The sequence below is a fragment of the Arctopsyche grandis genome, chromosome 8, assembly GCF_051622035.1.
Source record: "Arctopsyche grandis isolate Sample6627 chromosome 8, ASM5162203v2, whole genome shotgun sequence".
Classification (NCBI taxonomy): Eukaryota; Metazoa; Arthropoda; class Insecta; order Trichoptera; family Hydropsychidae; genus Arctopsyche; species Arctopsyche grandis.
Genome location: NC_135362.1, coordinates 18,472,740 through 19,049,455, shown reverse-complemented (window position 1 = coordinate 19,049,455; position 576,716 = coordinate 18,472,740). Strand labels below are relative to the sequence as shown.

General features: G+C 32.9%; 24 protein-coding genes, 2 long non-coding RNA genes and 1 pseudogene across 38 annotated transcripts; 13 read left to right on the top strand and 14 right to left on the bottom strand.

Annotated features, from left to right (window-relative positions):
- Positions 1 to 7,460: 7,460 nt before the first annotated feature.
- Positions 7,461 to 13,713, bottom strand: LOC143915757 (WD repeat-containing protein 55 homolog). Of its 5 annotated transcripts, none has more exons than XM_077436559.1 (7): positions 13,521 to 13,699; positions 12,649 to 12,770; positions 12,099 to 12,261; positions 9,344 to 9,666; positions 9,147 to 9,264; positions 8,888 to 9,062; positions 7,461 to 8,163 (listed from the first exon to the last, which is right to left on the bottom strand). In XM_077436559.1, exons 3-7 carry the CDS (start codon positions 12,259 to 12,261, stop codon positions 7,674 to 7,676), a joined length of 1,269 nt encoding a protein of 422 aa, XP_077292685.1. In that variant the 5' UTR covers positions 12,649 to 12,770; positions 13,521 to 13,699; the 3' UTR covers positions 7,461 to 7,673. The 5 variants fall into 5 exon arrangements, with proteins under 5 accessions (XP_077292685.1, XP_077292682.1, XP_077292681.1 ...); XM_077436556.1 differs by having other exon boundaries at positions 13,596 to 13,699; XM_077436555.1 differs by lacking the exon at positions 12,649 to 12,770 and having other exon boundaries at positions 13,596 to 13,713.
- A 2,444-nt stretch (positions 13,714 to 16,157) lies between these two features.
- Ccm3 (programmed cell death protein 10 Ccm3) lies at positions 16,158 to 19,414 on the top strand. Its single transcript, XM_077436007.1, has 5 exons — positions 16,158 to 16,370; positions 16,495 to 16,672; positions 17,301 to 17,433; positions 17,511 to 17,672; positions 17,983 to 19,414. The coding sequence occupies exons 1-5, from the start codon at positions 16,299 to 16,301 to the stop codon at positions 18,065 to 18,067; spliced, it is 630 nt and encodes a 209-aa protein (XP_077292133.1). The 5' UTR covers positions 16,158 to 16,298; the 3' UTR covers positions 18,068 to 19,414.
- Positions 19,415 to 23,261: 3,847 nt separating this feature from the next.
- Positions 23,262 to 39,132, top strand: tim (timeless). The gene is given in 18 exon segments (XM_077436691.1): positions 23,262 to 23,507; positions 31,284 to 31,386; positions 32,194 to 32,735; positions 32,812 to 32,965; positions 33,055 to 33,239; positions 33,679 to 33,765; positions 33,927 to 34,195; positions 34,274 to 34,634; positions 34,714 to 34,905; positions 35,018 to 35,115; positions 36,672 to 36,870; positions 36,945 to 37,069; positions 37,264 to 37,727; positions 37,853 to 38,053; positions 38,145 to 38,325; positions 38,327 to 38,494; positions 38,703 to 38,852; positions 38,931 to 39,132. Coding segments are annotated over 18 exon segments (3,588 nt in total). The 5' UTR covers positions 23,262 to 23,465; the 3' UTR covers positions 38,998 to 39,132.
- Positions 39,133 to 46,007: 6,875 nt separating this feature from the next.
- Positions 46,008 to 48,540, top strand: LOC143915687 (uncharacterized). The gene is made up of 2 exons (XM_077436416.1): positions 46,008 to 46,048; positions 47,220 to 48,540. Exons 1-2 carry the CDS (start codon positions 46,037 to 46,039, stop codon positions 48,189 to 48,191), a joined length of 984 nt encoding a protein of 327 aa, XP_077292542.1. The 5' UTR covers positions 46,008 to 46,036; the 3' UTR covers positions 48,192 to 48,540.
- A 30,130-nt stretch (positions 48,541 to 78,670) lies between these two features.
- LOC143915736 (uncharacterized) lies at positions 78,671 to 79,664 on the bottom strand. The gene has a single exon (XM_077436499.1). The coding sequence runs from the start codon at positions 79,656 to 79,658 to the stop codon at positions 78,765 to 78,767; it is 894 nt and encodes a 297-aa protein (XP_077292625.1). The 5' UTR covers positions 79,659 to 79,664; the 3' UTR covers positions 78,671 to 78,764.
- Positions 79,665 to 83,973: 4,309 nt separating this feature from the next.
- LOC143915735 (uncharacterized) lies at positions 83,974 to 86,722 on the bottom strand. 3 transcript variants are annotated; one of them, XM_077436497.1, is made up of 5 exons: positions 86,540 to 86,719; positions 86,240 to 86,390; positions 85,666 to 85,817; positions 85,141 to 85,587; positions 83,974 to 84,218 (listed from the first exon to the last, which is right to left on the bottom strand). In XM_077436497.1, the coding sequence occupies exons 1-5, from the start codon at positions 86,615 to 86,617 to the stop codon at positions 84,093 to 84,095; spliced, it is 954 nt and encodes a 317-aa protein (XP_077292623.1). In that variant the 5' UTR covers positions 86,618 to 86,719; the 3' UTR covers positions 83,974 to 84,092. The 3 variants fall into 3 exon arrangements, with proteins under 3 accessions (XP_077292623.1, XP_077292622.1, XP_077292621.1); XM_077436496.1 differs by having other exon boundaries at positions 83,993 to 84,218; positions 84,750 to 85,587; positions 86,540 to 86,722; XM_077436495.1 differs by lacking the exon at positions 83,974 to 84,218 and having other exon boundaries at positions 84,447 to 85,587; positions 86,540 to 86,716.
- Positions 86,723 to 90,499: 3,777 nt separating this feature from the next.
- LOC143915733 (carbohydrate sulfotransferase 11-like) lies at positions 90,500 to 93,223 on the bottom strand. The gene is made up of 5 exons (XM_077436494.1): positions 93,051 to 93,223; positions 92,750 to 92,953; positions 92,561 to 92,676; positions 92,308 to 92,485; positions 90,500 to 92,230 (listed from the first exon to the last, which is right to left on the bottom strand). The coding sequence occupies exons 2-5, from the start codon at positions 92,951 to 92,953 to the stop codon at positions 91,697 to 91,699; spliced, it is 1,032 nt and encodes a 343-aa protein (XP_077292620.1). The 5' UTR covers positions 93,051 to 93,223; the 3' UTR covers positions 90,500 to 91,696.
- A 59-nt stretch (positions 93,224 to 93,282) lies between these two features.
- On the top strand, positions 93,283 to 96,777 carry LOC143915732 (uncharacterized). The gene is made up of 4 exons (XM_077436493.1): positions 93,283 to 93,547; positions 93,622 to 93,912; positions 93,984 to 94,206; positions 94,287 to 96,777. Exons 2-4 carry the CDS (start codon positions 93,639 to 93,641, stop codon positions 96,655 to 96,657), a joined length of 2,868 nt encoding a protein of 955 aa, XP_077292619.1. The 5' UTR covers positions 93,283 to 93,547; positions 93,622 to 93,638; the 3' UTR covers positions 96,658 to 96,777.
- Positions 96,778 to 98,389: 1,612 nt separating this feature from the next.
- LOC143915730 (polynucleotide 5'-hydroxyl-kinase nol9) lies at positions 98,390 to 102,765 on the top strand. Its single transcript, XM_077436491.1, has 6 exons — positions 98,390 to 98,515; positions 98,709 to 100,423; positions 100,504 to 100,723; positions 100,797 to 101,294; positions 101,381 to 101,559; positions 101,631 to 102,765. The coding sequence occupies exons 2-6, from the start codon at positions 98,737 to 98,739 to the stop codon at positions 101,900 to 101,902; spliced, it is 2,856 nt and encodes a 951-aa protein (XP_077292617.1). The 5' UTR covers positions 98,390 to 98,515; positions 98,709 to 98,736; the 3' UTR covers positions 101,903 to 102,765.
- A 2,769-nt stretch (positions 102,766 to 105,534) lies between these two features.
- On the bottom strand, positions 105,535 to 106,334 carry Rho1 (ras-like GTP-binding protein Rho1). The gene is made up of 2 exons (XM_077436492.1): positions 106,319 to 106,334; positions 105,535 to 106,265 (listed from the first exon to the last, which is right to left on the bottom strand). Exon 2 carries the CDS (start codon positions 106,222 to 106,224, stop codon positions 105,646 to 105,648), a length of 579 nt encoding a protein of 192 aa, XP_077292618.1. The 5' UTR covers positions 106,225 to 106,265; positions 106,319 to 106,334; the 3' UTR covers positions 105,535 to 105,645.
- Positions 106,335 to 106,793: 459 nt separating this feature from the next.
- On the bottom strand, positions 106,794 to 183,731 carry Dg (Dystroglycan). Its single transcript, XM_077436490.1, has 16 exons — positions 183,588 to 183,731; positions 137,685 to 137,709; positions 115,875 to 116,067; positions 115,659 to 115,799; positions 115,410 to 115,586; positions 115,127 to 115,300; positions 114,922 to 115,047; positions 114,510 to 114,773; positions 111,754 to 111,891; positions 111,349 to 111,668; positions 111,136 to 111,276; positions 110,705 to 111,053; positions 110,394 to 110,630; positions 110,139 to 110,309; positions 109,804 to 110,045; positions 106,794 to 109,728 (listed from the first exon to the last, which is right to left on the bottom strand). The coding sequence occupies exons 3-16, from the start codon at positions 115,998 to 116,000 to the stop codon at positions 109,065 to 109,067; spliced, it is 3,270 nt and encodes a 1,089-aa protein (XP_077292616.1). The 5' UTR covers positions 116,001 to 116,067; positions 137,685 to 137,709; positions 183,588 to 183,731; the 3' UTR covers positions 106,794 to 109,064.
- A 33,138-nt stretch (positions 183,732 to 216,869) lies between these two features.
- On the top strand, positions 216,870 to 220,797 carry LOC143915869 (carboxypeptidase B-like; annotated as a pseudogene).
- Positions 220,798 to 221,976: 1,179 nt separating this feature from the next.
- Positions 221,977 to 253,228, top strand: LOC143915775 (uncharacterized). The gene is made up of 2 exons (XR_013260931.1): positions 221,977 to 222,234; positions 251,926 to 253,228. It is a non-coding gene; the product is annotated as an uncharacterized LOC143915775 (long non-coding RNA).
- Positions 253,229 to 292,853: 39,625 nt separating this feature from the next.
- LOC143915728 (membralin) lies at positions 292,854 to 396,999 on the bottom strand. Its single transcript, XM_077436489.1, has 11 exons — positions 396,828 to 396,999; positions 395,756 to 396,350; positions 395,440 to 395,668; positions 395,218 to 395,347; positions 390,129 to 390,372; positions 389,894 to 389,984; positions 377,264 to 377,321; positions 356,682 to 356,765; positions 343,212 to 343,344; positions 303,569 to 303,668; positions 292,854 to 293,833 (listed from the first exon to the last, which is right to left on the bottom strand). Exons 2-11 carry the CDS (start codon positions 396,256 to 396,258, stop codon positions 292,961 to 292,963), a joined length of 2,445 nt encoding a protein of 814 aa, XP_077292615.1. The 5' UTR covers positions 396,259 to 396,350; positions 396,828 to 396,999; the 3' UTR covers positions 292,854 to 292,960.
- On the bottom strand, positions 314,061 to 316,240 carry LOC143915726 (uncharacterized). Its single transcript, XM_077436487.1, has 2 exons — positions 314,412 to 316,240; positions 314,061 to 314,252 (listed from the first exon to the last, which is right to left on the bottom strand). The coding sequence occupies exon 1, from the start codon at positions 315,061 to 315,063 to the stop codon at positions 314,743 to 314,745; it is 321 nt and encodes a 106-aa protein (XP_077292613.1). The 5' UTR covers positions 315,064 to 316,240; the 3' UTR covers positions 314,061 to 314,252; positions 314,412 to 314,742.
- Positions 327,964 to 329,742, bottom strand: LOC143915672 (uncharacterized). The gene is made up of 2 exons (XR_013260923.1): positions 329,336 to 329,742; positions 327,964 to 329,097 (listed from the first exon to the last, which is right to left on the bottom strand). It is a non-coding gene; the product is annotated as an uncharacterized LOC143915672 (long non-coding RNA).
- An 11,782-nt stretch (positions 397,000 to 408,781) lies between the features above and the next one.
- Positions 408,782 to 441,163, bottom strand: LOC143915868 (xibalbin-1-like). The gene is made up of 3 exons (XM_077436689.1): positions 441,070 to 441,163; positions 411,100 to 411,166; positions 408,782 to 408,917 (listed from the first exon to the last, which is right to left on the bottom strand). Exons 1-3 carry the CDS (start codon positions 441,161 to 441,163, stop codon positions 408,782 to 408,784), a joined length of 297 nt encoding a protein of 98 aa, XP_077292815.1.
- Positions 441,164 to 457,610: 16,447 nt separating this feature from the next.
- On the top strand, positions 457,611 to 458,030 carry LOC143915867 (uncharacterized). The gene has a single exon (XM_077436688.1). It carries the CDS (start codon positions 457,611 to 457,613, stop codon positions 458,028 to 458,030), a length of 420 nt encoding a protein of 139 aa, XP_077292814.1.
- A 1,858-nt stretch (positions 458,031 to 459,888) lies between these two features.
- LOC143916155 (beta-1,4-glucuronyltransferase 1-like) lies at positions 459,889 to 463,660 on the bottom strand. Its single transcript, XM_077437088.1, has 5 exons — positions 463,426 to 463,660; positions 461,120 to 462,373; positions 460,924 to 461,044; positions 460,709 to 460,834; positions 459,889 to 460,632 (listed from the first exon to the last, which is right to left on the bottom strand). Exons 2-5 carry the CDS (start codon positions 462,301 to 462,303, stop codon positions 460,432 to 460,434), a joined length of 1,632 nt encoding a protein of 543 aa, XP_077293214.1. The 5' UTR covers positions 462,304 to 462,373; positions 463,426 to 463,660; the 3' UTR covers positions 459,889 to 460,431.
- A 1,858-nt stretch (positions 463,661 to 465,518) lies between these two features.
- Positions 465,519 to 483,885, top strand: LOC143916153 (uncharacterized). 3 transcript variants are annotated; one of them, XM_077437085.1, is made up of 8 exons: positions 465,519 to 465,604; positions 466,215 to 466,273; positions 471,674 to 471,999; positions 472,069 to 472,209; positions 472,284 to 472,432; positions 477,659 to 477,741; positions 481,697 to 481,862; positions 481,939 to 483,881. In XM_077437085.1, exons 1-8 carry the CDS (start codon positions 465,547 to 465,549, stop codon positions 482,760 to 482,762), a joined length of 1,806 nt encoding a protein of 601 aa, XP_077293211.1. In that variant the 5' UTR covers positions 465,519 to 465,546; the 3' UTR covers positions 482,763 to 483,881. The 3 variants fall into 3 exon arrangements, with proteins under 3 accessions (XP_077293211.1, XP_077293212.1, XP_077293213.1); XM_077437086.1 differs by having other exon boundaries at positions 465,564 to 466,112; positions 481,939 to 483,885; XM_077437087.1 differs by having other exon boundaries at positions 465,565 to 465,654.
- Positions 483,195 to 488,231, bottom strand: Oscillin (glucosamine-6-phosphate isomerase Oscillin). Of its 2 annotated transcripts, XM_077437096.1 has the most exons (7): positions 487,800 to 488,026; positions 485,356 to 485,593; positions 485,095 to 485,277; positions 484,831 to 485,015; positions 484,580 to 484,753; positions 484,151 to 484,227; positions 483,195 to 483,566 (listed from the first exon to the last, which is right to left on the bottom strand). In XM_077437096.1, the coding sequence occupies exons 2-6, from the start codon at positions 485,579 to 485,581 to the stop codon at positions 484,156 to 484,158; spliced, it is 840 nt and encodes a 279-aa protein (XP_077293222.1). In that variant the 5' UTR covers positions 485,582 to 485,593; positions 487,800 to 488,026; the 3' UTR covers positions 483,195 to 483,566; positions 484,151 to 484,155. The 2 variants fall into 2 exon arrangements, with proteins under 2 accessions (XP_077293222.1, XP_077293223.1); XM_077437097.1 differs by lacking the exon at positions 484,151 to 484,227 and having other exon boundaries at positions 487,800 to 488,231.
- LOC143916158 (lipase 3-like) lies at positions 487,580 to 510,116 on the top strand. Of its 2 annotated transcripts, none has more exons than XM_077437095.1 (8): positions 487,580 to 487,668; positions 506,179 to 506,281; positions 506,467 to 506,578; positions 506,668 to 506,905; positions 508,106 to 508,264; positions 508,600 to 508,681; positions 508,755 to 508,897; positions 509,901 to 510,116. In XM_077437095.1, the coding sequence occupies exons 1-8, from the start codon at positions 487,639 to 487,641 to the stop codon at positions 510,075 to 510,077; spliced, it is 1,044 nt and encodes a 347-aa protein (XP_077293221.1). In that variant the 5' UTR covers positions 487,580 to 487,638; the 3' UTR covers positions 510,078 to 510,116. The 2 variants fall into 2 exon arrangements, with proteins under 2 accessions (XP_077293221.1, XP_077293220.1); XM_077437094.1 differs by having other exon boundaries at positions 506,179 to 506,380; positions 509,336 to 510,116.
- On the bottom strand, positions 492,254 to 529,118 carry crm (cramped chromatin regulator). Its single transcript, XM_077437084.1, has 16 exons — positions 528,967 to 529,118; positions 528,379 to 528,527; positions 497,329 to 497,542; positions 496,918 to 497,238; positions 496,632 to 496,838; positions 496,362 to 496,552; positions 495,667 to 496,267; positions 495,220 to 495,572; positions 494,905 to 495,129; positions 494,592 to 494,832; positions 493,743 to 494,506; positions 493,453 to 493,670; positions 493,276 to 493,378; positions 492,984 to 493,188; positions 492,587 to 492,792; positions 492,254 to 492,475 (listed from the first exon to the last, which is right to left on the bottom strand). Exons 2-16 carry the CDS (start codon positions 528,505 to 528,507, stop codon positions 492,374 to 492,376), a joined length of 4,080 nt encoding a protein of 1,359 aa, XP_077293210.1. The 5' UTR covers positions 528,508 to 528,527; positions 528,967 to 529,118; the 3' UTR covers positions 492,254 to 492,373.
- LOC143916156 (lipase 1-like) lies at positions 515,594 to 522,271 on the top strand. 2 transcript variants are annotated; one of them, XM_077437090.1, is made up of 9 exons: positions 515,594 to 515,894; positions 517,998 to 518,159; positions 518,241 to 518,430; positions 518,503 to 518,614; positions 520,145 to 520,385; positions 520,462 to 520,617; positions 520,706 to 520,787; positions 520,862 to 521,004; positions 521,167 to 522,271. In XM_077437090.1, exons 2-9 carry the CDS (start codon positions 518,052 to 518,054, stop codon positions 521,356 to 521,358), a joined length of 1,224 nt encoding a protein of 407 aa, XP_077293216.1. In that variant the 5' UTR covers positions 515,594 to 515,894; positions 517,998 to 518,051; the 3' UTR covers positions 521,359 to 522,271. The 2 variants fall into 2 exon arrangements, with proteins under 2 accessions (XP_077293216.1, XP_077293215.1); XM_077437089.1 differs by having other exon boundaries at positions 515,602 to 515,894; positions 518,021 to 518,159.
- On the top strand, positions 521,655 to 525,992 carry LOC143916157 (lipase 1-like). 2 transcript variants are annotated; one of them, XM_077437092.1, is made up of 9 exons: positions 521,655 to 522,271; positions 523,364 to 523,526; positions 523,610 to 523,799; positions 523,872 to 523,983; positions 524,387 to 524,627; positions 524,707 to 524,868; positions 525,284 to 525,365; positions 525,436 to 525,578; positions 525,653 to 525,992. In XM_077437092.1, the coding sequence occupies exons 2-9, from the start codon at positions 523,395 to 523,397 to the stop codon at positions 525,833 to 525,835; spliced, it is 1,245 nt and encodes a 414-aa protein (XP_077293218.1). In that variant the 5' UTR covers positions 521,655 to 522,271; positions 523,364 to 523,394; the 3' UTR covers positions 525,836 to 525,992. The 2 variants fall into 2 exon arrangements, with proteins under 2 accessions (XP_077293218.1, XP_077293219.1); XM_077437093.1 differs by having other exon boundaries at positions 522,181 to 522,271; positions 523,600 to 523,799.
- A 2,331-nt stretch (positions 529,119 to 531,449) lies between the features above and the next one.
- Positions 531,450 to 535,763, top strand: LOC143915866 (uncharacterized). Its single transcript, XM_077436687.1, has one exon. The coding sequence runs from the start codon at positions 531,450 to 531,452 to the stop codon at positions 533,787 to 533,789; it is 2,340 nt and encodes a 779-aa protein (XP_077292813.1). The 3' UTR covers positions 533,790 to 535,763.
- An 8,846-nt stretch (positions 535,764 to 544,609) lies between these two features.
- On the bottom strand, positions 544,610 to 576,231 carry bon (tripartite motif-containing protein bonus). The gene is made up of 19 exons (XM_077437082.1): positions 575,317 to 576,231; positions 561,962 to 562,250; positions 556,611 to 556,839; positions 556,399 to 556,489; positions 556,062 to 556,321; positions 555,808 to 555,970; positions 555,584 to 555,728; positions 554,394 to 554,575; positions 554,112 to 554,307; positions 553,850 to 553,984; positions 553,437 to 553,655; positions 552,992 to 553,354; positions 552,727 to 552,911; positions 552,504 to 552,611; positions 547,438 to 547,561; positions 546,017 to 546,188; positions 545,751 to 545,934; positions 545,405 to 545,554; positions 544,610 to 545,266 (listed from the first exon to the last, which is right to left on the bottom strand). Exons 1-19 carry the CDS (start codon positions 575,554 to 575,556, stop codon positions 545,093 to 545,095), a joined length of 3,609 nt encoding a protein of 1,202 aa, XP_077293208.1. The 5' UTR covers positions 575,557 to 576,231; the 3' UTR covers positions 544,610 to 545,092.
- Between the last annotated feature and the right edge of the window lie 485 nt (positions 576,232 to 576,716).

Here is a 576,716-nt window from a genome sequence, read left to right as displayed (position 1 = left end):
CGTAAAAGATTCTTTCAACAGTTATTGAAATACTATTTATCAAATTCTAACAGGAGTTTAGCTCTAAAATGTATGTCAATAATGAATTGTAGGAAGTTTTGCGTACTTTAAGCCAACTATGCAGCATATAATGTGTGTCCCTAGACTACATATGTGCCGCCCTTATATGACGTATTGATGCGAAATTTGGACATTAAACGCCAGAATGCTGCAAAAGGTCTAGTGTACTCAAAGAAGTAAGCAACGCTGTATGCTCGACACAACAAGGAGAGATAGAAAATGGAATACGTGGATTAAAAGTACAAAAAGGGTAGTGGATATAGTGGAGAGTTGAAGAGATTGAAATGACTATGGGCGGGTCACGTAGCCAGAAGAATTTATTAAAGAAGTGCTAGAATGGTACCCGAGAGAATGTAAAAGGGCGAAAGGAAGGCAGCAAGGAAGGTGGGTAGACGAAATTAGAAAAATGTGTCGGGTGAGATGGACAAGATTTGTGCAAAACAGAGACGAATCGAAGCGTGTTGAAGAGGCTTTCATCCAATAGTGGATGGTGAATGGTGATGATGATCAAATATTTTAAATTACATTTTACACTGATAATAGTAATTAGGTAATAATAGTAATTAGGGTGCATTTGTTTAAATAAATCAGTTGATAATTAGCGGTCCGGTCCATTTTTTAATGACAAAATATATGCCGCCTCTTAAAATTTGCCGCCCTTAGGTGTCGCCTTACTTGGCTATGTCCACGGGACGTCCCTACAACTATGTACGTATGCTATTTCGCACCCATTATATTTATTAATCAAAGAGTGTGTGATATTTCTATAGATATTTTATGTTATATAACAGGTAATTTCGCTTGGAAAATCCAATTTAAACGTTTGCAGTAAGTGTTAGATCACACCATAGGAGCATCAATCGGATGATCTGAAAGCTCGCCGACACTCGATGACTTTTCGATATGGGAAATAAATTTGCAATTTGGGAAAATTATCTGGGAGCAATCATCAAAACCGACGGGTGTGAGCCATGGAAACTTTCACGTCCGCAGTTTGGGAGGAGAGCCACGAAAGCGCGGGCTTTGGTCCAGTGCAGTGTGGTCAAAAATCACGACGTGCGCGATGGCCGTGCCCCGATTAGGATTGTTTGTAATTTACGATGGGTTCAAAGGCACGTGGGACCGTCTCTATTCCATCTGAGATGGCATTTTTGGTATTGTCGGCGCGTGATGTGACCGCCGCGGTCACAAAAGGCACCGGCACACCGGTCACGACCTAGTCTAATTAAGTCCCTCCTGTCCTCTCTTAACTATAAGTCCTCCAACATTACACTACCAATGTTACAAGATACAAGTCTCTAATAAATATGTCGAACTGAGGCACATAAAGATAAATCATCAACATCTCTTCGGTTTGAGATCACTTGTTTCAACATTCTGCATTACCAAGTACCAACAATAGAAAAGCCTTACTGATCCTTAAATAAAAAAAAAGATCTATCCTATCCTTTGGTGTATTTGTATTTTTAATCATCATTAAACATTAACATATAAAATACATACATCCTCCTTTTTGTTACCGAATTGACCTTAGTTTTTTCTAACAATACCATAGGAAATCGTGTACAAACTATGTATGTACATACATATGTATGTATGCAGATCCATCTCAAATTTAGGCATATTAAGGAATTATTATTATTTGTCGTATGGTCTCCTATCAAATAATTTATCCATTCACTCCAGTCACCTAATATGCCCAAAGAATCAGTTGGTGAATCTCTTCCAGCATTTCAGGGAATAAATCAGCTCATAAAAGTATTGCACCTTCACTATATGTACATACAAACATACATATATCCCCCTACACTTTAAAACATCGCGTAGCAATTATGCTGTCTGGAATACGGTTAATTCTCAGCGATATGTTCCATTGTCTACACCTCCATACACTTACAAACAGAGGATTCAGACAATCTCTATTGATGCTCATTCACAAAGACCACATCGAAGTCAATTCAACTTATAATTTGCATCAAAAATATTTTAGAAGGATTAATCTAGTTACAAGGAAGCAGGCCATTTGATTTGCATATATTTACATACTATAAAATACATATATAGAAAGATAGATAGGACTAGGAGGATACACATAGTATACGTGAGTGAGAAGTATGACAAGGGTAGTAGATATAGTGGAGAAAATGAAGAGATTGAAATGGCGCACAGAGGGTTATGTACATAGGTTAGAAGTGTGACAAAGGTGGTTGATGTAATGATGAGGGTAAAAATATTAAAATAACAATGGGCGGGCGTAACTAGAAGAACGGACAATAGAAGTGCTAGAATGGTACCCGAGAGAATGTAGGTGGGTAGACGAAATTAGAAAAATGTGTTAGATAAGATAGATGAGAGTTGAGAGATGTGAGAGACAGAGACGAATCGAAGCGTGTTGGAGAAGCTTTCATCCAGCAGTGGATGGTGAATGGCTGTAAATTATGATGATATAGAAATAATCAAATTCATTTCAAGATTATATTCAATCAAATGAGCATTCACTGTTGATTAAACTTTTCAAGGCTAACTGGAATTATGCTCCTTTGATTTAAAAAATATAGGATAACAACCTACATATGTATATATGTGGTCTCCCTCACGGGACCGAAAGTGAAACGCCCGAAAACGCAAATATCGGAAGGCAAAGATCGAAAATCGAAAGATCTTAAGTCGAAAGATAAAAAAGGGTGTATATATGTACCGGTGGCGTGACGTGAAAATCTCCCTGTTTTTGTCGCACAGCCTCACACGTGTGCGCGAGCAGGATACATGGGGACAAGGTGACATTATACCGAGTCACCTTGTATCCTACTCACTCATTTGTACCATATTGACAAGTTAAGATCGCAGAGTCGTAAATCTTTTCGGTACATCACTTCCGCAATTGTAGAGATTGCCAGTTTATGTGCACAGGTACAGGCTGGCACATCTGAAAAACGAGCCGTTGAGAGATGTTAAAGAGGAATTCTTCACGAAGTCGCGGCGATAATGTAAGCGATCGACGATAAAATTCACCAAAAGCAATAATTCGAAAGGCACAAAAGGCATTTTAGGCGTAGGTGGTGGTCGGGGCAGTTCTTGACAATGGAAGCAGGAGCCGACCCTGTGACCCGCCAAGTAGCTGGCGCCAACCGCTCCTCAACTTCAATTATTCACCAGGGAGCAACATCTCCACGAAACAAACGACCCATTATTATATACGTATGTATGTACATACATAGGTAGGCATACACCTGAGCCACACGCTCGCATTTGTCTCAATCCGAAGACAATCGATCCTAGCCTCCAGCTATTCGTTTATATGTAGATACCCACGAACGATACTCTACTCTGGAGACAAAACAATGCACATCGAACGATATAAAGTAATAGAAAACACACAAGAATGATGACGTACAGATTGGCAAACGTTCAATATCATTCAAGCTTCCCTTTTATCTCGCCACAAATAGATATCTTGACAGATGCACCACTTAGCATTCTTCAACACTCAACACGTTATCATCTTGTAGAATGTCACTTACATACATATTATATGTATGTGCGAAATATAATATAGTGTTACTTGAGACTTTCACTATTTTCTATTATCATTAAATCAGGTATTCATTTTGATTTTATACGTAATATGTACGTTTTGCTAAACGAATTCGTTTCATAACAGTAGATCACCTGCTTTGCCGATTCATCGCGATTTAATAACATAGATTAGAAGATGCTTTGCCGAAAGGAAAGGTAATCATCACGCTTTTTCATCCATCCCAACCACCACCCGTGGCGGTTCCACCTGCCGTTTAGCAAAACGCCATAATAACACCCCTGGCTCTCAGGTGCTAAAACCGTAAACTGCAAATTAGCGATTAACACCTCTCAATAACGGGAATAGGCCGACAAAAAAACCTACTCATATAAACAATCTATTTTACTATATTTTTTTTTACACCTAAATAATTCTATTAACTTTTCAACAGGCTGGCGCCGGAGATTAAAAAGTTAGCATGTACGCGTAATATTCGACACGTTTGAGTTATTGGATAAAAATAATCGTAAAAATTTCCCGTGAAAAGTCGTGGCGACGTTACGTTGTGTCGTTAATTATTTCCGAGAGAATTTTATGCGCCCCGTTTTAATTGTTTGCTCGTATCAATTACAAAACACTTCCAGAACTTTTATTTATGATCGTGTTAGCCTCTAGCGTAATTGCGTTTGATCTGCCTGTGAAGCGTGCAGTACCCACATTGCATAGTGAAATATATAATAAAATAAAAAAAGTCATGAGCGGCGACAAAAGATCATAAGTATTGTTGTGCAATTTGAGTTTGTCACTTTTTATTGTATTCGTTAGCGTAACGACGGTTTAAATTTGATTGCCAAACTTACGTATACGTTACAAACGTGGCCCGTTTTCAATGCGTGTTTGTTATTGATATAACGTCAAGATTGCAATAGTACAAATAATTATTTTAAATATTGTATTGATATATATTCATATAATTATTAATACATACATAATTGAACACGTTTGGATTTTCAACTGTTCAGTTTGAAGTTAATGTTTTTTATTATCATTTATGTATAGGGTTACCATTCGTCCCGGATTTTCCCGGACGGAACCGGATTCCAGTTCTGCGTCCCGCATCGATAAATGTCCAGGATTTAAGAATTTATCAAAATAAATTTAGTTTATACATAAGCCAGCAGTTTGGCTTAGTGGTAGCTTATATATTTAGCACCACTGAGGTCAAAGGTTTGTGTCCTCGCCACTGCTGGTTAGATTTGGGGGTTTTGTGACTCCAAATCGATCGTTTCTCTATCAGAGTTTGCCAATTTTAACTGATCATTGCTGAAACGGTTCCTGAAAATTGGTATTAGATCTAATCCTGTTGTCACAAAATCTGCCTGTGTATAATTTGTAATAATTGTACACAGTAATCTGAAATCTATAGATATCTCTATAATTTCGTATTTATTATATGTATAAAAATTGTATACAAAAAAAATCTAAAAATAATCCATAGATGTCTCTATGATTATTATTTCTGATTAATTGTTATATGCTATATATTCTGATTGTATATGTATGTATTACTGTATTTCTGATTGTTTATGTATTCTGTATTTCGTTAACGTACACCCGTCGCATTGGAGCAAATCTGTAATGGCAAGTGTATATTGATATGGAATAATAAAATAAAATATAATAATGACGAAATCAGTTATTGATGCATTGGATTCAAATAACTTGACAAATAAGTTGATGGAATATTGTGCACACAATAAAAATTCCAAATTTGGAGGTGTTAATCAATGAAATGTAATAATAATGGGTTTGGTGCAAACGATCGACAAGCGCCAGACAGAATGAACCACAGATTAACTGGATGGCTGCTTTAAACGCAATTTTCGACTTCACGAATGATAGATTGCACATCAGATGACGAGTAACCTTTCGATGTGCACATATACAATTATTAAAATTGAGTTGGATCTTTCTGGCGAGTTTAATAAGGCAAAATTCGGAACTAAAGTATCAGAAGCACAGAACGTATAGGTATGTCGGGACTTGGGTAGATTTAGCTTAGTGTAAGTGCGAGCAGTGCGCACGCATAAGGTACACGTGTCGTTAATCTGTGGTTCAGTCTGTCTGGGGCTTGTCGATCGTTTGCACCGCATCGACTAATAATAGAAGGGCCCTTACGAATAAATAATTCTTTCCCCACTCCTTTCCTTTTGGGCATGCTTGGGTATAATTCCCTTGAACTTCGGAGAAACTTCTCATTAATTCGTTTCGTTCTCCTGCTCTTACGTGGTAATACGTCATGCCCGTTGTTGCTGGAGCAGTTGGGACTTTATGTCCCTAATCACTATGTGCGTGGTAGACATCATCATTTGCTGGCTGTACCTCCTGCCCGCACAGTCCTTTTTCGAATGGCTCCTATTCCAAGAGCTATCCGACTTCTTAATGAAATCGTTGCTGCCGAGACTGAATGTGATATTTTCAACCTTAGTGAGCGTAAATTGTCGGAAATTACTCTAACCCATTTATCTGGTAGTCTGCGCTCATCATTGTTTTCATGATTGATTGTGATTTATGAGTGAAATTTTGATTAACTCTCTTCCACTTGGGCCTTACAGGGATGTTTTGTATTTGTAGTTGTTTCTTACATATTTATTGAAACTGGCTGTAGGTGCAAGGCATTCCTTATGCTATATTTTATTTGATATTTTTACTTTATCTGTTATTATTAAATGCTATTTTTTATGTTTATGTATGGATGTATTTATGTTTATGTTAATTGTTATTTTGTTTTTGTGTTATATTTTTTGACGATTGTGGCGCTTTAGGAATTCCTGTTATGCCACAATGGTCTGTTTAGAATAAATAAATAAATAAATAATTGTTGTCGTGTTTTAATGTTAATAATAAAAAATACGCTACAACGCACGGAATACAATCGCATAAATTTACTTATAAAAATGTATCCCATGTTGTTTATTGTTTTTGAATGCATTGTGTAATTTTTACCGATGCTTGCCCATCTTGCGAGTAATATAAACAAATAGAGAAGTTTTTATCGGACATACGTCGAGCACCAAGCATCAAATACGACTGATGCTAAAATTATTTAGGATTGTCTGTGGACAATCGTCACTTGACAACAATATAACGCCTAAAGCCACATCTATAAAATTTCTCTGGTGTTAATAGAAGATTAAATAACACTGTTCGACATGAAAAATGGTTCAGAGACGAGATATGACTTTTCTTATAGATCTATGCCCAGTAAATACGAATCTGGTAATAAAAAATGTTGATTGGATCGAGATTCGGAGATATGTGTTTTTTAAATAGCGCGATTTTTCTATATCTTGGTGTTGTTCGGTCGATGTCTCAAAATCTGTCATGTTCCTGTTCAAAATGAATATTGGAATCTATAGTCGGGTATTTTATCTTTCATTTGTAGTACTTTTCAGCCTTTAAATTTCTCTAAGTAGTCGTCCAGTTCAAATCAAAAGTCAAAAAAACGTATTTTCACATGGGATTTTTCCCACTGTTAATACTATTTTATATAGAATATTTTCCATTGAAAAATGTTTATTGGGATAGTGTTCTGGCCACACTATTTTTTGTTTTCGTTTAAAACGGTTAATTGGAAGTGTGCTGAATTTCAAATCGAATTTAAAATAAATTTATATATGAACAACTTTAATACCCCAGGTTTTGCTCAGGGGCAACCCTTGATTGTATAATGGGAAAATAAATTTAAATATCAATAGTAATTTCTCCATATTTCTCGCCAAGTTAACAGATGTTATTAATTACGAAACATGTGCAAGGACAAAGATGAAGTGTAATAAATTGATGGTAGTAGCCCCTGAAGTGCATTATCATCGTATTGTTTGCAAAAATTAATATTTATTACAGTTTTTATGTGTAAGTGAAATTTCACATACAAACGCAAAATGAAAATTAAAACTGCCTTCATAAATAATGACAACACAATAAATAATTTAATTTCATAATTTTATTTGAAATGTGAATTTCTTGTCATAAAAAACATTCAGCTTATAAAATAAATTTGTTTTTAACAATAAGTAGATATTATATAATACAATTAGCTCAAATCGGCAAAAAAGTCTGAGGAATTTCCGATTTTGCTGGACGGCAAGTTATTTCTTAAATCACGACGTCTGTTTTGTTTCTTCGTTTTCACTTCTATGTCTTCGAAATATGTAGAATTCCAAAATCTGATATCGTTATCATGCGAAGACGATGCAATGAAGTGGCCATCGTTCGAAATGTCCATATTGTCCACTGGCATAGAATGTTGACCGACAACTCCCAGATGCTTATGTGGAAACAGGTGGGTAGCCCTCAAAACACCGTCTTCGCCGGAGATAACCGCAATGTTCTCGGTCACAGGCACCATGCAGGTAATCGACTGTTTCAATCCCGAGTATTCATCACTATGCAAACCGAATTCACCCCAGTTGAAGATATACATCTTTCCTTTAGCTGAACCAGCCATAATCTTTGTCTCATTTCTATACAAACCCAAACACGTCAAATCAGATTCGTACTCCTCGGTTTGGACGTAAATTTTTCTAAAAAAAAAAAGGAATCAATCAAAATGTAATGAAAAAGTGTTCCAATGACTGAGCATGTTACACGGCGACTACATATATATAGTATATTGTGTAGCATGTAAGATGAGTGATGTGAGTTGGGCCGACACGATCATATGACATGGATGAGTAATCATGGTCTCATTGTCTCTTTGATTTCTTCTCCCCTTTCCAACAAAGACAATGAGGTTATAAAATAAATTATAACATTACCAATAAATACAAAAAAGGCAAGCAAGCAGAGAACAATAATATTGTGAGATGACAGGTACTTCACTTCGAAAGAGAGGGTGTGGCAGACCATATCAAAATGAACAAATTACAATAATTGGCCTTTGTCTTTTGAAGATACTTAAGCTGAATATAATGATAACCTGAGTCAATGCATACATCAAGCAATGATTTCAGCGTGGTTACAAATTAAGCCATTTACATATAATTAACAATATGCAATCCATTATGTCTCTCATTACAAGGGATACTATATTTAGCATATCATTATCATAATTAGTAATAAATAAATACATCTCTTCGATGCAATTCAGAGAGACATCAAATATGACAAAAGAATTCATTTTTGATTCGCACATTAATGCAACAAGGGGGGATAAAAGCTACCATTTCTGATTTACTGATTTCGAATAATACGAGTGCATATTTTAGATAATGTGTATTTATTAATATTTATTCTCATTTTACAAACCTTGCAGTCATATTAATTGCACTCAATGTTCCATCTCCACAGCTGCAGACTAAATACTTATGAGAAGAATTCGTTATCATATCAGAGATATAATCTTCTGCTAATTTTATGGAGAACACTGGACTGCTAGTTCTTGTCCTAACATCCCACAATCTCACAATTCCATCATCATCCCCTAGAACAAATAATAACAAATTAAAAATCAAACAAAAATTCTAAATAGACAAATATATGTATATGTAATACAAATTTAAACTACCGGTAACAAAAGTGAAGTTGTTTAAGATGGTAAGACAATATATGGGCACTTCGTGAGCATCTTCATAAAATCTTTTGAGTTTTCCCGTGTTTGTATCGGTAAGCATAATGTTATGATCCTACAAAAAAAAAATTAAGGTATTATATGAAGTACATAAATAAACATCGAAACTATCTACTTGTGTAAAATAATGATACCTTTGAAGTACTGAATAATATAGATCCTTCTTCACTAAATTCAATGTCTCTGCATGCCCTTTCATGTATTTCGTGTGTGGCAACCAAAGTATTACCTTCATTACTATAATTATAAAGTGCGACATCGCCTGTGATTAAAGCAACAGCGATCATATCATTTAGTGGATGAAAGCAAATGTCCGTTATACATTCTTCCAGCTTTATATCTGGTGGGTGATTTCGCACTTTTTCCTTGGCAGCTTTAATCGCTTTCACAAGTTCATCATCCTCATCCAGAGTTTCTCCTTCACCAGCAGCTTCACCTTCATCCATCTTTTCTTCTTCTGACAATATATAATACATAACTTTAATATAAAAAGTGATGAGAAAATATTATAATGTAATATTAAATTTAATATAAGAAGTTAAATGATAAAATATTATACTAGATATACAGGTACATGTATGTATGTATGTAGGTATTACTTAAATACTATTATATAATTAAATGAGACTAGATCAAATATAATTAATTAGAATGTGTCGTTGTTACAATGCCAAAACCATGTGTAGAATTTATGTAAATTTTGATATTATTAAGTAGATGATAAAATAGTAGAAGTAGTCAGTAATTATTTATATTTAGGGCAAATAATACACATATACGGTAGTAAAGAGGAAATAAAAAACGTATGAAGTTAGGATTGAGTTCATTTGGACGAATGAATGTCATTTTTAAATCAAAAATGCCATTTGCCTGAAGAAAAAGATAGTTGATTAATGTATTTTGCCAGTGATGATGTGTGGATGTGAAACTTGAAAATTGAATACCAAGATGTTACACAAAATCCAATGCACCCAAATAAATATGGAGAGCTATATACTCGGCATAATGAGGAGAGATGTGAAATGGAATATGTGAGTGAGAAGTGTGATGAGGATAGTGGATATAGTGGAGAGACTGAAGAGATTGAAATGCCAATGGGTGGGTCATTTAGCTAAAAAAATAGACGAAAGAAGTGCTGGAATGGTACCCGAGCGAATATTAAAGGGTGAAAGGAAGCCTGCAAGGAAGATGGGTAGACGAAAACTAGAAAAATGTCTGGGTTGAGATCGATGAGGGTTGCGTTGCAAAACAGACACGAATGGAAGCGTGTTGGAGAGGTCTTCATCCGGCAGTGGATGGTGAATGTAAATGATGATAATGAAGTAATAAATAATAATCAACTGAAAATTTTATATTTTCAGAGGCAATTTATCGAGCTATATTGCTTGATACAATAATTATCGCAGAAGGCAATGCTTAGAGTGACTATATGAGCAATTTTTTTTCAAACTAAAATTCTTTTTCCAAATGCAATTAATTTCAAGAGGATATAGACGTATATAAGTAGTTTTTTATCATCACACTATACATATGTACATATCTATACAAAAAATAAATTATTAGAAAAAAGTATACGATTAGGTAAAATTTGCATATATGTATGTATTGTACAAACATATCTTTTATTGTAATGATTGAAATATATCTTATATATCTTTTATTGTAATGATTGCACTGAAAATATAACTTCTTAGGTAATGTGAAATATAACGACCAGGGCCGCCGAGGAGAATCTCTGGCACTGGGAAAATTTATTCCGGGCTCTATGATAAAATAAAAATAAGATTTTATAGATGTATATTTAACACTATGATGGCCGTTGACTCATATTTGTATCATGTTGGGTACACAAAGCTTACTGGCCGCTGACACATATATGATTCACGACTGCGCGAACTGTTTCAGTCCGCTGATATATTTTTGTATCACGTTTTCGTCAATCGTTTGTGGCCAATGATACAATTTCGTATCACGTTTTCGTTTATGACGAAAACCTGATACAAAAATATATCAGTGGACTGTAACAGTTCACGCAATCATGAATCATATATGTATTAGTAGCCAGTAAGCGTTGTGCACCCAACATGATACAAATATGAGTCAGCTGCTGTTATAGTGTTAATATGCGAAAAATCTATCAGAACTATTAGATAAATACCTACATGATGATTGTTATTTTTTTAAATAATTGAATAAAGAAGTGTGATATAACAAGTAAAATTTCACATGGACACAAAGAATGCGCGGATCAAAAAAAATAAACATTTAACATTAAATAAATATATGTATGTATGTTTTTCTATATAGAATAATATAAAATATCAATATCGGTCAGTCGGACGTCCCGACACGGGGCCCCTTTAGTAGTCCGGGCTCTGGAACTTTACCCTAGCTCCCCCCCCCCCCCCATCCTCATCGGCCCTGATTACGACAAAGGATGTTTATAAAAAAGAAAAACATTTTAAGCCGACGGTCAAACACTCAAAAAGCTAAAGCATCCCGCATTATTAAAAGCTAGCTAGCAAGAACTAGGTTTTTACACGAATCATCTGACCAATAGCAACCAACATACAAAATGCATAGACACTGATGTAATGTCTTCAAATATTATATTTTAAACCTATCAAAATTAATATTCTAGTCTTTATAGTTTTAATTTATATTTTACATTTTTATTCAATAATTTACTCAGTCACCAAAAAGATTGTCGGCCACTGCTTTGCTGCTTAATTACCTTCCATCATAAATTTTGCACATTCATGGTTTTGGCATTGGAATGATGTCACGAAAATTTTCGTAAAAAGTTTACTTACTGTGTTTATAAATGTATGTATGTACATGTTTATTAATCCAGGTATTAAAAAAACAAAAAACGTTTAAATGAACTACCTTGATCACTTTCAACGGGGCTAGTGTCTGCAGCAGCAGCAGAATTTTCATCAGAACTACTTTCTGAATCCGAATCACTTGAATCACTCTCATCTATGGTTTCATTTTTGGGAACATCCGAATTATCAGTCATTTTTCCTAGGCCTCTTTTTAAAATTCCCATCTACAACGAAATTATTATCACTGAATGTGAGGAATTATACTCTTAAAAATTATGTATGTATAAGGAAAATTAAGGCATTCATATCAGCGAAATAAATTGAAATGATAAAATAATGAAAAAGCAGAACTTGATCTATGTGAAAGCATTTACAAAATACATTCTACTTATACCATTGAAGACATTTTAGCTAAAAATTATCATTCAAATAAAAAAGTACATGTTGCAGATTGGAATTTCTCTTGAAAATAATACTTCGCATACATAAAAGATGAAGCAAATTTTTGAAAAACTATAAAATGGTTTCAGTATAAAATGTTCGAGCATAAAAATTAATAGGCATATATAATAACAAGAATTGAAAAATGTAGAGAATTGTAACAAACTTACCCAATAACTAGCAGTGACTAAACTAAAATTGGTAATTCAAAGTGTTGTTGCAATAATTAAATTGTTAATTTAGAATTAAGAACCAGCAAGAAAATTGTATGTATGTAATTATTAACACACCGCTGTGGACGAAAATCACAAATATCGTGAAAAAAAGGTAAAAACACTCCATGATTAAATAAAATAGTTCGAGTTAAAACAAATAAAAATTTCATTTTCATAGTTGCAAAAAAGTTAAATTTTCAAAAATAAGGCAATGGTTATGGATGACGGGTTAGCTATGCAAATCTATTAAAATAAGCCTCTGGCCAAGATCTCATTGATAAACTTGCCTATTTCCTTTCATTCAACATTTTATCTAGATAAATAAGGATAACTTGCATTCATTGAATTGTCTTTGATATATTTCAATAAATACTGTATATATCTTAAAAAAATATTAAGTATCACAATGATTTACTACTACTAATTTGACTGAAGCGAATGGGGTTAGCAGTCAAAATGATTTTTTTCAACCATTTTAAAAGATGAAGACTATAAAATTTTCAATACAAATTTCGGACAATTGAAAATGCCGTATGAAAATGTCCTGAAATCCTGACAGGATTTCACAGATCATTAGACTTTTGCCCCCTATATACGCAGAAAAATTATTTCATTGATAAAAAACAAATTTTCATTGAAAATAACCAAATTGTAAAAAATAAATTTTTACTGTGACCGGTAATATAAAATTTAAATTACATTATCTTATGTATTTTCTTTACTAAAAAAAATATTAAAAAAAGTTAAAGTCTTCAGCTACACATTACATTTTAAAATTCAAGCAATTTTAAATAACAAATTAAATTAAACTCCACGTTTTCACTTACTTTTAGAACGGTTTACATAAAATTACAAGTAATCACATTAAAATTGATACATTTAATTTTATGATAAGTCCAAACCTTAAAAACCACGTGATTATAACTTTTTTTCAAAAATTGTACAACACGCGACTTAACCTAACGTCACGTTGACATTCACTTATGAACATAAGCCCACAAAATGCAGCCAACTCAATACGCACATTGTTTACAAAACTAAAAATCAATATTACCCTTTTTTCCATTCAAATATTCAAACATTACACTCATTCTTTTATTTATTAATAATCCAAAAAAATACCGTCTATAAAATCATAATAAATCTCTCACCACAGAAACAATTTTTAAGTTAAAAATAAAATTTCAATCCGTAGTGAGTTGCTTTGTAGTAGGGTATTCTTTGTGTATTCAAGGAACTGTATAGTTGTGTTTCCACAAATAATCTTTTTTTTTTTCACAAGCTTTCACCAAGCAGAACTTATTGAGCCTGTCTACCTGCCAGGTTTAGCGTGTTAATAGAGTCAACTATAATAGTCGTGTTTCAAACCATACTGTTGTTACACCTCTACCCATTCCTTATAATACTTGCAACAAAAATTATATGTAAAAAAATAGATAATGAGGCATATTACACAATCTAAATTATCACACGATTCACGCCTATCGCGCAGCAGTGTATCCGGGCTGTTTTGAAATCCACGATACTAGAATCACAATCCGTATTGTAGTGTTGTAGCGGCTCTACGACATGGTCGAGTTTCAGTCACCATCCTGTGAGTTGGGACTGATTCGGCCATACCGGTTTGCCGCTTTTTCACTTTCTTCCCGACCGTCAAATTAAACAGTCGAGTGTACAATATTCCGTTATTTCATTTTTTTACGCCCCCATAGTGTAATACCCCCCAATGATCACTGGACCCATAGCTAATATTGAAAAATACATAAGAATTTAGATATACATATATTGTGAACATCAAACATTTACATTTACAGACATGTATATGTATTCTCATTTCCTAAAAAAATCTTGATCTAGGACAGTGACTCCCAACTTTTTATGACTCGTGTCTGCCCTGGCAGCCCAGTCTTTTTATGACCTGGCAGCCCATTTCAATGAACTTTACCTCTCCCCTCAAATCACAAAAATATTTATATGTTGCTATTATTTCAAATTTGTTGTAATTATAATATGAATCAATAGCATTTGCATAGCAAAGGGCGTGCGAGTAAAGCAAGCCACCACAGTTGGCTATATGGGAGGTTGATACGAGTGATGCTGTTACTAATATTGACTGTGTTGAAGGCCCCAATAAGCTCAGCTTGGTGAAGGTTTGTGAATAGATTATTTGTAGTAACACAATAATAGAGTGCTCGTTATTTAATCATTTGACCATTAACTTCTGGCATCTGACCAAAAATTAATAAGCATTTTTTCAAATCGATCCTTAAAGTATTATCAAACTATAGTGTTCAAACAAGTTTTCGTTTTCCTTGAATGATAATGATGTAACTGTCCAAAAGTTTGCTTTATCAAAAGAATTTAAAACCTATAAACTTTTTGCTATGCACGAAAGTCAACGTTCTGCACAAGGGAAAAGAATGAGAAGTGAGAAAATCAAAAGTTCAGTCGTTTTTTACAAATCGACATGTTGAATTCGAATGAAATTCGCCAAAATCAAAAAAAACCTTTCTACATATCCACCATTGTTGATTTATTTTTGTAAACCCCTGTAGGAATATAGCACAACTTGTGCTATTACGAATCAAAACCTGTGATCTCATACATTTAACACCAATCATCATCGATCTTGTACAAACATGCATAACTCAAGGGCAACGTCCCCTTCGACCATTCCAGAAGAATGAGTTCATCGCTCGATCGTAAAACGAACGAAACCCAAAAGTGATGTCATCAGGAAATCGTAAACACGTGGCAAGCGTTTACGCGTGACACACGACCCCATTGTTTTTATATCTTTTTCAAATGTAGGCCATTGTGGCGCATTAGGTTCTTCCTGTAATGCCACAATGGTCCAAAACTATTAAAACTATTAAATAAATAAATAAATAAATAAATTACAATTCTCAAACGAATGACGTCCTGGCGCTGACCCCATACCTATAAACCACACGTGTACCGAACACACGCACCTCGAAATCAGGTCAACACGTGTCCCCAACACACGTGTCCTGGAAACAAAAACAAAGCATCTGCACACGGCACGTTTTAAGCCAGAACGTATATAAAGCGACGCACCAGCTCCCAACACCAGAGTGTACCTCTAGAGTTCAACCAGCTCACTTCTCCGAAGCTCAACCTCTTCGTACATACAATAACCATTGAAACAATTGAACAAAAATAAACGACCCTCTTTCAAAATCAACTGAGTTTCCATAGGCCGGGAAACGGTCGAAACCTTTAACCTGACCTATAACCCTTTCCATCAAGAGATTGAGATTTTATTTTTAGCTTCAAAAAACATTGCTAAGAAGTCACTCATATAATAAATAATTACCATTCAGATTTGAAAAAAGTACTAGAACAATAAAACAGATATTATAATCGTGAAATAGCTCAATATTTAAAAAAATATCATGGCACTTTTTCATTAGAATCAAGTTGGTACACGACGTGCCGAGTGTATTGTCAGGCGTGTCAGCGAGCTGTCAGTGTGGTGTGATTGTGGTGGTGAGGTGTGAGGTGCGAGGTGTGTGTTGTGGGAGAGGCCTTCGGGGGCCACAACTACTGTCATTGCCATTGATTTCGAGTGTTGACCCTCCGACATGACGATGGGTGACGAGGCTCCCGTAGCGGCTCTCGTGCTGCCGGTACTCATTAGGCCAGTCCTCGCACAGGTACCACATACACATCCACATCTACATATGACACACTGCTTATCTCTACTTGTGTCATACGAGACATCCTCTCGTGTCTTCACACTTATCGAACTGTTCACGATGTCGTCTCCTCCTGTTTTAGCTTGAAAGATGTGACGTCGGAGCATCGCAAACATTGAGAACTGCACTGTCAAGGGCCGAAGCTACCGTTCCCGGATTGAGCTATGATCTCGTTGCAGGAATCTTACGACATGCAGACCTTTCTATCAATTTGAACGAAAGCATATTGCGATTGCAGGGGAGCACGACGGAAGCGGACGGTAACACACTTTGTTTTCATTTCGTATTGTGTATTGTGATGTATGAAGACAAATGTAAATATTTAAACTAGAGCTTTCAAAGAATTTATTTGGTAAATATTACACTGCGACATGTTTAAGGTCTGACCGCACTATACGACAACCGAACGATTCCTTCACGTCACAACAGTGTGCGATAATATTAGGTAAACCGCACTTCAACGACAGATTATGTCAATCATTCGTTCGATACCTCGGAGCAAAATGGACGTTATTATAGTATCTTTGATATGCGAAGAAGAAGAACAATCGAGAAAACCCAAAAGATTATGGCTACATGCTATTTCAAAGTCACGATATGAAGAAGGAGAATAATTGTCGCAAGGCAACCCCCCATTCAACGACACCTTGCGTCAAAGTTGGTCGAAAAGTCAACTTTGACGCAAGGTGTCATTCTACGTCATGCGACTGTCGCGCAACGATATTTGGTCGCGTACTGTTGTGAAGTGAAGGATCGTTCGGTTGTTGTATAGTGCGGTCAGACCTTTAAGCTCAAAAGCGAATTCAATGTCAATCATATAATTTTTGATCTAATTTCATCACTATACTGTATATAATACTGATATTATTTTAATTGTTTTGATTATAGCGATGGAGCTTCGTCTCAATCGATCAGAAGATGCTTTTCAAGAACTGAACAAAAAGTCTGCCGCATTGAAGAAAATTCTTAGCCGTATTCCTGATGAAATTACAGATAGAAAAACATTTTTGGAAACGATAAAGTAAACTTTATTTTCATCCACATATATTGTACTATGAATGTATAGTTAACACTTTTTAATTAAATCATTTTTTGTAGAGAAATTGCCTCTGCTATTAAGAAATTGTTAGATGCAGTTAATGAAGTGGCTGGTTTTACCCCGGGTGCCGGTAAACAAATGTTGGAACAGCGTAAAAGGGAATTTGTCAAATATTCCAAAAGGTTTTCTAATACCCTAAAGGAGTATTTCAAAGAGGGACAGTAAGTTTTTATTTTTATTTATATATTCATACTGGAGGTTTCTCACCGATGTATATAGTGGAGAGAGTGAAGAAATTGAAATGGCAATGGTTGGGCTACTTAGCTAGAATAATGGACGAATGGTGGACAAAATAGTGCTACAATGGACCCGAAAGAATTTGTAAGGATGGTTGCAAGAAAGATGGGTAGACGAAATTAGAAAAAATGTGTGGTGTGAGATGGATGGAAGTTGCCCAAAACATGGAATGGCTGAAAATGATGACTACAGGTTTATAAATATAAAATAAATAATACATTTTTTTTTTTTCAGAGCCAATGCTGTATTCGTAAGCGCTTTATATCTCATTCATCAAACAAATCAGATAATGTTAACAGTCAAAAGTAAATGTGAATAAGAAATAACATTGAGAAAGTCTTTCCAGAAAGATATTCCAAATTTTAGAAGTAAAGTTTAATTTTAATGGTGAATTATTGAAGATTTTTAAAATTAAAATTTAACAATTGTTTGACAATATAATCGTAAGTGTCTTGTTCGAAATGAAATTTATTGCTGTAAATTTGGTGACTTAATTGAATTGTGCTTGAGATTAGTAACTTTGCACTTTAAATTGCTTTTCACAAACTATCGGCTGCGGAAATTTCGTGCATACAAACTTATTTAAAACTGTTCAAATGACTAAATATGGGAAATTCGCAACTGTTGCATTCACAGCATATATTTCTAGTATACATACATATATATGAATATAATAGAAACGAATTTATAATATTACATTGTATACACATATTTGGGTAGTCAAAAGTGTCCTAATGTTATAGAATAGCCATTGAAAAATTCTAAATACATACATACATACATTCAATTTATTTTCATTACAAAATCTTTGCCTTAAATTATTTTTTCAAATACAATTTTTTCTGTTTTCAATTAGTCTCCTTCTTAGTGAATTAAATTTAGATCAAATATATAATTATAATTATTTTTAATGTTAATAGGACATATGTATTTTCAAATGCACATTTATATTATTTAAGAAATTATAGTGATATAGGATCACAATATGTAAACTGTATAATAGTAAAAATATACATATATTTTCCAACTACTTAAGATTTAATGCTGACAAGATACAGTGCCTATTGCAATTTAGTAGAACTGAAATATTTTTATTTTAGAACTGTAAAAATATTAAAACACGCATCTTTTGCTAAACGCAAGAATTTCTAATTATAATTTTAACTTTTTTATCTTCAAATGTGTTAAACTTTACTTGCAGTACAGTATTAAACAAAATGTTTCCACCAAATTTTTCTTAAAAATATACCATTTGTATGTTTTCCATAAATAATACAAGACAAAAAATCTGACTGCTTTGTTACTAATTAAATGTACATACTTATTTGTATATTTATATTGTGCCAATTGTTTTGATTTGTTTAAAGGAAATCTAGACCATTTTGAAAAGGGTGATAGTATTTATTATCTATAATTTTTTCTGAAATTCATGATACTTAAAATCTTGGAAGATTATTTATTTTTGTGTGTCATATATGCAAAATAACTTACTTGGCGGGTGTCAGCACAATCGGAAATAGTAATTATTTTTATATACAAAAATCTAGTTTGAAGGGTGGTGGGTTTATTGACTGTACATAAAACATGTTTACTATTTTTAATATAATATTAATTGTAAAATATTCAATTTTAATTTGTAATAAATAGTTTTCACGCAACAAAACTTTTCATGATTTTTCATACAGAACCAATACACTTATGTAAATTATTTCCTCTAGTACATTTCACACTTTTTTATTAAAAAAAAGTGTTATGCAGTATTAAGTTTCAGCACTAATTTGTTTGCCTGTCGATTCAATGAAGCCAAACAAAAACGTTGCATCATCGTTTATTCAACGCCTTGGTATCCTGGCTTATGGTTAGTAAAACCTTTGCCTATACATAGGGTTGTCAGGCGTCCCAATTAATCGGAATTGTCACTAGTTTTAAGTCTCGTGTCCCGAACAAACCTCACGGGACGCCTAAATGTCTCGGTTTACTACTTTTTAAATTCCTACAGAAGTTTTTAACTCAGAATTAACATAAACTATAAACAAAAAGTCGATTTCTGGACCAGATAGTCTGGTAAACACTGCAGCAATATTCAACAATGAACTATTTGTCTCTGTCTTATACTTTCCGGAAAACTATGTGTAGAAGGGAGACAAAAAATGTGTATCAGGCATCAATCAACTTATTACGATAATTTTCTCACACTCAGAATGATTCTTTACACGCAGATGCGTTATAGACAACGTCAGAACAGAAAGACTAAAAGATTTCTGTGATTTTGCTGTTAAAAATCTACTCTCACATTCAAAAACTAGGTGGCTATCACTATTACCTGCAATAGAACGCACTTCAAAGGTATTTGAAGGTTTTTTTTAGCTGAAGCAAAAACACCAAAAACCTTATTAGAGTTTTTCACTAATCCTCTCAGTGAAGCCTATCTTTGGTATGATTTGATTTGGGGGGGGGGGGGGTTTCCCGGTTTGACTTGCATGAAATCTGAAAACCGTACCTATACATGATGACTGTGGCATTTCATCAACAGTTTGGGCCCTGGTGCAAACCTGGAAAATTGAACCGCTCTTAAATTTTTTTATAAACAGTTAATATGAAATCTGAAATGCTGCGACTATCGAAACATACAAAGATTTATAAAAATAAATTTCTTGTTTTAAAAATAAGTTCTGGTTAAATTTAATAAAACTCTATTGCTTATTTGTTGGTGCATTCACTTTCACTTCATCGCTAATGAAATGTAATCCATTGAGACAGTGCCGGCCTTACACCCAATGATGCCCTCGGGCAATTTTTTCTTAACACCTTTAGAAAAAAATTTCGCCTTTGGCGCTCTAATCTAAAATTTTGTATGGCTTTTGGCGCTCTAGATTTAAGTTTTAAAGCGCCTTTGGCGCATCGAGCGGCGCCCTAACTTATTTGGCGTCCTCGGGCGCCGCCCGACCAAGCCCCCCCCTAAAACCGGCACTGCATTGAGAAGCATTTTGTTATACAAAATGGAGTAATTTCCTGTTATCACGGCTCAAAATAATTTTTTTTATTTAATTAAATATTTTTATACGAAAAAAATATCGTTTGTTTTATTTGAATTTTTTCATACAATAAAATTAATGTCTTTAATTTGTCACAACGGTCACGAGATGCAGCTATACCATAGTTTGCGTATTTCCTGGAATTGCGGAAAGTCTATGTGTCGAAATAAGATCGATATCCGCATTGCAAACCGGTCGTATCAAATTTGTGAGAACCATTCGTTTCATTTATTTATGGTCCAAGAAATTGTCGCTGGGCAAACTGCAACGAAGAATTGGGCATGAACAAGAACACAACCGTCGACTGAAATAAAATACATGCAAGAAGTTTGCGTCGAGTCCTTGAATCGACAGCAGCCAAAGCAGAAATTCGCAAGCGAAGGATTGATCGTCAAAGTTGACGAGAGGTTCCTTCGTAGTGGAAGGTAGGTTCGTAGGACGTAGATTCCTTCGTAGTTTTTGGTCAAAGTGCCCGATAGCAGCGGAAAAACCGAAAAAGCGTCTACCTCACGGCACCGAAAGTGAAAAGGTCGAAAAAACAAATATCGGAAGGCAAAGATCGAAAATCGAAAGATCTTAAGTCGAAAGATAAAAAAAGGATGCATGGTAAACGGTACTATGTATACCGATATATAATATATATATATATATATATATATATATATATATATATATATATATATATATATATATATATATATATATATATATATATATATATATGTATGTATATCAGTGGCATGCGGTGAAATTATTTCTCTTTTTGTCATACAACCTTGTTTAATGTGCGCACGCTGGATACGGGAGGAAAAGCCTGTTCCTCTTGTTCCTGTTGTATCCTGCTCTCGCAAATTAAGTGAGATTTACGACGGAGGGAGAGAGACTTTTACCGCACGCCATGGACATATATATATACTAACCGTTTTTCATATGTATGCATGGTAAACGAACATTTTCGACTTTTTTACGGTCACCCATTGCAAAGCCACAATAACGCATCCAATTCCCCTTCCCGTTCCCATTTGTCGGGAAAATGCAGGCAGCAAACACTTTTTTAATTATTTAATTGTTTGTTTATTTTACGCCTAACAACGCAGGAAAACATTTGGAATTATTGCGTTGCAATGCCACTCATTCCCGTTTTTGGACATTCAATTTTATATATACATATGTACATATATAGATATGTATATATGTACATACATATGTATATATATATATATGTACATATATAGACAAACGAATACTTTTTTTAAGAAATGAAAAAAATAATATATAGAATATCAAAATTCAATATTTAAATGGCAACAAATTTTTTGCTAAAACGGTCAGTAAGTATTCATAAAAGTGGTAGGTAAAAAACAATATTTTACTTAGTGAGGCACCACTTAAGCTGAATTCTCTGATTCTGGTATCTCTGTAAAGTCCAAATATTACTACTCTATTCTACTCGACCAAGACTAATTTTCGTATTTTTCTACATTTATCCCAAATTACATAGATATTTGTATCTTAATTTTTAGCTTTGAGCCTTTTTCTAATAATACTTCATTTACTTTTTACAGCAATTATCAAATCGTACAGTGATTTGATTTCTGTTTTCATGTTTTCCGACTATCTTAAACATAAATTATCGAACTGTTCATACTTTTGAATTACTGACTATTGAATTTGAATACTAGCCCTTTTATGTATTTACATACATACATATGACATATGATATACGTACATACATATGACGTACGTACATTTATGTATGTACATATGTACATATGACCACCTCACACCAGAATCCAAACAACTACTCACTATTACCAAGGAAACGGCCAAAGAAAAAAACAATCAGTACACTTGGATTAAACATGGTAAAATTCACATAAGAATGAACGATACATCCAAAGTTTTGATCATAACCAAAACCAGTGATTTAAACAAGATTATACAATTTATCTCTTATACAATTTATACCAATTTTTTTCCAAAACTTATCTTACTAACTGTGAAATTTAATACTCACGTTTCACTTTCGGTCCCGTGAGGTAGACCCATTATACATACATATAATATATACATAGTACCGTTTACCATGGACCCTTTTTTTTCGATCTTTCGACTTAAGTATCTTTCGATTTTCGATCTTTGCCTTCCGATATTTGGTTTTTGGACCTTTTCACTTTCGGTGCCGTGAGGTAGACCCGTGCTCTAGACACAGTTGCAATTGCACCATCTTGCGCTAAGGTGAATGCGCTGCAACGTGATGAAAATTTTGATTAAATTTGCTTAGCAAATATGTAACCCTCTACAAAAAAAATAAAGTAAAAGTAAGCGCACGTTTTCACGCACACAATTGGAAGTGATACGCATTAGCCGGGTCGACGTTTTCCCGCAGTTAACACACAAGAGTTTTCCATGATCGGTCACGTTGCTAGTGCGAGCGAGAGAGTTCACAATATAAAAGACAGGCGCAATACGACAGACAGAGTGAGAGAGTTCACAATACAAAAGCAGGCGCAGTTCGTGATCACGTTGCAATTTCACGTGCGATCATTCGCCGGCTCGAGCCAGTCTCTCCAGATTCCACAACAGTGGAAACCTTCCCAGCAGACACATCAACTAGACTGTCGATACCAGAACATCTAGGACTGTTTCTGGTGGTTTTTCGCCTGTGCGGTGGTGCGGTTGATGCCGAAGCTTATCACTGCGGTGTCTACTTCTTCTTTAGAGGTATGTTGATTGATTGTAACGATGTTTGTTTACGTTGATCTTAGATTCCCAATTCATCGTTGCTATCTTAGTGTCGGTCTTAATTCGCGTGTTGTTTTTAAGATGTGTAAGTACAATCAAAGTGCGTGTGATTGTTAGAAAAGTTTTGATATTTACTTTGATAGTACATATACCTACATATATTAACCTCTGTTTGTAAAACACGAATACATATATAAAATTGAATGCAAACTGTTTTATCAATTATGGTATTGTATTAATTCTAACCTTATTAAGTTCGGATTTTATTGTTTTTGACGAAAACTAAAATTTGCGTATGTAATTAGAACGTATTTGGACAAAACACATTTTCCTAATTAAAAAACATCGTATTGTAATCTTTTCCTTTTATTTACCAGTAATGTTAAACACCCATTTTTTTTATTAACACGAATTCTATTTTCAACATTGTACGCAAGTATTATTCAAGGTTAATTAGAAACATCGATCATCAAGCATTATGTACAATCCTCATAGAGAAAACTATAAACAAATGGGGTGCTTTACAATTTTAAACGTTATTAATTTATACAAAATAATTATACCACAATGGTAACTTATCTTTGTATATAAAATCTGTATAGAAATTAAGCTCTTGTGTGTGAAAGCTTTCGCGAAAAGTTTTCAAGCTAAAATTTATTTTAATTTTAAAGAAATGCTGTCAACGAAATTCATATTATATTAAGTATTGAATTCTAAAAAAAAAGCAAGGTCGTACAAATTATTGTGTGGCAAAAGGAAAATGCAAAATTATGAAATCGCTCTTTTCATGAAATTTATCCGTTACCTGTCAAAATGTTTTCTGGGATATTAAAGAAATTTTAATATTGAATTGCTGTGAATTTTGATTCGTATTTTCTCTTTAAGAAACCGATTTATTTACATGTACCTGTTATATTGTGTATTTAAATCTAATATTAATTTCGAAGGAGACTTTTTATGTTAGTATGTATGTAAGCAAGTCTGATAATCCGTGACGTTATCGAAAAAATCAAAATTTTCTTTTTCTTCTTCCATTTTCAGTTCCAGATCCAGATTCGTGTTTCAGTTTTGGATTCCGATTTCTTTTTCATTTCCGGGTCCGGAATCCTTTTTCAGTTTCGGTTCTGGATTTTTTTTTCAGTTTCAGATCTGGATTCCTTTTTCAGTTTCGGTTCCAGATTCCTGTTTCGGTTCCAGATTCCTGTTTCTGTTCCAGTTCCGGATTCCTTTTTTCAGTTCCGGATCCGGATCTCTGTTTCAGTTCCGGTTCTGTTTTCCTTTTTCAGTTCCGGTTCCAGATAAATGTTTCAGTTCCGGATCCGGATTCCTGTTTCAGTTTCAAATCAGATTCCCGGTTCCAATTTCAATTCCGATTCCCTTACAAGAAAAAAAACAAATCTTTACTATTTGATTAGCCATGTTAAAGCGGTTTATATTACAAATAACGAGCGAAGCCGGGTAAAACTTCTAGTTTGATATAATTTTGTTTTGGTATTTTTTATCTTTTCTTTTGTTTTTAATATCTGTATGTATGTTCTACAAAGTTAGTATTTTTTTCGTAAATTATTATTGGTTTTATGTGTAATATATACAGATGTAGCTTTCAATATAGGAAACATTTTATATTATCCATCGCTATAAAATATTCGTCGTTCCGTTTTGTTTGTTACCATCTATCTCTCCATAAATTTAAATGCGATACTGTATTACAATATTTTTCCCGATTCAAAAAATTTTAATTCGAATGAGTTTCGTTTTAAGTACGCTTTATAGCTTTATATTTTACAGTATCGACACTAACGGAAACGAAGTTACAGTCTTAAAGTGTTGAAATCTCTTTGAAATATTCAACATATTTAAATATAATGAATTAATTACAGATTAAATCACTAAAGTAAAGAGCCTTTTTAAACCTTCGTTTACGTCTTAAAACACAAATCAGCTACGGTAGAAAAAAATTCTAGAGATCGGAAACTCGACTTATTACTTATTAGCCTCGCAACAGTCGAGAAGGTCTGGTAGCAAAAGAAGGTCAGTTAAAGTACGAGAGTGGAGATATTAACCAGAATATTGCTAAGAATGAATTGTTGTTTGACATCCATACGCTATCCTTAAATAGGTTTTTGAGCTCTTTTTCCTATTATGCTGTACATTAGAATAATACAATACTATAATTACTAACAAAATTAAATTAAAATTGTAAAATGGAAAATGATCAGTAGGTCAGTAGCTATTAAAATGGATATATTTAAGTTGTATTGTGAACATAATTTCATTAATACGCTATCCTTACAGGTGATTCCCTGTCAATATAAACTTTACTTTTCCATTAATGTAAAATAGATTGCTTACTTATTGATTCCATACCTTACGAAACCCATATTTTTATTAATAATGACTAAATGAACGCTATGAATTCCAAATATTAAAGTACATGCATACGTAATATGTATTGCGCTTTTATTCTTATCATTGCTCGTGCGGATATTAACGTCAACGAATGTGTTAATGAATATATTTATGTATGTAAAATTTATTTTTAGATTGTGTTGTGGAGAGAATTTTCCATTTCCTGTGTATCGAATATTTGTATGTATATACATACTATTACAGGTGGTTAGGCTAGGCACATATTGAAAATCACTTTAGCATTAAATCCTATTTGAAAATATTTTAACTTCAAACTTTTCTTATAAGCTTAGTTTACCTGTGACTCGAAATTGCGAACTTTATATAGTAGGTATAATGTATTTTTTTTTAATTTATCGTAATCGACAAACGTACAACACGACATATCCAATTTGCTGTTATATTATATATGTAACAGTGAAATTGTTCTTGTCAATAATTAATTGATATTACGTACTATGAAAATAAAGTTTCTGATTACGACGAATCGAATGATGCTTTTACATTCACCTCAAACTGACTAAACTGATAAACTGACTCAAACTGATAACACACATATTATCGTCAAAATAGATGAAGACTTTATTTTCATTTCACATTTCAAGTTCATTAGTTCACTAAAAACTAGTTTTGATAATCAATAAAGTTTGAGTTATTAAAACACTCTACCTTGTTAATATTTTTCAATTTATTGAATTATAATTTCACTGATTCAGTGAGTACGAATGTAACAGTAGAATTACAAATTCACTTCTCGGGTCGTTCACTTAAGGGTCGTCGTAATCAGAAACTTTATTTCCATAGCACGTAATACCAATTAATTATTGAATCGTAAAGCATTCTATAAAATAATCTTAAGTTGATATTTCACTAACATTCAACTGTCAAAAAATTATAATTTTGAATATGTAAATTCCGTAGTGAAAATATAACTATACCCATTGAATGTGTAATTAGATATGAATACACTAAAACGTCGGCGTAATTATGATTTTACTGCTGTTTTACATATAAAACTTAAGGTATGTTGGAAGTTAAATATATTTTCCAGCATGCTGATACATATGTACATGTTTATTTTGCGAGAATCCGCACGTCGCTATTCTAATGGGACCACTGCTGAATTTTCAATAGTGACGGCCACACATACTATGCTTAATTTAAATTTATAAACAAATCCTTTACTAGAACTCTATTGTGTAACGAGTGTTTTTGATTAACACGTATACATAATTACAAACATTTTATAGTATGAAATTAGATTGACTTACAAAAATATCATAATAATTCACAACGATAGACAAAATTATGAAAAAAATGTACATATGTAAGTGATTTTTATTTATTTAAATAAATAAAAGTAAAAATATAGTATACTACATATCACGTAATAATATGTACATTTATATGTATTATATATTGTTTTTTTTTCAGGTTATATGTCAGGTAACTTTTCCCCCCTGTTACGCAGTTAATAAAAAAAAAGAATTTTAAAGTTTTATTTCATCAATATTTTCACAAAAAAAAAAAAACATATCTTAGCAGCCAACACCTATTTATTTAAGGATCCGGTTAGGTTAGGTTGAGTTAGGGTTGTCCCTATTCATTTAAGATTAGATTGTTAGGGTCGGTATTTTCTTCGCTGCTGACGATATTTTGGTAGAAATGCTTCGACAACATTATGGGGCGGCAGGAAAAAACAAAAATTATAATAAACAGGTCGTTGCAACGATACAAATAAAAATTAAAAATTTGAAAAAAAATTACGTCGTGTCGATAATAATTTCAGTAACCGATACTAAGTTTCGGTTCGATAGGACTAAAGATGTTCAAAAAATCCCCAAAATACACACACACACACACACACACACATTTTTTTCTAGATCATGAAAACGTGATCAGTAATCGATTCTGAGTTCGAATCAGTCAAAATCTTGAGTTCGAATTTTCGCATGATCACAAAACTTCATATATTGTTACTACGTACATAGATAAAGTAAAAATTATTCGGTATTATTCAGTCTCACTGTCACACGCGAGAACTGAGACAGTGACACCATATATTAAAGTAAAAACGTGGTAGATCGCGCACACTAGAGTGGATATGTGAAGATAGACCATACGCATACTAAAGTGACACCAAAAATTACATATGTTTCAGAAGAAATCCATTTTTGAGAATTTTATGATAAAATATCGAACACGTTATTTTTCTTTTCATTTTATTTCTAGTTATTAATTATTTTGGATTTGGTATGTTATATATATGTAATACGTTAACGTGAAATGTCGTAACTTTGTTCGCACTGATATATCTTTCGTCGCCATCAGAATCGTTTACGTCGACCATCACGTGGCGATGCCACGAGCTAGTGACACACAATACTTACATACATACATACAAATATACGTATTAATGTATGTATTTATGAAGGTAGAATAATCATCTGAACTACATATAACAATTACCACATTTGCAATCAGATTGAACACTTGGTTGCTAAATATGTAATAAATTTATATATTTTGAATGATTTATTCTGGATATGTGTGAACGTGTACAATGTATGCTTAATTATCGAATTTTGTTTTATGACTTTATATTCCTCAAATACATACATAGATAAAGTTATGGGTTGCTCACATCCGATTTTGTCATGATTGTTTTATAATATTTTATCGCGCTAATTTGCTATCTTTGAATGATAAATCTGTGATAGATTTTACATGACTAATACACGATTAACAACAAATATTTATATACTAGCAATAAACATATATATCTTCTGTTGACAATTCTACATGCATATATATGTACATATGTATAACCAACAATTACAAAAAATAAATAAATAAACTCACCGGTAGAAATGTTTTTCATTTGGAGAAAAAAATAATAACATTTTTTAATTAACTGCATATATAAGCGTCACGCAAATTAAAACGTGACAAATTGTGCCTCGTGACAGGGGGGAAAAGTTACCTGACATATAACCTGAAAAAAAAATATATATATATATATATACATACATATATTGTACATATTATCACGTGATATGTAGTATACTGTATTTTTACTTTTATTTATTTAAATAAATAAAAATCACTTACAAATGTACATTTATCGCCGAACTAAGAAATAAACCTATAGAATACACTCTTTACAAGGTGGATCCTCTCGTGATAGACCAAGCAGATCTGAATCACTAATTCCTTCCAATACTCACCTCACTTCTGCATGGAGAAGAATTGAAGATGTTGGCATCGCAAGCTTATACTTTCAAAGTGTCGTGCATATCTTCCTACTTCCACTACGGAGTAAAATTCTACAATACATATCTACCTCTATATATATATAGAGGTAGATATGTATTGTACTACCCTACCCATAATATATGAATAAAACCATCCCACCCGCTATGTCACAAATATCTTAATTTGATTTATGTACAATATATAAAAAATTATGTACAAGTCTAAATCCATAGATGTCTCTATGGATTAATTAATCAATTAATTAACTGTACATTTCTTCAGCCTCTCGAAATACAGCGATTTATGTAATAAAACTGCTGCAATGTTTGTAATTAATTGGTCTTCCTAGTACACATACATAGTATATGTACCTACATATGTAAAATAAAATAAAATATAAGTTTGAAATATCTAAAATAATTAAATACCTGTATTATATACCATACTTATGCTTCCACACCGCACGCGTGACACGGGAAGACGGGATATTTATGGTCTATTATGTATATGCATATGCACGTACATATATATGTTCATACATACATACATACAGTATAATAATATTATTTGAATTGTATGATCAAACGTATCAAGTGTAGCAGACGTAAATTAAGATACTACCTAAGTAAAATGGCTAAGAAGAAATTACAGATTAATATAAATATAATATAAACTTTCAGCAATCGCTTTTGGAATTTATTTGTATGTTTGTACATACTTTAAAATCTCCAAAATTTCTAAAATGTTAAACAATTAAATATACGTTTTTTGTATCAAATTTATAATTGCTTTTGTACTTATTACCTGTAGTAAATATTTATTTGTGAATTATAATATAAATAGAAGCGGTCGATGAATCGTTGTATGTACATACATACATATGTATAATAGATAGATGGGTAGCTTATTGATGACTGGCATTTGCAGCAGTAACAGTCTCGTGTCCGTCCCCGTGACTCGTCTCGTAAACGAAAAGCTTATCTTATTGTATAAGTTTAAAATCCGTATACTTAAAAGTCGACAGAATAACTATTTATACAAATCGCTTTTTTTTTAATAATATATACATATATACACACTCGTGGTGTTTTTACCTCAATATGGAATATTCTAAATACTACATAGGTCAAATTTATTTTTTTTATTTTAAAATGAATACATGTATATTTTTGTAGACTTTTTCGGGATTCTCATAACGCATATACAATGTACAAACCTTTTCCTAATTCGAATCGTGATATAAAATACGCATTCGTAAGATAATAGTGAATGTATTTATGTACTATATACATACATATATGTATATAAGTCGTTATAATTCAAATATATGCAAATCCACTTTTCTTCATTTCGAGAAATATCTCGCAAAACATTAAACATAATATAATGTTTTGCGCTTAACAACATTTAAAAATACTGGTGAGCCAATGGCAATATTTAAAAATACTGTCATACGTTTATTCTGCTTTTCCGGGCTTTTGGATATATCGAATAGAAATAAGTGATAACAATTTGTGAATTAAGTCAAACAGAAATAATGTTTTTGGAACTGAAAATTCTGCCACTTTCATATATAACGGCTCATATGTATGTACATACGTACATACATAGGTACGATTGCACGTTGTGTAAATTACAACTCAATTTGAAACTGACTTGAAGGATCAATCAAATTGAACTCAATCAAAAATTTCAATATAAATTTAAAAATAATTGTATTGAATTCGATTAATCTTATCTCGTTTAGTATTTTGCAGTTAGCATTTTATATGGTTTCCCAAATGCTATTTTATCGATCGATTTGCTAAGTACATATGCACATACATATGTACGCTCGTAGCATATTTTAGTACTGCCCATTCGTTACTTAGGTTTTTAAATTCAATGTGACTGAATTATTTAAATGACGCTTCATCTAACATAAAAATTTGTTCAGCATAAAACGTTTCCAAAATCCGTATACATATAGTCTGAAATTTGTCTATTGTATATAAATATTTTTAATCTATTGTAAAATAATTACATGTGTTTGAAGATATATGTAATTGCATACCTTCAAATTGTAAATTTATTTTTAATTCGAATTTGTAGGCAAACATGGAGTGGATTTTATCGAGCCCCCAATTTCATAGCACATTTGGATCTTTGGGATTCGTCCAGGGAGATACTTACCATCTCAGTGATGATTGTACTGGTAAGTGATACCATATATGATACATATTTATTTTATATGTAATATTACAAACTTTATATCAGGAAGGTATAAATTATATATGAATATTAGATATGTATAAATATATATAAATATACATATGTATGCATGTATATACGAGTATAGACATACCATACACATACATGTAGGTACATTTTTTTTAAATTGGGAAAAAATACATAAATAAACAATAAAATTTAAAAAAAATTAAACCAACGAGACTAATAAGTCCCTTCTCTAATGTCAGCCTTCAGCTGCTTTCACATTAACTAAAGATATTGAGAGCCCCACATAAAATAGTTCATATCAGGTATTTACCTAATATGAACGATCATACCATGGCATGATTTGAATAATCGATCATCGAAATATCCCTCAAATGACTTTGACGCGCTACATTTTCAGTGCACTCATAATGGAATCACATATCTGAATTGTGTTTATTCGCCCCTCAAATATTGACAACGTATTCTCGCTTATATTTTTTAGTTTTCTTTAACGTTCTTTTGCACAGGAACAATATTCTCCTCGATTCGATTCGAACGACATCTTCTGAAACAGCTTTATACTTTTCAGACAGTCTCTTTATGTTGAAAATTATGAACGAAGCATACATTGTATGTAGGTGCTCCAGAGATGCTTTATAAATATAATAATACTCTCCATATAAAAAAAAATAATAAATGTGAAATTCTAATCGTAGTCGCTCGATTTTTAGAGACTCCAAATCCAATTATTTGATGATATTTTCCATTTTTTAATTTACTTTATTTATTTTGTATGTTACAGTCACACTTGAGGAGATATATAAAAAGCTTGGAAATGAAGACAAAAATCTAAGAACATTTCGTAGAGCGGTTGGTTTTGGACAAAATATCAAAAAAGACTTAATTCCTATTCTTATCTATGTAAAAGATAATCCGAAAATAGTTGATTTATCAATTAAAGTTCTTGTGAACCTCACGGTTCCATTAGAATGCTTACTCTCTATAGACGAATCGTCGAAGAATAACATCGGACGTCACACAATATTTGAATTGAATAATATGCTGATTTCCAGTAAACAAAATTTTATGGACAACAGAGTTACGAAGTCAATTCTGGATTGCATTAATGCGGTTCTCGAAAATAATATAAAACTCTCTACTCAAAATATTGAGAGTGTTAATAATTGTTTACTCCTTCTGAGGAATATATTGCACATACCTGAAATGCGGTCAATGTTAGACCCAAATTCAGGTCACACTTCACCTCAAAATCAAATTGTCTGGAACTTGTTTACCCAAGGGATTGACAAAACTATATTATTGCTCATTTCATCTCCATATGGGGTATGTATTTTAAATTCAATATTCAAACGTTTTACTATATTTTTATTCAGATTACATAATAATATACAATTTGTAGACGTATTGGAGTGTTGCAATAGTACAACTGATTGCTTTGATTTACAAAGACCAACACATCACCACATTACAGAAGCTGCTCAGTATTTGGTTTGAAGCATCCATATCAGATAGCTCTGAGGATAATGAAAGCAACACATCTCCGCTTGACCAAAGTGAGATTAATCAAATTCATCTAAATTATAATCGTTTTCCTTTGTTGGATTTGTATTAATTGGTGGTTTCGATTTAACTCGTTATTTAGGGTGTGATGACTCATCTCCAATGCTTACTTCAGATCCCACTTCAGAGGTTTCTGATAATGGTGGCAGAGACATTTCTAAGACGAATCAAAATAGAACTTGCGTTTCTAAAATGGACTATCAAATGGATGAATACTCTAAAAATCATAATGCCATGGAATCAAATGAAAATTTAAACGACAGAAAGGCAAGTTTTCTCTTTTAATTTATTTTGCAATTTAGCTAAAAAAATCAATTACAAATAACTATTAGTCCGTGAGTACATTTTTAATGTTTGATAACAAATGTTTCGGGTTTCAGTCGTGTCTCTTTCTGAAATTTTTAATTCGTAAGTTTATTAAAAACGAATGTGTTTCATTAAAAACACATTCGTTCTAACTTCTTTTAGAGTTAATAGGTATTTTTAAATTCAGCTATTCGCAACATTGTATAGAAAATTAATATCAATACTTCACATTAAATTTAATTCAAATATTCTTCAGCCAATTTTACGGTTTTTACATGATTTTTTTTTTTGTACTTCTGCCAACTTACACAAACCTTTAACCTCCCTTTTAACTTGATCACTAAATCCTTCTCAAATACATCCTGTAATCCGTCCAAGCACTACGATTTTCGTGGATCAGGATGCTGAGTTGATTGCCAGCAATTCTGCGATCATCAAAAATAGACTTAATAACAAGAGAGGTCCTACTACACCTCTTTCACACCTGGTAATAATACTATAATATTTTATTTTCATTTTCTTTTAGTCTTCAGGTGTATGTAAATATGTAAATCATATTTACAATAAAAATAAATTATGTATGTTTTGTGCTTTAAATATGATGTGTACATTTAGTAAATCATTTTAAATTCGATTATTATTTTTCAGATTTGCAGTGGTCCCAATAATGGTGTGAAAAAAGATTGTATGTCGACAAATTCCGAATTCTCTGACTGCGGCTATGTGACCCAATTGGAAAATCAAGAATCCATATCGACATCCAGCAATGAAGATGACTATTCACAAATAAAGCCTGTGCATCAAAAATCACACGTGCAAAAACACAAGCATGGAATTAAATTGAAACAAGTTTTAACAGCTCAAGAAAAAAAAGACAAGCATAGAAAAAAGCTTGTCAAACGAGGAAAAACCAACATGTAGGTTTGACTAACATGAATTTAATATTGATATCAGAACAATTCATTATCAAATTTTGAAAAATGTTTTTTTTTTAGAATTAATGTAAAAGGCCTAATGCACCACATTCCTACAGATGATGATATTACAAATGTGTTGAAAGAATTCACTGTTGACTTCCTATTAAAAGGATACGGTGCTTTGATTAAAGCTCTTCACGCCCAACTTCTCCACAATGCGCATCTTCAAATTGACACTTCACATTTTTTTTGGCTATTGACTTATTTCCTTAAATTCGCTGCACAGTTGGAGTTGGATCTTGAGTTTGTAAATCAAGTATTATCGTTTGAAATAATCGCGTACTTGACATTTGAAGGGGTCAATCTTTGTGAACAGATTCAACTTGCAGACAAAATAAATAAAATCGACTTGCAGTCGTGCTTGAGAAGATTGCACCTGGTTCGTATATTTGTCACTAATCATATTAATTTTTATTTTTTTTAATAACAATAACTGAATCAATTCAATTTCATTTCAGGCTGTAACAGCTATACGAGAGTTTATTCAGACAATTGAAATATATAAAAAAATATCTCATCTAACCGACGAGGACCGTGTTCAATTGGTGAAGTTACAAATGTGTATAAGCTCCATTAAAGATTTGAGATGTCTTCTTATTCTTTTACTCAGACATTACCAACCAGATATTCATAGTAAACAGTATTTGCAAGTAGGTTGATTCTGAAAAATTTTTAAAATATGTATCATATTTTATAATATTTTTTGTATGGGGTGAATCTTCAATTTATTGATGGCATTTTATAAATATTTCAATTTCATAGGACTTGATCGTTACAAATCATATATTATTGAATTTTCTGGATAATTCCTTGAACCGTCCAAATATTGAAGGGACTGTTCTAATTGAACATCTTCACCAGTGAGTATAAAAATGCATTTAATTACTTATGGCCTTTTGTATAATATAAATGAGATTTATATTAAATGTAATTTTACTTCCTTGTAATTTTTATTATACATGCAGATGTGTATGCAAATAAATGTTTAAAAAAAATAGGTAAATAGGTGTGAATTGTAGAATTTACATAGGTATACTAATAAATCCTCTTGCTTTTTATATGTACATTGTATCATAGAAATGAGTAAGCTATTTTCTCACATTGTAAGAAATCAAAGTAAAATAATAAATCTAACGTTTTGTGATATCATGTATAGTACATACATATATACATACATATGTATGTATGTACATACTAAAAAATATATCGTATATTAATTTTATAGTTGCAGTAATATATTATGTACATAAAATTAATATGCGGAAGCAGGCAAGAACTTATTCATTTTTAAAATGTTGCTATCAAACCTTGGCTTAGCAAAATACCTTTTTATTTTATGTATGCTTATGTTTTTAAATATTATATAATGTAATTTTGTACTCATTCCATTTGATATCAACTATATTTTTCTAAAGAATAATTATAATTTTTCGATAAATTGACTGGCTATTATAAAAAGTTCATCTAAATAAACATAAAAAGACTGCTTCAATACTAAACGTAATGCATATTTTGTATATGTACCTACATACATATTAGGTAAATGAAAATAGTTTATTTTTTATTGTGGTTATACATATTTATTAGGTTTATAACAAAATTTTAAAAGGTGTTTTGATTCATTTTGATAACTTTTCTTAAACTATTTTATGGCACTTTTGCACCCACAACTAAAATAATCGATCTTTATTTTCAGTATTGATAAGTGTGTGTATGTTACATGTTACAATGTTAAACTTCACAGATTTGTGTTATTTGATGTTGCTAATAATAGATGGCTTAACCATAATTAAAAAGAAATAGTAATTGTTAGCATCAAAGGAATATTTAAAGAAGATTTTATCATATTACACAGTCTGATGTGAAATAACAAAGTTTTGATACTAGACCCTTCATATGTATATATATATATAAATATATATATGAAGGGTTTTGTATGAAGATACAAAAGCTTCGTATACTTTTCTGCACATACATATATTTGGATGTGGATCTAATTTCTTGGACATTTTTTATTTCTGGTAAACATTGGTTCCTGGAGGTATGATAATTTTTTTCTGTTTATAATTTTTCTTTTCTCGAAATATAGAAAAAAAAATTACACACTGTAAGTGCAATTTTGTACTGGTGAGAAAATAGCTAATTATTTAGTGGTGATAATTAAAATTTTACTATAATTCAACAGTTTATAATTCTAGATGTTTTTTTTATCAGAATTTTTAAATTCATATTAAAAACAAATAAATAATAAATTTGTAGTAAGATTCTATTGTTTGAATTTATTTGCATATTTAAAATGTCATTTTTGAGCTTTTGATAACCATTCCTATGCTAGCATGAAGAATTACATATATCACAAATATTTCATCTTATTAACTTCTATAAAATAACATTTACTTCTTTTTATGAATCTTAGATTTGCAACAGTAGAAGTCATGCACCCATATGGATTACTTTTACAAGATTTCAAAACGAATGGAGAATATATAAATGATTGTATATTTACCATGATGCATCATGTTGGAGGAGATTTAAACCGCATAAATGTGCTATTTCAACCAAATATATTAAAGGTTTTTCTCACTATTTGGGAAACTGGATTCGAGCTCTGTGATGTACGTTTTTTAAACTACTAAATATAATACTTTTATAATATAAAAAATTTCAAATAAATAATTATTTATTTCAGGATTGGACCGATTTACTCGATTATGTAATCAATACATTTATAAAAAATCCAAAATCTTCTATAAAAACGAAGGATTCTGAGGACTGTCAATTAATTAATTATAATGAATCTGGAAATTGTGAGAGGTAAGCTAAAATTAGGTGTTTTATTAATAAGATTTATCGCAATCTAGATACATATTACATATACCATTTTGATTTATTACAATATATTAGATATTGTATTGAATCAAAATTATATATCCCCTAGATTTTGCATGATACAATATGACTATATGAATAATATTATTATATTAAACCAGCTAAGTGTTATTTAACAGTCTGAAAACTCTTACTTGTAGTTGGACGCCAGAAGAAGTTAATAATCTAGGCTGGTGTTACATGAAATGCAGTAAAAAAGCAAACATTATTGAAACAATTTCTTCAATGTATATTGAAGATGGTATTAAAAAGACTCAGGATTCGATAATTCGACAATTACACAAACAAGGACTAATTTCCGAAGATGAATTTTATCAATGTTTTGTGGGTGGTAGTACAAATATCCTATCGCAAGAATCCAAGTGTTCTGTTCCTATACAAGTCACTTCGCCCATTGATGAAATTGAACGATTGAAGAATGAATTACATAAAGAGAATATGTCAAATGCTTTACAATGGTTACAGAAAGTGCTGCTAGAAATTTGTTTTGTTAAAATATGTCTTAATGGTGTCGAAACCAAAAGCGAAATTAAAATTGACCAAATAATACCAACTGTAGAACCAGTACCATTTCATAATATACGTAAGTTTTATCAACATTATACATACATATGTGTACTTTTACAAGATTTTTTTTATATTGAAAGGCTTTAAAAAATTTTCCTTTTTTATTTAATGAAAAATTATCTTATTTTATATATATTTCAGTAATAAATCAGTCGATTCCTATAGTACCATGGAACAATGAACAGTCAACAGCAATCCATAACCAAACATTTTTAATACTACTACACCATCTTGGATTCCATTTACCAATAGATTCGGGAAAACTATTTGTAAGAATTCCTAGCTTTTGGACTACAGATGTTATATTTAAAATTGCCAGTCGACTTGGCCCAATTGATGAATGTATGTACATAAAACTTTGACTACAAAAATTATACCTCTTTTTCAAAAAAAAAAAAAAAATTTATTTAAAATGTATCTAATGTGTTTACAGCTACAATGAAATTTACAAAGCAACAAGTATTTGCAAATGTAATATCTGCAGAAGCTATTGATAAAATATCAGAATTCGATCTAAAAATAAATTCTGCACATCAAAATTCTGATGTATCGAATATCATCAGTGCCAAAAACGCCAAAAGACAGAAAATTGATTCAATTGTTGAAGTCACTAAAATGTAATTATTATTTACAAATTCTTAATATTGATATTGATTATGAAAAACAAACAGTAATTTCTGCATTATATATGTACAGGACAAAGCCATCTGAAAAAAATAGTAGTTGGTTAGATGTAGTAAAAATGAAAGGATCTAATACCGTCTTATCAGCACATAATCAAAGGTAAGTTGAGTCTATGTTGAAGATTAGTAATAAACATTTTTGCATCGTTTGAATTATTATCATTACCTGATTTGTAATTAATAGTCTGATATATCTATTCTATCAACTATTGGAGTTCTATTCTATCAATGATAATATGTGATTTCAAATGTCGTTGGAGTGCTTACAGATTTTCGCATAGTTTATATTACTTTTAATAATGTTACAGATCTCTTGAAACTCCTATTTTAAATGTATTAACAGATACGGTAAAAATAAGCAAGGAAACTCTCACGGAACTGCCAACATTCACAACCACTCCAATGATTAAAATGCCTGATATTCCTCATATGCCTATTCCAATTCCGGAAGACATTAGGTTGAAATTTCATTTATTAAACAAATTAAACTTAAATAGTGAAAATGGCTTATATTATTATTTATAAAAAAATTTCAGTGTATGCGAATCAGAATCCGTTACATCAGACTTAACCAGAATGTATGTTAGTGACGAAGAAGATTAATACGACGTTAACCATGATGTAATTTCATATACAAATGTATATACATATAGTCTAAGTTACAGGTGAAATGACATGGGAAAAGTGCCTCCTAAATACACAATAATTTAAATCTTGAAATTTTACTACAATATTTGACAATATTCAATATACACCAAACACAAAAACTGCTGACAGACAAGTTTTGTAAATAATATTTAACACTGAAAGTTTTGATTGTATTTATTGAATATTAATATAAACGTAAACGTAATATACATAAGTGCGAATTTAATTTGAAAATAATATTAATGAAAATGACCTATTTGTTTGGTATTAGAATTTAATTGACTGCAGCGAAAATTTTGAAAAAAATTACATATACAATAATATCCCCAGAATAAATGTTTATAACTAAAACCCATCACACACGTGTTCAATTATATTCGATATATTCGATAGTATTAATATATTCGATAGTATTCCCTTCCAAAATCACTGAATTTAATTGCTCATATGTACATATGAATGTATGTACGTAGGTACATATGTATATACTACATACATCCATTTGTTTTATTATTTAATTTTTGTATATCTTTCTTTTAAATTTCATTATTGTATTAAAACTACTGCCGTTAAATTGTATTAATGTACCATTTTTTTATTATAATTAGATCATAATTTTATATACCCTTCTCTAGAAATTAAAATACATATATTTACATACATACATATGTATGTAAGATCAGATATTTTATAATTAGCAACTTTTATCCAATGGATAAGTGCAAAGCCAAATTTATTGCTTTAATTTCTTTATTTGAAAATGTTCAAAACATTCAATAATATTAATTGCCCCTGCGCTGCAACGATTTCATACTTTCTTACTTTTGTATCGGCTTTTGCCATTTTAAACTTGCCAGAAAGATCAACTCAATTTTAAGAATTGCCAATCATCAATATACATACATCGAAATGTCATCTGCGTAACCCTATGAATATCTCCTCTTTCGTACATGCTGAAATTCAAACAGTTAAAATGCAATCGAAATGATCATGCAGGCGGGGTGGTTTGTAATCATTTGCAGCAAACCCATTAATTGCATACATACATATAATTTTGTTCTCAAACATAAAATTTATTTATAAATTGTGCCTTAATTTTTATTTAATTATTATTTTTACTCAAATTATAAAAATAAAATATCTTATTATTTTTCAATCATTTAAATATCTCCTTCGGTCAATATTATGACACAACTGAGAATTTCGAAACGTTGCATTAATTAATGTTGTAATATTATGATATTAATTTTATTGTATTATTATAGTTTTTTGTTTAAAATTTTTCACAAATTGATTAATACAATTATAAATATTTTTGATTAGATTTCGTTGAACTTTATTGTAATTCTATTTCTAAGCTTTCGATGTTGATTGTTTAAATACGTTTTGAGTGTTAAATGTTAAATAAATACATTTTGAGTGTTAAATGTTAAATAAATACATTTTGATTGTATAAATACATTTTGAGTATTAAATGTTAAATAATAAGTTTGAGTGTTAAATAATATTATGTGGAAATTTTTTTTCCATTTATGTACATACATAAAAGTGATTCGAATTTTTACTTTTTATATTCAATTACATATTATAGAACATCTAACGACTAGGTGTTATGTAAAAGCTTTTGTTATTGTTTTATTATATTATACATATATAATGAGATTGAATTATAAATATTATCATTTTGCATTCAGTACTTTTCTTCACTTAGTTTTTTTACACACTTGTTATTCAAATTTTCTACATTCTTTGTATATAATGTTGTTTGTTAGTAATGATATTTTAATTGTTAAGATTGCATTAAAATGTGTCAGATAATATAAAGACTACGCCATTTTTGGTTCCGAACAGAGATCTACAAATGATTTAATGACATTAAATTAAATTTAAAAAAAAAACAAAACATTAAGCTAGTTTGCATTTAACTGTGTTACATAAAATGTTGAGCACAAAATTTGCAGATCTCTGTGCCGATGCCTTTACAAAATTTGTGTTTTTATAATAAATATTTAAATATAAATAAATGTATGAATAAGAGAAGTTCGTTTCAATGCTAATTCAAATATATGAACATGTTATACGTATTTGCAATTTCGGTAATGTTTTAAGTCATGCTATTATTTTAAACACGACAAATCAAAAATGAATAAGCGAATTTTTAACGTTTTAACTAATGTCTGTTAAATCGAAATTTCATTACACGTTCAAGCTATCTTTATAACTGATACGATATATGTATACATACGTAGTTATAGCGTGAAATAAATTTCTACTCTTTAATAGCCGGAAGATATTTACATTTTACGAATTTGCATTGCGTCGATGAATCTAATTTTGAAATTGACCGACGGAATACGGAGCTATACACTTTTTTTTTCTTAATGCACGTATTCCTCCTACTTGCAATCGTTTCCGTATATGTATTATCAATTTCGTTTTTTATTCGTTTCGATCAAATGGGCAACAACACCCGTTTCAGCGTTCAAAATAGTGCTATTGAAATTTAAATTTTACACACTAAGCAGTTGCCTAACACTGTAACGAAACTATCGCTTGAAACCGCCGCCTCCCCTTCACCCAGTAAATATTATAATTCAATATCCCCTCCCTCAAAATCAAAATATACATACATATATCTATATATATATCACTTTTCAGTTTTTAAAATATCAAAAACAAATTACGTCTATATAATTTGACCTCTATTTATAGGGTGCCTCATATATACATATGTACATATTTTATTTTTATCTTATTTAATTTTTACATAGGTTAACAGGTTAACTCCAATGCGTCTTCCTAGAAAATTAATTACAAACACTGCAGCATTTTTATTACATAAACCGCTGTATTTTGAGACGCTGAAGAACACGAAATTAAAAATTAATTAATCCATAGAGACATCTGTGGATTTAGACTTGTGCATAAATTTTTACATATATCAAATTCGGATATTTGTGACGTTAGAGGGGTAGATTGGTTTTTGCCAATTTGATGGAGGAACCGTTTCAACAATGAAATCAGATAAATTGGAAAACTCTGATAGGAAACGATCTACTTGTAGTCACAGATATCCAAGTCTGGCCAGTAACAATCAATATTTGCACGGGATCGAACCCGGTAACCTCCAGGTGCTAAACGTAAACGCAACCACCGAGCTATACTGCTGGCTAACTATATGTACACACAGTGAGCTGATCTATATAATTAACTGATAATTAGATTTTTTCTCTTAATTTTTAATTACTCCAACTTCAACTCCACAGCCCTGGATGTGATACACATCATATGGAATAAAAAATTTCGTCGATTTTTATAAAACGATCTGTCTTCTATTAGCGTGTTATTTCGACATTTTTTTTTATTTAACATTACCTTGCGAAGTCAAGTTTTTTTGCTAAACTATCTAAAAACATTTAAACGGAATACATGGGTGAGAAGTATGACAAGGGTAGTGGATATAGTGGAGAGAACGAACAGACTGAAATGGCAATGGAATGGGCGGGTCACGTAGCTAGAAGAATAGACGAAAGGTGGACAAAATAAGTGCTACAATGGTACCCGAGAGAATGTAAAAGGGTGAAAGGAAGGCCACATGGAAGATGGATAAACGAAATTAGGAAAATGTGTGAGGTGATATGGATGATAGTTGCGCAAAATAGAGACAAATGGAAGTGTGCTGAAGAGGCCTTCATCCAGCAGTGGATGGTGAGTGTCTGTAAACGACGACGATGATGATGATGGTCTTAAACACTAAATTTTGAAATGTAAATCCTTTTAGCCTGATTTTGAATACTATAAGAGAGCTGCACACCAGTGTATGACGTCACCTAGTCCCTTTGTATCCTGCTCGCGCACACGTAAGTAAGACTGTGCGATAAAAACAGGGAGATTTCCACAGCACGCCACTGGACTGCACACGATAGATAGACTTGCCAAATATGCCAAGTATTACTGTCTATTATACAAACTTTTTATATCATAGACGAATATTAAAGTCATTAAAAAGTTTAGTCTGAACCCTGCATCCTGGAAAAAGGTCGATAATCTCATACTTCTTGCCTAACGATTATTTTAAATTTTGATTAGTATTGTAGATATTTTTCAAACGAATTTTACGCTCACGTCCATCTACGTAATCACTCGTCGATCTCGAGAGATTTTCATTTGTTTTTTTGTGCAAATTGGCACTATTTGAAGACATTGTCTGCTGCATCGAGTGTAACGCGAATTTCTATTTGCAAAAAATATAGCGAATTGCATTTGTTGCAATTTTCCGAAATTCCGCGTTCTCGTCAACCAAAAAAAAAAGCATCAAATTTATCCAGAGGTACCGACTTGTACCGAAATTAATGAAAAACATCGACTTCTTTGTTTCATTAGTTCATAGAATATGTACCTTCATATATGTACATGACGATTTTATATATTACATGAATACAAGCATATTATGAATACATCAATTCATTTTTTTTTTACTTTTGCATCTCATTCATTTGATATGAATCCTACTTTCGAAACAGTTTTTACATCCCAGGCGATTGAGGTCGTAAAAATAACATGCACGTTCACAAAAGTGCAACAGAAATTGCGCCAATGCAATGCGGTGCAATAATTAGGTTGGCGCTTTATTCAGTTTAACAAAAAGGACTGTTAAAGCTCGTTTACCTACCTGTTATTTGCAATCCACTCTAGAACAGTACACTCGCGATATATCAAGATTGTCCCTGATACTGAAACGCAGTCACGAATTCGATAGTAAACACAAACATTTTTAACATTAATATAATATTTGTATACATACATATATTAGTTAGTGATTTTATCTACCACGAAGAGGATGTTTCTACACCAACTTTAATAACAATCAAATATGACTCTATTTATTACAACAAACGTTTTATATTTTAAAAAGCGTTCTCAAACGTCACTATGATGTATATGTATTAGCACGACCAAATTAGAATATAATAAAGTTCCGACATAGATAACAAACTCGAAAGGCAATAAAGGATCACTTTAACCTTGTGGAACATTATAGTATAAACATATCGTTCAACTCATTGCAAAAAAATGCATAAATAATACCAGAATTTGTCGAGTGATTAATCATCATTCATTGGTCACAACTGATTTGTTCAATATAATATTTCAAATGAATTAACACATTTTTAAATGTTTTTTTTTATGTTAATATACATATGCACATATGTACATATGTATTAAAAGTGAAGAATTGCAATGCAATAACATTCACTGCAAATCTATTGTCACGACACGATAAATGTTACAGTTTAATGAACTTTGCTCTATACACCAGTAGACTATTGGTTTATTTTAAACTAAGGGAACCACACGTCCCGGATTGGGCGGGACAGTCCCGGATTTCAGTAGTGTGTCCCGGAAAGTGTTCCGGATTGGACATGACGAACTATTTTTGGATGAAATACATATTTTTGGGTTTGGATTTTTGCGTGAGATAGTGCGTATTGCATTTTTGGTAAATGTTGATACTTCTAAGTCAACTAGATAATTTTAAGTCAGTATTGCAAGACAGACGGAATTTTCGAAATTCTGAGAAACTCACTATGCGACAACATATGCATAAAAATCTGTTTTTTATTAGGTGATTTAAATAATATTATTTTGTTAAGTATTACTATTGCTACTAATAGTTATGATTAGCAGTATAAGTCATTTTTTTATGGGTACCATTTATCGGCCCGGCAAAATAGTCCTATTTCCAGACAAATTAGGTATTTATCACGACATTATATGCGAATGCCCATCTCTAAAAAAATTTGCACTGTAAATAAAAAGAGTGCCCCTCTCTGAAAAAGCTCGCACGACAGATTTGGTGTTCGCCCGGCAAATCAAACGTCAAATGGGTTGCTAGTAATAAAAATAAAATTACACAAAAATAAATACCGACCCTAACAACCTAATCTTAAATGAATAGCGCCAACCCTAACTTAACCTAACCCTTAAATAAATAAGTGTTGGCTGCTAAGATATTACGATGTGTTTGGATAGATATTACTATGGTTGGACCATGAGGAGAGTGGGAATGGACAGGAGCGGGGCGACGCGCTATCATCCAACTGTCAAAAATTTTAATTCAAAATTTATTTTTGTTACTGGCAACCCGTTTGACGTTCCATTTGACGGGCGAACGCCGATTCTGCCGTGCGAGCTATTTTAGAGATGCTAATTTGACATTAAATGTCGTTTTGACATTTGTCGTGAAATTTATTTTACAGCCGTTCCAAAAATACTATCCCTTTTTTTTATTTTCAGATTATTTCACTTCGATTTTAATTTTGAAGGAAATATTATATTTGTGAATTAATATTTTAAATAATAAATGTGTTAAACAAATGATCTCGATAATCATGTTTTTCATGCGTCCCACATTGCAACTGAAAAAATCTGGTCACCTTATTTTAAACATTACCAAAGATTGTACATGAGCCCTAAAACTACTTCAATTAAAATGGTATCAATGCGATTACAAATGTTTACTAGTTTAAATAGAATATTAAAGAAACGGTCGTTATAAAATATTAACGTTTCAGCACACACCCAATATTAACACTTCTGGATCAGCTTTGTGCCCAGTTTCTTTTTTATTACATTTGCACAATAATATATATGTATATGCATACGTATGTAGGTGGATTTTGCATTGCTGTTAAAATTATTTTATGGCTTTTTAATTTCTTTGTCGTATTCTTTTTATTGTTGAATTGTGGCGGGTAACGACCCATCGACTTTCAATCTCGTTTCTCCAAGGTATTGTGCATTTAGCATACACAACCCAGAAGGTTACAAGTCAACGGCGGGGCAAGGCTTGCGAGGACCTTCCCTGGGCCCCCCCACAGAGCTTCCGCCCCCCATCTCCCCCCAACGTTGGACCCATCACTTCGATATAAAGTAACATCGAATGTCGCAACCAGTCCAGTGCGCCACTCGCCACCTGCCGCGCCGGTACAAAATGAAATCAACGGTAGGACAAACACTCACCAACCGATTCAATTTGAACTTTTAACTACAATTCAAATTATTGTGATGATAAGTGAATTATATAAACAAAATACGTCGTGTGTTCTGTGATAAAAAAAAAATAATTGAGTGCTTTTTATAATTTAATATATGTATATTTTTAAGTGACCGTTTTGTTATATCCCGTGGAAAGTTTTATAACATTTTTTGTGGAAAAAAATGAAATAGAAAATAATATATCTGTTTATAAGTATATTAAGCTACGTTCAAAGTCTTTGATATATACATATGTATGTACATACATATATTTGGCGTATATTACCAATGTTTTATAGTCCAAAAACCGAATTGCTAAAGTGATCTGTTTCCTTTGCTATTTAAGACCAAAATCAACATAAAAATTGATGTTTTCAATTCTGAAAAGTGATCTAATGTATGTACTTTTAAAAAGTGAAAAATTAACTTAGAACGTATTCTTCGAAAAATATCAAATAACTTATCACAAAACGAACCATACTTTAATTAACGACTTAATAGAGATCAATTCTAATTTAAAAGTCAATTATAACAGCTTTCCAACGAACATAATATAACTGGGTGATATTGCAAACTGCAAAAAGTTAATTCACAAATAGAAACACATAACATTAAAATTTATTATTCATATTTTACATTTTATAAATTTAAATTTACGCTAAATCGTTATTTTGCTAAAGATTTGAGAGCAGTCTCTACATATTTTAAATAAGTAAATGAGCCATTAAACACAAAATTATAAACCAATTATAAGAGAAATAAATAATATTGATTATATTTATTTGAATAGAATTAAATTTAATTGGTTCATACCCCTGATTTCTAATAAGTTGAAAATTCATAGAAAAGTATCATAAATGCACATTTAAATATTTAAGTTGTATTCAGCACGATAATTATTTTTTTTTTTACAGAAATTAAGTGTTTATTTTAAATCCTAAGTGATCATATCGCAGTGCAATATGCGATAAAACTAATATTAAAAATTTAATTCATGTAAATTTATGCGACCCAGTGATAGTGACCGAACACTTGACTGACAACAACTTGTCACACTATAATGTGACATGTTGTTCTTTGCCATTGACAAAAGTGATCAAATTCAGTACGAATATTCACATTCTTTTTTACTTCCACAGATACTATTAACCCTTCTTGGCCTAGCCGGGCTCTCGACAACGGCCAGCGTCTCGAACAAAGTGAATAAAAAAAGAAACATTTACAGCGATGGCTCCTTATACGGCACACATGGATTACTGACTACAGATGCAATCAACGCCCACAATGTTTATCAAATACCCCAACAACGTGTGCCGCTGCCAACTCTGATCAAGACTCCTTACCGCGTCAATTTTGCCAATCAACAAGCCAATTTTGACCCGTTTGGAAACGGCAACTTCGGATCGTTTCTACCTAGTTTCGAAACGAGCAGCTTGAATTTTAAACCATTGCCTCAATCTTTAGGAGCTCCAGTAGCTCCTGCTTTCGATGGATACGACTATCAAATTCCTAATGGGCAAAGATTCGCAGAAGAACCGGTGCCAAACTCTTTCGATCTCGTCATACCGCCAGCAATGCGAAATTTACCCATTCCAAATTCTAATTTGCCACCTGGTTTCCGAGCTACAATGGTAACCAGAAGGATTTTGACTCCATTTAATGAAGGGCTATTTTTTAAATATCCAGGATACATCCCAGAAGGAGGTTTGCCGGTGACATTGCCGATCGTCAATACGAGACCGACGAGGGTTGTCGTACCTCAACATGGAGCTGTTGCATTTGGATCGGGAGGATTAGGATATAGTTACCTTCCTGGAGGAAGAATTGCCATAGGTTCAGGCTCACTCGGTCTGAGTAATATAGTCAAAGCCAGAAATAATCTCCTCCCTCCGAGACGACCCTATATGAAGCCAACCGAGCAAGATTTTATTTTACCACAAGCCATTAACCAGCTTCAACGAAAAATAGACGATTTCTCATCTCAGCAAGATACGTCTTCAACATCTTTGGCCTCGTCTGTATCTTTGAAAGGTTCTACCTCTGCTAATAATTTAACAGTGTTTCCGATATCGGAGGAAGATAGAAGATTAGCTGAAATTTACAACTTTTAGTGTTTAGGTCTATCTAATAAACACGTTATTGACATTGTGTAATCGCAAGAAAACATTGACATTCGCAAACAGTGAAGATAAAAGTGAACGCTATTCTTATAAATATATCTTTATTTTTTTACTGCAAATCCCGCGCCAATTGACTGACAATAATATTGCCGAATAGCTTTCTCCATTTCATTGCATTTTTGCGATACTTAAACGAATCAAATCAGTAACGGTGTTTATTTGAAGCTAGTCTACTTGTACATTTGATCATTCTTCTCTCCTTATGTATTTATTGAAGTTTATTTTTTTCGTTTATATTTAAATGTAATTAAGATTAGCCAATAAAACAGAGTTACCAAATTAATTTCGCTTTTCATTTTAAAATAATTAAATTAGCGAAAGCATATATCTAATCAATTAACATTAACAATTGTAAATATCCCTTGATCACCAATAATAATTATAAGCAATGAATCGATTTATGTTTATTTAAAACAAAAATCGAATACGTAATTAGAATTGATGATGCCGTTATGGTAATTTATTGTAACGAGCGTCAATTTGAAAAATGTTATTGAATATTTTATGCTCGAAATTCCTTTCTTAAAAATTGCACAATCACTGTAAAATCATCCTAGTCGATGAGCACTTTCAATTAATCATTTTCTAATGACTAAAATATTTACGTAACTTTTTTTAGCGTTAACGATAATGATACCACTAAAAAACAGAACTAGTAGCGATGATTTTGCATAAGCGATTTACATCAATCATCACTTCGACTATTTTTAATTCAATATAACAAGACGACTTTCAATCTGTTAAATTTTAATTGCATGCATTAAAAAAAGTATAACTTCCATGTCAGCTTTTAACCCATTACCTTTAATTCGCGACGTTTCAAAGAGATACATACATATCGTTGACCTTACTTTATATTTGAGAGCGATCTTACTCAGCAACTTTCTAAATAAAATGACACACAAAAAAACAACGACAACATCATTTTGGTAACATATTATGAACTTAATTTATTCCAGCAACAAACAAAAGCTGCTGGTGAAGGCTATTTATATATTCAAGCCAATGTACATACAAACATATGTATGTATGATAATTCGATCAAACGAGAGCTTTTGTGATATATAATATTTGTACTTGATCAGAACTTCTATAAATTGTTTGACATTAACCAATGCTTTTTTATTATTTATGTATATATATATATATATGTACATGTATTTACATTTATACATACATATGTTAATAAAACTGAATTAATAATAATTGTTATATTTTAAGTCAATATATGTGCATATGAACATACATATATGGATGTACATAACATGTATGTATGTAGGTCTAAAGGATTACTACAGAAGGTTACTACAGAACAAGTACTAACAAAAGAAATTTAAATGCATCGGGACAACTTTCTGCTCGTGTTGAAAATTTCGTTTTATTTTAACTTTAACTTTTAAAATTCATACAACCGTATATGTACACAGATACGCCTCCCATATGTTATAAATAAAACATACATATTTTATGCGTTTGGTAAAAAAAAAATATATATATATATATATATATATATATATATATATATATATATATATATATATAGAAAGTAAAATGTATGAACTAAGCATACATATGTTATATCATAGTGAACGACTGGTAAAAGTTCAAACGTTATTATAATTTAACTGTGACTATTTCAGTTAGCATGAGTTGCCGCCTAATCTTTCGAACTATAAATTCGATCTTGATTCGAGCGGAGCAAAGCCGCTGTATATTAGAGAAAAGTATATCGTAAAATACTTATTTCCGATGAACAAAACGTTACCTACATTTGGTAATTGTTGTTCGAGTCGATTTTTCCGTATGGTGAAATTGTTCGCTTGGAGCGTATAAAATTTTCATAGTCTTTTTTTGCAGATAAGCAAAAAGCGAAACGTTACTACTATGCACATTCGCCATAATAAATCATTTTTATCGACCGGTTCATAAGCGAAGCGTAAAAACATAATGAATAATTATTAATTAGAATAGTAAAAGGTAACTTAAAATTTTTGTCAGTTCATAAAGTCATGTGTTCGTAAGCAAAAATAATTACGTTACGCGTGAGCAAATCAACAAAGTCACGATGGTCAAACAGAAGTAACGGTCTTTGGTTATGGTATTTGAACACACTATATAATCCACAATATTTCACGAGCTCAACGAGAAAAATCTTTGAAGTGACTGTCTCTAATCGATGGCAAAAGATTGTATCAATTCTAATACAGTTTAGTTCCGGTCGGAGAAAAGATTAAGTCACCAATTTCTCCACTGAAAATTACAAAATTTCACTGAAATAATTTTCATAGTATTTTTTCCTCTAAATTTCATCAAATATAAAGCAAGTGATGATTTTTTTTTCATTTTAATTATAATCGACACTCAATTAGACAAACGAGCAATGTTTTTCGATATATTACATTCATCAATATCTAATTAAAGCGTAAAGATCAAATTAAAATCATAATCTCACTGAAATTAACTATTATAATAAGCGTAAAATTTCTAAATATAAAATTATAAAATGTTGCATTCAATGTTATATTATACAATGAAATTTTAGCAGTCGTAAAAATTGCACGCGATTTCTAATCAATCTGTAATTACGTTGACACACTTCCAAGGTGTAATTCGAGACAGTGGGTGTGCTTTAATTTTTTGACCATACCACATTTTCTAAGTAAAAAAATCCATCAAGGAAAACGCCATAAATCAATTTGGATCAAGGTATGTCATATCATGTTCATTCTCACACTCGCATTTTTATCCAAAGTTTATAATAAATACAGTTCCTTATACTCTTGAATTCGACTTCCTTGACCTTCCGCGATGTTAAATAAGTTTTTGCCGCATACATACACATCAATAATACATTTAAGAAAAACCTTCGTCAAGTCCTCAACCTTCGGATCTTGGGTTGGGCAATGTTGTGAAAGTGACCGCTTTCGGGTCAATTCAACCACAATTTCGCGAAGCGAATCTCGTCTGCAAATTGACTCATCGGAAATACTCGGAGATGATTCGAAGCCGGCGAAACCTGAAACCGGATTAGGTCAAGTTTTTACGGACGAAAGTGAAATTTAATAAGATTCCAAACTACATAATGGAACTACATACATAAGCGTAATAGCATTAAATCATCGTACATACATATGTACATATCTGCATACATCATGAATTGACAACCATTTGATAGAACCATAAATTGACAACCACTTTCATGATTGTCATATGTGACATTTGATAAGTTAATTCTAGTGCATATATTTATATACAATACTATTAAATGTAAATAAAACGTAATGCAAATATGTGTTTGAATCTATGTATACAATTTTAACTACGATCACAATATACCATACATATGAACTTGCGCAATCTAAATATGTATGTATATCCAATCATTATTAGATTAGAGCGTTAAGGATAAATGATCGCATGCACAACCCACCTCAAATAAAAAAATCATATGACCTCGTTACTTAAAAAAATGAAAGACTCATTTAAATATACTGAACCGTATAGTTTTAATAAAAATTGATTAGTATGTATTTTTGATGTTACAAAATAAGTGTAAACCAGTGATTGTTTTGAATTTCTTACGCATTCAATTTTAGATCATCGTGTAATATAGAATTACCTAATTTTAGGGCTTCTAATAAATCATTAGTTTCGTTGGAATTCACTCTCACTTATATTTTATGTGAGAAAAAATATACTATTCAAGGAAAATCTTATAAAATCCATAAATTAACAAAAAAAAAATTATCCGCTACGTTTGCCACACAGATATTGCGATTGATAGCCACGAAAGGTAATTAATACAACTCGTTTAAAAAATAATGACTCGAATAAGATTCATTCAATGTCACTGATGATTTATAATGCTAAAGAAATGGTAATACAATTGAATGATATATGTATGATATATTGTGCAAAGACAAAAAAAATTACTTTCGTACAGACATCATTACTTTCTTCTCACGACGAAAACGTAATGATCAATTTCACTTTTTACCAAAGTAAAGACCTTGTTAAAATGTTAACAACCGGGACTCGATTGAGCACAATAGTATCGTACTTCCGAGTGAATGTTTGAAATTTTTAATACTAATATATTTTTCTATATTGACACACTACTTTCGCCATCATGAATGCTGCCGTCAAACAGAACAATCTGTCTAAGAATACAAATTAAATGTAAATGTAGTGACGAAGAAATGAAACTGTTAACAATAATATGAAGCTACATACATCAGAGATAACCACAATCTACAAATCATATTATTTTTAAATTGACCGGCACGAAATAAATGTTCTATGAAATCAATGGCAAATTATAGGAAAAGCCACAAGTTCAATAACGCCAACGCGAATTTAAAACGCAAACAAAAATGTGCAGAAGAAAGCAGTTTATCGCAATTCGATGGCCACTACCTCCGGACTAGAAAATTAATGATGGTTTTTAATCAATTTCCGCATGACACAACTATTGGACCAAAACAACAATCTCTACTCAAAACACAACACGAATTGCTTTGGTGTAACTTACATTTGAATATAAATATCTACTTATTAGTAAACTTTTTTTGCACAATGAACGATTTAAAAATTTTATAGCCTTGAAGGTCGTAAAAACAAACATTTAACATGAAAAAATATTCTTCTATTTGTTATATAATTTCCACAGCAGTGTTCGTGCTTTAAAGACTCTCACGGAAAATTAGTTAATTTCCGGTCAAACCTTTTTCGGTGAAATGGTGTTACATATAATGATTTTTTCGTAAACACTCTTCTGATGTAATTTTTTTCTTCAATTTTTTGTACGATAAATAAAATAAGAGCATTTTCATTTTTGTTTTTTTTTATATAATATAATTTAAATATATTATAAGGTATACATATAAAATCATGTCATATTAAAATTCATAAATAAGTAGAAATTGTAAGTTGCGAATATAACCACTGGTTGGTGTAAGTGAAACTCTAATTTACATACATATGAATAATGTACTTTTATTGTCAATCAAAATTCACACGTAAATATACATATATAGTAATTGGTAATACGAAATTACCAATTACTCGTGCGTATCATTTGCTTAGCTCCACTAGCATTGTTAACTACGACTGATATGTATGTACATACATATATAAAAACATACATACATACTAACTTGAACCGATCAAGTTTTTCGATTAAGAATCAACAAAAAAATTCAAACAAATAATAAACTAGCAGAATATCGCCTTAAACGTACGTCTTATATTATATTACAACTACACAATAAACAAATTAGTTTTACTTTGATAAAAAAATATTTATACGAATCAACTTTTCAAATCATTATACATATGTACATTATCATTATGCGACACTCTTCCGTAAATACAATACGAAAATTGTTTTGGTTCTTGCATCATGCGTGTACTTTCGAAAAATCGAAATAAACAGAAAGACAAGCCTTCATCTTAAATATTTAAATAACAAAAAAAAAAAAAACTACAAGCAATTCCGAAGACATGACGGCAATTATGTATTTCGTACAAAATTCAAGTCATTCCGAACGAATACGTACTGGTATAGACTTGAAGCTTTAATTAACACCGTCCGACATAATCGGCGATAATTGAAGGAAAAATGAATCATTACGAGATCGTTCCTTCTACTTGTAATTGATTTTATTAACAGAGTAATGTGTGGCAGGTATGTATAGTCAGACCAATTACCTGTCAGCCTATAGATATCAATGAGTTGATTAATAACAACAATAAAAATAGAGCTTTTCACGGACGAATGCAAAGAAATGCACTTTAAATTGAACGCTTTCCATTTTTAAACAATAAATATTGACCTTAAGTGCAACTGAAATTGCATCGAATTTTAGAAACGGTCCTTGTCAAATTGTCAAAAGTTCTACTGTGTGACATTTGAGGGGCATTTCGTAAGTAACTGAGAAAATTTTCAATCAATTTCACAGTGCAGTATTCAGTCGAACCAGTGGGTAACCGTGGTGCCTCATTTTTTATAGAGGTTTGAAAAAATGCAAGGACAAAATTCACGAAATTGTACAAGAAAAAAATGTGGGTTAATAGAATTAAACGTTCGGTAAATATCCTTTCCAAATTTGCTCCTTTGTCACGAGAACAGGTTTGATAATATTTGTTATCGACAATACGATAATGTCGTTATCTTAATTCTTAGGCATTATTTTAATGTCTATAATTTTAAATGATCAAAACTTCAGGATACGTACATATGTAGTTATTTTAAATTTAATATATGGAAATACCAAATATTTCAAAAATAAAAAAAATTCTAAAACATTTTCCAAATAAACATATGTACATAAAAACCGATATCCCGATATGATCATTTATAATACAATCAGGTAATTGGATTTAAATGATTTCTCGTTTATTATAGGATGATCCATAATTCAACCAGGAACATATCTTAGTGGTAAACGAATAATTCTATCAACCGACGGGATCATGGGATCATGGGATCAATCCCTGGCCCAATATTTCTAGCCAGATCTTGGATATATGTGACTCTAGGTCGATTGCTTGTCGAAGCGGCTCCAAGCAAATTGGCAGCCTACCCTCATTTGTCACTTTTATTTGAATATAATTTCAAAATTTATAATAAAAAATGGTATAAATTGCATATGTACAATATGCAATAGTTATAAAGTGCATAGGTACAAATTTGGCCATAGGTAAATATGATGGCACCATGGTAAATATATTTTTTTTAAATAAAATAAGAAATAAAAAACTCTCTCATATATGTATGTTCATATTATGTAGAATCGAACACTGTTTTACAATAACATCTCGTACACACATATAGTATATTATATTACAAATTACGATCCAATTCCATTGTGACATCTAATCAAAAACAACGATTTTTCTTAATGTGATTTCGTTGAAATATCACATAATAAAAGTGTCTACACTTGCGTAGCTTGCGAAATTTGGCCGCTAATATTTATCGTCACAGCCAGCAATATCTTATATCTTGCATCAATATATTCGACATATATAAATACATAATGTAAAATATTTACTAAATAAAGAAACTATGTATGTAATATTAATATTACATGTGATTGAACGCATTGCTATGTTTATACGACGCTCGTGCGATTCGAAATATGTACGTCACGCGCGCATTTTTCGATTTGATTTTTTTCCAGGTCTAAATATATCGCAAATTTTGAACAATTTGTAGCAACTACTTTCAATAATCCACCTGAAATTAAAGCGATATAAATAATTCGCATTTTGAAATCAATTTGGTTCGCCATTGACGTTCAAAGTCGACAACATACTTTATATTTCGTTCTGAAGATAACATTCTAACGTGTACGAATTCGATTTGAAAATTTCCAATAATTAAAATTTAATAAATGAAGCAAAAGCTTTTCAGAATGATGCAATATATTATAAAATCACTTGAGAATAATTCTTATTTTCCACGATAGTATACTTCGGTCTAGTTCGCAAACGATTCACGCGTAAATGCACCTGCATAATATATGACGACCGAAACGTATCCGTGATTTTCTTACCAAACCCTTTCGAACGTTGCGAAAAACGATGATTAATTTTTCCGCTACAATCGCGAAAGAGTCTTGATTAAATTTCGCGTGATACACATCATTCAAAAGCATGTCAAACACGATAACAACCAGTTAAGCTGACCTCTAACGTTTTGACGTGTGGCTATTTAGTACAATGAACTCATTAAGACGCCGCGAAAAAAATCACATAATACATGGGTGTAAAAAAATTTAACTTCAATTTCAGTTTACTTTTACCACATACATATGTATGTGTCAAAGCTCCAAACGATCGAATAATATAATAATACAAAGTCGAAAGGCATATCGTCAAACCGCGTGGTATATAAAGTGATCGGTTGATTAATTCGAATACTCGAGTGCTATTTTTGCCATCTCACAAGAGCCGAATAATCGATTTACATTCTATCGCCGTTAGATGAATCACTCAAGATCAACTTTCGCTGAATCGATGCCACTTTTGTAAATGTAGAACATACTTCTGCATAACATTTAAAATGCCTGCGAAAAATGGGCGTTGGTCGAAATGAAAGTAAATCACTCGAGAGATGCAGGTATTGTCGATTGTGTAATTTCAAACATATTGTTGCGCAATATGTTTGGTAAAAGCTATCCCTGAAAGTGACAAAGAGCATTAGAACCGGATTCGTCGTCTGCACAACATCATTGTACATACATTTTATATCAAAGGTAGTTGAAAATAATAGCGTGTTAAACAGAATTGCACATGAGCTGACACAAATCCGCATTGCACATATTTACATACGAATAGATTTCATAGACAAACAACGTAGGGCGCAATCATATTATTATGATGGATATCCGCTCATGAGGATTCGTTATTTCATTGTCTATTACTATCATACTTGCGACATTTGCATCCGAACCGGTTTAGTATGTTTTTTCTTGCACGCAATAAATTTTATTTTGTTGATGATGCATACAAGAAATCTCAAATAACTAAATCAAATATCAACAAGCCTCAGATGTAGAAATTCATAAAAACTAAGAATAAATATAACAAAATAACATCTGAGCCCAATTATAGATTTTTAAAAAATACATAATATATCTAGTATAATATACATATGTATAGACAAACAAATGAAAAAGAAAAGAATAAAAACTAAAATATGACTAAATAGGACAATGCATAATTAAACATAAAGTGATATAATATAATTGGATTAACATAAAGTGATATAATATAATTCGATAAACATAAAGTGATATAATATAATTGGATCAATTATTCAAGACTATCCTGATGGCAGTCCTGAATTGATGTAAGGAAATACCGAATAGATCAACCGCATTCAGCTCCCCGTTAAGCATACGATAAACACGCTGTAAATAGGAATATTTTAGGGAATTGGTTTTGAAAGAATTAAGTGAAAAGAATGCAACGTGTCTAGAATACCTAACTGGGATCCTGAAACCATCCTTACTTAATAAATCGGAAAAATCAAGAAAACCATTTAGGAGCTTAATTAGCATCAGTGAGTTGTCGCCTGAAATAAATATTGTTAAAGGATAGGATTTTTAAAATATCGGAAACAGTAGTATGGGCTTAGGTAGGAAAACGGTAGCATAAGGATTTAATAAAGTTTAGTTGGAATTTTTCAATACAATTAATATGGGATAAATAAAAAGGTGACCAGATAATTGAGGCAAATTCAAGGTGAGACCTTACAAGGGAAAAATATAGTAATTAAAGTACATAAAGGTTTTATTAAAGGGTTTTGTTGAGAGGAGTAGGAATCCAAAAGATTTACATATATGCTAATAAATATTATTACACCAAGTACCTAGATCCTTGGTACCTAGTACCAAGATCCTAAATAGAAGATGATGTATTTAGAATTTAATGGTTTAATTAATAATGATAGGTGATAATAGATTTATTTCTGGTAAAGTTTAAAATACAACATTTTTCTGGATTAAGAAAAAGGTCATTATTTAAACAATATATAGCAAATCTATCCAAATCTTCCTGCAGCTCATGACAATCGTCTATAGTGTAAATATGTTTATAAATGTTTGTATCATCAGCATACATAAGTATAGAAGAGTGTTTAAAAATGTATGAAATATCATTAATATAGAGTAAAAAAATAAGGGACCTAAATGCGACCCCTGTGGGACTCCAGAAGAAATATATCTAAGTGAGGATTTGAAGCCATTAAAAGTTATGATTTATTGATGGAATCCAACGAAATAGATTTCCTCGGATTCCGATGGACCAAAGTTTATTGAGAAGTAGGCGTCGAATGATTTTATCAAATGCTTTAGAAAAGTACGTATAAACGACGTCAACTTGAATCCGTTTGTCCATATAAGATGTGAGAGTACTGGTGAAATTAAGCAGGTTGGTATCTACCAATCTCCTCTTAAAAAAACCATGTTCAGGTATAATGTAATTTTTAAAATTAGAGAAAAGGAACTTATAAATATTTTTTTCAAAGATTTTACTAATGATAGATAGTTTGTTAATGATAGATGCTTATCACCTTTTTTTATAAATAGGGGTGATATAAGATAATTTCCAATAATCAGGAAATTTACCGTTAGACATTGAAAGATTGAAAAGGATTGTTATAGGAAGAAAAATGGAGCAGCACATTTAACAAGGAAAAAAGAAGGCAAACCATCACAGCCCGCACCAAGATTAACATCAAGAAAGCTGATATGACTGAGTACAGTAGATACATCAAAATGAAAAGTAGACACGTTGCTTGAATAAGTATTTGTATAAGTGATAGGAAAGTTAAGGGTAGAATTACTATTGAAAGTGGAGTCAAAATAGTCAGCAAAGATAGTACAGATCTCAGAACCATGGTATGCCGACTTATTTCCATAATACATTATGGAGGGATATGAAGAAGTATTTTTTTGAATATATAACCAAATTGGTGGTGGGATTAATTTTAATATTATTTTGAATATGAGAAATATAATTTCTGAAACCGATTAAAGAATATTTTTTAATTCGAGCTCTTAATAGTGGAAAACTTTGATAATCTGAGGGATTTGAATTATATTCAAATTTTCTATGGAATTTATTTTTTTCTTTTATTATTTTAATAAGGGACGATGTAAACCATGGCGGATATTTAGTACGGTTAGATTTAAGAGTAAAAGGGATGTACCATTCAATAATATTTTGTAAGGCATCGTAATTTTTTTTACAGGGTAAATCAATATTTAAATTGGACAAAAGCGAATTCCAATTGATATCGCTTAAAATAGGAATAATTGTAGCATAGTCAAATTTTCTAAAAAGGAAAGTTTTATTATAATTATTGCTTAAGGATAACGATTTGTCGTAAACTATTGACGTACAGAAGGATAAATGATGAGAATCTACTAATGGCTAGGTCAAGAATACGATTACATATTAATATTAGATAAAAAATTGTATTGATAAAGTTTATTGTAAAATAAGAATTGATTAAAGGAAAGGGAAGAAAAATTAATACAATTGGAAGCAATTAAATGCAGATTTGAGTCATGTTTTATCCAATCAATAATGGGAAGATTGTAATCACCGACTTAAATAAATCGATCCTCAGGATAATTGTTTATTAGATCAGATACTTTGTTTAAATGGGTAACTAATAGAGTTTGGTGTGAATTACCAGGTGGAATGTAAACAGTACAGATATTGAGTTTAAAAAAAATTTGGTATTGGTAATCAATCCAAAGGTCTTCTATGGAAGTTAACCAACTATTTTGTATAACAGAAAGTAGATCATTTTTAACCGCTATGACACTACCACCAAGTTTTTGTTTAAGAAAAGAATAATCTCTGTCTCGCCGAAATATTTGATATCAGGCATCGAAAAATTCACTATTATGGAATGAGTCGTTAACCAAGTTTCGGAGAGACAGATAATATCATAATTATTTAATAGCACATTTTGTATATGTAGAAAAGAGTCGGATTTAGTTCGCAAAACTCTAACGTTTTGATAGTAGATGAGAAGACATAAAAAAATTGTTCAGTAATTATTTATCAACTTAATAATATTAACAATATGACTATTTGTTTTTTAAGGTTGCCAAAACTTCCATATTTTTTATGTATATGGATGGTGAGTTTTCATTTAAGCGAAGGTAGATCTGTCCAATTTTTATCCAGTAGAATTTATTTATTTTTCTTTAGCAACAAGACGAGCTGCCGCAAAGAACTGCTTATTTTCGGGTGAAAGGTGTTCGCACACGAAAACAGGTGAAGGAGCAAGTGAGGTGTCCAATTTAGCTGAATTGAGCTTATTATTCGGTCTACTTTTGTTATAGTGCTTGACAGCGGATAAATATACATTGTATATACCCAAGAAAGCTTCCAAAGACTTCAAAGACACGGAAACATGAAAAATATGAGGATTTCAGAGCAATACGGCGACTTTAAATTCTCATTTATCAATCAAAACTTATCATAATCAACCCTAATAAACTGTTTTTTTAAATAATGGAAAAATCAAAACTATTCTCAAAAAAGAGAATATGATTAAAAAACTACGTTTTCAACATTTTTGTTGAGATAAATTGATTAGTTGGAGGCACATTGCTTAAAATCGATGAAATTTTTTATTTAATGTTTTCTTCATACGATAAAAGTTTTCTGCTATAAATCGATAAAAATCCATAATTCTACATATGTACCTACTACATACATACATAGCTCGTATTTATTAACATTCAAGAAAAATAATCAACGACAACATTTTTTTACTCAATTAAGAATCATTCACCGCTCGAATTAATACATTTAGATAAAAAAAATATTGAGATATTTTCAATTACAAATAGTAATACAAAGCAAAACTAGCAATAAACACACAATAGTACGAAAAAAACATTTTTTTACTTTTAAAATTTGCCAGATAATTAAGTATGACTATTTCAAATCAATAAAAAATCACGATCAATAGAAAAAATATTTGACTGTCGATTCCAGTACTTACTTTGAGCACAGCCGTACTAGATTTCGAGTTAAAGACGGCAAAAACCAAAAACTGTAAAAAGCGGGCATTTTATTTAAACAAGATATGAATTTCGTAAACGAAAGGGCGAATCAACAAATGTTATTGTCAAATTCAAATTCAATGGGTCAAACTTAGTAAAGATTAATTAGCTGTGCTCTGATAGCTTAAAAACGTGATTTTTTATTGCTCAGTGTAATTATTTCAGGAAGCTATTTGTACTTGACTCCATCTACGGAACCCTTACACTCTTTATATATGTATATGTACATACATATATGTATATATATATAATATATATTTCCTCGATTTTATTTTAAATATCTTACTATCCATTTAGATTAAAATCCATTCCTATACGAATAGAATAAATAAAGTACCATCCAATTAAAGTATAAGTTGCTTATAAATAAATTATATATATATATATGTAGGTGTTAATCATGGGTATAAACGTAAATTGAAACAATCGTGTAATTTTAATTAAACACTTTCATGAAATATGTTCAATTAAAAATGGAGAAAAAAATTCAATTTTTCACACTGGCGTTTCAAAGTGATGGAAATTAAATACGCAAGTTTGATTTGAAAACTATCATCAATAAAAATAAAAAAAACAACTGAAATCGCTTTAAAATGATAAACAAATGTAACAAATGTAAATGATACGAGAGAAAAACATTCAAGAAATTTTTTCCCACAAATACTTTCAATTACAGTCAGTGAAATATGTAGTTGTTGTTTATTTTATTGATAACTTCTCAGTAATATTACCTGCGGTTCAATAAAGCGCGTCCAACAAAAAAGCCATAACCGGAATTCAATCGAACTTACCACATCACAGATTAATAAACCTGGTTTCGGATTGTACTATATAATATTAGTAAGATACACCCATATCTATAGACTTTACAAAAAAAAAAATACAAATCGTATATTGGATAATATTGACACCTGCGTGTAAGCCCATTACGCTTTTATGTAACGGCGAAGTCTCATATTGATTTAAATGAAAAAAGGAAGCGTTTTCAAAACCGAAATGCACTTTCAAACTGTCCAATAATTGATATAATTAAATCCAAATCGACCGGAAAAAGGAAAGGCGCTCTGAACCGATCGATATTGACGTATTACTTCACACGTTATACATACATACTACCGCACAACAATATGACACAAGTCATGTCATCAAAATAAACTTTCTTTCAGATTGCGTAATGCGCACCACTTTTTAAGAAGCCGTTCATTGCAATTACGTGTGTGTGTGTGTGTGTGTGTGTGTGTTCGGTGCTCTTAAATAATAGTGACCGCCATTTATCATAATACGAATGTCCGCCGAAACATTTTCCTATCTCACTGTATGGCAATTTCGTTGGGTGAGTAAGTATGGTACGTAATTTCTTCCGCAGAACCCACGCCGATTTCTTTTGACAACCAAAAAACCCGTATGATTGATTCGCTTTAAAAAAAATCGTTTGTTCACTAGGCGCCGACGTCTAATATTATGTGTATTTTTATTTTCATCATACACATTACATGGAGCGTGGGTATCATTAGGTGATCATATGTAGATCGTCGCTTAAAATATATGGAAATCCTCTCACTTTCGATCGCCCTCGTTTTGTCACAATGAGCGGAATCAGCACCTGATCGATATGTAAATATAATATACATATATGTAAATAAAATGTGTTTCACTGAATTATGTCACACAAAAAAAAACTTTCAATAGTATAATGAAAGCATTCTAAAAATACATATAGGCAAATACGAACAGTTTGGCCTGGTGAGTGAACTTCCTTAGATTATACGAGTGTGGTATGCATATTCTATGTGGATGTGTACTAGGGTTTCTGCCCGGGTCAATCTGGGAGAAAAATTCCCGGGAACTTACGGAATTTTTGATTTCCCGTGTCCCCGGAATTCTCATCTCAAATCTTACGAAAAATATTTCAATTAAAACGTTCTTTAAATGGTTGAATAAAGGCGAATGTGTATCCTACGATGAAAAGCAAGTATATCTTTCTTATATCGACGATTTCACAATTGAAGAAACTCTTTTATATTCCGATTAAGATTAAATTATTGTGTGTTTGACGATGAATGAAGTATTAAATATGGGTTTATCAAAGACAAAACTACAAAATAACGTAAATAAAAATAGCTTCGACTTTAAAAAAAAAATAAAAATATACAATATATGACGGAAGAAAAAACCGATACTTAAAAAATATTTTTTCGTCTATTTTAGGTATAAAACAAACTTCGATTGAAATTTAAAGAGTTTTCCATTGCTGGAAATATTTGTAACAAATTTAGAAATAAATATGTAGACATTCGGATTCTCAGTCAAATATATTAATATTCTTAAGAAGCTATATTTTAAATAAATTTATTTTTATAAATACATATTTTCCATTTTATAGAAATATTGTTTATTTCGTAAATAAATAAATTTAATATTATTAAAAACTAGCTGAACCCGGTAAGCGTTTCAATGTCACAATAACGCATGCATTTCCCATTCCCGTTATTACAGTAATGATATTTTGTCGGAAAAACGCAGGCAGCAAACATATTTGAAATTATACAATTGTTTGTTTATTTTGGTAATTGGATTATTAGTCACATTGCGATCGCCCAAAAGACAATTTTTGCCATGAAAATCACGAATACGGAATATTTTTTTCACTCGAGTTCTCGTTAGTATGATAGCTATCGTTAGTATGATGGACTTTTCAGCTGCCAGATGTTCTGTTATAGAGAAATCGTGAATCGGAATTTCCATGAGAGTAACATATGTATGTACATATGTATGTATTTACATGCTGGTTCCGTATTTGCATCCATGCATCCATGCTAACCAGACCTATTTCATCATTTGCACTGTGTACGCCCACCTAAACTTGATTTACTTGGTTACTTTCTCGAATGATTTCTATTGTCTAAGAAAAGGAGATCTTAATTAGTTCTGATATGAAGCAGCCGTCAATCTTTATTTTTTATTATACCTGAACTAAATTAAAAACTGGTTTAAAATATTAGTTTTCTATTTTTTTTCAATGCACTTACATATGCTATTATATTACCGATATGCAAAAATTCAATGTGTGTGGTAACGGAAAAAATTCAATTATGCAACATATGTACATTCGATCCTATTAAAATTACCTCTAGAGTAATTTTTTATCATAATAATAATAGTCCACAACACATTAATGAACATTGAAATTTATTCAGTACTAGCTGAACCCGGCATGCGTTGCAATGCCACAATAACGAATGCAATTCTCGTTCTCGTTCCCGTTCCCGTTCCCGTTCCCGTTCCCGGTCTCTTTCTCGTTCCCGTTCCCATTTGTCGGAAAAATGCAGACAGCGAACACATTTGAAATTATTCAATTGTTTGTTTATTTTACTTTAACAACGCAGATCGCGACGCGAAAACATTTGAAATTATTTCGTTGCAATGCCACTCATTCCCGTTTTTCCCGTTTCCGTTCCCGTTTTGGGCGATTTATTTTTTACAGTAAGCTTCCCGGACATGCATACAACAAATCCTGAAAGTTCCATCGTCATCGGATGAGTAGTCATTTTTATATACCTATACATATATACATATATATATATATATATATATATATATATATATATATATATATATATATATATATATATATATATATGTATATATATATATATATATATATATATATATATATATATATATATATATATATATATATATATATATAGACTATGTGACGATAATACATACATACATTGTATATACGATATAATGAGAAAAATTTAAAAATTCAAATTCGATCTAGCCAATATTTATTCTTATTGTATTAATTTTAGCATTTAAACTTTTAAATTTTATTAATATTATATACAAGTAGTTTTAACCGGCTTCGCTCAGTATTTGTAATATAAACAGCGTAAACATGGCGAATCTAATAATTCATTTGTTTTTTTATTAAATATATTTGAAACGAAAAAAATATAATATTCCGCCAATTGAATTGTCATCATAGAAACTTTGTTTTGTTTTCGAAGTTCCCAACCAAAGATACTTACATACTTACATACATACAAAGTCTATTTCGAAATTATATATTAGATAGAAATTATACTTAATTAAAAAAATTTCGGCTGCGGCGCTTAGTACATTATTATTTTCTAATAAGCTTTGATAATTTGAGTTTGTATTAAATTAAACTGGCACTTTTTTTAATACCTGAATTTTCTAATTCTTAAACCGTTTCATTTTTTTCCTACATATACATATGTAATTGAAAGTTGCAATACAATATTTCAAATTACAATCCGCTAATGAATGTTAAACGTATTTTATGTAAATAATTCATGAAAACTACCTACAAATGATTTCATATAGATGGGCAAAAAATTATTATTGTATTTTTAAAAATTAAGGGTGGGCAATTTTCAAGAATTTACCAGGGCCTGACTATTGATAATTAATTAGCCACTGACTGTAATTTATATAAATAAAATGGAAATTCTCTTATCTTTATTTTCAAATGTATGTATGTATAGGTAATTCATATAAATGGTTCCCAGGATTTAAAATTATGAATTTTGTAGTCCGTGAGGTCCAAAAGTTTAGCGACCGCCGATATAAATTACGTACATACAGATTTTTCGGTAACTGCACACACACATGCACTTGTATGTAAACACATGCGTCAGTTAATTTATCAGTTTGGTCAGTAAATGCTTTTATTAGATTCATCAAAATTTATATTTGAAAATTACTTGCATATAATTAGAAAATTACTTGCATGTTTTTTTTTGGCTTTAAGAAATCATTTCATTATGCGTAATAGAGCTTCATACGATAAATTACGAACTCACTGTCAAAATAATCCAACCAACTATCAAAGAATCAATCGTCAATATTGACCGTTGAATATACATAAATACTTTTGGTCAGTTATTACTAACCAAAAGTATTCGAATTATGTTGATTTTTTTAATATTATATTTAACAAACATAAAATTTAAAAAAATAGCAGTCCAAGGTTGATTTTTTTTTAATTTATTCCATATGTATTCATTATAAATATTCGTATCCATTGAAAAATCAGTTTTTTAAACATATCGTCTAAATTCTCATAAGCATTGAAAATCAAAGTTTATCGTGTAAATCTACAATCTGAAATAAAAAATACAACTTGTTATAATTCGATTTTAAACGCGATCGAAAACCGTTTGATTTATATTACTGACATAGATAAAATCACCGACGCATAATCAAGTATACGTGAAATAAATTCTATAAAGAAAAATCGCAACTCTTTTACATTAACAGACAGACGGACACGTCTATAGCAGTTGCTTTTACTATTACAAATTAATCATAAATTTTGGTTAGTCAATAAAATTTGAGCAAATAAAATTGCCCAATCGCCATCCGATAAATTTAAAATGAAGACACTTACATCAAAACTATATATATAATAATAATAATACTCGCTATAAAAAACTCATTCATACAAAATACTTTTACTCACTTTCGCTATCTAATGTGAGGTATTGAATGTCCAATCGTTTATCTCAAACCATCAGATCTTTATTTTTTTGAAACTACATACATACATACGTATCATGAAAATATAAACATACGTATGTATGTAAGTGATAAATTTCTAGACAATCTTTTTTTAAAACATTTTAAGTATAACTTTCTCTTCAAATGAAGACACTTACATCAAAATAATATATTGAGCTGTTTAGCTTAAACAAGTTTAGTTATAATTACTATAATATTTTTAAATTTTGAAACTATTTTTGGGACATATTATATGTAACTGCAATTAATTAAATTAAATTACATATACATATTACACAGTCTAACATAATTTGCCTAATAACTTAACCAAAATATAAAAGCGGTGAAAGTGGCGTTTATCGAATTTATCATCTTGAAAAAAGTGTTACTTCCATGTTATTTTTTAATTAATTTATACACGCACTTGTTACTAAAATATTTAGTGAAAATATGAATAGGATAAAAATTGGAATTATATAATATATGATTTATAATGATGTTTAAACGCTTACGGACAATTAAAGAGTATAAGAATAGTATTATTGTTATTATATTTAATTTCAATTATCAAAATATTATTTTATAAAACGACGACGAAAAAAGTGTACTAATCCTTTTTTGATTTGAAAAAAATTAAAATAGATATATGTATGTACAAATGTAGGTATAAAAGAGCTTAATATTTTTTTTTTTTTACTATGAAATTTGAATAAATATGTATATACATATATGATAAATACATATATTTTTACATATATATATATATATATATATATATATATATATATATATATATATATATATATATATATATATATATATATATATATATATATATATATAATATAACGTAAGTATAATTGTACGTATAAATATTCAACAATCAATTAAATTTGGTACGTTCCGAAGCAGTTGAAAAGTGGCCATTATATTTTTACACATTTAAATATCCGATCGCACAACACTTTCACCGTGTGCCAATAATATGAATGTTTATTTAATTAATTCATTTTATCAAAAATTTTAAAATGTCTGATGTTATCTTTGTACTGATTAGTGTGGAAAAATAGCGTATAATATTTTTTCATCTTACCTTGGATTATATATAACATATGTACATTTGTACCTTCATACTCGACTCCCATTTAAAGGTTGATTAATTAGTCTGAAAATATTAAAAATGTCGTATATTTTATAAGAAATATTATTGAAATAATCCTTGAACTAGTAACGGATTTGTTTAATCAACACATAATGTGATTTAAATCAATACAAATAATTTTGTTCCACTTACATTATTATTTATGTATTTAAATAAAATTCTTTAGTTAGTCTGTACGATAAACAGTGAAACAAATGAATAATAAAACAAAAGAAAATTATAAATTGATTAAAAAAATGTTTTGAATAAATTTTCCCCATAAGTTTGACTCTTATTTATATCTGTCTAATTTTTTAATAAATATCAAATATCTTCGGCCTATCACATAATCTACAGCCTGCATTTAAATTTAATTATTCAAGATAAAATCAATAGCTTATCAGCGACATCTCACAATTCGATCAGAAAAATACTTACCATTTTTTGAACAGCTTCGAGCTATTTTTTTAAAAGAAATCACGTATAAGTTTTGTTTATATAAAATTATTAGAACAATTACATATAAGTATCAAATACATCTATATTACAAAACAGAAAGAAAAATAAACTTTGATATAGATATTTGATTTCATATTGCAGTAGCCCATTCAAAACTGTATAATGGCTCTTTGTAAAATTTTACAACCATTTCCCAAACTTGAATTACTCAATATAGAATGGTACGTTTCGTAGCATTAAAATAAAGTAAATCCAATGCAAAAATGGATAAAAATAATTTAGTAATTTTCATGCATCTTTGCAATATTGAGCAATAAAAGTTCGCACATTAACGCCTATGCACATTTTTTTTTTTATTGTCGTAAGATAAACTAAAGAGTTTAGTAATAATTCTCATTACTATCGAAACGTGCTTCTTAATTTTTTCACTTCTTAATCTCACCGTGTAAAGTGGGTCAATTTACACAGATGCGTTTGAAAATCTGTAAGTTGCAAATGCATTTTAAACAAATCATTTCAAACAACAATTATTTCTTAATAAGCATTTCACACAACTCTTTTATAATCTAATTTTATATATCAAATATTATTATTCCGTTTTATACATGTACACACACTTATTCTTCTGTATAACCCGTTCAAAACGACCTCAGTCATGCAGGATCGAATGTAACCATATACGATTGAGGAAAAAATGTTTTTTGCAAAAAAAACTAGCTTACCTAGATATAAAAGAAAAACATTAATTTTATAAAATGTATGTATCTTTCAAATTACTAATTCATAAATTTAAAATAAGATTTTGAATATACATAGAATCAAGGTCGTACTTTTCTTCTTTGAAAATAGGAAGTATTATAATGACCCTAACAGAAAATAAAATATGCTGATTACATATCGTAATTATAATGAAAAATACATTTAATTATCAAACAAACCTTGCAAATATATATTGGATATCTTGTTAAATAATAGAGCATCACAAAGTAGTCCACTTGGTAACAAGTAGATGGCAGTATGCATTTACGTCCAAGTATAACAAAATATTATGACTAGTGTTGTACCCAATGAAAAATCATTATTAACTATTCGAATATCGATTAGTAAATCAAGAACTATTCAAATATTCAAATGTATTCGAAAATCAAAAAAAGGTGATTACATACATATGTACCAAGCATAAATTTGAATGAATCTTGAATGAATCGTCTTATCATAGATGCCATTGAATTCCACCTCGTTTTTACAGCCAATAATAATTTCAATTTTTTATTTTCTTTTTTCATTATCATTTCTTGTAAAAATGTATATTTCGCCGGTGACCTTTTAAATATTCGTATTATTTTTCTGATTTTTTCTAAAATTTCGTAGGGATTATTATCGATCGAAAAGTGGTTTTCGTCAAACATTTCCGTATTTAATGAATAAAAATCCGTTTCTTCACATGTAGACATTTCATCTTCTTCATTATCTTCATTTTTATCACAATTATCCCCATTATATATTTAATTTTCTTCATAATTGTCGACTTCTTCGTCATCACTTTTTTCATGTTGATTTGTGTATTTTGTTTATAAAAAAATATATACACGAATAATATTCGAATAGTTGATGAAATATTCGAATAGTTGATGAAATATTCGAATAACAAATGGCTGAAAAGTCAGATGAATAATTCGAATACTTGAATATTTGAATATTCGATAGGGATCCCTAGTGTTGGCATAATAAGTTAATACAATATAAAACACCAATAGAAAAACGAATTAATTAATTAATTATATGAATCTTCAATAGATGTTGCTAAATGCTCAAAGACGTATTTCCCTAGAGGAAACATTGATAGCAAACAGTATGTATAGAAGTTTTTCTTTTGTTATTATATTCGTACATTTTGTTGGCAGTGTTTTAGCTATGAAGTACATACATATGTATGTTGAATCGCAACGTCTATTATAGTACGACGAGCGTTATCGCAGATACACAGACACACAGACACACAGATACAGAATAACGATATTATATACATACATATACATATGTACATATGATATAAATGCTTGTAATATTATTAAATATTTAAAATGTTCCAAAATTTAGATAAGTGATATTTGCGGTCATCTCAAAAATTGCACAATTGTGTACCTAGTTAAGTTGCATACAATAAAATTTTATTATATAATTAAATTCTAAATTGTATTGATGTATGTATGTGTGAAAAAATGGATATATTTAAAGGTACTGTGAAAAACCGCAAAAATAAAATAAAACGTAATTTCATATACATGTGTGTAGTGTATTTTGATTATGTTATTGACACTTTAATCCTTGACATCATTGTTACAGTTTCTACGGTATATTAATTTGATAAATGCGAAAAAAACTATCGCAAGGATTCATAAAATATTCGGCCTTGGTGTTAAATTTACACTTAAAACCAGCAAATAAAAAAACTATTTCCTGTTTTCCGAACATTCAACCAAAACAAAAATATGCAAATAGCAAAATAGGACCGCAAGTTTATTTATTAGAATTTCATTGAATTAAATTACATTATAAACAGTAGTGTCATATTTGTTACATATTGTACATAGTAGTGAATCGTGAAAAATATCATGGCATATCACGAGCCACTCTTGGATAATTGATTTTGTGGTTCATCTCGGGGAATGGAGCATGTGATTGGCATTTTCAAACAAATCACTATTCTACTATTACAGAGTAACTTTCCAATTATACCAGTAATGTAACTGTCGATTGCGCCGGCATGAAATCGTTTGTTATCAAACAAAAGCAATAATCCAATAAACGCATCGTTTTATTTTTAACAAAATTATTTGTTAGTGTCGATTTCCAATAAGCAATAATATTATATTATAATATTAAGTGTGTTGGAATTTTTTCACATTCGATAAAAATTACACTTACTGACCATTTATGTACCGTCGACACTAGCAAGTTTTCTATCACATGCGTTCATAATGAAATTCCACACACATACCACAGAAATTCTTCAAACTCAACGAATCGATTAATTGAACCGCTAAATTTTGACATGAAAAAAAAAATACTAATAGGTGAAATTTCACTGAAAAAAATAATAATAACCTGACACGTTTAATTCATACCCATGTTGATCTCACTATACATTTACATACTATACATTTGCATACAAAATTGTGTGCAAAATTTTAATTAAACTGTACAAATTATGCATCTAATTTGAATTCTATTTTGAAAAATAACAGTTTTTCTTTTGGGAAAAGTTGTATTAATGAAAATATATATACATAGGTTTCTTTTAAAATCATTTCTACATATTAAGTACGTACTTGTACTTACATATATTCTCGCTCTAACGCGTGTGCGTAACACGTTATTTTTTTAATGTTAATGATCGTTATCAAAAATAATTGTGGCGCATTTTTACAGTTGAAAAAGACTACCTGTGTATGTACTTCTGTCATAAGAGTATCGAATTGAAATAGGTATGCATTACTAAAGATGTACTAACCCAGGGGCTTCCAACCCCGTGCTCGCGAGCGCCATGGTGTTTTTGTGTGCGCTCGTCACTATTCGACCGCGAAATTAAAGTTTCTAAAATACTTTTTTTAATTATTTTTATTTTTTAATTATATACCAGGAATGCCTTACAGGTAACCCCAATGCGCCTTCCTGGCCAATTACAAACATTGCAGCATTTTTTTTATAATACAAGTCGCTGAATTACGAGACACTGAAAAACTCGCAAATTAACGAGACATCTATGAATTGTACATGCATTTTATTGTACATTAATCAATCTCAAATGGTGGTGACATAGTAGGTAGGAAGGATATTTAGCCAATTTTACCGGGAACCGTTTCAACAATGAAATCAGAGAAAATTGACAAACTCTGATAAGAAACGATCGACCTGGAGTCACAAATATCCAGGTCTGACCAGCAGCACTACACATATACTCAGAAAAATTATTTTCAATCGAGGTCAGCTCATGGGATCGAACCCGGCGCTTCTCGACGCTAAGCAGAAGCTTAACGACCTAGCTAAATGCTGCTGGCTATTTAATTTACTTATTTAATAATTATGTAATTAGAACTCATTTGTTAGCATAATTTGACATGTTTATGTTGTCAACACTGCACTGGGTACTCAATGGTAGAGCACTAGATGGGGGGAGCAAGACAGCAATATTAATTAGCTCTGACCTCTCATTTTTATCTTCTCTTCATTTGCGATTGTGATTATGATTGCGATTGCCGCGTCGATCGGATCAGATTTGGGTTTTATCACAGACATCATGGAAAAATTGAATTCTGAAAACTTGGAAGCTACAGGGAAAAGACAAACATGTAACTAAAATGATAGGTTCTGTTAACTCATTTCTGTCTCTCGTTCATTTCCAAAATATGAAGGAAATGGCAGGTGACAGTGAATTCAACGTGTCATTATTGGTTATACACATTCGAGTGCTTCAAGAACAGTTTGAAAAGACATTACACCAGTTTACTATAATCGAACCAATGGTCTCCTTTTTTCATCAGTCCTTTTACTTGCCAATTAAATATAATGGAAATAGCTGTAAACAGCTTGTTCAAGTGAGGATAGAACCGGAGCTAGAGATTTTGGACCTTCAGAATGATATTATGCCAAAATCCTTTATATCAGAGGAGGACTTCTGGAATACAGCGGAAAGGTTTGAAACTTTGCCATTTTGCGCGGTTTGGTCAACGTTAGACTATTTGTTTTTTAGAAGAATATAAACAATAATTTATATATTTCATAATTATTTTTTTGTGTATTATTTATTACCTGTGTCCAACTATAAATTTGCCTTGAAAAATAAATAGGTGGTGCTCGCCGTCATACCGATATTTTAGAATGTCCTCTAGGGTACAAAAAGGTTGGGAAGCCCTGTACTAACCTATTGAGTAAATCAGTAAAATTTACCAATCGACAATGATAACGATCTTAAATCATTTCGTCTAAATCAGGGACACACAGTTTAATACTTTACATGTACATATAATACCTACTACATAAAAAGTACATAAATTGAAATGTTTCTATTTTTTACTTCTTTCGTTAATCATAGCCATTAAAATTTCAAAAAATTCAAAAAATAATACATTTGAGTTCATTAAAAATAGTTATAAATATTATTTCGAATAAGTCAATAATATGTATGTACATATACATGTTCACAAATTTAAATTTGTTTCATTAAAAAAATGGAAAGGGTGATTCTATCAATAGATTCAAGGAAAAGAACTTGAATATCAGTCTACTTTTTCTCAGATAATTTATACTGTACCTACTGAGAAACTATTTTTCAAAAATTCTGAAAACGTAATTGAATTGTTCTATTCGAATTGAGGTTAGTCAAAAACCAACCGAATTTACGTTCTATCCAATAACTTACCACACTTTTTTTCTTCAGAAATTTGCATATGCAAGTGGTTTTAAAATTACGTCAAAATGGCACTACGAAAAAAATAAAAATAAAAACAACCTCATAAAAGATCGATGACGACAGTCGATACTTGTTTTACGACCGTTCTTGTATATCACCTGTAAACACCTTGGGTGAGAGCACGCTTTACTCTTGATTACCGAAACACCCATTGGTCAATTTCGGGTGGTATACAGCAGCCAACCACAGCAATTTTATTGTGCAACTATGGTGGCTCTGGCGACCAGGAAGCGTCTCATACAAGATATATGTATATGTAGAGGGGTAAATAAGTGTTTCAAACTGCACTGACGTTAATTCAATACGTCATTTACGCAACCCGACGCAATCTGATCCACTTGCGAGTGTTTATGTCATCCACATACACCGGCCCTATTGCATCGAGACCAGTTCAACACAGGTGGGGAGCAATCTGTATTCCTTAAAATGGGATCAAACTATCCTGAGTATGTATATAAACGCGTAAAGTGGTAGCGAACAGTCATACACTTCATACAGATTGTGCTGACAAGTATCCAAACATGAAGCAAGCGGTACGAGTTGACCAACCCCAAAAATACTTAAATATATCAACGATATCTAATTAACTTTTTATTTTGTTTTGCAGGTGTTGATCACGTTGGTGTTGGCAGTGTTTGTCGCAGCTGAAGATGAGAAGAAGACTGAAAAAAGAAGCATAGGTCATGACCTAGACTTGGGACTTGGAAGCAGTTTTGGACACGGTCTGGGTCTGGGAAGCAGTTTGAGTCTTGGACACGGTCTGGGTCTGGGAGGCGGTCTAAGTCTGGGTCATGGAAGCGGTTTGGGTTTGGGAGGCGGTCTCGACTTTGGCGGACATATCGATTCTGGATACGGCCTGGGTCACAGTCTCGGTGAAACAAGTCATGTGACCATCACGAAAAATTACGCTTATCCCGTTCCTCATCCAGTGCCGGTTCCAGTGAAAGTTGCAGTACCCGTCGATAGGCCTTATCCCGTGCACGTACCCAAGCCATATCCGGTTCATGTAGACAGGCCATATCCAGTTCCGGTCAAAGTACCCATTTACCACAAAGTGGCTGTGCCCGTACCCAAACCTTATCCAGTCTACATTCCGAAACCATATCCAGTAACAGTTCACAAAACTGTTCCGGTTTACATCAAAAGCCACGGCTGGTCCGGGGGATTCGGAAAGCACGGATGGTAAAAGGTGCCATGTTTTCCCCATACAGAAGGAAAATTTGTCAATAATTAATATGTATTATTAGTTTTACATTAATCTTTAGTATTTTGTCATTATGAATTGAACTGCCATATATGTTAATAATTTGTTTTATACTACAATAAATAGAAATTAAAATACCATAATAAATCATTTTAATTATTTATATACTTGAAAGAAAATTTAAATTAAAAAAAGTATGTTGTAACACAATATACATATGTATGAAGAAATCTTCGATCATTCATATGAGAATCTTTAATTAATTTTATTATTACTAAACAACTGAAACGTCTATTTTCAAAAAACGCAATTTTTTCATTAAATAAATGTACATTTGGGTACATCGAAGACAGCAAATTTTGGAATTTGGTAGCAGCTCAAGTTGGTGAAGATATTCTGTATCATGGAGAACCCATAAAATATATCTAAAATTCTTAAATAAATATTTACACTGCCTGGTTTCAAATTTTATTTTTTTCAAAATCGATCACAATATAACATTATTTGAAAATAATATTATATTTATGAAATAGTAGATGTGAGAAACGATATTTAAGTAACACCGATGATGGGCTGGAGAGTTTCCAGCTCATTTTAAAGCTACTATTCGATATTCAATATTCGAATATATTCGGATATTTTGGAAACCCTACTGGATAAGCTTCGATACTGGCGTTTGAGGTATGCACGACAAAGTTTCAGATTTTATTTCATACCTAAGCAATGTGAATCTACGAAGCAGTGTATATATTTAAAAAAAAACTTCGAAAATCGGTAAAAATTACGATTTCTACAAAATTTTAATTTCATTTTTTTACGGATGCTCCATGATAACGTCTTTTTCTACTTGAGCTGTTTTCAAATTCCAAAATTTGTTGTTTTCGATGTACATACCTTAATAGCACTGACGTAAATATGTCGACTGGAAAATCGTATATGGAGTTGTAATTACCGTATAGAGAGCTATAATCATCGGGAAATTACTAATTTTGAAAAAACAATATTATAATTTGAATAAGGTAATGAAAATTTAAAAGAAATTCAAATGGAAATAAATATTTTTTAAATGCACTTTTCTTCTTCTATCATATCAATGAATGATACAAGAATATGTGGGCAGTAAACTTATTCTGCCTTTTAATGTTTATGTACATATATTAATTAATGAAAAAATATTTAAACAACTAGAACTTAAAACAAACTAAACGCGGTTATAAAACTTAAAACGTGGTTATAATTTTGCAGATCAAATTAAACAAAACTTCATCTATTGTTACTACGTACATAGATAAAGTAAAAAAACTTTCTAGACATACATATGTATGTATATACAAACAGTTGCATGATCCTTATTGAGAATATCACAAGGTATATACATATATGTACATGAATCTAAAGATTTCAAAAAAAATATTCATACTAAAACAAAATCAAATCGTGAATAAAAAATGTATGTAAATTTAAAGATGCACCTACATATACGAGCATGTGCATATATATTTTTTTCTATGTCATTAAAATTTGAAAGGATGAATTTAAAACGAAACAATTAAACCAATCTCATTCACGACTATGTACTTTTTATATACTAATAGCAACGTTATTCCGAAATCATCCTATTTTAATTGTGCTATGGAGGCATTGTTCGCAAGTGGAAAACATATGACAATTTCGCTTTCATTACTATCAAGCATGAATCTTTCTTCGGAAATATTTAGTTTTGCATTAGAAAGTGCATTTTTTGGAGCTGACAAAATTGCATAGTCGTTTCATTTTTTATAATATTTCATTCAAAATTCTATTTTTAATTCGAATCATGATTGTCAAAATTAATTGGTATGCTTATTAATGAAAGCCCTTGTCACGCAAAGTTCCAAAAAAATTGATAAGTTGCAATGAACATACAATTTCGCAATTTAATTCTGAAATATAATATATATATATATATATATATATATATATATATATATATATATATATATATATATATATATATATATATATATATATGTATATATATATATATATTGGTAAAATTGATATTCACAATACATATTGCGTGAAGTGATCAGTCAGATTTTAATTAAAATTTATGTAAATAGGTTGTAATATACCGACGACCAACGAGCTCAACATCATTCATAACTGAATTGATTGCTGTAATATTTTAACGCGTGTAAAACCGGAATTAATAATTGTCGATCGATTGTATCGAAATATCGTATTTGCAATAGCTTTATTCTGCCAAATTTCATTGGTACGTACAGTCAATAGTATATATTAGGCAATTAGTGAATAAGGGGACAAATCTATTAAAACAATTATTGCACTGATTAATACATTTTAATTAGAAAATGATTAATACATTTTAATTAGAAAATGATGAATACATTTTATTTTAATTTAATACTTGTATAATTTTTATATATATATATATGTATATATATATATATATATATATATATATATATATATATATATACATATATATATGTATGTATATATATATATATATATATATATATATATATATATATATATATATATATATATATATATATATATATTCTTACTATATTTAAAATAATGGTAATAAAAACTTGTGCTGTCAAATCAAACTAACAAAATACTTAACCGTAAGCAATGGTGTCACCCTAATGGTTTCCATGGGTTTCCGGAAACCCGTTGTTAAAAATCAAAAGTATCCGGAAACCCGTTATTTAATCTAAAAATTCATATAATTTTGGTCAAAAATTATACAAATCTTGAAAATTTAATGAACTTTCATGTAATAGTGCCTTGGACGAAAAAAAAATGTATAAAAATGTGTATACATATTTTCAAAATAATTTTATTGAAAAAAAATTTGGAATCCCGTCATTCCAAAACTGGGGTGACACCACTGACCATAGGAATAAAAAAAATTAAGTTAAAGAAGACTAAAAAAGTTCAATTTGAGTATTTTATGAGCACGAGCTTGTTGCAAATGAATAGTTGCCGTTAAAAGTGATCCAGAATTATCGAAACTGCTTATAGAATATTTTTCAAGGTTTACAAGAACTCTCTTATTCGTGGAAAAATGTATCAAATGCGTCGATCGAAAATTATAAAAAAATAACCGGTGTCTACTCCAGACTCCGGTTATTTTTTTACGATGCACAACATTTCAAAAGTTGAGACAGTTAAAAAGACAGATAAGAATTGTTGTTAAACCCGTTTAGTAATAATAATCATTGCAATTTCTTAAGTCTTAAATGACACATAATATAACGTAAAAAATATGCAAAGCTTTGATATCTACACTATCTCCATATTAAAATTTCGTAATGATTTAATTTATATTATGCATACGAATGTGCACTCAGAAATGCATATACAAAAGTTTTTTAACTTTTATTTCTACATACGGTATGAAGATTTTATATCTTCGTGTAAATCAGGTATTTTTAACATGATATATTGACTCATTCCAGACACTTCATACTTGACACTAATTTTGTCAATTAAAAAAATTAAATCTACTTAAATGAACATGAAATATCACTTAGTATTAATAATAATAAAACGAATTTATGCTTAAATTCAAAATGTGTACATATTTTGTAACGATCGATATTTTTGTTCGGTTAGCGAAAGGGCTAACTTAGAATCATTCCAGTGAAAGAACTGTGTAATTGTTTATTTTGTATGTTGCGCATTTCTGTGTATTTTAAAAAGATACTATCACTTTGTCGCAGTCGAATAACTTTCAAATTTATATGTACATAATGTATATTTTTATTATTCTCGCATGTTATAAATAATTTCAGCGTATTTTCGACACAAAATATATGCTACTCTCGTTATGACCGCTTATTAAAATCTAGTTTACAAAAGAAAAAATAACTCAGAAATACATTCTTAAGTAGGTTATTTTTAATATCTTCTGATGCAGACATACATATATACATAATTTGACTGACGTGTATGCCTTAAAATGCAAATGAAACATAAATAAGTAAAAAAACAATTTATTCGTAAAAAAAATTCATAAACTACAACTTATAAATGTACCAACAAAAATGTATATAAAGCAACAATTGTTTTTCAAATTAAATTAATATCTATTTGTTTTGTAAGCGTAGACTTGAGTGGATTGTCCAGGCGCTTCGACTTGGTACATGTGCGAGTCCTGCTGGTAAGATGGACTGCTGACATGGTGCGACGATGGACTAGCAACTTGCTGGTACTCAGAGGCATCAGCCTTCAATTGATAAGAATCTTGACCGCCTAAATGGTAAGAGTCTTGCCCACCAACTTGGTAAGAATCTTGGCCTCCAGATTGGTAAGAATCTTGTCCACCATTGTGGTACGACTCTTGTCCACCATTTTGGTAAGAATCTTGTCCACCATTATGGTAAGGGGTGTGATTTACAGTATAAGACAGGGGTGATGCACTGTGGTAAGAGGGAATCTGATGCGATTGGTATGAGGTTGCTCCAGATTGTTGATGTTGTTGTTGGTAAATCAGAGGACTGGATACCTGTTGAGACTCGGCACCTCCATAGCCGTGGTCGAATTGGTTTGCATAACCGCTGGCACCAATGCCGTTCGAAGACAAGCCGTGGTGTTGCTCTCCACCATCAAAATGACCCTGGTAATGACCTGAGCTGGAGCCATGACCGCCTTCGCCCAAACCAGATTCGTGGTGATGACCCGAAGATGGGACCGGAACGGGGATGGGTTGAGGAACTTTGACGATCTGTGGCACGGGAACTGGGTACGGTTTGTTCACGTGCACTGGATACGGAACGTTATGGGGGATTTTCACCGGGTAAGGGACTGGTACTTTGATGGCTACTGTTTTAGTAATGCGAATAATTTTTGTAGGAACATGAGGTAAGTCAACATGTTGACCCAATAGCTGGAGTTTGGGGTGGTAGTCTGGAACAGGTATATGCTGAAGATGTTCAGATGGGTATGCATGTGCAACGGCACACAATACCAACATCAATGGTGCGATCTGAAATCGATAATAAAATTTATGAAAAACGTGTAAATTTTACTGAAAAATAAATACTTCTAAACAAATTGCTCAAGCAGCAGGACTGAAGCAGTTTGAATTTGGTATTTCGATTGACCACACAAAACCTTATGAGAAAAAAGTTGTATAAAAAATGTAATAACTTTCTTTTTGTATTAAATTTCTCTTACTGATTTCTATCCTGTATAAAATTACTAGTGCAAGATAAAATCTATTTTTTTTCTAGAATGTAAAAAATTATTATGCCACTATGTAAATATTAAATATTCATTCTAACATCGAATTAAAAAAAATCAATATGTACATATGTATTACATACAATATTTATAATACTTTAAATATACATATGTATACTGAACACTATTTAAAGATATTCTAATATTCTAATATGTAAAATGCTAATGGCACATAAAGTATTTCTCTGATAGTAATAATAATTATTATAGATCAAATCAAATATCGTAACGATATATTAAACTGAAGTAATAAATATTACCGCACTGTTAATGGGCAATAATTCAACTATTATAAATTGATGGGTGGAGTTTATGAATATATTACATAACTTTTCTAACTAAACGCACACAGGGTTCCCTGTCTCGTTATATAAAATAACAAAAAAATGTTGATAATATTAATTCAAAATACTATATTTTCTTTCACGGTAATTGTCATGATCACTGCTTTTATTTTAATTGTTTACACTAGTACACTCTTATAGAAAAACACTCAATAAATTGCAATTAAATCACAATCTAACACATTGTGGTAAAAAACCACGTTTAATAAAATTTAGATCACGCTACACTTGCACTAAATATGACGATTCCTATTATTTTATAATATGTATATGTATTCTATTGTAAACGTTATACTAAATGCTGTACAATTAAAAGATATAATGGGATATATGATCCCGTTTACTATCTCCTGGTTCGTAGATTTTTATGGGAACCGATAAGACAAATGAAACGTTGCGACAGTTGGCAACCTTGTCGCATAGAGCGCGCAAAACGTACCATAGACGCCATGGCGGTTTTTGTTGGTTGAATGTTAAAGGATCGCGGTTGCGAAACTGATGACCATCTGACGAGACAATCACGTTTATATAGCTGCACATTCTCCGGGTGGCTCAAGAGAGCGGTACTTTCGCGGTACGGGACCAATTTACCGGCTGAAAGTGAATCAGAGGAGACGAGTGGACCGTCACCGGCCATTTTGATATTTCGACATTTCGGACTTCCGCGTGGTCAAGAGTCTCGATGCATTCGCTTTTAGGAAAACCGGACAGTGAGCGTAATTCGGGTATCAAAAGAATGTCGTAAACAACAAACAAAAGGGGTGGCTTTTGTCTGTCTTTTTTTCTGCGCTGCCCTCTCTGATACCTCAGAGAAAGTCTGTTCTGTATATTGCGCAATGTCTTCTGTAGGTAATGCGAACGAATTTGATTTTATTCATTCAAAAACTAGGTACTTTTTTAGGTACTTATGAATCTTATGAATGATTAACTAAAAGAAATTTCTTTCATTTTCAAAAAATACTCCCCTTTGGGTTTTAATGCAGACTTGCCTAAACGACATTTGTTCATAGCTACATATGTACACAGGTGGCTAAATTAAATTTTACAAATGAAAATTTCTTCAGAATCTTTTATTCAAAAACATTTTGTCAAATGCAATTTTAGTAGCTACGTACTACGAGCTACATATTTATTTATTTATTTTTGCATAAATCCCAATGCGCCTTCCTGCCCAATTACAAATTACAATTACAATTACAAATGCACCATTTTTATTACGTCGTTGAATTGCGAAACACTGAAAAACTCGCAAATTAACGAGACATCTATGAATTGTACATCAATCATACTTCAAATAGTGGTGACATAGTAGGTAGGAAGGATTTTTAGCCAATTTTTTTTTCTGGGAACCGTTTCAACAATGAAATCAGAGAAAATTGGCAAACTCTGATAGGAAACGATCAACCTGGAGTCATAAATCCAGGTCTGACCAACAGAATACTCTGAAAAATTCATTTTCATTCGAGGCCCGGGCCCAGGGATCGAACCCGGCGCCTCTCGACGCTAAGCAGAAGCTTAACGACCGAGTTATGCTGCTAGCTATATATACATATGTGTGTTTGTAATTTGTCGTCGGAATTACTCGGCTAAATAACTTGCTAGCTCTAAGAAATCAGTCTAAGAAGTCATCGAAAGGCAAACGAGAGCAGTATGGATGAGATCACATATGCTAGCAAGACGGTTTTATCACTCCAGTGTAGAGGTAAAGAGAAAATTATTTATGACCTTTTGTACTAGCCTCTATACTGCAGAACTGTGGACGAAATACAAACAGGAGACAATAAACAGGATAAAGGTACGATACAACAACTACTACTGCGCTCTTCGAGCCACGAAAGGGTTGCATCGCATCGCAGATGTTTATAGAAGGGCACGTGCCTCACTTTGCGGCCAATCTCAGGATGAGAGCGGCCTCCCTACGTTGTCGTGTATTTTTATCATTAAATTGTGTTCTTGCTGCCGCGTCTTCTCATTTCCGTTCATGACTGTATGTTCGATGGATGGAGCTACTTCACCGACCGCCATAAATTGATTATTTTATTTTTATTAATTAATTTATTAATTTATTTATAATATTAGTATTATATTTACATATATTATTATTTTCATTTCTATTATATCTCTGTGTTATATTTATTTAATTCATTTATATATCTACATATATGGACGGTGGGGATTGCACTATTTTCCCTATTGTCTGGAATAAAAAGTAATTATTGAGACTCCAGAAGTCCAGTCTTAGAAAAATATCTTACCCAATGTATATGTTACAGTAAAAGTGTTCAATTCAGCTCATTCATAGACAAACTAGGTTGTTCATACATAAACTATAGGTTTAAGTTAAGTGCTAGCAGTAAAAATTCCAACAGGTGTCGCATGAAACTTTTTGCTTTCAAAATGCCAAAAAATATTTAAATTAGAAAATCCTATGGAAGCAGCATTGCAACGTTGCGTTAATTTCCGTTTCCGCATTTCAGGGTACGCATTCATATAAAGAGGACAGAATGAAGGATGGGGTAAACGATTGAGATTACTTAAACTTATATAGGTATGTGTAATAATTTGTGTATGAACAAACTAGTACGTCTGTCAATTTGTTACTTTGGGTACAATACATAACTGGTCAGATTGGTTAGTGTATGAACAAACTAGTACCTATATATTAATGAACGAACGAACTGAACATGTTTGTACATATATACATAGTCGAAAGCTTATTTTCATATCCTACCTCTAATTATATTTTTTACCATAACAATAAATTCAAACAAAATTTGCGGAAAGGGTCCGTCTATATTAGATTTCAAAGGTTTGGTTATTATTACCATTTAGCAATTGGCAATTAAATTAACTGAATCGTTAAGAATTAAAATAAGACTCGCGAGCCGGTAGCGTTTTTTTATTTTGTTTACGACCGGCTTTTAAGAAATGGAACACAATATTAGCGATCGATGTGAAAGGAATCAACTTCTTAAATCTGCAGAGTAAGTTTTAACGGATGGTATTCGCTCCAAATGTTACGTAAAATTGCAGCATAATAGTTATTATGGAATATGTAACATTCTATGCGTAGAAAGATTGAAAATACGTTATATAAAAAATGCAGTCACTATTCGCAAAACTTATCTGGATAAGGCAAAATGACTTTCAAATTTTTATTTAAGTAACAGTATATAAAAGAATTGAAAAGTCAACGTGAAAATTCAAATAATTCAATGCAAAAATGTAGAGCATTGACCATGTATGAAATTTATCTGTGCATATTTTTTTTTGACAAACATTTTAGCTTGCGAACTAACCACCGTGAAAATCTTCGAATGCATACATTCTTAAAATTAAAATTCTTAAAAAAAAGTCAATAACCATTAATTATCTTAACCGTAGTGTGTATGTATCTGTACGTTACATATGATTACATAAAAACTACTCGAGATCCATTTGTCTCATTTCCTTTCACTTCGAAGGTTCATTAACTGCGCGTCTCAGTTTTCTGCGAGACTGTATTGAAATGACAAACTGGGGTGTAATTTACCCAAGTATAATATTTCACACTGTGAAAGTAAATGATTTCATTTTAGTATACAGACATTCTTCATACATATGATTATAATTATATTTTCATTGAAGAAATAGACGAGAATAATTCTCGTAACGCAATAAAGGGAAGACCAGGTCGAAAGGAAAAAGAAATATGTACATTATAATAATAAGAAAATATATTCGTATAAAATATTTATTCAAATTAAAAAACTTCTTATAATTACATGGCACGAATCATCTTTCCTACATAAGTTAAAATAGTGGAGATCTTTATACTAGCCTTAATTACTTTTTTGCATTTTAAGCTTGAACTCTTCTTTTTTTTGCTGTTGTCGTTTCAATCTTTCAGCGCGAGATTCGCCATCCTTAATTTCAGACACCGGCAGATTGTCCTCCGGCGGAAGCACCTGCAATATTGTGTACTTTGTTTGTACCCATTTATTGTGTTATAGAACCGTCAAGTTCGACCTTTTACATAACAAAAATTCCAGCTTAACCAACATCATTCTTACATCTAATAAAATCTATAAATATATATTGCTATGGACCCTAAATTGCAGTAAAAAATACTGCAAATGTAAATATTATATCCAAATATTGTATAGTTTGTGCTAATTGTACTCACTTAATTATTTTTCAATAGGTTTACAATTATTTAATTTACAAACTTAAATTTAAGTCATGTAAATGTAATTTTAATAAATATTACTGTTATAATATCTTAGCACAACAAATATTCAGGTACAATTAAACTTTGGAATGGCACATTTGCTTTTGAGTGTCGGGATTCGGGACTCTCACCTCCTCCACGATAGGAGGCTTATCCATTTGTTCTGTTACCCACTTCTTAACTTTTTGTTCAGTCCAAAATCCATCATAAAATATAGTAGGTTTAATCCAAGCACCGTTCATATTAAATGGATGAGGAATGTAATTACTTGTTCCGATTGAAGGATCTTTAGGAACATTCATAGGCGGTGAACGTCCTTCACAAGCTTGCTGATATTCCATCATACCTGTCTGGCCATTCATAGCAAAATTCTTAGGATGCATATTCATATTAACCTTATTGTGATGTCTTTCAAAATTATCATATAAAGGCCAAGAAGGAAACTCTGTGAAAAACGTATTATGATACATGGGAGGTGGTGGCGTATGAGGTGTTCCGCATTGCACACTGTAGAGAGGTGGCATCACATGTTGAACCAAATAACTAACTTTTGACGGATGGTGTGAGGAAGGTAACGGTGGAGGACCGGAAGTAGATCGCATATTTCCAGGCACTATTGCCGAAGGTGGAGGAATCGACGGATTGATTGGGTTAACTACCTTTGAATTATGATTCGCTTTAGCAGTCATTTGGTTCGCTGGGAAATTTTGCATTTCAACTTGATTTGATGTAGGGATGACACGTGCGATATGATTATTAGATGAATGATTGAGAGATTTTTCCCCATTAGATTTTTTTGCATGGGATTGGTTCCCAAATTTTTGTGGAGATCTTACGCCTTTTAGATTATTTTCCGTCGACACGGAACTATCGCTTGAATCCTTCCGCTCAGGCTGTCCTTTTGTGCCAGAGTGGTTAACGAATGCATTATTAGGTTCGGCAGATATCTGTGAATTTATATTTCCATTATCTAAAGCCGTTTCTAAACTGAACCTCTTTTCGATAGGTTTATCAGTTTTATTTGATTCTATCTGCTCTATTAACTGTGAAGCAATTGTACCACCGAAACTTAAAAGAGTCTCGCGAAGAGCATTGGTAATTGATGCCTAAAATGAGAATTAATATAAATTATTATTCGGAAAATGTATTTGCAAACTAGGTACAAACTTCAATAAGAAAAACACCTTTCTAGCATTGTAAATTGCATGTCCTTTTTGTAAGGACATGGTTGTAGCATATCCGACGTCTTCACGATGAAGTCCTAAAGAAGTGACAGATATTGATACGAATGCCACAACTCCCACACAGAATTTTCCATTGGAATAATCAATAAAATCTGTAAAAGAAAAAGAAAATACATGAATATTGTATAATTAGTAGAGAAAAATTAATTAAAAAAACTATTGAAAGTAATATGTATTAAGTGCAATTAATAAATACTGAATACGCAATAATTCAATATCAATATCAGATTTAAGCTCCCAAGTCGTCTAGTAAATAAATGGTTGTTTAATAATATTCATCTTAAATTTCAGATGGTATAAATTTTTCAACACATTTTTTAAAAGCAAATCAATCGAGATCCTACCCAAAACATATGACTGAACAGAAACTTTTACTAGCATTATTAAAATTGAAGCATTTCTTGTTTCGAGATTTGCTAGTGTTTGATAATAAATATTTTAAAGTCAGTTTTGAAACAAATTGTTTACAAAGTTTGAACGCCAAACAAATACTGAATAAAACTGATCGATTTACCAATTTCTTGCTTAGAGACAGACCAATTCCAATTTTTGAAACCCCACTGTGAATGTCCGAATGTTATTAATTGTTGCCTTTTTCTAAAATTGGCATCAGGCTCCGGCACACTTTCCGATGTGGTATCTTCTTTAGATATGATTCCATCAGGCTGAAGTTAAGAACACAATAAATGAACAAATTACGATGTTTGTTATCATTCATTTGGTCTGAGGGTAAACAGTGTGTAGTACACCACGTGAGTGGGTGAAGATGAAGGGGTGGGGGTAGTGGGGTGGAGTGAATGTTTACGATACTCACCATCCTTATATTGCAGGGGGTAGCGGAAGATGTGGTAGAGACGGAGACGAGGTGATGCGCACTCTTTTGGCGACTCATGGCGACAGCAGCCGACCCCAGACAGGACCAGCTGCCGGCACACGACTCACCCTCACTCCGGCACTCTGCCACTCTGCCACTCTGCCACTGCACTGACAGCGCACTGATACCAACGCGTGCCCAACGCGACCAACGAAGCCACACGCGTCGCAGTGCTACCACTGCATTTTCCTCATTCGAAAAACAAACTTTAATCGTTTTGAGAAATTTTCATTTCATTATAATCTTTTATATTCTTTGTTCTAAGAGATCGAGAAAAATATCCGAGTCAAAGTGGATTCGCCCGTCGTGTTTAAATATAGAATATTTCAGATTGCAATAAAAAGACAACAGTGCGATTCCGGTCTCCTCCCGTATTCTGCGCGCGCACATTAATACGGGAGGAAAAGCCCGTTCCTCTTGTTCCTGTTGTATCCTGCTCGCGCAAATTAAGTGAGTATGTACCGTTTACCATGCACCCTTTTTTTTGATCTTTCGATTTTCGATCTTTGCCTTCCGATATTTGCGTTTTCGGGCGTTTCACATTCAAACCCGTGAGGGAGACCGGTGCGTATTATTAGTTAGCAATGATATTCTAATCAATTGGAATTGACTATTTAGAAGCTCGTAACAATGTCGTCGACTTATAACAATCAAAATTGACTGGAAATAAATAGGTATGTATTTGGATTTCATTCAAAAATTAAAAAAAAGGTGCGTCGTAATGATTAATTTATTTCATTATTATTTTATCACCAGTGGAATTGATAATAATTTCGTTTATTATAGTAATTTACAGGATTTTATCTATTTATCACATAAAGCGATCGTAAACTTTGACGCAACATTGTAAACGATGAGTCACTGAACTTACTAATATATCATATATGTCATAATCCTTATTCACATTGTATTCGTATTTCAGAGATATTGACTCCTTAGCCCTTAGAAATTAAAATGTATGGCCTCAAAATGAACTATTGAACGAATGTATGTATTCGAAAGAATCTCACTTTGGGAGACAGCAACGGAAAATGGATCTCATTTGAAATATTTCATCTGCTATAACCCGAGCCGGATTTATTCAGACGGAATGCGAAAAAAAAGATTAATATAACATATAAAAGCCTTTGAAAAACATGAAATAAAATGTATTCGAGGACCCTCGTTGTTATTAATAAAAAATGTAATTAAGCAAAAAAAAAAATTTGAAAAGAAGCAAGTGGAACGGCTTTCGTCTTCGAAGCAAGTGCTGATGTTTTAATTACGGTTTGTTAATTCAATCCATTTTTTTTCGACTTCATTAATTTAATTTCATCCTTTCCTTTCATCTACGGAGCACGAGTCTTTTACATCCGCTGCACCCCCAAATTAGTCGGCCCTACCTATACCATGAGAAACAAATTTCTATACGTTTATATAAGGTGACTATTTTTTTCAAATTCAAAATCAGGAAATTTTTTCCCAAAAAAATATTTGTTTATATATACTTCTATTGAAAATTAATTAATCATAGAAATATAATTACAAAAAAAAAATCATTTTCTTGCATGCTCTTATAAAATTCCACACAAGACTAGTCAAAATTATTCTTAGTGATTAGCAATCTTTTCAAAGTTTCAGTATTCAATTGTGTTTTATTAATGGACCACATATTGTTCATGAAAGAAAAAAATCATACGGTAGGTGTATTTGTTCTTGGTAAACATTTTCAGCTAATTTGCCAATATTTTTGGCGGAGACATCTTTTTCGCCGAAGGCTTTGAATATTTCAATCGATCTACTAGATTAATACAATAAAAAGTGTACTGGTTTTATCTCACGATTCACCAGGATAGTAGATACCCAAAAAAAAACAATACGAATGGTCTAATAAAAAAGAAATTGGTTTATTAATAGAAAAAGTTATTAAATCTTCAAAATTTACTATGACCTGTATGGGTCTACGTGACGAGACAGAATATTAAATTACAGAAAACACAAATATCGGAAGGCAAAGATCGAAAATCGAAAGATCTTAAGTCGAAAGATCAAAAAAAAATGGTGCATGGTAAACGGTACATACTCACTTAATTTGCGCGAGCAGGATACAACAGGAACAAGAGGAACATGCTTTTCCTCACGTATTCTGCGCGCGCACATTAATACGGGAGGAAAAGTCTGTTCCTCTTGTTCCTGTTGTATCCTGCTCGCGCAAATTAAGTGAGTATGTACCGTTTACCATGCACCATTTTTTTTTGATCTTTCGACTTAAGATCTTTCGATTTTCGATCTTTGCCTTCCGATATTTGCGTTTTCTGTAATTTAACATTCTGTCTCGTCACGAAGACCGGACCTGTAGATATGGAAAGTTTTGTATGTATATATTTATTTATTTTTCCGAAATATCGACCTCTTATTGAAAAATCCTGGATCCATGGCTGATTTAGAGTAAGCTTTCTTACTTACTTTCAACTTTGTTACTTACTTTTAGCTTACTTACTTTAAACTTGACTGTAAGTTTGAAAGTTTGGATTGAATGAGGAGGAGCAGGAGGCTGTGTTTTAGTGCTGTGTTTATGTTTGTGTGTTGTGTCCGTGTCCATGTGGCGGTAGCAAAGTAGCAAAAGTAGCAGGTAGCAGGTAGCAGGTAGCAGGTTGTGGTGGTGTGGGGTGGTCGAGTGTCGAGTGTCGAGTGTCGAGTGCGGAGTGTGAGCGGTTTCGCGTCGGCGTGGGGCGCATGGCGGGGCGCGGCGGCGGGGCCGAGGCTGGGGGCGCAGGCCCGAGCGGAGGGTCGACGCCCCCGTGGCCTTGGAAGGCCGCAGCAGCCGCGCTCTGGTGGCCGGCGCTCTCGCTCGCCGCTTTCCTCGTCGACTCGGCCACAGGTGAGCTTACAAAGTTCACCGGCAATCGCTAACCGGATGCGATTGCGGATGCAACGAACGAACTCGCATTCAACTTTTTTTAAACCGCAACGGCTTTTCATATTTTTCGCATTATTTTCGGTCGCAACTCCCCCCTCCCCCCCCCCTTCTACCTTGCGAAACTTTTCTAACGTAAACATACCGACAATCATAAAGTATGTACGTAATACAATAGTTTGTTTGAAATTCCTCTCTAAACCAATCTCGAATCTATTTTTTATTACGGTTCGGTCATAACCGACATATCGAATGAAAAAAAACCGAAACTATACTTTACTTTGAAAAACTAAAGCTAATCAAAAAAAAAAATTTTTTTTGAGTAACATGTTATTTTAGTCTTATATTATATCAAAAATCTATTATTAATTCAGTTTATTTTTCTGGCGAAATGGCAGATTTTTGAATCTCCAAAATATTACATATGAGCCGTCTAGTTTCAAAACCAGATAGATCCATTTTCATTTTATGTTATTTTTGTTAGGTCAAAATACGGATCCATATGTTGGCCAAGTAAGAAAGTTCAAAGCAATTTACATCCTATTGAATTACTTAGCTAAAGTCAAGGTTTGTTTCAAAATCAGATAAGTCTCGTAGTTATTCGTCAAAAGTGAAAATACAGTCAAGGATGTAAACATCTATGACCAGTTTATATAAAATATTTAAAAAAATAAAAATAAAAATTAAGCTAGTTATAAGTTTTTCCTTGTTCCTGAAAAATTTCTAAAAACTGACTTATCTGGTTTTGAAACTAGACGGCTCATATCTGAGTGTACATACATTTTATCCTTTTGGAAAGCACTGTTAGATCATCTGTAGACAGCGGATGGTCATTAGAGCAATATGCTTTTAGCCAACCATTTTTTACTCTCCTTTTGTATTCAGCATTGTTAGAACGTGTATTGTTATTTGTCATTGCCCTAATGAGTATTCGTCCTTCAATCATCAGTGACATCCCTAGATTATATGCCGCTCTTAAGGCTAAGTTAAAAAATCCTCTCTTTCTAAAAATTCAATTTTGATATTTTAAATTTATTCCGAAATATAATATAAATATCTTGAAATGTTTTTGAAACAGATACATATTTTAATTAATGAAATTAAGGTGCACTCACCTAGATCAGCTGAGAATTGGCAATCGATTTTTTTGAATTAATATTTATTTACTATAAAATTTGAATGTATTACAATTATTTTTGATATATTTTTCTTCTTCGGCTTGACGTGTGCCGCCCTTATGCTCTGCCTTTCTTGCCTATGCCTACAGGACATACTTTTATGATAGTAAATTTCCAACTCTTTTAAAAAATATATATATTGTTGAGTTTATAAGTAAGAATTTTAATTTCCCTTTAATTTAATTTGTATCAGCTATGTAAATTCTTATTAAAAAACATATTAGAATTGCAACATAAATTTGATTTTTGAAAATGAGAAAATGATTCAATCCAACTAAGAAAAATCCTGATCATCGTCAATTTCATGAATCATTTAGTAGTAGTAGTGTTAATCAAATTTTTTTAATATTCAGTGCAACTTTGTACAGCAATAACTTTTGCTAATATTTTGAGCTTGCCTTTATATTGTACTTAAAAATAATCATATAGTTTTTTGTGGTCAAAATATTACTAATTAGAGTAGGATCTATATATGTACATGTATATACATATGTGTACTTCTAGAACTATCGAATAATTAATATGCTTTTTTCAGATATAATACTCGTTATTGATTATTGGCGAAAAGATTATTTATATTGGTCACTCGGTACATTTTTATTGATTCTAATACCGACTATACTAATTCAATTATTCTCCATACGATGGTTTATAATGGACGAAACTGCTTCGATCTGGCACTGGATTAGTCACATATGTCTGCTGGGTATAGTGCATAGGTACGAATCATTTCATAAAAATAAAACTTAATAACGTTCTATGTATAATGATACAAATTCAAAATTTTCAATTATGTATTACATGGTTTCAGGTATACTGTGATAATAAAGACGGGATTCAAAGTGCTGGAATCAAAGTCGCAAAACGATCTGCAAAGGTTATATCTGCAGCAAAGTGATATATGCATGCTTCATTTGTTCGAATCGTTTTTGGAAGCTGCTCCACAGCTACTTCTTCAACTATATATCATGATCACTCTGCGAGATTGGCACATATTCACCGGTAATGGTTCTCTGCTCTTGTTTAAATTTTCTTCGTCATTGTAAAATATTCATCGGGTTCGTAATCGAACAATATGAAATCTTTTTCGTAAATATTGTAAATGTCTTTCAGCAAACTCGTCGATATATTAGAAAAATATTCTTTCGTTATTTCAATGTCGGTTCTTCCCGATGGATTTGTGTTGTTCCATTGAGTTGTTTGGATAATTTGGCGAATGTTTTCGTTATCTAAATAGTTGATCAAATATTTCATATCATTTTCGAAGCTTTCCATTTTGAGTATTATATCATAATCTACAAAACATGGAGCGCATTCTTGAAAATAAGGCCTCCAATGTTCATCAAATGATTTTTCGTTTACGATATATTTCAGAAATTCTTCAAAGTACGGTACTGCTCTGTCATCCGGTTGCACACGATACCATTTCATTATATATTTACCATACTTTTCGTGGTAGTATGTTTTATCTACGTCTTCCAATTTATCTCTAAAAGCTGATAGAAGCCTTTCAAATGGGTGTCGAACTATCATGAATTTTTTTGAAGTATTTAATAGCTAAAATATTTATTTGGTAAAGTTATATAAATGAAATATTGTATACGGTTGATGAAGAAAATAATTGATATACTCACATCATAAACACGCATAGCACCCAAATATGGATAGGCTTTTTTTGCTAATTTGCTCACTTGTATATCTTTATTCGGCAGTTTTATATTTGGGTCTAATTCACTTCCCAATACTGCAAATACTTTCATCCAAATTGTTGAACCAGCTTTACATATCGGACACCAAGTTATTTCATCATCGCTGAAATGATATTTGAATTTGTAAATATAATATATTTTGTGCTTCAAACGTTGATATGTCACACTCAATTATTACCTATCTATCATTAGTCTTCGTGTAACTCCATATTGCATGTTTGTTTCCTTTATATTTAAACTGCAATAATTTTTTATTCTCATTTGTCGTTCTAACATAAATGGCTCTAGACTTTTCTGTGAAATATTGAATGAAAAATATATAATATTACAATCATTAAAAATGTACTATGTAATGTTTCAAATTAACCTTATTATGTCTTGCTGGATATTCTTGTTTTATAGATATATTTTCATTCATATTTAATAAGTCCATCTCAAAAAAATTTGCATTAAAAAAATGCATTGTACTTCTTTTCATTTCAGATTCATTGTATACCGTTATACTTATGATTAATATTACAGCATATAAAAATATTATAATAAATGTAATATTTTTTGTTGCACGTAGCATCTGAAAGAATATGCATTTTTTTTGTTTTATAATAGAACTTAAAAAGGATTTTTGATTCTTCTATGTATACATATATGTGAAATTAAAAAAATCTTACTGTAGAATCGGTTCAACCGGTGACTTCTGCAAGATGCAGAATAATACTGAAATATCGAGCATGTTGTTACGTATGTATGTACATGAAGTAGTTGACTGTATACATGCTAATTAAATGACATTCATAACTGTGAATCGTATGAATACAGCAACGGTATGATGTTAAAATCGACTATCGTATTTGGACAGATGTTATCGTATTGTGTACTTTACTTCATAAAAACTAGATTTCAGAAAATGTCGAACGTTTTATACAAACTTAAATTAATCCTCGATTATAATTTTTAGGTATTTCAGCTGCCGCTTCCTTGTGTTCCTTGTCTTGGGCTATTGTTAATTATTTACGCGTTTTACGAAGAGTTAGACCAGAAAAGGCTTGTGTTCGTATTCCTGCCATAGTTTTGCAAATAACTTGGAGAGGTTCTTTACTACTAGCACGAATTTCAGCTTTACTTTTATTCGCCGTAGGATTCCAGCATTGGATATTTGTTTTACTTGGTTAGTTATAGTTATTTGTTTGATTTTTTATACACACAATTTTTTTTAATAACACTTTAATCTCTTATTTCCAGGTGTGCATTGGTTAACGATGACCATTTGGGTGATTCAACAAAAGACTGATTTTTGCCCATCTCGTCCCGAAGAGATTTTTTATAATTGTATTGTTGGAGTCATTTACTGCTTCTGTTTTTTTAATTTGAAAGAAGGCCAGGCGCGCTATCGAATGCTTGCATTTTATGTTATTATGATCTCGCAAAATATCGCATGTATTTTTTTATTCATGTTTTTATCACAGCCCGAAGTTTTGAGGAGTGAATTAATCTTCATTGCATTAGGATTGATTATAGGCGGAACAATAATCGGTAAAGCTAGAGAAAATATATAATTTTGATAAAATACCCATTTATTTTATGTGTGTATATTTTTATTTTAGGCATAAGCAGCATGCTTATATTTTATAGATGGTTCCATCCTATAGGCCCAATTAAATGTATCGAAAAGAAAAAGGTAATAAACTCAATTGATATGGAATATCAAATTGAAACGAATCAAAATATCACATCTCAGTCAAAGCCTGATTTGCCCGATGAATCAAAAAACTATACTTTGAGATCTTTGAAACAACCATGGTTAGAAAATTCCAACATTCCTATCAAGTAAGTGAATAAATTATCGTATTTGTTAGTTCTTTATCGAATATGTTATTGACATTTTGTATAATTTTATACTATTTCAGAAATGAAAGCATTTCTTTGGAAGGTTCACCCCAATCTGAAGCTGAATGTACAGACAAAAAGTTGTTACTAGAACATTGGATTGCTCGTGCTGGAAGCCCCACATTCGCTTCTGCTCCCATTGATAAAATTGACATGATCGATACTACTAGTGTAGAATTTTATTCTGTAGTTAATACGCCAGAGAAATTAAATAAAAGTAATGTTGAAAAAATTGGAATTGCCAACACGTCGTTTCAGTTTGAAAATGAACCAGGTGAAAAGTTGAAAATTGACTCTACCCGAGATGTGAGTGCAAAAATTTATCTCAAAAATAAAAGAAGAGGAATATGCTCACCTACTGAACTACGAGTGGATATTTCTGCTTCGGGAAAGGAAAAATCCAACTCAAAATCAACAAATGATGTAGACATGACATCTCAGAAGCGTAGAGCTATTTGTTCATCCAGTCAGCTGGAAGAAGATATTGATAATGATCATTTGAAAAGTGAAGCACGTGGTGAAAATAACTCTGTCAGTGATAATCTTGAACAGCATTCCAGTTCTAATGAAAAAACATCTTCTGGATCAATAAATTTAGATTTAGATTTAAGTTTTAGTGATATCAATAGTTCTGATATAAACGAGTTTAATGAAAATATAGTGCAAAAACTGTGCCTTAGTACTTTGAAAAACATCAAAAATGTGCACCAGGACGCTGATATTCAAAATATCCAAAGAATCGCACTTGAAATATTGAAGGATTTATACAACAAAGGTGGCATTAAAGATGATCAAGATATTGAATCTGAATTGAGTTCATCGGTTGGTAGAGATTTAGATACTCCCAGCGAAGTTCTTTCCACTCATGATTATGAGAATATATGTGCGGTAAATATTGCAAGAGAAGCTTGGGGCTTACGGTCATGGAGAGCGTGTGCAGACATGGGAGCATCACCTCCTCCACCACCTTTACCTGCTCGCCGACATCCCCCAATTAATACAGACCGTAATCAATATATTAATACTATTGCATACGAACTTGCCAGGTGCGAAGAAAGTAATTGTGAACTTAGAGAATCATTAGCATATGGAAAGGAATCTGATTCTGTTTTCGTAGCAAAGCCATATGTCATAGATCAAAACGGTGGAATGTTTCCTTTAACGACACCCCTAGAACCGATTTTAGAGGAAATAGATGAATTTATAGACATAAACAATAGTTTTAAAAAGCGACAAAGGCGGTGTTCAGAAAGTGCATTGGTAGCAACAATAGATGAAATACGGCATGATACAGTAACAAATTCACCGAGAAATGTATATCATAGAGTAGATTGGGACTCGCCTCATTTAAATGTTATTAAAGACAATGCATACAGAAATGAGCAGTTAAAAGTGTCACGCCAAAACTCGAAGAAAGAACTTTGGAAAGATCAATTGTTAGATCATAAGAATAAAATGAATATGTGTCTTCCTAAGAAAATTGTTGAAGAACAGTCTCAATGCATACCTTCAATCAGCGTGCCATTTAGTTATAAGGATAGAATTTTACGAAACACAGATAGCATTATGTTAAATAATACAAATATTTCAAAAGATATCGCTAAACCTAAAGGAATACATAGTTTGAACACAAAAAATATTCAAATAAAACATTCTAAAAATAATAATTCGGTTCACTTCAGTGAGACAATCAAAACTAGTATCCCTTTGACAAAAGTTCAAAATCCTCGAAAAGAAAATTCAAAATCTAAACCGATTTTAGAAAAAAATCAGGAACACAATTTATCTTACGAGGAAATAATGTTTTTGTCACAATTAGTCAATGATAACAATTCAATATTATCTAAAAAACATAATAACCATTCATCTTCTGAAGACATTTCGAATTTGCATATTAGTTCTTCTCTTCAACTACTGATTGATCAAGATGTTCACAATAATGGATCGAGAACATTAGATGGTCGTTCTAGTTGTAAAAAAAGTGGTAGCAAACCGAGAAGAAAATTTTCACTCTTGAGAGAGAAGTTCGAACCAAAATCTAAACAATCTGATAAGGAAATGCTATTTCAAAGCTTAGATAGTGTTAAGTCGATATCGCAAAATAATTTAGAGATAAATTCTAGTCAAAATTTGATAAAATGTAGTCCAAACATTATTGTGGTTAACCAAGATAGCAAAGTTACGAATGATAAAGAAAATTTTACACCCCTTGATAAAGTTGATAATCAAACAGAGCCTGTTTTACCGACTAGTGAAACCGTAGTTCTTTCACTGACACCTTGTGAAGTTCCTCAATCGATTAGTAATACTAATTTGAAAGAAAAAAGAACCATGTTTTTGAAACAAGTGTTGAGTCCACCTAAAATTAACAATTGGAGTAAAAAATCTTAAAATATTTATTTTTTAATGTGGATTTTTATACAAGCTTAACCTGTGATATATATACATATACATACCTAATTGGCTAATAAAATGTATGATTTCTTTTTTTTTGTAAATATGAATTAGTTTAAAAATGAAAATGCTATTTTTTTGTAACCTATATACCCACACAAATACATATGTACATCCTCCATAATTTTACAATAAGTATACATTAATTCTCAATTTTTCAAAAATTAATTCCTAAGTGATATTTTGATTTTTTCACAATTATATAAGACTAGTTGTTTTACCTGGCTTCGCTCAGTATTTGTAATGTAAACATCGTCAACATGGCGAATCTAATAGTAAATATTTATTTATTTTTTTATTAAATTTATTTGAATCGAAAAAAAAAATTTAATCGTCATAGAAATTTTGTCTTGTTTACGAAATTCGCAACCAAAGATACATATATATTTACATACAAAGTCTCTTTTGAAATTATATGAGATACATGTCCAAATGAGAAAAAATACCCTAACTATTTACCTTCATAATAACTAGTATGTTGTACTTACAAATACAATTTTAGAAAATAATACTTTTATTCAAATGAAAAAAATGCATTATAAGGGAATTTTTTTTAAAGAGACTATTTGTGGCTACTACCCTTTGTGGCCCAACCTCTTTTTTCTTTTTTTCTCTGGTAACGCTAAAATCGAAGTGGTGTCGAAATGGAACCACTGAGACAGTAGGGAAAAATAATAAAATTGTGGTAATTCCATGGCACCACTGGGACACAAAGGGTTAAGAATTACTGGAACGTCAATACCGATATATGTTATTGAAATAATAAAGGAATAACTTGCAATTATAGAAGGCCACAAGCGGATGCTCGAGAATGGTCAGGGGCGGGCAATGAGTCATTGTCGGACATTTTTTAATGTTAAAATAAAGATTTGCTGCGATAATAGCGCGAATGGTTACTTTCATCTCGCATTAAACCTAGTCCATATAACTTAAAATTAAAATAGTGTATTAAAACTAATAAAATGAATTCTCAACGCTTAATCAAATTCGAATAAATAATATTACTTACTACCTAGTATTGCTATAGCGTTTCCATAATCAAAGTTTCGTCTATATAATATCAGAAAAGTGTCTAAATTAACGTAGGGGGAATGAGTAAAATACAAGTCATTTTAATTAATCACTGAGATTTTTCTTTGGGTAAACGGATTATTTCGCACATTACGATCGCGCACACGAAAATCTCAATTATGGAATATCTGGCATTCGAGTTCTCGTTAGTATAATAGTTCGCGTGTGTAATTCTCAATGGATGGAATTTTTGGGTGTCAGATGTTCCGTGATCGTCGTCGATAGTGATGTCTGCAAGATCGCTTAATGCGGCATAATTACCAAACCGTCGTTGTTGCTTAAAATATGTATAAACATATACTTATGTAGATTGGTTCGATGATCACAATTTTTGTGTGCAAAATCGCAATGTGCGAAATAATCCGTTTACTATGTAGATTTCCGGTAATTGGATTATTACGCAAATTGCGATCGCCCAAAAGACAATTTTTGCCATGAAAATCGCGAATAAGGAATATTTGGCACTCGAGTTCTCGTTAGTATGATAGTTATTATTAGTATGATGGACTTTTCGGCTGCCACATGTTCCGTTATAGAGATTTTAGTGACTTTTGGGCGAGCGCTTTGTGAGCAATAATCACCGAACCAGATTTTCATTAGTGTGGCCATCATGAAATCGTGATTGGTGCATGGGTGTGAATGAAGGTGTTTAGAAAAAGGTTGAACATAACCTATGTGGCCATGTTTATTTTCCACTTCTGGCTAATTTACTTGTCACAGTAAGGTAATCGCTTGTTTTATCATTTTATAATCGTTCATAATTTGCAATACTCAACCTCTTTTACAAAATATATTTGACATTTAAAAAATATGAATTTAATTCAATGAGTTTATTTGAATAAAAATTCTTTTGTTTTTAACCCACCAATTGTGGGGCTCTCGATGTTGTATAACCAATTTTTATTCATCGTTTTTAGTTGCCGATGAAAAAATCATCCGTGAATTATGTATTCAAAGAAGGTATTTAAACACAAGCAAAATTTGAAAACCGATGAAAACAATGATGACGTTGTATTTGTTAAAGAATTCTCAAATACTAATATAACTAATGTTTCTAATAAGTCAAAGTCAAATCGGAAAGTTGTATTAATTAATGATAGTCCTGTATCAATAATCAATAACAACATGAAAAGTATTCATAAAAAATCTATGAATTTTAAAATGAAGGGAAATCAATCGCCGAAAATCAGAAAAAAGAAAAAGATAGACTTGATATTCAATGCCCATGGTCGTAAACAAAACGATAAACTTGAATATCTAAAGCGGTATATAAATCCCACACAGCTAAATGTTGAATCGAAAGCTACCACACCTTCAGAAAGTAATATGATTGGAGTAATATCTAACATAGTATCTCCTAGTAAGCCAAATAAGATAAACAATGATAAAAATAAACCCACTCAAGTAAAGGCAATTGATAATGAAGTTATCAAAAAGATATTTTCCAAGAATGTTATTGAACCATGTAATAATGTATCTTCAGTAGCCTTGCATACAGGCGAAATTATCCTTGATCAGCCATTGACAAAAGGAAAGCCCCCACATAAAAAGAGGAGAAATAGTATGGAACATGTCAATAAGAAGATGGAGTTTACTTCTGAGCCTAGTGGTTCTGAAATGAACTCTTTCGAAAAATTTGATTCCGATGGTGTACTAGCTCAAAAGATAAAAGAAAGATTGAACCGGCACTGTGCGAAGAGAACTAAAACAAAATCACAACAGTTACAAAATATTCCAAAAAAGATACCCGACATTATCTTATGTGAGGATTCGAGTGTAAAACGAAAACCTCTAAAAAATATGGATTTTGTGGATTCTGTCGTAGAAGTTTTCGATAAAAATTATACCAATAAAAATGTTACTTTCAATACAGTCAATGAGACTCCTTACAATAGCATATTGCATCAAGATAGTGCTTGTGAAATTATTTCAAATGAAATTATCATGTTGAGCGATAATGAATATGCCGAGGAGGATGTGGAGATACTAGATGATAGTGTAATCATATTGAATGACGAAGAGCTAAATGACACAAATGAATTATCGAATACTGAGTCGCCACAAAAAAGTCTCCAGAAGCAATATAAATATGCAGAAAATTTGAATGCTAATGAAACGTATAAATTTCATATAGTATCAAATTTGTGTATACTTATTATAGAAAAATCGACCAAAGTTTACTTTTGTGGAAAATTAAAGGCTTCTCTTCTCTATGGACACATCGAAGTGCTTGGTCATAAATTAAATAAGGAACCGTGTGAACTGTATAGTATTGTCACATCGAATCTTTTGTGCTTTGAAAGCTTTGTTGGTAACGATCAGTTCGATGAATTAGCACTGAGCCTTGGAGATCTTGGTATACCGTCGCTTAACCTCGGTGAGATATTGAAAGATGTGACTCAACACAGTGCAGTTCTGCTACTGAAACCACATAATAATATTATGACTCAATTTATTTCGAAACACTTGACTACTTTTGATATATTGTCAAATGTGAAGAACGCAAACAGAAATGTAGATGTCTTTAATTTATTGCAATGCAATTTTTTCACCGGAATCAATTCTGGGATTTTTGTAAAGAATAATATTTGGGACCAAATCGTTGAAGCTCATTTGCTTCCTATTAATGTTGGTCAGTATTATTTTTTTATTTTATATTATATGTTTTTACTTACCCGGTAAATCTAATAGTGTTGTATGAATGTTTATTAGGATTTTCAAGGAACGTAACTTTGCTCTGTGGTGGAAAAAACGCTGGAAAATCAACAATGCTACGATACATTGTCAATAAATTGTTAACTAAAGGACCTGTTCTCGTATTGGATTTGGATCCTGGTCAACCTGAATTTACTGTCTGCGGTCTTGTATCAGCTACCATTGTTAAGAAACCATTGCTAGGTCCAAATTTCACTCACTTGCAGGATACAGAGAGGTGGTTTTTATAATATTACATTTTCTTAAATTCATTAGTTGTAATTATTTTAAAATAAAATATTTTTCTATAGATCTTATTCAATTGGACTGATAAACGTTGTTGAAAATGCAGACAGATACTTGAATGCCGTCGGTGACTTGTGTGAATTTTTACAAGGGTGTGATCGATATAAAAATATTCCTTGGATTGTTAACACCATGGGATTTACTAATGCTTTAGGATTAAAGTTTTTGACGGCAATTTTAAGTATTTGTAAACCGTCTGCTGTAGTCGAAATACAACATCCTTTGTTAAATAACAATTTTCCTATGAAAATCACGAATGAAAATATAAACGTATATAAACAAAGTGAAGATTTTACCTCTTGGACGAACTACAAAAGAGATGTTCTTCACAACTACAAGTATTTTGAATGTCCTACTTTTCAACAAAAGGCAAGATATATGACAAAGCCGTTCATACGAAGGAATCTCGATTCGAAAACAGAACGAGTTTTGAATGTTATTGCATATTTCAGCAAAATGGTCTCCACGAAGTCTTTGTCGCTATTAAATCTTCAACCAAATGTGTATGTTTAATTTTAATAGCTAATTAGTATTGTAACTAATATTGGCAATTTGTAATATTTGTTTAATATATATATAATATTTTCAGAATATCTACTAAAGACATAAAATTAGCTATGAATTATATAATGATTCAACAGAAATATTTGATTAATATTTTAAACGGTCGCCTCGTAGCTCTGTGCTATGATGAAGAATATACAAGAAAGGCCAATACGACCAATGTATTCATACTTGGTAAATCGCCAGTGGAATGCTTTGGATATGGTAAGTTCAGAGGTAATAAACGTTTTCATTATTTTTTATTTATTGTTTAATTGTTTTAAAATGTCTTTCAGGTTTAATACGAGGTGTCGATCCAGTCAAAGATACATTATATATCTTAACTCCTTTGGATAGTAATGTTTTGAATAAAGTCAATATGTTAGTGTATGCAGAAACGCTTCCAGATTGTTGTGGTATATTTTCAGCGCCGCATTTGTCTTCAAATACTATGATACCATATACGGCTCCAATAAAGATCACGTCGAAGAATAGACATTTACATCAGATACCGAGACGTAAATTCAATCCACTGCGCTTGTTGTACATTGCTAGGAATTCAGCTTGAGGCAGTTAAATGTCAACTAGTCATTTGACTAATAATTCGGTTTTTATAAGATTGGCGAAATTTTTGTTATTTTTCATGGAAATATAATATATATGGTAATATGAAAGTGTCTTTTTTTTAATCATTCCTAAAATATGTTGTGTAATATTGTCATGTTGGTCATAGAACAAGTGTTTATATTGTCCTGGCAACTTTCCATTCTTAGATTCAATATCTAATCAGGTTGTAAATATCTTGATATATGCTAAAATATTGGAAAAAATATAAATATTTTTTTTTTAATTAAATGCGGTTAAGAAGTTTGAATCAAAGATCAATCGAGAATGATGATTAACTTTTGGTTATGTCATTATTGTTATCTATTAGAACAAAGACACGATTCGGAAGTATCTGAAAAAAATCTTAAGAATGTGTAATCGCCATGATTATACTACGATTTTCTTAGACATTCTAGTCAGAATCACTCAACACACGTCTTCCAGTATATGTTCTATTTTAGGTGATTCAGTTCTTGCACCTATTTGTTTATGCAATTCTTTGATGTTTATGTGAGAGTTCAAAATGTGTTTAGGATTCGATCGTCATTTTAAAAAAATATATTTGTATGCATTATCAGAATTAATATTTGATGTTATTCTGACAATGTTTGTATAAATAGTGAACTCAATTCTAATAATTAAAAATAAAACTATTGGTATATGATAAGGATAGAGGCGAGCATGTCAAACAAACTGCAAGTGGCAAAAAATAAAAAAAAATATAGTTGAATTGCAGGTAATGTTCTGCAAACCTAAACAAAAATTGCGCTTACTTGTTGAATAGTCGTTAAACAGATACAGTAATAATGATATACACATGTGTTTTAAATGGAAAAGAGACAAAAGTCAGTTGAAAATGGTTTTTGATGCAGTCTGTCCTTCATAGAGAATACAATACCTCAAATATTTTCAACCCTCGATAAGTCATCCTGAATTGAATTGAAATACCTCTCAAACTTTAAGATTTGTATTGATATAGTGTAGGCATAAAACAGATATCCAAATACGGGCGAAACTATGAAGAGATGTCATCAAGTTGACCTCCGACTTACGCATCTGGGTTGGTAATGCACTTCAGCAGCAGGTTTGACATGCACGGGTTGAGGTAATGTGAGCGACAACACAAGTGTGAAATCAATGAAATTTGTGTGATTTTATAAAAATGTATTTGATTCAAAGTTTTATCAAATGAGAGTGGTAACAATTTTGACTTACAAGGATGTTTTAAAACGAACAATAGTTTTCTGAACATCTTGTAAGGCAAAACAACTACAAATTGATTATCAAATATAGCATTATTTTTTTTTAAGAAAAACATAGTATTTTAAGAACCTATAATAAAAATAAAGTTTTAAAAATAGCTACTTCATCAATAATTCAAATATGCAATATACTAACAATAAATAATTTATAAAGGATGAGGAATCAATCTGATGGTATAAATGTTCCATGGGTTTTTGCATTAAAAAATTACGATTTGACAACACAAAGAAGTAAATGCACCTGAGATATGCCTCTAGTGGTCTGTCGCCACCTACTGACGTGTGGCCGCCTGAGAATATCATCAGTCTTCGGTTTCATTTGTTGTAAATTCACCGTGTACATATTTTTAATACATATAAGTATATAGCTATGAATGAAACCAGTTATATATCACAAGCATATAAAATACAACATACAAAATTGAATCGCCACAAAATTGTCGTCAATTACAAAATAGTTTTGCAGTGTGAATGAACTTTAGAATACTGATTGTACGACAGGAGTCGGCCGATGATTTCGCATCGAATGATGCGAACATCAAAGAAACAGATGGCTCGACTCGGTTAAAATCCAATAAATATTTTTGCATTTTAATAAATCCACATCGAAGATCAGTTTCGATGCAATTTTGAAAGACCAAGTTTTACTGAGAAAACACGGAAGAAAGTTCAAAGTCATAGATGCGGTACAAAAAGTTATTTGGATCGGAATAACCGATTTTACTCATGAATTCAATTATGTATATAATGAGGTGCAGCATCAATTGGAAATGTATCGATTACAGCGCGACAACAGTTTTATAAAGTCAATTCTTAATTAAAGAGTATACAAATAGTTTTCAACATTGATTAATGCAATATTAATCGCCGGAGTGATTCGCAACGCCAACCTAATTGTAGGACACCGTCTAAACCTTCACTCTCATCGGATCGTAAATTACAAAATCTATAAACATCGACGTACAAAATGTAAAACGCGACGACGAGTCACTCGGGCGATTAATACGTAAAAAAGTGTAAATATATCCTTAACTAAAATAATATATATATATTTTTTTAAATTTTTTTTCAGTAAGCTCCTACACCTGCTCGGATAGAACTTGATAATTTCATATCGTTCTTTCGGATTACAAATAGTTGTACAAATGCAGACAGCACATATGAGTTATATATTTCACTCTTGTTTTTTTATGCATTATAAAAACTCACAATAAACATTGAAAGGCATTACGTTTGTATCTTATCGAATGAAGACAAATTATAAAGTAGGATATTGTAAACGTGTGCAGCCGTCGTCACAATTTACTTGGGCAGTCGGTGCCAATCGACAGGTCTGTTTCGACTTAATTTTTGTGCATTTTCTGACGCTTCACAAGCGTCGGAAATAGATAGCTCCATTTTATTTTATTTTTTAAATACATAATATATAGTAAGGCTCGTGTAAAATAATGAAAGTCGATTAGATTAATAAAACTTTAACATATATTTCACAATATTAAAAATTGCTTTTTGAATTATAATGATTATACATTTTTTTTAAATATATCAATAAACGTACGAAGGCATTCGAAATGTGTGAAACGTTAAATTCAATACATCTTAAATGGAAAAAAAAATCTCATCTATTCTGCGAGTCGTCTTTTGTTTCGAATTCGACTCGACTTTGTAGTTTCATTTTGCCTGCAAGTTTTTCATTTATTTTCTTAGAAAATTATCGTATTTCAATTGTTTAAATGTACACGTTTTTTGTTTTTAAATAATAATAATAAAAGTCGCAGTAGTCGCGTCGGCCGGAAAGTGAATATGTCACTCGAGATGTACATACTATATATATATATATATATATATATATATATATATATATATATATATACACATACATACATACATACATATATATATATATATATATATTGTATATATATATATATATATATATATATATATATATATATATATATATATATATATATATATATTATATATATTATATATTTATATATATATATAATAAACGTGTTATCTTTTATCATGCAATAATTGAAGTCGCACTTGGACATTTTCGTACCCCCTCCCCTCCCCTCCGATTCGGTCTGTTTGTACAGTTCTGACGCGCGGCGCTTTCCGACCGTCGGTCGTGCTGAAAATTTGAGCAGAAAATAAATAATACACAAATATATATATTTGGATTTGTATACATCGGACGTTCGACAAATTGGGAAAACAAGTGTTCGGAAGCCATGGTCGAATCGGAGCCAGCTTAGGGCCGACGAGACGAGGGAGCGCGCGCGCGTTGTTGTTGATGGAGGTGGTAGTGTTGGTGGTGGTGGTGGTGATGGTGATGTTGATGTTGATGTTGATGTTGGTGGTGTTGGTGGTGGTAGTAGTGGTGGTGGTGACGGTGGCGGCGTGTAGGCGTGGCGACGAAGAGCTCGCGGCGACCCTAGAGGAGGGCGCAGCGCGTCTTCTTCTTCTTCTTGACCTGAAGGGCGGCTCTGGTCGCCGTCTCGAACACCTCGCGGACGCCCTCCTTGCTCTTGGCGCTGCACTCCAAGTAGGCGAACGCGTTTATCTTCTCGGCCATGGCGCGCCCCTCCTGCGGTTTAACAGGTTCCTGCTTTATCTTCCTTAGCTCGGTGACGGTGGCGGGGTCGTTGCGCAAATCCTTCTTGTTGCCGACGAGGATGATGGGCACGCTGGGGCAGAAGTGCTTCACCTCGGGCGTCCACTTCTCGGGGATGTTCTCGAGCGAGTCGGGCGAGTCCACCGAGAAGCACATCAGGATGACGTCAGTGTCGGGGTAGGAGAGCGGCCGCAGCCGGTCGTAGTCCTCTTGGCCGGCCGTATCCCACAGCGCCAGCTCCACCTGCTTGCTGTCCACCTCGATGTCGGCCACGTAGTTCTCGAACACCGTGGGCACGTACACCTCCGGGAACTGGTCTTTGCTGAACACGATCAGCAGGCATGTCTTTCCGCACGCGCCGTCGCCCACGATCACCAGCTTCTTGCGGATGGCCGCCATCGCGCGCCGACTCGCTGCCCACTACCCGCTGCCCGCTGCTGCTGTCGTTGCCCTGTCGCTGCCCTATCGACGCTCGTCACTCGACACACTCGACGCTCGACACCCGACGCCTCGCGACCGTCGACTGCGACTGACCCGCCCCGCCGGTCTCAACACCGCGCTCCACGCCCATCTCCGCTTCGAAACTTTTCTCTCTGCGTTTGAACGTCGGCCATCAAGTCGCATCGATACACTTCCGATTGCGTCCGAAAACTATAATCGAATCGATTCCAACCGAGCTCGCACACGGCGCCCATTGACTTTTCCGATCCGTTTTCGTTTTGTGTTGCAGGGTGTGGCAGCAGTGGCGAATTGGCTGCGCGCGTGCCCGCAATAGGGATGAGGTCACACGGCGATGACGTCACCGCGACGGATGACTGTGCGTCGTTTTTCCCGGAAGTGCGCGTCGCGTCCGCTCCGGCCGCGGGATGCCCGAAATCTCGATGATTTCATCGTCGACGGGATCTCGGGGCGGGATGTCGTCACACACACACACACACACACATCGATGATAAATAAATCGAAACGAGCTCGTTGTATTATTCGTTTATTAACTACAAAAATGAATATATAAAAGAAAAACATATACAATGGTACATTTGTAAATGTAAAATTACGGGGCAGTGGCGAAGGTCGCAGCGTCGTAGACGAGCGATCCGAATTCTCGGACGAAAATCCGATGCGTATACAATTAAAAGATAGCGAAATATACATACACGTATTATATTTCAATTTGAAATATGTATCGAATGTCTAATAATTTATTGCTCGGATAGATAGTGAAAAATAAAGTCGTTACATTTATATTAAAAATAAAAAAGAGAAATGAACTATTCCACGTTATTATCGTTCTAATGTATCTACCTAACGTTCGATTGACGTTCAACCTATGTAAGTAGGTCCTAGAGAACTGAATTAATTTCACACACAGATTTAGATACTATGATACAAATTCTCATCGAGTAAAGGCACATTATCTATGTGCTGAAACTAAGATTGCCATATTTCTCACACATTTTAGGAACACCCGATATAAAAAAAAAACATCGAGTTTATTTTTTTCAGACTAATATTTGCGTGTTCTCATGTATCTCAAGTTTTGACAATCCTAGCTTTTAAAATATAAACCTTCGTGTGTTTGAAACATATTTACAGGCAAACTCTTTTCTTAAATTTATTGTTATAAAAAAATTAAAGTAGATTACAATCCTATTAATATTTTCAATACATAATAGAAAAGCAAATTATAAAATTAATATAATGGAGATTCGGTATACATACCTAAATAATTGCGAATATATACGTATTTTTTTATGATTTATAAATATATTTACACATTATGAACGTCCTCCTTTCAAACTCATTATAAAATGAAATGACGTAACGAAAAAATGTTTAAAAAAATTATTTAATAGTAAAAAAGTCACTATAATTGATAGCATGATACAGGTTAATGCTTTTTTATAAAAATAAAACAATAAATATTCAATGAAATTTTTTCCTTTAACAATTTTGGAATTTTCTCACTCCAATTGGTTAATTCGAGTTCTGCTGTCTAGTCGTGTCAGTTTCATACACACACAAAGCTAATTAATAATTGTATGTGTATTTATAGTTTTTGGTATATTTCACTTGTTCCAATAAATAGTAGGGCTTAATTTATAGTGTAAAATATTACAGGCACCTGTTAAAGTCCTGCTTTGCAATGATACATAATATGTACAATACGAGTTTCATGTAAAATCCCACAAAAGTTTCACATTTACTATACAACACTACTTGTTCCTATTCTTGCATAGCCCTATTATAATTTGAGTAAATTTCATATATTTACAAATTACTCGGATATAAAGGAGCATTTTTAAAAATATTTTGGACGCAAATGTTTTGCGTATATTTTATTGTAAGTTTGAAGTTCAACCATTTTAACATATGGATCCCCCTTATTCTTTTTACATCAACATGTACCTACATTTCATTTTCTGCAAATACTTATAATATTTGATTTTTTTCATATAAAACTTACTGAGCCAACTAAATAGTTGGCTGTATAACTTTCATTTTACTTCAAAAGTTTAATTAAAACTATGCATATAAAATTGACCAAATACATAATAAATTGTTGAGTTACGTTTCTATCATATATGTAAAATGGTTAAAACGAAGATGACACATTCTAGATTTTACCCTTAAAATTGATATGATGCACATGCACACATTGTGTGCTTGTATGAACACAGCTAATCATATGATTATTTGGATTAATTAAAAGTTAGTACAAATGCATAGTTTGCATATAAAAGGTCAGATAATTACAAAAAAGAAAACTGTATTGACTCATTAAATTCAATATACAAACTTTAATAAGTAAAAATTTTAATGTCAAAAAATTATATATCGAGTCGCATATATTGATATGTTGTAATAAAATGTTTGTATTTACTGTCTAAAAGACTTATGCAGCATTTTTTATACATCGGTGTATATATATGTATATTTATAGAAGCAGATGTTGGGTTCAACTTGTGAATAACATTCAGGGTTGTAAAACTAAGGCCATATAAGTAATAAAATATGATGAATTATACAATTAAAAAAATATTTAGGCCTGATGTGTTAAACATAATATTTGTCTAAAAATAATACAGAATATTTTAAATACATTCGAGAAACGGTATCAATTTGAGTACAGTTCACTAAATTAAGTCTTTAAGATGTTTTCATATAAAATAAATGCCAAAAACAGTCACAAATTTATAATAAAAAGTACATATGTATTCTTTTATATAAAAGAAAAGCTATTAGGGAGGGACATATGGAGGTGGTTTACGGTAAGCAGGTGTTGGTTTTGGACGGCTATTGCGAGCATTGTCTCGAGGTGCTGTAAATGGTGGAGGGGGATGATATGGTGTGTGACTTGGTGTAGGTGAGCTACTATTAACATCTTTATACTCCGGAGGTGGTAAAAGTGGTGGTTTCTCTTCCTTCATAATGACAGGAGTTTTGTTCGAGGGATCTGGCTTTTCGTCAAGTTCATCTTGGAATATAACCGGAATGCCTTTGGATCGGAACGCTTGTCTCTCTTCATCGTCGCCCACACTCATTTTGCCAGATCGTCTTCTTCGATACAAAATACAGGCAATCAGAGCAGCGATCACTATCATGCATACGATGACGACAATAGGGATGATAAATGTTATAATGTAATCATCTGAATCGACAGTTTTTGATGCGTCTTCATTTGCACCAGCAAGATTAGGGGGCACCTCCGGAGCTGCAGCTATGGGTATGCCAATGGCACATGCTCCTCTGGAGTCAAAGCTGACGGACATAACGGTGAATTCAGGTCCCATTATTTCGTCAACTCTTTCAGTTAGACTTCCTTCATTTTCTCTAATGAGAACTTTTTTCAACTGTTTAATTTCCTCATCAGGACATCTATCGGTCGGTAGGCTGACATTATACCTGAATATGGTGAATGATGATTAAAATTAATGTTGAAAGTTCTGTATACATACATTTAATATTTGAAATACTAACCAGGAAATTATAGTGGGAGTATCAGTTATGCTTTTAATTTTAATAGAGGATGCATCCTTATCATTGAATAAATGATAAAGTTTTTCAATGAATTTTCTTTTAGAAGAGGCGCTTTGCATAAATGAATCATACTGGATATCTATCGTCATCCGGAATTCAACAGTTGGATGAATTGGTGGTCCAGATCGAACTTCAACGATTATACCATCATTTGCTGTCAAACCACCACTGTCTTCGCATACCTATAAAATAACATCCAATGTACCGAGTGCAAAAACAAAACTTTAAACACTTAATATATGATATACATATATATGCATCAAATTTTAACTCACCAATTGATAGTCTCGCCGTCCCTTATCTCGTTCGAGTGGAATGCCATAAAATTCTTGATTTTTAGTGTCAAATTGTAGCCAATTGTGTGCGGGAATAGGGGATCGATCTCCTCTCGTCAACCACATCTTAAGATTTCCAGTACTACCGTCTTCTGGGTCGTAAAATGTGTCCTAAATTTAAAAATAAAATGTAATATGATATAATTTTTAATATCGTGATAAGAAAAGCAATCAAAATCAGATGAATGATCTTACATCTGGCACTTTGTAGACAAGCAATTTGCCAATTTGAGCATTCAGTTGATCTATTTGATTTCGAGGAATAGGGCTGAAATTGTCGGGAAGATTTGGGAGGGCTGGAGCAACTGGTGTAGATGGTGGAGCTTGACATGCACCAGTTCCACGCCATGCAACACTTTTAACACGAAGTTCAGGTGCCATGGCAGATATCAATGCAGGAGACGGATCGCCCTCAGAATTTGTTTGTAGAATCTTAAATATAAAGCATTTAGTAAGTGAAAAATATATTATGTATATAACATGAAAATATATTAACAAATTCTAACCCCCATCAATCGATCGATGTCATTTTTAGGACAATAATTTCTGGGTAGCGTATCATTGGTCCATATAAATTCTACTGGATCAGAATTTATATCGACATCTCTGACAGTGATTTGATCCATATCAGTATCTCTGAATAAATTGACCAAGCCCTTCAAAACTCGAATTTGCCAATCAGCAGCGGATGCATATTTCTGAAGCATTCTTAGTTTGAGTGAAAATTCATGATTAACTGTTCTTCTGCCTTTATGTTGTTGTACGGTTATGTCAAGTGTATCGTTTGCACTTGCGCCATTACTGTCAGTAGCTTCTACAATATATTCCCATTTTGAAACATGTTCTTCCAGAGGTCTAAAAATACATAAGAATGAAATAATAATAATATATAACAATAGGGTTATATAAAGTGAAATATGGAATTAATAAAACTTACAATCCATAAACTTCTCTTGATTGTGGATTAAACTGTACCCAAGAAGTAGACTTGAGGGGTTGATGTTCTGAATCATACATGGCAAGCTTGAGATTTGTACCATCTTCTTTATCAATAAACAAATCCTCGGGGATAATATAGCTAAAATGTTATAGTAAAATTTTATTAAAATCCAGAAGCACTAGATCCAAAGCAGTTCAAATGATTTTATACCTGAAGGCTTTTCCTGCGGTTACTGCGACCTTTTTATTTCTATGCTGAATTTGTGGAGGAAGATTCGCAGCGAAAGTAAAAAGTACGGTTTCAGTTGTTCTACCAATTACCGTGCTAGATCGTTCGGTAGTAATATAATCGATCGTGGTAGTATCTTTAGAGATGGGAGATGATACTTCAAATGTGATATCTCGTGTATCTGATATATTGTTATTTATGGTAACATCAACATCGAATAAAATTGATGGTGATGATTTCACCGAAGTATCAGTAATAGATTCTATTGTAGAAGGTATTTCGAATACGTCAAACGTATTTTCCTACGATGAAAATAATAAATGTTTGTAAAATTTAATTTATAAAAAAAATTATAGATACTAAAGATATACGTTTTTACTCAAATACCTTAGAAATATTTGTAGACTCAATTTCTGGAACGTTTGATAAGAGGTAATTTATAGTTTTATCTGTAATTATTTCATTGCTACTATCACTCTCTGTTGTATTTGTTGAAGATTGTAGGCCACCATTGGATTCATTCTCCTAAAAAAGTTGAATAAGAATATTAATGCAATATTTTTATTAGATATCGTTTCGTGTATATAAAATAAATAGTATGAAATTTGAACAAAATATTATAAATTTGACATATCCTGATTGTCAAAACGATTATATTTTTTGTAATTGATTAAAAATAAATAAAAAAATTATGTCTTAATGATATAAAATAATAACTAAATTAAATTAAAATAGATACTAAATATTTTAAACTAAAATATATGCAAACATTAGAATATCATAATTCGTGTTGAAACAAGTATTAACCATGAGCTTTAAATTGAAAATACATACTATAATAAAAGTAAAAAATGATATTTGATACAAAAATAACAAAGCAACATATATGTAATAATAATAATAATAATAATAATAATATTTTATAATACATACATATGTATATACAAACATATACATAAATGATAATTAATAAATATTACATGCAAACAAAAATATATTGCATGCAGATAGCAATTATTTTAACATCAATATTATTTATTTGTAGCTATTTAAAATAAGTCATAAATAAATAAATTAAAAGCACATTGAAAATAGGAACACATATGTAGTACATACTAATATTTTATAAAATAATTAATCACAAAAGTTTGTATAAAAACCATATACATACATAAGTATACTTAAATTATGATAAATATTTAGCATAACAAATAATAACTTGTATAATAAAATAAATAATAAATACAAAAAAATTTACAGAAAGTAATAAAAACTTATATGCTCATTTGATCTGAAGTAATAATAAAATAACAATAATGTGTATTTTGAATATTAAATCTATTATAATTATTTAAGTATTTTTAAGTTGTGCCTGCTCAAGCGAATACAATGATAATAATAATTATCATAATAAAAAAAACAACAACTTTTAACTATTAACTATTTAGATAACAAAAAAAAAAACCAAAATAATTTGGCATATCATAATACTGTCATGCAATAGATTACAAGCAGCATTCATCTGGGACGATGATGAATTGCATGTGTACGAAAATAGCATGAAAGGCGAAAGAATCATGCGACACAAAGGGAACAAGAGACAAACCTGAACGGAATTGGCATTGAGAGTAGTAGCAAAGGTAGTGGTTGCTGTGTCTTCCGAAACAGGCTGTGTGACAGGGGTAGCTAAAGGTGTAGTAGGCGATTCGAGTGTGAAAACTTCCAATGTGGGGCTCATGGCGACGGTGGTGGGCCGTGTCATTTCCGAATTGTTGCGAGAGGACAAAGGGAATGTGCTTGTCTCAGTCCCCATCTGAGACGTGTCGTCCAATGAGGTTATCTCCGCAGGTAATGTGATATCTGGGATGCTAACTACAGACGTGGACGTCGGAGTAAAGGAAGGTATTTCGGATGCGATGTGTGTTGTTTCCATAGTGGGTGTTGTTGTGGATTTAGAAATGTAAGTGTCCAGAGTGGATAGTACGTCTGTTGTGTATTTTTCGTTGGTCTGCTTCGTTGAGGTGGTTTCTGTTTCGGGTGTAGTTGCTACGTATACTTCCCCGTGGTGATGTCTGTGGTGATGAGGATGTTGGGGTGGGGTTGTAGGATGAGGTGTTGGTGGAGGAGGTAGATATGGGGCACGAGGTTCAACCTAACATCACGCATGCCATTTGATTAGTATGCGGCTTCTTTAAATCCTATCATTCTTATTAAATTATATTTTTAATAGAGCTTGCTAATGTGCAATCAGAAACAATTCAGAATTACCATTATCACATTTTAAATATTACATACATGATTGCGCAAGTTCAAGTTCTAATAAAAATATGAAAGGAATGGAAATATTTACATGTATTTTCTATCTCTACATACGCACACAACTTTATAAAGTGTGCATGTGTAGTATCAAAATAAGTAAATGTTACTGATATTCAGAAAAAGTAAATAATTAAGTATATCATAGTAAGTACATCATCAGTTTTAAAAACCTTCATATTGTTTGATCATAAAAAAGAGAATTTAAATCACTTAGTTTTTTGCATAGAATTTGATTCAAATAACTGAAAATCAAAACGATTTTTCAGGAAGAATGTTTTATACTGTTTATATCAGCAATTATTAAGTAATGGAATGAAACATTAATAGTATAAGAAGCGTATCACATTTAGTCTGAAACACTGACTGATTACACAAACAAGAAAAAACATTTAAACTTTGCACACAAAATATTTACACACTTTAAAAAAAACAATACAACGACTTGAATGATGTAAAGCACAAATAATTGTTACTTTGCCAATCGTTAATTTATAAACGTATATCGAAACAATATGAAGCATATGAAAATGTTTGATTTTATTAGAAATTTGTAAATATAATATTAAAGCTATGCAATTATAAAGCTTTATATTCACAAAGGAAAATGGTAGTCTTTGAAACTTAGAAATAATTAATATAATACAGAGAAGACTTTCTGGAAGTCAATAGAAAGGTATGTAAAATTTTGTATTAAAATCAAAATACATTTTTTCACTACAGATGTAATTTACTCAAAGGGGTTAAATAAATGGTTTCAGAGTAATGAAATGAGTTTGAAAAACGTATAAATAACAACACAAAAAATATATGCGAATAATACTTACATCTTTGTCATTGTCATCATCAACAACGTATTCTTCAGTTGCATCATAGCCACTATAATCTTCATCGTCGTCGTATGTAGAGCCTTCATATTCATTGAAAGGCGCTCTCTGTTTTCTGATGAGGCGAACTTGTTTATGCCTCACAACTTTCCAGCTAGTTACAGGCAGACGAATCACATAAGATATGCTACCGTCTCGAGCTTGTTCTTTCATTTGATGTACAAGTATACTGTGTTTATGCCACAGTTTTCCAGAGCATCCAACCTAATGGTATATTTTAAATAATGTTTAATCTTATTATATAATATCTATTGTAAAATCTTATTACATAAAATAATGCTTAATCTTAATAATATTATACGAAATCGATAGTCGAGCATAAAGACAACAATGACTCTTATTTAACTCTCACCACAAGTTGAATTGCTGTGGACGTTTTATGATTTTTATTTTTCTTATCTCCTGGACCAGACATCAATATAACATCTCGTTCGGATTTCTCATTCTTCGACTCATAAGATTGAATCGAAAATGCATTCTGAAAACAATGAGAATGTGAGTATTAATAAAATAAAACGACTATACATAAAAATCATAAAAAAATCATCGAGGCTTACATAATCTAGACCCATAAATGCAGCTAGCTTGGTTACAGCGAATAGTTTTTGTTTAGTTGATATTTGGTGTAGTGGACGATCTATGACTATAATTAAACGACTTTCATCCTCTCCCAGGTGACATTGTTCCATAACATCCGCACCAAGAGAAGGCAATTCACTTTTATCTTTAACCTATAGAAATTAAATAAATATTATAGAGACAAGTTGATTTTGTGGTTTGTTTATAATAAACTTTGCTATTGAAATATAAATAGAAATTAAAGAAACAAGACAAACAAACCTCTATTGTAAAAGTGTCAGTGGCAATGGGACACTTTGTGCTATAATTTGAAAATGGCAACGCAGTGACAATGAGACGGTGTTCACCAAAATCTTTTGCTTCTGGTATTCCTCTCAACAAGCCCTTACTGCCATCTAATGTTAACCAAGAAGGTAGAGAACGCTCTACACCACTTGCCTAAAACATTATTACATAAATTTATACACAAACGTTACATTTGATTACATCTACACATGATTGTATAAATACCTTATATCCAGATACTTTCCCAGAAAATGCTTCTTTGGGGATTTGCAATTTAAAAACACGGCCTATATAAGCAGGCATATCAGGAACTCCCCATAACCTTTTTATGGGACATTCTCCGTCGAATTTGTGCGAAATTTCAGCCTACATGGACATATATGCATCATTAGAAATTAAAGCTTTATTATTGTTGTAATATAATTATGAAGTATGCAGTACCTGAAATTCATCATTCACGTCGAATGCAAAATCACCTTCGGTTGAGAATGATGTGGCGAATACTGGAGAAGTAATGTGAATCACCAGCCAAAAAGCAAGTATCCGAACTTGCTTCCAGGAAGACATAGTGCTGAGCTAATTGTTGAAGCAACTGCTCCTTGTATATAGACTTCATAAATGCATATTATCTATCCTGAAAATAAAATAAAATCTGAAATTAATATAAATTGAATTACACAGAATATCATTCTTATTTACATATACATAGAGTTATGTATGTAAATAAAAATGTATAAACTTGGGAAAACGGATTATTCGGCAAAAAGCGATCTCGCGCACGTCACTAAAATCTCGATCACGGAACGTCGGGCACACGAGTTCTCGTTAGTACAATATTTCGCGTGGGTAGCTTTCGATTGATTGAGATTTTGGGTGTCGGATGATCTGTGATCGAGATTTTAGTGACGTGCGCGAGATCGCTTTTTGCGGAAAAATCACTGAACCATAAACGTTATATCGTATTCCGCAATACTAAGTAACCGTAGTGTTGTATGGAAGTATATGTAAGTAGAAACTTTAAGGAATTTCAGAGAAAAGAAAAGTTTACTTGTTTTATATGTAGTACGAAAGAAAAATTCGATACAAAACGTGATAATTTTTATAATATTTAAGTATAAACTTTATAATGTTGAACAATATTAAAAACAAATCACAATTCTTAGATTAGACTTACATTCATAAATATGCACAAGGGGCATGTGGGTAGCTATAAACGGACATCGCGTATTATGCGATAAAAATGAATACCAATAAATCAGTTTATAACAATGGGGCGATCAAAACGTTCGTATGCAAATGGCCGACGATCGAAACAATTCCTAATCACATAATTGAGTTCTTAAACGTATGCACACCAGACAGCATGTAAAAACTTTGCGGGAGAGACAACACAGTAATTTTGGTTCGAATTTAGCCACGTCGTGTTACGAATGCAGCAGCAGTTGCTCGCTATTTCGTGCAATTCCAAACTGTCCAGATTTCAAGTTAAATTAGGATCATCGGTAACCAACGTCTAACTTCTACCTTCAAATACAACTTCTCCGAGGTGTGTGTGTGTGCCCCAATTTATGACTTCGGTTTGTTTAATCGATCATACTTATCCATTGAAACGGAAAGATATAATTGAATTCTCGGTATCTGTACCCGGCATAATTGGTTCTATCGGAAATTTATACAGTAAGTATATTCAATTAAAAATATACATACATACATACATGTACATTGAAAATGTAAATGTATTACGTGTTCCGACATTAAATAATACGATTAAATTCCGATTTACAGTAAAAAATAATCTACATGCATCAGCATTACGGAGACGTTGACCGAGGTACGGTTTAGCGAAAAAATAAAAGGAGACGAGAAAAAGAAGGCTTCAGGTAAAGCGAAATGTACAAATCGACTGAAAATTCACGGCAGTTGAGATTATCTCGGAAATTTCACTGTCGACAAAAGATTTTTTTATCGTTACATCACAGGAAAAGGGAATGTGAAGCTGGCATTAAACGCCCAAGATTGCGGCACTACAAATTACTTTTTGATAACTCGTCTTCGGTCTGTATATATGTATGTACATACATATAACTCATGTGTGTATGTATGTATGTACATATATGAAATATTTTCGCTACAGTAACCCAAGTTTTTTAATATAATCAGACGTACTTTACGCACGTTAGAAGTCGTTTACAGTACAGGACGACTGGGATGAAATCGTGGGGGTAGTTCGTAGGGGCGGATGAAAGGTAAATGAAACAGGCGGGCAGAGGGGGATGGGAGGGTTGAGACACTGTCGCTATTGATCATGTGGCACACGAGAGTAGTACCTAGAAAGACCGTTTCTAAGTGCTAGGTGCAAAATTTGAACACTGATGAAAACAAATAATTACTAGATGGAGGAAAAATATCACCAAAGAGGACCTCGTGCGTAAAAAGTTATTACCGAAGCACCCGGCGTCTGAAATTTTGAAAGGAAAACAGGCCATAACTTCATACGAGTGTACCCTTACGCATACATAGTACTTACTATATACGAATAAGCCTAGTAAAGCGCGTTTCCTTAATTCTCCTTTTTCCCTTGACGTCAAAGATTAAACGTGTCGACGTTCACGTGCAACAGTTAATCCCGAGGAACGAATTTCTCATTCGGTTGTTAATTTTAAAGTATCTAGTCTGCAAACAAGTCACGTTTAAAGCCATTCTAAATTATAACGTTTTTCAAAGTCAAAAATTAAATTGATCAATTAAAAGAGGTAGGTAAGGAAAGCGTGCGAGTGTGAAAAGAATAAGTATTTTGTAATGGTTGATTCTATGTGGGTTACTCTGGTTTCTCGCTGCTGTTACGGTTGCAGAGGAAGCGGCCTTAAAGTTTTACCGCGTACAAGAGAAAATGTGATGAAAAAGTTAGCGACGTCTTCAGCGAGAGTTCAGTCTCGCGGGAAGCTCGGAAAATTCGTAAATGAAAAAAGGAAAATAAATCTGCACGTGACTATAAACTGAGTATAGGTAGTATTGTGTAACGTACATACATACATACATGTAGTTACGTTTTGTATATGAACATTCTCGCTTTTTGGGCACGCGCCTGTTACGAAACCGGCACGATTTTCCCCCAAACAAGAGAAATTCCTTATTGTTTCGTTAGCTCCTGTACGTGGGAGGAGTTCCCTGGAAAATGTCGGGATAACGTAATTGTCAAATAATGTTTTCGGCATGCAAATTTGTCGCGCGCAAAAGCTACATAACGAAATTTTTCATGTTCCTAATTGTTAAACACGAGACGTTCCTTCCTCTCGACGACGAAGAACACTCGAGTAACGGAAAAATTTACGATTAGCTCAAAATTTTCAACGACCACTCACTTTGAAAAAAATAATTTGCAAAGCCGTGTTCGTCGAATTCTTATAAATTTCCCGGGGCAAACGGGAAATTCAATATTTCAAATTCGATTTCAGCGGACCAATCACGTTAAAACTCATTAACAATGATTGACCCGTTTTCAGCGAGGTATCAGAAGTAACACGATAGTGTTCGGATTACAATTCAAATAATTACATTTGGACAAAAATTTGAATCTATGTAAACGATCAGAACAATCTGAATGCATTGTGTTTTTCACATAAAATATAAAATATAATTTTCAAAAAAAAAAAAACATACTAAATACATACATTCGTATGCATAAATATATTACTGAAAATGTTTGTGAGATTTTTTTCCTATTATGCTTATAAGATAATTCTATATATACCGACAAAAAAAAGAAAATAGATCATAAACTATTGTAATAGACCTAAGATATACATATAATGAATATAATTTATAAATAATAAAAAGGATTTCAAAATCAAAAATAATATAAGTAATAATTTTGTAGTTTTGTCTTTCATAACTTCATTCGTCGTAAAAAATACACAATGGTCTCATTTTCATTAGAATCTAAAAGAGTTTCTTCCAGTGTGGAATCGTCAATAAAATAAGGACACCCTCGCTTCATAATAGTTTCATCGTAGGATATACTTTATTAAACCATTTAAATAACGTTTTGTCTGAAATATTTTTCCGGAGATTCAAAATAAGAATTCTCGGGACACGGGACATCAAATTTCTATGATTTCCCGGGAAATTCTGCCCATGGTCAATCCGGGCAGAAACCCTAATACGTATGTAGTTATTCTTAATATAACAATCTCTACTTTCCAAACACACATTAAATTGGAAAGAAAACGTTCACTTTAAGTTTCGGTACAAAGTAGAAAATACATATTATATGCGTCAGAAAAGGGACGCGAGAGTGGAAAATCGGCCATCTGTCGACCTCCACTTTATACACATATACGGACGTATACACAATATGGGGGTTGATGTAAATTTCCCAGTCGTGCCAGGGAGGTAAAGAGGTTTTAGCCTATCGCCATTTAAAATTCTAACCCGGGGTCCTTTCGGTCCGGAGAAAAATTTCCTATAAAACCTGACCTTTCGATGAAAAGTTTTCATCGCCGGCCATTCAACTAATAACAAACGCACACGCGCATAAAAAAGGTCCGCCATAAAGCACAACCGAATAAATGTAAACTCACATGTGCTCGCGGAGAAAAACTTATTACGCTTTATATTATATTTATATATTTTTTTTCCATCAAGAGTGGCGTCCATTTTTCACGATTCTCTAGGCGCGTGCTGAAGTCGAATTTCAGCGGATAAGCAATTTGTGAATTGACCACGGAATCGACTGCTCGTGTGAATTGCAAAACAATACATACGGAACAGCTTTTCGTGACCTATTATATCGGCGTGTGGTAAAAATACGGTTTTACAGGGGTATATTAAATGTTCAAAGTCGGGTAAGTGTTCGCGCACGCGAACCGATATCTACACATTTCTTTCCACGATTAAAAATTAATTATTTCGACATGGAGAACTATGTTTTCCTTTGCGTTCAAATTGTTATAATCACGCGTATTTGAGATTATTTAATAAGCATTTACGTCCCACGTATCGCAAATTTACCAATCGTAATCAATAAATAAATAACACAATTAAAATTTCATTTCAGCTATTTACAATATATTATTATACGGCAACCACTACTTTCTATGTCCAATATAATTAACTTGAAAATCATTATATTACGTATATTATTTTTCGATATCTTTTAATTGATCAGTACAAACTTAGCAGAATTAAAGTCTGTTTACATCATCCAGCACTGCACGGCACAGCAGTGCACAGGAAATACTACTTATATGCATACTATACATCAGCGAACGTTAAGACTTGTGTAAGACAAAATCGGCTTACAAATACATTACAGAGCGCGACGATACGGTGAAACGGTCAATTGTCGTTTGACAATATGACGTTTATATGTGCATGCGTACTTTCGTTAGTACGGATGCACTCGCCACTATGACGTTGTCATGCGTGTTACGGTGTCGGTTCCGCGACAATTGGTTCAATTTCAAAAGGTTCAACGACACAATGTACCCGACAATTGGTGAAAATAACATTCACGCGACAAAATGTTCAAAAGTTCTCAACCATATCGAAAATTTTCGTATTTTATTTGCAATACGATTAAACAGTATTTTTTTAAATTGAAATAAGAATATGTTGGATACGGTTGAGAACACCTGTTTTTTATATTAATTTAATAACATCCGCGATATATACGATAAAAAGTAATTTTTTAAATTTAAATAAGAAAATATTCGATACGGTTGAGAACTTCTGACATTTAAACAATGCAATTATAACTAAAAAGATACTTTTTCCATTAAAATACGAAAATTTTCGATACGGTTGAGAACTTTTGAACATTTTGTCGCGAGAATGTTATTTTCGTGGACATTTTGTCGCGTAAACATTTTGGTAATGAACCATTTGTCGCGTGTACATTTTGGCAGTGAACCAATTGTCGCGTCCCCTACGGTGACGTGTACTGGTGTAAAATATGAATAGATGGTGTCTGTTACTGCTGAAACGTCAACGTCATGTATATTTTACGATTAATGTGTCCATATAAAACGTATTAAAGAATATTTGTCGCACTGCTGTTTACGTGTAGTTTTTATAAGTGTAGTCTGTGGTGTGTGGTGTGACCTCTAAACAGACTTTTACTCGTCAAGTGTCGTAAGCCACTAAATTACGATTGATCATTTTTTTCAGGTACTCATCCATCCTTTCTGAAACTATCTCTCCAGTCGAAAACTAGGAGATGTTTGATGGTCCTTTATTACAACTGTGTAATGTTTTCTAAGCACTGCACACTGCACTTTTCTTATATTTGCTTTAAAAAGATTTTGAAAATTTAATCTTGAATGCTCAAAAAGTTTTTAAGTACATATGTATGTACAATATATTCCACGAGTATATACATACTTAAAATCTGGAGGAAAGTTTAATTGTAAGTGACTTCAGTTTGCATAGAAGAATATAAGGGCGTTGAAAAAAAATTTATTGTATTTCGACTACGAGTAATTCGATCATGGAATTTATTGGTCAAACGTCATCAACCGCTCATGTTATTATAAACCCATAAAATATACGAGTAGTTTGGTCTTCACAAATAATGAGACACTAATGTATTCAAGCATTCAAAGCATTAGCGAAGAGTTTAGGTTTTCATTTTTGTAGGAGCGTGGTTAAACAAGCGCACACTCTCGTTCGCATAACGAGCCGGCAAAGTGGTTACATCGCTTAGCATGAAATACTAATTTAAGGGTTGTTTATCTTTAACGGGTATTTGAGTTCTTGCCCAAGAATTTATTATTTTGTGTTACGCTGCTGGACCATATTTTGGAGGATTTGACTTATAAAAATTATATATAAGGTTGATACGTTACGAAAGGGGACGTTCAAGAGCAGCATTTTTTTTTGTTCTGGTTTCGGCCACCGAATAAGTCAAGAAAAGTCCTAGACGCGGGTATTAGAGCGGAGCTTTGGTATTAAGTAGAAAGCTCTCTGAATTTACGATCGTTTTTCTGGGGCGCGGAAATCGTTGCGAGGAAATTGTTTGTTGCATGCGTAAGCAACCGTGGTACGGATAGAAGTCGGTTAGTGAAAGCCTTAATATTATTTCGCTATGCATGTAAAAACTGTATATATGTATATAAGTAAGTTTTGAGTTTACAGACTTGATACGTTTAAAACGCGTATGTAAACGGATGTACTGAAATAAATGTATCGCAATAACGTATGAAAGTAAAATTTGCGCTGGAAAAAATTGCGATAGCGCAATAAAAAGCAAGCTTTTGTGTTATTACATAAAAGGGATAAAAACGGAATAACTTTTTTAGGTAAACACAAAAAAAATAGCATAAGGATGAGGATTAAGTATAAAATACGTTCACAATAAACGCACCAACGCTATGACGTCGAAAAGGGAAAACATCTACACGTGTGTGTATGGTTTTTCATACAAACATTTTATCCCGAATCAAGTTTAGCGTTACATTATAATTTTCATCAAAGAAAACTTTCTGAAAAGGGTACACGTAGATTTTAACTTCATATAAAGTTCATCAAGTATGAACAAAGAAAATGATTTATTAGCCTTGTTTGCACACAAGGCGACACCGAGAGAAACACTTAATTTCGTACGAAAAATTGTTTTCCGGCCAAGATGTGATTAATTTTGATAAGTTTTTTATCGTCAAACCTCCTGCGGATTCAGATGTCACAATAAAAGTTTATAAATACTTAATATTATGTGTTCAAAATATGTATATAAATGAGGAGTTCAAGATTAACGCTCCTTTAAAAATGCGACGTTCCACGTTATTTTTCCTCACAAGTAAATCATTGAAGGATATTTTTAACAATATTTCAGACAAATACAAATAAATCAGTGTTTACGCATAATGGGATTATAGTTCGGAGAATGTTTCAATTAATCCATTTAGCGATAAAACTTTGCGGTTGTATGAAGAAAATTTAGTACTTGTTAATCTGTTCGTGGGACTTCAGTACATTAAGCGTTAAAAATATACATTCTTTGATATCGCATTATATTTAGTACAAACCAAAATACATACAAATACTTATAATCCGAAAATCAATAAAAGTAATAAAAAGAGGAAAAACTAATCGCAGATTTGTTTGCGTAATAAATACAAAGTTTCTATGTTTTGTATCTATGTAACTGAGCCATAAATTTACATTATCTGTTGGAAGATAAGATGCCACATCGTTACAAACAATACTTTAACACGTATAGGTACACCTGATAAATTATAATGACCACTATCAATTCAAATTATTTAGTAGATAATTCCACAAAAAAAAGTAAAAAAACATCGGAATTAAAGAGCGTGCAAATTTATTTAATATGACTCAGTTTAAGTTCATTATTTAAAAATTGCGCACCCACAATGTGATTAATTACAGACTTTGCGCGAGTAATTACAGACTTTGATCACTAAATGTTAACGTTGCAAATAACTTGAGTCATATAAATTAATTTCACAGAAGCATAAAAATAGATCATGTACGACTCTCACTTTTATGATGACACCATTCAGACAAGATGTTAATAAAACATTTGTCCTCAAAGCGAAACAAAGCAACTATAATATTTAAAGCCATCGTTTGCCTAATAATAAAATATTTTTGCATTATATGTAAGATTGATTATAAAGTCCATAGAAAATGCACATGTATTGGAGTGGAACCGGGAGCTGTATATAAAAGGTGTGTTTTTAGAGAATTGTTTTTCAAATTGAGACTTTTGACAGCTGAGATATTTGGTCATTTTGTTTTGCCATTTTAACACGAATAGACCTACGCCAGAACAACGGTTGCAAATTGTGCAAATTTACTTCGATAATCGTGGTTCAGTTCATGAAACTTACCGTGCGCTAGGTTTATTTTACGGTTGTGAATTAGCCTCCAAGATGGTGTGATTATTTTCTGTAGGAATATGTGAAGTCGACAAGTCTACGCTGATAAACCAGAGACGATAGACGACTTGGAAGCCCTCGCCGCGTTATTGCCGATATACGGTCCTAGCTGCTCGAAAATTGGACTTTCAGATTGTGCTTTATTCGAACCAGCTGCAGCGCCCAGTTGCGCGATATCATGTTTGAACACTAATGGCAAAACATTATCTTTTAAATAAGCCAATACCATGGCCATTACCACGATTTCTACGTGTTTTATTTAATTTTAAAGTTCTATACCAATAAAAAAACTCTTTACGTAGGGTTTTGCCCAGATTTGGAGCCAAGTCAAGTTTCACAGTTCCAAACTATGTAAAAACCTAATTTTTAATTAAGATATATTTTTAATTAAAAAGATGAATATATTTTTTTATTAACATATCACATGTACATGTTTTCATGTTTTACATGAAGTGGAGCCGGAGCAAATATTTTAGAACCGGAGTGAAGCAATTCAAAAAGTAGTCGCTCTAAAGCCCTGTGTATAACAGGTACCAAACTTCAAATGTTAGGAAATAGTTTTAAGACAACTTATCGGTGCAGAGAGTGTGCATTGGATTCTCATATAAGGACAAAGGTGGTTGTTTCAAATTCGGAGTCAGACGGATGTTGAGTCGGTGGCTGCATACGAACGAGCGGTTGGTTATCCGGCATCCGGCCGCGGGAACAATGCCTCGAGCATCACAAAGCCTCATGGAACCTGAGCTAGCTGACGCTTCTCGGAAACTGAGTGTATTTGCATTCACCATATCACCAATGTGATAAAAAAAACGCTTCGCTTCCAGGTTCAAGCCGACGTCCACAGATTTTTCGGGCCCGTGACACGTGATTCGAATATTCGCAAGGATTGCAGCGAGAGTGGTTTATGACGTATCGAGTGTGAAAATTTGACCCGAGGAAGCTACGAGTACCTATATTACATATATATTATAATGTATATGCAGGAGAGTGAGAGGCGAATGTACTCTGTAGCTCCTTCGGTGCATGTGAGTACTACAAACCAAAAATAATTTCGCATGCAAATCGCTTTGGTGAGTCAACAGTGAGTGTAAATGTGCATTATGATTAAAAAAATACGTTTAAAAGAGATTCATTAATTTATGTAAATTGCGTTATATGTACAATGTAGAGAAAAGCGCCTTGGGCTTATTGAGCTATGCAGCAGAAATTTTACTTTATAAAGATTATGAAGGAAAATTCTCGAAAAATTGGGTTAATTATTCATATCTACAATCTTCGAGGATTCGTGCAATACAAACAAAAAAATTAAACCAATGCTGGCAACAGGCACGTATTCAGAGTTCTTCAAAGGGAAACTCAGAAGATTTTAAATATTTTTTTACAATTACAATATAAACATGGTAAATGAAAAAAAGTTGAAAAAATAAAATAAAATAAAAATAAAATACATACATACGTTTATTTACATTTAGATCGTTTTTAATGAGACTTCTTATAAAATTTCAGACGGTTTTAAGCTACGAGGATTATCCAGGGCAAGTCGGATCAAAATTTACCGTTTCCGACTCCGACTTTATGATTCGACTCCCGACTCCAACTTGAACGATTTTAGTTAAATCGACTTTTCTCGCTAACGTATAAAATTGTTAGTGATAAACAATTAAAACAGAAAAATTACTCAATTTATTGAATTATTGGTAATTAAATAGCTATAAATAAAAATACATTAATAGTATGTGTCTGAATTTCATACACAAATAAATCAATGAGAATACAAAATGTATCAGACGGAGAAAACAATCAATTTTGGCTACATTACATCAAAACACGTACAATTCAACGATTGTATTTAAAATGTAATTTAAATTCATGATTTTTATAAAGAAATTATTAAATTTAAATTTATTAGTAGATTTACTTTAGTAAAATCGGAGATTTTAGTTGACACATACCGTAATGCTATGAACTAAAGAAAATGAGTCGGAGTCGGTTGGTTTTTTACGACTCCGATTCTACAGAAAGTCCAGGTATTATAGGAAATATTATAGATATAACATAAAATCGAATGCTGTTATAAATACGCATACATGTGTATGTACATACATATGTATATACGTGGTTAGTCAATGTTTATTTATACGGTATGTTCGTTGCCAAAAAGTATCTAATTCGTTACACGGCACTGCGATATACTTCAGCGATGACTGAGCCAATTAAAAGGAAAGGAGCGGGGAGAAAGTCAAAAGCCCAAAAGCTACCCGATTAAACCGAAACCCTCGCTTCGAAGAATAGAAAGAATCGCAACAAAACTCGAATGTGTGGAAATACGTTAGGAGCTAGTCATCGCCATGTAATTTAACAAAAAAGACACTTTCGCATAAATCACCTGCGAATTTTGCACGCGGATAAAACTCGCTCCTTTCGTCCGAAGGGGGGCTCAAAAACAAAAGTCCGCGGAGAACAAACGCAAAGGCGAAATACCCAACTTGGGGTGTCCCGTTTTGGTTTTATCGTGGTCCTTGGAAACTGGGTGAAACGTGGAACACACAGAGTATTTTTTTATATTAGATCTGGATATACATATGTGTGAATCAGTGGCGTGACATTATTGAACTAGAGGGACTAGGCTAGTCCTCTAAAATCTCTTATCTACGATTTAAAATATCAACAATTCAAATCGTTGTCCATATTGATATTGTTCACTCAGATTGGCGAAGTTCAGAAACCGGAATCGGTCCTACCTGAGGTAGTGGTAGTGTATTATTATGGTACGGTCCGTCGCGTCGTTCACTTGCACGGACTCGTTGTCTCAATTCTGTTCCCTTCGTTGTGTGAGTTTCATCGAAAAAATCATTTTTTAAATTTATTCGTCTCTTCAAGGATTTATGGAATTTTCACTAAGATTATTCTGTTTTGAGTCTATCAAACATCATTCTGAACGATTTTTTTTATTAAAATAATACATGCATTTAAACAGAACTTTTTGCCTATAAGTAAGGGACTCGGCTCGCGGAACGATTCCGTCAGAACAAAACAGTGCGGAGCGCGCGGAAATGTTGCATTATCGATCGATTGTTTGAAAAATCACTCAGAGAATAAGTTTTGAAGACATACAATATGCTATTACGAAAAGTAGGCTATTTAGGATATTTCTGTTAGCACAAAAATTTAAAAAAATATACTCATCATTTCAAGACAGAATACTATAAATCAAAAATGAAAAATATATTTTTTTGTCCATACCTAGTCCCCTATTTTAAGTCACGTCACGCCACTAATATGTATATGTATATAATCTAAACCACTGTAGTATAAAGAAATAGTAGAGAAAATAAAAACAATTTTTTTTAATATAATTTCATTAGTAATGTATTTTTTGAGATGATTATGATTATGATTGAAATTCAGCAATAGTCGTGAAAATTTTGGAAGTAAATTTATTATGCGAAGGAAAAGTTGTCCAACAACGCAGACTCCTCTTCGCTCTTGTGGAGTTGTTACAGCAAACGTTAATCAACGCTTCGGCGAACAATCGAGGCTTTCGCACATCCGAGTCCGATCCCGCATTAATTATTCATGGAGATTACGGCATATGAAGAGCGAACCGAGACTCTCGTGACAAACGATACTATTGCTGTTGACTGATGAACGCTTCGCTAGAATCCCTTTATCCATCAGCGCATTCGAAATAAATAAACGTCTTACCACCCATCGATCGTATTATTACCGCGGCATAACTCATCGACCCTAAGACAGAAGTGGCGATTGGAATTCGGATGATGACATATCGGAGTTCAACAATCTCTAACTGGAGTTGACGTTTACACGCCCAACTTCTGAAACTGTACATATTATATACGCACATAGTCCACGGAGTAAAATATCCGATCTAAACCGCATCCTACACATTCAATCTACATACGTACATATATGTATGTAATACATACTATGTACTCGTATGTATGTACGTCGATGAGTTCAATTCCAATTGAGCGTGGAGTTAACTATTCTACCACAACACTGATTGGAAGTCAAGATTGGTTCGACGTTGGAGTTTACTGCATGTATGCAAATTTAAATGTTTAAATTCAAAATTTAAGTCGAATTAAATTCAGATAAAGCATAAAACAATATTCTAATTTTATTAATGCATACTGGATTCCTTGCAAACTTTAAACATGTCAAACATTTATAGTATTTTTAATACATAATGCCTAACAGGTAAACCCCAATGCGCCTTCCTAGCCAATTACAAATATTGATAACAATTACATCATAAATTACAATTACATGCATAAATTTTGATAAATATTTTATAAATGGACAAATTTCGAGATAGCCATGAACTCGAATTTTGGCGAGACAGGAAAGGTTGTCAATTTGGAGGAACTGGTCACATATCCAAGGTCTGGTCAGCAACAAGGGGCCACGGATTGAACCCATGACTACTTTCGTACATACATTCAAATCTTGGCCGAAATCAAACATTTATGTTTATCGCTGCTGGAAAATTTTGGACAAATGGAAAAATTCAACTAAGTTGAAAGCATTACACGTTGACCATTGAGCGATGTTGCTGGTCATCATGTAGTGAGTTGTCTTGTGAAAGGTTTTTAATCTGCAGTATCTGCATTGGAAATTTATTATCATTTTTGTATGGAACGTTTCAAAAAATATTGTTAGATAAACTCTAACTAGAGATTTGGATTTATAAAATTCATTCAAAATTTCCCAGCAGCGATAAACATAAATTTTTGATTTCGGCCAGTGTTTGAAAGTACATATGTACGACCCATGAACTGCTAAACAATCGCTCAATCAGTAACATATGCAGTGACTCACATTATTTAATATTGTATAAAACTTAAATTTCACGATAAATTTGTTATCTCAACTAACTTAAATATTTAAGTACAATAGTGTAATCTTTTAACTTTTAGTTGCATATAAGACAAGTGTGTCATCAACTTCATCACAAATGAAACTGTTTCATAAGCACCAATCTTTGATTAAAGTTGATCGAAGGAAGCCTATAATATGTTTCCTTAATTGTTTCATCTATTATAATATAATATACGTACATATGTGTGTTGAGGCAAAAATTTATAGACTATTTTTGCAAAACATTAAAAAAGTAAAATACGATGAAAATAGGGAAATAAGTCTAAACAAAATTCGATTTACGCTTATACGCTTGCGCGGTAAACGAGGGGAGAATTTCTCTGGGGTTCGCGCTCGCGCCTCCCCTAAGATTTGGAAAATGAGGGTTCTGCAGCCGTCTGGGATGCTGGTCAATAGAAAGACTTTTCCGATTCGTGCTCGGATAAGGGTACGTGCAGTTTGTTCGAATTGATTAGGGGGTTAGACATCTCGTGGGTATACAAAAATGCAATCAACCGAGGGTTATTTCGTCGGCATTGGCACTGAGGGCGCGAGACATCACGGGGGGGAGCGACGACTCGTCAATTGAGCATAAAATCAATATAATCATTATTTTCCCAAGCAAAAAAACACAAAACAACAGGATAATGTTTCAAAAATATCAAGGAGAAAACTGGAATAATTTTTGAAAAATTTCCGTATCGCGAAGAACAAAAACAATAACTGCGAAGAAAAGTTGAAACTTCTTTGGACACAGAGCGATCGGTCTCATTTGAAATATCACTTTTTGTTTTCGTTCGTTCATTTAAAATGTAGAATAATTACGTCTGAATATACCTATCGTATAAATAGTATATCGCAGACGGGAAATTGATTGAAAACAATTTTTCTATTGACATGATGCAAAACACGACGTCAGTTATAAATTTTTCCAGTGTTTGTTTATTTTGAAAAATCGAATAAAATATTCATAAACATGTCTGTATGTATGAAGCAATTCCTCAAAATCATCTACATAGTAAGCGTGTTATGATGAATTTCCGGATTAAGAATAAGTCGAGGGCGTGCGTATGAAATGTCCTTGCATAAACAGCATCGGTAATGTTTGAAAGATCGTCACGCTCCATCAAACGAAATCCCGATATAATTTATGGTGAAATATTACAATCGCGGGTGCGGTTCTGGAATCAATGGTTTAATTTAGACACAGACGGCTATCAAATTCTAAACATAGCCACGCATAATGCTCTTTTACCCGGCAATACGTTAGCTGAGCCGTGAACAATCGAAAGCGCACAATAATGTACATATTAACGGTCGAATTGACAATCACACTATTTTTATTTAAATATATACATATATAAATTTTGTTAAAGTTTCACCATTCAAGAGGGAAACGTTACAGAATGAATAGGGTAGTAATTTGCAATCAAGCTAACCTAGAGCAGAGTAGATCTTCATACAAGAGGCGGTGTTTGTGACACTCGAAACTTGTACAGCGAGAAAATATCTACATTGACGCTTTCACAGTTGTTGTGCTCTTGTCTACAGTCATCAGCTTTCATTTCAGTCTAGTAGAAAAATCTTTTTGAAACATCGAGTAGCGCCGGGAAAGCACTCTGACGGGAGACGAATAGAAGTGTGAACGCAAATACAAAAAAAAAAAAAACGAAGCGCGGTGCATCTCTTCAAAATTCGCTCGCCGTTTCGCAAACAACAATCATTTTACGCGAATCTGTATATTTTTTAAAACCCGAAAGTAGTGTACGGCGTAGAACGAGGACGTGTGACAGGAGAGGGCGACAGTCACGTACAAAGATTTCGGCAACATTTTCACTTGTAACGAATAACAAAGTTTGTGAGTTTCGATCGTGCTGAAATTTCGGCGACACTTTAAGAACGAATTTTCTTTTTTTTTAATATTAAAAAGACGATGAAAACGAGGGGGAAGTAAAAATGGCCGAAAACGTAGCCTAAATGGTGTTTATATGTATTTATTCGTCGAGACAAAAAACTCGAGTGAGCGTAATAAGAAGGGCGAAAAAGAATTAATTTCATATCACAGATAGGCGTGGCTTACGAGCTATTTTCATAAAAAAGCGTGGGTGGACATTTTTCTACATTAACATAATAAGTCAAATGAAAAAGATTTTTAATATATAAAAGAACAATCAACAGGAAAGTAGGATTAAAATCAACGTAGATATGACCAAACTAATGTTCAATGATTATTGCATGGCTGATAGGATCATTTCAGTGATAGCATGTCATGAAATGATTAAACTGTGGAAGTAGTCAATAATTATTTATATTTAGAACAAATCATAGACATGTCCGGTAGTAAGGAAGAAGAAATAAGGAGACAAATGAAATTAGGATGAAGTGAATTTGGAAGATGTTGTTTTTAAATAAAAAACTTTGCCACTTTGCCTGAAAGGAAAGGTCTTCGATCAATGTGTTTTGCCAGTGATAACGTATGGATGTAAAACTTGAAAATTGAACGTCAAGATGCTAAACACAGTCCAATGAACTCAAAGAAGCATGGAACGCTGAATTCTTGGTATGACGGGGAAATACAGGAAGCGGAATACGTTGGTGAGAAGTATGACAAGGGTAGTGGATATAGTAGATAGAGTGAAGAGATTGAAATGGCAATGGCGGGCCCCGTGGCTAGAATAATGGACGAAAGGTGGACAAAAGAGGTACTAGAATGGTACCCGAGAGAATGCAAATGGGTGAAAGGAAGGCCGCAGGGAAATTAGAAAAGTGTGCGGGACGAGATGGATGAGTGTTGCGCAAAACAGAGACGAGTGGAAGCGTATTGGAGAGGCCTTCATCCAGCAGTGGATGTAAACGACGAAGATGATGATGATCTTAAAACACTAAAATTTGAAATGCAAATCCTTTAGAGTGATTTCGAATACCTTAGGAGAGGTGAATGGCTGTAGATGATGATGATGATGATGTAGAACACATCAAATATAGATTACGAAGGTTAATTTGACACGAGTAACAATTGATCAGTTCAATTCTTATATGAGCCGTTATATTCGAGAGTGGCGGAATCCAATTTTCAGTTCCAAAACACTATTACTGTTCGACTTAATTTAAGTTGTTATCGCTTATTTAATTTAACTGTCCAGAATCATGAGAAACGAAGAATGAGCTTATTATAAACCATCAGAATTTTTAAATATTGTTTAACACTAATATTATATGTAATGTTTTGCGAGATGTTTATCAAAATGAAGAAAAGTTGACTTCAATTATAACGGCTCGTATTATAATATTGATAAATATGATTTAATTTGACGTTTGAGTAGCTTTAGAATAGGGTAAAATCTACTCATACGAAACACAGCGAGCTTATGGAAGCGCACAAAGCTCGCTTGAGCTTTTCCGGCTTCACAATTGACTAGCCAGAGACCGGGAAAATATTCGCGTGAAAAACATGCCGTGGAGAGGGTCGTTTCAGTGCTATTATATATGCATTATATACACGGATAAAATATCACTGCTAACTAAATTCACATTACAAGCCGAAACTTTAACCGGTTTAGGTAATCCTTATAGTTTTAAATAAATTGTATTAGAATTGCGACAAAGTTTTTCACGACAAAATTTAAATAAAATAGTCTTTGCAAGCAGATACATATGTACATGTACATATAACGAACGTAATTGAAAAATGACAAAATACCTACAGAAGAGAATATTTTCAAAGAAGTAATTAAGCGAGGTTGTAATTTTCTCGATAAATTAGAGTTAAGGTGGCGGTTTTTTGGGTCATTAGGTATATAGTAAATAAAGACTAAATCGCCGGAAAGTTTGGCGGCACACACTTGAAAACGCTGTCGTATTTTAAACACTAATAAAGAAATATTACGGACCCCTCTAAAGTGGTCACACGCTAATCTGTGTTTTCGCCGTGTAACGAGCTCTCAAACGGAATAATGGTCGGGCATACATCATGCCTGGAATTTAGAAACAACACCCATCACTCCGAGGTACAAACATAACATGGGAGATATCGCAGAGAGTACAGGTTCGTCTGTGTCCATACATGTGTACATATACATATGTACGCATGAAATATAATATATATGAAATTACGCCAAATTTGGGTTGAGTTCGATGTTTAAGTATTATATGTACATATGTATAAAAGGTTATACAATGAGCCTTTTATAAGCTAATTGGCTTAACATCACTTTTTGTTTATTTATTCATTTTGGTACAATACATGTACATATGTATGTCTTATTTATATCTTACAAGGGTCTAGTCGTAATCCCAAAGGGTTGAAATCATGTACAATAAAATGGGTTCATTATAATACAAAATAATTATTATCGTTGTATGAATTAAAAATAAAAATGTTAAGAGTGTGTACGTATGTATTATAATATAAAATATATTTAGAATCGTATATATCTAATAATTGTCTAATGCGTGCGCACCACGTGTGCTGCGTGTGAATGTTCGTCATGTACGCGTCATGCGAGTATTTACGAAGTACTCACTCACCATGTTCCGTCTCTCTTTCTCCCCTTGGAATCGTATATCGCGGAAAGAGACGCGGCATATCGCATCGTTCATATGATAGGCCGACAAAAACGAAAGAATTGGTTTTCAAAGAAATTACTTAAATTTTAAATTATTAATAAATGATTAATTCCGTTAATCCGAATTGCGATATTTTACCCAGTGCACAATTGTGTGTACACAGGCCACTAGTTGTATTATAATTGGTATATAAATTATTATTATATGTACGCTAGTGTTGCACCCGATGACATATCATCGCATGGGTGTTGGCATATTAAGTTATTAAATATAAAAAAAATTAAAAGAAATGTGTCGTCGGTCATGTGTTCGATTCGAACGCGGTCAAATTTTTTTCAAATACCTTTTAGATATATTTAATTTAATATTCATATTTAATTGTTTAATATGAAAAAAAAATGGTACTACCTACCTACCTACCTACATATAAACAATATAAAGCACCGATAGAAAAATTAATTAATTTAATAATTGAAAATTAATTTAGACAGACACATAATAACGATATTATATACATATATATGATATTAATACAAAACTTACAGCTTGACAAAATTCTAAGGAAATAAATCTTATATTTTGAATCAACTATGTATGTATGCTTAAATGAAAACTAACTATTATATACTAGTTGTTTTACCCGGCTTCGCTCAGTATTTGTAATATAAACAGCTTAAACATGGCGAATCTAATTTATCGTTTTTTCTTCACAAAACGGCTAGACTTCGTAAATTTCCGCCTAGTGCAATTTTCAATGATTGAATTCAGAGAGTTAGGTCGCTTGAGGTTTAATATTGATGTGTGGGTTGTACGCTGCATATACGTATAATTGCGCATACAAATATAAAACATACATACATACATATATTCAATCCACCTAAATAGTAATAAAAAAGCCACTTTTATGTAATTACTGTTTGTTTGTCTAAATTTGATCTTTAGAAGGCTCAAATGCGAATTATATCTATATTTATTATATAATATGCAGGATAAACTAAAAAGCGGAACAGTCGGCATTGAGCAAACTGCAAACGCAAGCTGAAAGATACGAGTCGAAACGAGTGGTGTTTGCAGGCAAGTGCGCTTCAAAAGAGTTTATCTTCAAACACGAGCGAGCTTCGGGACATCAATAATACACCAGTTTCAGAGGCAATTAAAACAGAATCGCGAACACTTTTGCACAGACCAAAATCCGCTTATCGTCATCACATTGCACGGAGAGAGCGAGTTGAAACGGGAACAGGAAATTCAAAGTTCAAATTCAGTAGACATGAGGGTCGATGAAAATTTTGCGGGTGAAACTCGGCGGAAAACTTGCACGCTACAGTTAAAACAGTTTTTGTTTGAATCGTTAGCGCATCGGTGTAAGCGATTTAATTATAATATTATACAATCAAAAACTCGGGCTGCTGTTAAGATCATCGTCATTATGTAATCACTATGTACATATGTACATCCATACGTATGCATAATGAGAAATGATACGATGCTTATACAAGCTACGATGCTTATACGAAAAGGAAGTTTGAAGCATTAGTTTTCATTTAAGCATGATGTACTTATAACTGTAGTTGTTTGCATATGGACAGATGGAGCTGTATATCACGTTTAATTGAAAGGCAAGACAGGGTTACGATACTGTATGAATTTATCGCGAACGCGGTTGTGTATTATAATGAATGCAACTGGATATACATACATATGTACAATACAACAATAAATAAATTATCCAGTGAGGGATATGGATGTGTGAAATACTGACGGTTTTATGACATGTGGAGGTCGATGTTGCGTGACGTAATTGAGGGCAGTGGTCAATTATTGAATTACTCTCTATACGAGAATCGACTTTTATCATTTTTATCTAAAGTGCGTGTGCGCACGTACAAATAGCCTACATCAACCCTAAAATGACCGAAAGATACATATGAGGCGTCATATTTGAAAAGTCATCCACTTTTCTTCATTTCCAGATTACATCTTACAAAATATTAAATATAACGTTTTGCGTGTTACAATATTTAAAAATACTGGTGGCCTGTAGTAAGTTAATTCTAAATTTCCAAGATTCTGGACATATCGAATTAAAAGTAGTTTTAACAATTTGTTAATTAAGACAAACTGAAATAATGTTTTTGGAACTGAAAATTGGACTTGCGCCACTCTCAAATATAACAGCTCATATAATATGTATATGAAACAAACATAAATTAAATTGCATATTTGAGATATTAATTTTAATTGCATATTAGAAATTTGTTTAGATTTTTAGAAAAATGTCATTTAAGGTTCAACGAAATAAAATGTAATCGAGCCTCAATTATTTTTATAGCTGTTATATACATGTACGTATAATATAATATATTAGGATATTTGAACAATAATAAATCTAGATCGACCGTCCGTGTCACAATTTGTCAACTTTGTTTACATACCTGTCTGTCGCCTTATTGAAAATGGTTTCGCTCGAAATTGGCAATATAAAATATTAATTTAATTTATTGTTTTATTTATTAATCATTTTTATTGCATTGACATGTGCAATGGAAAACTATATTGAAATAGAAAAGTTTTATCAGTACTCTTCATTACAAGTTGGTATATATTTATCAGTGGCATTCCATGACTTTTAAAACAATGGACAACAAAAATTTATAATAATCTGTCTTGAAGTGATGAGTATAATTTTTTTCATTTTTGTGCTAACAGAAATATCTTAAGTAATCTTATGAATGATTTGTCGAATCGATCAAGAATACAACCTTTCAAGGCCTCTTTATTTGTTTCCGCACTGATTTGTTCTGAGGAAATCGTTTCGCGAGCCAACATACTGTACTTAGGAAGTTTTGTGTCAATATGCTATTTTAACAACAAAAGAAATAGTTTAGAATTCCATAAGCCGAGTCAATTAAATAATATAAAACCTTTAAAAATGGACGGAACTTCGACGGAATGTCTATGCCTAACAATTCGCCAGTACCGAGAAGGGAACTGAATTGAAACGGCGAGACCGTGCAAGCGAATGATGCGGCGGACCATCCATAACAATCCACTGGCTCAGCTAAGACTGATTCCGGTTTCTGAACTTCGCTAATGTGAATAATATCAATATGGACAACGATTTGAATTTATTGTAATAAAACTATATTTAATATAATATTTAAATTTTAGGTAAGATTTTTAAGGGACTAGCATAGTCCGTCCAGTTCAATGACGGCACAAGCTCTGACCGTGTATGTAAACAATATATGTTAAAGTATAGTTGTAGTTACGTTTGAAATGTAGAGTAAAACCTTAAAAATATTTATGTATAAGTATATTGAATTGAACTAATAAGGAAAATAACCGTAAGATTTTCAATCTAAATGACTGGATATAATGTACCGAAAGTATATAAAAGCAGACTAAGTAAAAAGAAAATTCTTACGGCTGTTTCAGAGTTAGCTGTAGGTGTTGCAACGTTGACCCCGAGTTCAACCGTTAGGTATTATTAATGCATATACGTGGAAAAGAACAAGTATCGTTTCGGCGGGCCGACTACTTCACAATTAAAATTAACGTAATGGATACTGAAAGTCGAGGCAGTTAGTTATCTCAAAGAAATGTGACCAGAGTCCGCGATTAGCATATAAAGGCTGGGCGAGATAAGACGTTTGCGGAGAAAAGCCCATTTAAGGACATTTTTTCCCCTCATTCTCCACCACACCGAGGAAATTCATTTGATCCCTCCGTAATAAAAGCGAAGTACGATCGTAAGTTGACAAAGTTGGTTATCCAAAACGGGCATAAAACTTTGCATATTTTAATATAAATTAAAATCAAGTTTTAAAATTTTCGACAAACAATTCAGAGAGGATCTGTAAATATTACAAAACAAGGATTTAAAATAAATTAGTATACTCACTGTTTACAAGGAACACCAGCGTAATCTGCGAATAAAAAAAAGGAAACGTCATTAATATAAATTGGCTTTCGAACGAATGACACAATGTTTAATTCAAAACTCATCGTGACGTATACAAATGTACAAGTATTATACATACATGGGATAAAACACTCTAGAGCGTTAACGCGATAGCCGCTAAAACGAAGTTCAAGTTAATTTGAACTTTAAACTCGACAATAAACAATTAAAGGCAATTACGAAGTGAGAATTGTGGTGGACGAAACAGTGCAGTTTGCCAACTAACTCCAGGCGTAATTTTGTCAAAATTTTATCTCTACGACAGATATGTAGATAGAGCACAATTATCACGTCAGTTCAGATGAAAGAATTTAGCATGGCGGTTTCGCAGTTCAGATATTGAGTTTCCATCGCATTAAATAATAAGCATTGTGTGTTTTTCAGCGTTTTAACGGCTCAATTGTCTTGCAAGAACAAACAATTGGAGCCAGGGGAGCCATTAGCACAATGCGGGTATATTCAATTTGTTCGCGTCAGACCATCAATGAGTTAACAGACAATTAATGGGGAATTAAAAGAGGGGCACTTTGCTATTTATTGTAAGTAATTGTATCGTTCGATACTTATTAGGTTCCTTTAGGGTTTGTTGAAAAAATAATGGAAATAAATAATATAATGATTGTGAGGTTTAGACTGTACATAAATAAATTTCGAAAAGATTGTGGTGGTGTAAGTGTTAAATTGATGTTTTTGTTCTACGTAAACCGATGTTACACGCCTAAATTAATTTTTGATAGAAAATAATATCAAAGCGGAAAAGGAGTAATTAAAAAAAAAAAAAAACGTTTGTGAGTAAAATTCACGAGAATTTGGCAGAAAATTGTAAATTTGATAAAAACATGAAGAAAAAGCATAAAAAAATATATACTACATCAAAGGGAAAAAATATTCAAATAATTTTTAATTTAACTTGCGAGTTCCGGTTGTTGGTTTAATTCACGTTTCGTAGATATTATTTCGTATTTCATCTACATATATAAAATTATTTCATCGACATAAAAATATTACACAAAGGTTAAGCCAAATTAAAAAAGGGTTACGAAATTTCAATGTAATCACTTAGCATCAAAATTATGATAGGTTGTCAATTTCATGTCGACGACTTATTTGTGACAAGCGATAGACAGTCTGCACTAAATTCAACATTAAGTACGTAAGTGTCGAATTACTGATCACGTTTAGGTGACAGTTAAAAGAAGCCGCATTCGAAATACGGGTCATATTTATTCGACTAAAACGGAGGTATGTACATATTATTTACATACAAAAAAACTTTACCTTATATATGTGTATACACAAAAAGAGTATGTACGTCGATCAACGTCGAGTACACGATTTAGAACTTTATTATCATTCACGAAAAATGTCAACAATAACGCCGGAATATAAAACGTCCAGTAAAAATTTTAATACTGCGCGTTCTAGAAAGCAAAATGTATAACCTTTTGTAGTGCAAAAGGTCATTTTACTGTTCTTCATTTACCAAAAGGTCGATTATAAAAAGGGTACTTACACAGAAAAACCACGTGTAATAACGTCGAAACGATTATTGATGATTTATCAACTGAATAATAAACCGCACAACCCTTGACTTAAATTTCGACTTGACTTCAACTTAGATTGCGTGCTTGTGGTCTTTCAAAAGATACACATTTGGTTTGACAACTTGTAAAGAGCGTAAAATACTACAGTGAGAGATAAAATTTGACTAACAAAATAGTTGTGACTTGTTACAAAGGCCGAACCGATTAAACAAAGACAAAAACACATCAAAAATTCAAACGAATTTTACATCGAGTATAAGGTACTTACGAGCGGTGTCAACAACTTCTAAATGACATCATTTTAATAAAATTCGCACGAATGAATTCGATTGCACACGATGCGTTCGTTGACTTCAGATTTAAACGACAAAAAGTTTGTCACGCCACACAGAAATTATTAGTCAGTTTTTTCTGGTACGTGGATAGTAATGGAGCACGTCCATTGAAGTGTGACATCTGGCAGTGGATAGATATCTGGTTCGGGGATGCGTAGCTATATTCAACCACCCCGATAACCGCCCCTGTCACATCCACCCGGTAAGACAAAGTACGAATGAGAAAATATGAACCTACACGTTATTATTGTATTTGGCACGAAACGAGGCTGAGTCAACAGACGGGGTTTATTTATTTTATTCGGCGACGACGAACAAACTGGGCAAACGTTCGCACCGGTTTTTGTCAAGGTGAAAACGAAACAAAGCCTGGTAAAGTGATAACCCGAGATTCTTTAAAATGAGAATAATGTAAAGACACTACTTAGCATATGTACATGTATTTATGTATGTAAGTACGTATATTTCACATGATAAAACGTATGTGGGTAACCTATTTCTTGCGTTTAGTCACAAGTGGGGCGAGTGAGAAGTTAAAATTACCACATTATTATGCCAAGAGAGTACTTACTATTGTACATATAATAATTTAGCATAGTAAAACTGTCCACATGTAACATGGGTCAATTATATATTATACTAGTTGTTTTACCCGGCTTCGCTCAGTATTTGTAACATAAACAGCTTAAACATGGAATCTAATAGTAAATATTCATTTGTTTTTTATTAAATTTATTTGAATTGAAAATAAATCATATCAAATCGTCATAGAAACTGTTTAAATCATATCAACCAATTGAATTTTCGTCATAGAAACTTTTTTTTTTGTTTTGTTTACGAAGTTCCCAACCAAATATACTTACATACAGTGCCGGCCTTACACCCAATAGCGCGCTCGGGCAATTTTTTCTAAGCACCATTAGAAAAAAATTTCGCCTTTGGCGCTCTAATCTAAAATTTTATATGGCTTTTGGCGCTCTAATTTTAAAATTTAAAGCGCCTTTGACGCATTGAGCGGAGCCCTAACTTATTTGGCGACCTCGGGCGCCGCCCGACCCTAAAACCGGCACTGCTTACATATAAACATACTTACAAACAAAGTCTCTTTCGAAATTATATATTAGATTACATTACGCGATAAAATTGGCTTATGCCAAAATCATCCCAGCGGGTTCAAAAATATGTGAGCGAAACTCGGCGGAGATTCATTAAGTGAAATTTTCACCAGCCTACAAATATATAAGTAAACAGTCAATCTCTTCTATTTATATATATGTATATGTACCACTGTTTCGAAAAACGTATTGCGGATCAAATTTCATCTACATGTGTAGTAAATAAAACAAACTAAAATTCGATACATTCGAGAGTTGGAATGGAAATATGCAAAACCCATTCGTCACAATTTTATTTCGCCAATTTGTCCAGCCGTGTTAGAGCACCGCCAATATCGAAAATATCACACAGAAGTTAGTACAATAAGTACATACATACATATGTATGTACATATGTGTGTGATATTATGAAAGCTGTTGACAAACACGTGGAATTGTGTACTTTTGAACGTTGTCAGCAACCGGTTGATCGTTTAATTCAATGCGTCACGTAGAAATAAATGTATTATGCTAAATACAGAAATTCAATATAAACACGTCCACGAAATACATATAGCAAACGGTGACACAATCGTAACCTTTTAAATGATTGTTGTGACTCACACGGATTGCCTAATAAAGACGGCTCAGACCAAACAAAAGCCTACGTATATTCATAATTTAGATGCATCTATGTATCTGTCTCTACTAAAAATGTTGAACGACTATGGCTATCACATTTTATTGACGTGCATTGGTTATTCACGACGCCTGGTCACTCATCAAGACAATAGTATCGACTTCCGCAGGCCCAACAATCGATCAATGAAACCAATGAACAACGAATTGGACGGATAAAGTTAACGGTAAATGTAAATTGCATGCACATATTATAAAACGCAAAAGGCTGCAATATTTATTCTAATTACTTAGCCATAAATTAAATTTGACTGGGATAACGCATTTTTTTCTGTATTATAATAGAATAATAAAAATAAAGCTTACACGTATGGACGGAACTGACAGCGATAATTTGAATACAAATGGATGGGGTATTGTATAATTTATTTTTGAAATAAAATTTTTAGATGTAACGCGCATACAAAAAACGGGCCGTAAATTTGAATAATAAAAAGACATTTATTTTTGCCGACATACAAAAAGATGAGTACACACGTGAAAATGAAAGTTTTCACCTGAAAAAAAAAAAAGAAAAAGTAATATCATAAAGAATAAATGTATTTATTTTATGGTGGCATTCTAGGAAAATCGACCTGGAGAGGACGTCGTAAGTATACTCAAACTTTAAAATTCATCTCTAGTCGGCATGGTAACGGATGGGGAATGAAATTTTGAACGACAGGTGTATGTGCAAATGGCACCGAAAGCCTGACGATTAGTTAGAGCGGGAACTGAAAGGCTTCCACGGGGCTGGAAAAAGATGCTGAGGGTGGAGGGGTCACGTCGCAAATTAACTTTTAAAAGTTTAATTCTTAATTGAGCTTGAGGTTTGATGCGCAAAGGTAGACGTGGCCTCGGCCAATTAAATTAGCCCTCTGCGTCAGCCTAGGGCGGACTCTCGAATGTAATTTCAGTGAAAACTCCATCCCCCGGCTGTTTTCGTTAAATGCCCATTTCAATCTATTACGAAGTCGCTTTCAACTTTCGGGTGTGAACTTGCCGTCGATGAAAAAGATTTCACCGAATCGTCAGATGGGAGAATAATACGCGGACATCCCGAAATATAATACGTGAGGCCGCGTATTGCATTACAATCCAAAAATACATGGTTCCGATGCCAGCATCCCGCATCGTTAATTTTCGGTGAAATATTATGTCGTCAGTCAAGATTTACTTCAGCGATATTCGCTGAAAAAAGAGAATATATCGAAAGATTTCAAGAGCGACACGGCTGATATATCTCGACTGCTATGGGGTTTTTAGGCATACAAATGTTGGGTTTTTATCGGTGAATAGACTTTTTCGGTATGAAAATCGTGGAGTAAGCGTGAATATGAAAATAGAATCTAATGGAACATCCTCCATACATCTCAAACTTATTTCCGTATGAATATTACACTCAATATTATAAAAGCCTCCACGAGTTGACTTACAATGAATTTACAAAGGTACGTATGTACATGCACACGTTCTTGATAATGTACGTACATATGTACATATAGAGACTCGTTTGCCCAACTTTTTTAGTGTGTTTCGTCATCGAGTTTGTATATAAAAAACAAAAATATGAAAATGGTTTATATAGTGAAATACTTATTTTACGAGATAAACATTTAACATTAACGCGTTAATTTACCTTGGGGAGCGTAGATTATCGGTAGCGTAGATTATATTATTTTAGCATATTTATCTGGTAACCTGCGCTCATCATTACTTTCTTAATTTGAATGTGATGAATGAGTGGAATCTTAATCTACTCTCTTCCATTTGGGCCTCGCTGTGATTTTATTTTTATTTATATTTTGTTTTATTTTATTTTACTTTTTCTTTCTCCTTTGTATATTTTTATATACTATTTTAATTTTGTTCAGTGTAAACAAAGAATGGGATTTATGGATTTTATTTTTAATTTTTACACTTTTGTTATTTTTTTTTCTCTCTGAATGATCTATTATTTTCCTTTTGTTACTTTTTTTTTTATTATTTTATTTTACCATGTTTTCTGCTTTTGCTTTTTTCCTTTATTTACAGTTTACTTGTTTTTATATCATGTTTTTATATATTTTTCAAATGTAGGCCATTGTGGCGCATTAGGTTCTTCCTGTAATGCCACAATGGTCCAAAACTATTAAATAAAATAAAATAAATAAATAAACATTAAAAAAACATTGATTTTTAAACATTTTAAAGGTGAATGATCACAATATGTCTTGTATATTAAATATATTACATACATGAATGCAAAAAACATTATATACAATGTAAAAACTTCTATTCAAGCAGACGAAAATTTGAGAAAACCAGTCTCGTGAAATTGGAACCCGGTAGATCGGAGCGCACCGTGTAGCGTAGTTAGTATATGTAATTTCTGTAATTTTCCTACAACATTCACTGTTATTTTTCTATTTTGTTTTCGAGTATATTATTTCCAATTTTTTTCGGATTTCATTATTATTTTTTTGTTTTTCCTATTGAATATCTATTATATTGATGGGTGTAAATGCGGAAAAAAATAATATTAATTATGCATGTAAAATTTATGTACATATTTACATACATATGTATGTATGTATGTATAATATGCAGATGTGTCTCTCAATGAAAAATACAATTTCCCTGCATTGCTCTCTATTAGAAGATGATATCAGGGATATATGTAGATTTTACGATTTAGCATAAAAGTGGAATTAAAATGAATTATGACGACGAGAAAGGATGCAAGATGGAATTGAAACGGAGTTGATATATGGAAAGGACGTGAGGGAAATCGAGAATGACTGAAACACAAGGCAACGAGCAAGAATAATGGGGAACCTATAATGCGATAAATCGAGCAACGCCTCTGCGAAATCGATAAACATTTATACACATAATTGAAACGCACCGTTACGCTGAAGTTGTTCCGTTTTATTGAATAATTTATTTTTTCGTCTAGATACTGATTGCATATGCCTACGCAAAATGGTACTTGAGCGTTGTAAAACTTGAAGATCGGATGAAATTGAAATGTTTGGTTTGTTTCGGGGACCTGTTGGTGAGGTCGGTCGCCGACATCACCTGATGCATTATTCATGGGTCAGGTTTCGCGCTTGAGTCTCCCACCTTGTAAGCCTAATTTTATGTAACTTTGTGAAACAAATTGTCCTGGCACACGGGGAAAAACTGCCAATTTGCCCTTGGGCCAAGGGTAGAATTCCGATTAGACTCCCCGCCAAAAGGGGAGGAAAAAATCAATCTGGATATGTATGCATATTCACGAGGGATGAAAGGATTTCGGAACAATATGTCTGTCTACCCGAAATGCCATGGATTAGACCAGATATAGCCACGTGCAATACGTTAGCTTTAGTAATAAGCGCTTCCTATGCATATCATGTCGGACTTATACACAGGAAGGAGGGTCGGTTAAAGATACCCGATGACAATAATGTTGGTATTTGACCATTAACCGCATATTTTGTCCATAATTTGCACGCGCGACCGCCATTTATCATTACGACTTTGGAGCATAAAAGGAAAACCTCAAATATAAACGATAAAATGAGAACGAGTGTAACTTGCTATCATTTGGATTCAAGTCAAAAAATTCTACTTTGTTCTGTTTTTTTTTCTTCTTTTTTAGAGAAATTTCTCCAGGGTCGAGTCGAACGCCTTATCTAATTTATGCACCCCGTCTTTGACTCCAGGATTATCTCCGACAGTTCAAATCCATAATTTTTACAACGCAACCGGTTAATTTCGTTCAAAATGAAAGTACCTGTATAAAAATACGACTCGTATAATTTGTACAAATGTACATATGTATATAAAAACCGGTCGCACGTCTGTCTTTAAGTGCAGTGTGCCGGTATGCTATGCAAATGCAACAGACACGCGCTGCAGCAAGATGTGCATAATGAACGCACACGTTGAATGACACACGACAATGTACCGGAAATGAGAAGATAAGAAAATAACTATGAATCGCCAAAGAAATGACTCAAGCTACATTTTCTATATTTAAATCGATGACAAACTCTTTCTTCGTAGTTAAACTTATGGGCGGTTTTGGTTTGCGTTGTGCAAATTGACAATATGTATGTGAATAGTAAATATAAACATTGAAGTAATCTTGAGTGATGTCAGAAATACAATCTTATTTTAAAACACAGTGACGGCGTTGCGGTATAAATATTGGTAAATGTATATATAAAAAAAATAAAAAGAGTTTTTAAAGTTTTCTCTTGATTAATAGTCGGAAGGCGACGTTTCAACACGCACATATACGCCTGTTGATGTGGGTAATTTTGGGGTTGTAAAAAAAGGTGAAAATAATGTAGGGTGACCAACACGAGTGCTGAAAATATGTTCGTTCTCATTTTTTTCATCACAATATTTCACATTATTATCGCTCTATATTAAATACGGTATAAAAGTGAAGCAAAGAAACAAAGAAAATTTAATCACAAGGATTTAGAATAATCAAAAAAAAAAAAAAACTATTTATATTAGCATCCATAAAGTTCACGTTGTATACAATGATTTTAGGTCTACGATATCATTTCATATCTGCACTTACAAGCTAACAAAGTAGGTTATTTGTCGACTAGGTAATTCGTTCAAGTAAAACACGCGCATTTCAAATTGCATGTAATATTTATAAATAATAACATTAAATATTGTCCATAAATAAAAATTCAGTGGCCAATTAACCTACTTCGTAATATACTACAATCGAATTTCGATAAATTACGATATATACCAAAGCTAAAAATCGGCTCGTGAAACCAGATTGATTACTCTTTTGGAAGAAAGGACGACATACTCGTAACAAGCGAGAGTAAGTGAACGATCGCCATACTTTCTGGTCATCCGGTATAATTGATTGACTGACGTCATGGCCATTGGTCCAATCGCTGAGCCGATTTTTAAAAAATAACGAGTTCACTAGATGAGAGTCAATCACAAGGGGCAAATATCAAATTACGATCGTTTTGCAACGGACACATACATAAATGTACATTGACTGTAATGAATATGCATTGAGCGAGACAAAACTAGAAAAATTTTAGAGGCAACTGGTACAAGTGCGACAAGTTCAAAAAGTGCACGCTTCGACGCCTATCGCAGTAAATCAAAGTTAATAAATTTAGCGAATTTTGAAATATTCCACGGAATTTACGTAACCGAAGAACGCTACATATAAACTTATCGAAAAAAAAATAAATGAAAAAGCGGATATAACCGAGAAGTCATTTGCCGGCGAAACGAGCAGATAGCGTGACTGAAAAGATGGAAACCCAAGCCAAAATCCGAAAATGTTTTGTACTATGATTCTCATAGTAAGTTCAGCGCACGCAAAATACTATGAGTTTCAGCAACATATTGAATTTAGAATTCAACGCGAAAATCATCCATCGTTGACTACGTTGGTGTTAATGCATATACATATACTAAATACATAAATACACTTGTGTTGGCGACGATTGGTTTCATAGTTTACGAAATAGATACATATACAATAATACATAGATTACACAATAAAAAATCTCATAGAAATTGAAAGCGACGTGTGGGTACACATAAGGGGGAGATGAAAAACGGAACAAAATCATTTATTCAGGACACATGGGAAATTAATGAAATGCGAGTGTAATTACCCAAGAAACATCAAACGAATATCATATTATACGATCCAAATTGAAATTATGTTAACGTATTTGAAACAATATGTATTACAATATGCGTATGTATGTATACATACATAAATATATAATATTAATATCCATTAGACTCAACGTGAAAGCTTTTCATCGCGTAAAAGCAATATAAAAAAGTATAACAAACTGTCAAAATTTTTTGTTAAAGCATGGTCCCCGAAAAAGTTGATAACTCTATCTCACGGAAACTTCCAAAGCTGACGTCAACGGGATAGAAATTATTTTCAGCGCGAAAATAAAGCGATTTTTTTAATCCCAAAGGACAACATATAAAATTTTTTAAATTACACGAATTTAATACATGTACTACCTATTTATTTTCAAAATTATTTAAGTGATACATATGTATGTACGTAGTTTAATTTTTGTCTACGTATATTATGGTAGGTAGGAAAGCGATTTTTTATGTCTCCATTTCTACGAAATAAGTTCATAAGGGGAAGTAAAGGCCACGTAAGCCTCCTGGGTCTGAACGTTAACTCGAATTGGCGTGATATAAGCGAGGTTTTGTTGTTATTATTACTAGAATAGCAGCTATCTCTCGGACGAGGCAATCTCAAGTAGAATATGATTCACTAGAGGCATGAAGATAACGCTAATTGTGGTTCTTGGTCTAAACGAGACCAGGTCGCGGGTCAACAACACACGAAACGCTACAAAAATAGGTTCAATCTGGATGTAAAGGAATGCAACGCACACTTGCACTGTAGTGCACTCGTCTCTCATATCGAACGAACTTAAATAATAAAAGAAGAGTTTATATTATATGTATAGGCTTATGCGTACTGTGCAAAATAGCTAAATTCCGCATGATTGAAATCGATATACATACTTATCGATCATTCTGACCCAAATAAATACGATTAAAATAGTTTTACGATTCTAATGTAAGGAAATACTTTGTTGGTTTCCGTTTTAAAATGAGGCAATTGTCCATAAGCCCACGAAAAAATCAAATTTTTATTTTTACTCACCTTAATCGAATCAATCAGCCCTCACTCGGAGCAACGGAAAAATCATAAAAAAATAATAAAATCGCGAAACGACGCGCGAAAACAAGGGTGGATCAACCCCCGTGGAGACGGCGAAAAGGACGCCCGACAACATGAACAGCCCCAGCAAGAATCGAGAATAAAATGGAAGTTGTATCAAAAAGCCAATAAAAATTCAAATGAACCCTGCGATCGAGAAACTTTTATAAGGACCACGAGGCGAGGGGTGGTTTAATGGAACGACCGATTTAAGGCTCGAATGCCGATTAGCAACTTGATTATACAACATTTTATTTTCGCATGATTGACATCGGACTTACTGATGGTATTTAGCGTCAGTGCGGTATCAGTCAAAGTATCATGTGAGTGCTGGTTTCGGTGTCGACACCGCAAGCGCAGATAATGAACTAATATCGTAAATACATTTTAATACCACAAGCTTTAAGGAAAAATTTATCAGATTCAAAGAAATTGAGGTTTGCTCTGCGGAAAGACAGTTGAAAATACCCCAATTGTAGTGGTATTCGAAATAATAATATTAAATGTTCCCACATTGGTAACCGATAAAGTTTCTTGCTTACTCAGGGACATAACCAGCATTTGTTCGAATCAAATAGGATTTGACTGGAAACCGCAGTCGGAAGGGATTCTTGCAAAATGGCAATAACATTGAGCATATCTTTGAGTAAACACGTACCAAGCAAAATAAGGCGATATCACAATTGACGAGGGTAAGGGATATTGCTGGGATTTACACGCAAATTAATGTTCTCCGATGTCGTGATGATTTCACTTATTACATTTTAATTTCGTGAAAAACGACGAGGCGTTGTTTGGGGGTCGCGTAAAAAGTCCCAGCTTGGACTCGGCTTCTGGGTAATGGGCGTAACTTTTTTCTGATCCCGCTCGGAAAAACAATCCGAATTTTATTGGATGGGATGGAAAAAACGCTTTTTTCGAATTTTCGAACGCGTCGAAGAGGATCTAGAGGCATTTTCGTTCAAACGACGGGCGTCAAACAGCAGTGTGAGAATTTTATTTGACACAACGTTGTCTACAAAGCGGATATGACAGGCCCAAAGCGAAGCGATACGATAGGATAGGACAGGATACGGACGAGAAAGGGCTGAGAGGAGCCGCCTAGGGAAAACGGGGAGCGAGTTATGCAAGTCGGAAAATGTCAAGGGGAAAATGGCACCCCAGACTGGCTAATAAAGCGCCGCATCATTTCCTATCTGGTTATTGAACCGTGCGCCATCATAAATCCGCTTAGTGACTAATGCGTTTCGAATAGCATTTGGATCGAAACATTTTCTATACTTATAGGTTTGTTCGTTTACTTTGTCAAACGAGAATATCAGTTCAGCGTACGTTTTAAAGGGTGTAAACCCAGGTGGGATGAAAAGTTCGTGAAAGTCAAATATAGAACGATAATCTCATCCTAACCGATAAGGTAAAGTGCTCATGACACGGGAAATGACACTTGTTAACGTTCTTCTCCAAAAGTTTGCACATACACAATTTACCAACAGTTAGTTACAGGTACCTAAATCAAATGAAACATTGATAAATTATTTCGCAAAATTCATGTCCACGTACATTAGTACACAGAATTAGTTAACAAATATCGTAATTACAAAATACACGTATACAAATGTACATTCAAAGTAGTTTTTTTTTATAATATACATGTATATAAAAAAAAATGCGACAAAAATATAAGTCATACATCAAGTAAACCGCAAGAAAGAATGACAATTTGAAAATCTAGGCTGCGTATTATTTATAACTGATTACGACCTGTATGTACACATATGTATATACGGTAATTTATTGTAAATAGTTGTCATTCATTTCCTATCATTGTGTCTTTATGTTGAAAAGTACATTCAATAACGTTTATATATAAAATACTAGTGGTTTTACCCGGCTTCGCTCGTTATTTGTAATATAAGCCACTTAAACATGGCTAATCTAATATATAACATTTTATTAAATTTGTTTGAATAGTTTTATTTTATTTAAATTTAACGTCACGGATTCACGGATTCTTTGAACCAAAACTTACAAATGTACATACATACATACAAAGTCTCTTTCGAAATTATACATATATTACCAATAAAATCGATTAGATGATAATGTTCCTATAAACATTCACCATCAGAATGAAACGTGCGAACCGCAAGATGAAAACTTAATCGAATTTTTAGCATTATCACAGATAACTTGAACTTACTTGTCACAGGAAAGATGTGTATTTTTTAACGAGTTTTAAAACGTATAGCTGAAAAGGCAATTTAAAATATTTAACGAAGGGGGGAGGTGCGCAAAACACGTACAGCACGTCTCCATCACGTGAAAAATTGCACGTAACTCAGTCGGGAAAAAACGGCGTGGCCAGGTGAGAGGAGAGCCGGGTAATGGATTCCATTCAGAGCCCCGTCGGGTAAAGGAATAATGAAGTACTCCGCGTTTGCACTACTAGTTAGCATGCGTCTCGTATTTAGAAGGCCTGGGGTTGGTTATGGGCGAACGCAATTAATTCACATGATACACAGGTACTTAAACATTAATCTGGTGCAGGAACCACCCTATCAGCCGATTCGTTTCGGCGTTGTCGTGTGTGCGTGTGCCGGAGTGTTGGTAAACCAGCCACCCGTAGTACACAGAGTGGTGAGATGATTGATTGTTTCGCTCCAGGGTAGGTCGCTGAAATTGACGATAGAATCCCAAATGTTTGCAAGATAATTATATAAACGATATACGATTGGATCCACATAGCGATTATGCTAATATATGCTGACGTATACATATAAATACATACATACATACATACATATATATATAATTATATACATACATACATATATTAGCCAGCAGCGTGGCTCGGTCGTTAAGCTTCTGCTTAACACTGAGAGGCGCCGAGTTCGATCCCTTGAGCTGACCTCGATTGAAAAGAATTTTTCTGAGTATATCTGTAATGCTGCTGGTCAGACCAGGATTTGTGACTCCTGGTTGATCGTTTCCTATCAGAGTTTGCCAATTTTCTCTGATTTCATTGTTGAAACGATTCCCGATTAAAAATTGGCTAAAAATCCTTCCTACCCACTATGTCACCACTATTTGAGTATGATTAATGTAAATATTACAATAAAATTGTATGTACAATTCATAGATGTCTCGTTAATTGTCGAGTTTAAGTCAGTGTCTCGTAATTTAGCGACTTATATAATAAAAAATGCTGTATTGTTTGTAATTTGGCCAGGAAGGCGCATTGGGGTTTACCTGTAATGACTTTCTGGTATGAAATAAAAAAAAAAAAATAATAATAATATATATATATATATATATATATATATATATATATATATATATATATATATATATATATATATATATATATGTACACACAAAAGCGTTTTCTTATTACGTAGCATATCCTCAGAGGACAATGGAAATAACTCCACAATTTGGTTTTCATATTCCATCGGAGTAAATTGGTAATTTTACATAATAACTCAAGTTATAAGGTTTTATTTCAAACGATGCAATTTCAAAACTACACATTGAAATTTCAACTGTCAAAATAACATGGATTGAATTATAAAAATTGTCCTTTGTATATTAAATTTCTCGATTTATTGTATGAAGTTTTTAAATTGCTGCCCTGAAGAGTTGTTGGGTTAAAATTATTGAGCTGTAAGGACGCGATATGTAAAGTGTATCACATTCAATAATATCAGAGTTCGTGTATGCGCAAGCATGTAGACAAAAGCATTGTTTATATTTTATATAAATGTATTTTATGAACGACACTCGGCTAGTGTCGAGGGACTTATTAAAGTAGACCTTTTCGTGCAAAATGCGCAATGGAATGCTCGGTCGGCTTCTGCAAACATTTTTAATAAAAATAAAGAAAGGAAGCAAAAGCTAACAAAATGGAAATGGTAACACTATTAAAAATAAAAGAGAGAGAAAAAGTGATTTTTTTTGCATTAAAAAAAAAGAGAAAATGAATACATAATAAAGTAACATGGAAAAAATGTTGTATCGCTTTTCATATTTTTCTATATTGTCAAGATGACAGTTTTTTTTTAGTTTTTCCAAAGAAGCCCGCACGTAACGGTCGGTGAGTTTTCCGAGAAAAAATCCTCACCAACAATAGGCAAGCACAAGCGGCAGATAAATCAAATTGAGTAAGTGTTGCCGGATACAAAGGTTGATAGAAATGTTGGGAAAGGTTATAAATTGTACCCTAGGGGTCGCAAATTTAATATTATATTCGGGATGGAGATAATAAGAGTAGATATATATCAAGCGAAACTCGAGAGAATGTACCGTTTCGCGGAGACATCTCTCGACTTCCTTTAACGCTTACGTAGTTTCTTTTAACACGAAATAAGACGTGAAACACGTATAAAAATGTGGCCCTTGTGTACTCATTTGTAAAATTTTGACTCGACGAAATAACTAGAGAAAAAAAAATGAACTAGAAATTATCAAAAGAAGAAATGGAACCATAGAAAAATCAACAATAACACGCTATTCACGCATTAACTACTTGTTAATATATTTACACAATCAATCCGCTTCCAGTTTCGTTGCGATAAGTGCGGAAAATGAATGGAAATGGTTGAAAGGGATACGAAAATGCACGGTGTAATTGCTTGTGAGCCTACTATGAATAACAAATTATTCGATGGAGCGATAAAAATAATCAGCCACACCCAACTAATTGAGTCAATTTCTAACGGTTTGATATTTTTAAATGTTCGCAATCAACCATGCGATCTTTATTTGTGTTGAAAACTCAGAGGACAGATATGTTGATATCATTAACGTTTCCCTTTCAACAGATTTCCGAGAGAGCCCATTGTTTAGGTTCATCGGAGCCCAGCAGAGGACTCATTATCCCGAGATTCAGCATTTCAGATGAATATAATATGCAGACAAAAAATGGGTCACGCGTTAATTAATCCGTAAATTTCAATTCGACCATGTTTCATAAATAAATCACGTTAGAAATATATGCACGTATATTAATCATAATAATGGCGACATCTGACAGGCAGGCCGCACGGAAAAAAGTGCAGTAAATATTATAATGACGGGCATTCGGATAAGTAATAAGATGTATCACTGAATGTATGGTGGAATGGCTTTGGTAGGAAATTGTGGCAATACATCATTAGGATAGGCGTTAGCATTTGTATGTAAATTAGAGCGTAGGGATAATGAAAGGGGTGGTCAAGTTTTGGTGCGACAGTTAAAATTATTACCAAAAATTTACATTTACGTAAAAACGACAAAATAAACCATTCATGTATACTGATTCGGTGTAGAACAAAGAAAGAATTAGCAGAACAAAATAAAAATACGAATAGGAAAGCAGTGGGTATTTATTTATAAATTTAAAACTTCGTATTAGTCCTTATTTTTGATAATGTATCGAATAAGTATGCAATTAGATACATACAAAAACAATAGGATGAAAGCAAGATAATTTTCGACGTCGGTGGGAGGATGAGTGGGTGGCAAAAAAGTTAAAACATTGTTGTTTTGGTGTCTCTTTTGAAATCTTAGCAACTCATCTGTCGACGACTTAACATAATTAAATTCAATGCGGAAAGCACACATGAATACGAGAAGGCAGGCACACAAATACACCCACCACCCCAAAAGGATACAATGGAAAAGCTCCCTCATGAGCCGAAGAGAGGTTTTATACGTTGTGGGGAACGTTCCCAAAAAGCCGAGACAATCGATACGAGAGCCAGGTGAGCGATACTCAACGTATCAATATTGTATTGAATACAACCTATTAACAACGCAAACAAAACCTTGAAAATATTCAAAATAAACCCTGTTAAATCGCTCAATAAGGCTTTTGTTTGAATTCGAAAATGAATTCAATTTTCGAGTCGAGTGTTGGCCACGCAGAGATTTTTCGCGAGATTTTTAATTTAATATCATATTTCGCACGATGAAATGGCTCGCGGCGAAAAAATCGCAAATCAGAAATAATTATATACATATACAATATATGTATATAGCGTCCCCAAATGTATACGTTTAAATACAATTATATATACTTTATTTTCTCCTTCGCGTATGATAAAAATGCGCGTTATTGCTTATACATGGGAATGGTAGGAATCGTGTGGCGTTTCCCAGAAATTTAATTTCGACCGAAAGCACACCTCATTTTGGCGCTGTCTTGATATTGCTTTCCCGGGACTGAAGACGTTCTGAGGATGGGAAAGTTTTCCTTTACAGATTTCGTTCTAAGGAGACGACCGACGTCTGGGTGGAATTTCTCAAGTTCGGCGGCAAACTTGAGCGAGGACATTTTTAAGATCGTAATTAATTACGCAAGAGACGACCGAATGCGAATCTCGTCGCGTCCGAAGGCAATGAACGAGGATCGAGGGCGATTGAATAAAAAATTTCGGATGCGGAACTTTTGACCCATACCTCTAAAGTCCAGCGATATCGCTTATGTAATCGCCGGGTTTTAGGGGTAGATGTGGGTGAACGGACGGGGTGAGCGAGAAAGAGAGAGAGAGAGGAGGGGAAGGATGGTATACGCTGGCGTGAGATAACGGGCCGAACGTACGAAATTCCAAGAATGCGTACATTATCGATCAAAGTCGCCCTTACGATATAAACACAGGTATTGACTAATGGTTGGGTCAAAGTTTTCGGATGTTGGCGTTGGAAAAATTCTTAGCCCTGCTCGAACCGTTCTCAATAGAATTCCTACCACTATTGTTCACGAAGAGCTTGAGTTATAAACAGGAAAAGTGGCACATTTAAAGTTTGCGTAATTACTTTCATACTATTTATATAAATAATTGAGTACGTGCTCCACTCGAAAATATTGATAATAAACGGAGAAAGAAAAAAGAGATCGCCGAAATAAATACGGAAACACAGGTACGGAACAAGTGGCGAAAAAGGAAAAACGCTAAGAGGCCACTTTATTGGCAAATCCAATAAAGATTAACCGTACTTTTCGTATAACATCGATATTAACGAAATTGATTAATATAATGTAAGCAAATGTGTCACGTATTTTATTATACCGATTAAGAATATATATTTTTAATAAATTGGGGTAATTTATCAAGTCATAATGTATATTGAGTACATATATTAAGACATTCGAGGGAAGAAAGTACGTCCATTTTATTTGTGCGAATCGTGATATAAAATACGCCTCCATGAGATAGAACCAGAAGAGAATTTGGCGACAAATTGTAGTGAAATTCCGAAATAATAAATGTAATAGTAACATAATTGAAAATGTAAAATAATATTTTAGGGTAGAGGTCGAATGAATTCGCAGGGTAATTTGGACGACGAGGAGAATTTCCAGGCATGGGGCACGTTAAATGCATTACTGCCAGAGCGACAAGGGTCGCGAGAATTACGCACGGTAAAAAATGGGTCGCAATTTGTACACACAATCAATCCGAACCCGGTTCTCGGAACGGTTAGAAAGTCATTAACGAGCGTAGACAAAAATAGTGGTAGAACGCAAAATCGTAATCGCTAATGTTAGAAGGGTAGGGGAGGGGAGGGTTGAACGTTAACAAACGTAATATAATATATACGAATAGGTACATATAATACGCACGTAAGTTTTCTTTTTGTGGGAGAGTAAAAGTCGAGCTGGCAGACTATCCGGAACGAGCGGAGAGAGAGTGATTGCGATGATTTGGGTAATTGGGCGGAACAACTTCCGGCGGCTATAATATTTCATAGGAGCCACCCCCAAAGGCTAGCCGAAAGCTTTGAGCTGGAGCCGCCTAAAACGCGGCAAAAAGCTCATGGATTATCCAACGGACCAGTCTTGCCGAACGAAGCTTTAATTATCGCAGGGAGAAAGCTCTCCAGGTTACCATAAACGCTGCAAAAAATCTTATTATTAGTTGGCGCTACGGATGACTGCTCAGGCTATCTATATTCAAGATCAGTTTAATTAGCTCGATGTGTTACATCTTAGCCTGTCAAATAAACGTTCAATATATAATTATGTATCAATATTTCTCGGGTGCCATTTGAATGATAAAAAAAAAGTTGTAAAGGAATAAGTGACGAAAAATTTGTAGAAATTTTCGCTGAGAAAAATCGTGAACGGTAAAAAAAAAAGAAATATTGATCTATCTTTCGGGTCTCGGAGTTTTTACTCGACAAATACAGTTTTCTTCCATTAAATAGGCGTGCAATGAAATCGATGAATAGTGATTATTGGATGGTTTCCGTTTGAATTTCAATTAAATTAAACGTTGAAAAATACATATACATAGAATAAAAGGGATATAAAACGTATTTGCGGCTTGAGACGATATAGATTAGACGGGACAAACTTTAGCAATTTCACGTCCGGACAAGCAAAGAAAAACTTCACAGATTCGAAAGATTCTACCGTTTCAAAATAAAAGAAGAGTGATAAACGTTAGTTTCAGCCGTTGATACGCATCAATTAATTAAGAAGACGTTGAGCCGACGCTAAGAATTATTTTAAATCAATATACAGTGGAAAGAATATACGTACGCGGAATACAATTTTTGCCACATCGGCAGAATAAAGAGATGATTTAGCAAAACTGGTACGAAATCCAAATTGAAATGAATACCTTACGACAGGAAGGGAGGGAGGTTTTGAAATCAGCGGCTTAAAGCATCGAACGATAATAAATAACTCGAATCGAGATATACTATGTAGATAGAGTAAGAATTTGCGACCGGGCGTGAAAAAAGCTATTGAAAATTCAAACAGGAAGAAGTGATCCCGTAACGTGGTAAAGGAAAAAAGCACGTCCATGGCAGACATACGATTTATTACACGAAACCAGTAAACTGGTAAAAGGCGTCGAGGCAACTACGAAAAAAAAAGAGGAACAATCGCACGTGAGCTTTGTTTAATCTGCTTTGTTGGCGGATTACGAGAAGTGAACCAGTTTTCCCTGAATCTTGATTAACAACACACTGTGCGGGGAAAGAGAAAAAAAGCGAATCGGCGATTGGGTCGACAGGTAGACCTGTCACTCGCAAGAAGTAGTAGCAGTGGAAAAATGGAGAGTCAAGGAGTGGAAAAACCCTCGCGCAGATGGAAAAATCGTAGAATTCGAATATTTGGTGGAAATGTGACGGAAGAATATAACTAGTCGGTGCGGTGGCTGCAAGTGAAAATCGAAATGGAAAAATGCCACGGCGATGGTCCGGAATGCGCCACACCACGAAGATGATTGATGGTTGAGAATTTGCGCTGATATCTCGAGGCACGAAGGGTATTAGTCTACGTTCGGACGGGAAATAGGAAAAGCACCATCGGCCCATGAATTCCCATTACGTGAATAAATTACGCGCAACATCGGCACAATGCGTCCGACCTAAACACACATTTCACTCATTTTTCATCGATAGAATGAAAATAGACAAGTTCAATCTCGCGAAGCAACTTGGGACACCACTATTTGACATACGAGAAATACGACGCCATGTTTTGATAATACACATTGAAACATGTCTGACCTGACAGTTTAAAGATATAAATGATAACCTGGTAAGTTGGTCGGTAGATAAGAGCATGGCAAAGTAGACAAATAAAACTCGAAAAATCTCACTTATATGATAAGATTAAAAAAGTAATACAAAAATAAAGAATACACATGTTACAGTTTTTTTTTTTTTACAAATTTACAGCAAAACCTAGTTGGATTTTCTCCAAATGAAAGTCGGTTGTGGGAACGTGGTCACCGACAATCATCCGAATTGCCAATATTTTGCGGGCACGTGTCCAACGTAAACGATACCATAACGACAAATTATCTACACACTTTCACATTCGTAAAGATTTGGCAAATAGCAAACGCCATTTTGTTTTTAAATTTCTTTTTGGCGTCTGAATATTTCTTTATAGATAAGAACATATACGGATTTTAGATCTACAAAATTTCATTTGATTTGTGATTAGTTCTCAAGTTGTATTAATAAATGCTTTCTTCTACAGTATTTAAATCGATCAGTCATGCACATTCGTCAAACAGATTGCTCCAAAGCGACGAGTGTGGTATACAGATTAATAATTATTAATGATATATACAGGTATATACCCATGTATACCTAATTAAATACGACATCCACGGTGAAACATTGTGCAGAAGAATTGTATAAGTACTATAAAAAGCGAATGCAAACATCGATTAATATCACATCTATGGACAAATTTGCAGCATTTATACAAATCAGCAAAATTCGAGATGCTAAAAAACTCGAAATTTTTTGACAAAATGAGTAAAGGTTGCTAATTTGTTATAACCGTTTCAATGAAAATAAGATAAATTATCAAATTCTAATAGTAAACGATCGACTTTAAGTCACATATCCAAGGACTGGCCAGCAGGAACCGGTGGGATTGAACCCGTGACCACTTTGTTCGATAGCATTAAATGCTAACCACTAGTCTATGCTGCTGGTTGTATTAAGATGATACTGCGTTAAAAATTGCGTAAACAAATCATTGTGTTTTTCACCATTCAACCAATCTTCCAAAAATTTATCTAACAATTTGATGACTAAGTAACGATTCATAAAATTGTGTATGCGTTATATTGTAAACTAGTAGTTTTACCCGGTTTTGCTCGGTATTTGTAATATAAACCGCTTGAACCTTAATCTAATAGTCAAGTCATTTGTTTTTTTTTATAAAATTTATTTGAATCGAAAAATGAAACATAGAAGAGGAATGTAAAAAATAATATTCAACGATCGTCATAGTAACTTTGATTAGTTTTCAAAGTCTCTTTCGAAATTATATATTAGATATAATAAAATTGAGATCATACACACTTATAATTAATGATAACATATAATCTCTTGTACCGAAAAATATTGTCTTCTATAAATATTTGCTTTTAAATTCTGTGAAATTTTCTTTTACATTATAACGAATGTAAACTTGATAACAGTCAATAAATCGTCTTATTATGATTTGTGTGCGATCTATTAAACATCATGGCAGGAAATATGTGTGCTTCGTACATGTGATTTGTTATGCGTTGGACACAATTTGAATCCGAAATTACCTTCATATATTCAAAGCAACGCATCTCGGTTCCCCTAATTTCCATATTACGCACGCACAAAAGCCTCAAAGGATGATTCGTATTGAAAAATTGAACGGCTCGTTCGACCGAATAAAAATAAACATGTTTACGTTGCTGTATAAAATATGATACACACAATACATAGAAGAAGACGGGGGTGTAGCGGGTAAACATAATTTGAGTATCGTGCAAATACGCGTGTAATAATTTTGCCAAATTAGTGTACGGGGCTCTACTAATATACGCGGGGTGCAGAGACGTTTACATAATTTCAGTGGTGAAGTGGGGTGGCGAAGGGGTTGTAGTATGCCAGGTGTTTTGCGGAAATGAAGGGGTTGAAAGTAAATTTTAAACGATAGTCACCGTGTAAAATATAAGAAAACATAAGCATAAACATAGCCAGCAGCATAGCTCGGGCGTTAAGCTTCTGCTTACCGTCATGAAGGTGCCGGGTTCTATCCCTGAATGAAAATGAATTTTTCAGAGTATGCTGTTGGTCAGACCTGGATTTGTGACTCCAGGTTGATCGTTTCCTATCAGAGTTTGCCAATTTTCTCTGATTTCATTGTTGAAACGGTTCCCGGAAAAAAAATTGGCTAAAAATCCTTCCTACCTACTATGTCACCACTATTTGAAATTTGATGAATGTACAATAAAAATTTATGTACAATTCATAGATGTCTCGTTAATTTGCGAGTTTTTTCAGTGTCTCGCAATTCAACGACTTATAATAAAAAAATGCTGCATTTGTATTTGTAATTGGCCAGGAAGGCGCATTGGGATTTTCCTGTAAGGCCTTCCTGGTATATATGTAAAATAAAATAAGTGAGAATGTAAAAAAAATAATTTTGGCAAGATATTTTGTATTTAATTTAATCCTCAAAGAGTTTTAGTACAATATTAAAATTGTACTATACTCATAGAATTATATTTAGTGGTTTTACCCGGTTACGCTCGGTATTTGTAATATAAACCGCTTAATCGAGATCCGGAACTGAAACTGGAATCCGGAGCCGAAACTGAAAAAAGAATCCGGACCCGGAACTGAAAATGGAATCCAGAATCGGAATTGAAATCAGAACCGGGACATGGAACTGAAATAGGAATCGGAAATCGGAATCCAAATCGAATTCGATATCGATATCGTCGTCGTAGACAATTATATTATTTTGATAACGTCACGGATTCTACGAACTAAACCTTACATAGTTATAGACACATACATACAAAGTTTCTTTCGAAATTATATATTAGATACTATATTATAAAATTGTGTGGATTTTTGTCACTATTCGTAGTAATTATTTACATGTATGTACGTATGAAGATTCGATTAATATTTACATTTATTAATGTACGTACATACTACAAAAGTTTTTTTTTTTTTTTATTAATTTTGTACGAATGAAAAAGTTGAAGTTTTCAATATTGAATTTTCGACGGGTGGAAATAGTAAATTATGGACAAAACGACCATTCGCTACGGATCGCGAAATCAAAAGAACTACTACTCGTATATTCCAAAGTTTCTTCTCTTTTCGACGGAATTCTCCAGGCGTTCTTCCGACACGCCATCTAAATTTTTCAGATTGAAGTCATGGTGAAAGACCTACACACTTCGCAATTGAAATCAAGTGGTTTTTGAACGACCGCCTTAATATTTCCCCGGGGAAAAAAAACCAACTTTTCCGCGTGAATAATATCATGAGCTTTTATATGCACTTATGTACATATGTAAATATATATATATATATATATATATATATATATATATATATATATATATATATATATACATATGTACATCGAATTACTATCTAAATATTAGAAGAAAAGTAATCAAAAAATAAATAATTAAACATTTATTTAGTAATATACATGTTTCAAATTTATAATTTAATATTAATGTGAACTGACCGTGAAAACAGAATTCTGTAGGTATACATAGTTATATTTGGGTAGATAAGTTACGGATTATATTATATTACACGCAAGGGGATAAGTCCAAAATTAATTCAACTAACAAAATCGATTAAAACCCGATAGTCACATTAAGTTTAGCAATTAATATAATCGATATTAGACATAAACGTTCGTAAAAATACTTACAAACACGCCTCAAAATTAACGCCAATGAACGCTTCAAAAATAGTCGTGTATTTTTTACCTGCAACAAAAAATAAAAGAAATATTATTAACACACTCAAGCATCGGAAAGTTTTACTTTTCAATCATTTGTTATACAACAATACATTCGGAAATAAACTACCACTTGAAAAATCCTTAATTGTGCGCTTGGAGCGATAAAAATAAACATGGAAGCAATTAAAACGTCCCACCATGCACAGAAAGAGTAGACAATTTGAACGAGTGCATCTTGATATAGCAGTTTAACGTTCAAACCGACGAGTAATATACTCGGTTTACAACGGAGTTAGCTTTTATTACATACATTGGAATGAAACATCCTCGATTCGAATTAATGTGAACGAAATGAACGATACATAGCGTTTGGCGTCTGTTAAGTGTGCTGCGAATAATACATACGTACATAAAATCAATTATATAAAAAAGGTTGGTTGCCTTCCATATTTGTATAAGATGAATCGATATCACGGTAGTTTAATAAAAAGGGCCCAGGTATCTCCACAAATACTCAGCAGCTGTGGCGTGTTATCTGTATTAGAACTTTGTGCGCGAGAACGTGATAGATCAATACTGACGTAAAAGACAGGCGGTGTTTTCGAATCACGAGAAAATTTTACACAAGTTTTATAATTATGTAAATTTGCGGTAGCCGAAAGTACGAGAAGGCGGATGGATCTTGGCGAGGTTGGGAAGCCCTGTGATGCGGAGGGTTCACGGGAGTGTTAGGGGTGGCGTACGTGATGAAGATCAGGGGTTGTTTATATTGTCAACAGTTGGGTCGCGGGCCAAAAGCTATTCTGTTGTTTATAAACAAACAAAAGCTATTAGAATGAGTAGAGTATGAGCGTGGGTGATTGTTATGGCGAAGCCAGGTGGGTTGTTCGATTGTAGGAAAATTGTTCGAAAACAATTTTCTTTTGAAATATGTATGAATTTTTTTTCAATTTTTTGAAAATAGAACTTTAAGAATTTGATTAATAAGTTGATACATATAAATTTCGATTTTTTTCTACAAAAAAATTAATAATATACATTTTCAAATACTTAATAATTGAAGTGCGTCGTATTTTCTTTCTTCGAAAAAACTTTCTATCAATATACCAAATTTTTATAATTTTAAAATTACTAATCACTAATACATCTCAATCTAGACGTAATTGCATTTAGAAGGCCCATCCCAGAGAAATGTAATATTAATAGAAGTGGCTTTAGGTGTTATATTGTTGTCAAGTGACATTCTGTCCACGGACAGATTTAAATAATTTTAGAATCAGTCGTATTTGACGCTTGGTGCTCGACGTATTTCCGATAAAAACTTCTCTGTTTGTTTATATTACTCGCAAGAGGGGCAAGCATCGGTAAAAATTGCACAATACATTCAAAAACACACAATAAACAACATGGGATACATTTATATAAGTAAATTGATCCGATTGTATTCCGTGCGATGTAGCGTATTTATAGAGACGTACCGCGTAAAATTGACAACAATTATTTATTCGTAAGGGCCCCTCTATTCTTATAACATCTCTCTGGCCCATCCCCATTCTACTGAAAATTTGTACATATATGTATGTATGTGAACGATAAGACCATGGGGTTTTGGACGCCTTTTCCGAGAAGTCGGAGATAGAACATTTTATTATAAATGGAACGACCTACTAAAATATTCGTTTCCTAAGTTTAAAGCTCTATACATATTGGCACAGTACAGAGCGGCAACTGTACGTCACCAGCAAATACGGAAAGTATTCTTTGATACATTATATATTGACGCATATGAATGGTGAATACATACGCATGGACCAATGGAATATGTATATGAATATACATACCTATCCATTAAACAGCGCGGTGATACATACACACAACAGCGCGGTGATACGGCGCAATATTGCTTGCGTCACATCGTCGAGCCAATATTGTCACAATACGACCTTTCCGAAAATATTCATGTGCAATACTTTCGCTAATATACGGGTGCACTCGCCACTATGACATCACGTCATGTGTGAATGCTTCCACAACGGCCAAAGAAGTCGGTTCTGCTTGATACGTTTCGGTGACATATACTGCCGTAAAATATGAATATATTGTGTCGGTTGCTGCTGTTTCAAATACGCCACATACAAATTACGGAACATATGAATGTGTCCAATATACACAATATGTACTAAATAATATTTTTTGTACTGCTGCTTACGTGCAGTTAGTTGCTAGCTTGAGCTGTGCTGGTATAAACGAACCTTAAAACTGAACCAATAGAATTAATATAATAAGTCATTGTGAGATGAAAACATAAACAAATAGATAAAATTATTGGTTTCGGGAGCAATTTTGACCTCGAGATTTTGGTTTGATTTGACACGTAACCAGTGAAGCTATGTGAGTACATATTAGTACGAGTACATATAACATTAATTTGACAAATGTAAGCATACATATGTATGTATATGTTCATACATACATATATCATAATATGATAGCAAGGGGTTTAATAAAATCAAGCAACTGATTAAGATAGAAAAGTATATTTCACATAAATTTGAAATATGGCACACTATAACATCGATATCGAAAAATTTTCCGGCTACGATGTTGGCGTGGAAACCACCAAAATATATGACGGGGGGGGGGGGGGTATTGAAGTGGTGGCCTTTTTAGCGAATTGACTGCTCAAATTCGAACTCGACCATAGTATAAGATTAGCTTTGCGTGTTAGAACCCCCGGAGCTCAAATTATGTTCAAATCCAAAGTATGGAGGTATGTATGTACTATACATAAAAATGTATCGTGCCAAATCACGCGAACGCATTCCAATAAAACGCGTATCGATAATTATAACGTGTCGGGTGTCTTTCGTTCTGATTTAAGTGCCACCCCATTAACGACAATAACTTCCGTTTATAGGCATTTATTTTATATTCATATACGAGGATATTCAGGAGAATGTATCGCTTTATTATTTATGAATATGTACATATATTGAACGGATTTCTAGGATTTGTTTCCGACATACGTGAGCAAATACTTTTACAAATAATTTTTTCGTGACAAGTTGGTGCTCATATTGAAAATAGGATATTCGCAATAAGTATGTGAACAAATATTAGGTTTAAATTTATTTCACTATGAATGAAATGAACTCGGCGCATTTCAGATACGGTCTGCACACACTTTGTATTTTCTTTACATTTTTCATCTTACATATATCGCATCCAGTAATCTTATATTCCATGTTTATTTACAAATATTCCGATGAAACGTTCAAACATTTGTCGAATGAAAACAAATATCACGATTATTTAAACACACGGTTGCTCAACTTACGTAACTAACTGAGGCAAATAACGATATTAATTTAAGCGAACTAAACATAACAAACTCAAATAACATTTGTTACAATTAGTAGTCTCAGCGTAGTTATGAATTAAAATACTTATGTACGTATGATTTTCAGTTCCAAAAATACTATTTCAGTTTGCTTTAATTCACAAATTGTTATCATTACTTTTTATTTATCCCATATTAATTGTATTGAGAAAGTTCAACTTAAATTTATTAAATCCTTACGCTACCTTTTTCCTACCTATACCCATTCTACTGTTTCCGACATTTTAAAAATCCTTTCTTTTAACAATCTTTCTGTCAGGCGACGACATTCTGATGCTATATTCTTCTTTAAGCTCATAAATGGTTTCCTTGATTGTTCTGATTTACTGAATAAGGTTAATTTCAGAATCCCAGTTCGATACCCTAGACGCGTTACACTCTTTTCACTTGATCCTTTCAATACTAATTCCCAAAAATATTTTTATCTGCAGCGCGTTTATCGTATGTTTAACGGAGAGCTGAATGAGGTTGATCTGTTTGGTATTTCCCTACATCAATTCAGGTCTAACATCAAGAGAATCTTGACCGATTGATTCATTTTTTCTTCTATTCTATTTTTCCAATATTTCCATTATTTTTATACTTTAGTTTAGTTATGTAATGTGCTATTTAATCATATTATAGCTTTCATTCCTTTCCATTTCATTTGTTTATTTTGTATTTACCTTTTTCATTTGTTTTTTATATTTGTAAATTTCAATTTCTTCTTATATTCTATCTTATAACCTTTTCCAAATATTTTAATACTATAGTTTAATTATGCAATGTACTACATATTTTGTCATGCCTTTATTCTTTACTTTTTAATTTGTTTTCCTTATATTTATCTTTTTCATTTTTGTAAAAATCTATTATTGGACTCGGGTGTTACATATATTATTTATTTACTTTTTGTGTTTTTTATACCTATCTCTGTACATCCTGTCTGTTGATTTTTCAATTAATAAAATAAAATAAAATAAAATAAAATTACTTTTAATTCGATATGTCCAGAATCTGGGAAAAGAAGAATAAGCTTATTATAAACCACCAGAATTTTTTTAAATATTAACGCAAAACATTACATACATTGAATGTTTTGCGAGTTATTTCTCGAAACAAATTTAATTTTGATTAATAACAAATCAAATTTTGATTAATTTTTAAACTTTTTTTTAATATCTTATCAATATTGAAATTGAAAACCGACCAAAAAGAATATTGTAATGTCACTTCTTATGATAAATGAATGATTCAAATGAAAAATATCACGCAATTTTTTAACTTCAAGACGATTTATTCTAGGCGATGATTAAGTCAAGAAAATTTCTTCAGAAAATATTTGTTCAAACGTATTTCAGTGCACTGAGCTACGTCTGAAAAAAGCCGGAGAAACAAATAAAAAAGGAAACTCGCTGAGCAGCTGTAACTCAAACAACCAATTTTGTTGATAAGGCATGTTTTAAAAACCGTTGATGCCGAGTCACATCTTCATGTACAATAATTACGAAAATTTTCCTTGAAATGCAATTTAAATCATGTTTAACAGAAAAATACGACATTGTTATATAGACATACATATGTATACATACATACATACGTACGACATATATTATGCAGAATCACATTTCAAACAAATTCGGACAAATTGAATTCACAATTTTATTCCTGGTCGTAAATATATAATAATAACGACATGCGTGCGTGCGCACATTTACATAAAACGCAACCGATCTCTTATTGAAATAATATGCGTGCGAGTATATGATAAATATCATAAAAACATAAGAACGCAAAAATTCATAGATTTAGCATGTAACCAGAATTCAGTTTTCCCGAAGGCGGGTGGGGGCTATAAACAATATAAATGATGCCACGACAAAGGCATCAATTTAAAAATGGCGAGACCAGAAAAAAAAATAAAAAAAACAGAATGGAGGTAAATGTGGAAGAGCAATTTTGCAACAGCCCGAGAAAGACGAAGCGGGTTTACGATGCGAAGCGAATACCGATACGACGAAAGAATCGATGTGAATGATAGTTTAAAAAGACTGTTTTTTTAAACTAGATTTCATACAATTTCAGTAAAAATTTTCACAAGGAAAACAATCCAAATGCAAATCAATGCTAAATACTCGAGCGAACGACATTGGAAAATTACTTATTTTTGAACATGAAACACAGGAAATTAATAGGTGATTAAAAACAGCATATTTATATCTGAAAAAATAAAACAGCGATTAAACATCGCCGAACATTGAAATGTTGAGATGCGCTTTTACAGGGATCCGGTAATGAAAAAGACAAACACAACTTCGCACATGGAGCAAATGGAGAGGTCAGACGCCGACTGCACTTAGAGAGGATTCACTCTCGTCTGGTTGCTATTATTGCGCCATCATCTAAATCAGGGGTCGTTAAACGGCGGTTCGCAATGCGAAAACGACAGTGCAAACTCGCGAGCATTCAAAATTCATATTTGTAATGACAATGGAATCGCAAAAGAATTATCGCTCTATAAACAAAACTAAAATATAACTCGTGCGATATGTGCATTTATTTTTAGAATAGCTCTAGCAGAAGACAATTAATTTGACCCGTAGATAAAAACGGCGAAATTTAGCTTTCAATCGACCATTGTGATCAGGAGTGGTTGCGAATTGAGAAATGAAAATTGAAATACCGACAACAAAGAACGTTTCGCAAGATTTTAGATTAAGTGAAAGTGCATATAAACGATTCCGAGCACTTTTCCAACGGAAAAAGGGAGAACGGGAGAAACTAGTCTGCAAAAACACAGGATGCGAATCCGGAAAAGCTTCAAACGTCGTTTTATTAATGTTTGAACCGAGCGTTTTACGGTTTCCTTCATTTTTACAATCCCCGGTTTCTCCCGGTAAGTATTCGGGATAAAATCGACATCGTATAAAATCGACATTGACAATATTATCAAGACAAAACCAGCAACTATGACATCAAATAGTACATACGGAAAAGATTATCGTAAAATGTGTTCGTAGTTTTGCTTAATATATTTATAATAACTGCAATTTCATTATTTCTGTTTTACGATTCTAAAAGCAATCTTTGGTAATAGGAGCAAAAAAAAAATTAAGTTGTAAATTATATATTTATACGTAAAAACATATATAAAGTACAATGTTTAAGAAATATTTTGAAGAATATTTTATATCAGGCGAAATCTTGAAAAGGGAATAAATTCATATGAAAAAAAATTATCATCAAGAATAATAAAACGCAACTTTATACCTACATAGATACGTCGTGTGTACACATGCAAGGTACATGATGTATTACAATTCGAGTCACTCTCCTGTGACAACCTTGACGTGTATGCTTATGTCACATCAACAGAAGAAGTTGGCAACATTTTCAGATATCAAATTGTTTCTTCTCACGAGCAAAATAAATTGCCTAATGATCAAAAAGAAACAATAAAAGTCGTCACAAAATTTATCACTTAAACAATAAAGACTGACACGATGACTACATCGAGTAATGGATGAGACGTCAACGGTAGTGTATAACAGCGCAAAAAAAAAGATTCATCTTTGTTAGCGCTTATGTCAATAATGAAGAAAATTTTGAAAAATCGCTAGGGAGTAAACTTAATTTTAATGTATATTTTACGTTTAAATTGAGAATCGAATTTGTGAATACACGAAATCGAGTGTGCGAATCAAATAATAAAAATGTATTTTGCATACATTTTAAAAATGTACATACATACATACATATGTAGATGGGACAAAATTCGACTAAGTTCGAATGTTGGAAAGTGTATTGATTTCATAACTACATATATGTACATAGTTAAGAACAAATAAATAGGAAAAATAGATGTGAGGCATTACATAAAGAGAAAGTACAAATTTATGATTAATTTTCCCTCCGAAAATAGCCTCTGCCTAATTGCTTATTCCTTATGTGTTCGATAAAATTTTCAGTGAAAATAATACACGTAATTGTTTCGTGCAAAAAAAAAAAACATATGCATGCAAAGATAACATATCTACAGAAGTTTCTTATTATGTTGCATCAAGTGAAGCATAAATTTGCATCAATTAGAATGAAATGTAGACCAGAAACAATATAACGTTAAGTGCAAGTGTTAGTCGCAATTCAAGTACAATTTACACGAAGTGATACCGAAATCTGACACAGCGAAAAAAATCACGAGTAACAGACAGAAAATATCTGTAATACTGTATAAATCAGGACCCTGGAGTCGGAATCGGAGTCGTAGAGTCGAAGCATTTTAAGTGGAGTCGGATTTGTAAAAAAATAACCGACTACGACTCCGACTCCGTTTTATATTTTCTTTAATTATTAGTATTACGGTATGTGTCAACAAGAGTCTCCAATTTTATTGAAGTAAATCCACAAATAAATTGAAATTTAATAATTTATTTATAAAAAATCATGATTTTAAATTCCATTATAAATACAATCGTTGAATTGCACGTATTTTGATGTTTTGTGGCTAAAACCGATTGTATCCTCAATCGGTTTTAGTTTCGATGGTTTCATTTTATTCCCATTTTTCGCATTGATTCATACTACTTTTTATTTATACCCTACACTATTAATGTACTTAATAATTCAATAAATTCGGTTACGTGTCACTTTTTAGTGATTTCTTTGATTTTTAATATCTTGAAAATCGCTATTACTTTTATTATTAGCAATTTTAAACGTCGGGAAAATATCTATTCGACATACATATGTACGTCACAGCTAAAACACGGTCAACAAAATGAACGAATATTATAACAAAAGTAAAAACTTCGATATATATTGTTTGCTACCAATGTTTCCTCTAGGGAAATAAGTCTCTGAGCATTTAGTGCCATCTATTGAAAATTAATTAATATTTCTATTGGTGTTTTATATTGTTTATATGTACATAGGAAGGTAGGTAGTTTTTACCATTTTTTTCATATTAAACAATTAAATATAAATATAAAATAAATATATTTAAAAGTTATTTGAAAAAAATTCGACCGCATGCGGATCGAACACAGGACCGACACATTTTATTTAATAACTTAATATGCCACCACCCATGCGATGATATTTCATCGGGTACAACACTAGTCATAAAATAAAATCGGAGTCGAAGTTGGTAAATTTTTATTCGACTCCACAGCCCTGGTATAAATACTATTGTATTAGCAATATAAAAATATTGAGTTTCAGAAAACGCAAAATTTTTGTGAATTGAAACAATGTAAATTATTACGAATATCGAATGATATAACAAACAAACTTGATCATGAATTCGGCCATAATAATTAATGGCCGAATTAGGGACAGGTTAATTCTCTTTTTCGCAATATATCTTTCATCATGAATGATTAAAAGATAGGTATGTTTACTACCGGCGGATAATGGCTATTAACGTACCCATGTCGATAATTGAACGGTTGCCGAATTATTCCCGGGGGATGACCATTATGAAATTCCAAACGCCGCACAATACTATGATATATTGGCGACTTTAATAATAGGAATACGTAGAATACAAAGAGGAAACATTTTATCGGTTATGATAACGACACACGATACGTTAGAAGTATTGCATCTAAACAATTTTACGACATGATCTCGAATTACAGACACGAAATTACAGCAAGCCTAGAAAATTGAAACGTACTCCACGACGAGACAGGCGGGAGAGTAGTTCGCGTGAGAGAACCAATAAACATATATGGAGAAAAAGCGACATAAAAGGAGCCACCAGTAAAAACAGTATGATGAATTGAGTGTTAAGTAATAACTCTTCTCGATACGTTCCTTTTTTTTGTTTCAATAAGCGACGATGAAATATATCATCTTCTGGAGTAATCAGGCGGGATGTCTGAAAACTGACAATTTGGAAATATGGCACACAGCGATTTATCAAATTAAGCCCGTTATCTACATGTAAATATGATACATTACATAATTTTAATTATATAAACGGAAATACATCCATTTTATCTCTCGGTGATTACATTCCCATGAATCATGCATCAATGTCATTTGCGGAAACGGTCCCCATACGATTTGCGTATGTATTTCCCAAGCATGGAAAAAATATTAGAAGGAAGTTATTATTAGATTAAATAATTATTAGAAAGAATATTATTGTTGCCACTTCATTGCAGTTAAAATATATGGGCAATGGGATGGTAGAGAAAAAAAAGCAATTTAATGGTATGCCAAAGGTGTAGAAGAAACCAAAAGTCGAATCGGTAGATTTATTGGAATGACAGTTGTGCACACTGGGTACTAACTAGGCAGGAATATAAGAGAATTTCATCCAGCTGTTAAGGGCGAGAGACTAATGATGGTGATGATTTAAATTATACTAAGCATACTTACACGGTCATTTGAGTCTGTTGAGATGAAAATAGGGTTTTGAGCTATTTTTAATTATGCCTTAAACACTAATATTAAAATAAGATGATATTATGAATACTAACAAGAAAAATAACGTATAAAATTGATAATGATCACTGGATCGGTAGCTATTAAAATAAATTTGAGATATATCTTGAACATAATATTATATATGAACAATAAAAATCTTCTAAAATCTAAATTTTGTTGTTGGTGCATACATATGTATTATATAATACATATATATTGAAAAGTCAAGTTTCAGCAACTTCTCGAGTATTCTTATAACTAGACACCGGATAGTCACAGTGCTTTTTCTAGGAATCGGGGCGGTTTAGTTCTATTTACAAAGCTAGAGTCCAAAATAAAAACGTTCGGCGAACCATTAACAATGCAATGAACAATACACAGCACCCTCTGGGTCCGTTTTTTTCAAGACGGCACCTTGGTTATCCGGCCTTTACTTATAACCGATGGCAAGATTTGAATTATATATAAATCGGATGAATTTTTTTTAGAATATTTCTTTTCTTGGAGAAATACATACTCCCCACAAAAGACTGACGTTCTTCACGTTACCGAGTTAACAATGAGAGTCAAGAATTTATAATAAATACAGATGTAAGCATATACCTACATTTAATTACTGAACTAAAATAGAGTATGACTTCATTAAACACATATTATTTATACTGAATGTATTATGATAAAACATCGCTTTTCCTAGAGACCAAGTATACATATACATACATACTATGTATTGTAATAAATAAATAAATAAATATCAATAAAAAAAGTCCTTACTTCAATGTACATATGTATTCAAAAACAGGTAATATGACATCATTGAACATTTGACAAAAGCGCAAGAATTGAATGTTTCCGTCAGCAAATCATTCAATTCAGAAGGCGTTTACAACTTTGCATACAAACGTTCAAGGATGAGTAGAAGACGCGATTTTTAGTTGGGATTGGAGAGGTCGTTGGTTTATTGGATGATATCAGGGGATGAGTGTGGATGAATAGCAATGCCATTAAATTGTAACAGAAGCATAAAAATGAACCGATTAAATAAATAAATAAGCGTGACGAGTCGAATGGCGACTTTGAGAGTGCATAATGGCGTGCAGGGCCGTTGACTCTGAGGACAGAAATAGTCTGGTTCGGTCCAAACCCAACAACTGCACGGCCACAACACAAAATGTTTAGATGAAATGTGCACACACCGCACACACAGATTTTATATCTAAATATTTAGTTTCAATTTAAAACCATATCAAAAGATACCCACATAACAACGAATAGCAAAACAAAACGCGCTAACCGACGAAACGTATCGCATAACGATTTTTTTAAATTTTGATATTGCCACTTTGCAAGATTGTGTTTTCATTTGACACAATTAAGGGCAAGTCATAAATCAAAGCACAACAAGCGAAACGTGGCCTGAATAGTCGCTAACGAATCACCTTTGAGCAAACATGACAGTCATCGTAAGCAATCTAAGCGCTTGCTGAAAATTTAATGTCAATGAAGAAATCGAACCGGAGTTCCTACAGACGGAAACTTTTCTAAAGTACCCATGTATTATATATAATATGCCTAACATACACTTTAAGTGCATGTTAGCGCAAGTTCCTCTACATAGAAAGCTCAAGAATTAATGCAGGTGAAACGTGCGTGGGATTATTTTACCTCTATTGAAAGTACCACTTATAATCGACTCGGATCGTTAATACTTTAACGCTTTAACCAGTTTTGGAATATGTGAAGAAAGCAGAACTCATTTGATATAAAAAAATACGAAATTGTAAAAATATGTACATACATATGTGGGTTGAGACCTTCAAAATATATGTATATTATACACATACAGGAATTGTGATGGTACTAACATTACGCTAGATAGGAAAATATGGGTTTCTTCAACTTGTTTCTTTAGGGGGAAACGGGTGATGTATAGCGAGATAAATCCACCGATACACTGAGACTGGGATGATAAATAGCGTTGACGATCTGGGACAGAATTTTGTATTCCGGATGGAAGTTAGTGCGTTTTAAAATTCCACGTCGGACCGGAAAACCCTGAAAGCTACAAACGTGACATTTATGCCTATCGTATATTGTTTACGTTCAATCAAAAAACTATGAATCACGATGAATGAATAATACGCCAGTCTTACAACGTCAATATAAATAAAACAATTCGATCGAGAATGGCATTTAATGCTATCTTTTGACACTTGCAATTGCGGTGTCATCGTCCACTTAAAAACAGGAACGATACGTTTGATTCAATACGCTGTCTTTCATGAGAAATGTCAAGTGCCTCAATACAATGAGGTTTAGTCGATTGCGGTGACTAACGATGCAGAAATTAAAGCTTCGCAATTTGGCGTAATTGAGCAAACTGGAAACGTCTGGATAACGTCTGCAAGCGCATAATGCAGCCGCCAATCTTTGATGCAGATCAAATTACGCACACATGTTCAGCGTTTGGCGAGGACAAAGGACTTTTTTATTCTATGCAAATTCGTTTGAGTTCGAAAGACTCGGTTTGAACGCTTCCGAAGCTGAAAGACACTCACATTACTACTCGAGAGGATGCTGAAACACCCTCTTTGGAAAATTGGAAGACGTCGATTTCTTACCGGATCGCTCGTTAAAAATAATTTCAAACATGAATATTATATCGTTTGGGGGATGGAGCGAACTTGATTAATTCAAAAAGGGAAAGGGAATGGAAGAAAATTTTAAACATAAATAGGGAATTCAAAATTAGGCTTCGGTCGATATATGTATATATTTTAAATGCCGGCCTTGTATATTTGAAATTTATTCAAAGGTACTTAAAATAGAGAGTTCAACATTTTAAGCGAGTTCACTCGAGTGTCATTATTTATTTAACTATTTTAGTTACCGTAGGTTTAATCGTCGGATGCAAAACAGTAAGCGGTGATTATATCAACGCGAAGTAAATTTAGTGAACTGATGAATGCCCTGCAATTTATTCGTTTAAAGAGCAGCAAAGAAAACAAAGGCTATTGAAATTTTAAATTTCGTAAGCGCTTTTCATTGTAGGAGGGAAGTGAAGAAATATGGCCAGTGTAAGTGAGAACGTAATTAATCAGAAAAAAATGACGGTTTTCCCAAAAAAAAGGGGCGTTTAAAAGCTCGGTTATCGTCAAAGAAAGAGAATCGACAAAGGAAGTCATTTTGATTGAAAAATAATGGAAAGATAACGGATGTCAAAAAAAAGTAAAATTTTGAAACTGTCAGCTAAATAGTACAGTAGCTTCATATTTGTACGTGTATATTCATAAAAGGCTTGCATTTTACTGTATCGTTCAGTATACAAGTGGTTAATAAAAGGTCAGTATTTATATTAAATGGTCAGTATTAATGTCAAATGGTAAGTTTTATTTTGACGAATGGCCAGTATTACTTTTTGGTTGGTATCGCCACAAGTTTGATACGATATTGATAGACAATTCCATAAAACAGGCATTGCTATTTGTTCTGGCGAATTTAGGACAGATTTTTTTACTGTCCATTTGTTATTTATACTGAAATTGAATAATGTAATATTGACCATTTTGTTAATAAAATACTGGATGAAAACTGATTTATATTCTTACCGAAATTGATTAAAATACTGGCCATTTCATTTTTTGCCTTCATAAAATAATAAATAAATTTAACAATGAATTGGTGACAGTTGATCTATGGAACGAACAATGAGACAGATTAAACACCGCAAAAATCACCGTGGGTACCCACCGATTGTCATGAAAAAAGAGTATGTGGTAAGTAAGTAAATATCTAGATTAATCGGTAAGGGGTGAGTCGGGGTAGGAGCAGATGGACAAACACAACAAACCCAACCGGTAAATGAAGTATGCATTGGAAACGGACCTAAAAAAATCATCGCAAAATGTGTTTCAACTGGGAGGGGGGAGCACGTTGACAATTTGTCAAATCAAATCATAGAAATGACATTAAGCTGCCATGTTTTTATTACAGAATGTGTCACATATGCATTTCGTACACAAATGTTGTTTAAAAAATGTGTTTCATATGTGGGACAGATGCGTGTGCCACCAGACAGTAAATCTAGCGGAAAGAAAAAGACGATGACATTCAAAAAGATTTATATTACATTATAATATGTTATGAAATAGTTTTGATGTGCCTGAAATTCGTTTTGCAGTTCAGATGTCATATATTTAATTTATATATTATATATTCCATCATTATCACTTTTTGCTCAATTAATTCTTATTATCTTATTCCGTAAATTAAAGAAAAAGAATCAGTCGTCGCGTTGGTAAAGAACGTAAAATAAACAAAAAACAAAGGGGTTATTCTGCCACCGTACACTTTGGACTTCGTAACTTCAAACACACGCCCTAGAAAATTTTAAAACGACAAAGGAAAATTTAAGTCAAAATATTATAATTCGGAGGATTACGAAAACTTCAAATGATCTATTTCTACGAATTATTTCGCATTTGACTATCGAGTTACATTACAAGCTTTCTGTGTCAAAGCTGTATAGGGGTAGGCCACAAGCTTCATCTCGCCAACTTGATGAAAATGAGGTTTTATGTACGTAGTTCTGAAATCGTGACGAATTTCTGAGGGCTGATCTCGTATGTACCTATTGTCACTTGGATTAACATCTACCACCGACTTCCAGGAAACTGAAATGACGCGTATTTCATTATACGAAAGTATGCATGTATGTATGCATATAAATACATATACATAGATAGGAGTATATAATATTCTTCTCCCACAACGTAATATATTTTCCTCTTTTTCTACTCACGAAATTAAATAACACCTATGTATGTCAAATATCAATAATAAATTTCGTAACTTTTTCGAGCCCACGTCTTATAACCATTTCTGTCACAGCCTTGCATAAATTTTTATATGTATACTTTGAACATGTTCATTTCCCACATTTTTTTCAAACCTTGTCGTATCTACGAGACTTTGTCCCTAGATGTGGTAGTTTGAGACCCCACGTTTATTTCGTTCGTAACAGTTACGGTTACAGGAGCAAATTGTGGATTTTATGGTGCGGTCTATGATAACTGCTCCGAGGAAACTTTGAGCGGGTCAACAGATGACCGCTAACACTCTAACTGTACTAGGTCATAAGAAATGTTTAATCAAAATAATTAGCACACATATATGTAGGTATATAATTTGCTTTCGTGTTCAGTACTGCTTTATGAGATTAATTCAGTGTATAAATTACGGTCACCAGCCATTTGCCATTTACAATATATGGGTATTATAGCATGCGAATACATATACCCCCTCTCTTTCGTTTTATGCGAATTTGATGAAAATATCAAAGGAGATTTTTGCTTATTCTTTAGCAGAGCTGCAGCTTAGAGCCGGTCAGCGAAAAGCGGGATCAAAGTTTCACAAACATTTTCATATAATCATTTCTACGTTTCCTATATAGGAAAGATGATGGATATTACGCATATCTCTACTACTACCCCAACTCCTTTCCTTTTGGCCATGCTTGGGTATAATTTCCTTGAACTTCGGAGAAACGTCTCATTAATTCAGTTTTGTTCTCCAGCTTATACGTGGCAATATGTACGTCATGTCCATCGTTGCTGGAATAGTTGGGACTTTATATCCCTAATAATTACATATGTAGACATCATCATTGATGGTTGTACCTCTGCCCGCACAGTGCTTTATCGGATGGCTTCTATTCCAAAAGATATCCGACTTCTTAATGAAATTATTGCTGCTGTGCCTGCATGTGATATTTTCGACCTCAGTTATCATTTTGATAATTGGATGTAATGTATGAATGGAATTTTGATTTTCTCTCTTCCATTTGGGCCTCGCAAGGATGTTTTGTATTTGTGGTTGGGTCTTATATAGTATTTTGTTATTTGATATTTTTACTTTTTCTCCTATTATAATAATGCTATTGTTTTTTTATGATTATGTGAAAAAGTATTTTTGTCTGTATGTATATATTTTTTTCATCTCTTTGTATATTTTCGACCGTTGTGGCGCATTAGGGACTTCTGTAATGCCACGATGGTCCCAACTTAAACTTAAATAAATCAATACAATAAAACTATAATAAGATTTTTTACATTAATAAGATAGCTATATAGTTTTGCAACTGTGTATTAGGGCCGAAATAGTGTTCAGCGATTATATTTGGTTGACACGATACGAGTACATTCAGACCGAGTCCGTAAATTTGGTCACTCGGACGTTGCCACGATACGAGTATTAGCAGTCCGGTAGCCACGTCTCTGTATATTGCCACAGATTCCCAATGCCCGACCAGTTTTATTAGATGGCAATTAATGCACTAATCTGGTCTGTTCGTTCCTCGATGCGATGACCCTCGAAGAGTCCGTGTGCATATGCAAAGGGATCTTTCCCGCAAACACCGAGAGCCATTGTGGGTAAATGTCGAGAACATGACGTGGGTCTCGAGAACCCCTCCGACTCATTACTACACTGCATTCAATCACGGAGACGACGGAGAGACGATTTGCGATGGATATGCATATACATATGTATCATTGTGTAAGACCCCCTAATATTCGAGCGGACGTCTTTGTTGCTTTTGGCTCCATTCACACACACACACACAGTGAATGCAGCTCACTCCGCTTTTATACTAAATCCACTGGTAAATTTAAAAACGTTTGTTCAAATTCGAATTAGCCGCGTCGATAGCAGCTTACGTCAGTTCGAATTTTACTTCACGGTGTATGTATATATGTGCGCCGCAAATTCGCATCCGAAGATCAAACGAACGCTCGTTTCGCCAATATTTACTCAAAAGTCTAATGGTGCACACTCCAAACTGAATGCCTGAGAAAAATATTATTATTAATCGCATACTCGATTTCTCGAGCTTTGCTGCTATATCATGCGAAATCCTTTTGATATACATATATCACGTTCTTTTGAAAGGGTGGCCCCAACTGGGTCATAAAACCTTACATATACTCACAGCGATATGTGCACATGTGTACATTAGGCCGGAGCGAAAAACGCGAATTTTGGTTTTTTATCGATGGACCTAGTGGAAAGCTTTCGTCTTATCAAAGGAACGTTAAATAAAAATATTCGATTTTAAACAATGTACTGTGCCTTCGACCAATCGATTTAAATATGCAACAAATTTACGAATTTTATGAAATATAAGGAGGCCAAAATGAACAATTTTTACGCAAAATATCATTTTATGTCAAAGCTACAGATCCTTTTGATCTCATTACATTTCCTAAAATACGTAATGTTTTTAGATTATTTTTGTTCAAATTAAATATATACATATATGTATATACCCAAGGAAGCTCTCAACGAATTTTATTTTTAAAATAATTACGAGAACACGATAAAAATGACGATTTTTTGAAAATAACGCTTCCCTATACACAGTGCCGGCCTTACACCCAATGGCGCCCTCGGGCAATTTTTTCTAAACCCCCTTAGAAAAAAATTTCTCCTTTGGCGCTTTAATCTTAAATTTTGTATGGCTTTTGGCGCTTTAATTTTAAAATTTAAAGCGCCTTTGACGCATCGAGCGGCGCCCTAACTTATTTGGCGCCCTCGGGCGCCGCCCGACCCAGCTTTCCTCTAAAACCGGTACTGCCTATACACTGTATAGTATACAAACACCCATTGAACCCTCGAGCGAAACGGCGACTTAGAATTCTCATTAATCAGCCAAACCTTATCATAATAAACCCAAATAAACTTCAATATGTTAAGCTTTTTTTTTACATACCTCTTATACAGTTCATTTGAAATAGTAATTTAAAAAGTACTTTCAAAAAAGAGATATTTCAAAATTTCGTTAGAGATAAATCGATTGGTTGGAGGCACAGGACATTGTTTAAAATCAATGATATATTTTATTTAACGTTCCCTTGATACGGTAACAGTTTTCCACTAGGTCCCTCGATCCAAATTTTGCGTTTTTCACTCCGGCCTAATATACATACAAATGTATATACTGTAACAAAGTTAGCAATGAAAAATGGATGAGAAATGTATGTGCATATTTGCTGACACTTTTCGTTAGGACGCGTCGACAAAATTTGACCGTTCGTCAGACATACATATGTACATAATAGTCGGAAACAATCATCGCAAGGTGACGATCAAGAGATCATTGCCAAAATTGTTCATCTGACACCCTTGAAATTCAATGAATTTCCATTGGGCCGTTACGTCACCGCCAAACAATCAACTGGCTTTTCGTACTACATTGGGTGGAGAGATGAAAAAAGCATTTTAGTGAAATAAATGCATGAATGATATTAATCAACCCCCTCTTCTTTGTCCAATTGATGCGATTTCGTTGCAATAATTAGTGTATACAATTCAATGACATCTGGCAGTATTTGGATACCAAATTATAACACTTCGTTTAATTTATTGTCAAGTCTTCGGTATGACCGAATACAAATTGCTCGACCGTAATAAGCCGCTCGCACGACATCGCCGTGTTCGCGAAATTGTTTCAATAGTAGGGGGGCGGGTGGTTTTAAAGTGGTTATCGTGCAGATAGAATCTATGTGTGGTAGTGGGTCGTACAATGAAGGGGAGAAAGAGGGTGGGAAAAGTTCGCGATCCGATAGACAAACTGTCGAAGAGTACTTTTAGCGAGGCGCATCCGAGTTGTGGCACAGCCACCAAATTGAACGAGGAATGTGACAGGTGGGAAGAGAAGAAGCAGACATAACCGAGAGCAAACGACTGTGGCGGCGAAGAGTTTTCCCGAAACCTCCATTTTCCCCACGGGAGGCGAAACGATAAAAGGCCGCGCTAAAATATCTATCTCTCCTTCGGTCCTGCCTGCGTATTTTTAATCCATCAGCGTCCTCATCTTCACAATGGAGGTCAGAGTGCTCGAAAAGTTCTATAATACACAATTGACACATACGCAAAAATTACACCGCAAACCAGTATAGTCGTCAAAAATTATTAAGCAACTTTAAATAAGTTGAACCCAGCTAGCAGTTACCAAAAATTTCACATTGTATGTGTGCGTATGTTACAGCCGAGGTGTATTTTTAGTCGTAATATATTCCAACAGGCGTTTTAAGTCATTTATAATCGAATACAATTCAACTGATATATTATATCTCTACAAGCGCAAACACTTTCAACAATGTGCGCCAGTTGTAATATAACAGTTGAGTTTTGACAGCTCTGATGCTATTTATTACGAATGATTTAGAATTCAATAATGCGTTAATATTACGAATACAGGTAATGAGTACCGTTTTACGATAGCTCTAAGAAGGTGTTCAAAACAACAACAAAAATGTGACTTTTCAACTCAATTTACTGATCGAGTTGACGTTTTCACGGAAACCTAACCTTTCGATCTATGTAGACTTATAATTGAACTGTATTTTCAGTTGTAATATATTTTGACCAGTTGGAATGTAATTCGCCATGTGAATAAACTTACGTGGGTTAGATGGAATATATTCTAGCTAGTTAAAATATATTACAACTGGAAGATACACTTCAACTTCGAACTAAGCCATACCTAAAAATGGCTCCTACGTGTTTAGTGTAGCGTTAACGACCAATCATAATAAAAACATCAATATAAAATTGTTTATGCATGCAAGAAAATAAAAACACTTCGTTTCCGCAATGATTCACGGCGACGATAAAAGCATGCTAAATTTTTAAACAATAGTGATTATTCAAATAAATAAATACGTACTACATATGTAGGCATGTGCGTATACACAATGAAAAATTTGAGCTGTTAAGTTTTCTTTGAATTATGCAAAACTGACGAGAAATTCTCACGTAATACATTTTCGGCGCAATCAAACTTTCGATCTAGTTTTTCCGCACACAAATAAGAAACTTTTAATCGCAGAATATTAACGATACGCCCAAACTTTATACAAGGTACCTACCTACTGGAGAACTAAATCAAAGTATGATACAAACACACCCATTTATATGCAGATATATTCGGTATTATGACTGAAAAATATCAACAATCCATGCAAAATTCTTCACTGCATAGATTACGAATTCGAATTGAACATTAGGAAAATCGGAAAATTACCAGCAAAGCTGCATATAGGTATAACACGAGCATATGGTAAACAAATTGGAATGCATCCAGTCCCGTTATGCCGCAACACAACCACCCACGACCATATAGAGATTTTAGTGCAGCCGTCGCGCCGGTGAAAATGGAAAAACAAAACCGAGGAAATCCACGCGGACATAAATCATGGGTGGAGAATTAACGATCGCATTGTACTTCCACAGAAATGCATCCTCATAGCGATACTCCAAATATGGAGATGTGAAGAAACAGCTGGTTTTGTCGAGTGTGTGCGGGTGTACATAGTAGCGTATACTTTACGCACAGCGAAGAAAACGACGGTTCTCAACATGTGAGAATCTAAAAAAAAGGGTAGGTACAACAACGTCCACAATATTCGCCGTACTCAACACGACACGGTACGTGCTGTTTTCTCATTGAGAAAATGCGGAATAATTTTCCGACGCAGAATTTAATTACGGAGCCTTCATTTTCAATAACGCTGCAGCGTTCGTCTCTAAGAGCGAAACTTTCCTCTTGTTGTTCCCTGCCGCCCTTTGTGGGGTTTGTTGTTCCAACTGCTATCGCCATATCTAATTGAATTGTACAAAAGCGGCTTTGAAATTTTCACGTATTCGAGAGAGAGAAAAAAGTAGTTTTCGTAATTATTAAATGCAACCTCTTTGAACGATATGCCAATATTGCGTTCGAAAGGCGCAATATTATACAAATATTTGAAATTCAGCCAACAGGCATAATATTTGATTAGCACGCCTGGTTCAACCGGATTGCCTATTCGCAAACGATGACTAATACATATATATAATATGAAATTACTGTCGGCAAATATCATCCCCGCCGTTTGTACCGTTTTATATTAAACTGCGTGTTTGCGATTAAGCAACTAAATTAATAGAGTGAGACAATTAATAATAATATTTGTATTGTCTCTAGTTTTTACAAGCCTTTTCTATTTAATAAAAATATTTAACTGTTCAAAGACTCGAGCAGTATTGATCCATAGAACAGAAAAGGGTGGAAAAAATGGAGGTTGATTGAAATTACAATTTTAAAAGGCTTGTATTTAGCTGATAAGTATTTTAGTCTATTTTTGTCAGTATTTAAATATCAAAGATAAGTATTTATATTAAATGGTCAGTATTTATATTAAACGGCTAGTATCTATCGTTCTTTATATATATTAAATGGTAAAAGTTTTATTTTGACGAATGGCTGGTATAGGTTTTTCATTTCAAATTGACAAAGGGGTCAATTTGAAATGAAAAAGGTTTAATTTTAAATGGAAAAGGGTCAATTTGAAATGAAAAAAGGGCCAATTTGGAATGAAAAACCTGTATTACTTATTGTTTTGTATCAAATCCAATGTTGGTACGATCTTGATATACAATTCCATCCATTTGTTCTGTACGTCAGATTTCCAATTTATTTTATACACTGCGTTCGTTGTTTATCCTGACATTTAATAACACAATAGTGACCATTTTGTTAGAAAAATACTGGCCGAAACCTGATTTATATATATGTACTTACCGAAATTGTTTCCAAAATGGCAATTTAATTAGTTGCCATTTTAAAACAACGCATGACGTAATTTAAGAAGTTATCATTCGAGTCCCGGAAATTATCGATCGTCCTTCAGCTTCAGTCGCGGATATGTATACCTTTTTAAAAAACAAACAAACAAAACATCCAAAGTTTCGTCTTGTCAATGCGACAATACATTAAGCGCTTCTGAGTTGTGACAGCAATTTGACAATCTTAATGCCACTTAATGTATACGACGTGCAATACAAATTTGTTTTCGAGCAAACATTAACGACGACTTCAATTGAATCAAACCAAAACCGACTCGGTTGAATGAAAAATATTTACTACATACATATGTATATTTAAAGCTGCAAAATCAAACAATAATATTCACTACCAAAAATAATAATACAACATAAATTTAAATAACAAATACGATAAAATTCATTAACATGTGATCAACTATATGCATATACATATATGTATATATGCATATACACATTTATATACATTGATGGCTACACAGTTTGAGAATTGCAGCGTCGTTTTCCGATACGTCGAGAGCGCGACCGGCTAGGCGTGCAACGAGCGGCCGAAAACATTTTGACACATGAAACCGGAAAGACGATTTTTTGCACAAATTGACATTTTTTCACAGAGCGTGCATCGAAGAAACGCGACTACTCTCGCTAGGAAATGCAATGGTGGACAAACAAACGTATCGGAATCGAAGATAGCGGCCCTTCGAGCCGCGCACGCGGAAGGGGGGGTGCAGGGGTGGGACGCGGGGAGACGGGGGGGCGACTCACCTTCAAGTGGGGCTCCGCTGACGTCGCTTTCGATACGTAAACAAACGGACGAGAGAGCTGACGAACCTCCAACCGCCGCAACAGACTTCACGCGTCTGACTCTGACGCCCCGACACCGGCACGGCACACCCAAACATCTGGCGTGGCACGTGGAGACCGCACAGTGCCACCTAGCGGCGGTGCACGCGAAACAAATGTGCCCGAATCTGCTTCGTTTTGGTTTGGATCCCGACTACCGTTATTATTGTCGAATCGAGAGTTTGCTGAGACATCTGCTTCGTTTTGGTTTGAATCCTGACTACCGTTATTATTGTCGAATCGAGAGTTTGCCGAGACATCTGTGTGCGTTTCTCGCTACGACTGTATGTCGAATTTAATTTTGATTTTCGATTTCGGCGGCGTCATTGCGGCACGTAATTTCAGTTTAATTTTAGAATCGAACAATTTTTTTGCCCTCTGTCTATATTTGCTCGTTACTAGTCGCCGCCAAATGCGAGCACGATATAAAAGCATGCCGCAATAATATTTGGAGAAGCATTTTTGGCGAATATTTTTAGATGGATGTAATTACTTTATCGAAGGCGTGACGTGCGCATCGATTTCGTGTATGCTTTATCGTTTTCTTTGTTTTATTACCAAATCGAAACGATTAATGCGAGAATACACTAAACATACATACGATATGCAATTTTCCATTAAAGATTTTCTATTTTCATATTTAGTATAAAAAACTGCCACTAGATGTCAATATAAACCCAGATTTAAAGGAAAATAATAGACTATAGTTATCGGTGATTTCCAGGATGCGAAGCACGAAAAGTTAGTTTATTACACACTAGCATTATAAAATAAAATAATAAATATATTTAAAGTATACTCATAAATAAACATTAACATTTATTCCTGAAACGCGCATAATTTTTGACAAGAGAAAATCGGCTAATAATGAAGATTTTAACGGTAATACATACAAGTAAAGATACATAATAGGAATTTAAGCGATATGGAACAAGGAAGAAGAAATATCGATACGATAACACAAGAAACAACGATTCATCCTATTTATTTATGGGATTCATAAGTGTTATTATATTATATATACATATACTTATAGACGGCTCGGATAGACCAATTTGTTTGTTCTGTACGAAAGTTTTGGCTGCAGATATTATGGGGCCAAGTAAATTAAAACGGCCCATTGAAACTGTGCATTCTGAATACGTTGGAAAACCCATAGATTTTGTTGAAATGAAGTTAGATCAATTTAATAAACAGAAACCTTAAAGAAAATAGTTTATGTTCCATCAATTGAATTGTTAGCATCGTACAAAGTTTAAAAAATCACATACATTTTGCCAGAAGCCATTGTGATATGATTGAAATAATGTTCGGCCAATCATATGCGAAACACAAATACAGTTGGAAGAAAAGTTGTATTGTTTTGTCAAATATATTTATGTTTTTAAGTATTCATACAATTTAATCATGTGTTCGTATTATTTTATGTAATAAAGGGAGATGAAGTGGGGGGAGGCACCAAGATTAGATTTTTTCAAGAGGGAGGCCTAGTAAATGCTTGGAAACCACTGGTCTATATTGAAGTTCTACACGAAAAACTAAGAAAAGATGTTAAATAATATGACGAAAACTGTAAAGGATGATTTTGAATGAAAATGAAGAATGATGAAACAAACAAAATTTAATATCGTATCCATTTAACAAAATTAATCTGTGAAAATTGTAATTAAATTGTTTGGACCTTAACGCAATTAGAAGCGGATCTAGGATGCGACGGTTTACACCAAATTATGAAAAAAATACAGATGCCATACGTCGTTCGGACGGACATAATGATTAGCAATGATGTGGTGGGTGAGTAGGTTCACCGTCGGATGGCATCTGCCATTTCGGTAATAATTGATGGCGTGTAACTTTTGATCAATTGTCTTTGTTTATTCGAGACTAGGCGCCTGCCAGACCAGAGGAAATTACGTTGATTAGGGAGTCCATACAAGTGTCGCCCCGTATTGAGATGAATTGAGCGCCAGCGGGGTGTCCCTAGCTACATATACTAGCTATCGCGTAACAAAGGCAAGGCCCGCATCGACCTCAAGGTATACCCTAATTTGAGGTCGTAAATTAAAACGTACAAAAACACGAAGGACGCCCTCCTCCGCAAATGAAAAGTTTGCGTCGCAATCACTGTTGCCGACCTTTAATTATAGCATTGATATCGTGGCTTTTGGAATTCTCACACTCGAATTGAAAGGGGAGATTATAAAAAAAGGATTCTACACACATACATACATATGTACATATGTGTATTTCAAATTTGAAGCAACTGCACTAAGCTGAAATAATTTTCGTACCTTCGTAAACAAAAAGCGTTATATAAACATTAAAACAAAGTAAAAAGCCGCAACAAACAGGGCAATCGTAATTTAAATATACATACATACATACATAAAAGGAAATGAGAGAGAGGGGAGCGAGAGAAAAAGTAAAAAAAATTAAAAGTCACAAACAATAAAATTCATTTCGATGTATGGTTTCTTACGGTGTTTTCCTCAGACGAATTTCCTTCATACAAATAATAAATTAATTAGAAGTTGCCTTTGCTTTCCTCAATTTATTTAGCCCCGACGAAATTGACAATGAGTTGTCGCCCAATTAGAATTTGTGCGACTTCTTCCAAATCGTTTTTTTAACAACTCGAAACGAACCGCAAAAAAATTAATTGCATATTATGTAACACAACCCGACAATTTTGATTTTTTTTTTATTATTATATAAATCGGTAGAAACGTTGGGTTGTATTATTCGGTAGCGTTTGATACGCAATCTCCAATGGTGCATTATTATATTCCTTGCCTTAAGGCGAAGTGTATCTTGGAAACCGTTACCTAAACGTTAAATACTCCCTTTATGCTTCGCATAATTTTGTATACGTAATAAAACAATAAACACGAATAAATTCTTAATCACTAATCTTCACAAGCGTGGAACATAAAATATGCTACACGTGGCAGGCTTTAAAATTTATATGATTTCTTGAATTTACGTCACACCAAAGAAATAAAATAAACATAAAGCGAATTCAATTATATTTCCAATATTATGATTTTTTTATTTCAAATAGTTGAATTTTTTATGCAAAAATATTATCCAATAGTTAATTGTCCATAGATGTCTCTATTGTATTCTATGTCGTGTTATTTTTGAAAAATTGTTAGTACTTATTTACAAAAATAATCTAACCATATTTATGGCGTTCTGGGGTTATTGTGATGTACATATGTATGTATGTATGTATGTAATAAAAATAAAATTAAAATGAAAGTCTTTTTAAGATTTGTCATCTTGTCATATTTAACATTTACTTTAATATTTACGTCAATAATGTCATCTGTAAATATTAATGGCGTAGCTAGAAAATTTTAGGCCCTCATGCAAAAAATAAAGTAATATGCCAACCCCCTATTTACTTTTTTTTTATTTGTTGATACATATTTACTTTACCGACTTTAAATGTTTTTTCTTTATTTGAGGTTAACAAAATCAACAATAAGTGCCTTAAGCTAAATTTTTGCATGTTTGTATGATTTATGTATGTATGTATGTGTTTTATGGCCAGCAATGTGAGTCGGACTTGTCTGATTGAGTTTATTTAGAATTCAAAAATCTAAGGGACTATGACAAGCTCCAAGTGATTAGTCACATTTACGACGGTCATAATTAAAGCTGACTAAAAAGTATCAGTCTATAGCAGCGGTTTCCAAACTTTATGCTACTACGCCTTCCTAAAAAAAAAATTTTTTTCCGCGCCTCCCTACCTTTTATTTTTTAATAGATATAATAATATAGACACGTTTTAAATAATAAATCTTTATTGAAAAATAAAATACTGAACTCTACAATAGACAGAATAATAAAAAGGTTTTGCTATAACATAAATTTATACGAACACATACATATATTTATTTTTATATTAAATTACTAATTAAACTACATCTAACACATCAAAATTGAATGCGAAGGATGTTGTTGTTTATTGGCACAAAGTTTATCAAATCTTGGGGGCAATATGGAGAGTGCCACTCGTAACTCCTTTTCGACTATTAACCTGGCTCGATATTTGGTTTTCATTGCAGCTAGTGCCGAAAAGCCCGTTTCGCATAAATAAGACGTTACGAACGGTAGCAGCACTTGCATTTCTTTGCAATACAAAGATTCATACTCTCCACTAGGATTCATCCAAAATTTAATTATGGTTTCATTTTGAAACTTTTGTTTTAGTGAGCTATCGCATGATAATTCTATCAATTTTTATTTTTCGATGGTTGTCAGCTCGAATTCGTCTTCTTCATTGTAGTTAAATGGATTCTGTATCCACAAAAACTTTGAGAAATCAAGGTCTTTGAAATAATTGAAAAAATGCAGCACTTAAACATCCAAGTGGTCGGTAAAAATATTTTTACTGGCTTCAATATTGGCTGTGGCCCAGAAATATTTGGAAAGTGAAAACCTATCCAACCCATTCTTTTGTAAATTTGATTTCCATAACTTTAATTTTTTAATGAAAGCTTTTACTTTGTCTTTTTGAACAAGCGGGTGTATTTGTGATCCCTGCATTGATTTATTTAAACCGCTCAATTTTCCAAAAATTTCAACCAAATAGGCAAGTTTAACAATAAAATTATCGTTCGTCATACAAAAGTGAAGTATAATTAGCTTCCATATCAGCACACAGCTTTGCAAACAGCCTTGCTCTCAAAGGACTATTCTTAATGTTGTTTATAATTCTTATAACTCGCTCATATTTTTTGACAATAGAGCTGCTCTGAGAATCATACAGTGTGTCCAGATAGCATGTGGTGCTTTCTTTTTGATCATTGCTTTAAGACCTGCTTTGTGTCCGGACATTGAGTGAGCTCCGTCTGTACACAGTCCAATTATTATTTTATGTCGTTCACCACGCAATTATTTCACTTTATGTCGTATTCTTCAACAAAGCTGTCTATTATATCAAAAATTTCAATGGATGTGGTCTTCCCAAGAATGTGTTTGCAAAATAATATATCTTCTAATATATTATTATCCGCGACATATCGAACATATGCAATTAAATGGGCATCTTTAGCTTAAACAGAGCGTATGCAAAGGCGCAATTTTTAAAATCTTCTTCTCCGGATATTTTTTTTATAGGAATTAAATGTATATATAAAAATGAAAGAAAAATAAAAATAAACATTCATGCATTGAATTTTTACTGTTAAGCTACGATACGAAGTTTTATTTATTTGTAGATATTATGGTATGAAAATTATTTTTTTATTAAAAAGTTTTGGCGCCTCCCCTGGCAATAGTCCGAGCCTCCCCTGGGAGACGCGCCTCCCAGTTTGGAAACCGCTGGTCTATAGTGATTACCATTAGGTATATCGAAAGGAAAAATCGTCAATAGGCACTCCATTCAGTCTAGATAACTTCTAAGATCAACCTACAAGCAAATCGAAAACCCATATATCATATGAACATGTACATACATATATGTAAATACATGTGTATGCAAATATTTACCCATTGTTAAGTTTTCTGCAGCGCAATCCATTTGAGAGCGAGCATGCCTCGTACCAATCAATGTACACCGAGTCCTGTAAATACATACATACCTATACCCTGCGAAAACAGGATCAGTCACGTTTTATGAGAATTACATTGTTTTAAATTTAAACAAACAATCTGTAGGCTTTAACAGCGTCCCTCGGAGTGCACGCCGTATTCCAGTATTGACGAAAATCGTATGACTCAATGGGATTAATTTAATTTGCTTCGGCTAAAGCTCTATCCGATACATGCATTTGGTGACAAGACTGAGCTTTGCGAACGCACTCCAATGGCGAGTCGGTGTACAAATGTACACTGGCAGCTTCATTTAGCAAACTGAATTACACAATGCGGTGGGATATGACACGTTTCGCCTCGAAGTATTTTTATATGGAAACATACTGAAGCAATATTCCCAGTTAGTGTTTCTTCTCGAAAATTTCCAAATCGAGAACAATGACAGTTTTCATTTCTCGAGAAATTTCTAGAATTTTAAAACCGCATTTTTTATAATTAAATATTAAATTTGTACCAATATTTTTAAAAGCTTTGTCACCAGTCTGTTTGTACCGCTGTATAATACTAAATTATTCAGGGCTTATTTCGTTTTTAAAAGCATTTTTTTCAATAATACAAAAACGTTTATTTTTTTAAATTGTTCATGTAAAGCTGCAACAGCTGTTCTACTTAAGCATTAAAAATTGTATTCACGAGTCTCGAATTTCGTTCGTAATTTTACGTTCGGAGCTCAAAAAGAATCATCTTTACATATTTAACGATCATTCAGCACTCGTCTGTTTTATTAATAATGTTTTGTACATATTTGCATATCTATGTATATATGTACAAATGCTCATTTGCGAGTTTCTTTAACCATTAAAAATTACAATGTAATTGTGGCGAGTTGCCGCTTAATATTTCATTATCGAAATTTAAAAAAAAAATTCCAAGCTAATGCCAATCAAAATGTAACATGGCGAGGTATATTTAAAGATATCTGCAATATTTCATATAATGTAATATTATTACATACAAACATATGTATGTACATACATTTTTTCATTCATCAAAATTTCTCAAGAAAATTGAAAATTCTCATTTCTCGAGAAATGAAAATCACCGAGAAATCAGAATGCCTATTCTCAGTATGCAGACTTCTTTTTCAATTTAGGGTTTGCAAAATTCCGTATCGTGCAATAGTAAGCAATGCGAAATAATTTAGTTTGGATTGTTTGATGGAGTTTCTTTTGTAATATTTTATAATTTTTATCTTATTGAAGAATATATTAATATATTAATAATATTAAAATTGTACATTCTTTTGAAAGTCACTTTCTAAGTAACCGGACTTTGTAATGAATCTATGGACATATTTTCTTTTACACAAGCTTTCTATAATAATGATGCTAAGTAAATAAACTGGGCACCAAACCTCTCTAAGAAAACCTTTAAACAATTTAAAGAAAAGCAAATGAGTCATTTGTTTATATGTACGTATGTCTGTATGTATAAGCTGATTGTTAAAAAAAATAGGAGTTAAGGTAGCTCCGCCAATGATAAATATGTATGAATTTTTTTTTGATAAATAGAAATAATATGTATAATATTATATTATCAAATCAAAATGTTAGCAGTAAGTCTTTTGATAAATTGTGAGGCGATCTTAATTGTTATGAAAATAAATAAAATATGCTTACAGATAAGTCTCAAAATCTCAGAGAGTGGAATGAAATCTCTGACCTTCGTTGCAACCTAAAAAAAATAATATAATATTTAACGTAAGCATACAAGTATTTTTAAATAAAGTTGCAAATCAATATGCATAAAATAATGTAATAATTCACCAGCAACATATGTACAGTTGTATATATATGTATGTAGTACATAGAAATAGTTACAGCGCCTTTGCCAATCATTTTCTTCATTGTACATTTAAAAATATTGCACATAATTTAACAAACACTAGTATTTATTTTTAATGACATTTTGAATTATATTAATTAGTATTTAAAATTTAAATCCACTTTATACGAACTTATTTTTCACATGAAAAACAAATGAATTTATTTTTCACCGGTGAACGAAAAATTCCATAACGACTAAATAATTAAAATCATTTTGAAAAAAAAAGCACACACTGAAATCACATTGTAAGACAATACGTAGCCTATGTATGTACCTATACATATGTAATATTATAGTTACTAGTTAGTAGCCGGCGCGAATGATGATTTATCTGAACAAAATACGTGGATGCTGCGTAAGAAGTACGGATTCGCAGATGATAATTTTTTAAAAATATCTCCAACGATATTGTTGTATTGATTGATAAAAGGTAGTGATTTGAAATGTTAAATATTCGCAATTCACAATTTTTGCCTAGTGTGAGGTTCGTCCGTTATTCGTCAACTGGAATTGAATAAAAAAAACAATTGAATTAAATTTATTAAGTTAAAATGTACGTACATTTGAAATATTGTGAACTTTAGCGTTTTATTACATTTGATTATATTTGACTTTTGTCAATAGTTCCGCAGAATAGTATATATTTGAATTTTGTCAATATGCATTATAGTTCCATATGTATAAGTCTACATATGTATTATATAATATTTACATGCATCCAGAGATAATTTGGTCGCACAGTTCTTTATTGTTGCTGCTGAGCCTGAATGTGATATATTAGTAGATTATCGGAAATTATTTTAACCTAATTGTCTAGTAGCTTGCGCTCATCATTATTTTCATAATTTAATGTGATGTATGAGTGGAATTTTGATCTTCTCTCTTCCATTTGTGCCTCGCAGGGATGTTTTGTATTTGCGGCTGGTTCAAATATATTGAGTGCTGGCTGTAGATGCAAGGCATTCCCTACTTTGTATTATATTATTTCATATTTTTACTTTATCTGCTAATATTATAATGCTATTGTTTTTTTATGATTATTTATAAATGTATTTTTGTCTGGATATATATGTATATATTTTTCTCACCATTATGGCGGATTAGGGACTCCTGTAATGCCATAATGGTCCAAACTTAAACTTAAATAATACTTCTTAATTTTGTAACCGTTCAAGTCGTTAAATTGAAACCAATTGTGTTTGCTATTTGTTTAGCCTTTGAAATTGTATGAGACCAGTTAATGGTTTTTGATCTGATAGATAAAAATACACGTGCATTGAAAATTGAAAAATATTACTTCAAAATGAGTGGAAAGAATATAAGCGATGGAGACTTATATTTATGTTTTAATTAGTTCAGAAACAAAAATGCAACAAAATTATAAAATAGATTTATAATTTATCATTATTATGTAAGCTACACAAAGGTAAAATAACAAACAAGATAAATACGGCAATACACAGTTACCCTTCGCAAGCCTGTTTACATAATATATGAAAGAAAAATACCATATTGTAAATTTAATCATTTGTTTCGTCTTACATTTCTAAACGCCAACTGATAATTGATTGTAAAAATAATAAATTAATTCAATACTGATTGCATTATTAAAATCAACCTTGATAAATTTTCAAAAAATATTTAATTTCTATTTTAATTTATTCATGTTTTTTATTTATTCACATATACATATACATATACCAGGTGCGTTCTTAAATTTTTTCGACTTTATTTAATGAGCAGAGCATCAAAGAAAAGTTACACGTGTGAGTTGAAAAACCTCTGTGATATTTTCCCAGTAAAAATGTAAATTACCCTGACGATGAATTTTGTGATTTTTTGCGTCGCAAAACATTCATCTCCACGTGAATTGTTGGCTGTTTTTAAGGAAAACTCCCCGCAAATTTTGAATATAATAACACCGCTTATTGTATGGTTGTATGCTTTGAAACCTATCGACTTTCTGGCTGAAACACGTGCCCGGGAACGGTAGTCACGTGTTCATTTTCCCTGTGCCTTTCATCGCTTTTCAGTTTTTCCACCTATCCCTGAAATTGAAACAGCGACAGTACCTTGGGTAGATTATAGACAAAATAAATTATTACCAGAATTTACAAGTACTCTACATAACGTTTAAGTTGTGTCATAGATTTTGTTCACTATAATACAATTTCATTTAGGTATAATATGCTTAAAACTTATCATACCGATAGCGAGAATTCGAATGCAAACTGCATAATTATTTAACGATGTGTCGTCTAAAATTTCTAGGGGTTTCGTAACGTATTTAAATTTCGCTCGTCCGTATAAAAATTAACGATTGAGGAAATTTGCCTTGCAAATTTAGTAATTTTGATACATTTATAAACATGTTAGGAGTTCGCCCGGCGACAATATAACGTCATAGGAATTGTTTACGGACGAGTTAACCCTGACACGACCACTCGTCCACGAGCAATAAACATCCATTCAACCGCACCCCGCAAAGAGGAACAACCCCTACAAACAGTGACGTTCAATCTGATGCTAAGCGTTTATATTTAACTGTTATTATTCTCTCTAAGTCTACACATAACAACAACCTACTGATAATATCTATTAAACATATCAAAACAAGTCGCTAGAGTAATATGCATACGAGTAGGTACATATGTATAAACTTATTTCATATCCAAATGAATATGTATATTTTAATATTATGTTTAAATACGGAATATGTATATTTAAATATGAAAGCATCATGTTTTAAAACACAGATTAGATGATCAGCCTTTTAAAATACTATACATGCTGGTGAATGTATGTATGTACATATATTTACTTTTCAGAAACGTAGTAATCATTTTGATAGATTGCCCATCATGTCACTTCTATTCAATTATAAACATTGTTTTTTATAGAATTATAAAGCTTAATTCGTTTAGTAATTCAATATACGTATTAGATTAAAAACTTGCAGTGATTAATATCGAAATCCATAAACAGATCATGTACATATGTATATGTAAAGTAAGTAATGCATATTAAATAAAAATGAAACGTATTTCAATTACTCATTTTAGCAGTTTGAGATGGATTCTTATAATTATAAAAATATATAAGCCATCTTTTGTGATATTTTACTTGCATCTATCTGACTTATCTACTAAAAACAGTTGAAATTATTTAACAACCAATCATATATGTACAACATGGATATTTTCCATTCGTTTATTATAAATGTGAAATGCCCACATTTTATAACTTTTAGAAAGTGAATATGGAATATTTCATCATATTTGGTTAATCGATTAGACATAAGAAAAATAACCGATAAAAGCTTACTAAACTGTCAGAAAGTTGCTAATTGATTTACAAAAATGTATGTATGAGGTATGTAATTGACTGTAATAAATAAAACTTAATTAATTTTGATGATATTCACAAAGGAAATATACACGATAATGGTAACAACATAAACGAACCTTTTGTAGCCCCAAGAAATATTAATTAGGAACGTATTTTTTCTAGCAAATGAAGTATAAATGTATGTATGTATGTATGCACGTAATGTAATATGAAGCTTTATATTTTATTATTACAATACACAGGACCGGGTGGAAGGTGCAGCAGACTAGACACGTGTCTAGGGCGCCATAGACAAGGTACGCTGCGAGGGGCACCCATTTTTTACTTTTTTTGATTATTAAATTGAAAAAAAAAAGTTTAGCTCTCTTTCAACTTATAAAACATTCTATATTCAACTTAATTTTTTTTTACTCGATGTAACAATACTGATTGTCAAATATTATAATTTACGAGGAACTCAGGAAGTTGACTGTCAAATTTCTACGACTCACGAATAAAACTTGTAAAACACCAAACTGTCGTTGGTACAAATGGTAATTTGGAATACCGCTGAAACATATGAATGTACATATATATATGGGATGGATTTGCTTCAAAAAATTTAATATCTAAACCAATCATATTCGAAAGAATAAATGTCATTCTATGAAATTCTTCAATTCATTATTGAATATAAATTAATGTCTTCATTACCGAACTTATTCATAGTTATCCGTATTTTATTTTATTATATTCATTTTTATACATAAAACGTACCTATTTTGAATAAAAATTTCAAATTTAATCTTATGTTTTTGTGACAAAAATTAAGCTAGATATATCGTCAAATTCTAGCAGGAGCTGGTTGATATGTGTTTTAATAACCACCAAGATTTCGCCAGCATCGTATATTTTTATTTTTTTTCATTTATTTTTAAATACGTATACGTATATACCAGGAAAGCCTAACAGGTAAACCCCAATACACCTTCCTGGCCAATTATAAACATCTATAAACAATTTGTTGTAATTTTTTTACAGAGCATCATACAGACCTCTATGGATAAATTTGACATATTTGATAAATTATCATTTTTGCAGCATTGGAGAATTCGAGATGATGAAAAAATTTAAATTTGAGAGAAATAGGTCAACGTTGCCAATTTGTTCGAACCATTCCAATGGAAATCAGATAAATTGGCAAACTTTGATGAGGAAACGATCGACCTGGAGTAACATACCCAAGGTCTGATTTCACTAGATAGATATGTTTTTATGTTGTGATACTTTTGAATGATCATAATACATTATACTGGTTCCACTGGTTGCTACTGGCCAGACCTTGGTTTGTGACTGCAGGTCGATAGTTTCGTATCAGAGTTTTCCAATTTTCATTGAAAAAATTCCTCCAAAATTGGTATCCCTGTCCATTTTGCTAAACTTTGTTTTATCCAGCATCTCGATTTTTCGCTGGTTTGTATAAATGCTGCATATTTTTCCATATACATATGTCTCTGTGGATGTTGATCGTATTTACCTTGTATATTGCTTACAATGACCATATACATATGTCGTAATAATTACGTATTTATAATTGATATTTCTTGATCTGTTTAGTACACTCATCACTTTGGAGCGATTTGTAAGACGAATGTGCATGATTGATTGAATAAAAAATATCAAACATACAAATAATGTCTATCGTCAATTAGGGTTGAATTTACGGATTTAGCTTCAGAATAAAATATTGGCCGCTCGACACAAACTCCACCTCGTGGTTTTTTTTTACAAGGTTCTTTTATGTTTTTCCAAGATAATTCAGCCACACTTGAACGAAAACAACGGGTTGACAGCGCCTGTCGATGGAAGCGAAACTGACAACGCAACGGCGCGATGCGGGACCGTTCAACTTGAGCAGAAGTGACGTGCTAAACTTGCGCATGGGTATTTGTTAATATTCATGATGTTTTTAAGTGCGGCATTATATTTTACGGTGTAGCCGTTATGTGAATGTGACATCAGCTATCTGAGCGTGAAATTAAATCGACCCGACCGACCGGGGCCGGGAAGACCGGGAAACCGGGAGTGGGAAGGACGGGACGTGCGCGGGACAGAAGACAGGTGTATCGGCGATTGCCATGAAGATTGAAGCCAGCCCAGACAGACACATTCCGGTCTCGTATCCAAATTGGCTTAGTGCGAAACAAATTCGACGAAAGCTTCTTCTGTATCTCGATCACTTTGAAGCGAGAGAGCTCCGATCAACGCCGTTCATCGACGAACTCGTGTAAGTTGATGTACATATGTACATATGTACATACATACATACATATATGTATATTTATGTATAGCAATTCTCTGAGAATGTATGGCAATGTTGTATATTAAACAATAAAAGAGATATATTTTATCATTGATATCACATAAATAGAAAATTGGGATGAAGGGGAAGCCGGAAGGGGGGGGAGGGGGTTGTTTAAACGTACATATGTACATATGTATGTTGAAAGAAGGACACTAGCATAGAAACACTAGTTGTCAGCATAGTATTGTATTTGTACAATATATTTGCATTGTGACCATCATTCGAATTAACAATAGTTTTTACTATAGAATAGGTATACATAATTATTATTGTTACAATGAGTCACTGCTTTTCTAATTAAGTTATTTTGTTTTTTTTTTTCAATTTTCCAAGAGGGCACATTGTATTTATTAAAAGTGTTAGGTATTTTTGATATAATCTTAATTAAAAAAATAATTTGACTACAAGATAGTGAGAGAAAATCTTTATGCTAATTTTAAGGCGACAGTTTGTATTGATTATATGTTCGTCACATTTATAATTATTATATGTAGATATATTTTAAATCACTATGAACTGTTCGAATTTTCCGAAAATTCTATGAGAATCCGCATATTTCTTGCAAAGTAACGATACAAATAATAGGTTTTGTGAAGTTAATTAAACATAGCTCCTAAGCGTTTATATAAAATAAATTTAAAATTGAAACACAGCTTCTTTACAATTATTTTCTACAATATAAATTATCAGATCAGTAATTTTCAAACTGTGGTGATTGCCGTATTTAATTTCGTATCAAATTTATATACATTTAATGTAGTTTGACGAAATAAACGATATTTACATATATATGTATGTATATTATAGATAATTGTGTTGTTAATTATTGAATTGAAAGATTCGATTTCAAAAGTATACATGTCTCTTGAAACAAAAACTAGTAAATTTCAATATCTGAGGGTATGAAATCTTATCTGAATATTAATATTTTGGAATATTATCTATAGCTTCTTTGCAAAAGAAAGCTAAGCTTTAATAAACAAGCAAACCATAAAAAATGCATATTTTTTAATTTATTTTCGATATTTTGGATATAGATATATGTATGTATGTATGTAACTTTGGATAAAGAAAATTTTAAATTAAATCTAAATAGTATATTTTTTATGTATAAAGTTAGAGAATATAAAAAATCACAAACTGTATTGACGGCTATTCAATGAAATTTTATAAAAAGACAGCGTATGTGTTTACGGCCCCATAGTGAGTTATATAGAAAATAAAATTATTAATTGAACTGAGTTTTGATTTTTTTGATAAGTCATTTGGAAATTTTGAAAAATTGTAAATATTGAAGAAACAAATACATATGTATATATACATATGTATTGAGAAAAGTGCTTGCATAATGAATTAGGAAGTTTTCGTTTATGTATATTTTATAAAGTAGACAAATGCGTTGTAACATGATGAATAATATAATGTATACGTACATATTTTGTTTTCATACAGGAGGAAGCATTTTTTCACATCTAAGGGCATTTTTTCAGTGGTAGCTCGAATTTTTTAGCGAAAACCTAATTATTCCTAGCCTGAAGCTCAATTTTAATTGCATGGATTTCTTATATTTCCCTTCGGTTTTCATTTTATTTTGTTTTGTATTTTTAAAATAAAATATAAACATGGTCGTGCCGAATGAGTTCCGAATAAAAACAAAACGGTTTAATTTCAACAACGCTTTCGAAACATTTTAGGCACAATATCTCGAAAAATACATTATGAATTTGCGAGACGGAATAAATCGAAATCATCAATTATAAATCTATATCGAAAGCTTACGTTTCCGGGAAATGTTATTTTCTGAAATATATTATTGCAATATATTTAAGTAGGATTACATTTTCTTCCTAATATTCCAACATCTTCTCGTCAATTCGAATTTTCGAAAAGCAGCGCAGCACAGGTACCCTACCGTACAGAAATGCATTAGTGAAACTTCCCATAGATTATTGCGCTAGCGGTTCGGAAATGCACCACAATATTGGCATTCCCAACTTGATTTAATCTGCAGATGATTTTTATTTTTCGTACATTTCTGCATCTTCCATGGCACGAGAAGGTATCCTACTTTTGCCCCCATCCCTCCCGTATTTTCTTCGAAGCTTTCGCTCGACTCCCGTGGAAGTTAACGTCAGTATGTTGTCAAAGCGAATTAGGTTTTTTTCGTAACATTTTCATCTAGTCGACGTTGGTTGGGGCATCTTTGCATGCTAAATTTTTATTTTAAAAATTATTCCGTGCAATTCGGCGTGATATAAAAGAGTTATCTCGAATGAATTAAACAGTTGTTTCATCAACACATCCATGAAATTAATTACGCTACAATATTGACATTACAATTCAAATTCAAATGATGTACAATATACATACATACATAAAATGTTATTAAAAACCATTTTCCCATAAATTAAATTAAACCATTATCGACAAACAAACAATGATTGCGAGTATAAAAAATATCCAAATCATAAATATTCTACGTCGCTTAATAAAAACGGTATTTGCTTAGTTATCGAGATAGCAGCAAATGCGGGCTGTTAGTGGTTCCATTGTTTTCCCGATCGATATTATTTGTCGAATTAAATTACAAATAGTTCTAGTATATTTAGAACTAGTTAGTTGCGGATTTAAATTAATAAACGTCTCCTTTACTTGAAGCCGAGCTGGAAATAATACGGAGGAAGCTTCCTTCGGGATACACGCATAAACAGAAGACGGAATGGCGCAACGTGAGAGCAAGAGCATGGGAATATTAAAATAATCTCCATTTTAAAATTTTAATCATGACATGCATTGATTAATGGTATTGCAAAGGAAGTACGCGAAAGCACAGAAAAAAGTTATTATATTATGCACATAATACAATACATACGTAATTCAATTTGATAATGAACCTTTGAAGCTTATGCGAGTATTACAATACTTAAGTGTGCATATTAGATTTATATTCAGTTAAGATACCTGTTTTAAACTCACAAAAATAACAGTAAATTAATTTTCTAATAAATAAAATGTTCGAAGAAAATTGTATAATGATGTTCATAAATATATTTATACGCGTCTTTTAGCCGACAGGATATCAAAGTTTGTCACTCTTCTCATGTAGCAAAATAATGAACTATGGTGTTATTGAATGCCTCCTTAAAAAATATAAAGAAAATAACAATTTAAATTGATACAAGGCGCGAAACTATTTCGAAACGCTGTATAAATTTTAATAACGATAAATTTCAAGAACAAGCTTTGAATTTCTGCATGCGGAAAGACAGCCAATTTCATCGTGAGACGTACATTTTCAATGACAAAACCACAAAATTCTAATCTAAGGCAACCCCCCCTGCATTTGACAGCCTCGCGCCATAATAATTTGATATTGATCGGAAAACAATTCAGCACACTGTTACCTCACTAATAACAAACGAGGGTTGCGGTTTCTCCTCGTTTCCGAATAGTTAAGTGAAATGTTACAAAATTTCAGACTTTTACAGTTTTCGTGGAAAATATTCGTTTATATCGTGGTGGGTGATGTTTAATTAATGACACTTTGCAGTATGTTTGGTTTATTGCGCTAAGGATATTGGTTCCGCAGGAGGAGTATCAAATATTGGGGCATCCTTGATCGCTGGGGCCGTAAATTAGCTTTTCCGTGTTTACCTGATTGATTTACAAGTTTTTTGGGTTAGTTGTTTTTCGGAACGCCACCGCACCCGCTATCTGTCAACCAACGCAAGCGCCAAAAATCAATATCCTCTAATAACTGAACACACACACACACACACAAAACCTATCTGTTTTATATTTTTATTCTGTTTTATAGATACGAAATGTGAGGGGGCCGCCGATAAAACCCGAACGGTATTAATATTTGTTCAGCGTAAGTGCACCGTTAATATGAAACATATGTATGCATGTATTATATTTTCTGCATATGTACGGCCATGCAGTTACGCATGTGTATATTTATGTATTTTTCACCCAATTCGTGAAAATGCTCGTTTCGTGAGAACGTGAAAAAATGCTTAGTTTATGAACGATACAAGCCCGTTGCTTTTTTTTAATTGTCAATAATATTTGCCGACTTTATGAATTACACAGGAATTGTTTTGCTTATTTTGAGTAGGACAATTAATTGTCTTTTGGAATTCAATCAAATGAGTATAGAAAATAAAGAAGCAATATTTCAATTTACCAAATAGTGATGTCAACGTTGACTTACTTTGCAAAAATTTATTTGCAATAAGCTAATTTCAATCATATGTATGTTTTTTAATTGATTTTTGCACAATACGATCAAAGTTATATTATATGTTCAAATATAATATGCTTTTTCTTTCGACCTTTCTTATTCTGTAACGATCATTTCGTCAATAAACTCCTTTATATATTTATTTAAGAATACTTAGGAAAGGTGGCAAAGTCGATGGACCCAACGTGCTTGATAGTTCATACAGTAGTACAGAAATACATATCAATTAAGACAATAAAAAAATAAAAATCAAAAACAAAGAAAACCGAACAGAAAAAATGAACAATTTTTAGTTATTATTTTTTTCTTTACGGTATATACGAATATAAAATACATATGATAAACTTACCTTAAAAAAGTAAGAACTACGTTTATTTTAAAGAAATCATCAATTTTATTTTTAAAAAGGTTTAAGTTACTAGAAGTTACTAATTCGTTGAATAGACTATACCAAATTTCAACCACTCTATTTGAAAAGAAGGATTTTCTAATTAATTTAAAGTAAATATCTTGTATATTTATTGAGTATGATCTCTCAGATGCGAGCTATTGTACAAATGTACATACATATGTACGTAACTAAAATTTAAGGGAAAATGTTTCAATAAAATGGAGACACATTTTTTAATGCAAGCGCATATAATTATTCTACGAAACGTTCATATGTATAATAATTGGGGAGCTATTCGAAATTCATACTTTTCTTTCAAGTTTTATAAAATTTATACATAGTACTTTTCTTACAATAAATTTTTCTTCGGTATAGTTTTCATAGATAAATGGTATATGATTATTGAATATAATATGTACAATATATAAAAACCAATTTTCTATTTATACATCAAATATACATACTATAGACGTACTGAAATATCCATTAAAAATATAATTACATTATCGGTATTGTTTCTGGGAATTCGGCCATATAAAGTTTTACAAATGCTAAATCAATAATCGACTGAATTGAAAATGTATGTAATAAATAAAATAAATGAAATATTACCGAAGGTCATTATTTAAAATTGTTGAAAACCTTCGTTCGTTGCTGAAGCATTGCTTCCGTTTCACTTATCAGAGTCTCATTTTTTTTTTGAAAAATACTACCTCTTCCAGCGGCTAAATAAAAGGGAATGAAATTTATACGCCAAATTAAGGACAATAATTCAATCAATATCGGAGAGTTTCGCTAGTGGACAAATAGGAAATAAACCGTTGGCACCGCGGTCAATATTGACACTCAAGTCACATAGAGGAAGGCGAGCGCGTGTTAGTGCTTGTGCACGTGCACGTCGCTTGGTTAGGGTTGGTTATGGGTTGGTTAGGTGTGCGTGTCGGGGGATCAAAGACAGTGCTCCTTAATCTCTATATCTTCTCCTCATCCCTCCTTCTTTCACCTCTTCTCGTCTAGTCTATACTGAGATGGGGTGCCAAGGCGAGAGGCTACAAATGAATCCAGATCGAGATGATCCATTTTGGACGAGCGGGATTCGTTTCACCCCTTCAATGAAGCCGATGAATGAAAAAACACTTCAAATACAAATGATCGTGATTGAAAAAAATATATGTACATATGTTTAATGAATTGGCATTGAAATTTTTAAACCATTTACGATCATAATTTAAACGATTAAGTTTGAATGTTCTATTTCGATATTATCACAAAAATTATATTATGAATGATAATTTTATTTGAATTTTCTTTGGACTATCAATTTTGGAATAGTAATATTGTTTTTCATTTCGCATTCTAAGAGACTAGTCGTAATAACTCCACAATCCAACTTGTTTTAATATTGGAATAAATTAGTCTTTAGATTTAGACTCAATATAAAAATATTAATTCTTATAATTCATCTAACTGTCAGTTCATCGTTAACTGTCTTTCAATTGTAAGCTTCTTCGTTTTATTTTCTACTCGTGATTTACTCATTTCAATGGGCGGTTTTAAAAATTGATTTAAAAAAATTATAGTTAAGATTAAAGTTTAGTACATTGTATTATCAAAAGAATGACGTTATTTTGAAAAGTTACCAATTTATTTTGATACTATTATATATGAAAACGGAAAGAAAACTGTTAAAATAATTCAATTTAAACATATCGTGAACTTTTCAACAGTTAGCTCCTAAGGACGACATTTGATTAAAAATTGCTTCTGCAACATAATGTTGCGAAATTTTATGTATCATCAGCAAAATTTTAAGTATTTATGTATAATCATCATCATCTACAACCATTCGCTATCCATTGCTGGATGAAGACCTATCCAACACGTTTCCACTTGTCTCTGTTTTGCGCAACTCTCAACCATCTCATTCCACACATTTTCCTAATTTCGTCTACCCATCTTCCCTGCGGTCTTCCTTTTACCCTTTTGCATTCAATCGGGTACCATTCTTGCATTTCTTTTGTCCACGTTTTGTCCATTTTTTTAGCCACGTGGCCAGCTCATTGCCATTTAAATCTCTTCACTCTATTCATAGTATATATATATATATATATATATATATATATATATATATATATATATATATATATATATGCTAATAGAAAATACCATTAAGAATAACCGTAGCCTGAAAAAGTGCAAACAGGATCTTTTCTTAGGCAAAAACCAAATGATCGCAATCAGATCAGAGAGCGGAGTAATAATTAGGAATAGAGAAGAAATCATAGACAGAGTTTACACGTTCTATGCAAAACTATACGAGAACGACAACGGCCAATTCCCCACTCTGGAATCGACACACGGCCAAAGGGTTCCTGCAGTATTGCCTAGCGAAGTAGAGGCCGCGCTAAAAACTGCAAAGAATGGTAAAACCCCAGGGGAAGATAATATTCCCATCGACTTACTAAAATGTGGCGGCCCCCCCCTAATTAATATCTTAGCTAGGCTTTTCAGCAAATGCATCCAGAACCAAGCTATACCAGAAGGATGGAATAACGCAACTATCATTTTAATACACAAAAAAGGCGACAAAAGCGATATCAAGAACTACCGACCCATTAGTCTACTTTCAGCGGTCTACAAGCTCTTCACGAAGGTTATTACAGAAAGGCTGAAGAATATCCTCGACGAGAACCAACCTATAGAGCAGGCAGGGTTTAGGGCAAATTTCAGCACAATGGCCAACCTCCAAGTAGTTGGCGAACTAATCGAGCGCGCCAACGAATATCAACGGCCACTGTGCCTAGGTTTCGTCGATTATGAGAAAGCCTTCGATACAGTTAGTCATAATGCAGTACTTAACGCTCTAAAAACACAGGGAGTACCGGAACCCTATGTGGGACTGTTAGCTACAATATATAAGAATGCCACAGCTTCAGTTAAAATTTTTTCAGGTACAGATAGATTTAGCATAGGAAAAGGAGTAAGACAAGGAGATACAATCTCGCCCAAGTTATTCAATGCGGTGCTTGAGGGAGTTTTCAGGAAATTGGATTGGGATACAGCCGGAGTAAGCATCAATGGTCGCTTTTTGAGTCACCTTCGGTTCGCAGACGATATAGTTTTAGTAGCTCGTGATTCAGCTGACCTACTTATCAGACTAACACAGCTGGACAGGGAAAGTAGAAAAGTAGGATTAAAAATTAACGTAGATAAGACTAAACTAATGTTCAATAGTTATTGCATGCCTGATAGCATCCCCTTAGATGATAAACCAGTAGAAGTAGTAAATAATTATTTATATTTAGGTCAAATAATTGACATGTCTGGTAGTAAAAATGAAGAGATAAAGAGACGTATGAAATTGGGGTGGAGTGCATTTGGACGGATGAATGCTGTTTTTAAATCAAAAATGCCACTCTGCCTGAAGAAAAGGATCTTTGATCAATGCGTTTTGCCAGTGATGACGTATGGATGTGAAACTTGGACACTGAACGCCAAGATGCAAAATAAAATCCAATGCACTCAAAGAAGTATGGAACGCTGTATGCTTGGCATAACGAGGAAAGACAGGAAGCGGAACACGTGGGTGAGAAATATGACAAGGGTAGTGGACATAGTGGATAGAGTGAAGAGATTGAAATGGCAATGGGCGGGTCACGTAGCTAGGAGGATGGACGAAAGGTGGACAAAAGAAGTGCTTGAATGGTACCCGAGAGAAGGCAAAAGAGTAAAAGGAAGACCGCAAGGAAGATGGGTGAACGAAATTAGGAAAATGTGCGGAATGAGATGGATGAGTGTTGCGCAAAACAGAGACGAGTGGAAGCGTGTTGGAGAGGCCTTCATCCAGCAGTGGATGGCGAATGGCTGTAGGTGATGATGATGATATATATATATATATATACATGTTCGTACATATATACCAGTGGCGTGGAACGTTTTATTCATCGTTGAACGGTTTATTCAAATTTTTCGATTTTATCGCCCATGTTTCAATCCAATAGAGTTAAAACCGTTATGTATATTATGATAAATAAATTCAATTGTTCCGGTGGTGGTTTGAGCATCGCCGGTTAAGTGGTGCTGTGTAGTGAAAGAGTGGTGAAGCCACTCGTCTGAGGAGGTAAACAACATCCTGCACCATGGAACCCCGCAGACGATAAATTGGTGGGCAACTTAATTTATTTTTAGAAAATTGGTTTGACATAGGCCAATAATGAAAATGTAATATAAAGCCAGACGGAAAGCCCAACGAGCTTCCCCCCCATGAAGAAAATCTTCATACGTCTTATCCTCATGACATACGTATCTGTGCATTCATCTACATAAGTTAATAAACTTACATATCATACATGCTATTCATGTATTGGATACAAAACTAAAGTTATTCTGTAAAATTTCCCGAAGTGCTCATTTTCAGATTTTCTTTTGGTTTATTTGTGATATGTATAAATTGTACAGGCAGAACAAAAGTTAGAATGTAACAAAAGAGGTCATAAAGTCGCACAAGCGATAAACTGTCGATTTTACGACGTCGCACCAATATAATGTAATAATTGGTTTATAAAATCCTGCACAATAAATACGTAGCTTGACTGATGGAAACTTTGACACCGGAGACGTAGTCAACTATACAACAATTTAAAAAATAAAACAATTATGAATGTTCATGTTTCAACTTTAAATATGTGTTTACGAAGTGCAAAAGGGTAGAATAAAAAATAATAACAGCTACTTACGATAATATTATTGTCCTTGTAAATATCGTGCATGACAAGTTTATTGCGAACGTATTAAATTGTAGGTATAATGATGTAAATCATTATGACTTTCCCCTACGGCGGGTTTCTATTTGATTTATGCCTACTAATAAAAGGAACTTAAAAGAGAGCATCTCTCGTACCTCTTTTATTTGTTGCACTTACTGGTTTGGATGGGAAACGTCTTCGCAATGCACACTCCCTTTATTGGATTACACGTTGATTTCACTGGAGCTGTACAGCGCTGGAAAAATCAAGAAGGCTTTTTGTATGATTAGAAAATCGAGCCGCTTTTTTCATACATACATAATAACTTCTGGAAAATAAACGAATTCAAAATTTAGGTTTTAAATAATATTAATAAGGTAAAACTTGTTTATTTACAAGTACAAATTGGATCGAAATCCTCATTAGAAATGAAATTAAATATTGTACGTTTAAATTTGTTTTTCCAAGAATTAATTCATTGCGATATTTTACTAAAGATGATTATATCTAAACTCATTGAAATATTTATAATTAATACGGGAAGTAAGGGAGGATAATGGAATTATGCGATGGCAAAAATATACAAATAACGATGGTTTTATGCCTCTTTGCTGTTTAGGGTGACCATATGTCCCATTTTGGACGTTACAGTCCTATTTTGTTATGTGCTTTGCGCTCATCTCGTCGTTTACGTAAAATTGTTTGATTTGTCTTATTTTGTCCGTCCACTGATGCACAGAAGATTTTTTTTTTAAATGCTTTGTGCTATTATTTTTAAATAACTGTAAAATACAATCTTATACAATATATATAATTTTTTATCTTGTTTCATTTTCGGCTTTTAAAGAAATGTAAGTTCGGGTAAAAATTATATTACTCAACAAAAGAAGAAATGAAAATTAAAGTATCAAAATTTCAATTTTAATATAAATCAAAATTTTCAGTTGCACATAATTTTTGCAATTAAAAATACCGAGAATATATTTTTGGAAAATTCGAAGTTAATTAAATTTAGTTTCAGAAAAAAAATCAGCCTGCGGCGCACGAACATTAAATGTTATATTATACATTTTCACAAGAATTTTACATTCTGAAAAAAAAATACATTTCCTTATTATTGCTAGTTAATGGTTTTTTGTGGGAAAACTTATAAAATTTTTGGACGTACATATAACACATTTATACTTTATTCATGTACGTAGTAACAATATAGTATGAAGTTTTGTGAGCATTTGTATATAAGGTGGAGGGGGGCATAATTTTTTTGCGGGGCATCCCGTTTTGGGATCTGGGAAATATGGTCACCCTAAGTTAACACAATATAAATTAATTAGATAATTATAAAACGTAGTTTGGTTCTTTCGTCTGAGAAAAAAATTACAGGGGACGAATATTTTGTAATTCGCCTGTTGTATTTTAAATGTAGAACTGCGTTCGGTCCCAGTTTATAGAATTTCAAACTTTAGTAAGTATGGTCGTTCTTCAGACCGGATACACTACCTCTTTAAATTTAAGTTTAAGTGAAAAAGTAGTACGAAGTTTTTAAGATAGTTGGTTTTACCACATACATATGTATACACGTGCATATACGTCGTTTGATCGATGACTACATAAACCATCATCGGTGCCGATCGTATGGCGTTACGTATCCGGACCGTCCACGAAAAACCGATCATCCGTCTTGGGGAAATGTCTATATTTGCCGGTCCGTGGGAACGCATAAGTCAATTACACGGTTGCCGACACCTGAAGCGGACCGGCCACCTCAACCCCCCCAGCCTCCCATTCGACGCCCATGTCTACCCCATAGCCCGGCTGGCAGGCGACACACGTGCCCCCACTTCCCACCCCCATAGTCCCCTCACTCTTCGACACGTATCCATTTCCTATTGATATTGCTCCACATTCTTCTTCATTTCCTGCGGAAGGGTGTCGCACTTCCCGCCTTGTAGAGCTTTCGGCTTTAATTTTACACTCGGGAGGCGAGAGCTGCACGACTTCGATTTTCACCATATCGTCAAATTGAACTTTAATTGTGGAAATTCGAGCTGTAAAAGTTCACAAACACCTTCAATATATCTCAATTGAAGCATTTTTATACGTTCTATTTTCACGTGAACATTAATCCGCACAGTTCTCATTCAAGTTAACGTGTTTACCGATTTAAAGAGTGCAACTTCATCAGAAGTAACATATGTAAAAAAACACTTGGATGATGTGTTTTTCAAATGGGTGTATCGTTTCTACTGTTATACTAGAATAACGAATGAAACGATGGTCATTTGAACTGTAGGTGGTTTTCACTAAGAACAGATAACTGCAAATAACAAAAAAATAGGCAAAAAATCCTATTATATTCATTTATATACATAGGTATAGCAGTATAGTTGATTAAATGCTAGCCACCGAGAGATTCCCAGATTCTAGCCCTGGGTTGCACTCGATTGAAAATAATTTATTCGGAAGTATTTCTGTAGCGCTTCTGGTCAAACAAGGATTTTTGTGACTCTAAGTCGATTGTTTCCTATCAGAGTTTGCCAATTTATCTGATTTCATTGTTGAAACGGTTCCGCATCAAAACTTGTAAAACCATCCTACCCACTATGTTTGAGTATGATTTCAAATTTATAATTTGTTAATTTATATATGTATAAGTTTAATACCCCAATTTTCGATAAGGGCTAACCCGTATCATGGGTAAAAATATATGTAAAAAAAAGAAATGTATAAATTTACATCTTAATTCGTTATTTTGTTTAATTCCATGATACTGTTGTCTTGATTTTCAATTCTTTTGTAATAAGTCATCTAAAATTTGCTAGTACTGTTTGGAATTCTTTCTATCGCGTATATGTTAATAATTTAGAACGCATAAATAAAAAATCCATCCATACTGCAATTCCAGGTATCTTTACAACTATCGTTTTGTTTCCTTCAAATTTCGGGGGAAAATTTATGATTTACATATGTTTTTTGTTTAAGGTTTTGAATTATATAATTGACAGTATGTATTTGTTAAGTAAGATCTAATTACAATGTCCAATCAGCTCCCTCCGTAATTCTTAATTTTTCACACTAATTCCTGTGATTTATTTTTATTATCTTGCTATTTTTTTAACAATTTTCTCCCTCATATTGATCCTTTCTTGATTTAAATTTCTATTGTTTGATCATTTTTACTAGTAATACATATGTACATTTATACATATCTAGTAATACATATGTACATTTGTATATCTCATATTTACCATTATTTAATGGTTTTCGTCTTCACTTTTTTATTGGTGTTATTAATCTTTAGACAATTTTTTTGGTGTCAATGTTATTTGTTTTTTTTAAATAAATATATAATTTAAGCCGCATTTTAATAGGATTAAAAACGTTTGTATAAAAAACAAAATATATGGATGGCTATTATCACTTATATTTGGAATTCGAAAATGTGAAATAGATTTTTCAATTCGCAATTGAACAGCAGTGAAAATTCTTGGAAAATTTTCCAATTTATGCATTTCCATTCAACGGATCAAAATTGTATCATGGCCGATTCGATGAATTGTATATGCGGTTAAATAATACGTCTATGTTTTTTTGCATAATACAATTCAGTTTCCACATTGCGGAATTCGTATTGCAATACTGTTAACCCTGTTATTATTTGTCTGCTTGTTTGCCGGTTGCAATTTTGTATGCACTATTCCCTAGAGCCGTGTGGGATTATTTTGCAATTACTGGGAACTTTCTTCATTCGCCATGGCAACACTGGTTGGGAAATTGACGTTGCAAGGTAAAGCCGCCAAGTAAAGGAGGAAATCTCATTTTGAAAATTTTACCCCACTTTTAGAACAACCGCAGCCTGATATGAAACAATATTAATCATAAAACTGTACAAAATCGGCTGCATACGAGTATACACATATGTACATTGTACATAATAGCCCTTAAATCCAGACGCAAGCAATATTCATCAAGCTTATATTAAACAAATAGTATGAGCGTATTTTTCGAATATGATGAAAGTTTTACGCTAAATAATAATTAACGATAAGTTTCTCATCTTGGCAATATTGAATATGAGAATATTCTCAGTAAACTCAATTAAAATGTTGTAGTTGACTAGGTAAGCGCTAGATTTAATTAAAAGTGCCAAGAGTTGACTGCCACCACGTTGCAGCATATTGGATACACTTGCGATAATAAGCATAGAGATTTAATTTATTTTATAAAACTTATTTTATAAAACTACTAATCTTGCTGATATAATGTCCAATAAATCGAAAATATCATAAAGGCATGAATTATTAACGGCAAAGTCTCTACTTTGTACTAAGTTCATATTCATTTATCTTTATCATTTATTAATTTGAATAATTACGGTATTTTTTCTTATATGCAAATGAAGACGTATATGCAATCTCTCGAGAAATCGCAATGCGGAATACGAACGCGTATTAAGTGAACAAGTTCAGAAGTGCATTTGATGAAAATGCGACGGTAGTTATTGCACGGTTGCGTTTCTCGTTGAATTATTTCCGACGGGAAGGTGTTGCGGTCACATCCGCATCCGCTCAGTGCAATTGCACTCCTCAGGGGCGAATCGCAATCTGAAGCGAAACCGAACGATGAGTACAACGACATGTACAAATCGCTACTGGAGACCCCTTGGATTCATCTCATATATATTCATCAAACCAACTATAATCACATTCACTCATAGCCGTACGTTTGATGGTACTACATTATATACAAGTTGAAATAAATCATACGATTCCGACTAATTAGTATCTTCGATACTACCGTTCTCATTACGACTAATTTTAATGATATCCCGTCAAACAATTTAATTAAATAACGTTCAAATGAAGTATGAATGATACGAAATCATTAATTAAATCATCATTAATAATACAATCATTATTTTATTATTAATCAAAATTTATATTAAATTAAATTTTTTGTACATAAAAACCTGATGCGCAATAAGCCTAAAATTTCAGTTGGAATTTATTTTCAAAAAAGGTCACCCTGGTATCGAGAGCACATCATAACATGTTCAAAAATAATAATAATGTATCTGGATGGTAAATTCATTTTGATATTTTACCCGACAAGGATTTTGTGGGGAAAAATCAAATTTTTCCGAATGACCTGTGGCACTATCGGATTTTTTTTTATTATTCAAACAACATCATAGATTTTATATGAATTATGTGCTAAAATAAAAATACATGTTTGTAAAATGTTACATACACGAAATGTTTCAATATGCCATATTATTCGAAAAATTGTAAATTGATCAAAGGGACAGGCTGAAAAACACATGCGAATACGGTATGAGGTACAAGTCAAATATTGAATATTAAAGTCATATGCAATTGAACAGGGTTATTGCAATACATATGTACATATTTGAATTAGTTTGATCGTTTGACAAAGGTTGTGATCGTCGAACTAATTATGCTATATGTATGTGAAAGTTTTAAAATGAAGACTAAACACACATTAACTTTGAAAACTGGACAGTTGGGCGATATTTGTTTGAGTGATTTGTTACTTCAAATGAAATGTACATATTTATTTATTAAAAACAGAAACATGCAGTATTACAATAATTTTTCATAACATTGGCTCAAACAAAGCAAAAGTTTCAACATATTTATATATCCATTATATGTATGTACTATGTATGTAAGTACATATGTACACTATAGGTTGCCCAAGGCGAGAACACTGCGAAAGCCTCTGCCACTCAATCCTTCCACTGCGTAAACTGCTATACCAACTCCGTCATATGTATATTTTTTTTACATATATACCAGGAAGGCCTTACAGGTAAACCCCAATGTGCCTTCCTGGCCAATTACAAATAATGTAGCATTTTTATGACACAAGTCAATGAAATACGAGACACTGAAAACTCGTAATTTAGGAGACATCTATGAATTTTAGCTTTTCCTCCACGGAATTCGTTGGCACATAGGTTTTGATGACAAATTGTATTGTTTCAAGTTCGAAATAGTGTTTAATTAAAAATCAATTGATGCTATTTATATAACAATTAATCCAAGTTTATTTTATAGAAATTTATAGTCGGCATAAACGACTAATATGAAAAGTATAAAACTAAATTAATTCCAAATTAGGGATACTTATGTACGTACTTCCAAATAAAGTATTTAGTTTGTTATATTATATTCTAAAGAGCTCTTAAATAACATATTAAATGTATAATAATAATTAGATGTATGCATTAGTTTTGGGTTGTTTTTCCTTAACCTTTCAATAGTGATATTAAAAAAGAATATCATTATAAATACCAAAAAAAGATGTGTAATTGAGTAACAACTACAAGAATAGCCATAAGAAGTACGTATTGTGACAAAAAAAGTTTAAAAATCAAAATAATATATAAATTCACAACGTTCAACCCCATATGTTTCTAAATTGTTCCGATCACTATTGTGAGAGCATCATCGACTGAAACGGAGAGGCTGCGGGGACTGTTGTCTTCGGTCGCTTTTAAAGTTATTTGCGGGGATGTAGGGGTGTGTATAGTTCACTTTAGCGGCAGTTTTCTGTGCGATTTGGCGGTATCATTACGCCGTTTTTTCGCCGCGTTGTTAGGTTCGCCGCCCCCTGTTAACTGATTTCCCGGGGGCGCGATCGATTCGACACACGATACAGACATACGACATGTGGGGTGGCGGGTGGGTCGCCGCCCCGACGCCCCCTCGCACCCCCTCCACACCCACCAGCCAGAAGACTTCATCACGTGAGTGTCATTTCACAATGCTGCATACGAAATAAGAGATCCCGTTGCGCCATTATCAGCTCGGGTAAGACAAGTCGCCGGGAGGATTACGCTTTGAAATTGCGAAAAGTGCCGCGTTTCCTGCCACGATTCGCGAAAGTTCGACCGACGCATCAGTTGCGTGTTAATTAATTGCTCAGCACCCGCTCAGATGGAGTGGCTTCAACGTATTTTATTGATAAATATAATATTGCATTGATCAACTACTGGAATTCAAATGATGTTATGAAACTTGAAATTTGCCAAAAAGTTTATATAAAATGAAAAATGTTTCATATCTTATATTGAACCTATAGGTACTTATATGTAGATACATACATACATACATACGTCACATCGTCATATGAAAATAGGAGATTTAGACTGACTTTCGCCTCATTTGATTAATTTTTTTATTAAATTTTCATATTAAATCATTTTTGATAAATTTAAAAATAAATAAATATATTTTTTATTACAATTTGAATACAGCGTATTTTATTGTGTTTTTGTTCTATAAAATACTAGTGCTTTTACCCGGATTCACTCGATATTTGTAATATAAACCGCTCAAGCATGGCCAATCTGATAGTAAACATTTTATTAAAATTTATTTGAGTATTAAATTGTTTTTTTATTAAATTGAACGTCACGGAATCTACGACCCAAACAAATAAACAAACATAATAATAAACATTTAAAGTCTCTTTCGACATTCTTTATTAGAAAAATCAAATATTAAATAAAGATTTTGTTATATAAAATATAACAAAATCCTCCCCCCTTAGTTTCTTGTAAATTCGTCGCATATCAAATTTGTTGATATTAAAATATGTAAGCTTGCCAATATTATATGTAGAATGTGTTTCTCGCAAATTCGTAGAATTTATGTACATACTTTTGTTGATTGTACCATTTTTTCCATAGATGACGCTATTGTATTTTATATTAACCGTATTGAAAATGACGCCATTGAACGCGCATTGAAAATGAGGCAATCTGTCATGGTAGAAATGTATGTATATATGTATTATATAAAATAAAATCTAACCTATATAAATATATACCACTTAAACAATTCTAGAATATCAGATGAAGTATATAATATCAATTCCTTTAATGATCAGTTGAAATATATGTATACATCAATGATTATAATATTTTATTTAATAATCATAGCGACTTTCATTGCACGTACATACATATATCACTTGGTTTAATAGCCTAGTTTTAAGAATTTTCATTCATTGCAATTTATTTACATTTTTTTAGTTTTAATTAAGGTTGTGGAGTCGTGTCGTGGAATCGGAGCATTTAAAGCGGAGTCAGAGTCATAAATCGAAAAACAAATCAAAGTTTCTAAGACGACGATTTGATATGTATGAATATAATTTTTTTTTCGATTCAAATAAATTTAATAAAAAAACAAAAGAATATTTACTATTAGATTCGACATGTTTTAGCTGTTTATATTACAAGTACTGAGCGAAGCCGGGTAAAACAACTAGTTTTTTATATTTTCAAAATCGCAATTATTTTTATTAGTAATAATTGTATACGTTGGCAAAAAAAGTTCATCTTACTAATATCGTTCAAGTCGTCGGAATCGGTAAATTTTGATACAACTCCACAGCCCTGTTTTTTTATACTTATGGAACTCACAGCAAACGAGCAACTTACATTTTGGTGATTGCTTTTAAAAATGTTAACATTTCCACACCGCTAAAAAGGACTTTTAGAACTGTTTTCACAGATATATTGATTATATGTCTTTAATTTTGTTTTCTGGTATATATTTATTGAAATAGACGATAGATTATTTAAATCAATATATTGCATTCGTTCGACATCTAAGATACATGACAACAATACGAGTTCGAAACGTTTAAATGTTGAATCAGACTCTTAATTTAGAAGTTTCAGAGACAGATATGGTCCGACTAGAAAAGGACGAGGAAGGGGATGCGATGGGGGTAGGCGTGATCTGACGCTTCCGAAACGGTGGGTCGCGCGCGCGCTTCGACGTCTACCGGACAAACTTTTTTAATTGAAACTGGCGAAGTTTAATTTATACTCGAAGCGGGAACAAATATTGCGATCAGATATGAAATATCGCATTTCGGATTTATCCCTTTTGATATTTGTCGGCGCGTCCGTTTGCTCAGCAATAACGAGCGGGGTGACCGGGCGCCCTCCCGTTCGCCCTCCTCCCCGGGACCCTCGGCCTACAGGGTCGCACAAAGGGAAACTTTCAGAAAGAAGACTGTAATATGCAAGTTGTTAAAAAGGAACTATCGCCATACTCAAATATTGATCACTCGAACGACACACCCGGGCCCAGCTCAATTATCAACATCTTTTTCGTCCGTCCCCCCCCACACTCTGGTTCCCTCTGGCCGCTATCTCCGCCCTCGTTATATTCGCTAGTTATTATCAATACTTATATTTGATATTAGGGAGCAGTTACTGATTACTATACGTAACAAATGACAGTAGCAGAGATCAAAAGAGAGAGACAAAAAAAATCTACAGAAATATTTTAAAAAAATTGACCCACGTGAAGTTTCAGTGTAATGGATCAAAAATGTACTGATAAACAACCATAAAAGCGTTATCATGGATATATACTGAGAATATATCAAGTAAAATCTCGACATCAAAATTTCTCACGAACATACATACTACATATTGTCATTGAGGAAACATCTGAAATTAAGTTAATTGTCTCCATTTCTATAGCGTTTTCTTGTACTGCATTAGTCGATTGATATATTGTAGTTCTAAATGGAAACAAATATGTCCAAAAACATTAAAATTTATATGTACATAAATATATACATACGTATCCCACAAATAATTGATATTTATAATTTGTAATAAAGTTGTAAATGTTAAAGTAATAAAATTATAATGGAAAATTTTATGCCGTCGTCATGTGAGTAAAGATAAAAGTATTGAGTTTTGAAAGAAACAGAAAATAACCAATTTTATTATATGAACTTTGATAGAAAAACAAAGGCCAATCAAATTTAAATACTATAATTACCATTTATCAGATATAATATATAATACATAATAATGTTAATTAATCAAACGATTTTCCTCATTTTTTTTTATTAATTAATTTCTTCCATCCACTAATAATATGTTTTCTGTTAATAAATATAAAATTTAATTAAACCATATATTAAATATGTTTATTTTGGGTTCGAGGAAGAAGCGGTAATTAAAAAAGAAATGAGACAGATTTTTTAACATGATATAGATGTATACATATGTATGTATGTATGTACATATAGTATATTATACACGTGTAGGTAAAAACTACATACATACATATGTGCATATATATGAATATTATTAATATGTATACATGTATGCATACGTAATTATAGTTGATTTTTTTTATAATTGTTGACCATAAGCGTCACATTATTAATAACATTCTATGTGAGTACATTTTTTAGAAGGAAAACGTATTATAATAAAAATTGATTAATCGTTGTTCATAAAACAATGCAAACGATAGTTTTTCTAAACGCTAATTTTTGACTGACATTATTTTTCCCTATCCGTATGAAGATGTACCGATAACAACACATGGCGACGAAAAGATAAGATAAAAAATATGCTGTGAAAATAAATTTTGGTATATATGTACATATATATATAAAATACTGAATGCGTTGTGAAATTAATCACGAAATAATAACTACTACATACGTGAAAGATTAGTAGCGGCTATTTCGTTGGACTTGATGCAGATGCAATACGAATTTTACTAGCGTATAATCGATTCAAATCAAAAAATAAAAAGTGTGAAATTCTATTCTTGGTTTCTGGTTAAAATCTCGTCAGTAGTGAAGTCGACTTTGATTCTAACTCACGAATTATTCATTCTTCTTCGATATGGTGGAATTTAAAAGACTTGCCCTATTTTTGATAAGTAATGTTTTACAATAATATTAATTGAATAATTTAAAAACTTTATGCAATATAACGATCGTTTTCTATTTATATTTCACAGTATTTCACGCGTCAGTTTCTATTTCTTTTGGATGGTATGTAAAATATAATTGCAATTATGTGTACATATGTATATGAATTGTTATGAAAATATGAATCATAATCCGTATTTATTTCATTTTAATCGTAGGAATGAGCAATTTCATTACTTTGATCTCAACGAGTACCATAGCTACGACTCTGTATGTACATACATATAACATAAATAAAAACTCCTGTTTGATTGAACTTTTTAAATTTAGTCAAAATAATATTATACGTACAAATGTATATGCTTTCAGATGGTAAACTGGTTCGTAGAATTGAACTATAAATTCAGCGACTTCTTACATATAGTTACCTTGGGGACAACAACCGAAAATCGGCCAATATATATGTTGAAATTCGCAATGAACGCTAGTATAACAAAACCTATAATATTAATCGATGCTAATGCACACGCAAGAGAATGGGCTTCAAGTGCAACAGCCCTGAACCTCATCAGCCCTGAACCTGAATTTGTTAAAAAATCTCGATTGGTACATAATTCCCATGGTTAATCCCGATGGATATGAATTCTCGCGAGCACCAGGGGTAAGACATACCGTTAAATCCATTTTCGGTCAAAACCATTGTTAAATTATACCCATTTGAAGCTATTCAATCCATAACAAAATTAAGGTTGAAAATGTCGTTATTAATATGGTAATTAAACACAGTCGAATCAAAATGGCGTGACATAAAATGTTTACAATGCAATATTTTTGACGTTTAAATTATTATTTATATTTAAAGTAATATTTTAATAAAACGTAGCTGAGACGTTCTTGTCATAATAAAATACATATAAATTCTTTAGTCCAACTGTGACGCACATTTTAATTTAATTTTTTAGTCACACTTTATAAAAGCTGATATCTTGTAATTTGTACGTATCGGAAATGATATTACGACCAGTCATATCAAAATTTATCGACTACCGACTATATTTTATGATTCCACTCCAAACTCCGTCTCCAAATTTTAGTAAATGAGATAAATGTAGAAAAATGATAATAAAATGAAGGATAAGACGGAGGAAACAATTTGTTTTAGCCACAAAATACGTGCAATTCAACGATTTTATTTATAATGTAATTTAAAATCATGATTTTTATAAAGAGATTATTAAATTTCAATTTATTAGTGGATTTGCTTCGATAAAATTGGAAATCCGTTGACACATACCGTAATACTATTAATCAAAGAAGATAATATGTAAAAAGGAGTCGGTTCGGTTTTTTACGACTCCGCTGGAAATGCTCCAACTTCGACTCTACTGCCCTGATTGCCTACTATAAAATAAACTCGAATATGTTTAATATGAGTTAAATGCTTTCTGAAACCTGTACGCACCGGGTCCTGAATTTGAACGAATATTTATAAATTTTCTATTTGGATGAACTTATGTGTAATAAGAGAAATTTAAATTGCAGAATCGAATGTGGCGGAAGAATCGTGCGATTCGCCCCGGAAGCAAGTGCTACGGCGTAGACATAAATCGCAACTACGACATCCATTGGATGGAGACCGGAAGTGATAACGATCCGTGTAGTTTTGAGCTCTATGCCGGTCCAGCTCCATTGTCAGAGTTGGAATCTCAAGCCGTCAGTAGCGTGATGATGTATTATAGCGACCGAATCAAACTTTACATTTCACTGCACACCTATGGAAATTCTTTGTTATTCCCTTACGGATACACGAGTAAAGATATTCCGAGGGAAGCTAAAAAATTGTGGAGCTTGGGAAATTCAATGGCCAACGCAATTAAACGGGTCTCTGGACACGAATATACTGTTGAGCCGGCCGGTAAGCTATACGAAGCTTCTGGTGGAAGTGATGACTATGCATATTGTGTCGCCAAAATACCGTATGTTTACACGTTTGAATTAACCGATGGTTATAGTTTCGATTATCCTGCGTCCAAGTTGTGGTCATTGTACTCAGAAATTATGCCTGCCTTCAAATTGGCTGCTAAAAAAATTGGCAGAATGAGAGTTCGTTGAATTAGTTTAAACACTATTTTCATTTTGTACACAGCAGGTAGATCTTACTTTTTACTACCGCTTTGTTGTTTTTTTTTACTAACCTCTTATACGTTTCACATGTTTTTTTCATAATGATATGTATAATTATAGTTTTAAAACTAGGCTCATTGAATTTAGCAAAGTTCCTTTACAAATTTTAGCCGATAAGAAAATAAATATGAATAAAAATAAATTTTTGAGCTTCGTTATTTGTTGGTGGAGTAATTTTCTGAAAATTATATGATGTAAATACAAATATTAATTTGTATAAATAAATGTATTGTATTCGTCTGCGAATTATTAGAAATTTTATGAGTCAATCAATGTTATAATGCATTTCAAAATTATCTAATAATATTTGTGATGGAACACATTCACATGATTGCCGTGCTGGACGAAATTCCCGTGTATGTATGTATGTACATATATATGTACATATGAATGCAATTGACTATGCGACTACTTATTTTACTGTATTAATTTCCAAACTTAATTTGACGGCTTTGTTGGAATATGAATACAATATTCCAACGAGGCGTAATACGTATGGAGATTTACATACATATAAGAGCCAGCAATAAATACATATGCATGTTTACTAAACATTAAACCATTACTAAAATACTTATGTGCAATTATTGTGTTAATACCAAAAAAATATATGATAGAATTAACTGTTGTATGTACATACATATGTACAATATTAAAGTTACATTAATTCAAAGAAAATTATCATACACTTCAGCTATGAAATTTAGATAACACTGAATCCATGAAATAAATCAGCTCAAAACTATCACTGAAAAAATCTTAAATAAATTTATCCATTCTTCATACGAAATAAAGTTTAATTTAATTTAAAAAGGCTCACCAATAATGTACATACATTACACAATATATTCTTTACATATTTATGATTCTGGTATAAATGTACATCACTTATATGTAGGTATGCACAACATTATTTAAGTATATTACAAATTGCTTTTCAATGTTAAACAATTAATCTAGAATACAGTAGAACAATTAAGACAACAATAATAATAATAATAACAATTTATTCCTAAACATCATAATGGAATCACTAAAAATATCTATATTACATCTTTCAGAGTTTACTTCATTTATATGTATCATAACATGCTAATTTACTTTTGTTAAGAAGATTTTTTTATATAGTCTGGATTTAAAAAGTAATAATCATTATTTCAGAACTTGAGAATACATATATCACAATGTTTTTTTTTCGCTTGGTAGTAGGTGGAAAATATTATTTTTAATATGAGTAAATACAAATATTCTTTATTTGTCTATTTCTGTCTATTCGTTTGTTTGTGATATTCAAATAAAATATAACGAATATATAATTACTTTCATGTATAGGTAAATAAAATTTTGTATCAGTCTTCAAGCTTTTTAATTTATAGACTAATAATTCACTTAACTATTTTCGAAATTATGAAAATGAAAGCTGATTAGTTCACGACTAAAGAAATTTGTCTCTTTACACATACCTACATATGTACATATGTATGTATGTATGTACACTGTGACATATTTTTCGGATCAGCGTTTTGATTTTATCGACTGACATAAATTTTTCTTCGATATTATAGTCATTGATATCGGATTCAATTAACTGGCTTTCACCATTACGTTTCGGGTTTCATTGTATGATTTATAAGCGTATACTAAATGCATTTTATCGAAAACTAGCAATTGTTCACCCGCGGGCCGACGATTACAGACATTTACGGCAAAAATAAAAATGAGGCCAAAAATTGTTATACATATAATTCAGTCAGGAGTTACCAGTTGTTATGGCCATGTTATGGCCAGAATCTATAAAATCATGAGACTTCATCGATAATTACAAGTGTTTCCTAATAGAGTTTTCTGGTTAATCTAACAATAATCATTAGGACGGTTCCATATTGGGCACCACCAACAATTAAACATAATCTATTCCACCTGGTTTTATATGTAAGCATATAATAATCTATTGAATATGTATATTTGTGATTTACCGATGGTTGTATTGTTGAAACAATGGTTTTTCCGAGCTCATCCGTTTGCGCCATGAATGCCGATTTTTCACGCAACCGTTTCCCATGATGATTTCAACGCGAAATTTAAATCTAATAATTAAACTTTCAATAAATAATTATAATTTAAATCCAAATATAAATAATTTATATGCCGCTTAGAATTTATTTAGTTTTCAATTCGTTTGATGCACATATTTATGCCTAAGAGTAAGATATTAAAATTTACCAGAAATGTATTTCACTTGAAATATTAAGGTAAAAATATAATGACTTATGTGATAGTTTTAAAACATTGTGCTATTGTAAGTGTTATTCAGGACTGTCATTTAAAATTGGTTCACAGCAATGTTTGTATTATGTTTGCTTAGACCATTTACAGTTACATACACAAATTCCTAATTTTACGAACCCATTAGGCCAATTTTCGAATTTCATTTATGATGATTGATGATTTGAACCCGCCTTAAATTGGGAAAACGGGTTACATATACAATATGTTTATTTATATAGTAATATATATATATATATTATTAAGAATTTAAATGTCATTAAAACTCGATTTAAAAAAAACGGAATAGGAGTTGAGACTTCACGGCTATAGTACTGCCTCACATTCTATCAAAAAGCTTTTTTCAAGACAAATTCACTACATAGCAAATAGTAAAAATGTTGGACATGAAGTCCGCTATGTTGGAAATCGAGTAGGCATTAAAAAAAAGAAATCGTTGAAATGAAATATTTTTCATACACATACAAAAATGGGCACGATTTTCATCGGGGGGCGTTAGAAGTTTGTTGGGGATGCGTCGAAGGCGCATGACAGGGCTGGGGCACCTTGTACGCAGACTCGCAGGGCGTGGCGGAGTTGAGTCTCGTAGACCGGGCCCCGCCACCAGTCCACAGTTGGACACGGCCCGGGTCGCTCGGGTTCCGGTGGGGCCTCCGGGGCCCCCCCAGAAGACTCCTGCGAAAACGATGTCCCAGCCCCAGCCGAGGAAAATGGTCCAGTCGTATCCGGACACCCGACCGAGCAGCTGTGCAGCTTGGATCCTGCTCTCATCTCGTCGCCAAGGCCCAGACAACTTACTTTCCCAACTATCATCGGTCGAATTCGAATTTGCCGCGAACGCTGCTCGAACAACTTCGCACAAATTGGTAAGTTTTTCAAACAAATTTGAACACATTTCAGGTTTTGAATTAAAACTTTTTTACACATTATATTACAAGTCTTCATAGGAAAAGCAACAATACTTCATTTTATTTCAAAAAAAATTCAAGCGGTCTGAATTTTTGGAGCCTTTGTAAATGAAAATAATTGCTGGCTTAAATCTGATTAGGCTTGCACGGTCACGAATATTGCCGGAAAAACCTATCCGATCGGTCGCGTTCTGCAGTAAACGTAAGTTATTGCCGAAATGTTCGCACGAAGCGCGCTTTTCGCATTTTCCATGCGAAAACTAATATATATTAGTTTTCGTGTGTTGCCCTTATGATTAAAAGGTGCGCGATAAATTAAAATATCTGCGTTACCTTTTAAAATTTTCAGCCGACAAATATTAATCTAATTTAAAAATATAATAAATATTCATTTATTATATTTTAAAATTTCAATTCCTTTGGTTTTTTTGTTTTACATAAAAACAAAATTAGCACCAAACACTTATATTTAAATTCGAAAATAAGTGTTTAATAATTTTTCACATATTTATGTGAAAAATATTGAATAAATAGCTTTAAAAAAAAATCCTTTCATTTTTCTTACGAATGGTTCGAAATAATATTGAAATCACTCAAAGTTTTATATTCACAAATTTAAAATGTTTTTTTACCTGTTTTTACATGTTTTTTATTGTAAATTTCCATTTTATAGGTTCTACCAGCATTTAAAATTTTCCTGATATTTTATTCCAGTAATTTAAGTTATTTTTATTTTTATTTTTATTTCAATAAAAATAAAAATAGCTTAAAAATTACTTAAAAGTTCATAGATAATTCTAGAACAAATCGAAAATATTTTCCACATATTTCAAATTTCTTTAGGTACAACAAATCTCACGTAAATGTTTCGTGCCCAATTTGAATGTTTTTTTAATATTAAAAAAAAATTTTTTTAAAGCAACACATTCAAAAGATACAATTTTCTTTAAATTTCTTTAGACACCCTCTTAGCAAACAATTAAAAAAAATTCCACCCAATTATAAAGAAATACTCTGAAATTAATTACCCGCAAACGAGACTGATTTTTTATTTAAAATATTATTCTCAAACGGTGCCGTCACGGGGCGCTTTCGCTTAATTGGCGTCGCACCTACGAGAAATCCGGTTAATTTGTCCGGGGAGAGCACCTGAAAATACTACAAGACACGACCCGGTTACAATTTTGCCCACCCACATAACACCCAACCACCCCCTCGGTCGTTACCATCTTGAATACTTAAACGCGCGCCACACTCGGCACCGGAATCCGGTAATATGAATTCTGTCGGTGTGCATTTTTGCCGGGTCGTCATTTCCCCGTCCCCGCAACACCCGTCTTAAAAGGAAAATTTCCCATTCATTATGTATCGCGTTTCTCATTCATTATCAACACATAACTCACATTTCCGGAGGCTTTGTCTTTGAACCGCCTAATAAAGCCGAGCTCAAAGCGCGGAGGTTTCACGCGCCACCGGCCCCACCGACTTCCAAATTAACGTATCAAATGTCTGCCGAGGATACAGAACGGCAGAGAGAGAGGGTACAAACTTTACACGCGTGTGTAATAGATCCTCGTGTGTGTCGATTAATTGCCGACTTGAAGTCGCAAGTCTGCCGATTCGAGCCGCTTTAATGTTGTGAATAATTAAAAACGAATTAGGATTTGGCGAGCTTTCCCGTCCGGAAAGATGCGCAAAGCTTTCCTCCATTCGTCGCAAATTAACACCCCTTCGACCTATAGCACCCCACTTGGTGCCGTAGATGGTGAAGGAGTCCTCTCGCAATTTTTCCGACGTATCTTGGAATTAAGTATTTCCAATTAAATTTTGACTGCAGTTTAAACCGTACGACTCCGCGTAGGCTTAAAGACGAAAGCGACGGTATAAACCGTAAACGTTCGAATTGGAACGGATTATTTTAAACTTTTGATGTTTAATCAAAAAACACTTTTAATACAATTGCAGACTATTAAATATGGATTGGTAATAACATAATCATATTTTTGAGGTATTGAATTTATTATCTCGACAAAAACTTTGAAAAGTTGGATTTTTCATATATTTATTTTTCGAGAATAGTTTTGATTTTAAGATCATTAAAAAAAGCAGTTAAAAGTCATCTATTTTAATTTAGAAAAGTCTTTTATGATTAGTTTTGGCTGATTACCGAGAATTAAAATTCGCCGTTTCGCCCAAAAGTCCCCATACAATTCTCGCGCTTGCAATGAGTGTTTGTATGGAGGGAGTATTTTTTTTAGAAATTCGCCATTTTTTCCATGCTCCTGTTATTTTTTGAAAATCGAAGTTATTGAGAGTTTTTTAAGATATGTACCTTTAGTTTGAATATAAAAAAAAATCCGAAAAAATTACGAATTTTATGAAATATAAGGGGGTCAAATTTACTTTGTGACGTGAGCATGAACATGATTTTGGCCTGTTTATATTTCTAAGATTTCGAAAGTTTTTTGATATTTTTTTTATATTCAGATTAAATTTATATACCCAAAACGACTCTCAATGACTTTTTTTTCCAAAATAATTACGGCAACATGAACAAAATGACGATTTTCTGGAAATAACGCTTCCCACATACAAAGACCCATTGCGAACGCGGCGCGCTTTGTATGGGGATTTTTGGGCAAAACGGCGACTTTGAATTCTCGTTTATCAGTCAAAACTTATAACAATTGATCCAATTGAATTACAATAGGCGAATAATGACTGTTTATTTATTGAATCTTACTTATTCTTAAAAACCCACATTTTCAAAATTTCGCCGAGATAAATCGATTGCTTGGAGGCACACGATATTGCTTAAAATCTATTTTATTTAACGTTTCCTTGATGCGATGCAAGTTATACAAGTAAAAACTCGCGTTTGTTACTCCTTCATAATGTACATACGTACATGTATGTATAGATAGAAATTAACGACCAGTAAATCATTCTTTGTTTAATGATTTTTCGTCAAATAGGCAATAGTCAAACAGTCGGTGACCGATGACCGACCTACCGATCATCTATTTACTGACCAAATCAAACAAAGCTACCGACCAAATAAATACAGGTCAAAATTTTTCAACGCCAATACGACATAATTGAAATCGTAAATCATATTCAATGATCGCGCAAAGCATCAGCGAAGCTTATTATCACACGATTTATCTGCGAGATTATTAGACACACAAAAGCCCAAAACAAACTCAAATCAACCCCAAAAATTGCCTTTAAACAACAAAGACCGAATAAAATTGAACCGGTCGGTGTTGTTTTAAAATTAGCATTCACCGAACATAGACATCAGCAGCCGTCGGCGGCAAACGATACGGCAACGACAACGACAACGACACCGACACCGAATTACCACCGGTTTTATTGTCGAATGCGGGTTAAATTGTAACCGTATTTAACGAAACGGCCGTGTATAACACTCGTCGATAACACCTGGCCCGCTCGGTTAATTATTCAGAGCGGCTGATGCCCGCAGTGTGGGCCCGCGCTCCACGGGTCAACGGGGACCCTTAGCCAAACCAAAGCCGAATGTTAAATAAATAAACGGACGCCGACACGTTGCTGGTGGGCCCTTTACAGCCTTCGGTGAAGAAAGGCGCCTTTCACGACTGCCTGAATTATTACGACGGAGCTTTTCCCGGGCGCCTTTGTTTGCGCGACACTCAATTGTCTCGTCTGAAGCGCGCCCTCTGTACCACTCTGGTATACACTGTTGGAAATTAGTGTGATTCTGATTGTCACATCGACGAGGACTCAAACAATGAGGATATCTATGAACTATGGGAAAATATTTTCTTTTTCTTTTAGTTTGAAATAATTACAACAAATTAAATTACATGTTTTTTTATAATATCTTGTATTTCCATGTATATAGGTATGCAGTATTTTTTCCAGCCTTTAATCTTCATATAAAAAATTCGGTAAGTCATGAGTGGGACATTTTCTTTTTAGAAAAATAAATTTACTATTATTACACAATTTTTTCAATACTGCTACGGTTATTGAGCTGAAAATATATAATTATATGCTTCATATAATATCTCAGAACTGATTAGAATATGTAATTAAGACAAATATCTTATGTTTATCCCAAATAAATAACAAAATATGGTTTAAAATTAAAAAAAAAATTAGTCATAGTCTCTAGGTTGAATTTCTGCACAATATGTACTTCATATATTGTTACTACAAACATGTATGAAGACAATGTAAAAATAATTAACAACACTAAATACGTTTCTATGTATGCAGTTATAAAAACTGCAAAACCAATTATAGTATAATTCTCTAACATAAGATTTTCTGACAATATGAAAAGATTAGTCAAATTTGATACACATAGCTGCAAGAGCATTTCGAGCCCTCACTGAACAATTTAACTACATTTAGTAATTCTTCAGTAAGTTTTGCGCTAAACTTCAACTCAAATTGGGTGAACATTTTGAACAACTTAAATTATTCGCAGTACTTATCACTCTATTATCACGTGTTTACACACGTAAACTCGGCCGGGGCGACAAACGCGAATTTTGGAATTTCATCGATGGATCTTAAACGTTTTGATATATTTTTTTAAATATTTAACGTTCCCTTGATATGATTTTTTCTCTAGGTCCATTGACGAAAATCCAAAATTCACGTTTTTCAATCCAACCAAATGTGCATATGTACATACATATAATATAATATTTATTCTACTTGATTACTTGAAGTCGGTCGAAAGAAAATTTATATGCATTCCCCCCCCCCCCCCCCTTATATTGCTCCCCCAGAACCACGTGACTGGTGCAACCTCAAAGTCGAGTACTGCTTGTTTCTACGCATAATTAGATATGGAGAGTGCATCGGGGTCAGGCATGTAAGCCTGCCAGCGGTAAAGCGTTGAAAAATCATTTCGAGCATGCGAGCATACACGCGAAATAGGCCAAACTTGACCGTATCATGGAATATGTAATATTATTGCATAGTTTATTCTCGCATGACTACTTCTCGCCTTATAAGTTTACACTTTTTTGCAATTCTGGTGTTACTTTATTTTTTTATGGGTGGGTACATGGTTGAAAATATATGTACATACATGCATATTAAACAAAACTATGACGATTTTTTTCTTCAGTACACAAGTGTGCAATCTATGACTTGCAAATTTATATAAAATCTAAAGCAATTATTATGGTTTGATGTCCAATTTGTATCCAGAATTAAAAAACATTTTTCGAACTTATTATTTAGATCGATATGTTTTCTATAATTTTTTAAAATTAATATACATACATTTATCAATCGTATGTTCATTGATAATTAAAACCCCATTTTAAAATTCCCTTGTTAGCTAAAGATCGATTCGGAAAACGGTTTGCATAACATGGGTTGTAATCCTGAAATTGAAAGATCTATAAATGATTCTGAAAAACCTAATTAAAATTCTGCTACGAATAAGAAATAAGTTATTCAATTGGGTATTAGAAAATATGAAAATATTATTGACTTCGATTTTAGTTTGTCCCTACATTTTTATAAACGCTTTTTCTTGAACCATGCTTCGGCGTAAATAAAGAGATGAATTAAATCAAAGATCTATCAATGATTCCGAGCAACCAAATTAAAATTCTGCGATGAATATGAAATAAGTTATTCAATTGGGTAATATGTAGAAAATATGAAAATATTATCGACTCCAATTTTGTTTTGTTCCCATTTTATTAAACTTAATTTCATAAAATACATATATCATTTGCAAAAAAAAAATACATGTAATTTATTATAAGGTAAACTGTACAAATCATATAAAATTAGCAAATAATTTTGGATAGAAAATTTTCAATGAATTAATTTTTGCTATCCGAAAAATAATTAGGGTTTATGACATTAAAATTCAAAAAAACTTTATTATACATTGTAGCTGTTAAGTGGTCTGGTATTGTTTCATTATCGAATTATTTTATTTCAATAGTAGTAAAATATTAGTAGGGTTCAACGCCAAAGAAAGACATTTGGACTTGAAGAGACTAATTAGAAATTTTAAATATCTCTAACACATTTGTGAGTAATACTAACAACGTATACATATGTATTAATGGTCAACATGTAGCTACGGTTTGGGCAGGAAGCGTCAGTTTTCTTTGTTACCGTATCGTTGTCGATGTTTTAATTTGTAGGCGAATAGCGACATCAATTAACGTAATGCGGCCGTGGGGTGGAGGGTGGGTGGGGTGGGGATGAGGGTGCACACCGTTAATTGGCAAAAAGCTCACCTTTGGCGGGGGTCCGCTGTTTGCCGTAACGAAATATTATCATAATAATCAAGGGTAATTGAGGGAAAAATAATTGAGTTATGGGCGGGCGGCTTCGTTGAGGCGCGACACCGGCCATGCTACGAAAACGATGACGATGCCAGGTTAATTAAACCACACAGACGCCCCTTTAGACATCAAAAACACACTGTTGCACCACGTCGTTTCACCGTTATCAAGCCTTTATCCCGCGACACATGATACTTGGAATGTGTGATTAATCTTCCCTTTAATTTACTCGCAATTATGACGGATGAAGGGGCGCTGCAGTGATTCGATCAATTGTATTATATGTACATATGTACAGTTAAATATCAATAAAACGTATTATTTTTTTGTGTATCGCCTAATGATAAGAACTATAGCAGTTACTAATATTGTTTTAAACCTTCAACTTTTGATCTTGATAATATTTGGCAAATGCGACAATTCATGAATTTCATCGTTTTTTCATGAATCAACTTCCAATAAACATATTTAATCATAAAATTAAAAATTGCTTTGAATACTTCTCAGAATTTTGGAGAAAAAAACATAATGATTATTATTATTGAACAGACATTAAAAAGTTCTAGTTCCAAACTTTTAAAAATTAAACATGACTCAATGTTTGTGTCCATTTTCGAAAATGAATGACATTAAATATATAATTATCTTCGAAATCGCTTATTTTTTAATGGGTATTGATAGATCTAATGAAATTGTTGTAGTTTTATTTCATTTAAAGAAGTCAGCAGAAAATCAATGGTAAATTTCAAAGTATAGGTACTATATATAGTATAGGTACTATAAGTATTTGTATGTATGTATGTACAATATGTGAACATATGATTGTGTTCTCGTTACATTATTCGTATCTGAATAAGATATATTTTTGTTGGATTCTTTTGCGTTCGGTGTCTGCTTCTTTGCTGCCGGGGTTTTGCTTATAATTTATGACCAAATTCACGACAACAAAAGCAGTCTGGAGAACAAGAGGTGTTTGAATTATTTCCGGATGGAAGTGGTCCACGGATGTACATAGACGCGCGGGCGGCAGGTGGCAGTTTTGTTGCCGCATACTCCCTTTGGCTTCTGATTGCGGTTGCTTTGCAACACGCCATTGTGTTTAAAAGGCATCTCCAATTAATTTTATCTCCCTTCTTCTGAAAACCCACCCCCCATCTCGCAGCGAGCACTTTTGACTATTCATTCGACTGTGGCAATGATCAATAAACGATTGCCGCGAGTGGCGCAACAAAAGAAATGCTCAAAACACTCGATTACAATTTTTTTTTCTTTTTTTATACTCGACTTAATTTCAATAATGGAAAATATTTACATTTTCACGTGAATGCGCAATAACATTAATAATCTGATTTCGATTCGAATTTTGGAGTCACGTTGATGCACATACGAACAAAGATGTATGAACCGTTTCAATTTTGACAAAGTATGTACTTTATATGTTACTAGTTGTTTTACCCGGCTTCGCTCAGTATTCGTAATATAAACAGCTTAAACATGGCGAATCTAATAGTTATTCATTTGTTAGTATTCATTTGTTTTTTTATTAAATTTATTTGAATCGAGAAAAAAAAATCGAATCGACACCATATCAAATCGGCGTCATAGAAACTTTGATTTGTTTTCGATGTTACCAATCAACATTACATACATACTTACATAGTTACAAAGTCTCTTTCGAAATTATATATATAAAATATTATAAGAAAACAGTTTTAAAATAGTTTGTCATAGAAAAACAGATTTTTACGCAATATACATTATCTGTAGCAATGCTAAATAATGTATTCAGTATACTCACAGTACTACAGCTGGACATGGAATGTAGGAAAGTAGGACTAAAAATTAACGAATATAAGTATGCTCGATAGTATTATATTAGACAATATGGCAGTAGAAGTAGTTACAAATTATTAATATCTATGTCAAATCATTGACATGTCCGGTTATAAAAAAGAGGGAATAAGGAGATGTATTAAATAAGGATGGAATGAATTTGGGCGAATGAATGCCGTATTCAAATCTAAAATGCCACTTTCCCTGAAGAAAAAGATCTTCAATCAATATGTCTTGTCAGTGATGACGTTTGGATGCAAAACTTAGGCATTGCTACATTAGGTCCAGTGATTTAAAAGAAGTATAGAACGCTATATGATTGGCATAACGAAGAGAGATAGAAAATGGAATACGTGATGTAATGGTGAGAGTAAAGAAATTGAAATGGCAATGAGCGAGTCACGTAGCTAGAAGAATGGACGATCGATGGACGAAAAAAGTGCTCGAATGGTACCCGAGAGAATGTGGAGGGGTGCAATAAAGGCCACAGGGCAGATAGGTGGATGAAATCAGAAAAATGGTGAAGAGGCCTTCATCCAGCAGTGGATGGCGAATGGCTGTGAATGATGATGATAATGATATGTATTTTTTGTCCACTTAAAATGTTACAAAATATACACTTTTATATAAATTGTATAAATGTAATTTAAATCTACTTCAATCTTAGACATTTTCAAAGCAGAAAGTTTTTAAAATTGAATCACTGCTTTTTTTTACCGAAGGGGGAGAAAATGTACTGAAATGCATCTGGCGTAAAAGGCAATTTTCCGAGGATTCAAAGTCCAAGGGTGCCGTCGATCGCCGAGGCACTTGGAAAGAACACCTTGTTTGTAATTATTAAAAGGCTTTTGTATCCATGCGGTGTTCACCTTGCTTGGACAAAGCTACATAAGAAGGAGCAGCCCAGCCCAGACAAACTTTAAACTAAGGTAAGCCTTGCCGCTTTAGTTCGTCTGGCGTAAAAGTGGAGAGGGGTTGAGCGCAAAGTATGGCGTCGCGAAAGTTGATTACATTATTCCCAGTTGAATCCACTTAAAATTACAATCCCGCGGGATTACTCGCATCGCGAAAACACCACAACTCCATCCAGACGAGACGCATACTACTAGCCGATTTATGGGCAACCGAGCGTTGACGACCCCTAAGGTGTCTCATGCGGTGAGACAAATTAAAAATGAGCCCACCAACCCCCGAGCAGCCAAATGAACTGATGACACTCCTTCGTCAAGTGTCAGCTATAACGCGAACTTGAATACACTTTTGTGCTATTACAACTTTTTAAACAAGCAATAGATCGTCACAAAGTCGTACCGGACTTCTTAATTAAAAGTTCACCAAGTTCAAAAATATTAACTTGTTGTCGTTGTTTATCTCGACGCTGCTCTTTACCGAAAGAGCCATGCTGCAAACAAATTACATTGTGTCTTTGTATTATGTTTGCATTGCTTAGTGCATTTTAATTACGAGAAATTCATGAACAAGTTGCAGCATTCTCTTTAGTCTTTTGTTAGTTATGTAGGTACATACAATTTTTGAAATTATTTTAATTATATATTATTTTATTCAATCAATCACACACACTTGCCTTAACGGATTGCTCCAAAGCAACGAGTGTGGCATACAAATTAAGAATTATTAATTAATATATGCAGGTATACACCCATATATAATACAACTGGACAACGTCTCGTTCTCCGACGAAAGGGTCTCTCAGACTGTGTTCGTTGGGGGGGGGGGGGGGGGGGGGTGATGGCCTCATGTTGAGGGCTTTAAGGGTTAAATCATTTGACGTTTAAAACGGGATTTACGGGTATATGGTAAAATATAGTACAGAAGTATTGCAAGTGTTATACAAGGCTAAAACAAACAAAATTCGAAATGCTGAAAAACTGGAAATATTCGGAAAATTGGCAAGGGTTACCAATTTGTTGGAACCGTTTCAAATGAAAATTAGATACATTGGAAAACTCTGATAGGAAACTTATCAACCTGGAGTCACATATCCTGGCCAGCAGCAACCGGTGGGATTTAGCCCGTGACGACTTTTTCGAAAGCATTATATACTGCTGGTTATAGTCCACGCTGCATACATATGTATACTGCATACATATCTAAAGACATTTATAATAAGGTTATCGAAATAATAACTTCTAAGTGAAAAAAAATCGTTGTTTTCGATTTGTTTTAAATATCATATAGATAGCAAATATATCCGATATAATTAAATACATTATAAACGATGAACGTACGCAGACACCTTAATTTGGAAACGCTTTGATCTGCAACTTTACCTCCTTTGGGATTGTCAGAATCTCTTCGGTTTAATCATTACGTTAAATGCTCAAGATATTCTCGTTCTCGAGCAATTCGCTTTTCAAAATTCGATCCGAGTGCTCGCGATCGTTGAACCCTAATTTTTTTTAAATATAATTTCCGCGATACTGAGGTTGTTTTTGTTATACATGAATATGCGTATTTTCCTCGGGGTTTTATTTTACGCGTTATCACAGTTCCCCACCGGTGCACCTCGACGGTTAAACCACAATATATTATGTGTTGTTGGGGGTGGGAGATTGCTCCCAGAGTGTCGCACTCTTACAGTCTTCCATATTGTCTCGGTGGGTGTACTTACTCTAAGGATTCTCGTCCGTAAACTATTTTATGAACCAAGCTTTTTTTCTTAGCTTTTTCTAAGGCATTTCATAATATTGCAAAGTGCTACGGAAATCAAATTTTAATCCTACTTAAAACACCATTAATTTCAAGGCACCGTTGAAGTAGTTTTTATAATGAGTCATTGTTTTTTAAAGAGCAAAAAAATTTCCTTTTACACATAAAAGATTTTATGCTTTATTATTAAAAATTTTATGTACTTTTTTTAAATATGTATAAATACATATAAAACAAAGTTCTTTTCTTCTGAATATATTAAAAATTAAGTACTGAAAAGGTACGCAAAAATTTAAATTGTATTGTTTTGCCAAAATTCTAATTATTACAGGAGCATACGTGGCGTATTAAAAATTGAGGTTTTGTCCTGAATAAGAATAGCAGCTATTCAGTGCATTAAAATATTATGAAAGAATCCGTGCGTGGAACAGAGGGAAAATCCCCCAGGAAACAGGCGAAATATTTTTCTACTACGAACTATATATTTCCCAACTTTCACCTGCTTTCTTAAACATTTATGCGGTCGGGGGGTATGTTTTCCTCTTATCCTGTACAATGGACTTGTATGAGTTACAAGATTATTTTGCCTACCGAAGTGCACGAGAGAAAAAATACCTTTTGTGCTATTCGTCTCTCAAGCACATCCACATGTTTCCTCCTTTTCGATACCATGTTATATTTATAATAGTAAAATTATTATTATATAATATCAAAAATATATTATTTTACCAAAAACATCAAGAGGATTTACAGATATTATGCGATTTTTTGGCACATTCTCGTGGAATGATGAACACACACGTTTGAGCCTTTTTCAAAGAAGCTATTTTCAGTCGCTGAAAGTTAGACACTTCCGGTGAAGCTGTTATGGTTGGCAGAAAAGGAAAAGTGGAAAAGCTGGCAATCTTATGCTTGCGTTGAAAGGCAACCTGTCGAATTGACACTTATGGCACCCTTAAAATAGTACTGTTGAAATATTTTTGAATGCATAAAATATATCACTGAGACGAAAATTTTTATCATAATTATTTTTGTACGTAGGTGAAGTATTATACTGAAATAATAGTTTAAATAGCAGTAAATTATTATGAGCCATCAAAGAAAATTCCAAACGAAGCACGAAAATAATATTAAAAAGTTGTAGTAGGTGTCTAAGAGGAGCGTCAAGACGCGTTGCCGGAAAGCGGCCAGCGTCGTAGTCTGGCTCCTTTCAACAAGGTATATTTTCCATTATGGAACATCTAGGAACCAATTTCCGGAACGGGAATTTTACGGGAATTTGGTTGCTCTATTGCTTTTTCACTTTTTTTCCCTCCCCTAATACATAGGCCGTGCGGCAGCTCTCGCCATTCACTCTTCCGAGGGGAAAACTTTTTGTGAACTTTTGTCGAGTTTTTATGCCTCGGCTATCAATGGCTATTTATGAGCGAGCTACATAATTTTCACGCCACACCCACCACTCGTACCGATTTGAAAGAGTCTCTAAATAATAAAACCCTCTTATGCTTTCATTTTTGATATTTCCTTAACGACGCGTCTAGAAAATTCCTAGTGTATATGTACATACATATTTCTAAATGATCGTGATCACATTATTAACATGCAAACTTTTTTATCTGACCTAATGGCAATTATAAATTTGAGGTAAATTACACTGAGCAACAAAAAAAAAAAAAATACCGGGGCGTAGAGTAATCAATCTTTACTAAGGTTGACCCACTGAATATAAATATCACAATGGTTTTTGTTGGCTTGTACATGTTTAAAATATATGAACATTTAAAAAAATGGGCAATTTTCACATATGGTAAAGTGAAAAATTATCTCATGGTATTACGTAAAAAAATAATTTGACTAGATTATTAATAGATTTTAAATTAAAGATTACAAAAGCCAGAACTCATATATTTTAAACGCTCATATCTTTAAGCGATAGCAAGCCAACAAACTATATTATCAAATTCGAATTCAATGGGCTAAAATTAGTAAAAATTGATTAGTCGATTAGATTTGAAATTGCAATTTAATATTATACTAACACCGATTTAGCAACGTACATATTTGATTAAAATTTCATCAACATATTAACCCATTACATGATATTGTATTCCATTTCGCTTGAGATTCTATAAATATGCAAAATAGGATACCAATTTTTTAATAGTAAAAGAGAAGAAAGGATATTTTTTTATTGTATAATCACATTAAATTCGACAGGCTTATCACTGCTGTATAATACATCAATGAAAATCAGCAGAGAATGTGTGCTCTCTTGTTGTATTTTTTATTGTTTATTTTGGCGATCAGCTTAGACCCGTCACAGTATTATAGTCGGGGAAACGCGAGTGATATGCAACGGCCGTAAAACGTTTCGGTAATGTCACTCGTATATTACACGTGGAACAGTATTTGAAAATCATTACACGTCTAATAAAAGAGAGCACCTCGCAATACACAGGGCCGTCGCCTTTTATATGAAAAAAGGCACACGATGACACCAGCATCCCATAAAAGGGCTCGGCCGTAAAGAGCTTGTATCGAACCGGGGCGTCGTAAACGGCGCCCGTTATGCGGCCTCAAACTGTGGGACGGGCGCCTCTCCACCCTCCCTTACCGCACAAATGACACTTAATAAAATATATTACCACGTGTCACGCACTTATGAACAACCCCGTGTACAAACCCACATAAGAACGTACGCGCCCATTTCGAATTCAAAGAAAATGGTGTTTTAGAATCGATGACGGCTCACTTTTCCTTTCGGTATAATTTGGACCCAATTTTATAAAATGAAATAACTGAATTATTTGATCAATATGATCTTATTTTAAATATTAACTACATGAAATTTTCTTTTAATTTCCATCCGTATTTCGCAAGTTTCATTCATCGTATTCTAACATTATCCGAACGTCTCCTCTACATCCCACTTAGCATTCAAGCATTTTCGACCATCTCTTATCCATTTTTTAGCTACTTGATCCACTTACGGCCATTTCAGCTTATCCATCCTTTCAATCACATAGATGGTTCACATACGCATACAGATACCTTTATTTCGATATGTTAACGTTATTATACAAGATTTTCCATATTTACTATATACATGACATTGTTATTTATTATTATTAAATAGAAAATTTCTAATGAATTATTTAACAATTATCTATTTTAAACTAAAAGTAACAACTATAGTATAAAATAGTTAACAAAATTAAACAAAACTGTAAATAGTAACCCTAAAATAATATAATATAATTCCAAACATAGCATTTTATTAAACTTACATACATAATAACAAAAAAAATGTCACTGAAATATATGTATGTACATAGAATTTTAAGACAACGCTCGTCAAAATTTCAAACTTAACGATGATGTGCATACGTATGTACTCTGTAAACGCAATATTACGATTAAAAATAATAATTTGAATTAATATTGGAGTTTGTCCACTGCAGATGCTGACCATTTACATACATACATATGTGTATGTATTTTATATACTCGCATTTGGATTCGTTCTGAGGGCGTCCTTCTATCCACAGAAATAAGAATTTTCCATGCGTAAAAGAGAAGGAGTTTAATATTGGAATTTTGTGAATGCTTTTTCTCGACCGTCGATACAATGGCGTCGGGAAACCGACGGGATTATCGCGATAATACGGTGAAGTCATTTGGGCCTTTTGACATAAAAATAAAATATTGAAAACCTTCTAGTAATTTTAGAATAGTTTTCGCTCTGATGAAACTGATCAAACGTAATTTTTTTTTACAATCATATTACTTTCATGAAAGAAGCACGATCAAATTGAGTCTTGTTATTTTCTTACAAAATAATATATGTATCGCTCAGCTCAAAATAATATATGTATATCTCAATGTGCCGTTACTGGTTGTGTATTTAATGTACGAGGATGGGGAGGTGAAAGTGTCAAACGTGCAGGGTTCACTTTACAATCGAGCGCACTTTAACCCTCCTATAAGCCACGCGGTTAAAACTTTATTTTATAATAAATTTAGCGTTTATTGAAAACTGGTTTGTAGCTTTACGTGATAAGTTTTATAACACCTTGCAGGCGATGACGGCGGTGGCTTTCGTTTCAGCTCAAGAGCTTTTTAAAGCCGGCGATAAAAAAATGTTTAAAGATTTTCTGCTATCGGAGACGTTTAATTTTATATTAATTCTAAAACGGATATTTGATTTTAGATCAAAGGAAAATATATATAATATATCTACATTTATAAATTCGATAAACATATGTATGTAGAATAAAATTCAATACCATTATATGTTTAAAGATGTAAGTACATATAATTATAATATATCACATTTGTACAACGTAAAAAAATCTATCTAAAAATAATACCCTTCTTTTGATTAAAGGTACATTATATAAAATATAATCAAATGAAATCCAAATAATGAATTCAATTAAAATATAAAACAAAAATATAAAAATACGAGTGTACACATGAGTAAGTATATAAATTAATGGATTGGAGTAAGCTTGTGGGGTGGTAATAGGGGTGTTTCACAATTCTTAAGTGGCTGCACTGAAAATCCTAAACGTTTTATGGTTTCACTGGAACCACACCTAAACTGAGGGAACTGACTCAACTCGAAACGAGAAAACCTCCATTATTTATTTTATAAACAACCTCTAGTGTCCAATAAAAGTTGTGAGCTTCGAATAGTGCACTTAAGTCACGCACATGTCTATACCTACGAGTAAATATTATACATACATACGTATGTATGTACATTCAATCTTCCACACAATATACATACATTCGTACGTATGAATGTATGTACATATATATGTACATAAAGTTTGTGTAGTCACATATGTATATTATCTACATGTAATAGATAGAATTAAATTCGTCTCGTTTCTCATCCCGATATAGTAGGGAAATATTCTCTTTCTTTTTGGAGGGGTTGACAGCGTATTGTTGGGGGTTGTGCGGGTGCAAAATTCACTTTTCAATTGACAATAAAATTTTCCGCTTGTTCAAGCGCAGACCACTCTTTCCATTTACGAGCCGCCCCTGCAGACGATGTCGCCTTAACCGATTCGTTTTTTTCTTACTTTGAGAATTCGTTATGTGTTCAACACGAATAAAAAGAAACCGTTGAAAACCATTCGAATCATTTTCATTCTACCCCTACGTAGATAGTATTCGTTTGAAGGATACCATAGAGATTTTTATGGAAAATTGTCGACTGCAAGGAAAGTGCAAACCTCTCGTCGGCTTGTATGCAGATTGTGCATTTGCGAAATAAATCCCAATTCAATCTCTAACGTCTCTTTTCCAACGACGACAACTGCAAATATTTGCACTAGTTTTGTGAAAAGCGCTTCGAGTAATTCTACCATCACAGGAAATGACTAGTCTGTCTGTCGACAAAAGAGGCCGCTATAAATTTCACCGGATGTGATAAATAAAAAATGTCATTGATATCGAAAACATTTTAAATGAATGAATCATTCTCACAATAAAATTGCATACATACATACATATGTACATAACTGGAGATGTACATAAATAGATAAAGTAATGCTTCTAATATTAAAATAATCGAACTCACTCTAAAAACCGCTTATTGATAGTATCGTTGTCATTGAAATGAATTGAAAAATTGCAGACAGTTTGTGGGGTCTATTACAGATAGACACATTTATGAGAAAAGTTTTCCGTTCAGGTTCAGCGGTTCAGCAATTGAATTATGGAAAATGTCGAGTTAAAATAAACTGTACCGTTAGATATCGGTTCGTGAAGAAGCCCCACTGGGCAAACTTTCACAAGGCTGTTGATTTTTTTCCAAGTTACACTAGACGAGGTGCAACAGCTATACAAAGATGGAGTGGGAAAACTTTGAAGTGTATAAACTAGTTTTATGATCTTGCCGATACTCGGCCCGTCCTTTATTACTGCTAACATGCATGTACACAAGTATACATATATTATACATATGTACATACATATGTGCATACACCAGCATCCCCCTTTTGCAGGGCTTTTAAATGACCTTTCGCACTATTACACTATATGACGGTTGGTGAAAATTTTATTACACATCGTATAAAAAAGGTTCGTGTCAATACCACGGGAAATTTAACTTTCGTAAATCTCTAGAAGGAACCTTACCGAATTAATTAAAATTTTCATATTATATCTTACATACTAATTAAATGTACATGTCTAATTAAATCGACTTGAAAAACATTTTAACTGTAATGGAAGAATATTGCGAGAAAATTGCAATGATATCAAGAAAATTATTGATTCACGATACTTAGTAATAGTATCGGAATTTCACTGAAAAAATTGTAACAATGCTATTTTTCGAAACGGCAAACTAAAAATGTTTTTCCTAGTCAGAATTACACAAACTTAATGCATTAATAACAAATACACTTTTAACCAAAGTACATGAGTTTTTATGTGCCATACAATTTCCATTTAAGTTCCCAGCTCTGCTTAGTTCATATTTGCACGCTGTCATATGTGCATAAGTATGTATATGGGTATATAGTGGTGAAGGTAGGAATTTTGGTCCGCACGCAAAAATTACATGATTTTAGGTGATTTTAAAAATATGGAATTTAATAATTCCAATAATTTTTTGATACATATTTACTCAACCGACTTCCAAAATTCTTCTTTCTGAATTTAAGGATTGAAAAATCACTAATAAGCTCTATTTTTGAGGTTTGCCTGTGTTCAATGGCCAGCAATGCGGGATTATTTAGTTTGGATTGTCTGATTGAGTTTCATTTGTAATCTTTTATAATTTTGAATATACATATAACGTAGAAGTCATAAAGAATATTGAATAGTCTTCCGATTTATCTGCTAACAATCTCCAAGAAATTTTCGACGGTCATAATTTAAACTGATAGTGTTTAGTCATTAGTTATAAGAAAAATTCCTCAAGAAGCACTCCATTCCGTCTTCTGTAAACCCTGCAAAACCAGACTTATTTGTCGATTTAAGTTTCTTGAAATCACTAATAAGCTCCATTTTCGAAGCTTCAATGGCCAGCAATACGAGATGTGTTCAATGGCCAGCAATACGAGACTATTTAGTCTCGTATCTTTTATAAGGTGTTTGTTTGTATTTGGGCCCCCTGTCAAGTTTGATTCTCAACCTTTGCATGACTGTTATGAGGTAACTACGCCACTGCATAAATAAATTAAAATTATCAAAGTTTCGCCTACTTAATGTTTTCAAATTTATTGAAAAAACATAAAACACAAAAACATAAAAGTGAATTTAAAAACCATCGAAACTTATGTATATTATGTACTTGTGGTTTTACCCAGCTTCGCTCGGTATTTTTAATATAAACCGCTTTAATTAAACATGACTAATCCAATAGTAAACATTTTATTAAATTTATTTCAATAGTTTTATTTTATATAAAGTTATTTGAATACTCATTTGATTTTTTTAATTAATTTGACTGTCACAAACAAACAAACATATTAAGTCTCTTTCGAAATTATATGTATACCAGAATCTGGCGGCCCCTCCGGCGCAAAGGCGCCTTCGCCCTCGGCACATTCGCCCTCAGCGCCTTCGCCCCCGGCGCCCTTCGGGACTTCGCCTCCGGGAACTTTGCCTCCTGGGCCTTCGCCCCCGGGGCTTTCGAATCCTTTGAATTGAAAAAAATAAATAAATCGAATGTGTTGTTTACGAACCAACCAACTAATTTTACATATATACAAAGTCTCTTTCGAAATTATATATTAGATACATATGTCCCTAAAGCAAACAAACTATGTATATTGAAATATGAGCACATTCATACTGAATACGACAAATAGACATTCCACACACTGAACCTTCGCAAACGACAAAATCGCAAATGCAATTAGGTACAAAAGGACAGTTTTGTTTCGGAATCGTGTTCATACACACGCAACCGGATCATGTCCACATCAGCGAGCCAGAGCATCCCCCCGAAACCTATTAAGTCCGGGGCGTCGCTAATCCTTCGTCCTTTTTCACCCCCGGCTATATTGAGGTCCACCCTGGCGTGAATTTGACGTTTAAACGCCAAGTTTCACGTCCCGCACATCATCCGCCGCGATATACGATACAAAACACATCCCGTGTATATACGTATCATATAATATGTATGTAAGTTACATGTGTGTATGTGTGTGTGTGTGTGTGTGCGTCCCGGCCCGTTGGCAGTTGTTGCCAGTTAGTGTGTTCACGTGAAATGTGAAGCGTATAATATGATTTTCCGGCAATATAAGCCGTAATAAAATGTACGTTAGCGGGCGGCACAGCCCGATATATCCCCCAGCATCTCGAAGACCCAACTATAGGTACACTTCACGCCCCGATACAGAACCGACAATTTACCAACTCTCGTTCTCTCCTTCTGCTTCGTCTTACGTTTTAGATTTTTTCCCACCCGTCTCCTTTGCCAACCTGTTACGCCTAAGAATTGCGTTATATAAAAATTCATATTACCACTGATACACCTGTTATAATATTTATATTCGACTAAATCTACATATATAAATTTCGTCCTGATGCTAATAATTTTATTGACATGCACGTAAACATCCCTCCCTCGATTTTCTCGATATATACAAAAAATAAAACAATAACGAAGTTTATCAAAATATTAGCATTAAATGAATCTGAAAAACAAATAAGTTTACTATACAATTATAAATCTCATTAAATAGATTGAATTTTCATGACGCCAAATTGATTCCGAATTTCCCTCTATTCGTCAAATGAATCGCACGGAAGACCCATAGGATGATATTTATTTTATAAAGCCGAACAAAAAAGGACCATTTAAATCGATGGACTATGCTTACATACAGTCAGCAGAATAGCTTGGTGGTTGCATTAATGCTAACCACCAAGAGCTTTCCGAGTTCAAGCCCTGGGATGACCTCGATTGAAAATAATTTATTCGGTAGTATTTCTGTAGTACTGCTGGTCAGACTTGGATATACATATAATATGTACAAATGTGCCTCCGTCAATCGTTACCTATCAGAGCTTGTCAATTTATCTGATTTCATTGTTGAAACGGTTCCTCATCCAATTTACAAAACCATCCTACCCACTATGTCACTACTATGAAATTTATTGTCTATAAATTTATATTTTCACAAGTTTAATATCATAGGTGTCACTTAGGGGCAAACCGTTATGTCATCATGGAAAAGTATTACTTCAATATTTTTTTATATATTTGTAATACAAAAATAATAATAGATCTTCTAGGTTCATATAATACTAGAACAATTAAAGAATACCGATTGAAGCACGATTTTGGTACTTTTTTTGTATTAATACGAATACCCCATTATACAATATTGTATATAAGGTTTTTAAACTTAATGGATAGTTGTACATAAATCGAAAAAAACATTTAGAAAATCATGAACCATATTGTCGATATCATTTTCGGAATGCGAAAATGGGTCACAAAATCGCGATATAAAATATCTGTTTTCTTATTTTTATTGTATTGCGGATTCGCTCTCAAAATCCGCATGCACTCGCGCACATTCAATCTGAGACTTAGTTTTTTTTTTTTTGTTGTTCCCTCTGGGAGAGGTAGAGAATTCTATCGGAGCCGCGAGTGGGTCCTGCGAAATTGGGAGAGGCCAAAAACGACTCTGATCCGAAGCGCAGAGTCTCTCCTCTCACTCCCTGTCGACAACGCCGGGTAAACCTTTACTTTATAAAAGAAAGTAATATGATGAAATATGAGATTTATTATGTGAGCACAGGGAGGAAAGCAGGGGCGGCGAGCACTCTTTTTGTCTGAATTATTGAGGGACTATAAAGCCTTCTCGGGGTGTAGAGGGAGAGCCGCGGGGTAACAAGGTCGTGTCGTATGACTCGGTTCAAAGGGCCGATCGATCATACGGTGGGAATTAGATGAGAAGTTACGACCGAAAAATAGATATCCGGAAAGAAACGAATCGCCCTTTTTTGCCAACGTCTTCCGTCCGCTAGTGAATTCAGATCCACCATATTATACAATAGAGCGTAAACCGAACACATAGTACATATGTACATACATATATATTAAATTGAAAACATATTTGTATATTTTCGCGGGGTAAAATTTATAATATTAAATTTAAAGCTAGAGTATAGAAAACATTGAATAATAATATTTTGATAAAAAAATATTATTTTCTAAAAAGTAACATCTGCCATTTTCTCATCTACAACCTTCTCTCAACGATTAGGCATTTTTTTTGCCGACAACTTATTTCAATTTCACACATGCAAGAGAACTTTACATAAATTTAGTGTAATAATATATAAGTTATTATGATAAATTCATATTTTGTCGTTTTTTTTTATTTTCACAAACTTTAAGAATCAAATTTCTATGTAATTTTATTTTATTTATTCTATCAATCATGCACGCTCGTCTAACAGATTGCTCCAAGCGATTGTTTAAACAAGTATACACCCATTTATTAAACACGAACTCTATGGCCAAACGATTAACAGCCACAGAGACATCTGTGGACAAATTTTTGCAGCATCAGATGCTGAATAACTCTAATTATTACGAAATGGATAGGACAGGGTTGCCAATTTGTTGGAATTGTTTCAATGAAATAATATAAATTCGCAAATTCTGATAGGAAACGATCGACCTTGGAGTCACATATCCAAGGTCTGGCCAGCAGCACACACCAGAGATATAACCCGTAACCACACAATTGAAAGCATTACATGATAACCATTGATCTATGCTGCTGGTTAATTTAAAAGTTAGATCAACAATAATTTTGATTTGGAAATATACGACAAACCCATTTGTTTTAATACTCCAATTACAATGTAATATAAAATTATTTATACGTACAGCCTAATTTTGATAATTTCATGGTATTTTTAAGAGATTTATACTGTCGATACTGTAATAATTTCATTTAATTGAAAAAAAGTCAATAAACAAAAAAAGCACATTGAATAACATCATCAAAGTACATACATAGTTATACGTTCGTGTGCAAATGTAAGTATAAGTGAAGTGGAGGGTCCTTTCTACCCCTCATCCCCCTCTTCAGTCCCACACCATCTCTAGCCCCAGGCAATAACGCGAAACGTGACTTTCGACATCAGAGATGCCTTAAAGCGGCGGCCAGGCCCCGGGGTCTTCGCACGCCACTAGGACATGCCATTTTACTATTAAGAGTCCGCAGATTATTGGGGATCGACATCTAATTAGGTACACGTCATCACAGCGTCGCATAGCATTTAATTGAAAATGTGTTCGACAAAGTTCGTCAAATTTATCCCGTGTGGGTGTTTTAAACGCCATATGACGCCGCATTCAAAATACATCGAATGTACCAAAAATGTAAATTAATTTCGACGTTGGTTCTTTTTTACAGACGTTTGTGGTATTAAGGTCAGATTTGTGTATTAATTTTTATTGCGTGATTGTATGCGTAGCTGAGTAAAGGCACCAGTATCCAACGAAGAATATGGGAAATGTGTGATGAAATACCCTTATCGAGCTTTGGGTCACTATACACATAATCGATTAATTTTATATTTGTTTGTTTAGTATCAGTGTTTGTATCAAATCCAAATTAAGACTGCTGCCGATGTTTATACTGGAATATAATATCCACAAGCATATAATATAATATAATCCACGATATCAGCCAATCGGTAGAATATTGGTCAAAATATTTCTAAATTTACGTACTAAATTTAGTGTTAAATATAAATCGTACTGTTTTTTGTCCACTTTAAAACCAGCTGATGTATGATAATAAAATGGATTTAATTTAATTTCGGGAAGGTATTAAATAAATGTATTTATGTAATTATAAACTTATAATGATAATTATTCTGTATAATAGGCAATTTTTTTGGTATTTAGTTTTAGCAGCGAGCTTTTTTATTGTTTGGATATATATGTATGTATTAATGTTACTCGAACGGTTGATAATATGTATATGTATTCACTAACGTTTGATAAAATACTAATAATAACATTGTTATTAACCTAATTGATTAAAAAAGAAATGTTACTAATGGAAACTGGCATTTAAACACGACGTTGGGCAATCAGCGGGATTTTCTCGCCCGTTGAAGCTCATTCATTATTCGAAACGTGATCGTTATATTTAATGGTTTTTAAATCTCGGCGGGATAACATTACTTTTCCGTTTTGTTTTCGCGATAATTTTTATTTTGTTTTCGTTGTTGCTCTCGGATGAGGGGAAATAAAGCCGCGTTGTCTGCGTGCACGAAAATTTCTTTTGAATTAGTCGTGATCCTTCATTTAATCAAAATTAAATGTAAGCTTTGCCAAGTCACCGAAAATTTGTCGCAGCGCGGAAAGGCGCTTTCGCCATCTCCGGGCATTTTGCAGACAGCCTCTTTGCGGAAAAATCCTTTGGGAAAAACGGCGAACGGAGCTAATGGGAAATTGCTCGCTTCATACTGGCGCGTCCCTCGGCAACATCACTTACTTGTTTACTCCTCATTTTTTGGGACTCAAAACATTTCTGTTGCGCCGCGGGCGTTTCGCCCCGTGACTTCTCCTTTCCTTCTTCCCCACCATCCAAGCCACCTCTCCATACATATTTATTTTCTTCTTTCATTTTTTGCCTCCTCTTCTTTTTTATTTTACTTTCTCTCTCTTAATTCCAGCGAATTGTTTCTTCCGACAATCTCGCGAAAGCCTCGGCTTATGAAAGCTTGCTGGGGACAGGTGCAGTCGCATGAAAATGTAAGGCTCTTTATCGTTGACGGCGAATTTAATATACCGAGCAATTTATTACGTTTAAAAGCATGTCTGAATTAGGAACGGCTTTTTCTACCTCTTTTGACTTGACAAAAACCAAATAAAACAATATTTTCTTCATCTTATATTGTACCTATACAAAGGTACAAACATATGTACCTACATACATACATACATACATTCATATGAATGTCGGTTACATTTTGATCGAATATAGTACAACTTAAGAGTACAAAGAACTTTGTTAGAATATTTAGCTTTCTCATTGATCGAGTGTTCTAAATACCAAAGTTCGGCGTCCGATTTATTCTTTTCGCACAAAAAATGGTTCACTATTGTCAATTTATTAGAAAAACCATGCTTTGTTGCTTTCTTGCAGTTAATACTAATGGAGCGGTTCATTGTTATACTAATTATTATTAAAGATCTTTTGACGATGCTTTTGGCACAAAAACTACTATTGTCAACCATGCTTTTTTGCTCTCTTGCTTTGTATTCTGATAGAGCGGTATATTGTTATTTGACGAGCACCAAGCCTACCTACTTCTACCAAGTCTACTTATTACAAGATTGCAAAATCAAACTTACACTTTTCACCAAACGGCCTGCCCTTCATTCCACTTTTATCATTTAGCTGAATTGGCAAAATCACCAAAGATGAAACCTATCATAGGAACTCATTTCTTCGACCTAACTAACACCTTTATTTTTATTATGAGTAATACATTTGTTTTATTTCAATAATTAATTGGGAAACTTGTAGATAAATGTTAATTTTTAACAAATGTTTTAATGCTAAAAAAAAAAATGTGCATTTCAAATTGTAACTGATGATGGTTTTCAAAACAAAAACGTTGGAGTCAACCGCTAAAATTCGATAAATTTCGCACACAAAATACGCCGACTCGTGTTTGGGTTAAATAATTAAATCTTTCGAGTGTCATCTCATCGCTTTGAATAAAATACGAGCAGGTCGAGTACCTACCCCCACGCGTATGAACAAACAAAGCAAGGTTCGATAGGAATTTCACGGGTACTTATGAAAAATCGTCGACGTTCTCCACGTGGCGTGCCGACCCCGAATTAAATATTTAATTAGACAAACCGAACGAAATAGAGACCTTTTTATTCCATGGCGTCACGACAGGGCCTAAAACCTCCCGGGGGGCCACTAAGTTCTTCATCCACCATTATAAAGTTCTCATTCAAATGTTGACCGAACACCCCAATTTATACAAATACCCGTTTGTACTACACATTAAGTACCTGTGACTTAATTAAAAACGTCGAATTTCCACCATATCTACTAATCGATATCCTACATATTTCATCAGGCCGATTATCCTTAATTTGGGCTATAAAAAAATAACGTTTCAACTGTCAAATTGGGGATATTATACACGATAGGTAGCATCAGAATCAATATACGAGCGACCCAAAATGTGTAACGCATATAATTACACAATCATGTAATTATTAAATTGAATCTTGACACGGCATTGTAATTTTTTCATCACAGTCAAATTAAATTCGATAGTTTATACGTACAGTGTACATGAATCCGTAATGAGTTTTAGAATATTTCCAAACGAAGCGAAATTAAATAAAAGAGAGGCGTTTTGTAAGACTTGAAGCCGCGGTACAAATCTTGATTTTCCCAGGTTGAATATCCCTGCGCTTTTCCGGCTCAAGGTGGATTTCGCCCGGTTGTATTCGTACTTGTTTAGGCGGCTCGCTGTCTTACTTAAACTTAATTGAGATTTAAGGACCGCCAGCTTTGCCGGCAAATAGTTTTGCGCCCTCTTGCCATTCTCAAATTGTTGTGTTAACCCCAACGCGGTCACTCGTTTAATTGCACTCCAACTTTCTTTACTTTTAAATAAAGTTTATTATTTCACAAACACAGCGGGTATTGTTCATCATTAAGCATTAAAATTTATTGAAAAATAAGAGAATTCGGCTTTTAAATACAGTTGGCTGTATGTAAGTTTTGATATATTACATATGTATAAATAATATAGATTTTTTTGGTAATAAATGTACGAGCCGAGCCAGCAGCATGGCTTGATGGTTGGGCTTTTGCCTAGCACCGAGAGGTGTTCGATCCCGTGAGTAAACCTCGATTGAAAAGAATTTATTCGGAAGTATTTCTGTAGCGCTTCTGGTCAAACAAGGATTTTTGTGACTCCAAGTCGATTGTTTCCTATCAGAGTTTGCCAATTTATCTGATTTCATTGTTGAAACGGTTCCGCATCAAAACTTGTAAAACCATCCTACCCACTATGTTTGAGTATGATTTCAAATTTATTGTTGAAACGGTTCCTCGATTAAATTGGCTAAAAACCTTCCTACTACCTACTATTTGAGAATGATTAATGTACGAGAAAATTTAGATTTTATCGATTATTGTACGATAGATGTCTTGTTAATTTCGAGTTTTCAGTGTCTCGTAATTCAACGACTTGTGTAATAAAAATGCTCCATTGTTTGTAATTGGCCAGGAAGGCGCATTGGGGATTACCTGTTAGGCCTTCCTGTACATAGTTATATAATAAAATAAAATAAAATAAAATGTTAAATACCGATAATTTGGTTAAATTTAAAATTTAACCAAATTTAAAAACAATTATTTTACCAGTAAAACATTTAAATTGAATAAGTTTTACAAAACTTCAATAAAACGCGAAAAAGATTAAAGATGAAGAGCTAACGATCCATAGACAGGGCAAAGCACGACCCGCAGTGATAATCTTAATTAAAATCTACTCGCAATTTTCCGACACTTAAGTTTTCTGCATCGCCCGCCGCGCAAATCGAGAGAGCAAAACTTCAGCAAAGTGAGACACCTGAAAGAGCCTCACTTTCTCGCTTTTTTCCAGTACTTCTCTACATCTTTTATTTTTTAATTCCGACTGAAACAAAGCCGAGGGTTCAAAGGCAAAAGTGTTTAAGGACTGACCAGCTAGACGCGGTTAAGCTTAACCAAATAAAAAGTTGTGTTTTTCCCCACAGCCGAAGTTAAAGAAATTCAGTCATTAAATAAATTAAGTTAAGCGCTTCTTTGCGGGGGATGGAAAAGCCGACCGCACAAGATGAAAATGGAACACGCATTCATACAAACGTACATACATATGTATATGTATGTATGTATATGTTTGTTTGCGCAAACATACGGATGGTTACTTACTTGTACACATAATTAAGACGTTTGCCGTTGTAATTGTAAAGTGGTAAGAAATTACCAAGACGTGGATGGGTCTGTTGAGAAGGGTTCAGTCGCAGATCGGATCAGCGAAAGCCAATCTGCGTTCGCGTCAATATTTGAAGAGTTGGCGAATGGCATTGTCGCCTTTAAGGAAGTCCCTGTCAATCGACTCGAGCTGTGACGGTTCGCGGATATCCTGCCCTTCGTCAAGCTCTTGCTGATCGCGACCGCGGATACCAATAGGGAGGGGTATCACCCTTGCTTCTCTCCTCCCCCTCAATACGCAAATACATATTTTACATTCGAGTCGACCTCATACCCCAGTGCGAATCTCCCCTAAGTCAACAGAAGCTTTTCACCAGAATGACCCGTTTCGAACACGTCGGATGTACATACGTAGATAGGTGTGGTACACATTCACGCATTGGAAAGATTGAAAAAGTAATAATAAATGAAAATGAAGGCTCAAAGCGATACATTTTTAAGAACTACACGTAAATCTACATATCTAATATAATATATTTGAATTTCGAAAGAGACTTTGTAAGTATGTAATGTTGGTTGGTAACATCGAAAACAAATCAAAGTTTTTATGACGACGATTCGATATATATTTTTTTCGATTCAAATAAATTTAATAAAAAAACAAATGAATATTTACTATTATATTCGCCATGTTTAAGCTGTTTATATTACAAATACTGAGTGAAGCTGGGTAAAACAGCTAGTACATAATAAATGGAGGATAATAAAATAATATTTGTCAATTGTTTACAATTACAACGTTTTAATTTAAATTGTTTTAATTTACAACGTGGTCCTTTAGGACCACGTTGATATTTGATTAAAAGTTAAATAAAATATGTCAGTCTTACTAAGAAAATATTTAAATACATATCGATCAGCCGTTTATTTTTGCACCAACATATGTACATATGTAGTTAGCTTGTAAAAATGAAATCAAAATACGTAGAATGAAATATGTTTCAAATGGTTCATATTTTGATTTCAATTCAAATTAATCTCACTTTTAAAATAAAGAATCTCAAATCTGCAAACTATTCTATTATATGTATATCTACATATAAGATTCGGTTATTTTATTTGGAAGTAAGACTACATTAATATTAATTTATGAAGATTACGTTGCCTTTTATTAAAAACGCGTAAAATAATTTTAAATTAGATGAGCACATTTGCAACACCTTGAATAATAAGAACAAAATTAAAAAGCCGATTATAACACAGTAAAAACAACCATTTAAATCATTCTTTTCAAAAAGATTTACTAAATATTACATTTTCTTTAGCCTTCAATGTTTTTAAACATTAAATCTTTTTATCAAAACAATAAAAAATAGATTAATTCTGAATTAATAGCACAGCACACAGCGTGTATTGGCACCAACCTTGTCTTACCCTAAATCTAGTTAAATATTTGTACTGTTGGTTAAATATATGTATACGTGATACACTTTAGCATGTGCGTGTTTCATACATATGTAAGTGAGTATGTATGTATGTACATATCTACACATGTGTATATACATATATCGGTTAAATTAGGCGTTGTCAACGCGTAACCATTTAGATTAAGGTTTGATACGTGAACACGTTGACTTGTTCTCGCCATTAGATAATGCTTCGGGTAATTTTGCTCGGATGATGTGGTAAAGTGATTTGGTTAAATAATATACGAGTATACGACGTGATTAATTCAGCCGCGCTCGTTCGTTATGGCCCGGCCCCGTTTAGCGATCTCGCGGTCCCTCTTAGCGTATTCCTCGAACGTTTACGAATTCATGAAACCATTGTCTTGCGAGACTTGCCAAACTGTCAGGATTGAATGTCTCGTGAATTATTTTCGTCGTTTTAAGTGTTGTTCAAAATGAAGGGGTTGTGTTTTGAGGACGGGTAGGCGGGGAATTGGTGAACCGACAGTTGAGAGTTGCACATAAGAAATTCAAGAGCCCTATTATTGATAAATGTTGAGTGAAAAGTTTCATTTTTGTACGTTTCAAAGTACACGTATTATTTTGACATTCAAAAGTAAAAAATAAATACATTTTAATTGATTTCGCCCTTGGATTAAAATTACCTTTGTGTGAATAGGGGCAAGTGGCAAAGACGTAGAAATCTGCTTTGGGTTGTACGCGTACTGTTTAACAATTAAACAGTTAACTGAGCAACGGTTCAGTTGCAGTGAAGTGACCAAAGTGGTTTGTTAGGACGTAACTAGTTTAAACTTTAAACCGGTACAAGTTCGGTTAATTTTCAAGAGAGTTTCAGCCAGAGACTTTCAAGCGTTAAATTAACTATTATTTGGATGTTACGTTGTTTTAAAAATCAGCGATCTATATATTAAATCAATCAAAATGTGTTTAAATTTATGTCTCTATGATGCTCTGTAAAATTACTTTACAAATTGTTTATCGATGTTTGTAATCAATTGGCCAGGAAGGCGCATTGGCATTTACCTGTTACGGCTTCCTGGTACAAACATACATATGTATTTATGTACATACATACTTCTCATACTACTAATTTTTTACAAATAGAATTAACCCAAAATGTCATTCATAACGGGAGCAGGTACACAAAATAGCCTCGAGTAACGAGTGTTCGATGAGCAGGGAATGTACATATGTACATATGTAAATAAATATCTAATATAATATGTAAACTTATATAACATAAATAAAATTTGCTACTTTTAAAAACAGAAAAATGCAATTTCTTTACATATAAACCTAATTGATGTTGTTATTTCAGACTTTTTGTATAGGTTTATATTTATACAAAGGCTAACACAAGTATTTTAAAATGATGTATTTTTTATATTGTTTCAGATGGAGAAAACAAAGCTTCAAGGACCTCATCAAAAAAGGTAAGTTATTCAAACATTCCAAAAAATTCGGCGAACAACTTGACCACAAGATTAAAATATTATAAATTAAAAAACACTAAAAACTTCAATCAAACTGAGTATTCTATTTAATATTCGTGCAGTCAATTATTTTACACAATGATTATATGCTTCAATTAGCTATTAACATAAACTAATGATGTTCCAAACATAGGGGAAATGCAAAATAAATACATTTGAATTCGTACATATAATGTACATACATACAATATATACATATACATATGTTGTTACTTTCGAAATTTTTGCCGCTGATATGCACATACATACATCAACATACATACACATAGTACGTCAAAGGAGAACCGATACTGGGCCGTAAGTCTTCGATATAGTATGTACATAAAACACTCAATAGACAACTCCGGATTTTAATATACGCGATCATTTATTTATGCATATTCTACGAGCACTTTTCAGGGATATATCGTAAAGTAAGAATGATCCTATATTGGCGTCGGGGAGCAAACGGCGCGCAATATTGGCCCGTATCAGGGCTACGCCACGGCTGTCTTACGACTTTCAGCGGTGGCACACCTGGATTATTCCTCGGTCGTCCTTCTACCTGTTGGCCGTTATGTTTGTAGACGCCGACGTCGTAATATTTGGGCGTCGTTACGTTTTGCAGACTTGGCGTCGCGATAATTAACACGCGAGCTCACGACCGCAAGTCGCGATATTAAATCTGGGCGAAAGCGACTTGGAGAACTTGTCGCACAAATAGGGTGGATTAAGTGCACCGCTCCAAACCCGTACATTGTCGTTTAGACTCTCTTTAGCGAATTTTAATTATGCCGACGCTCGTTATCATAAACTAAGCGAATGAATAAATTGCGAATAAAGTGGACGTTCATTAGTATACTTTATGCTTGACTTATGTATGTAGTAAATAGTATTTAAATTTTTGTCTAATATAGATTAAACACAAAATTGAAATAGCAACTACCTGCATCTCATCTTACTTGGAATTTTCCTATTTTTAAATCCTCTTCCTTGGGATGCTTATTATTAAAAAAAAACCGAATTATCCTTTAAACCAGGGCTGTGGAGTCGGATCAAAATTTACCGACTCTGACTCCGACTCCAACTTGAACGTTATTTCAAGTTGGTATTAAATAACTGGTCCTAATCACCAAAAATTCGCATGTAACCCAATTTATTAAATTATTGGTAATGAAACCGGTATTAATAAAATGTATGAATTTCACAAACAAATAAATCAATTTAATAAAAAAATGAGGATAAAAAAGAATGTAACGAAAGAAAAATCGATTTTGGCCAGAACACATCAAAATGTATGCAATTCAACGATTTTCAAAATTCAAGAAATTATTAAATTTCAATTTATTATTCGATTTATTTCAACAAAATTAAAGACTCTAGTTGACGCATACCGTAATTAAAAAATATATAAAAAGGAGTCGGAGTCGGTTGATTTTCTATGACTCCGATTCCACAGCCCTTCTTTAAACGCAAATCAGTGATTCGATAGAATTGTGTCGCAATGATTTAATCAATTCTGCTTCTGTTTATTTTTATTTATCGTATTTTATTAAAAAATGATAAAAACACAGGGTTCGAGTAAAAGGAACAAAACTCGGATTATTTTAGTGCATTTACAATCAATTTTTTCTATCTATCATTTTCAGGGTAGATATAAATTTCCAAACAATTAAAAACTCGCGAGCTGCGGTCGGAACGACATTAAAATGACACAGTGAGAATTATATGTACAAATTTTGAAAATATATTAATACGTATTGCAGTTTTAATTTATAAGCAGAACTTAAACAAATTATATAGTTTTGTCAGCTTCCGATGCAAACCAAACAATAATATAATGATGAAATTTTGGAAACACACAAAGTGCAATGACGAAATAAATAACCATGCTTTTTTCAATCAATTTCCCTACCAAGACTCTAGGGCTTGCCCAGAAAATGCGGTTAGTGCCTAATTCTATATATTACGCACTAGCGCACAATCGCATCAAAACGCAATTTTCCTATTAGCCTGTATTAGTACTCATTTTTCCGGCCGAAAGATCAATAGATAAACATACATACTTGCATATGTATGTACACGTACATATACGTAGTCATTCGATTCGCGTATTGAATTAAATGTAGCGCTTAAATTCGAACGCGAACTTTTGATTCGCGAATCAAAGCGACGGCGGCGGAGGCTGTGAATGTTTAAGAGGCTTTCGCGCCAGCTACCGACCGAGCTTTATAAGGCTGAGGCGATAAAACGCAGATAAAGCGGTGATCCGGGCGAATAAAGCGCGCGGAAACGAACAAATGTTTATGGCGGATATCCGTCAACGGAGTTTCAACGCCGACTTGTCGCGCCTTCCATCTCACGCCATTGATTATTCACAAGCGGGGATCGGGTATGGGGTTGGTTGGTTGGTTGGTTGCAAGCGAGGGATGAAAAACCCGTCGGGCCGTCGGGCAGGGGGATGAAAGACCCCCGGTGCAGTTCGACACTGCGAATAAAAATATATGAAGTAGCGAACGGCAATAAAAGCTTCGGCTTAGGTTGCCCTCTTCCGGTTCGATGTCTCCTCAGACGAGTCGCTTTTGTAATATTTCGCAAGCGATTCCGAGATTTGTATACGCGATCCGCACTCGAGACGCGAGCTTTTGCCGGCAGAATCGCATATCGCAATATATTCACGCGGTATGTGCGAGTCGTGGAATTGTGCATCCAGCTTCGATTCTCACTTGGAGTTTTGTCTACTCTCTCTGCAACTCATTATGCATAAATATTGCAATAAGAGTGCTATATGTACGTGCTGCTACACAATCTGATTCATACGATTTTTATTTAACATCCACTGCTTCATGGGCTCTTTTGGTACAATATAAAGAAAACTCGCAAAATTTAATAACACATAACGTTTTATTATTGCTGTCGTTGCCAAGCACACATTTTTAAATAATAATCCAGCAGGATGGTTTGATTGGTCCAGCTCGGTGGTTGCGATAATGCTTACCACCGAGAGGTTTCCGGATTCAAGTCCTGGGTTGACCTCGATTAAAAAGAATTTATTCGGAAGTATTTCTGCAGCGCTACTGGTTAAACTTAGATATTTGTGACTCCAATCGATCGTTAACTATCAGACATTGTAAATTTATCTAATTTCATTGCTGAAACGGTTCCTCATCAAATTGCCAAAATCATCCTTACTGCAATTTGAATACGATTTCAAATTTATAATCTACTAGCTGAACCCGGCATGCGTTGCAATGCCATAATAACGCATGCAATTGTCGTTCTCGTTCCCATTTGTCGGAAAATCGCAGGGGCCGAACTTAACTTGACTTGACTAAAAAAACAATAGAAGGCGGCGAACACTTTTTCAATTATTCAATTGTTGCGAACTGATTTGAAATTATTTGCCATGCGAAGCCACTCATTCACGTTTTTCCCGTTTCAGTTCCCGTTTTTAGGGGATTTTTTTTACAAAAAGCATCGCGAACATGCACACAATAACTCTTGTAAGTTTCATCGTAATGCTTGGCATAGCGTGGAAATACAGGAAGCGGAATATGTGGATGAGAAGTATGACAAGAGTAGTGGGTATAGTGGATAGAGTGAAGAGATTGAAATGGCAATGGGTGGACCACGTAGCTAGAAGAATGGACGAAAGATGGACAAAAGAAGTGCTAAAATACAAAAGTTAAATTCCGAAATCAATACATACATACATACTGGCAGTCATTCATCATATTTTAAATAACTGAATGTATTCTATTTTCGCCCGATCATAAATTCACCAAATTTTCAAATAATGTATACGTTTATGTAAATGTATGTGTAACAATGATGAAGTATTTAGCGGTGTTCGGACGATAAAAACGTCCGAGATTTAATTGTGGGGTAATATGCGCGCGACATTAGCTACCCCTCGACACCCCTTTCACCGATTTGCATTTTAAGTGTTTTCCGCCGGATGGAGAAGGGAAATGGGGATGAGATTCTCTCCCGCCGCACATTGGCCACATTTATACCGGGTACATTTGTAATATGTGCTGTGGGTGGATGGAGGGTGGAGGAGGAGAGTTGTCGCAATACCCTTCATCATCCACAGCAATATACGCATAAATTTAATATTGAAAATGTAATCTTCACACAATTGATTCGTTCATATTGCCGACACGTGCATATACATACATACATATACATATGTATGTACAACGAGCTGAGAAAGAATTTTAAAATTGAGTAAAATTTTAGAATTGAACCTGGATTTTTTGATATTAAATACGAGGATATTATATATATATACATATTATGTATATGAAATATAGAATTTACTGCGAAATATTCAATATTAAAATGAGTAAAGGATATTTAAATATTCATCAGCAAAAATAATTTAAAAATACATATATATATATACGTACATATGTATGTACATATATTAAAAAAATACAATGGTCGACCGAACGCGTGTCTCGGTTTGATAAATGTAACGGAACTTGTTGAAATTCGATTCTTTTGGTTTTGTTTCCTTTTCTTTCGACTTCGGGAGTCCGCTCGATTAAAATTTTCCCGTAATACAAGATACTAAAGACAAAGAGGAGGGGAGTGCGAGAAGACCGAATTGGTGGTAGGGGAAGGTGCTTCCACCCGAATGATTCCTTTGATTGGAAAACCATGAAATTTTGAATAATAATTTCGGGAATTATCAGCATAAAGTAAACAAGCGAAAGTCAAAGAAACGTAACTTGTATACGCGACTGCTCCCGAACAACTTTCACTTCGTTTTTATTTTTATAGCTACCACCAGCCAAAAACTTGTAAGGAAAAAAACTCGCGAAATTTTTAAATTAATGACAAATTGTGTTGGAAATTATATAATGTAAAAATTAAACATCTACAAAGTCCTACATATGTATATCCACTGACAAATATATACATACATACGTATGTACATAATATATCAAATGAGGCAAAGTAAAAGCCTTAATTTCAAAAGTATATATTTTATTTTATTTTATTTTACATAGATATATGTATACCTGGAAGGCTTGACAGAAAGACCCCAATACGCCTTCCTGGACAATTAATTACCAAGAATGCGGCATTTTTATTGCATAAATCACGAAATTAAAAATTAATTAAATTAATTAAAGAATTAATCCATTGAGACATCTATGGATTTTAGACTTGTACATATTTTTTTACAAATTCTACATACATAATACAGAAGATTTGTGACAACACGTAGGAAAACTTTTTGTCACTTTTAAGGAACCGGTTCAACAATTATCAGATAACATTGGCAAACTCTGATAAGAAACGATCGACTTGGACTCACAAACACCCAAGTTTGACCAGCATTATAGCGGGCACGAACCTAATAATCACTTGGTGCTAAACATACACGGTACCACTGAGCCATACTGCTGGCTGAAATATGTACATATTTCAGCTTTATGTATATACGTATATACATACATTAGCCATACAGTATAGCTCGGTGGTTGATGTAAGCTAGCCACCGAGAGATCCCCAGTTCTAGCCTTAGTTTGACCTCGATTAAAAATAATTTATTGTGAGTATTTCCACATTGCTGCTGGCCAGACTTGGATATTCTTGACTCAAAGTCGATCGTTTCCTATCAGCATTTGCTAATTTATCTGATTTCATTGTTGAAACGGTTACTCATCAGATTGCCAAACCAACCTACCAACATACTACATACTTTTCACCCCAAATTCAAATTTTACAATTTATAAATTTATACGGTGAGCTCCGTTCTACCGACTTTTCAACTTTTCGTCTGAACAGGGGTTTGTATATTGTATACAATAATGTTTTTGTTTTTGTATAATATTTTGTAACATATTGTGACATATTGTATAATTTTGAGACATATTGTGATAATTCATATATTCTTAAGCAATTAAACACACTATTAAAATATTTAAAAACACTCAAAAATCAGTTTTAGCTATATTTTTTTAATACGCCGAAAAGGCTGGGAAAACGAGTCTCCGGAAATTTCAAGTTGGTGGTTACACCATGGTAAAATATAAATTAAATCATAGCTACTATATTTAATTGAAATTTACAATACGAGTTTTTAGTATGATTCTTATATATATGTGCATACATATAATGTATGTACGTATGTCACCAATTCATTTTTTTTTTCGAAAAATGCCCACTACCGAGCGAGAACCGTAAAATATAATAATACCTTCAGGTTTTCACCGCGTGATAGTTTCTATATGAAACTCCGGTCACGTACATATGAATGTCGGGCAAAACTAAAGTGAGAGAAAGAGAGCAAAGAGCGAGGTGTGAAAGACACGCGAAAAGATTGTTTCAAAAAACAATAAACTGTCAATGGACGGGCATCAAAACTTTTACATTCCCCTATGCTCGAGTGGATTCGCCGCCTCTTACCCGAGAGGGGTGGAAGGAGTCCCTTTATTGTCCCAATATTGGCACATTGTGGCTATATTCCGCGACACTCGCGGGACTAGCACGTGCGACGTATTACTCGATTACGTGGAACGAATTCGATAAAAATACACAGTGTTTATTTAATTCGAATATATAAAATGCGTAAAAACGGTTTATCTTTTTTCAAAAACTTATAAATATTTTTAACACAGTATAGAAATTGAATAAATTCAAAAATATATAAATCAATTCAATCAAAAGTAGTAAGATTATTTTTAAATATATTATTTTATATCTGCATTGTGACTTCGGCTGTGTTTTCATTCACTACTCGAGCACTCGCAAACGGGGGCCACTTCCCGGACACCCTGTATAAAACGTATCGAGCAATTATGAAATCGAACACGTGTGTAAGAGGAACGGCACCGCTTTGTATTTATTTTGTGTGTATTTTTTTAAATACAAATGGTCGTACGCGAAACACAGGCGAGCCTTTTAATATACGGACGAGGGGGCTGCTGGGGTTTTGCCGAGTATTTAACCCTAGCCCCCTTCCGTCGTCGGTGGTTAAATAAAATTATCGGCGGCGTATGCCACAGCACGAAAATTGGCTTCGTCGATCTTAATTTATTGAAGTTTTTATGGTTTAATTAACGGAATTCACTTAGTTGTGGAGCGAGTGAGGGGGACCCATCCCTGGAACGTTCTACTTCGCACACCCATATTTGGGTGCAAACTCTCACCCCCCCCCCCCTTCCAACCTCCTTCCCTCTCTCATTCTCTTTTAGGTTCTGTCCTATAAAAAAATTGTGCAGGCAAATAAGGGCGGATGCCGTTTCTCTTTTTCGTATTAAAACGCTTTTTGCGCGCGTGTTTATTGATCTGTATCAGTGAAAAGGGGATGAAAAATTCTTAGCGTTTTTTAAATGTTCTTCGCTTTTTAACGAGGGAGCAATGATACGATTGATCGTCTATATTTCAACCGGAAAACAATTCACAACCAATACAAAAGCGACGTGTCCAATAGAGAAATTCAAGGCAAAACTTCATATGGGTATATTGTATTAATACGATAACGATAATATGATATGCATCTACTACATATGTAAATATGTATGTACATATAAAAGTTTATGATATGAAAATAACGGAGTTCGGTTAAATAATTATTTACGAGGGAATGATCTGAAGATGAAAATACCCCGCGGGCGTAATACAATGAGGATTATCAAACTTTTAAACGGTTCCGCATTTTTTGCGTCGGTCGAAGGAAAAAATAAAATTAAATAAAAGAGTAGTAGGTACATCTCGCTCGCCCCAAAAAGCCGGCATTCTTTTTTGGTAGAGGATGAGAGCTCTGAGTAAAAAAGAAAACCGGATGTCGTTGTCTTGCTTCCGCCCGATGTCCATTCTAAAAGGGAAAACAGGAAGTTGTGCTTGTCATTGGCAGATGCGAGACGGTCCTTTGAATCAGATCTGCAACGAGCCAGAGGACGAAAACGTGTGATTTCGAAAGGTAAAGGAAAATGTACGATTTCTTTCACTGATTTTCACATAAAAATATTATCACGGAGAAATAAACAAACAAACCACATTTAAATTAATTAACATAGTTATGAATATAGTTTAACTATCATATTAACTATTATACAATAGAAAATGTACAAATTATGCTCATCATTAAAACATAATACGCAACTAAATGAATTCATTCAACGTATTTTAAGAATCCCATTCAAATTAAAGCTTACATTTTTTACTTGAAATCTATGAAAAATAGCCTGAAGTGAGACTTCTTTTTTCCATACAAATTCAAAATTCAAATATGAATTTGTGCACGTTTAAACACATCGAGTATAAATTCACGGCTACTGTGTGTACATGTGTTAAAAAAAAAAACAAAATAAAATATATATTTTATAATATACATAATTAAAAACTTCTGAGAAATAAAAACTCTTTACTGAAAGTTGAGTTGAATTTTAATGTTTACTTTAAAAATATCTAGTAGAGCTAAAATGCTCGAAGGTCCGATATCTCTGGCCGTGCGTTCTTACTTTCCTCGGGTCTTTTTCAATTTAAAAATATTTTATTAACGTTTCGTTTGAGTTTTTTTAGCCTGCGGGATAGAAGATGTTACCGGGTAGGGGATGCGAGGAGGTACAAATTTTCGAGGGGGAGATGTTTCACCATCGTCGGTCCACCGCCACGTTAATAACGCAATAACGATTACGTCCATTAGCCCCCGTCGAGATTGTTATGCAACTTACTAACCCTTACGTCACATTTTCCACCGAATCGACCTGATAATTAAATTCAACCATTTACGAATCGAAATCGAAATGTTTCGCATCTTTGAACTTTTCATATTTAACCTCGGCAGGTGGGAGGGAGAGGGGGGGGGGGCGGACGCGCTAAAAAAAGTAACGTACCAGCGCAGAAAAAATTTACTCAACGAAACTTTTCGGAAGCGAGGGGATGTTTGAGAATCTTGCTCAAACTGTAAAATGTATGAATATTTAATGGGGGCATCTCCCGCTTTTGGTTTATTTTGCGAAACACATTTAACTTTACGAAAGCTCGTTATGTCGTATTGATTAATACGCGCACGTTAGGCTAGGTGCGTAATTCACAATTCACCTTTACTATAATATTATTTTATTTTATTTATTTATTTATTTTTATTTATTTATTTGGAAAATTTACAGTTTATTAAGTTACATAGATTGATAGTAAAAAAAATATAATTATGTTAAGTAAACCATTAATAATTTTCACATATAGGTAAAAAAAGAAAAGCTCAAACATTTAAAATAAGAAAAGAGTAGGAAAATAAAGCACATGGAAATAAGGAACATGGAAAGTACACAGAATAAAATATAGCAATGTAATAAAAATAAGATAAATTGTAAAACGTAAATAGAAATTGGCAATTGATGAATACGTAGTGATAGACGTGTAGATATCCAGAAGCATAAATATCAGCAGTTATGTGTATATGAATATAAATATACACATACATACTTGCATCCATAGAAGCGATACGGAATTACCGAGCAAACTATCACTCGTGATACCAATTGAGTTAAAATAAAATTAATAAAGCGAATTATATAGTTTTTTGGCAAGTATTTGTTCATAATATAATAATAAACAATGATTTAGATGACAATTGACAATAGAATTGAAAATAAAGTGCGTTTAGAAATATAAGAAAGAACCAATAATTAATAATGAAAACAAAAACCATAATATATGGGCAGAATTGATAGAGTGCGTAAAGATAGACGTATAAGCCTACATGCGTAGGTAAGCATAGACATATGTATACAAATGAACATGCATCAATAATTATAAACAAAGATATAGAACTATTGTTCAAATAATAATCATTGATGGTAGTAAATGAATCTGAACATATATTAACAAAGTGAAATATGGAATTAACCAGTTTATATTCTTTAACAATAATATTAATATTAAGACAATAATCAATAATAGAAGTGAAACTATAGTTATAAATAGAGCAAAAAGTATGGAAGAAATTACAGTAAAAAATGTAATTGCATGTACAAGTATATGTAATTATAAATGAAGATATAGAATCAATTATCAAACAACAATTATTGATGATAGCAATTGAATTGAAATAAGTATTAGTAAAATAAAATATGGAATTAGTTAGTGTATATTCTTTGATAATAATATTTATATTCAAATAATTATTATTAATAAAAGTGAAAATATAGTAAAAAATATGGTGGAAAATACAGTAAAAAATAAAGTAAGAAATGTAGATATAAAATATAGAGAAGAGAATAACAGGATCGGTAAATATAATTATCACATAAAAGAGAAGGTAAGAAAAATATAAATAAAAAATTAGAATTGATTGCTTATTCATTGAAAAAATATTTATATAATCTTTTTTAGGTCGTCCAAAGTCTTTATGTGTAGAATCTTTGAAGTGGAGTTTTTTCTTAAAAGTATGTTTGAATTTCTTACCCAGACGTATTGAAACCCCTTATCTTTAGCATAGGATTTTGTTTTGGTCAAAAGTTGTTTATTGGCAATGGTTAATTGATCATTTATGTAGATTTTGGTATTATCAACACCAACACCTATAATATATTACATTATACCTATACCTATAATATATTATATTACATTCTTCATATTTGTGATGTTAATGTAATAATTTGCGAAAGTGTATCAATTCTACAATACCAAAGTGATAAATCTGAAAAGCGTCAAAGACGAAAACAAACAAATGTATTCATACATATCATGTATAGAAATAAGAAAGTTTTTCATTCACACAGTATATAAAAATACACTTCAAAATTAAGCTATGTATATACATATGTATGTACATATTTTTTTTACACATAAAACAGGAAGGCCTTACAAGTAAACCCCAATGCGCCTTCCTGGACAATTACAAATGCAGCCTTTTTTTTATTACAAGTTGTTGAATTACGAGACACTGAAAAACTCGCAAATCAACAAGACATCTATGAATTGTACATACATTTTATTGAACATTAATCATACTCAAATAGCGGTGACATAGTACATAGGTAGGAAGGATTTTTAGCCAATTTTTAAACGGGAACCGTTTCAACAATGAAATCAGAGAAAATTGGCAAACTCTGATACGAAACGATCGACCTGGAGTCACAAATATCCAAGTCTGACCAGCAGCACTACAGATGTATTAAAAAAAATACTTTTCAATCGAGGTCGATCTGGATCGAACCCGACGTCCTCTCGGCAAAAACCCAACCACCGAGCCATGCTGCTGGCTTTATATACATACATATGTAAATATGTACATGCTAGAGTCTAAGTGTATTTTCAGTTTTAATATATTCCAACTGGCGTTTTAGGCCATTCATATTCGAATAAAATTTAACTAATAAATTATATCTCTACAACCGCAAATACAATTACAACAATGTGCGCCAGTTGTACTATAACAGTGTTGTTAATGTACAATAAAATTTACGTACAAATTCATAGATGTCTCGTTAATTTCGAGTTTTCAGTGTCTGGCAATTCATCGACTTATGTAATAAATATGCTGCATTGTTTGTAATTGCCAGGAAGGCGTATTGGGGGCTACCTGTTATACCTTACTGCAATATTTGTATATACATATGTATTTAAAAAATAAAAAATATATAAATTAGTTATACATATGTATTATGTATCAATAAATGTTTCCAAAAGCGTGACTATTAACAAACTTTTAAGCTTCCTCGAATGAATTCCAACATGAATAAAATAGTATGACGCCTGGTTTTCCCCGAATTTTCCCCATTCGGCAATGGCTTCGTTTGGCAGAGAGCATTTTCAAAATGTGATACAAGAATAGGTAGACTGGCGCCATCGATGCCACCAAATTGATGGAGTGAAAGTGAACGACGGCGGACAGACGCGATGTCACTTTCAATATTCACACCTTGTTTTGTTCTTATGAATAAAAAGATTGTGGTTGCTGTAAGGAGAAAGACAGACAGAGAGTGCGTGAGGGAGAGAGGGGCCAGGACCGACTCTCGTTAATAAAGTGTCCCCGGCCCGGCGAGGCAGCTTCTCCTCCCGATGAATTAAACATTGGCCTATCCATTATTATTTGTTATACGGGCAGCGCGCGGACCGTTTTATTTCGCCGCTCCGCTTCAGATGTATAAATTGAGCTGGCTGCAGCCGAGCAATAAATTTAAAAATAACAACGCTGTTGGGGTTTTTCCGAGAGGGAACGAGAATCGGGAGATGGGGTCATGGGGGAAGGGGGTTTGACGAAATGGTAGCCCATGACTTAATAATACTTAATAGTCTTTCAATTTATGAATTAATAGAAAATTAAAGTATTTGTACCTCAATTTTTATTTGATCTCCTAGTCCATTTTTTCAGGAAGTTTTTCCTTACGTAACTCTACCTGAATTATAATATTACAATTATTAATTAACATTGGTGGAAAAATATCTATATACATACATATACATATGTACTGTGTTCACATATTGGTAAAAGTTTCAAAATATCATCCACCAACGATTAGAAACAAATATTATAAACCTTTTAAAATAACCGGTATCTTCTCTTATTGCCTTATTTGCTACCGAACGTTCATGCAATCATGTTTGTGATGATATTTTTGGAAATAAAAATTGGTCTAATAAAATCGATTCTAATTTGAAATATTAAGATAGTTTAAAATTTAGAACTCGGTATTATTCTAATATCATATAGGCGGATCTCAATGTAACTAACTCTTTTGCTAATTCGATTGCTCTTTTATTTTATATGGTAAGAAAAATATACAAAAGTTGAAATAACAAGTATGTAGTATATGTATGTATTTGTACGTACAAAATATTCATGTATATATAAAACAAAATGGTTGTATAAAGTTGTACCCGCATCGTGTGTTCTCCTATTACATAGATAACGATCCGCGCAAGATACGGGGAAAAGCTTTCGTTTTACCTGAAATCCTAGAGTATCTCCCGCGAGGAAAGTTTCCACAAACTGTTGGCGCGTTATCTGCATCCGGTCGGGATTTTAAGGGTTCATCCCACGAAAGGGGAGACGACGCTAAACCCCAACATAATAATAATGAATATATAATAATAAGCGCATTTACAAATTTTCATCCTGTTTTATTTGCAATTTGCGATCCTTGGAGATCGTTAGTACGCACTTACGGAGGATTTACGCGCGATCCCAATTGGGGAAAAGCAAAAACAAATTTATAAAGATCGCCTCACACCCAAAGTAAACTCTGCTTGATTCGAGATTTAAAACGTCAAGTGGGTATTATTATTTATTTATTTAGTTTGGACCATTGTAGCATTACAGGAATTCCTAATGCGCCACAATGGTCAAAAATATAACAGAAAAGAAAAGAAAAAAAATAATAACTTAAGAATTTAGACATAACAAAAACAAAACATATGTTTATGTATATACGCAAACAACTAATAATAATAATAATAATTACAAATTATAAAAAACAACAAAGACGGGAATGTATTATATATATGTACATACGTACATATGCAATGTAAAGAGAAGAATAAATTTGATCTTCGGGAGCGAGTCGTTTTTCGCATTTTCAAAAGTCCCCGTTAATCAACGTCAAGTTTCCGTCAACCGTCCGTGGAAATACCTGTAAATTAATTCAAATTATTCCCCTTTTCAGCGGCTACGATAGTGAGAAATGAATGATAATCTATTTTGTCCCTCGGTCCGGGCCCTCGCCCGCTTTGGGGCCCCAGATCCAAATGAAATGAACGCCTTTTGCAAGGGGCCGTTCCAAAAGTTACGCAATGCCAAAACAAATTAGTACTCGTTTAGGTATTTCTATCAAAAAACAATTTTAAATGCTATAATATTTTTCAATATTTTTTTTCAAAATAATCAGACTTCTTATTCAAAAGAATAAGAAGTGTGCATATCATATGTATGTATATATCTGTGCATAATATAGGTACATACGTACATACATATGTATATGTATGTATACACAGAATTAATATAAAAAATATTTTGTTTTTATTATTTAAAAAATTGAGAATTTAAATATATACTATAAATTTATTATGCATTTTCGCCATAGTCCTGTAGGAATAAGAGGCAGGGGGAGCGATACCTTTGCTCACGTTACAAAATATATGGTTCAAATTAGTACACGTCATTGTGAACACAATGGACAAATTAAAGCCACTTACGTATTAAAATGCCCATGTTTATAAATAGAGGTATACCTATAGAGTACAACCTGAAAATTCCATTCTATTAATTGTCTTTCGCATTTTGCCTAGCGTTCTCGGAAATAATCACTCTATCGATCATTTTCCCCTTCTCCACCTACATCGTGTAAAAGTAAAAATTTAATTTGAAAAAAAAAAGTTTAAGTTAATATACGATAAAAATAATGGCTCTTCCATCAGCACTAATTGAATTGAAACTTTACTTAACTTCGTCGCACCTATTTACATGCATATGTATGTACATACATGCCACATGCTATATTCTGTATACGTAATAATTCTAGTGCGATCGTTTAAAAACGTCAAAATATGTTTACTCGGCGTAAATTGCGAAACATATTTAACAGGTGAGAGGCTGGGGTGCGGTCGCAGGACACGTTGGCGGGCTTAGCCCTTCTCAGAGCAGGTGAGCGTGTTTGATGTCCCTTTTAATCCTTCCGAATTACTAAAATATATTAATGAACCGCCCTAGGGGCAGTTAATCTTACGGACGAGAGGAAAGTGAGAGGGGGAGGCGAGAGGTGCGGCGACCTGGCCTCCGTTAATTCATTAACCGGCCCTGCATCATTAGCCCTCTTGTTTGCGCGACCCCGGGATATCTTGAGCCCTATGCCACTTTTGCACAGTTATTGAACAATCGTTTCTATTGACTACCACTTAGGAAGGTTTTCCACATATTTTCAATGCCATTTTCCACATTATATAATATTGTATACATACGTATATGTACGAGTATATTAATAATAATAATAATAAATTCAATTTAATTTTCCTTTTTAAAATGCACCCACCACCGCACACAAAAAAGCCTATTGAGAATATTGTCACGCGCCCGCGCGAATCCTCCATTTTTTTAATATTAGGTTTGGGAATAAATTGTGTTCCCTTTAAATATAGCCGACGTGAAAGTAATATGACGTTAATATCGTAAGGGAAGAACCGCATTTCCTTGAATTATATGCTTACAAGACGAATAGATATATCACACGACAGAATATATACAATCGTACGTACACTCTTATATACATTGATATCTATGTACTTACATATATTCTATGTATGTATGTACGTATGTACATACATATGTATGTACATAAGGCCCGAGCGAAAAATGCGAATTTTGGACTTTCATCGATGAATGTAGTGGAAAGTTTTATCGTACCAAAGGAACGATAAATATGCATTATTAAAAACTATTCGGGAAAACATCGATCCAAATTTCAACGTGTTAAAGTTAAACGAATTAAAATGAGTACTCGGGAGACTTTACATTTGTATCGCAGTGAATTAAAAAAATCCTAATTTCATCTTACTCGCTCGTTTAAATACGATTTAACTTACATATAATTGAAAACTATTAATCAAACTGTCAAATGTCTAACTACAATATTCATGTATATATTATAGGCTGATGATGAAGAATTTCCCATCTAACATACATATGTAATACTATTATGCAATGTATCCATACGCTAAGTCGGATTATATTCCATCAATTTAATATTTTCTAAATAAATTTATACATATAAATTTTAAAATTCTTATTGAAATAAATTGGATTTCATTCATACATACATACATACATATGTATGTACATACAAGGATATACAGGTATTCCTCGACTTACGACGGAGATACATATTATATGTTTTTGCACCTCGGTCGGAAGTCGAATCGGTCGTAAGTGAAATTTTATATAAAGCGTCATAATTTTAAAAAGCATAATCAATTTTATTCAACTCAAAATATGTGCATATTCACTAATTTATCGAAGTTAAGAGGGCGTGTATATTAAAAAAATAATCTTCGAATTAAATATAAAGCTTATCGTTTTCAAATTTATGTAGTGTCGAGTATGGGTGTCGATCGCGTTTGTGACCCAGTCTCGGTCGATTTGATCCCATGGCCATTAATTCCCACAAGAGCCCGAAGGGGCTCGAGAGGGAAGGGAGAGAGAGTGCGGGGAGAGAGGGAGTGCGATCAAACGAGCAGAAGAAGAAGGCGCCAAATTGTGAAATACCCGACGCAGACACAAAAGCCAACCGAATAGTTTAATTCACGGAAGGGAGGGACGGGGTGGAAAACGGGACGGGCCCTCTGGTCCACCGCACACTTGCTAACGCCACCGGGACAGGGGCGTTCGGGGTTCGATCCCGCAAGAAAGAAGGCGGCCTCGGGGCGGAAGGGTGCCGAAGAGAGGTGGGAAGGGACGAGCGGGGGGGTAGGTAGAAGAGACCGAACCCTTTTGAAATTTAATACCGGAAGGATTTCAAAGATTTCGGTGGTCGAAATCTGCGGTGGCGCCCTGGGCCCACGTCCCCTCGGGCGGGCCTGCGTGTCCTTTGTGCCCGTCAAGTATTTATTCCATCTGCATATAATCCGGTGGAAATTCAACGATTACATTACTTGAGCCGCGATAATGGCGTTACTTCGGTGAATATAATATATGCGTATCCGATGCCTATATTGTACACAATTTCCAGCTGTAAAATCGGCATTTACTAGAATATACATTTTCGTTTGTGTGTGTACATACATATATATGTATTATATGTACATACATAAATAGGGGCAAACATCGAATACCAAGTAGCGAAGATGAAAATTAGTATGTGTGAAATGTATCATATCAACTGTTAAAAGCCAACTATACTGTTTATTTTTATCTTCACTTTTACCAGTCTCAAGAAACACTCAAGTTGAGTGGAATGGTTGAACATTAGAAAAACTGTGAGACTTTTTCTCACTGAACAGACCAGACGGTAGTACTAAGTGGAAATTGAAACTACACACAATACCTCTGGGTACTTTTAAGCTACGTTTTGTTTGTTTTTCTTACTTTAATGATTTTTATATGTATGCAATTAAAAAAATACACACATATGTATGTACTTAAAATTTTTGATGTCATAAATCGACATTATAAAACATATGTATGTAAATTTATTCAAACAGTGACTCTCACTTCGTCGGAGAAATTTGATTTTTTTGTTTTCCTAATAAGTATAGGTTTACGTATATACATTTGTATATATAAGCGCTTTGGTCGCTTTTTTTTAACAAGCATTTTATTAGTTTCACCCTGTTAGTTCAGTAACATTCCTGCCCGTTAAAAAATTGTGATCTGATTTTGAACCACTTTGAACCACTCTTCCGGTCGCTACGATATCTTACCCACATAAAGGGGTTAGCTAACATTGTAAGTCAATGAATCCGACATGAAGCTAGAGGAGTTTTAATCACTAACGAACTCATTAAAATTACACCGGAATCGTGTGTCAAGTCAAAGCGATGACAGCTAGCTATCCAAACATGGCTTTCTACCACCCTTTCACTATTGTCAACCATGTTTTTTTGCTATCTTGCTTTGTATAGTAATGGAGAGTTATATTACATATGTATTATTTAACGAGCACCAATCCAACGCCGAAGTTTTGTTATAACCGTTACTTTTATTACTCAATATATTAATGGTTATTTTCAACTAAATATTAGGGTTAGATAAATAAATAATAAAACGTATTTCTGAGATATCAGATGTAAGAAAGATTAACCTTTTTCATACAAATAAATTGTTTTAGACGTATTATATTATAGCTTTACCTAATGGAACTGCTCACATGAAAATAATTTTTGGCATCCGCTGCTTTGTGAGTCTGTTTTGAATATTATAAAAGCAAATTAAAATTGTTTAACGACAATATACCTACTGTTTTTCAACGCTAGTTCAGTTTAATACAATGACAACCGTTCTGTAGGCGAAAAAAGGAACTAAAAGCCGAACAGAACAGAATCGATAGTATTGTATTATAATGCGATAAAATTTTATTTCGTCGATTTTTCGGATTACGAAAAAGTTTTGACCGCATTTTCTAAAAATGGGAGAGAAGAAAAAGGACCGAGGAGAGACGAGAGAAATTAATATTTTTTAATAGGAGCGTGATTTGAATGGATCCGGAGTTCGGCCAGAATTCAATTGAAAGATATCCAGCAATGAATGTGCCCTTCCGTGGAAAATATCCTCGAATTTGTGATGGAATTCAATTTGGCTGCGTGCGAGGGTGGTTTTGTCGAGTCCGGCCCCTTTGTTTCGGGGGCGGCGAGTCCAGGGCCGGACTGTCGCACTTACCTAATTGCGGTCTATTCACGGGGACCCTTGCGGCCCGTAGATACGACCCAATAAATAGCCAACGCCGCCCCCTTTAACTTTGGCCGCCGCCGTCCCTGAAATCGATACGCGCCCCGTGTACGCCACTGGCCCCGGTCGCCTGTTGAATTTATACACAATTAGCGACCGGTTCACTCATAGCCGGTCAACTAAGGTCACCGAATGGGATATGGTTAATATCCTCGCCGATATAATTGGGGTCCTTATAAGCCGTATATCACTCTATGTATATATACATAGATACGGCCAATATATTTTATTGCGTCGCTATTGTCGAGAGAATATCAACCGTGTAAAAAATGATTGTAAAGAATTCCGTTTAAAGTTTCGAATATGGATATTTTTTTGGTTTAAATTATATGTATAGAATTTCACAATTACAAATATTTAACCATATACACGTTCATATTATACATATATATGTACATCTACAAGTCTGGAACTACATATGTATGTAAAAGTTATTTGAATTAGGGAAACAACTATTTTTAAAACTAAAATAGGATGTTAAAAGCCACTATCGCCTTGTTATACTTCGGAGGACTAACGCAGGGGCATGACAGAGTTATTATTCGAACAATGAGAAATTTTTCACTATTTGTACGCAAAGAAAGTGAAGGGAGCTCACGCTGGTTTGAAGCGTATGTGAAATTCGTAAAATATATTCGTATTCTCCATCATAAATAAAATAAAGTTAAAAAGTTCAATTGAAAAAATCTAAGCTAGAGAAGAAACTGTGACAAATTACTAGTTTGAAATAAGCAATCCGGTAAATAGGAGCAATGCCAAACCGGGATGAAAGTTTTTAGGTAACACCGTATCGAACGTGTTAGCGTTCACATATGGGGTGTATTTTATCGGAAATTATTAAAGTTTCCTACCCTCGACGAGAAAATTTGCAGCAGGTATTTCATATAAATAGGGCTACCGAGTGGGACGAGGGGTTAGAAAATAAGTGAACTCTCTCCGACTAAAAGGATGAGGTTTACAAACCTTAAAGTAACAAACCTACTACACGAATAAATCTGCAGGGCATTTCGTTACAATATTAATCATTGTCTTACGCTGCAAGCACGTACTTCTAGCCCGAAATTTCCAACGGAATACATTATAAATACAAGGCTTACTAAAAATTCAGTGAAATATGTGGCGAAAAGACTATTGCGCGAAGAACGAGGAAAAAATATGAGGACTTTAATGAGGCCGGATTCATAAGAGGCACGTTCTATTCTATTGATCTATGGGAATGCAAAATAATTGAGGGTGACTCGCAGTCGCAAGAGATATCACAACGTCATTAATAATTTTTCTTGAATTCGTGTACTATATAACTAAATACATAAATATACATTTTTATCGTGTATATTGATACGATTCGCACAAAAGGATGATATTTTCTTTTTTCCAAAAAAAAGAAAAAATGAATGTACTTTATATATATGCACACATAGTACATATACAATTATTGTTCAAAACATTTTTTTTAATGCACCTTCGCGAGATTAAAACATTGTGTATTGTATAAAATTTCGGCATATTTAAAATAAAACTCTATTAAACGTTTCTTGTATGACAAACATTGTTAAATTAAAAGCCAAAGGCTTGATGATGAACTTGAAAGGCTTTTGCAATTTTTTTTATGAAGACAAAGCTAATTTCAAAAGTGCCCTTAAAAATGTAAAAGCAAATACGTGTCAATTATTTTTCTTTTTCTTTGTAAATAGAGAGGCTTCTTTTTTCGGTTATTTCAAATACGAAAAAGCAAAAATAGCTGACTTAAACGTTACATATTCAAAAATATATATTACGTTTCATCTTTTTCGCAATGACGTAAATTTTAGGGATTAATTTTTTACTTGTTTTTGAAAACATTTTTACATTTAATTTAAAAAATTGTCATTATTTTGTTCCACGTCAATTTTCAAAGGAATCTTTTAATGACACATACATATGTGCTTCCCAGTATTTTTCGTTTCTTGTTAAAGATGGTAATAGAAATATACTGTAATTAATGGTGGGCATAAAATAAATGTTACAGTTTAAGATTTTAGTCAGTTGAAATAATTCATGAACTTTAAGAATATATCAGTTAATAATTCATAAAAACGATTATCAATTCGTGCAAGTAAATACTGAACCGGCATTTACGGCAAACGAACGAGGGTAATAAATAGGCCATAAGAATATGGAATATTTCATCAAAATTGAGATGCATGAATAAGGCAAGTAAGCGCAAGCTTTCCACCCACATCTAGGGCTGAAACGTGTCCCGTAATTAATTTATTACAGGATTTCATTTGTAGTCTGCTTGCGCTTAGGCGAAACTGCGCTTCGTGGTTGAGGGAGAGATGGGCGTTCGCTCCACGGCGCAATTCTTTTGAATTTTCTTTTGGCCCTCCTTTGTCGAAATGCTTTAAAGGCTTTTACGTTATTTAAGCAGTTCAAAAGCGACGATTAACTGCTTTACGTAAACAGTTGGAGGATATTATTATATAATGCCCAGCCAGCGGAAGGGATGAACGAGCAACAACGGGGCAAAGGAAAATTTCTCGAGAACAGTGAGGTGGGAACGGAACCGTATGACTCAAAATCAGCACAAATGGACGAAAACAATTACGAACAGCGATTGTTGGGTTGTGGATTTTACATTATACATACATTAAAATTCGAACGATCTGCGATATAAAAATGGAAATCAGACAATTCTACCGAGTAGGCTTTGATTACGTCTCGATTATTATTGTTATCTTTCAATCTACGAGCAATGTAAACAATTTACAACCAACAATAATAAAATTTTGTTATTATCCATATATTATAAAAAAACACAAAAACTTATATTTCGCGATTTTGTTATCACAATTACGCATCAATTTATAATATTATGTAAACACATTATTTATAATGTATATATGTATAGTCATCAATTTTTTTGGTGAAAATAATGGTTTCAAATTATTTATATATATAAAGACGCTATTCTGTATGTGTATGTGTGTGTCCTATCGTTAGCCGAACATAATAATGAATCGATAAAAAGCCTAAATTTTGTATAAATTCATTCGGAATCAAACTCGCGTACCCTCGCGCGAACACAAATATCCTCTTATAGGTATACCTGAGTTCAGAGAGAGCGACGAAGCCAACCTTGAATTTCCAATTGGCCTTTTTTTTAAACATTAATTGAAATTTTTCCTTCTCGCCATATAAAAATACATAGTAATAATTTTATTTAGCGAGATTTTGAACCATTTTTTTTTGTTTTCATGAAAAGGCTCTCGAAATCTAGCTCTCGGGACAAACAGTTCCGATTCATCATAAAGGGCTTTCCACAGAAAAACCGTGATCGTATTTGTCTAGACGCCTAGCTCTACGGCGTAGACTTGACTGACTCGAGAGATTTTCTTTTCTGCGGCGAGCGATGCGTGTTTGCGAATCAACTAACGCTGGCCCCCCGAAGTGGCAAGGGGGTCCGAGCATCAATTTATCGACGTGGAAGGACCAGAACGGGACCAAGACCCCTCGATCGCCGGGTCCGCAGACCAAAATAGCCTAATGTATATCAATTTGGACGATTATCTTTCCTCTTACTCGGCCAGCTGGTGTGAACGCGTTGAGAGGAATCCCTCTCGATCCCGAGCTAGAATTAATCGACAATGCCGGCGATTCGCTTCGTATCACTGCGAAGTGTTTTTTAAATAACCCATAGTTTTTCCTATATTTTTTATTATTTTCAATTTTGTTAAATTCAAGCACACGACTAAATCTACAAAATTTAGACAAAGAGACTTAATGTTTTATTTATAATTTAATTAATATTGATATAAAATGATCTGTTAACATTTTGAAATTGGAATTTCTCTCGAGAAGCTTTATTCATTAATAAATAAATGTATTATATTTGTAATTTAAAGCGTATTTCCTTACGTCTAATTTGTAAATAATGCGATCGAAATATTAAGAAACGGCTCTATATGTATGTATACCGTCCCTTTATATTGAGCAAAACCCAATTCGACTTCGAAATTATACGTAGAAAACTTTGTCAATTAATATTGTAACAATAAAATGTAGTACAAGTAGCGCAAATATAATATGAAATAAATCAAACCTTTTCAATAAAATGAAATTTTTAGTTGAATTTTTATTGATTTTATTTTCTTTAAAATTATTGGAATCGATAAATAGCTTCGTTTCTTGCGATTATCTACGGCAAGGGTTTCCAACCTTTTTGAGGTTGGGATCGACTTTTCATCTAGATTTTTATGGCGATCGACTTGTAATAAGAACCTTAGAATTTTTGTTGCTATTTTTTTTAAATTTTCACTTTTACAACAAAAAATTTATAATTTTCGTAATACTTTTTATAAATATGTCATAAACTTCGTTTAAATGTGAGTATTTTTCTGAATTCAATACATTCCACGTATAATGAGATTAAAATTGTGTCAACGTAACGTCATTTGGCGATTCAATCAACTGGAAATTTTATGATGCTCATTAAAATCAGTAAACTCTTTGTTAAATTGATTATTTCTTTTGTTTTGTTTAAAAGGTTTTTGTACTATCGTCGAATAATACAAATATACAATTTCAAGAAATTAAAAAAACTAACGACTGAGCAGAGCTGTAATTCCAAGGCGGATATCATTCTCACACTGATCGCCGAGCACGGCGCGTACTGGATTCCTCCCCTCTCTTGCATCTGTGAGATGTATACAAGAGGCTTCCCGCGAATATAATTATTTCTATTAATATTGATCAGTGTTTCTATTTCGTAATGACTCAATTCGAATCATGGAAGCTTTGATGAGGTATTCCTCATAAAATATGGAAACCCTGTATTCAGTCAATTTTGAGAAATAAAATAAAATACAACTCCTGGAGGCCACTCGCTATCCGTCACAGTGCGGTAAGTATAATATTAAAGATAAATAATATGTATGTACATAGTAATTGTCGCCATGTGAGAGGTAATATCGAATACAACGGCAACATTTTTTTCGTGTTGTGACTATCGTTACCCTGTACCCTCACAAATAGATATGCATAGTTCTATGTAATAAAAAAACGTATATGTAATTTATAGAGGGCAGAATCAAGTGATATAATAATAAAATGGAAAAGGCAAATAAATATGCGAAGAAAAAGGCGAGAATTATGGGTAGCACTCTCCGCATGGCACTACTGTAAAATTCCATAGGAAATTCACGAGAAGTTTCACATAGACAATGCGCACTGGGGACTTTATTATTTCTCTGGCGGTCTGCGACTGTGCATGGGGGTGGTAAGGGGACCCGAAGAAGGTACCGGGGTACCACTTACACAGGCGGGGGAATAAAAGAGAATGGAGGGCGGGATAAAGCCATGAATAACAGAATGAGATCACAGAATCCTTGTTAGTGGACGGATTAAGAATAATGCCGGAACGACTTTTATTTTATTACGGAATAATCTTATTAGTAGCGCGCGCTCTCGCGCCAACCGGAAAGCCGAACAGCAGAACGAGGAGGGAGTAGGTATTGTGTCCGGGGCCCGGATAATATTGACCGCCGAATCATTAGTCCATTAACGGCCTCCTATTTATTTTAATCTTTCGTTTATCGAGATCGAGGGCGGTGGGTGGGAGAGGCTGTTTGCTGCGGTACCATCGTCGTCCCGATACCGGGATTATCTTCAATATTTACGCTAACACTCTCGGAAAGTAGGCGAAAATTATTCATTTACGACGCTTTAGTATTATTCAAACGAACATTTTCACTATACGATGAGATTTATAAAATTGATATTTTCACCAACAATTTACATTCACGGTAAACTATTGTAGATTAGACGAAGCTTTTATATATAATACATAGAATTACTATCATGTTCGTATAAACTTCACCAATAATAAATCTAATTATAAAACTGTTACAGAAACTAATTAAGATTAATTTTCATTTATTAGAGCCGTCTACAACAGCACAATTGAAAAATCCAATTATACACAGAAAGATTATTTTTCGAACACATAAGTTGAATCCAAAGCTTAAGAATAGCATTAGAATAAACGCTTTAGAATGCTCACCGTCTTTATTGCTCAATTTAACTTTATTTAGAGCAATTCCCTGGGTTGCAGACGTATTCAAACAACCCCATACATACATACATAGAATATATGTACATATGTACATAGTACGACGCATTCTCACACATTCGAACCACTGAAGCGTAAAACATTTTGATTCCACCCCTACTTCACTAAGTTGTAATATAAATACTTGACATATTTTATTTCAATCAATCATGCACACTCGTCTTAACAGATGGCTCCAAAGCGACGAGTGTGGTATAAAGATTAAGAATTATTAATTATTTAATTATTATATTTACATTAAATACGACTATGTCAAACCTTGTACAGAAGTATTGTAAGTAGTATTAAAGGTAAATACGAACATCGATGCACAGAGACGTCTGTGGACAAATTTGCATCATTTATACAAATGAGCGAAATTTTAGATGCTGAAAAACTCGAAACTTTACGAGAAAATGGGTAAATGTTGCCTTTTTTGTTGGAACTGTTTCAATTAAAATAAGATAAATTGGCAAACTCTGATAGGACACGATCGACCTGGAGTCACATATTCAAGGTCTGACCAGCAGCAACCGGTGGGATTGAACTCGTGAACACTTTGTTCGAAAGCATAATATACTGGCTATTAGTCTATGCTGCTGGTTAATGAAACAATGGAACAAATAAAACATATGGAAAATTTTCAAGTGAAACGCAGGTGGCGGAACTATTGTATAATACACAGAAGTTTGCAACGTCTACGGGGCATTATGTGAACGGCTAAGTTTTACCACTGTTTCAAAAATAATTGCACGCCAACTTTGCTTGAGGGATCACGAGCTTAAGTCTCGTTTTGATTCAGACTCAAATCGAGTATTGTGGTGGCAGCGATTGTCTGGCCGAGACCGAAAGCTGCACGAGAGTTGGCCGGAACGAGCGGATTAAACTTCGCCGCAGTCGGACGCTAAGTAGAAAACCATAAGCTTATGATGGTCTGATGGGACCGATTTGCGGTGTCTAGATTGGGAATCCCAGCCGTCGTTTAAATTCTACCGAAAGTCGTGTAACTCGTATGTGCCACGCCACGTATGTACATACGTACATATGTACATATGTAGAATGCACGCTGCAAGTTCAAAACGATTACATTTAATCTGCAGAAGATTAGTATTCATTTTTTGGTACGCCCGGTCTAGCCTAGCCGACTGTGTGCAAATATGGAATGTTAATATCCCCCCAGTCAGTCTTCAATCTCTCCGGGTTCAAGCTAAGGTATTTACCGACAAATATATCCCTCTTTTCGCACTTCCTACAAATATCCTACGGCTAGGGATCCTTGTGCTCGATCATGCGAAATGCCGCTCTTCGAGTTGACGTAATCGTTTCATTGTCACGACAACGATTTCCTTCCATTTTTACACTCTGATTGAAAGTAAAATTATATTATTATATATAAATATAATTTGAAAAACATAAAATAAGAAAATTATTCACTGAACAGAATTTTTCTAAACTTTTTCTCAAATGAAGAGAAATGGACTTATGCCACTTTCAATTATAAGGGCTCATATCTTGCATCACTGACACATACATGCATACATATGTATCCTCACGAAGTATCAAATAATATAATGTTTTAAACGTAGACAATTTAGAGACGCGTGCAATATGCGATACACTCGTTTGATATATGAACCTTTTCGGCGTATGACATGCGTAACAAGGCGCGGACGAAAGGAAGGCACTCCAGGGTGTATTTGTGAAACAAAACCTTTAATTTGAAAATGCCTGGCATGACTAGGCCGTGATATGTGAATAATGTAACAGAAATACACGAATGCATAATGTATGCTGACAAAGCGACCCGACCCGCACGCAGGAATTCTTGGGTCCCAACGCAATACACGAAACCGACTCACCGCGAATGAGTTAACGAGACATCAAATTCGGCAACAATGAATGCAATATTAATTACAAAAAAAATTATATATACACATCGGCGCGCGTCCCAAGGGTTCTGAAAAAAATTTGCGTATTTATATAAAATGGAATTCCTACGAAAAATATCAATACGTGTGCTTTTTGTAATGGAACAAGGACGCCTTACAAATATCCGAAATGGAAGCGCGATACTTTGATGTTTAAAACCGTATTGTTTGCGTCCAACAATGCGGGAAGTATTATATTTACATATAGTAGGTTGAAAGGGGGGAGGGGAGGGCATTCTAAAAAATCTCCAAATAAACCAAATCAATACGGTGATATGCATATGTACATATTATACTATACCTAAACACATATAATATGCAAGCCGCAAACGTGCATTTGTGAGGTGTTGATATTTTGTTACTTATGAAAACAAATGACGAAACATCTGCCAGCCTGCCTAATCCATGAAATAATAACTACAATAGAATTTGTAATAAGTTGTAAAGAGCTCGGGGGCGATCGATCGATAAAGTTTCAAATCGAAAGGGGATCAAATTTAAAGCATATCCCTAAAAGTTACAAGTGAACACCTTCGAAATACTAATCCCCGTCTCGAATCATGTACATACATACATACATACTACATATGTAGGTATATACACACATACGATATCATATTCGTGGATGTTTAATACACTATACCTATAATGGTACACTTTTTGCGTGGGGAATTTGAAAATGTTATGTTTCCCATATACATATGTATGTATGTTTATTTTTGTATTTCATTTTCCACGTGAAAAAAATATAGCATTTTCATGCTGGAAACAACCTAAAAATATTTGCCGACCATCCATATTATTTGTGTATTCATTCAAAGGGGTATTTATTTGAGAGTCCGTGGAATAGGTTATTTTGAAAAAAATAAATACCTGTGTTCTTTATACATACATATGTATATGTTTAGGTTTGAAAATTTAGATTTCATTAATTTATTTGATGTTTTTTTCTTCTTCAGAAAACGATGATTTTCTCAAATCATCACCTGAAAGCAACCCAAGGATGATCAGCAAATCACACGACTGGCTAAACGAAAAATAAGACATCGGTTGTGTGGCGTTATTAGAGGCACGCGCGGTCAAACAGGTATGTACGTACGAAAGAAAACGACCAGACGCCGTAAGAGTTTTTCTCGGCATGGGGAGGAGAGGGGAGAGAATGAGGGGACCGTTGGCCATATTTCACGGTGAGTTTTCCTGAACTTATAAGACAACGAGACGCTTCATTTTGCCGGATGGGCGACTAAAGGGGGACGGGGGCGAGTGTGGCAAGCAGTAAAACCATGCCGCGCGCTAAATTGCCCCGGTCATAAATCGCAATTTAAGGCCGCGTTTGCGGCTATAAAAATGTTTAAAACGAAATTCGCCGGGACGGGGACTCTGGCATGCCTCTTTCTCTCATTCGGATGAGCCCGCAGACTGTTATTAAGTAAATGTAATTTTTTACTTGGCAACCCCACTCCCGACCCCACAGCGTCCCTCCTTGCGAGAGCGGGTTGACTAACTAACCGCGCGAGATTTTCTCCTCGGCTCCTTAACAACGGGAATATTTCACCCTCGACCCTCTGCCCACCCCGACTGAGGATGTCGCACTAAGGGCGGCGCATCCCTAAAAAACAACCCTCACACCGGGTGCTTACAAAATATAAACGGTTTTTATTTCTTACTTAAACATCTCAAGTCCTTACATGTACATATGTACATACATAAGTGTTTACGAGTTGTAAATTGAATTCGCATTTTGTCGTTGCGAAATACCCATTGATTTCAACTAAAATTATTCGCATTTACTGCCTACATGGTCTTGAGAATATTAGGTTTTTATTAATTTTTTAAACTTTCCACCGATACAAAAAAACGACAAATGGCACAATTAAAATTTTCACATTCTAGATAAAACGGGAATCTTCCGATCATAATACAAGCAAATTTTAAGTTTACACTTTTTTGAATAACGGTATTACTCTTATATTTATGCCATGTTTTAATCCACTACAGATGGATTAAAAATTTCGATCAATATTTCATTAAATATATTAATTTTATTCAATATTGAGAGTGAATTAAGTTTGAGAAGACTTTTCTCAGCAGTCATTTTAAAATCGGATTCCAAGACAATTATTTTACTCTCATCAGTTAAGGAAACTAGTTGTGCTGTTTCGGTGGCGAAAACTCCTTCAAAACCGTTTCTTATGTATCGTTTTAAGTCTTAAGTACATACATATATTAATAAAATAAAAATTACCAGTGCTACTCGCTCATTAAAACATATCAAATGTTTGTATGGTTACAAATATCGATGAAATATTAACGATATCGAAAAGGCAAATGACATATTCAACCGCAAACATACATAGTTTGCCATTTACTTCCCAAAATTAATAACGTTCTAGGATTAAATTAATATAAAATGAAGGCAAACGCACTATTTGATGCTAATTTGTATTGTGTGGTCTACGTGTCTGTTATGGACGTGTTGAAATTGTGTTGTATGAAATTGATATCGTTTTCGATGGCGTGGATAGCGAAATTCGTGAAATGAAAATTTAAATTAAAATACGGCGAACATTGTTCAAATATGACGTTGCTGTGTAATGCATACCCGCTATGTGTCAATTTTGGATTGAACGCATCGAATACTGAAAATGAATAATTGACGTTAGCTACGAAAAAGGATATTTTCCACAATAATTCGAATTCAGTGTAGACTAAATATTCACTAATATGGACGGAAATATCGTGTTTTTGATTAAAAACACAGCTACATATAAATGAAATACCTAAATGATGAAACCATGACACCGCAATTGCATAAATACATACATATATTATACATATGCATGTAGTTAATAAATAACTGTAATGTGCATCAAAGCTTCATCTTGCTCTATTTTAACAAATTCGGCGAGTTTGATATTATAAAAGGTTCGTTAAAATCACGTCAGTTAAAATACTATGAGTACATTGTTACTTCGGAGAAAATAATCAATAGTTATTATATTAATAATAATTGGGTATTATTGTTGTTGATTTGTATGAAAATTTTAGATAAATTGAAAATAAAAATATAACGGCCAATAATTTGAATCAATGTATACGATGTGCTTACGTTAATTTTCAGATTATCCGGTCAAATGGCAATTAGAAAAAGCTCATCTTCCGCGATACCCTTTTTCCAATATTGGCAAGAGCGAAATGCGAGGGGGGGAGGATATAATCCGGCTCGTGGCATAATACAAAAATAATACTCGAAAGTCGTCGATAAGTTTACGGCGCAAAATACGGACGGGGGGAGAGGGGGGGGGTGGAATCAGAGGGTGTGGGAAGAGAAGTAGGAAGTGGGTTTTGAGCCCTCGTAGCGGGGGTCTGAAACGGAGTCTGGAGCGGCGCTAATTCGCCGAGAAGCTGCGAGGGTCGGAAGTCATTGAATTTGGAGGTGATGTTGTTTAAGTAATCGCGAGCCGGGCCGTGGGGCTCTCAGCCGCTCGAGTGCTATAAGAGGCTTACTCCATCTCTGGAGGAAGAGGAGGAGTTGGGGGGGGAGGGTGCTGAAGGGATGGAGTATGGGCTAGCCCTCAGCCGTCCCACCCCTCCCATTCCACTCCGCTCGTCGAATTATCGATGTTAATTACTGCCGCTTTTGTCTCATCTCCACTGACGTCTCCTCATTACTCATTTTATACCCCGTTGAGCTTTGAGCCTAATCGCACACGAGAAGCATTTATTATCTCAATTATCGGTCACAAGTGATTTGCGCCAACTGAATTTGGTAGTATCCAGTGGCATGCGATGTGGCAGTATCCAGTCATTTTCGTATGCGATCTATATGTGGATCATCGCATACTGAGTTACGATTCAATGATTGTACATACATATGTATGTATGTACATATGTATTGACATCTGTTGACTTTTGGCCGATTAGATTAACGGACGATTGACCGATTGTGTATAGAAATTACTCAAAACTCATTAATAACAGATTTATTATATTATTCAGAAATCATCTCGACCTTATTAAAATTTGATATTTTTGATAAATTTCAGCAATTCAAAATTTCATTCGGCCTAATTTCCGTTCGGTCAAGCGTCCGTCGGTCTAGTGTTCGTTAGCCAATTGTCTATTCAGCCAATAGTCCGTCAACCAATAAATACTATGAGGGCAATAGTCCATAAACACATATTTAAAGTCTTTTGCCATAATGAAAACAAAATATTTTGATCATAAATAAGGTTTTAATAGAATACTTTTCATTTTGAAACTATCTTTCCAAATAAATATTGATTTTTGGTCACGTTCTTAGCTTCTTTTTCAACGCCTCTGAATTCAATAAATAAACATGCATATGACAAAACCGAAAGTATGTTCATAGGTGAATCAAAATCATAATAATTTATATATCTTTAAATTAATACATATCACATATATATATACATAAATACATTTAAAGGAATAAATTACCAGCTACACACCCAGGTACTACATTTTGAAAACAAATCAGAGCTTTAAACAAAATTTAATTTTAGTAGCCCGTTTTTGTTTTATTCTTAAGAGAATTTCATGAATTTTTAAACAAAGTATCCATTGTGGACGTCGCTCCCTATAATAACGTCTACGGTATTTACCGTTTAGAAAATTTAATATCAATTTTGTGTTGAATACTTTGTCACGTGCCTTTGAAATTCTTTAGATTTTATATCGAATTAACTCAATGGCAGATTGCAAACCACCCTTGCCACCGTTGTGCCACGCTCGGAAAATGTGGGAAAATATTCAACCGACGAAACAAATTGAGTGATCCTCGGTCAAATAGTTCGCAGAAAACTTCTGACAATTTTGCGGATTCCCCGAAAACCCAACAACGAAAATTTAATTAACAAGAGTTAATCAATTATTTGGCGGATGATTGGAGCGCATATCGTGCATAATATGTTCGGGGTATGATATCGATAGCTTGTTACACATACACAAGGTATTACTTCGGATCGTACATAATAAGGAATACGAGTGAATGGCTAAATCGTTTTCAGGTGACAGTATATATTATACATACACATATGCGATCGTACCTATTATATGTACATATGTAGATTGTTTTATCACACATACATATGTACATATATGCAATAAAAAGTTAAAAAATATGTCAAATCATGCGTCGCTTGAGAAGTATATTATTAAAAGTTTGTCATTAGATTGATTTTATATTAACGAACGAATTTTCCTCACAAATTTTGTGAAAACTTTTAAAAATTGAAATTTCGGATCGCTTGTACTGTAAGATATGTATCCGACGAGAATTTTTCGTTGTCAACATTAAGATTCTTTGTAAGCTTATCGCGAGCCGGAAATCTTATTAAAAGAAAATTTGCTTCTTCGCTAGCATGAGAGATAATGTTAAAAAATTGAAGTTTCCCGAGACTGGCATTCTGTATAACGATCTCGTCTGTCGACAACAAGCTCCTACTCCGTAATTGCCAATTATTCCAAATCAAACACCTGCTAGCCTATCTCGCTAACGGGGTAATATTGCTTGCCCCTTGGAAAACTCATAATGTGAGATAAATCTGAAGAAATACAATGCCACCTATCGGATGCACACTTGGAAAATGTCGTTAATAATAAACAGAGGAGTACGAAAACTATATACATAGCATTATATAAAATAAAAAAGTATATTTTATAATATAATAATATGATTTTATCTGATTTGCTGTTATTGTAAATAATTCATAAATATATTCTATATCTGCGTCAATTAAAAGTACTTATATTTTTTTGTTAAATGTTTTTAACAAAAAAATAGTTAAGTGATTAAGTGTGGACAGTTAAAAGCATATTTATATAACGTATTGCTTTCAATATTAATTTAATTTAATCCAAAAAGATTTACGGATTACAAAATTATTTCGGCCGTTTTTAATCTGCTGCATTATGGGAAATTTGCGCGATTTAATAATCCACCCTTCAGCCGAAAATAATCCAATGACGGGCTAATTGCGTTGATTAAACAAATCCCCTGAACCAACTTGTATATCTGGTAACCTTTTTAATTCTCATTATCCGCAATAATAGCTCCTGCCGGGCGGCAGAGCCTTAATTATCTTAATGACACAAAAGAAACCAGTTCACTTTTACGGCGAAACTCAAAGAATATAACACGGCAGACAAAATGAAACGCGCCCAGTATGAATCTGAGATGATGCCACTTAATAACCCTGTTAATGTGTCAATGCTCATGATTTTTTATTGAATTAGAATGACGACACTCATTAATATAATAAATATAACTCGCTCGAAACGATTTGACTTTTTAAAAGTCTATTCATTCGCGGCAAACGTTTTCCCCATTAACATTCCATTTCGGGATGCTAATCGTATTAGTGGTTTCCGTTTCAACGCTCGTTTACCTTGCCTACGTTCAACAGGATTTTCCAGAGACTTCCTTCCGGTGAAAAATGTGCATAGACGTAAAATTACTTTACATCCATCGTGCAAATACTACATTTAAAAATCAACTTTACAAAAATGAAAGAAAATATTTAATTATAGGCACTCGCACGCAGTCCTTGGAATACTTGTCATCCAATATACACACCACGATATTTAGATGTGTGTTTAATTTTTTTAATGACTGCATATTCCAACCGAATTACTGTCACGCAAACGAGTTTTGTATGCTTTTTAGTTTTCATTTTTAATTGAATAATTCTGTGTAATTTAAAAAAAATAGTTCAATTTAGTATATGTACATACATATTCGACAAAACTTACTAATTACACTGAAATTAACAAGAATATATTGGAATACGCGTTCCAATTTAAGAATGATGATTAAGATGAAATTACACATTTAAGAAAGAAGCTATACAATAATTGGTACGATGAAAAATAAACAATTATTAATCAGTATACCTATTTTATCTATTTATAAATATTTATTTAAATACACATACTTTATATGTATATACCAGGAAGGCCTAACAGCTAAATCCCAATGCGCTTTTCTGGCCAATTACAAACATCGATAAACAATTTATACACCATAGACATTTGTGGATAAATTTTTTAAAATGTTGCATTTTTGCAGCATTTTTCTTTTATAAATCGCAGAATTTTAAGATGCTGAAAAATTCCAAATTTGCGAGACATATATGGACAAATTTGCACCATTTTATAAATCAACGAATTTTGCGAGAAAATAGGACAGGGTTGTCAATTTGTTGGAACCGTTTCAATGAAATCAGATAAAAGCATTACACGCTAACCATTGATCTATATTGCTGGCTATATGCAGCTGCTATATACATACCGTTATACATATTTATGTACATACAAAAACATAAATTCACCTTTAAAATTTATTAATTTTCTTTATATATAATGGGTAAATATAGTTTTTTAAAAGGGATCCAAACGTTACGAGCTTTATTTTGCCTACATCATCTAAAGGAAATTGTAGAATAATTTATTTTTAAATTAGTAAAAGCATCATAACAGAACACCCAAAATCGACATTATGACTAATTGTATACACAAACACATTACACAATGTAGATATGTGTATCTACAGATATTGATTACAAACTGCAACCAAACCGTTCAGTGAAAGTTTCTAATTAACTCATAAAATTAAGATTGCATATACTAAGTAGAACTGTCTCAAATATAAAAATGAACGTTAATATGAGTTTTCTTTTGTAAGAACGGTATTAGAAGAAAAGGCAAGTGAATCAGTGCAGATTTGGAGTGGCTGTGGGTGGCCAGGTCCCTTATAAAGCTATTACCACGTGGCCAGATGGCGATAGGGACAGCTGTGGCCATCCATCATCCCACGCACACCACACTTTTCCTTTTTTCTTTTTAGATTTACTTCCCCGACCGGGGTTCATAATGGAGCACCAGCGGTTAACTCGCTTCCATTGTCCAAACTCTTCGCCAGATGTTTTTCACCTATTCTTTTTCACATTTAAGATTTTAACAACGCCCATTAAAATCAACCGTTCAATTTCAAACACAAAATCTACTTATCAAACCGAATACAGTGAAAAATCTACAGCCGCATACAATGAAATAAAATTCTCGGAATCAACACGTAAAAGTAATCTCATCGAATACAGTAAAAATTAACATTAATATTAAATACAAAAAAACATCATATAATATAAAATCTGATATTTTAATAAATTGCAATTTTCGCTATTCGAACCCCTGTGTATTCAGTTGTATTGAGGGCGTATTGTTCGCCACTTAATAAAGGGATAAAATAGCCGGGAAAATGTTACCCTCATTCCAATAACACAATTATTATAATGCTAATATGCTTCTCATACACACACAATAGATATACAATTCAATATAGACTATATATTGCACATGTTTAAGCATACATATACTCATATGATAGACTTACTTGAATTTCGTTATGGTGTGTACGTACCCAGATACGTAGGAGTTTTAGTTTTCTTCAACCGTTCTAGACGCTTTCATATATTCATTACATATGCACATCTGGAAAAGACATATAAAATTAAGTAAATACATAGGAAATAAATGTCAAATTTCAACACCTGCATACATATATGTATTTATGTATTAAAATGGCTCAATGTTTTCTTGAAATATCATACATTGTACATACATACATATGTACGATTACAAATATATAATAATTATTGTGTTATATGAATGTCTACTTACTTCTAACATCACCTACATATGTATAAAGATACATTAAGTATGCGTGTAAACGAAATGGCGTCCAAATTACTAGTTTTTTTTTCAAAACAAATGAATTCACTTTTCTTCTTTTAATTTTTCATACGAAATAAAAGATTTTTTTTATTCAAATACACGAACATTTTTAAATTACTTTTTTTATGCTTTCATTTCAATGTGAATCCAATTCCTCGGTTGACAGCAATAAGTACATCATACAATTTTGTTTCCAAAAGATATTTTTACTACATATGTATATACAATCACTACAGATATAGTGTATCTAAAATGCTTCTTTTTTCGTCTCATCTTGTGGGTTGTCCATTGGAACTTCACCTGATATAGAGGTCTAGTGGTAATACAATGGATCTCTGCTCTTCAGCCTCTTTGTAGATTTACTGGCTAGCAGCTCCCTGGCCAGCTTGTTGGAACGATTCTCCAGTATGTTTCTATGTATAATATACATATTTAGGAACTGCTGCTCTCGCCTCCTCTGTGACCGTTAAAATCCTTGTTTCCCTGTGGGATTATGCAATTTGGGACAAACCACGGGGCATACAAAATGATTCGCAAAACTGTATGGTAAAATCTTTGAATAATTTCCAAGTTACAGTTACTAAATGAGCCCTGTAGTAGTATCCTATACAACCATTGCGGTCTCAATATGGCTTTATACATATGTATACTAAAAGTTTGTTCTCCGTAGTCAGTGTTGAGTTCTTTCCGATTATAGCGCTTCCTTAGTTACTATTTCGTTGTTTACTTTTTGTCCAGATATGTTTTATTCATGTCAACCTGCGGTCCAGATATGATACCCTAAAAAATGAGATTAGTTTAAAATTCTTTAAATATAAGATTTTTAAACAGATTTTTTTTTATTTCAACCGAATATCTGCATATGTATGTATATACACTCACCTTTATAGATCGCTCCAAAGTGACTAGTGTACTAATTCATATATAATTCGATCAATACAATAAATTCAAGCATTATATATGTATGTAGATACAATGCGGATTCACATAAACATTATCCACAGTGACATCTATGAAAAATTTTTGCAACATTTTATTATACAAATTGGCGAACGTCAAGACGCTGAATAACTTGAGATTTGCAAGACAGATTGGATAGAAGATGCCAACTTACAGGAACCGTTTCAATGAAAATCAGAAAAATTGGCAAACTCTGATAGGAAACGATCGACCTGGAGTCACAAACCAAGGTCTGGCCGTGGAATCGAACCGTGACCACTCTGCTCGACAGCATAATATGCTATCAACTAGTACACGCTGCTGGTTATATGTATAGTATAGCAAAACATATAATTTATTATTACAAATATTATGTATTACAAATATTAATACTTAATGTTATAAAAGACCACGCTTTTTGAATAAAATAGTAAAAGTAAAGCCTTCGCTTGCCAGAACGTACATTATATGTATGTATATATGTATATGCATAAGTTATGTACGTTTTAATGTTAAAATTTTAAATTTCCAGACAGCTCATAAACAAGAAGCAGATAGGCGAATAATAATTGCGCTCTTGTAGCTTCATGCTTTATTCATAGATAGTAAATAATTATCCGACAAACGAGTGTATGTAGATATGTCTTATTCAAACTGAAAATATATACACACAATTCAACACTATTTATGTATGTACATATATTTACTCATCTCGTCTCCAGCAGCTACCTCCCAACGAACAGGCAATACCTATCGAAGCATGGAAACTTCAATGCGAGTTCAAATGAAGACAAGTCTGTGAATCTGGAGATGAAGTAATTGTATCGCGCAGCTTCTAAGGCCAATCTGAAACGCTCGGGACAAGTTTCGATCCTCGCCTAAGCAAACATATCGCTATTACACCATGTTACCCCGAGGGGGTGACCTACAGTGTGCACACGGGATAATTTACTTAGGACGTCACGTGGATCTCCTTATGAATGTGTGTATATGGATGATCAACTCGTGTCTTGACCCTAATTAATACCAAAAAAGTACTTACGGGTTTCAGCATATTATCATACACGGTATCTACATAAACCTGGGCTTTAGTGATTTATCAACGCACGATTAAATATCAAGCTATTTTATCTTTACACAATATATTAAATATAGGCTCATTCATGCTACATGCTTTTCTGAAATATTAGTTTTACCGCAACAATATTATTATTTTGATTCAAAATTGAAAAATAAAAGCACGAACTTCACCAGTCATCTAATCAGAAAAAAATGGAACGTTAAAATGTTTCCGTCGCGATGTGTTGTCAACGGGGTGTTTTCTTATCTGGGGTCATCAGCTTTCCGGCCACGTAATGACGGGATGCGAACGGCCGCCCCCTCGACAGATATCAAATTATAAAATGTCATCCCCCCCTTTTCTAAGACTACGTTGGTGTCGCCTCCGAAACAGAATTATGAATAAATTATTCGCACGCCTACTGCGCACCACTTTTCACATTTTCCGATCACAGATTTTCACTTTTTCGCCATGAGAGGGTTGTAACAACGCATTCGATAAAAATCCCGCCATAGGACACGTAATATTAATATGTGAAACATGTACACAAACATGTTTGGACTGTGTTTATTCAGAACACGCACACGAATACAATTTTTTGTTGTAAAATTCAATTATCGATTATTTTGTCGCTTGCAGCATAATGCAGGCAATGTGAATAGTTCAGAATTTCCGAAAAAACAATATGTTACTAAAATTTATCGTTAATAGTGTGGCAAACTTTAAGCATTTGCAAAACATTGTTTAAACCTCGGCAGCAAGATTATTATATAAATTCATAAATAACACTTTAATTTTAATGTGATTACCTATATTTACAGTATTTCATGTGTGTAGTGCATACATAATGTAAGACTAATTCAAAGAATAGACGAGGGTATCGAAGATTAATATATGTATGTTACATATTCAAATATCCATTGAATATACTTCTTGTACAAAAAAATATATTGATGAGTTATTCTGCATATTATCAAAATCGTAACAAATAGTCAATTAAAAGCTTCATATAAGGAAACATTTGGATTTTAATATATATGAGTATTTTCGTCACAACTTTCAGAGGTTATGTTTATCTTTTTTATGTTTCTAATAGCTTACTCTAGCCTTTCTTTTACTGAAAACACATTCAGTCGTAGTCACAAAAATTGGAAACTGATCGACCACATCTAAATTGTAAATCCGTTGTATAACCTGTACTATTAATTTCATTATTGTATATTCCTTGTTTCTGGAGGTATCACTAGTCGTACCAGTGTTGCCAGAAGACAATATAAAGGAGAGGATAAATCGCAGATAATATGCTTTGTTAATTGACCGAGCTATTTTTTTGAACCATTCTCTCTAAACATTATACATTTACAAATGGTAATGGACTCCCTAGTCCAAATTTTCCAAATCAAGTCAAATTTTGAAATAGTATACATATATGTACGATCTTGAAAAATTTATAAGCTTAAAATATCTGTAAAATATTAATTAACAATCATTATATTTGCAGATGGAGTGGAAAAGCTGCGCTCTTGAGGATCTCTCGTGTATTCGGCGATTAACGAAAGAAAATATCACCGGCAGACGAGACGATGAAACTTTGTTAATTTCGACTTTTTTCCTGGATTTTTGAGTATTTTCACGTGTATTAATTTTAAGACAGAGAAGAGGGGGCCAAAAAAAAAAACAGGGTCCCATCATTGTTTTTCTCGGGTGTAGAAAAAACGAGATTCGTTTCTTTTTCCGTACTCATCCGAGATATACAACTTTATAACGATGCCGCAGTTTTGCGCATCGCTTGGAGCACATTTCACTTGTTATGCGAGAATACTTCCGGTGAATTTTGTTTTTAAGCCGCTCTTGAAACGCCGAATTTAATTTTCAAGAGGTTTTGCCCGATAGGGGGATGTGATGCCGATTTTTGGGAAAATTCCAACTCAATAACCTCGCATGCTCATTAAAAGCACACTTAACGCGATTACATGTTTGTATCGAAACCGCAAAATCTGCAATATTATTTGTGCGTATTTTGGTTGAAGCAAGGGCACTCGTCTAGCAGTGTATGTAATAATTCCAACATTGAATATTTGCAAATGTTCCATATTTCAATGGCCTAAAGCCGCACACGTTACTAATTGATCTCAATTATAATAAGCTTTATGTAAAGTGTAGGATATTTTAAATCAGATTAATTAATATGTATATGTGTATATACGATTTTGGATTGCTATATTCTATACATTTGTCGTACATATGTGTGTAATGTTTCAGGTGGGGTATTTTCTCATGGCATGGAGAAATTGGGAGCAGTTGATTGTGCTGAGAAAAATATATTACTTGGTTGGTCACGTGTATTCTTGGGGAATTAACACACATTCAGAGATGTTATTGCTTGAGAATACACGTAGCTGACAAGTGACAACATCATCAAAAGAAAATTTGCAGCTGCCCTCAACAAGTGATGAACGTCTCGTCTGTTTTCGGCACAGATATGTTAACTGAAGATTCAATTTGAGAGGCACTTTGATTTGTCTTTGAGTTGGACTTCTTTTAATGTTCTGTAATCATCTGAAAATTTAAATTGAATATATTGAATTAAAAATAAAAATAACGCATTTGAATGTATGTATCATATCTATTTCATTTCCATGCGACATTAATACATAAATCTAATTTTTATTTTTATTTTACCATTTATTGCATAATTTTTTTTTGTAAAAATTTACATTGCGTTTTTTTTTTTTTTTTTGAAGAATCAGCTACATTAGTATAGCATTAACAACTTATAGCAAATGTAAAAAAAAACAACAAGGCAATTGGCTCAATGACAAAGATAAAACAATGTATTATTATAATTCGACATCAAATACAAAATAAAAATATATATGTATATTTATATAAATACTATAAGTACACACATATGTATGTAAATATATTTAAGTATGTACGAATATATGTATATATAATATAATATAACCATTGAGCATACAAATAAATGTTTTTTATTCAATATCAAATTTACAATAAATAACTCCTACTTTTTACAACAATATTTCCACAAACCATAAGATTTATACAAAAAAAAACTTAAAAAGGAATATACGAAATATTCAAATCGTATTTTTTTAAGTTATTTTATACATGATGTAAATATTACTATTATATGTATTCTGTAAATATAGCCCTTTAGTTAAATTACCATAAAAAAATAAGTTTCAGGTTCTGGATAAAGACAGCTATCAATATTATAATTTATTTATTTCATATCAATAGTGCTATTTCATCATATAAATAAAATAAAAATAATAATATATGTACAAAGGAGCATAAGAAAGATTTTATCATTTATAAGAAACAATACTTAAAATTTAAGATTTTAAACAGGATCAAAAATAGATTAATGAAATTATACACCGATGTAACATCATTGACTTTAAGATCGATTGAGATATGTTAACGTGTTGTATAAACACTCATCACATGACATTTAATTTACAAAAAAAAAGAAAAATTAATATGTATTTATTAGGTAAAAGTAATGTTAAAATATAAAAATATAAATATTTTACAAATGTAAAACAGTTCAAAAATTCACAATCATACAAAGCGTTAATATGATTTGCTGTGTAGATAATTTCTACAATAGAAAATGATTTAAATTCTTTCCATTTATTCCAATCATCTTTCCGGTACTTGTCAATTGCGATTAAATAAAAAAATTACAAATTTCAAATATTTTATAGAATACATAATATAAATAACAAAGTAGTATAATACACAACATTAGGTATAATCCAGCTAGACAGCATTTGTAGTATCACTGCTAACCGTCAATTTTGCATTTACGGCATCAATATTTGAAAGATCACTCTCCTTTTGTAAATTTGAGGTCTCATCGTTGGTATTAATATTACCGCTCTGCGTCGACACATCAGAACCCACAGGACAATACATGACTCTGTATTTTAAACTATTAGGACCGTGTTCGGAATTAAAATTATCTACGCTCTTGTCGTGTGACTCGTTCGAAGGCGAGCGAGCGAGTTCTTTAGGACTTATCTCACTGGGAGATTTTTGAGCATTCAGCAATGCTGACTTCCTCTCAGCATCGATGAGCGATTCCGACGTGGATGGATATGCGGATTCGTACGACATGGTTTCTTCGATGGAAGGTATCGACTCGATAGCTCCCGATATCATTTCTATACCCAGCAGAGGCATGTTGTCTTGCATTGCGGATCGCACTGCGTTTTGTTCAGCTTCCCATGTTTGAGTGGTAGATTGAGTTGTGCTGGATTGGGTCGTTTGAGTGGTGGATTGGGTGGTGCTCGATAATGGGGTTTGCGTGGTGGATTGGGTGGTGCTTAAGAGCGCTGATGCTGTTTGGGTCATAGATTGAGCTGTGTCCGATTGTGGTGTTTGAGTTGTAGACTGAGATGTGCTTGATGATGAAGTTTGAGTGGTAGACTGCACCGTTGGTGAAGGTATTGTTTGGGTGGTGGACTGTGCCGTAGTGGCTGGAGGTGTCTGGGTTGCAGTTCCCGATGCTGGAGCTGGTGCAGTCGCTGCAGGTGATGGACCAGCGGCGTGCTGCGACAGGATCTGCTGCAGTTGAGCCTGTTGCAGAATTATCGGCAGCTCGTAATGATGAAAGAAGTATATCATCGAATGCTGCAACATAAACAAAAATAATCCATTTAAGTACATACACGAAAAAATCACATCGCACACTAACAATTATATGCAAGTACAAAAACTACTCTGATCTACATATGTACATATCTAACCATAGCGATTTGAAATGCAATCAATGCGTTTGATATGATTGTAATAGAGATTTGTCTATTCATATGTAGTACATAAATATCTCGCAGTTGAAATGAAAATACTATATGCTGTTTTGAATACTACTTATAATAAATGCACTAGGATGACAATCAAAATAATCACTGAAATAAATTTCGTTATTAAAATTCAAATTCGGATTATGCGATTTACATAACAAAATGACACGAGGGTATTGTGTATTCATGAAAAGCATTCCATACTAAATGAACATTCCTATAAAGTATACATTTTTCAATGTATCATGTACATGAAATAAACAGATTACAAACGTATGACAATACGCGGACTTTTACTATTCCAGACTATTTAGCATAGCTCATATGTATGTAGGTATATAAAATAAATAAATATGAATCGTAAAACGAACATTTTTCTAATATCTCTTCTATTAGAATAGAACTTCTTCACAATAAAGTCAGTTTGGAAAAACGAGCGTCTAAAAATCTTAAATTGAGCCGTTATATTTGTAAGTGGCTGAAGTCCAATTTTTAGTTCCAAAAACACAGTTTTGACTTAATTCACGAATTGTCTAAAATCTCGGAAAGGCAGAATAAAAGTATTACAGGCCACCAGTGATTTTAAATATTGTTAAATGCAAAACATTATAATTAATGTTTTGCGAAATATTTCTCGAAATGAAGAACGGTCGACGTATGCCAATATAAAATTTATTTATTTATTTTAATATACAAGTATACCACAGTCTTTACAGGTCACCCCAATATGACACTGTGGCCAGACAATACATAAAAGATCAAATACATAAGAAAAAATAAAACAACAATAATAGAAAAACAAATAAAATAAAACATTTAAAAAATTGTACATAAAAATTAAAAATTGAAAAATCAAAAATTAAAAAAAAAATAAAGTGAAAAATTACAAATTGAAAATAATAAACAAAAAAAAAAAACACATATATAAATAGTTTAAATTGAATTAAAAGTAAAAAACAGTAAAAATACGGATAGATTATCCGGTGAAATATTGAAAATATCAATGTGATTGCTGACCAAATTCAAGCAGCGTAAGACTCGAGCGATTGGTGAAAAAGCAAGAACATTAGTTCTTGCTTTAATTGTTTGGAACAATGGACGCAATCGATAATCAATGAGGCGAGATGGAACCCAAAATTTCATTTCTTCCAATATAGTTGGGTTGTAAATATCACCTCTTAATAATTTGAAGAAATGACACACAAGATGCATATCCCGCCGATGAGATAGGGAACTATAGCCAACAGAACCTTGTACAAAAGCACTAGGAAACAGTTGAGGGTAGTATCCAAACTCCCTCATATATAGATAGCGGAGGAACTTCCTTTGAACTCTTTCAATTTTTAGAGAGTGAGTTAATTCACTGGGACTCCATATAATGGCATCAGATTCCAAAATGCTTCGGACCAATGCGTTATAAAGAAGACGCAAAACTCTTAAATTATTGAAATTGTGAGCATTGCGTAAAACGAAACCCAGCATCTTTGAAGCTTTATTGCACATATTGGAAATATGGATACCAAACTTCCATCTGCTCTCAAACGTAACGCCAAGGTCTTTTTTGGATAATGTTCTACACAGTGGAGTTCCACCAAGATTATACTGATATAAGGTGGGGTTAGAAGACCGAGAAAAATACATAATATTGCATTTACTAACGCTAAGAGGTAAATGATTATTAGTCGCCCAGCACCATAAAGAGTTCAAATTACTCTGAAGGACCTCACAGTCAGAAACACTATCAATTTTCATGAATAACTTGAGGTCATCAGCATATAGTAAAAAATTTGAATCTGAAAGTACCGAGCCAATATCATTCACATATATTAGAAACAGTAAAGGTCCCAGATTAGAGCCTTGGGGCACGCCAGAAGATGTGAGGTATAGAGAAATGGCCATCAAAACAAACAAACTGACGACGATTACTTAAATAAGAAGTAAAAAAATCAGTAAGATTATCCGATAGACCAAAATTGGCCAATTTCTTAATAAGTATTGAATGATCAACCTTATCAAAAGCTTTAGCAAAATCGGTATAGATCACATCAACTTGATGCCCTGCATCTAGCGATTTAGTAATGAAGTTTGAGAAAGACAAAAGATTAGTAGTCGTAGAGCGTGCTGAACGAAAACCATGCTGTTGGTCTATGATAAACCGACTGCAATGATTATAAAGTAATCTCTGCAAAATTATTTCGAATAATTTGGCTGGAGCCGAAACAATGGCTACTGGTCTGTAATTATTAATAAAAGATTTATCGTCATTTTTGTGAATTGGAGTGACTTTGGTGCATTTCCAAGAGTCAGGGAACAGAGAAGATTTCAGTGATAAATTATAGATATGAAGCAAAGGATATAACAAACTGGACTTGCATCCCTTTAAAACAAAATCGGGAATAAAGTCAGGACCAAAAGATCTATTAGGTTTCAGCTTCTGGAACCCATACTCCATATCACTGATATTAAATTCAAATACTGACAGAATGAAGGAATGACTTATTTGAAACTTATTATTTGAAGATTGAGTGAATGAGTCTACAAATGCAGATTTAAAATGCTCAGCAAAACCCTTAGCGATATCTTTCGAACCTGAGAACGACTCATCACCATTGAACATCATTGTCAAATTCGAATTGTTATTATGTTTAGAATTTATAAAGTTCCAAAATAATTTTGGGTTTATGGAAATGGAATCTTCACATTTCTTAATGAAGTCAGCGTGACAAATTGAGATGAATTTTTTGGAATGAGAACGCAACTGACAGAATTTAACGTAATCATGTGAGTCCTTAGTGAACTTCCAGCGTTTGTGCAAGTAACATTTACGACTGATGACTATGATTAATTCAGCTGAGAACCAACTAGGAAAAATTCTTCTGGATTTAGGAAATTTTTTGTTAAAGCATTTGTTAAAAGAAGAATGCACAATCCTATTAAATATCTCGACAGCAGCATTCACATCCAAGCACACGAAAAGATCAATCCACTCCGATTCCAACAAAACAGAATTCAGACAGCAAAGTCAACATTATTAAATTTCCAACCATAAAAATCATGATTAACAGAATTACAAGAATCATTACAATTACGATTACTATTGTGCCCAGAATCATTTAACATTAAATAGGAACATGTAGCATCAAAATCAATACTGAGCGTGGGGTGAAACTTATCCTCAGGAACAATAAAACAGGGACTTCTACTGGAATTGCAAATAATATTGGACAACACCAAGTCAAGTTTTCCGCCATAAACATTGCATACATTATTCAAATCTGATAAATTAAAAAGATTGCACATATGCGACAGTTCCATGCTTACATTTTTTAAAGAAACAGTGTTAAAGTCCCCTACAATCAAAATATTTTTACTCTTTAGAAAGTTAAATTCCTCTTGTAATTTATTAAAAAAAATTTCAGAGATCTTATCGTTTTGATTTGGAGGAAAATATACTACACAAATATAGATGGAACACCGCGGAAGATCAAAATGCAAATATAATAGCTCAATTATTTGTGAATTGTATTAAAATTGAATATTTCCTACTGCAATAAGTGTTTTGGAATTAATGCTAAAAATATAACATAAAATAAAAAATATCGAATAACCATGAAAACATAAAACTATAATATTATTAATTAAACCATTAAAAATATTCTTAGATAACACTACGTTATCATTACATGAAAGATAAATTTGGTAAGTATTTTTTTCACACATATTTAAGAAGATGAGACGTTACCAAACTTGCATGTTACACATTACAACGTTTGCAACGATTCCTGAATTGAATAAATCATTTCAAACAAACACATTAAATTTTCAAGAAAAATATTGGGAATTATTTTTCCACTATTCGAGGTAGGACACGCTTGAGTATGAATTTTATAATATACCTACATACATACATAATGTAGCTTCAACATTTTTGTATATATTTCAAAAACTGATACATTTTAAGCCTCAAGCTACAAATGTACATGTAATGAAAGAAAATCGTAGTAAAAACCAACGGCGAATATAAAATTACGTAGAAAATTTGAATGACAAAAATAAAAATAAAAAAAAGACAACGTACAATAAGAAAATTGTTAGACAGTTAAAAAATTAAACATAGATATCAAACATAGTACAGGTTAAGAAATAGTGAATGCCCTAGTGAGCAGAGTAAGACGAGCCAAGCCGGCAACTAATTACGTCGCGGGAGATGAAGTGCAAAGCCGGCATTAATTGGCTATTGCGCGTAGAGGAGCGGCAGGTGGGCGGAGTTCCCGGTAACCCTTTGGCTGCGGACACTCGGGCGAAATTAACCGCAACCGAAATCCAATTTGTGCCCGGATAAAGTTGACAGACTGGGCGAGCCACAGCCACAATCGCACACTCAAATTCCTCAGGGACGACCAACACAGACTCCGACGACACCATCCCACATCGTCCAATAAATCTCTCATTTCTCATATCAACAATGTATGTACGTGTGTTTTCAAAATTCACTGTATAAAGCTAGATATCGATTTCGATATCAGCGCCATACATATGTTAATAAGGTGATTAAATCACACCAACCCCTTTCAAATCATCGAATCATTGTTCCCTGAACAGTGAAGTTTTAGCCAGATAATAAAATCAATAATATTTCATTTTGCGTACTTATAAATCGCAGTGGTGAGATTTATACGATAACTTTTTTGTAGAATGAATTAAATATAATTATACTCTATATATGTAGTTTGGCTTTCATATTGTCTGTTGGTGTTTTACCCGTTGATATTCCTGGAACAAAACTGCAATGATGACTCAATTTAGATAAATCGTGGATTTGACATTATTGCTCTCGTAAAACACGAAATGTAAACAAATATGAAAATTTAATTTCATAATGAAGTCTTATTATGTTATCGGTGTTAAACGAGGGTGTTGAATTGAGCGATTTTAAATATTTTAAGCAGTGTCGACAAAAGCGTCGATTTCAATTTTAAAAGTACGCCCAACTCCTACCTATTCTCAATTGGGGTGCAGGACGGGGTGACATCGCGTGAAAAAATTCAACGCGACGATTTGTATTCAAGCGAAGTATTAATTTCAAATTTGAGTTGTCGTTTTTTGGCGCGACCGGGGAAAGGCGCAAAAAAGATCGTGAACAAAATGAGAGCGAATAATAAAAAATAAAAATGAAAAAAATCGAGGCTCTTGCAAGTCAAAAGACGTGGCCGAGATGCGAGAACTTTAATATTGCGTCCCGAAGAACGTTAAAAAGCAAAATCTTATAATCTTCGACCGTGTCAACTTATTAAAAAATCATATTTTCCGGGGGTGATTTCGCTTGCTTTCCACCCCCCACCTCCTCCCCATTTCCACCGGTCGCCGATACGGTCCCCACAGTCTCCTCTTCAGCATAGATCTTGCATATAATATTTGAGAAAGAAAAAAATCGCGATCCATTGCGCGCTACTCGCTCATAACAACTTCAAAGGACTCTGAATAATAATTTATGATAATTTACAACGCTTTTACACACATACATACATATGTACCTATAGGTATATTGAAAAGGACATTAATGCTTTTACAAATAATTTGTTTCCCATGTGTAATAATTAATACACGCAAACATCAAATAAAAAGATGCAAATTAATTAAAATGTATTCAATTATAACGTATAATTATATTTAATGTGTCATTTGAAGAAAATTAGCAAAATGAATAAAAATTTAATGGAAGAGAAATAAAATGAAAAACATATAAAATTTGAAATGAGAAGCTAGTTTTAATGAAGCGAGTCGGGCAATACAATAAAATACGGGAAAAAAGTGAGACGATATACGGGAGTCGAGGGGGAATGGGACTCGCTTTGAATTTATAAATGCATCGTCGGAAAATGGAAACTTGGCGCGGTCGTGTTATCTCGGAAAACCGTGACGAGGTGGCGAAATCCTGACATGATTGATAATTATTTTAAGGAATCCCACACAACTACAAATACATACATATATTAAACAAATTCATAATAATACAAAACTCAAACATACATGCCAATATTTTCCGATCAATAGAAATATGTGCTACACTTTTATGTAATGTAAATATATAAAAATATTTTATTAGAAGTGATTGAAAAAAAATTAAGAATTTCCACTAAGGGTACTTGAGAAAAGTATGTGGAAGCGTGAAAACCTAAATTATTTTAATTTAAGTTTGAGAGTCACCTCTTTACGTTTCCCTTGACGAGACTCGAGCCGAGAAAGAGGCAGGGCTAAGGGAGAGAGAGGCTGCTTTGAATTTTGATGCCGACAAACTGAGAATAACTTAAACACTCCCCGGAGGTTACTTTTCGTGAAAACTAGAGAACACGCCGAACTTGTACAGCTAATGTACCAAAAACTTATAATAGAGATAATTATTAAAGGTAAGCAAATATAGAATCCGTCGATATAAGCATTCGGTAGTGGTTCATGACCGATAAATTGACAAATTTTTAAATAAAATTTAAAAATACAACTTCACGGAGAACTAAATCTGCGATAGTTGGCGGCGAGGCATGTGAGTGGTGAATTCATTACTACTTTTATCGGACGAAGAACACTCCGACTACGACGAGGTAGACGTCGGAGGAGGGATACTGGGTGAAGATGGGTTTTCTGTGTGAAAAATGGAACACGATTCTGTCGAGATAATAACCGACAAACACGCCATTTGCATACTGACGACGGAGGCCGCGACCGACGCGTAAATTAAAAAACAAAGTGAGCGACCGTCTGGCCAACCGGTCGCCGTGAAAAATTGTCGCCAGCTTAGGGGTTGAAGGGTCGTAATGTTAAATGGCGAATTACACTGAAAAGTGAACAACGTATTGAAATGCTTAACAAAGAATGCACACCGAGAGCATACAAAGGTTTGAAAACCGATCGAAATTATGCAAGACCGGAACAGAGCATCTCAAAAATCGTGAAGATAATATTCCAGCAATTGGACACAGATTTGTAAATGAATGAACATATCCAAAGTACATGTGATAATAAGTTGAACACGTATCATAATTTGCCCTTATTGAAATGTTAAAACAACAATATAATTAAAACTACTACAGAACAATCCAAGACCATTCAACAAATAAATGAACGAAAAAATATTTCATTGAAATGATTTCAACCAAGATATGTTTCAGTTCTCCGGTTCATTCATGAAAATATTTACTAGTTCGATCACACGCGGTTTCAATTATAAGTGCTAACAGTCAAAAGCTATCTTTAAATAGACTCACCAGGGGGTCACATGAAATTTTTAGCTGTCAAAGCTTTTGAGATATCGAAATGCCAAGAAGAAACGTTACAACGTTGCTATAATTCCCGTTTCTGCTAATTTAAAAAATATTGTAACCCAGGGTAAAAGTATTACATACAAAGAGAATAAAACAAACGATTGAAAATATTTAAACTTAATATATAAACACACTAGTTCGTTTGTCGATTTGTTCTTTTGTGTACACAATAACTGTGCAGATTGGTTTGTATGTTCATGAACAAACGAAATGTACACTTGGACTGTGTCATATACTCCTATGTATGTATACAGATCTTGATTGTTATGGAAAGAGTTTACACAAAGAGCTCATTATAATTATTATAACTTATAACAAGTATGCACATGAACGTTATAATAATTATAATGTACTAGAGAAAATGAACGAAAAAAGTGGAATATTGAATTGAGGGGGAACGCTTGGTGCAGACAGGACAGAGTACGTATCTACACAGAGGAGAACGGGTAAGAGTCTGGAAAAGTCTGATCTTTCAAGGAGAGGCTTTAGCAGCCGCTAGACAAAGGCAAGAAATATAACATAAATAACGCAAAAAAAGCACTGTGAACATTTCTCATGGCTCAGATGTTTCGGCGTCGCGGCCTGTGTAAGGTCGTCTCTCGTGTACCAGCTACGAGAAGGAGAGTCCAAGAAAAACGACACCAAAAGCTCAAGACGCGAGTTATTTTAACGCGAGGAATATGAATGTCGCAACACTCGCATATATGAATGTACATATATACATACATACACTAGAAAAAATCACAAAGCGCACATGGAAAATACATACTTTAAGTTTTCCAACATTAACATAAAGTCCGAGAAGGAATACTGTGATAAATTAAACGTACTACGTACGAAACATAGGTATGTATGTCTATGCGCGATGGAAAATTTGTTAGATTATGAAAATTCTATTGATCAACGTTTTAAATGAAATCATGATACCAATGTATTCAAAACTTTTCATATTTTTCTTTAGGCTAAATACAAGAGAGAACGATTTTTTTACGCGAGATATGATAGATTCGACTTTGCAATCAAAAATTTATATGAAAATTGAAAAATTATATTTGTAGTAATTTGTCGAATTGATAAATATTTAAAGTGCGTTGGCCAATGATCAATGAAAAATCGTCAAATACCACGAAGCATTAAAATTGATTGGCAATAGAAAGGTGTATATTTATTAATTACCTTAAAATTTACCAACTCGTGTCCGACTCTAGCTTCAACGATTTTAATAAGATCGAATTTTCTTGCCAACGTATAAAATTGTTAATAATAATAATGGCAATTTTTAAAATACAACGAATAAAAGGAATTGAAAAAAATCACTAAAAATTGACATGTAACAAAATTTATTGAATTATTGGTAATGAAATTGGGTAAAAATAAAAATAAAATAGATTCATATTGTATGTTTATGAATTTCATATACAAATACAATTTAATTTGAATTTCATACAAACAAATCAATTTAATAAAAAAAAAATGATTGCAAAAACAAGTATGAGACAGAGAAAACAATAGATGTTGGCCATGGCATTTATAATGTAATTTGAATTCATGATTTTTATAAATAAATCATTAAATTTCAATTTATTAGTGGATTTACTTTAATAAAATTGGAAACTCTAATTGACGCATACCGTAGTAATAATTATTAAAGAAAATGATTTTTTACGACTTCGACTCCACTTGAAATTCTAAGACTTCAAGCCCCCACAGGACTCAGGACTTCGAGACTCCACAGTCCAATTTTATTCTAAGCAAAGAAAGGTATCATACTTTATTAATGGGTACATTATATATCGTACCTACTTCACATACAATTATACACGTAATAATGTGTAATATGATTTGTGTTCTTCAACATTTTTCTATGTATAAAAATAATAATATTTCCAAAAATGTAATTAAAAATTTGTAAAAAGCAAAAAATTATAATTCATTCAAAATATTCAACGAAATTATTTCAAATAAAATTTTGACGAATTATACAATGTGAAGAAAAAAAACATGAGCGTAAAAGGGAAACGGGGTGTGAAAATAAATGTACGCGAGAGATTTGGGTCAAAGGGTAAAAAAGGGGACATCTCGCTTAGGGGTCGGAAAAATATGGGTAAAATGAAACAATAATGTCCCTTTTGTCAATATAAACAAAATCAGTGATTGATGAAGGTTGCCAATATTTGAAAATTTCACATCATAATACATAATACCTATAAAACATAATAAAAAATATATATTGTATAATATACCTGTATAAACAGCCAGGACGTAACCAGCGCGAGACTACTGTACTGTCCATTGAAGCGATAGTGGTAGGCGTAGAACGAGAAGTGGTACAGATAGAAGAACCTACAACAAAATCGAGACTTAAATTAGCATACCATATAATACAAGCATTTATTTAGATGAACATTGAATGGGATGCGATGTATGACATGTGAGTAATAAAACGTACTAAAGGGGGGATCGAGTAAGAAGGTGGACGAAGAGTACCAAGAGACAGCAGACGAGGGTAACCCTGTGGGTGTTGGCACAACGGAAATCTTTAGCACCGAAGCTTTCACAACGGGAAAATCGAGTTATCGCATATTATATTTCACATTGTTTGATTTAAAACAACGAGACCGCGTGGGAGCTTAACGTGCAGCTTCCGGGAAAATCACTACACACGATATTCGAGTATTGTTCAGCGGAACAATTTGAACATCAAGTACATACATACATACAAATGCTACCAATTAAATTTAATACATAAATACACATGAAATCAATTCGAGGAAATTCAATGTATACTCGTACTTGCAGCTATGCAACATACAAGAGGCGTCGAATTTCACGCTGGTTTTATTTTAAGTTCTGTAAATTCCTCCCCCCAAAGTAGCTGGAGTGGCACATAGGTGGCCCATAATACTCGAACGTTATTTATGCCCCTGCCGTTTATAAATATTTCATGACAGATAATGCTCCGAGGCGCGCCGGTCGGTGGAAGGGTAGGAAGAGGCGAAAAGGATGGGATGGTCGCAGCCCCAGCGAGGAAGCACCACTTCAAATATTTGTTTCTTTAAATTGAGTGTGTTTTATTGTAATGTAAAAGTTCGGCGCGAATATCGATAAGACGAGCCCGCTTTTAATTTTGTTCGCTTGTTCGAGTTTTGTTACTTTCGAAGTTTTCGAGTGAAAGTGCATCCGAAAGTTACACTGTCAAGAATTTTTATTCAAACGTACTGAATGAATACTGTATTGTAAAATGTGGAATGTTCAAGTTTTAAGTTCAGTATGTCAATTGAATGTCTCCGTTTAGTCACGAAATTCAAAATAAAATTGTATTTAATTATTGGCACCGAAATTATATAATATTTAATTATGTATGTATAAAAGAAGTCAGTCGTGTTTAATTCAAGAGTACGCTAATTTCTTGGTGATTTTCATTGTATTTTTTAGTGTTTTATGTTAAATAAATAATCGCTTACAACTTTTATATAGATATACTTTTTGATTTTAGGAATCTCCACAAGAACGGTGCGATCAAATCTGGTGGCCGTCTTACGCCGCCGTTTTTCGATATGGAAAATGTTGTCTCAATGTATCGATTCCTTCGCCGTATAAGATACCAGCATATATTTATCCAAAATATCGATAATAAAAAAAACATATTTATATGGTTTAATGCTTGACTTTTTTCCAAGGAATTTATCGATATATTCCGAAATATTTAAAATATTTTAAATTATCAGATATCGAAATTCACTGATTTTTCTCGCTTAGCATACATACTTCTCGAATTGAATCTTTCATTAAAATGAATAACACGATGATTTAAAAGATAGATATCATTTATTAGGTGAAAATATATTTAAATTTATAAAAACTTTATACCAAATTGAATACAGCAGTCACCACAGTTTGAGAAATATTGATCTGATCATTTACATATAAATATGGTCGAAGGCAATTGTAAAGAAGCTGTATTCCAATTGTCAACTTAATTGATAAAAAGATTTCAGTGCTATGTTTAATTTACAAAACCTATTATTTTCACCATTTGCGCAAAATAAGCAGACTCATAGTTTTCGGAAAATTCGGGCGGTCCATAATGAATTAATCAGATTGTTTCCAAAGTTTCACTATTTTCTACTCTTTTTTACAAAAGCTTTGGGTCCATACGTAATAAATGAAAATTGGAAAGAAATTGATTTCGTCAAAATCATTATGAAATGACGCACTTTTAACTATGCAGGTGCGGTCTATTGAACAGTCAAATTTAATTCAATATCGACGGCGTAGAATATGAGAAAATTTCATTAATGTAAGTTAAATAAAATCAAGATCGAAAAATGCAGAGTAAAAATAATATTGCCTTTAGCAAGATACACATATTGTAGTATTTTAGAAAAACAAAGGTGAGGTGAAATTGTGAGAGTGCGAAGGTGGTTAGCGAAATCCAGAGGCCGAAGAGCCAGCACTGGCCCGCGGGTAAACCAAAGTCAACCCCTCGTCATAAATCTGTCCTTTTTCATCGTGTTAGCGAGGGCGCTGGGGGCGCACGGGACCCGACTTGGCGCCTGCCGCCCGGGGGCAGAGCGCCTCGTCCGCCGGCCCCTAACAAGGGACACAACAAGTAAATTGGATATTTTTGCGAAACAATACGCCCGTTTGGAGGAACTTCCTTTGGCCTTACCGGGGACGAGAGACCGACGACGCCCAGCCCACGGGTCCACGTCTCCAATGTCGGCTTATGTTCACTTGACGTTTGCAAAACAATGCCCATCTTATGACGTATACAAGCCGCCAACTAAATGAAGAAACAATGCCATCATGTCATATCGCAAACGACATGTAGATACATACAAGCACATATATGTATGTATTGTGTTATTATAATGCAATGCCGTTTATGATGATAATAACCGATGGAATGAGTGATTTTTCCGTACACACTGCACTACGTGCACATTTGTACACATTTAATATTTTTAATTTTGAAACAGACTTTGTAAGTTTTTTTTTGCGTTTTCGTTCGTAAATCCGTGATGTCATCGAAAAATCTAAATTTCTATGACGACGATATCGATTCCGATTCCCGGATTCTATTCCGACAATTGTTGTTGTTTGTTATTATTATTACACATATAACTTTATTTAAAGCATTTATCAATTATTTTTCCAAAACCACCCGTTTAAATATCAACGGACACAACGTTGGTTAGTATATATAAGTAACATTTCAAATAGTCAAATAATATTACATTAAAAAAGATATGTAAATAAAATAAAAAAAATCATACATTCATGTATTACATGTACCATGTTTAATATTATAAAAAAGGGTTTTTATGGCAGACGTGTATTTTTTTGTAAATATAATATGTTCGACATCATGCAAAAAAATTGTACGTATTTGATTCTAAAAAAATTTGAAAAAAGGTCAAACCAGAAAGGAAAACATGTACATCGACTAGAAAATGCGACTGGAAGCATGCTTTTTATTTGTGTTCGGTAAAATAAAATTACGACGAAAGCGACAAAAAGTATAAAAAAATATGCCAGCCACCTATAGATGTTAAATATGAAAATTGAATCAGAATTTTCTCATAGATTTGCAGACTAGTCTCAAAGGCCTCGGGAAAAACTGGGGTTGGAAATTCCCAAACGATGGGCGGGTCACCGGAAAGAGGATCAAAGTATACATTTCCGGACAACGGAAGGAAAAAGCTGGCTGAAACATTGAATGGGGCAGGGAAGAGGAAGTACGATTCGAAACTGCAAGGCGAGAAAATAGTGAAAACGGACACAACACTAATGTACGTTATGGGAATTTTTCAAAAAAGACAGAAAAAAAACGGAAAAAATGTTGTGCAATAATGCAAGCTTATTTCCATTTTTCATGTGATATACAAGTTGCCGAGTGCGAAGAATACATTTTTACGAAAATTTTATACGCGTTAGAAAGGAGCGGAAAACGATCAAGAATTCCAAGCGCGTAAGAATGAATAGTTGGCGTATACAATAGAGTTAGTATCATTGTGCCATTTCCGAAACGAAAAATGAAGAAATTTTATGTGTATACGTACATGTGTATATCGTAAATAAAAGATTGAATAATAAGCTGCAGTTTCAATTCAACATAACTTCTCAATGTCAACCAATAAATTATCTATGTATGTGGATAAACATACATACATACATATATGTATAAACAAGAAATTTTATCAGTTTAAATGCATTTTGATGTTTGAAATGCGCAAACACATTAGTGAGTTATTGATCACTCTAATACAGCCAACATAATAGAATACAACCACAACTTTAAGAAATCCAACATTGATAAAATTGATCGATATAATATTGATCAACATTGATCGATAAAAATGCATACATAATCATAATCATACAAGAAAAATACAAAGTAAACAAGCACTAGGAAGCAGTAGAACCTCACTGTTCGGGAATCTGCAAGAATGGTGTAGGAAGACCACGAGTTTTGTACGGCAATTTCCTAAGTACAAATTAACACAAAGGTCACGACCTTCGTTGGGAGATGCGCCAAAAAAGAAGGCATAGGCATCATTAAACTACAGAAAACTAGTTGGTTTATCACATACATATGTATATTGTACAAGCGTGGGTATAGAGCGGGAGTCCCTCAAGTTAGTTCACAATATTGGAGAAGTTGCCGCACCATAAACATTGATTCGTGGTTGGAAAATTTCATGCGCAGCCAAACTTTTAGAGCAATATACGTCACAATATTTACGCATACGACGTTATATGTATGTATACTTCAACGTTGCACATAAACCTGCTAGATACTACCCATGAGATCGATTATATTAGATAAAAATTAGTGATATAATACTAAAGATAATGCGTCGTTCATACTGGAAAATTATGACGAAGACAATGATGAAATAATTTCTTAGTCACAAATTTGTTTTAAATGTTACTCAATATGTATGTATGTTTCATGTGAAATTGCGAAAGGGAGCAGCAGAGGTCCAGGTAGAAAAATGTCATGGATTAAACATTTGTGTCATAGCAAGACATCCTTATTCAGAAATACGCGGGAGATCTACAAATAACTACACAAACTTTATGTTGAGAAATTTAGCATATGCAATGAAAATAGTAAATAATCGCGATCGCCAAATACGACCAAAAAATAGTAGACTCTCTAAATACACGGGATAATAGCGTATCAAAACAATACGATCGTGATGATATTCGAGAAGTGGGATGAGAGAGATTGTCGTGGTTTTTCACCGTGAAACAAGTCACCTCTAGTTCGTGGATAGAATGTGTGTAGCTAATGGAGAGTGGTAAGACGATATCGCATTAGGACGTCAAAAGGAAACTCTATTATGACCTTTGTCATCGCAATCTCTTCATAACGTGAGGGTCACCGTCGTCGTTGAGGGGCGATGACGTTTCTTTGAAACGTCTGTCACCTCTCCTCTCACACACAGACAATCCACAGCGTCATTGTGTTATCTGTCACGTATACACGATATATAATATGTCCGTTTCCGTGACGACCCACTGTACAATGTCGATATTTTTACAACGCACAATTATTTTACATTATAAGAAGAAGGGAGGGTCGGGTCGGTAAAGCATGGATGATAATAAAAATTCTCCCCGAGGAATCGTTCAAAGCGCAAAGAGGTTGTGAGTGTGTGTGTGGGGGTGGTTGGGTGGTTTTAACAACGCCGTTTTCCGCCAGTTAGACGATGCCGACACATACGACATTGTCAATTTCTACGTCGACGCCTTTGTCGACTGCCCATTGTTGCCGTTCGCATCCATTGAATGTTTTCCCACTTGCTCGAGAGACGAGAGCATATCACAGTCGAGGGCAACAATCGACGGCTTATAAAAACGATTCCAATTATTCGCGAGGGCTTTAAAACGCAAAGCGATGTTGGTGGCAAAAAAAAAATACACACTGATATTTTTTTATGTATTACACGAATCAAATATTTATGTGAAGTGGAAATCTGCTATAATGATCTATTTTCGAGGGATCAAAACAAAATTTTCGTCTTTTCCCTATTTTATTGCATATAACGAATAAAAAAAAATTTACACGTAAAAAGATATAAAACAGCAGAAATACATACAATTCTGAAAATATACATATGAAAGATAGAATGAAGCACTTCATGTGAAGTGAACTTCATCATACAGACATTCCATACTCATGTACAATTTCCCCATTGTGATTCATTTGGATCGAGTTACATACAAATTCATATAAAAAAGATTTCATATGAAAATACAAAATCGCTCTGTTCCGTTGTTTCAGGGTGCAATTCAATTAAAATAAGAATAATTTAATTATCTTCATGTCTGCTTAGGTATGTATGTACATACATACAAACGGAAGTTAAATATGTATAATCACTTTTTAAATAATCATCAAATATGTACATATATGTATGTATGTGGGAAAAGTGAAAAATGTAAAAAAATATCTACATATACATATCCTCCTGAAAACAGGTGTTATAGTACACCTATTTTCAGGAAAATGAAGAGGAACGACACAACTGTGGTGGTTTTTGCTAAATATTTAATTCCAAATGTCACAATGCCTAAAATTAATAATCAAAATAATATTTATACACATAATTTTCTCATGTACAAAATTTGTTTTTGTTCCTAATAATAGACAAATTTATATATGTATATAAATTTTAGCAAATAGTACAATAGTTCATTTTGTTACATATTAGTGGTGGATTTAATTATGACAACTACATATCGATAGCTTGGTGTACAGATAATGTCTGTTCATTTTTGAATTTGTATCGAATTTTAATTTTGTAGATGCTGGAATATTTCAGGTTTTTCCTTTCAAGGTAATGTAGGTAGTATAGAGGTACATTATTCCAGCATCTACAAACTTAAAATTCGATACGGATTCAAAAATGGACATAAAATATCTGTGAACCAAGTCATCGAGATGTAAATATCATCAACATATACATACACATGTATTAAATAATTTAAGTTAACTGTGTTTATTGAAAATCTATTCAATTCTATTTGCTATACTGCGTATAGGCTTTCAAAAGAAGTTTTTTTTTTGGATCTACTATGGATTATATAAATACTTATGTATATTAGTTTATGTGGGTATTGCGCGTGGTAAAATCGTGCCATATGAAAGTTTCCTTGGGCATGGCTTGTCAAAGGCAATGATCGCAAGAACTATTATTCAAATTCCGACCCCCAGGGCGTCCTTTCGCCTTTGGGAGCCGCGCCAAACACATCCTGGGGCTTAGGCGCATTCCAGGGACGTCTTTTGATTTATGTTTCACTTTCATCCCTCGGAATACCCGGCCCGCCCGACAGTTTTCCTGCAAAACATTGCCACAGCTTCTCCTCCCCCCCCCTCCCCAATTACCAAAAACGACCGCAAGCGCTAACCCTCAACACCTATTGCTCGATCCAAAAATTTTCATAAGCTCTATTCTCCATATAAAAGTTAAAGGCACCAACATAAAGAGATTAACGTGAGGGAACTTCAACTTCACGCCACAGTGGTCAACTAATCAACACTATTCGAATCGATCAGAACGCACGCGTACATTCGAATATGGGACTAATGTTTCACCAGTATCTATCACTGTCATATCTATCTGCCAACAACATTGTAAAACATCACGTAAATACTTATCGTACATATATGGAGGAACCATCGCCATAGAAAACAATCTCAAATATTATTTACGAGTTCGCAAATCTATTTTAAAAAAAGCTATGCTTAACGAAAACACAATATATATATATATATATATATATATATATATATATATATATATATATATATATATATATATATATATATATATATATATATATAACATAAATAATTATGAAACGTTTTTAAAACCTTATAAATGAGTTATATTTAGATTTTTAAATATAGCGACGATTGCGCATTATACCATTGTGATACTAAAATAAATTTGATTTCAATATTTTCTCGTGGTCAAACACGTGGAAACGTAGCTTATGCAAATATAAAAGTATACATATTTTCGACACTGGTTGTTTACAAGAGTTCATAAGACGTAACGGCTGCATTGAGAGATTTTCTAGACAAAGTAATAATGTTCCAAATCAAATGTATGTATGTACATACATAGCTCATACAGTTAAACAAAAATGAAACCATATCAACACGGTAAACTACATAAATTTGTAAAAAATTTCATACATAACTTTGATGCAATACTGCAGACTGACTATAAACCATTATCATCATTATTACAATGTGTCAAATATTTTCTATTAAACGATATAAATATAAGTGTTAATCGCAGAGTCACATCCAAATTAATGTAAGTCACACTCAAAGACACGCAACTCTTCTGTTTACGTTAGCGATTTCCAAACTGGGAAGCGCCTCTACCTGGGGAGGCACCAACTAGTACAAAGAATGAGCGAAAAGTTAGTTTATAGCATAAAATAATAAAATAAAATAATATATACTTAAAAATAAACTTAAAAAAAAATAATTTTTGATTGGTTACAAGAGATAATCCACTAAAAATGAAGATACTGACGGTAATATTATACAAATAGGATAGCAGAAATAAAAGCGACAGGGAACAAGGAAGTGGAAATATCAAGACAAGATAATACGATTCATCCTATTTTTCAATGGGATTAGATGAAGTACTTATGTAGATGTAGACCAACGTGTTTGCTCATTCCGAAAGTTTTGGCAGCAGATAGTATGAGACCAAGTAAATTAAAACGGTACTTTGACAATACATATGCATTCCGAATACGTTGGTAAACCCGTAATTTTTTTTCAAAGAAAATTCAGTTTCATTCAACAGAAGCAAACTTTCAAGAAAATAGTTTCTGTTCTATCAAATCCATTGCCATCATCGTACAAATTTTCTTACAGAATCGCAAAAAGTAAAAGAAAAATAGTTTTACCATAAGCTTTTGATATGGTTAAAATAATGTTCAGCGAATCATATGTAAACGAAACAGTTGTGACAAATACCTCTTGCGATAATACAATTGGATAAAAAAAATTATTGTTGTCAATTAATTATATTATTTTATGAAATAATGACGTAGAGGGGGGGGGGGGCACCAAGAATAGATTTTTCAAAGGGGAAGCCTAGTATCAATAAATTTGGAAACGACTGGTTAATGTGCATGCTTTGTGTTTCCGTGCGGCCCTTGTGTCCAAATTCGGACTATAACATATAGATATAAAACGATTTTACAGACGAAAGCTAATATGCGTCTGACGAATAGACATAGTTCTACGTCAAAATAGAATATAAAAATATCACAGAAGCTTGTTCGGTAATATTAATACACCTGAACCGACAATTTGTCGAAGCGGCAGGGTTGTCGCCGAGAGGCAGAGGGTGAGAAGTGTCAGGGGTTGTCGGCGGTCTGTAGTAAGAGACCGCAAGCCTCCGCCGCATGGTAATTAGTTGGTAATCGTTACCGCTAACTTAGTAACGCTTACATACAAATTACGCAGAGACTTCAAAGCGGGCCACACGAACGGGAATAAGGGATGATGTGTGCGTAAATTACGCTAAAATCGATAACTATGTACATATGTTTGTATGTAGTACGTACGATGTGTGCATATGTTAGAACATTGCACGGCTCACTGGTAAAAACACTAGCCATAAGTGCAACCGTAATGGAATATAATGGAAAACGGTGCAAATTCACTTGCACTATGGCGAACGTAATCAAACAACGGGTATGGCTTACTATTCAAGCGCTAATTAGCGTTTCATTAAATCGTATCTGATTTTCACCGTAATGGGAACATAATAAAGCTGTATAATGGAATCGTCTACTTATAAATTCAGCAAATGTATGGTATACACACATGCAAAACCACGTAATTTTACGTATAAATGTAGATACCTACATATATGAATCCTTTGTGAATAATTTGTAAAATTATAGGTTATATGACGTAATTTTTGCAGAATATTAAACGATAATTTGGGCTATTGAAACTTCATTGTGTTTAAAAAAAATCAATCGACAAAAAAAAGTTCATACAAAATTGGATTCAATCGGTCAAAAACATATTTTACAAACACATATTTTTGAAAACCATGAAAACGTGATCAGCGATCGATAGTATATATGTATATATGTGTATACGTATATACTATCATATACTATGTCATATATGTACGTATATACAAATCAGTCAAAATCTCACAATCGAATTTTCTCACGATTACAATACTTCAATTTATGCTCTTCGTATAGACATACATACATAGATATCAATTATAGAAATACATATGTACGTATGTACACATAAATTAAAAATAAGATAATCATGACATGTTTAATAAACTAATTAATAAATTGCTATCGTTAAAACATTTTTTTCGTGCTTTTTTTATTCTCTCATCGAAACCTTATTAATATCAACCACATAATAAACCTTATTCGAATACATAACATGATGATCGTTTTGTTTCCTTCCAATCTACATACATATATGGGAGGAAAATTTATGATTTATGTTTTTTTGTTTAAGCTTTTGAATTATATAATTGATGTATAGTCCTTATTTATTAAATAAAATCCTGTTTCTATGTCCAATCTGATCTCTCCGTAATTCGTCATTATTTCACACTAGTTTTTTTACCCGGCTTCGCTCAGTATTTGTAGTATCAACAGCTTGAACATGCCGAATATAATAGTATATTCTTTTGTATTTTTATTAAATTTATTTGAATCGAAAAAAAAATATTTCGAATCGAAACCATATCGAATCGTCGTCATAGAAACTTTGATTTGTTTTCGATGGTACCAACCAACATTACACACTTACAAAGTCTCTTTCGAAATTATATATTAGATTAATCCCTGTTCAACTAACTATCCCTGTAATAATTTTTTTATATTGTATATATACTAACATACGGTGACACGACAACTCGTTCACAGATTTTCCGTAAACCGAGGATGCGCTCCAGGAATTACGTATACGGCCATCTCTTTCTCACCCCGTCTGTTCACCAAGATCTCGTTTACTATGCCATTACGTATGCAGAGTTGTCAGGTAACCCATACATACATATGTAGATCTTGTTTTGTTTTTTAAAATATCCCCCCCCGTATTTATTATTTCTGTTGTTCCTTTATTATTTCTATTGTTTAATCAATTTTCTGAGTATGTAGATATGTATGTACATATATCCCATTATTCGATGCTTTTCTTCTTTGTTTTAATTTTTTTCATTGTTGTTATTAATTTTTAGATACATTTTTGGTGTCAATGTTAAATACATACGTTGTAATGCTATTTGTTTCTGATTTTAAAGTGAATAAATAAATAAATGATTATATTTTTGGCAACATTGGTCGGTTCGTTTAACTGCAATATGTATAGAAAATGTTGCAACTAGCCACCATATCGGTCCGTCAAATAATTCGTCGGCGTGAAAGCGCGATCCGTCCGGATAATGTAATGTGGTGTTAAGTAAGCCGACATGGGGATAGAAGGGATGAGTGTGAGAAAAGGGTGGTTATGGTGGGTGATAGTGTGGTGGTGTTGTAATGTAATTGGCGGGCATAATTGGCCGCGCCCGAGCGATACACATCGCACACGCCAGTGGTTCCGCAAGTGAGTTTCGCGTGCCGCACCCGCTATCCGACACTCACATCGCATTACCTTCATTAAATTCGACACTGGCATTCTCGACGTGGTTGTCGACAACCACATTCATATGGCTGCAACGTCAACGGCTGAGCAACAACAAAAAAATCATCTATATTTGATTCCATGTTAATAAATCGCAGACGATTCCGACAATGGCATATTATATAATAAATACATATTTACATATACACATGTATAGCAGTGAATATATGTAAATGAAAATAAAATATATTGAAACAATCGTTTATTTCAATTTGAACATGTATGGATTGCGTTTGTTTGAGCTATAAATGAGAAATCAATTTCTCGTTTACAATTTGTATGTGTAATGTGGTTTAAGAAATAGTCAAAATCTCCGGTACACAAAAGATAAAGGACAACTCTAGTTGACACAAGTGGCTTTTAGTATATCTGAGATTGTAAATATGTAGGCTTTTGAGCTTCTTTCCTATTATGCTGTACAGTCCAGGGTTTCCCAAACTATGTTCCGCGGAACACCAGTGTTCCGCTGAATCTGAATAGGTGTTCCGCGACAATTTTGAAAGGTTTTATATACTGCAAGACATTTAAAGATATTCTACTTCATATTGAAATACGGATACAGATAGTGCTCGGGCAGTGGTAGGAAAATTAAAGGTGTTTGAAGTGGTGAAAAATGAAACGAATCCGGAAAGTAGCTACAATAGCCACCAGCAGTCATTGTATTTTGCATAGGCAAGCACTGTTAATTAAAAAAAAATTAAAAAATGTTATGGATGATGCCGTGAAAAGTGATAAACTATGTAAAATCAAGACCACTTCAATCCAGATTATTTAAAATTTTGTGCGATGAAATGGGTAGTGGACACAAAGCACTTTTATTAAATACTATCTCTTATTACATATACTGTGAGATGGCTATCCAGAGGAAAAACACTATTAAGACTTTATGAACTTCGAAGTGAGTTATTTGTCTTCTTGAAGACACTAAATAATTCAGAACAAAATTTTGTTGAAGTTTTAACAAATTCTTAATGGTTGATAAAACTTGCATATCTGGAGGATCTTTTTACCAAGTGCAATGAAGTTAACTAGTCATTACAAGGAAAAAGTATACGAAAAATTAAAGAGATAAAATTGTATCTATGATAAATAAATACAATTTTGGATTTCCAATAATTTTGATTGTTTTCCTGCCTCATATAAATGCTTGAACGAATTAAATTTTAAAGAAGATGAAGAAGTTTCCAAAGTGATTTTAGAACACCTACATAAATTGAACTCCTTTGCAATATTTTCCGACAAATAGTAAGGACGATTCCTGGGTTCGGATTCCAATTTTCCGTGACAGTTTTCAGTTTTCGGATTCCAATTTTCCAGACAGACCAGTTGGCTTTAACGCAAGTGACTATGAAAATCTAATTGATTTCATTAGTGACTCTGATTTAAAAAAAAAATACGAAGCTCAGCCTTTAAATGATTTCTGGGCGAGTTTGTAAAAAGAGTACCCCAACTTTTCAAAAAAACCTATTATTGTTTTACGTTTTCTACAACCTATTTATGCGGAGCGGGATATTCTTATTATGTTGCAACGAAGTCAAAGTGCAGGAACAGGCTCGACGCCACGCCAGATATTAGAATGCAACTTATCAATATTGTGCCTGATATTAAAAAGATATGCAATTCAAGGACTCAAAATCATCAAATTCATTGAGTGCTTTATTTATTCATATGTTTATGTTTATTTATTTATTTTTTGTTTATATTTAAAAATAATTACTAAATAAAAAAATACTCATTCACTGTATCGATCCGACGGAAAATTGTTAAAATTCCGCTAATTTTAGAACAGTCGAAGCAAATAGACAGGGGATGGAGAGAAACGAATTTATTTCCATTTTAAATATTATGTTAGCGAAAATAATCGAAGCGCAACAAATTCGTACAATAATTTATTCGCAACGATGAAATATCGATGCAAATTCATCAGACCAAAATGAAAGTTCATTTCGTACGGAGAAAATACGTCGAAAACTAATTAACGAATAGAAGACACATACTGATTAGACCCTCGCAAAACCGTATATATACGTGCAGCAAATTGTCGCGACAGGAATAAAAATTAAAGTCACGCATCCGATGAAATCGACGAAATTACATTAAAAGCTAAAACTGCACTACGTGCCCAAGTTTCCGGTATCGGTTAATTGAATTTGTCACTCTCGTTGCCGGATGCGTCGGGTTAATGCTGTCAATTTTGTTTGCCTGAGGGCGACACTGTCCGCCGTCAATAATTAGATTTTAAATTTTAGAATTTTCATGCACTCAAAATGACACCGATATCCTGTACATTTTAAATATAAAATCCGTGAGATGAATCTGAACAACATAAAGTAATAAAAACTAAAGTACAGGTAGCTGTGCTAGAATAAGCAAGCTGAATCCCTTGAGTGATATGCCAGTTTCCTAAGGATTGGCAGTAGATAAAATGTTAATATGTACATACAAACTATAGGGAACAACACTATGAAAATATTCGGGTTCAAATGAATCTACGATCATATCATCTTTCAAGCAAAATTAGAAAACACGATGGTTGTTTTTTATCATAACATTTAATAAAAATGATATATCAATACTTACACTACACACGATACAACAAAGATTTCGATTAAATATCACGAAATAGTATAATAATAAAACTACTTGTACATATATGTACATATGTTACAGCTGAATTATATTTTCAGTTGTAATATGTATATTACAACTGGTCATTCATACTCGAATACAATTCAACAATGTGCGCTAGTTGTTATATAACAGTTGAGTTTTGACAGGTCTGATGTTTTTACGAATGCTTTCAATAATGCCTTAATATTTGCCTTTATTATGTATTATATTAAGAATAACGGTAATGAGTATCGTATTAAAATAACTCTAAGAATGTTTTCAAATAAATAAATGTGACGTTTCCATGCGAACCTAACCTCCCATCTAACCTAATACCATCATATAAATATAGTTGAGTTGGGATGTTATTAATTCTTTATATGAATCAACTTACGTTAAACGGAATATACATATGTGTATTTCAATTAGTCATACATTACAACTGAAAATACATTTCAACTATAACGGCAGTTGGCACCAAGTCAAATTTAATATGTTCCGACTAGTCAAAATATATTACAACTGAAAAATACATTACAACTGTGACATACATACTATATACATATGCACTAGGGTTTTTGTATTCCCGGACTTTTTCAATTCCCGGGACACGGGACGGAACCCGGGATCCCAGGACACGTGTAAAAAAAACATTTTTTATTAATAAAAAAAATATCCATTTCCAAATATAAAAAAAAGTAAACAATACATAATATAATATATCTATTAACTGGAAAATATGTAATTATAAAAGTAAACTTATTTAAAGTAGCTTCTTAAGAATACTAAAATACTTAAATGAGAATCCGAAAGCCTATTTCTAGATTTGGTACAAAAAATTCCAGCAATGGAAAAAACTCATTCAGTTTCAGTCGAAGTTGAGAATATTTTACGATACTTCGTGTATTTGATTTATTATTTCCCTTCGTGCAGTCTTGAAAATTTTGTATATTTCCAAGATTTTTTAAATCCAATTCCCGGGATTCGAGATAAGAATTCCCGGGATACGGGACAGCAAAAATTTCGTGAATTCCCGGGAATTTTTGTCCCGGGCCGACCCGGGTCAGAAACCCTAATATGCACGTTTGAAGATGATTGATAAAATGTTTTCGTACACTCTGACAGATTTAATAATTGTTTCCTATCATCTAAATAAATATCGTATCATCATAAATAAAAGGGTTAAAAAATTATTGACAGTATGCTTCTTGATGATAGGTTGTTGTTGCCTTAAAAAAACGTTATCGATGTTGTTAATTCACTAAAAGGCGTTAAAAGGAAATTTCCGGAAAAGTTGTCGTCGTTAAAGGTGGACTCTAGATCCTTTGTGGCGGAAAGGCCGAAAGGGGACTGAAAAAGTAATTCTGGTACCAAAACGATTATCAACGAAGTTAAGTACCGTAAAGAAACCATATAACCCGGTCCCCAAGTCCTCGATAAAGCTAAAGATGGCAATTGCGGTCGCCCTTTCTTTCCAAGTAAATGGCATACTTTTTTGACACTCATTAAATTCTTTGTTTTACGATGATAAGAGTATGTGTCGTGACGCATATATGAAAATATACGAATACATGCAAGTATACATACCTATGTACAATAAATCCACATTCGATATTATAATACTGACGATAGCAGTAAAATTATAGTGACTTCGAATGAACAGATAGCATGAACATCATACAATAAAGCGTACACATTAAAGCATTATAATAAAAATCAAATAAAAAAGAAATCGGAATAAACGTAAAGGAAGCGAGATGGAAAGCTGATGCGAAATGAAAAAAAAAAGTTCACAAGAAATCCAGATTTTATTTGACAAGAAGAGAAAGCCTTATGAGATAAATTGAAATTAAAAATACTTCCCGTAAATACCTTAAAGAGAAAATTCAATTTCATATCACCAGCCAGATTAACATACGTGCCCTTCTTATATTTACATACATAAATTCACATGAAATAGTATATTAAATGTATTTTATTGTACATATTTATAGGGCAAAAAATACTATTGATTAAAAAAACACAACATTAAAAGAAACGGCAAAAATAATAAAAACACAAAAGTAATAAAAAATACTATAAATATTATAGGAATAATCTTCAAAATAAAATAATGAAATATCGTTACTACTTTTGATTTACGAATTCTAACCAAAACCTTGTCAGCTCTAAGTTACCTATGTATACATAAATAATACAAATATAAATTTCCAGTTACTATATGTTCAGTAGTATGCTAAAAATCATCAAGTAAAAATAAAAAAATATCGTATTGTTTCAATTATGTACATACATATATATATGTACATCCTGTTATGCAGATCCCACCACAATGATTGGAATGACAATAGACCCGATGTGTTTTCAAAATTTTCCAAATGTACACGAATTTATCATTGAACCCAATAAAATTGCCACCACGCCAACATTCAAAAACTGTTGAATCCCATTAAAATACTTGAAGAGTATTTTTGAATACAACGATGGAGGTAAAATCACAAAGGACAAATTAAAAATCCAGCTCAACGAGCATTCTAAAAACGCAGAATAACGTGTGATGTTCCATAATTGCCGAAGGCGGGCACACGGGCGCGTCATAGGCCATGCACCTGCGACACGAGAAATAAATGCAACCGCTGCGCTGTACCGCGCTGCCTCAATGAGTTGAGAGATTTTAGCGTCGCACATAACCGCGGAAACGATCTCGTTCGGTCGTGAAAGATATTAATGAATCGTATAATTTTTAATTTGCATTCTGAGGTCGAGGGTTCGATGCGTAATTTCTCATTTATGGCGGCGATACCGTTTTGATAATATAATGCCGGAGCATTTAGATTTTGAACTGTATGACTGTACATATACATACATATGTATATTCAGACGATTGGGACGTTGGTGACGGGCGGCAGACACGTTAATCCGGGTGGGCTTTATCGGCCAGCCATCGCCAACCAAATCCCCATCGAATGAAAAATTAAAAATCTTACTGTACTACCTATTCTAATCGATCATTTTTATCACATGCATTATTAATCGAACAAAAACAAATTATCACACATTATCAGTTTGATTAACTTAAAATATTATTATTTATACTAGCGTCTGATATTTAACCGGATAGCGTTTGTTTTTTTATTATTTTATTAGCCAGCAATATGGCTCAGTGATTGCGTTTATGTTTAACACCGAGAGATTACTGGGTTCGATCCCGTGCTAATCTTGCTGCTGGTTAGACTTGGTTAGCTAATACTGCTGGTTAGACTTGGATACTTGTGACTCCAAGTCGATCGTTTCTTATCAAATTTTGACAATTTATCTGATTTTCATTATTGAAACTGTTCCTCGAATTGGCAAAAATCATCCTACCCGCTGTCGCAAATATCTGAATTTGATTTATGTACAATATGTAAAAATGTATATACAAGTAATACGATTAATTAATTGTTAATTTCGTGTTCTTCAGCCTCTCAAAGCACAGTGATTTATGTAATAAAAATGCTGCAATGTTTGTAATTAATTGTCTAGGAAGGCCCACTGGGGTCTACCAGCCAGACTTTCCTTATATCTATGTAAAAAATAAAATAAAATAAGAAAAATTCGGATGTGACCAACCCATGACTTTATCTATGAATATGAGTAATATAAGAAAGTCACAAAACAAAATTCGATATTGAACCGTACAGACACATTCACACATTCGGCCAGCTTTATGAAATACTAATAGCTATAAGAACATTTTTGATACAATTTGAGCGCAAATGTATGGAAACTTGCACAAGACAAAAATTCTACATCCGGTTGTCAGATTTTGTTATTTTTTTTTGTATTACTTAAAATCACTATCACTATACACAATAAATATCAAGAAGATTAAAATAATTTAGAAGGTCAAAATAAAATAATGAAATATTGTTTTAAAAAAATACTATTTCCGGTTTACGAATTCTGACCAAAATCTTATCAGCTCTAAATTAGTACATAAAGAATACAAATATAAATTTTCGTAGAGTAGTGGCGACAACATTTTTTGACCTTTCTAAGAGGAAAAAATCCCACTTTCGGTTTATAAAATTTAATCATTTTTTTTTATATTTTCATCACATTAATACAAGAATTACACTTGAATTTTTTCTTGAATATCACACATGTTTAAGGGGTCGAAGAAAATAGCGGAAGAAAAATCGAACAAAAGTAAACTGCCACTTCCGGTTGACGGATGCTTACCAAATTTTATACATAACTTGGTATTAAGCTTAAATTGATAGATATGAAATTTCAGTTCAATAAACTAAAAGGTTTCTGAGAAAAATATAAAAAACCTCGATATAAAATTTATAATTTATATTACATGTTAAAATTTTTAGTTCGATTTATTTGGCGGTTTTTGAGATAATTGAATTCAAAAACTTAAAAAGGGGGACACCTATAAGGGGAAGTACCATTTCCGGTCAATTTAAAAATTTAAAAAAAAATTACGTCGTGTCGATAAGAATTTCAGTAACCGATTCTAAGTTTCAGTTCAATAGGACTAACAGTGTTATAAAAAATCCCCAAAATACACAAACACTCGCACAGCACACACACACAGCCACACAAACACACACAGCCAGACGCACATTTTTTCTAGATCATGAAAACGTGATCAGTAATCGATTCTGAGTTCGAATCAGTCAAAATCTCGAGTTCGAATTTTCGCATGAACACAAAACTTCTTCTATTGTTAGTACGATATGTATGTATGTATTTATGTTCTTTCTGTCTATATTCTTCTAAATAACATTGCAGCGACTCGTGATATTTAAATTCCATTTAGACTCGTGATATTTAAATTTTATATATGTACAACTAGTTGTTTTACCCGGCTTCGCTCAGTATTTGTAATATAAACATCGTAAACATGGCGAATATAATGGTAAATATTCATTTGTTTTTTTTTATCAAATTTATTTGAATCGAAAAAAATATAATATTCAGAAACCAATTGAATTGTCGTCAAAGAAACTTTGTTTTGTTTACAAAGTTCCCAACCAAAGATACTTACATACATACAAAGTCTCTTTCGAAATTATATATTAAATGTATAAAACCCACCCACACTTCACGGAAAAGATGCGCTCGCTAAGTAAGGATGTATAATGATCGTTGCTTTTGCGCACCTTTTCCGAGAATTGGAAAAGCGGGAAAATAATTCAATAATAAATATCAACAATTCCTTGAGACGTCGCTTTATACATTTTTAAGTATGTTTATGTATACGTTGCAGTTGAAGTGTATCTTCCAGTAGTAATATATTTCGACTAATTGAAATATATTCCATCTAACCTGTTATCAACTATCGTTATATTTGAAGTGTATTTTCAGTTGTCATATGGCGAATTACATTCCAACTTGTTAAAATATATTAAAACTGAAAATAAACTTCACCTATAGCGGTAGCTCGTACCAGGTTAATTGAAAAGGTTAAGTTTTTGTGAAAACGTCACTAGACTAGTAAATTGAGTTGGAATTAACGTGAAAAATCATCAGACAACAGATTTACAAATGCATACACATAAAATATATAAATGTAACAAAATAACATCTGAGCCCAATTATAGATCTTTAAATAGGAAACAAATGAAAAAGGAAAGAATAAAATAAAAACATGACTAAATATAACAGTGCATAACTAAACATAAAGAGATATAATATTGTATAAAGATTATATACTAGAAAATATAGAAATGAAGCAATCAATCAAGACTCTCCTAATGGTAGTCCTGAATTGATGCAAGGAAATACCGAATAGATCAACGTCATTAAGCTCCCCGTTAAACATACGATAAACATGCTGTAGACAATATTATGGAATTGGTTTTGAAATGATTAAGTGAAAAGAGTGCAACTTGTCTACCTAACTGGGATCCTGAAACCAACTTTACTTAGTAAATCGGGACAATCAAGGAAACCATTGAGGAGCTTAAAAAGGAATGTAGCATCAGTGAGTCGTTACATGACAAAAAGATTGTTAAAGGATAGGAGTTTTAAAATATCGGAAACATTAGTATGGGCGTAGATAGGAAAACGGTAGCGCAAGGATTTGATCAATTTTAGTTGGACTATTTCAATACAATTAATATAAGATATATAAAAAGGTGACCAGATAATTGAGGCAAATTTTAGGTAAGACCTTACACGGGATAAATAAAGTAATTTAAGTACATGAGGATCATTAAAGGGTTTAGTTGAGCGGAGTAGGGTAGTAATCGAGTTTATTATTAATTAACAAAATAACATATTACACCAAGATCCTTAATAGAAGAGGATGTATTTAGAATTGAATGGTTTAAATGGTAATGATAAGTGATAATAGATTTATTTCTGGTAAAATTTAAGAATTTTCTGGATTTAGAAAATTTTTTGAACACGTTCTAAGAGTTTGCGCAATACGATACTTATTACCATAATTCGTAATACCTAAGAAATATTAACGCATTATTGAATTCTAAAGCATTATTAAAAACATCAGAACTGGCGCACATTGTTGAAAGTGTGTTTGCGTTTGTAGAGCTATATAATTGACTAGACTTTTATTCGAATATGAATAGCCTAAAACGCCAGTTGGAATATATTACATATAAAAATACACATCGACTGTAACATTTGTACTTAAATATTCCGAATTTCGGCCGAAATTCAAAATTTAAACCAACCCTCAAAACATACGCATGTATGATCAATATTTATAGAAGTACATATATGTATTGCTCCTTAGTTTCAATATATTTATGTACATATTACAAGTATATACGATGTATATACGATGAATTGGAAATGATTGTCAATTAGAAATTGTTATTAAACAATTAGCAGATTTAACCGATCCGTTGGATGTAAATATATAAATAAAATCACAGCATTTCATTATCAAGGTTGGCGATTCGTTCTAGGGGGAGGAATGGGAGGAAGTCGTTGTAGGACGCCACGGGCGGCGTCGTAATTAAGGTCCATTAGTGAAAATGCTTAGAAGGAACTGCTTCTGCAACACCCTCGTCCACCCACCCTCTCGCCACACGACACCTACTGTATTCGAATTCTAACCGAAAAAAAAATCGCTAAAAATTAACAAACTTTACGACCGTGATAAATCGAAACGGTGAATTTACAGTCATCACTTGCATACATACACCTTAGTAGTCTAAAAACCGACATAATTACAAACTGACAACGACCAAAACAAAAGGAAACACGATTTACAAAGTGAACATTAGTGGAAGAGTCAAAACTGCAAGTGAGAGTGCTCTTGTGTGCTTTGTAAGCAGCTTAAACTCCCCGCATGAATAAATTCATAAATTCAAAGCTAGCTTTACACAGCTTGCATTAAAATTAATTACTAAATAACAAATTAATACTGTTCATAGGGCGCTTACTTACTAATTGGTAACATTGTACATTAATTAAAAATGTTAGTCGACTATGAAAATTATTCTAACATAATATATATGTGTGTGTATATAATTAAATACAACAACGTTGAAAAAAAATGGATAACGGAGCGTTGAGTTTTTTAAGGATTTTGAATTTTCCACGTCGAGTATTTTCCTAGGCGAAAAGAATGGTAGGTATTAAAAATATTTTTAAAATATGTTTCCTCTGCACGGCTTCTCAGGACACATTAAGCTCCATCGCCGGTTAATTACACTTAGCCTTAGGCGTCGCGAGATCACGGTTTCTTTGAACTGACATTCTTATCCATTTTCTTTTTATTTTAAATGCTCGTCCCGAATAAAAAAAGAATATATATATATGTACATATATATATATATATATATATATATATATATATATATATATATATATATATATATATATATATATATATATATATATTAATACAACCAAAACCACTAACGCAAAGTGAAAATGTTCACGCTGTATTACCAGAGAAGTGGAAGCGACTAATTAAAAACGATTTTCAGAGAAATGGCAAGACATATATAATACATAATATATATATATATATATATATATATATATATATATATATATATATATATATATATATATATATATATATATATATATATATAAATATATATATATATATATATACATATATATATATATATATATATATATATATATATATATATATATATATATATATATATATCCATAAAAAATATAAATATATTATTCGGACAGTCATGTACATAAATAAAATGAAAAATACGGGTAGCATATTTTCAGCTGAGGAATGAACAGAAAAGGTCATGGTATTCGTACATCACGGTGACATATCTTCATATCACCGCCAGTGTGCCCGCTGCGAGTTTGTATTGGACCCCACGATATGTCTCGACATGATGACAGCGAAATAAATATTGGACGAGGCAATCTACTTCATCTTGAAGGTCTAGCCGGTAAGGGAAGAAGCCAAACTCAATCTTTATATACCCGACCGGTGAGGAGCACACTCACATATTCCGCGAGACGGTAAAAATTCAACATGGCTAAGGCAATTGAATATTGTTTCAACTTGTCTTTTTCGTGTTTATGTATACGACAATCCTCTTTTGAACGAGAAGGGAAGGGATCGATTTTTCCTATAGAATACGCGTGTCCAGGAATTGTGAATAAATAAAGGACGAGGGATATTTTGAATCCACTAAGACTTTCAGCGTTCGTGATCGACGGGGGGGCATCGCGCCACGGGAGTCCGATGGCGGATCACTGTCGCCGTCCAGGGGCTCGGCTCAACCCCTATACAGAATCACCCTTATACAAAATTCCCCAACAAGGGATTCAGTAATGATAATTTCAAATAAATATCAACTAAAATCATTATTCGACTCATATACTCGTAATAAATATAGAAAAAGTTTAGCTTCGGTAATAAATACCGCAAAAGATAGATATGTACATACATACATATGTACATTAGGGTACATTGAAAACAGCGAATTTCGAAATTTGGAAACACCTTAGTTGGAAAAGATGTTCTGTATCATGGGGTTTCTAGAAAAATTCAAGAAAAATTACACTGACCAACAAAAAATCACGTTTTTGAGTTACCAGAGCGGAGACTAGCCAATCTTTACTAAGTTTGGCCCACTGAATTCGAATATGATATTGATTTTTGTTGGTGGGTGATCGTTTACGAGATATGAGCGTTTAAAAAAATCCGCGATTTTTAGTTTTTTAAAATTTTAGTTTACAGACTTTTAAAAATCGCTAGACAAGTAATTAGAAGTATTTTAAAGCAATAAAATATAACAATTAATAGGAAAAATATCTGACTATTGATTCCAATACTCACTTTGAGCGTAACAATCCTAAATTTTGAGTTAAAGACCGCAAAAGCCAAAAAACTGTAAAAATCGCGGATTTTTTTAAACGCTCATATCTCGTAAACGATCACCCACCAACAAAAATCAATATCATATTCGAATTCAGTGGGCCAAACTTAGTAAAGATTGGCTAGTCTCCGCTCTGGTATTTTTTTTTTTGTTGCTCAGTGTTATTTGCACTTCTGCCGCCGGCCCCGTGTCGGAAATAGTACTTGTTCTATCACGCTTTCTTATTCAATTGATATAAAAGACGATAGAAAAAAGCTACTTTTCAAATCAAAGAAATTTCACTCGAAAGTATGCTCTCCAATAGACATCATAGTACATTCATGTGCATACATACATTCATGTGCATACATACATTCATATATATTTACAATCTAATTATATAAAAACATAATACGTACGTAATATTTATATGAAATAAACATATCAACAAATATATACATTACACATACATATGTATGTTACACATACGTATGGACGTTTGAAAATTTTAAGACATTTCCTCCATAAGCAAAAGCGACACGTGACGCGGAATCGCGAAAGAGAAATCCATGTTCTGTTTTTTTACGAGCAATTCCACATTATGGGCAAAAGAGCAGAATGATTTAAATAAAATGGCCGTAAATTCTAATAACATAACGCTGTGCGGCAGGGGTAGCCAGCATTTTCTTCGAAGCTCGCTGCGGCTATGAGCAATTGAAACAAGGCTGAAAACGGCTCAAATTCAGAGAAAATTTACATCCATGCTGTACAAAATCGAATACCGAGTAAATTCTAGACAAATCAATAATAATTTACCCTCATAAGTCATAACTAATATATCGCATGAAAAACAAATTGTTTAACTTTATTTAAATGCATTCAAATCTTTAATAAATTATTCAATATTCAACAAATATATTGTGTGAACTATTATTATCACTTAAATTTTTTACTTGCACTTTCAAATGGTTGAATCAAACGATTTTTTTTTTTTGTACCGGCCGGCAACTTTATATTTCCAATAAAGTACTTTTGTATCCATAACCTTCCTTTTTAACTGTCAAACTGAACGTTTTACTCGAGGTTGGCATCAGATTCGAAGGCAGATTGGTAGCAGAGGCTTGTGGGAACGACCGTAGGCATGGGTTGATGGTTGATGGTGATGGGTGATGTGTAGCTGGATGTAGGATGACCATCAGGATGGTAGGTGTGTGATGTCGTACATAACTTCGTCACCAGTCGTCAACGTCGTCATCTCACTCGCGCCCCCATGTTTCTGATACGTTCAGCGGTAGTTGTGGTTGCGATTGACAACAACGTGGTGGAAAGAATCAGATATCATTTCAGATATCTTGGATGCTATCCGAGTGAAAGTAACTAGGAAATTCGATGTGTCTTGGACATATGATGTGGAACCATTAATACGATCTCCTACACCTAGTAATCCAGGGAAAAATCGTAGGCCAACGCAGTCGGGGTAGGTGGAAAACATATTGGTTAAAGAATCTCGGCAGTGGTACGGCATCAGCACCCGAGCACTATTCCGAGCAGCCATAGACAGAGTACGGATTGGAAGTCTAGTTGCCAACGTTCTGGGAAGACAGGGCACATGAAGAAGAAGAAGTAGTTGTGCTATTATTTCGCCCTCGAGTCGAGGGTCGGAAAGGAAATTATACCGCTTGGACCTCTAGATTCCTCGGCGAGGCTGTGATGAGGGGCTGAGGGGTTTGCCACGAACATTGAGGGCGCAATCACACAGCGGTGAATGTGGCACGTGGTTTTTTTTTTTTAGATACGTTTAAACATGCGAAAAAAATTATGCGTGTCATTCAGTGCCGTACCGTCATTCATGGGACGCCCGGCATGCCCCGCCCCACAAAGATCCTTTGGACCTTTTTCGGACAAATTGTATGATTGTATTTATTTTTGTTATAACGGTTGCTTTGATAACGGTGTATCCCATATTTGATGTTAGAGACCACCCACGACGAGGAGCCATACACGCAGTGTGCCATTCATCGCTGTATGTTTTCTCCCTCAGGACGAAAAGAGAGCTTTAAAAAATGGACGAATATACTACCGAGTATCGAGTTTTTAAGCTCTCGATAATAGAGTATTTCGAAAATTACTCGAGTAATACTCATAAACCAAAAATTTGGAAATATTTCAAAAACAAAAATAAATTTAATAACGTTTTGCTTGCAGCTAGAGTCTCCAATTACTTGACATAATCTCCAATTAGTCGATACTCGAGTATCGAGTAGTAAAATCTTAAAATACTCGATTACTCGAGTATATTATTTCTGTTTATGATTAATTTCAAAATTTTTGATTTGCGAGTATTACTCGAGTAATTTTCGAAATACTCGATTATAGAGAGCTTAAAATTCTTGTAAGAATGGACGTATTCTCGAGTGTCGAGTACTCGACTGCTCGAATTGGAGACTCTAGACTTCCAACGCTGGATATACCCTCGATCATCGAAATTCAATGATCGTAATGAACTCCTTTACGAAATCCACTCGTAAGCAGTGTTAAGTTGATACACTACAGAATGGGAGGGTTTGCGATTCAAGTGCTCATCATGAATGAAGATGATTAATGGGGAACATAAGATGTTTTTGGTCCAAAAACCGACGGTTTGCAGCTAGTGTTAGAGCGTGGGCGCCTCTGTGTCGCGGTGGGCGGCGCCAGGGCGGTCGGGCGCGCCCTTACTGGTAAAAAACCCGAGACGGCAACAAGTGGCGCCGCCATCACAACACGCATTGGTCCCGCTCGCCCAACCCAACCACCCACACCACCCACTAACCACCCACCGGCAACTTAAGCGCTAATGGGCCGAGACACCCGTACAAATCGAGATGGTACCTCCAAAATGATCGGATACCTCCGACTAGCGACACTGTTTATAGCTATAAATTTAACTTTCGCTGCAAAATAATAATCTGAAAATGAAAGCATTCGTCTTCGACAATATGTATAATATAATATAATAATTGTGTGCAAACGTGATCGCTGAAACGGAAGCAAAATCAAATATCGAATACATCACGAGAATACGTACAAATAATTCAATAGGATGAACGGCGCCGATCTCTGATATTTCCTTATTGCAAAACGTTTTAGAAATACAATTCCGTGATTCCGCTCCAGAGCCTCCTCTTCTTTACAGTGAAGGGGGAGGGGCATATGAAAAGTTTATCAATCTGCTAGCAGGCGAGCGAAAGCAGGGAGCCACGGGAAACCATCGATTTACAGACCAACAAATATACAAAAACGTAATCTCATTCCCGAGTGTAGAGAAAATAAGGCTTCCAATCCGCTAGGGTTACACACAAAGCCTTTCATATTAAAATCAATTATTTTATCTAAAATTCGTTCAGTGCGGGCACATTATCCATTTTGTAAAAACAATACGTTCGTAAAATCATAAAATATTAAAATACAAACAATAAATCAACATGCAAAGTCAAAACAAAACATAATAAATTGAATTTAATAAAATCACAAAAAAATTTAAATCGCGAATGTAACGTAATATAATAATAACATAGTGCGTTTTGGCTAGCCCTGTTCAAATCGAAGTCAGACTCTTCAAAATGCGATACGGTTGAAGATGTACTCCACCACTCTACAATAAAACGTTATTGTTTCGTAAATATGTTTGCAAAGACCGCAACGGATACTTATTGATACCACTTCCACTCGATAGGTTTCCATACTGACGTAAGTATTTTCGTTCGTTCGAGTAAATAAACGAAAACTCTTTCCCGGCCATCTTCCTAACTGCCGTACGTGTGTATCGGATAGGGCAAACCACTGTTTATTTTATGTGTCCTGTAAGAGTATTAACTTCGCAGCCAGCGGGTGAGTACGTATTTATTAGCAGCGAAGGAACTATTAAAAGGAGAATCGGAAGTGGTAGTCCGGAAAAATCTCAGCGCGTCTACCAACATATAAGTATGTAACTACACAGATACATCTTTAGAAACATAGTTGAATACTGAACACTGTTATCAGTACATTTTCTATTTATGTTTTTACTTATTACAAATTATAAAATGGTTGTAAGTTTTTCAAATAAAGTAATAAAAAACCCATACGAAAAAAAAAATGGTCAGGTCCCACGTATTTGCACACAATATACGGGGTACAATTGAAAATGCGGAGGAAATATTGATAGCGTATTTTTATTCACATCACAGTCTGCCATAATATAGCGTAATGAATTCATAATACAGGGGATTGTTTGTGTTGGGGGTACGCTGAAAAAAGGGGGAGGGGAACGAGACACGATAAGGGTCTCTTGCGAAAGATAACGTAGAATGTGTATTTTAGGGGAAATCTTTCAGCCGTTAAGGAAAACGTAACGGATCTTTCACATCGGATACAAGAGGTGAGCGCACGGTCCGCTTCCTTAACGTATCAACTGTCGGCAAACAACAAAATACCTCAAAATTCGTATTACATAAATTGAGCTTAAAATATACCATAGGTTCCGAATTTATAATATTTTCACACACAAAAACTAAGCAGATTTATAATGAATAACGAGAGAAATTCAATAATCGTATTCATACATTTTGAAAATAGTACATTTTGTAAACTACACAAATAAAATAATATTAAAATGCCAAATATTATATACTATGAATAGACAGGACAAAAAGTCTACCTTGAAAAGAATTAGGCCAGTCGCCACACGTGTCAAAATAATTATAAAATTATAAACGGATGCGAATTTCAAAGTAATTTCCATTGTCTACAAATGTACATGTAAAATGGATAATCTTAGTTATCGTCTCAGAAGAATATATCTAATTCTCTAAAGTTCAATGGATCAAATTATTTAAAAAAAGTCAACCTTTGAATCATCCGAAAATTTCACTAATATTAATGAAAAAAAGCAATTAAATTTAATAACTGTATTTGTTTTGACAGAGGCGACATTTGGTTATTAAATATAATCACCAATTTTATTTAATTATCACTATAAATTAAAAGTATTTACTTTTTCTATTCTATTCCATCGACTATTTACTTGTTGTATTCTATCAACTATTGAAAGATAACAAAAACTTAGTTGTTTTCAACTCTAGGCGCATTTTTCGAAAATAAATATATGTTTAAATACTATAAATCTAAACTGACACAAAAGGTTTAGCCCTGCGGTCTATTATTTGTATTCTTCTTTAGAAATTTGGATAAAATTTAATTTGTTTTTTTTTTACAATTTCTGGTACAACGAGCGAGTAACATACATCAAATATGTGATCCGTTATTCAATACAACAATAATTTTTCACCTAAAGGGTGTCAAACTTAATCTTGCAAAGCACCAATTTTTCTTTCAAAGTTTATCAACGGGCCAAGCTTCAATTAAACAATTCTTCTTCTAATGCCGAATCCATATTCGGACGTAGGCGACTACCATGGGCAGACATCCATGACCTGATGTTCCGGGGCCAAGAGAGCTTCTTTCTCCCAAGCCACCGTTTGCCATCTATTTTCCCCTCTATGATTGTTTGTAGAGGGCAATATTTGGGACAAAATATTCCAACGCTAATTTAATTTAAAACAAAAAAACGACTTAAAGATACATCAAAATTAAAATGGCATTAAATTGCAACACTCAAGAAACAACGCCTTATTTTGAAGATCCAGACACTTCAACTTCATTATTTCATTGATGTTTGACGTAAGAACTACTATATGTAAACATGTATGAATGCCAGGAGGGCGGAACTTGCCCGCAGGCCTATCTTTGACATGCTTTTTTCAGGGTATGTACATATATTGCTACTTGCCAGTGAGCTGCGCCTTGGCTAACATTACAATACAAATTATGACCATACAAATAAGAAACATGCATATTATAAATCACATATATGTGTAAGGTACATATCGATAGCTTGGTTCACAGATATTGTATGTCCATTTTTGAATTTGTATCGAATTTTAAGTTTGCAAATTCTGGAATAGTTCAGGTTTTTCCATTACTTAAAATTCGATACAAATTCAAAAATGGACAAACAAGATCCGTGCACCACGCCATCGATATGTTTATGACAAGATAATGCACATCCGACCTCTAACAACAACATATTTCAAATGTACTGATGCAGCAAGTGGATTTCAACGAAACATTACTACCAGTGCATAGAAGGGATTGATACCACACTATATGGAGTGTTCTTGGAGGTATATGATGCTATGAATTGTCCTAATTAAGTGAGCGTCGGCGTCGTGTTGCGGGTTCTAGTAGCAAGTCCGGCGCCTCCCGGTGATTATACAGTAAACCGAAACCGACCAGTGCAAGATGACCCACTCGTTGATTATCAAACCCTGTTCACACGTGGCAGGCCAACGAGCTCCACGCAAGGACGAAGAAGGGCACATGTTCCGGGTCGAAAACGGTATCAACAACCCGAGGAACAATGGTGATATTTACGCACGGGTACACGACGTCGACGCCCACAAACGAATCGACGAAAGCGTAAAAATTACCTGCGGATCAATATTGTGTACAATCAAATCGTCTTCGAAACAATAATATATCCAATTATCGAGCGACATTTGCGTATCTGATTTCAACGCACTAATTGGCAATTTTGAGATTGATTTCGCCGACGGCTCGAGGGGATATGTAAAACATTCTCGCGACGTGTGCGAAGAGAAAAACATTCGCGGATGTGAGAACGTTGGCGTACATAATTGATATCGAACTTTGTGTTTATATGCATGAAAACGTTAAAAATTATACGCAAAATTACGATTATTAAGAGCGGGTAAACAACTTACATGTGTATGCTTCGATTCAACAATGCTTATCCTTTTTATTGTTTATTTTCGATAATTACGACAGTACGTAAACACCGTATTTTGTAGGTATGTACATATGTGCATCTAGCGTTACTTGAAAAATTACTCTCATTATATTATATTATATAACCTCACCCTAGCTGACGTCAAAAATAAAACAATAAATTAAATTTCAAACACAAAATCAAGAGCAAGCAATTTTTTTAACATGATTTTTATATACTACATACCTATGTTACATAAGTTTGTATAATGAAACACGAAAAAATTGATCGCGTTAAAAATCGAATTCAATTGAAACGTGACTACGTATTGAGACCTTAAACATGCTCTCAATTAAAATTTAGTACTGACATAGTAGTACCAAGTAATAATACAGAATCATATTTATAATTGAAATCTCGATAAAAATATTATTTATATGAAGTGTGGCGTTATTCTGATATTCACGCACTCGCAAGCAAATAAACTCTTGCACCGGTAAATACGATCGTAATTATTAGCGCGACGAACTGGAAAACAGCATTTACGTCTTTCAAAGGATATCTAGTTAACGCTTCAAAAAATAATCAGTAAGATTGATATTTAATCAAATTAAGAATGGTAGACTGCGGGTTCAGACACATGTAGATATCTCGAAACAATCATTTCGATTCCTCACACATCTAATTATAATATATTCATATAAATCCCATAAGCCTTCCCAAATACCCTGTTCACATATGCAAGACGATATATTTTAAATAAAAAAGTCAAAGATGAAAAAATAATCAACAATACATAATTTGGTTTCTTACGCGGTATACTTTGATAGACGACACTTTACTTAATCTATTTACGAAGTTTCAATACACTATGTAATTTATACATAAATGCACTGCAAAATGTAAAGTTTTTTAATTGGATCTACTTATGATCCAATTGGTTATCTGAATAATCATTTCATTAATTCGACAAATGCGCAACATTAGCATAGCTTTCATCATTTTACTACATAATTTACCTACATGTAATTTTCCAATTGAACTATATAATTGAAAAAAATCACGTTTGAACAGTACATAGTATTCAATATACAGATTATAAAGTCTATTTTTATAACCAACTATTTTTTAATTCAAGTTCATCCTGTAATTACCGTCACAATTCAACTATTATTTTTATAGTTTTTTTTTCAAATTACCTCTATATTTTATTTTTTATTTATATATATTTTAGCTATCAAGCTAATTTAAAAATACATCTTAATTATTATACTTAACTCTAAAATTTATAATTAACTTATATGTACTGTCCCTCACAGAGGTGTCTCTTCGCACCTCGCAGGAATGCATCCATGTTTTTAGCAGACCTGATGCACTCAGGGAGGGCATATATGTATTATAAAATAGTCATCGAATCTTTATAGGCATAAAAACTAACCATACATGCAACTGATAAAACTAAAATTAACGTTATTTATTTTAATTTGAATAGATAACGACAAATGAATAACGAAACTTACTGACTATATGTGTCGTCCATTTTTAATGGAGACCACGAAAATTAATTATGGAAAAAAGACATATTAGTCCGATACAATTCTTCGAACTGAGCAATTCCGCATTTGTTTTGTATACCTCCTGAGCGTCGGTTCGTCTGGCGTGAGCGAAGCAATGGCTTCGCCAATGGTGTCGGATGGCCTGTGACGCGGCGACGTAATGATACCACACATTTATTATGAGGAAGCTGCGCGATGGGGATCCTCTTACAGGCCGCCATCATGGCCGCAACACGATCCATGGGGATGTAGCGTTTGGCTTAACAAACCACACAACCAATCAACCCATATATTATACGTCAATGTGCGAAGAGTAAGCAGGCTCACCTCGATCGAATTTAAAAAGTACACACGCAATCAACAAAGGCGGTGAACCCTTTTAATCGTTCGCGTCAAAGCCGATTTTAAAATGGAGAAGAGCTCAAAAATATCAGTTATCGATTTGTGGGCGTCGTTCCATGGTGGAAAAATAAATTTGCTGTTCAAACACGATGCCCGACCGCCACGTCACGCATAGACCGGGAAAACTGATTGAGTCGAAAGCGCAATAATTAATTTAGTCCCATCAAACGGGGGTCGAATTACACCATGACTACAAAATTCAAAATGGAAAAGGTGAAGGGAGAGGAAAGGCCGCCAGACCGAAGTGGTCTCGTGTCCTTTTTTATCATTGGCTCTTTTAACCTCGATTTAAAAGCGACCAAAACAACTGATCGAAGAGAAAAAACGAAATGCTAATAAAAACGAGTCATTTTTGAATTTGTTAACAAACGATAATGAAGGGACTTGTACATTATGTATTTATACTACATACATGTGTATGCATAGAGAGGAAAAAGTACAAAATATGTAAATCATAAATAAATATTGAACGTTTCGCATTGAATCCTGTTTGAATCGCAATATGCACGAATGCGAAGCGTGAACGTGGAAATAAACAAATCCCAAAGCTCCACGAATATATGTACGTAATATGGATATGCGCCCGCTTCTTCATGAACACGGCACGAATGCATACATACAAAAAAATGCATTACATCTGTATATGCAATTGCGTCCATTCCCGAAATGAAAATAATCGAAATGTTGTATAATACACTCAAAGGTAAAACCTTTTAATCCGGATGAAACTCGACAAACGAATTATGTATGTATTGTATAATATATGCACCTATCGTATGTAGGCAGAATGGCGACCGGTGTGTGCCATCAAAAACACAGTGGAGTGGATAAATATCAAATATTCGAAGCCTTGTCGTCGGGATGTTTGCAGCTGCAAAATTTTTTCCGCTAAACAACAAATATATCGCATTTCAAACAGAAAATTGATGATAAATATAAACTGATAATATTGAATTTTCACCATACCAAATCCGAATTTGGCTAAAATTTTATACTATATTTGCACAAAACGTTGATTATATTTACGCAAAACGTTGATTATATTTCATATAGTGTATCAATGGCGTCTTTATTGAATATGAGGCGTCGGCGACGCCGCTAACGAACAGGCGTCGCCCCGGCGACTAGTGCCCATCAAAGACGACACTGAACGGAAAGTCAACTAAATAGTGTCAAAACAAAATAACAATTACGTACATACAATACGTAAATAATACACTAAGCTGAATATCAGGTTCCGTTGATAATGCATGTATTCAAAGCTTTGTGTACATTAACAATATACACATTATATTATATACATATGTATATAATAGATTTTTTATACAAATATTCGAGATATAATGTTATCAGCGAGTTCTTAGCATTTTTAGAATAAGTGCGTAATACGTCCATACTGAAAGCTTGACGTGAGCTTAATTAATTTTCTCATGGATATAGCATTTCTTTTACATAATAATAAAAAAAATGTTACAACTATCATCGGTATATAAAGAAGAAGAATTAATTGTGAATCAAGCAGTCAGGATGGCCAGGTAAATGAATTTTCAAATATTCACTGTTTGCAGGATTACAAGCTGTGAATTTTATACATACATACATACATCATATGTTTGTATGTATACGTACCTCGACCTGTACCGTCTGGTACATATGTAGATATGTACATATGTATATATTTTAAATATATCGATGCATTTTTCAATAAAAATTGTTTTTAATACTCATAAACAGAAAATGTATAATTATGTTCTTCCTTGCATTATAAAATACCCTCCCAGAACACACTTTTTGACTAATTATTTAAAATGGTGAAGCAGCTTATAATAGTGTAATATTTAAACACTGACGAATTATTTATATTACAAATGGATATGACGTCAACATTTAATCAAATAAGCAACATGGATCTCTAATAAAATAAATTGCATTGAAAAAGAAATGAACCATCACGTATGCGGTCAATGCAGTGTCGTAAATGAGAAAATGTATGAAGTTTCATTACGGATAGAGCAAACAATGACAACTGCACACAGTAAATCGACACCCTCCTCATAGGCAAAACACACGAGAGATTCATGAAAATGAAGTGCACATACAATAAGGGATGTCCATTTAAAGCTCAAGCTGCGGAAAAATTATGACTTTTCTGAATATAAAATAATCAAACTAATTTTGCCATGTTAAAATGTACTTTAATTTATATTGTTTATTTTTTGGACACAAATTACTCAAAATCGTGCAAGCTATGTCCCTGAGCGACGATTTGATGTCGAGAGCATTAGCAAAGGCGTCGTTCAGTCGCCGAGGCTAATTCCCGACGTCACGTCTTTTAGGCGCCGGGATAGATCCGAACATAAATAAAATCTCACAATACCGACGACGAAGTATTATCGCAAATTTTTATTAAATTACACAAATAATTTGCTAAAATATATAGAAAGCGGGCGAGTGATTTCAAATTTAGAAAAGGAACATAATGCCGCCCCGTAAGTAATATCCCCGAGGGCAACGCAAGCGTTGAAATGTGATAAGTGAGAGCGTATCTGGCACATTTTCAGTAATAAGCGGTCGCGTAGATTTATATCGTTATGGTTTTAACTCAGTAGATATGTATGTATAATATAACATCAACACTGAAAATTATAACACGTATAAATCTAATATCTATGCTGCTATAGTATAAAGAAAAGATGTAGCTCACACTAAAATGGATGAATTATAAAAAAAAGAACATAAAAAGACTATACATTTTTACAAATACACACGTGGAAATAAAATTATATATGTTTGTGTTAATTGGTGGTATTTGGCAGTCACCGCGTCATTTGCAATAATAGCCGTTGTAATTGAAAATAAAGCCATGGCCATATTGCGGAGCGGCGTGGCAAAGCGAACGACGGGAAAACCGTGGGGAGGAAGGGTGAATTGTCACCACAGACTGTAAGAAAGGGTAGAAGGTTCATTATCGGCATCCGATTGGAATACCTAACGACAAATGAAACGTATGATCCAAACTGATCTGTAACATAATCGATACTCACTCGGCGACGAATGGTACCATTGTATTTTAAAGATATAATATTATTCACATTATTAAAAATAAAACATAGGGTATACAAATTATTGACACGTAATATATTCAAGAGAGTTTAGGAGCCCTTAGGCGCAAAATAAAATTAGCACATGGTCGGCTAGCCCCAAATTTATTATGTCTATACATGTGATGAAAACGATTATAAAATAAACAAATTTTGATTTGCATTATTTTAACATTAACGAAAAAGCATAATTTATACAAAAAAAAATCGATATGCTTTTGCTTTCGGTTTTAAAATAAATATCAGAAGGGGAAATAAGACAAAGTATGAAATTTGGATGAAGTGATTTCGTCTATTTGGAAGCTAGTCTTGTAGAGAGCAAATTTCTCAACAGCTCTTAACATGAAAAAACATAAACTCGGAATAACGGCAAGTAAGTATCGGTAGAAGTAGTGGCTGTGAGAATAGATTGCGGTTATAGAAGATAAAATGACAAACCACAAGAATGTACGAATGTCGATGAATGAAAAATCATTGAAGAAGCCACCATACATTGAACGATTAAGGGTCTGTTCATATCTATCCAGAACGACCCGTAACCTGCAGGTATCCTACAAGTACGAATAGTATTCTTTGGACAATATTCTTAAAGCGTATTATACGTACAATAAAACAAATATTTCCAGGTAAAGGGGCGTTTGTGAAAAATTGGTACTCTTTCGGAGAGCACAATCCAGGTATTGTTCAAATATTTAATATTTTCATACCATTTTTACCAAAACTTAACACAAATTTTCGGCTGAAAACATTTGATTAAAGCCCGCTTTAAAGGTCAAGTAATTTGACCCTTCAAGCCATCAACATGAGCCCCCCCCCCCCCCCCCCCCCCAACGAATACAGTATAAGGGACCCTTTCGTCGGAGAACGAGACGGTTGTTCAGCAATATCGCACAAGAGCAACCGCACATCACTGCTCTAATAAAAAAAAACCACACTGTACATAACCAAGTACAACATAAACAACAACGCATGAATACATAAAGCGTACATGCGTACAAAACATTTGATATATGTCATTATTGAAATTCACGACAACACAATGGACCCAGAAGAGCACTGTGACGACACCTTCTAGACCTCGGTTTGATCGATGTCCAAGGGGTTTTTGACCGGGGGTATGTGTCCAGGGGATACATGTCCTATTACATACCAGCTAACATTATCAATCTCAACCAAGTCGTTATAATCAGCGACAAATTAAACAATTTATTTAGTACTTGGCGGAGATGAGGGGATAGCGAGAGGAGAGAGAACTGTTCGCTGGAACAAAACAACAATATGACCTGCTAAAACTCCCCATTACTCGATATAGAAGGAAAGGGTACGAGGGAGTTAAAGTCTTGGGGCGTTGAACACGAAGCCAAGGGGTCGAAGAGGAGGTAGTAGGAGAAGGTGGCTGAAACCCACCCAGAACCAAAAGAGCAATCGGAGTGAAAGCGAACCGGCTCCTAAAATAATAAACGCCCAGAGCTAACCAGGTGTACTTCACAATGGCGGCCAGAAACCAGCGTGTCGCGGAGGGCCGTATCGTGGAATTCGTATTAAGTCCGTTCATTGTTCATTTGAAATGTGCTGCAAAATCCACTTCCGAAAAGCGGCCGAATATTGATCGTCATATTTTCTAATTCAATAAATATCGTCATAGTTTCGAGCGGATAATCAACAAAAATCACAACGGGACCCAAATGATAAATGTAGTTGATCAATTAATGATAATAGACTAAAAATAATAAATCCATAGATATAAAACGAGAAATAGGAATAAATTAATTATAGGTAGAGTTAAGAAAGCTAAAACTGCAGGAGGTGTTTTTCACAGAGATGTTCAAATGTATAATGCCCTTCCTGAAAGCATTAGAAGTGCTAATAACATTGATGCTTTCTTGAAGGGTGTTAATGGATACCTTTGTGGAAGATGATTTATAATTTTAGTTGTTATTTTGTGTTATATGCATTAGCAGTTTGCTATATAAATAAATAAATAGAAAGTAAAATTTGGAGATATTTTAATTAACACCCTAATGCTAGCAAATGGTATATTTTAATAGATATATTGTGTCGTATAAAAATTATTAATAAATACGTACATACTATTTTATGCAAATAATTTACTAGAAAAAATGTAAAGCTTCAATTAATAATGACGTCTTTTTAGGAATAATCAGATTTTATCTTTAATTTTTGGAATCCTCTGGGGATAAAATGATATAATATATTGCGATATGTTATTATTAAATATACATAAAACGAATATTTTTCATACAAATTGAGAACAATATACACATGCATACATACATAAAAGGCTTTATTTTGGTAGAATATAAAAAAAAAGATGTATATACATACAATAAATAAGGAGATTAAAGCCACCATATATGTACTCGTATACATACATATGTATAAATGTACATATGTACATACATGCATACATACACCACGTATAATTTCTTCCTTCCATAAAAATATGGACAATGCAATTATTTTTCATGAAATAAGTTAACAAAACTAATTTAAAAACTGAACAAAATTTTGTATGATATACCATATAAATCATTCTGAAATTACCTAATCAAAATCATGTAACGCCGAGTATAATACAATACAAACATGCATATATATATATATATATATATATATATATATATATATATATATATATATATATATATATATATATATATATATATATATATATATATATATATATATATATATATATATATATATATATATATATATATATATATATATATATATACATATATATGTCAACATGAAAACAAGTAAACGAGAAGTCTTTCACTAAATAATATATCGAAGATAATGCCGGAAAACAATACGGGAGCCCTCGAATGAGCAGTGTGCTGTGCTGTATTTAACCAAAAGTTATAGAAGGTACACGGTAATCGATATCTGAACACGCAATTCGTAAACACACACACGCAACAAACAATAGACGTCATAATCTCGTCTAATGTCAGAACAATGAGTCAATATTAAATTCTACGGTGAAGGTAGAAATCATTATGTTTATTATAATATAATCCTTGAACTGCCATCCACTCATCATTGAGAGCGTATTAACATTGCCTTCAAGACATATTTATTTATACAAAAATTACATATGTACATACCATGTATTTACATATGTATTTAATATGCTGCTATAGGATCCATAAATAATATTAATTTCTGAATCACTAACATTAGCATGCCGATGATAGGAACCACATTGTTGGAAATATAAACTATACATATGTAATTGAATAGGGCTTCCAAGCCGGTTTAAACCGAAACCGAAAAGCCGGCTTTTTGACCATTTTTCAAAAAACCAAAAACCGCCTTTTTTGGCTCGATCAACCGGCTTTTAAAGGTTTTTTTAATCAATGTGTTTTTCCTCAAAAATTACAATTATGAATTTCAAATTTCTATGAATGATCAAAATAAATGTGTATATCTAAACTCTCTTAGATAATAATCGTATATTTCTTTGAACAACAAAAACATAGATAATGTAAAAAGGTACAGCACTTAGCGGTTTCTTTGAGATTTAGTAATGCACGGAGACCAGGTCATAAACCAATAAAATATTATTGAAAGTAGTTTCAATGACCTACACAAGTTCAGGTATAAAAGTATAGAAAACATTATTATCGCAAAACTTTGTACTTGACAAAAAAAAACTTCATCTATTGTTACTACGTACATAAATAAATTCATGGGAATTTCTGGAATATAGTTGATTTTTCTTCGAAGGAATTGGAAGCCCTACCTACTTTTTATTATTGTTTTAAAATGTTTGTGATATGCCGTTTCTAATGAATTCGTTTCCGAAATTTGCAACGGTTTGACAAGCTTTTGGATTTTGAAGCTAAAACAGATGCGTAAAAATAACTTTGAAAGATGGAAATATTACAACGTTGGAGCGCACCTCAGAACGAATCTCATATTCACGATTCCACAATTATAGTTTTTCTGCGAAGTAAAATTATTTTTTTAATAATATATTCTTGATAGTAGCTTATTTAAATCATTCAATTATTTGTGCGTATTTAGGATCTGCCATTTCACGGCTGTGATATATAATACAAATTTTATTATTTGTAATAATAATATATAATAATGATCTTATGAAAGTTCATAATGTTTATAACTCAATGTAATTTATAAAAAACTATTTTTTTGCATAATATTATGTATATTTATATATTTTTTTCGATATAAAAATTTTAAACTTAAATGAAATCTAAATTTTCTGAAACCGGTGAAAGCCGGCCAACCAGCTATTTATTTGTAAAAAAACCGAAAACCGGCTTTCCTTTCGGGCGGTTTTTGGAACCCCTAGTAATTGAAATAAAAAAAATATATATATATTTACCTTAACCAATGACGTTTTGTGATAATCGTATGACAACAAATGGCATCATACTGATCAGCAATCCAAACTATGAGAATTATGTAGAAGGCTGTGGTTGTGTCGTTGAAAAATTCGGACATGATGGCTTCCATTCCTGGTGACAAAACAATAAATGTAAAATAAATATATTGCAAACAATATTCGAGTACACGTACATACAAGCATACAATACATTATTCGAATGCGCAAATACATACATACGTATATACTACATACACACATGCATGTTATAGGTAACTCAATTTGTCTGAATAGGGCTGCATTCCTCCCTTTATGGTATTCGTCATAAAGCATCAGACATACAGTGTATACATGTACATACATATGTATATATAACACGTAGAATCCTATGCAATGTTCGGATGCGCACTGAAATATTGGTACCTACCCAGTCACGTGTGAACATATTCACCAAACAAATCATATGCAGAATCGAATGCAAAATTCGAAATACCACGCACAATACAAAATGAATTTTACTCCCGTGGAGATCTATACAATTGCATTTTTTATTATTATTACATTTTTTATTATTATCTAAACGCACAATAAGAAGCTTTTAATAAATACAGAATCATTAAAAAAAAACACACACACACACACATTTTTTTTTTATATTTTAAACACTTAAATTTATTTTTTTCCTAAGGAAACTATACTGTGGAATTATACTCTTACTCACTTCTAACATAGGGCTGCCAAGCCGGCTTAAGCCGAAACCGAAAAACCAGCTTTTTAACCAGTTTTCAAAAAACCGAAAGCCGGTTTTTTTGGCTCAAGTCAACCTTCTTTTTAAGGTTTTCTTTAATAAATGTTTTTTTCCTCAAACTAACAATTATGAATTTTAAATTTCTATGAAAGATCAAAAAAAAAATGTGTATATCTATACTCTCTGAGGTAATAGGCGTATATTTCTTTGTACAACAAAAAAAGGAACTGCACTTTTTTGGAGCGGTTGCTTTGAGATTTAGTAATGGACGAAGACCAGGTCATAAACCAATAAAATATTATTGAAAGTAGTTTCAATGACCTACACAAGTTCAAGTATAAAAGTATAGAAAAGATTATTATCGCAAAACCTTGTAATTGACAACAGTAAAAAAGTAGTCGTAAACTCGAATGCTTTATGGCAAAATGCATGGGAATTTTCGGATTTCGAATATAATTGATTTTTCTTCGAAGGAATTGGAAGCCCTTTAAATTTGAGGCCACATACCTACTTTTTATTATGGTTTTAATAAAATTGATATGTCGTTTCTAATGAATACGTTTCCGAAATTTGCAACGGTTTGACAAGCTTTTGGATTTATTAAGCTAAAACAGATACGTAAAAATAACTTTGAAAGATGGAAATATTTCATAGTTTATTACTAGAGACACGTATTTTGGGAATTTTGCTATTAATGCCTAATTGATGCTAAAATTCGGAATAGATGCTAAAAGATGCTAAATTCGTAAAATATGCGAATAGATGCTAAAATAACAAACAAAAGTGAAATTTGCATAAAATTTATAAAATTAAGTACAATTTAGAAGGGCCTTCCTATCCCTTTGCCCAATTAGTATGTGAAGAAATTGAGGCGATAAAACAGAGCTTGCAGTTTACCATAGACGGTGCTTTTCCTGTCGAAACCAAGCAACTGCTTTTGTCTACTACTGTAAACAGTTGGAGCTGTGTATCCAAAAGGCTGCTCAAAAAAGTCTTAAAAATAGACTTGCACTCAAGACTAAATGAGACAAATCTATCCCTCCAAACATGAGTAAACTATTCAATCCATCTGTGAGAGGTACAAAATCTAATATTAATGTTTTGTTTTTTAGAAACCTGCCACTGTTTTATGTATTAACAGAGGTTCAATGTTTGGAAGGATATCAGCACTTATTAAGACAATTAATATAGAATATAAAAAGTAAATCCACGCCGGATATATTGCTATTATTGATGGCAATAAAAATTAAATATGAAGAGTTTGGTTGTGCAGCTCTAAAATCTATTTGGTGTCCCGTCAATAGTGTGGATTCTGAAAGGTATTTTATACGGTACAATATAATTGTTATCGATTACCGTACGAATCTCTAAAAATAATCTGTAATAAAAATATGCTCCATGTTGATTTTTAATAAATTTTAATTGGTATTATATTTTTATATTCATATTTTTTTCATTGTAATTTTAATTCCAAAACATTTTTGAATTTTTTAATATTTTTTAATTGTTGTGTTGTTTTTAAATTGTATATATGTATGTATGTATGTGTATAAATGTTATTAAAATTCATCGAAATTTTTTATTTAAAATTAAACTCTTCATAAAAATAGATGCTAAAATTGACAAAAATAAGTGTCTCTATTCATTACCTTTTCGGACACAACGCAACGTTGAGCGCACCAAATTCATCTCAGCATTGTTCTAATGTCTATTAACGATTCCATAATTATAATTTTTATACGAGATAAGACATTATTTTTATTAGCTTGTTTAAATCATTTCATTATTTGTGCGAATTTAGGATCTGCCATTTTACGGCTGTTATATATAATACAAATTGTATTATTTCCAATAATGATATATAATAATGATCTTATGAAAGTTCCTAATGTTTATAACTCAATTTAATTTATAAAAAACTATTTTTTTGCATAATATAATATATATGTACAAACATACATATGTATATGTTTACAATTTTTTTTTTTCGATATAAAAATTTAAAACTTAAAATCTTAATTTTCTAAAACCGGTGACAGCCGGCTAACCGGCTTTTTATTTCGGGCGGTTTTTAGGAACCCCTACTTCTAACAAGTGAATGGAATAACAATTTCACCGTGTTTATACAATATGTAGACACGTACATCATATACAAAATCTCGTAAATACATAAACAAATCAATGTGTGAACGCGTGTAAAACAGAATAATTTTGACTACAAAACATCGCAATTAATACTCCCCTTCAGTCCAGACCCCTGCGGCTAATTTGATTTGCATTTTGATATGCAAGCGATGATACACTAGAAAACTCATAAACCTCATTGAAAAATTAGTCATGCGAGCGGATTTCAAATAAACATGAATATTCGTACATATGCGTGAATACATATTAGAAAGTCGTTGAATATAAGAACTCATATTTTTTTTTAAATTTCGAGCAGTAAACTTTATTCTGGTCTTTTGAGTGGTCGAATTCGAAAGGTTGAAGAAAAAAAAACAAGCACACCTATTTAATTAAATATTTATTTTTTAATATTAATGAATGTTCCCAGATGAAAAAAAACCAAATGAAGTCTATTATTAGTGAATTTCGAATATATCTATACAATTTATATACGTAGAAAATATTAAGTATGTACATACATAAACATATATTATATGTATCAAGTCTCGACTGAAAACGAATGCAGTTAATATGCATAATAATTTACCGTCGGAACTGTATATTTCGGGAATTAACTGTATATTTCATAACTATCGATGCTTTGATGTAAGCGTATTGTGTTCAGTGGAGATAATAATGAGTGTTTAGTATATGTATACTGTGACCAGTTACGTGACCATACGATGGTACATATATGTACATACAATAGTTAGTGTCATTTACTACATGTTTGTCAACGTGTAAGTAAATATACAATTCAAAATTTAATTTGGAAATCCCTTCATTAACTAAAAATCAATCACGCTCAATTTTTGTCAGCGTACAGCATTCCTTTGTCGATATTAATTTGTGTGCCGTTTCTTTGAGCGTGCAAAGTGGATACAATCGAATTCGCACATTAATTAGTCATATTTTAGCTCACAAACCAGGTATTAACAGAAGCGTGATCCCGTGCAGGTTTCGAAGCCTTTGTGGGATCAACAAGACTCGGAACAAAGAGCACACTAGCGCTATGGCCCTTTAGGGGTCCAAAATCGATTACATGCCAAATCAAATATATAATTTCGCTGAATAGCACGCACCATTTAATTTATACGCCGACGACGTCAATACCGTTTAACGAGACTCGTCAAAGAAAACAAACCTGGTATCATCTCGAGCGTTCAATGCGGTTAAACATATGTACATAAGTATGTATATCTATCTACAATTATATAAACAAGCAGATAAATAACTCAATACACCTTTGAAATGGCATATAAGTTTGCCAATTTATTTTCCTGGTAAAAGATTTTTTATGTAATACAAATACATATATTAAAAAATCAGAAATTTGATGAATTTTTCTATAAAATGAACGGTCTACGTAGTGGGTATGAGGTGAGTTTTGGGGTGGTTCGTTGGATGCGGACGGGTGGTTCGGTGTGGAGTGAAAGCCGATAGCTAAATCCAATAGATTGTAGTCGCGCCTTCGGCACAAATCTCCTTTAATTCGGATTGATTTAATCAAGTCGGGAACCCCCGTGGTGCCCCTTTCCCATTCTCCCAGAACAGACACACCGTGCAGGCCACATTCACACTAAATTGACCGACCTTACGTTCGCATTATATAAATTATATAGCTTTTTTAATTAAATGTGTCTATGTGTCTATTCAAAATCTTGTGTATTTCATCAAAAATCCAAATCAAATACAAGCTAACACTACAATAAAAAAACTACAGGAATACTTCAGTTCCTGTTTCTTTTAAACAGTTTGACTGTAAAATATAGATAAACATCGAAACAATTCAAAATGATAACACTATACAATATACATAGATGTCCAATTGACAACGCCATGCAAATATTTCGAATTAAATGAACGACGTCTAGACGGACGAACGGACTAGCAATAGTTCAAATAAAAAACGAACAAATGAATTGCAAAAGAGGATGAAATGGACGCTGAAAAAAAATCTAATAAAAATTATTAAGCCCTGTCGTTTGTCCTACAAAGGATAGTTTGAAGTTTTAACATACAAAGCATACAGAACAAAATGAAAGACGACAGCTTATCCTTGGTGGTGATTTGTCCTTTGTTTTGTATGTATTATTATTCCCCACCATATTTACGATCCATGTGAGCGACGAACGAACAAAATGGAAAAAATTGGATTGAAAAACATTTTGCCAATAACAAAAAATATACACAAATATATATATATATATATATATATATATATATATATATATATATATATGTATACATTTGAAAGCTACAAAGTTAGACGATCAATTAGGGAAAAACACGACACAGCGCCGGATCCAAATTCAATCGAGTCGATTTAAATCGAAAAGCGACGTCCCGCGTAATCTTCTGCGACATCCCAACCTGGTCAGGGCATGTAGCATTTATTCAAAGGGGCGACTGAGAGGGATATCGCACAGATTATGCAATACCTAATGGCACAATAAAACGATCAGAGGCGAAAACTGCAATATGATGGTGCAACAACGATGACTAAAATACGTCTCATAAATTAACATCTCAATTTCAAACGATAATTTTTGAATAGCGCTGTTTTTAATGAGTTTTTGCTGAAGAAAATTGACTTGATTGATTTTCTTCGTAATCGGTTATACCTACTATAATAATCGGGTATGGTCAACGTGTCAAAATTTCATAACAAGATGTCGAATAAGAACAAAAAATTTAAAAACTTAGTCTTAAAAATAATATAAGTCTATATACTAGTGTATGTGTGTACATATGTATGTACGTAGACTTCTACTTATGTATCGAATATAAATAAATCCCAACATTTCGAAAACAAGAGAGAGGGCCGTCGAATAGACTAAAACGTTCCCTCTTGAATGGGATTACGTGTTGCGAATCATTAAGCCGACATAACGGCGAGTAAAAGGTTCATAGCCCTTCATTTATATGGACGATTAAAAACTCGAAACGAACCGGAGCCAACTACATAAAACTACTTTAAATTCACTGAAAAATATCTGCATACTTTCGACTTGATGTAAAACGTGGTGGTGTGCTACTGAAAGCTTAAAAAGTTCAAAAACAAAACATATAATTAATTTAATCACTTTCAATGATGCTAAATGTATGTAATGAAATAGGTGTATGTATATATGTAAAAGAAAAAAAAAAGTAAAAAAATTTGAATTATGTGGGTACATTATACACGATGAAAACGTGTGAAAATTATTTCACGAATCGTATCACACTCGTATCTCGAGATCTATTTATTTTCCAAATATATCCATCTATTAATACATCGTACATGAATAAAGTAAAAATTAATGTATTTTACTACATTACAGAACAAATAAAATGCGGGGAAAATCAGGGGGGATACGTTGTATTCGCGGCAATCGCAGACTGCGAGTCGTCTCGAAGTGATTGGCATTCAAATTAAAGGGAACCAAACGCAATTTGTTCACATTTTAGACGTCATTTTCCCCATTTAAATCACATTCAATTGAAACGATACACGCTCCTAAGGGCGCATTTTTCCTCTTGCGCGCAGAGCGCCCGCCATCCCTCTTCCCCTTCCGTCCGCCACCATTGCTTCTACTTCAACCCCCTAAGCCTGCTTTCACTAGCCGCCGTATTAAACTGACTTTTATTTATTTTGTGATTTATTCGTGGATTTAATTTAGGGTCTGGATATCTGCGAGACGCGTGCTATACGCTGCTCAGTATGAAACGGGCCGCCGAAAATCTGGGTTAGAAGTCTCCACGGAGACGGGAAAGCGAGATGGAGGAAGAAAGAACACGCCAAGTAAGAAGTGCGTACATACAAAATTGTGTTATCGCGTGAAATAAAATAAAAATCGTATGGATTCTTTAAATTCAACAGGGTTATACATATCTTGCCGGATTTTGAGAATAAAATAAACGAAAAACAACGTGCAACCGGTAGCGATCGTATGACAATAGTAGAATAAATGAGCCGTATTGCATTGGCGGCTCTGCACTTACATATACCTATATAGTGTACAAAACGCAACCTGGCAGACTGTCTACTAATACATTAGACTAATGACGCGGAAACCTTTAAAATTGCAATCACAGTGGCACAAGCGAGCACATATGTGCACTAATAAAAATTAAATATAACTTTACCTGTAATTAGTTATTTATAAAACCTGCCATATCTTCATTTGGATAAAATTTACATATGAAAAAGTCTTGTGCCCACAAAACATAAATCGACGTGATACATTCATATATTAATACATTACTTCTATTAAATTTTTTACGAATTAAATAATTTTTTCATTATACGGACATAAAGTTCATGACAACGATTGAAAGTCGATGGAGTTTTTATAAACCTTATAATACGAATAATTCGAACACATACATATGTATTGTAATATGTATAGAAATATTATATGTAATACATATATGTACGCACTGCGTAATAAAATACATATGTATGTACATACATTTAAAATACAAAATAAATAAAAACAACAGTGTCAAAATATAAAGCTCTCCGAACGAAATAATAAATATTAATTTTATTACAAATTAATACTAGCGAAAAATTATACAAATAAAACACTTTCCAACTAAATACAAGTGAAAGTATATTGTATACATAATATTCAACTGTGTATCCTCTTAAACAACTACGTCAAAAATAAGTGCGACTATGTAACTCACGAACGCGAACGTAAAGAAAATTTTAAGAGTATATGTATGTAGTAGAAGATCTGTTTCAAGCATGTCTTTAAAAAACTAGAAACGGTAAAATTAAACCGAAATAAAGAATGACATGTATTTTAAATCTTCGCTGATAGTTTCGATGCTAGAAAAATCTACCACCGATGTTAATATGAATTTATTCTCTTGCTTTGAAAATTTCTTCTTGGCGCTCTTTTTTTCCCATCGCTTGAATTTTTTTCTTCTTCTTAAGATGGAAAGAAAATAGGGGACTATGGGTGTGACGGGCAACTGCGATGGAAATGTCGTCTTTGTACTCGACGCTCCTCTTTGGTCACGCTTTCGCAGGATCATGTTTCACAAACACTCACCAAGACCAACTTGTTTCACGGAAGCTTCTATCTTTCACTCTTTCTCTTTTACAAATCAGATGGTCTCCTCTCTGATACGTTGACACCTCACAGATTTTTATTTAACAAGTTTTAAAATATTTAATAATATAATATTAACATCTACTAATAAAATATGTATATATATATATATATATATATATATATATATATATATATATATATATATATATATATATATATATATATATATATATATATATATATATATATATATATATATATATATATATATATATATATATATATATATATATATATATATATATATATATATATATATATATATATATATGTACATACAATAAATAACAGTTTTTTTGGCGTAAATAGTGTGGTAATTTCCTTTATCAAATGAAATAACCAAATTTAATAAGGCTGCGGGTATCCCGTCAAATCACTTTACATAGGTTCGCATTGCATAGATCAAATTAAATAAAAAAAACACTTAGGCTAATTCAATACAAAAAGCAAATTCCAACAGAGTAATTCAAAAACAGTGTAAAAAAAAAAAGCAATTCAGGATAAATAACTATTGTATAATATTAAAACATTGGTAATGGATAGTGGTGGCTATTTTTGATCATTGCTACGTTTAGACATATTCGGGTGTGTCCTCATTGTCGAATCTTTTTGAAAATCGTCATTGAATTGGGCCGTTTTCAATCATAAAACGAAAATGATAGAACCCACAATGGTCAACATATGTATGTACATACATACATATGGAACAATGTTGTTTTCAGGACTATGCAACCCGAGTGGGATGACGCTCACGTAAAATAAGACAATTTCGATGATGACACACAAATGCGCTTTGGTGCGGGGCAGTGTGTAACAGAACAAAGGGCTAATGACGAGCAAAGGGTCGGCTGCAGCTCGAATATACCCTGCAGCAGGTGCATCTGATGCGGTTTTGCCTAGCGACCGAAATAACCGTGATTGACCACACTAGCCGAGCACACCTCGCTATTTGACCGAATGTTCAACGAAACCGACATAAGCTAAATAGCTTCCGTGCAATTTTGATTGAATTTCCATTATCATGTAATTCAATGCATACATATATTTACATATTCAATGCGTGTACATATGTATGTTATTTGTAAGTCGTTATTGCGATTTTTAGAAAGAGATGAAACTAATTTTGTAAAATTAATGCGCAAATAACGATACGAAAAAAATCCAAGATTTATAATTTTCGGAGATCTTTCGAATTTTATCCTCGTCACGATGGAGTAGGGAAAAGAATTTTTGCCAGTTAGCTTGAGACTAATTGAAGAAGATAGGACATAAATGAAATAAGATACAGTGACTTGCAATATCTAAATCGTAAAATATATACAAAAATATAATATTATTATGTTTTTAAAATAATAATATAAAAATATATTATTATTAAAATATAATATAATCTGTATTACATTACGAGTAAATTTACGACATTTTGTTCTCGTGTTGTGATAGATAGGATTAAATAAACATATATAAATTTTCAGCTCGATGCGTTCATTACTTTCGGAAAATTCATATGGGAACATTTTTTACAGTTTTAAGAAGAAAAATTCTCACTTACAAAAATTCACAAGTTTAAAAATAAAATAAACGAATAAGTATTTTAGCATAATGGTATAAGAATTATAGTTTTATTTTATTGAAAAAAAAAATTTAAGAAAATGCAAAAAAAGTAATCTACCTATACTTTGCGAATATTCATTAAATTTATTATGATTTCTTGCATAAACATACATACACATATCAAAAAGTACGAGAACTTGATTTTTTATTTTAAGATAAATTGTACATGGATGTTCAGCCATCAATCTACATTACGATTGATTCAAGGTAAATACCATTACACCGACCTAATTAGCGACGTAGAATCGACCGATCCGTGAAAAATATGATTCGATAAAAGTAATTGGTGGGCATTATCGACGGGGCGAGTCCGATTGTCGAGGGCGGCGCCCATGGCTACTCAATGGTCGCAGTCCGGAAGACCTAATGATCATCAATCATAAACGCCGAGTGGGGTCCACGGGGTGTGGGTGAAAACTGTGTGAGGACGAAACGGGTGGATCACATCGGTGGGGGTGGGTTATTCGATGGAAACTTTCGCCACACGTCAGTTTCTATACAGAATATATAGGTTGAACGTGTACTACACATTTTCTAATGGGTATAATATATAACTTTTATATATACATAAATGTTTCTATGTATACATGTTTGAACTAAAGTACATATCGTACAATAAGATGGGAAGGTTCATGTACTTATATAAACCTTCTACAAAAGCAGAAAATTTATACGGCTTTCTTGATGGTTTTTAATGTTTCAAGCAGCATATTGAAAGTAGTTGGTATACTACCTACTAGTAGTCAATGAAATATAGACCTGTCCTTATTAAGAAATTTTATTTAACAAAACGACTTACTCGAAATCGACAACCCATAAAAAATATAAATATATTAAAGCACGCTGGTTAAACGGCTCACTTACCTCACCCCAGCCTAAACAGCAAACTGTGTGCGCCGTTTTGAATTTTTCACAAAGTGATTAGCTCATCAGAGTCAGGCATCGGGTGACGCATGACGACATTATAAGATTCTAATTAACCTAAAATCTCTAGGGTGGGGTAGAGATGCATGTATATATGTATGTATAGACGAACATACGACTGTACGTAGCTTCATACATACATATGTATGTATGTGCGTACGAGAAAATACTACATCAGTGTTCAACATTCACTTCGTACACATAGAAAGGACGGAGAGAAAAGATGTGCTCAAAATGAGATGGGAAGAAAGTCGCTACGGAATGAGAGAGCGAACGATAAAAAGATTTGTGGAGGCTTATTTGATTAAGTATACACGCGATTAAATAAAACAACGGAGAGACTCGCTCGACCCCGATGACTCTTCATTTGCAATTGTGCCGTTTTGAAAATTATTGCTTTCTACGTTGCGTGTACATATGTACATACTATAATAACATAAGGCATACACGTGTATATATTTTTTATCAACATTGCTAGGGATGACTGGGCAAACTGAGTAATGACGAACTTGTTTGCCGGACACTATGATGAGAGAGAGCAAGCGAGACAATCGGGCGACGTAACGCCTAAATACGAGCATGTCAATGAGAATATGGCCAAAGAGGAGTTGATATTGACCAGGATAGGGGAAGAGTTAATTTAACGGAGGGTGGTTAATATAGTTTGGGCGGAAGTAACGGGGAGTACACCGGATGAAAGCGAGATGACAAAGTTGAAGCGGCACAAAATAATAAAAAGGAAGTCCGATTCTGGGAAAAATTATACAGCACGTAATGTACGCATAATTATGAAACGAAATTTCAAAATTGCATTTTCGATTCGGAAAATGTACAGTCGGTTGGTGGAGGCAAACAACGCGCAGTGGTGAATTTACAGAGCTGTCGACTGTCGGTTTACCAAAACAAAGAACTTTCAAACTAATTATTACATTATGACGCGAAACCAAACATCCATCATTAATACCACACCACGGTGACACCGACGTATTATGAATTTATGCACCGGTGTGCACAACGGTCGCAGAGCCTACAATTCATACGAAACACACGCCTAATAATAGTAATGTTGAATTCGATGATCTACAATTGGTATTATTATTACCACGGCGAATAATAAATAATGGCACGTTTTTGCCAATATTTACATTTCATTGTCCCGGATGCAAAACGGGGAGAATCGTGAAATATGGAAAATCCCCGGGACAACGATGCGGACATAATGTTACGATACAATGAACGTGACAAATTATAAACTATTGCCCTAATCCCGTTTTCGTCGGGAATGTCATGCTCTGTCACCGGGTGGGGTCGAGCGTGGGATGGGTGGGTGGGTGGTCGAACGGGAAATTCGATACGAGGGAGGGGCAACCATAAGGGTGGACCGAGCGAGGGGAACAAAGTTTGAATAGATGGTGTTGCTCTATCATATTTTGATATATTTAGTAAATTTCTATTAACGGATACATTTTCGATATAATTTGCACGCACATTCTATTATATATAAACCATCTAAAAAACTTGATTCAATCATATAGTGAGTCTTCAAAAATATTTGATTTAAAAAAATAAACAGCCGTCTGTGTTCGGGTCAGCTCAAAAAGAAAATTAACGGCGAAATTTGTTTATGTAACGTAGGTATACAGAAATTACATTGGACAGATAATACGAATGTACACATGCCAAGAAAAATAAAACAAATTTATTCAAATACACTAAGCTAGTATGAGTTTACGAATAGAAAAATATGTATTATTAAATGAAAAAAATATTCATAATACATATGTATGTATGTACGTATATACATATAATTAATTAAAAATATATGTAGGTTAACAATAAACGAATGACAATATCATCATTCGTAACAAACTAGCAAGATAGTAGACCGCTGTACAATAATGGAAAAGCGGGAGCAACAGGCTTTCTTGGAGAGGCAAGATGGCGCAACAGGCATATACATACATACTTGTTGCCATCTCAGGTCGAACTTGTTGCTCGCGCGCAACAGTTGCCCGCATTTATCTTTTAGCCGAAGAGGATTTCCGGTTCCGGCGAAGCGGTGCCGTTCCGGAAAACCACACGCCGCGCGCGCAAACCACTTACATACCCCTTATTTTATGTGCTTTTCCTTACAATTTCGAAATACTACATATGTACAATCTACTTGCTGGAATCAAGTTTTCCGTCTGCATCTGACAATAAAAACTTCGTAGTTCCCGTACCAAAGTGAATATCCTGAGAGACAGCATAAAAAGAACGAAGCTGAAGCCCAACTATTATATTAATTCTAGCCTACTGAGAACGAATATATGTATAGATGTATAGGTATGTTATCATACCATTTTTACATAACGCTTTTATATTTTGTATAATGTTTCAAAATATTTACTTATAATAGTACCGTTATTTTATCCGAAAGAACACGACAGAATGACATTATAATATAATTAAAATTTTGTTAATATGGACATGCTTTTAAACCGTCGATAAACTTTTTTTCGGCATTTTCATGAAATGAACAATTACACTAATTGGGTATGCAACACATACATATATATATATATATATATATATATATATATATATATATATATATATATATATATATATATATATATATATATATATATATATATATATATATATATATATATATATATATATATATATATATATATATGTATATACACGCTGTAGTAGGTCGATTTACTGTCAACGACCATTTTGTGAAATTTTGCAACTTTTGAGCACTTTTCTATACATTATAATACCTGCATAGATAAAACATTGATACGTTAAAAACGAAAAGATTTTTCACCTAGAACGATTATCTACAAACATAAATCGACAATTTTTCCTTTTTATATGTACGTATAAAATAAACATATAATAATTAAAATTTACTCTAACCTACAAGCGCCAAGATGACTGTAAGCAACGGAGCAGCCGGAAAAGTCACAGTGACGTTGAACTCAAGCATTTGAAGAAGATCCACTGAAAAAGAAAATCAATAATAATATTATCATATCATATATATAAAGACGGTAATCTGTGTGTGTGTGTGTGTGGGTGTGTGTGTGTGTGTGTATGTGTCCTAACGCTCGCCGAACATAATGAACGAATCGATAAAAATCGATAAATTAATATTTCGACGAGACGACTTTGTCGCGACTCTAACCGATCACCCCAAATAGCCTGAATATGGGTCTAAATTGAGCTAATGGTCACGTGCATCACGCCAAATCCAATTGTTCATTTCGCCTTTTTTTTTAAACATTAATTGAAATATTCCTTCTCGCCATATAAAAATACGTAATTATAATAATTTTATTTGGCGAGGTTTTGAACCATTTTTTTTCTTTTCATATAAAACAATTAAATATATATTTTTAATTGAAATTATTGAAATTGAAATTAATTTATATTTTAGCGATATTTGAAAAATAAAATTAATTCCGGATCGCGGGGTCGAGCTGGGGTCCTAGGGCTCATCAACATTCACGCTAACCATTAGACTACGGTCTCGATAGAAAAAATGCTCTAAATTACGTACATAATATTCGATTACCCTTTACAAGTATGGGGAACCAATCATTCGCGTATCTTCGGCTTTCGTCGACAATCGACAATCGACTTCGGCTTTCGTCGACAATCCAAAAAATTTTTTTTTTCATTTTTTTCATTTTATTCATATTTTTCATATTTTTCATATTTTTTCATATAATGACATTAGTAAAACTTTATAAGTTTTCTTAAATTGAAAATGCATCGATATTACTAGATTGCATTTGGTTATAAATAATTTATACATGCGGCATTAAGGGGGACCACTAGTGTGACATTTTGAAAAAATCGTTTTTTTTTTTTTTTGCACATTTCGATAGTCCATACCTTTAAAAATAACAGACTAAATTTTCAAGTGCATATCTCGAATAGTTTTTGAGTTACAGCCATCCGAAGAGCAGCTGACGTCGGTTCGAAAGTTGCGTTAGCGTACGGATCATAATAACTGCGTTATGATTCATAACGCAGTTATTGTTCGGGTTCTGTCAGCCAGAAAAGTCATTAAAAACGGGTCGTATACCTGGCTGTTTTGGAGATGCTAGACTTTGGCACATTTAAACTCTCTTCCAGTGTTATTGTGACCGTTATAGTGAGAACATCGTACAAAATTTTAGCAAAAATGAGTTCTCAGTATTCAAAACAAAAGGGTTCCCATGTTGATCCCACGCGTAGATCAACTTCTAAAAAACGAAAATTTTCGGCGAATCAACATACATGTGAACAGTCCACCGCAAATACCAGAACGTCAGCTGACAAACTTTTACACAATAAGGATGAAGAAATTGTGATTGATCCAACGCACGGTTATAGTATTCTCCAGTTTATTTCTGTTTTTTCTGCAATAAGTAATTTAGTGATGTGCAAAACTTGTGAAAAAAAAATTACGTTCAATCAAGCAAGTCCGCGAGGCTTAGGATTCAAAATTGCTGTAATATGTGAATGCGGCTTTTCGTAAATCAATTCCGGGCCTATGATTGGTAATGCATTTGAAATAAATAGACGCATAGTGGCTGTGATGCGACTTTTAGGTATCGGAATAAACGGAGTGAATCTTTTTTGTGGTTTGATGGATCTAATACGTAAATTCCATACTCAAACTTTCAGTGGATGCTTTGCGAATTTATGGACATCAGCAGAATCAATTTGTAAATTTAGTATGCAAAGAGCTGTAGAAGAAGAGAAAAAGTTGACACTGGAAGAAGAAGACTCCGAGACAAATTTGACGGTTTCTGGAGATGGCACGTGGAAGAAACGTGGCCACACTTCACGGTTTGGCGTAGTAACTCTTGTTGGAAAGTTTAGTAAGAAGATCATCGACTCGTGTGTCAAGTCAACTTACTGTCAGAGTTGTGTTTTATGGGAAAAGAAAAAATTATCGCTGTGCGAAAGCTAAACAATTGGACATGACCAAGTTCAAACACGACTACGTTCCACTTGATCCAAAGGTTCAAAATGCTCTGAAACCAATATTTGAAGACTTGAGTCGGCGTAATTTACTCGAAAGATGTCTGGGTAATAATACTCAGAACAATAACGAAAGTTATAATGGCTTGCTATGGCACCTCCACAGTGGTCTCAAAACGATAGAGTTATCAAATTATTTTGCTACATCAATATTTAATGACGGTTATTCATCAATTTTAAAAATGTTCAATGTAATGGGAATTATAATTGGACCTGCAGCGAACGATTATGCCGTTGACAAAGATGATACGAGGCTTCGAATGGCAGATCATCGTCAACAGGCTGCTTCAAAAGAGGGCCGATTAGCTCGAAGAAAAGCTTTAGCAGCCCAACAGCTGTCTTTCGAAGAAGAGGAAGGTGCACTGTATGGGCCTGGAATAACAGATTAACAGTAGGTATGATATTTCTTGATTTATAACCACGAAATCAGTAACTTAAACTTCAAACGCGTTTTTCTCGAAACTACATTTTTCAAATTTGCTGCAGTTGTATCTCGAGAATGAATCATCCGATCGATTTGATTTTTTTTCAGCTTCTTTTATATACGTTTCTGCGTGCCATGAACCTCCAGTTTTCCGATTGAATAAAAAATGTAATTTTGGCAGGCCAAAAATCAACAAATTTATGCACGAAATTTGATTTTTTTTTTTAAAACTCCGCCATTTTGTTAAATTTCAATTTTTTTTTTGATCGAGGTTCATGGTACGGCAAATATCTTCTAGTTTAATAAACTTTTTGAATTTTTTGATTTCAGGCACTGTGAAGGTCGCTATCACTGCAGCAGTGGGGGTACTTTTTTTTTTGGAGCCTTGGGAGATTACGTATAACTCGCTGAATTTTCAATTTTTTTGTCTAAAAACTTTTATTATGTATTTAGTATATATCTATACATATATCCATAAAACGATAAAACATTCCATCCAGTAGTTTTTTTTATTTTAATTCCCGAAAATCACCTTTTTTTCGCGCGGTCACACTAGTGGTCCCCCTTAACTTGTGAAAAAGTTCTGACTAAAATAAAAAATTGTATTCAGTAAATTGGTAGAATCTGTTATTGTACGGACTGTTGGGAGTGCAGTACGGACCAAGCTTCTAGCTGCACCCGCGCCCCTCCTTCGCCCACTCGAGCAATTCCATCGAAAACCGTACTGCACAAAATCATAAACGATGCCTCACTTTCTGATATTAGTACCGCGATGTACGATCATTATTGGATGTATCGGTGTGATGTATCGGTATCTTTCTGATATTATTATTTTCAGTTTTTTTCAGTTTTTTTCATTTTTTTCAAATTTTTCATCTTTTTCATTATTTCCATTTTTTTCATTTTTTTTTTTTATTATTTTCAGTTTTTTCATTTTTTTCATAATTTTCATTTTTTTGTGCCTTTGTCTTTCCGAAACCAGTCGATTCCATATCTTTAACTTTATTTTTATTCGAATTTCAATTTCTTTTCGAAACCACCCGTTGAAATCAACGGGCCCTACACTAGTATTAAAATAAGAGTATAAATTATAATTGAAAAAAAAATCTTATTGCAACTAAACCCTGTACATCACATAACGGCGCATATAAATGTAAAAGCATATTATACATATGTAGAATTATTTGAAAATCGCAAAAATTTTCCTCTGAAAATCAAATAAATACACCTTCTATTCTAAATCATACTAAATAAACATGACATAATTCATATTTTAATTATATTACAATATATGACGGAAGGGAGTTCGGTCTTTCGTGTCATGCGGGGAAGACGTGCTTCTGCGTTCTTCCCGCTATTACTCGCTTAAACCCGGCTATTGCACGAAATTTAATCTAAAAATTTAACCATCTAATCACTTATTTTACTAATTGCATCCTAGTATAATTTAAGTGTAAAAATAAACAGACGATCGGCCGTTAACAGCGTTTTTAATATCAGTGATTGCGAAAAATTTTGTGTTAATTTTGTGTCAGTTACAAAAGCGTATACGAACGAGATACATCTCCCTACCTGAATACAAAAAAAATAAGGGTCGCCAGTCAAAATTCGGTCCCACAGAAGCAATAAATCTTCCACATAATTGCTTTCAGACAAAAATTTTTAACGAACTTTACTTAATAGAATAATAGCAAACAGAAACGGTGTTTCCCAACTGTCTAATAGTTCTTTTTCATATTTAATTTATATTAAAGTAATTCGTGTAATTTTATATTCTTTACTAAATTTATTATTAAAATATTAAATTGCAAACCGCACTCACATATATAAATCCGTTGTCTCCAAAGAGGCGTCTCACGATAAAGATCTGTAAAAAAGTAGTATAACAATTGCTAATCTATTATTATCATAACTAACTACTTTCACTTACAAAGTAACCCTGTTAAATGGCATGTAATAACTCATAAGTGATCCAAGTGATACCTAGGATGACTATCTGTCAAAGCTGACCACAGAGAAGAGTCTATGGCGGTAAGAACTCACTCCTTGAATGGAAATCTCTCTCAAGTACCGCCTTTTTCTCAACACATCTTGGATAAATGCGAGAAAAATAATATCCAAACCTCCAACAAGGTAAGAGTGACGATGGATGATAGCTTAGCTAATAGAAACCTGTATTTAGCCACGTACAATGTAAGAACGTTATCGAGTGAAGGAAGTGTGCTTGCATTAGAGAATGAATTAGAAAATATCAAATGGGATATAATAGGACTTAGTGAAGTAAGACGAAAACAGCAAAACCAAATAATCCTAAAAAGTGGTAACTGTCTCTACTGGAGAGGGCTACCAAATGGTAGAATAGGAGGAGTAGGGTTTCTTATCAATAAGAGAATAGAAAGAAATATTATAGAAATAAGCGACATATCGGAACGTATATGCTATATAGTATTAAGAATCTCGAGCAGGTACACTTGTCAAATCTTCCAAGTGTACGCCCCCACATCTAGCCACCCAGACGAGGAAATAGAAGACTTCTACGAAAAAATACAGGACGCATACGATAATAGCCGTCACCACTTTAAAATAATCATGGGCGACTTTAACGCAAAAATAGGACAAAAGGCAAATACTGAAAGAGCAGTAGGCAATTTTGGTACCGGCCAAAGAAACGACAGAGGCGATCGCCTCATAGAATTCGCAGAACACAACAGGCTCTTTATCACTAATTCATTTTTCAGGAAAAACACCAACAATAAGTGGACTTGGGAGAGTCCTAAAGGAGACAGAAACGAGATCGATTTCATCCTAACAAATGCCCTGCACTCCGTTAAAGACGTTAGTGTTTTAAGTAAAGTAGATATAGGTAGCGATCACAGATTAGTCCGTGCCAAGATGGCCATTAATATAAATTGCGAACGTAGGAAATTAATAAAAGGATGCAGTAACTCTCCAGATTTCGCTCAACTAAGGTCTAGGAAAAAGGAATTCGAACTCGAACTTGGAAATCGATACGGGAAATTAAACCCAGAAGCAGACATCGAGGAATTGAACACTGTAATTAGTTCGGTTCTAACCTCAACAGGTAAGAAATTAGGTGGATTCAGGAAACAGATTAAATTAAGCAAAATTTCAGCGGAAACAAAAAACCTAATTAAGCATAAAAGGAATTTAGATAGGGATAATAATAAGCAAGAATACAATCTAGTAAATAAGGAAATTAAAAAGAGAATAGTCAGGGATGTCAGGGATTTTAACAGCAAGCTAATAGAAAATACCATTAAGAATAACCGTAGCCTGAAAAAGTGCAAACAGGATCTTTTCTTAGGCAAAAACCAAATGATCGCAATCAGATCAGAGAGCGGAGTAATAATTAGGAATAGAGAAGAAATCATAGACAGAGTTTACACGTTCTATGCAAAACTATACGAGAACGACAACGGCCAATTCCCCGCTCTGGAATCGACACACGGCCAAAGGGTTCCTGCAGTATTGCCTAGCGAAGTAGAGGCCGCGCTAAAAACTGCAAAGAACGGTAAAACCCCAGGGGAAGATAATATTCCCATTGACTTACTAAAATGTGGCGGCCCCCCCCTAATTAATATCTTAGCTAGGCTTTTCAGCAAATGCATCCAGAACCAAGTTATACCAGAAGGATGGAATAACGCAACTATCATTTTAATACACAAAAAAGGCGACAAAAGCGATATCAAGAACTACCGACCCATTAGTCTACTTTCAGCGGTCTACAAGCTCTTCACGAAGGTTATTACAGAAAGGCTGAAGAATATCCTCGACGAGAACCAACCTATAGAGCAGGCAGGGTTTAGGGCAAATTTCAGCACAATGGACCACCTCCAAGTAGTTGGCGAACTAATCGAGCGCGCCAACGAATATCAACGGCCATTGTGCCTAGGTTTCGTCGATTATGAGAAAGCCTTCGATACAGTTAGTCATAATGCAGTACTTAACGCTCTAAAAACACAGGGAGTGCCGGAACCCTATGTGGGACTGTTAGCTGCAATATATAAGAATGCCACAGCTTCGGTTAAAATTTTTTCAGGTACAGATAGATTTAGCATAGGAAAAGGAGTAAGACAAGGAGATACAATCTCGCCCAAGTTATTCAATGCGGTGCTTGAGGGAGTTTTCAGGAAATTGGATTGGGATACAGCCGGAGTAAGCATCAATGGTCGCTTTTTGAGTCACCTTCGGTTCGCAGACGATATAGTTTTAGTAGCTCGTGATTCAGCTGACCTACTTATCAGACTAACACAGCTGGACAGGGAAAGTAGAAAAGCAGGATTAAAAATTAACGTAGATAAGACTAAACTAATGTTCAATAGTTATTGCATGCCTGATAGCATCCCCTTAGATGATAAACCAGTAGAAGTAGTAAATAATTATTTATATTTAGGTCAAATAATTGACATGTCTGGTAGTAAAAATGAAGAGATAAAGAGACGTATGAAATTAGGGTGGAGTGCATTTGGACGGATGAATGCTGTTTTTAAATCAAAAATGCCACTCTGCCTGAAGAAAAGGATCTTTGATCAATGCGTTTTGCCAGTGATGACGTATGGATGTGAAACTTGGACACTGAACGCCAAGATGCAAAATAAAATCCAATGCACTCAAAGAAGTATGGAACGCTGTATGCTTGGCATAACGAGGAAAGACAGGAAGCGGAACACGTGGGTGAGAAATATGACAAGGGTAGTGGACATAGTGGATAGAGTGAAGAGATTGAAATGGCAATGGGCGGGTCACGTAGCTAGGAGGATGGACGAAAGGTGGACAAAAGAAGTGCTTGAATGGTACCCGAGAGAAGGCAAAAGAGTAAAAGGAAGACCGCAAGGAAGATGGGTGAACGAAATTAGGAAAATGTGCGGAATGAGATGGATGAGTGTTGCGCAAAACAGAGACGAGTGGAAGCGTGTTGGAGAGGCCTTCATCCAGCAGTGGATGGCGAATGGCTGTAAATGATGATGATGATGATATGACGGAAGACACAACAGATGTGTATAATGAATTTAAAAAACTAATAACATTGATTAATTATTAAGTTTATAAAAATTGTTGAAGCTTAAAAACACGTGTATACATATATGCAGTGGCGGCTCGTCCATACGCACTGCGGTACTGCAGCACCCCCAAGGAAATTGAGAAAAATTTAATATTATTATATACATAAATGTATGTATGTATATTATATGAAAATATCAATACTATTTAAGCGTGTATTAAGCTCGCCCGCACACCGATACATCCAATAATGATCTAGAATAATGCTAGATAAAGAAAAACTTCAAACTGAATTAGAAGTGTTTTACTCAAGGAAAGAAATGCATAGTATTAACGATTTATTAATATTTTTAAAACTTATTTTTGCAATCAATTTATGCAAAGTTCGTGTGGAAATAGCAAACCATATTCAAATTCTGCTTACAACTTTAACTACCTCTGAGCCAGAACGGTGTTTTTCATCAATAAATAGAATAAAGACATATATATACGAGTATAAGAAACACAATGGTTCAGGAAAGATTGAGGGCTTTGTCTTTGCTGTCAATTGAAAAAAAATGATTATGGATAATAAAAAATTTCACGAAAAGGTGATAGATCTTTTTTCAAGGAAAAAATACAGAAGAATCAATTTTATAATGAAAAAAAATACATATAATGTTTAATTTTGATAATATTGATGTTAATAGTAAAACATAATCCAAATAAACATTTTTTTTATTTTTAATCAACCACAGCACCCCCAGATATCTTATCCACGAGCCGCCACTGCATATACAATGTATGTACATATATATCTAATGTTAAAAAGTCGTCAAATGTACAATGCAACATATTAGTTTCTATAATATTATAAACTAGTTATTTTACCCGGCTTCGCTCAATATTTGTAATATAAACAGCTTAAACATGGCGAATCTAATAGTAAATATTCATTTGTTAAATTTATTAAATTTATTTGAATCGAAAATAAACTATCGAATCGTCGTCATAGAAACTTTGTTTTGTTTTTGATGTTCCCAACCAAAAATACTTACAAACATACATACGAAGTCTCTTTCGAAGTTACATATATATTAGATATATAAATAAACATTTAATATAAGAAATTATACACACAAACAAATCCATAAAAACAAATAAAAAAGTGTACCTTCATAATTATACGCATTTGCACTTTTTTCGTCAAAATTTCGGGTTTTAAATTTCCCATCAATGTAAAAGGTGGATCTTAAAATCCGGGCTAATTAAAACGGGCTCGTAAATTACAGAGATAAGCGAAGGCAAAGAACCCTCTCGACTCGATCTGACGACATAATCTCGGTCCATTTAAAAAATGACGTTCCGAAGATAAAAAAAATATCTAAATATACATAGGTACGTATGTTTGTATATTCGACGGAATAAGTAAGAAACGAAGGCGACAAGGGAGAGGGTGGCGACCGAGCCATGTAATAAGAAGACTTTTCAGTCTTGTAATTAAATCGTATCTAATCGGTTCGATTCGAACATCGGATCTGAGAGTTAATCCCCGCACTCAACGTTTGAAATGACGACATAATATGAAAAGTAATGAATTTTTTAATAAAATTTTATAAAAATCAATGAAATGCAAGCACTCATGTATGTTCATATGTATATTACATACATACATTTAATTAAAAATTTACACAAATTAATCGGTAGGCAAAATTATGATTTGTTTCACAAAAACTTTTGTTCAATTTTTTTACAATAAATATGACTATAGATATAATAAAATACCAGATCGATTTGATTAAACCGAAAAAGAGACGAACGGCAGAAACATGTCAAACTAAATATTATAGAACTTTTAAAAATAATTTATCATGTTGATTGTTAGAAAGAGGCGATTGAAAAACCATTTTTTTTTAACTCTGCGTCGAATGTTAAAATAAAGTAAAAAGATATTTTAATCTAAAGAAAGCTTATTTTTTCTTTATATTATATAATGGTTTTAAAATTAATATTCGTAGTTATATTCCAATCTCTTAGAAATATTGATCTTGAGATCAGAAATTTTTTGGCCAACTCACTCACTTTTGATATAATCTGAAAAATCAAGTCTGATGTGGCATTAAAGCTGAGAGTAAAATTAAAATCAAAAAGTTTATTAATCATATTCGTCAGTTTATTAATCAAATTTAAGACATTCATTTAATCTGTGATTGATATATATTTTTTTATCATTGAGTAAAATGGAATAACTCATATCTACCCGTACATACATGCATATGTATAATATTATCATGTTCATAAACCATACTTGACATATTGAGTTTATGTTTATATGTACATATGTAAACATATGCTAAGAACTGCTGAAATTATTGATGTTTGGGAATAAATGGGGGATTATTTTGCAAATGTATCGTTTGAATATTGTTATACATGTATGTATGTAAATAAATATACAGTCGTTTTGCCAATCAGCACGCATAATTCCGCACTATTATTCGAAAAGGATTCCGAATACAACAAACACACAAATTGGATATCATTACCTAATATTGTCGAGTGAATAGCATTAACGATCTAATAAAAGGATATATATCATTTCCTTTTCCACATAACGCGTAATTTCATATAATTTCAACCGCAGAGACTTTGTATAGACGGTGGTGCGCCTTTTGAGATGTCAACCCCTCGCTTATAAGACGCCATTCGAAAACTTCCCTCCTCGTTACATACATCATGGTTCAAAACAAACGATTATTATAATAATGAAATTATCTGTAATTCATAAGAAAATAATAAAAATACGTCTTCGAAGGGCAAATCCCTTTAATACTAAAAGCACACGTTTTATCATTTAATTCAAATTCTATTCATACGAGAAAAACAAACCAATTACGTTCAATAGAAACTTCAGACGCGTATATAAAATTTTATCAAAAACACGAAAAATCATTTTAAAAAATCAAAAGCGTCATCATATATTAGTCATTCAGTATATCATTTGGAGTTCCTATTCTTCAGTGTGCCATTCGCATATTTGTCACTCTCTTTTCAAGCGTGTTTAAAGGGAAGCTATACGAATAAAAAATGAATAAAATACCCATATACGTACATATGTATGTACATAAATACACTTTGATCTTACTTCCACGAATCTCTACAGAAGTAATGCGCAAATAAGTATGTAGTTAAAATATTGCAAGACAAAATAAATTTACTACCATCACCAATTATCTATAATATGTAACCAACGATATGTGGGGTTGTTGAAGAAAAATGATAAAGTGTGGTTTGACAATTATTGGACAATATATTACAGTATGCGCATAATGGAATGCAAACATAGCTCAAGCAAAGGGAGAATATTTAACAAACAGAAACATGAACACAAATCACGGTATCGATACAGGACGAAACAGATGGACGCGTTTTCTCAAAACATTGTCAACAAAACAAGCGTATCCCGTGACGTCAGAAGGTCTCGAGAAATACAAGAAAATGTTATGTCTACAATGTGTACGAGAAAACAAAAAAAAATGAAAAACAAAATACACGGTTGACGTGCAACAAAGGTATACAATTACAATGCTTTCTGTAAACAAATTTAAACATCTTGCAAGATCTCGAGTCTGGTAAAAAATTGCCATTGTGTTACTTTTTAATTAATTAACTTTCAAATTCTTCAAAGAAAAATTGCATGTGTATACCATGAAGCACAACTCTTTCCCCAACAGTAATTTAAATTTAAAAAAAAGAGGACAAAAAAATTTACGTCGTGTTGATAAGAATTCCAGTAAACAATACTATGTAAGTTTCAGTTCGATAGGACTAACGGTGTTCAAAAACTCCCCAAAATACACAGACACACACATTTTTTCTAGATTATGAAAACGTGATCAGTGGTCGATTCTGAGTTCGAATCAGTAAAAATTTCGAGTTCGAATTTTCGCATGATCACAAAACTTCATCTACATATTCTTCAGTTGAAAAAATTGTTAAAATTTTTAATGTTATTTTATATCATGTAAAAATTATGTACTATCTATGAACACACATTCAGTTCCATTGTATTTTTGTGTAAAAGAAATATTAAAAGCCCAAAAAACTATAAATAGTGACTTATTGTTTAAATTTAAGGTACATTTTTAGCCCATTCTCAAAGACTTCAAAGAGTGTTTGTCTGTAATAGTCCCCTGTCCAAAAAATGTTTTTGTATTTTAGGTTAAACCAATGAGTGAGAGGTGACTACGAGATGTCTTCTTCACGCCTGATTGCTGTAGAAAATAAAGCCCAACACTTTTGAACATTTTTTTAATTGAATAACAACGTATAGACACATAAGAATAAGATTATAAAATATTTAATATTTAGTTGCTACCCCTTTTGTTTAAATGAGTGCGACAATTCCCCAAAGCACGGAATTTACGAATGCCTCGAGGATTTGTAAAGGGAATATCTCAAATTATATTTTTTGGATAGTATTTTGTAATGATTGAAGGTTTGGAATGATGTTTTTGCTGATTTTTTGTTTAATTATACTCCACAAGTTCTCAATGGGGTTCAAATCGGGGCTTTTTCCAGGCCAAGTTAATGTTGGTACTCTGAGTTGTTGTAAATAAGTCTTCTCCTTTGAAAAACTTATTGAAATATCACATCTTTTTGTATTTATTATTATTGTACACATTCAAATGCATAAAATAAAGAAAAAAAAATAGCGATTTTGCATGATGGGAAGGTGGAGAATCGTCTTGAAATATGACGTCATGACACCTAGAAAGGTGTTTTTCCATTGATAGTATGATATGATCTTTTAAAATATTTTTGTAAATTTCAATATTCACGAACCCTTTCATAAATGTAATTCTTTCACTCCATAATAAAAAAAACATCCCCAGATGATTATACTCTGAGGGTGCTTTGCTGTATTCCGGGTGCAATTTTTATTGTAGCGTTCTCAACATTTACGCCGGAAATTCTGCAACCCACCCGAGCCAACCATGTTGAATTTGGATTCATTCGAGAATATGACTCTTCGTCAATCCATTTCAATCCAAATTTTGTGTGTTTTGGCCCATTCCAAGCGTGCACGCATCATTTTCTTCATGAGGAGCGGTTTCTTCGTCGGTCTCCTTGCGAAAAGTCCACTATCTTTAAAGTGTCAACGTATAGTTTCCACACTAATGTCGATTGAAAACCTTTCAGGAGCATCCCGTCTAATTTCTGTAGCAGTTGTAACATTCCAAATTCCCGTTCTTTCTTCAAGATTCTGAAGACAGTGGATTTGGAACAACCTATTCTAGCGGAAATTTCTCCACAACTCACCATATTCGATATAATTAGCTGCACTTCGTATGTGTTTTTCTGTTCTGCGGCATGTTTCTTCAAATTATATTGTTTCCACTCCAAAACCATAAACTAAAATGAGCTCAAATCGCAGAAAGGATGTTTATTTAAATAACTAAGTAGTAAATAATCCTAATATATAACGATTATAGGTTTTATTACCCGAAAAGCGTAAAATTTAAGGGGTTGCAATTTCAGTGACCGGCACTGTATATATATATATTTATATATATATATATATATATATATATATATATATATATATATATATATATATATATATATATATATATATATATATATATATATATATATATATGTATATATATATATATATAATAAAAATTTTCGTTTTTCAAATATATCTTACAATAAGATAAATGTAACGTAATAATAATAATAATAAAGAAATCTTGGTTAGTTAACCAAGTAGTTTTAAAAAATTATCAATCTGTCATTGAAACGCTGCAGTGATAATTGTGGTGGCAGCGGTGGAATGAGTAAACTAAAATTTATTAATCTTTCATTGGAACGTGACAGTACATAAATATTTATTTATTAGTGATTGAGACATCAATGACAGCATCTCTCATCAATTACATGATACATAAGTACGTTTAAGCAATTGCGACCATATTTATTTCGGTTATAAATGGGGAATGCAACTCGAGATATGAGCAGAAGTGGCAGGTAAGTGATCCGATTGCGAAGAGTACATATGTATGTATACATATAGTAAAACCAACTTACCAAGGTTCAGTTGATAAGTTCCAGCGCCCAACGTTCACCTACAAATGTACATACATACATATGTATATATATATATATATATACATACATATGTATATATATATATATATATATATATATATATATATATATATATATATATATATATTCTTGTATATAGTACATAATCTTAGCAGCAGCCACCAGGCGTCGAGCAATTTGTAGAAGCGCTCAAATGTGCAACCGCACCTAGACGAAGCGGAGCGTCTTAACTGCAAATGAAAGCTCAAGCAAGCAAGGGTTGCCAGATTTTCAAAATTACAGATCGAGGCAGTCAACACTTAAAAAAAGTTAAATTAATTACTTCATCTACGTACGTAGTAACAATAAATGCTAATGCCAGGTGAATAAAATGCTAATCATTAGGTTCCAATTTTTTTTTTAATTTTAATGTTAAAATTGGTAGTGGTAAAGTGGTGCCTCCCATAAACAGGCACCCTCTTTTTTTTTATTCAATTATCATTTTAACTCTGAACAATTCCACGGCTTGGGCTGAAACATTTGTATGTGTATCTAATAGGTGAAATGATGAAATTCATACATTATTATCTTTTACACCTCAATCGAAAGTACTTTTACTTGAGTTTGGGGATTTTTTTATATTTACTCCGAAACCTTCAGGCGTTATTGAACTGAAATTTCATATATGTATAATATAAATTTCAGCTTGATATCGAGTAACAAAATTAGTCAATTTTAAGGATCAACCGTCAACCGGAAGTGGAAGTTCTCTTGTTCGCTTTTTACTTCTACTATTACTTTAAACTATGTACATACATACATATGTATGTATGTATATGTATGTACATACATATATGTGCTCTTAAAATTGTTTTGAAAAAAAAACACATTTTGTCACAAAACTACAAGATATAATTATGTTTTTACTATAACATTCGTATCCTGTGAGCAGACATGTAAATTTTAAATCTTCAAAATACATTTTTTGTAGTAGTTAATTATCAGTAACAAGCAAGTAAATATTTTATATCAAAAGAACGAAATTTTGGCATAATAAAATATCAATTGACAGATTTAAAAAGAACTTAAAAATATGACGTGGACTAATATTCATTTTTCTTGGCTTGCGTTGAAAGGCGTCAAATTGAGACAACACACACGTGACACGTCGAAATCGATCAATCACAAAAACTACAGTATCGCAGTTCAACTAGAGTAAATTGCTTTTTGACCCTATTAATGTATCTCTTTACCGTAATCCGAGATATTTTAACCAAGAAAGGTGTGTCATGCATCATTTATTACGTTTATCGCAAAAATAATGTACATATGTACACTGTAAATAAGATAAAAGAAGTTAAAAAATGACCATTCACGTGCATCCAACGGGATCTTTCTTCTTCCTTTACGTATCTCGTATATCGCACGAAACTTTAAATTAAAATTCCACTTAGGAGTTGGAAAAGACAAGCAGACAGCTAATGCCGAATTAATACGTCAAGTTTAAGCGGATCTGACGCAAGTACTAGAGAGTCAACAATGCCACGGCGCGGCGTTCCCAAAAGGTACGAAACCGAACAAGAAAACTTTACGGTGCAAACCGGAACGAAACCATCCTTCATCTTCCATTTATACGGTCATACTTTCGTCTGAAAATGAATTGAACTAAATCTTATTAAAAAAATTAGCTTCACCAATGCACTATCTAATATAATAATTTTAAATCAATCGATAAACGGTAAACTTAAGCTTCGTGACTTAATAATATAATATAACAAAGGAGATTCGTATGCCTATATACATACATATATACTTATGAAGAAAAAAAAACGTTTTTAAGAAGCATCGTTGAATTTCAACTTTACAACAGAGCTCCAAAAGCGCTAGAAAAATCTAAGCGTCCTCAGGGACTCGATACAAAAAGCTCAGCACTTTTCCATTTGAGTGGAAAAAAATTGCGAAATTGTTGTTAAGAGGGAGGATTTTAAATATACAAGCCGTTTATGTATCGACGAAAACATTCTAATACGGAGTAAATAAATAAAAAGAACCGAGTTCCATTTTACATTAAAATAATGCTCTTAAGTACAACAAATATTAAATAAAGAGAAGCGACAACGTAAAACACTTAAATTACATAAATATTTTTTTGCTAAAACGTAAAGATGTAGAAAAATATGCGAGCTGGCATCGATCTAAAAAATGAAAACCACAAAACTAACAATTCCAATCCTGCAACCTAAACATTTTCATTAGAAAATTATTTTGCCATTATAAATATCTCCTATTAATAATATATTAATTAAACACGTTTAATTCATTGTTTAAAATTGACTAATTAAATAAACATACATTATCACGATTTCGTAGGTAAAATTTAAACAAATGGTCAGTACTCCGATATTTCCAGCTCTCCCTCCCTCCCCATTCCCCACAATATAAAAGGACGTAGTTATGAATCCAATCAATGGGAGACAATTTCAAGAAAACCGGGAAAATGAATCAGCGAAGCGGACGACATATGTATGGACATATAAGAGTTCATTTGAATTTAGTCGTAGAATAAGCGGTGAAATTAACATTTAATATGAACGTCGATGAGTGGGTAGCGTGTTTTCAGAGACAGCAAAGACTAACATAGAGCGAGAATTTCGCGAAGGTATCGGTACACAGGAACTGCTCCTATTCCGCTGCCGGGGGTATTTAGAGCTGTAAACAAGCTGGATGGATTCGCGTCACTACGGTATTACTTTCTGCTTAACGAAGCGAGGAACTGAACCTATGTACTTACCTTTCCTTTCCCTTCTACCCTATCCTACCCTTCCTTATCCTTGCTTTCGCTCTTGCGCTCTCGCCGTACGCCCGAGATGGGTGGTATTATAATGTATCGATTGTACCTTAGAATTTTCCATCGTTAAGCCGATTAAGTCAACTGGAGGAGAACGAAACGACTGAAGCATTGGAACCTAATTAATTTACGAACAGATAGATAGTCAACGAAAACGTGCCGTCCAAAAAGACATTTCAATTTTCCTATATTATATACACGGATGTACAAATGTATGTTTGTATGTACATATATAGACATACAAACATATGGACGTGTATGCAGTGTCGTAAACAAGCAAGTGCAAAAAGTACACAAGCACTGAGCCTGCGATAAAAAAAGAGTCCGAAATAGAACTGGCAAAAAACAATAGACGAGAAAATAATTAATAAAAAAATTTAAACGGTAATACAGGATGAAAGAAGTATCACAACACCTTAAATAATATGTATCCTAATCACGACGGTATCTATACAGTATAATAACACGTTCGCTTATGTATGTATGTATGCGTCGAAGAATAAATTTATCCCAACGTTACAATAAGTTTATTAAAAAAAATAAAAAAAGCGAAAACGAAAAAAAGAAATAGCCGTAACGACGCACCTTCGAAGACTAATTTGCTGAAGTGCACCAATTACTGGGGATATTTCACTCGCTAGATCCAATAAAAACGAATATAAAATCAACGACGAGAAAACGATAGCTTCTAAGGAAATTTTCCAACTAATTACGTGTCATTATATATGTATATAAAAAAAAGCATACATACATGGGTAAATTCAATAACGTTACATTACACTAAATATATGTACATATTATATTTTTGGCGTTGCTTTGGTTTCGGTGAGATTTACCATATAAGATTCGCACGGCAGGCTTAAAATGAAGTAAAAAAAAGCCCTGGACAAATAAATAACACACTCTTTAGGTCACAATTTTATAAAATTCATATTTTTTTTACAAATATGTAGGTATGTACTTAGATATGTACACACATATTAGTACGTATGTACATACATACTTGTACGAGAGAGTAAATGAGCCCCAAACGATTTGCACAAGTCAGCTTACGAATGAAAAGCGTACATTTGAGAGCAATTAAAAATAGCTAAACATACATATGTATAAACATACATATGTATAAACATACATATGTATAAACAAACATATGTATGTATGTACATACACATGTAGGTGTACGTATAAAAACATAATTCCTACATGTCTATGTTTACATGTATGTACATACATACATATGTATGTATATTTGTTAAGTATATAAAAGCACTCGACGTCATCATTGGCGAATTTTCGGTGTAGAATTTGAATACTCATTTCCAACAGTATGAAGAAACAAAAAAAAATAACGAAGAATCCAGATATTTTAATGACTGAAAATTTTCACTTGAAAATTTTAAAACGGTTAATATATTCAGATAATTTGTATTTTTGGCACAATTAGTAAAATTAAAATATTGTATGTATGTATGTACATATATGTCAATTGTATTAAAATGATGCAAACGGCGCGTCGAGGCGGGTCAAATACATGCATATGCAGTGGCGGACTGGGACTGAAATCAGTACATGCCAGGAGTCAAAGGGGGCCCACCCAGGGTTAAAAAAATTTGTCCCCCCCCCCCCATATAACAAAATTTTCTTCTTCCCATCACGCTAAAAATCAAGGATAAAAAAAAATTCAAAAATGGGAATAAACAAATTTAAGTACAAGAAAAATGGCAAAAGCAAAATAGATCCATAAATTACATTGTAAATTTCGTTTTAACCCTTGTCCTAGGTAAATAGAATGCATCATAAAAGAATGCGGCATAAAAGCGGTTTTTACTTTAGGTATAAAACAATCGGGGACGTCATTTCAGCTTTTTCTTGGGAGGGGCAGGCAAAGATTGGTCAAATTGAAAAATTTTCAATAAATCTTGTTTAAAAATGGAAAATATTCTTTGCATACACCTTATTGAGTTTTAAAATATGAAAAAAATAAGCTTATTTTTGAAAAAATAATTATAAAAAAATATTATTTAAAAAGCGAAAAAAGTGCCGCAGGCGAAAATTTTTTTCTATGTACATACATATGTACGTAATAACAATAGAAAAAGTTTTGAGATCATGCAAAAATTCGAACTCATAATCGATCGCTGATCACGTTTACATAATATAGAAAAATGTGTATGGCTCTGTGTGACTTATTATTATTTATATTAAATAACTAAAACTTGTTTTGAACCGAATTCGTTACACATGAAGTTTAAATCCATCTCATTCGTTGTTTTGTGAGAGAATGGACGTCTGCAAATAAAATAAAATAGGAGAAATAAAATCATTTGTGATTTAACCGATTCAGTAAAATATTAATTTAAAACCTTTCTTGAAATCAAAAAATATACGAACTTTCGGAAAAATAAGCGTTACACATTGTTTTTGAGACAAAATAAAGTAAAGGGGACCTTTCTAACGATTCGCTCCATAGGATGAACAATTTCTAAGAATTTTACCCAAGGCATACCACTTAAAAACCAAAATATACTTGTTATATTTTGTCCTACACATCCATACACATCCTATATAATTAAATGTTATTATGAAGTAAATTTAAATCGCTGGTTGATGATGAATCGTCCTATCAAAATTGTTTTAAGCAATTCAGTTTATATTATTCACAGAAATTTGTTTATTCCCATTTTTATTTCAGTATGTAGTTGTTACATAGGTATTGGTATATACATATACACAACCTTAAGGTTGGAAATGGGCCCGGCAAAAGGGCCCACGAAAATGTTGAAACTTACATTTCGAGCCTAATAAAAAAAAGTTAACCGATCCTTGGGCTGTTAAAGCAGGTATTAATTGTTTGTGTATATCGTAAGAAATTCGTTTTGTTAAAATACCCAAACTTTAGGTCCCAAAGTGCAATATCCTATAAATTTTTACACACGTGAAATAGTTAAAAAGTTATTTAATTTTACTGAGGGCCCCTATTTTCTAACAGATAGTGGGGCCCACATGCCATCGGGCATGTTCGCTTGTATGGCCAGTCCGCCACTGTGCATATGTACATATTATACATACATACATATTTACATATGCACATAAATACGTAGTCCATCTGTACGATAGCAAACCGGCTTCTCTTAATCGAGGGTATTCAAAGCAAAATATGCAGGATGCGAATATACCGTGACGCGAATATGAATTCGCACATATGCGAGTGGATTCAGTGCAATTTTTCCGAAAGGTTTTCCACGACCAATACGAAGGGCACACCTGATGCGCTGAAGACAAATGTGTATGCACATCAAATAAAAAAAATTCTCCTAAATTCACTTGCATTCATATTACAAAACTATTTAAATGTATTATATGTATTGATTATAAATAAGCTGGTTTTCTACGTTCAAGTGTCAACCATAAAATATATTTCAGAGGACGAAATTATAATTGATTCACATTAAAAATGAAACATATCCAGGACATGTTTACCATACCGTTTAAGAATACTCATAAACTGTACAAATATAAAATATGAAGTCTTGTTTCAAAGGTTTAGTTTTCATATTTTGTCTTTGTGTACGAAAACGAAAAACAAATTCAGTCATTTAAAGTTTATACTGTAAATTACCAAGAAATATGATTTAATATTTACTATTTATATTATAACGTACATATGTATGTACTAAGCGCCTTAAAAAATGCATAGCCTTTTCAATCAAAACCAATTTCAAAAAATCATCAAAAACGAATCGAATTTAAAACCCTATTGAAGATAAAAATATCATTTTCAGGAGTGGAAAGCGGCAAAAATATAAAAGGAATAAGCTTTTGTGTTCAACACATCGCCAAAACACGTATTCCGATTTCATGAACAATACAAAAACACAAAATTTTAAACGCAGCAAATAGTCGACGTAGAAAAAAAGAAATCGGAGGCAATTTCAATTTTGCACATTTCATTTACAAAATTGAATATCTACAAAAACCGATCGAACAGAGTGTGTTTTCAAACTCAAATGTATGCGTATTATATGTATATGTAATATTTGCAATTGTATTCGGGCATGCGAGAGGAACAAAAAGAAAACGACGAAAATATCGACTTACCTATGAACACGAATATCTGATGATGCGAATACCTGAGTAGCATGGAAATTGACACCGTCTGTAAAAAAATGAAATCAAATATCACACATTTTAATCAAATTATTTAGCCGTGTAATTCGATTTCCCAGTGAAATTTCAGAAGTGAGAATATACATGTGTATATATGTACATATGGACGCAAAAAATACGTGCTCTGCAGGGAGATCCCGCAAATTTCACTACTACACAAATGCATATTAACATGTGCATATCATGTAATATGTAAATGGACATACATCGAAATATACAATATACGATTAATATGTACATACATATGAATATTAAAAATGAACTTAGTGTACGTACCAACATCAAAGTATAATATTTATACACACATACATCTATTAAATAAAATAAAAATATTTTTTATAAATATTTTTTAGCCATACATGAAATGAATATAAGCGAATTGGAATTCCAGTTCTTCATATGCAAGAACTCGTACGCAGATGAGAATTATGTACAAATATACATATATATATATATGTGTTTGTTTTACACCAAGGCAACGTTAAAATATCAGTGCTATTTTTATTTGCATTAAAACATGTTCATCCATTTTTGAAAGGAAACGTATGAAAAACCCGTATTCACTAAGCGTTAACTTCGCGAATAAATATTACTTTTAATCGCGCTATACAAATATAAATGATCAAAAGGGTTCTAGGTGCATGAAAATTTGCACGCTTAACGAAACGCAGTTTTGTACGAAAAATGTTTTTTATAAAAGAAAATATTTAGCTTCGACAACTACTGTGTATGTACAGTCGTGGACATCAAAAATGCCGCATGACTGCATATTACTAGAGGTAGGACCGGAAGCGTGCTTTTTCCAGGAATCGGGGCGTTTTGGGTCTATTTACAAAGCTAGAGTGCAAAAAAAAGGTTCATCATAAAAATAAACACAGCACGGCGAACAATTAACAATGAACGGCACGCTTCCGGTCCTATCTCTAAGATATTACATTCAATTTGGGTTTTTTCCTAGAATTATGTCTCGATTGTTTTCATTTCTTTTGGGGGTATGGCACACTTCAGGTACCTGGTATTTGAGACAATGCAAGTTTTAAAAGTTCAGCAGTTTTTTTATTGTACGCCACCGCGCAAACATCTCGCAATAAAATAATGGATAACTTGAAGCAGATGTCGATTGCTGTAAAATCAAAAATTATTGCGTTATGCCAAGAAACATCTCGTCGAATTGATTTGGAGAGAGCTCTGCTCGTCGATTTTTGAAAAAATGTCGAGAAACTGTTACTCTGTGGAGGATACCTGGGAATGGAAGAGGACGTGTGACCAGTGTTCGTGAAGATCGTATCAAGCACATGATGCTAGAAAATCCATTCAAAGCAGCGGTATAAATTCCCGCAGAGCTTCATGATAATGTGACATTTTCGAAAAAAAAATATTGAGGAGGTGAGAAGGTGCATGGATATCGGCCATACCCCCTGCCAAAAAGCCGTTTCTTGCGCTTAAAATGCGAAAAAATCATCTAAATTGGGCTAAGAACCATAGAAATTGGACTGTCGATGATTGGAAAAGGGTTTTATTTCCTGAAAAATCAAATTCTTTGGGCAGGATGGGATGCTCGTTGTTCGTCGGAAAGTTGGCGAAAGATACCGCGCGGAATGCATTTCTCCGGTCGTTGCGCATTCACCCTATTTAATGGTTTGAGGGTGAATGACCACTTATGGTTTTGGATCCATGACCATTATTGAGGGAATTATGAATGCAGAAAGTACAAAAATATACTTTTAAATTTTTTAATTCCAACGATCGAGGAAATAACGCAGCACTAAAAAATCCGATTTATCAAGAGGATTCTGCCCCATGCCATCGCGCTCGAGCCTCACGTACAATTTCGATTTTTTTTGTCTAAATCTTTACTAAATGATTCAAGATATCCTTTTTCACTTATAAATTACAGAATTTAAGAAAATACTGGGCATCAAATCACTAGAATGGCCGGGAAACAATCCAGATCTGAATCCGATCGAAAACCTATGGGCTATTTTAAAAATAAAATTGACAAAACCACGGACATCAAATATCGTAGAATTGCGTAAAAACATAACCGAAACTTGGGAGAATGATATTAAGATGGAATGATTAAATTCACTGTACGAAATCAACGCATATTTGCGATTATTCAAAATCGAGGCGGCAGTACGAAATATTAAAATATAATAAGTATAATATTATCCAAAAGTTGTTTTATTCACAAAAGATCTTTTCAATACCTCACAAGGAATATTAACTTTAGAAATCTAATAACAAAAAAGTGCAAGGATAGTCTGACTCTCATAAATTACATGGACTTAACTTCGGCGCATGTACATTTGCTTAAATTGAAGTTTATTGGTTTATCTTCTTCTTTGAAAATAACAATACCGGACAGAATTATGAAGAATTATTAATTACGAACAAAAAATGTAAAAAAGATCGAGTGCAGCATTTTTTATGTCCACGACTATGCATACTCTAAAATAATTTTCAAATCAAACTAAACTAACATTTACAAACTATTTAAAATATACTTAAAATGTATGTAAAATAAATACTTTTGTAAATTTTGTATCAAATCAAAACAAATCCATCGATATATTTTGAACAATACGCTCATACGAGGTATTACAGTCGAGTGCTTTCAAATCGAATAACAAGCAATTAAAAAGAAAAGAAATCGTAGACAGTGCCATACACGGAAACACATGTACATATGTATAGAGCGTTGAGCGTCGGCCGGAAGCATCGTTTCCGGTTGATTTGAAGTATTTCCGGAAAAGCTTCAGGTACACGAGAGCAGGACTTAAGGGCCGGGGCCGGCAATAATAATAATGCGGGGGAGTTACCGGCTCTATGTGCTAAACTGCCGATCGGTTCCCACTCCCTCTGTCATTATTATTGTGGCGCTTGCCAACAGCCGATACAAAACGTAACGAAGCGGGATATAAACGTCAATTATGCCGGATATATCAATACAATGAATTTTTATTGAGAATAACAATAATGACCGAGGCGAAAAGTTACCGTCCGAAAAAATCGAGGTGAGATTTCCAGAAACATTGAAATAATAGTGCTTTTTAAGCGCGGGGTATAAATGAACGGGATTTCGGAAAAGCCGGTCCCTATCAACAATGGAGCCGGGCAAGTAGACGGCGAAAGAGAGCGAACACCGTATCAAATCTAGAAGGGTTTGCTATTAAGAAAAACCTTTAGCTGTAGGAAATGCGGGTTTTCCTTCGCCCCACCAACCACCCCACCCTTAAACAAACCGGGGCCGGTTTGGGTTAAACAATCAATCTCCCCGTTGGGTCATTCGTACGACTTCTTCTACACCGAGTTCGCTTTCCCACACAAACACAATAACACTCATTCCAGTGGAATTACATAAACCATATTTAAATTTTAATATACAAACGAGAATCTACGCAACATTTTGTTAAATAAACAGCAAAATAATATATTATACATTCTATGAAAAAAACATACAATATATAAAAGCCCCGTGGTCCTGCGATGTATGTATGGAAGAAGTGCAAAGTTTTTAATATCATTAAGTGACGGAAGTCACAATATTTGGCCCGTGACATTTTTCTATGTATTATAGTTCAAAGGAAGTGAAAAAGATAAATCTATATTGCACAGAGCTCCTTACAATGGAGCGGTTTACAATGACCGTCCAAGACATGAAAAATAACAAATATGATCACTCTAACAGAGCGATCACGACATGCTCATTCGAAAAGGCCATTGATAAGAAAGATTTTGATGTAGAAATTGATCATTAGAGTAAGAATAAAGAACGACAATTCATCGAACGGTGTATATTATATACGGCGTATTATATGTATGTAGAGTATGAAATTAAAACGATATAAATACATACATACATAGGAATAATTGAAAAATGAGCCAGTGATTGAAATGTATACATACTTTTATTTCAATTAATAGCCGACCACGTTTTCGTAACGCGAAATTTCGCGTTTAACCTTTTTGCCGCAATTTAAACAAACGTTCCCATTTGCCTTTCAAACAAACAAAATAAAAACACGTACTTATTAATATTACAATGCGCATCGAAAAAGAGAAAGAGAACCGCTGAAAGCCTGCCACTCCCCACCACACACCCCCGGCCACCCCCTCGACGCCCCACCCGCCGTTTCAAAAACGATCGCAAATAACAAACAAGCGCCAAAAGAAACCGTCGAGGGGAAGTTAGAGGCGGCGGCGGTGGAGAGAAGGAATACGGGACGAATCACGAGGAATCAAGAATACAACGAAAATAAATGTAACGAAAACGCAAACGTAACCGTCGAATATTCCTCTCATTTTATTAATGAATTACAGAAGAAAGGATTAAATTCGCAAAAGTCGGACCCTTTGATCGCCTCTCAAAAGCTATCCATACCTGTAATTAAAGCGGAGCCTCCTAAAATTACCGAATGGCGAGAGGCCCTCTCCGGCCGAAGCTATAAACCCTTATAGGGATCCAAACAATCCCCAACCAATATCAATAACAATGTCGGGGCCACACAAGAAAAACTCAACTTTGCTAACCCGGAGGCCCAAGGAAAAACAACGAATATTCCGAAACAAGCATTCGGTTCGGTAAATCGGGAACGCGTACAATAACATTCCATTAAAAAGGATTCCCTATATACAGATTCTCATTATACGTGTACGAATATCGTTACAAAATCATAATTTTAATGAAAATACAACCTAGCGAGGTGCACTGCATTCATTATTTTCAAATCATTGTATAAAATGTAATTAGCGTCGGCAAGATCCATGTACAATTGGTGTGAGTCGCATAGAAAGTATCTTGACGGTATTCAATACTTAAGGGGTTAAAAAGGGGCTAATAATCAAGACTTCCGTTATGACGGCGGCAGGTAGGTTAAACTTTCCGTGAGAGATGAAAAGAAAATAAACTTGACTTTTCCGACGAGCCGGTCTTAAAGCTTAGCCCGCGGCCGTTATTTTTTGGGGAGCAGGGGGAAACTTCAGGTAAGAGAACCAATGCCAGAGGACCGTGTCGCCCTCCCTCCCCCCTTAAATCATTTCGTCGCTGGCGGGGGGGGGGGGGTTACGAGGCGAGTGAAGGGAGGTACATGAGGAGGTAGAGAAGCCTTCGAGGAGCAACTCGTTATGGCCGTGTCTTGCGGTCGCGCTCAAACTTTTTTCCCGGCGAAACTTTCCCGGGAAGCCTTTCTCGTTTTTCCGGCAAACAATGTGAACGGTGTTTTTCGAATCGAAGCCTTCTTGCTGAGAGAAAAAGAGAAAGACTCGAAGGTGTGTTATTAAATACGAAAAATACAGGGCTTTTTTCGACGGTACGGTACATGCACCCATTAAAAAGTATAAAAGCTCGTTATTTTTCTTCGCATTAAAGCTACGATTTTATTCGCCAGCTTCCTATTACGTGATCGAAGATCGTTACGAATGTATTCTTTTACGGAAAATAGCTGCATATATCTACGTGTGTACAGGAAAAGATATTGTATCCAAGAACGATGCTGTGACATTGACGAAGCGTCTTCGGATCGGCTGACCGGAGAACCGCCTATTTTACGGTTTGGCGCCTCCGACACTATCGCCAACAGGCAGGCAAACGGCGCCCCCGACTGGGGCATAGTCCCCGCCTTTACAGACTAAAGCAAAGTCATGTCGTAATTTATCACAACGTCCTTACATTGACGCGAAAAAATAAATTCAATTTCGAAGATCAATTAATGAAAAAATTAAACAAGTAGGTACTAAGTTTTTTCCTATACAACGCAATATTTATTAGATGAATTTTAATATCAATATAATGAGTATAAACATAAATATGTATAAGTTGTTTACTTGCCATATTACGTAATCCGACTATACGCATTCTTGTATTTATGCGTAGGCATAATTTATAAAAAAAATAAATGCAAATATCTTTATTTCATTGGCTATTTTAGTATTTTTGATGTTGCAAAATTGTAGAAGAAAAATCTATATGCATCTTCTAAGGAACCAGTTAAAAAAAATGTAAATTTTCATAATAAAATATTATATTCATAAATATTGCGTCTTAGGATGTGATATGTTTTATTAAAATATAATCTACCTTGTATCACAAACGAAAAATAATCCACAATAGCATCAACAGAGGAAAACTTTCATATGATCAAAGGTCTAATCTCAAGAGATATCAGAGGCGACACGAGTCTTAAGGCCGCATTACTCCCGTGCCCGATGGCCAACAACAGACACAAAAAATTTCCTTTGATGGGTCATAACAAAAGAAAACGTGTTCCGGAAATATAATCAAGAAAAAAATAAAAATTAAATTGATACTATTACACATTCATTACATTGTTCATTCATTCTCGACGCACTTGTGAATCTCTTATCAACCCAACACAGACTAAACTATGGAATTTCAAGTAAATTATGGGAACGAGTCCAGTAATGAAGACATCCGATTTTTTACGGGGGATCTATCTAAAGAAAGGAGAAGGTGGAGGTGAACTTCAAAGCAACACAACTCGAAATAGACGAGGGAAAGAAAAAAGGTGAGAATAAAAATGGGTATCTTTATGTGCTTTAAAAATACCGCGACTTAATGCGTATGAGGATGGGTCCACTAATGCGGGCAAATAAAGGCCTCTTAAAGGTATACCTACATGAAAATAATACATAAAAAAAACATCAACAATCTTAGCAACGGTGTGAGAAAAATTGGTATCGAACTTCAAAACGATAACGATTTGTAGAAAAAGTCCCATAAGACTCTTGTGCGACCGCCCTAAGCTTCCAATTCACCATGTTTCTAGAAAAGCTTTGAAACTCTTTATGTTTACAAGTGTATTATTCTCCTTAAGTAGCAAAACACAACAAAACGAAAATATGATACTGAGAATCATTTTCAATAGAAGCGAGCACACCATCAGGTAAGCACGTGTAAGACACAATAATACATACATATATATGCACATTAATACGTAAACAAAATTGCGGAAATGTGCACAAAGAAAAAACCCAAACGTCTACAACGAGAACAACACGCATCAAAATTAATTTACGCTGTTGACAAATGATATTCGGATTTATTCAAGCGTTAAAACCGTCGTCCATTATTTGAATTTACCCGAAATCAAAAATAAATAAAAACACCCATTTTTATTATTTTCGTCTGTGGGAATATTTGCACTTGAAGAACTATCGCACCTGTCTGCCAGGAGGGAAATGTATATTGACAGTTACTCGTGAAAATTGATGGAAAATGAATACACCTGAAGTGACGTAAACGAGCGACAAGAAACATAGATAATATTGTCGCCTATTAGTTCTACCAAATAAGTCACAACGGATATTCTCAAAAGTGTGCGCATTCACCAATAAAAATCGCTTTATTTATTACTAAAGACTAATATCATAATAGAAAAAAAGACATTTACCATCCGATCACACACATAAATATATATATGTATATGTACTTCGATAGACTCAATCCATGCAAGTAATATACATACATATGTAAATACTTATGTATGATAAAAATATAACAATTCATCACAAACGAATTCACAGATGTAAACTACATATATTAATAATATCATTCATACATATGTATTTACAATCAACTATAAATTAACACAATTTTCCACCCAAATTACGATAACTCTTATATGATAAATACATATGTACTATGTGATGTACACAAATTTGATTATATATTTTTTATATTATAAAATTAATTTATATACAAAATGCATTGTTTTTTTCAAAATTAGTCATTAAAAAATTTTATTGTGTATTACATACATATGAGCCGTTATATTTGAAAGTTTAGGAAATCCAATTTTCAGTTCCAACTGTTTCTGTTTGACTTAAGTCATAAATTTTAATTCGATATGTCCAGAATCTCGGAAAAGCAGAATAAACGTATTACAGGCCACCATTATTTTTAAATATTGTTAATTGCAATGAATAAAGGTGGAATTATGCCACTCAAATATAACGGCTCTTATGTATGTATGTAGGTATATATGTACACGTATTATCCAAATGTCTATTCTGTGTACATCGGATCGTTCGCTTCAATTATTTAGAGACGCTAAACCATTTTCGACGTATCCTTCATCACACACAAACGCCTCCGACGATCGATCTGTTATCGCCATTGTCGAATTACACACGTCTCGGTGAGCATTAACGATGAAAATTGACAATCAGTAATTATGATTATAAATAAACGCAAGGTCCACCGTGTCAACCGACCGGCGACGATGAGAAACACCATTGGTCCTCCATCGTTACGTAGAGCACGGGGTTTTGATAACTTGTCAATACGAATCACCTTCCGGCCGACGAGCAGAGGGCGAGCAAAACAAACGCCAGCCCAAGACGGGATGGGAATCGAGGGGAGAAAACACCCTTACGGATAGATATACATCGGGCAAGAAGAGCGCCGTACGCTCCGAAAATAAACTGTAGGTGCCTAAATATGTATGTACATACATACATACGTACGTGTGCACGCGATATTTAGTGGAAACTTTTCCGAAGGCAAAATTTTCTCATCAATTCCGAAAGACGCAAGTATTTATAAGTGCAAATGCGAACGTATGTACATACATGTGTATATGTATAATAGTAATAAAAATTGAGAATTTTTGTGTCGATGTTGTGTGTGAAAGCGTAACACGTGTTACCGCACTTTTCCGATCGCATCGGATGGCTGTAAAAGGGTGTGCGGAGATTATGGTGACACACGTGGAAACAAACACAAGGGGTTCGTTACACCGATAAATTGTTCAGATAAGTGCGGCCAGCTGTTGGGGTTTCCGCGCGATAATAACACTCGATGCCATCGTGATTTCACACGTGACGAAAAATTCATTCCTCATTATTTACGAAATAATTCTCACTTGCCATCGCGTTTATGCGATAACGATCAAATCATCTTTTTTAACGATAATTTTAAGTTTGAAGTCACTTTATTCGAACATTTAAAATAAAATCCCTGGTAGGTATAATATGTATGTATGTATGTTCGAAGGTTTTTATTTTATCTATGTACATAACATATGTACATACATATGTATACATATCTTAAGTATCGTGAAGTATTGTGAACAATAATTCATATTTTATTTTGTCCTTTTAACTTTTTTTAAACTCTTGATATTTATGTTTATAATATTTATAGTGAATATATTAAAATAATTACGAATAAAACCGAACAACTAGAAGTAGAGCTTTTATCTTATTGAAAATTCAAACCTAACGATTTGATTGATCGATAGAAAGGTTTAAGAGTTATATTTAATTTACAAAACCTACTATTTTACAATCTTTTTTTACTATTACCGTTACTTCGCAAAAAAACGTGGATTTTTATGCTTTCGGAAAATTTGGCCGTTCATAATGAGTTAATCAGATATTTTTTTCAAAGGTTCACTATTTTCGAATCTTTTTTTTTATTATGCATAAGCTTTTGGGCCTATATGTAATAAATGAAAATTGGAAATATGTTATAATTAGTCAAAATCATTATGAAATGTCGCACTTTTAATTATGCAGGGCAGTTCTATTGAACGTTTAAATTTAATTAAAAATCGAAGCCGTAGAATGTGAGAAAATTTAATGAATACGTGTTAAATAGAATGAAAATAAATTTTATAGAAAAATTGGATATAGCAATCACCACAGTTTCGGAAAATTTGATGTGATAATTTATACGGTCGAAGACAACTGTAAAGAAGCTGTATTCCAATTTTCGATTTATTATACCTATTTTGAATTTATAAAACATATTATTTTCATCGTTACGAAAAATACGCGGACTCTCATAGACACTGTTCGGAAAATTCGGGCGGTACATAATGAGTTATGATAAAAAATAATTTCATTATTTAACCAGGGAGGCTCGCCAATATATTGATTATAATATTACAATAACTCGATCAAGAATACTGATTTATAAAAATAAAGCATAAAAATTCCCAACGTTTAAATACTCGTAATTATACTTCGTATTATGTATGATAAATTTTAAAAAAATCAAGTACAGATGAATGATTTACAATTCGTTTATGTGCTCTTACCGTGATTTCAATTATTTATTAAAATGAGTTGACTCTATAAATTTTTGTTTTTTTTTTTAAACATTCCAACACGAAAATAATATCCTCGAACACAGATAACATTATGAACATTTTTCATTTGTACATATTTCCGATAGCAATACCTGGGCAAAACTTGTGTGCGAGTGAGTGCATACAGTCATACAAAGTGTGTGGGAGAACATAATAAGATCCATAAGGATGCGCGAGTAGACCCCCGAAACAAATTATTATTGGACGAGGACACAACTAGAAAAGTTTACAACGTCACACGACGCGAAAATATCGATTGATGCGAAAAACGATGCGAAACGCGATAGGTCCGACGACAGCCCTCTAAAATGCAGGGTGCAAAACGGCGCAAGGGACGTCGCCGGCATTAATTGCGGTCTAGGGGTACATATTGTTCGGAATTCATTTCGATTGATTACGGGCCATTGAGTGGTGGAGGACGCCCTCGCCCCTAGCGACGCCATTTATTAGTTTACGGTATGATTAATGACAGCGTTGTTTGTTCGGACCCGCGATTGGTATGCTAATACTAGCTGGCGCCTTTCTCTGTCAACACTACGCCCAACAACACATCCCTCCTCTTTCCTGATCCACGTTCCTTTTTTAATTCGGCAGGTAGGCAAAAAAATTACAATATCAATATTTCGAATTGTATAAATGCAGAATTTATCCGATTTAGTTAATAAGAACGTGGTAAGTATAGGGCTGCCATATTTATTGATATCCAGACTGGGACAATTTAATTGTATACCCCCCCCCCCCCCCCCCTCTCCCCAGGCACAGATATTACAAGAATGATAAAAAAAACTTTTTAAAAAGCGTAAACTTAACAAATTACATTTAAGGTCCTACCTTTTGTAAACTAGTATTTCCTATCTTTTTGTTCCAGTTTATTTTGTTATTTTAATATTAAATGAAATTAATTACATATTGCCAAAAGATTGAAAAAATTTGATTTTCTCCATCTCGCTTTTCTTACTTTTTTAACCATGGATGTGGATCTACGGTGAGATTCAGATTCGTGGATTTTTTTGCAATTTCATAACTGCGGGGGGGTCGATATTTCTAAACAATGAAAGGTCAATAAGCAGCTATCGAAAACCGGGACATTTGGCTGTCCCGAAAGATCCCTTCGGGTAAGTAGTATGTATGTAGATCAGTCAGTAGATACAGTGGGTGTTATTTTTTTTTGCCCATCCTCCTTTGACAGCTCATTCAGAATTCGAATATTCTGCATTTGTACAATTCGAAATATCGATATGCACCCTTTTATCAGATTCTCAACAAGAAAATCGCGCACACATATGTACATGTCTTCAAAACACAAAAGTGACAAATCCGTTACGTAAAATTTACAATATTTTTTAGTGGAATAGAATGAGTTTTGAAATTTTAAATCGTCATCATACATTAAGGATTATTTATAAATAACGCTATAACCGAGTGGTAATTTAACATATGCACATACATATGTACGTATGTACATTCAATCCGTTTGTATGTAACGTAAGAAAAAGAAAAAAATAAAGAAAAATATGAAAATGTGAAACACGTGATTAATGATAACGTGTTTTCATATACATGTGTGTTTGTATTTTCCTATCTATTGAATTCTTTTTATTGAACCAATCAACCCCCCAATGTCATACTAAGGTTTGACTGCATCCTCCTTTAGTTCAGTTTCAGTTTTCCAAACATGCCCAGGACCATGGAGAGCGACCCCAGGCCCTTGGAAAATAATCATTTTGGGCCTGATGACTAGAGGTAGGACCGGAAGCGTGCCGTTTATTGTTCAATTGTTGTAAATGCTTTGTAAAAAAGGTTCGGCAAAACTTTAACAATGCATTTACAACATTTGAACAATAAACGGCCCCCTCAGGGTCCGGGGTTTACCGATGACTAACAAAAAAAAAACTGTTCATAAATCAGCATTTTCAGCACAAAGTTTTCGCGTGAAATTTACCATGCTTACAAAAACAAAGTTCCTTTATTCGAAAATGTTCAATAAATAAGCCTTTATTCGAAATGTTCAATAATTAAGAAAAGGGTTTTAGCAAATGAATCATTCGAGTTAATATATTTTAACCATTATTTTTCATATTTTCCTCCCAAATCAAAATTTTTAAAAAAGCTTTTTTCAATACAACAAAAAAAATATTTTGTAATTGCACAATTCCCATACCGAAAAAAATGTATTAAAAAAATAATTAACGTAATAAACCCAAAATTATGACGAAAGAAAAAAATAGCACCACCTATGAATCACCGAGAAAAGTTATTACGTGTCACTAGGTGTACATATTATTCGTGGTTTTGGAACTGGGAAAAATATTCCATTCTGTAACACACATTGAAATGAAACTTTCAACCAAAAGATCTATCTATAAACTGTCATCAATTGTTGTAAATTTTTATCTATAGAAACAGGTAGAAACTTAAAATAAAATTTAAACAAATTTATACTCACAAATAACAACATTATAAAAAAAGCAGCAAAATATGAAGTCCTAGCCATCCACATAGAAACAAATCGATAATGTTCTCCTGTGACGACATTTCTGAAAAAAATATTTGAAATTTACTAATGCGTAGCTAATTCAAATAAATTATGAATATTTCATATATAAAATAATTCAAGCCATAGCAAAAACCCCATTTTAACAAGCGGAAAATAGTGTTTATTTTTTTAATGAAATGCTGACCTTAAGTATCCCTTGTTTTCTTCATTTTCTGCTAACGTTTTTATAGAGGCCATTAATAAATCATCATAGCCAAGAAACTCGTCTAACACGTATCTAGAAAATGTATCACCAAAACATTTGTCGACATTTGGATCCAATGTGACTATTTTGACTGGAATGTTTAGTCTTTGACGTGCAGCTGGAGATAAACGTAAAAATCCATATTCCATAGAATATTCAACGATGTATTCGTCATCGGGCCAAACTGAAAAACAAATAATAATAAAAATTGTAAATAAAATACAAGAAAAATTCTATTCCGTGTATTGACAAAAATAAATTGATTTAAAATGGTTCATTTGTCATGTCTTGACTATCGGAAAACACAAATTATTCACACACTAACTCTTACCTCTCACGATAATGATTCAAAACCTTGCAAAGTAAATTGACTCAGTGTACATAAATGGGTTTAAAATTGATTTCACGTCCGCATATAACGTTATCAAGTTGAATAAAACCACGTAATAATATGTAGTATGTATATGATAATAAAAAGACCATTTTCATGCATTCACCTAAATACATACATCTTAATATATAGTTTCGAAAGAGACTTTGTATGTATGTTTGTAAGTATTTTTGGTTGGGAGCATCGAAAACAAAACAAAGTTTCTATGACGACGATTCGATATATTTTTTTATCGATTCAAATAAATTTAATAAAAAAACAAATGAATATTTACTATTAGATTCGCCATGTTTAAGCTGTTTATATTACAAATACTGAGCGAAGCCAGGTAAAACAACTAGTTATCTATATATATATATAAATCAATGTTTGTCTGTCACGTATGCGTGCCTATACCATTCAACCGATTGCGATGAAACTTAAAGGAGTTATTGTGTGTATGCCCACGATAGTTTCTGTAAAAAAAATCGCCCAAAAATGGGATTAGAAACGGGAAAAACGGAAATGAATGGCATTGCAACGCAATAATTTCAAATGTGTTCGCTGTCTGCATTTTTCCGCTGTTAAACGCTGGATAAGTCAGATTACCACGACTTTAACTCGGGAACGGGAACGGGAAATGCATACGTTATTGTGGCATTGCAACGCATGCCGGGTTCAGCTAGTATATTATAAATACTAAATACATTATAATGGCCAAATGCACATACATACATATCATTTGCATATGCAAAATTGCATCACAAGCATCATCTCAAACACTATACAAATTCTTACCTGCCTCATGCAAGTTTTTGCCCATTGGCAGTTCTTATTAATCTATGAACTTCTTAAATAGATGACAGCATTCAATAAATGACACTTCATATTGAATTCAGACTTTTAAGCTTTATTTCTAATCGTCGTTTGGTTGGCTTATTGATGTCCATTTTTAATATGCGAAAATTCCATATTCACTTGTTTAATTAAAAAACTTATTTTTTTTATTTCAATTTATGAAATAAAACTAGTGGCCTGTGTGCACATACTTGTGCACTCGGTAAAATAGTGCAATTAGAATCAACGGAATTAATAATTTAACCCTTAAGAGTGCTAACGTCTTTTTGTCGAAAATTTCGCCAACATTTCCAACTAAAACTATTTAGAAATCCCATAGAAAGCAGGTATAAAAATTGTAGCTAATACATAAAAACCCTAAATCACTTCTTCTTATTTTTTATTCCTCTCCTCGTAGGAGGTTGGATATCATAACATATATCTTCTCTCTATCCGTGGTTGCCCTGAAAAGTGTTGTGGAGTCACATTGGTACCATCCACGGAGATTGCCCATCCATGAGATGCGTCTTCTACCAACGCTTCTTTTCCCTTGTGCTTTCCCCTGCAATATGAGCGGTATGATTTCATATTTCGGATTTCTCATCACATGACCCAGGTATTCGAGTTTTCTGCGCTTCACGACGCTTAATAATTCTCGTTTTCTTTTCATTCGTTTCAACACTTCTTCATTTCGGACTCTGTCCACCCAGGGGATCCTCAATCCTAAATCACTACCCTAGATAAATTTCGAGTTTTGTAAATGTATGTTTAGACCCTCTAATATATCTTGCAACAATCTAATATATAATACCGAAAGAGACTTTGTATGTAAGTATGTATATATGTAAGTATCTTTGGTTAAAAACAAAGTTTCTATGACAACAATTCAATTGGTTGAATATATTTTTTCGATTTAAATAAATTTAATAAAAAAACAAATAAATATTTACTATTAGATTCGCCATGTTTAAGCTGTTTATATAACAAATACTGAGAGAAGTTGGGTAAAACAACTAGTATAAAATAAACAAAAGAAGTCTATTAATGAATGTATTTTTCCAAAACCAGTTCCATCTTCTTCATTGTTGTTGAAATGTAATGCTCATAATCTAAATGCCAAGCCACAATCTAAAATACTCGGCAGTTAGGGATTTCCATTGAGAAATTCTGCTATGGTTATAAATTCAGAAATTCCGGTGTAAACCAGTCTTTATAAACATTGACACGGATTACACGACCATTGTTCAATGCATTTTTTACTTAATCTATGTACGTACTAACAATGCGAATTTTCATGATCTAGAAAAAATGTGTGGCTGTGTGTGTGTCTGGGTATTTTGGGCACTTTTAGTCCTATCGAACTGAAACTTAGTATCGGTTACTAAAATTCTTATCGATATGAAGAAAATTTTTTTCAAATTTTTAAGTTGACCGGAAATGGTACCTCCCCTTAAAGGTCTCCTCTTTTTTTTTAAGTTTTTAATTCAATTATTTCCCAAACGACTAATTGATTTGAAAAAATACTTTGTTCTTGATATAAAATAAAGTAAAAATGGGCTCTCTTTAAAGGAACATGTTATTGTATCGACATGTACATAAATTCATACGGAAATGCATTCAGTATCAATTAGTTACAGTCCATATTGAGTGCACTATAGCCCTTTACGTAAAAAACATCTTTGTTCGTTTATCTGTTGATGGTATTAGGGATTTAAGTACGTATTTAGTTTTTGTACCAAAAAACTTCGACAAAACCGAGTCCATTGTCTAGTCATTTCTGTTTATTTAGAACAATTAGTGTACTACATAAAACCCTTTATGCTGAATACATCTTTGTCCGTGATCGCAGAGTTTGTTTATGAAAGTATCGAATGAGTATTTAATTCTTAAACCTACCCGGAAATATTAGTCAATTGTTGTTATAAACCGGACACTTGTTTGTCTATTTTTGTTAATTGTTTACTAATTAAGTTTAAAACTGAATTATTAAACAATAAAAGCTTGAAATCCTTAATGTAATTTGTATTTTCTATAATCTTATTATTCCGACAAGTTCTGCTATATTTTTTTGCAAATATGGGATACACTGTTATCGATCACTGTCAAGCGTCGTCCGAGGGTCGTCGAATTGCTATATATCACCGTCAAGTTAGTATAAACAATTCTATAGAATTTCAACGAGACCGCTCCGATCCCGCACGATCCCGTAAGATCCGGCGTATCATACCGGGTATGACCCTAAATTTTGTGTGTGTTTAAAACTATCTAAAAAAAATATCCCGCGTACAGCATACCGCTCCCTCGCTGTGTGATCGCGCCCTTACTCTTGTTCAATTTTTCTTCCACTATTTTTTTCGACCCCTTAAAGACGCGTGCTATTATTGTATTAATGTTATGAAAATAAAAAGTCGGATTTTTTCCTCTGACAAAGGTCAAAAATGATGTGACCACCATTCTGTCCACACCCCTGAACGTATCAAGCTGAAAATTTATATTTGTATTCTTTATGTACTAACTTAGAGCTGATAGGGTTTTGGTCAGAATTCGTAAACCGGAAGTAGTATTTTTTTTTTTTAAATAATATTTCATTATTTTATTTTGACCTTTTAAATTATTTTAATCTTCTTGATATTTATTGTATATAATACTGATAGTGATATTATGTAAGTAATAAAAAAATTTGAACAAAATCCGACAGCCGGAAGTAGAACTTTTGCATTGTGCAAGTTTCCATACATTTGCGCTCAATTTGTATCGAAAATGCTGTCATAGCTATTAGTATTTCATAATGCTGCCGGTATGTGTGAATGTGTCTGTACGGTTCAATATCGAATTTTGTGTCCTCCTTATATTCCGATATATAGTCACATCCGATTTTTTTTCAATGCTACCTGAAAAGGCTTAGCGAGTAGTATTCTTGTTTACTTTGTACATGCTCAAAATACAACGCCAATCAGCGTTTTTCGGGCCCATGGACTTGTTGGTAAAATGCCGATAAGCGTTGGTCTGCATTCAAAGGGTTAAAATTAAATTAATTATTTTGGAAAAAAAATTGTATTTTAAATTTATTCTTTTGTTTATGTCGGCCGATCATGTGAACAAATTGACGTGCGCAAATCCCACACTATGCTGCGTCTCTTTCCACGATAAACGATTCCATGGGGAGAAAGAGAGACGGAGCATGGTGCGTGAGTACTTTGTACACACTCACCATGCTCCGTCTCTTTCCATGATATACGATTCCAAACGGAGAAAGAGAGACGGAGCATGTTAACGACATTCACACGACATGCATGACATGCATGCAACGACATGCACGTGGACACGTTTTAGACAATTATTATATACGATAGCTGAATTAACCTCAGGTCAACCTTCCAACGTTTATTTTCAACCAAAAACTCCTTCGCTATCTTGGAATTATGTGACCATCCATTTTGCCTCGTATCATCAATCATAATTGACTTTATTATTGTGCATAAAAGTTGATCACTACATAAATCAAATGGATTGAATTTAAAAATTAAACTATTGAATACTAAAAGCACTGCCCAATACATTCAGTGAACTTAATATTTATGAGGACCAACTTAAATAGAGAATGGATTATATCTGGTATAATCTATTAATTTAAATAAGCTCTACAAACATATGTATATATGTATCTAGTCCTTTCTTCCAGTCCACAATCTAATTTTCATTAACATTGAGTATTCTTTTTTAGTGTTTCATTAAACATCCTTTTAGTGTTTCATTATACATCCTTGTAATTCAAGAGTATACTTATTTATTGCAAATATGTTTCAATTTAAAGAATGATACCTGCTGAAGTTTGTTTTTCAGATTTTGATTCATCCTCATTCTCTTCTGATGACTCAGTTAGATCATTATAAATCAATTGTTTATCGGCGTTAATTGTTTCATTGGATAATTTAGTTTCCACAATAGTTTCCTAAAATAAATTATAATAAAACCAGTTATTAAATGTTTGTAATATTAAATGGATTACTAACCATATATACATATATTTAAATCTATAATTACTTCTTGAACACTGTGCGATTCATCTATAGGACCACTAATAGGCGATTCCAGTTGATTGCTATCTTGTAAGATATCTGAGTAAGTAGCGTCCACAAGATAAATTGTACTATTGTCAGCTTCATATTTTGTCGCATAAGTTATATTTGATGAAATATCGTTGATTGTTTCATCATCTGCATAACTTTCGTCTCTACCAGACGACTCAATATTTATAAAAGACGAAATAAAACTGTAAAGATGCAATTTATCACTTTTAAACTATTTATTATGGAATTTTAAAAGTAGATGAAAGTTTTCATATCAAAACAAATTTTACCCTTCTTTGGAAAGCATTCCTAGCATTGTAGAAACTTCCTCTTTGTCTTGCCTCAATCTACTTTCTTTTGCATAGCTCTGCTCTACGTTGTAATCTTTCGACGGATTCTTCAAAATCTCCACCCTCAAAATGCCATCTCTGGGCCATGTGTATTTTACGTGGTCCAAACACGTCGTTGGCGATCTCGAAAATGCTATGTGTATATATGCTAGTACAAAAAAGGCCGAAATAGCTTTTAATAAAATGACAAATTCTAAAAATCTTCTCATAGGCCTGGGGAAGGCTTTCGCGTACGCTAGGGCCACTTTAAAAAATAGGGCATGAAAAAGTCTGTCTCTAACATTAAACAACGGATTTTGATTATTATTATTTCTAGGTCTGTTAATAGTATTGATAATGGCGCCGCCAGGCAGCACATTGTTTTCGGGATTGATGCCGTGCGGCATATTGTTATTGGGCGGAACTTCCGGGCCGACTGGCCCTGCATGATTTCCAGCTGACATTGTCTTTCTCTGCAACCAAACTGACCATCGAACAACATCAACCAAAAGGTCGATACATACCGACACGGTCCTATGTTTATTCAAATAACTACCTAAAACAAAAACACACAAAAGTTAATAAATTCAGACCAACATTCAGTGCAAGAATTTCAAGCAAGCAATTCAATTCAATTCACAGGGAAAATACTAAATTTAAAGAATATCTTAAAATATTTATCGTATCATCTGACAGATACTCAATACAAATGTGAATCACAAATTATCGAGGTATTTAAAATTTTATTTTGTTAGTTCATAAATGGCTCATATACTAAAATGGTATGAACGAGCAACTGATAATAAAATCGATATTTATTCTGCGATAGGCATTGACAACACATAACCTCAACCATATGTCAAATGTCAACAACAAATTTGCACACTACACAATATTCACTCCGGCAAATCGACGTGGATTAAGAAATAAATTAAAAAAATAGAGAAATATGTCAAGATAATGGCCGAATCTGATAAGTATTTGGGGATTATATTAACAAGATTAGCTGACTTGATTCGAGACGACATCTTACCTGTGGTCGATGCGAATGTAATGGAAACATTAAATACACGTCATAGAAGTATTATTTGTACAAATTGTGAGGAATTGTGACCGTTGTGATGGTGTTGTGATCTGTTATTTGTAGATGACGAGCGACATTAGACGATATAGGTCGACAGCGGTCGGCCGCTGCAGCAGCGAGTGACTTTACCGACATCAGCTGGATGGGTGGCCATCGCCAAACACTTTCGCTTTTCTTTGCATATATTGCAAATTATTATATTTATCCCTGTGATTTACACTTTTATTCCTTCTATTATTTGCAAACGCGAAATATACCGGAATGAATTCAATTTTATATTTTAAAATAGCATATAAAATTTTGAATTTAAAATAATTATATCCTTTTTACCCTTATATATTTTACTTCATCTATGTACGTATTAAGGTCTGTTCATACTTAGTCGGCACGTACCGAATTCAGCAGGTATCCGACCGTACGAAAAGTATCCTTTGGTACATTTTGTATGTGTATGTTCATTTCAACCGTCACGTTTACGCCACGGCAGGCTTACAGCAGTACCTGACATTTCCTGTTCATACCTTACAGCAACATCCGTCAACGTATCGTATCCGTTTTTTTGGCCATCGTGGAAATATACACGCGAATTACGTGCCATGAGTCTGCCGCTTTGCTGTTCTGGACCAATTATCGATAGTGACAGTTGACAGCTGTTTAATCTTTCGACATGGTTTTGGCGCAAATATTTAAAAAAAATTTTTTTACGGAAATATTTAAAAAAAATTTGTCCATCATCCACAAGCTCCTTATACAGTGTCCAAAACTCTCCTTCGGTTTTTCTATTTTTTAACATGGGATGCACATCAAAACGCCTCCGTGCTTTTGTATTGCCACCTTGAGCTTCTTCTTCCAACAACAGCGCGATTATACATAATTTTTCGTTCGATAAACGTCGAAACATTTTTGCTGACTTGTATTCTGACGCGTAGCTACGAATGCACGTGTATGCATTCATATTGCAAGTACTCAACAATACGACGTAAGCAATATTGCGCCGTATCGTCATGGCCTCTAATGTATAAGTAAGCCGATTTTGCCTTGCACTCAGCCAAATTGCTGTAAACGTGACGTGACCGCGACGTGTAGGTAGATATGAATAGAAATGTAATAAAATGACATATTTGAAACGGAGTCGTGCAGTTCTGTTAAGTATGAACAGACCTTTACCCTTATATATTTTACTTTATCTATGTACGTAGTAACAATAGATGAAGTTTTGTGATCATGCGAAAATTCGAACTCTAGATTTTGACTGATTCGAACTAAGAATCAATCACTGATCGCGTTTTCATGCTCTAGAAAATATGTGTGTGTCTGTGTATTTTGGGGATTTTTTGAACACCGTTAGTCCTATCGAACTGAAACTTAGTATCGATTACTGAAATTCTTATCGATATAAATTATAAATTTTATACCCTAATATTTTTGAATATTTTTACCTAAACCAGAAATAGTACTTTTACTCTAGAGAATCGAGGTTTTTTTCTCAGAAACCTTATTGTTTATTGAACTGAAATTTCATATCTAGAAGTTTATGTTTAATACCAAGATTTGTATAAAATTTGGTAAGCATCCATAAGCCGGAAGTAGCAGTTTACTCCTGTTCGATTTTTCTTCCACTATTTTTTTCGACCCTTTATACATGTGTGATCTTCACAAAAAAATTCAAGTATAATTCTTGTATCAATGTTATGAAAATAAAAAAAAAATCACAAAATTTAATAAACCGGAAGTGGGATTTTTTCCTCTTTGAAAGGTCAAAAATTTTGTGGCCACTATATTTGTATTCTTTATGAACCTAATTAGAGCTGATAAGGTTTTGGTCAGAATTCGTAAACCGGAAGTAGTATTTTTTTTTTCTTTTATTATTATTTTTTTTTTTTTTTGAGCTTATAAATTATTTTTAGTTGGTCATATCCTAATTTTTTTCATTTTCAAGGTAATATTTATTCTCTACAGACGTATTTTAAATAAGAACCCATCTGTGCCACCAGAAAAATTGAAATAACAATGCCATTTTCAAAAAAAAGACAAAAACTACAACAAGATGCAATTTTTTTTAAATCTGTAATACATGTAACACAGAAAGATTTTGAATTCTTATATTTAAAATATATAGGTATGTATGTACTCATTTACAGTAAACGGATTATTGCGCAAATTGTGTTCGTGCGCACGACAATTGTTGCCACAAAAATCGCGAATACGGAATATCTGGCACTCGAGTTCTCGTTAGCACAATAATGATGGAGTTTTTGGGTGCCACCTGTTCCGTGATCGAGATTTTATTGACGTGCGCTTAAGGCTTTTTGTAGAATTAATACCGAACCCGTATTTATTAGTTAGTCTCACGTTTCGCGCTCAAATACCAATGATTACGCTTCGCTGCGACATCAAGCTCCGACTATATGTCAACAGATGTCTCAAATGTTAAAACCATTCTCGCGCGTTCCTGACGTTTATAAATGCGTCTCAGTACGTTAATAAGCATTTTTTTACATATTTAATAATTGTGGCATCCATGAATCTCCATCCATGAAAAATCCAACCGATACAACGAATGTGTGGTTCTGCCAAATGAGAAAATAAGCGGAGACGAGAAACGAACAGGGACTTTATGGACTTGAACATATCTTCGTTTTCGTTATACGGCTAGAATTATTTTGAAAATTATATGATACTGCGCCATTGAAAATTATATGATACTACATTCGAAACATGACGCTAATGTGAGCGCGATACACTATGTCGCAGGAAAGCGTAATCATTGGGTTTCGATCGCGAAACCTGAGCCTAACTTATGAACAAGTACCAAAATATGCTATTTTATATGATAAATTTATTATTAGAGAAATTATTTTTAAAAGCAATAATAAGGCTGTGGCCGCACTGGTAAGGCGATGACGATACTACGGCGATTTTATTATGGTCGCCTTACCTAGCCAATGCTGCCAGCCATTACGATGTAGTGGCGATTCACTGGTTTATCGCTACTAATGTACGGAAAAATATTTATTCGTGACGCCCATCATCGCTTTACCGGCCACGGCCTAGACATTGGAACACGTAAGTCGATAGCCATATTTAGGTTATTTTTTCTGATGGACCCTCTTGATGTTGGCCAGTGCCAGTTTTAGGGGGGGGGCTGGGTCGGGCGGCGCCCGAGGGCGCCACACGATACGCCAAAGGCACTTTAAAATTTAAAATTAGAGCACCAAAAGTCATTCAAAATTTTAGATAAGAGCGCCAAAAGCGAAAGTTTTTTCTAAGGGTGTTTAGAAAAAATTGCCCGGGGGTGCCATCGGGTGTAAGGCTGGCACTGATGTTGGCCTAGCGTGTAGGGCCTACACTGTAGACAGTATGAATCCCGCTCTAACCCACGCAACTACTTACTACTCGCGGGGCCAACGTGTATTAGATTTAAAAGTTTGATAGGAACCCTATATGAGAATATTGACAAAGGTGTTGTATTCTCGATGATTCTTATATAAAACTAATGGTAATATATCAATTAATTTACATATAATACTAATGGTAATATGTATATGTACGATTCGCCAAAATGTTTCATTTTCATGCAAATGGCCAAAAACTATCGCACAATCAACGACTGTAGTATTTTCCCTATTTGCCAAAATTTCCAACCATGCCTTTGTATCTTGACATAAACTGATATTTATTTTATAATTTTATATTAAGTAATGGTGTTTCACGATGAAAATAAATCAGTGTAAAGTTTTTGAGGATTTTTCATTGGCAAATTTCATAACAAATTATATGGAATTGGAAAAAAATCGAAATTTGATTTCAAAAACTGGGAAACAACTAAAACATTTTTTAGTTTAAAAATGATATCTAATTGAAGATTTATATTAAATGTGCACTTCTTTGAATATTCACACACGAGTACATATAAATATTTACATATTATACTATAATGTTTATAAATCCAGTTATTATATTCGTTGTTATTATTATTATATTTAATATTCCACCTAAAAATATAGGCATAAACGTATCTTCGTATCCAATTCAAAATACTTTTTTATCTTAAATATGTATGTAATCTGTTTTCATGAAATGCTTTGTGTTTCAGGTGATTATATTGACTCTCACTCCTTGTAACTGTTGCGAGCTAAGTTTTGTAACTAAGAACAGTTAACAAAGACAATTTGTCTAATAAACACATCTCACCCTCTCCTTTTGAGGTCGCACAATGAGTTTCAACTACAAAGCTGATAAATATTCCTGCAAATTTCCCAAATATGAAGAAGTTAAGGCTACAATAATAACGTGCGCTCAAATTAATACAGTATCAACCAAACAAACTTATGCATTGTTCAACATCATATCTTATGACTTTGTACAATATTTATGTATGTATTATACATACATTTATCACTGCTTTTGTTGGAGTTAGTAGTTATATTATAGAGGGTGAATATATGTACATATGGCATTATGGATATATGTACATACATTCATACATATATGTATATGTGTGTATTTAAAATATTTTTCAAATGAAAGTATTCTATTTATAAACATTTTTAAATAAATATATGTTTTATGTCTCTTTTTATAAGCGGCTCTGAACAAAGTATAAGGCTTAACCTTTTAATCCATTCAAACTTAGAAGTAGATTTTGAACTTTGTTGCTAAAGTGCTGAATGTCTAACAACTCGTTTTGTATTCATCTCAATAATGCCTACTCTATAAACTTAAACAATAAAACGTACGTTTCTGCCAAGAAATATGGATGTTTTTATTTGTATTATTCAACTTCTTTTCATATTATAATTTACAATTTAAGCAATAAAAATTGACATCACCTCGATTTTTATGAGTATTATAAAGAATTGATGTAAATTTGTCGTTACGATTTTAAGTCATTATATTTTGCATGTATGTATGGTATGTTTGTATGAAAAAAATATACATGTTAAAATTTATTGTACCTCATTTTAAAGCCAAAATATGTACATACTACAAATATACATTGTATGTACATATTATATTAATGATTCGACTTGGCAATATAAATATTATGATGATATCTTATAATGCGCTTAACTTATACAGTTGTGTAGTATATACATAGTAGATATGTTATATTTCAGCTTTTCGTGTTTGTAGATTCCATTTTATTGTGAATGATTTAAAAATACATGATAAAATACAAAAATCATGTTTTTAATAAATTTCGTGAGAGCTTACCATTTTTTGTTGTTACAAAAATTTGCATGAGAGGCTTTAAAATATTTCTTTTGTTTTTTACAAACATTAAATTTATTCTTTTATTTTGAATATTAAATATAAAAATGCAATTATTTTTATCATTCATTTTGTTTTTGTTTCTAGTGTAGCAATCGCGCTCATGTCAGTATGTTTGTGTGTTATTTATTGCGTCTTCCTCTATGAGGGTATGTATGTACATACATACCTACACATATGTATCACAGAGAAAGACACTAGATATTACGTAAAATAACGGATATTATTATTTATTTAAAGTTTGGACCATTGTAGTATTACAGAAATTCCTAATGCGCCACAATGGTCAAAAATATAACAGAAAAGAAACAAAATAGGAACTAAAGAAATTAGACATGACAAAAAAAAACATATATATACACCAGCACATTTAACACAACCATAAAAATAATAAGTTATATAATAGCGGATAATAATAATAATAATTATAAATGATAAAAAACAACAAAGAAGATGTCTTAAAGAAAAAAGAGAAAGAAAAATAAGTATAAACATATGTATGTATGTATCAGGTGGGCTGAAAAGTTCGTAGGCTGACACATAGATGGCGCTACTAGTATTAAATCCATATGATTTTTAGTTAGCCCTAACCTTCAAAAGACACGTGTATAAATTTGACAGCTGTCGTACTATTAGTTTGTTAGTTATAGCATTTTGAGTGAAGCAACTTTTATTAGTTTGAAAAAATAGATAAAAAGGAATTTCGTGTGTTAATAAAGCATTGCTTTTTGGCGAAAAAAAAATACTATTGAAGCCAAGGCTTGGCTTGATAAACATTATTCGGACTTTGCACCAGAAAAATCAACTGTTGAGAAGTGGTTTGCTAAGTTTAAACGAGGCGAAATGAGAACCGAGGACGATGCACGCAGTGGATGCCCCAAAGGGGCTGTTATCGACGAAAACATCAAAAAAGTCCACAAAATAATTTTGGACAACCGTAAAGTGAAGTTGATTGAGAAAGCTGAGACCCTAAAGATATCTAAGGAACGTGCTGGACATATCGTAAATGAATATTTGGGTATGCGAAAGCTCTGTTCAAAGTGGGTGCCGCGCGAGTTCACAATCGACCAAAAACAACAACGAATTGATGATTCTGAGCAGTGTTTGGAGCTGTTCAATTGTAATAAACCCGAATCTTTGCGTCGATATGTGACAATTGATGAAACATGGCTCCATCATTTCACACCGGAGTCCAATCGACAGTCAGCCGAGTGGACTGCACGTGATGAAGTGACTCCAAAGCGTGGAAAGACGCAAAAGTCGGCTGGCAAGGTTATGGCATCAGTATTTTGGGATGCGCATACTATAATATTCATCGACTATCTTAAAAAGGGAAAAACCATAAACAGCGACTATTACGTAGCGTTATTGGAGCGTTTGAAGGACGAAATCGCGGAAAAACGGCCCCATTTGAAGAAGAAGAAGAAAGTGCTGTTTCATCAAGACAATGCACCGTGTCACAAATCAATGAAAACGATGGCAAAATTGCATGAATTGGGCTTCAGATTGCTTCTGCATCCACCGCATTCTCCAGATCTGGCCCCCAGCGACTTTTTCCTGTTCTCAGATGCTCGCTGGACAGAAATTTTGCGCCGATGAAGAGGTAATCGCCGAAACTGAAGCCTATTTTGAGACTAAAGACCAATCGTACTATAAAAATGGTATCGAAAAATTGTATGGCCGCTATAATCGTTGTATCGCCCTCGAAGGCAACTATATTGAATAATAAAATCAAATTATAACACAAAAAAGATTTTTTCTATGCTAGCCTACGAACTTTTCAGCCCAACTGTTATATAGTCAAACATTTATACATAATCATAAAAAACAATAACAATTAATAATAGCAGATAACGTAAAAATATCAAATATAAAATTTAACATAAGGAATGTCTTGCACCTACAGCCAGTTCCAATAAATAAAAACCAACTGCAAATACCAAACATCTCTGTGAGGCCCAAATGGAAAAGATTAAATCAAAATTCCACTCATAAATCACAATCAATCATGAAAGCAATGATGAGCGCAGACTACCAGACAAATAGGTTAGAATAATATCCGACAATTTAGGCTCACTAAGGTGTAAAATATCACATTCAGACTCAGCAGCAATGATTTCATTAAGAAGTCGAATTGCTCTTGGAATAAGAGCCATTTGAAAAAGAATTGTACGAGCAGGATGTACAACCATCAAGACCCAACTGTTCCAGCAACAACGGGCATGACGTACTACCACGTAGTAGCTGGAGAATAAAACAAATTAATGAGAAGTTTCTCCGAAGTTCAAGGGAATTGTACCCAAGCATGCCCAAAAGGAAAGGGTAATGTAGTAGGGTAATGTTATATTTAGACATTTCATTCTTTAACACTTTGAGACCCGCTCATTTTTGCATTAAACCTAGCCTAGGGGCCACATAGTTTTCAATAAATTTGCCAAATTTGCAATTTTTTTCTGATGACGAAGTAGGCGTATTGTCCGTACGCCAAAATTCTTACACCAAAAGGCGTGAACGGTTCACAACAGTTGGATTCAAAATCACGCCAAAAGGTGTGAACGGGTCATAAAGTGTTAATACCAAGCTATGTATAAAATTTGGTAAGCATCCGTCAACTGAAAGTGGTAGTTTACTCTTGTTCAATTTATCTTTCAATTTCTGTTTAGAATAAATAAATAAATCTTTCACTATTTTTTTGTGATGAAAATAATAAAAAAATCACTAAATTTAATAATAATTTTAATTTAATTAACCGGAAGTGGGATTTTTTCCTCTTAGAAAAGTCAAAAATGTTGTTTAAACGATTTTTTCCACACCTCTGAAGGAATCAATGAAAATTTATATTTGTATTTTTCATGTACTAACTTACAGCCGATAGGGTTTTGGTCAGAATTTATAAACCGGAAGTTTTTATTAAAACAATATTTAATTATTTTATTTTGACCTTTTAAATTATTTTTATTTTCTTGATATTTAATGTGTATAACGATTATAGTGATTTTAATAAAATCCGACAACCAGAAGTAGAAATTTTATCTTGTGTAAGTTTCCTTATATTTGCGCTCAATTTGTATCGAAATTGCTTTCATAACCGGTATGTGTGAACGTGTATGTACGTATATTTAACTGTCCAATTTTGTTCTGTGACCTTCTTATACATATTTCTCAAATACACAGATAAAGTCATGGGTTGGTCACATCCGATTTTTTTTATTTAACATTCCTTTGATACAAAGAAAATTTTCCACTATGTCCATCGATGAAAATCCAAAATTTGCGTTTTTCGCTGCAGCCTAATGTACACTGTATGTATATGTATCAAGTTTACGCTTGTTTCAGCTTGATATGTCAGTGTAAATATGTATGAATGTATATACATATGTACATATGTATACATATGTACATATATTGTACTTAAAATTATTAACATATAACATATTCTATAAATAACTGAATCGTAAATCATCTCCTTTCAGACCCTAAGCCCTAATCAAATATTATCACATACCTAAATCGAGCATCGAATATGTATGTATGTATGTATAGGTACGTACATATGTCAAAACCACTCAGCGGGTGCTCTCACTTACGTATGTAGTCACTATCCACATTCAACTTTTCGCCATGTGTAAGTAAAATATTAGGTCGTTCAACGTGGTTGAAAAGTGGTTCGAGTCTTTGAAGTGCTCTGGTAGTACAGAAGTACTTACTACGCGTCGCTGACGATTGCAGTCGAGGAGTTTTGTTCCCTTATCTTGAGTGGGTGGAAAAAGAGCGTCGTAAATTTTCCACTATCGTCACAGACGACCCTCCGGCCTCTAATTTACCCCCGGCAGATCTGTTGAATTAAAGACCCCGAAGCCCAGGGGGGGGTCTTCTCGTAGACGCCCAAACAACGGCCTCCTCTCCAAAGCCGTCGTTTATTCAAATCATTCCAGCATGCAACCTCTAACCACAATCAGAACATATTATTCGCATAATTTAGAAAACAATTTCGCGAGTCGCCCCCACATTATTCATTATCATGAATTTCACTTAATGATGTTCGGTGTAACTTCCACGATGACGATGAGTTCTATTTTTACTCTAAATCAATATTAGTTTTATGATTTATAAGATATTATATAAAATTAACAAACAAGATTTTGAATAAATTCGACTTCATGTCATGTTTCTTATAATATAAAAATCATGAATTTGATAAAAAAAAAAGTAGAACTCAAATTAAATCAAATTTAATTTCGAAAATTAAAACTTGGCACAATTTTAAACAAAAGCTTACTGTTATTGAATGTGTCTATTTTCTGACAAAAAGAATCATCTTTAAATAATAATGTTTCAAACTATTACATATTTTTGCATTTGAATAAAAAATTACGTTTTAATTCATTTAAATTGAATAAAATTTTATGACTGGATGAAAGTCAAATATTGATCGTCTTATTTTCATAAAAAAACATGCACATGTGTACTAATACAACATAAAGAATATCATCTCAAATAAGCTGTGTTGTTTACATATGTATGTATACATTATATGTGTATTGCTTCATATCCATTTAGGGTTTTTCTTTTTGTAATATAACCATCATAAACATTTTCATATACCCCGCATTATGAGTCCTTTCAGGTTTTATTTGCCATTTACATAAGTAATAGCTTGCTTATTTGAACACCTCATTATTCAAACCAATAAAAACTAAATTATTCGTAAAAGCGTATGTATATGTAATTGAAATTAGTTGAAAACAACCTGTGACGAGTATTTTATTTAAAATAACAAGGACGTGTATTTGTATTCAAAAAAATAATAATGGGAATTTTAAGGAAAATCAGTGCAGCTTAGGCCAATCGATGTATTTATTTTTTATCTGTTGAATACATCATTAATGGTTCAGTTAGACAATTAATGCACTTAAATTAATTTGATTAACAATACATTCTAATCAGTACACATCCAGTTTCCATCTAATAACTAATTTTAAACTGAGAATTAAAAAAAAAGTTTCATATTGATGATACCCTTTGATATATTTTTCCCTTTCGTGTATTCACTGAAAGTTCCGTCCAATTCAGAGTAAAAAATTTACGTTATTCAGAAAGACTTGGCTTTCGTTGATTAAGCGGATTTGCTCTCGAAACTAAATTTTTTTTAATTGATTTCATAAAACATATATGTATATTAAATATGTATGTATATGAAATAAAATTACAGTTTTTTTGGTTTGTTAGAATTTAACGCATATGACGAATATTTCAGTACAGATTAAATTTATTTTTAATGTTATATCTCATGAATGCATTGTAATTGACTTTTGAACTTGCACTTGTAGTATTGCAAGTATCATGCATGTAACTAAAAATTTCTGCAAAATATCAATTTTGCTGATGTAATCATAACAAACAATCCAGTGAATAATTAATGTATATATTCAAATTTGAATGAAAATTAAGCAGTTTATTATATATATAAATTTATTACATACATTTTTAGCATATTACACCCTTAATACTTACAGACAGTATAGTATAACGGTAAAACACTAGAACATTTAAATAAATATATACTTTATTCAATTGTAAACATTTATCCATATATTTATTTACTATAATTATTTTTATAAATAAAGATAAAAGTGTCGATTAATATTTTTCCTTTGAAATGTATTACACATATTTCAAAAGAAAAATAAAATCAATATAATGAATCGCGCACAATACACATTTTGTTAAAAATCAAAATATGGGAAAAAAATAACAGGTGACAAAATGTGCCTAAATACGCGACTCAGTTTTTCAGCTTCTAACTTCTGATTGGGCAATGTGGCTGGGAATATGTCCAATCAGAAGGAAGCTGAAGCGATTTTCTTTATTTTTACTATTCTAAATAAATACATATGTTGATAGGAAGTGTTTCGTCTATAGAAAAATGAATGATTATAATCAAGTTGATCGCTGTTTTTCCATGTATTTTATTTTTCATAATTTTTCACACAAACATTTAAAAGCTTTTAGACTTTAATCTATTTATTTGAGTTAGTTTCCATTCAATAATTTTTTTTTTTAATGTATGGTGTTTCTTCACTTTTAAAATAAAAAATATATTTTACTCATATAATGACATTGAGATGATCAACTATCAGTGTAAATAAAGAGGAAAATATATTGACATAAATTAATTTCAGTTTAATATGTTCGCTACCAGTATATTACATAATAATTCAATGCTAAAACTAAACTTCATATATACTTAAAATTAATCGATAAATTCAATATTGTTTAATTTTATATTAAAAATATACAAAATGTGCTCGTTATGCGATTAATCGTGTCCATGTAAATCGTTAGCCAATGGTCGCAAATCCTAGTTCAGCTTGCCGTGTTTATATCGTCATCGTTAGACGATGAAATCATTACTAATAAATTTAAAATAATTTTTAAAATATTAAAAGATGAGTTTGAAAAATTCATGAGAATCCAGATTTACGAAAAAAATATTTTTTCAGTTTATGCACATGACGTAATTTAATTGTTCTTCTATAGATTTTAGGAATGTATGTGAAAATTTCTATTACTGAGAGTGATGTATAAAGGATTGTGATGAGAATTTCTTATGAATTGACTACATATTTTTATCCCCATTTTTGAAAAAGACCCATTCTCTGGCACCTGCAGTTGGCTCCCCAAAGATTACAGCGACAGGATGAGTTGTAACAGCAGTCATTAGGCCGGTGGTCACAATTTCCTGCTCTCCTTATGCAGGCTCTTCTGAAAACATAGATCAAAGAAGAACGTCTGAAAGGACATTAGAAATTTTAACCTGCCGATCGATTACAATGACAATTATTTTTGTAGTGTTAACATTACTCAAATTTCACAATGTACATATGTATATCTCACGGTAAATAAAAAATCTGTACTTCTGATTAATTTAGTTAAGCAAGGGAAGCATCCGAAAACAAATGAGAATATACAGGCTGATTTTTTAATAGATACTTGGTTTTAATCGTAAGGACGAAAACCTAGCAATGAAGTTAACATGTATGTATAAGGTATTTTTTCCATTTGAGCAAATTTCTCAAGTGATCTTTAAATACGTGTACTAAGCTTTAATTTATTTGTGTATCTTGGAAAATATCGTGTTTTACGCTATTTTAATCAACGCAAATCAAGTAAGCTTAGCAAGACATTATGGCTTTCTAAAAAGGCTCTAGAAATCTCTTCTAAAGGATTACTGTGACCACAAATCGTATTATGGAAAAAACCTTTTTGGGGAAATAGGAAAAAAAGACGTTTCCTAGTCGCGTGCTACACGCAAAAGTAAAAAAACTTTTTTAATGAATCAATTGAATTATATATGATATAATTCGAATGTACACATTACAAATGTGTTTATAAAATCCCTTCAACATACCAAAAAACAAAATTAGAAATGTGTTTTATATACATACATATGTATGTATGTTATGTATGTATTTATTAAGGCATCCAATCCCAGGGTCCCGGGATCCCGACATTTTTTGGTACCGTGAATCCCGGTGCTGAAACTAGTCTCTATAAAAAATATACAATTTGTAAAAATATTATTTTTACAAATTGTATATTTTTGTATTGAATTTTTTTCGAATTGTATACTCTAAATCAATCATTCAAGATTTCTTAATTTACAAATTTTAAGAATAAGTAAGCTTTTTTTCTTCTGAGGTACATAAATAAATATGCACATACATATGTTTGTGTTAAAAGAAAAATCTAGATGGAAATAAAGATAAGATTCAACGGAACAGAAAAGGCAAAAAGTCCGAGTATATGATATGCACCACAATATTAAATTACTTGAAAACATATTCGAAACAGATTCATCACGTTTCACTTTTTTAATAAAAATTACCAACATCGATCAGATGAAAAATTTGGGTTATTTCAAATATTCTTTATTGTAATTTTTTGCTTCATCGATCTATGGAGCAAACCTTCATTAAGCGCTCGCGTTTGTTGAATCTACCGTGAAAATTACACGACAGGACGTTCCCTCGCCAATTTGTTCGGATGCTAACTTCTGATTAACTAGTTAGCTTGAAAGCCTTCTGAGCTATTAACTATTTCAGTATCATCTATATACATACATAGTTGTATTTACACTCTTTTCGTGAAAATTTCTAAGCGGTATAATATTTCGTATTATTATGTTTTTGTGTGTATAAAACTTAATATTTAACGATAGATATACATACATATTATATAATACTGTACGTTTTGCTTATAAACGTTTGTGAAAATCTAGTCCTGAAACAAATTTCTCTAGAGAATTATTTCGGCTCGATGGATTTCATTTCTATGGTTGAGCCTTGTGGAAAAGAATATTTTCCACAACATGATTCGCACCACAAACAATATACGGACCCGAGCAAATTATATATGTAGAATCAGCCTTGTATATTTTGCATTAAAAAATACAATCGTTATCATCATCCGAATTAAGAATTTAGATTTGCAATTTTGTTATTATATATTCTTTTGGGTTTTTAGTGGTGTTTCCTTATTTTTATTGCTCCTTTCTTTTAAGCAGTAATTTATGTACATTACAAATTCAAAAATCCTTTTCTCGGCGAACCCTTCTTGTAAAATTTTTACTCTTTGATATGTAAAAAATATTAACGCATTCAAATTCACTAAGGTATTATATATATGTACTAAGGTATATATATATATATATATATATATATATATATATATATATATATATATATATATATATATATATATATATATATATATATATATATATATATATATATATATATATATATATATATATATATATATATATATATATATATATATATATATATATATATATATATATATATATATATATATATATGTACTACGTAAAATAAATAAGCTTAGCGATTCAAATGATTTCGTGAAATATTTGTGATATACTCACTTTTGGGCGTTTTGTAGAAGTTGTTCGATTGCATTTTCCGAATAGTCATCGGGTTCAACTCCATCGTCTGAAACAAATTAAAAAATATCTTTGTAATGGATATTCGAGAAAACAACAAAATCATACGACGTGGCATTAGGTACATATATATTTATTTACATACATATGTATATTATATGTGTAAGTGTGATACGATCAACGACGTGTAAAATAATGTACCTACGTAATAAACGCGCCCTGAAAGGTTGTTAACACGCTCGTAGTAATTTATTAGCATAAATTGCCGTGATAGTGTTTTATACAAAACATCGACGCAATTTTAATTGAAAATATTTCACAATCATACATCTTTTTCCTCAATGCAGCATTTTTCAAAATGGGAAGCTATTTACATATGTGTACACGTTTATCCATCTCCAGGGATACTTTTTATACTTTTTCTTTTGAAAAAAAAACAATTGATCAGATTAAAGATTTCCCTAAAGTGACGTCCATGGTTTCAAACTTGTACATATGTATATAAGTCATAGATCATAAATTAAATTAAAATTATGTGTATTCAAATAGTGGTATAAAACTGAACATATCCAGGCAACATCAATAAATGTGCTGGACTGGAGAGGACCATTAACTATCACAGCAATTTACTGCCCACCAAGACACAAAATAACTACAGAAATGTACAATGACTTATTTAAAACTTATTTAAAACATAGATTTATCATAGGAGGAGACTGGAACGCAAAAAACACTCATTGGGGCTCCAGAATTACACTACCAAAAGGCAGACAACTGAAAAATAGCATTGATATGAATTCTATGCAAACACTGTCAACAGGAGAACCTACATTCTGGCCAGCCGATGTAAACAAAAACCCTGACCTGGTGACAAATGGTAGGTAGACTGCAGTGGCGGACGGTGGGTGTTAATACCGGGTGTGCTGTGTATGCCGTAGGGCATAGGGTATAAAATTAGCAATTAAAAAAAAATACTCGTTTTGCATTACAAAAATGTTTAATTTATTAGTTATTTATACATAAGTTCAATGCGACGTTTCTGAGACATAAACTTTTCAATCACGTCTGCATAGAATGTGTCTTTCTGTTTTAATTCCACCAATAACTTTTTTTCTATTGAAATTAAGCTAAGGCCACATAATCTATCTTGACCTTGCGTACCTCTATAGCAAGTTTTTATTCTTTTCAGCGCCGAAAAAGAACGTTCTGCTGAAGCTGTACTGCTTGGTATCGTTAATATTAATTCTCCCAGCTTAAACACCTCTTTAAAACCAGATTCGAGGTTATTTTTTGTCATGAATTGTATTAATTCATGAACAGGTTTCTCTGAAAATTCAGAGCTGGAATATAGCACAATGAGTTCGTTTTTCAATCGAATATAATCAAACAGTGATCCATAAAAATCTTTTAATTTATTAATTAAAACATTTGGAAAATTTTCTTTATATTCGTCATATTTATCATTACAAAGAAGGTGAAAATATTCTAATTTGGAAAGTAAGAATATGCGATTATGCTATCAACTATTTTGAAATATAATTGACGAAATGAAGTTTTATCTTCTACTTCTGAATAATTTTTTAATCTTTGTGGCCTACGATCATGATCATCATTTTTTTCATTTAAATAATTATTCCATAACATTTCAAAATTATTATCCCTTTCGTATTTCAGTTGCTGCAAAACATCATTAATTTTTTTACAACAATATAAAACGTCCGAAGATTTAGATTGAAGAATGTTATACAAAACATCAGTTATTCCAAACAGTTTTGAAAAAAATTGAAGAAGTTTAATTGTTTGAAAATCCTCTAAAAAGCCTAAAAACCCTCGTGCTTTTATAACAGTATCTGTGTCCCATAATTCACAATTTTCTATAACATGTCGAAAAAAATCTGTAAATTGACTTCTGTATTGTTGTACTGTGCTACTTAAACGAGATGTAAAATTCCACCTTGTGGGTGAATACTCTTTTGGAAGATTTTGAAAAGTATGTAGACAATCCATTTAAAGTTTGAAAAAATGATTTACTTTCTTTAATATCAGAAAGACCTTGCTGCAATACTAAATTCAATACATGAGCATAACAGTGTGTAAAAAGAGCAAAAGGATAAGCATTGAGGACTTTGGATTGCAAACCATTTACGTGTCCACTCATTACACTTGCTCCATCATAAGTCTGTCCAACCAATTTGTCTTGAATTTTAAATTCTTCAACTATGTATGTTCACCACGTGACGGAATAGACCATTAGATGTTTTATCAGCACTAACGTCTGTAAAACTAATAAACCGTTCATGTACATTGCCATTACATACAAAACGTAAAACTGTTGAGAGCTGTGATTTTGTCATTATATCTGAAGTTTCATCGAGAATAATAGCAACAAAACTTGCTGACTCTACTTCATTTTTTATATGAACTTTAATAACATGAGCGATTGCTTCGATTATGTCATTTTGTATACTTGGAGAAGTACCACGAAAGGTAGTAGCAGTATTTAAATGAGTATCTAAAACAGAATCATATTCTCGAAGAGCATTTAGATATTCAATGTAATTGCCTTTGTTTACGGAATTACATGACTCGTCGTGACCTCGCAGGGACAGTTCTTGTTTTCCTAGATAGATTATTGCGTTAATAATTCGTTTTAAAACATCTCTATTTTTATTTACTTGTTCATTATGTCGACTTATTTCGGCTTTACGTTGACTGTCAATTAATACGTCGATTCGTTGTTTGCCAAACATTTGTATGGAAAGAAATGATTGAACGTGTGCCTGCGATCCTTCGTGTTTCTTCAGTGCTGCTGTCAAATGGTTGAGATCAGCAAATCCTTCTTTGTTCCACACATTAATATATTTGGAGAACAATAAACATGGCCAGCAGAAAAGTTTGGATCGAATTTCACAGCCTGTAATCCATTCGAATTTTTTATAATTTGAAACGCAAAAATGTCTAGTGTAAACTTTTGTTTTTTCTTTATGCAAACTGGATAAATTTGGAAGAGACGGACACGGTTTCCCATCTTTAATTATTTTTAATTTTATCTCAAAACTTCTATTTGAAAACGGAATAGTTAAAATGTCTTGAACACTGTTAGCCATTATTAGTTATTAGAGGTATGACTGAGATACGAATGACCATAAAAATACGAATGTGCGAAAAAGTACGAGACCACGTGTCGCATCGCATTCGGTCAATTGCCGAGTGGTGCGGTGCGGTGCGGTGCGCGGTGCTCTGAAGTCGTAGCACACCGTACGTCTTAATATCGCGAACAAACCTATACAAGCGAATATCCGCCTGCACACTTCAACCAAACCCACCAATTTGCTGCACGGCATAGGTATTCTCTCGTCGCGGCGCACAAACTACATACACACATCACACAACACGCTGCAGACTGCACACCACACCATACACCATACATTTAGCGCACGCGGTAAATACACCATACACATCAATGCCTGTTTATACAACAACACATTATTTTGTATTAAAATACTACTTTATGTGGTCTTTGGTTTTCACGGGTGTGCGCCGCACACCTAGCACACACCCAATATACGCCACTGGTAGACTGGTTTTCAAATCGATAAGGAACCGTTTTAACAATGAAATCAGATAAATTGGCAAGCTCTGAAAGGAAACGTTAGACTTGGAGCACAAATATCCCAGTCTAACCAGCAACACTGCACAAACACTCCAGATACATACTTTTCGATAGAGATCGAACCCAAGCTCGAGCCCGATATAATCTAATATATACTTTCGAAAGAGATTTTGTATATACATACGTATGTATGTAACTATCTTTGATTCGTAGAATCCGTGACATTAAATTTAATAAAAAAACAAATAAATATTGAAATAAATTTAAATAAAATAAAAATCAAATAAATTTAATAAAATGCTTACTATTAGATAAGCCATTTTTAAACGGTTTATATTACAAATACACTAGTAATAAAATAAAATATAGTACATATTTTTATATATGTACAAATATTTATATATGTACGAATTATTTTTTTATTTGTGGATATGACACTATTTTGCAACAAAAAATATATCAAAAAAAAATTTGAAAACCCTATTACAGTTCTCAATAATATATAATGCAATATATGTATGTACGATACAAAACGCAAGTATTCCACTCGTATATCTTTCATCTACGTATGTATGTATTTTGTTAATTGAACTTTTGACATTTTCCACGTGAAACGATAACGTCCGTTCGTAATGTAGTGCGAGTGGGTGGATACGACGTCAAATGCAAACCTCGTGATAAATAATTCTAAATTATACGTTGGACAATGACATTCCTACCAAAGAACAAAATGTCGTTACGGTTACGTGCCGTGGGATTCGGTCGGCATTACGGGTATTACCGGGATTCGGACGGGACACTGATGTGTCCGCAGGCGTCGATTTAATTCCACACCAGCTTCCACCATTAAAATAATTCAATTTTCTCTAGTTTTCTCTACCTATCATGGCTAGTGAATATATGCATACATAAAGAATCCATTTCCTTGTCAAAATTGGTAGTAGTTTTTACCCCGCAATATATTGGAATATGTACATTGTATATGTATGTTTAAATCTAATATGTAATTTCGAAAGAGACTTTCTTTGTACATATGTAACTATGTAACTATCGTTGGTTCGTAGAATTTGTGACGTTAAATATAATAAAAAAAGCAAATGTATACTCAAATATATTTAAATAAAATAAAACTATTCAAATAAATTTAATAAAATTTTAACTCTTAGATTAGTCATGTTTAAGCGGTTTATATTACAAATACCGGTTTATATTATATTTAAATAACTAGTAAATCAATAAAATTAGAATAATGTTGGTTTTAAATACAAATGTATGTTAAGAGGGCTGGACACCAGCGCCTTGTCTATACAAACGTATTAGACTTCTCCCTACCTCAATTATGGCACTAGAGAAATTATTTTTTAATATGCTATGGATGTCCACCATTGAGTTGTATCTATTGTTTTAATTTTTTGATTAGTTATTTTTTATAGGAGCTAAGAGCCGCCAAACATCAATAAAATCGCCTCTTATTTACACCCACGAAAAGAGTCCAGCGTGGTTATTTAACGGTCGATTTAAAAAAAAATACGCTCATATTTGCACAGAAAATATCTTTCTCATACCGATGATAAAATTTTTTAAATATTGGTTCAGTTTCGGAGGAGAAAATAGGAGAATACGAAACCTCGATTTTGTTAATTTAAAATACGTTTTATCTGGTTGAAGCGCAACTGTCGCATTCACTCAATATATATATCGAAGAAAGGAACGGTAACAAAATTAAGGTTTCGGGTGTACAGCCCTCTTAAGAATTCTGAATTATATGCAAGTACGTGTATAATATATGGAGTTGTAGTTCGAAGCATTAATATTTGCGGTGTTAAAGTTTCAGTAGTCATGTTATGAATAATATTCATACGTTACCTCATCCCCCACATACCAAAAACGATTTAAAACGCAAGGAATAATTTACTGGACGTAATTAGTGAGACCTATGGGAGCTGGCCGTTTTAATTCTGTATTTAAATCTCGGTTTTAAATGCTGTGCTTTGAAATACAAGCACGATCGCATCAAAAAATTTCTGAAAATAAGTTATCAGACTGTAAATGTCTGAGGTACCTTTAATGAACCACTTACTCGTTCCCAGTTCATTCAAATGCGATTCATATTATATTAACGTATTCAAAACAATTTTCATTATTTGATGCCTTTGGATATTCATTCTTAGAAATTCGTATCAAAGGTAACGAAAAAGTTATGACGTCCTCGGAGTTACGCAACTTTCAAAGAGCAAATAAGCAATGAGATATCTCCAGTGGCATATTATTTGGAGATAAAAATAATTTAAATCCTTTTAAATACAGGCGGCATATTGTATTTCAGTTTGCGGTGAATGCTCGTTAAAGGAATGAACACTGGTAAAACCCAACCAGGTAAATTAATTAACAGGCCTTGTTCAATTCATCCGTTTACTTAGGATTCGCTAATCGAAGTAACGTGTCCTCTTCAAAGAGAACCTGTCTTTAAGAAGATCCTTTTGTTGGTTTCACTCAATTATCCTTTGGTTTGCAAATTGCCAACCCTGCGAATTGCAATCCTGCGCGGATTTGAAACAAAATACCGAAACCACTATAAAAATCTTTCAATTTTATGTATAATGGATTATTTTATTATTATAAAATGAGACATATTTTTTGACTCATAATAGATAAATATTTCAAATTATTTATAAGCGTCCAAGATGACGAAATAGGAAAATATAAAAAAAAAAATAATATTATACATTTACTTTTTTACGCTATTTCTAGAATATTTCACGCACATATGTACATACGTGTACGTGACGTAAAATTCGCAATATTTTCGCATATATTCGTAATATTAGTTGAGTAGATACTGATGAGAAAACGATTAATCAGTAGACGTGCTAGAGCAAATTCAATTTGAAGTCATCTCTAATATGTACATACATATATACATATTTGTATAGAAACGTTCAGCCCATCATGTCTACATATTCTATACGTACCTTGAATATGCATGGGGTCTACCTCACGGCACCGAAAGTGAAAAGGTCGAAAAAGCAAATATCTGAAGGCAAAGATCGAAAATCGAAAGATCTTAAGTCGAAGATCTTAAGTCGTATATATATATATATATATATATATATATATATATATATATATATATATATATATATATATATATATATATATATATATATATATATATATATATATATATATATATATATATATATATCAGTGGCATGCGGTGAAATTATCTCTCTTTTTGTCATACAGCCTTATTTAATGTGCGCGCGCAGGATACGGGAGGAAAAGCCTGCTCCTCTTGTTCCTGTTGTATCCTGCTCGCGCAAATTAAATGAGGATGTACGACGGGGGAAAGAGAGTTTTACCGCACGCCACTGATATATACATATATACTAACCGTTTTTCATATGTATGCATGGTAAACGAACATTTTCGAACATTTCTCACCCCTGACTAACATATCTCTTTTAACTTGGGCAGTATTAGCAATTAACTCTGAGATTTTGGTGTTTTTACTAAAAATCTTTAAAAATGAAATTAAAAAAAAGCAGTAAGACTTTGGACTGAAGTATGTGTGGCTCAAAATGTTGTAAATTATGTAAGCTATCAACCCTTCAAGGCTTTGTATCGAGCTACCAAACACCCTGTATATTAAGTATGTATGTATGTATGAATGTATATATAATAAGTATATCATTTAAAGATAAAAGGGGTTAACCTATATCGTTTCCATCGTTGTCGGTTAAGTACAAAGCCTTTCTCGGAAAACAATGGTGGCTTCAAATTATCAGATAAAAATTCATTGTTCGCAAATTCTTTTTTTAGTTTTACATCTATGTACGTAACGTAAACACGATCCTACTCAGATACGAATAGCATCTCCAATGCTATATTCGTGTTATTAAAAAATATTTAAATTTATACAGAATAAATTCAGACAAATCCCACATATGTACATATGTATGTACATACATATGTACGTTAGTGCAATAATGGTGAGTGTAATTTTATTGCAATCGTACAGAATTGCCATTGGGTTGATTCAAAGGAAAAGTCCCAACACGAATTCCCTACAGATGTAGAAAGACGATCCCATAAAAAAATAAATAAAATACAGTCTAATCCATTTCTGGTTCGAAGTAAACATTGAAATTAATTTATAGCAACAATATTTCCCGAGTCCACTTTTCCTGAAAGAAAATAAAATCTGTGAATTTAAATTCATACTGAAATTGTGACTTGTTGTCTGTAGGTAGAACTTTTTTAGTAATCAGACGTATTCATGTCGTTCTCTTCTTTGTGGTGCGATGCTTTTTGATGCGTCTCATGTTTACGTCAATCTTTTTTTATCCTATCCATGCAATTCACTACGCGAAACTTGGCCATGTATTACAATCCATATTTATATAATATACTTTGAAGTGATTCGGTAGCTATGTGACACGGGAATAATTGAATTTTCGTATAGGGTGGCTTTCGCATCGAAATTTCCTTTGACGCTCCGGAAAAAATAAAATTCACAAAATGAATGAAGGGCGTAAATCCCGACAAAATTATATTTTATTATGTAAAGCATAAATAAAGTAAAAGTCAAAGTATATGTCAGTAAACGAGTACACGTACACAAATGTACACTTTTAGACGCTCATAACGAATGGGTTAATAATAACGTTCTTCACCTCTACAGCAACTCCATTCAAAGACTTGTTACATACATACATGAGAAGCTGTATCGGCCTTTCTGTGGCATTTCCTTTATGTCACTTGCAAACTATTGAATCCATTCAACGCTGGAAAATCACTTCGCTTTTCAACATACGACGTCATTCTTCTCCAACCCCATATAAATGCATTTTTATTCGGTATGATATTTCCACGTCCGTTGATACGTTTAAATTTATACGTTTTCGCTACGGAAAATTAACGACGTGAGTATACGAGGTTGGAAAACTAATACCACGGCAGGTTGTATCCTTCCAGCTTCCGTATCCGGTGAAAAGTGGGAGTAGTCTTAGCGCTATTCCGGTTGCCATAGTTACTGGCTACCGAGCAAATATGTGTTTATGCTAAGGAGACAAAGATGAGAAAGGTCGCCTTTAGAGGACGCGCTACAAAAACGGATACAGACAGAAAAAACTATCCTAGAATACGAACTTATGTAATAATATAAATATGTATGTATATACATATAATGTATTATATAAAATGAAAACATATGTATAATATATTGTGTAAATTAATGCGCACAACAAAAAAGTAAAAATTATAGAAAAATTCTTAGAATTACATATACATATAGGTATAGAATATGTCTAAGAACGAAATATTAAGAGAGCGGAGTAATAATTAGGAATAGAGAAAAGATCATAGACAGAGTTTACACGTTCTATGCAAAACTATACGAGAACAACAAAGGTCAATTTCCCGCTCCGGAATCGACACACGGCAAAGGGTTCCTGCAGTATTGCCTAGCGAAGTAGAGGCCGCGCTAAATACTGCAAAGAACGGTAAAACCCCAGGGGAAGATAATATTCCCATTGACTTACTAAAATGTGGCGGCTCCCCCCTAAATAATATCTTAGCTAGGCTTTTCAGCAAATGCATCCAGAACCAAGCTATACCAGAAGGATGGAATAACGCAACTATCATCTTGATACACAAAAAAGGTGATAAAAGCGATATCAAGAACTACCGACCCATTAGTTTACTTTCAGCGGTCTACAAGCTCTTCACGAAGGTTATTACAGAAAGGCTGAAGAATATCCTCGACGAGAACCAACCTATAGAACAGGCAGGATTTAGGGCAAATTTCAGCACAATGGACCACCTCCAAGTAGTTGGCGAACTAATCGAACGCGCCAACGAATATCAACGGCCATTGTGACTAGGTTTCGTCGATTATCAGAAAACCTTCGATACAGTTAGCCATAATGCAGTACTTAACGGTCTACAAACACAGGGAGTGCCGGAACCCTATGTGGGGCTGTTAGCTACAATATATAAGAATGCCACAGCTTCGGTTAAAATTTTTTCAGGTACAGATAGATTTAGCATAGGAAAAGGAGTAAGACAAGGAGATACAATCTCGCCCAAGTTATTCAATGCGGTGCTTGAAGGAGTTTTCAGGAACTTGGATTGGGACACAGCCGGAGTAAGCATCAACGGTCGCTTCTTGAGTCACCTTCGGTTCGCAGACGATATAGTTTTAATAGCTCGTGATTCAGCTGACCTACTTAATAGACTAACACAGCTGGACAGGGAAAGTAGAAAAGTAGGATTAAAAATTAGCGTAGATAAGACCAAACTAATGTTCAATAGTTATTGCATGCCTGATAGCATCCCATTAGATTATAAACCAGTAGAAGTAGTAAATAATTATTTATATTTAGGTCAAATAATTGACATGACTGGTAGTAAAGATGAAGAGATAAACATACGTATGAAATTAGGATGGAGTGCATTTGGACGGATGAATACTGTTTTTAAATCAAAAATGCCACTCTGGCAATACTGTTTTTAAATCAAAAAAAGCATGGAACGCTGTATGCTTGGCATAACGAGGAAAGACAGAAAGCGGAATACGTGGGTGAGAAGTATGAAAAGAGTAGTGGACATAGTGGATAGAGTGAAGAGATTGAAATGGCAATGGGCGGGTCACGTAGCTAGGAGGATGGACGAAAGGTGGACAAAAGAAGTGCTTGAATGGTACCCGAGATAATGCAAAAGGGTAAAAGGAAGAGCGCAAGGAAGATGGGTGAACGAAATTAGGAAAATGTGCGGAATGAGATGGATGAGTGTTGCGCAAAACAGAGACGAGTGGAAGCGTATTGGAGAGGCCTTCATCCAGCAGTGGATGAAGAAATTTGAAATACTCACGAAAATTAAATTGATCCACAGAAGCATTGAAGCGATTCAATAAAAAATAATTCTGTATAGAGTGTCTAGCATATAATTTGACACGATGGACTCAAAGGCAAAAAGTGAGTAATGACCTGCCTAGTCGTGGTTCGGTCAGCGATATGATTTATTACCCCAATCTTGTTGAAGTTTGAACTCAATAGATTTCGTTCCCTATCCCAAGCCTCCTTCGACAGAAAACCGCCCGATAACCTTATGTTTCAGTGCGAATTATTCCAATAACAAATTTACGAGCACCATTCTGCTCACCATAATAGCTTGTTTTGTTAACATCCCTACATATGTACATAATATTGTAAACTCAATGAATATTGCCAATTTATCGCGACGGGTGCTATATGTATAATGCGAATTCCGAAAATAGCTGAAATCAATATTAATTAAATTGATTACATAAATTAATTGTATCCTTCAAATAATATTACGTTACTCGACAGTATTTCGCAAAGGATTGTAAATAGGTTTTTGAGCTATTTTTCCTATTATGCTGTAGATTAACATTAGAATAATATAATAATATGATTACCAACCAAATTAAATTAAATTGTAAAATAGAAAATGATCAGTAGCTATTAAAATAGATATAAGATGTATTATGAACATAATTTCGTAATAATAAAAAACATTTAAAAATCAAAATCAAAGCAATTCGAGAGTATTTCGACAATATTATGATTATGATTATTCGGTGAAATGATAAATAACAAATAACTTTGAATATTTTGTAAAATAAAAACCATTTTGGTCTTCCTCCAATTATAATGAAAAGCTAAAATTTTCTCGGCTATTAAATTTAAAGGTAATTCAATTTTAAGTCTAACAATTTTAAAAGATTAATATTCCTTTTATTAAGCAGATTGTGAGAATCTTGAGTGTGTATTTGAGATTTTCTATTACTTCACAAGTTAAACAAGCATTTCATTTATTTTTTAATTTGATACAATATTTATATAAGTGCTTTCATAAAGTTTTTAATGTAATAAAATAAATTCAAAATCAATAAAAATCTTTAATAAAGTATGCTATATATGTATAATACATACATACGTACGAGGGTTCACATTAAATGTGTAAATGCATATTAATTAAATGTCACGTGACAGTGTATTTATAATGCGGAGAGATTAGTTTACTCGCAAAACACTCGCACAATGTACAATGTACATACACAGTTCCCATTTAAAATACAGTACATATACAAACATAACTAAACAATGAAATATGTACTTCATATCAATAGCAAATATTTGTGAAATTAAACGAGAACAATATTTGGAGAACCGCACTGATTTATTTTTCATCGTGTAATTCCCAAACAAAGCAGTCCTTTGTTTTATTACGATTTTGAGGCATTATTAAAACGTCTACAATAATTTCCTTCGGATTTTGGTTAATTTGAGAGCCACCTTAATAACCTGTTGATGATTCGGAGTCGTTTATACTGTATACATATATACATAAGTACATCGTCCCACTTTTGAGACTTATTTACGTACCTCAATTGTAATTAAACGAGCTCGAAAAAAAATAAGCTTTCCTATTCATAAGTTTCGGTCTTTGATAGAAATAAAGAGTTTTATTGTAAAGTTGAATTTTCAGCTTAATTTTTAATTTTCAGTGTCATTTTTGTTCCGACGAAATTTTTCAAAGCGGAATCCTAAAATAATACGCTGGTAAAATTTATACATGTTTTTTTCATGAATGATAAATCGGTAAACATTTTATGTATTCAGATGATATGCAAATTCACGCAGTCACTGATGATGTCAACAGATTGACTTCCTTATTGGATTTTGCGTCCTTCGAACTTGACGTATTTGAATGGCGAGCACGCGCAACCTAACATTCAGCTTTCAGCTCAGAACTTCCTTCCGTTCTCAATAAAGGATGAAAGTAATGAAACTTTTCTATCAAACAGCTTACCTCACCTAGAACTTACTACAGTAAATAATGAAAAACTTTACAGGACACTCGAGAAGAAATTTTAAAAGAACCTACCAACCAACCAACCAGTACCGAACTCAAATACGAGTCTGTCTCGAAAGACATATTAAATTGGACATTATATTGTCACTGTCAATTTGTACAGAGTTACGTGGAGTCGTTGAAATTTTCGGGTCAGCATATTAATAGGGTTAGCCGCACATTTCAAAGTGGCTTGACGTAGTGGGTCTCACGTATTATCGCGACATAAAAGATGTGAAATCAATAGGGTCGTACGTGCTTCCTTTTAATAGGTCTATCGATACTAAAATAGCACTACAAAGGGGTGACAGTGGGCGGAGGCTAAATCGCGACCGCAGTATCTTTTTCCCCGAAAGCGACCCATAAAGTGTAGATCCGTCGATTTGATGGAAATCGTTAATTCTCCGAAAGGACGTGGTTGTAGAAAGTTGATAAATGAGCTGTGGGGGTGTGGTGAGAGTGACCTAAAAGCACGGTTCGAAAAAAACTTAACCTTCGTATTATTGTCGTTTATCTATGTATGTATGTACCTATTAGAGCGCGTTGCGTCGTTTTTATTCCACGCGTGGGAGACGTTTAAAAGTCAACCCTTCGCAGAATTTTGAACGCGAACGAAACGTTTTTTGTTTGTTAAACGACGAATTCACATACCTAAAGATGTGTAAATATATGTACGTATGTATATACGCATTTTTTGCAACATATGAAAAATTTCGAAATAAAATTCCATTAATTACAATGTAAATGAAGTAACCAAATTTATTCGCTTCAAAGTTAATATTAGACCTGCATTACATACATTCATATATTATGCTTATATGTACATAATATGTAACATTTATATTACATTATAGCTACAAGATGGCAATATATTTCTGTAGCATATTTGATTCTGAGCGTTGTTGCTTCGTTGTAACATGTAACATCTCTTGGGAAGAAAATGGTTATTTGCTACCGCTAATTTTTATATGGAAACAAATTCTAGAAAATACGGCCAGTATATATGTACATAGTTGAGTCTTATGTGAGGCACTCGAGGTCCCTCGTATTTGGTTAAATTGTTAATATGTAGAACCAAATCTTTCTATCAAAAACAGCATTACTTTAAAACACACTCGCTCCATATTTATTATTATATCAACATTTTTTTTTTAATTCAATTTCGTAGACTAAACTTATACTTCGAATATGGAGTTTTGTATTTAAATCTTTATTGCATTAAGTTTTAATTTAATAATAAAACAACCCACTCTTCTATGAGCCACGTTATATTTATATGAGATATAAAATAAAAACGTTACCCAATTTTGTTGGTTCGCATATCTGCCATCCCCACACTAACCCGAAAAATTGTCTTTGTTCTGAACGAAATCCGCAATATTTTATCGGCGTCAAAGTGATCTTGTTATGAATCAAATTTTCTTCAGCAATGCCCTGGGCGATGGCTTCGATCGCTCTCGACTCAAGTTCATTATAAACTTGATTAAAAGTATTTTTGTAGGCACCCTTCATAACATCGTTTTGGAAAACAACTCGGTTTTTTCCACGCACCTGGCGATAACGATGATATCGTTTATGTTCATACATACATATATACGTACGTATCAGTAAAAAAATAATGACCGAAATATTTATAGCTCTTCTTAACGACCTTTTACAATTCTTTATGACACTCTAGATTTTATGTGTGCAATCCTAAAACGACAGATTAATTCAACTAGGCGTGTTTTATCGATTAAGTCCCACTCTGTCCCAATTTAAAAGGCTTAACTTTCAAATGGTTATAAAACAGGCTTTTTTTTCTTTTTGAAACATTATTGATTTATTTATATTGTATTTATAACAATATATATATAAATTGTTTATAACAATATATTGTATTTATAACAAAATAAATATGCAAAACATGATGATCACCATTGTCGTAAAATTAAAAATTAAAAACTTAGAATACAGAAAAAAGGTAGTTAGTTCCAAATAATAAGATTTTTAATGAGTATAAGATTATGCATATGAATGTACATTGATCAGCCAGCAGCATTGATCAATGGCTAGCGTGTTATGCTTTCAATTTTGTGTTCATGGGTTCAATCCCTGGCTGTGCTGCAGGTCAGACCATGGATATGTAAATGGTCGATCGTTTCCTTTAAGAGTTTGTCAATTTATCTGATTTCATTGAAACGGTTCCGACAAATTGACAACCCTGTCCGATATCTTGCAAAATTTGAGTTTACAACATCTCGAATTAGCTGATTTATAAAATGATGAAAAATTTGTTCATAGATATCTCGCAAATTTTAAGTTTTTCAGCATCTCAAAATTCGGCGATTTATAAGAAAAATGCTGCAAAAATACAAATTTACCAAAATTTGTTCTATAATTATATGTCCCTATGATGCTCTGTAAATTACTCAATAAATTATTTATCGATGTTTGTAATGGCCAGGAAGGCGCATCGTGGTTTACCTGTTAAGCCTAGTATATACATACGTACAAATATGTATGTACGTACATACATATATGTACATAAATAAAATAAAATAATAATATGTACATATGTATAACATGTATATAAAAGATTTACAAAATATACTGAATATGTATTTGCCAAATTTTATATATTCGTTGTTGCATTATTTCTAAGTATAATAAATTCACCATGTTTATGTTTTTTGTCACGGTAATTTTTCTTAGTCGTGAATGTGTACAAAGCCGTCGGGTAAAAAGGAAAATTCATCATAAATCTCAATAAGCATGGCACTTAACTTGGAAAATTGATTCGGTGAACCGTGCAAAATGGATAAACGGAAAAAATGCAATGGTTTGTGAAAGCCTACGCCAAAAATTCTTAATGACTCGTAAAATTTCATTTAATGAGTAAAAGCCCGCAGTGTACCGACACTGTTGTAAACAGCTTTTCTTTATTTGGATTGACGTTGACGAATCGTGTGAGTATGTCGACCTTAATCCCCTGCACAATTATTTTCACGTTTATTTATTTTATTAAAAAAATATAAATTACATAAATATATGTGATGAAAAAATGTAATTTTCTCATACAATTTAATTAAAGCTATTCACACAGACTTCAAAATTAATTATCCGGTACTAATTTTTTCTACGTATAAATGTATACTGATATAGCATATTAAATATAATCCAAAAGACCATTTCAATGAGTATAACATCAAGGGTCCCTATTTTCGTAACTATTGTAAACTAACATTACAAAAAAGTCGTAAATATAATATCCCGTATGGCGTATATGACTCCGCAATGAAAGCAAGGATTCTGGTTCATTTGTGGAAATTCGCACCGTTATCTAAGCTAACAGCTCTCATTCTCTCTATTTTAATCATCAACCGCAATAATATAACTGAACAGATAAGAGACATCAAATGATTTTACTTCAGGGTAATTTTACCACATAGTTGAATAATAACTGTCTATAAATATAAATATAGCTATAAATCAGTAAATAAAAACAATTAATAATTTACATATATTACAACCATTTTCAAATAAAATGCTTCCATTATATATTTATTAAACACTATTTGTATTTTTTTTTCATTCTTAATGCACAATGTCGTCAGAATGGTTTCATTTTTATATATTTCCCTAAGGAAATTCGAAAAACAAATACTAATCAAGACTTCCTACAAAATAAAGTGTATTATTGTAGGGGATACGTTAATGTGACAAAATTCTATTTATGAAACCAGTTAATAGTTAATCTGAGGGTCAGCGATTTCGTGAGGTATGCAAGAATTGTTTTGCTTACTTTATGAAATGAGCAAATTAAAAAGTGATACCTCTTGTTCATGAACTGAGCATTCTTTTGAAATTTTTGTGAAATGATTTTCACAATTTGTTCCGTCACACGAATTTCAAGCGGGTGTTTATCCAACCTAAGCAATGTGAAACTGACTTGACAAAGGAATCCGGCCGAAGTGGTGTGTCACCCCTAAAAAGCAGGGTCGGTATCTCTAACAACGCCCCATTAAAGCAAGGTGCCGCCCCAGGGCGCACGTTGCAACCAATTTGTATGAACTGTTAACGTCACACTCACGTGCACCCTTAGCGAATGTACGATACACCTACATATATGTTATGAAAGCTGTAACAAAATTAGCTTTTATCGAATGCAAGAATTCTGTAGTCTGATCAACCGATTATCCTTTTTCACATCCGTATTCATCAACCCAGAAAGAACAACCCTTTCAACGACACCCGTACCCGCAGCATACTTCACTTCAATTGAGTCATTTTTATCGGAAAAGGTTTATTTCTAAGAACAACCCCTTTTCGGTTCAATAGACCCTCTTTTATTCTGGTTTGTTAAACTTTTTTCACAATTTCACATTATGTGTTCAGATCAATTTGAATTGTTTTGAGTTATATTTATAGAATCTCCAAATGAAAACAACAACTGTCTCAAAATATGTTATAATGAGCTTAATTTTATTATTTTTCTTTTGTGTACATATAATATATTATAATTTACAAAGGTATTATTATCGATAATTGCTTTCAAAATAATGACGTATAATACCGTAATATTAATTAAACACTGGAAATTTAAATCAAATATCATTATTTCACCATTCAACATATTGTAAGAGTTCTTCACAAAATGTCTGTTCCGCGAATGCTACATAAAATTGATATCAAAATATCAAATTTCAAATACAGCCTTTAATAATTCGTACATTCGCCCCCATATTATTATAAGTAAGAATAATATACCCACTTGAATATTATAATGGCCCTATCTTAACTGATTTTTTGTTAATTTATTTATAAAATAATATATTTAATGAATATCAATAACTTATTTTCGTAAAAAAAGAGCCCAATATTCGTTGAGACTTATTTTCTATGTATGTACGTATTTTATGCCAAAAAATCAAAAACTATTGAATTTGTGACCTTGCGATAGTAGTCTTGTACAATGGTATCGTTAATATATAATATTTATAACAATTGCCGAATATTTTCAAAAATATATATTTATTACTAGATGTATTGTAAAAGAAAAAGTAGGTCGTTGTTATCTAAACACGGAAGAGCTTTACACATCACAAAATATTGGATTGACATTTTTCATGACTTCGCGAAATCTTTGTTTGCGCGTTTGCCTAAAGGAAAAGTCGACACGTGAGAATTTCTTAATACAACATTTCATATGAAAATTGATTCACACGAGCTCAAAATGGCCGTACCGTTTTTCCATTCACATAAAGACTATTTATTACAAACTTCAATAACGCTGTTATTTCATAAACTTTAGCATTTTCTCTTAAGTCTTGAAGGCTTTCTTCCTTTCATTTGGAATACAGTCTAGAGATACGTTTGTATTTCAGCCACGCATCGTTTACTGCGTCACGTACGTGAACAACTTCACTCACTATATAAATCCTATAGATAAATATACGGATTTAGATAGGAAAAAAAGACTATGTATACATAGTTTGGATATTTTTGCTACTCGTTCAGTACGAATAACATTGCATCAACATTTAAAGTGAAACATCACTAAAAATTCACAGACATGTCCTATCCATCTCAATTCTTTGAAGTGAGATCACTAGAATAATCTTGTTTGTTCGAGTTCGTTTTCGCTTCTTGAAAAAGAAAAATCTTGCGAATGGCCGCCTTAAGTAGGTCCGTATTTCTACAAAAATTTCATCATCGTTCGTTATTAAATTACAAAAAATTTCTTTTCGAAAAATAATTCAATTAATTTGGTTCTTCAAACAACATTTTATACAATTCTATTAAGGATAACTTCAATATAAACTGTTCTTTTTTTACTCTGTGAAAATACATACATACATATGTACATATATTCTCGCCGAGTATTATTGAGCGGAACGTGTCGTGCAACAAGTTTTTAATAAAGCTACAGCATTCATTACGTGAAACGTGAAATTCACGCCAGATGTTTTCTATGGCTTTCAAATATGATATTATATATTCACGAACAAACGGAATAATTTTCGAAATTAATTCGCTTTCATAATTAAGACATAACTCAATCTAACTCGATAAAATTTCGACTCGTTCATATACCACTATTTTTGCCAAAGAACTGCCATATATGTACATATGCACGTATTATTATACATACTCATATACATATACATATAAGTAAATAAAACATACATATATACATAAATTAGACTATTGGATTTAAATGAAGCTGATTTCTTTAAATATTATCTAAATTAGCATTTCAAATTTAATTTATCACTGAGAAGAGGGAAGATTCATATTATATATGTATCAAATATAATTAATGCATTGAAATGTGTACAATTCATACATATATTTGTATGAATTTATCTACATATACATATATATATATATATATATATATATATATATATATATATATATATATATATATATATATATATATATATATATATATATATGTGTGAATTGAACGCGCGTTTCAGAAATGCTTGAAACTCGTTTCAGCACTATACATATATTGTAGGTATTTAAATGAAAATCGATTGAAAAGTAGTCCCCTTGTACGAAAAAGAAGCAACATGAAGAGAGAAAATCAATGATGTGTCTATGCATTTGCATATAAATGTTACAAATATTTCACAGAAGTTAAATATTTTAAATCTTCAGTTTGGGTTTGAAATTGGATTCGTCTAAAGTATTATATTATCACGAATTAAAATGAAAACGCTTTTTAAGGAATGCAATACATTTATAAATTCCTGTAACTTTTCAAGACGATTCGTTTTTCGATTACTTATATCCGAATTTTTATAAATCACTGAATATAATTTTAATTCATATCCTTCGGATTGGCTTTCTTTTTTTAATTTCCGATTCCAATTATTCGACATTCAAAATTGATTACACGAAACGGCTATGAAATTGAAATGAATGAAAAGTGTTTTACGACCGACGTTCCTGCGATACTTTTTTTCCAACTGAAACGTTATCTGCCGTTACAAAAGTAATGCAAACAACCGTTGGAATACAATTTAACGAGAATCGATTATTCATGGGGTTTTTGGTGGTCGACATTATTGGCTGAACGTGTTTCATTTTATCACAAGCACGTTGTCAGCTATTGGAGGTCGAAAAACCAGTGAAAACCGTACTCTTTCCACAAGACGCATACATCAATAGAAAATTTAATTTTCCAAAGCCTATAAATCAAGCTCGAACAACCTGTTGCAAAAATGCAATTAAATTCAAACGACTTACACATTTGTGTACGTGTGAATAAATAATAGTATTGGGAAATCTCGTAACATAACAAATATGTATTTATGTATTACAACAAGTGGTAAGTTTTTCGTTCAATGATTGTAGCTTAAACATTTTAACTTTTTTTTAAAAAATCATTTTCTTTAAAAATATATTTAGCGTACTAAAAATGCTCAATAGGTGGACATACGTAAAATATAATCTTATTTACAGAAAGCAAATAGAGATATTATATATGTACTGAACTTAGTGTGTACATACATATGTATGTATGTATAATACGTTTGAATTTCTATTTTGAACTGTTGTCGATTATTAAACCAATCTCTGGCGTATCGTGTATCTAGTTGAACCATCAGCATGGTCTAATGGTGAGTGTTGTATTATTTCGTGCAGGGTGTCACGGGTTCGTTTCCCACTAGAGTCTCGTTGTAGGCCAGACCTTGGTTTGTCGAGGTCGATCGTTTCTTATCAGAATTAGCCAATTTTTCTGATTTTCATTTAAACGATTCTTGTAAAATTAGCTTTCCCTCTCCAATTTAAAAAAAAATAAGAATATTTTTAAATAAACATAAATGCGGACATAAGTATATAGGCACCTACATATAGATATAAGATGAATTTAAGATGTTGAAACCGCAAACATCATTTGTTTTCAGACACGTGCGAAAATAAAAATGAATGGTTTTAGTATCGGATTTTTTCTGAGACGGAGACAGGTGTCAGACGTAAAAGCGGTTTTCTCCTGTCAAATATGAGGGTCGCTTACAAATCTCGCAGAATCGAATCTTAAGAATACTTTTCAACAATAAAAACCGCGTACTCTGTGAAGTCTCATAACTGTGAATGTATGTATGTACATATGTAATACGCGATATATCCAAATGGAATGTATGCGTTTTAATATATATGTACATATGTATACATAAATTATATATATATATATATATATATATATATATATATATATATATATATATATATATATATATATATATATATATATATATATATATATATATGGTATATTTATACGGGTGAAAGAATTATAGGTGCTGTTTATAATGAATTGGCGGGAATTTTAATTAGTAACTTTATACCGAGCACTAAACTTTATTATCCACAAACGTTTCAGGTGTAAACAACATTTCGGGTCGACATATCGCATAGCGTAAGACCGTAAGCAGAGTAAAAAGCACATAAACGAAACAATTGGGCCAGGTCTGAATAGTTATTACAGAGATAATGTGCCTTCGAATGGATAAAATAACCAACCACCAGTTTCAGAAATAGCGTTAATCCTTTCAGATATTTTTCATACCAAAAAGCATTTTTTTAACGGAATTACATTTTTAAAAGTGTAACCTTTATGTTACACATTATACAATATATGTATGTCGATCAAAAGATGATAAAATTATACATTGTATCTATTTGTGACAACATTGTTTTTATATAGCATAATAATCATAAACTTTTAAATCACAATCCTGACAAGGTGTAAATTTTAATTTGACAGAAGAGAAAAAATTAGATATTGAAGGCGCGAGCCTTCAATATCTAATTTTATTGAATAATTCGTAAACGGTTCCTGACAACAACTTTTGAGAAGTTTCATATTGGAATCTGTTCGTTCTTGTATAAAGCAATGTTCGTAGTTAAAGAGAGAATTTCGAATAAAATCAATTCAAATTTACTGAAATTCGTTAATATTTAAATTCCAATTGTTCTACCACATTGATTCACAATTCGAAATTAATTAAATTCAATCGTTTTATATAAAATTATTCAATTGTCAATTTATATATTTGAATCTAATTCATTTTTATATTCAATAAAATCTAGCTTTCAAGAGTTGCAGTGTATAACATTGAATTGCCCATGAAAATACTTTTTCCATGTTTTTATTAAACCCATTTTATCACCCTCAGAATGAAGATCACTCTGGCAAGTTTCATGGTTCTTTCCACTCCTCTACTAAGAGTGAGAAAATTTTTACGGAGCGTTATGTGTCGCTCGAAAGCCACCATGCCAACCAGACAAATTAACTTTTCGAGTGATAAGGATTCGCGTAAAAAAGTCACAAAACGAAAGACGGGAAATTAGTGTTAAATTTTTAAATTGTGAAAAAGAAAATGGAGATATTCGTCGATTTTAATGTAAATTTTTCTGATAATGTTATATGGGCGTGCCGCGTGAGCATTTGTGCATTCATTTCGCAAACGGAATGATACGTAAATTAAATATACCTATACAACTGTATGTAGATTTTAGATATCACACAAGTACACGCTTATGAATGTACATATAGGTACAGTTCATCCATTTTCTTTTTATAATTGAGTGATGTTTGCTCACCACCGTAGAGAGCCAAGCCCATATTTATGGCCGGCAATTAGTTCTAACTTTTGTCGACATTTACATATTTGTCGTGCAAATTGCCTAAAAATGCTATTCGATGCACATCAATCATTCGTGTCGTAATAAGAGTAGGCGTTAGAATAAAACAATATTGGTTGCCTGTACATACATATATGTAATTTTGTATGCAAACGCTGATGTATGTACAATACAATATGGGAAGGTATGTACATATGTATATGTATGCATGTAGTTACATCCATTCCCTTCAATCAATTCTGATTTCATTTATTGGTATGCTGCGTAACGTTCAGCGTTCGTAATTTAGAAGCTCTTTTCGTATGAATACAAAGCGAAAATTTGCAAAATGTAGGCCAAAGTTTTCAAAATTTACGTTGTATTTCATTTTCATTGTAAGGCATTATATTATGCGAGGTATTACTTTGAATTTGAACCATTTTTGACTTTGCAATTTGATATTTAAAACAATTTGATAATTTTTACAAATCTAAAATATTACATACATGTTTACTAAAAATAAAAATATCAAGACTTTTCTTCATATTAATCGAATGAAAAGATAAATTGCATTGACGTAAAGCAACATTACTTCAATGCGGCGATAATTTTACATCATATGAAATTAAACTAACCAAATTGCTTTGTTTCTAAATTACGACATTCTTAGATTTAAAATATTCGTAGCCAAAATACGGTAAATTCAAACCCCCCACAAAACCAGTTGACAAGTGATGATAATTTCATAAATCAATTTACTAGCAAAAAGCTCCAAATTTCTTGACTTGGGGGCCAAATACAGTCCAATCAAATCCAATCAAATACAACACAATCTCCATTTTGTATTTATTTGAGGGACTTGTAACTTTATTATGCACTAGGTCAGACTTAATTAATAATTGCAAGTAGAAGGAGCTATCATTAAAATATTTTTATTAAAATTCTAATAGCATCAAGTCGGGGTTATATTACATTTTTGTTAGCGTCATAATAAAGTATCGACTGATATTTTTAGTGTTTTTTCATTTCAATTTACTTTCATTCACCTTTTTCGAAAACTCTCCGCGTGGAAAATATGAGTAAATCAGTTTTAAAAATGCTTTTTAGGAAATATTTTTGTGTGATCACACTTTCCCTGTTTAGAGCTTCAGCATTTAACTACTCCTTTGCGACAACCCGCAAGTGTTTATTCATAGCGAAAGGACCGGGTCTGTTCTGTGTCCGACAGCCCTTTCAGTTTTTCCCATAGAATGAGTCAAACCTAAGAAAATGTATGTATGTATGTTCATATATATAGTAACGCTACTCGAGACGTCAATTGAACTTTATTTATACAGTGAGGCAGGATATGACGTAAAACCGTTTTTAGATGTCATCTCGAAATTCACCATTGGTTATTGCGACACCCCAAACTGTTTTAAAACTTTTCAAGTAATATCCATATATGTGTGATCCGTCGTAATTAACTAAAATCCAGTTTCATATATGTATGTAAACTTAAGAATAGTTTACATACATATATCTAGAATTTTTTTTATCCGATGAAGGCACCATATATTTAAATTAACTTGAAAACTGACATTAATCGCTTCATAAATATTATACGTATAATATGCATGTATTTATTTATTTAAAAAATTAAATGTATAGATATTTCTAGTCATTTTTTCATAACAAACATCATATTACAACAGTTTTCCGTTGTCGCAAATGCAAGATAATAACGGATACAACCTAAATAGAAAAGCAAACGAAAAAACGAATATCACCAGATCCGCTTCGTGGAGCTTAAATACAGACGTACATATGTATGAACGTAACTACATATTTAAAAGCCAACAAACGTAATATTATACAAAGTTGAATCATGTCAGAACATATGTATATAAAATTTAATTATTTAACTACATATGTACCTATAGTATATTATAATGTGTCTGTTTTTCAGATTATTGTTTTCATGTGCTTGTGTATCTTTGGGTATTACATATTATAGGTTAAATAATTTCTTTAAATTTCTTCAAATAGTTATAATAACCATATATGTAAATACATATATAGAAATACACACCTACCATTATACGGTTAAATATTATAGAAGTCAGACAAACTTCAACTTCAGACACAAAAAATTGAGCCATTCTGATGAACCGTTTATAAAAAGCCTACTACACAAATGTATCTACTAATTACACACGGATTTATAAAATAGAAAAAATTTAGTTGTAAAAGAAATTAAAAACCCCTGCGTTCAGACTAGAACACACCACTTATTTAAGAATGAAACTAACCAATCATGAAAACTATATTTTATATAGGTACTAGGAACATAGAAAATGTTAAGAATATAAAAGTATTGTATAAATTTTCAAATTTAATTGCATAGTTATAATTAGTCACCGGAGCCTGAGGGGGCCGTGTATTGTTCAAGGGTTGTAAATGCATTGTTAAAGGTTTGCCGAACAATGGATAGCACTGTGACTATCCTACCTGTAGTTATAATAATATGAAAGATAACGATGAAGAAAATGAAAATTAAATAGAATTTCCTTGAATTTATAAGTAATTTTCTTTTGAAGTCATTACGGAGTTAACACACATTTTCGAGATGCCTACATGTATTTTTCGATTTCTAAAAAGCGTTCCTTTAACTTTATGTTGAATAATATTCTTTGCACAAACGAAAAAATTGTAATTAAGCACAAATTCATAACATTAAAGTAGAAAAAAAAACATAAATTTCCCAGCAAAATACTGCTTAATTTTAATATTAATTTCATCTTCTGCGTCCATAAAACTAAGGCGTGTATTTTACGACATACATATTTACACTGGAGCCGCAACTTCCACTTTGTCTTTCATAACTTTTCCTTAGCCTTCGCACGGCAAAGACCAGCGCTTACATGAAAATCTATATTTGCTTCACAAAAATATCTCAGCACACACACACAAATTGGTTAACGTACTGGATATCCACGCATATGAATGGACCCGTGTCGGTAACTGTATCCCGTAGGATTACTCGCGGGACTACCGCTGCTACAAGCGCGTAATGCGAATCCGGACGGAGACATCGTAAAAATAATATGCAGCCTCGGGAATATGCGGGCTATAAATAAGGATCATTCTCAAAACAGACTCGTAATTTGGATCATTTGTGGGGAGTTGCGGGACATCCACTTGCACACCCCTTTCGCCCACGCTGCAACAAAGTATTGCCTGAAACTAATTGTATTTTAAGTATTTACATTTAGATTGCTCTCCGGAAAATAGCGACGGAATAAAAAAGTAAAACGTGAGAAAACACTACGTAATACATTTCTTTCAAAAACTTCACGCAAACACGTACATACATACATATATATTTCTTTAAAAGTCACTTTAAAATATACAAAATAAATATACGCATACAAAATTTATACAATTTACTAAGAATTAGTTTTTTTCAATAGCTGATCATTTATTTGGAGCGGATAAGATGAATTTTGGTTATATCAATCAGATCAAATTTTAACTACGTAGAGAAAGTCGATCTGGATTTTATGTATTCATCTTATTTTTAACGCCAGCGATGACATTCGATAGCACCGATAAAATCAATTCCTTTCGATATCATTCCAAATTTAAACCTTTGACCGGTAATAAAATGACAACTTCGTGTTCATACATATGTATATGGATACTTACATAGGTTCGGTGATTATTCCGCACAAAGCGATATCGCCACGTCAAGTTTATTTTTATTTTTTTTATTATTCAATCAATCATGCTCACTTGTCTTACAGATCACTCCAATGCGACGGGTGTACTATACAGATCAAGAAATATTAATTATAATAACTTAATTATTATATATTTTACATTAAACACGAAATCTATGGTTAAACATTGTAAGCATTATATTTTACGATCAACATATATACACAGAGAAATATATAAATAAATTTGCAGCATTTATACAAATCAACGAAATATCGATATGCTGAATAGCTCGAATTTTGCGAGAGAGAGATGCCAATTCTTAGGAACCGTTTCAATGAAAATCAGATAAATTGGCATCAGATAAATCGACCTTGAGTCACGTATCGAAGGTCTGGCCGGCAACAAGCAGTGATCACTTTGTTCGAAAATATTATATGCTAACCTCTAGTCCATGCCGCTGGTTAATAATAAATCATTCAAATCCTAATTACACATACATTTCAAAAATATGATATATGTATGTATTTACATAATCCACCTGTAGATTTTTATATGAGTTCTCGTGATCGATAAGAGTACAACGGATTATTTTAGTCATTATTGTGTTTTTTTTTCTCTCACAAAATTCAGAACCGATGTGTCTGCAGATAGACGTTTCAATTCCGTGACTGACCGCATGTATACATCAGCGGTCAAATACATACATATGTAGGTGAAAAGCTTCGAATTTCCGGTACGAAAGGGGGAATGAAAAAAATAAGCTCGCAAGGAACTCAATAAGCCTACATACATATGTATGAACATACATCGATATATTGTTGGTCAGCGTGTGTGGTTTGTGGATATTTTTAGTTTAACTAACTCCACTTCACTGACGGTTATACGTGATCTACGAACTAGTTCTGAGGGACAAAACCCTCCTTAAATCAATTTGGCGTTTTCCCTTTTCTGTTGAAATTCGTGCTGGAATTTAATATTGAAGTAATCGCTGTTTTCTTTTCCAGCATTCGTGTAAAAACAATTTCTACTGTGAATTTCTTATTTTTATATATCGAAATTGGTTCACTTATTGAGGCCAAGTCTGATCAAAAAAAAATTTACTTTGTTACTAGATTTTTTTTCTATTTGAAATCTGCATAAACCTTAAGAACAACTTTCATCAAATTAGTTTTGAATAATTCTATACATATGTACATACATACTACAAACATTCAGTTTCAAAGTATAAAATCTCGATTTTACACTCGCAGAGTTGTAATACGGGTTGAAATTCTTTTAAAAACTTTCAACCCTCAGAGATATGAATCCATACATATACATCGTTCAAGAAATACTACATATATGTATGTACATATGCTCATATGAGGGTATATAAAATAAAACTGGGAAAACTCTTCAATTATTCACATTAACTTTATACTGGTTCTATTTTTAAATGTGATGTGTCTAACCAAATCGGCTGCTTTTAACTTGTACATAATATCACGGTTCCATAAATAAACCTTAAGTGACACGGTTTCCGAAAGATGAAATTTTATAATAATATTCCTAAATTTAGATTCGCCGGAAATAGTCGATTTCGACGTACCATTTATGGAATTGCAATCAATTTTATATACTAATTTAAATGGAGCGTTGAATTGTAATTAAGTTTTAAAACTGAATTTGAAAAGCTAAAATGTTTTTTTTCTTTAAGCAATAAAATAATAAAAAAATATATGAAATCTCTCGTCGCCTATGCAAATTCAATATCATTTTATAATTTATTTTTTCTTTATATTCGCGTAGCCTCGACTGTCTGTTATCTTTATTCTTAATATATTTTAATGGATTACTAAAATATTATTAGACTTTGACCTCAAATATTAAGTACACGTATAAATTCATACTAGCACAGAACGTCGCAAAAACTGTATAGGTATGTAAATAACCAAAAACGATTTTTCATCGAAGCTCCAAACACATAATAGTGTGTTTAGAGCTTCGCTTTTGAAATTCTAAAAAGAAGATTTTAGGATATATTATATTTACATGATCTACACAGTATATGTATATAATATTATTATAAAACGACAGCTCCTTTTATTTTCGTCGCCTTTAATTAACTTTTGTTTAATTAAGAAAAACCCTAAAGCGGTGGCTTTCAAACTCTCAAACCCGTAAAAACCTTCAAAGAATGCCTATTTTTTAGTTAAAATAAAAAAAATACTACAGTTATACTAATAAAATATGTATCCTAAGCGTGAATCATCTATAAAAATATTACAATAAATGTCTTGTAATATTTGCTATTCATTATGATGATAAACATTTCTTCGATTTAATTATTTGCATTAATCATTTTTTATCCACAAAATAAGTCTTCATCACATTTTATCGATTGATAAGCTATATTTTTATGTAAACAATTTTTTTCTAAATATGTATATATGTACTTAGCCTATTTTTTATATGATAAATGAGACTTTAGATTTACAAAATACGAATCTTAATCCCTTTTTTCCATTTCCATATTTTATATGAAATAGAAAGTTTTGTTCGTGCTCGGACTTCACAGCGAGTTTCGTGGCGTAAAAACAAAAACGAAAATCGATTTATTTAAATGATGAGAGCTGGAAAATTTGAGAATTTCCATCCGAGACATTCACGCAACGATGAATTTCACTAGCTTTAGCCGCGTTCGCTGTATTTTCTAAAAGTACTAAAATTCTAAGAGATGAAAAAGCATTAAAATTTTATTTTCCGGTGATGGCAAGAGTGTATTTTATTACCTTTTAGATAATGGACATACGCCCGCGGCCATATCACTCGATTGCTAAGCAAACTTACCGAAAAGCCATCCGTCGAGGTCTGATGGCGTTTCCATTCCTCCAGGACCAGCCCTTTGTCATCCCTCGAGGGTGGCCTTTTCCACGTACATAACGTCGCTTCCAATGACTGACGGATAAACATTTACGTACGGACGCTAAAACTAATATATTTTCTCGAATCGCACACTTCGATCCATTTTAATATACATATGTGCGTACAAATTTATGTATGTATGTACGTATAATTATGCAGTGTGATTAAAACGTGATGATCGGTCGTACATCCGTAGAAGGATAAACTCTAATTAAATAAACCGGTTGCGAATCCATAAAAATACAATTGATCGAATGAAGACGTCTGCCCTCTGACTGACGAACTTCAATCAACCAACTACATACATACATACATATATGTATGTATGTACATATAATATGTATACATATAATGTAATATGTTAATGACTCATAATTAATAAAAGGTAGAATATTAATTACATGAATGTATATACTTTTATATAATTGTGTCAATTTTGCTTCCAAACTTTTGCAATTATTAAATTCTTTAGATTTAAAATGAGGTTTCTCTGTTATTTTACGATTTATATAACATTTATTACACACAGATGCTGTTATATAAGTCAAAAACAACATTTTACTGAACGGTATAATCATTTCCGTTTTACGACGAACAAATTTGTTCGACCAATATTGACTTTCAATTTTACTTGGCGCAAATCTTCGAACTAATAAACAGATCGTAATTAAATTTATTATAAAACTCTTGCACAACATTGAAAGTGCGAATAATTTCGAGATTTCCACCGTCGAAACTTTCGACCGAAAGTTTATTATCCAACCCTTCGTCTTTTGAAATATTTATTAACTTTTATTTACTCCCACCAATTTGCTGCTCTTTCAAAGTTTCCAACTTCTAATAACTGTATTACCCCACAAAAGGTACAAATTGATTCAAAAACTAAACTATATATGTATGTAATATTTGAAAATTTAATATTAGTAGGTATTGCATAGTATGTTCTTGAAACATGCGGGCGCCCATAACAATATAAACCCCTTTTATACAAAATTACACGACCGCGACCGACCTTATAAAATCAGAGATGTTTTTAGATAGGCTTACCGCTTTACCCCCCGATTGTGCTAAGGAATTAAAGTGCCACTACGCTTTCAACAGATTAACTCTTGCGGAAAATAGGTTAAATTTTCAGACGGTTTTCCTCCCTTCCGAAAGTTAAGCTTTTCTGCGCAATACCCCACGAAACACGTGACATTTTAATTTTTGAGTCAAAAAATTTAATTACATACCTTCCTCGAGATAAGGTCCAGCTTTGGCTATCGGTATATACTGGACCAGGGTGAGTAGAGCGCACAGCAAAATCACTATCCAACCGCCCTTCATGCTGGTTTCTTCGCCGATGTCCGCTTCAATCGAACGATAGCTGCAAACATAATTAAAAATGACTGTTAATTGTAGATATTTCCACCGAGTAATTTTCAACGTGTAGTTTATTTATATGATCAATGCAACAACAGGCGAATTGATACGAGGCGAGGCGAGGCGATACACATTTGAGGCGATATTTTGTAATAAAAGTGGCGCAAGAGTTACAAATAACGGGCGTTTATCATGGTTCCCTATCGGCAGACGGAGTATCTAGAACAATCCTTTCCAAGGTTTGCCTTTGAAAAAATTAAAACAATTTATCTTGTCTGCTACTACACTTATTTTATTTTTAAAACAACTAAAACTTCTACAATTTTTTACCAAAAAAAATTCAACGTCAAGAGCAGAATACGTATTCTATTAGGATAACGAATGATGATCGCATCGACTATACATGGACTGATTTTTTTGAAAGCTTTATTTTACACGGTAGTTTTCGTAGTTAATATATATAATATTCATAGGAAATAATCAGAAAAGTTACCATCACCAGACTATCAGCATGTTACAAGAGGATTGTCAACCTCGGTAAATGTACTCTTTTTCCACCTGTTAATTCCAAATACAGGTTTGATACGAGTATAATATGAAATTAGATAGTTATTTTCCGTCTTATTGATAATAAACCAAATAGATTCTTTGCGTTTTGTAAAATTATTTTGCTGACTATGTAATTAGTATTAGTATGAGTTGTTTTCTTGATAACTACTAATAATTCATCTTTACATTAAACGAATTTGAGCATGGATCAATTGGTTTCATTGGGATTCTGTTAAATGCTGAAAAATATATAATGATACGAGACAACTAAATGATAAGGAATTTAAATATGAAACCATATTCTGTAGACTCTTACTGTAGAAAACATGTAATAATAATAATAAATAGGTACATGTATGTATGTATAGGTACATGTGTGAATTTAAGCATAAAAAAATTCATTATCAAATATAATATTATCACAATGAAAAGAGGGAAGAGCAAGTACGTATATCAATTGATATTTTTGTCACGTAATTTGATAATTATAATATATATTTAACATATTTTATGTATTAGATAAACCCAATAGCAAATATCCTATTGAATTTCATAATTGAAAATTTTCTTTCTTTCCACTCAAAGATATCTAATATCGAGTAATTATTTACTCGAAAACTTATGGTCACTTTCCATTTAATATATAATGTAATTATTTAAATCCCCTATATTTCATTTCAATGTAAATTTTTAATCAATCTTAGAAGTCATTCAATTGAATAGCAAATTTTTCAAATATAAACTATTAAAACTATTTGTAATTTATATTCGTGAAACCATACGATATAATCTTATTTAGCAAATTCTCATGAAAGAAACACTTTTAACGAAATGGAATTATCAAGTCAATCAAAATAATAAAGCCACTCCTTAAAAAATGTTTTTTTTTTATAACTGGAAGTTCACTCTTTGAAATTTCATCGTCGATTACCATATTCATGTCTTATTTTCTATGTAAATTTAATGCTAATCAGGGATCGCAAAACTTTAAACATTACACTCGCATATGCTCGTATTCTGCCACATAAATAACATTTTTTACTATTATTTTGCCTCGAAAAAGAAATACATTAACGAAAATGTGCCCATATACCCATTTTTCTCACGAGCATAAAAGTAATATTGTTCGTGAGATGACGAGAATATAAAAAAAATATTGTTAACGAATAGCTAAAAAGATTTCTTTTTATATAGGTATAAATGCTTACCCGTGCCTAGGCACATATGAAAATGTGTATTTTGGGGAAAAGCGAATCACAGCATATTAATACTGTAGTATTTAATTCGTTGAATAAATATTTTGAAATGTAATATTGTACTATTTTGGCTACAGATTGAAAGATAATATAGCGTTCAATGTTTATGCGTTAATTGAAATATAAATGTAAAGCAAGTTACATAACCCGAATCCTCCTTTTCAGCTTTGAAATTTAAAATTTTCTTGAAAAGTTATTTACAAAATGACAGAAAGATTGTCGAAATATCAAAATTAAATTAAATTTTAATATAATTTCATTCCTATTCAAAAATATTGTAAATGGTATGTTAATGGAGTATCTGTGACATTTTTTATGAAAGGTTCATCGTATGAATAGTGAGTGTATAACATTCAAGCGTACAATATGGACGATTGCATGTACATATATACATATGTACATGTGTACATTCGTACATGTGTATATAAATAGAGAAACGTGTGCATAAAACTCACCTCACAATAAAAGACGCCTCTTATCAACCGGAAACGTGAGCTGGCAAACTTTCTCAGACGTATAAAAAGGTCGATCTTCGAAAAAGCGCCGAAAACGAGCACGAATCAAACGAAAACCTCTAAATAAATGTCAAATAAAAAATTCAAAAAGGAGTTGGGCGCGTTCGTGCGCTTTCAACAATAGAGACTAACCTCCCCCTCCCTTGTATGTGGGTGTATACTTGAATGGGGGTGTTTTATGAGGGGGTTGTTTTCGTGTGCGCGCGTTCTGCTCCGCGTTCGGTGTCGGATGCGAAGCCGGAGTCCGCGTCCCAAGCTTTATACCCCCAAATGGGGGGGTTGATGACGCGCCTGCGCACCCACCTCACAGTTGCATCACGATGGACCACCCACCCAGACCACCCACCACCCCTCAAGACTGCATCTCGAGAATTGCACGTGCTCACGTGCAAAAACGCGCGTCCTTTCTAGCTTTCTAGCTAAGACAATCCGCGGTGCGTTCAACTCTGTACGTTGAAAATACAACGGTTTTCTAGGAATACTGCACGGTAGAGAATGGAAACAAGGAAAAACACCTAACGTCAAAATAGTGTGCACAACTTTATCAACTGATATTGTTAAATAACACTGTGTTTTTCAATATTTCATTTATAATATTTATTTGTTTTAACTGCGTGTTTACATATGTACATATACATAGCTAGCAGTATGGCCCGGTGATTGCGTTTATCTTTTTGCACCGAGAGGTTACCGGTTTCGATCCCGTGCTAATCTTTAATGCTGCTGGTCAGAATTTCATTGTTCAAACGGTTCCTCCATCGTATTGGCAAAAACGTTCCTACCCACTATGTCACCAATATCTGAATTTAATTTATTTACAATATGTAAAAATGTATGTACAAGTTTAAATCCATTGACGTCTCTATGGATTAAAATGAACTATTAATTCACTAATTAATTAATAGTTAATTTTGTGTTCTTTTTCAGCGTTTCAAAATTCAGCGATTTATGTAATAAAAAATGTTGCAATGTTTCTAATTGGCTATAAAGTCGCATTTGGGTTTGCCTATTATTCTTTTCTGGTATATTTATATCTACATATACATATGTAAATAAAAATAAAAACGAAAATATGTACGAAAATATAAATAACCGGAGTAAAAAATGCAAAATTTGAATTTCCCATATTGGAGTAAGTGGAAAACTTGCATCGTATTGAGAGTGTGAAATATGACATTTGGTCTGCTTATATTTCATAAAATTCTCACCTTTTATCAGCAGTTTTATTGTATTTAAAAGAAATATATGTACTCAAGAAAGGTCAACAGCTTTTCAAATCAAAATAGCAACGAAATCATGAAAATTTTCTAAAAAAAAAAATCGCTTTCCCTATATAAATGGCGGTTGGGAGCGTGGAGCGATTGTTATGAGGTTTCTGGCAAAACGGCGAATTTGAATTCTCAATAATCTCTCAAAAGTAATCACAATCAACGAGTAACATAGCTCAGTGGTTAGCGTGTAATGCTTTCAACTGAGTGGTCATGGACTATTTCCCTGGCTTGGTGTTGCTGGTTAGACCGTGAATATACGTATGTGCCTCCAGGTCGATCGTTTCCTCTCAGAATTTGACAATTTTTCTGATATCATTGGAACCGTTTCACCAAATCGGCAATAAACTTTCATGTCTCTCGCAAATTAGAGTTTATAGCATCTTGAATTTACTGACATTATAAATGTGCTATCCATTATGAAAATTTATTTATCGAAATATAAGTATTATCGAATTTTTCCATAGATGTCTCTGATATGATACTGTACAAATATAAGTAACTGTCTATCGATGTTTTTAATTGGCCAGGAGAGCGCATTGGGGCAACCTATTAGGCTTTCCTGGTATATATACAAATATGAATATAAAATAATTAAGCCAATTAAATTAACTATTCTTAAAAAAAACTCACTTTTTCGCCATTTTTGTTTGAAGGGCACGTTTGGGAACGTTTTTTATATCGATGAAACTGTTTATTTAACGTTTCATTCATAAGTTTTTAACTAAGTCCATCGTGAGAAATCCCAAATTCGCATCTTTCGCTCCGGCCCAATGTACACAATACAAATTTACATGTACATTTATTCGTGAGGGTTCATATTAGTGATAGTAACAACGCAAAAAATGTTGCACTTAAAACTATCATTCGCGTAGCAATAATTGAACTACGTGTATTTAATCGTGGGGATAGATATTAGTGACTAAAGTTTTATTTAAATGTGAAAATGTGTTATATCTCGATACAGCGGTAATAAACAATACTGTTAGTAATTTCATGTTATGTTCACATAGAAAATGAACGACAGACGTAAGACGATGAAGTAAATTAATCTTTGTAAGATAACACATATGTACATACATAGCTCTGGTATTTTCCTCAAGGAAAGGCGTACTTACATTCAAAAACAGCGGATGAAAATGCTATGGCCTCCATATGCCTTTTTTGTACAAACAATATTCAGTTTATTTTTAGTTTACAAAAAAATTCAATTATTTTCAATATTCAAATGTTTTATTTTAAAATTTATTCTTTGTACAAAAGTGAATTTTTCACTAGTTTTTAATTTGAATAATAATAAAAAATGTACGTATGTACATGTAGGAAAAATGGCACGTATTCAATTATGTTCTATTTTAAACTAGAAAAAACGTGCATATGCTGCAAAGTGGTAAAACTTTCCTGCGCAATTTAGATTTATGAGCCAACTTTCAGGAATATATCCTTTCGCGAGAAAAAAAAACGTAAATGCAATAGATAAATATAATAAAAACTTAAATACACACAAACATATGAGTCGTTATATTCGAAAGTGGCGTCCAATTTTCAGTTCCAAAAACACTATTTCTAACTTGATTCTCAAATTGACATCACTTCTTTTAATTCGATATGCCCAGATTCTCGAGAAAGCAGAGTAAATGCTTTACAAGCCACCAGTATTTTTAAATATTGTTAAACCGAAAACATTATATTTAATGTTTTGCGAAATATTTCTCGAAATGAAGAAAAGTGGACTTATACTACATAGTTTCAAATATAATATAGTGGCTCATATATGTATATCATAGATGAAGTATAAGCTGAATATATAATATTAATTTCATAATATTGCAATAAATATTTTCAATTTCAGGTTTAATTTAAATTTAGCATTTAACTCTAATTTAACTAGCGATTTCCGAGAGTATTATTTGTTGTAAGTACCACTAACAATCATCAAAACAAAAAAAACAATGCACGACACAATGGACATTGCTACAAAATGCGTACGTTATTTCAATTACGTAACGTTTACAATATTGTACATACTGTAGAATCCTATTCTAAAATATATTAAAGCGGTCAGACAGATATACTATGTATACATATATGTAGTTTATATACTATGAACATTGTACAAAATCAATGATGTTAACTTTGTCTTCCAGGCAAACAATATTTACTCCAAATCTGTACATACATATGTATGTATATATGTACAGTGTTGGACACATATTATTTAGTTAGCAACATTATTTGCATTTCTGAGATTTGGAATTTTTTAGGAAGAGTTCCTAGCTTTCTATTTTAATTTTTATCATTAAGAGGGCTGTAAACCCGAAACCTTAATTTTGTTGCTGTTCCTTTCTTCGATATATATATTGAGTGAATGCGATAATATATATATCAATATATATATTGAGTGAATGCGACAGTTGCGCTTCGACCAGATAATACGTATTTTAAATCGACAAAATCGAGGTTTCGTATTCTCCAATTTTCTCCTCCGAAACTGGACCAATTTTTAAAAAAATTTCATCATCGGTATGAAAAAGATATTTTCTATGCAACTGTACGCGTATTTTTTTTTAAATCGACCGTTAAATAAGCACGCTGGACTTATTTCGTGGGTGTAAAAAAGAGGCGATTTTATAGATGTTTGGCGGCTCCTACCTCCTATAAAAAATAACTAATAAAAAAAATAAAAGCACAGATGCATGCCAATAGTAGATATCCATATCATATTAAAAAATAATTTCTCTAGTGCCATAATTGAGGAAGGAAGAAGTGTAATACGTTTGTATGGACAAGGCACTGGTGTCCAGCCCTCTTAACATACATTTGTATTTAAAACCAACATTATTCTAATTTTATTTTATTGGCTGGTGCCCTCTTAAAGAGGACATAATTCCAAATAAATTAAGACTAATATATTCAATTCTTGTTCGTCTTTCGTTTGTGTAACTACATTTTTAAAAAACATGGCGTTTTAAAAGAAAAATGATGCTGTCAAAAGATTGCAAATAATTTCGCTATATTTCAATGGACTATCTGCAATGCAAAATTGGAGCACAGTAGGGAATGTCACTACTCAAGTGTAACCCCGTTTTTGGACCATTTAAAAATGTATGTGCACTTACTAATAGATTCGATCACTATCATAGACAGTACATGTACATAAAAATTATTGAAACAATTCAGACAATGCTTTTCGCTTGTGTGATCTAGGAAAACTGATTTGATTCTGACTCATTTCAAGAATAAAATTATGCTGGCAAAAAATTTCACCCTTGCAAATTTTATGGTGATGACTGAATATTTAACACAAACTGTGAAACAACGTGTTGCGCAATTTTCAAAGTTGAAATTTCGCATTCTTTTGATCGTTATGGAAAACTCGCCAAGTACAAAACAGCCATTTAAATATCTCTTAAATCTCCTTTTATCTAAACAACTTTTCTTCAAAACCATTTCCCCGTTTCTTAATTCCGAGCAGATGTTATCGTTAAATATTTTCATAAATATTATTATAATATTGATATGAATTTAATTTTAAATTCCATCTCCGTGATATCAATCTATTTCTGATGAATTCGATAAAAAAACATTAACGAACTCAAAACTTTATTAAATAAATTATGAAAATAGAGGGTGAAACTCAGAGCTAGACGATAAAGTTATAAAATTCTTATGAACTAAATATTACTTTAAGATCTTAAATACACATTATCGACGTACTTTTTGCTCGAAGTTAAATACATTTTATGAATTTAATTTTCAAAGTATATTTCAAAAGTATGAAAATATATACATATTTATATATACATATATATATTTCATTTAATTTTATATTACAATGGTGAAACATTAATATATACTTATAATGTATTTATAGGTAAGATGATGACATTCACGATTAATGATACGATGCTTAAGCATAACATCTGTAATAGCACCTCACAAGAACTTTCCCATAGCGTACTAGGCGTCAAAGTACACATCAAAGTTTATTTATAATAAACAACTTTTACGCGGATATAGTCTACTGTTCATCGTGTAGAGTATCGTCTCTTTGAATTAACATATATCCAATTTAAGGTGAAGTTTAAGTGACACTGAAACACGCACCCTTCGTACGTAAGCATGCCCTTATTGGACGAGTTAGTCCTAGAGTGACAATCAAGTGGCTATGACTCGCCTTGAATTACAACACTTCGTTCCGCGCAAACGGTACATTATATTGTCATTCATGACACAAAATGTCTCAGATACTTATGATTTATGAATAATTTTATATCGAAATCAATGGAACACCTTTTCGCCGTGGGAGAAAATGTAATCAAATATTCCGATATTATTATGCTATAGTAAAATTAAAACCATTCAGGTGCGTTGTATTTTGATATTAAACAACCGATAAAGGGCACGCGAAAATATTATTCATTTGTTTTCTTTTTTCAAATTGGTTTGCTGTTGGATAACAAAGTCTACATCTCAAATTTCGTTTGGAATCGAAAATTGAGAATCCGTAAATAGATCAAATATAACTAATTTATATAATAGAGTAAACGGTTTGCTCACTTCTTATTATATTACACTAGTATTGTGTCCGATGAAATATCATCGCATGGGTTATGGAATATTAAGTTATTAAGTAAAAAAAATTAAAAGAAATGCGTCGGTTCTGTGTTCGTTCCGCATCGCGTTCGTATTTTTTTCAAATACCTTTAAAATATAATTAATTTAATGGTTCAAAACCGCGCTAAATCAAAATACCGTTATGTATTTTTTATATGGCGTGACGTAAGCAATTTATAACATGTAACAGACCTGTAATATAGTGATAGACCCCATGAAAATTTAACCCGGTGTATTATGTATTATGTCGAATCAAAACGACTATTATAGTATGGCGAGCGTTATCGCACACAGACACACACAGGCACGCACACAGACATACACACAGACACACACAGACACACACAGACACACACAGACACACACAGACACACACAGACACACACATATACAAACAGGCACGCACACAGACACACACAGACACACACACATACACGCACACAGACACACAGACACACAGAATAGCGCTGTTATATATAATATATGATACTCGTACGTATACATATGATATTACACTATTAGAGCTATTGCACACCAGTAGATAGGTTTTGGGTTAATGTCCCAGCCGAATATGTCTCTGACAAGATCTTGTGGTTATTAAAACATAGATAGACTGTCTACTATTAGAATTTTTTTTTATTTCTCCAGCATAATTGTTGTGATGGATTCAATAAATCGGTATCCTCCCCATCAATTTCTCACAAACTCAAGTTATTAACATCTCGAATTTATTGAATCTTATGAAAATGCTATCGACAATTTTCTTTTACTATTTTTTTGATATCCCTTAATTTACAGAGCCCCATCGTTAACCTTATGTTTTCATATCAACTGTTCCCAGATGTGAAGAAACAGTGATTTGTTATTCTTCTAATAAAAATAAATTTTCTTATATAAACAATATACATATATATATTGTAATTCGTTTATTATTTAAAGAAAGTAAATTCATTACATATGTAGTATATATGCACATACATTGTATATAATGAAATCGAATACTTGTTACTTAATAATTGAGATTAACAACATGTGCTAGAATTCAGGGAAAGACCGATTTTCGCCTTATCCCTTATTTATATCGTATACTTTTAGAAACTTTTCCAATTTCCTTCAAAGAAAAATGCCTCTGGGTTGAATATTATTTTTTTTTTTTTTTTTTTCGCTAAAACAAGAAGTTCTAGATGTCGTAAAGTCACTTCTCGTCACTTGACTGTGTCTACAGTAGATGAGGAGGTGAACTTTTAATGAAAATTTAAATAGTTTCGTAAGAAAATGTCTCGTCTTCCACAACAACATACCTGACGTCACTGGGAACTCTTGCATTTCTAACGAAATTCTCGCTGTAATACATATAATCTAATATATAATTTCGAAAAAGACTTTGTATGTAAGTTTTGGTTCGTAGAATCAGTGACGTTAACGAAAAAAAAATCTATAACGACGATATCGATATCGATTACTTTTTCAGTTTCGGATACGGATTCCTTTTTAGTTTCGGTTCCTTTTTCAGTTCCGATTCAGGATTTTTGTCTCAGTTAGGGATCCCTATTTCTTTTTCAGTTCCGGATCTGGATTCCTTTTTCAGTTCCGGTGCGGATTCCTGCTTTAGTTCCAATTCCCTTATATGTACATATATAGAAAAACATTCGTTTCTGATTGGCTGTCATTATTTTTTTTTTCGATTCAAATAAATATAATAAAAAAAAAAACTAATTAATATTTATTATTGGATTAGCCAAGTTTAAGCGGTTTATATTACAAATACCGAGTGAAGTCAGGTAAAACCACTAGTATAATATATGTATAATATAACCATTCATTGATGATTTTTTTCCTATGAAGTTGTACAAAGAACGTACATACGTACGTATTATACATACGCTCCGTTGTGATAAATTTTCTAGCCGACAGCCACCCACGCAGAAAATGGCTGCCGATGACGGGAAACTCATTTTTTTCGTGGGGCAGTTTCCTTTATAAAATTACTGAAAGTCGTTACGTTTTATACGCGTAACCGAGGCTGCACAATACAGATGTCGGTCATAGATCAAAATTAGACCAAGTCTCGGCAGCCGCAAACGGTAAATCCTCGGCTAATGCAAGTTGATTACTAGTTGAATTGTTTTCTAGCCATACAATACAGAGGTTGGAACCGACGACCTTAAAGGATATAAAGCAATATGTATAGGTTATATATCCCTCAACTGGAAAACTAAGAAAGTTTGTTCTAGACTTACATTACCATATGGTTCATATGAATATTAATGAAAAATTGTAACTGTCATTTAAATTAAACTTAAATCCCCGTTCCGCATTATTTTATCCATAAATCTCCATGTATTTTTTCTAACCAGATGGGTACTGCGAAATACCATTAAGCTCAGCGGAACTACCTCATTACAAATGCGCAATTTTTACTTTATTTTCCATAGATATGAATCTATATTTGCAACCGAATGTGATTACGATTTTATCAATAATTTTATCAAAACAACGAAACAACCCAAAATCGATCAAGGCTTTTGTCACAGTACACTTTGAATTCATAGCTAGACAGGTACTACTTTACCATAGACCGCACTCTATTCATTCAAATTATATATTATTCTGAAAAAATAAATCGACTTGTTGCATATAAAACTTCAGCATGGCGTCTTATTTTCCATTGGCATCAATCTTGTTGACGGGCTTTTCATTTTGGCTCATCCTGGTGACGAGGGTGTCCTGCGAAGACGGCACAACAGCTGCTCCGGAAAATTCTGAATTTGAAGACGAGTCTGGAGATGTCGAGTGCTCCATTTGGTGCTGGATGCAAAAGGCTTTCATATGGATTATATCCAACGTTCTATCTAGATTTTTCTAATAGAACACTACTTAACTTGTCCATCAAATAATAATTATAGTTTTCAAATTAATGTTTTAAAGTAAATGAATATATGTTTTCTATATTTATCATATAATTTTTTATAATGTATAAACCAATAATTTACTGTATTATATTACCTTTCACATACTAAATAAAATGTTATAACTGTGGTGAAATTCTGTAGTGAAAATAATATTTCTTTTTTTATTAGATTTCATTTATTATTTTATTTGAATGCATGTTTTGATACATAAAAGCTGTCAATAACTCGTGACAATGAAACCAATAAATAAACATTTCCAATTTAAAAAGCCAAATCAACTGTAGTGAAGCAAGCGTGTATGCGATCGACAGTTTTTAACATTTAAATCTCCATTTTTTCCATTCTCAAATTTAATCGAAATATTCGAATAAAAGCATCTGTAGGTTCAATACTGAAAGCTTTAGCGAACAAATCCATTTATGCAAATCATTCGAAACATTATTATGTTAATGCTTGTTCGGTGAGACCTGTTTATTTTCATTTTCAATGCGTCCTATGCCCACCAACAAATTTTCATGTTCGGAAAATTATATTATTATATTTGCATAATAACAAATATGGGCGCGCCTGCTCGTATTAAACGAAAACCACTCGCAATACCCAGAAGCGTTTATTAGCTCTATCGAGTCATTTTCTCGTTATTTACACACCTACATCATACTATTTGCCCACGTACATCATTTCAATGAGATGAAGTGCATTAGGGTTGCCCGACGTAATTTTTTTAGTCAAAAAAGCTTTAAATATTCATTCTCTTATTACTCCCTTAATCTTACGTCTTCCATAACTCACATTTACGACATCGTAACTGTCGTGAATAAGCTATATCTTATTCTATTATAATATCGCAATGTACATATGGCTTTATACATTTTAATGAAAATGGTGACATCGCATATGAAACTAATAACTTCGTAATTGAAAAACAAATTGCTTTCAAAGATTTGCTATTTGACATTTCCATTATGAATGAATAAGAACGAGTTACAAAGCAGGACTTGCCCTACATTTCAATGAAATGTATAACGAAACGGTTTATATTTATAAATTTGATAAAGTACAAAGATAAAGTCGTTGAATTCCAACTCTTAAAAATGTCTCTTCAAAAACTTCGCAAAGTACGAATATTTTGAAAATACTCCTGAATTGGATTTAAAATTTTTCGAAATTAAATGTGTCTTTAAAATAAGACAATCCTGTTAAATTTTTGAAATGATAAAGCGATGACAAAAGACATAGTTGAGACAAAGTAGTTCTAATGCAAAATATTTCACACTGAAAAATGATATGAAAGTATTATATACAGGCTTCGTATTGGTATTTGGAACCCTATTACGATCGATCAAGGTTTCTGTTCAATTTGGCGAGATAAGAAGACATGTATAGAGGGATGATGTGCGCACTAACCGTAAACCACCCACAGTGCGAGGACACTCAGCCTCTCCTCTTTCCCACTTTTCCACCCTTGCGATCATAAAACATGTAAAAATATATACATTTGTGAATGAAAGCAGTTGCGTAAAATAAATCCTTTGAAAAAACAAATATATTTTTGGCAATTTTATTTTTTTCAACAATTACCATATTACGTTATTTTTGCATATGTGATTAATCCTCTCATTTAACTTCTATACTATGTATGTAACTATTCTATACTAACTCATATTATTTCTTGAGATCAATAATATCATTCTTAAACATTTTTGAAAGACTTCCCTAACCAATTTCCTAGGAGAATTTTTATTTAAATTGGCACACATACGGAATAAAATATAAAAAAGAAAAAGTACAGTGAGATAAAAAAATATACATATAATATTCCATGTACAGTCAGCACCACATGGTAATATAAAGCAAACAAAAAAGAAAAATTGCAAAAACATATTAAAATAATTAAACAATGAAGGCGAAGTAGCAAATCAACCACAGATTTGCCCTAAAAGTACCGAAAAAGTCAGCAAAAAGGTCAAAAAAAAAACAATCATTAATACTATCCCACATTATGCCTATTTTTAAGTCTGACGACAAATCATGTGATAACTATAGACCAATAAGTATCTTATCCCGTTTTGCTAAAATTTATAAATGTAAATACGGCATATACATACATATGTATGTACGTGCAATTATACTATTAAATTGGTAAAAAGTGTTAATATGAAAAATTGGTATATACATAGAATAGATTTCTACATCTGGTGAATCGGGCATTAACTTTAAAATTAATTTCGTTTAAAACAAGTGTGTCAAGGATACCATTAGCAATCTTGTATAAAAGTAACAAATCCGAAACCCATGAGGGACTCCTGAAGGGATTAGTCTAGGAGCAGATGAAAAATCCTTTATAGTAACTAATTGACTTCTCAAATTAATATACGAAGTTAACCATCTAAGTAAATTGCCATGAATTCCAAATTTAGATAATTTGTGAATTAGCAAAACGTGATTAACTTTATCAAAGGAGTATTCAAAAATTTTAGCAAAACGGGATAAGATACTTATTGGTCTATAGTTATCACATGATTTGTCGTCAGACTTAAAAATAGGCATAATGTGGGCTAGTTTCCATTTGGAGAGGAATACACCAGCATATAAAGAATTGTTAAATATTATAAATAAAGGATCCACAAGTTCCAAATAACAAGCTTTGATAGAGTATGGAGGTATGCCGTCAGGTCTAACTCCTTTATTTACATCTAAATTAAATAGTATATTAGTAATCTCTTTTCTATCAACATATATAATATTATATCTTATCGAGGCAATACGAGCAATAGTCAATGTGAGCGTCCACATATGAAAGGTAACATTCATCACTGCTGTGTACAGATGAGAAATATTTAAAAAACAATTCACACATATCTAAACCAGACGAGGCACAAATATCACTAAATTGTACAGTATTAGGTAAAGCATTATTTTTGTACTTAGTCTTAGTATAGACCAAAAGCATTTGGGGTTCATAAAAATGCGAGATTGTAAAATAAAATGTATCTCCATATTTGGTCAAATTTCTGTAAGGTTAAAAATTTACAAATTACGTGTAATTTAGGATTTTATCAAATAAGCGACGATCTATTCTATAAATATCTACATACATACATACATATGAATAATCAATGTAACGCATCGCATTACAACTTCGCTGACAGTGATTTTTGTTGCTATTTCATAACCGATCAAATGCATGCATTAATTTTTCATTAAAATTGCGGCAATGAATAGAATGTCATAGATTTTTTTGAATAAGAATTAATATAATATTAATTTTTAAATTTTCTAAATATTACTGCCTTCCTATTTTACGGACTAGATGTAAAAGAAATACCAGCTGGTGGACAATACAAACATTAATAAACAATACAAACAGTAATTCAAAATGCATAAACTGCCATCGAAGAACACCGCAACTCGATATTTTGAATCTTCTAAGATACATACATATCGCTTTTACTTATTTATTCGCATAGAAACATTAAAAAATTGAGAATCGGGTTGGGTATTAAATTCCAAATGAGTAAATTAAATTAAATTCTACCGAGTTATAGGACGATCGACTGTTTAAGTTCGAACGAAACATTTTTTAATTTTAACACCTGAAAATATTCACACGAACCCGCTAAAATTGCTTTGCGACCACCAGTTTATAAAATATTGACATAGAAGATTAATCCCACGGATGAATGATGAATGGTGACCATCGCCCATTCTAATATTCCATTTTGTATGCGAGATATTGTAATATATATGCTGTCGAAATAGATTTTCACCGAATATCATCAATATTTATAATATGAATACATGTTAACGATGAATATACTATAATGAAAATATATGACGAGGAATATATATCGATGAAACATCATATCACATTTTTACGGCACACTAGTTATCAATGGAAAATTGTCAGTGGGTGACAATTTAACGGAATCCTTTTGTCGAATTTCCCGGGATTTTCCCTCGTCCCCATTTACGTCTGCGGTACGAGTCGACTTTGCAAATTTGATAAAAGCCTTGAGGGATGGAATGTTCGTGGTAAATTTCACACCTCAAAAATTAAATAGCAGACGTACGAAGGACCATTTCCTAAAGTTCATTGTCGCCTTTGACTCTGAAAACCTGCGGCAGTATGCTTTATGACTCAATTTGACTTGATTTATCAAGCGTAGAACGTAAATATGTATGTACATGTACATACATACATACATATGTTTTCGTTTTATAGCTGTGTACAGGAAACACAATTTAATAACATAATAAAACTGTTTAATAACTCCAACAGAGTTAACGGGAGACAAATGAGAAAAACTTATCCCTTAGTAATTCGCGTGAAAATACCACGCACATGTGGGTTTAATTAAAATTAATTTAAAGTTTATATTGAACATAAATTCTATAACTATGATTATCAAAAATACATACTATGTATATTGAAATCATTAAACTTTTACATCACTTAAATTTTTTCATTAGACTGGACGTTTCTAATCATAATTAAAATATATGTACATATACATGTATGTAAGTATGTATGTATACTCGATTGTAATGAATCCATAATTGATCAAAGAGTAAAAAAAAATCGATGTATTCATTTCCAAAACGAGTATAAGAAAAGCGTTTCAATGTATTCAAAGACATTTAATTCGTTTTATTAATTTGAAAATTAAAAATCGATGGTATATGCACGTATATATTTTTATCGAGTTATAAACTAGAAGATTTGAGATGGAACATTAAACAGATAAAAATATCCTAAGCCAACATTCTTCCTTCCATTAACAATACCCGTTGTGAATCCTTTCTTCTTTGTGTCATTGCGGAAACCATTTTTATGAGAAAAACTTAATGTATAAAAATATCATAAAGGATTTCCTACTTTCTTCGGCGTTGAAATTCCTATATATAAAAGTTTTCACTTAAAACACGCATCAGTATTCTATCCTATACTGTTTAATGGTCCATAGGATAATTATTATTTTAATTTTAACCTTCAGTCATACAACAAGCACAATTATATGTAAAATCCATCAAAGCTGTACGATTTATTTTTTGAATAACAAGTTACAATTGGTTTTTAAATATGCTTAGGCACTACTAGGCTAATGATGCTCCAATAGATGCAATTATAATTCAATTCATTCTACCATATATAAACTGCGAGTTTCTGATGTTACTTCAGTGTTTTCGAATACTGCATTTAGTATACACATACATATATCTCTTACTTACTTTGATATAAAATGTTCAGTACGAAAGTGTTGCTTTCACTGAATCTCGTGCTACTTTTGAGCATGCAGCAAAGCGAAGCCATGTCCGGTGAAATGGCTGAAATGTTAATAAAACATCAAAAGGAGTTCCTTTCGAATGCTACCGAGTGCAAGATGAAAGTCGGCGCAACAGACGAAGACGTACTCATCTTCATGTCCAGGAAAAAATTACCTGATACCAAAACGGGAGATTGTTTCATCGCGTGCATGATGGAGAAGATGGACCTGATCCAGAATGGCAAATACTTAGAAGATGCAACTCAGATGATGGCCCACAAGATTCTCGGACCAGGAGACATGGTCGCTGAACTCATCGGAGACGTTTCCAAAGCTTGTGCCAAGACAATCACTGCCGATGACGATAGTTGCAAGGCGGCCAAAAAGATAGCAGAATGTAGCATGCTACACGTTAAAAAATTCAAAGAAGTCACTAAAAAAATGTAAACCCGTCTATATATCCCATCCCCTTGGAAAAATTCTAGAATGTTTAAAATAAATTATTTTTGCTTGTATTTTCTCAATATACAATATATAAGGTCAAAATACAAAGATAATAAATGCTAACGATTATTTTATTTTCATTTTCATTTATTTCACTCACTTATTTATGCGCTTCAATTGTTTTGATTTATTAAAATCCAATTCTATTATTAGGCTCATTCGTCAGACTTTTTCGTCCGAAATACGATAATTTTAATGAGAGCAGACTTGTATATTATGTGAAACATGTATGTGAATTTATTCATTAGATTTGTATATTTAAATTATCAGATGGCAGCACTACTAATATACGAGGGCGTAGTCACAAGATTATTACGAAGCGAGATTCTGTTTCGAAAGTTTTGCCCTTTGTATAAATTATAAATTAAAACCCAAGAAATTATAATTCAAAATCTTTCTCATGCACTCAAGAAAAGTTTTAATTGCAAATCTATTGTGACGTGGTTTTTTTCCCGTTGATCTTGCCGTGTTGTCTTCGGTGCCAATTAAAACTTTTATTGGATAAACAAATTCGAAGATTGCTTTCCTCAAATGCGATACGATATAGTTTCAAAGAAACTCATCTACGCAACAATATTATTTTAATTATTTTGGTTTGTTTTGTTTTGAAAATTAGGAAATTCGTATTTGTTAAATTTAAATTTGGCAATTTTAAAAATTGAAATTAATTTCTAAAACGCCTTGTTTCATATTTTTTAAACCCACATTATGTACTTTTGTGTAATATTTAATTATTTTCAATGAATTGAAGAAAACGAGTGAAATTGTGATTTATCTTTTGCCTGAAGGCTGAACATAATTGAGTGGATGAGATTTATTTTTAAATTTTCATTATAAAACGAGTGGCTCTGTTAACTTGAAATAAAAACAAATCACTTTTTATCATATTTAATTGTAGCTATAGAATATTATGATTACATAGCACATTCAATGTGCTTTTCTCATCATTAATCAACGTATTGTACATTTGCATTTTGTTTCAATAATAAACGTAACAAATTGGAGCTTTCTACTAAACATACATACATAAATCTTCAACATTTTTTCATATACTAATTTTTGGTTAGACTTTAAATATACATTTGTATTTATTTTATATTATAATATAACGCTTATGCACACAGCCATTACAATAAAAATTAATTGGAACAGTACAGTCTTTTGCATAGGAAAAATTAAATAATAAATAATAATTTTGCTATAAATAATATAAATTACACAACTTTGTCATGCTTGTATGTATTTTTTTTTAATATGTTGTATTTAATTATTACTATTTCACAACCTTTCGTCATAAACAACTCCGCCTGGAAGCATGTAGGTATAATACTATGAATATTTGTATGTATATATAATATGTATATGTATGTATGTACATATGTACATATGTATATATAGTTTTTGGACACATTTTTTCAAATGTATGTACATGTATTCTTTTTTTAAAACATTATGTATGTATTTAAATAACGTATCTCATTTTTTATGCCTATATTAAGCAGCATTTAGTTTTTTTTTTATTTCAACTGTAAAAACTATGTTGAACTATCAAATGAAATAAAATATCAAGTTTAATAAATCGCTGCTAAAATCTTGTTTGTCCTAATTTAATTCATTTTAAATTTTGGTGAGAGTTTGTAAGTTGTTAAATTGAGCATATATATATATATATATATATATATATATATATATTATTTATGAATTTCGTACACAAAAAATCAATTTACCAATAATAAAAAAAATGAGAATAAGAAACAAGTATCAGAGGGAGAAAACACATCTGGCCAGAATACATCAAAGTATGTGCAATTCGACGATTTTATTTATAATGTAATTTAAATTCATGATTTTTATAAATAAATTATTAAATTTCAATTTATTAGTGGATTTACTTCAATTAAATTGGAGACTCTAGTTAACGCAAACCGTAAAACTATTAATTTAAAAAAATAATAATCAGTTGATTTTTTACGACTCCGACTCTGACTCCGAATCTAATTCCACTTGAAATGCTCCGACTCCGAATCCACAGCCCTGATTTTTCCACAATTTAAAATTTTACTTTTTGTATATATCATTTTACCTCTCAAATTCGGAATTTGATACTTATTAAACTAGTAGTTATACTGAACCTTATATCTAATGGACATTTATAAATAGTTGAATTTGCATTTGAAAAAATGTGTTTATACTATAGTACATTCATTTTCAATAAAGGAATAGTTTTATTATCGTTTCCGTAGTCGTTTATAGAGTCGAGAATTGTTTGGTTCGTTTCGGAGAAACTGCTTCGGTTAATGAATAAATATGTTTCATTTCCGTTTATTTCGGAAATCTCCTCTAATCATTCCAATCGGCATTTCGGATTTGCTGGATACTTTTCTGCCAAATTTTTCACGATCATATCGTACTGCTTCGTGTTGACCAACTCGTGCCTGTACCTCCATGACCTTTTCTTCGATTTGGCTTTGATTCCTGGTGCATGGCACAAAAATGCTCCATTGACCACAACAAAATCGTAAGACTTCAAACACATCTCCAACATCTATAATTATTACAATATAAGTCATTAATGAATTTGAAACATGTAAAATTTAAAATTATACAAACATCGAATTCACCTGCGTCATTTTATCCTGTCGTCCTTCCCAAGATAGTGTTTCACTGTACCAAGGTGTGTGTTTTGTTGCTATGTAAATTGGTTCCCATCTGTGATAGGGATATTGCCTCTTTGTTATAGCAAATGGCTGAAAATTAAATTTGAATAATAAATGACTTAAATTTGAATTAAATTTTAATAATAAAGATTTACAATATTCAATGAGATTAAACCAACCTTGATGACTTTTCCAGGATCTTCTTTTATCCAATTCTGGAGATCGGGTATCTTTTGACAATGACTACAAACCCATCTATGAAAGTACACAGCTTTGCCGTCTGCATATAATTGCTGTAAACTATAACACATATTGCATAATTAGCAATATCATCAATAAACGGAATTTATTATATTTTGTACATTTGTTTATTACCTTGATTTGTTGCGCGGAATTTCTTCTCCAGCTTCCACCTCAAATACTGGTATGACGAATGCCAGCCTCCATTTAGGTATCATCCCATAGTGACCGTTTACTTTTTGTCTTTTCACCATCAAAGTGAATCTTGTAGCTAAACCTTCACTCGGAACCATTTCTACATCGGACACTAAATTGTACTGAGTCGAAGAAGCATTTCTAGCAACATTTCTTCCTACATTCACCGGGTATATGAGACCATATCTAGACCTATAAGTTTTAGTTTTACTCATATCGGGCATTGTGCAATCTTGGAACCAAAGTCGCAATTCCTTTTTATTCTTCTTCATTTGTAAACTTATCTTTTCCTCTAATGAAAGTTTGGTAGCATTTTTCGTTGTATCATTATTCTGCTTCCCATCAACGATGTCCACAGTTTTAGTCGTTGTAATATTAATCCCCTTTTCGAGACTCGTTGTTGTATTTTGAATTGGCATGTTATTAGTATGCTTGTGTGATTTTTTATAGAAATATTTCATTGTTTCGGCTATTTTTTGCTCATCTTTCTTCAAAAATCTCGGCCGATCTTGCAAAGGAAAAACTAAATGGACTGAAACCTTCGACATGCCATCGTAGCATCTGCATAATTGTGTAAACAGCCTCATAGTGAGATCTAAATCATAATCTGGAACGAACGCAGCAACACTTATAGGACCATCCCAGAATCTAGCAATTTCCACCACGTGGTATAAAAACTCGGGTGTAACATGAGTGGCATATGTGACATGATCAAGAGCATAGGATGAATCAAACATTGTTCTCTCGATCGCATCGTATATGACCCTGTAAGGACTCTTCTTTCCCAACTGAGGAGTCCCAGTCACTCTAACTTGACTCCAATCTATTTTTTTCGGCAGGCCATACTTGAAGTTACAGTATGATATGTTACCAGATGGATATCTCCCTCGCATAAAGTATCCTGGCAAATCTTTGGGATTTTTTACAGTGCCTAAAACTGACACATCGCTCAACATATATTCGCCACTATTGTCCGATTTGCGTCTGTAATATCTGTAGTGCATTATTCGCAATAAGGATATAGAACACATCAAGATTCCAAACAGTAATACAAGCCTCCTCATCTTGCATGACTTTACAAGGAATCTTATGAAGAAACATGCCTCACTGTCTTTTACAGTCATTTTTACGACTTTTGATTATTATTTATATAGTATCTTCGAATTTAAGCCCATGGTACTAGCGGGCATTGACCTATAAAGATAAATAAATGTTTAATATTTGTCCTCGCGTCAAGTTTAGTGACGGATTGAAGTCCTAAGCGGTCTCTGAACATAATCTGGGTTCAAATCCCCGTAAAGTGCGATATATCACGAATCTCCCTAACCTGGTGCTGGTAAAAGTTGATTCAATTTAAATATTGAATCTATTTGGGTAAATGAATCGTGACAAGAATTAAGCTTTGCGTAAATGGTCGTCGAAAAGGTCACATGTTAATCCGCCCACAAAACCAATATAAAACGTACACGGTGTAAAATGTATAAAAAGCCACCCACGCTAGTATGGTTTATTTTTCTTTTAAAAAATAACTTCATTAAGTGTTCGAATTGTTTAATAAATATATGTACAAGCAAAACAAACTCAACAAAAAATGAAAAAGTCTAATTTAACTAATTAGTTCAATCAAATTATTAAACAAAATATATAAAGTTCATCTAGTATAATACATATATAAATATTTTTGATCGATTTTTAATATTTTTATAATAACCTACATTATCTAAAACAGTATCGCGACCTTTTTATAAATATTTCAATGTTAAATCATATTTTATACTATTTTGAATTTAAATTCAATATTAGAAATAATCTAATGGTTGTGTGTGTATTTAAATTAATCTAAACATAATAAATTTATAATTGGATGGAACGCAATATCCATAGATTACCTCATATTACTCAAAGTACAAATACACGAGCTCAAAAATTATAAAAGCATCATTACTAAATATTTCAAAATACACAAAAACAAAAGATGATTTAATATTCATATAAAATGCCATATATACACACATTCATACATACATTCGTACCCATTATTTTAATTAAATGAATTGTTTTCATTCGAAAATATATCAAAACATTGAAATTTTGTAATAATATTGAAGAAAACGTACATACATACATATGTACATATGACATACATATTTTGATATTAAATTTCGTCTTATTTTTAACATACCCACGAATGAACCAACAAGCGACAATAAATGTGAGATAATACTGTAGTAAACATGAAACTTAACCTCAAAAGTGCGCGATCAATCGCCCAGTGACATTTCAACGTGGAAAACGAGGCATTTTCACTGCAGAAACGATTTTCACATTTCGCGTACGTTGCTTACACGCCCAGACAACGATTTTATGGCATTTTAACGGTACACACAAATTTCTAATACACGAAAAACGAGAAGGAAACAACCGTATTACCGGTTGGCCAAAAATAATTATTTTCCGCGGTCCGACCCATTTGTTGACGACGATGCCATCTACTTGCGCGCTTGGAGAAACAGCAAAAAATCAATATCAACATTCGAAGATTATATTTTCAGAAATTTCCCGACCAATTTTAGGATATTTTTCTCGTGGAAATAAATTATAAAATATATCCAGTATTATTACGTGTTTATATTTCAATATGAAAGTTTCATTTTATTCCAAATACACACAGAGAATGATATGAACTGCAAATTAGGCTTTACGAAAATCGTCATTTTTAATTAAATTGTTTAATTTAATCCAACCTCAGATAAACCAAAGTATTAAAATGCCTACAGTATAATCGGTTTAACGCATATCCATAAGTAAAATAGTAAATTATTATCTCAAACATCAATTTGTAAACTAATTGACGAGTACTAAGCTGGATTAGATTTTAACTCCTATTTAATGATATAAGGGTGGATTATGCGCCGTGGATTAAATTTCTAAGCGTATACAATTTCATAAGCATATTTACATATGCTTGCATTTAATGTAATGAAAATGTATTGTGTTCCTGAATAATTATAAAAATATTACGTGTACATGTTTAAAATGATATATCGCACTTTTTTAACAATATTCTACATACATATATTTTAAAGTTTGTATTCAAGCGTATCTAAACGATACTTTGGATTTATTGTACTTATGTATATCATTCCGTATAATTATGCATAATCATACTTTATTATTTTGATAACACAGGAAGCCGTTCCAGTGAATAAACAAGTGAAATATGGGTCTCGAAATTTCTCGCGATTGCGATCTCGCGTTTGTATCCAATTTGGAAAAATCATTATGATTTGGAAATAATTACTTTCATGATAAAAGTTTTGCAATTCGGAGCCTAACGGCTTACTTGATTTTTCCACTTTAACGAAGGAAAATCAAAAAGTACTCCGCAAGTTTTACACTCTTATCATTAAAACTTAAAAATGTGTTTTCTATTTTTAAATTGGACCTAAAAATAAAATCTCATTAATAAACTTCGAAGGTTCGTTACAAAATTTTACTTCATTTTTTTTAATATAAATTTTAATTCAGTTGATATAAAAAAAATATTTCATCATTAAGTACGAATATATAAAATTTCATAAACCTATGTACATATGTATGTACATGCATATTTTTTATAATAAAACTTTAAAAAGTAAACAATTTCAGTTATAGAGACATCTTTTTGAATTGTACCAAATTACCAATATGTAGATAAAACAGTTTTCTTCTTCTCTAATATATATACACACATGTATGTGTACATACATACATTTGTGTACATAAATATGCATACATACGTATGTATGCTTACATACGTATGTATGCTTACATACGTATGTATGTACATATATTGTTTATTCAACGAGTCAAATTGACTGAATTTGGAAATAAACTTCAATATTATTATTAAATATTAAAATAATGAATATAATTATTTTCATATAACTTTAAAAAAAAAATCTCAAACATATTGTGAATATTTTAACATTTTTATTTCATCAAGAAAACTCCAACTTCTTGACTCTATGAAATTGTATTTTATCATCACTTCTCCCCATAAAACAAAACTTCATATATTGATATTTCGTTCTCATTGTATAAATTACAATGGGAACTATGTAAACATTAAACAAATTAAACCCTATTTAAATATGTATGATAAATTTCATCGAGATTCGTTTTAATTAATGGGCTTATATTTATAAAGTGTCATAGATTGAATGCAAGACTTTTACACATATGCATATACTATTAAATCAATACAGCTATTAACAATGTACGTATATTGAATCGCTCGAATATGCTTCTTCGTTTGTATATTCTGAAAAATGCAAACGTGCTAGCGAAGACTACACATAGTAGTTTGATGACGACAAAACGGCATCATGAACGGCAAACAGCTCAGTCACAAATGTGCCGGCCACTGTACAACATTCGCGACCGGTAAACACACCAAAATAATATAAAAGAAGAAAATAAACATTACTTAAAAAGTAATCGAAGAATAATAATCCACTTCCGTTTAATATACTGCCAATTTTTAACGCAAAATTTTATACAAGACCAAAATTTTATACAAGATTGTGTTATTTATGTTTTATAATATGTATTGTTTAAATAATATGATTTTAATTTTTAAACTTCAAATCTACACTGAGTGTAAATATTATGTAAAACACACCTATTTTCCTGTAAAAATATATTTGCAAAAAAACGACCACTAAACGTCAAATATGTACATCACGTGTTCACCGAGACAAGTGAACATTTTTATCAGAAAATACTTAACAAAGAATAAAATTAGCATGATTTCAACGATTAAAATAAATACACGTCATTTTTACTTTGATGTTTGAAAAATTTAATACGAAGATTGTCAAAAACTTTCAAGATATGTCTAAATATTTCAGAATTCTCTTTAAATATTCCATGGAACAAGAAAATAAATATCGTAAACTAAAATTTATAAATCGTCAATGAGATATTCCTCGTTGCTATTAATAAATTTCTTCACACTTCTTTCTTATAATATCATAATTTTATATATCACCAGATATGCAAACACCTACAAGACTTCAAGGAGCAGAAAGTGATGAAGTCACTGCACAAGACGTAAGCCATTATAATTTTATTTAAATTCTCTTGGGCTTGACATATTGCAAAAGTACGACAATGACAAGTTCGGCGTACTATAATATAATGTAATATTCTATCATCTAATTATCTCACTTTCAATGTGAAACAACAATTGCATAAACAACGAAATTAATCCGATTTTTTTTCATATATTTTCACAACTTGATTTCGTTTCAAACATTGTGCACTTTCACTGCGTGAAGAATTAACGAAATTTTATTACTTCCCAACCATTTCGACCAGAGAAACAGGAAATCATCAATTGTTTCTGTGCTGAATTGATTTAACAATCAAAAAACCAAGCTATATATATATATATATATATATATATATATATATATATATATATATATATATATATATATATATATATATATATATATATATATATATATATATATTAGTAACAGTTCAAAGGAATGGATATGTATAATAAATGATTCCTAAATTACGCATCTACATACATACGTACATAAATACGCATGTGTGTATGTATGTATGTTCGATCATCGTAGACGTGCGTCAACCAACAGGTACATATGTCCATTTCACACAAATTATTGTAGTCATTTCTAAATCAATATTTTTTCCCGTCCAGTCAAATTCAAATTTTTCGTGTTCTGTATTAAACGTATGCATGTATACATATGTATGAATTAATTAATCATATCAAGCTTCTAATAAAATTGTCAACACGCAAATTGGCAATTCACGCGTGCTCGGGCTGCGCGTCTGCGTCAAAAACGAGATGTTCGAATTTATTTTACTTTGAAAAAAGTGAATTTCGGCATCGTCGCATCCGTTCTGCAGTTGATCGGCGCTGAACCGGAACCGGAATACCGTTTAGTTTAGCAACGGTATCCGCTCGAAGCGGCTAACTCAGCGACGACGCTCACTGCACCCACATCACAGATTCATCATCAACTTTATACCAATCACAGACCTAAAAAACATCACGATTGATATCCATGATTTACTGTAAAGCGTATACCGGTAAATTTGTGCACAATTTTCTGCGAAATAATAAGGATAAATATACAGCTGTGTCAAAGCAATTGTGGAATAATTCATTATATTGTCCTTCTATGTCTGTGCATTGTATATATGTATGGGGTGACCGTCACCGCACCGACAGTCAAAAATCGAAAATGTTCGTTTACCATGCATACATACATATGAAAAACGGTTAGTATATATGTATATATCAGTGGCGTGCGGTAAAACTCTATCTCCCCCCGTTGTACATCTTCACTTTATTTACGCGAGCAGGATAAAACAGGAACATGAGGAACAGGCTTTTCCTCCCGTATCCTACGCGCGCACATTAAACAAGCCTGTATGACAAAAAGAGAGATAATTTCACCGCATGCCACTCATATATATTATATATATGTATGTACATAGTATCGTTTACCATGCACCCTTTTTTTTTGATCTTTCGATTTTCGATCTTTGGCTTCCGATATTTGCTTTTTCGATCTTTTGACTTTCGGTGCCGTGAGGTATGTACGTTATAGTGAAAGAATATTTCAAGTGAAAATATATTTTCACCAATTCAATCAGTGAAAATGTATGAAACAATGAATTTATCACCGTTTAACTCTATAAATGTAACCGTAACAACCCAATCTTAAATGAATACGGCCAACCCTAACCTAGAAATAATACCAACACTAACAATCTAATCTTAAATGAATAAAAGCAACCCTGAAAATGTAACTGGTTATAATTTCACTGAAACGTCAGTGAAAATATACATATATTCACTTGAAATATAATTTCACTGTGACATACATACATACATATGTATATTGTCATATGTACTTATACGGTGCGCTCTGTTCTATCGACTTGCAATTTCTCAAGACTCGTTTTCTCAACTTTTTATCTGCTTGAACAGTAGTTGGTATTTTATAAAAAAAAAAAAAACATTTTTGTATACATGTATGCAGGGCCGCCGAGAGGAATGTCGGGCCCTGATAAAAATAATTCCGGGTCTTATGGCAAACTAAAAAAAAATCTTATAGATATTTTTTTAATATGCGAAAAATCTATCAGAACTATTAGAAAAACACTTATTGGTTGTTATGTTTTAAAATAATTGAATAAGAAAGTATGATATAACAGGTACGATTTCACATGGACACAAAGAATACGTGGATCGAAAACTACTAAAAAATTTAGCATTAAATAAATACATGTATTTTTATGTAGAATAATATAAAATATCAATATTGGTCTGTTGGAAGTCCCGATAAGGGGCCCCTCCAGTAGTCTGGGTCCTGGAACTTTACCCTCCCCCCCCCCCTTTCACCGGCCCCGCATGTATGTAATATATTTAATATACGAGACATATTGTGATTATTCATTGATTTCTATGCTAATAACATACCTTTTAAAATCAATTATTTTATATATTTTTTTAAAGTTAATATTTATCTCGTTAATTAAGTATTTCACTATGAAAAACATTTACGTGTATATTTTTTGTATATATATATGTTACAGTCGAAGTGTATTTTCATTTATAATATATTCCAACTGGCGTTTTAAATCATTCATACTCGAATACAATTCAACTAGTAAATGATAGCTCTACAAGGGCCAATACACTTTCAACTATGTGCGCCAGTTGTAATATATTAGTTGAGTTGGCAGCTTTGAGCTGACAGTAGAGTTGACAGTTTGACAGCTCTGATTTTTTTACGAATGCTTTAATATTCAACAATGTGTTAATATTTGCTAGGTATTACGTATAAACGTAATGAGTACTGTATTACGATAGTTCTAAGAATATATCTTCAAAACAAAAAATGTGACCTTCCAATTCCATTTACTAGTCAAGTGACGTTTTCACGAAAACCAAACCTCTCCATCTAACCTGGTACCAACTTATAAATGAACTGTATTTTCAGTTTTATTTTATTTATTTTTTATTTTACATATATACCAGGAAGGCCTTACAGGTAAATCCCAATGCGCCTTCCTGGCCAATTACAAATATAAATGCAGCATTTTTTTATTATAAGTCGTTGAATTGCGAGACACTGAAAAAACTCGCAAATTAACGAGACATCTATGAATTGTACATAAATTTTTATTGTACATCCATCAAATTTCAAATAGTGGTGACATAGTAGGTAGGAAGGATTTTTAGCCAATTTTTTTTTCCGGGAACCGTTTCAACAATGAAATCAGAGAAAATTGGCAAACTCTGATAGGAAACGATCAACCTGGAGTCACAAATCCAGGTCTGACCAACAGCATACTCTGAAAAATTCATTTTCATTCAGGGATAGAACCCGGCACCTTCCATTTGAATCAATTTGCGTGTGGGTTAGATGGAATATATTCCAACTAGTCAAAATATATTACAACTAGAAGATACACTTCAACTGTAACATATATACATACATATACAAACTATATGACGAAATACACTGAAAAAGTTGTGTAAACGAGTCTCGAGATATTTCAAGTTGGTGAAACGAGGCAAACCCATACTTGAATATACGTCATAAAAATTTCAAAAATCTCTTTTTTGAAATTGTTTTTGAAAAATTTTGAAAAACTGATTTTTTTTAAGAAAGATTTTCAACCATTAAGTTTTAAATTCATGTCGATTAATCATTTTCTCATTTAAATGAACCCGTAGTAGTAGTTTAAATTTGTTATGAAATTAAAATGTACTTTATTAATTATTTTAAATATAAATTTATGTTTTTTATGACTGACTTGAAAGTGACGCTTTGTTATATCACCCATTGCGTTGTGAAAAAAATAATAAATTAAAAATCTACAGGATTAATTGCGAAAGCGTTTCAGAATATGAAATTAAATATAGAATACATATGCATTCATTTTTTTTGCCGTGTTCAATTTTAACCGCATAAAGGCTCGTTTATACGAGTGCAGCTCAAAATACACGTAAACGGCAGTACGAAAAATATTCTTAAGTACATATGTACATTCTATATACATATGTATATAGACACATTCATATCTTCTGTAATTTTTACGTGGCGTATTAGAAACAGCAATGTACATGTCACCGAAACGTATCAAGCAGAAACGGCTTCCTTTGGCCACTGTTGAAATATTCACGCATGACGTGACGTCATAGTAGTGAGTGCACCCGTACTATGTACTAGTGCTGCCATGCGCTTATGATTTTTTTTGGAAACGTCAATTGTGACAAAACGATACGGCGCAAGCAATATCAGGCGTATCGTCACGCTCAGTATTGTACATATATGTATGTAAGCTGATTTTGTCTCACAGTCTTCCAAAATAACTGAAAACGTGTCAAAAACGAGCGGTGCTGTATGGTATGAATAGAAGTAGTCTTTTCCGTGCATTGCTGTGCCGAACTGTTGACGCACATTCATGGACAATATAAATGGAACTTTATTCAAAAGATGACTTGATATTAATTGGAAATAAGCTTGCATGAGTCATATTATGACACTGGTAACTACATTGTCTTTTTTTTAATTTAATCGTAATGTGCATATATAATAAGAAAAAATTTACATTAAAATATTTAAATAATTAAACATATTATAAAAAAAACATTAAAAATTTAAATTTAAATTATATTAAGTGCTATAATGAACGCAGCAACATGAGTATAATATTTTCAATATGTACTTTGTTTTTATAAATTTGACACGAGTCACGAATTTCACAAATTAGACACGAGAAATAACGTGTTAAAGGCGATAAGTTAAAATTTCCGACTTTGTTTGCAACTGAACTTTAAACATGAAAGTTGATTTCATGAATTTAATTTTAAAATAACTGGACTTTCAATTGCAATTTACGTCCGTCTTAATTTTATAGAAATGTGGGCAGCAAAAACCTGTTGAAAATACGTTGACCTCTCCATTTTTTGAGTCGTTCAAACTGGCGATGAATCAAATCCAAAACGAATTATTGATTTTAAAAAAATCTTCACACATCGTGAACGTATGTATATAATATATGCACATTATGATAAATAAGACGTGACTATAAATGCATAATACGCCATTTGAAATGCACCAGAGTAAACGGAACGCTTTGTGCAACGAATGCGAATATTTTCTAAATTCGTCACTCATGATACAATTTCAGCAATATTCAAGTAAATGCTAACTACAATGATTGAACGAGGTACTTAGATTACATTCACCGTCAACTAGTACATCCACTTCCGACACGTGAACGTATTAAATATACGTTTGGTAACCATAATACTACACGTTTACCGTATTTACCTTATTCATACATAATGTATCATGTGAATTCTAGCGAACGTGCTTACAAAATGTACCCCGAAACACTTTTACACGGTGTGTTTATTTTTCAAGCCTGATATCATCTGATATTTTGTAGGTCCAAAACACTTACAATTCACATTCGGACCTGTCGCATTACCAAAACGGCATGTACAACAAAGGCTTTTCCTCGAGCAAAGAAGATAATCTGAGCGACCAAATGGACGACACAATCACTCCCAACACGGGAAAATCGAATACGAACAGTGAAATATGCAATTTCACAAAATCGACTCTTCCTTTAGTGGATTCTTTGTTGTCTTACAAGGCGGAAAACTTCGGATGTAAAACACCTTTAGTGCCACCGAGAAGATCGAAAGAAATTCAAACCAAAGAAACGTTAGTTAGTGATCGAACATCTGCATCGGATTGCGAACAAACGTCGTAAGTTATGTTTAGTATTAAAAAAATAAGCTATGTAGCATGTACTTAATTTAATGTATTATATTTGAGATGCGATAATAATAAGCACGATATAGAAACTTCAGACATTGTATTCTATCCGGAAAATGTCGACGAAATTATACTAGCGCGAAAATCTCCAATCAAACGAGAATCACGAGGAGTTCAAGCATGGCCTACCCCACCGTACAGGTACGAACTATTTCCAATTTGTTTATAATAATTAAATGTGGATATGTGTAATATTTTGTCTAAATTTTTAACAGATTAAAAGTTCTCCCCAAATTGTACGATGATCATAAATTTAAGTGTAATTTAAATCTCATCGGACGATGGATGTTCTGTCAAGTGGGTCTTGGATCGATTCTTTTCCTGTGGGCGTTGGCAGGAGCTACAGCATTCAGATATACAGAAGGTACATACATATTTTATTGCGAAAATTTCATATCGTGTTTCTAAAAGTGCTAATTTAAAACTAAAATGACGCACAAGGTATTTCATCTCGTATGACAGTGCTAAACAACCTTTTTATTGCTGTTAGATACTTCGAAGTGAAATAGATAAGCCTAACCATTCACAAAATTGATAAAGTATACATGTATGTATATATACATATATGTATATGTTAGAATTCAAGTGTTCACTCTGGTTCGTTCTTGAACGTACCAGTTTGTTCATACATCAACTATTTTATGGTTTTAGTACTGACAGTCAAAAGCTATCTTCTAATAGACTCGCCAGATGTCGCATGAAACTTTTAGCTGTCAAAACCTTTAAAATGTGGAATTGCTAAGTATTTAATAGGGAAATCCTATGGAAACCGCATTACAACATTGCTAAAATTCCTGTTTCTGGTCATTTAAAAAATATTGCAACCCAGGGTAAGCATACATATGTACATATGTACATATATGTATGTATATGTATATATGTATGTATGTATGTATATTCCGACAAACGATTGAGAATACTTAAAATTATGCGTGAACAAAATTGTTGGTTTGTCAATTTTTTTTTGTACACTATAACTGGCCAGACGTATGTATTCGTGTATGAACAACCAAACGAAATGTACATATATACACTTGGACTTTAACATTGTATATATATGTACATATAATCATTGTCGGTATATTATTACTGAATGAAATACCTTGATTATTTTTTTCAAGTACTATTGAATCACTAAAACGGTAAACGGATTATTCCGCACATTGCGATCGCGTACACGACAATTGTTGCCACGAAAATCGCGATAATGGAAAATCTGGCACTCGATATCTCGTTAATATGATAATTCACGTGTGTAACTTGCGATGGATGGAATTTTCAGGTGCCAGATGTTCTGTGATTGCGATTTTAGTAACGTGTGCGAGATCAATTTGTGCGGAATAATTACCGAACCCATTAAAATAATTAATTAATTGATCTGTCGACAATTTCGTTAATTTTTATAGTCATTTACAAAATCAATACCTTTCAGTCCTGACCTTCAAACATAAGGGGTGAAGTGTGAGAATTGGTGAAGTACATATTGACAGCCATTAGTAAAGTACTCAAATTTATAAACATTGTCTATAAATATAATAAACTTGATCATTGCTTTAATTTCATGCTTTTAACTAGTCTACAAGTCAATTAACTAAATTGATGACCTTTACTTTGAACAATTTTCCACTAAAGCTTTAAATGCGAATAAAACGTGGATACAATTACAATACAAACGTGGATACAATCATATACATATTATATATAGTATCTGAAAAGTGACGTTATTGCGTCCAAATATACATATTTTGGATTAGCACCGAAAAAAGTTCCGATACCATCAAGTATAAGATATATGTATGTAGGATTCAGAGTGATCTACATAAGTGGTCCACAAACTTTGAGAATCACTGTTATAAAATTTTTCACAATCGCTTGTGCGCGTTACAATTTCGTATGAAATAGACAATTTTGAAATATAAAAACAAACATTTGCCAAGTTTGGATATTAGAGATGTAATAATGGTCCGAGCACACAAAAGCATCGTGCCGACGACACGCAAGCTGTACACACACATGACCCAGAGAAGTGTTCGGCCTTCGTACGGCAAACGATGACAATGAAAACTCTAGATACCATCGTTGACACTGTTGGTGGAGTTTTCAAATTTTCCCGACGATGAATAATTCATGAACGACGTGATAATTCGTAATCGAAAACGTTAGGTAGCGGGCGCCTAAAGCGATCTGCGGGCTATCACAAGAGTTTAAATTGTTAAAAAAAACCGAAATCGTTGAATTTTATGTTAAAGTACGTATATTGAAACATACATACATTGTACTAAAAATCATTTTTTTCTAAATCTTATTGTACTGCGAAACCTTTTCAATGCAAATGAAAACATATTCGAAAATATCTAATGAGTGATGGAAAATTCGACTGGTTTACACTCAAATTTTATGACACATTCTTGAATCGAAAACACAAGCTAATTTGATTTTGGTAGAAAGGAAGTTAACAAATTAGCATTTAACACAAGCGAAACTAAACAATAGTGAAAGGAGTGGCGCGGAAATGGAGCAATGCCTCGCCACGCAACCAGAAAATGTAGGCTACAAGACAAAACTCTCTCGTTTTCCTCGAAATAAAATTTAGATTAAGAAAATTAGAAAACACGTTCTAAGCCAACACAAATCTCTATCAGCATCGAGTTCACGAAAGCCGGGCTTAATATAATTACAAAGGACAAACAAAAATTAGTTTATTTTTAGAAACTACAAATACATAGACTGCTTCCTTTCATTTGAAAAAGTAATGTATGGAGATTTTAATCAAGACGTCTACGTAAATTTAATAATAAAAGCATTTAAAAATTAACTTAGATAAGAACACAAATGAATGAATAATAAATATTGCATGCCCGATAGTATCGCATTTGACAATAGGACTGCAGTCTTAAATTGTTTATACATATATACATATGTCATAGGTCAAATCATTGACAAGTTCGGTTATAAAGAAGAGGAAATAAATTAGGTTGGAGTTAATTTGGGCGAATGAATGCCGTTTTCAAATCTAAAATGCCACTGTGACTGAAGAAAAAGATCTTCGATCAAGTGTCTTGCCAGAGATGACGTATTGTTGCGGAGCTTGAACATTGAATGCTAGAATGGTGCATAAGGTGTACTCAAAAGAGTATGGGACGCTTTGTGCTTGGCATAACGTGGATATATAGAAAATGGAATGCGTGGGTGAGAGGTATGACAAAATTGTTTGTTGTGATGGTGAGAGTAAAGAGATTGAAATGGCAAGTAACTGGCGGGTCACGTAGTTAGAAGAATGGACAATAGGTGGACGAAAGCAGTGCTCGAATGGTACCCGAGAGAATGAAAAAGGGTGAAAGGAAGGCTGCAGGGTAGATGGGTAGATGAAATCAGAAAAATGTGTGGAATGAAATGGATGACAGTTTCAAAAAAAAGAAACGAATGGAAGTGAGTTAGAGAGGCTTTCATCCAGCAGTGGATGGCGAATGGCTGTAAATAATGATGATGAAATTATAATTAAAAAATTATATAATTAATATATTTGAAAATTTTTTGCTTTTTGCTTTTCACTTAATTTTTTGCTATAGACGTTAAATTTTATTCAAATGTTTTTTTTTCAATTATTATATATTAAATTTAGAGTCCATTTTTTTCTTTTTCCATATACAAAAAAAATCTCCATATATGTCACTGTGGATGATGTTTTTATGAATTCGCATTGTATAAAAATGCTTGTATTAATTGTATTACTGTATTGTATCTGTATTAATACACTCGTCGCTATGGATCGATCTGTAAAGGCAAGTGTACATTAAAGTCCGCTTTAAAGATCAAGGAATTTGACCCTTAAAGCCCTCAACATGATGCCATCACTCACCAACGAATACAGTCTAAGAGACCCTTTCGTCGGATAACGAGACAAAGTTGTTCAGTAATATCGCACAAGAACAACCGCACATAACCAAGTACAAAATAAACAACAACGCATGAACACATAAAGATGTACATGCGTTAGGAATTAATACCTGAAATGTGCCGTGCGAATGCACTCACACCTCAAGTAAACATACATGTATGCATATGTGTACATAAGTACACACACACGCAGGCGAGTGTACATGTTCGATTGAAATAAAAAAAAATACATAGTACATGTAGGTAAAATATATTTGAGGTATGTATGTAGTTAGCGAAGATGTGACTGAAGCCCAAAAGTGTCAAATTAAAGTATGACGAAGTGGTATCAATGATAAATTATCATAGTATGTACTACCTACTTTCAGAAAAAAAATTACATATGTACATACATATGTAGGTACAACACATTTTGACTCATACTTTTCCTTTTATATGTAGCTATAGATAGCTTTCATTATAATTTTTGTTAGCATAACTAAAACGTTTTCAAAAAGAATCAACATAGACTAAATTTAATAAAAAATACCTGACATATACAGATCATCATTGCTTAATTGAATCTTGCGAAATTTATTACTTTTATCCGATTAACTGTGAAATAAATAGTTGTTTTACCAATTTTATTTCATATTTACATACATACATATATGCCCTTTCTAATCAACCAATTCCAATTGAATCCTCCTGGCCCAGATTTTCAATGAAAATTTCCAAATAATAATATTATATACCATATGATAATCATCATTGACGATATTTAATATATTTTAAAAATTAATTTCCAGTAACGTTCGTTGAAAGTGCGTTCATCGACACGTATCTTGCTCATGCACTTGCTCAATTGAATGATTGACATTTTCCGTTACCGTATGATGGCTCCGTTTTCAGACCGACAGTCAGAATTCAGCCAAATGTTTCGTTCGCTATGTTAATTGCACAATTCGTTACACATCTGACGCGATCGTTCCGCATTAAGAAATCAATATCTAGCTAACACCATTGTTGCATCCGAATGTGCATAATCAAATGCATATCAATCGATATTTCACTTATTAAACTGTGCTATATGGGGCGTGAAACATACTAAGGACAATATTATACCTATACTATATAATATCATAGTAATAATATAATAATACGAGTTCATATTTAAGTGGGAAAAAATGTTTCACCTCCGTCATTTATTATATGTATTTTAACATTTATAATTATAATGTACTAGCGGTTTTACCCGGCTTCGCTCGGTATTTGTAATAAAAGCCGCTTAAAAGTGGCTAATCTAATTGTAAACATTTGATTAAATTTATTTTAATAACATTTATTTGAATATTCATTTGTTTTTTTATTAAATTGAACGTCATTGATTCTACGAACCAAACATAGATACATACATACAAAGTCTTTTTCGAAATTATGTATTAGATGCGTCTAATATACACATAGTTTCGAAAAAGACTTTGTAAGGTTTAAAGGTTTGTTGGAAGCATCGAAAACAAATCAAAGTTTCTATGAAGACGATATCGATATCGTTGAATATTATTTTTTTCGATTTAAATAATTTTTTATAAAAAAACAAATGAATGTTTCCTATTAGATTGTTTTGCCATGTTTAAGCTGTTTATATTACAAAAACCGAGCGACGCCGGGTAAAACCACTAGTTATTTATAATGCTATTTATATCATATGTAGGTCCTAGAGAAGAGAAAGCAGCCCAAGAGTTGATAGTAAAACAAAAACATTTAGTCACTAATCTAGCAACAGAACTGAGAGAGGTGAGTCACAATTAAAAATTAATTTGTTTATTTTCCTATATATAAAACATCTTTTGTTTGATGTGTAATTTTATTGATATATTTTTCAATTAAAAAACACCAAATTTGATATTCTATCTCATGCTACTCTAACTTATGTAGACCACAAACTACAAAATTTTCTGAAAAAGTACTATTTTTATTTTTTTCAATTTCACGAGCAATGCGGTCAGTAATTTATAGGTATATACGTATGTAAGTTACCAAATGTGAAGTACGATCCAGAAACTATTCGATAGGACATCCTTCGAAAGTCAAAATTTATGTCTATAATTTATCCCACTTTTCTATGTTTGACAGTCCAATCCATCCCTGATAGTTACAATGTATGTACATAGTACTAGCTATGTTACTAACTATTTACTATGCATGTGCTAGGTAAAATTAAAAAAAAAAGGTAATTACATATGTACTAAGCATCAATTACATTATATTTATATATGTAATATATTAAAATTAATAAAACATAATTTTAAGAAAATTAAAAAAAAAACATTTAAAATACACACATATAAAATATAAGATAGTTTGTAAAATTGAGGAAATTTCAATTCAAAATAAATTTACAAAACACAATATGGAAAAATCTTAATTTAATTTCAGAAAATGATATTTTAGAAATAATAATGCGTTGAATGTTTCATTGTCGAGATTTTTTTTATGGAACTCGGTTTTTCTGTAATTTTTGAAATGGTTTTTATCAATTCTTGTTCCATAATTGTTTCTAAATTATTAGTGTTAATTTCAATTTCTTCAATGTCAGTAGAGTCAGTAGAGTTAGTGCTTTCTGAAACTAGTATTTTTCCATCAGTTCAATTGCAAATATATAATTTCAGATTTTGAAGCATATTTAAAAAATTCGTCTGATTTTGGAATAATTTATTTAGGTAAATTAATAATATTACCGTCTTTCATTCGTTCTGTTTTCTATTTTCGGGAAGAAATAGTTTCGCACGTGGCATTCAATCAACAAATATATTTATTTGCACACGCATGATGTACACACTTGTATTTACATGTATTGTAAGATAACGAAATATAACTTTTTTGCAAAATATATACACGAATAATATTCGAATAGTTGATGAAATATTCGAATAACGAATGGCTGAAAAATCAGACGAATAATTCGAATATTCGATTGGGATCGCTAGTATGTGCATGTATGTATGTATATAGCTAAACCAGTCGAGGATGCGTCATATTGTTACAAGCCCTGTCATCCTATTAAATAGATCAAAGAATGAGATAATGATTAATACCAGTTGATCTCAAGATGCTTCAAACTGTGTTAAGCAATGTAAAAAAACATTGATAATTTTTTTATGGTGTTTTAAGTTTTAAATCAGATCTAATCTCAAAAATCCGTCCATAATTTGGACATGACCCAACTGAAAAACGATTGCATAATGGATAGGAGTGCAGGTGAAAATTATTTCCACATGTCCGTCCTTGACCTGAACTCATTGTCTATTAGAACTTTATCGTTCTACCTGTTTTTACTGCCTTTTTGCATTTGAACCGTGACCTGACATATACCGTTAAGGTCAAAAGCCGCCTACATAGCATCAATAGTAATTTTCCAATCTATCACTTTGAAAATATCCATGATATATATATATATATATATATATATATATATATATATATATATATATATATATATATATATATATATATATATATATATATATATATATATGTATGTTTGTATAGGTATAATTGCAAGTTTGTCAAAATAATCTGTGTACGGCTTTTGAAGTAATCGCTTATTGATTTTGAGGGGCGGACCTAGTAATACATAATATCAACTCGCTCATACACACCACACCACTGTCAATATTTCTTTTCAAGACACTCTGACCTGATTTCTTTTCACCAACGGGAGTGGCACCCATCTATGAAATTACCTTTACAAGGAGGGAAACACTTCAGTAAATCCCCATAATCCCTACCCCGGCCATTATACAAAGGTCAGCCAGATTGCGAAACACAATAAACCGTGTCTAAAATTCGAATCTAAGCACGGATAATGTACATGTGTACTTGCACAAGTACGTGACACATAACATTTATAAAGTTTCATCGGTTACACTCATACTACATATATTGTCGTAAATAATTTGCAGCCGGATCGAACGACACAGTTTTGCGGTAAAGTTTCGTTAAAGTTTCAGCGAAAAATGAGCTAGGCTTCCGTACATTGAAAGAAATGGTACGAACGGCATTTGTTTTCAGAACTCTGAATCAGCGATGCTTAAATTGGTAGCGTTTTGGCCGTGGACAACGATCGTCACGCGACCCCCGAAGCCTTACAACTTTTCGATTGTTTGACAGCTCGTAAAATTAGTGTGAAACTTCGGAAAATATTGGAAATTGAATTCAAATTATTCTATAAATGAGTGGAGTTCATTTTGGCGTAAAATAAATTATGCGTAATTGAGTCACGATACCTTTCTTACTTAAGTACTTGTAAAATATTATGCGGTCTCCGTCACGAGCCCGGATGTGAAACGCCCGAAAACGCAAATATCGGAAGGCAAAGATCGAAAATCGAAAGATCTTAAGTCGAAAGATAAAAAAAAGGGTGCATGGTAAACGGTATATACTCACTTAATTTGCGCGAGCAGGATACAGCAGGAACAAGAGGAACAGGCTTTTCCTCCAGTATTAATGTGCGCGCGCAAAATACGGAAGGAAAAGCCTGTTCCTCTTGTTCCTGTTGTATCCTGCTCGCGCAAATTAAGTGAGTATGTACCGTTTACCATGCACCCTTTTTTTATCTTTCGACTTAAGATCTTTCGATTTTCGATCTTTGCCTTCCGATATTTGCGTTTTAGGGCGTTTCACATTCGGGCCCGTGAGGTAGACCCAATATCATGATACCTGAATATCAACGCATTAATCAATATATTTCTAAATATTAACCAGCAGAATATACTAGTGGTTAGCATATAATGCTTTGCACAGAGTGTTTACGGGTTCAAATCCCACTGGTTTCTGCTGGCCAGACCTTGGATTTGTGAATCCAGGTCGATCGTTTCCTATCAGAGTTTGCCAATTTATCTGATTTTCATTGAAACGGTTCCAATGAATTGACAACCTTACCCATTTTCTCGCAAAATCTCGAGTTTTCAGCAATCTCGAATTTCGCTGAATTGTATAAAAAGATGCTGCAAATTTACAAATTTGACCATAAATGTCTCTGTGGATGTTAATTGATATGTATTTACTGAATTTCGTTGAATTGTTTAAAAATGCTACAAATTTACAAATTTGACCATAGATGTCTCTGTGGATTGATATTTATTTATGTACTTTGTATAATACTAATAATATTTGTATCAAATGTACAATTTTACTGGCTAGGAAGGCGCATTGGGGCTACCTATTAAGCCTTCCTGGTATAAATTAAAAAGATGAAATAAAATATAATATAATAATAATGCGGAAATTTCCTCGTGGCCTAATATCCAAAACATTAAACTATTTTTTGCATGCATCGATGATATAATCAATGAAAAATTCTCATTTTCTCAATGGCCTCCATGTATTATATAATACATGTTTTATCATTCGAAAGTTTTGGTTGCCCTTTCGTAAAAGAAGAATTGAAATATAAATATTTGCATGTCATACATATAAGAATATTTACCAATAATATATTTACATATGTATTCATGAAAGTACATTATTAAAATGTATTATAACTGATTGTTAATAAAATCTAACCATCGACAGCATTCAAATATGTTATCTAGATGGTGAATTGTTATGCAAAGTTGTATTATGTATTATCTTTGTTAGATGTAAAATCATGTATAAGCATATTATATTTACAACTGCAAATATTACATATATTATATCTAAATAAGTTTCCCGACAGTTATTGCAATAAATCAACGTTAAATTTCAGGAAGTTTCTGATAAGAATGAATGGTACAAAACGATAGAAAAATACATGGCGTATCATGAACAAGTCTTAGCTGAGGGTGGCAATGGAATGGGACAAGGACCCAATGGCCACGTTTGGACACTTCCAGGATGTATTTTATTCGCAGTCTCTCTAATTACAACATTAGGTATCAGTTTCATACTCAAAATCGAATTCCTTTTTGTGTTTAAAAAATATTTACATTGTTTTATTTGTCATTGCAGGCTTCGGAGCACCAGTTCCTCGCACGCCTGAAGGTCGGGGAGTGGCAATAGCGTTTGCTGCAGTAGGAATTCCGCTTCACCTCCTTTTAGTTTTAAACATAGGAATGGTCATCGCGATAAAATTACAATCGTTCGCTAATAAGAGACCGAAAATTGACAAAGAATCTCAAGAAGAGACCGGCAATGACATATCTAAAACTGAAAGTAAAATTGTTGAGTCATATCACAAAAGTAATAGAATTTTCAGTACGAACAGACATAAAAGAACTGGAAGTGAACCAATCGGAAGACAAGCTCTGAATAACATTGCTAATCAAACAAACTTCCGCATCGATCAATCGAAAGAAGTAAAATATTTTTACATAACAGAAGTAGACAGCATTCCACAGCAAAGAATCTTAAACGAAATACAGCATAAGACAAATAATTTAAATTTCAGCCAACAGTCACATGATTCAAACGAAGAATCGAAAACCGAGGATGAAACAAATAAAGTGAAACATGTTGATAGTGAACCGCATATCATACCAAAATGGTTGAAATGGTTGCCATTTATCGGAATATTTGTATATTTTGTCATAGGCTTTCTTCTTTTTGGGGTTGCACGATACAAATCATTCCTTGACAGTCTTATGTTTCCTCTAGATTTTACGGTTGCTGGTGGAGTGGCACAAACACCGGGATATATCAGAGTTTTGTATGCACTCTATCTCGAAGGTGCAGTTGTTTTAACGGCTGTCACAGTATCTGTTTTACAAGTTTCGGCAACACAAGGTTTAACAAACATCGGTCTTAAATATAACATATTGACCAATTCAAGATGATGATAGTCTTAATTAAATTCAAAATTGTGATACCATAGTGACTTAATAATACAATTGGGCTTTATAGTGCTAATTAATTAAAAGTCAACAAATCATTAACTATTGTCACAAAACTATCAGACATAATCATTTCTTTCCTACCGCTAAGTGCTTTAACTTACATTAATAGACTGTTTAATGTCGATTAATGAGTAAGAAAATGAAACATTGAACAAAATAAGAATATGTATGTAACATGACTATAAATATACAAAATTAATTGTAAATGCTTCTTAGAAATACTTTCAATGAAAACAATCCTATTTAATTTTAATAAGTGTAAAGTATTTATGTATGTTGTTTCCTCGTGTATAAAATTCATGGATCATATTATATTATATAATGTATCAGATTTAAATGTCACAAATTACGTTAATGCAATAAAAGACATTTTAAAATATTATTTTCTTTATTTAGGAATAAAATATAAGAAAACTATCAAATACAAATTTGACAATTTCTTTTGCACACTTTATAAAAACTGACTATATTTTAAATGCAAAATAATGGCAGTCAATTTGAAATAGTCATTTCATTATATAAAATCAATATATAACATCAAAATTTAAAATTGATTAATAAAAAATATTGGACAAAAAATTAGTCATAATAAAAATGGAAGATATATTTGTAAATTGGAATTCTTCGTGTAAAGAAAATATATAGATGTATGTTTATGATATAAGAACACAATACAACTTGATTGATGGAAGAATCATTTTCTTGCTATGGGTCGATGAGTTTACTGTGAACGTTCCATAAAGCCTGAAATAAATCAGTAAAGATTATTTTTACAAGAAAACTGTCATTGACAAATAATTATTGGTTAAAAAATTTTATAAAAACCATTACCAATATTTTAAGTCAAAATATGCATATGTTGTATGTATATGTACATATATTAATCATTAATTATCAAAAAAAAATGAATTATTACAATAAAATAAAACGAAGACAACAAAATTATTTGAATACAAAAATCTGAAACATGCAATACTAAAAATTCAAATAAATTCTAATATGTGCGTACATATGTACATATTTATATCATGTAATGAAATAAAAGGAATATAAACACTCAAATAAATAATTGTTTTAATTGTGAATCACAAGATCGTTATGCCTGTTACGTCACCGTAGATTACAAGTATCGGATTTGATTAATATGCGAAATATTATATGTACATACGTTAATGTTTTATATACTGTAAAAATATAAGAATCCAATTAACTTTCTTATAATACAAATGCACATACTCAAATATATGTATATGTAATATTAATTCAGGACAGACGAACGAAAAATAACGATACACAAGAGGAAAACTTGTATAAATAATATTTGTTACATGATTCAATGGATAGATCTCTGCACGGCCAAAGGGATTCCTTCCTCGATCAACTTCTGATGTACTCCACTCAACGCCTATTAAATGCAAAATAAAAATATAGCCAAATACAAAACCATGCACACAACAATCTTCAACGGGTTAGTGCCAAACAAAATTAATTAATTATTGGCCACCAATCAATATAAAAAATAAGATTGGTGATGATGCAAAAATCATAAAGAGGGGCAAACAAAGAATGCTTTAATTTGCAAAACACTAAAATTTAAGCAGTCAAATAAAAATTAACATGAAAACGCGTTAAAATACATGCAATCAATCGAACCATTCATCTATTTAATCAACAACATTGTATTAGTTTGAACACGTGTGAAAGTTAATCACAAAATTAAAGGTGGCATAAAAATCATACGAGAATTTGATACAAACCTTGAAATATTTTACTGTTTTAACTCTCAATTCAAGAGTTGCATCTTCATCACAAACCATAAGTGTATGAGGATGTTGCTGGAAGGCAGACACAGTCCACATATGATTAACACCCTCCTCGATGGCTTTGTACAATGCGAACGCTTTATGTCCACCGGTTATCAAGATCATAACCTAACAGCGAATCATACTTTAGACTTGAACAAAAATAAAATAGAAACAATGACAATAATATATATATATGTATATACTTCTTTTGCGTCCATCACTGTTCCGACTCCGACGGTGAGAGCTTGTTTGGGCACCTTATTGATGTCATTGCCGAAAAACCGCGCATTTGCCTCTAAAGTGTCGTGAGCTAAAGTCTTCACTCTCGTTCTAGATACTAAACTAGATCCCGGCTCATTGAAAGCTATATGTCCATCAGGTCCGATTCCTTAAAGTATAAATTTCAAATATTAATACCAAGAGCTCGACGTTCAGATGAACCGGATAATATTTAAATAATTAACTACCTCCAACGAAAAGTTCAATCCCACCAGCTTCTTCAATCATACGTTCAAAATTATCACATTCAGCTACTAAATCAGGCGCATTTCCATCTAAGACATGGACATTTTCAGGATCTATGTCAATATGTTTAAAGAAATTATTCCACATGTAGAAATGATAGCTTTCAGGATGATTTCTCGGCAAATCTAAATAAGACAAAATCATATTAGTCTGAGCAAAACCGTTTAAAACTTAATACATGTGTCAATAAGTCAAATACTCACCGACGTACTCGTCCATATTGAATGTTTTGACATATTTGAAAGACACTTTACCAGCCTTATAGTATTCAATCAACTTTTTGTACATTCCTAAAGGCGTACCACCGGTAGGCAGACCGAGCACAAAATATTTATTAGGGCCAGCAACATACTCATTGATTCTTTTCATTACATATTTGGCAGACCATTCCGCTACCACATTAGACGAATCCAATATTACAAGACGCATCTTGAAAAGTATCTAAAAGATAAGAATAAATCAAATCACTAAAAAAAATAAAAACATTTCTCATTGTATTAAAATAATGAATGTATTTACTGAAAGTCGTTAGTAAAAAGTTATCAGTTCTTTTGTATGTATGTATGTATTATACATATGTATATCAATGTACATACACTTTCCTATCATGTTATGACCTATATTAATGTCTTTCATCATTGTTGATAAGAAAAATCATACAAAAATCGTCAACAGTGCTGGTAATTGATGTATGACGCTAAGATGTGTTCAAATGTAACAAACAATTATCTCTATCATTTATTAATCTACAGATTTTTGGTCAACAATAACTATCTATAAAATATTAACTCTCTCGCAAATATTTGTGTGTAATTCATAAATGGCAAAAATAGCAGAATTATATACAATATATTTAAAAGTATCAGATGTTATTAAAATTCAGTAAGACTTATAGATAAAATATAAAGCTTCGCAACGATGAAACAAAATAACGGGCTATAAATTTATATTATAATCGTTGATAGCAAGATATGCGAAGATAAAAACAACAATAATTTCAAATAATTTATGACTTTATACGGCTGGCGTTAAAGCCTACGATGTAACAGGTAAAATTATTTGATTAAAATCGAATTATAAAATATCAAACGTCGTAAATGGATAAACAGATTACTTTCGTATAAAAAAGGTATGTGCCGTTAAAAACTTGATTAGAAGCGTATTAAGAATTAATTGATATTGACTTGAACATTATTTTTTTAACAATGAAGCTATTTCAAGACGTAACCACGATCATTCAATGACACCAATTTTTAAATTAGTATTCTGCTAATGCATAATAACGTGACCAGGATATTTTATGCTGTAGTTAAATCTTACTAAACAGATTTTACTGAAAATATCTGTAGACTGGATTATGTCGATCAATGTCAAAACGAAAAGTGAAACAGTTGGTGAATTTATAAAAATCATCGAACAAACTTAAATTTCATAATCAGATTTTTAAATAATATAATTCTTAACTGAAAGAAAGGGAAAAGGATTTCTAGGGTAATAAACCATGTACATACATATAATAGATAAATTAAACCACTGTTCATTGTCCAATGAATGATGGTTCAATTGTATGTATATATGTATATTATCATTACATATTTATGAGCTGCTGCATACAAAGAACAAGTGAAACTAATAAAAAACCTTGTAATAATAGACATCATCTAGACATGTCCAACATTTTTACACACTAAGAAACCAAAAATCCATGGATACTTAACAATACACACCCATCAAATCATGGCCCTCTATACCCTTCAGGTATAAACACAGATTACCTAAACACAATCTGCTTTAGGTCATCGACTTTAGAGTCTTTAATTAATATTATGTATTAGATGTATTATGAGCATTTATAAGAATTATTGTAAATAGGTTTTTGAGCTATTTTTCCTATTATGCTGTACATTAACATGAGAATAATATAATACTATGATTACTAACCAAATAAAATAAAATTGTAAAATAGAAAATGATCAGTAGATCAGTAGCTATTAAAAATAGATATAAGATGTATTGTGAACATAATTTCGTAATAATAAAAAGCATTTAAAAATCAATCAAAATTAAAATCATGGCCTTCGCAGATGAGTACGCTCATGACACCATATTAGCAAAACTTGCACAAAAAATAAAATGACATTGACAAAAGTCCAAATATTGCAAGACGTATTCTTAAATTGAAATAAATTAACATGCAGATACAAATATTTTATCAATTAACAATATTAACTAAGGAAATGCTTGCGGTTAATTTCGATAAGAATGAGTTGGCATCAGAATATTTTTTAAGAATGCTAAGATTCGTTTTCGTTTTTTTTTTTGTGCATAAACTGGTTTACAAAGCGTCGATCTAAATGTTATATTTTTTTAAAATAAAAAAAGCTGCATTCTTGGTAACGTTTGATAATTCGTCGGAACTGGGTAAACAGTTGCAAGCGTATCGTAATACCACATATTGATTATTCGATAAGTGAGAGTGAAAATACATGATACATGGCGTTCATAATTTGGAAAAGGTAATTGAACTATTGACATTGTAATAACTTTGGTGTACGAATGTTAAGTTTGGGAAGTATGTAGATTATGAAATTTAGGATACGGTTATGAGAATTCGTATAAGAATCTAAGTTGAAATTGGTGTGCTCACCGAGAACAGCAGCAGCAGCAGCAGCAGCAGCACTTGGAGACAGAACCAATGGTTGGTGAAGCCGGCAAGCTACTACATACAGTCGCAAGACCAACTGTCAGCCGAGTCACGTGATGTCGTATCACCAATTATGCTCAAACTTTATATCTTCAGCACCCACCAACCTGTTGATTGTGTTTCAATAGCTCTAAACATGTATGCAAGCGGTCTCCCAACCTAATTGAATCTTTTATCTTCGCAGGTAGAGTCTATCTTTGAAGACATATCTTCGCAATCTTGCTTGTAGAATAAAAAAAAAAAATTTATACAAACAACGTTACAAATAGATTTTCATATGTTTATTTCACGATATGAAAAATATTATTATTGTATTTAAGCGGTTTGGTGATTACTAGTCAAATGTGAACCGGTCACAAGACAACCAGTCGCTCTAGATCGGTCACACGTGATCACCCGTCACACTAAACTGGTCACACCCAAAAATTAAAAATTGGTTGAATTTTTGGGTGTGACCAGTTTTTTTGATGTGACCAGGTTTGGTGATTACTAGAGGTAGGATAGTCACAGTGCTATCCATTGTTGCATTGTTGTAAATCCTTTGTAAAAAAGGTTCGGCAAACTTTTAACAATGCATTTACAACCTTTGAACAATACGCGGCACCTTCTGGGTCCGGTGACTAGTGATTACTAGTCAAATTTGAACCGGTCACAAGACAACCAGTCGCTCTAGATCGGTCACACGTGATCACCCGTCACACTAAAACTAGTCACGAGAAAACTGGTCACGAGAAAACTGGTCACGAGAAAACTGGTCACGAGAAAACTGGTCACGAGAAAACTGGTCACACCCGAAAATTGGTCACAAAAAACTGGTCACACCCAAAAATTCAACCAATTTTTAATTTTTGGGTGTGACCAGTTTTTTTGTGACCAATTTTCGGGTGTGACCCGTTTTCTCGTGAACAGTTTTAGTGTGACGGGTGATCACGTGTGACCGATCTAGAGCGACCGGTTGTCCTGTGACTGATTCACATATGACTAGTAGTCCGTTTACCATTTAAGCTGTCGACAGGTCTTTTTATTATTATTATTATTACATACCTCCTTTTTATTATTACATACCTCCTTTACGTTTCACTTACGATTACAATTCAGGAAAAAGTTTGCCTCTTATCCGATCGTTTTCATACTTTGCCATATTGCTCATTTTGGTCATCAATATAAGTAAATGGATCCTCCGCCATTACGATAGAGATAAAATATCGTTTAAGAAAGCTTTTCAAATCTGCCCGACGAGATACTCGGTGACGTTTACCGTTGACACATAGGAACGGGAACGTGAATTGCATGCGTTATTGTGGCATTGCAACGCATGCCGGGTTCAGCTAGTTATTAATAGTTTTATACGTTGGCAAGGAAAGTCGATCTTACTAAAATCGTTCAAATTTGAGTCGAAGGTTCGGTGATTATTCCGCAAAATCTGATCTCACGCACGTCACTAAAATCTCGATCGCGGAACATCTGCCACCCAAAAACTTTCGAAAGGGACCCACGCGAAATATTGTACTAACGACAACTCGAGTGCCAGATATTCCGTATTCGCGATTTTTGTGGCAACGATTGTCGTGCGCGCGATGCAGAGTCGAATCATAATGAACTAAGAAGATGTTAGTAACAAAAGAGCGAAAGCAAGCTGATATTAGGCAGAAAAAAAGTCCGAGTCGTTGTCGGTAAATTTTGATTCGACTCCACAGCCCTGGTATTAACAACACAAGTTGACACTTTGAAATGCAACCTAGTGGAAACATGTCTTAAAGTATATGTGACGCCGTCAGTTCATTCTGAGCTCTTTTATTTTATGTCTCAAAAGCATTTTTTCAGGAACATTTCATCCATCATGTTGATTGTGAAATCAAATTGATTACCTACTTAAAAAACAGCAGAAAATTGGCAAAAGTTTCGATGAAAGATATTTAAATATTCAGTCCGGATCTGATTATCATCTCTTTTTAAAATCAAGGAAATCTTTTAACGGAAATGCATGAAGACTGTTGTCTATATTCACCAAGCCGCATTTACAAATCATTTTTATCTCTATAATGTAAAAAAATATGCTGATAATTATAAACCTCAACGTTGTTACATTTCAAAGTCTTCTTTTACGAGTTTTTTTTGCGAAACGTATCTACTTACCGCAATCTTACACTAATAATAATTAATGGCAGAATATATGTACATTGTACATCCATATTGCTATCTTTAAGTAGAAAACAGGACCATTGAATATGCGAAAGGTTCTCAGTAATATCATAAGGTATTTTTTTTAAAAATTCAATGACCAATAAGAATAGACTGGCCAACAACTAATAAGGTTTCCCAATTGAGTTGAATCAAAAAATTTTCTGTGAAATTTACTCGAATGAAATTTTTGATTTCAGCGCATAAATTGAGAATCGTTGATAAAAAAAGGTTAGAAAATAAATCAAAGATAAATTTAGCGACTGCAAATACATACATACATACATGTGCTATTTTTACATAGTGATCAAAACCATAACACCCCCTGATAATTTCTATAGAGAGCAGATTATCCTGATATGTCGTTGGATGATAGAGCGATTTTTGTTATATCCCATTTGATCCCTTTTCAATGCAACCGCTTTAATTTTTGGTTTATTATCTATGTGCTATTATAGTACAGTATTATTGTTATTCACACAAACATATGTACATACGTATATAATCTATATTTATGTACACACAAGGGAAAATATGATAATAGAAAAAATAATATAATGTTTTGACCAATGTATTATAAAAATTGTAGTTATATACATTATAATCCAGCACATATACAATTTCACATGTTAAGTCACCCACTTTGATAAAAAAATACTAACAATATACAATTCACTGGTTACATCGTGAGCACAACAGAAATGCTGTGTTCACATATCAATACTTAAGACAATGTTAACATACACTATATGTGATAAAAATGTATGTGAAAATGAATATAATCCAACGCCTCATTTTGTACTACATTTTATGTATTTACATACTGGTATGAATCTACCATTATATCCAGAAAAATACCAAACTTTAGTAACACATTTTTCCTATTTCAAAGTGTATGTATATTGCATATTTGTATATAACAATACTATGATTCTCAAGAAGTAATGGTAAATCTTAGAATAAATAGAACCTGTTATTAAATGAAAAACAATCACAAAGGAACTTCTTAAGATTATGGAATATTTAGAATATTTAGTCGCAATACCCATATTTGTTCTTTAAACGCCATAATATATATATAAATATAATAATTATAAATTAGAATATCGTCAACAAAATATCTTACATCTAATTCTAATAAAAAAAAATTTACCGTCAAAACTTTAAAATACAAATTTAGAGTAACTTTAAGCCTTTTATAATTTTAAATAAAAAAAATCGGTTTTTACTTTATAGATACATATATGAAATATACAATTATACAACTACATAGATAGTCAAAATATATTGTATAATTGAAAATGTATATTGAAACACGCTGAATATAACTGAAATTATTCAATATAAAAGTAAAACAATTTAAATTCATAATATATAAATATATAACTTTGTATGTACGTCAAACACCACATATGAAAGATTTTGTGATTTCATTGATTTTTATATTGGCTCAAAATAGAATTCTTAAAAAACAAATCATTTGCTGTCAAAATAAATACAAATATATGTATACGTATACATATACGTTATGTATGATACAATTTTAGTATCACGAAATATTCTAAAACCTCAATTATGCTTTCAAGCACAAATTAATAAATAATTATTGCTCTCCAAATAAATTTCGAATTATATGTTGAAATAAATCCACGCATAAACAAAATAAATATGATATTTAAACGATGACATTAAATTTAGAAATAGTATTATGCAGTCTTGAAAAAATCACAATATGTACATCAAACAAAATTTTGGGCAATATTTTGATTGATTAACTATGTGTATGTACGTATGTACATATAAATAAAAAAATTAAAAACTTTTCAAATCTAAAAAATCAATGAAACGGAAGTGTTTACAATTTCAATCAAGTGTGTATACAACAATTAGATTTCACTTAATCAATATATGTATATATGTACATACATACATACATATAATAAAGAAGAAAATACAGTATTTAAATAAAAATTACGGTTATTGTCATTTTATTGCATCAATCACTACAATAAACTGAAACGAAATTTCTTTTATTACTTGAGATCAAATAAATTACCAGTAAACGAGTTAAAATAGTGTAAAAATACAGCATATGTACAATATATAAAAAATACATACATAATGATAATGAAGATAAATATAATCAACTAGTCACTAATTTAAATATTTTTCAAAATAGCACATAATTTAACCGTATAAAATATTTGTGTGTATTGTACAATATTAGAACTCTAATAATTTTTAAACTTGTGAATGCCAATTTATGTACTAAAAGTATGTAAATAATACAGTAATATTTTGTTTCTCTCATATAAAAAATTAATGAGTAATAAGGATTACTTAGAATTATCTGCAGCAACTTGAGCAGCCAAATCGGCAAATTTAGCCATATAATCAATACTTGTTTCACTCATAAGACATTGAAGTTGAGTATCAACCTGAAAATTACATAAGAATGTAACAAACACATACCATAAATTATAAATTACACCATAATTGAAACTTACAGTCTCTTCTGTGCCTCTTGACGATATGTTTATATCGACGACGTGAGAACTAGGAGCACTGCTAGAATCTTTAAGTGATGAACTTGCATCAGTCTTGACAGACGTAAGCGGCGTTCCCTCGAGGTGTCCCAAAAAAGAGCTCAAAGAAAAATCACCAACACCTGAAGTCAACCAGTGTTCATCATTTTCTTTCAACAAATGTGATGGGCTCATAGAAGGAATTGATTCGTTTTTCAATAAACCCACAACTAAAATAAAAAAATAATTAGTAAAATATATAGATATATGTATGTATTTATCAGGGCTGTGAAGTCAGAGTCGAAGTTGTGGAGTTGTGGCTTTTTGACTAGAGTCAGATACGTTAAAAATTCCAACAAAATCGGAGTCACGTTTTTTTAATCACTCCACAGCCTTAGTATTATATTTATACAAAAATTACCAGAAAAATCGTCATGTTTATCTGCCACATAAATATCTTCTGTTTTAATACTGGAAACATCTATTGAAATCTCATCACCAATATTAGAAGGTAGTGATATATCCAACAAATTGGAAATGCAGGATGAACCTTCTCGAATAACTCCTTTCTCATTATCAGCCGGTCGATCAACATTTGAATTGGGCGAAGTACCAAATAATGTTACCTGTACAAAATATAAATTAAAAACATGATCATTTAAAACATCATGATATACATAAATTGGCTGGCTGAATATTTTACAATAAATTACCTCAGGCTTGAAAGATATAATATTTTGTTTATCGTCGGGTTTATCAGCACTTACAGCTTCGTCATCTTTAGTATTTGCACCTTTTACAGCTATTATTTTAGGTCTATTATAAAAAAATAAAAATCAATATTTTTCGCTACCTTTTATAATAATTCACATTCTTGACAAATTACTTACAAATTTTCTGTTGGCAAAATCATTTTCATAGATAAAGCAGGACGTATCTGTGGTAACTTTTGCAAAACAGGAAGTGGCTTTACTTGATACAATTTTGATGTAGAAGCTACATTTATTACTTGTGGTGGCCATGGAGCTAACGGCAGCAATTGCCGTACAACAACAGCTTTTTTTGGTTTTCTACCTCTCCGATTTGTCCAACGAGGCAATCCGCTAAACTGTAAAAGTTTGTGATATATGAATAAAAAGATGCATACAAATAAATGTATATCAAAACAAAAAAAACTAACATCGATTTGATTCCTAGCTGGTTGAGATTGTCCATAAGGTTGAAGCCTCGATGTAACATTTGATTTTGAAAACGGAGTCCGAAACACTTCTTGAGAAGCACTATTGTTTTCATTGTTTGGATTTAAAATTATAGGACTTTCATCAGACGTTGATGGAATATCATCAACTGGTTTCAATTCAGAACCTATAACTGTAAATTTAGGTTTGACGACTTTTTTTGTAATTCTTGATGGGATTGCTTGTAAATCAAACATTTTCGAGGTGATCGTAGGCGTTTGACCATAATGAGAAGGTCCGGTAACATTTTTACTTGATGAAGGTTGATCCTGAATATTTACACTTGGCTGTTTTTTATTGAACGCGTTCAACTTATCTTTAGTTATAACGCGTTGGGTAGGGAATTTAGGCCCTGTCGCATCAGAAACATTAACATCAGTCACATTTCCTGAATACGACTTCCGTCCACGCAATCCACTACAAACATGTCCACATAGACAAGATGTTGGCCCTTTTTTAGCGTATAATTGAGATAAGGATAAAAGTTTTTTCAATCTCGTTGCTAATGTGACGACTTGTTCTCTCTGTTTAACAACTAGAGGTGCAGCTGATGAATTTGAATCGGAAACCGCTTGAGCTGATTGATTAGAACTTGAGCATGGATTATTAACTATTTTTGTGACTAAATTTAAAGATGTCATGTTTGGCTCATCTTCAACGCAAGAGTATAATGTTTGTTTAGGATCGGGAGACATAACATCAGATTCTAAAAAAAAAAATAGTAGTTTCGATAAAGTAATTTTTTTTTAATAATGTATACATACATATACTACATATGTTTATTTACATACCTTGTCTATTATCATCTGTGTGACTTTCTAAAATAATTATAGATTGCAGGGTTCCATCTTGATTATTGACTTTTCCTTTGTCTTCGTTACCCACACTTTGGCTATTTGAAATCTCAGATTCCTTTGTTGTTACATCACAAGGTTCTGTTGATTGTTTCGTGTTTTGTATCATATCATCACCAATTGGTAGTGTGCCCTTTGCCCACCAATAATTCATATCTAATTTGGACTCATTACCAAACTGTAAAAATCGAATTATTTATAGATCGCATAATGTACAGATACAATTATAATAAAAATTATTAAATATTACCATTAGATACAGATCTCCAATCGTTAAGTCTCCAGCATCGTAACAACTCCATCCTTTCTGTATTTGCTCCATCAACAAATCTCGATTCCAATTTTTTTTAATAAAACCAGAAAACGTATTACTAAGTTTGCCACTTTCATCAACATTGTCATTATTAGAAATTGATTCACGATTATTTGTAGCGTTTGGTTCTTTTTCCTTTTTTGCTTTCCCTTTTAATGCAACCTAGAATATAAAAAAAAAATTCGATCAACTACTCTTTCAATTCTATACCGATAATTAAAATATTTTACAAAATATACATATAAAATTTACTTTTGGATATTTCAATGATTTTACAGCCGCATCGCATTCACCATCCGTCTCATTGTGTTCATATTCGTGTTCCGAATATATTTCTTTGTCCCTAAAATCATTAAAATCCTTCTCGTCAATCGACTTTTCGTCGCTCATGACCTCTTTAGGGATAGAATCGCTTCTATGCTCGATGAGTGAGCCATTCATGCCATCATTAGCAGTTTCATCAACATCAAATATATTAAAATTTTCATTTTTATCCCAATTATCAGACTCCACTTTGTGTTTCTTTGTGGTATCATTATCACCACTGTCTTTACGTTGTCGTTTATGAGTTTTAAATCGACCTCCTACTTTAATACATCCACCAGCTACAAAATAAATAAGATTTTAATTCCAATAAATATTATTATACAAGTTTCATTAATTTCAAATAATTATACATGAAACTTAAAGTTAACTTACAATGATATGCTGGATTTTGTGTGCATAGTGAACCGGTTCCAAGTCGCTCTTGATATATAGACAAGCTTATCCTATGACTAGTTAAATGCTCGCTAACATTTACCGTTGGTATGTTTATATCGGTTCCAGGCTTTGGACCAACATGGAGAAACAATTCCTTAGAATTTTCTAATAACAAATTCGAAGAAATATCTTTTTCAATTTCTTCTTTCTTTGAACCATCCACATTTTTAGTATTTCCATCATTTTTTGATGAAGACAAATCCTCGTTTCTAATTTTGCCTTCAACGACTGTATTTAAATTTAATTCAACTTCTTCACATTCATCTTTTTCTAAATTACTAACTTTTCCATTACTTTTTTGCACACCATCTTCATCCAAAACAATGATTTCGTCAGTCTTTGGTGGACAGTTTTTATCCTTTTTATTATCTAAATTACTATCATGAATTGTACTGCTTTGAATATTTGGAGATATGGGTAATTTGTTTAAGGTCAACGTGTTCTGTGTGTTTGGATTAAGCACCAAATTTATCTGCTGCTCTACACTATTACAAAAATCGATTTCTTTGATTTCACTAGATGCCACTAGTGATTCTCTCTATTAATAATGATATTAAGGAAAATATTTAGGGATAATACTAAAAATCACATTAAAGATTTAATATTTTTTAAATTCTAAATCATAAGGATACAACAAAATCTGTCGGCATAAGCCAACGTCGTTGGAGAAGAGTCAGAACTGGAGCGAGACGTCTGGAAGGAGCAACAGCTAATAAAACTCGCGGATTATGTGCTGCAGCATGTACACGAGACCAAGCTTCCATATCACGGGGATTAAGGCAAACAACCACCCGTGACGGCAACCGCAAATTTTCTTCCCACTCTGTTAAAAAAAAAACAAAAAAATTAAGTAACACTGTTACATAATCAGATCTATCATATTTAAACTAAATAAAACAAACCTTCTAATTTATTAAGACGACGTAAAGCACGACATATTGGAGTGCGAACGCGAACAGTACGTCCTCCTGTGCGAACAGCTACCACACCATGCCAAACCAATTCTGATAATCTAAGAATGGCACGAGCAGCCACTCCAGAAACCAACCTTTTCTTCATTTCTCCATAATTTATTAAGGCGTAAAGTTCCTGTACGACTTTTTTCACATCTAAAACAATAAAAAATAAGTAATAAGCCCAGTTTTTTTTATTTGATTTAGCATATTTCTAAATTGCATTATAACTTACCATCGCCGAACTTTACATACTTGGATACTTTCTGCCAAGTGCGATAATAAAAATGACTGACTTGATGTTTATTTTTTGTTATATTGTCTGGAACGCCTTTCTTTTTCATTTTGTTATGTATATAAGACGTTATTGAATCAAAATCTTTGCCATATTCGTTTAATGCTTCGAAAAAAAGATTTTTTTCTCTCGTAGACCAAAGAGCCTTTGGCATTCGTTGCTTAGCAGTACTTATAGGTTGTCTATTTACTAACCCTGGTACATTTAAAGGTAAAATTCCACTTTCTTCTTCATTTTTTTCCAAAGTTTCGTGTTTTGTATCTGTAAATGTAAAATATTAGTTTAATTTTGCAACAAAAATTATTTTTATGTACGACACGAGGAAAATAACGTGGTAATGAGGGCAATAACCTTTCTTGTCTTTCTCGGATGTATCAAGCACCGTAGAAACACTGGATGTCGTGGGTTGTGTTTGCGATGAATCCTGTCGCATTTTTTTAAAAACACGAGCACTAGTTCGTACTGTTTGTCCTGGGGATTCACCTCGTTGAATTCCATTATAGGTTGTTAAAGATCCGAGTAATTCTTCCACTGGCTCGACATTCGCGTCCGTTTTCGATCGAATCTAAAGTTTAAAAATAATAAAAAAAAATAGTTCACATTATTTAAATGTAATCAATAATAGAAAAAGCACACATGTAAGCTATGACTAAATCGTGACAAAAAAAACTCAAGCGTAATAGTGAAGAAATTAAACAAGACTAGTTGAAAAATAAAATAAAAATGAAAGTCAACGAATGAAATATTACAATACATAATATTCTTTGTCTTTAAATATTCACTTAATGACATTTTTCAACTCTGCAAACATTCACTATATTATTAATGATGTATTTTTGAAAAAAGCGACTTGCTGAAAAATTGTTTCCCATTTTAAAAAATAAAAATATCCAATAGGTAATTATTTGACTCAATTTTCATTTGACAAAAATTTTGTATCAAACTTCTTAGAAAAACTTTCAAATGTATAGGTATATACAATATAAAAAAAAAACAGTGGCAGTACTAAAAAATCGTTAAATTGTCCTTTGTTTCTTTATTTAACAACACGTTCGTGAATACATATTATGTACATATATGGAATTCTGAAATTCAACAAAGACCACTTAGCATCTACATAGGTATGATTCAATAACCTTGTTTATAATTGTGAATGATTATAAATGCGATTGCGTTCCAGATAGAGTAAGGTACAAATATCCGAGATGGAAAAACGAGTTGTATGAAGTATGTAGATTCAAATTTTGTCGAACAAGTTTGATGTCACCAAAGTAGGTGAAGGATTAAGTAAGGAATAAATACCTAAAGGCGTTAACTATTCGATTAGATTAGTAGATCACCTCTGTACGCGTACTTAATGCGGTCATAAGTAATTTAGCTACCTTAAAATGCGTATTGAATAATTGATCAGCACGTGTTCGACTGCAGTAAAATGCTCTCGAAAATTCAATATAATGTTGCAGTTAATTTTGCATTTTTATTACTTCCATTTTGCGGAATTATCACACGTCAAACTTCATTCGGTATAATTTTAAACAAGCACTTCCTGTTCACATTGTACTTACATACATGACTACATTTTCGCAGTTTTTATTTCAATATTGAAATATATACATATATCTATATTGGCCTTTTATTTAAAAGAACATTTTCTTGTACGTACGTACGTTTATGTACATATTGTATATATACGTACATACAGTTCATATAGTAAAAAATTTCAAAACGAAAAAGCGTTCAAGGACCGATTTTAAATACATATTTACATGTTTGTTGTTTCACAATGACAGTTAAAAATATCTGCTATTCGCTTTGTACACAAAAAATCCGTACAAAAGCGAAAAATAATCCATAAGCATACCGCTACCTTAAATTGAAAATATCTCAATTTTTACGAAAAATTACCTACATGTGTATCAAATTAATATTGTAAAAAAATTTAAGCGAAAATTTGATAAGACAAATTCTTAAAAGTTCAATTGCCAATCATGGCATTTGCGCTTCAAATCAAGCACTCCCATTATAAAGCAAGTTTAAATTTAACCTACTTTAATAATTCCTGAGACTTTCTTTCAAATACGCACATGCCATTTGAAACGAAAATCAATCTTGTTCATTAAAGGTAAATGATGTGAAAATCATTTTTTGAGCCCTTTCTAATGTGGTTCAAAATAAGACCATCTGTTTACAGCTCCACATTCTTTCGGTTAACTTCGCACACATATAAAAATTTCCATTTTTTTCTTCTTCTACTACTTCTTCTTCTTCTTCATCTCCATCTTCTTCGTCATACCTCAATTACATCGGACACTTTTACCGTTGGGCACACACAGGCGATCACTTCTTTTGAAGATACTCACGGTTACTTTCCATCGCATTACCATACCATACCGTTCGTGGCACTGAAGTCGAGCACATTTGACCACCGCCAGGGGGTCCCTTGAATGGAACTATTCCGCGAATCCAAGACAAATGGCCGTGCGAACGACTCGCGAAATGTATCAAGGCTCGGCACGACAGTTCAAAGGTCTAGGCTGAAACCAAATGCAGGAAACCCCCGAAAAAGGAGCTACAACGGCGAACTTTAGCCGCCATTGTCAACCGGGTGGCCCGGCGAAAATATAAACAACAAAACGAAGAACGACTCTCTCGTCTGCGTCAGATGGTCGCGGTCCGACACGCATGTCTGACATCAATTTCGACCATTTCTCGCCGATTTGATATACGCTGGACCATCTCGAGCTCAAAGGTTCCAACTATTGTCGCGCTCACCTTCGCCACTTCGAGTTCAACCGGACCCAACCGGTACAACGACCCTTCCAAAGCGGCAAAAATAAATCAGCACACAATAAGAAACTTAAAAATTGCATCGACATGACGCTCAACTCCTCGACGAGCGAAGACAACATACACAGAAGCACGTATTTAGCCGAGGGAAAAAGACTGCGACGATTCCCACACATGAAGAAACCAAATCATAAACTCAATAAATAATAACATAAAATAACTTTAAAACAAAGTGCTGTGTGTGTGTATATATATATATATATATATAAATTATTAATCAAACACTATTGTGTAAATAAATCGCAAACATGAAAATAGCGAATGTGATGTGTGTGTTGGTGTGCATATCGGACCACATAGTTCGCAGTGGAACAGTGAAGAAACTACCAAGAGAAGCTCTGATGACAACGGTATATACAATTTGAATTCACTCTGTATAATTTAATCGAACTTTACCTTTAAATGCGTCGTCATGTGCGCATCAAAAGTAAAATAAGAACGCGCAGACGCGCCTCGATTTGGCCACACTACTCTCTTTTCATACTAAAATTCCGCAATCGCATAAAATGCCATGTCTAACGGTTCTATCCACAAATATATTTATAATATACATACATACATATATAAATAATATAATTCAAATTCGACGCGGGATTATAAAATTATTATGAATTAACTGTAAATTCGAATGCAAATTCTATCACGGCGACATTTTTGTGAGATGCATAATAATTTGACATAAACACATAACGCCTCTATTACAGCACAAATAAAATTCGAATTATGCGACTGGTTTCAAGAACGAATTACAGTTACGTGTAATATAAAACAAACGTGTTTCTAAAATAATAATAAAGTAATACAAAATTTAATTAATTTTAATCAAAGCTTAGCGTCTAAAAGTCGCCATTTTACTAAGATTTCAAGTAACAATATCCTTATTTAAAGTAACGCCCGGTCGGAATCGATTAATTATTCGATTTATATACGCTACTGGCAAGATCTGAATAGTTATCAAATCCAAATCGACTGCTTCCTGTTAGAGTTTGCCATTTTATCTAACTTAATTGTTATTATGGATCCAAAAAAATTCAGCATCGCCCTATCCGTTTCTCGCAAATTCATAACAAATCCATTTTTTTATTGTTAAAAATACCTACATGTATTTATTTATATTATTTTAAATCAATTTTTTACCACGGTGCCAACTTGACGAGGAACGGTTTCAATAATGAAATCAGATAAATTGGCAAACTCTGATAGGAAACGATGGACTTGAAGTCACCCAAGTCTAACTAGCAGTACTGCAGAAATACTCTGAATAAATTATTTTCAATCGAGGTCAAAGCAGGGCTCGAACCCAGGTTCTCTCAGTGGTTATCATTAACGCAACCATCGAGTTATACTGCTTTAAGTACAAGTTTGGGTATAGTTGTCCCTTCAGGGCAACCTATGGTACCTATGGTAAAAGTGAAATACATATATAAAATAAAAATATGCTAATCAATTAACTATTCTAAAATCATTCCCGTACTGTATTAAAATAATATGTAGAATTTAAAACAAATGGTGTAAAAAATTCTATTAATTTTTCAAAAAAAAATTATATAATACATGCAAAAGAAGTTTCGGTAGTGTGTAACCCTTCGAATGCTGACCAACGCCGATCGGCGTTTTGACAACGAGTCGATGAGCCTGAAATACGCCGATAGGCGTTGTTTTTTAAGTAAAAAATAAACAAGAATACAACCAGCTAAAGCCTTTCCAGGTAGCATTGAAAAAAATGCATTGAACATGGGTCGTGCAATTCGTGTCAATAAAGACTAGTTTACACCAGAATTTATGAATTTATAACCATAGTAGAATTTCTCGATGGAAATCCCCAACTGCTGAATATTTTAGATTGCGGTTTAGCATTTAGATTGTGGGCATTACATTTTAACAGCAATGAAGGTGATGGAACTAATTTTGGAAAAATATAATACTTTAATTAATCGACTTCTTTTGTTTATTTTAATTTGTTGCAAGATATATTAGAGTTTAAACACACCTTTATAAAACTTGAAATCCTCGGCGGTCGTTATCTAGGGTTTGTTTGGATTAATTACAATTTTTATACCAGCTTTCTATTGGATTTCTAAATAATTCTAGTTGGAAATGTTGGCAAAATATTCAGCGTGGCGGGATTTCAACAGAAAAGACATCAGCACTCAAAGGGTTAAACTATATAAAATTAAACTGTTACGTAACTGCAAAAAAAACGACAAAATAAAAAAATGTTTTCGGGAAAGAGAGTAAATTTTTTACTGTACTAAATAATAGTACCTCAATTACATACTCGCTAAAAAATCTACATAATTATATATTTGAGAATAATTAACAATTTCGGCGTAAGTAAGCAAGCATTTGAGCGGTTCGTAAGCGATTAGCGCCGAATACCGATTCTCGAGTGTTTTTGCGCTTTTGTTTGCCAACTGTTCCAATTACCATCGGAATTCACCGCGAAGAAGTTTGCAAAACTTGTAGCAGAACCTAGAAAATGTCTAACTAAACAGTAAATGATGCTATCGAGAGTAACTGTGACCTTGGCACACTACGTGCTAAACGAGATCGTGTCGTTAGCATACTTGCATCAAAAAATCACCGGAAAACCTGCCGTATGACACACATTGCACCGCACCACGTGCTCTATCAGCTGAATCAAAAAAGATTCCTCACTTCAGACAGTGGTTTTCAATCCAACTAGTGTAATACCTGACAGCTTACTCACAAAACCAAGTGATCGCAAAATTGATTCTACGAACGAGGAAAATCGCGAAGAAAACTACTTCGAACTTTCACCTGCGAAGCTATTCCAAACATTTCCGGAACATTCTCAAAAATATTTTTTTTGAAATGGTATCCTTATTCAAATTGCAGGTAGACCTATGCTCAATTGACCTATAGATTGAATTCCAAATAAACTAGATATTCATATGTACTATACTTTTATAATACATTTTTAAAAGCATGAAATTGTGATTCTGAGTTGGAATCAGTCAAAATCTCGATTTTTTTTCCAATTTTTACATGATCACAAAACTTCAACTATTGTTACTGGTTTGGTGATTGTTCCGCACAAAGTGATCCCTGGCACAAAGTGTACATCTGGCACCCAAAAATTCCATCCATCGAGAGTTACCACGTGGATTATCATACCAACGAGAACTCGAGCGCCAGATGTTCCGTATTCGCGGATTGTGGTGTGCGTGATCGCAATATGCGAAATAATATATACATAGATAAAGTAAAAAGTGTCGATTCCCCAATAATAAATCTAATATCTAATATGTGCACTTTTCCATTAGACCTTTTGATTTTGCTTTAATTCCTACATTAGAAGGAATACAACTTTTCTCATATACTATGTACTTAAATTTATATTTCTAGTATCTATCGTTTCCTTCTCGCTGCGAGGGAAGCGATAGATTAGGAGCTAATCTGTTAACTAAACAATGATTTGACATGCACATGCCAAATTATCTTAAACAGAAATCTTTATTCTTAGTTAATTCATTAAATAAGCCAGCAGCATAGCTCAGTGGTTGCGTTAATGCTAACCACCGAAAAATTGCCGGGTTCGATCCCATGGGTTACCCTCGATGGAAAAGAATTTATTTCGAGTATAATCTGTAGTGCTGCTGGTCAGACATGGGTATTTGTACTCCAAGTTACTCGTTTCCTATCAGAGTTTGCCAATTTATCTGATCTCATTATTGAAACGGTCCCTCCATCAAATTGCATAAAAACCATCAAGATTTCAAAATTTTATATGCACAAGTTTAATACCATACTCGTAGATATCGCTCGGGGCAACCTATAATGACATCAGGGGGAAATATAAATAATAATAATAAAAAAAAAAAAAACAATTAAGTCCTCTCGATTTCAAACCACTGCCTTCGAAAGAGAAAGGTCAATTTTCACACAAACAACTCCTATTACAGTAAAATCACACAATCATTGATTTGTTTTGAATCAAAATTGATCCCAATTAAAAACACGCACACGAAATATATGTACGAGTCAACGAAAATGCAAGTTGGAATATACACTTCCCTCGTCGTGCTATTTATTTAAAACTGGAAATTTCTTAGCTTTTCACAAAAACAATTCCAACTTGTACTGTTTGCAAATTATATTAGATACAAACATGGACTATCAATGTGTCAAGAATAATCTATGAATTCGTGTACGAAGTTAACCTCGCACTATTGCATAATATTAAGCAATACACGCAAAAAAACAAAAACCAATATATGAAAAAGAGAAAAAAAGGCCACACAGGAAGAGATTATAATCGAGTTGTAATAAAATGTGTGACATTGAACGATTGCATAATACGAATAAGTTCGATGAACGTGAAAAAGTTGAACCGCCTCGAGCCGCTCTAATAGTGAAGGTGACGGTCGATCGAATTTCACGTGTTTTAAAATGTGTTTGCACAATTTGAAAGACAACATTTATCAAGAATTTTTACAAAATAATGCAATGACCATCATCAATTTGAGCCTAAGTTTACCGCCCCGCTTTCAAATGATCTATTACGTAACGCATTGGCACTGATGCAACGTAAAGATCCCAAAATAATCACTATTAAAACGATAAACGATAAGTAAATAAATTGCCCTTAAATTAATAATTGTACTAATGATGAGTTGGATATATAAATAATAACAGCAGTGACCCCGAACTACATACACATGTATGTTATGTATTTCCTTCGTTACATTAACTGAACGATATATGTAATTAGCAACAATATTGACGTACCGATTTATATGTATATACATATATCCATAGGTAAAAAGGTTCATAATAGAATTTCCGGAAAATGCTCGGAAAAGCTCCGTCGTCGTCGATTTGGTCGCATCGAGTATTTTTGTCCTCGGTAAATGTAGAGCAAATATTTGAACTCGTTACTTACGCAATAAATGTACATATGTACATGCAAGATCTGAGTGTTTATATACATATTTCAATCATTTTAATAACACGCATTACCCACATACATATAATAAAATATGTGCATACATTTAGAATCACGCGAGATGATTTTTCCTCAAGAGTGTTCAAATGGTAATAATAAAAAGGCAAAACAACGCATTAACGTCAGTATAAAATCCACACAAACTTCAAAAATTTAATTTATTAATAATAAAATTCATGGCACAAATTGCAGTATTTAATTACAATAAAAAATGAAAACTAGATTTTATTTCTAGTTGTGTTTACAAAAAATAATTCATTATTCTTTATTACTTTATCTATGTACGTTGTAACAATAGATGAAGTTTTGTGATCGTGCGAAAATTCGAACTCGAGATTTTGACTGATTCGAACTCAGAATCGATCACTGATCACGTTTTAATGATCTAGAAAAAATGTATATGGCTGTGTATTTTGGGGATTTTTTGAACACCGTTAATCCTATCGGAACTGAAACTTAGTAACTGAAATTCTTATCGACACGGCGTAATTTTTTTTCAAATTAAGTTGACTGGAAATGGTACCTCCCCTTGTAGGTGTCCTCTTTTTTAAGTTTTTGAATTCAATTATCTCCCAAACCGCTAACTGAATCGGATAGAAATAATGTAAGAATATTTTTACCAGAACCGGAAGTAGTACTTTTACTCTAGAGAATCGAGGTATTTTATGTTTTTCTCAGAAACCTTTTCGTTTATTGAACTCATAAATCAAAAATCATTCATAAAATAATCAAATACGATTTTTAGCCTTTTCGCCATGCCTATAATATGAATCATTAAACACTGTTATTAAAAAACAGTTTTCAATTTAAATACCGACAGATTCCAGAATTTTACCAATTATTAAAAAAAAATACGGTTTCCGGAAACCGTTGGCAACGGTTCAGTGTTCAATATTTTCAATGAACAGTTTCCTGATAATACACATATGTATGTATAATATATATTTTATATACGTATCACTATTTAAAACGTAATCCAAATGGCATGTACATATGTAATTGCATGTTAATGCAATTGTACCTGAAACGGAACATGCCGATCATTGAATCACATTTTTATTGTAAACAATCGTATTAAAAATATATCAAAAAAACAATTTTGAATGTAAATGTACATGTATATACATATGTACATTTATACCTATATATAAATAGATCATACAAAACTTCATTTTTACAAGGTCGCCAAGTAATTCAGATAATTTGGAGAGCTCAATTAAAAACAATTTCACAACAGCCTATTCATTTTCTCATTTGTGAATCTATCAAATGTTAAAATAATTACAAATTAACCTTAAAAAATTTCGGCGATTTAATCAGGGTCAGTCAACGACCCGAAACTACACAAATAAAGTAAAAAATTAACACGCAACCAAATTTTACAGTCAGAGATGATAATATTCGGCGGATATCCTGTCGAAGAGTACAAAGTGCAAACGAGCGACAACTACATATTGACAATGTACAGAATACCTGGAGGTCGCAACGGTAAGAAATTTAACCCATTTTTACCACCGGTCGTGCTTGTTCACGGAATGATATCATCGTCGAGAGACTTTCTTCTCATGGGACCGAACAAAAGCATAGGTGGGTACAATCGAATGTGTCAAAACCAATCAAAACACAACAAGCTCATTCAACACACTTTCATAACGGAACGCGTCGAATTCCAGGATTCATACTCGCGGACGCCGGTTACGACGTTTGGATACCGAACATGAGATTCAACGAATACGCAACCCATCTGACGAAAACCAAGAGCGATGCTACTTATTGGAACTTCAGGTATTACCCACCACCACCACCACGCACGTACAAAATCTTGATAGCTTGTATGTACATATAATCAATCATAATTATTGAAATTTCCACAGTTTGGATGAGCACGGCAGCATCGATATACCCGAATCGATAGATCGTGTCCTGAAGACGACCAAAGCTAATAAAATCCACTACATGGGATATTCGCTGGGAGCCACTGTTTACATCATCATGTGCAACACGAGACCAGACCTAGCGTCGAAAATGGCGTCTTTTATAGCTTTAGCACCTGCGATATACATGACGAACGTGCGACCTTTGGTTCAACTCGTAGATAAATTGCATTTACCTGTAAGCCATGTACTTGATTAATCAATTAATATCTAGGGCCGATTACGCAACGCAAGTAGCATTGAACGACGGAGCAACTGAGATGAAACTTAATAAAAAATATATACTAATTCTGACTCACTGAGAACGAATATCTAATATATAATTTCGAAAGAGACTTGGTATGTATTTAAATATATTTATTTGGGAGCATCGAAAACAAATCAAAGTTTCTGTGACGACATTATCGATATATGGTTGAATATTATTATTTTCGATTCAAATAAATTTAATTAAAAATACAAGTTAATATTAACTATTAGATTCGCCATGTTTATGCTGTTTATATTACAAAAACCGAGCGAAGCCGGGTAAAAAACCCAGTAATATATAAATGCGTACTGAATGAAATTACAACACTTTTAATGACTTTATAAGTTGATCTAACACTTTCATACGAAATTCTGAACAATGGTGAAAAGGAGAATGAAGCGAAAAAGGCTGGGATGATTTACAGGTACTATTTCTGTAAATCATACTATACCTGTAAATCATCCCAGCCTTTTTGCCTTCATTCTCCATTTCACCTATATATTATAGGTGAAATGTAATATATTTTGTTCAAAATATATTCCCCCTCCCCCCCTTTTTTACAAGCTTTTTATAAGTTATTCTCCCATTAAAATATAAGAATATTCCAATGGCGTTCTAAAAAGCTTTTCTTCTTGTCTTTGTATTGTGGATGAATATTCAGAAATTTTTGCTTCTACTTTTTTGGTTTTATAGACTTATTGGATAAAAACAATACAAATAACACACTGATATCTATATTGATATCTACATTGAGCCTATCTTCTCCATTGATAATGTGCTGTGGCTTTTGGCTCAAACACGTCAATATTCGCGCCGCACATTTCACCAATATTTTACTTTATTTAATCTATTAGTGAAGTGAAAATGTATATGAGAAAGCGTGAAAGCTAGTAATATAAAGTCCTAGCGATTCAGCAATACACCCCCATCGAACTAAAAAATCCCCCCCTTGGGGGAATTCTCCACCGTTTGAGGACACCTATTGTAACTATTTAAAGGGGAAAACACCTACATACGTATCTATGAATTCGTTCAATAAAAAAGTTATTATTAATTTTACAGGAAAATATTGCGACACATGAAAAAAGTACCCGAATAAAACAATAATTTATTTTTTATTTTTTACAGAAATTTCTGAAGAAGATTGGAATAAATGCATTAGTTTTAAATAAAAATTTGCAAAAGTATTTAGCTAGCCAATTTTGTAGTCCAAGTACACCTGCTGATGATGTTTGTTTTGCGTTATTTTTTTTACTAGTAGGTGAAGATTACGAACAAGTAGATTGGGTGCGTAAATTACTTATAAAATAAAGATTCAATCTACATATGAGCCGTTATAATTGAAAGTGCCATAAGTCAAATTTCCTTATTTCGAAAAATATCTCGCAAAACATTAAATATAATGCTTTGCGTTTAACAATATTTAAAAATACTGGTGGTAATACGTTATTCTGCTTTTCCGAGATTCTGGACATATCAAATTAAAAGAAATGATAACAATTTGTGAATTAAGTCAAACAGAAATAATTTTTTTGGAACTGAAAATTGGAAATCCGCCACTTTCAAATATAACGGCTCATATAATACATACATAGTTTAACGAATATATTAAAATATTTCAGGAAAAATCCCCAGTGATTTTCAACAGATTTCAATCAATAGGCGTACAACAATTGGAACATTTCGTACAACTCATTACGAGAGGTATTTTCATGACGATATTTATAAAATAAAGACATTAAAATATATGACTACAAGTAAATTATATATTTTTTAGATACTCTGTCCAAATTCGATTATGGAAAAGAAGATAATTTGATACGATACGGAACAGAAAAACCACCCGATTACAATATAACTATAAATGTTGCACCGGTTGTGATTTATTACGCAGAAAACGACAAACTAATTTCAGTTAACGTAAATATAAACATACTTTTAATTGTACTAACATGATAATTATCAAATCATTACGCTGTTGAAATTTTCCACAAAGAATATAATCAAATAATTATAAAAGCGCGCTCCACGATTTGATAATTGCGTAAAATTACAATAATATAAAACGATTTGGAAGTTCTTTCGAAGGAACGCGCAGTTAATAAAAATCATTTATGATACAAAAACTTAATTGATCATTTTTTATCCAATAATATAAAATCGTTTTATTCTACCCGATAAAATAATGTATGTATGATACATGAAATTGTACCTTATCCGGAAAAGACTGTCGTGAATAATTATTATCGTAAATATATGAGAATAGAATAATTTTATGAATCAGCTAACAATAGCAAAATAAATAACCACATATAAAACGATTTTAATATAATTATATAATACCTATGTAATTTACAGGACACAAATAAATTGGCGAACATATACCGAGATACGAACACGTTAATGTCCGTTCGTAAAGTTGGGTGGAAAAAATTCAATCACGTTGATTATATTTACGCAAAGGATGTACACAAATACGTAAACATGGACATGTTGAAAATATTAGATTACATATCATACAAAACCATTAGAAACGTGTCGAAAATTAAAAATCTTCACAACACCACAATATTATGACACGAACACGCTCACCATTCCAAAAACAGTTCCTGATACCGAAGTCACTCCTTTACAACAGACCATTTCCCATGAGTGCTATAAAACAGAAACACCATGTACAAAATAATATAGTTATAATTTTCATCATTGTAAATAAACAAAAAAAAATATTTAAAAGTTTTCATTTTGATTTTCATTAATTTCCAGCTTCACATATGTACAATATATTGTATGTACCCTTGTGTACGTATATCATAAATATATTAAAAGTCTCGTGATATAATTTATATTTTCTCCAACGCCACGCCACGTTAATGTTTCCAATATTGATTTTTGTTTTTTATTTAATTTAATGTCCATACAGGATATTCAAAGGCTACAGCATGAATCCAAACGAAACAATCGACAAGTTAAATGTGTAAAAATCTCTTGGCGCAAATTCACTCACTTGGATTTTATTTTAGCGAAAGATATCGGAGATTTGGTCAACAAAGATATTGTGGAAAAGCTCAACAGCATCACTTCAAAATCAAGCATTTAATTTAAAAAATAAAAATGATAAAATTATCAGTGAAATGTCAAAAAAACATAAATAAAACAAAATTTCTAAAATTGTATTCCTTTAATTTTAGCCATAATTTTTTTTATTCTAATCATGTACATGCAAGTTTATACAAAATAAAATTGCTCCAACCAAGTTTGCCGTTAAAATATTCATTCGATTTCCGTACTAAAATGCTCTTAACTTTATAACGAAAAATCTATACCAGTGGTTCTCAAGTGTGGCCACCAGCGACTTATAGTAAATAATACTAATATAAAAAAAATTTAATATATTTAAAATAAAAATTGTAAAATTCAAACCTCAAAATTATTTTCCACGCGAATATGATCTGTAGTTTGTTCTCGATAGAATGCAAAAAAATAAGAATTGACTTGCAATTTACAAAATAAATGTGAATTTATTGAAAATTTGTTGTACCAGACTTCATTGACGAATCGTGCAAACGCAATTAATATTTATAATGCAATTAAGGCGGATTTAATTTAAAGTTAAACGTGTCAATGCACATTTTGTGTGCTGTAACTGTTGATGGAGCGGCGGTGAAGAGTGAAAGAAGAGAGATATTACATAAATTTATTTAATGAAGACTATGAAAACTAAATATTTCGTATGCATTGCATTGTGCATCAAGAAGTGCCAGTTATAAAATATGTTATTAAATGCATGGAAGAAGTGGAGGTAACTGTGAAAAAAGTATTGAATGCCAGCAGTACATTTTCGAACATTTTTAGTTCTACATATATGTGAAATCAACTGTGAAAAACACAATATATTGCTCAATTACAATCACATTAGATGGCTAAATTTTGATAATAGTGTTCAACGTCTTTGTGAATTAAATAATTATGTTATATCTGCTTTGGACGTAAATCATAAAGATGTAAGTGAAAAGCTTCAAAGTAATTATATAAAAGGTCGATTTTATTCCTAAAGGATTTTTTGACACAGATTAGTTCAATTAATAAACAACCACAAAAAAGTAACAACAATAATAGAAACCATGCTCGTGATTGACAAACTAAAAAATATAGCGAAAAGCCTTGTGACAGAAGTTAAAAATGACAATTTTTCAATTTTATCTTCTGTTAGTGATTTCATAGATAAGATGACCGACACAACTTCAAAATTGAAATTCAAAACTTAAAATAATAGTGTCTTAAATCTCTGAATCTGGAACTTGATAAAAGAATTGAATAATTGAATTTTTTAAAAACTTTTTCTATCGTATTTCCCCCTTTTATTATGATGACAAATAAAAATTTCGTATTACTACAAAATAGATCATTCTCAGTATTAAGATTAATTAACTGGGCTAACATAAAATATGCATTATTATAAATTAGTCATGATCAAGTACTTAATAACAATTTTAATAATATTCGGTTCAAAAATTTTGGTCGGAAATAAATCAATATAAAGAATTGCAAATTATCATCGGGCAAAAATGATATTTATTGTATTTAAAATAAGTGATAGAGATCATCAAACAAATTTAATAGCATTTTATTACGTTTGGACGGCTATTTTTTTACAAATAAAAAAATACATAGAGAAAGTAGATATTCATCACTAAAATGACCAGACAATAGTCCCGACTTACAACCTATCGAATATTTATAGGCCTATTATAAAGCAAAGGAAATAAAAACAACACCCTGGGGCAAATTATGAGTTAAAAAAACTGTTGAAAATGTATGGTTTGAAGAAATTTTGGACGACATACTAAAAAAAGTCGTATTGTCCGTGCCGGAAGGTATCGATCCCGTCACAAAAGTAAGACGATTGTCTAGTAATTTTTATATTACTATTTATTGTTGTCATATGTCCATTGCCTATGTATTTTAATTCATAGAAAAATATATACTGTAATATTATTTTAGCTAGAGACATTTGAAATACATATAAGAAAAATGCCCTATTGTGCATGTTTTTTTTAAATTCGTATCTCGCCTTAATTTAAAAATATAAATAATCTTTTTTAATCGTTTAACATGTTAAATAGTTGGAATCAAATAATAAAACCAAAAAAACTTGTGTATAGCTTCATGTAATAAAAAAAAATCGAAAACATCGAACAATTGAAAGTGATGCGATTTCTCTGCACTTAGAAAAAACAAAATTTTATTCTCATTTTTGTAGAACATTTATATATTACATACATACATATGTATGTTTATATGCGTACATGTACATATTATGCTCAATTAAATAAAACTAATAAATTTGGTAGTTTGAAACTATATCTTAGCAAAAACAAAAATATAAAATGTTTGCTCACGCATACAAAAAACAACTGCAAATTTTTGGCTACGAAAATGAATAAGATGTCAAAGGTTATTTCCGGGAATATAAATTTTAGTTTTCGTGTAAATCTATTTTGATAGCTTTGGATAAAAAAAACTGATGCTAACATAAACTTGCGAAAATCTCAAGGATAAAATGCCAATATGCATACAGAATGTATTCAAATTAAATTACCTGAGCAGTCTAATTTTGCATAGCAGACATTTTTGCACATCGCCAAATTTTTTGAAATATCATTCGTCTATAATATTGTATATGGATACTGTAAATAACTAAAAATACAAAATTTAAAAAAAAAAATAAATGTTAAATTTGTTTTGAAGTATATACTGTACACGGAGATGACCGATCAAAATAAAATATAAAAACAATTTGAACGTCAATAAATTTAAATTCAATAGAAAAAATCATTGATAATGCACACTTATACTATACTAGTTTTATGCCCGTTGAAATTTCAACGGGTGCTTTCGGATTGATACATGATTTAAAATCGAGTTACAATATGAATAGTAATAACACTGTTCGACAAATGACGACTTTTTTTTTGGTTCAGTGACGAGATATGACTTTTCTTATAGAATTATGCCCAGTGAACACGAATCTGGTAATAAAAAATGTTGATTGGCTCGAGATCCGGAGATATATGTGTTTTATAAATCGCGCGATTTTTCTATATCTTGGTGTTGTTCGGTCGATGTCTCAAAATCTGTCAATTTCCTGTTCAAAATGAGTATTGGAATCTATAGTCGGGTATTTTATATTGAGTATTTTCAATTGAAACATGTTTATTAAGATAGTGTTCTGACCACACTATTTGTTGTTTTCGTTTAAAAGGGTTAATTGGAAGTGTGCTGAACTTTAAATCGGTAAAATTGCGAGCAAAAATCTCGTACTAGTTAGTGTTTACTCGTATTTACACGAATCTAAATTGAATTAATAGGGATAATATATTAAATTATCTTTATATGAGAATTAAATAAAATTCTACTTATAAAAATCATATTTCGACTATTCTTGTGAATTAATAACAAAAATTATATTGATAACTGCCTTACCTCGATAAAATACAAAAAAAAATTCAATTAATGTTTAAAAAAAAAAGGCGAAATGAAGAATCAACTTTGGCGTGGTGTTTGAGACCGTTAAGCCCAGTTTAGACCTATATGAGGCTATTGTGAGATCACGGGTTCGACACCGCCGCAAGTCTCGACGAAATTAATTTATACAAAGTTAAGGCTTTTTATCGATTCATTGTGTTACGCTAGCGTTAGGATACACACACACACAAACGCGCGCGCGTGCGCACGCACACAAACACACACACACACACATATACACACACACACACACACACACACACACACACACACACACACACACGAACGGACGCACGCACACACACATATTGGGCTGCGCCCCATGCGGGGACTTCGAAAAAAATCGAATCGGCGCCTATGAATTGAAAAAAAAAAATAGAATCATTTTTTCGATGATGTCACGGATCTACGAATGAACGAACAAGCAAAGATATATATGTAAATACATACATATATGCAAAGTCTCTTTCCAAATTATATATTGGATAAAAATAAAGCGTTTATTAATTCTAAAAATAATTATACATAATCGCAATATTTTATTTTTTATTTAATTTACACCAAGAAGGCCCAACAGGTAAACCCAATGCGCCTTCCTGGCCAAAGACAATTATATAAACATATATGTACACCATCCATATATACACAAATACTTACACGTATACACAAATACACATACATACATACATAAATATAAAAATACATATATATATATATATATATATATATATATATATATATATATATATATATATATATATATATATATATATATATATATATATATACATATACATACATACACACCTACACATATATATATTCACACATAAAACGAACAAAAGAAAAAGGAGGTTTGTAAAAATAGCATAATATCCTTAACCCTCTATAAGATTTGACGGGTCAATCACATCCTCATTGAATCAAAATTTTTTGAAATTCAAATTGAAAGTTAAAAAACATACTTTTACTAAAATAAGAACGACAATAACACGCCCTATATCTTTAACATAAGGTAGACAATTAATTACAAATACATATATCATATATAAATCCCCCAACTATAATAACCGAGATACATAAAAAAAAATACCACAAAGTAATTTTTCTAACTAACGGAAAATTGAAATTTGTAATGATAACTTTAATTATATAGATTTTTATAGAATTAAAAAGTTCGCATATGAAAATTGACACAACAATGAGTATTTACAAATAATACTGAGCAACAAAAAAATTACCAGAGCGGAGACTAACCAATCTTTACTAATTTTGACCCATTGAATTCGAATATGATAATGATTTTTGTTGTTTGGGTCTCCTTCACGAGATATGAGCGTTTAAAAAAATGCGCACTTTTTACAGATTTTTGGCTTTTGCGGTCTTTAATTCAAAATCTAGTATTGCTGTGCTCAAAGTGAGTATTGGAATCAATAGTCAGATGTTTTTTCTATTGATTGTGATTTTTTATTGTTTTAAAATATTTATAATTAATTTTCTAGCGAATTTTAAAAGTCAAAAATATATATTTTTTACGGATTTTTTCTCTGTGCTATTTTGCATTTGCTTGGTTAGTCTTTTATTTCACCACGTTCATAAGGATTGGTTTTCTATCTTCATATTTTTTATTTTTATTTAAACGTACTAACTCGAGCGGTAATTGCTAAGAAAGAATTTCGTTCAGTTTTCGGGAGCGTACACTAGAAGCCTTGGAGCAAGCGAGATGGCAAGTCCGCCACTTATGTGCGTAAGTGGCGGACTCTCGCTTGCCGTCCCCCTTGCAAAAACAATAAAAAATCTAAATAAATAAAAAAAACATCTGACTATTGATTCCAATACTCACTTTGAGCACAGCAATACTAGATTTTCAATTAAAGACCGCAAAAGCCAAAAATCTGTAAAAAGTGCGCATTTTTTTAAACGCTCATATCTCGTAAAGGAGACCCAAACAACAAAAATCATTATCATATTCGAAATCAGTGGGTCAAAATTAGTAAAGATTGGTTAGTATCCGCTCTGGTAACTCAAAAACGTGATTTTTTGTTGCTCAGTGTAATCAAATTATGCGTAGAACTTTTCTATGTCGATTCCAACAAGAACAGGGTTGAGCTGCTAGGATCGAACTTGAAGTATCTTTGACGGTCGACCAGATCTTCCGACAAGAAAATACACCAATTCAAGTTAGGACCGCCGATTAATCAGTCGAGTGTCGATTTCCTCTCACAATTTCTAAATAGATTTTTTTAATAAATGAAATTAAAAATAAAAAAAAAAGTTTTTGAAAAATCGTGATTAAAAAAGTCAACGTTGAGTGCAAAAGAGCTTAAAGGTGTAAAAAAACCTGAAAGTTCCCGTAACTTGAAAATTAACAACCTCTGATCGGAAAACCGTAAGTAAATTATGCATAAACATATGAGGGATACCAAACCATAGCGTTTAAAGTTCCAGAAATCTAAATTTTCAGGAGGCTTAAGACTGTTTAAATAAATAATAATAATGATACACTCATTCTTACAATAATCCAATTTACAAAGCTTAAAAACATTATTTCTGTTTGACTTAATTCACAAATTGTCATCACTTATTTTAATTCGAAATGTTCAGAATCTCGATATAGCAAAATAAACGTATTATATATAGACCACCAGTACTTTTAAATATTGTTAAACGTCAAACATTATATTTCATGTTTTGCGAAATATTTCTCGAAGTGAATAAAAGTGGACTTTTGCGACTTTTAAATATAACGACTCTTTTATTAATAAACTGTAAATCTTTTGCGGGGTATTATAATCATTCAGTGAACAATCGATAAATCTTAAGATATTAGAAAAATAAATATAAAGAAAAAAAAAGTTTTCAGTGGCTATTAAGCGTCATAATAACGATGTCTTGTTACGAACTTCTGACGCGTCGTCACTCTTAATTCAAAGATGCTACCCTAGTCCTGTCATCAGCTTTTGGGTGTTAATCATCTCTAGCAATATTCATCCAGTTAAATAATGTCATAGGGCTCACTAAATATACTGAAATACATACATATTCATCTTTACGATACTGACAGTACAAGTGATAGTGCAATTAATACTTACAACGTTATGACTTGCTACTACATGTTTCTACCACTAGTACGCGGCATTTCAAGATTGTTTTAAGGGTGCAAGTAAAGGCCGACACAAATACCTCCGTCAAATCACGAATACAACGCATTTGAAGCAATGTGACACTTACAACGTTATGGTTACAACCCCTCATATGTAGAAATACAACAATTTGAATTGAATTAGTTAAGTGTATATGTACGCATGCATACGCCTACTTACAAAATTACTCAAATTATAATAACCCGGATGTGTTAACTATTTCGAAATAAAATCAACCGATGCATTAACAATAACCAATCAAGACAATTAGCCTATCAAGACAATTACCTCTTTATTAAAGTCGTCTAAATCCAAATTCAAATAAATTAATTTCACAAATCGACTACAATAATATTTTAATTAAGGAACTAATTATTTGGTGGTTTAAAATAACTAAAATGATTAGTTAAATATTAAGAATAATGATCAGTAATTTAATAAATAAGTGATCAGTTAAATAATATTAATGATCAGTAAATATTCATTTTTCGATCAGTAAATAACAATTTTTCGATCAGTAATTAATTAAATAAGTGATCAGATAAATAATATCAATGATAAGTAAAACCCTATTTATTTAAGATTAAGTTGTAAGATGTTCATAAACATAAAAATACAGCTTACACAACACAAATCCGTGCTCCACTATCACGAGTTTTTAGCTCGCAATTTTACCGATTTAAAATTCAGCACACTTCCAATTAATCCTTTTAAACGAAAACAAAAATAGTGTAGCCAGAACACTATCCCAATAAATATGTTTCAATAGAAAATACTCAATATAAAATAGTATTAACAGTGGGAAAAAATCCCAAGTGAAAATAAGTACTTTTAACTTTTTATTTGAACTGGACGACTATTTAGAGAGATTTGAAAGCTGAAAAGTACTACAAATGAAATATAAAATACCCGACTATAGATTCCAATATACATTTTGAACAGAAAATTTACAGATTTTGAGACAACCACCACCAAGATATAGAAAAATCACGCGATTTAAAAAACATATATATTTCCGAATCTGGAGCCAATCAACATTTTTTATTACCAGATTCGTGTTTACTGGGCATAGATCTACAATAAGAAAAGTCAATCTCGTCTCTGAACCATTTTTCGTGTCGAACATTGTAATTGATCATTTATTTTGAAATCTTATCATTTGGTTTTATATACTGATCATTTCGGTTTAATTACTGCTCATATTATTTAAATATTTATCATTCTATTTAATAACTGATTACATAGCAACTGATCATTTATTATATTCACTGTTCAATCCATTATTTTTAACTACCAAATGGTTTTTTACTGATGAAAATGTGAATTTTTTACTGATCGGTTAAATACAGGCCTTTTAATTATCGCGCTACAGAATTAATACAAACCCGTTAAATAAATCAAAGATGAATAATTGGCACATCATATTTTACTGGTTGACAATTACTGCGACGAGGTTGGCGACAGCACAATGGACGACATCGAAAATACCACGAGAAGTTTACATGAAATTGGTGATGAATCGTTGACGTATTTGTACTTTATGTAATTCATTAATCAAGAGATAGCACTGTAACATTGACCAATAATTACAGCCTGAATTGGCAGAACAATACGGATATTCCGTGAGGCGATATCGAGTAGAAACTCCCGATGGTTACACGTTGACAATGTTTCGTATGAAAGGCGATAGATTGGATGCTGAAAAACTACCAGTACTCCTAGTCCATGGACTTACAGGCAGTGCTGAAGACTTCGTAAGAATGGGACCCAAGCGAAGTTTAGGTAAGAAATTTTAGACTGAATTCAATGACTAAAATCCAAAAGCGATTTTAAAAAATATTCAAAAAACGGCAGCTTTTCTAATGGCCGATGCTGGATATGACGTGTGGCTGGGAAATTTAAGGAGCACCATGTACACATCCCACATTCGTCTCAAGAAAAACGATAAGAAATATTGGAACTTCAGGTAAGAATTTTCCATATCATACGACACATATACATATGTAAATATGTTTAGTGCTGGAGAACTAATAACATAATAATTCCAATGTTTTTTCATAATTGCTATTGTTAAGGCTAACAATTAAATAAAAGGTTACAAGTAGGTCAATACTGCATACTGCATTAACATATTTAATTTGTACGAGAATTCACTTGTGAGAAAGATCATTTGATACAGATGCAACATTAGCATGCATACATATGTATGTATTATATAAGACGCGACTGATTTGCATAGAGTTAAGTTTGGTCTACCTCGTTCCACCAACTTGAAATTTCTCGAGACTCGTTTGCCCAACTTTTTGGTGTACATATTTCGTCGTCAAGTTTGTATATATGTATGTTACAGTCGAAGTGTATTTTCAGTTGTAATAAATGCCAACTGTTGTTTCAGGTAATTCATATTCGATTACAATTCAACAAGTAAATTACATATATGTATATATCTACAAGCGCAAATACACTTTCAACGATGTGCGCCAGTTGTAACATAACAGTTGAGCTTTGACAGCTCTGATATTTTTACGAATGCTATATAATTCAATAATGCGTTAATATTTACTAGATATTGCGTATAAAGGTAATGACTACCGTATTACGATAGCTTTAAGAATGTGTTCAAAACAAAAACAAAAATGTGACTTTCCAACTGAATTTACTAATCGAGTGACGTTTTAACGAAGACCTAACCTCTCCATCTATCCTGGTGTCAACTTATAACTGAACTGTATTTTCAGTTGTAATATATTTTGACCAGTTGGAATGTAATTCACTAAATGAATTAACTTACGTGGGTTAGACGAAATACACATGTACGAAAATGTTTTAAATAGTGAAATAATTTTTATGAAATTAACACAATAACTAAGACATCAACGTTTAAAAATATATAGTAAGAATTCATTTTTCAACCTTTTTAAATATTTAAAATGCGTGTTAATAGCTTAAAAATCTATGAAAGATCACAATATGTCTCGTATATTAAATATATCACACATAAACTCCTGTTCAAACAGACGAAAAGTTGAGTAAACTAGTCTCGAAAAATTGCAATTTGGTAGAATGGAGCGCACAGAGTTAATTTACCATCTTAAGTGAATTATGATGTAACGTGACAAAAAGTGAAGAGCTATCATAACTTAATGTCTTAATCAGCAGTTTAACTTGTCGTTAATTTTATTTTAAAAATTTCAACCGTTCTCTGCTTAATGAAAGCCTTTTCAGTATTTTTTTTTTCATTTTCATTCACTGCGTTTCAGACGTTTCTTTTGAATCATCCATCCAGCATCCATTCGGCTTTTCTTAGATATGTTTATTCTTGTCGCATCAGTTCGTTTAACTGTATATCCTACAAATTGCCACAAATCTACCACATTGATCACACTTTTCAATGAAAAGTTTTCATCCATGTATTCCCATTCTTTTATTTATTCATTTGTATGTACATATGTACATTTAATTTCGACATCACAAAATATAATAATTCCATACACAGTTACGACGAGCACGGAAAATACGATGTGCCAACAATGATGGAGAGAATTCTGAGAGAAACTATTTCTCCTAAGTTACATTATATTGGATTTTCCATGGGTACGACTTCGTATTTCGTAGCCTGTCATCGTAGACCTGATCTGGCAGCAAAGGTGGCCAGCTTTACAGGACTGGCGCCAGTCACCTCAGCTAGTAGACTGATGAAGGAAATTGCACAATGGAGTTATGATAATAATATTGTCGTAAGAAATTAATATTATTTCTAATAATAAAATGTGCTCACACACAAATAAATAATATTTGAAATTTATATCTCAGGCTTTATTGAAAAATGCGAATGTGGATCCATTGTCGTTTCCGAAGGATATTCCAAATCTATCAGATTTTTGCAATTCAAACGATCCGAATAGAGACAATTGCTACACTACAATTTCTTTCTTGATTGTCGGTGAAGACTATGAGCAAGTCGATTGGGTACGACAATAGCGATACGTCCCTGTAATGTCATATACATATACTCGTACATATACAATGCAATTTTATAATTAATTTATATTTTTAGAATAAAACCACTACAATACTCGCAAGACTTCAACCAATTACATTAAAAACATTAGACCATTATCGTCAAATGGGTAAAACAGGTATGTCACATTTTTCTATTCAAAAATGCATGCTATGTATATCGATCGAATTCTTTTCATTTTCTTCTGATTAGGAGCCTTCAGAGAATACGACTGGGGAAAAAAAGAAAATATAAAAAAATACGGATATTCTGCCCCAAAGACGTACAATATTTCGGCAAACATAGCACCAACGACGCTTTTTCACGGAGGAAATGATCTACTCTCCGAACCATCGGTAATATTTTTGTAAAATTTGCTTTTAAAGCAATAATAAAAACATTGAATTCGAATTATGTACGATAATTAATTTTCAAAGTTTCGATTCTAGCTATATTAAAGCGCACACGAAATTGCAATAAATTACTCAATTATTTAATCATAAAACGTTTGATTTCAGGGAAGTGCAAGACTATCGAGAAAACTAAAGAGATCGAATCCTATAGTGATTAGCAAGCTATTGTCACATAAAAAATTCAATCACCTTGATTTTGTGTACGCAAAAGACATTCACAAGTTACTGAACTACGATATTCTAAATATGATCGAAGCGATGTCAAAAATGCGTACCACATTAGACAACAAAATATAAATGAGCCTCTTAAAATTTGCACTCAAACAAATCTTAAACTTAAAACGTTTGCATGCCATTTGAATAATTACAATAAATTTAAATTTTAAGTATTTTCCTGTATTATTTTTATTCTGACTGCGTGCAAATAATTTATAACATGAAAACACACATATAAAATTTAAAGCATATGTGATTATTCGGATGCCAAATTCGCGTCAACAAAATTGATAAAAATTACTAACTTTTTTGAGGTTTTAAAATATTTGGGTTGAGTTGGGTTATTTAAAGGAAGATATTGAAATAGTCCCAATTCAATTTTATCATTTGAATTGCTTCAATATCCCATACGCGATACGGTCTACGCCTAACACGCATACACGAAATATATCGAGCTTAAAATTGTTGAATTATCAGCATAGCTTTATTTAAAAAAATAAATAAATAAAACTCAGCGTTGAAAAAATAAAATAATAATTAACGGAAGTGCCATTTTCCTTTCGGAAAGCACTGAAACTGCAATTACACCTACACCCAAGTGAACATACATACTTATAAATAAAAATGCATATAAACAATATGCAATGCAATCAAGTTCTGCAATTGAATACCAGCACGCACTAACTAGGGTTGTGTTGCTAAGATCGAACTTGAAAACTATTTGGCGGTCAACCGGCTGTTACTTGATCGCTAAACATATCGAATCATTTGCAATTTAACTCCTGATCGATCGGTCGAGTTTCGATTAACACTTATATAATCGGCCTGAAATATACAACCGAAAAAAAAACATTAAAATAGTGTGAATCAATTCAAATATTAAGATAATAATATAAACCTTGTAAAAATATGGAATAGTGCTCGAATTGAAATATTTAAGTCGCAAGTGATTATATCTATAAGAGACACCTAGGAATATTTATACTCATGATCTGTAAGTATTAAATAAATGTTAATACATATATTATACATACATACATATGCATGCTTTAGAAATAGTTTCAAATTAAACGAATTCCGAAATCCCGGATGTGTTCTTTGTCTTTTGAATTAATCACTAATGTTTTTACTTGGCTTCGCTCGGTATTTATATTTGAATATTCATTTGTTTTTTTTATTAAATTGAACGTCACGGATTCTAAATCAACAATCGAAATTTACTTTAAATAAACTTAAAGTGCATACCAACATCGGTAAACCGACTATTGCGCACATTGCGATCGCGCAAACGATATTCGTTGCCACGAAAATCGCGAATACAGAATATCTGGTAACAGAGTTTTCATTCGTTTTCACCGAACCATCATCATGTACAGCCAATCCACTGCTGGATGAAGGCCTCTCCAACATGCTTGCATTCGTTTTTGTTTTACGCAAGTCTTCCATCTCACTTCACATATTTTTCTAATTTAGTCCACCCATCATCTTTGCGGTCTTCTTTCACCCTTTTTGGCTACCATTCCAGCACTTCCTTTGAACCATTCGTCCATTCTTCTAACTGCCTGACCCGCCCATGACCATTTCAATCTCCTCACTCTCACCACTATATCCACTACCATTGTCTTACTTTACACCCATTATCGTTTCCCATATATCCTCGTTATGCCAAGCATACAGCATTCCATACTTATCTGAGTGCATTGAACTTTGTGTAACATTTTAACGTTCAATTTTCAAGTTTCACATCCGTCATCACTGGCAAAACACTTTGAGACAAAGTGGCGTTTTTGATTTAAAAATGGTGTTCATTCACCTAAATGTACTTTATCCTTATCTCAAACGTCTCTTTATCTCCTCTTCTTTACTACCTGACATGTCTATTATTTTCCTTAAATATAAATAATTTCTGACAAATTCTACTGTTTTAACATTTAATGAAATGCTATCAGGCATGCAATAACTATTGAATATTAGTGTGGTTTTATATACGTTAATTTTTAGTCCTATTTTCCAACTTTCCATGTCCAGCTGGGAATTAAATTTAAATTAAACTTTTAATATAAATAAACGATTTCGTGTGTTACAGATATGAATAGGAATTAAATAATAATAGTCGAATGTTCGGATTAAGTAGAACACAATCAAAGATGAGGACTTCATATATAACCGTTTACTGGTTGATAGCCTTTGGCTCGATTTTGACGATAGCACAATCTCTGAATCTACCGAAAGAAGCTTTCATGGAATTGGTGATGAATCGTTGATGTATTTTTTGTGTAAATTTGGTAATCCGTTCAGTTAGAAATGACATTATAAGATTAGTCTGTTACAGCCGGAATTAGCGTCCCAATACGGTTATATGGTAAGGACATATCTAGTGGAAAGTCCTGACGGTTACAGGATAAAAATTTTCCGAATAAATGGCGACCATTTCGATCCCGAAAAGCTACCCGTTCTCATGGTCCACGGACTCGCAGGAAGTGCTGAAGACTTCGTAAGAATGGGACCAAAACGAAGTTTAGGTAAAGAATAGATAGACCATCTAAAGTCTAATACTAAAACATAAAATATTTTGAGAACACTTTCATTGGCAGCTTTTCTGATGGCCGACGAAGGCTATGACGTGTGGCTGGGAAATTTAAGGGGCAACACATATACATCTCACATTAGTCTCAAGAAAAGCAGCACGAAATTTTGGAACTTTAGGTAAGATAGTTGCGCATTAAATGACTTTGATGTATTTTACGTCGGGAAATTAATTGTCGTCATTGCAATGATATTCCACAATTAGTTACTACCTTGTTAATGTAAATAAAATCAATTAAAGCTGTGAAGGTAACTTACTAGGTCATTACTAAAGAGATAACACTATAATGTTATGAGACTTACTATCATATAACAATTACTCATAAACAAATACGCTACATTTAATAAAGCCTGCAGACTGAAATCTCTAAAATCAAGAAAAAAAATTCTATATCACCATAGTTATACCAATTCAAAATGTAATGTTAGTCTTCAAACACATTTATACTGATATATACATAATAAACAGGCCAAAACATTGTAGTACTTAGTATACATTCTCAATTGATTTAATTGCGTGCAGTTATGACGAGCATGGAAAATATGATGCGCCCTTAATGATCGAGAAAGTCCTGGAAGAAACTGATTCTCCAAAGCTGCACTACATAGGATTTTCCATGGGCACGACTACTTATTTCGTAGCCTGTCATCGTAGACCTGATGTGGCAGCAAAGATTGCCAGTTTTACGGGGTTAGCACCAGTGACCTCACTGAATTCAATGATGAAAGAAATATCAACATTAGCCTATAGCATGAACGTACCCGTACGAAGCTAATATCTAATATATAAATAAATATGGTAATATATTTGGATATGAAAATAATTTTTGAATTGTGTCTTAGAAAATGTTGAGAGCTTTGAACATAGATCCAGTTTCGGTACCAAAGGATATTCAATACATTTTAGCATCAGAATTTTGCACCCCAACAGATGCAAAAAAAGACAATTGCTACACTAAAATGTCTTTTCCATTTGTTGGTGAAGATTATGAACAGGTCGATTGGGTGAGACAAAACAAAACATTCATATAAACTTGTTATCTGGTCACCTTTTTATTTATCCCATAATAATTGTATTGAAGAAGTCCAACTAAAATTTATTAAATCCTTACGCTACCGTTTTCCTACCAACGCCCATACTACTGTTCTCGATATTTTAAAAATCCTATCCTTTAACAATCTATCTGTCAGGCGACGACTCGCTGATGCTACATTATTTTTTAAGCTCCTAAATGGTTTCCTTGATTGTTTCGATTTACTGAGTAAGGTTGGTTTCAGGATCCCAGTTAGATATTAATTTGTTATATTTATTCTTTATTTATATGAATTTCTACATCAGAGGCCTGTTGATTTTTCAATAAATAAATAAATATAAATTTTCTATTAATTTAGGATTTAATAAATCATTTTAAACTTTTAGAATAAAACCAGTACAATAATCGCAAGACTTCAACCTGTGTCACTAAAACAATTAGATCATTATGCACAAATGGCTCTCACAGGTACGTTTAGTTGTTATTGTTCTTTTTTAAATAAATTACACTCATCGGAAATTATTATTTGTTTGGTAAGGAGCCTTTCGAGAATATGACTGGGGAACAGAAGAAAATATGAAAAAATATGGATACCCATCGCCAATACAATATGATCTAACAGCAAATATAGCGCCAACGATGCTTTTTTACGCAGAAAATGATCCACTGGCCGATCCAGTGGTAAGATAAATCCAAAATGTGAAGTTATATTATAAACTAAATGTATTACGCCATCGTATTATTCTATGTTTCAGGGGGCTGTAAGGTTAACCAGAATGTTGAAAACAAAGAATCAAAGGGTAATTAGAAAGCGAATGGCATATGATAAATTCAATCACCTAGATTTCGTATATGCAAAAGATGTTCACACACTGCTGAATTATGATGTTATTAAAATGATCAAAATGATGTCAAAATTATTCGACACTAAAAAATAGTGCATTACGAGAATAATAAATGTGAAAAAAACCCTATTTCAAAATGGTTGACAGAAATTTTAAAAACCATGTAAATATTGAATATTGCTTTTAGTAAAATTGTGTAATGTATAATAATATTTAAATGCATTAAATACACACATAATATATTCCTTGTAAATAAAAAAAACCGTTGTATTTATTAACACAGAACGAAACTATTGTGTATCAAATATACAAAATACAAATTTGCAGTCATATACTGGAGATAATATGTTTGTATAAAAGTTGGAATTAATATTAGATTGTTATGCAGAAAAAATAATCAAGGTGACCAAGTGTAATAGGTATCTATAATACATACATATGTCACAGTCCAAGTGTGCATTTCGTTCCTTTATGAATATAGTAGTTTGTTCATACACGAACCAATCTGTACACAATAGAACAAATTGAGAAACGAACTAGTTTATTTGTGCCCAAACTATTAGGCATATAAATAATATATAAGTATTCTCAATCGATTGTCCCATCCTCTATGTTTGTATATACATACATATGCTTACCCTGGGTTGCAATATTTTAAATATCAGAGGAAACAGGAAATATGGCAATGATAACTTTGACTGTTAGCGCTTAAACTAAAACCAATAGTTCGTGTATGAACCAAGAAAGTTCATGAACGAACCAGAGTAATCACTTGGACATAAACATATTGTATACAATAAGACAATTTTACAATATATGTATGAACTTGTGATATATATTTGTTGGTCATATTTGATATGTATATCTATGCAAGTAATAATTTCATTTAAAAAAAATATTCACTAAATAAAACAAAAAATGTTATCATATCAGCATTGCTAGAAAAAAATATTATATGTATATTTTTTATCATAAAATCGATATTCTAATCACAACTAATCTACATATTGTATTAAAAGTACAATAGGTGCACAAACTTTTACATTACATTACAAACCACTATTATGTTTGGAGTTAAATAAGTACAGTGTACTCTCAATTATCCGGGTGCAGATTATCTAGTTAGCGTATTATCCGCTTGAAAAATATGAATTAATTTTTAAAATTAATTAAATTTTGTTCTTATATGATAATGAGACTCACTGATTGATTGCGACCGTAAACATGCGTGTTATTTGAAATAAATGATGTCACACAGAAATGTTTTTCGTTCCCCTTTTAAAAGTTTTTTACTATTGCGTCAGTTCTTTCAGTCGCTTTTGATCATCGAAGAAGTAACAAGTGCGTGTATTCAGAGCAGATTTTTTCAAATATACCTATTTTTAATTATTATCAATCATAATACTTTGTGTATGAAATTATTTTCTTTGCTATTAACTCGAAAATATTTCAGATTTACATACCTGTTCGAAATATAGTGAAACAAAAAAATAAGTTAGAGGCGTTGGCGAGTGATTGTGATAGTTCTGCAGGTCCTTCAAACCGAAAAAGTATGAAAATGTCAAGATACGAAGATTTGGTTGCAACTATACTCATATACACAGTTAAATCAAAAATGAGCAGAAGGAATACCAATTAGCGGTCAAATGTGTATGGAAACAGCCAAGTTTTTCCATGAAAAATTAGGATTAGTAGACAACTTCAATGCTTCATCTGGCTGGTTGACTAGATTTTTTTTATATTTTGGCAACAGTAGTACTAACTATAGGTACTAACGGCCACACATCTGCTCAACTATAAGCGTTTTTCTTAATAAATAATGAGTATTAAAATTATCAAACAAAAATTTGTATTGTTAATATGATATTATACTCGAAACCAAGTCAAAATTTGATGATTCGGATTATCCGTGCTTTTAAATTATCCGTGCCCTTCCTCCCCAGCATTAGCCTGGATAATTGAGAGTGTACTGTATTAAGCAAAAATGTTTTAACGACCAATTTCTTGACGATTAAAACGTCAAGGAAACATAATTCAACTATGTTGATACCAGAATTCACAATAAATATTAAAGCATCGAGTTACTCATAGATTTTTGATTTGTGACTAATTACTATATATATTGAAAAGAGTCCATTATTCTTTGATAAATGCAATTCAATTATATTAAGCCTTAACATAGCAAGGGTAGATAAGCTGTGAAATATTATAATACGATATTAAACTGTTGCTTGTGAAAAACCATTGTGTGTATCATCATATTCAAAAGCAACCGTACTTTCATAAATAAAACAAATAAATCAAATCGATGAAACTATCCCCTATTGAAAATAATTTTCTACTCCCTTTTTTGTGATTGAGGAAACAATAAGTCACAATTTTTTTTAACGACAGCTTTTATAATTCGATGAAGGAATTTGAGCCATTCTGTTAAATAAGTAATTCTAACACAATTATTATATGAGCAAATGGTGAAGATATTTTTCAGGGGGTAAAAGTGGTAACTAAAACAAATGTTTATACCGACATATGTATGTATAATATAACAATTTATTTGATAAGTAAACAATGTTATCCATAAAAACATTGTTTCAAATCTTCGAAAGTCAAATAAAATATGTAGAAAAAAGACGAACCTTTTCGTTATTCATCATGAAGCAATATATTACGACGTTCACGTCCGGTTGAAAATTAAGATTTCGTTTCGACGATGAATGGAACTGATCAAAGAACAACTCGGTACCATCTGCAAAATTTCCCCACATGTTTTAAAGCCTGTCGCCATCTGTGAATAAAAGCTCTCGTTAAAAACCGCAATAATAGTGTCAACAGCTAGTATGCTTCCATAGGCGTTTCTAGAAATGCACAACTTAATATTTACTTCAATGCGGCATGACAATTACGCTACGATCGCCAAAAAAAAAAAAAACAATCATATGACATGAGATAAAAGGAAGAATATTTAAAGGTTAAAATTAAAAGAAGTAGTACACAGCGAAATAAACAAAGTGGAGGTAATTCCAAAGTTTTTAGCGGGCTTTGGGGCGATCTAGGAAGCCTGGATCTGATCCACACTTGAAGGGTTTCCAAGGGAGTGGGGAGCCAGGGGCGGAACACTCATAGGGGGTCACTCATTGTCATCGCTTGACATCACCGCACCTTCCTGTCAAACGAGTAAACGTCAACAGAGGACATGCAGGGGCTCCGAGGCGAGGGGTTTTCACCTGAAAGCAAGGCGATGCGGGCCGCGAGGGGCTCCTCGGGCTGCGCCCCGCCAATTCGCTCTTTTCAAATATGTGCGCTGACGTCCGCGCGTTGCCACTCTCAAAAATTGTAAACTGTGTGACTTTTTTAATTGACCGCCATTCGTGGCCTAAACACTCATGCCGCACAACCTCTAGCAAATTCAAAATTCTAATTTTGTTTTTTTTATTGTTACATTTAAATTATTCTAGATTTTGTTTAAAGTATACCAATCGGTGCTAATTTTGTGGCATCGTAATTGTAAGTATAAAATTTGAAAACATTTTATTTAATTTTCGAACCAACCTTTAAAGGTCAGTTCATACCTATCCAGCACGACCCGTTTCCTGCAGGTGTCATACAAGTGTGAATAGTATTCTTTGGTACATTCTATATGGACGCGCATGAATGCGTAAATGCGCATATGCGAATGGAGTATGAATACGTCCATATAATGTACCAAAGAATACTATCCGCACTTGCATGACACCTGCAGGATACGGGTCGTGCTGGATAGGTATGAACAGACCTTAATGCATTGTTTTTCATGCTACTTACATGCATAGTTGTACTTCGATTAACTCTCTGACTTTCTCTCATGAATAAATTCTTTCTATATTATATATGACATTAGAATCAATATCGCAAAACTAATATTATTATGTAATAAAGGATGTTTTTGCATGTTTCGAGCTTAGGATAATATGCATAGAACCAAGCGATACTAGGTGTCTACACAATTCAATATTCCAGTCCTTTCATTGTTATAAAAACATATTCATGCATAATTATTTCAAATCTCATTATGTAGATTTTGTAATTCACTTATCTCTACCGTTGAAACTTATCCCAGTGTATGTATATCATTTAAACTCTTGAATATATTTAATTTAGATAAAACAATAAAATTGATTAATTTTAAATATTCGGTAAAACTAATGGACAAATATATTCTTTTGTATTATTTCATATGATTTTCATTTTTTTACGTAATTTATACGGTTCGGTGATTATTTCACATAAAGTGATCTCGCACGCGTCACTAAAATCTCGATTACAGAACATGTCACTTGAAAGTTTCATACATCGAACTATCATACTAACGAGAGCTCGAGTGCCAAATATTCTATATTTGCAATTTTCGTGGTAACGATTGTCGTGTGGGCGATCACAAAGTTCATAATAATCTGTTTACTAATGTACAGATTTGTTATTTAGAGTTGGCGCCAACAAATGCGATTGTGTTGTATCGGTCAATAGGTGTATAGCATGCTGTTAAACTGCATTAAATAATAAAAAGCCGCTCTGTCTCTTTCGGGTTCTTCTGTGCGAGTAGGAAAACGTGCCAAATTTCAGTAACAGACCTGTATGCATGTACGTAGTTATGAATTGAAATTAAAAAAGAGAAAGTTCTCGAAATTCTTAGTATTAATCACGATTTAAATTGAACGATCAATTTATAGGGGGGTTGAAGGTTTTGGACCGTTTCCCAGCCTATGGAAATTCAGTTGAATTTTGAAGAGGATCTTTATTACTCGATTGATACAGGTGTATTTGTATGTACAGCGAAGTAGGTAAAGGATTCACTGGAACGAGCTAGGTCGAGTTCCTGAAGCTCACTGGCATCTGGGGACGATGCACTGGTTTATAAAGGTGTTGCTTGAGCATCGCGTAGCTGGGCTGGTGAGATCACGTTCTGGAAGATTTTGACGGGGTCGAGGTCTTCCTTTGTGTTCGAGGTTCGATGCGTAGTTGCGTAGCTCCTTGGGATTTCCCGTGTACTCGTGATTGCGTATCTGGAGCGAGTATTTCGGCCACGGCTAACTTTCGTGTACGAGAAGAGGACACGATGATGTCATTTGTACAGATTAAGTTCGATGAGGGAAATAAGTGATATCACAAGTCGTGCTATATCTCTACAAATTAATGGTTGAAATAACCGTGTACAATAATAAAAGAACAAGTTCCGAAGCTATTTTTTTTTCAAAATTTTAAAATTTTCTTTCGAAGTGAAATGCAAAAATGAATCATCGCTTTTGAAATCCGTACGATTCTTCGGACACATCACCGATTGAAGTGTCCCAAAAGGCGTGGGTCTATGTGTATGCGGTTGTAGTTTCGAAAGCCGTAATCGAGGAAAACAAAGAAGCGTCGGTGCCGTTGCGGTTGCGGTAGTGGCTAGCGTGCAGTTGGCGTAGTGACGGCGTGGCGCGTGCCGGGTGTCGGCCTGCGTCTCTGCGGTGTGTTGTCGGTTTCAAAAGTGACACTCGTAGAGGGCGCTGCGAGCGGCCGCGCTGCGGACCAACACAAGCTTGTCACTCGGTTGGCGGCGAGAGCGAGACGGGGCGAGGCGGCGGGTGAGCGAGTGCGAGCGAGGCGGCGATAGAGCGCGCGCGGCCCGCTGCTCGAGATCGCACTCCGGGGTATTTACAAGGTGGGAGCCGTGCATGGCGGCGCGGCGGCTATGGTGAGCACAGGCGGTGGCGGCGGAGGCGGCGGGGGCGCAGGCGGGGGCGCAGGTGGGGGCGCAGGTGGGGGCGGGGGCGGGGGCGGGTGCGCCCAGGCTCTGCCCGGCGCGGTGCTGAAATGGCGCAAAGTGTGTTACCCGACGGGGCCGCAGCCGAGGCCCCGGCACGGCCACCGAGCCGTGGCCATCAAAGACCTGATGATCGTGTTCGGGGGCGGGAACGAGGGCATCGTGCACGAGCTGCACGTGTTCAACACCACCACCAACCAGTGGTTCGTGCCCGTGACGAAGGGCGAGGTGCCGCCCGGGTGCGCCGCCTACGGGTTCGTGGTGGACGGCACGCGCCTGCTGGTGTTCGGCGGGATGGTGGAGTACGGCAAGTATTCGGACGACCTGTACGAACTGCAGGCCGCGCGCTGGGAGTGGCGCCGCCTGCAGCCCAGGGCGCCCCCTCGCCACCCCGCGCCCTGCCCGCGCCTCGGCCACAGCTTCACCCTCCTCAACGGGCGCGTCTTCCTCTTCGGCGGGCTGGCTAACGAGAGCGAGGACCCCAAGAACAACATCCCGCGCTATCTCAACGACCTGTACACCCTGGAGCTGAGCGGGGGCGGAGCGCCCTCGTGGGAGGCTCCGGTCGCCAGCGGGGCGGCGCCGCCCCCTCGCGAGTCCCACTCGGGAGTCGCCTACACGGACCGGCGCACCGGCCGCTCGGCTCTCATCATCTACGGCGGAATGAGCGGCTCTCGGCTCGGCGATCTGTGGCTTCTGGACGCGGACGCTCTGGCCTGGTCTCGGCCCGAGCTGGGCGGCCCCCAACCCCTTCCGCGCTCTCTCCACACGGCCACCGTCATCGGCTCTCGAATGTACGTCTACGGCGGCTGGGTGCCTCTGGTGGCCGACGACTCCAAGGCCACTCACGAAAAAGAATGGAAATGCACCAACACCCTCGCCTCGTTGGATCTAGAGCGGATGCGCTGGGACGACATCTCTCTAGACAAGTACGAAGAGAGCGTGCCGAGAGCCAGGGCCGGACATTCCGCCGTGGCCATTCAGACGCGCCTCTATATATGGTCGGGCCGCGATGGATATCGCAAGACCTGGAACAATCAAATCTGCTGCAAAGACCTTTGGTTCTTAGAGGTCGGCCCACCGACGGCCGCGGGGCGCGTACAACTAGTCCGCGCCGGCACTCAGTCGCTCGAAGTGAGCTGGCCGCCTCTCAACACGATAACCACCTATTTATTACAGCTTCAACGTTGCGGCGCCGTACCTCCGCGCACACCCGAACCCCCCGCGGCCGCTCCCATTTCCGCTCCGACTCCTATCCCGATATCACTTCCGTCAGCGTTACCTCCGACTGCGCTTTCCAGTCCGGTCAGGCCGCGGATATCCACCCCTCTTCCGGCAGCTGCACCCCCCACACCTCGCTTCGTCCAAGTAAAAGCCCCGGCTGCCGGACTTCCCGTCAAATTAGGCTCCAATGTCCCCGTAAAACTATCCACCACTTCTGTCCCGTTAAAACTTACAGCGGCCAACATACAAGGAAAGCTTACAAACACTACATCCACACTTTCGGGAAAAGTTGCCGGCAACGTCCCGATCAAACTGACGGCCACTACCCTGCCGATGAAGATCGGAACTTCTAACGTGTTAGTGAAAACGGCCGCCGGACTTCCGATTCAAACTACCGGTACTATCAGCCTTCAAGGTAAACTGTCGAGCGGTATGCCGATGAAAATCAACACGAGCAACCTGCCCGTGATGTCCGGCACTACAAACTTGACCGCCCAATCGGGCAACATTCACATGAAGACCCCCGTTTATAAGATTGTGACGGCGGGTAACAAGACGACTCAAATGATAAGCATGGACGGTGGGCAGATGCAAACAGCGCAGTTGGCGGGGGGGACTGTTCCGACTTCGCTGGTGAGTACGACGGGAAGTACGGTGTTGAGACAGACTACCGGAGGCGGCGGAATACCCGTCATAATAAAGAAATCGGCCGGAATGACCAATCAGACGACGGGACAGCCGCAGTACGTCGCCCTCGTGAAAACGTCCACCGGAATGACAGTGGCGATGCCGAAAGTAGCCATGGTACAGAACAGATTACCGGCCTCGTCGGGTCAGACTATACAGGGCCAGACTTCTCACGGCCTGGCGCCCGGTGCTACAATAGTAAAACTTGTGTCAGCCAACACGGTCGGTGGTAACAAATTTATAACATTACCGCCCAACATGCTACATTTAGGGAAACCTGGTCCCGGAGGCAAACAGACTATTGTGATAGCCAAGTCCGCTACGCAAACCAATCCGACGAATCCTCCACCTCAGTGAGACGCATATTTCCGCAAAACGTGTGAACAAAGATAGTCTGTCGGCCGATCCTCGGGGCGTGTTTATTTTTTGTGACGAAAACTGAATTTGAACATTTTAGTCTTAATCAGTGACAAGTTACTGTATATTGTAAATGAATGTTAACGTTTAAGTATATATACATTTTAACACAACTCATTCATTTATAGTTAGTTACTTGTTTCTTATAATTTAGTGCTATATATGCTGTAATATTATTTAATTCATCCTGGACGATTCTGCCTGCCAAATGTTAAATTATTATGATTTGCTCGTATGATAACAAAAAAGTTCCACTATCAGTTTTAAAATTAACGATGTTATGTTACATTCGTAGAGTAAATATTATTAAGCAACTGAAACAAATTGTACAATTTAAAAATAAGATATCCACGTTGTTATACCGTATAGTTTTTCTTTTATATCCAATATTTGATTGCTACTCGGGCAGAATTATTTTAATAAAGTTACTTTCGATTACGTACATATTTTATTGTTATATAAGATTCTTCTCAAAATTAATTGTAACACCCAATTTGGAACGTATATATGATTTTTTTGTAAATGATTAAAAACTTAGAATACATTCTCTTTACATGTGTGTGCATGCACATATTCTCATGTGTGTGTAATGTCTAGATAAATTCAAATTGTTAACGTATTATTTTTATTATAAATATTTTCCATGGTACAGTTGATTATTTTATTTTATCGTTAAATTTAAATCATTAAGTCTTTTTAAAAAAAAATAAAAAACATTTTTCACGGCAAAAATTTATATCGCGATGCTTACTTGGTAAGTAGTTAATTTTATAAATGTATGAAACGATTTATTAAAAAAAAATCCTTTTTTTTTTTTTTAAGAGAAGGTAAATTCAGTGTACGCTGATATATAAAAAAAATCATCAAGTGGTAAATAAATAGCATTTGTTTGTAAGTTTATTTCCTTCAATAAGACATAATCGGAAATTTTATTTTAAAAGATAATATAAAAAGTATATTTAAAATGTTAATAAACGTTTTGACATCGAGCCTCAATTAAGTTTTTATTAAATAGCACATTTACTTGACACTCCTATTTTACCTTTATATTTTCCCGTAAGTCAATTTGCAAAAGTTTGATGCCTACAAAAGTACAATGAACTGTAGCTGACAACAGATTTGGCCGCAATATAAAAATTATTCTGATAACACTTCTAGTGCAATGTCAACCCCGAGAAGGGTTGAAGGGTTTCTATGTAATCTCAATGGATTCATATCAATCTCAACTATGTGCCCAATTTTTGTTGATACTTACGTTTTTTTCTTTATGTTTGGGCACAATAATAAAATTGTTAACTGGTTAAATGGCATGTGTGTGAATGAAACAGTGTGCATGTATATATATGCAGTGACACTTTTGTATGATGATACAAATGTATTGCAGCATGTCGTTCAACTATATTTTTGTGAAATGATTGGCCAAATATTGTAATTATGATAATAATCATAAGTATTCATCTCATTAAATAATTTATCCCCAGTATGTATGAATATGTCTTACATAGTGTTTTTAAATCTGTCTCTTGAAATCTCTCAATCTTCACATGCATCTTTCAATTGGTCATTGATTGTACTATTGAATGTCAACTTACACAACTTAACGTTTATTTTTTTTTACATTTCACAATTTGAATTGATTGATGCTTTATTTTTCTCAAACTCTTTTTCCCTGTAATATTTATTCAAAAGTTGACTCTTAAAAATATCCACTGTGTATTTTTCACTCTTACCATTTATCATTTATTATTGTACACTGTATTATCAAATTAAATTAGTTTATAAATAATAAAAAATGTGTATATAATAGATTTTATTGTAGAATATTTTTCATAGAAAACGTAGATTGAAGAAAATTCATCAAAAGCTTCATATTGTGTTATTGTTAAGGATTTTTCATTTCAATAAATAGCTTTATTAATAAAAACTATTTTTTTAATATTTTATTGGATCCTAATTTTCCCCTACATTTTATTTAATCATCAGTATAGTTCGCTGGTTGCGCTAATGCTAACCGGGTTCCAAGCCTTGGGTTGACCTTTATTGAAGAGATTTTATTCGGAGTATTTCTGCAGTGTTACTGGTCAGAATTGGATATTTGTGAATCGCAAGTCCATCGTTTCGTATAAGTTGCTAATTTATCTGATTTCATTGTTAAAACGGTTCTTCATCAAATTGGCAAAACCATCCTGCCCACTATGTCATCACTATTTGAATATGATTTCAAATTTATGGGTCTACCTCACGGGACCGAAAGTGAAAAGCCCCAAAAAGCAAATATCGGAAGACGAAGATCGAAAATCGAAAGATCAAAAAAAAGGGTACATGGTAAACAGTACTATGTATATATAATATATATATGAGTGGTATGCGGTGATATTATCTCTCTTTTTGTCACACAGCCTTGTTTAATGTGCGCGCGCAGGATACGGGAGGAAAAGCCTGTTCCTATTGTATCCTGCTCGCGCAAATTAAGTGAGGATGTACGACGGGGGGAGAGAGACTTTTACCGCACGCCACTAATATACATATATACTGACCGTTTTTCATATGTATGCATGGTAAATGAACATTTTCGACTTTTTAAACATTCGGTGCGGTAACGGTCACCATTCACTAAGTTATCTGGATACATAACTGAACACATGACAAAAGAACATGAGTGTTTTATAATTTATCATATTTGTATTATTATGCACATACATACCATTAAAAGCTTTTTTTGGGTTGTGTTCCGTGACCTATAAGTTAACTTAGCACTGTGTTTAGTTGTCTGGTCACTCAGTTATCTAATAGATTAATTAAAGATTTTTGTTCACATCAAATCAAATCCATTTTCCATGACTTTTTGTTTAAAAGGACCTATGCGTTTGCGTTTTTCTACCGCACGCTTACGAATAGAACTTGTAGTTTTAAGCATTAGTGCTTATACATATATATTATTTATTTATTTTGCCTTAGTGACATTGCAGAGTAGTTCCATGTCATCTAAACAAAAAATTTTGATACAATAATTGAACACGTTACGATCTCAAATTAAACAGTCCCTCAACCAGATTAGTATATTTTAGATTATTTTTTATTTCGTCCAGATTTCTGTTGACAAATCCAAGTTAACAGAAATCTGGTTGAGGAGTTTGGTGCCCCTTGAAACAGGCGACGAAACCATAAAATTGGTACGTGGTATATAAGAAGAGAACAAAGTGTGGCATTTAATGAACTCGAGTGAGTTGGAAACATTGAGCCTTAATTTTGCAAGGATTTGGGGATTGCTCACTAAACCAACCGGTAACTTAAAGAAATGCTACCCTGAATATAATGATTAGGTACATCGTGACTCGAATTATACATAGCCAAGTGCTCCCAGCATGTAGGCACTAGGATAGTGACCGTAAACTATCATAGAGATCTGAGAAACCTCCTCTGCAATTTCAATTCTCAAGCAATGGACTTATCACTTGGGCTCCAATAAATATGTAGGCACTTGAACTATGAGTTATATTTTTACTTGCATGGTACAAAACCGCCATTGCGTTCTTACGGGACTGTGGAGTTAAAGGTGGAGTCGTAGTCGTAACTAATACAGAAAAATGTACTCTCTTACAAAGAAAATCCGTTTTTTTAAGATACATACATAGATCCCTATACACGTCTGTATAAATGTTCAGTTTGTGGATATAATAGTATAGAAATAATTATGCATACTTTGGCAATAAAGGATTCCAAATCGAACACATAAGTTATAGTATTAAGAAAATAGTGATTGATGTTTTGAAATAATTCAACATTAAATTGGAGCAAATTACTATTGAAGCAATTGTGACAGCAACGCTTATAATATGCTGAGTATTATCGAATACCTATTTCAATACCAATTTAAATGGGTTACATGTAGGGTTGTCAGGCGTCCCGATTAATCGGGATTGCCACCAGTTTTAAGTCTCCTGTCCCGGTGTCCTGAACAAATCTCTCGGGACGCCCTAATGTCCCGGTTTACTACTTTTTAAATTCCTACAGAAGTTTTTAACTCAAGTGTCATCTAAAAAATATGTAACAAACTATAAACAGAAAGTCTGGATGTCTGGACCAGACAGTCTGGTCCACACTGCAACAATATTCAACAATGAACTATTTGTCTCTGTTTTGTACTTTTTGGAGAACTATGTGTAAACGGGAGACAAAAAATGTGTATCAGCCATCAATCAATTTATCTAAAATCGATCATTTTCTCGCACTCAGAATGAGGGCTTTTTTTATTTTGACTTGCATGAAATCTGACAACCCTAGTTACATGCCAATTTTTAGTGATTTTTTTATATACTTTTTTTTTTGATATTTTGAAAATCGGCATTATTTTTATTACCAACAATTTCATGTGTCCGAAATATGTATTCAACTGAAAAATTTGCTTTCTGGGCAACTCTTGACGTTGACAGAGTTTGACTAAAGACCACCATACAAAAAAAATCACTTTGTATACAAAAAGTTTTCATACCCAAATAGTATGACAGTGAAAACATCAGTTTAGCAGAATACCGGGATTACGGTGCTGGCAGAAATTTCTTTAAAAATATTATTTTTATGAAAATAATTAGGAAAAAACATAATACAATGTACATATAATGAACAATGGTGGGATAAGCAATGACAGTCATAGTCAATTTGTTTGCTCTAACTCGTTTCAACGCTGGCTCGCCGTTTCCACGAAATGATAAGGGCCTGTATTGTGTCGCAGATTTTGGGCTCAACTGAAATGATATTTGACTGTTTCGAACTCAGAATCGACCACTGATCACGTTTTCAAGATCTAGAAAAATAATGTTTGTCTGTGTTTATAAATATAAATTATTAATTTTACACCCCAATATTTTTTATAAGCCGAAAGTAGTACTTATACTCTAGAGCAGGCCTGGGCAAGCTTTTTTACTGAAGGGCCAAATTCGATATTTCATATGAGTCGGCGGGCCGCATATATATATATATATATATATATATATATATATATATATATATACATGTATGTGTGTGTGCGTTAAATAACTACAATAAAAAAATTAATAAGGTTAAAATTTTAATGAGAATGGTTAAGTTGTTTAATTTCTTTCGACATTTTCTGTATATCAGGTTTAAATTTGGTAGTAGAAATTTTTAAAACTGCCTGTAAGTGTTGATCTGTAATGCTTGATCTTAAGGAGCTTTTATTTAAATTCATTACGGAAAATGTCTGCTTACATATATATGTATGTCGATCCGAAAATGACCAACATTTTTCTCGCAGTCTTTAATTTTTCCGAATCTTTCAGAATTCAGGGAATCATAAAATTTGCAGATTTCTTCACGGCGGTATAAATCTTTCAGATCTGTATCGCACTGTAAATCTTAAATTTCCAGTTGTAGTTCACTCGGAATGTTGTCAACATTTGCTAAAAACGGATCACGGATTATTGCTAGGCTGTTTTCAATGACTCGGAAGTCACTTAAAGCTTTGATGGTGTCTCCGTATTTTTTAATTTTACTTTCATCAATATTTAATGATTTCAGTGTTGGGAAGTGATCCAGTTTCTTAATTAATATTTGACGTTGAAACAGTTGGAGTTTTAAATTGAATGCATTCAAGCTTTTTATCGAATCGTGAGCATATACATTTTTACCCTGTAAAATGCAGTTGAAAGTGTTCAGGTGTGTTATGATGTCCAAAGTAAAAGCAAAATCACAAAGCCAGTCATTGTTAGTGAATTCAGGAAAATCAGTTATATGTTTCATTTCTAAAAATAAAATGATATCATCCTTTAAGTTCCACACTCTTTGAAGTACTTTCCCTAAACTTAACCATCGAATATGGCTGTGAAAAGGAATATCTGTGTACTCTGCATCAAGATCTTCAAGAAAGCTGATAAATTGTGTTTCACTACCCGTCACTTCCTACCCGTGTTGGCCAGTCGAAAGATACTCACAAAATGGTCAAAAAAGGCTTAGGGATTATTTTTATGATTTAACACCTGGCGAATGGATGGTTCACAATGGAATTACCATGAATTTAGGTAAAAAAAAGCCCACTTCGTAGGACTTCTCGCGCTAATTCGAATCGCACGAATTGCAGATAAAACTATCCGCACACAACCCAACCCCGTGACAAGTCACAAGTCGATATATGTGATTGCATTATAATAAATTATACTCACGGATACATTATAATACATGGGATTGTATTATGATCACTTCACGGATATATTAAAAAAAATGAATACACTGTTTTAAAAAAATTGAAGGAAAATAAATAATTTTGAAATAATCATGCGGGCAGCATGGAATTGCGTGGCGGGCCGCAGTTTGCCCAGGCCTGCTCTAGAGAATCAAGGTTTTTTTTATATGTTTCTCAGAAACCCTTTGGTTTATTGAACTGAAATTTCGTATCTAGAATTTTAAGTTTGATACCAAGCTATGTACATATAAAATTTGGTAAGCATCCATCAACCGGAAGTGGCAGTTTACTCTTGTTCGATTTTTTTCGAGTCCTTAAACATGTGCACTCTTCACGAAAAAATTCAAGTATAATTTTTGTATCGATGTGATGAATATAAAAAAAATATAATAAACGGGAAGTGGGATTTTTTCCTCTAAGAAAAGTCAAAAATGTTTTGACCACGATTATTTCCACACCCCTGAACATAATAAGCTGAAAATTTATATTTGTGTTCTTTATATACTAACATAGAGTTGATAAGGTTTTGGTCAGAATTCGTAAACCGGAAGTAGAACTTTTGTCTTGCGCAAGTTTCCCTACATTTGTATCGAAAATACTTATAGCCGGTATGTGCGAACGTGTATGTATGTTTGATTATCGAATTTTGTTTTTTATCCTTCTTATATTCCTCAAATACATAGTCATGGGTTGGTCACATCCGAATTTTTTACATAAAGTCAATGTAATTGCGGTTTTTATATTAGTTCAATTGTTTCAATAAATAATTAATAGACTACAAACTATTTGTAAAAAACGAATCAATGAATCAAAGTTTTTTTTACTTTATTTAATTACATTATATATGTTTTATTTAATCTTAGAAATCTAGCTATGGGTGCGAACCGAAAATTGAAAGAATGTAGCCAAACTCTCAAAACAAGAACGCCAATATGAGAGTATTTTTTGCGTGAAACACTGGGAGAGATTGTAAAATGCAAATGAACGGTTTTGAAATATCAAAATATGCAATTGAACTTTTCCAGCACCGCAATCCCGGTGCTGAAGTAACCTTCCGGGATTGGAAGCACTAGTCAGAACACATCAAAATATGTGCATTTCGATGATTTTATTTAAATATCAATTTATTAGTCGATTTACTTCAATAAAATTATAGACTCCAGTTGACACATAATGTAATACTATAAATTAAATTAAATAATAAAAAAGGAGTCGGTTGATATTTTACGACTTTAACTCCGTTTGAAACGCTCCGATTCCACAGCCCTGGTTAAAAGAAAATTAATGTAATCAAAATCAAAATGAATACCTTGTTTTTATGGAGTTCATTATATCAAAATCATGTACAGGTTATCAATTGAGTGTATCTTGTTGTGTGTAATGGTTTCACGAGTTGGAGATGTCAAGTAGTTTCAACACACTTGAACTTTAAATGATGTGTTGAATATTTTTACCTACATATTGATCTTATTCATATTGGAAATATTGATCATATTACTTTAAACAAGACAAATTTGTATGCCACGAAAACTTTCTACTGAAATAAAAACTGTAAAATTCATAAATTAAGTCCGTAGTCAAGATATTAACTCCAAAATTTCCACTATACTGTGTGTGAAGTATGGATGTCCAACAACATCTTTACGTTGAAGTGAAGTGATTATTATTATGATAATTATATACAGCAATTTCAAACCAACAGAAGTAAAACATTTTCTGCAAGACGGAAACGGGTGACTTGTTTTTATATACAGCAGACGTATTTAGCCAAATCTACTTAATATTTTCCTTTGAGGGTATTGTAAAAGTATTTTTACACTTATAAATAAGATGGATGGGTTTCAAAAGAAGGGAGCTCTTTGGAAGATATAGAAAATTTTCCAATTTCGCAAGAATTCTTGATTATTTGATAATAATTATTTCAATTTTCATTGGTTCGCTAGGGAAGAAAGGTAAAAATGTTGTCATATTAATTTTCTGTGAGTCTTAAAGTTGTTCGATAAATTAAATTGAAAACACGTGTATATTTTCATTTCTTTAATATAGAAAATTGTATACTGCTAATACTTTCCTTCACATTAAAAGCTAATCATTAAAATTAGGCAATGCCATGTTGTTATTTTTTCATTGAAAAACTTTTTTCAAAAATTCCACTGAAAATGTACAGAACAAAACTACCACTGCACAATGTTATTGTGAATAAACCTTCAAATATTATATGTAAAGTTCTCATGTTCATTTCAACGCCATAATGCGAGATTCGGTAAATTTTAGAGCAATTTTGTGAAGCCAATGACGAAATGTTTTAATTTTAATTGTACTGAATTTCGTGATTAGTGTCACAATATTTCTCTAGATTTACTGAATTCGTCCATTAAATTGGATAGTGTGATTTGCACATAAGTCTTTGACAAGTAAAACTTAAAATCCAAATACAGTTAAGTCTTTAAATGTAGTCAATTCGTAGCGAGTATGAACATGTAAATTGTATATGTATACTGATAATAGAACTAATTGTATGTGTTTTAACATTTAATGAACATATAATATTACATATTAGACACCATTGAGAAGAGTTTTTGATATCAATTTTTGCATTATACAAAAATAAATTGGGAGATGTACATAAATACATTTTAAAGTTTACAAATTTAGTTTGTAATTTTAAAAATTGAATACACACCAAATTATTTAAAAAAAATATATATAATATGTATGTGTGTATGTTACGAACTTATATACATAGTATATTAGTGAGTTTGAATAATTGTATAAAATTAAATGTAAGTGCATAAAACATTTTTAAGCTAGCTTATAAAACAATGGACACAAATTTACCGGTTATTTAATACTGGTCTAATTATACGACATTCTACAACGATGAAGGAAAAACCTAAACGATACATACAAATATATACATATGTATATCCTATTTCTCCATACAATTATTTAATGTTAAAAGAAATAAACTGATTTTAGTTTGATAGTGTTTTTGCTGTGAGAAATAAAATGTAGTCACATTGGTTTTTGTTTTTGTCCATATATACATATTTATCATAATTTGCGTTATAAAAAAATAGTCTTAAACAACATTCATCAACAAAATTGAGAACAATGTACACAAAAATCCAAAAATAAACTTACGAATTCTGAATTTCCGTACAAGCATATATATAAAAACTTCAAAGTCATTGGCAAAATTATAATTTTATTTTATGTTACTATTATATAATATTATTTACAAATTAATTCAACAATATTTATATAAATGTATATATATATCTAAACGTTAAACATTTAAGTTAGGAACTTAACAGTGGCCATCTCAAAAATTTCGACAATCATGTAATAAAAAGGATTATTAATTAAATTCATACAATTTAGATGTTTTGGCTTGATTTATTAACTTTTTCTTTACAAGAAAATTAAACGTAAATGAAATATTCACTTTTCCAGTCTTTTAAAACTTTTGTTAATCCCATATCTTACACACAACAACCGACGACAAACATTGCATATTAGTAACTGATCGATTCGCATGTCAACAATCAATATGCAGAACAGTTTGTTAAACAAAAACAATTTGTTAAAAATTCTGTAACTAATTTGATTGAATCAATATTTTAACACAATAAATTTAACACCATGAATATTTACAGGGCTATTCATTTTTGTAATACAATTTTTTATACTTTTGCTATAAAATCAAGTTTTTTAAAAATAAATTCAACTAAATAAAAATATAAAAAATAATGCATCAAAATTGACTTGGCCCAGTCAGTCAAGTACCTGAGGTGATAAATTTGTTAGATTTTTAGATGTCAGTTTTTTTAAAGCTGGCTTAAATTTGTCTTTGAATTTTTATCGGAATGCAAAAATAATCATCACATAGTAAAGTTCTTAACAAATTATCTGTACAATGAATTCATAAAATACACATAGGAAGTGGATAGGTTATTTTTCACCAGAAAACGACATTGTTAAATTAGTCAAGTAAAATTTAATATAACTGAATGAGATTGAACTTCAAATATACATACTTTCATTATTCGAAAACTAAGATATAACACATACTAGTATGTACATTGTTTATAAGTTAAAATATTTTATAATTAATTTTATAAAATAGATATCATGTGTTATAATCCTATATTATTACATTTAACTGTTACACTTAGTCTGTATTGGTAAAATGTGGCAAAGAAAACTTATTTTTAAATCAGGCATCAATGCTGAAATACAATAGAACTCATAACAAATGCACAATAAGCGGCAAACTGAAATAGTTCATAATAAATTGTTCATGTCACTGAAATAATATGGAAATCTTCATTATTCAAATAAAGAAATATTTATTTGAATTTTTCAAATCTGAATAAAAAAAATTCAATTTCCGTTATCATTTCGAACACTGATTTTAATTATATAAGTTAAAACTAATCAACGGTAGTGCATTCTAATGATTGATTTAAGTCTTCAGCATACTAATACAAATAAAACACCCTTGGTTAATTTTCAGCATTAACGAGAGTTATAAAGTGTTCATAATATATGTGCATATGTACAAATTTGTTGTCACTGCTTAAGTTTTCATAAAGCACTCCAGCAAAAGTAGTGATGAAAGAATTTTTCTCGATTTATTGTACTCGTCCTTTGTATAACTCAAACTACTCTTTGGTCCAGTCTGCACAAAAACAAGCATCCCCTCTTCATGTGATCACTATCACATTTGTGACTCCATTATGTAGCCGTGTCCTTAATAATTTATGTTTGATTGTTTTCCAAAGTAAGCTAACATTTAAATGAGAAAAAGTTCGAATTTGATACCAAAATCACAGATTTGGTATCAATTCATATTTTCACTTCTTAGTTTAGTGTTAGATATCTATAAAATACATGTTTGTATAAAACACTTTACATGTATTTCAACACTAAAAATCATTAACATTACCACATTTCACAATAGTTTAATATAACGTATCTATGTAATGTTGAACATAGTATTATATAAATTTGGTATATAGTCCTAAATTAGTTCTTGCGTTTATTCGAGTAATTGATTCACACATATTGTATTTTGCATAAGTTTTGATCTTTTAATTTCGTCAGGGAAAGTTATAGTCGGATCACAAAAAGCATATTCAGGTAACCACTTTTCAAGTTGTTGGTCGAAAAATTCTTCAAGACGTTTGGCATCTTTAAAAATTACCGAGTCCACCTATTTATAATCAAATAAAAATATATGTAAGAATGTGCCAAAAATATACTTTAAAATTGGTATTAAATCATTGCACTACACAAATGTATGTAATGTATTTTCGAACTTTTGAGATAAAAAAAATCCATCAATACTTACTGGATTAAAAGCATACGCATTTTTAAACATGAGTCTAACATCAGCTACCAATTCAGACACATGTGTATACTGCTTCCCTCCAGGAGCTAATTTGACTCGGATCAAATCTAATGCCATCGGTTTTTTGATTTTATTATAATATTCTATATTCTAAAATGATCAAATACAGTAATTTGATTAAAATTATTTTTAACAAAAAACTTCAAAGCCATACTGATTTTTTTGCAAGAGTTTAACCATAATTGAGAAAAGTAAAATCAACTTTGCATCTTGACTTACGTAATTATTCACATCATTATGGCTCTGATTATATTGAACATTAGTAACAAGTGAATACAATATTTACCTCCAAAGGAACAGGTATTCTAAAATGCATACTTGTTTCATATTGGCAATATAATTCTAAGACAATTCTTTCTATAATTTTTTGTTGCCTTAGAGTCAAAGTCGCCGATCTTTTATCACCGGGAGATACATCTGGAATGTCGGCGAAATTCGCACACAGCAAACACTGCCAGGTCTCTGTTTCACTAATAATGACATATTTAAAATAATATTTTGTTTATAATAATAGTTTTTGGATTGAGAAAAATTTACAAATGAAATACTTACTCTGGTAATTTATCTACTATTGGTATATGGCAGTATTGGTGAAAAACTTTTGGACATTTGTCGCAACATATAAGTTCTCCACCATCCATGCACACTGCACACCAGTCTTCATTGGGATCTGTTGTTACATCATCACCACTCGTTAAGTCATTAATAACCGATTCATGTTTATCTGAATAGTAAATTTAATTTAAAATATGATATCTATAACTAGCTCAATTGAATTTTGCGCACTTATGCCATTTTTGTCAATGATTGATATTTTTTTGTTTCCTATTCTGTCATTTTATCTCCAAGTGTAATTTAAAATTTATTTTTGATAAACTTTATTAAAAAAAAAAAAAAAAAAAAATATATATATATATATATATATATATATATATATATATATATATATATATATATATATATATATATATATATATATACACATATATTATTGAGAATTTAACACATTACGTAGAAATAAATACCACTGAATAAAATTATAACTAAAACATTAATTTGAATAAAACATTAAAAAACTTTTGACTTTTTATAAATTACAATTTTTGTATCAATAACACTGTTCGACAAATGACGACTTTTTTTTGGTTCAGAGACAAGATATGATTTTTCTTATAGATCAATGCCCGGTAAACACGAATCTGGTAATAAAAAATGTTGAAAAAATGAGATATGTTTTTTTACGCAATTTTAGCAATTTAAAATTCAGCACACTTCCAATTAACCGTATTAAACGAAAACAAAAAATAGTGTGGCCAGAACACTATCCCAATAAACATGTTACAATATAAAATAGTAGTAACGGTGGAAAAAAATCCCAAGTGAAAATACGTACTTTTGACTTTTTATTTGAACTGGATGCATACTTAGAGAGATTTGAAAGCTGAAAAGTACTACAAATGAAAGATAAAATACCCGACTATAGATTCCAATATTTATTTTGAACAGAAAATTGACAGATTTTGAGACATCGACCGAACAATACCAAGATATAGAAAAATCGCGCGATTTAAAAAACACATATATCTCCGAATCTCGAGCCAATCAACATTTTATATTACCAGATTCGTGTTTACTGGGCATAGATCTATAAGAAGTCATATCTCGTGTCTAAACCATGTTTCGTGTCGAACAGTATAATGAATAGATATAAAAAAGGTTTTTACTTTAGATTAAATATGATGTTAGACACTTACATGCTTTAAGTTATATATGCAAGCAGTTTTATAAATATGCAATAAAAAAATTATTTACATAATGGTTTAAAAATACAAAAATTAATACATATAACAAATTTATTCACGTGCACAGTACACGAAATTCAATAGTATTAGCTATTATATAAAATACAAATTATATATTAGATAATGATATTATCTTATAATTTACAATAGAAATAACATGTTTGCACTTACTATTAATAGTGGGGGTGGATTGTTGCACATCATCTGTGCTGCTGTGGACATGTGGAGAAGACCCTTTGCCATTGGGGCCTGCACTAGAGTTACTGCTGTTTCCCGCTGAATTCTCAGCCAAGACCTTTAACAAAAATACAACCAGTTTCAAAAACACACATCACAAATTAACATAAATTATAAATATGATTAACATTTATTATTAGATCAATATTAGTGATCTAATAATAAAATTTTATATTAGTATATATTCCTATCAGCCAGACTACACCGGGCGACTGACTAGTTGCATAATCAGATCAAATATATGCAGTCGTACGGTGCTTGCCACACCATGCAACTCACCAGTCTCTCAAGCAACAAAATCGGCTGACTAGCGAGATTCGGTCTGGTCTCCGCGATTTGTTGGAGCTACCAACACGATCCCTCATAATGTACAGCGTTGTATTACGGGGTGCCTTAATACAACGCGTCGTTGTACTCGGCGACTACATAGTGAAAAAGACTATTAGAAAGACTAAAAACGTGTGACTGTATCATCACTAGTCACCGGACCCAGAAGGTGCCGCGTATTGTTCAAAGGTTGTAAATGCATTGTTAAAGGTTTGCCGAACATTTTTTACAAAGGATTTACAACAATGGAACAATGGATAGTACTGTGACTATCCTACCTCTAATCATCACATATTGATTGGATTCTTGGTCGCTTTTAGTATCCCAAGTTGAGAGACCAAGTCACCCGGTTTTATGTGAGCATTTCTTTCTAGCATATTACATTGCGGGTCTCGCTTGGAGATGTTAGGATAGCAATTTTGAAGCTGAGGGGGTCTGTTGGGCCTGACGGTGTGCCCCCTGACGTATTAAAGGCATGCTGTAATTTGCTCTTAGAGCCTCTTATTTAGTTCTTACGCTCTCTTACGCTCTTAGAGCCTCCAGTTTATTTTTAACCTTATTCTGGGTTCTGGTAATTATCCTGAAAAATGGAATCTCATCCTTAACAGCAAAGAATAATTTAACGTCGTCTGCAAACAAGAGACATGAAGTATTGCGTAGTACTTTAGGGAGGTTATTAATAACTATAGTAAATAATAAAGGGCCTAAGGTGGACCCCTGAGTTACACCAGATCGCGTAAAATATGAAGGAGATTTATAAATACCATATCTAACAAATTGCTTCCTATCACTAAGATAAGAAGCAAAGAGTTTAAGAAGACGTGGAGAAAAGCCCACTTCAGCTAATCTGATCATAAGAGCGTCATTATTAACACACAGGATACCGTGCGCACAAATTTGTGCGTTTGAAAAACTTCCTTTGGCTACCGTGTGCACAAATTTGTGCGTTGCGTCACTCCTACTTCATATAAAGAAAAAACACGTTGAACCTTGTATTTCTTGTAATTTATTCATATCGGGGCTTAGTAAAAGATGTCGTTGGTGATATTTAACTAAAATAATTTTAAAAAAGTCGATATTGAAAAGTCCAGAAGGTTAGAAACTGGACTATAGCAAATGTACCAAATATTTCTTTAAATTAACAAAATATTTCTTTGGTTATGCTGAAGATGTCTCAAATTTTATTTTATTTAACTAAAGCGTATAGGAGGTTTGTAAAAATAATAGAACAGATCGTCATCGACCTTCTCAGAGGTTCGAAACCAGCGAAAATTTCATTAGTGTATGAATTTCATATTGTGTTTAAATAACGTGTGTGTGTGTAAATAATAAAAATATGTAATACTATCAAAAACCATTAAGTGAGTTTATCGATAATATAAAGGAAACTTTTAAATAAATATTGTGTAAATATCTACCAATCAATCAAATGTGAATATCTACATAAGGGGTGCAGTTGGCTGGGTGAATGCTTTTTTTGTGTTTTTAGTTGAATAAATGTTTGATTTTTTTTATATTCATGTTCTGAAGAAAATATCACCATTGTTTTCTATGTGCCCTTTTATATTTCTTCGGTAATTTATTGCCTACACTTGACTCCTGGTTACTAACCACTGCACTAGGTAATAAACACATTTTGGGGGGACCTTTTTTTTTCTCACGTCTGTTTTATGTTCCTCTTAGATTTTGCCGATGTCCTAAAATTCTCTCACTGATATTGTTATTTATGACGAAAGAGGATTAACCTTGTTCGATGTCGGCAATTCCAAAGAGCATATGGAATTGCATCTGACTGCATTGTATTTATAGGTTTCAAATAACGACATTTGTTGTTTTTGTTACACAAAGGTTCACTGCTGCTAGATTTTTTTTGTTTATTTATAAAATATGTATATTTGCCATATTTATACACATTTTAATTATTTATTTTATTAGTACGCGACTCACAGTTTGACTTTTACTGATTTTACAATTACGAAATTTTAAGATAGTCCATACGAAACTGCATTTCAAATTTCACTTTTATACGTTTACTGGTAAAAGAGATATGACATTTTAAACAGTTACAGTTTTATGCAAAGATTAGCGCAAATTCTCCCCGCCGCACGCCTGTTTCTTTAGCAATAGCCTATGTGTTAACAAGATCAAAGGCCTTACGAAAATCAAAGTAGGCTACATCAACTTGTTGACCACCGTCAACTTTAGACATGGTATAATATGAAAAGCAGGCAAGATTAGTGGTAGTGGAACGACATGGTGAAAAACCATGCTGCTCATCACACAAAAATCTTTTTAACTGCAAAAGAATTATGAGTTATGGACGTGCGAATTCGCTCTATTGTCACGGATATTCCATTGGATCCGTGTTGTTGAAGCGTGTGGAATCTATGGTCGACTTGGGTATCACTTTTGATCCTCAATTCACCTTTCACAACCACATCAAGACAGTCGCTGAGGTTTCCTTTCGTCGACTTGGATTTGTCTCGAGATATGCTAGGTTATTCTCCAACCCCTTGTCTTCTCGCTTGCTTTTCAACTCGCTTGTTAGAAGTAAGCTAGAGTATAATGCGATTGTGTGGAATCCGCATGAAGCAAACTACTCTCTTATTATCGAAAAAGTACAAAAAGCATTTCTTCGTTTTCTTTATAAGAAAGAGTATGGGTACTACGCATATCTCTATCCTACTCCTTTCCTTTTGGGCATGCTTGGGTATAATTCCCTTGAATTTCGGAGAAACTTCTCGTTAATTCGTTTCGTTGTCCAGCTACTGCGTGGTAATACGTCATGCCCGTTGTTGCTGGAACAGTTGGGACTTCATGTCCCTAATAATTATGTGCGTGGTAGACATCATCATTTGATGGTTGTACCTCCTGCTCGCACAGTTCCTTTTCGAATGGCTCCTATACCAAGAGCTATTCGACTTCTTTCGAATAGCTCTTGGTATCGTTGCTGCCGTCCCTGAATGTGATATTTTCCACCTTGGTGAGCGTAGATTATCGGATATTATTTTAACATATTTATCTGGTAACCTGCGCTCATCATTATTTTCTTAATTTGAATGTGATCTATGAGTGGAATCTTGATCTACTCTCTTCCATTTGGGCCTCGCTATGATTTTATTTTTATTTATATATTGTTTTATTTTATGTTACTTTTTCTTTTTATGTACTATATTTCTTTTCTTAATATGAAACTAAGAATGTGATTTTTGGATTTCATTTTTGGTTTTTACACTTCCACATTTATTCTTTTTCTTTTGTTTTCTGTTGTTTTTTTTATTTTTATTTTTTCATTTTATCATGTTTTTCTGCTTTTGCATTTTTGCTTTTTATTTTATGTATTTTATTTTTTATTTTTCTGTTTTTCTTAATCAAATGTAGGCCATTGTGGCGCATTAGGTTCTTCCTGTAAAGCCACAATGGTCCAAAACTACTACTATAAATAAATAAATATATTGTACGTATGTATAGCCATGTGTTTAAATGGACATTGAACTTTTTCAGCATTCGCTTGATACTATGTTTCACATATTTTATATTTTAGACTCTTTAACCGTTTGCCCGCGGCCGTCTTATATGGAAGCTTAGCGCGACAAGTCTGTAGCTTGGCTGTCTTCCATAGAATTTCTGAATTTTGCACGGGATTTTGAGCCTTATATGCGCCTATTTCAACTTTTTTAAGGTTCAAAATTGGTTGAATATATTACTGAGAGTTGAATGCCATCTATTCAATTTGCTTAAAATTCATATATACCAGTCAAAATTAGTTTTTTGTGGAACCATACTGAAACCTCGTTTATGTGACGTCACATCTATTGAACAATGGCGACGATACGTCTCAATTGTATGAAGAATGATAATTTGACAATTAAGCCAAAACTAAGAGATATATTATGTATTTTATTGTTTACAATAATACTTGATGTGTTTATTAACATATCTGGTTACTTCAGTAAATATTAAAATCTGTATTTAAGATCGAAAACTCGATTGCCGAATTCGCGAAAAAGGTGCAGGGCTTGTTCGCTATATTTATTGCCGCAGGCAAAGGGTTAAAGGTCAATGGGCAAATACCCCTTTGCCTGCGGAAGAAAAACCCACGGCGGACAGAAATGAAATTGTGAGGATATATAGATAAATGTCTCTAGTTTATCATGGTAAGGGTCGCTTTCTTGTGGGTTTTGGGAATATTGAAAAACGAGCGAAAAAATATTGCAACGAGCGAGACGCGACCCTATACCTGCGTGTGAGAGAGAGGGAGCGAACGTAAACCTGCCAGGTACGTACATCAACATGACGCGGGACGTACATCAACTCGCCAAAACCCTTTACTTACTAAAGTTTTGTAAGCGTCAAAGGGTAGCTACCCGTGGAGAAGAAACCAAAACAAACCCGTAAGAAAAAAAATCTGAGTATGGTTGCTTTAGTAGCTATTTAACAGAACGACAACTTATATTTAATATTAGTATTCGATTTTTTGAATAAATATATTTTTGGTTCAAACTTTGTTCTCCCATGGATTCTAAATAAAATAACCATATATAATGTTAAGTGAATTTATACTCTTTCATTTCAAATCATTTTCATTCATGTCCGCGACCGGGTCGGATTGCGCCCAATGACCTTTCAGAGATTATACTAATCATCATATATGTACATAAATAATAGATTACCTGTACGCCGTTACTGTCCAATTTGGCTATAGTCGCCATTAAGTCATTAACAGAATCTTGACATAGTTTGTCCAAGCTATTCGTTGTTACATCTGTAACGTTCATGGCCTAAAAAATAAATTTTAACTCGATGAATGAAAAATACATAGAAAAAGTATTATATTGTTTTGAATAGGTACACTTGAAAATGAATATGCATCAAAATAAGTACTAATAAAATTACATGTGTGTTTGGACTGGGTGTTTTTGGATTTGTCGATGTAACAGTAGTGGATGGTGTTCTGGGTGCACCATTAGAAAGTTGAGGCTGTTTAATAGTAATCTTAAAAGAGTCCTGTCCAGGCTGATTTTGTGACTGTTGTTGATGAAGTGCATATGTTCCTGCCTCAGTATTTGCATTATATAGCCCTTGAAAAGAATATTTAAAAATTAGATAATTATATGTATTATTATGAAGTAAAAGAGGTAAAGTAAATCAAAATAAAAACCGTTAGTGATATGTTGTGGGATATGCCATTTTGCAAGTGTTTGAAGTTGCTGCTGCTGCTGCTGCTGCTGTTGTTGTTGTTGTTGTTGTTGTTGTTGTTGTTGTTGCTGTTGTTGTTGCTGTTGCTGCTGATGTTGCTGCTGCTGTTGTTGTTGCTGCTGCTGTTGCTGCTGCTGCTGTTGTTGTTGTTGAAGTTGTTGGTGTTGTTGGTGCTGTTGCTGTTGCATATGTAAAAGCTGTTGATGTTGATGGTGTTGCATTGCATGCGGACTGGGAACTCTTGGTTTCATTACACTAACAGTACCACCAGACATTTTTTGGCCATATGCATTTTGTGGCGAGGGTTGATTAAAATCTGCACAAACTTGGAAAATGAAAACACAAACTTATGTAATAAAAATATACGGATTTCTTAAAAAAAAAAAGGTTAAAACAATATAACATACTTGGGTATCCCATAGCTTGGAGTGCTTGGCGGCTATATTGATTTGATTGTGGTATTCGTTGTGGCTGCTGCTGCTGCTGCTGCTGCTGTGGGTGTTGCTGTGGATGTGGCTGCTGTTGATGCTGGAGTTGCTGAGTCGCTTGATTATAGGAAGGAGGTTGACTTAATAAACCTTTGAGATTCATTTCAACTGACATACCCGGAAGAAAATTCACACCATCTAAAAAATTAGATAAATGTATTGCAATTAAAAATAGCCTAAATAATATATATCACCTAACATTACACAGAAAAAGTGAATTTAAACCATTTTTAATGTTTAAATTTTGATTGGTGCTCTTTCTCTAAATATTCTCAAAATAAAAGAAATTCTAACAAAATTACTTTAAATCATACAACATATTTAGTTCTAACCAGTAGCTGAAATGTGATGAGGATGAGTCGAAGAAGTGACATGAGGATGTCTTATAATAGGCCCTGCTGCACCACCAGGTCTATTCATGGCAACAGAGTGAGGATGCACAGCTGCCAAAGGACCCATCATTCCACCTTGAAATTGATTTAAAAATAGAATTTTGTATTTATTAACTCATAAAATTATAAAAAAGGTTCCCATGTGAAAGAATTCAATGTTTCTGTTAAATGTTAAGTGACTGCATTTATATGAACTTAAAACCTCCACTATTCTGCCGAGCGAATTGAGCTGACATGTGGGATAGTTGGACAAGCTGTGAAACAGGACTCCCCTGCACTGCTTGCTGTTGCATCTGATAATGTTGTTGTGGTGAAGGTGCAGGAGATGTTTGTTGTCGCACTTGTTGAGATGCAATAGGCATAAGAATCTGAGTTTGAGCCGCAGCAATAGATAAAGGCTAAAAAAATAATTTCTTCGTTAAAATACATACTTCGCATACACAAAGAGCATGTATAATTAATTTTTAATATGTTATTTCGTTACCTGGTGGTTAACAGGGTTGATTAAACCTGTTGGAGTAGTAGGTGTAGTAGGTACTGTAGGGGGATGATATGGTCCTAGACTTTGTGGTGATGAACCGACCGAAGACGGACGACTGCCAGAACTTTTATTATTGGGAGGATATGATTTTCCATCAACTACCACACCACCAATACCTGATACGACTGAAAATTTTAATATTACATAATTAGGCTAAACAGTTACAACAATTGGTAATTATAATTTTAACAGAAATATAAATTTTTTTGAAATTAATTATTAAAAAATCTAATTTCCAACTATCAATAAATTAACTGAGATTTTAATTTTGTATTTATGTACTATTTATTGTTGGTCACTAACAAGCAAATACATATATTATAGTTAATTAACATTAAAAGGAACATCCATCGCATTCAGAAATACAATTTCTCGAGAATTTTCGACTCGGTCAAAAAAAAAAACGGTAATAATGTAGAATTTGTCGAAACTGCTTAATATTAATGACGGTATTGAAAAACCATTAAAATAACTGCCGAATCTTTGAGCAGAGAAGATTCGGCATCGCTAACTGAGGAAAATGTAATGAAATTTTAATTTAGAAATTTAGAAAAGATCAATAGTCAAATAAGTTTGGAGAGAAATAAGCAATAGTAGAAACAATAAAATTGTACCACTATATTATTTTTTCCAAAATCCTAGTGTATTTAGTCAACAGGAAGAAATTACACATTTCAACTTTTTTTTTTAAAAAACAGGCTCTTTAGAAGTAGGTAGCGAAAATAATTCATTATCAGTCAATGGTTGTGTTGAAAAAAATGTATCCCATGCTGCCAAAAACTTGTTTCTTGAAGATAAATTAAATTTGTGTATAATAAAAAGCTAAAAATAATTAATGATTGGAGTGTTTTTTACTGTAATAATGATGATTAATATGGTCTCTGATTAAATATTTGAATGAATAAAAAGTGATAATTCTTTTTTTTCGAGAAATGAAAAATATCGAAAAATCAGAAACATTATAAGTTTTGCATAAATGTCATACAATACTTGCTGTAATATTTTATAAGGTTATAAAATATAGGAGTTTATTATATGCATAATTGGATAAAGCTTTTCATGTATGAAAATATGTACAATAAATGTAATATCACGCAATTTCATACATACATACCTGACCAGACCAGACATACCTTTAATAAGATCAGGCACTTTTTCAAAAGATAAATGTATCCTCACGGGGATCTCAGGGTTGGGTATATCAGCACGACGACTTTTAATTCTATGTAAATGATTAGTCATTTGGTTTTTGCTATACAATAGAGCCATGTCACTTCCCTATAATGTACAAAGTGAAATTGTTGAAAAGGCGTTAGAATTAAAAGCTGTAAAATAAAAAATAATGTAAAAAACCAACATGATCAAGAGATGCATTAACAAAAGTAATGCAATGATCTGTAACTGCAGATAATTGTTCTAACGCATTCTTTTTTTCTTCTAGCGTTTTCAGCTTCGCATCACAAACTTCATTTAATTCAAGTACTAATTGCTTCCCACGGGTATTTATTGCATTAGTGACTCTGAAAAAAATAAATGTAATTATTGAATAATTTTCAAAAAAATCCAATATTAAAGTTTTATTTATTACACTTGTTCTTATTAAATGCTTACTTGACCACTGTTTGTGTGATTTCATGTACTAGAGATTTTTTCTTTTCTGCTATTTGAACTTGTCGTTCATTAATGACGTTCATGGCTGAATCTAAAAGTCCCCTTTTATATTTGACATCTTCTAGCATTTTTAAAATTGTGTTACGGGCAGATATTATCATTTCCGGACCAAGTTGATATCGATGTTCTCGGTGCTCTTCTAATTGGCAATTACGACATGTTAGTCGATCACAAGTATTACAAAATATTGCCAGCGGTTCCTAATCAAACATAAATTATGTAAGTCATAAGTTAAATTCAGAACTGTATTTGAGGATATTTTCTGAGTTTTTATTACCTGTTGGTGTTTATGACAAAATATTTCAAAAGCAGGCCCACCCGAAGCTGTATTTAAAACTTTCATAGTATGATGTTTGGTTAGCTTCACGCTAGAATTATGTATATTACTGAATTGATAATTTTATATAAACTGACTAAATAAATAAGGAAAATAAAGAAACTTATATCACAAAAGTGACATATGTACATATATATTTTATATCAACCTACCGTTTGTGAGCCTGGGCACATGCAGAGCACATATATTCTTTACAATGCATACACCAACCGGTGATATTGTTGCCATCTGAACAGCAAGTGGCGGGATGATTTGGCATAGCCGCAATAACGGCAGTAGGAAAATCTTCTCTTCTCTCCAAAATAAAACGCTGATCGATCATATATTCAGATTCAGTAACCACTTTGCATATTGGACAGTTTATTTTGGCACTTTTAGTACCTAGTAAAACAAATAAGTCACTTTTATTGAAAAAAAAAAAATAAACTCAATAAACTTTGTGTTCAAATCACTAATAATGAAATTATATAAAACGAAATGCAGTACTCCTGCATAAGGATAAACTTGTAGTGGACATGTGCTCTAACAGCTAGGCATCATATGAAAATGTACATTATTATAGAGAAATTGGACAAATTCATAATGCATGTATGATAACTAGAGACGGGAGCCACTTTGCGCCGTTCATTGTTATTATTGTTTGCCGTGCATTATTAATTTTTATGATGAACCTTTTTTTGGTCTAATTTTTTACTACAAAGCTAGAGAGCAAATGAACAAAGAATGGCGCAAAGTGGCTCCGGTCTCTAATGATAACATTATGTTTAAACTTTTACGCGATATCATGTGACACCTGGTCATTAGAGTACAAGTCTACATCCTATATAAAAAATTCAAATTACAGATATTCATATGAAATAATGAGTTTGGTGATTTTCTCGTACAGGATGTTTCCGGACACGAACCTTGTGGACAGATTTTTGCATACCCGATCTTTCAGTAAATGATTTTTGCGAACACTGAATATTCCAAACATGATTATTTTGGACAACAAAATATTTTTAATATTATATTAACAAAATATTGATGTAAACGTTTGGATTGTCCAACTTCTGAGTTAATCAGTTATTAACGGAATAATCAGTTTAAGGAAAGATCATGAAAATCTTTCGGCGAAGTTCATGTCCAAAAACATCCTGTACGGGAAAAAAAACGAGCACCAATAATATGATATAAGCAAAATATATACCAGCTATCATTACTTCTATTATACTACTGCAAATATAATACAATGATCCATCGGGATTAAAAACCAAAACTAAGTTATAAAATATATACAAGTTTACTACAAAATTAACAGTATTCACAAAATATATAAGAAGTAAAAATTTTTAAAAAATGTTTAATTTTCGATCATGATGACCACAAAACATAATCAGAAATGTTTCGTCCAATATTATTCACAAGTAGAAAAAAAGCTGATGTCATCTGTCAAAATATCTATAGTGAAAATCGCATTATTTAATTACAAACATCTTACGAACAACAACGATTTCTTTTATTTTCCTGAAGAAAATATATAGGATGACACATTCCATGTTACATTTCTGGTCATGTGCGAAAATTAACCCTTTTTATGCAGACGCAAATGAGACTGATTTTAGAGAGTTAAATACAGTCAAACTTGGGAGAATTGATTGATAATATTACGATTATTTTTACTAACCAGTATTTATATTAATGATTAACTTTTGGAAAAGAATCGCATTTTTGTTTAGTAAAGCTCATAGCACAAGTTCGACCATATATGAAAGAAATAGTTCTTCACTCTTTACATAATGTAAATTAAACACAAGCAGTGCGCTAATATTAATATAAAAATAACAAAAAACTCTGTAATGCAATAGATATTAGGACTATGAATAAACACGATTATGACTATAGTCCGTCCGCTGTACGAAAACATTGAGGTAAAACATACATGTTGTACCTTAATCTCCCTCTTGACCAATAAATAGCATTTCGCAATTGCAGTGTAAGGGCAACATGTACATTTTACCCGTTATTGTCGTCCTACAGCAGACGAAATACAACTGACAATATTAACCACAATCAATTGTGTGTGTGTTTATTGTGAAATATACGTTAACACTTTGCAAGCAGATAGGTCGCGCAGCCGCCTGAAAGGCGAAAGCGGGCATATTTTTGCGATATCGCAGATTACATTTGATACTCGCCAAAATTTGTAGAGGATTAATTAAAATTGAAGGACTGAAAAGGTGTACGTCTCACGAAAAACTACAAATATGGATTTCATTTCGGAGTGAAAAAGAAAGAAACACGGGAAAAATTGAAAACAACGGGTGTGACAAATTGTAAACACATGCTATGAGTTTACATAAACGGTTCCACGAGAAAAAAATATATAGAACAGATTCCTATTTTATCATTTACTAGCTGTATTACCCGGCTTCGCTCGGTATTTGTAATATAAATCGCTTAAACATGACTAATCTAATAGTAAATATTTTATTAAATTTATTTGAATAGTTTTATTTTATATAAATTTATTTGAATACTCATTGGTTTTTTTTTTATTAAATTGACTGTCACGAACAAACAAACATATATAGTAAGTCTCTTTCGAAATTATATGTATACCAGAATCCGTCGCCTACGCCTCCGGGGACTTCGAATCCTTTGAATCGGAAAAAATCGAATCGGCGCCCATAATTCGAAAAAAAAACTACGAACCAAGGAACGAAGGTTACATACATACATACATATATGCAAAGTCTCTTTCCAAATTATATATTAGATATATAAAATATATGTATATCCAGTCACAGAAATGTCGTTGATTAAAAATATTTTAAGAACACGAGTTTTTAAGCGCACATTACGTAAACACGAGAATTCTCTGATCCAACATCAACGGTTGGGTACTCAAATGCAAGAATTCTCGTGACCCACTTGCAAAGTGTTAAAATATGGGAACAAGGTAACTCATTCATGATGAACAAAATTACTCATATTCAATGACACTCGTTTGTAACAGAAATTTGATAAGAAAAGCTCGGAGCTATAACTGTAAATTCAAGCCAGTATCAAATATCACACACTATAATTTTTATAAATCTTCATTATTGATGGAAAAGACACTTGTTGTCGAAATGATCGTAAGTCAACACACATGTACAATAAACATGGCTTGACTTGAATTATCCTGTAAATAAAATTCGATTATTAATTAAAAGATCTTCAAAACTGATTATTTTGCACTTTGTTTGATTTCAATTTGGGAATAAATCGAATGTAAAGATGTCCAATAAATGAAAAATGAAATTCTGAAAGAGATTAAATATTGAACAAGACAAAATGCAATCTCAACAATAAGACGTACACATAAATATTTTTTCACATAAGGACAGATTGTTGATTCTATATTCAAGGTACATTTAGATTCTGCTCTAAAAATAATATCCAATAAAGCTTTTGAAATGTGAACGTTGAATTGAACGTTTGGCGTTTTAGGGTGGACCGTGTTAGCAATGAACACATCTTTGAAAATTACTGATTTGAAGTTTATTCGATTATGAAGGGAAAAGAAGGGAGAGAGAGAGAGAGAGAGTATTTATTGGTTATTCGGGCACATCCGAGCATTGAGTATACACAATTATACTAGCGCATACAAATACACGGCAGTTACATGAATGGTCTCTAGGTGTCACCAACAGGTTTAGTAAAGTTACATTACGAAACCAGTGATTCACGTTACATCGAATATAAAATAAAAAGTGCCCGAACAAAGGATACGCTGGAGTTCAGACAGACCTGGGCGAGTTCGTGCGTAAACAATAGACTCGCCAGGGCAGGCCTTTACATGCCTAGACAATAGACACACTAGCGGATCAGGGAGGCTGTACTGTGCAACTTAACCTTTATAAGGAGGTACAAACAGTAGATCAGATATTCCGGAGTAAGCGGTGGTTCCGTGTGGACCTCCCGAATCGTTAAACAAATGCTGTGAAGCGACTTTGGCCTTTCATTTGGATCCTGAACCCACCTCTATGCAACAATACTATATACCCACAGTGGTCAAATCACGGCTCTTTTGCAATGCTTGGAAAGTGAAACCATATAAAGTCAGAAATCGGCCACGCAGATAGTGCTGATATCGAACACTAGGGTTACCACCTCAGACCCAAGAATCTAGGAAACACCACAAATCTGCAATATTCAGTTATAAAATAAAAATTTCGAAATATTTATGTATCATCAAATATAAACAAATACATATTGAAATAAATAGTTGAATAAAGTCATTAACTGCAATTTTTAGAGACCACTGCTCAAAACTAAAAAAAATTGGCAAGGTGGCAACTTTATGATGTGAAAGTGTTTTTGCGGCTCTCAATTGCACAAAGTCTGGCCACCTATGCAGTATATACTATATGTCTATGAATTTCACACATATTCTAGGTGAGGCCAATACTGTCTTATTGAAGAGAGAATCTCATCAAATGGATCTTAGATATGTATAGTAAAATTATTTGGGAAATACTATTTCGATTTTTATCGATATTAACGTTAATCACTGGTTGCATACTGTCACTTTACATCAACTGTTTGCGACACGTAAAGGTCATTCGTGTAACTGCCGTCTATTTGTATGTGTTGGTGCAAGTGTGTATACTCGATGCTCAGATGCGCCCGTATAACCAATAAGTACTGTAGAGAAAAAGAGAGGAGTTGGATGGAAGAGACTGTTGTGGAAGCAAAAATACACAAATTTATATGAATAAACGACACTGGAAGTTTGTGTAAAATATTTTTTGAACTATTTAGCCTTTCTTGTGTTAACATTTTTAATGGTATAATTGATGTTAATACAAGTGGGGTGTGGGGAAAAAACAACTTATTCAGAAACTTTTACACCACTTTTTATAAAGCTAAATGGTGGTTAAATTATGTAAATTACAAAGGTGTAATTGTAATTTAACGTTTGTAATTGTAGTTTAACGTTTGCAATTGTAATTTAATGTTTGCTTATGCGACAAGCAGGCATGTTTAGGAAATAGATGCATGCACATATTGTAGCTGTAGCTTTTATTAACATCTTTTAACATTTTAACATCCAATATTTGGAATATTCAAATAAGGGATAACAAATTATGTTAAGTTGTAAATAAATCATGATTGAATTGAATGAAATTGGAAAATAGGTGGACTACAACGAATGTAAGCACAAAAAAAAGAATAAAATACAAATATACATTGTGTCTTAATTTAACATAAAAAAATAAAATCCTGTTCTTCAACGTGTTCAAATTCATCTTCACTTCACACATGTTCGCTGTCACTATTAAAATCAATAATTCGAAGTTGAAAAAAAATGTGTAAACGTGTGATACTGGCTGTACATTCGAACTACCGCACTTGTTTCTTTTCCACAACACGCTAGACGCGTTTTACTCGTCTTTGGTGCGAGCACTGAACGAGTTAGTGAAACGAGTAGTGCGATGGAGGAATTTGCATGCTGTCTAATATTTCGAAAACTCACCGTCAGAGTCTGAAGATTTATTCTCAAGTTTTGCGCTAACACAAGTGTCACAGCCAGAATGCAAACACAACAACAGATGTGGTTTATCATCTGGTAGCGATGTGAGCACACGAGCACAAAACACACAGCGAACAGTACTCCAAGGTCCTCCAGGAGGTGCAGGACCAGGCGAAGGGGACGCTGGAGTACTGGCTTCTGGCAGTCCAGGCGTCACTGGAACAGCGGTAGGAGTTTCGGAATTGCATGTAATACTTGTTTGGGCAGACGTTATGCACTCTGAATCACTTTTCTGAAAACAATAATAAGCAACAATAAATAAATATTCATAGATTTAATTGAATGGCTTTAAAGTTACATGAAATTATTTCATATGAATTTTGCATGTGAAATTTTTTCACAATTTTAAAGTAAGCCATATGATATGACCTTATAAAAACCTTACTTCTGAGCTAATCTATATATATATACATAAAAATCAATGTCTGTCTGTCTGTCACGTATGCGTTCCTATACCATTCAACCGATTCCGATGAAACTTACATGAGCTATTGTGTGCATGCCCAAATCGGGAAAAAAATCACCCAAAAACGGGAACGGGAAAACAGAAATGAGTGGCATTGCAACGCAATAATTTCAAATGTGTTCGCGTCGCCACCTGCGTTGTTAGGGTATAATAAACAAACAATTGAATAATTTCAAATGTGTTCGCCGCCTGAGTTTTTCCGACAAATTATCATTACTGTAATTTAATTTGATTATTAAGTATTAATTTGAAACTGAAACATTCACTTATCGAAACGCGTCGAGAAACGGGAACGGAAATTGCATGCGTTATTGTGGCATTGCAACGCACCCGGGTTCAACTAGTTGCATATAAATAGCAATATGTGAAAATCCCAGCCAGTTTAACATATTATTTGTGTTTGATAGAAGACGTTATAAATTAACTAGCCATTTTTTTATGAAATAATGCCCCAATTGTTAAGGTCTGATCGCACTAGGCGACAGTGCGCTGAAGCGACGCAGCGCAGCGCATCAGAGTTGGTACAAAAGACAACTCGTGTCGCGCCACTCGTAGTGCGTTGTATCTCATACAATTTCATACAAACAATATTTGGCCGCGCTACGTTGCTGCAGTGCAGTGCCGCCAAGTGTGTTCAGTCCTTTAGTCTGAACAAGTAGACAAGGCTCTACATGTCCAGACAATAAACCCGCCAGGATAAGCCCCATCGACTTGTGCGTGACTAGACAATAGGCAAGCTGATAAGTCTCACTGGGCCTGTACGTGTCCACACAATAGATACGCCGGATTAGCCCCACCAACTGCAGAGGTTGTGCTCTAATACCTGCCTTTTAAAAGTAAGTAAACACCGGCAGATCCTAACTTTCGAGTGAGCATCTATCCCATGCGGACCTCTAGAGTCAGACTAATAAATGCTGTGAAGCGACTTTGGCCCGTCATTTGGATCCCAGATATATGTAAAATAACATAAATGAGGCATTTATATACAAATTTGCCTGGAGAAAGTGTCGCCACTAACTGACGGGCGTGGGGGGTTTAACTAAGCGGGGAAGTGACGGAAAAAAGGAAGGAACGCCCAAAACGCTCATGGTGGAATTGGGCATTATTTTATCATTTGATTTAGAAGAAACATACAATATTAATTACTTTTCCCACCCTTGTAACAGCGGCCATTAACCCTTTGGCTGCTACGAGGTTTTTCAATGTCCAAGCGAAAAATGCTAACATTTGTAATTACTTTATAAAAAAATAAATATAATATATTTTTTTACATACTTGCTTCGCCGAACGCGCGTAATTTTTTTAATACTTTATATACATTTTTAAGAAGCAGTTGTGGACTCGCGCTCTCTCTTTCTGTCTTGCTTTTACATGCGTGCGTGCGAAAGAGATACCTACATATATACACTAAATAAGTTTTGACGATTGTTTCCGACGCATTATTTTTTTCAATAATCTATTTTTAGACATCGATGTATTTGTCGTTGTTAAAACATGCGATACATTTGAAACAGGTAGCGGTCTTTCTCTCTTTCTTTCTTGGTTTTAATTGTGTATGTGTGAGCGAGACACACAAGGATGCAAAGTTTCTAATAATCAAATAATTTTTCAACATGTATCATAAACATTTTGTATGCATTTCAGTTGCATTTGATTGATTGCACGAATTCGTGACGTCTCGTGACCTATATAATTGAAAGCGGATTTCTATTGTTTTTTGCCATTTATTTTAACTCTGCAAAATGATATCGGACAGTGAAAGTGACGAAAGCGAAATAATAGCTCCTCGCCGAGGAACTCGACAAATCAGCAGCTCTACTGATTCTGAAAATGAATTTATCGACAATAATCAATTCCCAAGTAATAACTCCTTATATGACTTTGACAACGAACCCGAAATTTACTTTGATGATGAACCCGAAATTGAAGAGCTTTTAAAAAATTGATAAATATTTATAAAGCTTGATTGAAAAATAAATATGAATACGTATATAAAAAAAATGTTTCGTGCCACTGATGCGCGGGCAAAGAAAGTAATGAAATACGACAATTAATGACGTCAACAACGATCGTCGTAGCAATCTTCGCCGATTTCAAAACAACGATTTATCGTTGTTGTAGCAGTCAAAGGGTTAAAGATACTCCGCTCTAACCAAGGGGATTCAAATTGTCTTTATTTTGAAATAGTGATACACCCAATGATAATTTCATCCGGGTGTATTATAAGTAAAACCTACCTACCTACCTATATATAAACAATATAAAACAGCAATAGATTAGTTTATTAATTAAATTAATTTTCAGTAGATGACGTTAAATGCTAGTGGCACTATTTTCCAAGAGGAAATATTGATAGCAAACAATATATATACAGATTTTTCTTGATTCTACCACCCAAACCTTACACTCTCTTTCGAAATTATATATTAGACATGTCATTCTTAAACACTTTGAGATCTGTTCATTTTTGCATTAAACCTAGCCTAGGGGCCTAGATGACGAAGTAGGCGTATGGTCCATACGCCAATAGACGTGAACGGTTCATAATGGTTGGCTTAAAAATCACGCCAAAAGGCGTGAACGGGTCGGGTCTTAAAGTGCTAAGAGAAGAAATTAAATGGCTTATAAGAAAAACAAATTTAAGTAGTTGCTCGAAAGAATTTCTTCTTTGGGAATGTCGTTCCCCGAGATTGAAAGTCTCCTAGTCGTAGGAGTTTAGTAGCCTTAATAATATATTAGTATGGCATTATATTATATATTAATATTAATATATGTACATATTTGTAATAAAATGCTATCATACTATACATATAAAAAATAGAAGCATATTAAAATCTTTGAAAAAGGATTGTTTTGTTAAACAAATGCCTTTTCGAAGAACATTTGCTTACCAAATTGTTCTTTTTCTTTATACATATTATACATTCATGTCTGATTATATTATTCGTTTTATATTATTTGTTATTATTCGCTATACATATTATACATTTACATATAATTAGTATATTATTCGTTATACATATTATACATTTATGTATAGTTATTATTATAATTAATTTATGTTTATTATACATTTAAGTATAATAAACTTTAATAATATTTAAAAAAAATTTCAATCGTTGCACAAATTGATTGTAATCGATGATTGGAAGTAGCAGGCCGATCTGCAGAATGCAATTAAAAACCTGACGCCACATTATTGCTTTCAAGCCTAGAAACACCGCATGTTTGACAGAAGGATTACGAAAAACATTCATAAACTTAAATATTTCGAAGTGAACCTAAGTTACTACAAAATATGACAAGACAATAAATAAAAATATATTTTGTTTTCACGGCGCCCCCAAATCTAGTGCGCCCGCGGCATTGATAGTCGCATTACCCCCCCCCCCCCTCCCCTTGTTACGCCACTGCTATTCAGTAAGTTGGCATAATTTTCCAACAAATGCCACCAACTATTGTTTAACTCTAGTACAGATGCCACAATTTTATGACACAAATGGCAACAGTGGATTCGTTGGACAATGTTTTAAATGTTTGTTTATTTATACAAAGGTAAATAATTGATTATAAGTCATAATATGATTTATATTGATTAAATAAAATATATTTTGTAACGCGACGTTTTCCCATCGTCCCATAGGGCAACACTCGCCCTTAATTTCGAGTGGCCACCCAGGGAAAAGCCTTATAGGCGCGCGCGCATGTGGAGCGCGTCCTCTTACCCGCCAACCGCCGCCGAAGAAAGATCTCTCCTGTGCACGTCTCCAGGGGGAGACGGGGCCCAGAGATCCATCACCATCAGTGCTGAAGAACCGCTGCGAGGTCGAGTGTAGCATTACTCCCTCCCCTGAGTTCCAGCACAACGTCCCCTGCATTCCTCACGCCGTTTCCGGAGAAACCTCAGCCGTGAGAGAACCGACCAGAGGACTGCAGAGCCTCTTCTCTCTACATCCAGCCGTCAGCCGGGAAAGACCTACCTCCAGCATCTCCGCCGAGCGTCTTCAGAGACGCCCAGAGATCGCCATCTTGTGTCCACACGAGGCAGTACGGAGTTTGTCTCCTGCTTCCCCCCTCCCGCTGCTGTGACCCGACCAGCGGTGCTTCAACGAGAAGACGACCGCAGAGCCAGTTTCCCGTGCACGAGGAAGCTGTTATCAACGCAGACGACTTGCAGTCAGAAACCTCCCCGACTATATACATATATATATATAACTATCCCAAGGTTAGTCCACGTTTCTACATAACTCGACTCTTGGAAGAATAACGACGTATAACGCCCTCTACATCACGCGCGTAAATCCGTTCGTCACAATTTTAATTAAAAATTATAAATAGCACTTTGGAAAAGGTAAACAAGTAAGTTAGTTACTTAGTTCCATATAATTATGGTTTTGTAGGAATCTCGTCACCATAATCGAAACCATCGAAATCTATTGCGACGGAGAATACATTTCTCACGCTCAACCATTGACGTCATCTCAAGTCGAAGAACACCTGCATCCATTAAACTAAATCGAGAGGAACGACGCCAAACATTCGAGCATATTCCACCCCAACAAGCCAAGCAGAACGACACGAAATCGAAGAACACCTGCATCCATTAAACTAAATTGAGTGGAACGACGCCAAACATTCGAGAAACGTCCACCCTAAACAACAAACCACATTCCTCGCATAACTTGCACACGTAAACACCACGTGCACTTCTCGGAATCAATCGCCAAACACAGGTCACGTGGATCCCCAAAAACAATATAAAAGGAGGTCCACCCCAAACAACTTCAGTCGACATCCAGCTTCTGACCAGCCACCACTACACTACGCTGACCTGGAGGATCAACCAACGAACGAGCCAGCAACACACTGCCGTATCCAGAGACTTGCTGAATATAGCCGAATGCCGAGCCAGCAACACACTGCCATATCCAGAGACCTTCTGAACATATCCGAATGCCGAGCCAGCGACACTCTGCCGTATACAGAGACTTGCTGAACATAGCCGAATGCCGAGCCAGCGACACTCTTACCATATCCAGAGACTTGCTGACCATAGCCGAATGCCGAGCCAGCGACACTACCATATCCAGAGACCTTCTGAACATAGCCGAATGCCGAGCCAGCAACACACTGCCATATCCAGAGACATCTGAACAACATACTTATATAAACTAATAATTATACACTTGTATACATTGTTATATCAAAATAAATACTTTATCCATACATATAGCAGTATTAACTACTAAAACACAGGCGAACCGGTCTATAATACATGGCGGACTGGTGGTGAAGAACACCTTCACAGCTAGATCAGCCACCATAGTTTAATATCTGAAATGTTAATAACTTTGTATTTTTCCCTCATTTATATTTACTATTTTCATCATTGAATGTAATAAAGTGCAGCAGAACTTTGGAATTTAGTAATTGACATAGTCCAATGGACCTTTGTATTTGGTTACGTTGCAAAAATTTATTCATCACTGTTTTGCGCAACTTATCAATCTCACTCCACATATTTTCCTAATTTCCCATCTTCCCTGCGGTCTTCCTTTTATTCTTTTCCATTATCTCGAGTACCATTCTAGAATTTTTTTTCCACCTTTCATTCATACTTCTAGCCACGTGGCCCGCCCATTGCCAATTCAATCTCTTTACCCTATCTACTATGTCCACTACCTTTGTCATACTTCTCACCCACGTATTCCGCTTCCTGTCTTTCCTCATTATGCCAAGCATACAGCATTCCATACTTCTTTGAGTGCATTGGACTTGGTGTAGCATTTTGGCGTTCAATGTTCGAGTTTCACATCCATACGTCTTCACTATAAATGTACCGGCAGGAAAAACCCCAGTTTATTACCGGGAATAAACTAGGTTTTTTCCCCTGGATTTTGGAAAAATTGAAAAAAGCGTATATCAATCAGATTTTCAAATCGACACATTTTTAGATACTCACATTAAGTCAATTTCATTGACATGTGCAAAACTTGAATGAATATAAACGTTTTCCTGTATAAATGTCCGGTTTGTGTTTGAATCGGATGCTTCACATAAATAGCCTATTAGTTATTATCGCTTGTACGAAATACGCGGTTTGCAAGTGACAACTACGACGGTCTCGGAATTCGGAATCTCGGATAAAAAAAGTTTATTTTTTCATCCAACGTAATAAATTCTTTCGAATATCATTTGGTTTCATTCATTCAAAAATATAATTCTGTTATTCATTCATATTGTTGCGTCGGGGTGGGTGGAGGATCCAAGTAAAAAGGCCAACAGTCGTTTCACAGCATTTATTGATGATTAAGGACATACACGCAGTGTCACTGCTAAGTCCAGAATGACATGATATCGCCTACGTACCGCCTTATAAGGGGTAGATCTCTCAGGGCGTCTAATCTGTTTACCTACTGTATAGTCACGTATTCGGATATGTATTCCCACGGTATGAGAAGTGCAATCATTGTTTAGCTTTCATGCACTTAGCTTGTCGCTAATCCCTAAAACCACTTACACCGGTCTCACGGTCTCTCAGGACGTCTAATCTGTTTACCTACTGTATAGTCACGTATTCGGATATGTATTCCCACGGTATGCGAAGTGCAATCATTGTTTCATGCACTTAGCTTGTCGCTAATCCTTAAAACCCACTTATACCAGTCGCACGGTATGCATTTAGTTAATCCGTTAACAGATATCCGTTACAGATAATCTTTGAACGGTCACACAGTCTCTGGGATTCTATTCGCTTAATCCGCGGCGTACGTTATAATATTTTCATCACATTAGAAAACGGTACAACCAAAATCAACAGTTTGGAATCACTTAAAAAATAATTCAGCAAGAATCTGGAATAAGTAAGAAGTTTGCAGCTGTATGTAGATATTATGATACGAAATATAACTTTCCAAATGCTACAAAAATGACAAATTATGTATCTGCGTGCGCTAAATATCAAGAAAATGGAGAAAAAAAATTATAAAAACTCTTATGTTTAAATTAATGTGACCTTTTTTAAATTATTACTTATGCACCAAAGTATGTTGTATTATTTTGGTCATTCTCAATTAAAAAAATACAGTCTGATGTAAAAAAAAACATTTTTGCTCATCTCTAGACATCACTGGCAAAACGCATTGACTGAAGATCTTTCTTTGCAGGCAGAGTAGCATTTTTGATTTAAAAACAACATTAATTCGTCCAAATGCACTCCCTCCTAATACAATGTATTTATGCGTATATGCACGCATAAATACATTGCATGAGTGAAAGAAAAATTTAAGATAACCTTCTTAGCCCTTTGAGTGCTGACGTTTTTCCAACTAAAAATTTCGCCAAAATTTCCAACTAGAATTATTTAGAAATCCAATAGAAAGCAGGTATAAAAATTGTAGCTAATCCAAACAAACCATAGATCACCACCCTAGATAACTAACGCCGAGGATTTCGAGTTTTGTAAAGGTGTATTTAGACTCTCTAATATATGTATCTTGCAACAATATAAAATAAACAAAAGAAGTTTATTAATGAATGTATTTTTCCAAAACTAGTTCCATCTTCTTCATTGTTGTTGAAATGTAATGCCCACAAACTAAAAAACTCAGCAGTTAGGGATTTCCATTGAGAAATTCTGCTATGGTTATAAATTCAGAAATTCCCTTGTCAACCAGTCTTTATACACAGATTACACGACCCATGCTCAATGCATTCAAAGGGTTAAGCATATACATACATACTATTTCCAATTGTGCAAATATTCATTCATATAAAATTTCTTCTGAAACCAGACAAGAGAAATATTTTTCTAGCATAAAACCAAATATGTTACATATACATATCATGTGTACATCAATTTAAAATTAAAACTCGTTAAGTGAACTTTATTTTTATCTCGACATAATGAATTTTATCTACATATATAATATCAGCGACAGTTAAACAATGAAATTCACGGATTATTTTTAACGACAAGATTTTATACAGTATACATATGTTAGTTCAAGCCTTCAAATTTTTTAGATTAGTTTGAATGTTACTTCACTATGGACTTCACTTTAAACCATTGAAATATATATATTTTTTAATTTATTTAATTTATTTTGGATATTGATATGCTGGTTTGATATCTATGAAGTTTGAAGGATTTAAAAACATACAAGCCGTGTTGACGGCCATTGAATGGAATATTATTAAAAACAGCGTATGTGTTTACGGCCTATAGTGAGTTTAAAGTTTTATCTTTTAATCAAATAAACATGTATGTTATTTAAATTCATAATTTTTTTTTTAAATAATTAATTTCTCTGACCTAGAAGATTGTAAAATGAGTACATTCAGTTCAATCCTTCCAAATTATTCCCATTTTTTGATTTTATTTTATCGTAAATGTTCATTTTGATGAAATTAATATATGAATGCTTGTGTTCAAAAGTGCATATATTTTTATATACATATATTGACAACTTTAAAATCGTATCAAAAGAGGTTAATTCTTTAATATAAGCTTGATAGCTAAAATATATATAAATAAATAAATAAATAGAGACACCCAATGCCCGAAAGTTAATTTAAATTTATGTATCAACTATTATTTCTCAAAATGAAGACAATACATGTTCATTTTCCTTTCATTAATAAAATAAAATGTGACTCATAAAGAAAAAGAAAAATGTAGCTAAACATTTAAATTTATTATGTAATACATCACCATATTTTAGAAACTGGATTTGACTAATCGTAACTTTAGTGTTTGCAACATTAAGATGTAAGCTTTGATATTGCAATTGAGAAACAAGGACATTCAGCCATCAAAGTTTACCCAACAAATTTATAGGTAAACTCATGGAGTACATTTATATATGCATACACACATAGCGTTTGAATGATGATCTTTAATATGGTGAGGCGTTTTTCACAATGAAAGAATCAATAAGATTGCTCATATAAAACAATTTTAGTATCTATACTTTGGGTCTACTCCGTTCCATTCTCCGACATTTTCTGTTGGCTAGAACAGGAGTTTGAATAAATACAAAAATGCTTTTTTAGTAACATTTTTGTGATCATTTCAAAATCAATTCTTACTATATTTTTCAATAGTTAATGTTTACCTCGAAAAATCAGCACTGAAAAAGTCAAAATTTTCAAGTCGATGGAACGGAGCGCAATGCTGTACTTAACATGGTAATTTTTAAGTCTATTTTTTCTCCACTACATATATAAAAGAAAATTTAACTATAATGAGACATAACCAGATCGATTCGCTATCATCATCACCATCATTTGCAGTCCATCCAATATGCTAACATTTATCTCCATTTCGAGTAACTGATATCCATCTCGCTCCACACATATGTTTTCAATTTATTTTCTGGCTTTTCTTGTACCCTTTAGCATTTACTCGAGTACCACTTGGGCACATCCTTTATCCATTCTTCTCAACCTACTGTTGCCGTTTCAATCGCTCCACTATATCTACTATTCTCATCATACTTCTCACTCATGTATTCCGTTTCCTATACTCATGGTACTGAGTATACGGTGTCCCATTCACAGATTACTTAACCCTTTGGCTGCTACGAGGTTTTTCAATGTCCAAGCGAAAAATGCTAACATTTGTAATTATTTTGAAAAAAAATAAATATAATATTTTTTTTTACATACTTACTTCGCCGAACAGTCGTAATTTTTATAATACTTTATATACATTTTAAAGAAGCAGTCGTGGACTCGTGCTCTCTCTTTCTGTCTTGCTTTTACATGCGTGCGTGCGAAAGAGATACCTACATATATACACTAAATAAGTTTTGACGATTGTTTTCCGACGCTTTATTCTTTTCAATAATCTATTTTTAGATATCGATGTATCCTTACAACATGCGATATATTCGAATCAGGTAGCGGTCTTTCTCTCTTTCTTTCTTGGTTTTAATTGTGTACGTGTGAGCGAGACACACAAGGATGCGAAGTTTCTAATAATCAAATAATTTTTCAACATGTATCATAAACATTTTGTATGCATTTCAGTTGCATTTGATTGATTGCATGAATTCGTGACCTATATAATTGAAAGCGGATTTCTATTGTTTTTTGCCATTTATTTTAACTCTGCAAAATGATATCGGACAGTGAAAGTGATGAAAGCGAAATAATAGCTCCTCGCCGAGGAACTCGACAAATCAGCAGCTCTACTGATTCTGAAAATGAATTTATCGACAATAATCAATTCCCAAGTAATAACTCCTTATATGACATTGACAACGAACCCGAAATTTACTTTGATGATGAACCCGAAATTGAAGAGCTTTTATTTAAAAAATTGATAAATATTTATAAAGCTTGATTGAAAAATAAATATAAATACGTATATAAAAAAAATGTTTCGTGCCACTGATGCGCTGGTGGCTCAAAGAAAGTATTGAAATACGACAATTAATGACGTCAACAACGATCGTCGTAGCAATCTTCGCCGATTTCAAAACAACGATTTATCGTTGTTGTAGCAGTCAAAGGGTTAAACAAAATTTGCTTTGGATCGTCGACTTTAGAGTCTTTAGCAGTGGTGTAGTGCTAAATTTTGAGGAGCCGGTACGCTCGATTTTGCAAATTTTTTTTCAATTCAATTCTATAATTTTTTCGCATACCCGAGATTTCATATTTTGGCTGACATGATCAATTATATTTGTTGCACAATAACGCGAATGCAAACTATGGCTAATTTCCAATCCATTTAATTCTTGTAAAAGAAATAGATCAAAACAATCAGAATATGGTCTATTATGTTTAGCTATAAAATATGCAGTTCTAAAAACTTAACTGGTTGATACAATTTCCGAGTCATTCATAATATCTAAAATCTTTTCAAAAGGCTACTCTTTCGAACTTACTATAATTTACATTACAACAAATATAACATCCAATATTATTAGACTTACATATTAATCAGGGATATTTGCGTTTTTTTTCTTCCCACATCTCCGTACTCTAAAAATTTGGCCAGGAAGACACATCGCATCACTATCACTACTACCATTTATTATATTTATACTACTAGATTCTAAATTGATGATTTTTCTTCATTTGATTTTAAAGACGCAACACTGTTTTCAGATTCATTTAATTTACTTCATTTAGCAAAAAAAAATTTGTAGCGAACATTGCTTTCGTTTTGAAGCCATTTTTATTAAAGAAAAACTATTTTTATACTTTAAAATCATAATTAAATACGTATATTGTAAATGTATAATGCAGTAAAAAATCACTATTCAACATATGTTTTAACTACTTAATGACTAAACATGAATTTTAATTACGACAAAACTATTTAGCACTGTCTCTAAAATATTATTGTTATATATTTATTTCGTTAATGGGTCCATGAATGAGGACCAATATATAAATGTGCTAAAGACACATCTGGTGCCTTTTTGTCATTGAGCTTGGGTGAAAAATATTGCAAAAGTGGTAAAACTTTTCGAAAAAATTAAAGTTTTATACTATTTTGATTTTTGAAATATTATGCCGGATTGCGACCCGGTGCCGATAAAAGGTAGCGGGACGCCGACCTGGCGCGTATCGGCTATTCTACAACCCTGGTCTTTAGTTAATATTATGTATTAGATGTATTATGAGCATTTATAAGAATTGTAAATAGGTTTTTAAACTCTTTTTTTTATTATGCTGTACATTAACATTAGAATAATATAATATTATGATTACTAACAAAATTAAATTAAAATTGTAAAATAGAAAATTATCAGTAGATCAGCAGCTATTAAAATAGATATAATATGTATGGTGAACATAATTTAGAAATAATAAATAGCATTTAAAAATCAAAAAAATACGGTGGCCCATAGTTATACATGTACATAATCTAAATTTTTATGTATTGTTCGTTCTGTTTTTACCAGTACATTACTGGTGTTTTGAGTATCTGTCCTGGTAAGTCGTGAGACAAAACTAGTACAATTTTTTATCTAATAGATGAATATAAATATACAATGCATTCGGTGAAAATGATATGTCCTACAAAAATATTGGCAAATTAGTCAAATATTGTCTCTGTTTATGAGGAACATATGCATCTGCCAAAGGACTTTTTTCTTTGATGAACAATATGGGGTTCAGTGATAAAACGCAATATTAAATGTTAAAACCATAAAATGATAACTAATCGATGAGAATAATTTTAGTAAACTCAGTGTGTGAGTGTGTGTGCATTCAACGTATGGACGTTACGCCAGTATTGCCAGTGCAAAAGAAAATGGCTTGAATTAATTTTTCACTATTATTATACGTACCCATACAATATTTAAAATTTCAAACAATCATTAAAATTTAAAAGAAATTTATCCATAGAATTAATACGTTTAGATAAAAAAAAAAAAAACAGAGATCTGTTGCTCCAGATCTCTGTCAAATACACACACACACACACTCACCAGCCACTGTCTGGGATATGCACATCTACCATAATTTTAACCAGTTCTGTGTACAATTTTATATATATTTATAATATAAACCGCTTAAACATGGTTAATCTAATAGTAAACATTCATTTGTTTTTTTATTAAATTTATTTGAATCGAAAAAAAAGGAATATTCAACGATCGTCATAGTAACTTCGATTTGTTTTCGATGCTCTTAATAAACCTTATATAGGTACAAAGTCTCTTTCGAAATTATGTATAAGAGCATTAAAAAAATATATTTTGAATTTGAAAAAAATATTCAGCTTACTATAAACGGTTTGAACGAAAGTAAAGGTATAAGAAAGGCAGGTGCAGACGTTGCAACCGAAACTATATTGAAGAGCGATACTCACATCTCTATCAGAATCGGCGGGCTCCAGCTTGACGATGATCAAAGCAGCTTCGGGGTCACCTCCATCTTCACCTCCACCTGCACTTCCACTTCCAGCTTCAGCTCCGGAGGCGGCCGTGACCGTGGCCGTGGCTGTGGCTGTGGCTGTGGCTGTGGCTCCGGCTTCGGCTTCGGCTTCGGCTCCAGCTCCAGCTCCAGCTCCGCTCGCGGGACTGCCGCCGGCTTCCGCGTTGGAAGACATCGTCGTTGTCGAGGTCGCGGCCGTGGCTGTGGCCGTGGCTGTCACCAGCGACGATACGAGATCCGCGATCAATAGCGAAGGGCTTCCGTCTGGTGGGCGACGGGCGACGGCGACGGGCGACGGGCGACGGCGACGGCGACGGCGACGGCGACGGCGACGGCGACACGCACAGCTCCAACCACGCTCGAGCTGGGAATGAGAAGCGCTAGCGGGAAAGAGCGCACTTTTCTGGCTTCTGACTTAGGGCTTCTGGCTTCTGGCTTCCTCGAACGTACGTGTGTGTGTGTGTGTTGCTTACCTCTCAGCGTTCGGCTCCTGCAGCCGCAGCCGCAGCCGCTCGCTCACTCGCTCCTCACCTCAACCCCGTCCCGACAGTGCTGCCAACGTTCATCCGCATTCAATCTCGAGACGCCGAATCTGCCTCCAAGCTCTTTCCACGGCATACTGACCATGCCCCACTTGTGCTTTCTCAAACTTTCAACTCTCGACTTTCACCACTTACTCGATCCCTTTTCTGACATGTTTCCTTGTATTTTAGCCGTTCAGATTAACATTCGTTATCGTCCTTTAATAATAAGGGTCTCAGCACACTTGCCGGATCGTCTGGTGCGGCCCGTATATATGTATGTAGGTCTGTTCATACTTAACAGCACTGCACGACTCCGTTTCAAATATGTCATTTTATTACATTTCTAATCATATCTACCTACACGTCGCGGTCACGTCACGTTTACAGCAATTTGGCCGAGTGCAAGGCAAAATCGGCTTACTTATACATTAGAAGCCATTACGATACGGCGCAATATTGCTTACGTCGTATTGTCGAGTACTTGCAATATGAATGCATACACGTGCATTCGTAGCTACGCGTCAGAATACAAGTCAGCAAAAATGTTTCGACGTTTATCGAACGAAAAATTATGTATAATCGCGCTGTTGTTGAAAGAAGAAGCTCAAGAAGGCAATAAAAAAGCACGGAGGCGTTTTGATGTGCATCCCATGTTAAAAAATAAAAAAAACCGAAGGAGAGTTTTGGACACTGTATAAGATTCCTACGGGGTCTAGATTATCCTTTGAGTAGTTGTGCCTTAAGTTCGATCGGTACGTAGCTATTTAGTGAGATCATCGTCTCTGGGGATTTCTGTGTACTCGTGATTGCG

Excerpts from the sequence above, each read along its gene's own strand:
- LOC143915868 (XM_077436689.1), bottom strand. The coding sequence starts at position 441,163 with ATGAAGGGCGGTTGGATAGTGATTTTGCTGTGCGCTCTACTCACCCTG. Across the intron at positions 411,167-441,069 it reads TGGACCTTATCTCGAGGAAG|ACGATGGAGTTGAACCCGAT; the intron begins GTATGTAATTAA and ends AATTTGTTTCAG. Across the intron at positions 408,918-411,099 it reads CTTCTACAAAACGCCCAAAA|AAGAGCCTGCATAAGGAGAG; the intron begins GTGAGTATATCA and ends CTATGTTTTCAG.
- LOC143915736 (XM_077436499.1), bottom strand. The coding sequence starts at position 79,658 with ATGTTGGTATTGTGTGCCGTTGCACATGCATACCCATCTGAACATCTT.
- LOC143915735 (XM_077436495.1), bottom strand. The coding sequence starts at position 86,617 with ATGAGTCGCCAAAAGAGTGCGCATCACCTCGTCTCCGTCTCTACCACA. Across the intron at positions 86,391-86,539 it reads CCCCCTGCAATATAAGGATG|CCTGATGGAATCATATCTAA; the intron begins GTGAGTATCGTA and ends TCTTAACTTCAG. Across the intron at positions 85,818-86,239 it reads TGTCTCTAAGCAAGAAATTG|ATTTTATTGATTATTCCAAT; the intron begins GTAAATCGATCA and ends TTTCTTTTACAG.
- LOC143915866 (XM_077436687.1), top strand. The coding sequence starts at position 531,450 with ATGGTGAGCACAGGCGGTGGCGGCGGAGGCGGCGGGGGCGCAGGCGGG.
- Oscillin (XM_077437096.1), bottom strand. The coding sequence starts at position 485,581 with ATGCGTCTTGTAATATTGGATTCGTCTAATGTGGTAGCGGAATGGTCT. Across the intron at positions 485,016-485,094 it reads GATTGAACTTTTCGTTGGAG|GAATCGGACCTGATGGACAT; the intron begins GTAGTTAATTAT and ends TTATACTTTAAG. Across the intron at positions 484,228-484,579 it reads AAACAGTAAAATATTTCAAG|GCGTTGAGTGGAGTACATCA; the intron begins GTTTGTATCAAA and ends TGCATTTAATAG.
- LOC143916156 (XM_077437090.1), top strand. The coding sequence starts at position 518,052 with ATGAATAATTGGCACATCATATTTTACTGGTTGACAATTACTGCGACG. Across the intron at positions 518,431-518,502 it reads GGGACCCAAGCGAAGTTTAG|CTTTTCTAATGGCCGATGCT; the intron begins GTAAGAAATTTT and ends AAAAAACGGCAG. Across the intron at positions 520,386-520,461 it reads GTTATGATAATAATATTGTC|GCTTTATTGAAAAATGCGAA; the intron begins GTAAGAAATTAA and ends TTTATATCTCAG.
- Dg (XM_077436490.1), bottom strand. The coding sequence starts at position 116,000 with ATGTCTTCCTGGAAGCAAGTTCGGATACTTGCTTTTTGGCTGGTGATT. Across the intron at positions 115,800-115,874 it reads ACGTGAATGATGAATTTCAG|GCTGAAATTTCGCACAAATT; the intron begins GTACTGCATACT and ends ATGTCCATGTAG. Across the intron at positions 111,669-111,753 it reads AGTCTACAAATATTTCTAAG|GAAAATACGTTTGACGTATT; the intron begins GTATTTGAGTAA and ends TTTTCATCGTAG.
- Rho1 (XM_077436492.1), bottom strand. The coding sequence starts at position 106,224 with ATGGCGGCCATCCGCAAGAAGCTGGTGATCGTGGGCGACGGCGCGTGC.
- LOC143915726 (XM_077436487.1), bottom strand. The coding sequence starts at position 315,063 with ATGTGGTTGTCGACAACCACGTCGAGAATGCCAGTGTCGAATTTAATG.
- LOC143915728 (XM_077436489.1), bottom strand. The coding sequence starts at position 396,258 with ATGTCAGCTGGAAATCATGCAGGGCCAGTCGGCCCGGAAGTTCCGCCC. Across the intron at positions 395,669-395,755 it reads GGAATGCTTTCCAAAGAAGG|TTTTATTTCGTCTTTTATAA; the intron begins GTAAAATTTGTT and ends GCATCTTTACAG. Across the intron at positions 343,345-356,681 it reads AGTCATCTTGGCGCTTGTAG|GAATGGAAGCCATCATGTCC; the intron begins GTTAGAGTAAAT and ends TTTTGTCACCAG.
- bon (XM_077437082.1), bottom strand. The coding sequence starts at position 575,556 with ATGTCTTCCAACGCGGAAGCCGGCGGCAGTCCCGCGAGCGGAGCTGGA. Across the intron at positions 552,612-552,726 it reads CACCCAGTCCAAACACACAT|GCCATGAACGTTACAGATGT; the intron begins GTAATTTTATTA and ends TTTATTTTTTAG. Across the intron at positions 545,555-545,750 it reads GAATACCTGTTCCTTTGGAG|AATATAGAATATTATAATAA; the intron begins GTAAATATTGTA and ends TGATCATTTTAG.
- LOC143916157 (XM_077437092.1), top strand. The coding sequence starts at position 523,395 with ATGTTCGGATTAAGTAGAACACAATCAAAGATGAGGACTTCATATATA. Across the intron at positions 523,527-523,609 it reads AAGAAGCTTTCATGGAATTG|CCGGAATTAGCGTCCCAATA; the intron begins GTGATGAATCGT and ends AGTCTGTTACAG. Across the intron at positions 523,800-523,871 it reads GGGACCAAAACGAAGTTTAG|CTTTTCTGATGGCCGACGAA; the intron begins GTAAAGAATAGA and ends TTTCATTGGCAG.
- LOC143915733 (XM_077436494.1), bottom strand. The coding sequence starts at position 92,953 with ATGCTACGTGCAACAAAAAATATTACATTTATTATAATATTTTTATAT. Across the intron at positions 92,486-92,560 it reads CGAAGACTAATGATAGATAG|CGATGATGAAATAACTTGGT; the intron begins GTAATAATTGAG and ends ATATCATTTCAG. Across the intron at positions 92,231-92,307 it reads GTGCTATGCGTGTTTATGAT|CTATTAAATACTTCAAAAAA; the intron begins GTGAGTATATCA and ends TAAATATTTTAG.
- Ccm3 (XM_077436007.1), top strand. The coding sequence starts at position 16,299 with ATGACGATGGGTGACGAGGCTCCCGTAGCGGCTCTCGTGCTGCCGGTA. Across the intron at positions 16,371-16,494 it reads TTAGGCCAGTCCTCGCACAG|CTTGAAAGATGTGACGTCGG; the intron begins GTACCACATACA and ends CTCCTGTTTTAG. Across the intron at positions 16,673-17,300 it reads GAGCACGACGGAAGCGGACG|CGATGGAGCTTCGTCTCAAT; the intron begins GTAACACACTTT and ends TTTTGATTATAG.
- LOC143915730 (XM_077436491.1), top strand. The coding sequence starts at position 98,737 with ATGTATTCAAAGAAGGTATTTAAACACAAGCAAAATTTGAAAACCGAT. Across the intron at positions 100,724-100,796 it reads CACTTGCAGGATACAGAGAG|ATCTTATTCAATTGGACTGA; the intron begins GTGGTTTTTATA and ends ATTTTTCTATAG. Across the intron at positions 101,295-101,380 it reads TTAAATCTTCAACCAAATGT|AATATCTACTAAAGACATAA; the intron begins GTATGTTTAATT and ends TAATATTTTCAG.
- LOC143916158 (XM_077437094.1), top strand. The coding sequence starts at position 487,639 with ATGATACATGGCGTTCATAATTTGGAAAAG. Across the intron at positions 506,906-508,105 it reads TAGATAAATTGCATTTACCT|AAATTTCTGAAGAAGATTGG; the intron begins GTAAGCCATGTA and ends TATTTTTTACAG. Across the intron at positions 508,682-508,754 it reads CGTACAACTCATTACGAGAG|ATACTCTGTCCAAATTCGAT; the intron begins GTATTTTCATGA and ends TATATTTTTTAG.
- LOC143916155 (XM_077437088.1), bottom strand. The coding sequence starts at position 462,303 with ATGACTGTAAAAGACAGTGAGGCATGTTTCTTCATAAGATTCCTTGTA. Across the intron at positions 461,045-461,119 it reads ATTCCGCGCAACAAATCAAG|TTTACAGCAATTATATGCAG; the intron begins GTAATAAACAAA and ends TATGTGTTATAG. Across the intron at positions 460,835-460,923 it reads ATCCTGGAAAAGTCATCAAG|CCATTTGCTATAACAAAGAG; the intron begins GTTGGTTTAATC and ends TTTAATTTTCAG.
- crm (XM_077437084.1), bottom strand. The coding sequence starts at position 528,507 with ATGTGGGGAAATTTTGCAGATGGTACCGAGTTGTTCTTTGATCAGTTC. Across the intron at positions 495,573-495,666 it reads ACAAAATCCAGCATATCATT|CTGGTGGATGTATTAAAGTA; the intron begins GTAAGTTAACTT and ends TTTATTTTGTAG. Across the intron at positions 494,507-494,591 it reads CACAGATGATAATAGACAAG|AATCTGATGTTATGTCTCCC; the intron begins GTATGTAAATAA and ends TTTTTTTTTTAG.
- LOC143915867 (XM_077436688.1), top strand. The coding sequence starts at position 457,611 with ATGCAGCAAAGCGAAGCCATGTCCGGTGAAATGGCTGAAATGTTAATA.
- LOC143915732 (XM_077436493.1), top strand. The coding sequence starts at position 93,639 with ATGACCATTTGGGTGATTCAACAAAAGACTGATTTTTGCCCATCTCGT. Across the intron at positions 93,913-93,983 it reads TATAGGCGGAACAATAATCG|GCATAAGCAGCATGCTTATA; the intron begins GTAAAGCTAGAG and ends TTTTTATTTTAG. Across the intron at positions 94,207-94,286 it reads AATTCCAACATTCCTATCAA|AAATGAAAGCATTTCTTTGG; the intron begins GTAAGTGAATAA and ends ATACTATTTCAG.
- LOC143916153 (XM_077437086.1), top strand. The coding sequence starts at position 466,010 with ATGTTTGAAAAATTTAATACGAAGATTGTCAAAAACTTTCAAGATATG. Across the intron at positions 466,274-471,673 it reads ATGAAGTCACTGCACAAGAC|GTCCAAAACACTTACAATTC; the intron begins GTAAGCCATTAT and ends GATATTTTGTAG. Across the intron at positions 472,433-477,658 it reads AGCATTCAGATATACAGAAG|GTCCTAGAGAAGAGAAAGCA; the intron begins GTACATACATAT and ends TATCATATGTAG.
- LOC143915757 (XM_077436554.1), bottom strand. The coding sequence starts at position 12,520 with ATGCGAAGTATTATTTTCAAGAGAAATTCCAATCTGCAACAT. Across the intron at positions 12,262-12,478 it reads GAAATTCCAATCTGCAACAT|ATGGGAATTTTAAAAAGAGG; the intron begins GTACTTTTTTAT and ends ATTTCGTTGTAG. Across the intron at positions 9,265-9,343 it reads TATTATTCAGTACTTCAAAG|GATCATAACATTATGCTTAC; the intron begins GTATCATTATTT and ends TTTTTTTTGTAG.